The sequence below is a fragment of the Osmerus mordax genome, chromosome 16, assembly GCF_038355195.1.
Source record: "Osmerus mordax isolate fOsmMor3 chromosome 16, fOsmMor3.pri, whole genome shotgun sequence".
NCBI lineage: Eukaryota > Metazoa > Chordata > Actinopteri > Osmeriformes > Osmeridae > Osmerus > Osmerus mordax.
Genome location: NC_090065.1, coordinates 6,774,199 through 7,237,783, shown reverse-complemented (window position 1 = coordinate 7,237,783; position 463,585 = coordinate 6,774,199). Strand labels below are relative to the sequence as shown.

The following is a 463,585-nucleotide window of genomic DNA, read 5'->3' as shown; positions in this document are numbered from 1 at the left end:
GGGTGTGTGTCTAAGTCAAAGAGTGTGTGCGTGTGTTTGTATGTACATTGAAGGGAGTGTGTTTGTGTAAGTGAGTAATGTGTGTGTGAGTGTGTGTGTGTGTGTGTGTGAGTGAGTGAGGAATGTGTGTGTGTGTGAGCAGCAGGAGGTCAGGCTGGAGGTCAGGCTGGTGGAGGAGTCAGCATTTATGAGACCCCCTAGGCTGGCCCAACACCCCCCGCTGCCTGGCTCTGATACAGGTTATTTTAGCCTGAGGCACACACAGAGCGCCCGCTCACACACCTTCAGGTGTGGTGTTTGTGTGTTAGCGTGGGATGTGTGCGGTGTGTGGACCCAATCAGCAGGATAGAGAGGTGTCATGGAGAGCAGAGGCCAGACACAAACACACCCTCCAAAACAGTAACAAGTCCGCTAACAAGAGCAGGGTATAGGTGGGGTGGATAGCCTGCAGGAGCACACTAATGTCCACACACACACACACACACTGATTTCCACACACACACTGAGGTCCACACACACACAACTCCACTGTTCTCTTGTCCTGAGTGAATTCTCAAACATGCATTAGCATGAAGACATGGGAAAACAAGCGCACCTACCCCCCACACACAGCACACAGCGATAGCAGATAGGCATCAATTCTATTTGCAACACAGTAAATGGTTTTGCTGCTTTGTCAAGGTATTAGCCATTCCCTCCATTGTGGGAAGGGGACGATTACATCGCTAGAAATCAGGGAGCACGAGAGCGAGGAAATGAGAGAGCGAGAGAGAGAGAGAGAGAGAGAGAGAGAGAGGGGAGCGGAAGGTAGCAGAGAAATGAAAACAGGAGATTACTGATGAGAGAAGAGGAGGAAGAATAAGTCATTTTTCCTTTGTGTCTTTCCTTATCTGGGACTGTGTAATGTTTTTATATGGGCGAGGGGTGAGAGGCGCGCGGGGGGGGGGTTAAAGTAGAAAGGCAGGATTACAGTAGAATAGAAGAGAAAGAGGGAGACTCTAAATGACTATTGTGTGAGGTGTTTCTCTTCGAGGGTTTTTAGTCCATTGCTGTTGCTATTCACATCTTTAACACATTATTTTGTTGTGATTCCTACTCACTATGAGGTGCTCTCCACAGACATAGTGAGGTTACAATCTCACAGATTTAAACTGCCACTTTCAAGGTTCTTCCTCCCTGTTCTTCTTCCACTGGCTTGGGTTTTGACTGTGTCTGTGTGTGTGTGTGTGTGTGACTTTGTCCTTGTATATGGATCAACAGTATGCGGTGGTGCATGTCTCTCGCTTGATAACATTTTAAACATTGATGTGATTGTGAGAATAATGTATTAGGGATATATTGGGTCGGAGAGGTAGATACTGGCAGGTGTGTACGTCAACACACACACACACACACACACACACACACACACACACACAGCATGGTCCTTGTAATTGTCCCGCTCCTTCCCCCTAGGCAGAGTGAGCTGGCTTATAAACCATATTAGAAACCATATTATCCTGCTGGTAATGTATGTCTGCCTCCTTCAGACTGGTGACAGCTGAATTGAGCTCTGTGTGGGGGACACGCAGAGTTGTGTGTGTATGTGTAGGAGAGCTTGCGGGTGGTGTGTGTGTGTGTGTTTGTGTTTAAGCGTGCAGGGCTGTGTGTGTGTGTGTGTGTGTTTGTGTGCAGGCCCGTAAACTCCTGGAGGCAGCTGTGAGGTGTGCGTGTGTCAGAACGCTGACCTTCTGCCGACAGGTAGGATAATGAGTTTTGGGAGCAAAGGCCTTCCTGAATTAGCTTGGCTTCTTTCTCCTTTCAGCTAAACCATTTTATCTCCTCAAGCGGGGGTGTTGAAACATCTAAGGGACAGTAGGATTTGATCCCGCAGCGCTGCCGACTATCTGCAGGCCTCGCTCCTCTCCCACACACCTCCACTGCTCTCGCCACAGCTAGGCACTATTCGGAACTCAACAGCAACAAGTCAATACCTCTGTTTACTAACGCATGGGAGTGTGACAGGCAGAGAGAGAGAGAGAGAGAGAGAGAGAGAGAGAGAGAGAGAGAGAGAAGGGAGAGAGAGAGAGAGAGAGAGAGAGAGAGAGAAGGGGAGAGAGAGAGAGAAGAGAAGATGGAGAGGGAGGGAGTAAGAAATTGTTAGAGGGAAAGGGAAGAGAGAACATGACAGAAAGAGAGATGGAGTGAGTGAGACGAGGAGAGTGTATTTCTGCAGCCAGGGAGCCACAGAGTGTGACTGATGCAAATATTAATCACAGAACACCGCAGGCCATCTGCAAAATTAAAACACCCTCTCTGTTTCACGAAATGAGGCCTTAGTCTTCAGGAATCTCATTGGGGATGGGGACAAATTGGAAAGGGGGTGGAGACGAGAGGGAGTTACATCGATTCTATTTAAAAAGTTAATTTTATTCAAAGAATCACGGGCCGTTGCCAAGACCAATAAAACGTGTGGAGGTGTTAATGTGTGCATCTAAAGAACCAGAGCTCTCTGTGTGTGTGTGTGCTTGTAGTGATCAGAGCAGTATAATTGCGTCCAGTGTGGCTGAATCTCTCCGACAGGTTATTAGAGTGGGCCTGGAGGCCTCATTTACATCTTCTACAGTAATATGTAAAAATGAGCTTTCTGCTCCAAGTGATTAGAGTACATCTGCTCTCCTCTCTGGTGGACGTTGTGCTTTTCGATGACACTAATGCTTTAAACTAACTTGAAAAGAGACAGCTACAAGCAAGAGGTTACAATATGAGACAAGAAAGAGTGAATGGAGAATGTGGCTTAGAATGAGCTGTTAAATCTTGGTTGTGGGTGGGAGTTATGTCTGGGTTCTGTATGTGGAGCTGCAAGATTGTTTAGCAGATCTCTTCTGCCCATGTCATGCTGTCTCTCTCTGTGTGTGTGAAGTGCTCGTGTGGCAGGAACTTTTACAATCAGATACGCTATCACCATAGACAATGGAAAGCACTGTAGGTGCACAAACCCCTTGCCATTCAAACACCAATTACCTGTCTACACGCTCTCGCTCTCGCTCTCGCTCGCTCGCTCACTCTCTCTCTCTCTCTCTCTCTCTCTCTCTCTCTCTCTCTCTCTCTCTCTCTCTCTCTCTCTCTCTCTCTCTCAGACAGGCAGTAGGAGTTTGTAGGTAAATGAGAGAGGGAGCCATATAAAGCCACTAAGAAAAAAGGAGCCTTAGAAAAAGAGGGGGAGCGACAGAGAGGAGCATCTGTTGATCTTCACGGTTGTTGTTTGTGTTATTTCAGCCTCATTCCCCCCCACCACCCCCCTATCTGTCCCCTCTGACTGACTCCAGATCAGATGTCGGCTGAGTCTACGTGCTGCGGTCCCCATGGACAGGGGGGGTGGGGGGGGGGCCAGGCCTGACTCTGCATCAGCTTCTAACTGATTCTCCACGCTGTGTGTGTGTGCTGTCACAGCCTGTTACTACAGCTGTCAGTCAGCTCTCTACATTCATTGGGCCTCCCTGGTTGGCTGGCTGGCTGGCTGGCTGCCTGCCTGGCTGCCTGGCTGCCTGACTGGCTGCCTGGCTGCCTGACTGACTGGCTGCCTGCCTGGCTGCCTGGCTGCCTGACTGACTGGCTGCCTGACTGGCTGGCTGGCTGGCTGGCTGGCTGGCTGCCTGACTGCCTGGCTGCCTGACTGACTGGCTGCCTGACTGGCTGGCTGGCTGGCTCCCTGACTGGCTGGCTGGCTGGCTGGCTGCCTGGCTGCTGGCTGCCTGGCTGAGTCTCTGGAGGTCTGGAGCACAATGAGGGACACTTAGAAAATGTAATCCTATACTGTACTGTCGCTTCAAGTGTTGTTAGTGGAGACGAGACATGGGCAGGAAATCACAATGATGATTCTGCCTCCACAACCTCTGGTTGATCTCCAGAACATTCTCTTTGCCTCACCTCTCCTCTTCTTTACTCTCCTCTGCTCTCCTCTCCTCTGAGTGATGTACTGAGTTCTGACAGCAGACACTAAAGTGAGTCATATATCTTACAGTCTGCTGTGAAAATGCAACCAAAGTCCATGGCCAATCCTTTTAATGGATAGGGAAAATATGTGTGTGTTTGTATCGGGGGTTGACAGACTTAACTACACTCATAACTACAGTAAATAGCACTCGGTGTATTGTCTTCATTCAAAAGCTTAGATGGAGACAGATGGAGGTTTATGAGGAACACATTCAGAGAATAAACAGCCATAAAGCCTCCTGTATGTCAGCCAGCGAGAAGGACAAACACACAGAATATGGTGCGCTGTATGGTGGAATATGTGTTTTCTCACAGTAGGAGAGACAGGGAAGAAGAAAGACACTGGGGTGAGAGAGAGAGAGAGAGAGAGGAGAGGAGAGAGAGAGAGAGAGAGAAGAGAAAAGAGAGAGAGAGAGAGAGAGAGAGAGAGAGAGAGAGAGAGAGAGAGAAACAAAGAGTTACTTAAAAGTCAGTCGTGAGCGGATCAATAGATATGGATGTGAATAGGGAGCCTGTTAAACTGCCTTCTCTTTTGTCTCCACAGATCCTGTTTCACAGAGAAACTGAACTGTCCTGATCAATAACCTGGCTCTGGCAGTGCTCACAGTCCTCATCACTAAACTCTCTGGCTCCGGCCTTCCGACTCCTCACTCTGACTGGCTCCACTATCACTGGCCTGTCCCTCTGTCTGCCTGTCTGCCTGTCTGTCTGTCTGTCTGTCTGTCTGTCTGTCTGTCTGTCTGTCTGCCTGTCTGCCCGTCCCTCTGTCCCTTCTGTCTGTCCTGTCACTCTGTGTCTGCTTATCACTGTTCTGTCTGTCTGCCGATCTGTAAGTTGTTTTTCCTTCTTTGGTCTGTATCTGCTACCCATTGAGATGTGCACACACCACCACCACTCTCGTTATGTGATGTGTGTGAGTGTTGAGAGTGAATGAGGCCATGTCTCTGCTGGCTCCAGGCTGCATGGATCTCTTCCTGAAGGGCAGCCATACACTGGATGTGCAGATCAAACCTGGACTCTGCTTCACTACACACACCTGCCTCAGGGTGAGTGACTGTGTGTGTTTGTGTGGTGTGTGTGTGTGTGTGTGTGCGTATTTGTGAGAACTCAAGAGGGGAGTGTGTATATAACCCACTGATCTCACCGTCAATAACCAGGGTAAACCAAGGAGGACTATGCATCGTCTGATCTGCCCTGAAGAGGTGTGTGTGAGTGTGTGTGTATGTGTCTTTCTGTCTCCCCTCTCCTCATTAGTTGATGAGGTCCTTCGGTATGTCCTGTGACAGTGTTCAAATGTCAGAGTCCCGGTGTCACCCCGCCCCCTCCCACTCTGCTCATGGAGCCCCTAGGGAGCCCCCTTACCCTTTCCTTCACTGAGTCACACTTACTGTAAGCTCTCAGCAAAGACACACACACACATACACCCACAGGTTATTACAAACCACTTTGGGGCTTGTTCCTAACGTACATACACGTTGCTCATTACACTTCCAAAGGGATTTTTGATTGGTTTCTCGATTTTTTTGACCAGAGAACCTTCCCATAGCTGCCATGGTGGCCAGGCTGTAAAGCTGTTAGGACTGCAGGTATAAGGCTGTTAGACTATGACCATAAGCCGTGCCAGTAATGCCATTACCATGGCGAAGGACATTAAAGGCATGTTACCTGCTGTTTCGGCTTGAAAGGCTGGAGAATGTTTCCGCTGAGGTACTATTGAAGACCCGAAGTCCATTATCCTGAAAGAGAGAGAGAGAGAGAGAGAGAGAGAGAGAGAGAGTCATAGACAGAGACAAAGACAGAGACAGAAAGAAAGAAAGAAAGAAAGAAAGAAGGGGACAGAATTGCAGGTTCATAGGTGTTAATGGCATCTTACCGCACTGTTTAACTGATTCAACCTTTCACCTTCAGACAATTATGAAAATTCCCTGCGTTCAATGTTATTGACCGCTGTCGTTAGATTCTTCTTAATTGGACCTGTCAGCTGACACGACCACAGAGAAGCACCAGGCCTGTCAGAGCTTGTCTGAGGGAGTCTCCATGGCGATATAATGAGGGTGTGTGTGGGGGGCCATACACCCCCTGGCTTCTCAAACTGCTGCTACGAGGTAAGGGCTATGTATGGGTGTGTGCACATACCCCATTGAGGTGTCAAGGCATCATTTCTAACATGGGACTTACAATTTGTGTGCATTGTGTGAATGTCACCCACATGTCACATGTCATATTTACTGTATGTACATGTGAGTGTGTGTGTTTGTCTGTTATATGTGTGTGTGTGTTTGCGTTGTTATTCCACTGCTGTCCTGGGTTGACACGGTACTGCACAACCTTCCATCTGTTCAGCAGCTGGAGAGGCTCTCTCAGAAAGACCATCACAAACACTCCGAATAGGGTGTGTTGTATCATTAATACTCTAACACAGAAGGAAAGATAGGGTGCACAATTAGCTCCAGTAAAAGACAGACACACATGCACACGGCAACATGGATGCACTGATTTGACTTATTGTCATTACAGTAACATATTTGAGTTATATGAGCATTTTGACGTTTGAAGTTGACCCAAGGACATGATTCCTGAAATGGGTGCGTGCGTGCAGTTTTAAGACTCACAAAAAGGAAATATTCCAAAGGTCTGGTCTTTTTTATTGAATTATCTGAGAGCTCAGGTCCATTTTCATGGTCAAGCTTTAGGCCTGCAAAAAAATCTCTTTCTCTCTCTCTTTCTTGTTCTCTCTTTCTCTCTCTTTCTCTCACTCACACACACACAGACACACAAACACACACACACACAAAACAGCATGAACAGCAATAGGGTGAAATTCGATCAGGTGTCCTCAAACCTCAGGCTGTGACGCTTGGCCTAAAATCAGCTTTACCCATCCATCAGATGGTATACCGCTCAGATACCACTGAGAAAGAGGGGGAGGAGATGGAAACACAGACAGAGAGAAGAGAGAGAGAGAGAGAGAGAGAGAGAGAGAGAGAGGGAGAGAGAGAGAGAGAGAGAGGGAGGAGAAAGAGAGGGGAGGACCGTCACCTTTTATAATCAATATCCATTTCTCTGGCTTGTCATGTTGTTCCTCGTGGCGGCAGCAGCCACACCAAATGGAGAGGCTGATCCTAAATAAAATATCACTTCAATCCAAACACAGGCATTCATCTTCATTTACACACACTCAGGTTTTGGCAATGGCTTCATCCCCTCCTCCTCCTCCTCTCTTTCCTTCCTCTTGCCGGCCCTTCTCTCTCGATGAAGCCATGTGAGTCTGGGCAGAGCTCACTGACAGCCTCTGTCGTACAGTAGCTGAACCCGAGGCCTAACCTGTCCTAGTTGGACCCGAATCCTAAAACACGATTGTTTTGTTATGCTTAGGCTACACTAGATACATCTTTGTTGTAGGCAGCCATAAAGCATGTGTGCTTGTTGTCTGTAGTGTCTTGCGTGTGTGTAATTGAATTAGCCCAAGAATGAGTGCATATTAAAGGACTGCTCCTCACCCACACACAATGTCAGTTTCTAGACAGAGAGTGGGTGTTTCATAACTAGATTGCCCTTTCTCTGTGGCAATGTGCCATTAAGCTGAATATTTGAGATACAGCAACAATAATACACTCTAACACACATTAAGATGGGAACTGGCTAGGTTTATTAGCATACTGTTTGTCTGTACGGTCTTAAGTTTATACTAAGACTGACATATGCCATTATTAGCAAAAATGCAAGAGCTGACTTAAACGATGATAAGTTAGACAGTATACACAGACACATTACCACCAACACACACATGTTTACTCGGTCAGGAGTGAATGGGCAGACTGAGCAGAACCTCCTGACTGGGTCAGCTGCAGGAGGAGGAGAGAGCCTCGTTGATGTCATTACACAGCTCCCCTCCGGTTTCCCACGACTCGCTCTGCCACTGGCCTCTCTCTGCCACTGGCCTCTCTCTGCCACTGGCCTCTCTCTGCCACTGGCCTCTCTCTGTCACTGGCCTCTCTCTGTCAATGGCCTCTCTCTGTCACTGGCCTCTCTCTGCCACTGGCCTCTCTCTGCCACTGGCCTCTCTCTGTCACTGGCCTCTCTCTGTCACTGGCCTCTCTCTGTCACTGGCCTCTCTCTGCCACTGGCCTCTCTCTGCCACTGGCCTCTCTCTGTCACTGGCCTCTCTGTCACTGGCCTCTCTGCCACTGGCCTCTCTCTGTCACTGGCCTCTCTCTGTCACTGGCCTCTCTGCCACTGGCCTCTCTCTGTCACTGGCCTCTCTCTGTCACTGGCCTCTCTGTCACTGGCCTCTCTCTGTCACTGGCCTCTCTCTGTCACTGGCCTCTCTCTGTCACTGGCCTCTCTCTGTCACTGGCCTCTCTCTGTCACTGGCCTCTCTCTGTCACTGGCCTCTCTCTGTCACTGGCCTCTCTCTGTCACTGGCCTCTCTCTGTCACTGGCCTCTCTGTCACTGGCCTCTCTGTCACTGGCCTCTCTCTGTCACTGGCCTCTCTCTGTCACTGGCCTCTCTCTGTCACTGGCCTCTCTCTGCTCCCGCTGCGTGTGTGCACTCCACTTCATATCTTCATCTGTTATTTCCACACAGAGTAAGAGTTTTCCCGCTTGTGTTTGTTTCCCTAGTCCTTCGCCCTTCCAGCGGTTTCTGCCTCTACTCCTCCACCTTCTGCTCCCCACCTTCCTCCTTCTCCTCCTCCTCTCCCCCCTGCCCCACCCTCTCCTTCTCCTCCCTCCCCCTCCTCCGCCTTCCACTCGTTCTTCTCCTCTTCCCCCTTCCCCACCCTTCTCCTCTTCCCCCTTCCCCACCCTTCTCCTCTTCCCCCTTCCCCACCCTTCTCCTCTTCCCCCTTCCCCACCCTTCTCTCTTCCCCCTTCCCCACCCTTCTCCTCCCTCCCCTCTCCTCCCCCACCCTCCTCCTCTCTCTCCCCTGTCTGTCATTGTCCTGTGATCTCTGTCTGTGCCACTGATCCTCTGAACCCCATCTACACTTCAAACAGTCCAAATTACCCACAGCATCTGAGGCACACTTCCACACGCATACTTCCCCGGGCCGTGGGTGAGGTTTAGAGGAGAGGGCTGCTACTCCAGCAGCTGCCAACAGTGTTCCTTATCTGGCTCATTTCCTTGGGACGATACTACCCGCTAGGACCTTTAACACCGTTCTCATTGTGTGTGAGCGTGTATCACTGTGTGACTGCATGTCCGTGTGTGTGCGTTTGGTCATGTGTGTGCCTACACATGTCTATACCCTGCAGTAATTTATGACCATGTTTAGAGCCTATGAATCATTAAACTACCACAGACGAGTGTCATTGTAAAAAGCAATGATAAATATAATTGATAAACTAATGGCAGAGAGAGATTCTCAGTGGTCCAGGGGAATGCAGAGCAGCCTAAAAGCCGTCATAAATAACAGAGTTATTTGGGTCAAACCTCAGTTAGTAAGAACATGGATGATTTACAATCTTAGTAGCTATGCCTTTTGTCATTGTTACACTACACACACACACACGCCTGAGCCTGCACACCCACGCCTCGCTCACATGCGCATGCACACATGCTCGCACACACAAAGCCTGTGAGAGAGACAGAGAGAGGAAGCAGGAAAGAAAGAAAGGGAAATAAAGGAGAGAAGGACAGGATATGTAAAGGAAGAGGAGGAGAGGACCGTAGTGTGGTTGTGATGTTCCCTCTCCAGACAAAAGGCCCTAGTCTGAGTCAGCACACTGAGAAGAACATTACTGCTCCCACAGGAAACACTTCAGCCTGTGTGGTCACCATCACACACCATGAGTTGTGTGTGTTTTAGCCATTTCCACATTTTGGCATGCAAAATGCAACAAAAAACGACTTTGCTTAATTACCAATTAACTTGTTTGTCTATCACCCTGTGTCCTGCTGTTCTCTGTGACTAGATATTAAATATTCATTCCTCTCTTTTCATCCAAAAATCTATCCAATCATCCTCATCCAGCTAAAGACTCATGAAAATTCATCAGTCTTAAATGGCCCAATAGAAATCAATCAACCAGGACCTGGTTGTCTCTGATAGGCTTTGACCCCTGACCTACGTCAGCCTCTCCTCATCAGGTTCGCCTCATCAGCCCCCTCCTTTCCCCCCTCCTTCTCTCCTCCTCCATCTAATCTTCTCTTCCTCATTGAGAAGTCAATGCTAGGCTCCCTGTTACTCCCAGGATTCTCTCCCTTTTCAGTCCAATACCAATCTCAGGTCATTTTCAGTCCAGTTCACTCTCCACAAAGTTCTGATCCCTTTTCCATACTCAATTTCCCCTGATGTGCTTCTTCAGAACATTACGGCCTCCTCCAATCAATGTCCGGCAGACACACCCACCTGTCAATGACCACCAATAAGGCCGTGATGGAGAAGCAGCAGGCATGGGAAGAAGGGATGAGAAAGGAGAAAGAGCAAGAGAAGAGTGAGAAAGACGTGATGCTGTAGGGCAGAGTTTGAGGGTTGGCTGTTTCAGCTGTGGTTGGACAGTCAGAGTCTGTATGACGCTTTGTCACGTTGAGACGTCTCCTCTCAGTAATGGATGTTCCGGAAAAATCTGTGTGTACTTAGACCCCACATGGCCTCTACTCTGCAGCTTCAGTCAACAATTCCTGCTTCTCTCCTTGATTCTCACTGGACATACCCAAATGTGGAACAAAATCTTATTACACACAATGCAAAACACCCACACCCACACCCACACACATCCACCACATTCAATGGACTAGTGGGATTATATATCATACATAGTTACGGTGTTAAGCTGAGCTCCTTCCTGACTGGGCACATCACAGAGAGGGCATTGATTTGGTAACTCTGCGTGTATGCTTATGAATACAGCTTTTATGAACATTATTACCCAATCAATCACATGAGTCATTGCGTCCTGTCTGAAACATAGAAGTGGAGTTTGTGTGTGTGTGTGTGTGTGTGTGTGTGTGTGTGGTGTTGGTATGTGTGTGTGTGTGTGTGTTGTGAGTGTTAGCATGTGTGCATGCATGCATGTGTGATTTACAACATCACAGCTGTGGAATGATTATGTTTGCTTTTAGTTCAGATTTCCATCTTCTTTATTCCATCAATGGGAAACACTTCTCTCTCATATTACCACATATGACATCACTTTGTAGAGGAGCCCACAGATCAAACACACACATGCACTCACACACGCAAACGTACATACACACACTTTGTCTTTGGTTAATGCTCCTCTTTTTTTTGTCCAATAACAGTTTAACACGTCATGTCCGCCAGGCATGAAACAACAATTTGTACATCTGCAAGTGATCATGTGGGCAATAACACACCACTCTCTTTCTTGCTACCCCCCCCCCCCCCCCCTATTTTCATTTCACTGGCCCGTCTCATGGCATTGCCACGGGGGTGTTTTAGTCCTGCAGTTCATCTCTTTCCTTTCTTCTCCTTCGGCTCTTATTCCACCCCTCTTTTGTCTTGATCCGTTTCTCATTATCATCCTCCAGTCTTTGGGTTTCCTGGCTTTTTCTTTATTGTCTCTGATTCTGTCTGCAAATGTTCAGTCATGGTGGATAAAACAGACAGACAGACAGACACAGCAGACAGACACAGCAGACAGACAGACAGATGTATGGACAGACAGACAACAGACAGTGGGTCGTCTGCTGCTGATGAGAGCAGGCATGAGCAGGAGCGATGCATGTAATGTGATTTATATCGCTGGGCTCACTTTTCAAATTCAATCAGGAACTTTGATTACTGATGAAAATTTGAGACAGGAAATCGCTTTGATAGCAAACTAAACCCTCATGAGATTGTGTGTGTTTGTGTGTGAGTGTGTGTGCATGAGTTTGTGTGCGTACGTGTGTGTGTGTGTGTGGACGAGGAAACAGGAGAGTTGTTTGAGGCAGCCATAGATTTGATTAGAAGCAGACACACGCAACCCAAACACAGGGCTAAACAGGATCTGAGCCACTCCGACACACACACACACACACACACACATGGATAACGTCCCCAGATTCACTGCAGAAGGACAGACCCCATGTTATTAATTTCCCTTCCACAAATAATGGAACAGTACGCTTTGTGCGCGATAGAGCCAGTGAAATCATACGGTGTTACTACAGAGACCAGACCAGATCCATGCATTCGTAACTATCCTGAGATACGAATAATAATTACATAAAGTAATTCCGTGTTACATCATAATGCTTTTGGACTGAAACTAGAGGGTCCCAGCTCTGTGAGGATGGGATGTGGAGGCTTGGGTCTCCACAGAGAGGCTGTCATCTCCCATGTTGAGGCTGGTTAATAAGATGGTGGTTGGGGGCCAACTCTCTGCCAATTGATTCATCACACAATGTTTATTGGCATCATCTTAAAAGGTCGCACGGCTTTTGGATAACACTTAAAAGACCACCAGTGACTGATGAGGCTGTCATATTTACTGATCATGCACACACACACACACACACACACACACACAACCCCCCCCTCCCCTATCCTCTACACACAAACACACACAAGCACAATCTCAGACACACAGACTATCAGATACGCACACATTGGTTCCCCTGGGTGTGTGTGACTAAGTTAGTAATTGCCCCTCTCTGTCATGCTGTCAGGTGAGGGTTTGAGTGTCCCCTAATGTGGGGCAGAAGACATTAAAATAACACCAGAGCCCTACCAGCTATAGATCCTCTATGACCTCTGCAGGGTCAGACATCTGTGTGGCTGTGTGTGTGTGTGTGCTTTTTTCTGCGTGCTGCATTTCTATGTTTGTTAAAAGCAGAAAGAGAGGTCTGGGAACTGTAAGGTAAAGGAGGGATGGTAGATGGGGGGGATATTGAGGAATACTGATTATTATGTGGGGGAAGAGGTGGATTTTAGATCCAATGGGGGAGAGACACAGACAGATAAAGACAGAGAGAGAAAAAAGAGAGGGGGGGAGAGAGGGAGAGAAAAAGAGAGAAAATGGAAAGAGAAATAAAGAAAAGAAGAGAGAAACGGAGTATGGAACGTGATGGAGTAAATGAGGTGTAATGACAGTAACATAGACTGACAGCGTCGGGCCAGTGCATTAAAGGGTTAACAAAGGGCAGGAGTCAGTGACCCTCTACACTCCCCTGGGGACTCCATTATCTCTGAGGTAGCACACACACACACACACACACACACACACACACAGACGTATGTGTACATTATTTGAGAATAGGGACATTGCATTATCATGGGTGGGTTGTGTGGGAGACTAAAAAGAATAGACATGTCCTCAGGTTTACAGCACGACCTCACTTCCTCTCTGAACAGATACCCCTGATTCTACTTCCTCCAGGCTCTCTGACACAGACACAAAGAGAGAGCGGGATAATTAAGTCCAACTTTTACGCTGATCCCATGTGAGAGGGCTATGAATAAACCTTGGTAATATACCATAGCTCCGTGTGGAATCCCGAAGGCGTAGAAAGTGTATGGTATGAATAACGTGCAATTTGTATGTCATTTCACATGCAGAGCGTGTGAATCTGTGTGAAAGAAAAGTAAGACACCCACACCTTCAGGTGAGAAATTAAAAATATTAGCATATTTATTACAGCAACATGAAGGACATTAGAATGCGTACACCCTTTAGAACAAGCGCATGGGAACCTGCCACAAGGACACAGTACAGGGGAGGGAGGGATGGAGAGAAAGAGAGAGAGATGGAGTGAAGAAAAAGAAGAAAAAGAGGAGAAGAAAGAGAGCGAGAAGGGAGAGAGGAGAAAGAGAGAGAGAGAGAGAGAGAGAGAGAGAGAGAGAGAGAGAGAGAGAGAGAGAGAGAGAGAGAGAGGGAGAACATAGAGGATTAATGTACAGGGTTCTGCAGAGGCTCTGAGATCAGCTAGCCTGACTTGTCTTAACCTAATAGGGGCAAAACACAAATCTGACCCAAAATCTGTGTGTGTGTGTGTATATATGTTGGGAGGGGGGGGTGCCCCATTCTGGCCCAACTCACAACCTAGCTCAGGATACAAGGTGAAATAATACTTAACAGTAAATGGCTGCTGGCTGACCAATTCAAATTTCCATTTGACTTCATCCTCTCAGCTTTCGACTGCAGAATGGGTTGTCTGAATCCAAACAGAGTTGCTGAGATCCATAAAGTCTACCAGAAGCTACTGAACCATAGTGTTCCTGTGATGTCACAGATAAATATTATGTACACACTTACTTGTAACACCACCTTTATGGGTACATGGTGGGGGCGGGGGAGCTCAGTAAATAAGGCATCTAAGAGTCAAACAGTCCAGGGTAGCCTGCCGGAGTGAGACCAGAGAGCGAGAGAGAGCAGAACGACAGGAGGGGGTCACAGCTATGGTGGCGGTGTAGATGGACCACCGAGTCCTACGCCTTTCAGAGAATATTCCACCCCTTCTACCACTGCAGTATGAACCACAGGCCCTGTCACCTGTCAATCAAAGCTAAAGCATCGTACCCATGCTACATTCCATTAATCAGTTTAGCGAATCACACCAAAACCCGTCTCTTAAGACTCGCCCCCTGCAACAATACGCCAATGTTTTCTCCTCCTTCAGAATAAAAGCACATCATCATATTCATCATCATATTCATCATTACAAACATTCTAACATTTTTTAATCAACACTGTACATATGTTACACTATGGTACAACGGTTTATATGCTGCTGTTATCTGTTACCAGAGTAACACTGTTGTTGTAAACAGATTTAGTGGACTGTGTGCACTAAGGGGTATGGGGGAGGGGAGGGGCGAGGCGGGGGACTGGTAACAAATTTCTCTGCAGTGAAACATCATGTTAGAACTGATCTATAGCAACGTTTCCTAAGTGTGACAGGGGAAACATGTTTGTGTAGAATATGTGAACTTGAACATGCGTCTGACATTACAACAGTACTGTATGTGGGAGTCAGATGGCTGAGCGGTGAGGGAATCGGGCTAGTAATCCGAAGGTTGCCAGTTTGATTCCCGGTCATGCCAACTGACCTTGTGTCCTTGGGCAAGGCACTTCACCCTACTTGCCTCGGGGGAATGTCCCTGTACTTACTGTAAGTCGCTCTGGATAAGAGCGTCTGCTAAATGAGTAAATGTATGTGTTTGTCTTATTGTTGTAATTTGTTTGAATGGTGTAGGCTCTTGGGTTGAGCAGTTTCAAGTAATGGAAGCATATGGCATGGCTCAACAGTGGTAGATAATACACAGTAGGACCTAACAACTACCAACATGGGGGAGGGTGGGAGAGTGGTGTGTGTGTGGGGTGGTGATGTGTGTGTTTGTGGAGGGGGGGGGTGACTGGGAAAGACTACCCCACATTTTCACCATCAACCTTTTCTTATCCAAATTGTTCAAATTGTATCAGCGGTGATCTACAAAGATGTTAGGATCAAACTAACATGTTGGCACCAAGCCAATGAAACCAAACAGTTCCTTAATTTACTGTACATGGCACAACATTGGAGAAACAGATACAAACATTCTAAACAGTGTTGACTTTTAGCACATCACCTCTGCTCTACACAACACCACAATTCTCTGATACAGCGCAAACACAGGAAGCCAGCGAACTCTTGGAAGATAACGTGCTAACAATATTCACCCAGGGGGAACAGTTTCAGTGCGCTTTGGAAAGTCTTAACTCTGTTAGAAAAAAATGTACTGAGAAGGTCTGACTGACTGCGTCCTTAGCAGCTGCTGCTGCTGTATGCTGCACTACCAGGAAATGACATCACAAGTGCATCTAGCACACAAGCACTGGGACTTGAGGGTGTCTGGAAGTAATAGCTAACGCTCTCTTTTTTTCCACCACATCTCTTTACTCATAAAACCCCCTCAATCTATCTCCGGTACACATTCATGCCATGTTTGGGCTTGACTTGTCCAATGGCGTACTTTTTTACAATCAGGAGGGGTCGAGTCTTACATGCACCAGGAAGGAACCCTGAAGAGCAGTCCATCTATGTAGCTTGACAGCCAAGACAAACGTTTCATCCAGTTCTAGAGTGTGGCACACACACACAGCTCATATAAACACAAATCTATACATATCTCATGTCTCTTTAAAACCGGGTGAAAACTCCATAAAAGCTCATCTTAAAACAGAAAACAAAACAACGGTAAAACCAACTGTACACTCAACGTCACAGACAGTGATGATAATTGTATTCTAATAATTTTTTTTCTTGTCCTTTTTATGTTGTTTTTTTGTTGATTTTTTTTTTTTAAAGTTGTTGAGTTGATATGATCTGAGATGATTTGAGATGTTGCCAGGTTTGAGGTTTGTCTCTCTGTGGCCCTGGTGGTGGTTGTTGGGTTGCCAGACTCCGAGTGCTGAAGTGGATAGTGCCTACACTATTCTAGCTTCCAGAAGGAGTGGAATGGTGAAGCTGCAAGGAGGTAAAAGAGTCCAGTGTCCATCTTAGCACCGCTTCAATGGGGGAGCACAGGGTAACCATTACAGATCCATCTCAGTGTGTCTCGATGGGGGAATCTCATAGCAGAGCGTCCATTTTGGCTCAATCTCAGTGCGTGTCTATGGAAAAACTGTTATACTTGGACTTGGGTCCCCTGGGTCGACAGGCTCTGCACACTCGACAGGATCTTTTTCTGGTGACCCGCCAAAGTCACGCCCATCTTACCCAGTTCACTGCAGCAAGGAATGGAAAGAAATAAAGACAGAAAAATAAGAATTTAGCACATTGTAAAGACAAATCTAATAGATAATCTTTACTACTCATGACCCCAGCTCAGCCCCATCAAGTCCAACCCAGGCCAGCTTGGTGTCTGACCTAGCGCTGATGTAGAGGACAGAGTCCAGAGTGACGTAGCCCGCACTGGAAAAGCTCTCCTTGTACTGGCCCATCTTGATGGCTTCCAGCCACTCCTCCACCGTGGTCACACTGACCTCAGGAGTGGTCGGGTCTTGCCTGGACACACACACACACACACACACACAGATAACATTGTTAGATAAAGTCTAGGGCCGACCCGGTTTAGCAGCAAAGAAAGTCCTATCGTCCCATCTTTAGACCTCAGGGCCAGTCATAAAATACACCATCTTAGCATGGATATCTAATCAATCAATCAACTACACAGAGGCTGAAACCTGGTGGATCTAGATAGAAGCTTCGAACATGTTGGGTGTGTGTTTTTCTGCGGCTCTGACAGGACATGTGCAGTGTGGGAGGCAGGGCTCACCACACAGAGCTGTTGGCCAGCTCTCGCAGGCTGGCCGGGTTCCGGATCAGCTTGTCCAGGGTGGTGACGATGATGTCGAACTTGGGCCTGTCGCTGCGGCTCTTCTCCCAGCAGCTTAACATGAGCTGGTGCAGCACCACGGGGCAGTCCATGGGGGCGGGCAGACGGTAGCCCTCGTCTATCGCCTTGATCACCTGAAGGGAGGGACGGAGAGAAGGATCGAGAGGAAGGAAGAGAAAGGGGGAGAGGGAGAGGGAGGGAGAGAAAGAGAGAGAGAGAGAGAGAGAGAGAGAGAGAGAGAGAGAGAGAGAGAGAGAGAGAGAGAGAGAGAGAGAGAGAGAGAGAGAGAGAGAGAGAGAGAGAGAGAGAGAGAGAGAGAGAGAGAGAGAAAGAAAGAAAGAAAGAAAGAAAGAAAGGAAGAACAAAGAAAGAGAACGTGAAAAACTGATAAGAACTAAAGCTAGCTCGGTTCCAGGCGGTTGCACCAGAAACACACCGTAGAAACAACCACCATGATGTTGCAGTACAGTACGAGCATTCTGAACAGTCACGCTGAAGTGAACTCACATCCTGATTGGACATCTCCCAGTAGGGCCTCTCCCCATAGGACACCACCTCCCACATGACGATGCCGTAGCTCCACACGTCGCTGGCCGAGGTGAACTTCCTGTAGGCGATGGCCTCCGGAGACGTCCACCTGATGGGGATCTTCCCTCCCTGCCGGCCCGGACATACAGAACCAGAACACGTCAGCACCAGTACTGTTGACTCCCTCTGAACACCCCCTACATCTCTAAGCTCTCTAGAGCACACACACCCATCTGCATGTGTGTGTGTGTGTGAGACTCTCCATAGGAATCCCAACAGCTTCTTGTCATGCTGCTACCGTTGCTGCAGCAGTCCCCACACTCTGGTCAAAGTCAAGTCAAAGACAAAGAGTGGAAGAGTGGAGCTAGTCAACATTCTTTTATGTATTCCCACCCCCACCTATCCTTCTCTTTCTCTTGCTCCCCCCCCCCCTTCTCCCTCTTCCCGCTCTCTCTCTCCTCCCCTCCCTGCTGCGGTTCTCTTGTATCTCTCGATCTCCTGGCACTGCAGTGTGTGGAGGTTTGTCCTCGCCTGGCTGCCGTGCTGCACCTAGGGCTATGCTAATATCACATTAAAAAAACATTGCTGACACTTCCTACAAATCCGAATTCATTTGTAGCCGTAAAATGATTCCACTGCTCTACGCATTATGACCTGCAGTGAGATTTTTGCTGTTGTGGACAACATTTGTGTGTGTGTGTGTGTGTGTGTGTCGTACCCGTGTGGTATATGCAGCCTCCGGGTCGTCCTCCAGGACTCTGGACAGGCCGAAGTCAGACACCTTACACACCAGGTTGCTGTTGACCAGGATGTTGCGTGCTGCCAGGTCTCTGTGAACGTAGCCCATGTCTGACAGGTACTTCATGCCCGAGGCGATGCCACGCAGCATGCCCACCAGCTGGATCACCGTGAACTGGCCGTCATGTTTCTGGAGGGGGCAGACAGGAGACCATGATACATTATAATCACCAGCAGGTTGCTATCCTAAATACACGGAATCGATTCAGCTGGGTTCCTTCTTGATACCCACGCTTTAATAAATCTACTCCTTCAGTTTCTCTGTCTGTCTTTCTCTCTCCCGCTCTCTGTCATCCTACTTGCCACCCACGGCATCTTCCTCTGTTCCTCACCTTCTCTCCATCCATCCCTCTCCTCGTCCCTCGCTCCCAAAGTAATATCCATCTGCATGTCCTCTTAAGCCGTACAGCTGCACAGTAAGTTAATTAGCTGGTGTTTTGTGAGATCCTGATTGATTGGTCTGTCTAACAAACCTACAGACTTCCTCTATCAATCCAGCACTGCCAGGAAGGGACGGACGGAGGGAGGAAGGGAGAGATATGGAGGTAGAGATCAGATGTGGATGGAAAGAGTGAAAGTGCAAGAACAAGTGTTAAAAAGGGACATTTGAGAGAGAGATATTTAAGAAAGGCAGAGAGTTGGAAAGGTGGATAGTGAGAGTGAAAGAGATAAATGGAGAGAGCAAAGGCAATGTAGAGGCACTATAAGTGGGGAGGAAAATGAGGGAGCAAGAGAGAGAGATGGATGCTTTGTTGTTCTGACCGTAGCTTAATAGATCAGCAGTATAATTAAACACATGGAGCTGTGTGAGGAGCGGGGCATGAGCTACTACCCATAAAAGTGATCCCATAATTATATTGGCTTTTTACTACAGCTTCAGACCCTATCTACGGCTATCATTATACCCACAACCTAGATCTAATGGTGTGTGTGTGTCTGTGTGTGTGTGTGTCTGCACGAGTGTGTGTGTGAGTGAGTGAGAGAGAGAATGTTGTATCAGTGCTGTCAGTTTCTACAGTCATGTGGTGCCGTGTTGTGGGAAAGAACGGCTACCCCTTAGACAGCAGAGTGCATGAGTCTTGGGGTTATCACAAAGCTACCCTGGTCATCTGTATTGGCTGACAAACAGTAATTTATTAGCTGAATAGTAGACATAAGTAAGTGTCAGGGGTTCACTGTGTGTGTGAGATGGAGAGTGTTGGCGTAAATGTGTAAATAAAAGACATTTAGGCAGTATGACTCAGAGCAGCGAGTTTCGAGAGGTTTGACTGAAAACACCAATAGAAATAATATATAACTCTTTTATCTTTTCACAACAACTAATAAGTACCTCATGTCACACACACACACACACAGGCACAGTGACAAAAGCACACACACACACACACATAAACAAAGACACATACATTCGTTCTCTCTCTCTGGTATACCGTATGTTCCCGACAGAGGAGTAAGCTCTCATACAGTTCAATAGAACACGCTGTAGAATGAGTGTTGGTGAATGGTCGTAGCACATAGACTCATACCTTGAGGAAGGTGTCCAAGGATCCGTTCTCCATAAACTCAGTGATGATCATCACAGGTTTACCTGGGGACAGAAACACCGCCATGTTACAACACGGCTGTCACACACATCTGCAGATAGGGCTTTAAGAGAGACACAGGAGAACACAAAGGACCAGCCACTCCTTCTCTCTCTCTCTCTCTCTCTCTCTCTCTCTCTCTCTCTCTCTCTCTCTCTCTCTCTCTCTCTCTCTCTCTCTCTCTCTCTCTCTCTCTCTCTCTCTCTCTCTCTCTCTCTCTCTCTGTCTTCCTCCATATTGGGGGCCTCTCTTTCTCTCTATTCTTTCTTGTCGTCTTCCTCTTTCTTTCTCTGCCTCGCTACCTTTCCTCTCGTCTCCCCCTCCCCCAGAGATAGCCTGGCATGTCGTCATCACTCACAGTGACAGCTTCTAATCAGGCTTCTCCATAAACACCAGGAGATAATTAGAATGGGCCAATCCACCGTGGTGTGCGCGTGTGGCCATGTGTGCGTGTGAGTGTGTGTGTGTGTGAGTGAAAGGCCTCCTGAGATCTCATGAATACTGATCAGCCTCTTGGGGTAATGTGGGATGGAGCGGTATGCACCTGCCTGCCCGTGTGTGTGTGTATGTGTGTGTAAGGTGGGGTAGTTAGTCACATAGATTGACAGGAAGAGAGGGAGCCTGTTTTCTCGACCCATCGCATGCCACCTGGTGGACCTTACAAATGATGATACACAGAACACTACCAATCTCGGCCTCTCACACACACATGTATGCACACACACACCTCAGCATACACGCCCCCAAAGGCACAACCCCAACTGTAAACCGGGTAAAGAGGTTATGCCAATCAACGGGATACAAACACACACTCGAGAGATGTGAAGACTTGTGTGTGCAAATGTGTGTGTGTGCGCGTGCAAATGTGTGTGTGTACGTTGCTTGTAAACACAGCCTGTGTCAGTAGTGATGAATAGGTCACATTTCCCCAATAAGACCTGTGATGCTGGGAAGAACCTGGGAGATAAAAAATAAGTGGTGGGCCAGAGGACGGAAAGATGAGCGGAGATAGAACGCCAGATCTTTAAGGAGGAGGGAGGAACATAGGAGAGATGTGGAGTGTGGGGGACGGAGGTAGAGAGACATTGATGGAGAGAAGGGAAGTTGAGGAGAGAGGAGAGAAAAGGAGGGAAGGTAAAGAGAAAGCTGGGGTAAAGCATGGAAACAGATGGGGAGGGGAGGATGAAGGGGGAGGGATGGAGGGATGGAGGGAGAGATTGTCAGGGGAGGTCAGTGACAACATTGGGGAGGCCTGCAGTAAGATTGTGGGTAAGGACAGCGATACATCACCCTAAATGAAATCACTATCTCACTGTGGCACACACGCAGACACAAACACGCACACATACACACATACACACATACAGCCACACACACACACAGCATCCTGGTCTCGGGTGGTGGTGTTCTCTCTGACAGTAACATTAGTCTCAGGGATAAAAGTGAAAGGGAATTGGATTTTCCTCTGCTGGGGGTGAGGGCTGGGATTCACATTTATCACTGTGTTTGTATGCGTGTATGTGGGTGTGTGTGTTTGTCTGTGTGTTTGTGTGTATTTGTGTGTTTGTGTGTGTGTTTTTGTGAGTGTGTGTGTGTGTCCAGCTGCAGAGCAGGCATGGGGACAGTGCTGTGATAGCCACCTGATTTCAATCCTGTCCAGAGGGGGGGGGGGGATCTGGGTGTGCACGTGTGTGTTTCCTCTGACTGCTCTATCAAAGAGCCAGATGAAAGGGCTTGTGGGATAGATCCAGACCAAGGGGAGGTCTGACAGTTCCAGGACTCCATCCCCCCCCCCCCCTCCTCTGTTGCTACCCCCCACACCAGCCCGAGCCTGTGTGTTTTCTGGGAGGAATAAGGAGCAAGAGAAAGAGAGAAAAAGTAGGAGAGGAAGGGAGAGAAAGACGTGTGTGTTTGGAACCAGCCGTGGGAATCTATAGGTGTATAGAGAAACTACTGTTAGCCTCAGGATGGCACCAAAAAGGGCCTATAGTGTGTGTGTGTGTGTGTGTGAGAGAGAGAGAAAGAGAGAGAGTTTTGTGCAAATCTGTGAGATAAAGAGAGAGAAAAAACAAAGCTTCTGCATGCCAAAGTAATCCAGAGAGATAACTGGTAATAACATGGGATGAATGTGCCTAATTGTGGTTGAGATCTTGACCACGATCACACCCTTCAGGGATGGATGGGGGGGGGGGGGTGAAGGGGAATGATGGAGGAATGGTTGAGACGAGGCAATTTTCCCTCCACTAGTCTGCAGTGTCATTATGCTGTGGTCCTCTAATCTGGACTATCTCCAGTTCCCATCTGGCCAGCAGCCAGGCAGGATTAGTCTGACTAGATACCAGGGTTACCACACACACACTCCCTCTGTCAGTCTGCCCAGCTATTCATCACTCCCACAGAAACACACACAGACATCCTACAATGAGCCTCATTGATTGCTCTTTGAGACTTGCCACACACGTGCACACATGCATGAGCACGCGCGCACGCACGCACGCACACACACTCGCTCACATGGACACATAGAGTCAGGTGGCCAGATTGAGCCTCTTTTCCTGAAGTATCTTCCCTCGAGCCAAAACGTCACACATGCACACTCAAATTTACACACACACACACACACACACACACACACACACACACACACACACACACACACGCATTCACACGCATTCACACGCAGACACACACACACTCTCTGCTCCTTAAGAGACCTCCAGAGAGACAGAGAGCCCATTCAGAGGCCCCAGCAAACACACAAACACACACTCACACAAGCAAGAACTAACGACCAGTCAAATCACATGTCACAAAGTTTGAGACACCCTGTGTGTGTCTAAAGTTTGTAATATGTATCTACCAGGGGTTGCCTGTAGCACAGGAGCTATTTGTTATTCAGTGCGTTGTGTATATCTTGGTGTGTATGTAGATTGAGTATTGATGTTGTGCCAGGTGTGAGCACTGGGGTGTAAAATGAATCCGGGAGTCGTGTGTTTTAACAGCTCTTCATTAACACACTTTTAACCTGGCTCCTCACCAGGGCAGAGACCTCATCCATTCTACATGCCCATACTGTGTGTGTGTGTGTGTGTGTGTGTGTGTGTGTGTGTGTGTGTGTGTGTGTGTGTGTGTGTGTGTGTGTGTAAGAGAGAGAGAGAGACAGAGCAAAGTGTGTGTGAGCTGAATTTACAGCACTGAACAGTCAGCTCAGGGAACAAAAAGTGGGAAGTGAACTGAGCCGTGTGTTCATTGATTAATGTTTAGGGGTTTTAACTAAATTATACAATACTGTTAGATCCCCGGGCTTAGGAGCACACACACAGAGAGAGAGGGAGAGAGAGACAGAAACTCAATAAACCTATCTCTACTCATCTCCTCTCTCCTCTTCTCTCCATCTCGTATCTGTTCTCATCTCCCGTCTCTCTCTCTCCTGTTTTTCCAATGCAGGCTTTTCAAGTCAGCTGAAAACTCCACACCAGGGAAATGTTTCAACTGTCATTGTTCTTCACACAAAGGGAAACCTTCAAGACTAATAACTACCTTTCCCAAATGGGTGATAAGATGCAACAGGACAGAGAAAATAGGGCTGTTTTAACCAGTTTTTTTTAACACACAATGTGTGACGTGTGTGCGTATAGGGTGTGTGTGTGTGGTGTGTGATGCAGGGAAGATGAGTTGTAATTGAGGGGTTTCTAGATTAGCCGATTGTCGGAGCGACTGTGGGACAGAAAGGATGGAAGTGTGAATCAAATGAGGACGGGAGATCTGAGAGGGATAAGCGAGGGGGGGCGGGGGGTCTGCAGGTTCTTTAGTGTGATGTGTAGAGAGATAGAGGAAATAAAAAGGCCTATTTTTCTCTCTTTCAGTCGCCTGTCTAAGTCGTTAGCATGACAATAGCAGCAATCCCAGACAGGCAGGTTATTAGAATAGCACCAGGCTGGGAGAAAGGCTCTCTCACACACACACACTCACACACACACACACACACACACACACACACACACACACACACACACACACACACACACACACACACACACACACACACACACACACACACACACACACACACACACACACACACACATATATATAATATATTATATATATGTGCACTAGCCTTACACTTTGCATACCTTGAAACATTCAATCGACAGCTAAACACCACCTAGGTTCAGTGAACAAAGTCCACTCTAACAGCCCAATATTAACCTCCCACATGAACACCCACCTGAGCCCTGAGAAGGGTCAACCTGATTAGAGCGTGGAAGGTGTGAAGAGACCAGCTGGTAGGGCATCACAGCCGGAAGGAGCTATCGACTCGCCCCTTCACCTCGTTCTCTCTCTCTCTCTCTCTCTCTCTCTCTCTCTCTCTCTCTCTCTCTCTCTCTCTCTCTCTCGTACCATCTCCCTCCCCCTCTCTCTCTCACACACACACACACACACACACATCTACCCACACACTAAGACCCCTGACCCCTGAGTACTCAGATTTGTATTTGAATGTGTGCATGTGTTTTTACAGTGGGTTTCCAACAAGACCCTTTAACACCTACTGTAACTCCTTTCACAAATGTATTTTATTTTATTTATTCATATAACCTTCATGTAACCAAGAAGGGCTCATTGAGATTTAAAATCTCCTTTTCAAGAGGATCCTGGCCAGGATAGATAGCACCAAGTCATCACACCATGACAAAATTACAACATAAAAAACCTCAGGTACCGTAATCTAATAAGATGATCACATAACCACCGCAGGCAGGCCTTTCACTAGCCTAGCTTCTTGTAGTCCTATTTTAAAGTGTGTGTGGATCGGTCTGTGTGTTTGTGTGGTGTGTCTGTGGGAGGGAGCGCTGAGATTCTGAAAGGAGCGGCAGCATAAGAGCAGCAATGACAACACGTGCCTGTGGAAATGAAAAGCCTGTCTGATTTAGTCTGCTAATAGTTCTACAAACCACTTCCACCCAGCTAGCAAAGGTCACAATTAGCATCCCACCAGTGAGAGACAGCGAGAGACAGCGAGAGAGAGAGTGAGAGAAAGAGAAAAAGAGAGGAAGAAAAATATAAGAAGAGGAAATGAATAAGAAATACGGACGGATTTCAACGTTAATATGCAAACTGCTGAATATTCATGAGCCTAAAGAACACATCCAATTAACTCACTGAATTATTAATATTCATGATGGAAGTCATACATATGCATCTGCTCTTTTGTTGTGAGCCTAGGTGCCACTGAGCTGTGTGTTGTGTGCGTGTGTGTGTTTGTGCGCATGTGTGTGTGTGTAGAGGGGGGGGGTGGCAGAGAAGGGAGAGACAGAAAACGAGGTCTGTCTGTCACTAGTTCTCAGTCTTCCTGCCCCTCTATTTTTCGCTCTAAAAGACAGCGTGAATGGAGCTCACCACAAGCTGTTCCAGTGGCTGTATGAATCAGGTCCTCTCATGTAGTGAGCGTAATGAGCCACACGGCCGGTACAGCAGTTTGACTCTCGTCAGTGGCTGGATCTAACTATCGCGTCAGGAGGAGGAAGTGACTGCCTATGTTTTACTCATCTTTTAGACTGTCAAAATGTCACCATAAACTCTTACTTCCCTACAGAGCAGTCAAAGGGAAGAGAGGGAACCGAGAGAAAGAGAGAGAGATAGAGGAGGGAGGGACAGAGAAAGAGAAAGGGGTGGAGGTAGAGTGATAGTGATCTGTTAGGAGGCTTGTTGAAGCAGCTCTCCCTGTGTTCGTGCCTCACCTGTCGCATCCAGATCCCCTGTCTCGAACACAATCAGCAGAAACAAGTGTCTCTTTACAAACAGACAGGCTTACATACACACACACACATGCACACACACTGCTGCCATGGTTACAAGAGCCTTTATCTGATCCTAGGTCATGTCTGACTCTCATTAACAGGAGCTCTGCTCTCAATCACACCCAGACACACACTGACACAGGCACTGACACACACATGCATGGTCACGCACACACACACACGCACACAAACCGAGGGAGGAAGCCCCGTCAGACTCACATCGAGTGACCACGCCCTCCAGCCTGATGATGTTTGGGTGGTCAAACTGTCCCATGATGCTGGCCTCAGACAGGAAGTCCCGCCTCTGTTTGTCAGAGTAGCCCGCCTTCAGACTCTTGATGGCCACATAGATCTCCCTCTTCCCCTGGAGACGCAGACGACCACTGCACACCTCCCCGAACTCTCCTACACACACACACACACACAAACACACACAAACACAGTCACATTTAGAGATCCCAGTCAATCCCATGCCCTGGTTATGTGTGTATACATTTGTGACAGTGTGAGCGATGACTGGAGCACTCACCAGCTCCTATCACTCTCTCAATACGGATGCTGGAGGCGTCGATCTCCTTGGCAAAGTCCCTGATGGCTTGGTTGGGGTCCTCATAGGTGTGGGGGTGGATGTAGGTGCGGCTGCCAGGCAACTTCACTGTGTGTGTGTGTGGGGGGGGGGGGGGGGTGAGGGTTAAAGGAAGAACATCAGCTGTTACGTGGTGTGCTTTTTCTATAATTATATGATTCTTGTATTCTTATATTATGAAACGTGTATGTGTGTGTAGCATGTGTTTGTGCATGTTTAGTGTGTGTGTGTTACGTTGATGAGGTACATTATCATTCCTGCATCAGAAGAGGCAGCTGAGCTAGATCAAGGCAGAGCCAGATAAACAACATATAATAGACCGGCTCACTTTGTATGGCTGCTCCCTTTCTGCCACTCACAAAAGAGCTTTGAGTGTGTACGTGTGTGGGTGTTAGTGTGTGTGGGTGTTAGTGTGTGTAGTATGTGTGTGTGTACCTCTGCCATGTTGGAACTGCATCTTTTCTTCGTCAGGGTCCTGTTTCGCTTTGATGTAACCACAGTGCCTGCAAAACCAAACACAGCAACACGTTAATGACATGATCCACATCTCACCTCAACGGTGTGTGTGTGTGCGTGGGTGTAGATGATCCCATGATATACTCAAAGCAGACTGAGTGGCACAGACCGTGTTGTGGAGGGAGAGATACAGTATTTTCAACATGCTTTTTTCTCTCTTTCAACCTCTCCTCTATCTGGTTGGCCTTTACAGGAGCCTGAGGAACTCTGTCTTCCACTCTCATTAAGTAGGAGCCTGTGTGTGTGTGTGTGCTGTGTGTGTGTGCCTGTGTGTGTGTCTGTGTGTGTGTGTGTGTGTGTGTGTATTTGTGTGTGAGAGTGAGTGCACTGAGCCGACAGATCCTTTTTCTCCATGTCATTGGCTTAACGTTCTTCTATAGACCCATGCATTCATACAGTCTTATAGGCGTCACCTATACCAAACACACACACACACACACACACACACACGATCAATGCAGTAGTCAATAGCAAGTATTGATGGTGTGATCAGCAGAGGCAGCAGTCCTGCTGTGAGGATGTGTTGAGGTTACTGTGGTCTGACAGCATCACAGTGGTGGGCTGGGGCGAGGCGTTCAGGACACAATCTGTTTATCTCCGCTCTGTAAAACTTCCGTACCCAAACACAGGGCTTAACAACCCAACTTGATCATAACACTGTCACCATTTTAACACTCTCTTAAATTCAATCACTGAGTTTTAGCCCAAAACATAAAAAGCCATTTTCGAATTGTCAGGTACTAAAACACCACATAAATTGGTTATTTTTTGTCTCTCCTCCTTTCCTGTCCTTCACTCCTCCTCTCCTCTCTTCTCCTCTCCTCTCTGCTCTTCCCAAACAAAACGGGACAGTGATAATACTGATTAAAAATAAAATGTACATATAAATTTTCTATATATTCAAAGATGGGCCAGGTTGCTTTGCAGGTGTTGAGTAGTGTTTCGAAGTGAATTCTATACGTAACCGGGATGATGAAGCGAGGGAGCAGGAAGGGTCTGGGATGAAGAGATGAAGAAGAGAGACAAAAAATAAAGAACACAACACACTAACAAAGAGAGCAAGGGAGGGTGAAAAGACAGCAAGGATCACTCAAGGATCCCACAGAAAAAAAGAATATGTAGATGTTTTAGGTGGTAGGAGAAAGGGAGAAGGGGTAGAGAGAGGCAGGGAGGGGTGAGGAGGGGTGAAGAGGGGCAGGGAGGGGTGAGGTGAGGAGAGGTAAGAAGAGGTCTTGTTAGCTCCAGTACATATCACAGTCATTTGGTGTTTAATCCTAGTGTTAGTTTTTACACAGCTGAACGGATGGAATAACTCAGACTTCAATAGGCTGTCTGGGGAATACCGGCATAAACCTGGAGCGAGAGGGTTATGGGGTAGAAAACACACACACACACGCATAGAGCCATGTGGTAGTGCCGGGAGTCCCTTGGGTGGGTTAGAGGGTTGTTATTGATGGGGTCTATGGGGGCACGGTTAAAGGGCTTAGGAGGTGGGGGAGGAGGGATGGGGTCCCACATGTTTATCAGCTGGGTTCAAGCCAGAGCCACACACAGGGGACTGTGATCATTACCTTCAACACACACACACACACACACACACACACACACACACACACACACACACCACACACACACACACACACACACACACACACACACACACACACACACACACACACACACACACACACACACACACACTCCCACACACACACACACACACACACTCCCACACACACACACACCCACACACACACACCCACACACACACACACACACACACACACTCCCACACACTCCCAAGCCACCTGGGGGCATGTGTTTAGAGCATATGGTGAATGGGGAAACGGGGTCTCACCTCTGCCCCCAAAATGCAAAACCCCCCCACAGGGGAACGCACTCTCCCACTCCCACACCCCTGCACCTGCTCAAGGCACAGCCCAAGCCCACTGATGAAACACTTCCTCATCTCTGTGGGGGCGTATCTGGGCTCAGTGTGTTGGTGTGTACGTGGTTATGCGCGACTGAGTGAGAGAGAGAGAGAGAGAGAGAGAGAGAGAGAGAACACATTTCCATAGTAATTACAGAGAGCCTCATTTCTCCTCTCCAGTTAACAGTGTCATGAATCATTAGCGTAGCAGATTTAAACCCAGGGTAGAGAGGGAGAGGTGAACCTGTTTCCCCTCTCCTGACACCTCTGCTGCTGGACTCAAGGATCTGGGCTGACCATCTCCAAATCACCATCCTATATATTTCCTGGTAGTCGTCTTCGAAGGGTCCATGTGATTTCTAACCATCTGAATATCTTGCCAGATCATTCGTACTTCCTCAATGACATCAGGAAGCAACAAGAGAAATAGAGACATGATTCGCTTCAACAAAGGAGCCAATCCTTCCCTCCCTCCCTCTCTCCCCTTCCTTTCTTCCTCTTCATCCATTCTCTCTCCTCTCTCTCTTTCTTCCTTACTATTTCTTCCCTCTCTAGTCTCCTCTCCCTTTCCTCTCCTCTCGATATCCCCTCCCCTCCCCTTCTTTCCTTCATTACTCTATCATCCATTTCCTCTCCTCCATACCTCCCCTCTTTCTTCCCTCCCCTTCCTCCTTTTCTAACTCTTCCCTCTCTCTCCTCCCGTCTTTACCCCCCCTCCTTTCATCGCTCTCCCCTCTCTCTCATTCTCTCCCCTCCCCTCCTCTCTCCCTCCACCCTCTCACTCTTCTCTCTCTTCGGTAGATCGGGCCAACTCCCAGCGTCAGACAGAGGACCCGGTGAGGTGGATGCAGAACAGTTTTCAGCAGCTCCGTGGTCTTCTCTCTCGAAGGGCTCTGCTGCAGTCGAGCAGTGAGACCTCCAGCAGGCCCAAAGAAAGCTCTCCACGATCTCCTCTTTCTTCTTCTTCTTTCTTCTTCTCTTCCCCCTGGGAGATTTACACCAGCAATCCAGGGCTGCCGCTGTCTCTGTAATAGTCCTGCCATGCAAAATGGTTTCTACACGTCTTGTCTATTCCAGGGTAATTTTATACTCTCTTTTCTCTTGTCTGTCGGGCCTCTCTCTCCCACTTTGTCTCAGTTTCTCAGTTTCTCTGTCTTTCTCTCTCTCTCTCTCTCTCTCTCTCTCTCTCTCTCTCTCTCTCTCTCTCTCTCTCTGTCTCTCTCTCTCTCTCTCTCTCTCAGTCCAAACTCGTGTCCATCTGTCATCCCAGGTGCCGAGGCCACTGTTCCGGCACGCTCCTATCCTATTTAACAATCGCACACTCCACTATTTCTCATAAGCAACACACGCACACACATTGACAGAAAGACATACACACACACACAGAAACACATACAACCACATGCAAAATTATATGCGCCTAACACATATCTGTAGCACACACCGATGCTCCCCCCCCCCCCCCCCCCCCCTCTCTGTTCCACTCCGATGAGGACAACAGGCTATCCCTGTCCTCCAGGAGCTACACGTTCCACATTTGCATATCAATTTACTTTTTATTATAATACTCTGTCACCCGAGACCCATTTGTCATTCGGCTAGCCAGCTTCCACCTTCATAGAACCACATCCATATATTATCATCACATCCCTCCCTCTCTCTCTCTTTCTCTCACTTTCATTCTCGCGTTCTCTCCCTCCATCGTTACTCTGACAACCCCTCTTCCTCAAGCCCTATGTCCAGCTCTTTCTTGATTTCTCTCACCCCCCCCTTCTCTTTTCTTCTCTCCTTTATCTAACAGTAACACTGTAGAGACAATAATCTTTCTTATCTCTTCCTCTCCATCTTTTACACTTTCTCGGCACATCGACTTACCCTACATACAATGCACTGTCCTTTATTCTCTCTCTCTCTCTCTCTCTCTCTCCCTTTCCTCTCCTCTCGATATCCCCTCCCCTCCCCTTCTTTCCTTCATTACTCTATCATCCATTTCCTCTCCTCCATACCTCCCCTCCTCTTTCTTCCCTCCCCTTCCTCCTTTTCTAACTCTTCCCTCTCTCTCCTCCCGTCTTTACCCCCCCTCCTTTCATCGCTCTCCCCTCTCTCTCATTCTCTCCCCTCCCCTCCTCTCTCCCTCCACCCTCTCACTCTTCTCTCTCTTCGGTAGATCGGGCCAACTCCAGCGTCAGACAGAGGACCCGGTGAGGTGGATGCAGAACAGTTTCAGCAGCTCCGTGGTCTTCTCTCTCGAAGGGCTCTGCTGCAGTCGAGCAGTGAGACCTCCAGCAGGCCCAAAGAAAGCTCTCCACGATCTCCTCTTTCTTCTTCTTCTTTCTTCTTCTCTTCCCCCTGGGAGATTTACAACCAGCAATCCAGGGCTGCCGCTGTCTCTGTAATAGTCCTGCCATGCAAAATGGTTTCTACACGTCTTGTCTATTCAGGGTAATTTTATACTCTCTTTTCTCTTGTCTGTCGGGGGCCTCTCTCTCCCACTTTGTCTCAGTTTCTCAGTTTCTCTCTCTCTCTCTCTCTCTCTCTCTCTCTCTCTCTCTCTCTCTCTCTCTCTCTCTCTCTCTCTCTCTCTCTCTCTCTCTCTCTCTCTCTCTCTCCTCTCTCTCTCTCTCTCCTCTCTCTCTCTCTCTCTCTCTCTCTCTCTCTCTCTCTCTCTAGGCCCCAGCCTCAGACCTGACTCCCTCTGTTCTGTCGTTGTTTGAGAGCAGGAGTGGAAGCGTTGTGTCTTTCTGCTGACAGGGGGGATGTGGTGAGGAGCACACTGCAGGGGTCCGTCACTGCATACTAACTAACAAGCAATCACACAGAGAACGATGGAGGGAGGGAGGGAGGGAGGGAGGGAGGGAGGGAGGGTGTGTGTGTGGGTGGGTGGTGGGTGGGTGGGTGGGTGGGAGGGGTGGGTGGGTGTGTGGGTGGGAGGGAGGGAGGGAGGAGGGAGGGAGGGAGGGAGGGAGGGGAGGGAGGGAGGGAGGGAGGGGTGGGTGGGAGGGAGGGGTGGGTGGGTGGGAGGGTGGGTGGGTGGATGGGTGGGGGGGTGGGTGGGAGGGAGGGTAGGTGGGAGGGAGGGTAGGTGGCAGGCTATGGTGAAAGTAGATACTGAAGAGGAAATGGCGAGGGATACAGAAGAGGGCGTGAGTGAGGGAGCGAGATGGACAGATAAAGGAGAGGAGAGAAGGCCAGGGAGGCGCTGGAGCCGCGGGCCAGAGCTGTCTGCACCAGACGTATCCAGAGCTCCATCGCTGACTCAGGTGCCCTTGTCTCTCAGAGGGATCCACACAAAGACCCCCACTAAGCTACTGCTGAACACAGGCTCTCTCCACTGTGAAGGGTGGGGTGTGTGTGTGTATGTGTGTTAGAAAGAGAGAAAGAAAGAAAAAGAGAGAGGCAGACAGAAGGAGAGAGAGAGGGGGAGAGAGAGAGATCAAACAAAAGGAAACTTTCACTCAACTACGGCTAAACACAGAGTCGGATGTGACTCTGTGAAGAACTGGAAAGTTCTGAGGAGAGGGGAGAGCGAGGGAAAAATCGTGTGTAAATATGGATGTCAAAGTATCCTTGGAAGAGAGAGCGAAGCAAAACAATGTGATCCCCCTGTTCAAATATGCACAGAGACAGCTCAAATGCAAATAGTGCGTGTGTGTGTAAGTGTGTGTGCGTGTGTGTGTTTCAGAATAACCTTGGTGGAATCATAACTGCAGAAGCTGGGACAGCTATTAAAGTGTGTGTAAAAGCATGTGGAGCAGTATCATTCAGAGAGTTTTATATGACAAGCCTGCCTTAATGGATTAGTGTTAGACAACTGATGGAGTGAAGGAGAAACTGATATAGTCAGGGAGACAAGAGTCAGGGGACAATATCTTCTGTGTCCAGTGGTTGTTAGTATGAACAGACAGTCATTACTAAGTATACGTTCTCTTATGGAACATAATGAGATGACTAGAATGACACACATTCTTAGTTTCCATCCATCCCTGCTAATTCCTGACCCCCTCCATCCTCCCCTCTCTTGGGCTTGCAATCAGTGGGAGTGGATGCTTAGACGAAAGGTAACATTATGACACACACACACACACACATACACACAGATAGACCCAGACACAAAAGTCCTGCTGTGGTTTTCATCACCATCATTACTCATAATAATAGAAATTCCATCTAATATCAAGCTATTCAATCAAATGTAATTATGTGGAATTAGATAAATTGATCCAATTTCAATCTCACATTTTCATGCCAAATTTACTCCTTGTCTCGGGTCTGAAAAAGATCATGTTTGTCAGCTATCACCTAATTCTTTCATGGTGAGGATAATGCGTCGATGACGAAAAGAGAGAAAGAACAAGAATAAAGTCCGAACAAAAGAAACATTCAAGAGGGAGTTTGAGAGAAGGAGAGTTGCACCTTGGCCTTCCCGCCCACCATGCTGGCGTTCACCCAAAGCTCTCTGACCGCTCGGTAAAAAGATTTACTCAGCCAGACGTAATTATTAGGAAGGGGACATGATTAGCAATGGAGTTATGACTAATAAATCTGTCTGTGTTTCATTAAAATGTGTTTGGAAACATTTAATTTAGCACCGATTCATTAGAGTAAGTGCACGGCCGGACTGGAAAGAGGAGGAGGGGAGAAAAGAGAAGAGAGAAGAAAAAGAGTTGAGGGAGAAAGGAGAGGAGAGAGAAGGAGGAAGAGGAGAGAGGAGAAGGAGAGGAGAGAGGAGAAGGAGGAGAGGAGAGAGGAGAAGGAGGAGAGGAGAGAGGAGAAGGAAAGGAGAGAATGGAAAAGAAGAGAAATTAGATGAAAAGGAAAGGATGAGAAGAAAATACAGTTGGACCAAAACACCAGAGGAGAAGAACTGCAGCCCAGCTAATTGGCCTAATGTGGCAGGATTCATATCTGTGTGGTCAAAGGGCACATGGTGGATGGGGGGAGGAGAGGAAGCAGGGAGAGATGGGGGGGGGTACATGTCTTCATCACCATCATTAGCTGAAGTGTATCTTTATGTTAACAGGGCCTCAGTGTATCAGTGTGCCTAATTTCCTTAACGACACCACAGCCAACACTAGATGATGAGGCCACTGTCTCAGGCCACAACACTCGCAATGGAGTGCGCGTGCGTGAGCACATGCGTATGTGTGTAAGATCACGTGAATCATCTCAACTGCAACTGCCAGCAATTGTCCAAACATCTCTGCGTGCTCCTAATGCTGTTAGCCAGCTCCTGAGGTCCACGTAGAACATGTGTCCTGTGAGCTTAGTACGATACGAACAGCATGATCCACACCGAGAGCACGGGACCTCTGGCAAACCAGCCATCTCTCGGCTCCTGTTGATAAGCTCGTTTGGAACTTTCTGCAGACAAAGCTGGATTCTACAGCCCCAAGCTCTGCTTATCTGGTTCAAAGACTTGAGATGCCAGCCACTATCACACAAATATGCACATGCTGTACAGCACACACACACACTCACACACACACACACACAAACAAGCTCTCGCTGAACCATTTAGAGGTGGGCTTGTAAGTGCCTGATTCTTGGGGCATCATTAGGGCTATTATATAGAACATGGACAGACATCAATGTAAAGGATAAGAGCACACAAGGGCTGTACCATGCTGGGTCCACTGGTGATTAAATATGACTAAGGGTGATGTCCAGCATGTGTATGTAGCCTGAGCGTGAGCCACTCCACGCATTCATGCAGGATGTACAAAGAAAAACAGGAATAGTGTTTTTCATTCCTCCTCGTATCACGTATGTCATTATGCATGTAGGAGAACCTCAGGCTCCATAGCAGATGTAAAAGACCCCCTGACACCCACACACACACACCTCAGAGAGATGCTACCGTGTGAGATTCATCTCCACTATACTTCCTAACACTTTCTGCTAAACCCCATCCCCCATTCCAAAGACATCTCCATTTCTCTCTCCCACTCCATCCCTCCACTTTGCTATGACGCCACAGGTAAGGCATCCGCAACAGAGAAATGAATAAAAAAAAGGCACCACAGGAAGTATCTCTTTATTTGTCCTCTCCGTCAGGGATGTCGAGTATCTGTCCCTTCTTTCTAGTGTCCTCTTCAGATAGTTTAGACAGACACTCCTCACCGTCTGGCCTCGGTCTCAGCCTTTGACTTACACCCCGCCTGATCGTGCAGCCCTTCTGAACTGCCTGCTTCACTCAGAGCTTCAATGGAAGCAGACTTAAGTTGCCAGCACATCCCACCACACGCTCTGGTTAACCATGCTCCTGGCAGGAGAACCCACTAAACCAGGTCCAAGGAGATGATCTTTCAGAAGACTTTCAGCGGACGTGACTTCCTCAGAAACTTTCGGAACGCCGAGACAGAAGGCGGCAGGAAAACGTCGGGCTTCCTTTGTACTTGTTTAAAACGCTGGCACAACATAACAGCACATGTAAGTAACAAAAGATCTGGCGGTGAATCAAAGCATGCTGCATTGGTCATCTACAACCCCTCTGAGAGCTTTCTTACCACCTGATAATCATTAGTAGAGAGGACACACACAGGCATGGACACACACACAGACACACACATGCACACACACACACACACACACACACACACACACACTACATAGACTGGTGCACCCCTAACAACTTGTCTAACTACTTCTTAGGGAGAGAGGAAACCGAAGGGGGGAATGGTTTCATGAGCGCACACCATCTGCTTATTCCATCACTATGCCAGTCTCTCTCTCTCTCTCTCTCTCTCTCTCTCTCTCTCTCTCTCTCTCTCTCTCTCTCTCGCTTCCATTGTTCCCACCTGCCAGTCTGCCAATTCACTCGCCTGCGGACAAAAGCCCCCTCATAGTAAAACACACTCACTCACTCACACACACACAGACAGACAGGGCCATAATAACTGGTGTTATTTTGTCAGTGCAGTGCTGAGTCTGGGGGGTTTGGACGTGTTCTCATGTTTCCCTTCTGTAGCAACAATGGCAGAACACCACTTTATTAAACGAGAACAGAAAAGAACAGAGCAGGCCACAAATCAGGCTGTTTATGAGCCATTCCACGGCAATATTCTTCCCTCCCAGAGCCGCGCCATGACTGTGTGTGTGTTATCCTTTTTGACAGAAACATTTGTATATTTTACAGGGGGCCAAAGAGGTGTGTATGTGTGTGTTTGTGTGCGTGTGTGTGTGTCTGCCTGTGTTTCTAGAAAAATAATAGCAGGCCTCTGACTGAGTAAAACAGCTATGTAGCTGTAGCTCCAGGAGGGGCTCCACATGAGCCAGTATGAACCAGGGGGAAACAGAGCTGCTTAGCTCAAGTAGCCTCAGTCTGAGACAGGGACTCCACATGACCTTCCTGCTGCCTCAACTCTCTGCGCGCACACACGCAGGACACGCGCGCACACACGCAGGACACGCGCGCACACACGCAGGACACGCGCGCACACACGCAGGACACGCGCGCACACACGCAGGACACGCGCGCACACACGCAGGACACGCGTGCACACACGCAGGACACGCGCGCACACACACGCAGGACACGCGCGCACACACGGTGGCGTGACTGAAAGCTAGAGAGTGAAAGCTCAACAGAGAGAGGATGAAGGCTGATGAAAGACTGTGTGAGAGAATGAAACTGCTGGGTGAAGAGAGGACTGAAGGAAGACGAGAGAACGCGAGAGAGTGCGAGAGTGAGAGAGTGAGAGAGAGTGTGAGAGAGAGAGAGTGAGAGAGAAGGAGGAGAAAATAGAATGATGCGAGAGAGAGAGAGAGATACCAGTAATGTCTTTCACCATGCTGCTTTCCTCTCATCCTCACTCCGTCTTAATCTGCTCTCCATCCCCTGCTGCCTGTTTGCTTGTTCCTTTTCTCTGCATCCCCACCTCCCCCTTCTCACTCCTTTACTCCGTCTTTCAATCTATCACTTATATACACACAGAGCAAACTTCATCCCTCTCTCACCCTTACCCATCACTTCATCCCTCTCTCACCCACCCACCCACCGTGTCCCCAGTCCCTTCTGTCGTTCATTCCGGCTCTCTGCTTTCTGTAATCTCTCGTCATCTTTCTTCTTCTCCTTCTGTGTGCTCCCTCATTACTTCCCGCCCATCAGTTCACCTCGGTTTCTGTTCTGCCCATCAAAACCCCTACCGGTTCTTTACTTCCTTGTCTCTCAAGTATTGTCTTTGATCTTGCCATCCCCTATCCACTCACAAATAGTCTCCACACACACAGGCAAAACACACACCCTTTGATATACGTTTGGAGACTCTTCAGCAGAGAGCTAATCAACACCCCCCCCCCCCCCCCCCACCCCCACCTCCATTCCCACCACCCACCCCTTTACCGTCACATGCAAATAAGGACATGGAGGGAGGGCAGGACAGAGCGGAGAAGCTGTAATTGATGGAGAAGTATCGAGCTTCCTGTAAAACCTAGTTAACACCTTGCTGTCTGGGAAACCTGATTATCTGTGTGTGGGTGTGTTAATGTGTGTTTATGTGTGGTGCTCCTAGAACACTATGTTTGTCACCTTGCTATGTCTCCCTGTTCAGTTCCTGTACACAGATCTGTGTGTTGTCTGAAATGTTTAGATAGTTTGAGAGTAGTAATCAAAACACAAACTGTGGTGTTGTGCGTGTGCGTGTGTGTGTGTGTATGTGTGGATGTATGTGCATGTGTCGGTTAGTTTATGTGTACGTGTGTGTTAGTCTGTGTGTGTGTGTTAGTTTGCATGTGTGTGTTTGTGTGTGTTTGCCGGAGTCTCCACTGATTAGATCCCTCCTGGTCAATAGTGAATAGAGCACTCAGCCTGATAGGCAATCACCTCAATCAATACTAATGGTTTTACAGACCTGTGTCTATGTGTGTGTGTGTGTGTGTGTGTGTGTGTGTGTTTGTGGGGGTGGGGGTGGGTGGGTGGGTGTGTTTGTGTTTAATCTAATCAAAGCATGTTTGGGATAAACATTCATTTACAGGCTCTATAAATCACAACAGCCTGTCGTCCCTCTCTCCTCCTCTGTCCAGGGAGCTGGAGCCAGGGATCTCTAAGCAGCACACACACTTCATCTTTTCTCCACTCTCATCTCTATTTCATTCCTTCCTTCTTTGACAGGATATTAACGGCCACTAATTCATCAAAGATTAGAGTTAGTAGAAAACTGTGGATTTACACACACACACACACACACACACACACACACGCACACACCCACTCACACACACGCACACACACACACATGGAAACTTTCTGTAGGGCTTGTTCATTGTGTAAAAACCTGTGTGTGTTGTATGTGTGTATTATAATTGCCTTACCTTCCACTAACGACAAAGCAAGCGACCAGAAAGATGAGCAGGACGATGCCTCCGGCTATGGACACCACCAGGATGGTGACCTGGTTAGGGTCTCCTATGGCCAGGATATCTGCAGTGGACACAACATAGGCTCAGATGTGTGTGTGTGTGCATGTCTGAGAGAGTACAGTATAATTTCTCTCATTCATATCTTAAATGTATGTGCAGATGTGTGTGTGTGTGTGTAAAGTCAGTGTGTGTGTATTGGAAGACAGTGTGTGTGCATATGCGTGTGTCTGTCGGGTTGAAGAAAGTGTGTGTGTGTGTAGCTGATGAGCTCTAAGATGAAAAGTCTTTTCCATCTTTATATTCCCCGTATGAGAGCCGACGTTAAACACATTCCAATCTCCCTGCTCTGTCCAAATGGATATGTTAACATTCCACATAACAAGCCTGCTGTAAAAGTTTCTGCAAAGCACCATTGATTTTTTTCGCCGCACCAATCGAGCCATTACTCAAAACAAATACCCCATTTATCAGGCTTAGCTAAGAACCAGCATGTGTGTGTGTGTGTATGGTGTGTGTGTGTGTAGGGTGTGCGTGTGTGTGTGTGTATGGTGTGTGTGTAGGGCGTGTGGGTGGGTGTGTAGACAGCCCTCTCAGGCAAATGAATGGCCAATGCAGGCATAGATAGGCATTGATCTCCTATTTCATTAACTGAGCACATTCACCGAGACTCTCTCTCTTTCTCTCTCTCTGTCTCTCTTAAGTGATCAATGAGATCGATCAGATTAGATCAAATTGATAAGATTGATATTAGATCAACTCAATCTAATAGGCAACCATAGATTTGTGGAGACCTATCAGAGAGACAGGGGAATACAGAGAGAGAGAGAGACAGAGGGAAATAGAGGGAGAGACAGAGAGAGACCGGGAGACTAAGCTATAGAGAGAGAAAGTGAAATAGAGAGATTGAGAGAGAGTTACAGAGAGGCCATAGAAAGAGGTAAGGAGACAGAAAGAGAGTGAAAAGAGCAAACGAAAGTGAGCCAGAGAGAAATGGAGAGCCAGAGAGACGTTCACCTTCATGGCTGGTCTCCAGTTCGATCTCTCCCCCGTAGGTTCCGTAGCCTCCCTCGGTGCGGGCGCGGACACGGAACACGTAGGTGGTCCCTGGCTTCAGCCCGTCCACCGTCATCATGTGGGAGCGCGTCTTCAGAACCGTGTAGTTCTGTTCCCTCTGGTTCTGGACAGAGAAAGGAAGAGCGAGCAAGAGTGAGAGAGAGAGAACATTTACATTTAGTCATTTAGCAGACGCTCTTATCCAGAGCGACTTACAGTAAATACAGGGAGATTCCCCCGAGGCAAGTAGGGTGAAGTGCCTTGCCCAAGGACACAACGTCAGTTGGCATGACCGGGAATTGAACTGGCAACCTTCGGATTACTAGCCCGATTCCTTCACCGCTCAGCCACCTGACTCCCTAACATTAAACCAAGAGGAAGGCCCATGATGAAGGACCATGAATGAATAATGAGAAATCAAATTTCATTGAAGCTCATTCATAAACATGGCCATGTATGGTGTCCACGCGGAGGCCAGCTGGCAGGCAGAGGGAGAGCGTGTCTCCTCTGGGAGACGTGTACAGGCTTGGCCAGCAGGAGTGTGGAGGACAGGAGGGAGTCTACTGGACAGATGACTGAAATACTCTAATAAGAGTTCTACACAGATTAACACTGTATTACACCTAATGACTGTCTGACTGAGACACACACACACACACACACATCCGTGTTCTCGTCATTCTCTTAATTGTAACAGCGTGCCAGTGTTGCTTCACAGCTGTGGTGTTGGTGTGAGCAGCAGGGATCAGGGGAGCCAGGGTGCTGGGTCTGGACTGTGTTCTCATATGATAAACAACTCATTAAAGTTGGGCCTTAGGCCGAACCAATACCCCTCTGTCTACACACAGCCATGATGGAGGAAACACAGAGGAGGTGAGGTGAGGGGAGGGGAGGGGAGGGGAAGAGAAGAGAGGAGAGGAGGGGAGGGGAGGGGAGAGGAGAGGAGAGGAGAGGAGAGGAGAGGAGAGGAGAGGAGAGGAGAGGAGAGGAGAGGAGAGGAGAGGAGAGGAGAGGAGAGGAGAGAAGAGGAGGGGAGGGGGAGGGGAGGAGAGGAGGGGAGGTGTGTCTTACCTTCTCATAGTAAATCACTTCGTACTCTACTACCCCTCCACTGGGGCGGTCAGGTTCCTGCCAGGCCAGAGTCACACTGTCCTTACTCCTCCTCTCCTTCAGCACCACACTCACTGGAGAGGCAGAGAGACAGAAGGATTAGGATAACTTCTGGCCGTCATGTCGCACTCTCTGTCATGACTATTTGATTGTACAGTATGTGTATTTATCCATCTGTGTACGTATGCAAAGCACACATGCATGTGCATATGCGTGTATGTGTTTTATGTATGCATACATAGGCCCAAAAAGAAGACAGAGAGACAGGCAAGACAGATAGAGACAGAGATAGAGACAGAGATGGAGGAAGAGAGACAGAATGTAGCAGGTTCAGGAAAGCGAGAGAGAGAGAGAGAGAGAGAGAGAGAGAGAGAGAGAGAGAGAGAGAGAGAGAGAGAGAGAGAGAGAGAGAGAAAGGGAGAGAGAGAGAGAGAGAGAGAGAGAGAGAGAGAGAGAGAGAGAGAGAGAGAGAGAGAGAGAGAGAGAGAAAGGGAGGGAGAGAGAGAGAGATAAAGAGAAAGGGAGAGAGAGAGAAAGAGAAAGGGAGAGAGAGAGAGTGGTAGAGAAAGGGAGAGAGAGAGAGAGAAAAAGGGAGAGAGAGAGAGAGAGAGAGAGAGAGAAAGAGAAAGGGAGAGAGAGAAAGGGAGAGAGAGAGAGAGAGAGAGAGAGAGAGAGAGAGAGAAAGGGAGAGAGAGAAAGGGAGAGAGAGAGAGCTTTTAACGACTTTACTGTGGGACGTGGAGAGGTGCTAATGAGGGAGCACAGAGGGGGCTCATTCATGTCATATGTGTGGGAGTACATGTGTTTACACCACAGCAGTTACATAGCTACTGTTCAGTGTATGTGTGCGTGTGTGTGTGTGTGTGTGTGTGTGTGTGTGTGTGTGTGTGTGTGTGTGTGGAAAAGAGGGCCCTTCACAACCAAAATCATTTATTTCCTTCCTTCTCAGGAAGCTTCTGGATTAATTGTGATGTGTGTGTATGAGTGTGTGTGCGTGTGTGCGCCTGTGAGTGTGGACAGGAGAGGTGCGGCAGCAGGGGCAACATGTGGGCCTCTTAACAAGGTTAACAACCTCTCACTCTCCTCTTCATCATCACACACACACACCCTCACACGCACACACACACCCATGCCACATGTCTGGTGTGTCATCATCACCATCCATTCCTCTCAACCTGTCCCGGATACACACCTGCACACACACACAAAAACAGTTACACATACACACACACACACACACACTCAACACTCAAGCTTGTTTCTGTGCCTAGTTCTAATCAGCAGATGATAATGAAGCCTGAGTCCTCAGCAGAGCCAGAGAGGGATCATACATATGCATGAGCTCTGGGGTGAAGGGTATAGGGCAGGGTGGAGTGTGCGTGTGTGTGTGTGTGAAAATGTGCGTGTGTACGTGTGTGGAATACATCCGAGGCCCCCCTCTACAAAATGGCATCGCAATAGGCTGACGAGGGGCTCTCACGTTGCCCGGCAGCTAGACTGTGACGCCGCCGCGGTGCTCACCTGTCTGGGAGGTGGTGACGTTGACGGTGACCTCGCCCCTGGGGGAGGGGCTGAGGTCCGAGACGCCGTTCTGGCTCTCGACAGTGAAACTGTAGTTGGAGTGAGGCTGCAGGTCCGTCACCAGCACCGCGGCAACCGCCACGCCAAACTGCCGGGGCACAAAGTGGACGGCGCTGCCGCAGGGCACGCACTTCCTGCCGTCCCCGGAGCACTTCCTGCAGAACAGGTTGTAGGTGACGTCCCCGCGGCCCCCCGTGTCGGACGGGGGGGACCACTCGAGAGTGACGCAGGTCTCGTTGACGGAGGAGATGGGGTTCCGGGGGGCAGAGGGGGGGCCTGGGGGGAGGGAGGGAGGGAGGGAGGGAGGGAGGGAGGGAGGGAGGGAGGGAGGGAGGGAGGGAGGGAGGGAGGGAGGGAGGGAGGGAGGGAGGGAGGGAGGGAGGGAGGGAGGGAGGGAGGGAGGGAGGGAGGGAGAGGGGGGTTCAATACAGCCATACTTTACAAATAATAAGTATCCATCTAAATGTACATTAGGACAAGCCAGCAAACTCTCATTTGTCCTTCAACTGAAATAAGCTCTGTTTGTGTGTCCATGTGAAACAATTACAGCCAGTAGTATGTTGTCCTCATAAAGGTTTATTTGTCACTTATTTCTCCTCCAAGACTTCGATGGCCATCTAGACCCAAAGACTGATGGCATCATTGTGTGTGTGTGTTCATGTGTGTGTGGACTCTGTGCATGCGTGTGCATGCGTGTGTGTAGACTATGTGAAATGGGATCATTCTTGGATCGCGTTGATAGATGGCAGTTCAGGCATCAGTGTCTTGGCTGATGACATCTCATCAGGTTCAGGCTGAGTAGTGAGCCTCAGGGGGCCTGTAAAGCCTGGGCCTTTCCTGATCAGGCTTCCCAGCGCCAGCCCACTCTAAAGGGCAGAAGGCGGGGGGCTAGTGGCAGGGGATGGCCATGGGGGATAATTGAGGCTGTTGGCCGTAAATCTGATGACAGGGGGATGATGCCTGACGGTGAGCGAGATGTCTGCAGCATCCGTCATTCCACTCTTCTTTCAACCCTTCCCCCACCACCTCTTGTCTTTGCCTCACCCCTGCACTCTATTCTATGCTTCTCCCATCTCATCTCCTCTTGTCTCCTCTCATCTCATCTCATCTCCTTTCCTCTCCTCTCCATTCCTATCCTCTCCATTCCTATACTCTCCTCTCCATTCCTATCCTCTCATCTCCCTTCCTCTCCTCTCCTCTCCAATCCTCTGATCTCCTTTCCTCCTCCATTTGAAGGAGACTGCACGAGAGAGAAGATTGAGCGGGAGACAGATCGTATTTTAGGGAGGAGTGAGCAGCAGTGTGACACACACATCAGACACACCACACTGACGCACACCCACATACACACGCAGATACACGCGCACACAAACCCACAGACACACAAGTCATTGCTCATTTCCAGTTAATATCACCTGTCACATCTCACCTGCAGCAACGATTAATGAGCTTAATCTACCATAACCTGATAATGGGTTTGGCTCTCACACACACGTACGTGTGTGTGTGTGTGTGCAGCTGGCTTCTGAGTTTCAAACTTCTTTGTTTCTCGATTACAGTTATCCTGTCCTGCCCTCACATCCATATTCTCCATCTCTTCCCTCCATCCCTCTCTCTTTCTCTCAGTCTCTCCTAACCTCAGGATGTGGTTAGGCCAAACCGAGGCCTTATGTCCGGGTGACTCAGAGCCATAGACAGAAATAGAACACTCCACTGGAGTATCTCTCTCACACCACCACACACACAAACACACACACACACACACAACCTCAGGAGTGTATCATCCTAGACAGTGTAACAGAAGCCAGTCAGCATGGATAAACAGACAAGATATGATCTAGAGAATCAGACATCTGTAGGAACTCCAGTGTCAGAGCTAAGTCTCTGTGTGTGTGTGTGTTACTCACGGGTGCAGGCCATTGAGCGTGGGTCTGACTCCGCGAGGTAGAAGCCCGGTTCGCACACACACTCCGACGCTTTCTCCTGGTGGGAGGAGCTGTGGGGCGGACATTTTGAGCAGTAGGCATCGGTGGCGGAGGCCTTGTAGGAGCCGGGTCTGCATGCTGGGGGAGGAGGAGGGGCGCAGGGTTACACTTGTGATTCTAGTCCACGTCACACACTGCAGTACACAACAGCTGTTCCACACAGTAGGAAGCAGCCAGTTGGAGAGGTACAGTACCCAGCACAGCACCAGTGAACAAAATGAGAAGAGCATATTAGTGTGTCTAATCCCAGAGAGCTCTAATGGGGTTTCCGGTTAGTAATTTTGCATCCTTGGTATTTCCAGGGATCTCGACTGAGACTGCACTTGTATGTATTTATGACTTTCAGCATTCCTGTGTTCTCTCTGGAGGTGCTTAGTCCTCCATTATCAAACCTCTGAGTCAGGGAAATGGGGTGGTGTCGGAAACGCAATTCAATAAACTGTGTGTGTGTGTTTAGATGGATCAATGCTGTGATGGATTCCACCAGGTACTGATTGCATGTTGGTGTGAGGAGTGTTTGCGTGTGTGAGTGTATTAAGTATATACTGTGTGTGTGTGTGTCTACTGATTGCTTTTGGTGGTGCTGAAGGTCACGGATTTAATCAAGTAACACACAGTTTGCCTCCGCAGGGCCATAAATTACCACACACACACACACACACACACCAATAAGGGTAAAGAATAAGAAAGTGGAATGAAACTTAAAAACCCAAGGTTTCTCTAGCTTTGCCACCTGTACTGTGTTTCGATGGAATATTTTTAGCCAAATCATTAATCATAAGGGAGCAAAGTCCAGTAGCACAATCCCCAGTGGACTTCAGAGTAGTGTAGGTGCCTGTGTGTGTGTGTGTTTGTGTGTGAGTGAGAGCGCAAGAGAGATCATTCTCTAGAGGCTGCTGCTCTCTTTTCTCTTTCTACTCTGTCAGTTTTCTGCGTCCTTTTGTGAGAATGTGTGTGTGTGTGTGTGTACGGTGTGTGTGCGTGCATGCGTGCATGTGTGTGTCCTGTCAGCTGTTGGCCAGGTTATAGGAGCAGCAGGGTAAAGCAGCTTTACTCTGGGGAGGGTTTCATCCGGAGAGTTCTGGCTCTCAGAGACCACTTTCTGCAGGGACACAAAGGACCCCAGTGCCTCAGGACGGCCAGACAGGGGGGGGGGGGGGCTTGCGCCAAGCCTGGCGTCCACACAGCTGCCTGATCAAAACCTCACAGAAGAACAGTGGCCCGGACGAGGGGGTGGAAATTACATTGACACACACACACAAACACACAAATACACACTCTTTTTCTATATCTTTCTCAGTCTTGCAGTTCAGTGCCCATGGGGAACTGTGTCTCTTGACTGGCTCCCCTATGATTAATGATTTGCCTAAAATATGAGAAGGGTACAGGTGGGTAAGCCAGAAACACACACACACACACACACACACACACTGTATATAAGAGCAGAGGCAGCTCTTGGCTAAAAACTTGCACATTATAAAGAGTACAAGTTGTACAGGCTGTTTCCCTCCGGGGATGTGTAATATGAGTGTAAAAGGTGTTCTTGTCTTCTGTGGCTGTGGGTGATGAAGATGTTCCAGAAGGCCTTGTTTATAAGACCAAGTCACACTACAGCCTTGTATGGTGAGCATCCAGAATGTGTGTGTGTTTGTGTGTGTGTGTGTGTTTATGAGGGTGTGTTTGATGATAGAGTGTATGAAATGAATGGTCTCGGGTATAGTGTCTTATTAAATATTAATCCCGCTACTGGAGACTGTGCCTGTTCCAATCGATAGCTCTTAGATATGATATAGTAGAGCTGAGACCACCGCCCTCACACAGCACCCAGAGAGACAGGACCACACATACAGAGACATGGAGACAGACAGACATGACAGACAGACAAGACAGACTCTTCCCCTCTCTCTCCTCTCTCGTCCTCGCCAGTGTTCCTGTTTGTCCTGTACCTGGACCGATCTAGTTAGAACGTTAATTGCTCTGTTGTGTCGGGTTTCTGTCATACATGGTTCCAGTCATAACCCTGCCCAGCATTAATATACAGGGAGGAGAAATAAGAGAACAGTGTGTGTGTGTGTGTGTTTGAGAGAGTGTGTGTACAGCTGTGTGTGTGTGTGTGTGTGTGTGTGTGTATTTGGCGGAGGGAAGTTGTGTAAAGCTCTATCATGGCCCAGGGGAAATGAGCGCCATGGTGAAATGGTCACCATGGAAACACGCTTTCAAGATGGAACCCTCCACATCCCCGTTGAGTACCACAGTATCACAGAAGAGTGTGTGCATTATGTGCATGTGTGTATGTGAATGTGTGAGAGTGTGTGTGTTTGTATAAGTGTGTGTTGGCAATCAAGCCACTTGTTCAGGCCAACTATTTAAACATTTATACATCAAGCGTCAGTGGAGAAATCTGACGAGATTACCTTTGACGGGTCTAAAAGCCATTGGGGTCGTGTGTGTGTGTCTGTGTGTGTGTGTGTGTGTGTGTGTGTGAGAGAGAGAGAGTGTGTGCGTGAGTGAATGTGTATATGTATATCTTTGTGTGTGTGAGTGTGTGTATAGATCTGTGTGTGTGCGTGAGTGTGTGTGTACATCTGGAAATGCTTCCCAAAGGGTAAACACACATTCATGTAGTTGGGTAAACAATGATCTAAGGTTATTACAGCATACATAAGACATGCTCTGGTACTTCAGTCCAAGGACAGGTTGGAGAGTGGAGTGGGTGAACAGCGTGCTAGTGTTCTGCAGCTCTCCTGGCTTCTCACTTCACATGCACCCTAGCCAGGATAGAGACGTCAGCACCCTCTCCCTCTCTGATCTCTAATCCCTAATCTGAGGCTGTAATAATCCTAATAACCACACCAGTAGAACTAATCCCTCCAAATACACAGCAGCTACCCCCCCCCCCCCCCCCCCCATTGCTCTGTCCCAGGGCAAGACCTGTCTTGCTTCGCCTCTCTTCTCTCGCCTCGGCTCTCCTCACTCTCCCTCTCCTCTCCTCACTCTCCCTCTCCTCTCCTCACTGTCCCCTCCTCTTCCCCTCCCTTCCACTCCTCTGCACTTCTCTCTTCTCTCCCCTCACTTCTCTTTACCCTCCCTTTTCCTCCTCTCTTCGCCTCTCCTCCATGAAGCGAGAGATAAAGAGGGACAGAAATAAAGGTGCGTCTCCCCCCCCCCTTCTCTGCTCGAGTCAACTCTGCTTCTATAGACTGCTGGGGGACAACAAGCTTGACCCCTGACCCCTGTGACCTGACCCCTGACCCTCATCCATCTAGGAATCCCCTGTGAAATTTCATGTTCAGAAAATTGTTTCTAATTGTTAAGATCCCCCATATTAAATCATATCGACAGACTCAAGTCAAGACAGACATTCTAAGACATCTCAATATGGCTATTCTATCTGAACCTGGCTTGGACATCATCAAACACAAGCTTAGGAACCAAGAGGAGAACCTGGAAACAGTCAAGCCCTGTTGTTATAGAAACAGAATGTCAAACTATTTATTATTAATGTAAAACATTATTTATTAAGATTTATTATTCACATCTTATTCTTATCTTCTATTATTAATACATACTGTTAATACAAATCTTATTCACTCAGTGGTCCATAATGACCCATAGTAATAGTACAATATTCAACGGTGCACCGCTGGCAACGTACATGAAACACACAAACACACTTCGCTACTGTTCTGATGGAGTCAAAGTCCCTGGATACTGTCCAATTACTCAGACTGGTCAAGAGGAACTACAGTACGAGGCTCCCACACACACACACACACACACAGACATATGCACACACACCCATGTACAAAGACCTTGAATTCCTGACTCTAGCCACAGACATCAAGCCTTCGGGATAAAGGTTTGAATTGGGATTGTTATTTTTGTCTGACCTTTTGAGTGTGTGAGAGCGTGCGTGTGTGTGTGTATGTGTCTCATTTCCCATAGGGATGTCTGTCATAACTTGACCCTGACCTTCTCCAGAGCTGCTGCAAAAATATTTATTTTATTTCACAGACAGGACACACAAACACACACACGCACACATAAAGAAGCGAGCATGAGGGGATGGGTAAATGAATATGTATAGGGAGCGATAACCTGATTAGATCACAACAATTACGACGCACAAAAACAGCAACATATATAACTAATACACATGCACACACTCTAATACCTTCACAAACACACTCTTATAGGGCACTCGTTTGGTGCATTCCTAGAGAGGCTATTATCGACTACTCTAAAAACAGATTAAATGGATTCCAGGTGGTTGTGTGTGCTTTTGAGGTGACTGTGATATGAGAGGAAAGACAGACAGAGAAAGAGAGAGAGAGAGAGAGAGAGAACAAGAGAGAGGGAGGGAGAGGGACATACTTCTACGGGCACACAGAGAAAGAGAGAGTGGGAGAAAGAAAGAGAGAGGGAGGTTGCTATATCCATCTATGTTCGAATGTTTTCATATTTAAAGTCTTTCTCTTCCTCTCTTTGTCTCTCCCTCTCTCTCAAAAATACATCTCATATGGTCCAGTCAACGACAGACATTCTAGCAGACTGGTCAAGCTGTGGACCCACACCTAACTCTGGAGGCACAACTAATTCACTTACAAATAAAACACACAGATGGGCCCTCTAGGTAGCAGTCGTCTCTAGGGAGAATTCCCGAGTGCGGGTTGTTGTAACAACATCATTGGGAAAGGAGCCATGGAAATTCAAATAGCAACATTCTCCTCTCGTGCTGGAGCAGGCATTCAGGCTACATGTTACACAGGGACACCCAGCAGGACTGGTAGAGAGGGGGACCGAGAGAGAAAGACAGAGAGAGGGGAGGAGAGGGGGACAGAGGGGGACAGAGAGATGGGATAGAGATAGGGGACAGAGGGACAGAGTGGGAGACAGAGAGAGGGGGAGGAGAGGGGGACAGAGGGGGACAGAGAGATGGGATAGAGATAGGGGACAGAGGGACAGAGTGGGAGACAGAGAGAGGGGGAGGAGAGGGGGACAGAGGGGGACAGAGAGATGGGATAGAGATAGGGGACAGAGGGACAGAGTGGGAGACAGAGAGAGGGGGAGGAGAGGGGGACAGAGGGGGACAGAGAGATGGGATAGAGATAGGGGACAGAGGGACAGAGTGGGAGACAGAGAGAGGGGGAGGAGAGGGGGACAGAGAGATGGGATAGAGATAGGGGACAGAGGGGGAGAGAGGGAGACAGAGAGAGGGGGAGGAGAGGGGGACAGAGAGATGGGATAGAGATAGGGGACAGAGGGACAGAGTGGGAGACAGAGAGAGGGGGAGGAGAGGGGGACAGAGAGATGGGATAGAGATAGGGGACAGAGGGACAGAGTGGGAGACAGAGAGAGGGGGAGGAGAGGGGGACAGAGAGATGGGATAGAGATAGGGGACAGAGGGGGAGAGAGGGAGACAGAGAGAGGGGGAGGAGAGGGGGACAGAGAGATGGGATAGAGATAGGGGACAGAGGGGGAGAGAGGGAGACAGAGAGAGGGGGAGGAGAGGGGGACAGAGAGATGGAATAGAGATAGGGGACAGAGGGATAGAGAGGGAGAACAGAGAGAGGGGGAGGAGAGGGGGACAGAGAGATGGGATAGCGATAGGGGACAGAGGGACAGAGAGGGAGAACAGAGAGAGGGGGAGGGGGAGGAGAGGGGGACAGAGTTACCGTTACAGAAGGATTGGAGGAGAAAGAGGACAGAGTGTGAAAGTAGGAGACAGTAAAAGCAAAGCACGTCACAAACGCTCGTTCTTAACTGTCAAAACCGAGAGGGCCTTTAGTCCAAACGGCACACGCAGACACACACGCTGTTTATGGGAGCTTCTTGTGTCTGGTCCTTTGGCCCGAGGCGAGAGTGGGAGAGGAAGAGAGAAAGACAGAGATCCTTCTTTTCCTCTCCTCCCCACCCGTGTTATTTTCAGTTCATCACTCTCAATAATTCATTCTCTCAGGCGGGCCGAGAGAGGAGCGCCCGTGCCTTGCTGTCTCGCAGGCTCTCGTTCTCTCCATCTTTCTCTCCCCTTCTCTGAGAAAAACCGAGGAACGGATAGAGAGAAACCGACTGAGACAGAGTGAGACAGAATGAGAGGGAGAAAAAGCAATAGAGATTGAACGAGAACAAGAGCGAGGGAGAGGGAGAGGGAGAGAGGTGACTGGAGAGTCTAGAGGTAAACCTATAGTCGATAAATTCACTGTGCTTGAGGCTGTGGTGTATACTCCACATGCGTTTTGAGATGTAAAACGTGTGAAATGAAACTACACACAACGCACCACACGCACGCACACACTTAGGAACACTTGGCCCTCTTGACATTTGCTTGTCAGAGGTGATCACTATCAAAGAATCCCTTACCACAGCCATACCAAATGTGTGTACCAACATTTTTTGCACGTGTGTCTCTGTGTGTGTGTGCGTGTGTGTGTGTGGGTGTGTATAGAGCCTCCCTCTGCAGGGTTCCCACCAGAAACAGCAGCCCGTCTGACAGCATGGACCTATACATCTGGAAGCCATCCATTGGAAGGGGAAGTGAGGGAACAAGATGGTGGAGGGATAGAGTGAGAGAGGAAGGGATGGAGGGCTGGAGGGAGGGAGGGATGGATGAAGGAAGAGAGGGAAGGAGCGAGGAAAGGATGAAGAAATGGAGAGATGGAGGGATGGCAGTATGGAGTGAGGGAGGGGCTGAAAAGAGGGAAGGGTCAATCACTGCCTTCCTGCCTCTCTGTTTCCTGTCGACCAAATCCCCCGGCTGCCTTCATGCCCCCCTCTGTCTCCCGGACAAACCGATCACTCACACGGGCATGAACACACAGGCACGTACACACGCACACCTTGCTCCTTAACTCAGACTGCGTATGTGTGAAACTCAGTGTGGGACTCAATGGTACTCAAGAAATGTGACCAAATAATGGCAGCTACTCCCCTCTCCATCCCTCCATGCCTCTCTCTCTCTCCCCCTCCTCTCCTCCTTCTCTCTTTGTCTGTCTCTGCAGGGAGCGGCTCTATATAAAGATGTGTGGAGCTCCTACATGCCTTTACCACTAACTGAGTCCTTGGCCTGCTTTCCTCCGCGTAGCTCTTACTGCACTAAGTCTCATGGCACACACCAAAGGCAAGGAGAGGAGTGGAGAGGAGAGGAGAGGAGTGGAGAGGAATCAGGTAGACAGACAGGTACGTCACACACAAACACACACTACACACACCTGCAGACTACATTATTCAGCTTTCTCCCTAGCCGACCACCCCACAAAGTAACTCTCCAGGTCCTTGCACTTACAGCTAGTGAAAGACCATGAGACGATGAGCCCAAAGTGTGTGTGTGTGTGTGTCAGAGGTAGGGGAGCTCTTGACCTTCAAAGGTCTCGGTAATGAACATAAAAAGTGCTCAGGTGGGGTTTACCGGCTGCCTGGACTGGCCAAGACACACACACTGTTTCTCCGCTCGTATAGGTATGAGATGTAGCACTGTGTTCGCAAGGTAGTAAAGTCAGACATGATTTCCCTATGGGGTTGTAAAAAACTGTCACACACACACATCTACACACACACACACACACATGGAGGTCAGTCGAAATGAGCCCAATGTCTTTTACAGTTCTAGAGATTAACCTTCTTCCTACATCTGTTTTTTTTTGCTCCAACCTTTCATTATTGAATAAAAGCTCGAATCCTCTTATGATACATATTTTGTGTGTGTGTGTGTGTGACTGCATCTCTCTCTCATTATTTTAAGCAGAATTTGCCATGGAGAAATGAAATCAGACTTCCTTCCAGGCGACAGTGACATTAGTCATGTGGGTCTCTAAGATGGTTCGGATTGGATGACCATGTGAGTGTTAGGCTTTCATCTCATTCCAGTGGTCCCCATATGACACAGATACAGCTCTGTCTAACCTGCCGCCAGAACCCCTGGTTCTGCCCTGGAGATCCGGAGCTATACCGCAGCTTCTCCCTCACAAATGGATGACATCACCACCAGGCCCTGATCAGTCATGTGATGGCAATGAGGTAACCCAGGAACATGTCATGCTGTACCATGCCTGGGGTCTTGGGTAGTGTAGGTAGATCAGGAAGACATATAGACAGATCAATGGACAGACAGGCAAAAAGGCAAACAAGCACACCTGTAGACAGGCAGGCAGACATACAGGCAGATATACAGGCCGACAAGCAGATATGCAGATAGACAGACAGGCAGATAGACAGATAGACAGACAGGCACGTGGGCAGATGGACAGATAGCAGACAGTCTGAGTGACAGATAAACAGCCAGGACTCCACACATCACCCTGACCTATATTCCACTTCCCCACTGTCAATCACCACAGGCTACTGAGGGAACGGGGGAAAGAAGAACAAGAGAGAGAGAGGAAAAAGAGGGGTATGACAGGTGTCTGTCCCCCCCCCCTCTCTCTCTCTCTCTCTCTCTCTCTCTCCGTATTCTCACTGGTATCTGAGGCCGTAATTGCTGCTGTCAGACACAGAGAGGAGGACAAGGCCCTATAGGCACACACACACTTTTCACAATGGACCCCCAGGGGTTAAAAAAGGAGAGGAAAGTATATTCAGTCCACAAGTTCTGAGGGCAAAGGGGGGATGATGGAAGAGACAGTGGCAGAGAGAGAGAGAGAGAGAGAGAGAGAGAGAGAGAGAGAGAGAGAGAGAGAGAGAGAGAGAGAGAGGTGGAAGTGGGGGGTACCAATGGTAAGAGACAGGGAAAAAGGAAAGAGATCGAGTCAAAGAGACAAGGGAAGAAGACCTAGTGTGTTGTGTGAGTGTGTGTGTGTGTTGGCATGTGTGTGTGCATGTGTGCATGCGCTCTCCCTAAATAAGGAGGATTATGTAAGTACAGCAACAGGGCAGATGACGGTGATTTTATAGGAACGTACAGGGCTTCACAGCTAACAGGGCAGGGGTGCCTTCAGTGTACGCCACAGTACACACAGAGACAGAGGGAGAGAGAGGGAAAGAGACAGAGAGAGACAGAGAGAGAGACAGAGAGAAAGACAGAGAGACAGAGAGAGGGATGAAAAAGACGGAGAAAACAAGTCTGGAATTTCTTCTTCCAGCAAAGCCCCAGATAATGTCTAAGACAGAGAACGCACAAGATCATGTTTCAACAACAACTGGGTTTAGAAAGGGCTCTGTTTTGGTTTGCTCGAAGAATGAGATTATTACACAAAGAGAGTATGTGCTTTATAAATGTTTAATAAAGGAGGGTGGATGTGAGGAGAGGCAAAGAAAGAGAGAGAGGGAGAGAAAAAGTTCAAACTGAGAGAGAAGGTGAGAGGGGAAGAGGGAGAGAGGGAGTTTGGTACAATTACAGATAGAGAGACCAGAATCCGATTGGAGAACACAGGAGAGAGGCCAGAGAGGGAAAATAACATGATCATTGGAGGCGTCTGGTGTTTGTCTGTGTAAGAGAGAGGCCACTAATGATTCCATTAACACCTCACACAAAACGTAAGAGGAGCGGGAGAGAGGGAGGGCTGGAGAACGAGAGAGAGAGAGAGAGAGAGAGAGAGAGCCAGTGGAGGGGGGTGCAATGGGCAAAGCCAGGGAAAAGGAGAGAGGCGAAGGAGTGCAGAGAGAGGTGGAGGGAGAAAGAAAAGCGAGAACAGACGGATAGAGGACAGAATGACTTCATTGTGATGGTAGAGAGCCACAGCGATGGAAAGAAAAATCACTCCCATCACATGGCAGCCCACCTGCATGACTAATTCACCACCTCAGGGACAGGGACCAGGGTCAGGCTGAAAGACTAAAGACTACTGACGGTGATGCTTCATTCTCTGCAACTAGGCTAAAATAACGTGCAAATAAGAAGCACTGAGCGTTACAGCACAGTATCTAGAGCTTCAGGTACCAAGGTTTTACATGCTGAGGCGTACTGTATTCTTAAGGTAAATACTACTAACCTAATGAAACTGAACTGGCTATTTACTAGCTAGTGGCACTGCTACAACATTGGAATCTGCTGTAGACATGCAGTGCACATACTGATGTCTACATACAATCCAGCAGTGTCTATAACTCATGTTGTTAGACGAGGGACACAGACATATATGTCCTGGCCTCTGACCTTCACCCGTCAATAAGACTCCATCATTATCTCCTCTGTCTGACACACACACACATACATGTAGGCTCTGACTACACGCACACACACACACACAAAGAAATGTGCACATGTGCACGTTATTAGGTTAAAGGTAGCTTGTTAAAGGTACTTTTGAAAGGTTTTTGGCATTTTTTTCTGCTGAGACTGAAAGGAAGCCTGGAGCAGACTGATGAGGTCACCAGAACCACATGGTGTCTGTAGTTTAAATAAAGTTTGAACCGCAAGGGGGTGAATAAGCTAATCAGGGAGGATTAGTACAGGGGTGAGTCCCAGTCATCTACACTGGGTTTCTCTCCCGCGTTCATCTCAATTCAAAGCAAGAATGACTCACACATTACTAAGCCGGCTTATTGCCACAGGTGACAATGGAAAGTTAACAGTGTGCACACACACGCACATACACACAAACACACACACCATCTGCAGTTTTACAACTCTATGAAGCCCCACCTGAGGCGTCCCGTCTTCTCAACACATCAATATGCTGTGAAAGAGATATCCAGCCCTGAGACAAACACAAACACTGCTCTGAGCCAACTCCCTCTCTAACAAAACCATCTTGTTTTGGATGCTGCCTAAAACTTCCCACACACACACACACACACATAAACACACACCAACACACACTTGAAATACACAGAGACTCACGTTGGCAGACGCCCTTGTGCTCCTCGTAGCCGGGCTTGCACACGCACCTCCCGATGGGCACCAGCCAGCCCCCGTCCGCGCTGCAGTACATCCTGGGGGTCTCGTGCTCCTCCGAGGCGTTGACGCACGCGCCCTGCACCTCCACCAGGGCCGAGTCGCCCCCCGTGATGGTGTCGGGGAAGGTGGCCAGGTTGAGCACGGTGAGGGGGCACTTCTTGTAGAAGATGCGGACGGAGACCAGGGCGATGCAGGCACCCAGGTCCTGGAAGGCCAGGTAGAAGCCCGTCTTGGAGAGGTTGCTGATGTCACGCACCTCCGTGTTCAGCTTCATCACCCTGTCGCCGACGTCCACCTGGCAGAGGGGGTGGAGGGGAGGGGGGATGTATTGATATGTTCATAGATATAAGTCGCTCTGGATAACAGCTCTGGATAAGAGCGTCTGGATAAGAGCATCTGCTAAATGACTAAATGTAAACATAAATGTCTACGTCAGACATTCGTAATGAGATTCCGCTGGCTGGACACGGTCCTAGGGTGATTGTGGAGACTCCTGTGGGACGTCATGGTTCCAGGGGGGCGGGGGTACTGACCTGTGTGAAGCTTTCGTCAGCCGCGATGGTGTCTATCTTCACATACTGGCTCTCCTTGATGAACCACAGGTTGGCGTTGTTGGACTCGTGATAGAACATGTTGAACGTCTGAGGAACACCCCCCCCCCCCCCACAGTTAGCTCTCCTACATACCCTAATGAAGAAAAACGTCTGTGCGCGTGTGTGTGTGTTTGCAGACCTCTTTACAGGTCCCAGGGACCCCAGGCAGACTGTTGCAGTCTCGGAGGGTGAACTTGATCTCGATGTAGACGCGCTGCGCTCCCTCTCGTCTGATGTGGCGAGTCCTCAGCCAGTTGTTCTGGTTGGCCTCCATCACGTTGCACACCTGGTAGGTCCTCATCGGGGTGTTCCTCTCATCCATCACGCTGATCTCCTCCCACTGGGGACACGGGTAGGGTGTTAGTGCGTGCGCTGCCACGTGCGGGCAGGTCCTATCTCAACGGGAACTAAGAGTTTGTGTGTGCTGGAGTGAGTGGGGATCTGCATCAACTTGAGGAAGTCATGTTTGTTTTTCGGATAAACGGCACAGTATACCTGTTTTCAATAACATGTAATCTGCATGTATAGTAACTATGTGTGTGTGTGTTTAGGTGTGTGTGTGTGCCCAGCATGTGTGATAGACAGTGAGAGAGGTGGGACAGAGCTACTCTGTCATCTGGTACCATCTGTTTTCACTTGTGAATGGGCCAGTAATTGAGAACACTTCTCGCATGAGCAGAAAAACGTTTCTATTCAAACAGAAAAACACACACACACACACAGACACAAACACACAAACACACACTCACACACTTTCATGACAGAGAAAACATTTCTATTTCTCGAAGGAAAGTAAAATAAACCAGTGCGGTTTCAACGACTCAGATATCTGATCTACTGAAGAGGAAGCAGACTTCCAGGCTTAAACACACACACACACACACACTGCATGCACATACACACACACACTGCATGCACACACACACACACAATGAATGCACACACACACACACTGCATGCACACACACACATACTGCATGCACATTTGTCGTTGAATGGAAAATATTATTTGGGGTAAATAGATGAGACCTCCTACTCAGTTCTGAGCTCCAGTCTTCAGTGTTTACGTCTAAGCTGCAGAGTGATGAACACATCCCTTACTACCCTCCAACCTCAAACGCACACAGACAGATGTAAGACTGGGCAGTGAAGTTGGGCTCCACTTCGCCTGTCATCTCTCTTGGGTGGGATGCAAATGAAACTGGAGTGTTGGACAGAAAGAGAGGAGGGGGAAGAGACAGAGAGGGAAAATGAGGGAGAGAGAGAACTAAGGAGAGAGAAAGAGAGAGTGGGAGGGCATGATAGAAAAAGAGCTTCAGACGAGACGGGTCCGCCTAGGTCTCCGCTTCTGAAGATAATTCGTTATGACGGCCCAACAAGCCAGCAATAGCCTGACGCCTTGCAGCCTGGGCCCTGAACACTTCCACAGACCTCCAGAGTTTGTCCTGACACAGTCTGGGCCCTGAACACTTCCACAGACCTCCAGAGTTTGTCCTGACACAGCCTGGGCCCTGAACACTTCCACAGACCTCCAGAGTTTGTCCTGACACAGCCTGGGCCCTGAACACTTCCACAGACCTCCAGAGTTTGTCCTGACACAGCCTGGGCCCTGAACACTTCCACAGACCTCCAGAGTTTGTCCTGACACAGCCTGGGCCCTGAACACTTCCACAGACCTAAAGATCTGGCCTGGACTCTAATACCTTACAGAGGACTGGTCTAACAGACCAACATGTGTCTTACTCACCCCACACTCTAAACACACAATGACGTCACACACACGCATTTGCAAGGGCAACAGGGGAATGTAATTACTCCCAGTTAGAAAAACAAAACGTTTGAAGAGGAGAGACAGAGAGAGAGAGAGAGAGAGAGAGAGAGAGAGAGAGAGAGAGAGAGAGAGAGAGAGAGAGAGAGAGAGAGAGAATGAGGAATGAACAAGGCTAAATTACAGGCACGCCTGGCAGCTAAACGTACCCATCTGTGTAGAGCAGGGACCAGTCAGACATCACAGGGGAGGGACACAACCACCACACCCACACACACGTGCTCTCTCACACACACACACACACACACACACACACACACACACACACACACACACACACACACACACACACACACACACACACACACACACACACACACACACACACTGCTCTGTCCCTCGAGAGGAGTGTTTAAAGCTTTTATGGGGAAGGATAAAGAGGGCTTTATAATGCTTTGTTTATTTTTTTCAGGGCTGGAGTTGGAGTGTGAGGATTACAGACTTCCTGTCTTGTGTGCGGACCATGGACCTTGTTTCCTTCAGAAGGGCTCTGCTCACTGTCCGAGTGCTTGTTCTGGAGGACCGCTGGGTTCCTGCAGGCTGACGTGCTCCCGCTTAATACCAGCTGTTTGTTTAACAGCAAAACACTGTCAGCTAATTCAGCAGATGGCTAGGACAAACTGAACAGTCATATTGAAGAGTTTACTTTCTCACTGTCACAAAGACGCACAAACACACAGACACGACTACGTAATCACAAAAACACACAAGTATGCCCACGCACACTAGCACGTGCATGTACACACGAGCACACAACAGTCTTCTGTGTGTTCACACACACCCACCTCTCAGCCATTGAGCCAGTTGCGACAGTGATGTGTGTTGGACTGCTAGTTAGCATTCTGGATGGAACCTTTATCCCTGAACCTTCCGTCCACTCCGCCAATCACAGCCCAGCCTGCTTGATTGCTTTGAAGGCAGGCAGAAATGCCGGATCAGGGTCTAAGTTCCACCATCCACCAGCTTAACATAATATCCCTCTGCAATCATCTGGTAGTTACACCTACTTGGACATAATTGGCCTTCAAATTCTGACACTGCCTGTCTCAGACAGAGAGAGAAGGAGCTAAAAAGAAGAGAGAGATTGGGGGCCTCCTGGAGAAATGAATAAAGATGCTAAGGGGCCTCCGTTTTTAAACATCATTACTTTTGTGCGCCTGCTTTCTGTCCCTCGACAGAAACACCCCCGCTCTGTGACAGAAATGGGTCGCTCCACTCAGACACAGGCACATCTGGCACTGCGCGGGCTGGATTAAGTCTGACCTGCGGGGGTCAAGTGTGGTTTTAGACTGATTCAGAGAGACAAGACGTCTGTGAGTGGTGGGAATGCCTCTCTGTATGACCTGTCTCCCGGCTAGGAGTTCAAAGGTCAACTAGATAATCCCCCTTGTATGAAACACAAGACCATGGGAGACCCGTACACAGCATGTCACTTCTCTCTTTCTCTGCCATCTTTTCGTCCATCGGAAAACCATTTTTCATCCTCCCCTGCTACCTTTAAGTCTGCTGCCACCTGTTCTCAGTTCAGCCTCAAGCACAGCCCTAGCTCCAGCCTCTAACCCCAGCCTCCATCCCCAGCCTCCATCACCCAGCCTCCATTCCCAGCCTACAATCTTCTGTCACCAGACCACCCCTTGAGTCTTGTTATTGAAACTGAAAAGATACAACACTAGTCCAAATGCAGGAGTCAAATTGTCTGGTTAGCCCGGACAATAAAACCTAGTGGTTATTTCGCACCATTTAGCGTTGAGTGTCTGAATGTCACTGGGCACAGATTAATTCGGCTTCCAGAGCGAGGGATGTTCCTACCAAGTTGAGATCTGGAGCAGGATGTTGACGTCCCTACAATGTCTCTATTTAAGCTTAAACCAGAAATCACTTATACTACCATCAGTACACTTGGCCAGGTGGACTGTTAGTGATACACTTCTATACGAACTAACCAACAGAACTACCCTCCTACCAACATAACAAAAACATAATCTCCCTTCCCTTTAAGACATAAAGGATTCCAGGTTTCAGCTCCCCATCCCCCCCATCCGCGCCTCCCTGTTCCATTCCTCTGAACGACCTCCTAGACATGCAGCAGGCTCTATCATGCCTCGCAGCACACACCTACTGGCACCAAAACACCAAACATCCAGAATGTTCTTTTAGTCGTGTGTAACAACGTTTTCTTTCATTCTCCTCCTGGCCTTCTTCTACCTTTCCCTCTCTGTTGACTTGATCGTCAGATGCCTCTGACGTGTGTGTGTGTGTGTGTGTGTAAACAAGTAGAGGGGGGGGGGGGGGACTCCAGACCTGGTTCCCCTACCTGCATATATATATACGGTATATATATATGCCTGTTACGCAACACAAACCATCCCGTTATGTAAGGCCCCCTCACCACCCCCCCTCTCCCAAAACTCTCAACCCCAAAAAAAGGAAAGGAACTCAGGACTGTCACAGTACTCTGTATTCTCAGCGCAGCGAAAATCATTTGTAAAATTCCCCCTCTAGACTCCCGATTTAGCAGCCATCGCTCTGCCATACTGTACCCTCTCCACGCCTGCACCATCCCCAGCTTCTAATCTGCATGCACACACACACACGCACACACATAAAAACACACATAACCAGAACTTGGGAGCGGACTGTCATCTGAGGCCATAATATATGTGTGACTTTGTCTACTGTATGTATGTATCATCACTAACAGGAGCCATGATGGCCAAAACCACAACAGTGTGACAGGGAGGGATGTAATGTGCTGTACAGTACTCACCCCCTCCGCAGGGTAGGCCAGCCATTCCAGGTCCCCCGGAGCTGACATGGAGTCCAACAACGTAACTGCAGACGGAGAACACACTCATTAGAATACACACACACACACACCCTCTGCACACTGAATCATGCGACATGGACAGTCCCAGATTCAAAGTGGTGAAGCCAGATACATGAAACAAGACTTGGATATGAGCGGGTGGATGCACATGCGTGTTCACGACCACACGCCTCAACACAGACCTTCTACAACTGTGGAGAGAGGGATGGACAAGGAAGAGGGAGGGGTAGAATGGTAGAGGCGAGAGAAACGGAGAAAGAGACAGGTAGAAAAAGGGAGTGATGGAGAAAGGGTGGAGAGGCAGCCATGGCGAACTTACTCTTTAGATTTGGAAGCATTTTTCTTCCACACTGTGTGCACATGTGCACATGTGTGTCTGTGCGCGTGTGAACTTTCTCTCTGAAGCCCATTCAAGCTTTAATCAAGGCCTCGCAACCACTAACTATTAATATTTAATTACCATCCATCTGCAGAGCTACTGCTCTCTCTCTCTCTCTCTCTCTCTCTCTCTCACTCTCTCTCTCTCTCTCTCTCTCTCTCTGCTGCTGAGACCTGCCTCTAACCATGAGCACCCAGACCTGCCTACCTGCCTCTAACCATGACAGGGGTCAGGGTCATTAAGGCTGGAGAGGTTTAAAGCAGTATCTGTATAAAACCATGTGTACAGTGACCTTCCTCTTCTACACTCTCATTCTGCATTCTGTCTTTCTAATAGACTCAATAGACTCACTTCCTGCTCAGCTCTCTAAACCAGAATGGGTGGGGGGGGGGCGTCATAATGAATTAGCATGTGTCTTTGTGTGTATGGCCTGCTGTGCACGAAGGTGTGTGTGAATGTCTTGCGTGATGTGTGTGTGTAGGGTTGTGTGTATATGTGGGTGTGTGTGAGAAATGAGCAGTGAATCTGTCCTGTTGTGCAGCAAAAGGTCAGCTGTACCCCCCACTAGCTCTCTGTACTTGGAGAATAAAGGACTGTTAGACTAAACTGTTTCGGTCATGGACATCCATCAGCCGACCCTGAGCACTCAGCTAGCACAGCTAATGGGATGTACTAACGCAGATGCAGAAGAACATTTCACCTGGAACACTTTCACGTTGGGGATTCTCAGCGTATCAATCGTGCCACTCAAGCATATTTAGCACTTGTGTTGCTTGATGTACGACACTTTATTGTATTTCCCGGATGGAGTTTAGTACAGTTCCATTTTTAGTAGGCAAAAGAACAAATGCAAATGAATTTTGCAATTAAATTAACTTCATTCGATGATTTGTTGAAGCAGACAACCTATTTCCAATAGCTACAAAATCTTGGTTGTCTCCCTGTCTCAGAGGTGTGTATCTCTGTAGCGCTCGGCTTGCTGGAATAGCACCGCGCTGCAGACTGGGGGTGACCTCTGAGCCGACAGTGCTTACTCTAGTCTTTCCTATGATCAATTCAGGCCAAGCCGGGGACACACAAACACACAAACTTCCCCTCACACCTTCTGTCAATACCACTTATCACTTCTGATCAATGACTATACTCATCTATAATGAATATATGGCTTCCTGTCTGCTGACTCTACCAGTGTGTGTGTGTGTGTGTGTGTGTGTGTGTGTGCGTGTGTGTGTGTGTGTGTGTGTGTGCGCGTGTGTGTGTGTGTTTATTGGCATCTCTTTTTAAATGTTACTTTTATACCACTATACAGATAATACACCAAACCTGTTCTCTCCGAGTGGTGTGTGTTCTGTGTTTGTGAGACCTTACGCTGGCCAGACCTGCAAAACACCAGATCACCGTTTACTCACTCAGACCTGGCTCAGGATATCTAATGAACCAACACACACACTTGAAACACACACACACACATGCTCTCAGGGCTGTTGGGTTACACCAGAGCATGACGCCTTATTGATTATCGGCACCCGCCTGTGGTTTTTACATTTGTAGAGTTTAGGGGAAGACCAGAGAGACAGAAAGAGCTGGGGGAGGTGGAGAAAGTCTGTGTGTGTCTGTGTGTGTGAGAGAGAGAAAGGCAGAGAGAGAGAGAGAGAGAGAGAGAGAGAGACAGAGAGAGAGAGAGAGAGAGAGAGAGAGAAATCCCATTGTATCCTCCTTTCAGTGTCAAAACAGTAATCTGCATTGTTCCTTCATAACACCTTCTTTACCCATATAAGGACATCCCTCTCTTCCTCTCTCTCTCTCTCTCTCTCTCTCTTTCTCCCTCTCTCCCTTTCTCTATCTCTTTCACTCTGTTCTGTAATCCTTCGCTTCAGCTGGGCAGAGAGGAGCTGTGATCTACCTGCCAAGAAACACTGCCATTGATAGGCCGCACAAAAAGACCCGTACACACAGACACCTACACACAAACACACACGCAGACACACACACTCACACACATACCATGGAAGGCCTTGCCAATGCCACAAAAAGAGAGGCAGACTGCTCAATAAGAGCACCGGTATATAATGGAGACCACACAAATGACAGTGCCATGTAAATGCACCAATACAAATACATAAGACTGACATGAGGGGATGTTTGTGACTGCTGTCCTGGTTACCACTTCTTCTTTGCTGAACATCTCAACATAAACCATACACAAAATATTTCGCTTCTCAGTCAATCGTGCACACACCACACAGACGGGTAGCGGCGCACACATACACACACACTCAATCCCATGGTTGAGAGTGAGGGTGCTCACACACACTGTCCACTCCCATCACTCCACTGTGAGCATAGCTGAACGAGTGAGTGTTGTCAGGGCAACGGATTGGGAGGCTTTGAACATTAGGCTCTAACTGGAGTCATGCTGGGCCCTCTCCCCTATGGTTCTCTCCTCTCCTCTCTCTCCTCTTTCTTTCTCCCCTCTCTCTCTATGTCTCTCTCTCCTCTCTCTCCTCTTTCTTTCTCCCCTCTCTCTCTATGTCTCTCTCTCCTCTCTCTCCTCTTTCTCTCCCCCTCTCTCTCTCTCTCTCTCCCTCTTTCTCTCTCCTCCCCCTTCTCGCTCACAGACAGACCAACTGGAGCCCTGCTGACTAGCATCACTCCCCCTCCTCTCTTTTCGCTCCTCTCCTCCCATCTCTCCCCTGCTGCTCTCTGCTCCTCCCATGGCGTCTCCTCCCCCGCCCTCTCCTCCCATCTCTCCCCTCCGTTCTCAAAGCCGTGTTCGAGCGTCTCGTCCGCGTCCATCCGCCCATCCCTCTCATCAAGCCTCCGACTCTGGAGAGGTCATCCCAGCGCCCCCCTGGCCGCCAGCCCCCCTGCCGCCTGCGCTGCGGCAGCAGTGACATGAGGGGATGTGTGTGACTGCTGTCCTGGTTACCACTTCCTCTTTGCTGTTTTGCATACAGTAGCAGGAGGCTGAGAAACTCCCTGACAATCGGTGACAGGAGCACTGCCCCAGTTTGTCGCTTGAGGAGACTCTGGAGTGTGTGTGTGTGTGTCTGTTGTAACATTCCAAGGTTGGCTGCCTCTGTCAAGCTCTGACACCTAGTCAGATTCAGACACTTGTTTTTTAATAAGCCCCTTCCACAAGAGAGGTGAAACGAGGAACACAGTTGCGCGCACACACACACGCACACACTGCAAGAAGCCACGTAAACACTGCTGCTACAAGCGACACTAGAGCAACACGAGTGCTGTGGAACCAAGGGAGGCCCACAACAAACACACACAGTAGACACACACAGTAGACACACACACACTCACACTACCATTCATCTAACCCAGTGGAGGAGAATTCTGACAGGCTTTTCATAAAAGGTTTTCAGGGTCAAGCACTATTGGCTCCATGGGTCTGAGTGAGAACACCACAAGTTACATTTTCTCAAATGGTTCTATGAAATGACATGCCAAAAGACCTGGATCAACAGAGTAAACTACAGTAAACTACACCTCAAGAACAAGCACTTATTTATCTCTTCTATTGAGCTGTTGGCTCTTGGCTACTACCAGAGTAGCTTAAACTTAACATTTACAGTGTTAATTTGAGAACTTACATAAAGTCTAATGTCTCCTTCTCTCTCTCTCTCTCTCTCTCTCTCTCTCTCTCTCTCTCTCTCTCTCTCTCTCTCTCTCTCTCAGTTCAGTTCAGAATGCTTTATTGGCAATGACAGTTCAGGTTGAGTAGTATTGCCAAAGCAGTCCACATTGAAGGGACATTTTAACATAAACTCTCTCTCTCTTTCTCTCTCACAAACACACACACATCCCTTTGCTAGGCTACAGTGTTAGACAGGTCTAGGTGACAGGTGTGTAAATTGGACCTGCGGTTGTAAATAGCCCCATTCAGACACTGCAAAGATGACCAGGAGAAGTCTGTCTGAGAAAAACACTCCTGGTCCTCGAACCATGTCTGACAGAGAACACGCACACACACACACACACACCCACATGCACATGCACATGCACACACGCACACACACAGACTAACAATGCAAGTTGAACATTTCACACACACACCCCTCATCTAAGGACACTGTCTACACACGGTGTTACGTTCAGTATCTCTGGTGCTGAGGACCGTGAGAGAGAGAGAGAGAGAGAGAGAGAGAGAGAGAGAGAGAGAGAGAGAGAGAGAGAGAGAGTGGAAGATAAAATGTGTAACTGACTGTGAACATTTATTTAGTATTTAGAGATTAGACGATAATGAATATGTGGTGTAAGAAGAAAAAGGAGAGAGTGATGAAAGCGAGGGGGGGTGAGAGTAGAGGGAAGAGAGAAGGGGTGGATCAGTCATTCAAACTCGACGCTGTTTGTTTGGAAACCTACTAATTCAGCCGTTTAGACCCGGAGCACGGGCCCAGCCAGCAGAATGAACGACAGGAGGGAGGGGGGGGGAGATGGAGAGAGGCGGGGAGGAGAGCAAACAGACAAATTCAATTAAACCAAATGAAAGGTCAGGAAAGGAGGAGAGGAGTTAGAGGGAGGGGAGAGGAGATGAGGAGCAGAACGAAAGGATGCAGGATAAGGAGCAGAATGGGAGAGAGGGAGGAAAGAGGGAACACGGAGATAAAGAGGGGAATAGGTAGTATTTTAGTATTTTATGTGGAACTGCAGAAGGTGGGGGGGGAGAGAATCCATGGGAAGAAAGCAGGCGGGAGATGGACAGAAGAGGGTCACTAGATAAAGAGAGGAGGGTAGAGATGGGGGTCACTAGTTTGTTAGGGGTCAAGGTCTGGTGGTTTGACCAGCAGACAGGCAGGCAGGCAGGGGGTAGCGGGCCAGATCAGCTAATGACCTGTCCTGGGGAAGCTGTGAAAGAAGCCGACAGACAGAACCACAACAAAAAGTGACAATAGAAGCAACAGTAGAAACCTGTGCTGACCCCAGGGTGATGAAGGGGGGAGCTATACTGCATGTTATGGAGAATTAGGTCTTTTGTAGCCCTGCACACACACACATACACACTCTCTCTTTCTCTCTCTAAAGCCCTCCCCACAAGCTATAAGGCTGTGGAGCAATCATTGCCACAGACATCTTTCTCAATGAGCTGTATTCATATTCCCATTCCCAACCGCCCAGGCCAGGAGATACACGACACACTGCACTGTAGACTGTGACCAGCAAATCACAGCCCACTATCAGCCCAGGGCCATACATTAGGTAATGTGTGTGTGTACGTGTGTGTGTGTGTGTGTGTTAAGAGGATCTGGTGGTTCCACCCCATTACAGCAGCTCTATTGTAGCTCCAGGGTCACGCAGCTGGTGCACTGCAAGTGGAGGAACAGGTCCCAAACAGGGACGGTGTGGAGAGAGAGAGAGAGAGAGAGAGAGAGAGAGAGAGAGAGAGAGAGAGAGAGAGAGAGAGAGAGAGAGAGAGAGAGAGAGAGAGAGAGAGAGAGAGAGAGAGAGAGAGAGAGAGAGAGAGAGAGAGAGAGAGAGAGAGAGAGAGAGAGAGAGAGAGAGAGAAAGAAAAGAAAGAGAGATCAATTTTCTCATCTAAGAGAGGAAGGGAGATCAGGGTCATGGCCGTTACATGGTAGGGGTGCAATGTCTTTAACGTTCCTTCACACACACACACACACACACACACACACAGAACACACACAGAACACAAACCCACAGACAGGGTGTGCAGATAAGTACAACTATTATAGATTGAAGCAATTAAACCAGAAATGACTTTTGACCCTCTCATACTCCATGCTAACGATCTCATGATATTAACAAGCAGACATTTGCAATAGCTGCAACCACATGGCCGCAAAAGGGTGGGGACATTTTTGTGAACCAGCCAACTGACAGAGTGAGTTATAGAGACGCTGGCCGCTGCTCATAATGAAGAGGTGTGTGTGACGTGGCAAGAGTGGCAAGGGTGTGTGACGTTAAGTCAATCAGGAAGAATACATCTTCCATTTTCACAGAGGGCGCCTTAAAGGGAAGCCCTCTGTAGATTTGTAACATGAAAGTAGCAGGTATGCGCCGTGGTGAGTTGTACATCTAGTAACCTGGGAATGTCTCAGTCCATACACATGAATGATCTCTCCCTATTAAAGCATAAACACTCTTTATTTGAAAAACAACTTACGGCATGGGATAAGGAGCGAGAGGAGAGGAGGTCGCCCTCTGCTGGTTGAAATAAACATTTCAGAGAAAGGGGTCTCTCGTCTCAAGGTGGAGACGGTCTTGCTTAGAAGGCATACGCAGTTGCAAACTCACAAACACACACACGCGCGCGCAAACACACACTCGGACAGGCCGCCAAGACAGAGAGTAGCCTGGAGGATTCCCACAGCCACTGATCTCGGTCCTATTCAGATGGACTGTTGGCGCTTAAAATAACACACAAATAACACACACAAATACACGTACACACACAACACACACACACACTGACTCACAGAGCATCATAGTATGAATGCCAAAAGACAGACAGAGAAAGAGGACGAGCGGGGATGGAAGGAAGACAGATATGAGGAGAGCGGGAGAGAGAGGCTGCAAGGTAAAACAAAGCACAGCGTACTGTGACTCAGGCGACTGGCTTCATTGGATTATGCTGCCTACGGAATACACACACACGCATGCACACACACACACACACGGTATACTTGGATTTGCCAATTAGGGCAATAGTTGGAGACTGAGAGGGAAACAGCAGGATGCGGACATGATTGGGGGACGCAACGATGAACACACACGTACGCATACACACACGTATACACACACACACGCACAGTCAGTGCCTGTTAAGATGAGAGAAGCATTTCCCTAGTCTTGAGCAAGGCCCGTCGACCTGTCAACCCCCTCAAACTCTCTGAGGCAGTCGGCTATCACCGAGGAGACAAACACACACACACACAGAATCTGAAATATAATCCTACAGCTGTACAACACAATCACAGGCAAAAAATATCTAGGAGCAAGGCACTCTCAATTCCCACTGATAAGGACAACGTCACAACACGAACACTTTACTCATGAAATAACCTTTATCCACTTTCATGCACAAGTACACAACAACACCACACACACTGTCTTGCTCACTCACGCACACATATTTATCTAAATCAACACAAGTTTCCTTTGCTTCCAGTAGGTTTCATCATGCATGCTCATTAGATTAATATTTAAACAGCCTGTTGTTTCTCCCTCTATCTGTCACTGTTGTTTCCTATGTTGGTTCACCTCCTCTTGTTCACATACTCTCCTGTCTGCCTTCATCTCTCTTCCTCCCAGCCCCGTCCCCCTGAGCCTTTCATCCACTCCACAGGGCTGTGACACACATACATACAGTACGTTCACAGAGACAGCGGGAGAGAGAAAGAGAGAAAGACTTATCAATAGGGGCGAGAGTGTAGGAGGTACAGTATCTATTGTATCTATAGAATGCTTTATTCCGCAACATAGCTCGTAAAGTCGGGGACCGCGCAAGACTGTAGGTGCGCTCCATCCAGCCACACAAAGACAATAACTTTGCTGAAAGATTTAGTTGTACAAAAACGACGGAACCATTCACCGCTACTTAGACGTAGCCTAAAGCGGGACACACAATTATCACTGTGTTGGCACTGCGGGACACACAATTATCACTGTGTTGGCACTCACAAAGAATCTCCCAAACTGAGGGCAATGTCATTTCATCTCAAATTTTCCTCACAATTCGTTCTAAAATCCTCGGCCCTGCCTGACTTCTAGAGTTTATTAGGAAGTATAAACATACATAGAAGCTTCTACGCCTAGGCTTTCGTTTCAAGCTGAGCATCAATGGTAATACAATAAAGGACAAGAGGCTCAGAGGCAGCTGTGACAAATCAAATATAATTGCTGTTTCCAAAGTCCGGGGTTAGTCTATGAAGAAAATTATAGACGTACATCCGAATGATTTGATACAACAATTGCTTAACATGAATATACCTGCATATCATTGTGGGAGGTAGCCAATCTTGGTAATTATTGATATAAAGATCTTGGCATTATTCACCTTAGGTATATAGACCTTACACTGAATGTAGTGTTTCCTAAATGCTTGCTATAGCAACAAAACATAAGTATAAGTTATGCTGCCACTGTTATGATTCCATAAGCAACTGTGTAAGCTACTCTACTCACGATGCTGACTGCGTGATTGAAGCATACAAATTTAATGTCAATGTGCTTAAAACGAAAAAACGATGGACTGTTTTCTTTACTTATATCTCTCTCACTCTCTCTGGTCTCCCCTTATGTATGATTCATAGCGACCACACCGACAGTGCACTTAACGGCTGACTCTCCGTTCCATCTACGACGAGAGGAACGGGGGCTGCCGCCCACCACCTACCGCACACCGCAAAACCCCAGCGTTTCATCCCCGAACCTATAGGAGTAAAACCCCTTTTACGCTCACCTTCATTCTCCGGGTAATTCCGCAAGGCAGCACTTGGCACGAGCTCGTGAAAAATAAAAAGGGAAGAAAAGAAAAGAGATGGATAGATCCAAGGAAAGAATGGTGCCATTTTTCAGGCTGCGCCGCGCGCTCGCTGCATCCCTGTTTTCGGTATGGAGTTGGTAAACGAGCCCACGCGTTTGTGAAGAGAGGGAGAGGAGCAGACAGGAGACAGAGGATGAGAGCAGGAAAGTAGGAGGAGACGTGTGGGAAGGAGGGTCCGGCGCAAGCCAAGCGCTGTCAATCACATGCACGAAGTCTCCCTGGGATATGCTATGGAAGCGCGAGAACCCTTAGGCTACGCGCGCACAACTCTCCATCGCTGTAGCCTACTTTTGGAATACTTTCAAGAAATCCAAGATGTTGTTGATGATCAGTCTAAAATGAGCCTAAGGTCATGAGGCTAGAAAGGGAATGTTAGTTTTGTCGTTTAGTTCATTTTGAGGCAGTAGCTTATATAAACTTATTGGAATGCGACAATGCATTGTCAAGGTGGGCTTTTCCATACTTCCACACAGTGGTGGGTGTTGGGGTTTAGGAAGTCAATTAAATGAGTCATGCTTCCTCCCTTGTCACCAAATCAACTCCATAACAATCAGCCTCTCAGCATCTCTTTCACACATATACTCCAACCCCAGTGTCAGGTTGAAGACTCACAACATAAGCCTTGACATTCGCCTTGGTCTTTAGTTCCAGAGATGGTCATGCACCTCTTCATGTGAGAGCAGTTTCTGATCTACAAAACCACCACTAGATATAAAGATACAACCTTTTCTGAGTGTCAGGCTACAGCCTGGAAGGTTTCGTTGTCATCTTCGATCTCCTCAGATTCTAGATGTAGATGTATTCTCAGGTAGAGGTAAAGTGGGTGTTTAAAATGCAGTTAGCATGACGTGTGTGTCAGACTGTCGGTATGTGTGCAGGGGGCTCTGGATGAATAAATCATGTGTTCTGCCTGTCATATGAAAGCATGAGGAGGGGGGAGGGGGGAGAGTGCAGGAGGTCAACCTCTCAATCTTGATGCTTTTTAACCCAGCAGACTGTGACACCCCATGTGGAGAAAGACTCCGCTAACAGGGACGTGTGTTTCATCCAGCATGTTCACCCTCTCTCGCTTAACTGCTCATGTGTGCTTGTGTGTGTGGGTAGTTGTGGGTGTGTGTGTGTGCACGTGTGTTGTGTGTGTGTGTGTGTGTGTGCACATTTGTGAAGGATGTTAAGGATTCCACCACTTACAGTCTTGTTAGTGTCTCCCTCAACCAAAGTCTTCAGATCCATAAAATAATCACCCACTGGATGACACCCATCTGAAACTTCTCTCCATCATTCTGCCTACAATAGGATCTTTAGGATTGCATCGAATTGAGTTGACCATAAATGTATACGCTGCTGTATCAGTAGTGAGCTGTTGCCCCATGGGTCAGTTCCTGGACTAGAGCACCCCCCTCTCACCCCGCTCTCTCCGACCCCCTCCAGACAAGGCAAACCCAAGGATGATTTAACGTGGGTTCACGACCACAATTATATTTACCACCGCTAACATTTCTTTATCAGGCTTCTGTCTGAAATTAGCCTGTTGAAAAAGCTATAAAACCCTCAAACACACAGTGATTTATGTTTAGATTATCCTTCCCTTGCTCCAACCTTCATGTATGTGTGTCTGTGTGTGTGTGTGTGTCTGTCTTTCTGTGTGTGTGTGTGAACAGACACACTCTTACTTCCAGAGATTTGTTAAGGGTCCAATTATGATGACGATTTGTTCCGTGCGCCGGCTTTAGTCGGATGACCTAATTTCCTAGTTGAGTGTGAGGAGAAAAAACTACCAGTTCTTTTTTTTCTTGACTCTCTCTTTCCCTCTCTCACACTCTTTTTCTCTCTCTTCTTCTCTTCTCTCTTTCTTTTTCTTCTCTCACACTTTTTCTCTCTCTCTTCTTCTCTTCTCTCTTTCTTTCTCTTCTCTCCTTCTCACCATGAAGCTGCATTCATCCGTCTGGTGACAAAACACTGCTCTGTAATGCATTCCACCAGTGACGGCGTGATGTGCCCCTCAAATCCCTGTGACTACCCCCACCCCCCACACAAACACACTCACAACACACTCACAACACGCTCACAACACACTCACAACACGCTCACAACACGCTCACAACACGCTCACAACACGCTCACAACACGCTCACAACACGCTCACAACACGTTCACAACACGCTCACAACACGCTCACAACACGCTCACAACACGCTCACAACACGCTCACAACACGCTCACAACACGCTCACAACACACTCACAACACGCTCACAACACACTCACAACACGCTCACAACACGCTCACAACACACTCACAACACGCTCACAACACACTCACAACACGCTCACAACACGTTCACAACACGCTCACAACACACTCAAAACACACTCACAACACGCTCACATGCTGGAAGCCCAAAGGGATAACTGAGATCATCAGTCGACCAGTGTAAATTGCTGCTTTTGCTGACCTTTGATGGTCACACACACACACAGAATAGTTTTGAAGAACTCTATCATTTATTTACCTCTTTTAATTTCTACCTTTCTCTCCACTGTTTTGCTCTCTTTCTTTTTTTCTTCTCTGGAGGAAGTGATACAACTGTCTCTTTCACTATCTTCCTCTAGTCTTTCATTCTTATATAAACAGTTCAGACCCCAACCCTTCTTTCTCTAATTCTCTTGAGTTCAGTTTGAACTCTGTTGCTCTGTGTCTCACCCTTCACCCCTCTGGTCTCTCTCTTTTTCCCCCTTTCTCCCTTTCTTTCTCTCTTTTTTTCCATCTTTCTCTCAACATCAACACACTCCTTCACCCCCCCCCCCCCACACACACACACAACAAATACATCTACATTATATGTTCCTTTCCAAACACAGTTAAACAGTATCGTTAATGAGAGTATGAAGGGAGGGTAGCAGGGTAGAAGTGAGGGGCAGGGGTAGGGCAGAGGTGATGACAGGGTCGTCTGCCCTGCTAGGAACCCCATCACACACACAACACCACACAACACAACACACACATACAACCACACGCAACACACACACAGCCAGCACACACACATCCTTTGCTCCTTTCAGACTCACTCATGTGGTAATAGCTCTATTGTGGCTGGCTGAACGCTTTATGGCCAACAGCTTGGTGCTGGCATTTAGGGCCAGTGTGTGTGTGTCTGTATGGTGTGTGTGTGTGTGTGTGTGTGAGCGTGTGTGTGTGTGTTTTAGGCTTTCAGTGCATAGAGACCTCAACTCCTTTAGCTCTGGAGTCTGAAGAAAAGAGAGAGGCTGAGCATAGAAAACAGGTAGTGGTGATGGGTCCAAGCACAAAATGGACATCTAAACACACACACACACGCTCACGCACACACACACACACACACACTGTGATAGAGGCAGGCAGACAGACGGGGTGATTCGTCATGTCAGAGGATCCCGGTGCTGGCACAAAACAAAAGGTGAAAGGGAGTGTGGGAAAGGGCCAGCACACAAAGCCCTCCCTGCCCCCGTCTGACTCTCTAGGCTGGGCCAAACATCGGCCTCCAGAGCCCCCTAGTCATGAAGACCCCAAAACCCCCAGCTAACCCCAGCCTTAATCCGAGCCCAAATCTCCCCCTACCCCACTCTTATCAACACCATTCAAGACGTGTATCCAAAACCCCCGCTCTCTGACCATGTAGCAGGTCCAGGTCCAGGTCCCTCCTCTATCAGGGGCCCTAGGCCTCCTGGCCCCATCCTCCCTCCACCAGAGCCCTCCACTGTCGGCTGTTCAAACTGAGGAGAGACAAGAAGAGACAGGAACCTCTGCCAGTTTGGGCTGGTTACAGGAGAAAGGGAAGCTCTCCTTATTCACAGAGTTGACACCATTAAGAGAGAGAAAGAAAGAAAGAAAGAAAGAAAGAAAGAGAGAAAGAGAGAGAGCATTCTAAATGAATGCTCTTTTGTGTGCACCTGTCTCATTCAGCTGGCGTGGTCTACTAATGTGACACTCCAGTAATGATTTTACAACATCCCCTGTATCACAAAGACCACACACACACACACACCTATACTGCTCCAACTGCTGACTGAAATGGAGTGAGGGTTTTCTTGAGCTGGGTCCAGGAAGACTAAGGAGGATTCTGGGAAGCCCTGTGGCTCTGAAACAAGAAGCATGATTTAATGATCAATGAAAACTGACCTTGATTTGCTGTATCAGCTTCCTCCGGGAACTGAAGTGACCCCACTTCAGCACTGAGATAGAGAAACTGAAGTATGTCATAGGTACATGTGTGTGTGTGGGGGGGGGGGGGGGGGGGGGACTGATAGATATTCTCTATAAAGACAAAGGTTGAAAAGACAAATCTATCCTTGAATTATTTCATCCCTATTTCTGACCCCCCCCCCCTACACTCCTTATTCTTGATCTACAAAAGATTTGGAGAAAATAAAGGACCCAGCCCTACTTGGGCTGTCGTCTAGTCAGCATGTCATGTCATTAGGAGTAAGGAGGCAAGGATGGAAAGAAACAGGGATTTGATAGTAGTGGAGCTGGGCCAGAGGGTGACAGCTAGTTGGCCAAGGGGAGGAAGGACTCCTGCGTGGTCGGAGCCTTATCGATGGGGCTGTCAGGAATAAGATGATTAAGAATAAGACCACAGTCGTTCTGTTTGCGGTAGTCTGTCATCTGTGCATGGATGGCCCTGCCTGGTTTGGTGGTGATGTCATTATGGGCCAGGAAACTGAATGTGAAACTCTAATGATTTCATTCGGTTGATTTGGGGAGGAAATGTCACTCCATGAAATGTTGTTGATTTATATGTCCGTGAAGAGACCATGCTTTCTATACGGTCTACCTTGGGTGACATACAACTTCCATTCTAACCTACGACAAAACTTCGAGAGGAACCGAGGAGGATGTATGGGAACGCAGATGTGTATACTTGTAAAGACACACCCATGCATGCACACACACCCATGCATGCACACACACATGCACATGTGGGATTTGTCACCATCTCTCACAACACAGACAGGCCTGCACTAATGGACAGACACTCTCTGTGTTCTAAACAAATTAGCCCCATTACACAGAGAGAGAGAGAGAGAGAGAGAGAGAGAGAGAGAGAGAGAGAGAGAGAGAGAGAGAGAGAGAGAGAGAGAGACTGAAAGAGAAGGTAGAAAGAGTGAAGAGTGAGGGAGGAGAGAAAGAAAGTGAGGCACGGCGTGACAGAGAGAAGGGTACAAGATAAAGTGAAGGATGGTAGTGAAAGGTAATAGATAGAGCGAGAGGGGAGGAGAGATTTATGAAAGGCAATACGTGGAGAGGGGGAGAGGGAGAGAGGGGCAGAGTAATGTTGCTTATCAGGCAGTCCGCAGAGGATCTACGTGTGTGTGTGTGTGTGGGTGTGTGTCACTCCACTCCCAGAGGTGCGCTCTCAAACCATCACTGAGGCTAGACGTCTAAAATCTCTCAGGCTCTCATGAGAGAGTACATGGGCACTATCATCCATCCATTCGTCATTCAAATACACACAGCACACACACACTATAAACTAGCCGGAAAAAGGGGGCAAAATAAATGTATCTCCATGCATATGTCTAGATCAAGTGTATGTGTGTGTGTGTATGTGAGTGTATGTGTGTGTGTGTGTGTGTGTGTGTAATTGACTTAACCCTGCCGAGCTTGATGGGCCACATGTGATTGGTCTATAATCTGATTGGCACACACCTCCCCCATCATATCCTGTACACAATCCACACACCTCACACCAGTACAGGAAGTCTCTTTGCTGCTTCCTATCTCCCTCTACAATCTCCTCCCCACATTGGTCCTCAGCCCCTCCCCCTCTCCTGTCTCCTCTCTTTCACATTCATCACTTCATCTCTCTCCTCCTCTCTTCCCCTTCTCCCTCCTGGTGATATAAACACATCATCCTGTCCGCACCCTGATCACATTGCCTGTGGTAATGCTGCTAATAACCACAGCACCACGTGTGTTTTCGCTTGCTGTGTGTGTGTGTGTGTGTGTGTGTGTGTGTGTGCGTGTGTGTGCATGCCCCGAGACCACCAATCAGACTCACTTTGACCTAAAACTGAAACGAATTCATCCGCGTTGATCAAATGACGCATTCAGGAATCTATGTACATGACAAGGAGATCAACAGAGGCTCACTCAGGCCTCACAGCTGCCTGCGATCCATACTCCATCCATACTGCCATGTCGCCTTGATCAATATCTGTCCGCACACACACACACATGCCCTGGAGCTTTCTCTCATATCTTGAAACATCTGATCAAGCTGATACACTTGAATGGCAATAGGGGCCAGCACACTGGGTCAATGCTGAGGGAGTTGGAATCAATGTTTAGCCTAGAGGTCCAATACATCCCAGTTACCCATCCAACTTAACCACAGTTCCTGCACGTGGCGGTCAGCTGGCCAAGTTGTGTTTAGTTAGTCCCCAGGGCTGGAGAACACGCCAGACCAGGAGGCCTAGCTTTATCCAGGGGCTCGCCTGAGGACAGCCCCCCAGACAGAGATCCCCTGCTGGGCCAGTGAGGACAAAGCCACTGCCTGTGTTTCCAAACATGGGCCTCTCAGCACCTAGAGGTCGGGAACTCTGTATAATCTCGGCCAAACAGAGAGGCCACACTCTTAGACACACACACACACACACTTTCTCAGCTCTGAGCTTTGACTGTGACCCTATTTAACCCTTCAGCGACAAGAATGGGGAAGATCTAGAAGGAGGGGGCAGAAGGAAGGAGGGAGAGACAGATTGGGGGAAGGGTGTAGAAGAAAGGGGGAGAGTGAAAGTTAAGATTAGGATGTGGGTGTGTGTCCGTGTGTGTGTTCTAGACAGATAGAGAGAGCATTCAAATATGTGCGTTTGAGGGAGCGGGGAACACTAAGAAGGGGTGCATTCATTGTTGCTCAGATGGGGCGGTTAAAGTGCAGGATCAAAGCAGAACAGAGCAGGAGGGAGACGTGGATGCACCAAGGCATGAATGAGAAGAGTGGTCCAAAGGGACAGGGTCTTTGATCTCGGTAATACATGGTTCAAGCATGAACCCATTAAAGCTCATTTGAAGTCCCCCAAAAAGAAGGTTACAGGTAGGTTACACCACAGATTACATGTCTCCATCTGTACTCACAGCTAGGTTTCATCACCGTAATGCAGCAAAACCATAAGCCCCTGAGACAAGCCTACAGAGTGCAGTCTATAGTAGGGACATGTCATTAAATTGTTCTGCATTTTTAGGTAACAAACCAGTTGAACTCTCAAAGCTGCCTCTAATTAAGCGCTCGTTTTTTGTTTGTTTTTTTTTATAGCAAAGAGCGTCATCTAGTGGCATCTTACCAAAAATGCATGATTGTAAGTGCTTGTTTTTTTAGTCCTTCTGAAACGTCAGTGCCAACTAGAACGGTTCTGATATCCCAGAACTATAAAAACTTTAAGCTTGCGTCTTATCATCTTGCGGAGGGGGCAGTTGCCATCTTATTGAAAAGACCAGAGTCCAGTGAGACAGCCTATTATTGAGGCGGTAAAACTAATCTATCTGAAATGATCGTTTCTAGATCAGCTGCAGCATCGTCTCTCAACCGTGAACAGCCGCAAAGCCGAGTGCTCCAATAATTAAACAGTTTATTGATTAGCGCGCTTCAGCTTCGATGGACCGTGGATCCAGAGATGAGGCTGGTCGTGACCAACGGCTGCACCTATTCTCTTGTCTGATAGATATTCTAAGACTCTAGAATATTCGTCTCCTGGCAGAATGTATGCTAATATGTATGGTAATACAGTCGGCTGTGATGGTCGATATTGATGGTTTCTAAACGGACGGTTGATCCACAATCGCGGCATTGTGTGAAGGGTCAATGGAGAGGAGATTGATACCGGGGTGGAGGTCAGTTTCATATGAACTCCATCAATTTTTGAAATGAAATGAAAATGTATTCTTTGATTCAAATTAATTAGAAAATAGCCTGAATGGTGCTTGGACCTTTTCAAATATATATTTTAATCCCTTTGGATTTATATTAATTTACACCAATGTTGAAAGGCTGCCTGTCACAGACCTAAGGAGGCAGCCTGATCATTATTGGGACATCACTATCATTCCTCTGCATTGAACATGGTACCCTACAAATAGGACAAAATGCATTGAAACAGTTTGATTTCATTTCTTGGTGAAATTAGATTTATGTAGGTAGGAATATACAGACTTTAATTAAATCCACTGCAAGTGAAGTGCACTTAGATAAGTGTGTGTGTGTGTGTGTGTTTGTGTGGTATCTTGCATCTTTAAAACAACCAATAAAATAATGTAAGATTAATAGAATAAGGCAGTGGAAGAGAGAAGAGCCTTTTCGGCCTGTCTTCCAAAGGTCTGTGTATCGATCCAGGGGAGACACTGTTGGGAGGTTTGAAAGCATCACCCCACCTCAGAATAGTAGTTCAAAAAATGACCGGAGTCATCTGCTTTTTACAAAACACATCGCCTGACCAGCAGTCAGTCTGTCTCATCAAAGAACCTTTTCATGTTCAGAGACAGGGGATTCTCTGGAATTGGATCTAGCTGTGATTGAAAAAAGACAAACTAGTCATTGTTTTCCCACTTTTGAACTTCTGCCATACACATACACTGCTAAACCATGAAGCGTATCTACAGTAACAGACAAATTGTCAATTGTGAAGAAAGTTTCTTCATTCTCCTACTTCTAGACAGGCTTAACAGTGTGTACCCAAACTGACAGACCTGTGAACAATTGTTTTCTTGAACACAGCCTTCATGCCCTCATCAATAAAAAACCAGCGGCGCTCTGCATGGATGCTCCAGATTATTGTCATAATCTGGGTCTTGATTGCCCAAAGGCTACGTTTTGTCTCTGACATGCAAAGAATAGGTGTATCCTAACAGAAAGGGGTTCAGGTTACAAACAGCCATTGTTTCAGTTGGGTAAAATGATACTACATCTAACCACACAGCAGCTAAAATGTTTTAAAAAACTGTCCCATCACCTGTCCTTTATTAACCAGTTTCAACATTTTAGGAAAATCTTCTAAGGAATGAAGCCAGAGACCTAGTAGGCATATTGGCAATAAACGAGAACTGACTGGATTCATAGTAGCAGTTTAAAAGAGAACATTCTTCCCCTATCAAATATTATAAGCTTAATTATTTTTTAAATAGTCGCATGGTTAAACAAAATAAACAAGCAAAATATGGACAGCCTTCCTTCCAATACTTGCATATTTTGTGCTGTGCCAAACACATGAACTCCACCGCTCTCTAGATATAACTAGACAGCTATGTTTTTAAAACCATCATTTATCCATACAGCTTTACCTGTTTTATCCTAACCCCCACCTCTATTGCAGTTGTTTTTTCAAAGATATGTAGTTTAAGTAATTCCAAAATAACACTGTAAAACCTATGACACATTCCAGTCAGACTTTTGCATGCCCTATCTTTAGTGTGCTTACACTTAACACTTTTTCAGAGGATTTCCCATACCATTGTAAACGTAATACGTAAAGGACTCCTATCAGGACTTAGCAAATTTCAAAACAAAGTGTAAGATATGGTTCACGTCAGAATGTCTTTACTTGTAATCAGCTGAAGCATGTGTGAATTTAAATGTCTTTTAGTGTCTTCTTATATCAAAGTATCAATGGGTTTCAAAAAAAGACTGCTCTTGTAAAACTGGCACTCAGAAGTCTTTGAGTGAATAAGTTGTTGTGGATCGTGTTCCTGAACTGAAAGCCAGAGTTGCCAATAGAACAGTAGGAGTCATGAATGGTACTAGACCAAAACCCACACTAAAGTATGTGTTTATTGCCATTATGTTTGATCAGTAAGAACATTCACATTTTGTGTCTTCGTCTTCCCATTTTTCAAACTGGTTTCTTGCCTTGTCTTCCACCCTAGGTACATGTATGTCAAACAAACAAGAGACTGTCAGAATAGACAGATAAATACAGTAAATAACCACACACCAAGCTTACGTGTCTAGCACGTGTGCCTACCTGAAGAAGGATGTCTGAAAAAAGTCTCTGTAGTAACCAGTTCATTAGCTTTTTTTCAAGCTGTTTCTCAAATAATGCTAATCAACATAGTTCTGGCCTCACTAGACTAACATAGGGGTCTGTATAGGTGCATGTTCCATTGACTGTCACTTTAGAAAGTTTACAGTGTATTTTTTATTTTATTTATTCATGACACAAAGGCCTTATTTCGTTTTTATGCTGTTGGAGTGGCAGCTTTTGACTAATGTGTTTGCATTATCGAACATAAATAGGGAAAACTAGGTGTAGCATTAGCATTTTATAAAAAATAAAACACATCCATTTGGAAATGTTTTTGCTCAGTTCATTGCTATGGCTCAAGTAAAGCACTCTATTTAGGCTGTACAATCAGCACTAAATTTAGAGACCAATTATTATTATTTTTATTTATTTTTTATTTGTGGAAGAAACTATTCTCATGACCTGAACTCGTCACTAAGCAGTCTATTCCATTCACAAACCCAAAAGTCTAAACCAGGAGGCAATTCTGTATTCCATTCCTATATCTAACATAATTTCTCTGTATTGCATCCTATAATAAAGGTGTCACGGACAACTTTATGGTGTCAATGACTACTTCCTTTAGTTCATTTAGTGTGTGAAAAAAAACTGTTCGTTCCTGCTAGTGTCTTCTTTATACAATACAGACTTTGGCATTTTGAATGGATCAAACACTTCATCATATCCCCAACACTAGGTAAACTACCAACTATAAACTACAAATTTAAAGTACATCATTTTGATCATTGAAAACGGTTGGTTTGGCACAAAACCACCCACTCACCTCCGCCACTATGAGGGGCTAACTAATGCTTACAGTTTTTCTTAATTGCTAAAACACTAAAACCCATTGGCTGAACAAAGTTCTCAGTTGCCTGAACTCATGTAGATAATTGTGCAGTCTGTTGTCAATACCTTAAACCATTTCACATGGTAAAACACAATTTGCAGATCTCACATAGACTTTTCAGCATTCTCAAAACACATTCTGCACTCTAATGCACATGTCATCCATACTGGTAAACACAAATGGCAACAATCAAATACAAATAGAGAAAACATGTCATTGACTAAACACAACCACTCAAAATTGATTTGACTTGTTTCAAATGATGTGACACAACCAATATAAGCCAGTTCAGAGAGCAAACAGGTTGTTGAAGGTGGGAAAATATTGCTTGTGATGTCGACGAAGTGCTCTGGCCTGACCCAGCCAAAAGACAAGAAGAAGCACATTGATCACATGTTTACTCCTTTTATTTTTGTCCCTTTTACAGTTTTTTCCAATTGCTTACGTAAGCACAATTTTGAAAACAGGGCTCACTTTGTCAAAACACAACACACGAATCACACAACTAGACACACAAGTAGCAGAACACCTCCAATCTTTTGCAAAATGAAACATTTCGTTCAAAACTATACAATCATGTATAAAAACCCATTTCTGTCACCATATGCCACACACATGGTTCATAAAATTGGACTCTGTTTGAACCAGTTACACACTGTAGTGCAAAATTTGAAACACTTTTACACTAACTATTCTTTGCTAATGATATGACTTGCTTGATTTGGTCAGAGATATTGTTCCAGTAGAGTACGTACAAGTACATGAATATGTTGACCAAACACAACACACCAGTACTGCACACTGCTGAAAATATTTACTGTATTTTTACAAATTGTCTATGTAACGGTTGCATTTTGTGCAGAAAATCAAAACATATTTCAAATCAAATACTGTAGTAGGCTACATAGTAGTCTGTAAACACAGCAAATACATTTGTGGAGACAAAAGAAAGAATACAGCAAATGAAATACAGTACATTATTTCAATCATGGACTGCAGTAAATATGTAAAAAAAAAGTACTGATGTAATGCATATAGCTGTAGCGACATGTAGCTACATTTTACTGTACTGTACTGTAGACAGTAGAGAATAGTCGTTTTCACCTGTGCTCTTGTCGAAATGTCCAAATTACTGTTGCAACACTATATCTGCTGAGGTTGGGCTGAACTCTCTGTCCAGCGTCTCTCAATGTTGCCCCATGGTTCACAACATGTTCAACCAATGTTCAATGTTGTTTGAATTTCATTAGATATTGTAAATTTGGCCCTATTCTTCCACGGCCTCCAGGTCTACCTCTCCCTCTCCCTACCTTCCTCCACGGGCTCTCCCTCTCATCCTACCTCTCCCTCTTCCTCTTCCTCTACCTGCAACATTGCCTTCCATTTTTGATGAGGACAGGTACACTGATCTGTTGCCTTTTTATAGTGCTTACACCTGATTGGTATGTTTACAGTTTAGTGCTTGTACACCTGACGCCCGTGTTTGATCCATTCGTTCACGTGTGGCATTTTACAAGGCAGTGCCTAAAAAAGGCAATGAAGTGACATAATCTTACATTTCGGTGTCTAATGTAGAAAAGTGTGTTTAGTGATTTGCAAAACACTGTGTGTAGTATTTTGCAAATAGTGTGAGGATGAGAATGTGCTTATAGTTGTGCAGGTCTGGCCTTCTGTTGTGCTCCTTGAGTGTCAGATTTCACTAACTGTTTGTTATTTGACATTTTTGTGTCCAAGCAATTGGAAAAAACTGTACTGTATAGTATTGTACACTGTAGTACAGTGCATTGTAGGCTGTATACTGTATAATGAACAAATGGTATGGCCCTGAACATTGTGCTTTCCATTTGTTACAGTAACAGTACTGACTGCTCAACAGATTTTGACTGGTTGCAGGTTCATATCAACAAAGAACAAGAGTGAGTTGTGAGTCGTGAGATGCAGGGTACAGCACTGTATAGGGGTACAAGGAGGAGAAAGAACAAAAGAAATTGCAAAGAGCAAAGCAGAGTAATGATTTCTGATCAATTTTGAGCTACTATGATAGAACATGTTTTCATTCATCAAAAGACAATGACGGATAAATATGACATTTGTTTTGAGATTAAAAATGTACTTTCCCCTAAGAACTATATATTTTGAACAATGTGTTTTCTATTTTTTGGTGTATTGTTTACTGACTGCTTGATAAAGTATATAATTTTGATCACTTTGTTTATGATTTGAGAGCAGAGTTTGATTTTGAGCACAGGTAAAACAGTTTTGAGGTGAAAGTTTCATTTTGCAAGAGGATTCCGAGGTTTTGTAAATAGGGCTTGAAGATGAGGTTTTGTGTATACAGTTTTGAGAAAATGGATGACTGTTTCAAGAAATGTGTTTTAGCAATTGTGAAAAACTGTATTACATGACTTGCATGAAAAGTGTTACCCACATCTGTGTTACCCACATCTGTTTTTTACAATTATCTAACTTGCTGTCTGGCGCAAGATGCCTTATTCAGGGCATTGGCGACAAACTGGCACTGTGTTTTTGTATGTTTGTGTGTGTATGTGTGTGTGTTTTGCCATCAGCCAAGTCCCAGCTTTCGACTCACAGACAGATATTTAGAATATGAGAAAAGACAGTGATCTCAACATCCCAGCCCCAGAACACACAAATCACACAATACCCAGTACCTGATGACTGATGACATCCAGAGAAACAGACCCACAACAGACAGGTACACAGATACACAGAACAGACCAATGTAGACCCATGCAATGCGCTACACTTTTCAATTATTCAATCATAGAGCTACCAGAGTTCTGGTTTTGTCTGTCTGTGTGGTGTGTGTATGTGTGTGTGTATGTGTGTGTGTATTTGTGTGTGTGATGTCTGATATTTGTCTTGCTCTCACCCTTATTATCTCCCCGGGGTTCTATAAAACAATAAGCTTGTTTAATGCAACCCCTATGCGGATGTGTGTGTGTTCCCATTCAGCATGCATGTACAAGTCTGACAATGTGCCTCTGCTACCCACATTCAGATCAATATCGGATGAGGATATGAGAGTCAGTATTGATTGTAATTTCCTGCGAAGCTCCGTTCCAATCTCCCGCTTTATCAAGATCCTAATTCCCATCTGCCACGCCAACGCTGAACCTGCAGACACACCGAAGGGACAATGACTGGATACCACAACAAGTGAATAATCTAGCTAGGTTGTTTCTAGCCTGTGTCAATAAACTGGTTGCTTGTATGCATTGTTGATTGTGTGTGTGTTTGTGTGTGTGTGGGGGGGGGGGGTGCTAGGGTGGGGAGAGAGGAACAGAGTAAAAGAGATAGAGTATGTACATATCATATGCTGTGATATAGTATGTTGGAAATAATATATTGTTCCTTCACTGTGGACTGCTTTGGCAATATTGTTTAACCTGAACATGCATGCCAATAAAGCATTCTGAACTGAACTGAGTAAAAGAGGAACATGGAGAATGAACACTATGTGTTTACACAAGCCGTTGTGAGAAAAAGAGAGCAGAAAAAGCTGCAGTGCGTATTCATGTTGATGTTTTCCAAAGAGAAAGGGAACTTTCTCTATTAGGCATCTACTGGTCCAGCTGGGACAGCAAACAACTTTATTCGTCACATGAGACATCAGCTTTGTTCAGGAATACTGATGAGGTCATCCAAAACATGAAGAGAGCTAAGCTCATCTTATCATCATATTTCTCTGTCTCTCCCCCTCTCTCTCTTTTTGTCTCTCCCTCAGTGTCTGTCCTCAGACAGTCTATTGGGGGTTACATTAAACTGTGGCTAAGGCCTCCAGTAAAATAAAGCACTCACAAAATGCAGCTCTTCAAATGCAAATCTTCGCCCCAGTCAAATACAGTTTTTTTCCAATTGCTTCAGCACAATTTTGAAAACAGGGCTCACTTTGTCAAAACACAACACACGATTCATACAACTAGACACACAAGTAGGAGAACACCTCCAATCTTTTGCAAAATGAAACACTTCGTTCAAAATTATACAATCATGTAAAAAAAAACATTTCTGTCACCATATGCCACACACCTGGTTCATAAAATTGGATTCTGTTTGAATCAGTTACACACTGTTACACACTGTAGTGAAAAATGTAAAACACTTTTACACTAACTATTCTTTTCTAATGATAGAACCTGCTTGATTTTGTCAGAGATATTGTTCCAGTAGAGTACGTACAAGTACATGAATAGGTTGACCAAACACAACCAACAAGACCAGGGACCCGTTCGTCGTAAGGGTTGAAGCTAAGTTAATCAATTGTCCCTTTAGCCCGTTAACATTAGCGAGATGAGTGAGAACAGCAAATATCGGTTCGTCAACGGCTGGTCCGCAACGGCTGATCCGCATCCAAATCTGGACGTGCAATTATATTTCAATCATGCTAAACGTATCAGGAAAATTGCACGTGCAAGACATTACCACATGATTACAAGACATTTCCTAAAACATAGCGTTACATATTCACATACAGCAGCTTAAACTCATAATAAAGCATAAAGCTTGCTGCGGCGTGTGATATTTGCAATGTACGGCCAGAGAAGGTCTTGCAAATAAATTAGTCCTTGTCGGCTGAATCGATATCGCTCAAACAAGAACTCATCCGTGTGAAATAAAGGATCTTGGCGATCGCGAATAACTCTATTGGTATGTAAAGGTAATCGAACTAGAATATAGCTCCTTGGTCAACTGGGTATCTCAAAAAGGGAGCTGCCATGTTATTTTCCGGGGGTGTGGCAAGCTTATCCAGCTACACTTACGTTAGCCTGCTCTGGAGCAGGATAGTGCTAATTGATATGTTACTATGGTGATTTATCGAAAGTTGCTTCCACGAACCAAAAAGAGGGGCGTTTTTTTTTTAAATCTTAGCCTGAAAATTAGCTCGCTAAGCGGTTTAGCGAGCTAATTTTACGACGAATACCCCCCAGTACTGCACACTGCTGAAAATAGTAGTCTGTAAACACAGCAAATACATTTGTGGAGACAAAAGAAAGAATACATCAAATGAAATACAGTACATTATTTCAATCATGGACTGCAGTGAATATGTACAAAAAAAGTACTGATGTAGTGCATATAGCTGTAGCTACATGTAGCTACATTTTACTGTACTGTATTGTAGAGACAGTACAGAATAGTAGTTTTTACCTGTGCTTTTGTCAAAATGTCCAAATTACTGTTGCAACACTATATCTGCTGAGGTTGGGCTGAACTCTCTGTCCAGCCTCTCTCAATGTTGCCCCATGGTTCACAACATGGTCAACCAATGTTCAATGTTGTTTGAATTTCATTAGATACTGTAAATTTGGCCCTATTCTTCCACGGCCTCCAGGTCTACCTCTCCCTCTCCCTACCTTCCTCCACGGGCTCTCCCTCTCATCCTACCTCTCCCTCTTCCTCTACCTGCAACATTGCCTTCCATTTTTGATGAGGACAGGTACACTGATCTGTTGCCTTTTTATAGTGCTTACACCTGATTGGTATGTTTACAGTTTAGTGCTTGTACACCTGACGCCCGTGTTTGATCCATTCGTTCACGTGTGGCATTTTACAAGGCAGTGCCTAAAAAAGGCAATGAAGTGACATAATCTTACATTTCTGTGTCTAATGTAGAAAAGTGTGTTTAGTGATTTGCAAAACACTGTGTGTTGTATTTTGCAAATAGTGTGAGGATGAGAATGTGCTTATAGTTGTGCAGGTCTGGCCTTCTGTTGTGCTCCTTGAGTGTCAGATTTCACTAACTGTGTCTTATTTGACATTTTTGTGTCTAAGCAATCGGAAAAAACTGTAAATGTACTTACAGTTTTTTTTTTCAAATGCTTACACACAAATTCCTTACTTTTCACACAATTTTTGAAACCTGACACTCAAACACCAGAACCACACCTCAAATCTGCAAAACCATACGCACATTTTGGGCCTTTGACTCCGTTTTCAATTTCACAAAACACTTTTTGCAAAACACAACACACAATTCTCCATGTAACACACAAAATTCTAACGGGAAGCATCTTGATTTCCTTTTTAAAACACAATCAATCAAAATGCCACACTAATTCATCAGTGCCTTACACTAACTCCTCACATGTGCAAACACTCATTGCTTTACTCAACACCAACCAATCATGGCTTTAGAATAGGCCTATAAATAGCCTAATTTGAGTTGATTTACAGTGGTGGGTATAATTTGAACCTTTACTGTAGAAAATATAACAGGTATGTAACAATATACTGTAATATACACATGTTCTAATGTACACATAATAGCTGTTTCAGCACAACACACGGTATACTACACACAAACATATTTTAGCACCCATGCATCCATTGACTGCAGTGCACTGTATGATTGGTCACAGTCTGGTGGATTACTGTATCATACCGTGCAACAGTACAGTGACTGTAAGAAGACATTCTGACAATATTGTAGAAAATAGTATACATTACTGTATGCTACAGTTCATGGCACACACAGACACACCATTCCGTAATCACCTTTTTCAAAATTAGGTTTGGTTTCTGTCCTACTACACTCTTTCTTTCGTACTGTGTAATACTGTAAATGTAAGCATTTGAAAAAAACTGTAATTGTGAAAGACGACTCACCTATGCATACACATCCTACCAGATCCTGAAAGAGAAAGAGAGCTAAACATACATGGGTCGGCGGAAAGGAACATGTGGTGTGTAGGCATTTTGTGTCATGGTCATACACATGCATGTCCACGAGTTAGCATGTTGTGTGAAGTGGATAAAGAGTTGTGGTGGAGACTTTGTGCCATTCTGTGAACAGGGGCTGCTTCCTGTCCACAAACATTTATGAACACCTTGCAACCATGCCGTCACTTTCCACACCACAGATGTGTTCGTGTTCCAGAGAACGACCTGTGGCTTGTAGTGTGTATGTGTTTCTGTGTGTAAGTCTTTCTGAAAGTGTGTGTGTGTGTGTGTGCTGGTGTGCCATTGTATGCTTGTGTAAGCCACAATGAGGGGTCGTTTTCAAAGAAGGCTCTCATTGTTTCCTCTGGTGAGGGCAGGGTGAGTGTGCAGGCCTGTGTGTCTGGAGGTGGGGGGTGGAGGTGAGAACTCAAGGGGAGAGGGGAGGGACTCATCTCTATAAGATCCAGGGGCCAGAGGAGCACTGAACATCACAGAGGTCAGGGGATTGGAGAAGGTAGATTTAAACAGAAGATAGCTAAGTAGTCCTTTTGGTCGAAACATATGTACTGGTAATTGTAGCTGTACGAGTCCTAGGTCGGATCCAGGGAAGCAGCAGCAGGATATATCAGATCTTTACTCTGCTACTGACAGGTTTGAACCTGAAGCACCTGAAGATGAGGTCCAGCTTGGTCTCCTCCACGCTTCTCTCCATCATAGCATGGATGGCTGGGGCGTACGCAAGTGAGTTTTCCAATGATCTTGATTTTGAAAGCATTGTGTGTGTGTGTGTGTTTGTCGTGTTTGTAGTTGTGTTTGTTTGTGTGTCTGTGTGTGTACTGTATGTGTGCTTGTGTGTCTGACTGAACCAGTCCAGTGTCAGTGAATGTCTGCTCTCTCTCTGCTCACAGATAACGGCCCTTCCGCCCCGTGCTGTTTACTCCATTCCACAACAAAGGTCAAACTTGACCAGATACAGGACTACACGGTTCAGACTGATCAAATCTGTAATATCCCAGCCATAGTGTGAGTACTTCAGCGGGGTTATGTTCTCTGGAGAAGTACACTAAACACAGGACCATACAGGAGTCGAATACTGTCCTGTACGGGCTCCTTACAATCCTTGGTCCCTCTGATTTACTCGTATTAACTAGACTGTCAACAAAACTCAAATTTCCTTTTGGTTTACTAGATCTTTGGAATAAACTGTTACAATGCAGCATGTGATACATACTGTAGCTGCTTCAGCAGAGGTTGATGTGAATGACTTCTCCACTTCCAGGTTTTTCACCAAGAAAGGAATTAGGATCTGCTCGTCACCTAACAGTGACTGGAGCAAGAAGACCATGGGTAAGGTGGACAAGGAGAAGAGGGAAGTGGAGAGGAAGGAGGAGAAGAGGGGATTGGGGGAAGTGGCGAAGAAAGAGGAGAAGAGAGACACAACCAGCCATGGACCAGTCGTGTCTCACGAACCACACAAGGGGTCAAAGAGGGGTCAAAGAAAAAGACAGAATAAAAGGAGGAGGAACAGGAAACCTGGACCGAGAGGGCAGAGGAAGTCCGCAAAGAAAGGCAGAGAAGTTTAGATCTTGAGAGTCTTATTGTAATGCAGCACACAGATTGTCAAACTGAGCTTGTTGTCACGACACAGAGCACACATGCATTTGTATTGCTCTGTTTGATGTGATGAAAGTGTGTGTAGCAATACATATGAATATATGAGTATAAGTGTATACTTGTGTAAATATAATATATACAGTATTATATTGCATTTGATATATATATGTATGTAAGTATCGTTGCATATTAACATACACATACTTTTGTTTTGTTTTGTCTCCACAAATCAAATTGAATATTGTTGATGTCAGTGAATAAAAACATCCTGGTTCCAGACATATTTTTGAATTGTATTAATTAATTACACAAATCAGAAACTTTAAAATGAATATTTATTGCGACACATTACCACTTGTATAAAGGCTTGGTTTGAGTTTCCAGTGTTTGTTGCTACGACATAGCCACCAGTCACTGGGATGGCCAATTAAGCATGCACATTGCTTCCAGATCACCTAGTCTGGATCCATACCCTTAGTGTGTGTGTGTGTGTGTGTGTGTGTGTGTGTGTGTGTGTGTGTGTGTGCGTGCGTGTGTGTGTGTGTGTGTGTGTGTGTGTGTGTGCGTGTGTGCGCGTGTGTGTGTGTTTGTGTGTGTGTGTGTGTGTGTGTGTGTGTGCGCGTGTGTGTGTGTTTGTGTGCGTGTGTGTGCATGTCATGTGTTTGGTCTTCTGGGTGCTCTCTACACATGAGTCAGGGTGTACTTAGGTAAATGAGATTTATTTAATCCCACTAACTTGATTTGACAGTTATACATTCATTATAAGGAAGGTTTTACATGTGGGTTAGATATGATCTCATGTAGTGAGTCTGTGCTTACACCCCTGTCTATAACACACACTAAGTCTGCAAGACTTGGCAAATCAATCACATTGTGTTGATAGTTTCTGCATGTTAGGGTGCTAGGCCGGTGTAATTCTCTGGAACTGATGTGTAGCTTTGTCAGCCACAACAATCACCACTTCCTGCACCCAACCTAGCCCAACATTGTCTGTGTGCGTTTATAATGATAGTGATCATTCATTAGGCCTTTGTTCGTAGAAATACCCTGTTAGTATGTAGAACAGGAAATATCATGGCTTGTCATCTATCATCTCCTCTTCACCACAAGTAAACATTGCAGCAATACAAATAACAGACCACACTTGCAGGGTGGAGAAAGAATGAAAGCTTGACACCGATATGCAAACGCATCCTCAATGTTGAAGTCAACAGAGCAAGGTCTTTATTAAGTCTAACTGTATTTTCACAAAATGTGTGTAAATAGTGTGTGTGTCTCCATGAAGTCATCCATAGTAAGATGGAGAGGGTGTGTGTGGTCTGACAGAGAGAAAGGTTATGACTCCCACTGTTGTTCCCCTGACAACCACAACACATTAACTTTCTCTAAGCTAAGAAACAAATCACTCCCACAACCAAACAAACTCTAAACCGCGAGACAGTTAGCAGGTTTGCTCACTGTTAACAGCAATCCCTTCAGTCATTGTCTTCACAAGGAGCCAAGCGTCTTGACCCTGGCATTCTGAGCTAGACCTTGAGGGGAGAACAAAAGAGACAGGTCATTTTGAGTTCTGGGTCACTAGGAGAACCATCACAATGTAGGTCTACTCCACTGCATGGTGGTCAGAGACCCATTATCGTGTCTCCTGTCTCTGAAACCATCAGCCACAACAACAGACGTGAACCATCGCTCACAACCTTACCAATCTCACTTATTGTTGTCGAGGATGTCAGAGGGCTCATGCTGGAAATACAACACACAATACATTTTTTCAGAGCTTGTAGAATCTCAGGGACTTTACATACAACGACAGTAACGATTAGGTTACAGTTTGATGCTCATATCATCTGCAGAACAATGTGATCATCTCATCCCCTACATGTGACTAGCCCACAACCTCCAGTCATGTAGGTTGAAACAGAGATGGAGTTAGAGAGCAGCATACGAGGGGGAAAACCCACTGTGGTTGAAAGTCTTCTGTACGCCTCACCAATCCTCACTCCCACCACCTTTCAGCCGTTACAGTAGAACCCACGCGTCCTTCTCACACTGCCGTGGAAACATGCTAAATTAAGAACCCCATCGTCTTTAGGACCACCATTTGATACTCCGTACGCTAAATAATGACAGACACGTCATACTGGAATGGTGACGGTCTGGAACATGCAGAAGAGAGGCACAGAGAGGCCACTGCACACGTTTTCTGAAGGTTCCTTTCATATGGTAGATCCTGTAGCCACTGAATCTGAATCTGAGAATAAAACAAAGGTGAAAGGAATGGTGGCCTAACCAGATATATCCGTGTAGGTGCCGTGTTAACATCTTCTAAGGTTTTCTAAGGAGATGATCCAGAAGAAAGAGGGGAGAAGAAGCTTCTCTACTCTACATGCAGCATGAGCAGCCTAAAGCGACAGCACTACTGTGCTGCTGTTTACAGTGCTGTCACCAAAGCCCTTGTGTTGCTCTGTTCTACACCACTGCCCTCTACATAACCTCTGTGAATAAACCTGCTGGAAACACGCCACGTCAACTCATGTGAATTCAATTTTGTGATTGAAATATTCTGTGATCGTTTCTGAACACATTCTTTCTTATTGCACAAAGTTTTATTGAGAATGGCAATGGACAGGCTTCCCAGACAAACTGCCATTACTTTGTACATTTACAATTATATATAAATATACAGTATTTTAGCATCTATAAATCAAGGTGAGCCACAATAATTGTCCACATTCACAGTCGAGGACACATAGTTTCTTGATGGAAAAATGTACACATAATCTAATAATATTAATAAAGGTATCTCTTTAAAGGCATATTTGTCATACATTCAAATAATCAGTGTTCCTGCTCTGAGTCATGAGGATGTTGTGTGTTGCTTTACAAGGCCTCTTGTTGGCCTTTTGTGAAAGGGTTGTTGATGTTTTAGTTGTGGCGTGGTGTGAGAAGTTTGAGAGGTGTTCTTTTTGTCCAGGTAGTCCATAGCGGTCTGGGCCCAGGGATCGTTGGGGTCTGAGCACAGTCTTATATTTTTCACTGTAACAAAACTGGAGATAACAAACAATAAGAACAAAAACAATACACAATACTCGTATGTGCAATTTGTGATCCGTGATCATTCAGCCAACAAAAAGTAAGCATTTAGATTTACTGTATAATAATATTATCTGGACAGTTGAAGAAGAACATGTTAAACCAGTTTATAAACATCTAGTTATCAGAAGTTTAGATAACTTACATCACTGCTTTGATGGGGCACATGGCGATGTCCTGAACGTAGTAGGAATCCAGCATGGTTTGACGGATCAGATTCCTGACGGTTTTACGGCAACAGGTGGCCACCTTATTAACTATACGGGATGGAAAATGAATCTTCATCAACATCCCCGTCGTCATCACCACTGTAATTCCAGAAGGTGATAAACCCAGTCTGAAACCTACCTTGGGCTGAGGTTGTGTCCATCAGCAGACAACTGATGCAGAGCAGGAGAGCGCAGGCCAGCTTCATCGTGTCAGGCAAGTTCTGTCAGTTATGACATACTCTCTTCTGCAATCCTCTTTTAAGCCCACCGACATCAAACAAAGGCATTCACTTTTCCATATTGAGGCCAAGGCCATATTGAGGCCACGTTCACACACACACACACACACACACATAGAGGAAAGTTACCCGATTGGGTTTCCTCCCTCAGTACAGAGCTATTGTGGCCCTCTCCCCCCACTAAAACAGTCCTCTCCCCCCCACATAAGATGAGGTGTCACAGAAGCTTTCCATTGTACAAACCCCTAGCTAGGTCAAAGAACCCACTCGTGGCTGTGCAAGCCTTGTGCTGCATGGACAGAGATCAAGGGAGGTTTTCATGCTCAACCACCAACTCTTTAAAGAGCCGGAGTATGGCAACATGCATGTCTCTGCACCAATTTGAAAAGAGTAGCCATCATATATTTTATGGCCACGTTGTAACACTAACAATTAAAAATATATTTGAGATTCATTTAAAAACAAAATTGTACATCTCTGCTGCAGCATCTGAGGTCTGGTACAAGGTTGAAGATGTTTCTACAGCCAAATAATTATATATTAACATCCTGTTACAGTAAACGCTTACCACAATCCATTGTGAAGTTGTTGGTTAGGTTTTTAAAACTATCACTTACTTCCTAGAATTGACGTTCATAGAATAGACTGTTGATGCATTCAAACCTGCAGCAGCCTCATTGAGATGCGGGCTTTTCATACTTAGACATACACACACATGTACACTTTTGTTCCAGTTTCAGGGAAAAGATGCAAAGATGCAGGGGGGGGGGTTGTATTTAAAAAGACACACTAAACACATGTGTCTGGTGTGGCTTCAAATTGAAATAGAGATAGAAAGTAAGAAAGAGAGTGAAACCGACACCCAGACAGACATAAAGTCACAGCGAAAGAGAATCTCACAGAGAATACAGCCTTGGGGCTAGTCCTTAAGTAACACACCCTGAGGCTGGAGAAGTCTATTCAAACATAAGAAACGTTTAACATCTTAACTAACGATTACAGCCAATGTATTCATATTCAGATTAGCCAAACAGGCTGAATCTCAGAGCAGAAGGGGATTCAGCCAAGGACCTGAGGGACTGCACCCCTGTGTGTGACTCAAAGACTAAAACAACCCTGCACTAATAACACAGGAAGTTGCAGCAAGACAGTATCAGCCTTTTATTACTCCAACCAAGGTCCTGATACTTGGTTGTTAATTGAGTGCATTAGTTGAGTGGGTGGGGAGATGATGGCTCCCTGTTGTGACCCAGGTTACTAGCTGACTATGGACATATTGGATATATCCTTCTCCACAACAGACTTTACTACAGTAACATGGCTGGAACTCTGTGCTACAGGTTTACATAGATGGTGTTTGGATTGTTTGGCAGGTCAAAGGTTAAGCCTGAGGTCCAATAAAAAGCATTGGCCTGTGTGTGGGTTTACGTAAGATGTCAATGTTTTTAAATGTTGTAATTCTCAATTTACGTGGGGCTCAGTGCAGGACCTTACTTGACCCGACTCGCACATACTAACTTTAGCAACTTAGAGAATCCGTGTTTTCGGACACAGATAAGAGATGGAGGATGGAGGTGTGAAACCACAGTCTGGCAAGCTAATGACAAACCATGTCAAAACTTACAAAAGATACAGTTCACTGTTGCATTGATGCATTGGTCACGTTGGCATGGCAATCTGGCAAGCACATGACTTATGAATGAGAATGGAAAATGAACGACAATGGGGAAGTTCTTGGCACACTTTCATATTCATTCATTCATTCAGTCATTGCCATATTTCACAATCTTCTGTCTTCTTCCAAAGCCTAGCAGATCTCATTGACTGGAACAGTGCACATACACAGACAGAAATTGTTGCTTCTCCTTTTCAGTTACGGGGAATCCCAAGTTTCTGCAGAGCTCTACAGCATGTATAACCTACACCTCTAAGTACTGGTGGACAGGCACAAGTTGATCCCCTTCAGCATCAGCTGTATGTGGGCTGGCTGAGCAGCAACAGATTTGGCTCGGTGGCCAGTAAAAGGTTCATGGTTTAATCCATCCCCCTCCAATTCAACAGTGATGATGACTAGAGAGCTCAATCCACCACATCCTGACCATTTTTGGGGCGAGAATTGTCCCGCCAGAAGGCAGGATTTCGAAAAGTATTCCTATCCTCTTCCTTCCCCTTTTTCTCTTCTGCTCTCACCATGACCATGAGATCCGGAGTGGAGCCAGGAGGTACAGAAATAGAGAGGGGTGAAGAAATGATGCTGTCATCAGCAAGATATGATCTTGTGATGTCTCTGATGCCAGCCCTTCCTGCTGACATCACCAGATGACCTTGAATGTTCTTTATCATTTTGAGAAGAAAGCCTCTGGAAATAGCAACACATGAGCAGAAATGTAAGTTATCTAAAAAGGATCACAAATGGACGCAGGCATGTTTTATATCCCTGAGGCCTAACCCCCCCCCCCCCCCCCTCACCACAGCCCTGCAGAGAGCTCAACGCTACTTGGCAGAGCTGGAACAAAACTGACACAATGCAGTACGACATTATAATCCTAAACCTCTCCTAACCACCTCTTCACAAGGAGGTGTAGCCCTGACTAAGCTTTTCAGGGTTCCCTAAGACTCACCCAGCCTATGTGTCCTGTACATATACCCATAGAGTGTATTGCTCAAAGATTTACTGTTAGTCAGAAGCACCCATTGCTGCATTAAGCAATAATTCTGGGAAACTTCTGATGATGAAATACAGCATTCACTGAGCACCCCACCCTTCCGTCTCTATCCCCATCCTCTCCATCCCCCAGCCTCCACAGAAGGATCCACAGACATCAGGTTCCTCATTTTTGCAATATAAAGGGTGCTGTTCAAGAGCCAGCAGTCATCCTCCATCCATTCCAGCCTCCAGCACCAGCTAAGATCACCACACAACCTCCAGAGCAACCATGCAGCTGAGTTATGGATCCCTGGCCTGCATCGCTCTCTTCTCTGTGACTTTGGCACTCATGGCTACAGGGACTGGTGAGTACAGTTTCTTACTAGGAGTCCTGAACACAATGCATTTGGCTGGGTGAGACTCCTCTTGTACTAAGGCTGTAGTCTTCCAATCCCCAGGAGTGGAAAAACAAACATCTTCGCCTGGTATAAATGTGGTTTGATGCAATGCATACGATTAACATGCGAGTGTGTGTTTTCAGAGTCTAAAGTCTACGATTGCTGCACCAAGGTTTCCACACAGAACATCACGGTTCCCATCACAGGATACTCCATCCAGAGACGGAACCCTCCCTGTGTCCGGGCAGTCCTGTAAGAACAACCCTCATCCTTTCCTGTTCCCTACATACACAACCACAACCACTCTCTAAAGGCAGTGTCAGAACGTCATGTCCTTGCAACACTGTTAGAGAGCAGCACAAACAAGCATCCATGCCATGCTAGCTGGAGTGTGCTTGAAAAAGTAACCTTCTCAATGTCAAGGTTAAAGCTGTGTTCTTTTCTCTCTTTCAGTTTCCAAACAGAGGCGGGACAAATCTGCAGCCACTGGAAACAGGACTGGGTGTTCCAGAGGATCAAAGAGCTCGAGTGAGTATCCAAACACAACACTGTACACTGTACTGACGAACAGAGTGGTGTAACACTGAGTCATATTCTAATCTCCTGATATGGATTTTACTCAAAGGAAAGAAATATTGATGTGTAGGAGATATATCCTGAAGCAACCTACTAACTGTCTTGCTTGCTCTGTGTGTTGTGTATTCTAGGAATTCTAGGAAAGCCCGCAAGGTGCAGGCAGCCAAAACTACCAGTTCTCCATAGAGGAAGCCTTCATCTTTATCTATTGCCCAGCACTATCGTCTTTGCCTGAGGGACCAGCAATGTTCGATACTTCAACCATCTTAATTTATGTTATTTAAATGGTTGACAAAATGCATATCAGAAGAAAGCTATTTAATTTATTTATTATTAGCGGTTTCAATTTCCATCGCAATACAATGATGCATCAGTTAAATTATTAAGACTAGAAATATTTTCAAGTGGAATTGTGTAAAGTCAGTTATAAACCAATAAAAAATATCAATATGAAACTTGAAGTTTGTTATTGGAATGTCTTCATGTCTTGAAGGCAATGATTAATTTAAGTTTGCGTCATGAAGTTTGTTTGTGAAAATCGCTCAGTTTTCTCAGTCAGCTTTGTTCTGGGTGGTTGCTGCCACCTTTTGGGTGCAATGTATTATTGCAGGCTGCACAAAGAAAAGAACTACAGTTACTGCTCCATCCACTGTTTGGAGGGTGTTCAGGTGTACACACATACATAACACGGAACACATAACACGGAACACATAACACATAACACATACATAACACGGAACACATAACACATAACACATACATAACACGGAACACACCTCATATCATGCAGTTTTGTTGATCTGTGTGTCTCTGCAATGATATGTGTCAGCATTGTGCTTGTATAGTGATGGTCCACGTTTCAAATGTTACTGAAAACATGACACACAGTCAGCAAGGTATCATTTCAAATTGTTATTTATTAAAAGAGAACAGTTACTACAGTTACTGCTCCATCCACTGTTTGGAGGGTGTTCAGGTGTACACACATACATAACACGGAACACATAACACATACATAACACGGAACACATAACACATAACACATACATAACACGGAACACATAACACATAACACATACATAACACGGAACACACCTCATATCATGCAGTTTTGTTGATCTGTGTGTCTCTGCAATGATATGTGTCAGCATTGTGCTTGTATAGTGATGGTCCACGTTTCAAATGTTACTGAAAACATGACACACAGTCAGCAAGGTATCATTTCAAATTGTTATTTATTAAAAGAGAACAGTTCTAAAATAAAGCTTTTCTATTAAAGCAGTGGACGAATAGTTCAGCTTTTTAACAGAAAGACCCCTGACATTTTAAGCAATGCCTAACAATCCAAAACAACCACCTCACGCTGGTTGAGCAGTGCGGTTCATGGCGTGTCAGCTCTACAGGGTGGTGTTGCTGCTGCCGGGGAAGGACCTGGCCAGGCTCCTGCCTCTTCCCTGGGTAGGGGCGGTCTTACCAGACATTTCCTCCAGCTTGACACTGCATGGAACACACAACAGGGGGTCTAGAACTGGTGGTATGACCAGTGATGCTAACTTACTGAAGCGCTGGGACAAGCGGGTTGTCATGGTGAAGTGAGATGTCGTGAGATTAACCATTGAAATAAGTGAGACGTCAGACTGTACCTGAGCTGCTTCAGAACACTCCTCACCCAGCCAGCCTTCGGGTCGGCACACACCTTTGTATTGGATTTGAGGTAAAAACTGCAAGAGCAAACACACAGTTTATCTTCAACAGTACCTCCCAAAGAGAGCCTGTGCGTGCTGGCGGGATGTTGTTCTCAAGCTTACATGATAGCTTTGATACGGCAGACCTCCACTGATTTCTGTTCAATGTAGCCCTTAATCAGATCAATATCCTGGGGGGTCTTGGTGTACCTCACACAGCAGGCATAGGTACGGGGGGCATCTGAACTCACACACAACATTGTATAAAACCACTTAATTGAAATCTTACTATAAGATATAGTTTAGTCAGCAGCACAGATTGTTCGTTTTTACACAAGCGAAACTTGGTACAGTGTGGAAGATATTTATCCCCTTTTCAACATCTACTTAACCCTTACACTTCCCCCTTACACCTCCCCCACACCTCCCCCTACTGTGCCTTTTGTAACAACCAATGCTAACACTTAAAACCATTGAGTTGCCAGTTACAGTAGTCTTATCCAAACCAGTGTAATCTACCTCCACCTTACCTAATAGATAGACGTAGGGATAATCAGGTAAACTCACAGGCAGACGCAGGTGGACTGAGCATGCTCAGCGTGACGCACAGCAGGGAGATCACCCTGGTAACCAGGTATCTGGGAGCCATACTGAGGGTTGAAGTACCAGAGAAGAGAGACACAAACACACACACAGCCTGCTCCTTTATACCCTGTGTGTACCTGTGTGTCTGCGTGTATGTGTGTGTCTGTGTATATGTGTGTCTGTGTGCGTATGTGTGGGTGTGTGTATGCGTGTATGTGTGTGTCTGTGTATATGTGTGTGTGTGTGTGTGTGTGTGTGTGTGTGTGTGGGTGTGTGTTTGTGTGTATGTGTGTGTCTGTGTATATGTGTGTGTGTGTGTGTAATGCATGTTATTTAACGTGTTTTGTACGTTCTAGGCCTGTGTGTGGTAAGTGAATTGGGAACAGGATGCCCATCCTGATACCAAGTCACCTCAGCCAGAGATGCTAGTGGTGCAATTACATCACACATTAACATACACAACCCTTTGTATAATGCTGTTGATGCTGTGTAATGCTGAGATCTCAACATGTGCTCTGAGACCATCACTGGATGGACAGATGCTGCACGTGGATAGAAACAGTACTTAGCGTCAGCAATGTGGATGGACAAGTACTGATCTCCATAAAGTACACAAAAACACATGACTTCATCAAACTGCTGCCAGGTACTCTTCTAAATGCAGTTATTTTTCCCCAAAACCGTCTTATTTGTTTTATTGTAATGTATTAATATATTATACTTTTAAATAATATACAGAATAATGTTTTATTTGAGTGAAACAATCTCACATTAATTTCAGAATTCAAAGATGCAAATTGAACTGAGTCAGCAACAGAAGTGTGTGTGCGGTGAGCTTCAGGAACTCTACATGATCATCATAAAACCACTCGTCACTGTGACCTATTTAGTGGTCTTTGCAGAAGTTTTACACAAACTTCATGCTAGTCTGACCTAGATAAGAGATGATCCTTAAGTTGTCAACCTATATGCCTTCAAACAAACAAACAATAACACACTTATAAGTTACTAACTATCTGGTAAAGTATTGGTTAAACAGTAAGAACTCAAATTAACTCAGTAAGTTACAGAATGTAAATAGTAAAAACTAAAGCACTCTAACCTGACTTAAAAATAATGACAACATTTCACAAACTATTATAATCTAATAACTTGACTTAATATCCAAAGAGTTTCTTGTTTCTTGAAGAGTACAAGACTGAATGACAATCCTGAGAGGGGTGTTTTCATGGAGGGCAAAGACAAACTACTATCTTTGCTGTGAAACTTGTGTTTAGGGTCAAGATCCAGAGATGCAGCTCTCAAAACTATGACTCACTGTGGCCTGACTGGAGGTGCTTTTCACTGCTATAGTCTGCACTTGCACACTCATATGCCACACATTTACATTAGCCCCCGTATACACACACACACACACACAAGCATTTTCCAGACTTGGTTATGCAATTCCTAGCACAACCAGTAGTGGGTGGTATTCTGTTGTCTCATAAGCGCCTCTCTTCCTGTCTACTCCTGTCTGGGCTCCCGTTCATGTTCACTGCAAGCTTGAAAGGATTGCGTAAGTGTGTATGTGGGTATGTGGTGCCCTTCCCTCACTGTTGATAAACGAAAGGTGACAAGATAACCGAGCAATCTTCTGGTTTTACAGCCTAATCCCTGCTAATCCTCTTTATGTCCCACTCTTATCTCCCCATGCAGCACACACACACACACACAACATCCTGAAAAGGTGTGTACTTATCATACTGTATAGTTATTTCCTTATAACCATATCACTTGAGATCTCATCCATGGCAAAGAAAACATCCTCTGTATGTGTGAGGACACACACACACACACACACACACACACACACACAGCAAGAGGCATCTGGCCCTCTGGACATGTGGGAAGCACTTGAAAGGGATATCCCAGAAAAGCATTTGATATAAGATGACTTTGTGTGTGTGTGTGTGTGTGTGTGGGGGGGGGGGGGGGGGGGGGGTGTATGTAAAAGACAATGTGAAAGACATCATTAAGCCAGCATTTACACAGGGTTCACAAACCCTCCTAGTCACTGGACAGCATTTTCGTACTTGGTCAAAACTATCATTTACTTGTATCATTTAACAAATGCACTTCTAGGAACAGGACTCGAGTTTGAGTCGTTTGGTCACATCGGACTCCCACAGGGCCTCTCTCCCTCACTCTGCCACCACAATGGTGGATGGAAGGAGGCAGGGGGAGGGGGCGAGGCAGGGAGGGAGTCCCCATTGAGCTGTCCACCCACACCTAGACCCCTTAGGTCACCTGCGTGGGTTCGAGCCAACAGAAGGAAAGGTCCCTCACACAAACACACACATCTACCCAATTGTATTCTCCTGTGTGGGTTTGGCCCAACAGAAGTAAAGGGACCCCCCTCCCCCAGTCTTTGCCCCCCAAAGAAAAGACGCTAGTAACATACTAACCCTTAACGAAACGGCACAGGCGCCATGGACAGAGGCAGATGGTAATGAGAACACAGCCATGCGTTGATGGTGCCCGAACAAGACCATGTGTCTTGTTCGGGCATGTGTGGGGAGTCAGGTGGCTGAGCGGTGAGGGAATCGGGCTAGTAATCCGAAGGTTGCCAGTTCGATTCCCGGTCATGCCAACTGACGTTGTGTCCTTGGGCAAGGCACTTCACCTTACTTGCCTCGGGGGAATGTCCCTGTACTTACTGTAAGTCGCTCTGGATAAGAGCGTCTGCTAAATGACTAAATGTAAATGTGTCACAGTTCCATCCCAGGGCACGTACAGAACACACATAGTGAACGTCGCCATGGACGCAGCCAATGGCATGCCCAGGCTCCCCGTTTTAATGACATGTTGGATTCCTGTCTGAAGTAAAAGTGAAGGTATTAGAGAGGAACTGCGGTTAGTTGTTTGATAGAAGTAAGCCCACTGCAACCTAGATTCTCCTTCTCCACCCACATCCCATCTGCCAATGTGTCCAAGGAAGAGAGAGAGAGAGAGAGAGAGAGAGAGAGAGAGAGAGAGAGAGAGAGAGAGAGAGAGAGAGAGAGAGAGTGGGAGAACACTAAGGAGACAGTCCAGACGAGAGTGTAGGTTAGCCACAGAAGAGGGTAGGACGGAAAAAATGAATTAGTCATTTAGGTGACACTGAAAGTTAGAAAACCGAGTCTGGAAGAGGGAGGTTGAGAATGAAGGGAACAAGGGAAAAGAAAGAAAGAAAGTGCAGGACACACTGACATTTAGCAGTGCCTGGAGGTGTTTCAGTCTGGTCGCACTCTCTCCATATCAGCCATGGTGGTGGAGACCCCCAGGATGGGCCACGGAGAGATGGGGGGGACGTCTCAGAGGGGAGTATTTTTAGGGTGGACTCTTATCTCCCTCCGTAGAGACAAGGTCATGGTATCTCCCTGCCAGGTCGCCCTGCTGAAGGGGAAACAGGATGGGCTCCTCAGGGGAGGGAAGATAAGGGCACACACACGCACACACATCAACTTTCACATATTCATACACACAATCTCTCTTTCTCTCTGTCACGGACACACACTCAGAGGAAAGTGGGGATGGAGTCTTGGAGGTCAGAAGGTGACCCCTGGGTGTCATCATGACTTTGTTGACTGACAGATGGAATCAAGACCACATGGGAATCTCTCTTCCTCTCTCTCCCTCGTGCCCCCTCTCTCCCAGTATAGGTATCTCTCCCTCGTGCCCCCTCTCTCCCAGTATAGGTATCTCTCCCTCGTGCCCCCTCTCTCCCAGTATAGGTATATCTCCCTCACGCTCTCTCTTTCTGTCTCACTGTATTCCCTAGTGTAGCTCTGAGAAGGTTTACACACAAGAGGAACAGATGGGTTTTAAGAAAACTGCTTTGCCAATGCACAATGTTTACACTAACACACACACTCTCTCTTGCACACTGTGCTACAACACACACAACACAACCGGTATACAGTATACAAACAGAACATGAAAACACTTGATGTTTTCTTCTTCTTCTAAGACACCCAAAAAACCCGAGGAAGACAGGGAGAAGAGCGGGCCAGGCAGGGCTCCAAGCTTTATTCTTCCAGCATGAAAGTGAGCAAACGAATGGAACCACACACATATAGGCGCACACACACGTACACACTTTTTGCCTCCTCCTGTTTTTTATTGATGACACCTGCTGTTCTCTTGTTCTTTTGTGCGCTTAGTGAACCGTATCACACTCACTGCCACACATACACACACCCACACACACACACTTTCTTGGTTCCGTGGAGGGACAGCTGCAACAGCGAGCGCTGAGAGAAGATACGCCTCCAACATGCTAATGACGTTCTGATTCTATATAAGGCCCAGACACACACACACGCACAAAATAGCAGATACAGTACAGAGAACGGCACCAGAAGAGTGTGTAGCATGGTGCCACCTAAATCTCACAGACACTGCCTACAGGATGCTCCACGGAAAGTCTTGTTCTCTGAGGATCCACGCTTGGCTGAGAGGGTGGAGCTTTCAAAATATCTAAAAGTCTCTTCTCTCCCTTTGTTCATCTATCTCAGCACACCCACACACACCTACCATCCCCGAGGCCAAGTCTTAACACACACACTCCACTACACCTTATATTATACTCCATTATGAAACGAGACTAGCTGGCAGGTTTCCCCCCCCCCCTCCTCACCATGACCATTCTGCCCTCTCCCTCTCTTTCTATCTCCAGCTCGTACACACTCGGGTTCACTATTTTGAACACAATGCAGATGCGTGGGCAGGAGTCATCTGGGGCCCCGAACAGGAACAAAACCAGTGTGTGTGTACTTCAGTGTGTGTGTGTGAGCTTGCGTGTGATCTGGTGAGTGTTTGTGTGAGTAACTAGGTATATGTGGGTTTGTGGGCCAGGGTGCGGAGGGCAGGGGAGTGTGGGGGGGGGGGGGTTGTGTGTTGTCCCTGCAGACATGGGAACCTCAAGGGAGAAAGGGACAAGCATCCCGACGGTCATCAATCAAAACTCTCCTGACACAAATGACCAGAAACAACAGCCAACACTCCAACCATGTCACCCTGTCACCGCTGCCCCGCGACGAGACCCCTCCCACCTGCGCCGCCGCTCGATAGGTCCTCGTCCTCCAGCGGGCCATGCGATTGGTTCGTGCTCTCGGAGCGAAGTCGCCATCCCCCTTTGGCTAATTGGGTCTTTGTGATTGCGCAGTCTGTCGTGGGATTGGAGGAGAATGACAACGTGAAAACGGTATTATGGAGGCAAGGGCGTGAGTGGCAGGTCGATGCGAGGCGATGGTTTTACACTCTCAAAGCGCCAGATGCTCTTCCTGGGTCCATTATGGTGCATTATGGGGGACGAGATGGTTAGAACGTAGCAACTGAAGCGACACAAAGCGAGATGGAGACGGAAGCACAAACACACACACCCCGGACCCACACAAACACACACAAGCCACAGGGCCCCGCCCGACACAAGATCAGCCCTATACATTTAGACTACAGCGAAAACACTATTTACATTCTCTCGGTGTCGGCGAACACAAGCAGCAGCCATGTACATAACTCAAGAGCAGCAAACTATAAAAAAAGAATCATCTGTTTACAGCACTCACTCAGGAATGAGCTTTGTACCATGGCTCACCAGTGTCACGGGCGTGGGCAGACAAGTCACTAACCCTGCCTCTAAATACTCGTCTCTCCTCCATTTTGTTTCACCTCCCCATCTCCCTCCAATTCATCCTCATCCTTTTTGGGGGTCCTGATTCCTTTTCCTTGTTCCATCCCCTCAGTAGCTGTGTCTCTTAAGAGATTGCTGCCCTGAAGGGGTTTATTAGATGTGTCTCTTTACCAATAAAAGATCAGTTAGGATGATAGCTTGAGTTGCTCTGAATACTTTCCATCTGTAGACGTCTAGTTGTAGTTCCTCCTGGCTGGGGTGCCAACAGAGGCCGCTGTTGTGCTTTGGTGTCTGCCCCTTACTTTTTACCTCCAATACTTTATCATTCAAGTGGTGTCCTTCGTTGTAAATAGAAATGATTGACAACATTTGAATCATTACTAAGTCCGTTTTTGTAGGTTAATCTGGGCTGTACTATCGCGTATCTTATTATTCCAGCCACTTAAACGTTGACATTTTATACACTCGTGACCACAGGCTGTGATTTCACTCATAGTAACTGTGTTGCTATTGTTTTGCTTAAAATGATGTCCCCTAACACAAAATGAATCACTTATCACTGATGTCACAACTGGTGTCTGTTCGATAGCCTAATCATGATACTGTCATAAAGTCACTCCTGTTAATTTTGCCGGTTAATATTATGCCATATGATAATACTAGGCAACGTGAACGGGGAATAAAGAAATGAATTCATAGTACATGAATGAACTTTTTGAAAACGTATTTACATTATGGTACAAACCTCGGCTTTACAATGTTTTTACAAAAGGTTTTTATACCAACATGATTACCTGTTTGATAATTGTGGGTATGGCGAGGCATGCGTCAGAGTGGGAAAGACCGCCCCGTGCCAGCAGCATTCGCAGCGCTTTTTCACACTCAATTACTCACACACACACTTTTCCCTTCGGGATGAAGCTTCTACAGCCCGTGAGCGGAGCAAACGGATTACACACACACTTCAATAACGCACAGATGGCGTCAACGAATTTATTACGATTGTCGTATTTGTCATTCTGGATTTTAAGTGCTGTTTCTACCTCACGGATTTACCCTCCAAACGAAGGTAGGAGTCTGTAGATGTATTTGGGGGGGGGGGGCTCAGCGACTTCAGCTGCTTTTGAATTTGCTCCGTATCTGCATAGGGGAACACGTCATGAGAACAGTAGGCTATTTAGTCACATTTGAAACACACAAATGTTATTGTGACTCGCTTTTGCATTTGGAAAACGCAGAATTTTGGGATTTAGTGGAATGTCCTTCTCCTTCCCTTTCCAGCGCCGCTCAGAGCGTTGTCCCCTGGATGGTCTTGAGCATGTTGGTCACTGACGATCATTCTGTTGCGTGCTCTTTAATTTGTTCAAGCTAACCTATACACTTGAATAAGATAGTATGTAAAGATATGTTTGTTAAAGCAATCGTCTGTTATAAAAAAAAAAAAGTGGCGTGTGGCTAATTAGCCTACATAAAGCATTGACTGTAACATTCCAGGCATCCTTTAAATATTATGCGCATCGATATTTGGCTGCAACATTTACACCCTACAACTTTATCACACCAAAATAATCGTTCAACCTGGGCCACTGCCAATCATAACTTGAACGGAGAGACCTTGGAAATCGTGTCCTGCTGTTTCTCTCCTTATGTGACCCGTCTCACCTGTGTGAATACGTGTATTTCAGTGACGCTACTAGACACAAGGACCGTCCCTGGAGAGCTGAAGTGGGTAGCCAGCCCAACAGAGGGAGGGGTGAGTGTTGCCTTGCTCCCCCACTGATGATGGCCAGGCTAAGAGATGATTGGGTGATGGTGTCTAGCTCAGATATGTAGCTGGAAGGCTCTGGCTGAAATCCCTCCCTTCCTCTTTTCCCTCCCCCTCCTCAATCCCACCATCCCCCCACCATCCACCTCCCTAACTCTTTGTTGGTTTAACAGTTCCTGGTGAACTTGACTCTTCCTTCTGCAGTCACCATGCTCTCTTTCTCTCTCACACCACATGATTGACAAGGTCCTGGTCCTCACGCACTGAGCCTTTGATTAAACACACACACACACACATACTCACAGCCCATATTCACTATATTCATCCCTTTCCACACACAAACACACACACACACTCACACACACTCTCACACTTCATCTATGCGCAGTTGGGTTGAGTGTAATGCTTTATTTTTCCGACAGCTGTGATTTTTGTCTGGTTATAAAGACTCCAAACAAGAGAAGAAAAGAAGGCACCATGCCCCATAAGGGCTTTTAAAACCTCTGCCAAACACGTGCACACACACACACACACTCACACAAACACACCCACACACACTCTCACACAAACACACAGCTCTCATCAGTGGGGTGATGGAAGGCCGATTATAATTTGGCAGTAATAAAATGCCAATTAAGCTTGCTTGGGCCAATGCAGCTATTTGGAAGGTCACAGTCCAAGTCTCTTAGTCAATTGTGTCAAAGAACTAAGGGGGCTGTGTAATCACTGACATGATGTTGACATATTCATCTCTAACTGTGTTGTTGTGTGTGTGTGTGTGTGTGTGTGTGTGTGTGTGTGTGTGTGTGTGTGTGTGTGTGTGTGTGTGTGTGTGTGTGTGTGTGTGTGTGTGTGTGTGTGTGTGTGTGTGTGTGTGTGTGTGTGTGTGTGTGTGTGTGTGTGTGTGTGTGTGTGTGTGTGTGTGTGCGCATTGCCAGTGGGAGGAGGTCAGTATCATGGATGAGAAGAATGTTCCTATCAGAACCTACCAGGTGTGCAACGTGTTAGAACCCAGTCAGAACAACTGGTTGAGGACGGACTGGATCCCCAGGTCTGGAGCCCAGAGGGTCTATGTGGAGGTCAAGTTCACCCTCCGGGACTGCAACAGCCTGTACTGGCTATTCACTGTCACTGAATAGGCACACAACCATGAACCAGGTGTTTACATCACAATTGAACATTGTTTTGTATGTTTTCTTCTTGTCACCCAGGAAACATTTAACCTGTACTCCCATGAGTCCAATGATGCCAAGCAGGACTACATCAGAGAAAGCAGCTTCACCAAGATAGACACAGTGGCCGCTGACGAGAGTTTTACACAGGTCTCACCACAATCTGGCTATCTCTGTCAGCCTCTCTAGTTATCTCTGTCAGCCTCTCTAGTTATCTCTGTCAGTCTCTCTAGTTATCTCTGTCAGCCCCTCTAGTTATCTCTGTCAGCCTCTCTAGTTATCTCTGTCAGCCTCTCTAGTTATCTCTGTCAGCCTCTCTAGTTATCTCTGTCAGCATCTCTAGTTATCTCTGTAAATCTCTCTAGTTATCTCTGTCAGCCTCTCTAGTTATCTCTGTCAGCATCTCTAGTTATCTCTGTCAGCCTCTCTAGTTATCTCTGTCAGCATCTCTAGTTATCTCTGTCAGCCTCTCTAGTTATCTCTGTCAGCATCTCTAGTTATCTCTGTCAGCATCTCTGGCCTTTACCCTCAATCTCCCACTTACTGAGTTTTTCTTAAAAGGTTAAATACAATGTTTAGAGAGCCTGTGAGGCTGGCTATGCAGTGTAGAGAGCAAGTCCCATCCTCTCCTCTCTCAGTAGCTAACCTCACGGCTGTCCTTCTGTCACCAGGTGGACGTGGGCGACCGCGTCATGAAGCTGAACACGGAGGTGCGCGACGTCAAGGTCACCACCAGGAAGGGCTTTTACCTGGCCTTCCAGGATGTGGGCGCCTGCATCGCCCTGGTCTCCGTCCGGGTCTTCTATAAGACCTGTCCGCTCACCGTCCGGAACCTGGCAACCTTCCCGGATACCGTCACTGGGGCCGACACCTCCTCTCTGGTGGAGGTCAGGGGGTCGTGTGTGAACCAATCCGAGGAGAGGGAAGAGCCTAAGATGTATTGCGGCGCAGACGGAGAATGGCTGGTTCCTATTGGTGGATGTGCTTGTGACCCTGGATACGAAGAGAAAGGTGGAGCCTGTCAAGGTAGGCCGTGTTGGTTTCTACATTTTCATACTAACTGAGCGTAAAATGTTAAGTGAGACTACTAGCCAGTTTGGAGATCAGCATTTTGGGGAATTGCAAATGATGGAAGCTGCAAGCAGAATTAACATTCTTTATATGGCTTTATATAGCTTTTTATCCAACCCACAGGCTATGTTTGGTGGTGAGTAATTGTTCTCTATATAAGGTCTCGGTTAACCCGTGGCTCTAGGACTTAACATGAGTGTTGGTGGTTTGGATGTTGTGTGCAGGAGGGAAAAAGAGTCCTGGAGCAACAGGCTATCATGAAAGAAGTTTTACAAGGCCGTTACTCTCTCTACTCAATCACGCGCACACACACACACACTGTATTGATGGTCAGTGAAATACTGCATAGTGTCTCGTATTATTTACGATGCCTGTCCCAATTGCATAACAAACACAGTCGTACAGTATCAGTGTGTGTGTGTGTGTGTGTGTGTGTGTGTCTGGAAGGAAAACCGGGGGTTCGGAAAATGTTTTATGTGACAGACACCAAGTTGTCTTTCGTCTCCATCCCTCCCTCTCTCCCTTTTCTCTTTTGAATGTGGAGATGAAGAGGTGTTTGTGGGATGGGAGTCCCTGATGTCTCAAAGACGTTTCTCTTCAACAAGATTTAGGAGGGACCCTTGACTCTGCCTCCCCCAGCAGATGTCGAGTGCTATCTCTCTGGGCCCCTCTTCATAGCAGGGATGAATCAGACACAGAGACAAGGGTGTTCTAAACCCTCTCAAGAAGCTTCCGGAGTCCACAAGCTGCCAGAGTGTTTCACTGTGACTGGTGACTACTCTGTGAGGATTCATGTGCCGCAGGAAGACCAATGAGAGAGATAGAGGGAGAAAGGGTTAGACGGAGAGGGCGAGATGTTAGCAGATGAGGGGGAAAGCGAGAAAGTAATTCATAGTGAGGGAGTGGGGAGATTGCGGAAAAGGCGATGGAGAGAAAGAGGGAGGGAGGGAGAAGAGAGTTTGAACCCCCCCCTCTCCTCCTTTCTCATGAAGGAGGTCAAAAGGTGTCTCCTTCTCCCAGCCTCGCGTGCCCGGACTCTTGTCTACATACCACACACACACACACACAAAAACAGTTCTAAGAGATGGGTTGGAGGGGTGCAGTGGTTCATCTTCAATGTTAGACGGAGAGGAGGTGGAGAGGAGGGGAAGGGGAATGGAGGGGAGGAGGAAGGCAGGATTATTCTGTGAATGGGGGGAGGGGTCTGTGGAAAAGCCATTGACGGCAGAAGGCATCAATGAGAACCCCCCCCCCCACCACCACCACCACTATTGTTGCTATGTCACTGGGTGGAAAGGGAGCCTATCCACCCAACTTCACCCCCCCCCCCCCCCCATTATGGCCTGGGTCAAGACTGGGGTTGATAAAGCTGTCAAAAACTCTGACACACACACACACACACCCCACACAATCACAGAGTCACCCAGTTAAGCTGCAGAAAGCAGGGTCACGACCGAGGTTGATGAAGCCGTCCAAAACTTTGACAGGCACACATACTCCTGCGTTCATACACATACGCACACAATGACTCACACACACACACACACCTCCCGTTAAGCTGCGCAGAGCAGGGTCACGACCGAGGTTGATGAAGCCGTCAAAAGTTTGACAGCTGTGAGGCGACTGAGACGTAGGGAAACGAGAGAGGGACGGAGAGACAACAGAGGAGGAGAGGAGAGACAAGAGAGGAGGAGAGGAGAGACAAGAGAGGAGGAGAGGAGAGACAAGAGAGGAGGAGAGGAGAGACGAGAGAGAGAGAGAGCGTTTCAATGTGAAGGACACAGCCAGACTGAGAAGAGAAAGAGGATCTATTGGTTTTGTCTGTTTGGTTTCAGGGCCGGTGTAGGACTGTGTGCAGATCTAGCTGTTCATCTGCTGTGACTCTGGAGGCGCTAACTTGGCATTCTGGTGTGACTGTGGGTGTGTGTGAGCGAGGGAGGGAGAGAAGGAGAGAGTGATGGAGGGAGAGAGAGGGATTAGTTTAGTGTCTGAGCGTTTAGTAGAGAGATTTCAGGTTTGTGTTTACCATCTCTGCACCTGCAGACTAGTAGGCCATACGCAGAACAACATGGGAATGTGAAGGAAAAAAGATAGAGGGAGAGGAGAAGAGAGAGTGAGAGACAGAGAGACAGAGAGGACAGAGAGGAGAAAAAGTGGACAGAGAGGGGGAGGGAGTGGAGAGAGATAATGAAACGGCTCTGTTTGGAATATTATTGTCAGCCAGGGTAATTATCATCAGATATGAGACTGTGCTCATTATATTAGGACGTGTGTGTGAGTGTTCACATGGATATGTCTGTTCTGTTTCCCTCTGTCTCTAGAACAAGGGGATGCTCAGTTTGAATAATTATTGTGAGTGTGCTTGTGTGCCTGATTATAGACAGGGGATAGAGACGGTGAGTGAGGGAATGAATGAGAGAAAGAGTCCTAGCAGGCAGGCAGAGAGAAAGGGATGAAGGAATGGATGAAGTAGTGGAGGGGGGGAGGAGGGGAAGATAAAGAGAGAAGATAAGGGAACAGAGAGACTAAACACGCCAGAAAGGTGCCCTTTGATTGCTATCAGCTCCATCATTTACATATGTTGTTCATGCACCTTAGATGCAAATGAGGCACATTGCAAATCAAGCTAAGAGAATGGGTGCGCGCGTGTTTGTTTTTTCTCCTTGACCCTCTGTTATCGTCCGTCCTCTCTCTCTCTCCTGGGCGAAGAGAAGGAGAGGCACCGATGTGCCACCTGTCCTGGTGATTGATAGAGGGAGGAGAGGACGGACGGACGTCAAGTGAGGGTCTTGTCCTTTTAGCCTGAAGGAATGTGGTTGAAGAGGGATCGTATCTCAGTCTGTTCATTGTTCTCGATTTAACATGGAGACTTATCAAGAGGTTGTGCCGTCGGTGCAGAAAGTGTTTTGGGTTTTTCTTCTTTGATTGAGCAAGCTCTGTTGCCAGCGGAGGCTTACATTGGAGGACAGAACGCCTCAGTGGTAAGGAGAACGTGTGTAACTTACGTCGGCAACTTATATTTATCCCACTTAGTACTGCTAGTTTATGTACCCTTAGTATAGTTAGTCCACATATTTAAATTTTAGGTATATGTTTATTGTATGCACCTTCCTGCCAAAGCAAATTCCTTGTCTGTGCAAACTTTCATGGCGAATAAATCCCTTTCTGGTGTATTGGAGAGCTATTAAAGTAACAGGGAACCCATTAGCATGTCAAAAGCTTGCTGCAACAATAACCCCTCCACCCCTCCTTCCTGGATAGATATAAGGCAGGAGGAGAAAGAAAAGAAAGGAGGATGAAGCGAGAAAGGGAGAGGAAGGGGCGGGGGGTCGGAGATGGGAGAGGGTGAGAGTAGTTAAGCTCTATGCTTCAGTAAAAGTAGTTTGATGGGAGATGGAAGGAGGCTTGTTCCACTGCCAAATAGCTTCTAGCTAGTCTGGCTGCAAAGGCTGGCTGGCAACTGCTTACTGATGTTAGACCTGGGAGAGAAGGACACAATAGACCCCCCACCCCACCCCCGCTTCCACCACACACACACACAGACACGTGTGCACACACACACATATAGAATGCAGGAATGCGAGGCCTGCGTGGTTGGGGTTCCACAGACATCAGACTCAGCTTCATAACTGTTTCCCTTTCTCTGTCACCTGCCGCCCCCCACTACCTCTCCTCCTCCCTCCCCTCCTCCTCCTCCTAACCTCTCCTCCTCCCTCCCCTCCGCCTCCTCCTAACCTCTCCTCCTCTCCCTCCTCCGCCTCCTCCTAACCTCTCCTCCTCTCCCTCCTCCGCCTCCTCCTCCCTCCCCTCCGCCTCCTCCTAACCTCTCCTCCTCCCTCCCCTCCGCCTCCTCCTAACCTCTCCTCCTCCCTCCCCTCCGCCTCCTCCTAACCTCTCCTCCTCTCCCTCCTCAGCCTCCTCCTAACCTCTCCTCCTCTCCCTCCTCAGCCTCCTCCTAACCTCTCCTCCTCTCCCTCCTCCGCCTCCTCCTCCCTCCGCCTCCTCCTAACCTCTCCTCCTAACCTCTCCTCCTCCCTCCCCTCCGCCTCCTCCTAACCTCTCCTCCTAACCTCTCCTCCTCCCTCCCCTCCGCCTCCTCCTAACCTCTCCTCCTCCCTCCCCTCCGCCTCCTCCTAACCTCTCCTCCTCCCTCCCTCCCCTCCGCCTCCTCCTAACCTCTCCTCCTCCCTCCCTCCCCTCCGCCTCCTCCTAACCTCTCCTCCTCTCCCTCCTCCTCCTTTCCTCCCCCGCTTGCCATCCCAATGCCCCCCCCCCCTGCTTCTCCTGGCAGACACTGGACATTCCTGGGCTACCCTCCAAGTAGATGTATGTATGGGGGTGCTTACTGTCCTCTGTGTCCTCTCCCTCACTCTATTTCTCGCTCTCTGTCTCTCCCTCTCTCCCTCTCGCTCTCTCTCTCTGTCTCTCCCTCTCTCCCTCTCGCTCTCTCTCTCTGTCTCTCCCTCTCTCTGGCTCTCGCTCTCTCTCTCTGGCTCTTGCTCTCTCTCTCTCGCTCTCTCTCTGTCTCGCTCTCTCTCTGTCTCCCTCTCTCTCGCTCTCTCTCTGGCTCTCGCTCTCTCTCTCTCTCTCTCTCTCTCTCTATTCACACACAAACCAGGTTGTTATTGAGGGGCAGGGTCCCTGTCTTGCAGGGCCTGATGGATGACGGTAGAGCTGTCAATCAAATCGACACATGATACACCCAACCTGTTATTAACTTAAACACACACACACACACACGGTGATGTGTGCATGTGAGGTTTGATGGGGTATGGCAGCACTAATCTGGCCCTGTGCTGTGCAGGGTTCGTGTAGGGTTAATGACTCTTATGAACTATTATTTCAGCTCAACGCTCCCTTTTTTTCAAACCATTACAACACAGAAGAGAGGGAGATCACAAAATGATGAGAAAACCGAGAGAGAGATAGAGACAATGATGAGAGGCGCAGTAGAGAGTAAGCTAAAGACTGACTCTGGCTTCAAACGTTCTCTCCTGCCTTCAATTTACCCTCTGTACCGGGGAACAAGAGACGGCTGGGGACAAAAGCTGCTCAGGCCATTGTGTTTTTGTGTTTGTGTGTGTGTGTGTGTGTGTGCGCGTGCGCGCTTAGTTACCCCCTGGCTCTGTAATTAACCCTCTCCTGTCTGTTAAAGAAATCCTCAGTAGATCAGAGATGGAAAACTTCTCTCTCTTTCAGTCTGTGCCCCTCTCTCCCTCCCTCTAAGCCTGTACTGGTGCGGGGTGAGGATGGAGGAATGAACTGTCTGGCTCCTCCACCAACACAAGCAGTCACTGAGGAGGGCAAGGATGAGCAAAACATCAACTCAAACCCTCTCTAAACCTGAAGGCAAAAATCTATAAACAGCCATAACTTGCAACACAGTGGCCCTGTGTGTGTGTGTGTTCAGTGTGTCCTGTGTGTGTGTGTGTTCAGTGTGTGTTGCTCGTCTATCTTTGACCCAGTATCGATAAATAGAGCTATAAAAACGACTAGCAAGCTTCAAAGCGTTCCTTTGTCTTTCACACGCCGAAGCAGGGAGGACTAAAAAGATGAGGGAGAAGGAGAGATGGCATGTGATGAGGAGGAAGTGTTAGAGAAGAAAATAACAGAGAGGGCTGGAGAGGGTGATTGGGAGGGGGAGCCGGAGTGTGTGAGAGATCCTATCGCTGCTTGTACAGATGGGATGGAATGGTCTGTGTGTGTGTGTAAATTACAGAGAAGACTTCCTCTTCTGATGAGGGTGTCATAAACCACTCTGACAAACACGCACACACAAACACACACACATATACGGAGCTCTGTCATTCCTGCATTCCTCTTCCCCTCCCTGTGGGATGACTTCATCACCCTTGGAAACGGGAATGGAGGGAAGATGAAAACGAGGGATTATCAGAAATGGGAGGACTGTCAAACGCGGAGAGATGAGAACCTCATTAAAAAGAAAGGCATCCTTGAAAGAAATCAGTGATAAAAGAGTGTACCATAGAGAAATGTCTCTCAGTGCAATTTTAGCGTTGATTTTATGTCGGGGCATTCATCATTAGCAGCTATTTGTGTTGAATGTAAACGGAAGAACGTCTCTCTCTCTCTCTCTCTCTCTCTCTCTCTCTCTCTCTCTAGCATGTGAAGTGGGTTTCTACCGAGGGTTGTCCTCAGAGGGGGGGTGTTCTAAGTGCCCCCCCCACAGCCAGTCTCTCATGGAGGCTGCTACCATCTGTGACTGCCAGCCAGGTCACTACCGCTCAGACACAGACCCTGCATCCATGCCCTGCACACGTAAGTGCACACACATCCACACCTCAATGCTGCGTCTGTTTTTTGACCCAGTGACCTATGACTAAGATGCCAGTCATGTTCTCTCTGACTCTGACTGCCTAGCTATCTATGATATCGCTCTCTTGCTGTCCTCTGTGTGTCCTCTCCCTCCCTCTCTCCCTCTCTCTAGCTCTCCCACGCGCACACACACATAGATGACTGAAACCTTCTGTTTGTCATAAACTTAATTATGCCTATATACAGCTCATGGTTTTCGCAGCCTGAGAAAATGTGAATCACACAAACATTCTCTTTCTCCCATAACGACACATTGAAATACTGATAAAACATGCCACAGAGTAAAACATCCCAAAATCAACTTAGGAGTATGAGATGGAACATTAGTAATGTTCCATCACTAACAATGTATCGCTGTTTTCCAACTCTGAAAAGCTAACATTTTCAACCTCAGCTAAAATGTTCGATTGACACCCACTGTCTCCCAGAACCCCCTTCAGCCCCGCAGCAGCTGATCTCTGTGGTGAACGAGACCTCTGTGGTTCTGGAGTGGAGCTCCCCTCGCTGGCTGGGAGGGAGAACTGACATCAGATACAGCGTGGACTGCCTGATCTGCGGCAGCGAGAGTCCAACCGGGAGTCCGAGTGGCAATCACACCCTGACTGAGCCTTTGGGCTCGTGGACTGGACCCGGAAGTAAGTCCACTCTGGGATCTGTGGTCCAACCTGGGTCAGAAGAGGCTGGAGAACCCTCTGGTCCTGTGTCTCCAGGTGTTGGGGTCCAGTTCTGCCTGCCCTGTGGTCCGGACGTCGTCTTCTTGCCCCAGCAGATGGATCTGAGGACCAGTAGAGTGTGTGTGAGCGAGCTCAGGTCGCACACGCGCTACACCTTCACTATACACGCACGCAACGGGGTCTCCCAGCCCCACAGCACAGGGGCGGCCAAGAGCGTGTCTGTGACTGTCACCACAAACCAGGCTGGTAAGTGTAAGAGTGTGTTTGTGTGCATGTTCGTACTTCAACAGAATACCTGAGTAATGTGTTTACTCCAGCAATGGACAAACAATGCTTGTGGCCTCTAAGTGGGTCAGCGCCACATAGACGAGCGCACGCACACACACACACACACACACACACACAGTCTCATAGATCTTATGACCAGCTTCATAGGTGGGGCAGAAACATGAAAGGGATGGGAGGATCATCAGATTAGGAGTATGTGATGATGTGTGCAGTGCTGTGTGTGTATGTGTGTAGGTGTGTGTAGGTGTGTGTAGGTATCAGTTTCCTCAGCATGTATGAGAAAGTCTGCTGGAGGAGCTCTGCAAAAACTTTACAAGACATCTCATTTCAACTTTCTAAGAGTAGTTTGTGTGGCCCTGGTCACATGACTTATTAAACATTTCCTGGACACAACAACATGGTCTGCCAAGAAAGGTCTTCTCAGGCAGCGCTGAGAAGAACAACACAAAAGCAGCAGAGACAATGATGAAGAGAAAAGGAAAGGAAGTGATGAAGAGGTGTGATCTAGGTCAAGGCTTAGGGATGGTGGGGCGGTGTGTCAGTAACATCAAACGCGGACCCGAGGGAAACGATCTGATCTGGATTGGTATGTTGACAAATTCTGCTGTGATACCTAACCTCTTCTCTTTTCTCCTCTCTTCTCTTCCTCCCAGCTCCTTCACTTATCACATCCGTCCAAGCCAGCGATGTCACCAGGCACAGTTTGACATTGTTCTGGCAACAGCCAGACCGACCCAATGGGGTCATCCTGGACTATGAAGTCAAGTACTACGAGAAGGTGAAGTGGCTGCTGGGAAATATAGTTTGTGTTTTTGTGTACTTTTCTCATCAGGCACTGACTCAGGCCTCCCTCCCCCTCTCAGGATCAGAAAGAGAGGTCCTATCGCATCATGAGAACGCTGTCTCGCACTGCTGACATCACGGGCCTCAACACTCTCACCGTGTACGTGTTTCATGTGCGCGCTCGGACGGCAGCCGGATACGGAGAGTTCAGCGCTCCGTTTGAATTCTCAACTAACTCAGGTACCCTCTACTCTACTGTGCTGTACATTCTAGTAGGTGCATATTCTCTACCCTACTTGTCACACTTAAAACAATCTTTGGGTCCCTTATGATATTGTTGTTTCAGCTCTTTGGTTGTCCATCAAACTGGTTTGTGGTTCCAAAATACTTCCTTGTTCTTAGCCTGTGTTCTCCTCCCCTGTAAGATCCTTTCCCTCTGATTGGAGAGGGAGTTAACCCCGCCCTCCTGCTGCTGTCAATCAGCGGGGTTGGGCTTGTACTGCTGATCTCTTCCACAGTCTTCATCATTGGCCGCAGGTATGCACAAACACACCCACAAACACATACACTCACAAACACACCAACTAGTACACACACCACTTTGTAAAGTGATGTGTGTGTGTATGTCACCTGGAGCTTTCATGGGGGATTAGAGTGGAGACTGTGATAATCCCCTTGTGCCTGATTTAACAGTCGTGTCTACAACAACAGTGTAGCTCCTGTATCCCAATAACCCTGGCCTACACGCACACACACACAATATGTTGTGTTCCGACAGGTTTGGTAACATGACACACCTTTCATATCATCCTCAACATCCTGAGGCCCTCAGTCCTTGTCCTTCTCCCTCCCTCCCTCCATCCCTCCCCCCCCTCTCTCTCCCCCTCCCTCCCTCCCTCCCTCCCCCCCCTCTCTCTCCCCCTCCCTCCCTCCACCATTCCCCCCTCTCTCTCTCTCCCCCTCCCTCCACCCTCCCTCACCTCCAGTTACAGTGGAAGTATATATAACCCACACAAACAATTCCTAAATAATATAGAAAGGGACAAATGGGACAAATCCATCATTTAGATCTTAGTTGACTCCCTCCACTCTGCTGTTTTCTTAAAGGAGGAGCAAGTACAGCAAAGCCAAGCAGGACTCAGAGGAGGAGAAACACCTCAACCCAGGTGCACTACTGCACAAACACACACACGCATACAAACACATACACACACACACATATTCATCCTCCTCTTGTCTCCCTAGGAGTGAAGATCTACATAGACCCGTTCACCTATGAGGATCCTAACCTGGCTGTCCACGAGTTTGCCAAGGAGATTGACGCCTCTAACATCCACATAGAGAGAGTCATTGGCATGGGTAAGGAGACGACCACACACATAAACACACACACTCTCACACACACAAACTGCCATTTTATTGACTGTGTGTGTGTAGGAGAGTTCGGGGAGGTGTGCAGTGGTCGTCTGCGTCTCCAGGGGAAGAGGGAGATCTATGTGGCCATCAAGAGTCTGAAGGCGGGCTACTCTGACAAACAGAGGCGGGACTTCCTGTCTGAGGCCAGCATCATGGGACAGTTTGACCACCCAAACATCATCCGGCTGGAGGGCGTGGTCACACGATGTGAGTCTGACAAATTGTGAATTGTCTGACTTTTTTGTTGTTGACATAGGCCAATTTGCTGATGTTTACATGTTGTTTATAGTTTTCCTAAATAAAGCTTGTGTCTTCCTTCTCTAGGCAAACCAGTGATGATCATCACAGACTACATGGAGAATGGATCTCTTGATTGCTTCCTTAGGGTGAGTGTGTGTGTGTGTGTTCTGATAACAAGTTTGTGTGTTGAGATGAGGAGTGTTGTGTCTGTGAGTTTTTGCATTGTCACCAGACCTGCCTCCTGTCTGCCCCCTCCAGAAACATGACGGCCAGTTCACGGTGATCCAGCTGGTGGGCATGCTGCGTGGCATCGCCTCGGGCATGAAGTACCTGTCAGACATGGGCTACGTTCACAGAGACCTGGCAGCACGCAACATCCTGGTCAACAGCAACCTGGTGTGTAAGGTGTCTGACTTTGGCCTGTCCAGAGTCCTGGAGGACGACCCGGAGGCTGCATACACCACACGGGTACGACACACACACACACACACTAGTTATTACAATCTCCTACTAGAGCTCTAATAGCATTGATAACTTCCAAATACAGCGTTTGTAATCTAATCTGTTGTTCGGGCTGTTGCAGGAGCTGACTGGCACGTACAATTCTCCGGGGGGGAAGATCCCTATCAGATGGACCGCTCCAGAAGCCATCACCTACAGGAAGTTCAGCCCAGCCAGTGACATATGGAGCTATGGCATCGTCATGTGGGAGGTGGTGTCCTATGGGGAGAGGCCCTACTGGGACATGAACAACCAGGATGTAAGCACAACTAAGAGACCAGTGTTCCCGTGGAATGACCTGTTCTAAACATGAAGATGTTTCCTGAATACCACTCACCGTTTTTACCACTCTTTTAACCTATTTTCTCCTCTCTCTGTCTCTGTTCTCTCTCTCTCTCTCTCTCTCTCTCTCTCTATCTCTCTCTCTTTCTCTTTCTCTCTCTGTCTCTCTTTCTCTATCTGTCTCTCTTTCGCTCTCTGTCTCTGTCTCTCCTTGTCGTTCTCTCTCTTCAGGTGATCAAAGCGATCGAAGAGGGCTACCGTCTGCCGCCCCCTATGGACTGCCCAGTGTGTCTGCACCAGCTCATGTTAGACTGCTGGCAGAGGGAGAGATCAGAGAGGCCTAGCTTCAGCCAGATCCTCAACATGCTGGACAAACTCATACGCAACCCAGGAACCCTGAGACGGACAGGCTCTGAGAGGTACACACACATACACACACACTCACCCTCACACTCAGCTGTACACAGGTTCTAAGCAGTCGTTTTTTCTCTCCCCATCTCTCTGCAGACCCATTCCTACTCTGCTGGGGCCTGTGGGCTCTGAGGTGTGTGTGTCCGTGCTTCCGGAGGTGTGTGTGGCTGATTGGTCAGTGTTGGAGTGGCTGCAGGCTATTGGCATGGAGAGGTATTGGGAGAGTCTGGCAGCAGCAGGATACAGCAGGCCAGACAGCCTGCTGGGCCTCACACACCAGTGAGTACATCCTCTAAAGGTCACACCTTCACAACACCAGCGTCTCCAGCTAAGGGGATTTTCTTTCTACTTTCTGATCCCCAAATGTCTATATTTGTTTCCTGTTTCTCATCTCATCAGGGACATGGCCAGGGCAGGAATCCTGACAGCATCACACCAGGACTTGATTCTGGCTAGTTTGCAACAGGAAATGCTGTCCCAGATGCAACAAGTCCAGGATGGGATGGTTCCAGTGTGAGCTTGGGGCACACATATACACACACTTAAGACTTCTAGTGTGGAGGGAGTTCCATTGGAAGGAAGCAAAAGGAGCAAACAGAACAGACAGGAGAGAGACGGAGTAAGGGAAGATGGAAGAAGCGCACTTTTCTAAGCCGTCAGACATGAGGTGGTGGACACAGACAGCATACGCTGCTGGACACAACTAAAGAACTACATTCGTTTCTGTGGCGTTCGTGTGACTTTAATGTGACTTTTTTTTTCATTGCTGTATAGTCTGTTTCTTAATTGACTATTCTGAATGTCCAACGATCAATGCCATTTTAGTCATTATTCTTCCTGCTTGTAGAAATATTAAGCTCTTACAGAAATTCACTGTATTGTTCAGAGGTAGCCTATTTTGTGACATATGGCTACCAAAGTCCTTCAGACCTCCTCGTGTCCTGCTCATTATCCCATTCAGTCATTAGTACAAGAAGAACTACATCTCCCATGAGCACTCGGGTACTCCAGGATGTCCCAGTACATTAGATGCAGTTTTTGGTGGGCTCATGTCTTTTTTCTTAAAGGGCTGTTTTCACTTCTGTTGGAGCAGAAGGAGCGTAATACTCATGCATGACTGAAAGTGTGTGTGTGTGTGTGTGTGTGTGTGTGCGTGTGTGTGTGCGTGTGTGTGTGTGAGCGAGCGAGCGAGACAGTGTTTGATGACCTCTTGTGTCTGTCAGCCTTTGAATATTTTAAATATGCAAAGATACAATTCTGAGAGAGGGAGGAGTCCAGGTGAATGTATCATTCTCAGCTTGTACAGTGTGTCTGATCTGAAACTACATGAACATGCTAACATTGTATAAATGGTCTTGTTTTATTTAGCTCTGCCTAGGGATATAGATCAGCAGCAGCTTACCTGTAATGTTAGCATTTTCAAACACATTTCACTATATGAAGGAATTAATTAATTTATGCTCTTTTTTTACTGTATTTAGACTGTACATTGTAAAATAGAAACTTGAAAGATGTTGATGTTGAAAGATGCGTGGATTTGAATAAATGCCCTAAATTCACGCTGTGTGTCAGGAGCAGGCCTACAGACAGTTTTGGTCTGATGACCGAGAAGAGAGGGTGGTGCCAGGTAGCCTGAGCAGACGTGTGTGTGTGTGTGTGTGTGTGTGTGTGTGTGTGTGTGTGTGTGTGTGTGTGTGTGTGTGTGTGTGTGTGTGTGTGTGTGTGTGTGTGTGTGTGTGTGTGTGTGTGTGTGTGTGTGTGTGTGTGTGTGTGTGTGTGTGTGTGTGTGTGTGTGTGTGTGTGTGTGTGTGTGTGTGTGTGTGTGTGTGTGTGTGTGTGTGTGTGTGTGTGTGTGTGTGTGTGTGTGTGTGTGTGTGTGTGTGTGTGTGTGTGTGTGTGTGTGTGTGTGTGTGTGTGTGTGTGTGTGTGTGTGTGTGTGTGTGTGTGTGTGTGTGTGTGTGTGTGTGTGTGTGTGTGTGTGTGTGTGTGTGTGTGTGTGTGAGCAGAGGAAGTCTCCTGCACAGAACAGTAGGAATAAACAGCCTGAGGAAAACCCTGCTGGAGAGCTGCCTTCACAATCACACACCATTATGTTGCAGAGTGAGTGTGTTTGAAAGAAGGAGGAAGCTGTCCCCATGAGAGCCTGTGTTTCGTCAATTTTTTGTCTGAGGTGAATCAGGCAGCTGAGCTGGCAGTCAGAATTTGTCTAATCAGCAAACATCTGTCTCCAGAACACACACACCACACATTGACACACAAACATCTGTCTCAAAGAACACACACACCACACATAGACACACAAACATCTGTCTCCAGAACACACCACACAAACACACAGGCACAAACAAACACACTGGAGAACTGATTGGAGGAAGCCTTTGATACATAAACTAGAGGAAAACATGATCTGGGATCTTTGCAAAACGTCAATGTTTTCCCATACTAACGAGAAGCGCATATATTACCGGTGCACACACACATACACACACATCCACACTCACACAGCAGGCAGTATGCTGATGATGTTTAATGAGGCGGATCTGTCTGAAGGAGAGTGTGCAAGCAAGAAAGAGAGAGGGAGGGGAGAAAAAGAGGCTGCTTTACGCTGAAGTGAGATGAAACAGACAGCACAGTGATGCAGTTAGCCAGCCCCAGACTCAGGCTCAGCATCCTGCACAGTGCCTTAAGATGCTTTATGTCGATGCCTGCTCCAGTGGTCCTGGACAAAGTGCTCTCCCATTCAAATATTACAATTAGCATAGCATTAGAGCATAGGATCACCACTGTATATATACATATGAGTCCTGTACAGAGAGAGAAAATACTCTGTACTCACACTTACAACCTCACACACACACATAGCCTTTAGGGGGTATGGGTGCAGGGCTGAGATATGGTAGGACAGTCATTTTGCAGAGCTGATCCTGTTAACTGTGTAAGGCACAGATTTGGATAGCTCTCTGTGTGTCTGTGTGTATGTAAATATGTGTGTTTGGTTTGAGCATCAAGGAAGCAGCACAAATAGAGGGACTGTAATTCAGACCATTGCCAAAATATTTAAATTAATCTTTTTATGAATGTTGGTACCCTGGAGAAGCACATTTGTTTCGTACAGAAAAGTAGCTTTTACAGCGTGAACGCCTCTCTCTCTCTACCTGCATACAGCAGATCCTGTGGCACACTAATATACTGTGTGTTGGTTCATAGGGAACATACCAGTCCTACAGGCCAAAAAGCAGACATGCGCCACATGACCAGTCTCTCTCATTCTCTCATTCTCTCTTTCTGTCTGTATCTTTTTGCCCTCTCCATATATGAAACTTAGAGGGACAGCTTAAATTGAATCCTTCTCCTTGTGTCTCCGCCTCTCTCTTTCTCAGTGGGACATTATTGAGGGGTTTTGTCGCCAGATTAGTGTTCTTATAGAGCTGGCTAATCCTGTCTGCTCTTCCATGTGGGAGTGGCAGTGGGGTGTCTTTACTGCGCAGTCGGCCATGTCTTAATGTGTGTGAGATGAGGTTTAGACACACACACACACACAAACACACACTCACAGGGTCTACATTTGTTTCAGGATTAAAATCCTAACCTCAATGAATGATATAATGCCACAGGCATTCCCACGGTAACCCTGATGGAGTGGCTGTAAGTCTCTGTGTGTGTGTGCGCGCATGTGTGTGTGTGTGTGTGTGTGTGCGTGTGTGTGTGCATGCTATGGGCTCAGGATAGAGGAGACATAGAATGTCACCCAAAGTAATGTCTCTCTCCACTTTCTCTCTTTCTCAGCAGCTTCCAGAACCCCCCCCTTCTTCTTCCTGACCACCTGCCCAATCTGGCAACCCCATTCTCTCTCATTATCTGAGCCACTCACTCGTGTCCTGAACCCAGTTTGCCTGCTGCTAGCCGACAGGTAACATCTGACAGACATTATCAGACGATTCATGAGTCTAACAGACATTAAAAGGCGATTAGAGAAAGCTTAAATGAGCAGACATGAACTGAACCTGTAGCATTTTGTGTCCTGCAGTGACTGTTTATCACTCCTCATTTGTGTGCTGACACATCAATATGATTAGATCTTTGATAGAGGAGTCACATTAGAATTGCTGTTTGGTACTGTCAAACTATGTGGATTAGTGTTTGTTTTCACTGGAAAGGAAACCTTCTAGGAAAGGAAGCCTAATAAGTCACAAACTCACTAAAACTGACATGTGGAAATAACTCCCAGACTCATCTGGATGAGTGGGGGTGTTTTCAGTTGTAGGAGACAATACTGGAGCTGAACCACAACACAAGCTGACTTTCCCCAAACAGGTTTGTTGGTGGCAGATGATTAGATCTTATTGGTTCACACCAGGGGTCACTCATGGGTCGTTCCTGAGGTCGGGGTTGGAGGGTGTGGTCTGCAGACCTCCCACGTCCCTGTCATTGTTTACCCATAATCCCTTGGGGAATAGGATTGTGGATGAACATTAATCCCACACTGCTGTACACACACACTCATAACATACACATCAAATTCACACACACACCCTCTCCATCTGCCTGAGTTCACACACCCTAACTCTGATCTGTAGGCAACAGTAGTCAATCACATTTGACACTTTGCAGTCTTCTATCTTGGATACAAAAAACATACCGTCTTAAACAAAGATAAGATAAGATATAGCTTTGTTTGTCCCACAATGGGGAAACTCGGGCATCAACCAAAATAACCAAAAACAACCAAAATACCAGTGACAATCATTTATTTACATTTAAATAACGACTTCCTCCCAGTATTTCTATGTGGATCTGGGAAACAGCCCATAATATTAGTTTGAGGGTTGCCGTGGTGCTGCTGCAGGCACTGCCCTGCCTGTCTGGAGACTGGCCTGACAGGGACTAGACTAAGAGAGATTAGATGGAGATAGACTGGGCCGAGAGATAGACAAGATTCAGATGTACTGGGGCAAAAGAGATTAAACAGAGAGAAACTGGGCTGAGAGAGACTGTCGGAAAACTGGGAGAAAGTGAAGGAATCACAGATGAGGTCACACTAACCAGGAAGTGAGAGAGTGGGGTCAAAGCAACCTACTCTGGTGTCTGCAGCCACTGTAATGAACCCAGATAATGACACCCAGGACAAACCAAGATGTAGACCCACAGCTTGTACAATGTTTACATAAGATCAAGTGGATGAAAGCCCAGCTATAGCATTACACTCCAGCAGGGGGAATCCATTAGCATAGAATAGCAGGTACTCAGAGCCCAGAACATGGCCCTCTAAAGCCAAACACAGGCTGGACCATTACTGCTGTTTAGACTGAAACACTAGACCCTCGCTGACAGAGCAAGGGGCTGGCTGTGGGTGGAGTGTTTAGGATAGGATGGATGCGGGGGTGTTGAGAGTTTTGGGGATGGAGGGCGGATATCTTTACTGCCAAGATTCTAAACTGTGAGGAGGAAGGAGGAAGGTGATCAGTCAATCAAATCAAAGTACATCTAATCACATTTTCTTTGTATAGCCCTTTAACAAGCAGTGACCCAGAGGGCTTCCCAGACGCCCACAGATCAGCACCCACCCTCAACCCTGGAGGAAGACACCCGATCCTGGTCTGACTCTGGTGTCCTTATCGCCAGAGACACACCACCAACACACAGCACTTCTAGCACCTTGGGGCTCCTTGGTTCCACAGGGATCCAAAGACACCAGGGGAAGGGAAAGCACTCATATCAGGGAGGGAGAGTAGAGGAGACGAGGAGAGAAAAGGCTCCGAGCTGCAGAGACGGAGGGAGATTTGTCCTTCATCAGTCCTCTATTCCTCATCTCATTAAGGATGGAGGGATGATCAATAGGAGAGGCAGTAGAAAGGGGGATTAGGATTAGAAATCGATGGCTTTGTTTTCTCCCTCCTGGCGAAGGTAAAAACTGTAGAGAGATACTGCCTGGTAAGGAACACGTGAAAGACTACAAAAGGAAGAAAGGATTTTTCTTCTAAATGTTATGCACGTCACCTAAATTGTGTTTCAGACAATATCCTAGTGTTAAGAGCAACAGATATCTATGGCAGGTGAGGTAAATAGGACGGTATTGATTCCAAAGGTGCTCAACTCACTCCTACAGTGAGATGGTCTTCTACCACTGTGGGGGCTGTCAGGGAAGGGTAGGGTGTGCAGGTGTGTAAGGGTTCACCTCCCACGCAGGGATTCAAAATTCACCTCACAGCTTTGATCTCTTTCACACACACACACACACACACACACACACACACACACACACACACACACACACACACACACACACAGACTCTAAATCACACGCACACTCTCACTGTCTGTCCCTCCCTGTTTGTTGTTTCTCGGCTGCTTTCTTCTTCCTCTTCTTTGAAAGAACAAAGCCATTTGTTTGGATGTGCTGCAGATGAAAGCTGTGCTGTGTGATGGTTCATTCCAGCTCTGCTACACACACAGGTCAGGACTCTCTGACCCCATCCAGAGGTCCTACCCCCAGACACAGGATGTCTGCTCAAAGAGACTGCTTTATGTCGGTTACTATGTTGATAGTAGGTCATGTAATTTAAAATACATATTCCTAACATATATTTAGACAATTGTTGTCTTGTTGTCTTTTAAGTTGTGCTCCTCTTCCCCCAAACTGAGCATGCGAGAGCATGCGAGAGACAAAGTGTAAGCAAGAAACGGAGATGTTTGCTTTGTATGTGTTTGTGTGTTACCAGAGACTAACAATATCTCTTCATGCTGGTTGAGACTGAGTTATGTCGACCCAGGGCAGAAAGAACCGGATATTCACATCAAACTCTGTATGTGTCTGTTTTTAGAGATACCACAACCCCAAGATATAAGAAAAGGGAATGTATAAGCATTGGTGGGTTCTCAAGTGTGTGACGCACACACACAAACATACACACACACTTGGTAACTCCCAACCATTTTGAAGTGGAATCAATGATTGAGTGGTAGAGTAAGTTATAATATCGTTGTATTTTTGGGTGTTCTGTTGCCATCTAGTGGTTGGCTTAGGTAAACACAATGTATGGTTCCAGCTCCAGCACAACACGTGGTCAAATAATTGTACTTTGTGCATTCTTTTGAATATATTCTTCTGTGCAGAAAATGCCCTTGTTCACTTAAAAATCGAATTTAAAAAACATTATAGCTGGAAAGCTGTTTCAGGTGTTAATAAACACAAATTGACATCATGTGTAATTTCCTTTCTTACACAAGATATCCTTTAATCTTTTTACACAGTGATCATCTAACGTCTTTTACAAACACTGTACAAACAGACAGGCATATTGTTTTCAGCAGACACATGTGACCATCACAGTTACATATCACAGTATACTCTTATCAACATATACAGGAAGTCCCAAACACAATCCTCAGGTCGCCACAACAGCTTGGGCTAACCTGGTCCACATGACGTGCAGGTTCATCTCAGCTTGTGTAGCAAGCAGATACCTTCATGCCCAGGCTTTCTTATTAGACTTAGTAATGACTGTTGTTCCAATGTGAGCCTCTGAGGACCCTGGAGGTGCATATCCTTCAGCCATAGTCATGCTGATAGCTCATAGCTCATGGTTGATAGCTAACAGCTAATGGTTCATAGTTGAAAGCTGACAGCTAATAGCTCATAGCTGATGGGACAGTGTCCTGGGAAGAACTCTGTACCTCTGGTTAATGGTAGGCAGCGTGAGAGCAACAGGTCTTCTTTGATCATTACATCGTTCCATCCATTTGTTTCTCTCTTTTGTTCTGTCATTCTGACACGAGGCCTCACTCACACTCACACACATGCATGCACACACACACAAACAATGATGTAGACTTTCTACAATTCACCAACAAACAGGATTATGGATTATTTCCTTTCATTTTCTTTTCAAAAATAAATCCTTTGAGGATCCTGAAATGATTAGATCAGACTTAGGATACCTCCCTTAAAGCCAAGGACAAAACATTAAATGTTTGAAAATCAAATCATATTGTTGATCAATAATAATACAAAATACATTAGTGCCATCTCTAAAAGCATTCAAATATGTAGGGAAACTGAAAATAGAAGGTCTTCTCTATAAGGCAGTTATATCATCAATAAACACTGCAGTTGGCAGAATGGGCCTATGGATCACTTTGATAAGCCAACCACCAGATACTACAGATCATTTCAAAAAGTAAGTTCAATAAACAAATACATCAATAAACAAAGTACTATACATGTGTGAAAGTAAAGAGAATCAACGATTGAAACCAGAAACAGTTTTCAATACCACTGTTGGATACATGTCTTATAAAGTGCTAAAAATACATTGATTATGAATATTGCAACAAGTGTCCCACTGAGGAGCTCGGATGACCACAGGGACGTGTCGGAGCACAGGAGGGCTCTGGAGGGCTCACTTAAACACACACCGTGGTCTGTTTGCATAGCCAGAGTCTGGACAGACACGGTACGGGACCCAAACACAGGAAAACAAGACTTGTGGGTTCCCGTGTTAGGAGACAGTCCACTGCATGTCAGAACACCTGGAGACTGTAACGTCGTCCCACACGACAAAACAACAACTGGGAAACCAAAAGCCACACCTTCACCATGCAAAGGTACCAAAAACAAAGAAAGACAAAACACCAGTCCAATACTTCATTAGAACACATGATAGTCAACCTTGAACTAACATGAACACATCATGACTGAGAGACCAGCACAAGGAACAGAAATATCAAACACTGGAAGAGCATGTTCACCACATAACATTACCAGGTACCGAGCCAGGGTCACTTCTCTGGGTCAGACGCAGAGTTGTCTTCTGGATGGAGTTAAGTTTGTACATGGTGTATTTGAGGTGGTTACAGATATGCTATTCAATACGTTGCTTTACTTCCCAATAGTACAATAGTGTTGCATACTTTTTTTTTTAGGTTTGTATATGTGTGTGTGTGTGTGTGATTGTTTATATATTGGTGTGTGTGTGTATATATTTGTGTGTTTTTTTCCTCTATCTCAATCCCAGTCCGTATAACAAGTCTCCATGTGCAGCTTGTGACACCAGAGGTTATGTAGCATCATGGAAGCTTCTGGGAGCATTCGTACAGGCTTCATAAAGCATCAGTGACGGTGTGGACAGAGTGCAGCTCCTCTCCTCAGCATGGACAGCACTCAGCTTACTAGGGGGAGACGAATCAAGAACGGGGTGAATGCGAGAAGGGCATTTAAAGGAAACAGAGGGAGGGACCAAACATGAATGACAAGTGCACACTTGTCTGAAGGGTGCGAGTGAAGTGTGTACTCACTGTCTCGCTCTCTCCGTCGGAGGCAGGTCTGGACTCTGAGCCGTAGTGCAGAGGAGAGTATACCCAGCTCCTGTCCTCCTGAGTCTGTAGGCACACCAGCCAGCCAGCCAGGGGGGGGGGGGGGGGGGGGTAAAGTAGAACAGAGGAGAGGAGAGCAGAGTGCAGTAGAACAGATTAGAGTAGAGCACAGTAGAACAGAGTCGAGTAGAGCAGAATTGAGCAGAGAAGCAGAGAAGAAGAGAGCGGAGGGTTTGTCGTTAAAGGTGCAGTACAGTCCTGTTCCAGTGGCAGCATGCTCTACACCACCCATTCACCAGTGACTGAGGCAGAGGGGGGTTCAGGAGAGGGCGGGCAGCTACAGGTGTTCCCTAGGTTGCTACAGAGGCTGTGACTTACGTTGTAGCTCAAGCTAGAGTTTAGCTTACGACGGCCAAGAACGGGAGAGTACACCCAATATCTTCCATCCGCATACTGATCGACGCGCACACACACAAACACGCACGCACGCACACACACACACACACGAGGAGGAAAGAGGGTGTGTGGAGGACAGGAGACAAGTGACAGGTGGGAAATAATAGACAGGGGTGGGATGGAAGAGAGGAGAGAAAAAGAAAAAGAGAGTGAAAATGGAGAACATGTAGACATGGCTCAAATGGTTGAAGGACAGAGTACAGACCACATGAAGCATGATGCTCTGCTTTAGAATGTCACTGGTGATAATGGATGAGAAAAGACAAAGGACACAACACATACACACACACACACATACACATGCAGCATGCAAAGCCCAAGGCAATTACCTCTATATGACTAAATGTCATTAAGTGTTCAGTTGGTGTGTCCATACATTAAGACTCGGGCACATGCATAGGTAGCCATGTGTTCTCGTTCCCAAAAAATGTAATAGCTACAGTGAAATTCAACTCACTCTGGCACGCACGCACACACACACACACAGGCACACTGGCCCTCACCCTCATAGCTCAAACACGCTGTCCTGACTGTGCCACTGTCAGAAAAAAGACACAGCATCTGAACTCAACAAGGACCAAGAGTTCCAACACCGTCTGCTTAATGAGCTAACATGTGACCAGGAGCCAAGAGAGGTGGGAGGGACTTACAAAGTAGATGTCAGACACAGGCACCTCCCCCTCAAGTGAGTTGTGGCTGCTGGCCGCCGAGAGATGATTGGACGACGGGGGCCCCGCCCTCACCTGGGGGCTTGGTGGAAGCGAGGAGGGAGGAGTCGAGGGAAGGGTGGAGGAGGTGAGGGTGGAGGAGGGGTGAGGAACTGAGGGAGGGATAGAGGAAGGAGGGAGGGTGGAGGAGTGGGGGGCAGCCGAGGCAGAGGAGGATGGAACGGTGGATGAAGGCAGGGTGGAGGAGGAGGAGGGATGAGGAGCTGAGGAAGGAGGAAAGGAGGAAGGAGCAGCAGAAGATGGAGGGGTGGATGGAGGGGTTGAGGAAGGCAGGCTGGGGGGATGCGAGGAGGGGGGGAGAGTAGAGGGAGGAGTGGAAGGAGGGGTTGAGGAAGGCAGGCTGGGGGGATGGGAGGAGGGGGGGAGAGTAGAGGGAGGAGTGGAAGGAGGGGCATCAGAGGGTTGGTCGGTTGAAGTGGGAGGGAAGGAGGATGGGGGAAGGGTGGAGGATAGGGGAGCAGAGGAGGAAGGGATGGAGGGAGGTGAGGATGAAGCGGGGAGGGTGGAGGAGGGTTGGCTGGCGGAGGGCGGGGCAGGGGAGACCACTTCAGACCCCTGTGTCAGTTCAGGGGTCTTAGGAGCCTGACTGTGAGAAACACAACAATGTTTATTACACAGGGACCGGTCTGCACCTGAAAAACACAGCAGAGAAACTTGGTATGTTTATGTGTGTATGTGTCTGTGTGTATGTCTATGTGTGTGTGTGTGTGTGTGTGTGTATGTGCTGTAGGCTTACGTCAACTCCACCTCCACTGTGATGTTCTGCTGCTTCTCCTCATGAACCTCCACCACTTCCTGCTGTGACCTGGAAGTACATGGGCCAGCACAGGAAGTGACATTAGAAGCCAGAAGGAAACTTCAGACACAACCATTTCTCTACATCACGATTCAAAGCCTAGTTCCAGAGGATGTTTGTGTTAGGCTCACCTGACCACACTGGGCGAATGGGTTTGTCGCCTGCAGGGGAGAAAGCAGAGGTGAGAATATATATCTCTCTCTATCCATTTTGAGTGTGTGTATGTGTGTGTATGTGTGTGTGTGTGTGTACCTGTAGCGGGGATGCTCTGGTGTATCAAAGGGAGTGGTGGGGAGAGAGTTGTTAGAAGACAGGGTGGTAGCAATAGACACTGTGGTGGCATCCTCAAAGGAGGGAGGAGTACATGGATGACCTGAGAGAGCGAGAGAGAGATATGTAACTACATTGATGTTATGCATACCTTCACAGTGTAAGTCACTTTGGACCAATCCTGTCTTACCCTCCTCCTCCAGTAGGGGAAAGCAGCGAGCTCCCCTTAGGTTCTCTAGATTCTCCTGGTTTTCCTCACTCTCTGAGGGCTGCTGGCCGGCCGACCAGCCTGCCCCAGGAGCACTGTGTCTGGGCACAGGGAGAGCCCCTCGCCCTCTCTTAGACGGGGAGGACCGCAGAGCTGGGGATGAACAGAGGAGAGGTCATGTGTTTTTTTTCTAGGTTTCCCACCACTGGTAAACATTTTTAGTGTGTGCTTGTAGTTATGTGTGAGTTTTTGCGCGCGTGTGTGTGTGTGTGTGTGTGTGTGTGTGTGTGTGTAAGCATACTCACAACAGCTCTTCCTGAAAACGGTGGTGTTCATAAACTTGTAGAATCTCTCAGCATAGAAACTGGGCCTGACAACAGACACTGTTTCCTGAGGGAGATAACGAGAGGGTGTGTGTGGAAGTGTTAGTGGGAGTGCGTGTGTCCGTGTGTGTGTGTGTGCGCGCGTGTATATGGGCATGGTGTGTGTGGACGAGGAAACGTCTCACCCCATCATGGATGAGGGACTTCCAGGAGTGCTCCAGTTTCTTGATAAGCCTTGGAGACAAGAGACGGAGGAGAGATCAAAAGGAGAAGGAGAGAGCGGTAACAGATCCATTACTGAAACGACAGGGCATGACCAATGAATCGGTCAGGAACATACTGCAGGTGACAATGCAACTCTGTGACTCAGTGGACCATGAGTCGTCCCTTATGACTCATGTTAGAAGCCTGGGTGGGTCAGAGAGGTCTACCTGTAGGACTGGAGGATGTCGATGATCCCTATGAAGAGCAGCACTCGTTCTCCTTTGCCAATCACAGCTGGAATCCCCCCCATCCTGGAGACAGACGGGAAAGCCAAGTTCATGTGTGTGTTTCCTGTGTGTTAGTGTGTGTGTGCGTGTGTGTGTGTGACTCACGTGTCATCGTGGTCCAGTGTGTCCCTGCATGCTTTCCCTCCCTGAATAGACTCCATGGCAGTAGAGTAGAGGGCTCTCTGTGGTGCTGGCTTCTTGTCATCGCCCCCTGTGGGAGAGCCCTGGGACTGCTGCTCTCGCTCAGCCTGGTTCTTATTATGGACGCCCAGCAACAAGCTGTAGTCCATGATCTTAAAGCTCTCCAGCACCTGCACACACAACACACACACAATTTGGTTTTTTGAAGGGTGGTTTTCTATCCCCCTGGTATGTTTCCTTGTCTCATATCCCCCTCCGTCCCTCCCTCCCTCCTCACCAGACAGTCTCTCTGCAGGGTCTTGACCAGGGCGCTGTAGGTGTCCTGGTCGAGTGTCAGTCCATCAGGGACGTCCTGCAGGAAGTCCAGATCTTTGTACGTGGGGCAGGATTTCTCCCGCTCCTTCTTCGATGCGCGGCGTTTGCAGGTGGAGCCCTTCAGGTCGAACTTGAGGTGCATGCGCACGGAGCGGGGCAGGACGTTGTTCATGACCACGATGCGGATGTTCTTGCCTCCTGATTGGACACAGTAGAGGCCGAAGAACTTGGGCAGCAGGGTCCTTGGGTTTTGGTTTAAGTTCTGGAGGAGGAAGGAGAGGAGGAGGAAGGAAAGGAGAGAAATGTGGGAGAAAGAATAGAGTTCTGATCTGTTCATTATATTACATACACCTGTTAAACAGTTAACATTATACCATATGTATGGAACATAAATCTACAGCTGTTGATATGGCTGTAGTAAGGTAAAACTAGAATGGGGAGAAACAGACTTGGTCCACACTACAAGGCTCCTCCTTAGAGAGAGAGAGAGACAGGGAGAGAGGGTAAGAGAGAGAAAGAGAGAGTGAGGGTGGGAGAGAGAGAAAGAGAGGGTGAGAGACAGAGAGATCCCTGTGGATCCCTCCCCCGGCCTAGCCACCTGGCAGACAGTGTGAGTTGTCAGAGGCTAAGCCTGGCCATGCATGTGCTTAGTGTGTGTGGTCTCAAGACTTCTTGGCCTGGGTCAGCCCAGGTGCTCCATGTCTACTTGATAGCACACACACACACACACACACACAAAGCTCCAAACACGTCACAGCTGAGCCGGGTCAACTCCAGGATGTAAGGCTGAAGGTAAAGACAGCCATGTATCAAACCTTGCCAAGCCTCAACACTCACCATGTAGTATCCAGGAAGTAGTTTCTGCAAAAATTCCGCCTCCTTGTGATCCACAGTTTTGATGATAAACTCATCATCACGGGTCACGTAGAAAATGGAACCACTGGCGCCCGGATTGGAGAGCTCGATCAGCGGCTCGTTACACAAAGAGTACTGGAGACACACACACACACAGATTAGATTAGATCAGAAGGTCAATAGCTAGCAACGCTAAAATGGTTAAAGTGGCAAAGGACAGGAGCTATCTCCGTAACACTGAAGACCTTGTATGGTTGCAAGGTCCTTGCAAAGACCTTGCAGTCTTTGTTAGCTTGGACAGGACATTGGGCCAGGCACCTGATACTGGATCAGCCACTTTAACAAGCTTACAGAGATGGAGATCACTACTCTGCTGTGGTTCTGCTGGTACACACCCCACTACTCTGTAGTCTAGGTCAACATGGAGCCTGTGGGCTGTATTTATCAGAGAAACGGTAAAAACTGGATTATTTGTGTTGGATATGAACAATGATTATTAATCTAGTGCCATTGTCATTCAATTACTTGTAAACGCATAAGCATTTGTGCACAGGCCAACCCAAATGTGCACAAAATACACAGCTACACACAAGTGCAAACCAACGCACGCATACTCTCTCACTCACAAAAATCGGGTGTCTTCCATCGTGCTTTAAATTGAAGGTATTAGTCTGCTAATCTCCATCTGGCGCAGGTAAAATGTGAGATTATACGTGTGACTGAATGTGTCTGTGTTGGTGAGTGTCTGAGGCTGTTAGGTTCTGTTAACACGTGTAGGTTCCCAGGTATATGTGCGTGTGTTTGTGTATATGTGTGTGTGTGTGTGTGTGTGTGTTTGAATACACAGGACACACCTCTACAGCTTTATTTATCTTGCATAAAGACGCACTCCGAGATGAAAAATCCCTTTTCATAAAACATCTCTATGTCAAGTAAGCTCTATGTAAACAATGTGTGATACTCCTAGTAAGGTAATCAGCAGCGATAGCTGGGTTACAGGAACTGACTCACCAGATAGTCATCCGGTCGGATCCCAAACAGCTCTCTGAAGTAGCGGAATGCCACAGGGGCGTAGGTTTTAAACCTGAAGTCTGGGTAGTGGTGGGCAGGGGTCAGGTTACTGCCCTCACTGGGGAGTAAGGGAGGGAGGAGAGAGATCACAATTCTTTGCATTACATCCATTTTGGGAAGGGAGAGAAATTGGCCATGTGATGCTCTCCAAACAAAAAGGACAGACACACACACACACACCTGGGGAAGAAGATGCTCTCCACCACATAGAAGTCCTGCATCAGTACATCTCTCTCAGGCTTGGAGCTCAGGTTGCCCACGGTGTAGCCGATGCCCAGCTGGATGGCACCTTTCAGGGCAGACGAGGTGGTCTGGAGGAGGGGCACACACAGAAGGCCTCAGTAAACAAGGAGACAAAGCTTGGACATCACATTTCAAGAGTGTACTCATGCTGTAGATGGCTTGTGAGATCCTTCTAGCTCTAAATAAGGACGATTTACAGGCGAGTCTGGAAGAGCTCTATTTATGGTATATCTACTATTCTCAGTGGGATACATTATAGTTAGTAGAGGAAAATGAGGGGTTATGGGGCGAGAGAGAGGGGGAGGTAAGAGAGGGGGGAGGTGAGACAGAGAGAGAGAGAGAAAGAGAGAGAGAGAGAAGAGAGGGAGAGGACCTTCTTGTAGGTGGTTTCTCCAGAAGCGTCTACTCTCCGGTGGCCTATCTTCTTCTCCTGGCCTGGACCCAGCTGGATTGTAGGAGACGGCATCTGAACACAGGCATGATGGAGAAACATCAGAATGACCGATAATGGGAGAGGCTTGTGGAACATAATGTATGTGAATGTGTGTGTGTGAGAGAGAGAGAGAGAGAGAGAGAGAGAGAGAGAGAGAGAGAGAGGGAAAGGGAGAGAGAGAGAGAGAGAGAGAGAGAGAGAGAGAGAGAGAGAGAGAGAGAGAGAGAGAGAGAGAGAGAGAGAGAGAGAGAGAGAGAGAGGAGACATGGACAATGAACTTACCTCTGTTATGTGAGCTTTCTTGGCCTCTGTTAACGGAAAACAGAAAAAAGAGCAGAGCGAGAGAAGAGAGTAGAGGACATCATCAATACTTCATTTAGTAGTGGCTGAAAGTCATGCTTAGTTTCTCTCTCTGCTGTATGATTGTGTTGAGAGATGCCCTGACAGGTAAAGGACCTCTTGGGGATGTTCATGTATTTTGGGGGTCCCTCCATCCTATGTAGACTCATTTTCTAATGGTCTCCAAAAAGGAATTAATGGACCATCTCATAGTGATCGCCCTCCCTCTTACAATACTGAAACAAAACAAACAATGTAACAAGTCGTATAGGTTTAACTCCCTACGCAGTACGCCCACATTACATCGGAATTCCAGTTCTATTTATTAGGATTCTAAATATTTTAAATGGAAAGTCACTTCATTGTAATGCAGCACACATCGACTATGCAATAAGGTAGGCTTCACTATTAAGAGAGCAATTTAGAAGGCGGATTAACTCCTTGAGTGTTTACATTATAAATGAGAACCTTGCAAGAGCACAGAGTTTTCCGAACTGCAAACATCTCTCACCTGCAGGTTTTCTAACTCCACTCCAGTTGTAGGATATTACAGCAAAATAAAAATGACTAAATCCAGCCCTCTAGTCACTGTGCAGGCTGTGCCTGAGGTATCACAGAGGTCTGTGTCTGCTGCTACTCTGCTGTCTATTCCTGGTTCAGATCTGGCCTGGGAAGGTGACATTCTATTGGATTGACTTCCTGACTAATCTGATCTCCCTGTCATTGGCTGATACCTGTGGCATCTCCTGGGTCAACCCTATGTCTTCCTCCAGCAACCTATCAGAGTGAAGGGAGAGGACTGGGACTGGCCAATGGGAAATCTAGCACCAGGAAGTTGGCCCAGCAGAAAGAGAGGGAGGGAGGGAAAGATAGATCGAGAAAACGGAAACGAGAGAAACCCAGATCGAGAAAACGGAAACGAGAGAAACCCAGAGAGAAAGAGACACTGAGCCAGAACCCAAAGAGACACACAGTCCTCTATACACTAATATATATACACTAATCTATACACTCAAGTCAGACTATACTCAACATTACATGTGATTTTATACAGCACTTTTCCAACATTCATGACTTCGCAATGCTGCAATGCTGCACTCAACAGGGCCAAGTTAATCCTTTAAGAATCTTTTAAAGAGCAGTGCACTGAAAATCAATAATGTTTTTGTACTGGTTCTGATCTTCTTGTTTGTGACAATCTCTGTGTGTGAGAGTGTTTGTCTAAAGGCAAAAAGGATTAGACCTCTCACTAGTCAGCTCAGAAAATGGCCGCCTGTTGCAGAGTGCTGTTGGGAAGTACAGTTAGCATGAGTTGAAGAGGCACCCCTGCTGCCTGGAGAATCATTCAGCTCTCCCTCTCTCTTTCTCTCTCTCTATCTCTCTCTCGCTCTCAACAAGGTTATTACATTAAACCTCCAGGAACATCTGTTAGCATGCACACTGTACGCATAGGCAAACAAACACACCCACACAGGAACACAAACACACACTTATTTTCGCACGCACATAAACACACACACACCCCATCCATGGACCAGTTTGTACAGTAACCATGGGGAAAGGAGATGTCTAAATCTGATAGGTTGATCAGAGCTGGCAGGAGCAGAACAGGATGTACTCTGGGTACTGTAGATTTAGGTGATACAGGCAGGCTGGTGCTTCACTCATTCAGCCATGCACTCTGATAGCTATTGTAAGCTTCCCCACCATATACAGTCAACATTTTTACTTGGAAACTACTCATGGGGAATCGGACAGTATGTGCTAGATCAGTGTCTAGAACCTTTAGGTTTAAAAGTGAGGAGAGAAGAGTATGAGCGAGGGATGAGCTCAAGGGAGGAGTGGACCAGATGCCTGCCTTGCTGCTGACACATGAGCCTGTGTGCTGATAAGCTGATTACAGTGGTTAATGTGCTCCTCCTCTCAATGTGAGTGTGTATGTGTATGTGTATGTATATGAGAGTGAGAGTGAGAGAATCCCCTCAGTTATTGGTATAAGAGAAATGTGAACTGTTCTAAAAATGAAATAAAAAGTATTTACCCTGGGAGCCAGTACAATGTATTACAGACTATGAGCAACAGTCTGTGTGTGTTGAATACAAAAAAAAAAAAATTCTGACACTTAGCTGCGAGTTTCTATTCAGCAAAACTCTGTGACACCCGAGGAACCCGAAGTTGGAACGCTTACTGACTATTAAATATTCAGACCACTGTCTACTGTTTCTCTTCCCAGCCACAGTACTGTTGGGGCTATAGATTACTCAGATCAAGTATGATTAGTGACTGCTGTATTTAATGCTCCATAAAACTAATTCAAGTAGCCTACCTTGGCACAGGGACACTTGATATGTCGGTAAACGCCTTGAGGGACACGTCACACATCTCAGTCTTCTTTTCTCGGACCGGTATTGTGTTCTCATTTATTATAAAAGTACGTAGGCTATTTATAGTTTTTGACACATTTTGGAATTTGGCCCGTAGTTAGTCACTGCGGTAAACCCAATTTGGATTGGAAACTAGCGGCTGTTTTGAGCCAGCATAAACGCACGCAAGCATCAATAGAAGATTGGTTTGAAGAGATTTTAGTAATAATAATACATTATCCTGTCCTGTGTAGAGGAATGTATCGTAGAGCTATCTGCACAGTCACGCCGCCATTCGAACTTGCATCGAAACATTGTACAATCAAATGTATTAATGTCTCTACAGGGCCTACTCTAATCTAGATTGGAAATGCGTTACAATACAAACCCGTGTCCGCGAGGTCCAGCGGTAGAGTGAGGCCCACGGCCGACTCCTTGTCATCCCGTCTCCCGGCCTCCCCCGCTACAGCGGTAGTGTCATCCATCTACAGTCCCCAGTGAAGAGTAGCAGTGTCCTTCATCAACGAGAGGGCGAATGCAATGGTATGCGCACACTCAGTCAGCACGCTGGAAACATAACTGTCCTCGTCGTTTTTCGTTAGCATCCGTTACTAGTATTTTTGTTCAACTCGGTCAAATGTCATAACCTAACGGCTGTCGAATATGGCACGTTGTCTGCCTTCCACCCACTTTCCCTCGCATTCGATCCAGATGCAGCCCTGTAAAACCACCGCTGTAGTGCGTCACTCTGCCTTTTGAAATACCTTGTCACTAGAGCATCCTCGTGCGGTTGAAGACTGGAAGTACGGGATTAATTCTAATCTGCGTGGGTTTATGTTGGTGCCTTGGTCATCATGCTTCCTCCTATCCAATGGTGGATTGGCATACTGCAAATCTGTTCTAAAACATCTGTTTAAACTGACAACGTCAAATACATCACAATTCATGAATATGTTGGTCAGTGACCTCGTTAATTAATTTATTTTCCTTTAAGGAACAAAAAGAAAACGACAGAAGCTCGACACTAAAAAGACCATTAAAGTGCCATTAAAGATGAATAGGTACTGTGTTCAGCCTTGGTTATAAATTATCTGGGGTGGGGGGGAGAGATTTCATGTGGGATACAAGCTCAACCTGATCTGACTAAACAGCTGTGTTGATCCGACAGCCCTCTTCTCCTGTGGTCGTGTAGGGTGTAGTGTGGCTGGTTCTGGGGGGTTTGCACGCTGGGTTCATCAGGTCTGTCCTCCACGCTGGGCGGGTTTACAGACAGGCCGTCATCGGTCCAGACACACCCACCGACACCCACACTCCCACAGGAGAGGTCAGGGGGTCAGACGTATTACTGAGTAATACTACGGAGTCTTTGGCAGGTACTTCGGTAGATCTTTCTCAACCACCTGTTGAGACAGAGGCTAGAATGAGCCTTAGGGAGAGCATGTCGTTTTCAGCACCATGGACAGGGGTACGATAATAGGACTATTCTAAATGTAATAGTCTGACTCCTACATCCTGAACACTGTAGCACAATTTATACAACTTAGAATATCAAAACCATGCTGGGGATAAGATCACTGCAACACAATGTAGATAACTATATAGTATTAAAGATTTGGCGTAACTTTTATACAGCAGACCCCTTCACAACAGCCACACTGCTACCCCTACATTGGCCACTAGGTGTCAGTCTTTCAGAGCTAAATAGGCCATCCAGTGTACAACGTGATGCATGTTATGTGGAAGACTGACAGCAGGCAGCTTCCGCTAACAGACGCAATATGTAATACTTCCTGTACTTACACTGGGATCATCCGTTGGTCCGTACCTCTTCACAACCTGGCCCTCTGTGTCAATCAGAAACTATTGGAAAATAAACATTTTATTTTATTTAAAAGGAGGTACATTTCATGTGTCACCTTTCATCACAAATACCTGAAAAACGAATATGTCCCAGAAATCACCCCGCTTGCTTAGGCAAGAGACATGTTAAGATGTCTGTCAACAGAACCATGTCACATTTAAAGAAAACATCAAATTGTTACCTTTGTGAAATTCCATTTGATGTTACTGCAAAGAAAGCAAAAATCAAAATACTACAAACAAAATATCATGAGCCAAAAGTGTAATTGTAACTTGTTTAACTACATGCTCTTGTGGTTCTGGCCTTTGGCACTTATTTGGTTTTTCACAATGTATGGTTCATGTTTTGGCTACCCGCAATGTTTGGGGCTTCCTTGTTGTTATGATCAGTGACCTATGCACTTTTGTAAAGCTCTCTCTTGGAAGTCACTTTGGATAAAAGCATCTGCTAAATGAATAAATGTAAAAGTAAGCAGTATTCTTACTTTAGATTTAATTTCTTCATTTATTGTCAAAATGACAATTTCACCTCTTCTTACTGTCTGTGTGTATGCTAAATCAGGGACAGATATTGACCAGGGCATATTGTCCCATCAGAAAAACAAAAAACTCACTTTCCCAGAGTTCCCTTCCCCTTGGGCTGTTGCTTCATCCACATAAAGAGAGGGTGTGCCTTATCTCCATTTACATCAATCTTACTGAAGAGGTCAAACTCTGCGTTGAAGCCTTTAGCAAACTCTTTGATCTCAGCCTCTGTACCGGGTTCCTGGAGAACAGTGACAAAGCACACTAGAATGTTAGAAATAATCCATGTCCAAAAAAACTCAAACGAGAAAACGAAAAGACTGTTTTTACCTGTCCCCCAAACTGGTTGCAGGGGAAGCCAAGTATACGTAAACCTTTCTCAGCGTAGGAGGCGTGCATTCCCGCTAGCTGAGTGTAGTTCACCCTGGTCTTACCTCATTTAGAAGCTACGTTTGTGATGATACACACAAACCCTCTGAAGGGAGAGATTGAGAAAGATCATTTTCTTGATGAATAATTAACCAAGATTTATTTTAGTAGTATTATTTATTTATTTTTACACCAGTAGAACAGCAGTGTGTTGTGATAACAAAGATGCTGAGAAACCTGTATGATCTTGCTCTGCCTCCTCACCTGTATTTCTCCAGAGACACATCATTGCCATCTATATCCTTGGCAGAGAACTCGTAAATAGACTTGGCTGTCTTCCAATCATTTACCTGTGCACACTGCAGAAGAAGAAGAAGAAAATGGGAGCCAGTCAAGACTGAATCACAGAAAATGTGCCAAACAAGGAGTGAAAGAGGTAGGGAAGCTAGTCAGACAACTTCATAAGGACAGATAGTATGATGGCTTCCTCTCCTTTACTTATACTTATCAGGTTTCATTGTCATAAATATTTACTTGACACACCATTCCGTTCATATGTTTTTACATCAGAGACAATAGTGTCAATTGCCTGACTGAAATGTTTGGACCTTGGAACTTGGAGGTAAGAGAGGGAGTGGAGAGCAATCCAAGAACCAGATACACCAAGGAGAGTTACTGTTGCAGAACAGCAAACAATCCTACTCTATGATATAGGACTGCTCCAAACTGCAAACATTGATGCACATGGAGGGAGATAGATGTGCTATCCTCATCACAACCACATAAGCACATCAGGATGATCCTGGTAATGAACAGTTGGGTTGTGCTCTGAAGTGAATACCTGATCCAGTTAACTGTTAGTCAGCAAGGCGCTTCTATGGTTTAGGCTAGCGCACAAAGCCTGCAGGTGGTCTTATCCTCAAGGGGATTAGCAGCAGGTTCATAAAGAGACTGGTCTAGGTGAAGGGTGTTTGATATCTGAAACCTTTGCCAAACCATCTTGACTGATTGGAGTCAAACCCCCCTGACCAGTACAGTACCAGCAAAAAGGAATGCTGATGATTTAACGTTTCTTCAACAATTGAATGGCCTAATGCTTAGGTATTTGCTTGCATATTAAACCGTAGTTTGAGGTCCTTACTAAGAGCAGGGTGGTTTGGTTTCCAATCTCATTGTGTTGACCAGTTTGGAGAGTACTGATCCTAGATCTGTCAAATGGAATCTAACAGAGCAGGCGTGAATCGGACTCATTCAATCGTAAAGGATTGGCCTATATAGTGTATTCTTTACGACTGGTAGAGTCAGAGGGCATAAGAATTCCAAAATCATACGAATTACCACAACTATCCAGATGGTTCAATTCAACTCAATTTCTGAACTGCGATTAACAAGATAACTACAGGTCGTTTTTGAAGAAAGCTAGAATAGCTAGCTTGCTGCTACGTGTCCTTGAATACAAAACTCAAGACAGCATACAGTACAATGAGCAAGTAATGTTATCTATCATTTTCAAACGGTGAAATTAACTGTGTTGTCAACATACACTAGCATACACATAGGTAACATTAGCTTGCAAGACTAGCTAAGGAAGCCAAGTAGCCAGTAGCTACGTGTGAGCTGGAGTACTGTAGGGTGCATGTTTGCCATCGGACTAGTTTAACTGTGGTACCTGACAAAGTAAAAATAGAAGTGGCCATGACCTTTGTAACTTGAAAATTTAATAACAACACATGAAACAAAACTCAGAATATATTATGACTATCTAGTGTTTATGTAAATATGTAATACATACCATCGCTCTAGCTATTCCTCTGCACCCTAGCAGACCGACTACAAACACTGCTGGCTTTACGACCCACATCATAGGCAACAGCGTAACGATTTATAATCCCGCCCATGAAATCCACAAGGACCCCTTAAACCGCCCTTTTTGGTTGCCAAAACCTCGCCGGAAAAAAATCTAGTTCAGTTGACTATCCCTAGCCATCGCAGCGCTGGATTTATACAACGTATACAATCATTAATTATAAATTTAGGATGTCTTAATTATATGTGATGGTATATTTGTATAATGGTTGTTTTTGAGACGATATTTGAATAGGCGATATTTATGGAAACTCCTTGTAGTACGGAAGTTGTTCGACTGTGTCAAAATGACTTTTTTGTGAATTCACAACGTTGTGGCCAAACGGCTATAGCGAGGCATATTCTGTATATTTCTGGCATAATTGCTTAATCAACAAATGGATGACGAAGAAGAAACCTACAGATTATGGAAAATACGTAAAACTATCATGCAGGTTCGTTCCTCAACATCAATACGTCACATAACACGTGGAAAAAAAGATGCATTGGCAGGTAGCTATCCAACTTTAGCTGGTTAGACAGGCAGCCACATTTTACACATCATGCTTTCAGTTACTCTGATATAGCAGTGCTTTGCTGGTGAATTCTGATATCTTCCTTTAAATCCTATAGCTGTGCCACGACCGCGGGTACCTGGTGACTCAAGATGAGCTAGATCAGACTCTGGACGAATTTAAGAGCCAGTTTGGTGACAAGCCCAGTGAAGGACGCCCACGACGGACAGATCTTACAGTGCTTGTTGCCCACAACGATGATCCAACTGACCAAATGTTCGTTTTCTTTCCAGGTACTTACCGATCTTTTCAGACATCGAAATTCTAGTACGACACCCACTTGACGCTGGTTCACATTCGCTGAGTTCATCCCGTATCATATTAAGTTAACATTTATTATTCTACAGAGGAGCCCAAGGTGGGAATTAAGACCATCAAGATGTACTGCCAGCGTATGCAGGAGGAGAACATCACGCGAGCCATAATTGTGGTCCAGATGGGCATGACGCCTTCTGCCAAACAGGTCTTGTCAGCTTCCTGTTTCATATCAGTGAGAAGGAGATGATGGGACAAGTAGACCATACTAACTTTCCTTGTCCCTTCCGTTTCAGTCGTTAGTAGACATGGCACCTAAATACATCCTGGAGCAGTTTCTGCAGCAGGAGCTTCTTATCAACATCACAGAGCATGAGGTGGGTGTGTGGGTGTGTGTGTTTGTGTGTGTGTTTGTGTGTGTGTGCGCAACATACAACATTATTTGTTAATGTCTTCATAATTGACTGATTTAGTACATTAACCGATTAAATATGAACACTTCTCCTCCTCTGTTGTCTTACCTCAGCTGGTTCCAGAGCACATAGTGATGGCCAAGGAGGAGCTGACAGAACTATTGGCTCGATAGTATCCTTTCTAACACATGTAGTCTTATGGATAAAACTAGTTTCTGTGTGTGTCAATAAAGTAATGGCTTCTCATAATTATTTAGGAGTAAGCTGTAGTGGCTTGTCCTACATGGGTTGCTGTGGTCCGGTGTTGATATATATAGGACAATATGATGTCTACCATCAGGGTTTCCTTGACCAGTCAGTAAACTAAAGGAGAGCCAGCTGCCCAGGATCCAAGCAGGAGACCCTGTGGCCAGATACTTTGGGCTAAAAAGAGGACAGGTGTGAAACATGCACACACCATGCAGTTCCCTGGGAGGGTGGACCATCGTGGAGCTGCATGGCTGATGACTGTTCCTTCTTCCTCTGCTCTAACAGGTGGTGAAAATCATCAGGCCAAGTGAAACTGCGGGCCGCTACATTACCTACAGACTAGTGCAGTAGATGTACAAGCGTACCTACGTTCAACCGATATCAATTACTCCAAAAAGTTCTGCAAACTGTTAATTTTATGTTGGAAAAGATTTTTTTTTAATGCGTTTAAAGTGTGTGTGAATTTTGTAGCTCTGCTATTGTGTTATACATCCTTTATCATCATATCTGTTCTGAATTGCTATTTTCTAACCCCAAATTGACTTTGAATGCTCATTCTGCAGCCTTATTAGCGACTGATAAAAGGACACAAGCAGTTATAGCAGATGACCAACAGGGAGCGCTAGAAGCCTAGCATTGCCTTTTGTATCCAATATTGAACTTGGTGTACTATATTTACACCCATTACACATTAGCATGTAAACAACAAATAACAAAATTGTCCTTATTAAACATTTAGATATTTGGATGTCTTGGACTGTTTCAGAGAAAGTGACCATCTCCTATTCCTCCTTCTGGCTCGTGTGTCCTTTACAGGCGGGGCTGTGTGTGTACTGTGATGCTGTGAAGCCAAACTGTGAATATCTGACAGTTTGTGTTTGTATGACAGCAGGAGAGGCGCTTTCTAACACACAGGCTACAGAGCAGAAGCTCTCCCACCCATCCTATCCTTTTGCCCCCGCAGAAGACACCAACTTGATCGAGTCATAAAGTACAATGAAAGACACAGAACCTTTTTTTTTTTTCTTGGAAAAATGGAGCGGCAGGACTTGTCTCAGATCAGTTCAGGTGAGGAGATGGAAAAAAGGTGTCGAGCCGTGGAACGTAGTCCTCAGGTTCTGTTGCCTTGCCAACCGTTCCACCACATATTGCACAAGGGTAATGTCTACATGTAAATGTAAATATAGGTTGCCATCTGTTTTAAAGAATGTGCTTTGACATACACAGTGAAATATGTCAAGGGAGTAGATGTAGAAAGAAGGACATTTAGAAGTGTGATGATGACATATATCCCCCCATCATTTTATCAAGAAACAGAGAAGGAATGGATGCATAGCAGGAAGATTAAAACACCATTTATCTCAAATTAAGGTTTACGCCAGGATCAGAAAGACTCCCACAAGGCATCTTGTTGTGACTTTGCAACAGCCGCCCTATTGCTTCTTGGCTTGTCTGTGGCTTTGTGTACGTGCGTGCATATGGGCCTGTGTGTGTATGCGTGTGCATACGGGCCTGTGTGTGTATGTGTGTACATGTGGGCATGTGTGTGTGCATGTGGGCCTGTGTGTTTATGCGTGTATGTGCGTGTAAGTGTGTGCATGTGGGCCAGTGTGTGCATGTGGGCCTGTGTGTGTATGCGTGTGCATGTGTGTGTGCATGTGGGCCTGTGTGTGTATGCGTGTGCATGTGGGCCAGTGTGTGTATGCGTGGGCATGTGGGCCAGTGTGTGTATGCGTGGGCATGTGGGCCAGTGTGTGTATGCGTGTGCATGTGGGCCTGTGTGTGTATGCGTGGGCATGTGGGCCAGTGTGTGTATGCGTGTGCATGTGGGCCAGTGTGTGTATGCGTGTGCATGTGGGCCTGTGTGTTTGTTGACAGAAGGAGCAGCTGGAGTCGGGGTCTGAGCCTTCAAAAACCAGATGTTCCAAACTCAGCCTCCCTGAAAACCAGGTCCAAGTTTCTGAAAACCAGTTGGAAAGATGGCTCTGACTTACTCATTAAATCTGCCATCTGACATGGCCCCTCACGTTGGAGTCGATAAGGATACTCAAAGGACATGGTTGACGTGTTGCTTAGAAACAGTGAGGTTCACCCTAACTTTTCTTCAAATATTCTTTTGTCTCGTGGGGAGGGCAATAGTGGAGGCTCAGTTACAGTGAGGCTGTTTCCAAGCAACACGTTCACTGTAACTTTGATTGGTATCTTGTTGATGTATTAAATATGAAATATTAGAGAACACACACATGCACACACACACAGAGAATATTAGACATTCTGTACTCATAAGAAGAGTGGGGCTAAATATCAGAAGGCATTGATAGAGGTTTATTCCTTCCGTCTAACTATATTTCCCAACTGAGCATTTCTTTCCTTCTGAACTATGACATTCTGATTTCATTAACACCGTCTTTCGTGTGCACCCATTCAGGGCCGGTCCTTCCTATAGGCGACATAGCCTATAGGAAGGACCGGTCCTTCCTATAGGCGACATAGCCTATAGGAAGCCATTGCCAAGGGCGCCAAATGTGCTGGGACCAGTACTGTGCCCATCTACTCCTCCAATTTTCCCCCTCTATATAACAACACTAGCGGGATGTTATGGTTTTGGTTCCTGGTGTTGGGGATGGTTTCATAAATGAAACAGGAAGGTCATGGATCCTTGCCTCACCTGTTACTGCAGTGATGACCTGACCACTGGTCATTATGATCAGACACAAACTTTGATCTGGTGAAAACCCCTTTTCCCCCAAAACATGTTTGTGTGAGCGCTTGTCTGTGTGTGTCTGTTCCATATTTTGCTTAAAGCTTTTAGAAGAGCATTGAGCTGACATGCAGCATGATTGAGACCCCATGATGTTAAAATGTCATGCTCTGACCTTATGCTCATCACTTTAATTATCTTTTTGTTTTCTGCTTATGTGTGTATTATTTATTTCAGCTTAAGCATGTTAAAGTGTGTGTGTGTGTGTGTGTGTGTGTGTGTGTAGGAAAAGTAAGGACTAAAAGGCTAGAAAAAAGAAGATAAGAGAAACAACATGACAACCTTTTTTTTTTTTACAATATTTTTTCACAAATGTGCTCTGGAGGTCTGTATCCCACATATACAGGGAATCACCCCTGCGGTGATGCGCTTCTTTGAAGCAAAACCCTAATTAAACTCTTAATTGGTTATAAGGTGTTTCATTAGTGTTCGGAGGGGTTCCCTTTAAAACCCATGGCAGACACAACAGTTAATCAACACTTAATCAGAAGCTTCTCATCTTTTGAAGATGTGAACCCCATAGAATGATAGTGCGCGTGTGTGTGTCTGTGTGTGTTTGTGAGTGATTCATGTTAAGCCCCACTAATTAACTTCTTAGACTTGGGAGTTTCCCATGGCATGCTCATGTTAATCATCTCACAATCACAAACGCAGAGCTAGCCCCCCCACCACCACCACCAAAAGATTTAGCTTGTACTGTAGATATTAAAGGCATGCATATTCTGTTCAAGTGTCATTCTTGCAATCAATGCTCTTTAGCGATCTGAAAACACATCAATAGATCATGGTACTTGACCAGTTAAGTTTATTTGTCAAGAGGTTAAAATCAGACTGCAAAAAACGGCTTCAGAACATCAGAAATAACACACACACAAGGACATCAGAAGAGGACATGACTCACCAGCGAGCTAAATATTAAGAATAGAAAATGTGACAACAAAGTGTATTTCTGAGCCATTTAAGAGGATGAAGACAAGCTGTTGCCACTCACTGCTCCAGCGCTTGGCCCCTAGCTCTGGGGTTAGAGAATGTTGAGAATGTTAACAACACCACCGAGCTGAGAGAAGCAGCCACACACTCACCAAGCACCTGCCTGCTGCTTCCCAGCTGGCCTGACCTGCTACGAGGGAGTGTGTGTTCACCATGCTTCTTTCTTTTTCGCTCTTTCATTCATTGCTTCCTCATTAATTTACTTTGTTTTCTTTTTCTGTAATCCCCAGTTTTGCTATTTCTGTTGGGCTTTACTTTCAGTGCTTTACTTTTTCACCCTGTTGGGTATCAGTTTTGTTTATGAACTGCTTCTCTAACAGAAGCCACTGATTTGCTTTGACACACACTCACAGTTCCTTATTAGCCTGTGTGCTAGTGACTGCCACCAGAACTCCTGCTGTGGTCCATGCCCTGACTGCATTTCCCACTGATGTGAGTTATTCCTTTAATCTCCTTCTTTATTACTGTGTGTAATGTATGTTTGTGTGTGTGTGTGTGTGTGTGTGTGTGTGTGTGTGTGTGCAGTATACAATGTGTGTAAGTCTGAAATAAACTAGAGCTTGACAGATGGTGTCAAATTGAAATAATTGAAATCAAGCCATTCAGACCTGTTCAATGAACACCCACCACTGTACTGTTATGCATAACAAATGTACGTTCTACAACAGTCTGAACTTTGTGCTATATAGATTGTGAGCCCATTCAGTTCTGATAAAGACATTCACAAAAAGGAACTTGAATATATGCTCTTGTATTGTGGTTTATTGCGTTGATATGTGTGCTTGGTTCATGGCTGAGATTTGTCATTGACACCTTCCCTCAACATTCTAAGATCTTTTCCAGTCTCCCACTGGGGATAGGTTGTGACCTGGAACAGATTGGAACACAACCAAGACCCACACACTAGCATCCAGATGGTCACCTGTGTCCTGTACCAACTCTAGCCCTGCACGCGAGAGTAGCTGTCGCCCTTTGTGACTGGCTGAACCTTCATTTCTTCAGGCTCGTTCACACCAGTGGTGCTAGATGTGCTGCTTTGGATGGGAAGCAAGTCTTTCCACTGCCCACACATCTGACCCTAACCAACCAAGACACCACTGTTTATACAAGCTCTGAGTGCTATACTGCGGTTGTATTATTCCACCACTCACCTCATGACACCCACACTTCAGGCTAGATCGCACAGGGCTGCACTAGGAAGGACACCGGCCCTGTAGAGCTATGATATTCTGCTTATAGAAGGAGTAGAGGCAGAGCATGGTGTTCCAGTAGAGAACAGCCGACCTGTTCTGAGGTCAGTAGGTGTACTCCTCTCACACCTGCGGGAGAAGCCCAAGGGGATTACATCAACACATTCAGAACACAGAAGGGATGGTGGAACTGTGAGAAGGATGAAATAGTAAAAGATGAACATCTGAAGGGAATTGATGTGATTCCACTTGAGTTTTGAATTTCCATAAACTCTCCCCTGTTTGTGTCTGAGATGGCATCAAAGAGTTGGCACGATTTGAAAGCCTGTCGGCACAGACAGGAGAGATGGGATGGTTTGGGTGCCATAGATGTGTGTGTACACAATACATAGGGAAGCAAATATGTGATACATTGAGAATGTGTGTTTGATTATGTGTGTGCATGTGTGGATGTGTATTGGTTTGAGTGTCTGTGCGTGTGTTTGTGTGTGGCTGGATGTCACCAATGAAGTGTATCCAAGATATACTTTTAACCTGAGTAATTAGCAGAACAAATACATAAATCATAAAGAGCAAAAGTCGTTAGATGTGTTATTTGATTAATTCCATGTTCTTGTTTTGAAGTCAAATGTTTCAGTTTGGTTAAACATTTCGACTGATTTCGAACAGAGGCTGCCACCCCCAACATAACATGTAACACTCAGATCATTGTCTCATTGTCCACCTCTAACTGAGGGACAGTCTGCTCCACTTAGTGGGAGTGTAAACCATAGAAATAACCACAGATGATGTCGTGCTATCTCCCACTCTCCTAGCAGGCTTGTTGTTATCACACCACCTCCGGCCTCTTTCTCCCTCTCCCTCCCTCTCAATCTCTCTGTCTACTTTCCTCTCGCCCATCTCCTCTCTCCTCCTTCTCCTCCTCCTCCACTCTGAATGCTAACAGTATCGTAGATGTGTCCTAGGCCATTTATTCAAACTGTGGAGACATGTTCTAGGAGCCAGACAGCAGCAGAGAGAAGCAACACACTGTGACTCCAGGCCCTTCTATTGAAGCCTTCAAGGAGCCAGATGACATGTCTCTGTCAGTATATTGCTTGTCTTGTGAGTCCGACCCTCACACCATAGACCCGAGTTCGAGTCCCGGCTCTGACAGTCTCTGTCTGACTGTTGAGATGTTGTGATGCACTTGGTTTGACATGTCAAACAGGAGAGTGTATAGTGTTCAAAAGTTGACGTAATGGTCAGAAACAAAGACATTTGAGTATGTTATTTAGCAGACGATACTGTATGTACCATGCACTATTGTGGTTGATATGTTATTGTTGCTCTGTAGTTGGGAGATTATTTTTATTCATTGTGACTGGTAACTGAAATGTGGTTACAGAACTTAACGCTGTGTCTAGTGAATACAAACCATTCCTTGACTCTGACCACCAAAATTTGGGTTAGAAATCAAATTTCATGATTGGAATTATAGAACACAAACCTGGAATGGAAGTGTTTTTGAGAGGCCTCAGGGAGTTCCTGGTTACACTTCTTTGTCATGTCAGTGTCGGACTGACAGCCTCATCTCAGACCTCCGCAGGAGGCCAAGCCGGGCGAGAAAGGAGTAGAGGGTGACGGAATAGTGAGACAGGTGAGTAGTTGGAAAAAGTCGGGAGACGAAAGATTGATTAACTTAAAAAATCCTGAACAGCAAGAGGGGGGAACAAAAACCTGAAGGCATGAAAATACATTGAAAATCACCGTCGGTCAAACACGTACCAATTCTGACCATAAGAAAAGGGCTTGGCTAGTTAACATAGATTTGAATGTTATTTCATCCTGATATGAAGCAATCTCCTTGATGACCATTGTCATGATCCTCACTTTAAACAACAATCACGTGTGGATGTTTGTGTCAGCGAGAAGGTGTGGCATCCTGTCATTACCTGTACTGCTCTGTTTCTAAAGCCTCCATGCTGTGGGCATGGGCTACTATAAATACAACAAATCATCCACAAACACTTAGAGACTGAGGCATTGCTGTGACTCACTCGCTAGCTTCCCTATTAATATCCAGGCTAAGAGCCGCTCAGAAGAAACGGAATCAAGAGTTCGAGAGCGGCCATAGAAGTATGCCGAGAGGGTCCTCATTTCATTGCACTCGTCTGATTGCAGGGCTGCTTCACTTCCTCCATTTCCCCTCTCCCCCCCCCCCTCAGGCACACTGCTGATGTTGGGCATCTAAGACGGCAGGAGAGCACTTTACCACTGGGGCAGCGCTGAATAGAATCCATCAGCCTGGAACAATCTCTCTAAATATAACAATGAATGGGAAATAGAAACTAATGTGGAGCTATTCATTCTCCAAATGAAAGCTCAAAGAGAATTATACACTATTGTAGCTTGGAAAATGGACCCAACAGTTCCCAGAATTAAGATGTGTGTTTCTAATGTCAACGGGCCCAGACTGGTGTTAGTTGGTCAGATAGGCTTCTATCCCCATACTGAGTTCTCTTGGTGAACTTCTATGAAATCCCTTTCAATTCCTCTGTGACACCTTGTTGTTAATTGATTTTATTTCATCCAAAAAAACATATTTCAATTTGGCCTCTGTTATCTGGCTGATTAATAGGAATGCAACTGTTAGTTGGAGATTGAAGATGAAACTAAAGATTGACTGCTACGACAGACACGCTGTGACTTTTCTGTTTGACATGTCAAGGAAGCACAGATGCCTGGGAGATGCAGGGGGAGGAGAGATGCAAACACACATTTATACACACAAACACACACACACATACACAAGTACACGCAGACACACGCAGGCAGCAATGACTAGATGCGGGGGTAGAAGAGAAAGTAACGAGAAGACTTTATCATGTCTGTCAAATCAACACAGTAAGTAGCCAGGAGGATGAAAAAACAAAAAACAAATCAGAAGCACTCCTGACATTTAACAGACTCAGCATGAGAAAACGACATAAGGGAGAGCCAGGGAAGAAGGGCTAGAGGGAGGAATAAAGCAGAGACGAGTGACAATCAGAGACAATGAGGAAAGGGGAGCTGAAGATTGAGAGCTAGGATCGAATAACAAAAGGTGGGTCAGAAATGAAATGGTAGAACACAGACTGAAGCTTTTTCATTTGGAAATGATGTCAGTACTGGTAGGCAAGGAGCAAACTCCACCCAAAAAGCTGAATGGGCTCCGCCTGCATTAGCGTTGTGTCTGGAACATGTGGGGCGTTTTACTTATGGTTAGTGGAGGGCTGGAGTTACAAATAATGCCCCATTATTACACATAGCACCATGCTTAGAGTAAACCTAGTTTGACTGTAATCCTTAACTCTCACTCGGTAGCACCGAGGCAGGATGACTCACCTACTTCACAAATCTCCTCTCCCATCTAACCCGTCAACGTTATATCTGAACATAATCAATTACATGATGTGATTAATTTTGCTGTTTGACAAGTAAGAGCAAACAGAAATCTTACAGCCTTTTCGGCTGGATTCTTTATTATCACTAAAGTGGCGCTATACAGCAGAGAGGGATGAGAAGCAGAGGGGCTAAGGGATTGCTATGGCATATGTAGATATTGATGGATCAGGCAGGGTTTACAGGGGATAAAGCTCTCTCCCACCGCTCCAACACAATATTCATCTCATGTCATGTGACTGTGCTGGGGAGAATGTGTCCACCTGTTTGGGCCTGGAGCTGCTTCCCCCTCACTTCCCAGTCCTTTACCAGGAGAAACACCACTCCCATGCTGAGACACAATCCAGCGGATATGTTTTTGTCATTTTATGTTGATAGTATAAAGTTGTGTTTGAAAGTAACACAGGAGGACATGATGCCCGGCGCAGGTGTCAGAACAGTACACGTTTTAATTAATGATAATATGTTGCACATCCAGTAGAATAATATATTATGCAGAACTATTCAACGGGGCCTCATTGATGATGACAGCTGTATTCTGTTATCAACCTTGATGTACCATGAGACTATTGACAAGGACATGTATTTAGTAATGTAAATATAGGCAGGGCAGGCAGGTGTGTGCTGATTAACAGAATGGTGATGTCCAGTATGGATCTAACACTGTCTGTTTACCAAATCAATGAACAGAGACATTATGCTGAACTACATTGATCCAATATAATGATGAATGCTCCTATAACAGAGTTGATGTCTTCTTTTATGACCTGAAACAACAAACCCAGATGGCAAGGGACTGTGTATGTGGCTGTAACAGAGATATACACACATACACACACACACAAACACATGCTGACCAGTGCACACACACACACACACACACTCTGTGTGGATTCCAAGGGGCTTAGTGGTGGGTGCTTTGCTGCAGTGGTGATAAATGGGGACGTGGATTATCTGATATACTGGAAGACACAGACCAACAAATGAAAGCCCAGGGCAAATACTAAGACAAACAGAATAAGATAGAGGAGAGACCGAAGAGGAGAGGGACAGAAGGAAAGCCAAAAGACAAGACAGAAGGCAGCTTATACAATAAAGACAGGACCCATAAAACAGTTAGAAAGCTAGAAAGTGTTTGGGTAATGTCTTATGGAGTTGTGTTGACTCCCTCTTTATGTGTGTGTGTGTGTGTGCTTGTTGGTGTTGAAACTGGAGGGGTGCAACACATATAAACACACATACCCAGGAGATGAGACTAAATGTATCATTACCCAACCCTTTAAGCACTAATGACGAGAAAACCAATTCTGTCTAAAAGTCATTTGGCCAACTGTATTTCACCACAGTTGATTAGGGCCCCATTTCATCTCCCTTGGTTTAACTCTCTGTTTTTTCATGATATGGCCACCTCTCTCTGAAGCGACACAAGTAGATCCACATCGAAATAATGATCTCCAACATCAAAGTTACATTCAATCTACAATATATTATGATAAACCATAAAAAGTTTACAGATTTCTTTGCAGACTGCCAGATAAATAAAGCCAAACTTGTGTGTCGTTATGAGTGAAAGTGTGACAATGTGCATTCTTGTTTGTGTCGCTCATACTTGAAATGAAGGGCAATTGATATCCTCTTTCTTTTCCAAGACTGTGAGGTCCCCCTGGCTGTCAGATCTTTGATCAGGCCCATCAAAGCAAGCCATAACTTCATGAATACACACTTCCTCTCTTGTTTTGAAAGTCTTCGTCTCTCCCCAGTCTTGCTCATAGGCTCTCACTCCCCCTACAACCACTCATTCAAAAGCAGGCAGGAACAAAGCATAATTGGCCAGTCGTCCTGCACCAGTGAGAGCTCAGATGTCCCCTGCCCCAAGTGATGGTGGGTTGGAGACAGAGAGTTGTAGAGTTAACACAGGTTGCATGAGATGGAGATGGCAGAGGAGAGACAGAGAGAGAGAGAGATTGTCAATAATACTGTAGTTTCTTAAAAGGTTCATCAATTGGCATTTTAAAATGCAGTCAGCTTTTGTAATGTCTTGTTGAATATTGCCATCTTACATGGAAAGTAATGTCAATTAATGTACTGGAGAGCAACAGTACTATGAAAAATAAAAAGAGAACTGAGATAAAAGAGGGGGCACTGTGCTTGTGATTGTGCATCGGGTTGGAAGGATAGGAAGAGAGGAAAGAGGAAAGAAAGGAGAGGAGAGGAGGGAGGAAGATGGAGCTTTGGCATGGACCTCGTTAAAAAAAGAAGCAAACTTGTTCTATCAAAGCTTTACAACTGACTCCAATTAAAACCGACTGAGCTTACAGAACTGAACACTCTCACCGTAAACATTGCATAACCTTGTCTATGTATGTGTGCGTTTGTGCATGTGTGTGCGTTAATGTGTGGTGGGTGACGGATTGTAAGTATTTATACAGCAGCATGTATGTGTTTGTCTTTATCATGTGTAGGAAGTGTACGCTTTTGTTGAGCAGTCTACCGAGGCTTGAGCAATGTTTCAATCTGAAATAAGGAGCCACATAGAGTACAGCGTGTAGACAACGGGGTATGAGTCAAATGTTCTCTGTCAGTCTGAACAATAGAGACACAGCCCATATTCAGTTGAAGTAGGGCTTAGAAATATCTTAAATCAATAATCTGATACAGAATTCCTGGTGAGGAATGTGAGGTTGTTGATTGAGAGGAACGGCGATGGCTTCATTAGCATACCATCTAGCCTGGGTTCAGTTCATTAGATGGCGGTATTCCGCATTTACTAGACAGATGAGATGCATGCTCCTCCTTAAGGGTTAAGGTGAACCTTAATCACTTGTAACTCTCACTTAGTCTTAACTATCTCTCGCTCTCTTTCTCTTTTCTCTCTCTCTCTCTCTCTCTCTCTCTCTCTCTCTCTCTCTTCGTCTTCTACAATATGAAAAGTATCTCCCCTGCCCCTACCTCTCTATCTCTCTCAAATCCCCCTTTGCTCTCTTCCCAATTAGAGCTTTCCTGTAAGAGCACAGTCCAATTCTGATTTGCAGGTGTTCACTTCTGCCCGTCACCATGGATACTCGTTGTAACCCTTTCATGCATAGACACAAACAATATTCATATTACACACAGATGCACAAACACACATAAACACCCAATACCTGGCCTGACGTCTCGGGTGACTGGGAAGAAAATGGTATAATAGAAGGCAGATGTGCCTTACTGTGTTCTCTTGTACCATCCAATCTATTCCTGCACAACAACAACAGAAAATTGCACCATAATGTATATGAAGTCTTACATAATATTAATAATGGATTATATTTTACAGTTGACAAATAAAAAAACTAAAGTGAACTTTTCCCCTGAACCTGAGAGGGGGGAGTTAATGATCTTAGAGGCAGTGTTAAACCTGTTTTAAGACAGAAGCACTTAGGGATCTGCATGTGTTCTAGTGTCAGGATAACATGATCCCAGTTCTCCATGCCCTCACACAACTGGTCCTGACTGGGCTCTTCAACTGTTCAAACAATAAACCTGAAAGCCACTTCAACTGCTATTTCAGCCTATCTCTCTCTCTGTCTCTCTCTCTTTCTCTTTCTTTTTTCTTGTATTATCTCTATCTCTGTCTTTATCTCTCTCTCTCTCTCTCTCTATCTATCTATTTATCTATCTACCTATCTATCTCTTCAACCCTATCAACGCCTCACTGCTCTGTTGTGCCATGGTTACCATAGTGACTGCCAGGGCGGTTGAGCACACTCCTCCAGCATGTGGCTTTATCAAGAACCAGAGGGGTGCTGTTTACATTAACAGAGTTGCTATAACCAAGCATATTGCTACAGCTATTTATGGAACTCTGAGTGAAGAAAGTGTGGAGCTGTCCGTGGTCCTTACGTGGATGTAGTGCTGAAAGGACAGTTCCAGAAGGCTTGAAGGTCTTCAACAACATTTGGGTTTCTGAGGGGGTAGACTAAACTATAGTTCTGGCCAGGTTGGGATGGAACTGGGATGGAACTAGTAGTCAGAATTGATGACTATAGTCATGTATAGTATGTAGTATGTGTATATAGTCATATATAGTCATATAGTCTACTATAGTCCCAGAAAAGTAAAAACAAAAAATGTTAAGCAACATTACTAGAACATTACTACTGGCCGTTAATAGCACCCTGCAAACCACCGTTAAGATTGCTGCTTCGGTCAAACCTCACCCATCTTCTCAGCAGGACCATTCTGGCCGGCAGGCTGTTTATCACTGTCTTCTCATTGGTTTACTGAGGCCTGTGTGGGTGTGTTGTTGCTTCAGTAAGAGACACTCTAATGCATTTTTAGGTTACACTCTCCTATATAGGTCTCCCCTACCTTTTCCAGATGGCCTAGCAATATACTGTAACCCGATAGAGAAGCATTCATGACCAGTCCATCTACTCCATTGTGCACTAATGTCCTGAAATCTGACTGAAGAAGGACCCCCCAAATTACTTGGGAATGGCTCTGGGCAAAGTATAAAATTCAGTTTTATTCCAATAAGATTCAAAGACATTTATTGTTCTTTGATATTTGGTTTTGTTTCACTTCTAAATCCCAAGGGATGGTGAAATGATACATCCTTCTGTGAAATGATTTTTCCTGAGCATGTAAACACAAATAGCATTTGGCCAATTTTCTTGAATTCAATCAAATAGCGTATAGTGTATGAATTTAACGATAAACAATTAAGGTCAAACTGATGAAACTACAAAACTGTTTTGGCGCATTGAGACATTTGGGACCTTCCCATTGGTTTATATTCAACAGTACCTCATATAAAGCTCCCTTTATTAAATGGGAGTGATCAGTCAGACAATATTTGTTCTCAAGGCAAACCTAAACCGTGGGGCTTCTATGATGGGAAATACCCCCGTGGAGTGTTTTACGCACGGAGAGCTTGGAGACGGAGATGAGTGCATGTGAACGAGTGTTCTCGGTCTTATTTGGGGGCGTACAAGTCAACACTTCAGCTGAACGGTGAGTTCCGACAGTTCGCAGTTCAACAGGTGCTCCGTTGTGTGGTAAGTTACGTCGATTCCTTTCATGATTCTTGTTATGGAATCATGTTTTTAAGTTGTTTTTATTTTTTATTATAAACTATTTCTTTAATAATATGACAAAACTGCATTTAGCCTTAAGAGCGTAAAAGTCGATTTTTGTATACAACCTCCACAATTTGCAGTTAGGTTGCGGCAAATAGCTGCCATAATCGAAATTTGTTTGTTAAATTATACATATATCCAATGCAGTACTGTATATATTGGATTTCCAATTTTAATTTAGTTTGTTTGCCTAACAATGACACGGTTGCGCGCTATAGCCTTTACTATTTCAAGTGGAACTAGAGAGGGTACAATTTCTGGGGTAATTGCAGGGTGTGCTTGCTTGCGTCGGTTGCACAGGGGTCCGTTTTTGAATGACATTTTTACAACTGATATTTCTGTATATGTTATATAAAAATGCATACTTATTATTTATAAAGATTACATAGATTTAAAAGCATCTTTTTTTGCTGCTCATTTACAACTCAAAATATGAGTTAAGTGTAGAATGAAATATGACGTCTTCTCATTTCCCCTGCAAGAGGCAGCCTCATAGCTGAATCAATGAATACATTTGGCAGACCGGTGTAAAAATTGACCTAATCTCTATGACATAAACGTCCTTTTAAGTTTTCCCTTCTTGTGATATTTTCAGGCATTTAGCCTACTCATATTGCATTCATTCATTAATAAAGAACCCCCTTTGAAGATTATTCTACGACGTTACCGGCAGTAGAAGATGGAATCGCGATTCAAACATTACCATCTGCTAACTGAAAAATGCCCCCAAAAACGTAAATAAGCTTGACATTTATTTAGTGGAAAATCGCTCATTCATAAAAAGCTCACTGGTAGCGATCATTGTCAGTAACAACGCAAAATGCGATATAGCCCTGTGTGGAGAAGCTGCCCCGGTAAATTGTACTACTTCAGTACAGTACTAGACTACTGCTGTGTTCGTCTTGGTAGCGATTGCGTTGGTTGAATTGGATTTAACGTTCCGTTGTACGGTTTAGGCTGAAATTAATTATTTTCATGAACAGATTGACAAAGTTTAGGCTGTGGCAATGAAGTTAACGTTAGCAGTTAGATAGACTTTTGATTTAAGTAAGGGGAGTGCCAAACATGTTCTGTCGCCGTTTGACTTCCTACAGCTGTGTAGATGTTTTTGTAGTGTCTCGCGTAGGCTACAGCGTTGCAGTGAGCAACACTGGTTTGAAACCACAGGTAATGATAATTTCACCAACAAATCGTTTACTTGTAATGTAATGTCATAATAAATCCTACAACGAAAATGTATTTGTGAGGAATGTTTATTTTAACGATTGAAAACAGATGCATCTTAGACCACTGTAGTATGTGTTGCCCGGGCAACAGAGGCTAATGTCATGCTAATGCTTCAGTGAAATAGTAGACTACCGTTTCCAAAAGTAGATGTGGGCCTACTTCCTTAATAATATCAGCTAATATTGTACATTACATTTCATAATTGTGTTTCACATCACAAAGTAAAGTGCGTTTCTGCAGCTGCCTTGCAGTAAAGCTATAGTTAGCCTAGCTATCCCCCAAGTTAACAGACGTGAAACGAATGTTCTGCTACAGGTAGTCACGCGTGTTTTCGTGACGTTAGTGACGTAGTGACGTTCGTAACGTCAGTGACTGTGGCTAGCAAATTAGCCACCGTTAGCTTCACTTTTCACCACAAAAACGCAATTTCTACTTAAACCATGCAACGGAACGTAAATAAAAATATAACCAACGCAATCGCTACCAAGACGAACCTTTTGACACCGCCGTTGTGTATGTAGACCAAATATTGACTGATCCTTAGGGGGCGAAAATAAACAATAATATATAAATATATATGTGAGAGAACAAAGGTTGTGCCCTTGCCGAAGGCAAAGCACACCCAATGAGACAACTCTCAGTTGTGGTCTAGTTGTCTCATTAGTTTTTACAAGTGTTTGGCATGTTCATGAGCATTGATGTTTACCATAACAAGAAAGGAAATTCCAACTGCGGAATGCAGGCACTGAAGCAACAGGCTGCTGGCACTTTATGCTTATTTGAACCTTTGATGAGACGCTGTTTTTGTTGATGTACAATTTTGAGGAATCATTTGTATACTTCAATAAGGAGGCTCAGTCCTTAGAGAGGAAGGACGCCCGTGCCGTGACATTTAAGAAGAGAGGGCCGCTGTTGCGTCTGAAGTCAATGGGCCAACATATAGCTTCATATTCTATTATCGATCGAGCTAAACTAGTCCAAAACCCCTGACAGGTGAAAATAGATTTATATCCTACAATTAAATGTAATTAGATTTCAGTCGTACATCTTCCATGTTTTACATGGAACAAATCAATAACGTCTCCCTGCTGTAATCCCTTGTGCATGTGTGTATGTGTGCAGCTTTGTGAGTTTCCTGTGGAGGCATGTGGCTCCTAGAGAAGCTCCGCGGCTCGATAGATGGCAATGGATCTCGATCTTCCTCAAGCGGGAACAGCAGACAGAACCAGACAACCCCACTCTCGGTCTACAGCAACATCCTCACCCCAGACAAGATCCCTGACTTCTTCATTCCCCCCAAACTGATCTGCTGCCCCCCCGAGGCTGAGTCTCTCACTCCAGAGCCCCAGCCTCGCTCCTCCCTGCGCTCCTCTGCTTCGGACCACGCCATCTGCAGCCAGACGCCCGGCCGGAGCAGCAAGAACCCTTGCAGCCCCCGCCTGCTCTCTCGCCTGGCAGGGGACACGCGCAGCCTCCTAAAGTCTGCCAACCGCCACATCATCCAGATTGAGAGTGCCGACGACCCCGCGACGGGCCCGGGAGAAGGAGGTGACCCCAACACCAACGCGGACCCTCAGTCCCAGACAGCGATGTCTTTGCCCTACGTCCCCAAGGCCCAGACGTCCTACGGCTTCTCCACCCTGGTGGAGTCTCCCCACACCCGCCGCAAGGAATCCCTCTTCCACAGCGACCCCAACAGCCCCCTCACCTCCCCCAACGTCCAGAGAAGCACCCAGGGGGGGAACCACCTGGCCCCTGCAGACACCAACCCGTACCGTTACTTCAGCGGGGGGGAGAGTGACACCTGCTCCTCGGCTGAGTCCTCCCCCTTCACCTCCCCTCTCCTCTCCCGCTCTGCCTCACTACTACGCTCCATCACCCAGGAGACTCAGGCTAAGGTAGGGGCTCTTGAACACCTGTGTGCCAATCGCTCTCTCCCACTCTCTGCATGTCAAATCAAGAAAGTTTCTAAGCATATTTTCTCCCTGCCGTCCTTTTCTCTGCCAGGTGTCTCGTGCCAAGCGCACCCTGGCACGGCACAGCTCCCTCTCCACGGATGAGTGCAGCTCAGCGGACAACAGCCCCAACCTGCAACGCCGGCGCCTGCGCTGCCCGCCCTCCCCCGCCTTCCGCAAGGGCCGCAAGGGCGGCGCCGGGGGAGCGTCCTCCGACCTCCAGCAGCGGGAGCACACTGTCAACCTCCACAAGGGCGGAACCCTGCGTCTCAGCACGCATTACGACGCCGACGCGTCCCGGCTGAGGGTGCGCGTGCTGGCGGCCGAGGACCTGTACGACCGCCAGACGGATGTGAAGAGCATCAACTGCTGCGTGTCGCTGTACCTGAACCCTGGCAAGCTGCAGAAGCAGAGGAGCACCATCATCAAGAACAGCAGGAACCCGGTGTTCAACGAGGACTTCTTCTTCGACGCCGTGCCTCAGGCCCAGGTCAAGAGCCTGGCCATGAAGATGAAGGTGGTGAACAAGGGCACCAGCCTGAAGAGGAACGTGCTGCTGGGAGAGCGAGAGGTGATGCTCAGCGAGCTGCTCCCGGGCTGCTAGACCTCCGCCTCGCTTCCCATGCGTATACCTTCACACACCCATACACATGCACATGCACACTTGCATGCATGCACGCCAACACACACTGTTCGACTCCTCTTCTCATCACTAGATATTGACAGAGACAGGACAGGTGAATGACATGGGACTAAGCTATGGCTCACACTAACAGTACAGTATACACGCTGACCTCAGGTGAACGTTCACAGGATATCCTCACCCAAGTCATTATTCAAACAAAAACAAGCTGATGAGAAATGTTCAGTTGCACATATTACTGATTAATGTTATTTCTCTCGATAGTGGGCTTTATGGAATTTCATCCAAATCTGACTTCACAGCAGTACAATACTATGCGCTCTTTCTTTCTCTCTCTCTCTCTCTCTCTCTCTCTCTCTCTCTCTCTCTCTCTCTCTCTCTCTCTCTCTCTTTGGATAACCCTTGTGTTATCCGAAGATAACACAAGGGTTAAGGTTGTTTTTGCAAACTGTAAATATACCATGAAGTATTTTCCAACTAGTTTGAGTCTGGGCTGGTTGCCAAAGTAAAGCAAAAGGTGATTCTCTCTCTCCCTCTCTCTCTCTCTCTCTCTCTCTCTCTCTCTCTCTCTCTCTATCTCCCTCTCTCTCTCTCTCTCTCTCTCTCTCTGTCTCTCTCTCCCTCTCTGTCTCTCTCCCCCTCTCTCTCTCTCTCTGTCTCTCTCTCCCTCTCTCTGTCTCTCTGTATCTCTCTCTCACACACAGCCTTGTGTGGCCTGCAGATATAAGCCTATCCAGCTCTTGGTGAATATTGTGATGTAGCTGAGTTCCATATCAGTGATAATGAGCTGTGATACTCTGTTTACAGTCAGGTTTTGTAATGACTATGTGCTTTTACAAGATGTACTTTTGCATGCACAAGCAGTGTTTGTGGAGTGTGATTGATTCTTTGGGAGGTGCCAAAGTGATACCATATGTGTGGCTTTGTTTTCTATGAATCATATGTTACATCTAGATGATTGATGTTTGTGACTTGTTTACAACCTGCCAAATGGTCAATTAAAAATCTGGAACAAAACCGTTTCTTTCCAAGCTAATGGGTACAGTGAAGTTGTCAACATTCATATATTTTCTTTTTATCCTCCATAGCAATTTATCTGAGCTGTAAAGTTTGCTCACAGCTTTTAGTGATGTGCCTTTAAAACCTAAAGGTCTGCTAAAGTTTTGACAGAGTGAGACCATTCGCATATTCACACGTCTGGAAGTCATCGCCCATATAACAATTATTTTGAGGTAACTGCACAGGAAGTGTAATTCCCTGGTCTGTAGAGACTGTATTGTCTCTTTGTTTTCAAAGTACCATTAAAATTGTGGAGCCTCACTCTCTTTTCAAGCCTGTGTGCCTCCTCTGGGAATGAGACAAGTAGGGGGTATTAAAAGCTGAAAGCTGAATGAGCTGACTATCATTACACCTCTCTGAAAGAAAGATTACACAGGACAGACAAGGCTTGGCTTGAACTCACACAAATTACTATCTCAGTGTCACTCATTCTCTTGCTCTCTGTGGGAAAAAAGCCTTTGTTGGAGCAGAGAAAGCCTTCATTGAGATTGATATTGTTGGTTAGAGCTGCTAAATTTCTGATGTGCATTTCTGCTGACCAGTGAGGCTAGGATTTTGGAAAAACTACATTGTTGGGCATTTTCAATGGCCTTGATACACTGCACAAATACACGCACTGTCTCCCACTAAATGATCTCGCTACTCAAAGATGCTTACAAAAATAATTCGCAAGTACTTTGAAATTCTGCTTCCATCCATGAATGAAGGTATAGCTCAGTGGTTAGAGCTTTTGACTCCAGACCAGTAGGTTTCATGTCCCCCTGTGCTGTAAATCGCTTTAGATAAATGCGTCTTTTACTCACCGTAGCCTGTACTGCCCCCTATTGATAAAGGGTAAGAAAGACAGTATCGGTGTCAAATGCGAGATTTCCCAGTTACGTGTGGTCTCGTTCTCTTTCTGTCAGAAACTTAGACGCACACATGCACCCCAAATCTCCAATACATGCTTAATTGATTACATATTAATACATTAACGGTAGTTAGATAGATACATCCTTTCGTAAATTTAATTTAAGTCACCCCATACATTTTACCAGCTGATCCCCATTCGTGTTATGTATCTACAATGTTCCTGGGAATTGTAGTTTAATTAGGTTTACGTTGAAGGGAACACATTTTCTTAAAAACTACACATTCCACATCTTTGCGTCTGATAGTACGTCATCCCTCCGCAATGTCTGACGGGAAATACAGTGCTGATTGGAGGACATTGGTTTCGATTCATTGTACAAAATGGTCTCAGAAACTACACTACCCAAACTCCCAATAGTAAATTGTAAACATAGACCTGTCAAACAACACAAACCCCATCTTGACGGCAACCTCAAAATGGCAGGAAAATGCCAGGGAGAAAACGAGCCACGGACAAGCTGTCTTTGCGGGTTTTAAAGAGGCAGCTCCTTCCTCGCAGTTCTAAAAACATAGCTAGGGGGTAGATGGCAAGCGTCGAAAGACGGTAAAATGGATATAACGACTGCGGTTTTCAACGCGGCCAGAGATGGTAAGCTGAAACTTATCCAGAAGTTGCTGAGCAACAAAAGTCCCGAAGAGTTAGAGGCTCTTGCCGAGGAGAAAACACAGGGAGGCACCCCCCTCTTAATCGCTTCTCGTTATGGACATTTAGAGGTAGTTGATTACCTCCTTGAACATTGTAAAGCTAATGTGGAACTCGGAGGTTCAGTCAATTTTGACGGCGAGACGATTGAAGGGGCCCCGCCATTGTGGGCGGCTTCTGCGGCCGGTCACCTCCCTGTGGTCCGGACGCTACTCAAACACGGTGCTTCTGTGAACAACACTACGCTGACCAACTCAACTCCCCTTCGGGCTGCTTGCTTTGACGGCCACCTAGAGATTGTTCGTTACCTGGTGGAGAATCGAGCTGACATGGAGGTAGCTAACCGCCATGGTCACACCTGCCTAATGATCTCCTGCTACAAGGGCCACAAAGAAATTGCCAAGTTCCTCCTGGAGAGAGGCGCTGACGTTAACCGAAAAAGTGTGAAAGGCAATACTGCTCTCCACGACTGTGCAGAGTCTGGTAGCCTGGATATCATGAAAATGTTGCTGAAATGCAATGCCCGCATGGAGAGGGACGGCTATGGGATGACCCCCCTCCTGGCCGCCAGCGTGACAGGCCACACCAATATAGTGGAGTACCTCGCCCACCAGCCTCGCTCCTCCAGAGAAGAACGCATCGATGCACTCGAGCTCCTCGGGGCAACCTTTGTGGATAAGAAACGTGATCTCCTGGGGGCCATGAGATACTGGAGGAGGGCTATGGAGTTGCGACAGCCCGGGGACAAGGCTGGACTGCTGGCCAAGCCTCCTCCGGGCCCCCCGGTGCCGGCTTACGACTGTGCGCAGGAGGTGAGCACGGCAGAGGAGCTGGAGGCTCTGATCACAGACCCAGACGAGATGCGGATGCAGGCGCTGCTGGTCCGCGAGCGCATCCTGGGCCCCTCTCACCCGGACACCTCCTACTACATACGCTACAGAGGGGCCGTCTACGCCGACTCGGGCAACTTTGAGCGCTGCATCAGCTTGTGGAAGTACGCCCTGGACATGCAGCAAAGCAACTTGGACCCCCTCAGCCCCATGACTGCCTCCAGCTTCCTGTCCTTCGCCGAGCTCTTCTCCTTCGTCCTGCAGGACCGGGCCAAGGGCACCCTGGCCACGCGGGTCACCTTCCACGACCTGATGGGCGTCCTGGGGAAGAGCGTGAGGGAGGTGGAGCGCGCCGTGGCCCAGAGAGACAACCCCCCCGAGGCCCCCCAGTTCACCAAGGCCCTGTCCATCATCCTCCACCTGGTGTTCCTGCTGGAGAAGCTGGAGTGCTCGCCCGAGCAGGAGCACCAGAAGAAGCAGACCGTCTACCGCCTCCTCAAGCTCAACCCCCGCGGCCGCAGCGGCTTCACACCCCTCCACATGGCGGTGGACAAGGACACCACGTCCGTGGGCCGCTACCCCGTGGGCCGCTTCCCCTCGCTGGCCGTGGCCTCGCTGCTGCTGGAGTGCGGCGCCGACGTGGACTCGCGCGACTGCGAGAACAACACGCCGCTGCACACGGCCGCCGGCAACGGCTGCCCGGAGATCATGGCCCTCCTGGTGCGGGGGGGGGCCCACTTCGACGCCACCAATGCGCAGCGGAAGACGGCGTACGAGCTGCTGGACGAGCAGAGCAGCGGGCACACGGCCCTCTACCCGCTCAACTACGTCAGCCTGCAGTGCCTGGCGGCGCGGGCCATCGAGAGGCACAGACTGCCCTACAAGGGCCTCATCTCGGAGGAGATGGAAGCGTTCATCGAGCTTCACTGACCCCCCCACCCCCCTCCCACCCTTCCTTATGTCCCTTAACCAGACACCCTGGGACTGTCCCCCGGGCCTACCCCACATCTCTGTATTTACTCCCCCAGCCTCCCCTGCCCCCCCCCCCCCCCCCCCCCCCCCCGCTCCTTCCTTCCAAAAGCAGACTGTCTTTGACCAAAACACCGTAATAAACCAGCTGGCGACTGCACACACACTGACACAGGGCTGGGGGGGGGGCTGTCTGGTGGGGTCTGGAGGCCCAAATGTGGTCAGGTACCTTGAAACACATGGACACTATTGAAGTGCTTGATTTCTGTTTGCTGTTTTCTGGTGGGTAAAACATTGGACTTGCTTTGGGTTTTGTGTATCGTTTCCATTCTTCCTCTTTTCCCCTGGTAAGAAGAGAGACTGTCATCAGTGTGGCCGTGTCTGAGTGGTTGGGTGGGGCTAATTGTTTTTGTGGGAGTGAAAAGTGCTGTATTAGGCAGGCTTAAGACATGGTGATCTGGTCAACTGCATGAGGGATGAAGAGTGAGTAGGATAGCTTGTTAGTTACAAAGTCTTGCGTTGCAGGTTTATCAGTAAGCCTCCTTTGAACCAATGAAGCTATGCTTGGCTGCCTGGTATTCTGTAGGCTAGATATTTTTTTTTACCATCAACCTTGCATTATTTAACCTCCCTCCCCTACCTTACACATGTAAAGGAGAGGGTTAACACAGTGTGCCAAATATCAGCTTTTCCTTTTCTCCTTTTAGAAAGGGAGAAGGTGAAAACCTACTTAACTTGCGCATGGGACTGACTGTCATAATGGTACTACTTTAGTGTGGTCTATTTTAGCCTAGCCTTGCGTACATGGCTTAGGTCTTGTAGAATGAGTGTGTTTGCGTTACATCTTGGTCCACCCCTGGAGTAGTCCCAGGGGTGGGCAGCAATTAGCTCCAGAACTATGAGGAGTTTTTAGGCCATAAAGAGTAGGCTAATCCTACTCTAAAGTGACAGGTCAGGCTTAATCTGTATAGTCTCAGGCAATCCTCTCCTTGGTCCACACAGAAACATTGGAATCTATGCAGTGTGTTTGATATCAAATGCGATGATTATAATTTATTACTAATAATCTCAGATGCATGTGGTCTCCAACTGCACCTGCATCGTAGTCTTATTTTGTTTTTTATTGATCTCTCAGTTAAATTTAATCCTGTTTTATCATAAATTTGTTTACTTTTTTCTTGTTTGTCTGTTCCTCTGTAAAACCCCATCAGATTGAATGCACTTTGAAATGCTCTGAATCCTAAAACACGGCTTTACATCCAGGCTTATGGACTCTCACAGACGAGCCTATCTCTCTCAACTGGTTGATTAATTTAACTGATGATAACTTCAGAACAAAAAACTGTGTTGGAGATACTTGAATAAAATTCAGTATCACGGCAACTGTTCTCTCTGTGAGTTTGTGCCCAGCTTGTAGTAATTGGTGTCATTCTCTGTTCCCTGCTCCATATGCATCTGTTCTCCCCCCCTCTCTCCCTCCCTCTTTCTCTCTCTTTGCAGGTCTGTAATTGAGCTGATGTGAACGTGGCAAGGTTGAGCTTTGGGAACATAGGAACTATCTGGCCTCCCTGTCCTTTCCCTTCAGAGCATGTGCACATCTCTCCTGCCCTCCTGAGAAGGGCTGGTTAGTACCAATGACCCTTCACCCCTGGTCTAGGGTCAGATCTCTTTAAACTCCTCAGTTGTCATGGCCAAGTATGATGTGGGTGCACCTGATCCTAAGCCAGTGCTCGTGGAGAGGTGGGATGGTTATGGAAAGGAACTAGACAGCTGGGCCTGACTCATAGTCTTCACACTCGTATTACGGAGATCCTTATATTTAGATGGATTGAAATAGGTGTGATGGCAGAACACCCGATCCAATCACCTGCCTCTCAGGCCTGTTTTGCAAGGCTAAGGGCCTCACCTGGTTAATGCAGAGCCTCACCACCCTTTTCCGGTAAAAAATACAAATAAAATTCAACTTCAATGTTTTTAGGATTGTTGTTTATTTCCATAAGACCTCAAAGGGTAAATGCGTTTGTAGGACATCGTTATAATAGTTAGGAAATGACATACCTGCATTACAAGTAGCCACTCTGTAGCTCTCAAACTGGTAGCCTACGCCTCCATATTTGTCGAGTGTGGTCTCACTTTCTCTCTCTCAAACGTGAGGTGGAAAAAAAAGCATAACAGAAACTTGATCTTTCAGCATCCTGTGCTCTTAAAGTATAAATAGCGTGCAATTAACGTCACTGCTGGGCAGTGGTGGAGACAGGGCCACTTCCCCTGCTATTTTGAGGGGCTTTCGCCCTCGGTCCTGCCTGCCAGACACTGTAAGAATATATGGTCAGGCATATCACTGAGGGACAGGGCTAGTTAGTCACCGTTGATGCAAACAGGAATCACAGTGAAGAGCATTTGTAATCAAGCCGGATATCCTGGAAACCTTTTGGTTGGCATATTCTTGATGCCATCATCACACCACCAAAACTCTCACTTTCATGTTATATTTTTTTTTTTGTGTTTTGTTTTTTTTTGATCTACGGTACTTTGTCAGGAGTATGCTACTTCCTAAACAGTCCACTAGGTGGCAATAGTAACAAAGGAAATCCAGTCGCACGCTTTGAACTGGCTGTCTCATTATCCTTTGTTGAACTGTCAGGCTGCCTTTATGAGAGAAAGGGAAACAACCAGTTTGAAGACGACACTTACACCTCTTCCCTAACTGTAGTGTTGTCTGTACACCTAAGGACCTGATATGTGTTGTCTAGTAGCCTAATTCATCATCATCATTGTGTGGAGGGCCCGTCTAAAAGTGAGAGAGGGCATATATGTGTGTGTGTTTAAGTCGTCAGCGTTCAGGGCTGTGCTTGTGTTTGTGTGTGTGCTGTTTGAATATGCATATGAGCAGTGTATCTCGCACAGGGAACAGGAACCTCTGTTCTGCTGACAATGCCTGTGCTTTGCGTGTATGGGGTCGACAGAGGAGGTTGAGTAACGTTTCTTACTAAATGCTTTGTAATACACATTACAATTCCAGTTCAGTAATTTCTTACAATGTGAATCATTTCCAAGGACTTTTATTGTGTTTAGAAATGTTTGTTATTCAGAGGGTTGCAATACAATTACAGTGAGTTAAAGTAGGAAATATTCCTGTGTCTAACTTCGCAGTGACATTGTGAATCAAATCTGAGATCTAGAATGCCTACCTCAGCTTGACCTAGCTCCGTGTCAGCGGTCCAGCGCTATCTGATGATACAATTTTGGGTGATGAGGATACGGTTGCCATAGGAGATCTTGACTACATCACGTCATGGAGGGGAGGAGGGGAGAATATCGGTGTGTGTGAGGGAGGTAGAGAGAGGAAGCGAGATAGAGGGGGGAGGGAGAGAGGGCATTGAGGAGGAAGACAGGGAGTATCAATGACATCAACCAGCAGTATCTGAGGCCGTCTGACCGGCGATGGTCTCCCGACAAAAGGTCTGGGAGTAGCTGTCCTAACGCTGCAGAGAGGACAAGAGAACAGTCGAAGACGCCGGTGATGTGGGCATTCTCCACAATAAAGCCAAACCCCTGGTGTCAGAGAGGATTATAATCTGAGTCGTGTTTCTGACGAAGATGCCACATGCAGGTCCGTCCACACGAATTTACCCGACAATAAAAAGGACGGAGCACCCTCAAAGGTAGGCGTATAGTAAACATATTTCTGAGCAATTAAAAGTTGCTGGGTTTTGCAACCACGGTATTTAAATGTGAGAATAGAATAGGTATATTTGTTAGGCTATTCTTGTTTAAGTATGCTACCGCACCCTGGGCGTTATTTCACACCTCGACCGGTAGAAAAAGGTACCAACTGCGAAGAATACATTTCCTTGTAGTTTGTTTTATTTAGTTGTTGTCTACGTGTACAGTATATTTGCATATTTCCAAATGTCTGGCTGACCTGACTACGGATATGCACTCTGAGAAATAGATGTTGGCGACAGCAGCGCATCACTGAAACACCATCTCCCGCGTCCCCCAGCCAGCTAAACCCCGGGCCGACTGACTGAAGTGTCGCCTTTGTTTCCTATTTGCTTTGGTTTGGATGCCCCACGTTCTCTTCCCAGTCTATCATACATGCAACTCTCTTTTCTCTGTTTTCCCAGATGTCTCTCCTCATTAAAAAGCTTTAACGTGTTTCGTAACAGTTCTCTTACCATCATACATTTTGGCTGGCGATGACACCAGGTGGCCAGGCGGACGGCCTTGTTAAATTTCGGATCACTCATCAGGCAATTGAGTGACTGTCTAGCGCCTATTAAACACCTGGTCAATTGGTTTCCTTTGTTTACAATATGCAATATATCAATGCAATATGTTGATCTCCGAGTAGGACAGTTTAAGTACCACACAAGCACTAACGTGCATTTTTTTCTAGAATGCACATTAGGCCTAGTCTATAAATTGGGTACTGCATCAATAACCTGGTACAATGCCGTTGCTTGCTGGCACAGCCTAATCATGCACAATTTAACAGTGCCTGTTATTGGTCTGGACATGCAGACCGTTGCAGGCAGGCAGTTGTTACCTATTTTTGTCGTATCCAATAGGAGCATTTCTGTCGTTTTCATTCTCCACATAACACATTTCTTAAATCAGTTATTTATTCACTCCTTTATGCCCACACATTATTCAAATTGGAATTCAAATAATGGATCATGTATTTCTTCTTTTGTAGTCTAGCCTCCAAGTCTCGTGTGAATAAGGTTTTCTTTTTGTGATCGATGTTTCAATGATTCTTGGCCAGCAGTAAACTGTAATCTCCAATCTGTCTCCCTTGCTTCAGACTACCTACCTGCAACAGTCATTCAGCGTTTCTAGCAGGAAAAGTATTTCTTGCTTAAGGTTGTTTTTGCAAACTCTAAATATACCATGAGGTATTTTCCAACTAGTTTGAGTCTGGGCTGGTTGCCAAAGTAAAGCAAAAGGTGATTCTCTCTCTCTCTCTCTCTCTCTCTCTCTCTCTCTCTCTCTCTCTCTCTCTCTCTCTCTCTCTCTCTCTCTCTCTCTCTCTCTCTCTCTCTCTCTCTCTCTCTCTCTCTCTCTCTCTCTCTCTCTCTCTATACCTCTCTATACCTCTCTATACCTCTCTATACCTCTCTATCTCTATTCCTTTCTCTCTATACCTCTCTCCCTCTCTATACCTCTCTTTCTCTGCGTGTGTGCATTCCCTGATTATTAGTAACTGCAGATCTGCTGCAACGGCAGTATACTGTTTGTTCACTGTTGACATGAGTCAAAGGATTAATAAGAGGTTGTCATGCAGATTGATATATTCAGAGGACCTTCAGAATCTCTTTTTGCAGCTTTTACTTCTGTCCTGGTACTAGTCTAGTTGATATTATTGCCAAGTAGGTTGACCTTGCTCAAATCCAGCCAGAACTACAATCAACTATTGATGCTTCAGTGTGACCTGTCGTAATAGCAGCTTTAACCCTAAAGGGAGGCCAACTCCTGTTTGTGTGTATGTGTGTGCATGTGCATGAAAGCTGAACGATGGGCTGTGACTTGACTGATGCCCTTCTCCAGATGAATCAGAGATTGTGGTGTGTCAGCAGGGATGAATAATGCACACTCCTTCACTAACTCTCTTTTCTCACTCTCCTATCCTCCCTCTTCTTGTTCCTCCTCTCTCCTGCCTGCTCTTCCCAGAGAGGCAGAAATGCCACTTCTGACAACATCTTCACTCCTCTCCCCTCAGCCTTCCTGTCTCTTCCTCTCTGCTCTCAGCACACACTCAGAAACAGCCTTTTGCTGACTGCAGCTGCTCCTCTCCTCTGTCGCCATCCCTCCATCATCTCTCTTCCTCTTCTTTTCTCATCCTTCCTGGCTGAATGTGGTTTGTACAAGTAGACATGCCAGTGTGTCCTGTTGCAGGGGGAACAGCGAGAAAGGTTCTTATTGATTTTCTGGCGATGAGAGTAAAGAGTCTGTTTCCCATCATGTAGATTCCAAGGCGTTTATTGCCTTGAAAGGCTAAGCACTTTGAGCTGCAATTCTTGTATGAAGGGGTGCTATATAAATAAAGTCTTACTTACTTACTTACTTTCCCATGTCCAGTATATTCATGTGCTCTGTGGATAATGTGTTGTCTCACGGCTCATTGTTCGACTGAGAAGGAAGTCCAGTGGTTGAGTGAGTTTGACAGTTACATCCCTGACTGACACAAGCCATTAAGCATGGGTTAGGCTGAGTGACAAAATGGCTGACAAAAGAAAAGACTTAGGCTCATCACAACCAGACTGTGCAATCAACACAAGTTCCAGAACTGTCTTGAATATCCACTAGAACATTCTGTTCAAAAGCCCTTAATGCTCTATGTAGGAAAAGGGTTTTGAAACAAGGCAATTTTTATTATTACAAAGAAAATATTATTTTTAATCTCTATTTGCCTACAGTTGTGAAGCAAGCCTCCTGGATGGAGGTCAGCCAAATGAATCGCAGGAAATTCTGATCCTTTCTAATTTGGTTAGTAGGTAAGTCAGGCTACGGTATAGCTTGGGCATTGCTTTAGATTATTATTTTCCATTCAACAATTCCACCTATCTCTCTGTGGACCGGGTAAAGCTGGGTGGCTCTGGAAGCAGTGGCTATGGCTGCATCTTCATATCGTCATCCCTCACCACAGGGAGAGAGGGATCAGGAGGGATTGACGGTTGGGACTTTGCAGAAGAGGGAGTGTTCCAAGACGTGTGTGTCTCTCAAGTGTGTGTGTGTGTGTGTGTGTGTGCTCTGTGACAGACAGGTCAGAAGATAACTGTTGGGTTTCTGCATCATTACTCTGACTTTCAATTTCATTTACAACTTTATTGTCCCACATAGAAACACTAATTTGGCGTTACAAATCTAATCTCCATCCCAAAGCTTCAGTTTGTGATGGCTGGTTACCATCAGCACTGGTCACAATAGCTTCCTGAATTGACTAAAACAAATGCATCCATCACCATAGAATCCTGTCACTTTTCCTCAGTATCACATCATCCTGAAGTGGATTTTCACTTGATGAATTGACTATGAGTTTACTGTAATGTTAGGAAGAAATATGTGTATGTGTTTTGTGCTATGAATGCAGGGCACTATATTTAATTGTAATCCTACAATTATAAAGAGTATTAACAGCCTTATGTGTATTTTAGTCCTGAAGTCTATGTTGCTACAGTATCTGCAGGAAGCAAGGTGTTGCATGTGCCAGATATAATGAACTCCTGGGAGGGTGTGGGGGAGAGCACCATGTGGACCATCCATCCAGGTGATGCTGCCATGACAGTAGGTAGTTAGACCCTGGAGGGAGGCTTGGGTAAACAGAGACGTGCAACTCCAGATCAACTAATCAACACCATAGTAGTTTACATAGAAGGCGGATGGAAGGTAGAAAATTATGAAAATCTTAGCATGAACGATCATTAATCATAAACCAACCACTCTGCACTCTAAGAAAGGGAATAGATACTGTATGGTAACATGTTGTAGCAGATGTAATTCTAAACTTAAAAGTGCAAAAAATCTTCACTGTTAACAATTAATCCATCTTTCAATTCTTTCCACTTTGTGGAATCCTCCAATAGAAGAGCGCTGACATATTACAGAAATAGTGACAATACATTTAAGGACCACTTGTAGTTGTGAGTCCAATTATTGGCGGTTAGTAAGTACAGAATCAATGCTGATTACAGTGCACTCACTTTCTAGTGCTCCTCTAAGTCTCCTCTCCAAGCAGACATGACGGGGGCTAATGCAGCCGACCCCTGCCCCAGACACTCACAAGACTTGACTGGGCTATGAGCTTTTATTACTCTCTTCATAAAACCATTGCTGAAGGTATTCCTTCTTAAGTCACTTAAATTGAGATCCATGGAGGGTGATGATGAGGCCGATGAGGAGGAAGAGGAGGAGGAGGAAGATGATCCTCCGTTGTCAGGGAGCTTTCTGTCGGCTCCTGCAGAAGCGACCTAATTGGCTGTGGTGCGTGTCTCCTGGCAGCTTGTCTGGTCTCTGTTCCTCCAGCCTGATGGGCCTTTAATGCTTCATCTGCTTAGCAGCTGCAGAGCTCAGAGAGACACGTCAATATTAACAGGACTGTTACTCTAGTTATGGCCGGGTCGGTAACTAGCTAGCTCGATAAATAGATAAGTACTTGGTTAGATGCATTGAGGCAGGTCTAGAAGACACATTAGTTTAGCCATATGTGTACTACGTGTAGCTACACTTAACTCCAGTGTAATGAAATGGGTAACTTACACAGCCTTTGTAAGAATACCAAGACACAAACCTCCTATGTGAACCATTTACTGTATACCATAATACTGCAACTATTTTACTGTGCAAGTAGCTACTTTCTTCCCCATTCACATTTATATGATAAAACAGATTCCATCATATTGATTTTTAGATGGCTTTACCTATTTATTCACTGATTCATAGATGGAGGTCTCACATATGTATAGAAAAAATACCATACATCTTTACAGATCGTATAGCAAAATGCATGGTTAGAAGACTGGTGTGATGAAAGAACACCAGTTTCTAGAATGTTCTTGGCGGTCTTTTGGCCTATGGCCTGAATCTACATCTATCATTAAAATGATCAGAAATTCACGGTGGAGTCAGAGTTGCGGCGGGGCAGACATCTATGGACTGGTGTGCTATATGTGTTGTGGGTAGAGGTCTCTGACATGCACGCTGGGATATGCTAATTGGACAGTGAGCTGACAAGGACTCAGACATCATTCTGCGTAATGAGCCAGTGTACAGAAACATGGTGTGCTCCCAAGCAAGTGATAGCTACAATGAGAACGTTTGAAATGAGATTTTATTTTTTTTTTGGGGGGGGGGGGGGGGGGGGGGGGTTTAAAACTGTTAGTACTGGAAGATGTTTTCATCACATCAGTAGCTCAGTCTGTGGTGTGTAAACAAGCATGCGTGTGTGAGAGGACATACATGTTTTACAGACAGTACTGTATGCAAGCATGTAGCATAGTATTATTATAGTAGTTATGATAGTAGTTTGTTTTCATTGCAAGTAGGGTATTTAACACTTGCCTTTCTATTAATTCAGACAGTATCAGCTTTATCATAACAGCTTGAACAGAGTGATCAGAGCTTGGCCTAGCCCATTAACACCACACCGTAGCAAAGTCAAGTAACATCAGGCCACACATGCTGGATATATCATCTGTCATCCTAATGGCATTTTACATGTTGCCTACAATATACTCAACTAAACTACCATAGATTGACCTTAGCAGTGTAGAACACAGCTGGTCTTTAAGCACGTTCACTGTGTTTTATATCCTGTCAGATAATCCTTCTTTCTCTATGTAGAGTTATTTGTTTATATTACATTTACATTACATTTAGTCATTTAGCAGACGCTCTTATCCAGAGCGACTTACAGTAAGTACAGGGACATTCCCCAGAGGCAAGTAGGGTGAAGTGCCTTGCCCAAGGACACAACGTCATCTGGCACGGCCGGGAATCGAACTGGCAACCTTCTGATTACAAGCCCGCTTCCCTAACCGCTCTGCACCTGACTCCCGAACATATAAAACCAACCCTTACCATCTGTTAATTTGATTTGAGTCAGGATACAGTCCCACTCTTGGCTGACCTGGACACTTCTCCAGGACACATATGGATGTGAGCGTGGCCTAGCGTGACTAGTTTTCAGCTTCCACACCTTGTATTGATGAGGTCCCTGAGCTCCAGTCAGTGTGGTGGGCAGAGAAGGAGGTGTACTCCCGTCACAGTCACTGCCGGGACTTTTGGTTGCCGTGGTTCTGCGGAAAAGCAAGAGGTTGCCCAGGTGATGTGGGGATGGTCATCAAATGCATCAGATGCATAGCTGGCTGACCATGTTGGTGATTGTTGCTATGATGGTAAAAAGTGCTGGAAGGAAATGACATACTTTACACAAACACACCATACTGTTTTCCTGTTCAAGCCATTTTGTGCTTTTTGAAACCCCAGGGATGTGTGATCACTACCAGCTAGGCTTAAGCACCCGGGCTTCTGAGGTAACTTGTATTTCTGCCATGTCGGCCATATCCTCTCTGCGATTTGAGGAAGCCGTCCTGGGGAAGAGCTTAAAAACGAGTGAATGGGATAATCTCCAGATAGTTTTCCGGTTTAGAATGTTTGGACTTTTTTATATATATATATATATATATTTGAAGAATATCAGTCATGTTGTTAGATCTTTTCTCTGCTTCAGTCCTCTGAGCTGTGTGGCTGGTCAAGGAGTGTGTGTGTGTGTTAGAGAGAGAGAGAGAGAGAGAGAGAGAGAGAGAGAGAGAGAGAGAGAGAGAGAGAGAGAGGTGTAGCTGACAGCAACATGCAGACAGTTGTCCTGCTGCTAAAAATGTAAGGTGAGGTGGTGCAGCTCATGCCTCATCCTGTGGCTCTCTGCTCCCTGATTGTGTGTGTGAGTGTGTGTTTGGTAGGCAAAGAGAGAGTAATTGTCACTCCACGGTGCTTTGCCATCTGCTGTAAGTGTGTTCATGTGTGTGTGTGTCGGAGCGGGAATCTCTGCCAAAGGGTCCAGGGTCACAGAGACCGTGCTGCTGTCACAGGCACAATCTCTTCCTGTTCCTCTGCTCAGCGCCACAGGAAGTATCTGAAAATACACGCGTACCTTGTGTCAGACCTTACTTCAAATGTATTTTTTGAGAGATTGCAGGTGTATATGCTTATCGTCCGTGTGTCCATTTGCACGCACGTGCCAATCGAGTGTGTGAGGGTTTCTGTGCCAGCTTTGTGTATGAAGCACTGAGCTGCAGCTCTATCAGGTAAAATCATCAAAGAAACTACTTTTGGTTCCAGAAGCTGGAGCAAACACTATGCACAGCTACCTGGATCCAACACAGAGCACAGCTACCTGGATCCAACACAGAGCCTAATTGCCTTGTAAATGACACAACACTATATCCTAGCCACTCAGTCAGAATAAAACGCTTAATTAAGTGATACTATTGAAATGGGAGCCGTACAGGGTTGTGTATAACTTTCAGCTATTGAAGGGGGGTAAGAAACCGATCTTGTCTGTGTGCGAGCGCACTGGCTTGTTGTCATGGATGACAGGCCTTGTGAGACTACCTCAGCCCAGTTGTGGTGAGGGGCATGCTGGGTAAGAGGAGGAGGAGGTGAGGGTGAGAAAAACAAAACGTGTAATCCTCAAGGCCAGGCCAGAGTGGAACAGGGAGGAAAAGGGTTGCTTCTGTCGTTCATGGTGAACATGGAACCTCAAGCTGGTTTGTCATTTAACAAGTGGGTGTGAACGCTGGAAAAAAAGCAAATTCGACAATCTGTTACTGTACTGGGTGTGTGCATCTGTGTGTGGACCTTTATGTTTGCGTAAGCGGTGAGGTCTCACCATATCTTCCTTGTGTGTTGACAGGTACACTGGATGAGAAGCCGGAGGACCAGCGACAGCACATATGATGTCTAGAACAGGGCTGTAGACCTACACAGAGGTAATGATGTCCAGAACAGGGCTGTAGACCCTACACAGAGGTATGGATCCTCTCCTCCCTTTTCCTGCTGACCTCTTTGCTCGAGGCGAGCTGCTCTTGATGTCAGTGGCCCACCGACACAAAGGCTTACAGCCAGCACTCCACAGCTGTTGAACACACACACACGCACAGTACCATCAATCAGACTAACAGCTGGCCCAGTAGTTCAACAGTTGTAAAAGCCTGTAAAACCTCCTGGTGCCCTGACCCTCACCCTGCTGACTGACTGACTGACTGACTGACTGGATGACTGACTGGCTGACTGGTACGCCACATTAGATTAGCCCCTGTGCCCTGGCAGGAGTCCAACATGACCTCTGACCCCGCTCCTTGCGTGTGGGCTGGAGCTTCCAGTGGCAGAGGCCTCAGGCTGCAGGCGTGGTTCTCCCGCAGGAGGTTCCACCGTCCCACTGTTCCTGTCTATCAGGAGAGGCTAAGAGGAAGACTGCCGGAGAACGAGGTTCCAGCTCCAAGCGTCAGGCCCTGAGTGGAGGGGACAGACTGACCTGTGTTTGCCATGCCTTATCTCTCTATGCATCATCCTTATTTGATTCTCGGGTTGATAATTGAGTTCCTTTGAGAGGAGGATTTACTTTACTCCCTGTGATGGCACTTGAATGAGATCTGATCTGTTTTCTGTTATCGTGTTATTCAATTGAAAATCTCCATCAATTGAATTCTCCTAAAGCTTCTGTATCATGACAGCACTTAGAGCCACGCTAGATGAGGTAGAGGTGAAGCGATGCTTAATGTAACCTATATCAGATAGAAAGATAAGTTTTTAGAGGGTTTATTTTTAGATATAAAACTGAGGGTTAGGGTTAGAGAGCCAGACACTGATTTGTTTGAGCACATCATTAGTTTGATAAGAGGTTTGATAATACCACACATTATTACTCGGGAACTCGGAATGACATGTCTCTGTATTGGGTAACAATATTCAGCTCTAATCAACGTGATGAAGTGAGGATTGTGTGTGTGTGTGTGTGTGCGCGTCCATGTGTCTCTGTGTGTCTGTGTTGGAATTTGAAAGGATGAGAAATGTGTGTATGACATATTGAGCAGGTTAACAAAGGCCCCTGTCTTCCGTGGCCCCACACCTGCATGCTGGCACACAGGGGGGGAGCGGGAGGGGGGACGGGGGTGCGGCGCTGGTCGATAGGGCTGAAGAGTTATTGACTCCTGGACGGGGAGCTTCTGCTCAGCTCGCTGTGTTCTGCGGGGCCTGTCAGAGCTGAGTTATGCTTCGAGGATCAAGTGTGTGTGCCTGTGTATCGGTGAGTGCGTGTTTGCGTGTGTGTGTGTCTGTGCCCGTGTGTGTGTGATTCCCTAAATCTGGCTGGGGATTAACGCAAAGGGAGAAGTGGTTATAGAGGGGCTTCTGATACATTTGCTGATATTGAATTGGGGCTACAATTCCCCCTTCACTCATGAGCTTCAAACCTCTTTGTTTAAGTGTTTCACTTTACTGTTTCACGTTATGGATTGAACTCACACATCTCGGATGGTATGAACAGCAACACCAGCGGAAATATCGGGGAGCTGATCCGTGCAGAGCTGAAATGTCCCCATAGTTCACAGCAGCCAGCGTTAGATGCTAATCCCAAATCAAAAATGTGCCAGACAAATCAGAGCACCTAATCCTGTATTAACAGAAATGTGCGTGTTAATGTCCTCACAGGGATAGATATTTTCATCTGCTGACACATATTACATATATATATATATATCCTGGTGTGGGTATAGATCAGTGGTAGAGTATTTGTCTGCAGATTTAGCGGTTGCAGGTTCCCCTCCCACCCACACCCCCACACTGTACGCTACTTTGGTTAAAAGCGAATGAATACTACAGTATACACACACAACACAAAACGTGTTGTTCATGCTGACTAATTTCATAGAAATTAGTGTTCAAATGACGGAAAGAAGGTTGTGGGATGTGATATTAAAATAAATGTGTTTGTTTCGATGTCCTCAGAGTTTCAAGCCCTGTAAAGAAAAGCTCCACCCAACCGCCATCATCACCTTCAAAGACGACGGTAGCACCATGTCTCCACCCAGGCCCGTGGAGTCTTTGCCCAGTCCAAAAGGCTCTTCCCTGGGTACGGCCTCAGCTTCTCCCCCTCCTGTGGACTGCTGCTGGTGCTCCTGCTAACAAGCACCCTGAGCCAAGTCTGTGAGGCCTTAGGTAAGGAAATGACTTGACTCACCAGCTACAGCATGAGTGACTGACAACGTGTCAGGCAGTCTCTCTCTTTCTCGTTATTCTTTCTTTCCTTCTCTCTCTCTCTCTCTCTCTCTCTCTCTCTCTCTCTCTCTCCTCTCTCTCTCTCTCTCTCTCTCTCTCTCTCTCTCTCTCTCCTCTCCCTCTCTTTCTTTTTGGTCTATCTCTCTCTTTCTCTGTCTGTCAGCTGACTGACAGCTGTAACAAGTAGTGTCGGTCAGCGATGGTCGGTGGGTGCTGCCTCAGTCTTGGTGTGGGGGGTTTAAATGTGCCTTCATGTGTGTGTGTGTGTGTGTGTGTGTGTGTGTGTGTGTGTGTGCATGTGTGTGAGTGTGACTTTGTGCCTGTGTGTTAGTAATGGACGGTGATGAGCACTGAGAAGGCGTCAGCACGTACTCCATCACGAGCTTGATTAGGTCTCCAAATGTCTCCTGTCCTCCTGACAGTGGAGGAGCGGGCAGCTGCGGAGACAGGAGCAGAGCACGCCAAGCACATTTCAATTAGATGCTGCCGCCCTTCAAACACAACCAGGGGACTGACATTAACCAATGAAAGAAGATCTATTTAGAGCATCTCGTTTTGTGCACAGTCCGGTCTAAATGTGACCTGGGTTGCTTTTGATGTAGGGTGTTCATAGATCTGATGGGATGTAATAGGCCCAAGACATGGCTAGTTATCTCAGAGCCGGTGAGAAGGCGAGAAGCTCTGCGTGGTCATGCAGCTTCACAGAGGTTGTTTCCTTTGAGAAGAACAGGAGAAGGTGAGGATTATGGTATCATGAACACCCACCAGATCACCACTGATGTCTACATCAACACCTATTGAACACACACAAACACAGTATCTAAGCACTCCTGTGCTTCAGGGTTAATGGATGGTCATAGCCTGCCTGCGGGTGTTTCATTAGTGAAGCCCAGAGCTGATATTGCAGCCCGTCATTAAAGCTATATCTGGTAGCAGGAGAGAGACACCTGCTCTTAAAGGGACAGACCTATTATTACACTTATGGAATTCTATAAGTTTTTTTGTTTTTTTTACAAGGTAGGTCAGGGGTTTGGTTCTTTTATATTGTAAAGCAAGGTTACATAATTGGTGTTCAAATCTTTCATATTTGGTTTAGAACTGGATGACAGAGATAGCATTCAAGTAGAGCAGTCACTGCGCTCCATTCATGTTTGATCTGAAACCGATCTACTTCACACAGAACACCTAGCAGAAATGACAATTTCTCGCCTGCTGTTGGTATTATCTAAGGTTTGTGTTGAAGCACTTTGGCGCAGCTCATAGGTGGTCTGTGTGGGACTGTTAGCCAGTGAAGTGTGAAGTTTGTCGAGGAGAGAAAGGGCTTTCAGTTTGTCATTGAATTTTGGGTGCTACTGTGATTATAATTTTTTTTACGCCTGCCTGCCTGCTTGTCCAGAGTAGACGTGATTCAACTCAGCAGGACCTCACCCTGAGAGAGAGAGAGAGAGAGAGAGAGAGAGAGAGGAGAGAGAGAGAGAGAGAGAGAGAGAGAGAGAGAGAGATGAGAGAGAGAGAGAGAGAGAGAGAGAATGAGAGAGAGTGGGAGGAGAGAGGAAAGGGAGGCAGCCAGGTTGCTATGGTGAGGGTCAGGCTGACTTCACCCTGATGGATGGAAGCGATTCCGCCACTGAGGAGGAGTTAAGCCGGCTACCATGGCAACAGGCACAGACGCAGAGTGAGAGAACTTTGGCCAGGGAGAGGAAGATTCTAATGAAGAGGTGGGCGGGAGGGAGGGGGGGCAGGGAGGAAGGGAGGGCCGTGAAGGGAGGGAGGGGGAAGGTGGAGGGAGGGAGGGGTGGGGGGTGAAGGAAGGGAGGTGGAAGGTGGATGGAGGGAGGGTGGTGGTGGAGTGGAGTTTGAGGAATGGAGGGAGGGAGAGGGAGTGAACGAAGGAAGAGAACAATAGAGAGCAGGGGAGGGGAGACGGAGAGAATGAGAGAGATGAGTTGAGATGAGATATGAAATAGTTTGATAGATTAGATGCTGCCCCTTTGTGGAATGTACAGACCTGTGTCTGAAATTGATTTTCGCTGAACTATTAGTGGTAATAACTGACAGTGGGAAACAACAGACCTACAGTACCAGGAACAGAGATTACATATGTGGTACATTTGATCAGAGACACACACAAATAATATTCACCTTCTATAACAGGATTAGTTCTCCACACACTTCTTTTATAATGTATTGGCGCAGCAGCAGCAAATGGCAGAGATATTCATACATGTGTATTTACAGCAATGATCTCCTCTGAGTTTCCAGCCAATACCTCCTTTACTCTTGTAACACTCATGTGTCACGACAATCTGTGCTGCGTGCTATAGAAGTGCTCTCATCTGAAGATGCTCGCAAACATCTGTTATTAATAGCAGACAGGAAGACCTTCACATCGTCCTCTGGTTGGTAGCCAAGGCCAGCCACCGTGTGTCACCCACAGCTCTCCAACCATTCTGATGGGTTAGTTGTCTGGCAGGGTAGGATCCTTTTAGAAACCAAGGTTATGAGTTCCAGTACTTTCAGGTGGTATTCTCTTTATTTACTGACTGCTGACTGGCTGCCGTTCTCACTTATCTTTCTCTCATCTCTTTCTTTCTCTCTCTCTCTCTCTCTCTCTCTCTCTCTCTCTCTCTCTCTCTCTCTCTCTCTCTCTCTCTCTCTCTCTCTCTCTCTCTCTCTCTCTCTACCTCTCACTCACTCACTCTCACACACCACCACCACAGCCCCTCCTAAGTTTACCAAGATCCCCGGGGACCAGATTGGCGTGTCAGGGGGCGTGGCGTCATTCGTGTGCCAGGCGTCAGGTGACCCAAAGCCCATGGTCAACTGGAACAAGAAGGGCAAAAAGGTCAACTCCCAGCGCATAGAGGTGGGTGTACGTCAGACTGGTGTCACGTGTCACATAAACCTAGGAAACAGGTTTTAAATATTCATTTGCAATGAATAAAAGATACATAGTGTTACTGTTATTCTTGTGTATTACTATTAGTAATGATCAGTATTATAGAGGTCTTCGGTCTGTTTGATCCTGCTGTGAGCGTGTCCTGTGTTCCCCCTGCTGCCCCGGTGGATGACAGACTATTGAGTTTGACGAGGGTGCGGGCGCCGTGCTGAGGATCCAGCCCCTGCGCGCCCCCAGGGACGAGAACGTCTACGAGTGTGTGGCACGCAACAGTGAGGGAGAAGAGGCCGTGACGGCCAAGCTGGCCATCATTAGAGGTGAGAGAGGTTCTACTCTGTGTGTGTGTGTGTGACGTGTGTGCGCGTGCGGGCACGTGTGTGTGTGTACAATGTGTGTGTGTGTACAATGTGTGTGTTTTGTATGTGTTCCCCGACATCTCTCTCCTTTGGTCCCGATGATGTCAAGTGCAGACGTGACAAAACCACACAGCAGTCTTCCCCTGCAGTCTACAGTAACCTGTTCCAACAGTAACCTGTTCTTTTTCTGCCTGCTGCATTCAGGGCCAGTTAGCGTGCCAGCTAACAGCGTTTTAGCCTCCAGCTCCTCTTTCAGAATCTGTGCTCTTGCTGGCCAGACCGAGAGAGTGTTAATCTAATGTAGCCAGCCTCCTCAGTGCTAAACTAATCTAATGTAGCTGCCTTGGCCAATGCTTGCTGACTGTTAGCATTGCAGATTGTGGCTGGGAGCTTGGGAGCTGTGGGCCCCAGCCCTGTACAGGACAGAGGGATGGAGAGGGGTGGCTGGCCCGGTCATCTCTACATGGGGAGGCAACGGATTAAGCTGGAGCTTGGCAGGAGACTTATTTCTGCAAGGGATGGAGGGATGAAAAGGAAAATTGAACGAAAAGGAAAGAAGATGGCAAGAGGCAAGAGACAGGGGTTTGGAGGGTCGAACTGAGAGAGGGGGAATATAAGTCGGGGATGGAGAGAGAGATGAAACAAGCACAAGTGGTACAGAGGAGGAGGTGGAATAGACGGCAGGAGAAGTGGTAGATTTGGCGGATTTATATGTTGAGCAGAAGGCTGGTAGCCTGGGGAAGAGTCTCCTGTCCATCTGTTCATGGTCCCGTCACACACACACAAACACATGCACGCACAGCCCAATTTCCACTCTCCTGGTCTACAGGACATTACCACTTAGATTCTAGCCCTTTAGGGTGGAATCCTGCTATAACAGAGCATACGAGTCATCCTCTCCATAGATGTTGCACATGCACCGGATGTGAGCTTCTCAAGGCAGCAGGATGCAGAAACAGGGCTAGGTAAGTGGTTGGAGGTGGGTGTCATTATGGCTGCAAACAAAGCTGTCTTTAGTGGCCAGGTAACCCTCTCTATCTACATACTTACTAGGCTTACCTCGGTATTCAAACACATTTCCCTCACCTTCTACCTTTCAGTTTGTTGTTTTCAACTCTCTTCCTCCCCTTCCTTCCTCCCTATCTCCCCTCCTTCTTCCCTTCTTCTTCCCTCCTTCCCTGCGACTAGCCTGAAACTACAGTTTACCCTGCTCTCCATCCTTTCTACTGCCCCCCCGGTGGGCTCCTCTCTTCATCTCCTCCTCCCCCTCCAAACTCTCCATTCCTGTTCTTTTTCGAAACACTCCTTCTGTTTCTATCTTTTACAAACTCTTTGTTTCTCTTTGTCCCCCCATTCCCTTTCTCTCGCTCTCTCTCTTGTCTCTCTCTCTCTCTCTCTCTCTCTCTCTCTCTCTCTCTCTCTCTCTCTCTCTCTCACTCCCTCTCTCTGGAATCACTCTGCCTTAAGGGATGGTAATATCTGCAGCTCTCCGTGTTTCAAACCTCCAGTGGGCGAGAGATTTCATCACTGCAGTAACATGAGTGCATGTGTTATCTTGTGTGTGAGCGTGTGTGTTTGTGTGCGTGTTGTGTTGTGTATAGTAATCCTGATTATACCAACACCTCCTAGTGCCCTATTTTAGGAGATGGAGGTAGACAGACATATAGAGAGAGAGTGAGACAGACAGGAAGAGGGAGAGAGAGACAGAAAGAGAGAGACTGAACGATAAACAAAGACATTGACAAGGGAGGGAAGAATGTTTTCCCACCACAGCAGATATCAACTCTTTTCTGCACAGCAGGCCACATGCCTGATTCCCCTCGGTGTCTGCCTTGGCAGCGCTCAACCACTGGGAACCTCAGAGGCCATCCTGAGAGGATTAGAGTCCAGACCAGTATGGCAGGAAGGGGGGCAGAGCGTCGTGTTCCATGGTGGGATTAGTTATCGGGAGAACATTTAGCAGTGCTTCATATCTGGTCTGTGTGCTTGTGTGTCTGTGTGTGTGTTGAGCCTGCAGTCGTGGGGGTCTTGTCAAGGCCTGAGTTGAGCCTTTGGGGGGTGGGGGGCTAAATGGGGACCAGCCATATATGGGTCTAGAGGATGAAAGTGGGGGTGAGAATCAGGGGGTGGTCTGTGGCACTAAGTCTGTGAGAGCATCGGACTGTAATCCATCATTATACATTTCTATTAACATATAAAGTGTCTCCTTGAAACTATCTGGCGACCAAGGACATCTGTCACAATCAGTGGCTCACCTAGATTGTTTTTTATACTGGTCCCATAGACATATCTTCAATGAAAACTGACTCAAACCAATTTGAGATGACTGTAATGGAACTCATCTAGTCCAGGTGGTAGACCAGCCCCCATCAGGATAACAGTTGTAGGTGATAACACAGAATAGCAATCTCCCTCGGTGTCTGTGGCAAGGACAAGAACATAAGCTCCGGTTATTTCGGGTGAAAACGAGATGTAGGCGTGTGTTCTCATCCATGAGTGTGTGTCTGTGTGAGAAAGTGAACAAAAAACATTTTGTGTTTGTTTGTTTGTGTGTTTGCTGTCATGTATTTGTTTGTGCTTGTGTATGTGCGGTAATTGAATGTTTGCCTGGATGCGGTTGGCTAACCATGATGGTGTCGGCTCCAGGCCTGACTGTCCCTCTCCAAACACAAGCAGGCGAGGATTACAGGCTCTAGCCTCCAGACTCGCACAACCCCAGGGAAAAAACATTGTTGGTCCTCTCCAACTGTCCCTGAAAAACTGTTGGCCCTTTTTTAAATCTCAGACACACACAAATAGACAGTGTACACATGCAGTTGTCTATCTAAATTGATCTATTTATCGTCTGTCTATCCTATCTATCTATCTATCTATCTGTATTTCTCTCTCACTCTCTCTCTCACTCACTCACTCTCTATCTATCTGTCATTTATCTATCTATCTATCTATCCACATGTATGCCTGCCTGCCTGCTTGCCTATCCATCCATCCTTTCATCCATCCCTCCATTAATCCATCTTTTCAACCATTTGGTTTAAGGACCCTCATCTTGAATACATCATGTATGATGCCACTGCTTCATCACCCATCTAGATGGATGACCTGACAGGAATACATCCTCCCTGCCCCACACCCCCGCACACTGATACATCCTCCCTGCCCCACACCCCCGCACACTGATACATCCTCCCTGCCCCACACCCCCGCACACTGATACATCCTCCCTGCCCCACACCCCCGCACACTGATACATCCTCCCTGCCCCACACCCCCGCACACTGATACATCCTCCCTGCCCCACACCACCGCACACTGCTGCAGCCTAATTAAGATCCAGGCAGTCTATGTATCTGGGGCCGCAGGGTGATAAAAAGCCCATCTGAACCCTCTCTCGGGGGGGACGGGGAGCAGATGTATGCCTTGCATATTCTTCTCCTCAGGGGGCTAGTCTTCTGACCTGCCCATCGATCCCCCTCTCTCTCCCTCCCCATCCTTTCTTTCCCTCTCCTCCCCTGTCAATGGCTGGACCACCGCCGTCCATTCAGCCGGGTCATTAGCATTGATCCCGGGGAGTTGGGGGTGAGGAGGCCTGCTCCCCGTGCCCAGGAGATGAGTGTCCTCCGGACAGCTGGGAGGGATGTGGTCTGAGCTCCTGCTAGGCTGTTGTCACAGCCTCTGGCCCGGTGACTCTCCTTGACTTTGTTCTTCCCTTCGTTGTTTCTCTCCTTTTCTACTTTCTCTCCCCTTCTCCTCTCCTCTCCTCTCCTCACCACTCCTCGCCTCGCTCAACGAACCAATCTGTTAACCATTTTTTTTTTTTAAGCGAGAGAGAGAGAAAGAGTGAAAGAGACAGACAGAGAGATAGAGAAAGAGAGATCAAGTGTCCAAGTGCTGTGTGCTCACCCTGCTACAGGACTGACAGGGCATATGGCTCTGTCTATCACAGGGACAGAGTGCAGGAGGAAAGAGAGATAACAGCTCAGACAGCTGAGAGGCTTTTAAATCCCAGGTTATGGGTTCGCCTGGGTCTTTGATGAGTGTACAATATTAGGGATGTGTGCCTGTCTGGGTGAGTGTGTTTGTGTTTGGGGTTTGGAGACAGGTGGCTCTTGCGTTGTTGTGCATGACAGGACAGAGGCCATTAGGCAGAAAAATGGTTGTCATCGTGATTGCTTCTTCTCTGTAGGAAGGGAAATGAAAATTATACCATAGGTATCCAGGTAGGGGAGATGTGTGTGTGTGTGTGTGTGTGTGTCAGCCTGCCAAAAGGTGTCAGGTGGAAGGGAGGCAGGGGGGAGGGGGGTTGTGGAGGAAGGGGGGCTGATGAATGCATGATTAGATTTCTGGCCATCTGGACTGCATTCAGAAAGAGCTTGTAAAAGTGTCTGTGTGTTTGTGTGTGTCGCTGTGTGTGCGTTTGTGTCTTTACACACACACAATAACCTCAACTCCATCCGATACGTTCCCCCGCATACGTCGCACACGCATGTGCGAGCGCACGAGCGCACGCACACACACACGTGCACACACACAGACATGCCCACAGTACGCCCCTCTCCCAGATCGTCCGTCTAATCGTTGGTACACTTTAACAATTACTGTTAACAACTGCTTATTACCCCCTGTGCCCTGCCCCTCCCCTGCAAGGAACCCCTTAATTGGTGCTGCTGTTTCTGAGCAGCTCTCTGCATAGTTATTAGTGGAATAATGATTCTACACAGCAACACACAGCAATACACAGCAACGCCATGGGGGGTTGCAGGGCCTCACCTCCCCTTTACCTGCAGGTGTTCCACTGGGGGCCAGATAATGGCTGGTTCTCCTGCAGAGATTACTGACTTTACACACAAGCCCTCATTGATGTTCTCTCCATCACCATGCTAGTCTGCAGTGACTAGACTGTAATCCTCATCTAAATCAATGACGCAGCAAACGAGTGTCTGTTGACAGCATCAGTCATTCACGGGGACCTCTCAGGAATGAGCGTTGGGTTCAGATCCCCCAGTGTTCTGCATCTCGCTCATGTCAGCTGCCAGACAGACCCTGAGTGGCAGATCAGTGTGTTGGCCCACATGGCTAACTAATCTGATGGATCTGGTCCAGACTGATCAGATCCAACACACAGCTTTGATGAAGAGGGGATTGACGGGAGCTGGGTGATTGGCATTCAGTTCGCCGCCTGTGCTCTCCAGATGTTGTGGGTGCGCCGCCGAGGTTTGTCGTGAACACTAACTAGCTCTGTGATTTCCCCCCTAACCCCCTGTCACTGACACAGGGCACAGGATACATTTACACTAACCTAACACTTGGGCATCAAATAGCTCTCTTAATGACATCATCCCTCCCTCTCCCTCCCTCTCTATCCCCTTCTCCCCACAGAAGACCTGTTGCCGTTTGGTTTCCCCACCATAGACATGGGTCCTCAGCTGAAGGTGGTGGAGAGGACTCGTACAGCCACCATGCTGTGTGCGGCCGGCGGTCTCCCCGACCCAGAGATCTCCTGGTTCAAAGACTTCCTGCCTGTGGAGCCAGGCAGCAGCAAGGGACGCATCAAGCAGCTCCGCTCAGGTGAGACCAAGATGGAGGGAGAGCGGAGGAGGAAGAGGAAGATAGCTGTGGGAGGGAGAAGAGGGACAATAGAAAAAGAAGGGCTGGAGGAAGAGAGTGGGAGATGAGAGAGAAGGTTTATGTGTGTGTGTGTGTGTGTGTGGTTCAGTTCCACCTGGCTGCTATTGTCGCTTGGTCTCTGCACTGTGTTCACTTAGTGCGGGTGACCATTCTGTCTGATCACGTTCAGGGCCTTAACATTTAGCATATCTTCAAGATCCCAAAATGCACTGAGATTAAACATGTGGCACATCCCACAAGTCCACAACCCCCCCCCCCCCCCCCCCCTCCCCCCATCCCTGTCAGGAGCAAAATATCGGTAAGCAAAGCAGATCAGTGCTTCCAATTTTTTTTTTTTCAAGGAAATATTTTTCTTTTTTCCTCTATCATTGCAATCAGAATCTCCCTCTACCTCCGTCTAGCATTTCTAAACAAAACTCCTGTTTTGTTTCCCCCCATCTGTCTCTCTCTCTCTTCTGTCCAGCAGCTTTTGGTAAGTATGTCTTCACCAGCCTGGCCACGCACAGACCCACTATGACCCCATCAGCACCGTGCAGCGTTTCCCAAACGGTGGATCGCTGCCAGTTCCTCTTTTCCTGCCGTCAGAGTCTCTGTTTTGGCTCCATTCCTTGGATTTGGGTTATTTTGTTGGGCCGCGAGAGCGTTTTGGAAGCCTCATTTGAATTCTGGAGGCGAATCATTTTGAGAACCATTGCGTTCAAAAGTTATCCTTCGAAAAACCCTTGTCTGCAACCCTGCCCCCATTCCATCTCGTGGACCTTCTTCACTTGTCCAGTAGACACACACACACACACATATGCACGGAGCAATAGAAACACACACACATGCACAGAGACATAAACACTCCCATGTGCACACACACTTGCACATCTTCAGTTCCCTGTGGCTTGAGCATATGGTTCAGGGCCGTGTCAAAGGTTTCCAGACGTCTCCAGAGCTCAGAGGGGGACTCTATTATCCATACAGTACCATCTGCTGTGGGATCACAGATATGCCAACCCATTCATCTGGAAGGCACTCCAAATGTAGTGTCTGGAGTTGGGACCTACACAACATATAGCAATGGACTTTACAGGGATAAAAATGAGAAATTAGGAATATTGACTTGTGACTAGAATCCAGTCCATAATCCAGTCCCTACCTTCACTTACCCACAAAGCCCCTGTGGATGCATCCAAATAGTTCCTTCCCTTTCCTCCCATCATTATCCTACACCGATTTGTCTCCTTGTCTCATTTCCTTCTGTCACTCTGCCATGAAAGAGTAGGCCGAGTTGCTGAGACCTGTCTTGTTTTTGAAGATGGCTGCAGTTGAAGAAAAGGAGAGGTAGAAAGGGGGGGGGGGATCTGCTTGACCTAGATGTTGCCATTAGGTGTCAGGTTTCTATGGTTACGTGTCACATGATGAGCAGACACTGACACAGACACCGTCCCTATCAGCTTACTGAGGTCACTTCCCACGTGCGTCGTCCAATCAGATGCTGAGCTTGTCAGAAGCTCATTGATTCACTAATAACGTATTCTCTCTCTCTCTCCGTTTGTTCCTCTTTCGCTCTCTCTCTCTCTTCTCTCTCTCTTTCTCACTTTCTTTCAAATGTGTACCCTATATTTCCTTGTCAGAAGTAGCAGTTGTTTGTTTGTTTGCTAGTGTAAGACCTCATGTGTCCTTGCATTGCAAGCTTTCACCTGTTCAGCTTCCCCCCCACACCCCCCCCACACACTTTTGCTCACTCTTCTAAAGCCGTGGTTGTTGCACAGATAATTTATTCCTGTTGGGAGCCTATTCCTGCTCTGTACCATAGGGACGAGAGAGACAGAGAGAGAGGGGGGTGGGGTGGAGAGAGGGAGGAGAGGGAGGAGAGGGAAGGGGGGTGGGAGAGCTGTCTTGCTTGCCTTTCATGTATCTGTAGACGAGAGAAGCAAAGACATGTCAGCTGCAGCTAGCAGAGCGTAAAGAGTCAGCTCAATAGGCTTCACACACACACACACACACACTTCCGCTCCTTAATAAGACAAACTTTCTCTCCCCCGAGCTTGCAGTTTGTTTCCATAACTTTAACTTCTCTAGATCAGTGGTTGACTTGTCTTGAAAATGGCACTCAGACACACACCCACACACTCTCACACACATAAATACACGCACACACATACACACAGAAAAAACAAATGAGGTGAACCACTGGTCTCAGACAATTTCCTCTTCAGGTGTAGCTTTTCTGCCTGCTTGTCTGTCTGTCTATCCATCTGTCTGTCTGTCCATCTATCCATATGTCTGCCCGTCTGTCTGCCCGTCAGTCTGTGTGTCTGTACGTCCATATGTCTTTCTATCTGTATGCCGTCTTGTCTGTATGTATTGTTACATATCAATATGTGTTTCAAAGAGGTGGCTTCATGGTCTTCCCTTCAGTGTTTGTGTGAGTGTGTGTGTGTTGTGAATGTGTTTGTAATGTGTGTGCTGCTCTGCTTCAGTGACTCAGACCCCAGATCTGTGTTGTCACCCTCTCTCTTTATACAGATATTCAGCCTTATGGAGGGGAAATCTCAACCCTGTCTAACACGCACTCTTTTTTTGTCAGTCACAGTGCACCCCCCTAAGCCCATATGAGTTGCAGACCAGCTGTTTGTATGTGTGTGTGTGTGTGTGTGTACTGTATGTCTGTCACACTGCTCTAAGCCTTTATGTGTGAGCATGTTTGTGTATGTGTGTTGCTGTCTTGTGTTATTCTCCCTGCTGTGTGTTATCGCTTGTAATCCCAGCTTTTGTGCTCTAGTTCCACTTCAGGCTCTAAGTCAAACAGGCTGCCTGTACTACTATGGGCTGTGTGTCACACTGGATGCTCCAGGACAAGCACATCAGGGCACAGTCACTGATATGCAGCTGAGACTTGCTATAAGAGGCTTGCTTTACAAATAGAGCACAATAAAGGAGGGAGAAAGGAAGGGAGGAAGGGAGGGAGGAAGGGGGGAGGGAGGATGTGAGGTCAGGGTCTGACTCCAGGCAAGCTCCTACAGAGGTCCTGACTAGTGGCATTCTTTGTGAAGACTGTATGTGTTACTAACCCCATGCTGTTTCTCTGTCCCATTCTCTCTCTCTCTCTCTCTCTCTCTCTCTCTCTCTCTCTCTCTCTCTCTCTCTCTCTCTCTCTCTCTCTCTCTCTCTCTCTCTCTCTCTCTCTCTCTCTCTCTCTCCCTCTCCCTCTCCCTCTCTCTCTCTCTCTCTCGCTCTCTCTGTCTGTCTCTGTCTCTGCCTCTGTCTCTCTCTCTCCTTCCTCTCATAGGAGCATTGCAGATTGAGAACAGTGATAACTCGGACCAGGGGAAGTATGAGTGCGTGGCCACTAACTCTCAGGGTGTCCGCTACTCTTCCCCAGCCAACCTGTATGTGCGAGGTAGGAATGTACACACAGGCACACACAACCACACATACACACACACACACACACCCAAAGAAAAGTATACACTGTAAGTTGTGATGAAGCTACTTGTGGGACACCCACCACCACAAGCCATATCTACTGACTCAATGATGACAGACAATATCCCGGGCACATACACTGATTACCTGGAGACATCATAGCCTTAATGGCTGCCCCTTGGTGGAGAGAAGTGGGGTGGGATCTGAATTCTAGGTTTTATCTTTAAGGGGTCCTTAGAGCCAAGGTGTATGGAAGCGCGTGTGAATGTGTGTGTGTAGGTGTGTAAGTCTGTACACTGTGTGTGTGTGTGCGCGCGCATGCGTGCGTGCGTGTGTGCGTGTGTGTACACCGTGTGTGTGTTGTGTGTGTTTATGGTTTAGTGGTGTGAGGCTTTGCGCTGGCCTTTTTTATTCTCTCTGTGTTTCCCCCGTTCTCTTTCTTCCCCCTCACGTCATTGTGTTCCGCATCAACCCCCCTCCATCCCTCAGAGCTACGAGAAGGTTGGTGTGCCCTTTATTTGGTTTCCTCATGTTTTCAGAGACCCTCATTGACTGAAGTAAGCGGGAAAAACAATCAGCACTGAAAAAATATACCAACGCTGGAAAAGTTTGGAATAAACATGACCTGATATAATTAAGATGGGACATTAGGCCATGTGGTGAATAGCTAAGAGCCTGTTGTGAAGGCTAGCTGCCTTCGCTGCAGCACTGTGCATTAACTACTGCATTGTGAGGCCTTGTATGCGGACCCTTGGTATTGCATACCCCCCCCCCCTTCCCTCCCCCCTCCTCCCGTCTCCACCCGCTCCTCCAGACCAGCGTTCTCTGCATGGAACGTCCTTGTTGTCATGGAGACCCAGGAATTGGAAATTAAAAGGAGCCCATGTTTGCATGGAGGAAAAGAATGAGAGAGAGAATGAGAAAGAGAGAGAAACGCAGTGTTTGCATGCTTATACCGAATAATTTTGGATATGCACGGGGCTTTTATGCTCACATTCAATTGATTGATTTGATATCAGTGGTTGGCTTGTGCCTTGTCTTGTCTCTCCCTGTGATGTATGTGCTGCCTCGTGTCTGTGTCTGCTCGTCGGGTGTGTCTGCTCGCCATGTCCGTGTCTAGTCGTCATGTCTGTGTCTACTCGTCTGGCCCCTGCACATGTTGCACTGTGTGTTGGACGCCCTGTGGTTGTGTTTCAGAGGCCTTGCTCTGCTTCTCCATGTTCTGTGAAACCAGATGTGTCTGTGGTTCCCAACTCCCATCCACTCTGGAAATGCTATCATCATAACCACTAATTCATTTCACAAACCATAGCCATAGCAGTTAGACACTATAGTTAGACTTATCATCTTGTAAGAAATTATGTTCAGAGGAAAGAAGAGAAGCGAAAAAGGATAAATAATAACTTTCTTCCACAACACAGTAATTAGCCTCCTATGAATGCACAGCCTTTCAGAACAATCTTCTCAGGGGTAATATATTCAGTTTCTACCACTTTAATTACTCCACAGTTGCTAGTGTACAATATGTAATGGTTACCATTGAGTGGCAGTTATAATGAAAGTACAGTATATCCATCTGTAGAGTTGCAGATGGGGTGGCGTATGTGTGTGAGGCCGTTTAATGAAGGATGGGTCTTCTTGCGATGAAGAAGGATTATGTGTAAATGCCAGGCAGCCTGAGATCTACATGTGTTGCAGCTGTTATACAGTGCTCATTCTCTCTTCAAGGAGAGGAGGTGGGGGGGGGGGGGGGGGGGGGGCTTAGAATAGAGATGTTGAAGGGGTTTCAGCTAAAGACAAGGTTCAGAGAGAATTAAGTTTTCTCGGAAAGCAACGTCATTGTAGTATCTTGGATCTTGTAGTTTGGACATTTTTCCCCTCCATTTCCTCCAAAACCATGTGGAGGCTGATATTTTAGGATGCTGGTCTGTCTCGATTGCTCATGAGATCTAGAGTTCTGCATTATTTGCAGAAGCGATGTGTGCACTTCACCTGCTGCATGATACTGTAGCATGCTAGCACGTCGCACTGCATTTGTGGAGTCTGTTCTAACAACTGATTTTTGTCTCTTTTAACGTCTCTTTTCATCTTAAACTTTGGTGTCCAATTCTGGGTATCTTTTGGCAGCTTACAGTGACTGAATATGGATCACACTGTTTTGTTAAATGAGATCATGTCCACAAAAATAAAATGTTCACTTTTGCTGTGTCATTGATTTGAATTGTACTTGGTTTGGAATACAAAGAAGCAATCTCAACTATCCATCAAAAGAACACTTCAACATGGGCATGATATACAAAATAAATACAGGCAGTGTTTTTTCATTCTTTCTTTTTTCTTTATAGTTAAACTATACTTGGGTGAACTGATTGATATAACCCACTTTTTTCCCTAATAGTAAGCTCCTTATTTAAATCGTATTAAAATCAGTTCAAAAATTGACCTGAAATCTGGTTCTGTTCAGTTTAAATCCTGACAAACAGTGGAGTCTGGTCTCTCCATTTAATCTGTCCCCCGCATTTTGTTGAGTTTGGAGTCTGGTCAGTGTCTCTGCTGTCTGTCTGTCTGTCTCTCTTTTTCTTCGTCTGCCCTTCCTTGCATTCAGTCCTTCTCATACCGAGGTCTTGGTCAGTCAGTCTGTCTGTCTGTCTGTCTGTTTGTCTGTTTGTCTGTTTGTCTGTTTGTCTGTCTGTCTGGTTATACGTCTGTCTGTCTGTATTCTTCAATTGTTTTTGTCAGTCTTGGGTATTTATCTACTGTTGTCCTTCAGCATTTTAATAAAATAATGATTTTTGCACAAGAAGAGTGGGCCGAGTGTGGCAGTGTTGTTAAATAGCTTCATGTCTTTTCTTCTTCCTGGTACCTTCTTTTCTGCCCTCTTCCCTCTCCCCCTCCCCCCTCCCCCTCTTCTAACCTCCCCTCTCCTCCCCTCTGTCCCTATCCCTATCCTCTTGGTCCTCCTCTCTTAAACCTCTCTTTGCATTCTGACATTTCTCTCTGCTCCCTGGTGTGTAGGAGAAGACACAAGTGCATAAGTTTAATTAACTTAATTAATGACATGCACACACACACTTTCTCTCTGTTTCACTTCTCCCTTCTTGTCCTTCTTCCTCTTCTCCCTTTCTCATGATGTCTTGACGTTTAGCTTACCGTGTTCGATGCCTGTGTTGTACTTGCCACAACTCCAGTTCATACAGTGAATCACCATGATCCACATGTTTAGGTTTCCTATTTTCACTTTCCTACATGTTGTATCTGGGTGTGCAATGTGGCTGTTCTTCACCACATTGACTGTCATTGTCTGGAAGAGAACCGGAGCACCCTCTCTCTTTTTCTTTCTTTCTCTCTCTCTAAACCTCTACTTCTCTATCACTCCTCACTCCTTCTCTTTCTTAAGCTCTCTCTCTCTCTCTCTCTCTCTCTCTCTCTCTCTCTCTCTCCTCCAGTCCCTCTCTTCCTTCTGTCTCTCCACCCTTGTTCCTCTTGAGTCTCCCAGGCATGCAGGTGACCTATGAGTTCAGTCTCTCTGTGCATCAGTGCAGTGCTGTAGTACAGGCTGGCAGATGCAGCGTTCAGGACAACTACCACTCTCTAGCTACTGGAAGATAGATGTCACCATCTATTGATCAACTCAAATAAACCCATCTGAAAAAAGACTCCACCGTCCTCAGATAACACCACCCCAAGGCACCAAGGCACAGATCATTATCTTTTAAGTTCCCCACAGAAGTTTTTAGGTAGACATTTCTCCTCTTAAGCTGTAGCTCCAAGCAGTGCCATAGGGGACTTCAGCTGTAGATAAAATATGTATGTTTTTACTCATATCAACTTAGAAGAATTTCTTAAATTAACCATATATTACTATATTTTGCACGGTGCTGTCATAATAGACTAGTATTCGGATTAACGTTGAAATGAGAGAGAAGGAGAGCTTTTGAAAAACAAAGTGTAATATATGTCTCAGTAACAACAAAAACCCTAGGGGATTGTAGGAAGAAAAAATTGTGATTGGACTGCAGTCCTTGAAATATGAGAAACTGACTATAGGTTTCATGTGCTGGTTGAACTGTCACTCAAGAGATGATCACACACTATTATTATTTCTCTTGGCAGCTCAAATGGTTGAGCTCCCCACATGAGTAATGTGTCTTTCTGTTGTTTTCATCTGTGGTCTCCCAACTACCTCATAGTAGCTTTGACCTAACTTTGAAATATCCCTTTGTGACGATTTCTGTAAAAAAAAAAACAACAACCCTGAAGTTCATTCTCCCCTTCCTGTTACCTCTCCTTCTCTCTCTCTCTCTCTCTCTCTCTCTCTCTCTCTCTCTCTCTCTCTCTCTCTCTCTCTCTCTCTCTCTCTCTCTCTCTCTCTCTCTCTCTCTCTCTCACTCTGTTGTATCTCTATGACTCCTCTATCTTTCTCTTTTGCTCTGTCTTGTCTCTCTTCCTCTCTCCTCCCCCTCTCGCCTCTCTCTCTCTTCCCCACTTCCCCTCTATCTCTCCTCTCCCCTACCCTCTCACCTCTCCTTTCCCCCTCGCCACCCCTGCCCCGCCCTCTCTCTCCCTCTCCCCCTCTCTCCCCCTCCTCTTCCTCCTCCCAGTGCGCCGCGTGCCCCCTCGCTTCTCCATCGCCCCCGTCAGCCACGAGATCATGCCCGGCGGCAGCGTCAACATCACGTGCGTGGCGGTGGGTTCCCCCATGCCCTACGTCAAGTGGATGCTGGGAAGCGAGGACCTGACGCCCGAGGATGAGATGCCGGTAGGCCGCAACGTGCTGGAGCTGAACGGCGTGCGGGAGTCGGCTAACTACACGTGCATGGCCATGAGTAGCCTGGGCATCATCGAGGCCACCGCCCAGGTCTCCGTCAAGAGTAAGGGTTTAGGCACTGTAGTCTGGGCCCCCAACCATGACCTGGCTGTTTTTTGTCAGGGGCAAGACAGACCCGAGTCTAGGCTGAGGAACACTGTCTTCAAATCAAGTCAACTGTCATCTACAAGGAATGAATGGGTGATATTTACGCCGATCCACTCTACTCTCCCCCTCCCCCCTCCCTGTCACCCCAGCTCTGCCCAAGCCCCCCGGCACCCCCATCGTCACAGAGACCACCGCCACCAGTGTGACCATCACCTGGGACTCTGGGAACCCTGACCCCGTGTCCTATTACATCATCCAGTACCGTGCCAAGGCGCCTGACAGCAAGTACGAGACAGTGGATGGCATCACCACCACCCGCTACAGCATCGGCGGCCTGTACCCCAACACAGAGTACGAGGTGAGGGTCTCGGCCTCCAACAGCATCGGCCAAGGCCCCCCCTCCATGCTGGTGGAGGCTCGGACAGGGGAGCAAGCGCCGGCCAGCCCCCCCAGGAACGTCCAGGCTCGCATCATCTCCCAGAACAGCGTCATGGTCCGCTGGGAGGAGCCAGAGGAGCCCAATGGACAGGTGGGTCATTTACATTTACATTTAGTCATTTAGCAGACACTCTTATCCAGAGCGACTTATAGTAAGTACAGGGACATCCCCCTGAGGCAAGTAGGGTGAAGTGCCTTGCCCAAGGACACAACGTCAGTTTGCATGACCGGGAATCGAACTGGCAACCTTCGGATTACAAGCCCGATTCCCTCACCGCTCAGCCATCTGACTCATTTGCATTTGTGTTCTCATGCAGACATATTCAACACTATTCTATTTATTTAATGGAAGTGATACCAATCCTTTTATTTATGAAGCACATTTTCATACAGATATTGCAGGTCAAAGTACAGTACATGAAATCAAGATAAAAACCCAAACAAAAACAGATCAACAATACTGTAAAATGAAATTGGAAAAAAAACAGTAGTACATGCTGAAGTGATGTACTACTGTTGCATAACAATGGTGATGTATAATAAATACATGATCAGTAAAGGTGAGACAAACAAGTAGGAGGAGGTTATGATCGTACAAAATAAAGTAAATTAAGTTTACAGGCTGGTAAGTCAATAGGACTTCCCATTGCTCTTTCATGTTATAGGAGGTAATACTATAGTGGTGCATTATGATGAAGAAACCTGGCATAACAAGGATCTTTCACAAAAATGACCACAACCCTTCTATCTTTCTCCCTCCCATCCATCTTCCCCTCCCTCCCTCCGTCTCTGCCCCCAGGTGAAAGGCTACCGTGTGTACTACACCATGGACCCGTCCCAGTCCATGACGCTGTGGCACATCCACAACGTTCAGGACAGCGTGATCACCACCATCCAGAGCCTGGTGCCCTCTGAGACCTACACCATCCAGGTCCTAGCCTTCACCTCTGTGGGGGACGGGCCCTTCTCTGAGCCTGTCCATGTCAAAGTGCTTCCTGGAGGTCAGTCTGTGTGTGTGTGTGTGTGTGTGTGCGCGTGTGTTGGTCTATGTGTGTGTATGTGTATATAAATGAATGAATTGTTGCGTGCAGTGCCGGGCCAGCCAGGAAAGTTCAAGGTGGGCAAGGTGACAGACAGCAGCATCGAGCTGACATGGGAACCAGCCTACACCAAGGAGGGCATTGTCAACTATGAGCTGCTCTACAAGCCTGTCCGCCTGAGCAGCCTGGTGAGGACAGCTGCCTTCCTGTGCTCCCACCGCTGGTGGTACACCAGGGCCGGGCCAGTCCCTTCAAGAGTCATTTAGTCTCTACGTCACTTGCCTTCTCTCATGTCCGTCCTCCCTCTTTCTGCTCCCCATCTCTCTGCTGTCGCTCTCCCCTGCTGTCTCACAGGAGAAGCGGACGTTCGGGCCCAGGTCCTCGTACACCGTGGAGGGGCTGAAGGCCAACACAGAGTACTCCTTCTCACTGGCCGCCATTTCGAACAAAGGCATCGGAGCGTTCACCAACGAGCTGGTGCAGAAGACCTCTCAAGCCAGTACGTCTGTCTTTGTGTTTGACGCGCGCATGCTCACACACACACACACACACACATGCTGCAGTTTTGTTGTTCCGCAGCTCCGGATTCGCTGAGACCTGGGACGCATCGGTCGTATCTTTACCCTTCTTTCACTCCATCTTCCACACTCCCCTCCATCCCTCTTTCCACCTCTATGTTGGAGTGTGCCTTTCCTAATGCACAACAGATTTCGGTGTTTTCTGTTTCGTCTTCTTCCATTCCTCCTCTGACTGTTTTCTCCTTCACGGTTTTCTACTCTCTCGAAATGAGGGGTGGACTGAGATCGGTTACGGGTCATAATGCTCCTGATTGGTTGGCTTTGCCACTGAGCAGGTAAGTACGGTGCCCTTTCCATGTCTCCTTTCCTCGCCTCCTTCTCCTCGTCCCCATTGGCAGACGAGAGAAAGACTTTGGAAAGGATAGAAGGATGAAAGAATTCAAGGAAAGTACGCCGTGTCATGTACTGTGTTATCACAGCGGTCACAGTCAGAAATGGGTCCAAAGTACTTTACTGTACCAACCTTACAGGTGAGCCTTGTGAAAACGTTTTCATCACTGAGAAAACAACTGGAGTAGGTTCTTTTGGAACTGTAGCAACACATGCTATGTAGTGTAACACCACATAGACAGCCTCCACAGAAATTAGAACAGCACATGGAACAGATAGATTGTCAATTGCTGATTCTCTCACATTGAAGGGCCGACCGTCAAGTGTTGGCGCACAGTCAGAGCTAGCAGGTAGGGGAGGAGATAAGGAGCCCATTTCACGGAGGAGAATTCATTTCACAGTGAGTTTATGAGTGTCGGGTTATCGGCAAGCTTTGCTGCACATCTAGATTGTTCCCTGAGGCCAACAGAACACTGGTTACACAGCCCAGTGAGTACACACCAACCTATCAGCTGGGATTGATACTCTCTCACTCACTTTCTGCTTCTCTCTCCCTCTCACACACACACACTCTCACACACGTGTGGCCAGCTATAGTACTCAGGTTGTGTGTGTGCGGTGAAGTGGTGGAGGCAGTGGTTGTGGTGAGGTTTTCAGTGTGTCTATTTGTATGTTTGTCTGGCCCTCTGTAAAGTGCCTTCTTCTCAATCTCTCAATCTATTCATATTGCTCCAATTTTCTATGTTTTGTCCATCGATAAAAGCGTCTGTTTTTGTTGTTTGTGTACGTTAATGTGGTCTACAGTGATCCTGGTCCTGCTCTAATTTCGACTGTACATTCTACCCGTGCATTGTCATGGCTACCTGAAAATGCCACTGAGTATCAGTTACACTTCCTACTCACTGGACGTAATTAAGTTGTCCACTTTGAGTAAATCGATACCCCACTCTCTACATAACTTCATTATTCTCTGTACCTAACATTCTGCTACTGCATTATGGGTTCTTGGTCTTTGTTTGGTTGAGTCATGTTTGTCTTTGTCCCAGGAAGTTATTTCGTGTCAGTATTATTTCTTTTGTTCTTCGGTTCTCAGTCTTATTCTTCAGTTCTTCTTTGTTTATTGTAATTTATGTTTTTTTACCCTTCTGTCTCATCCTTGTGTTTGGTTTGGGGTTTTCTCATCCTCGATCGCTCCACACCCTATCACCGTCTCCCCGCCTCTTCCTCATCTTCTTACCAACTCCTTCCCCCTACACAACTGTTCCTTCCCTGTATCCAATCAGAGCCCTCGGCCGCACCACAGGGCGTGTCCTGTGACAGCCCCAGCTCCACCTCCCTGAGGGTAAGTTGGAAAGCGCCACCAGCGGACAACCAAAATGGCGCCGTGGCTGGGTATGACGTGCGCTACCAGAGAGTGTCAGGCTCCGGGGCTGCAGTCGGGACTGGAGGTCAGGGGGAGGAGGTGAAGGGGTTTCCCATCCCCATGGAGCAGGGGCAGGTGCTCCTGGAGGGCCTGTACAAGTGGACCTGGTACCGCATCACCATGTCCGCCTTCACCACACAAGGGACCGGACCAGACAGCCCTGCTCTACTCTGCCGCACTAGCGAGGATGGTGAGTGTGGGTGTGTGTGTGTGTTTTCATAAAAAACGATAGGCTTTGTCATGCATTTGTTCATGTGTGTGTGTGTGACGTTCCTCAGTCCCAGGTGCGGCCCCTCGGCAGGTTGAAGCTAGACCCCTCAACTCCTCTGCGCTAATGGTCACCTGGCGATCAGTGTTATCGGGGCAACGGCAAGGTCAGATCCGTGGTTACCAAGTGCACTACAGCCGCGTGGAAAGCGGCGAATCCCGGAGCCTGCCTCGAATTAAAGACCTCTTATTGGACGACTCCCAGGTGAGGTCATCCGACAGTCGTGGAGCTTCCGTTGTTAGACACACTTCTCCAAGATCCCTCACTTCCATCCCTGCCTTTAAGACATCTCCCCACGCTCAAATGTACATCATCCCCTTTGAGCCTCCCATCCGGCTGATCTTTTGACTCTTCTTTTCTCCGTCTCCCTCTCTCTCTTTCTCTCCTCTTCTCTCGGTGTGTGTCTGCCTGTGGGTCTCTCTTGTGGGTTCAGATGGAGGAGGATGACTCTGCTCAGTATGTGAGTACAGATATCTCTTCCACACATTCTTCCACTCTCACTATCGAACCCTTCCCAGGCGCCTCCAGCTGTACTGTACTTACAGGACGTTGCATAAAGACTGTTACGGAATCCTCATTAGCAAAACCGGTTTAAAAGTTCCGTATCCTCTCCCTCTGACATAACCTGCCTGACTTGCCCGGCTGAGCCTTGCTGTTCAACTGGAGCGAGAGAGAGGGAGGAAGGAAGGAAGTGATTCAGAGGGAAAGTTAGTTTATCTTCTGTCTCTGTTTTGTTTTGTGTTCTGTCTGTCTGTGTGTGTGTGTGTGTGTGTTTTACCCTGCAGGAGTTGATCGTGGGGGGGCTGAAGCCTGACACCTCCTACTTTGTGTCTGTGGCAGCATACACCACCAAGGGAGATGGAACTCACAGCAAAGCCAAGGTGGTTCAGACTCTGGGGCTGGGTAAGATGCTCTCCTTCTGTCTCAGCACTGACAACAGGCTCAATCCAAGGCCTTACTCGACTGCATCCACTGAAGATATGGGCTCAACTTGATTAGTGACGGGCTCCTCTTGTTCTCCAGTCCCAGGGCTTCCCTCTTTGTGGGTTCGTCCAGAGCCTGGTCCCTCGGTGGTGGTGCGTTGGGCTCCCCCTCCTGGCTGCTCTGGGCCCGGGGCCGGTCCTCAGGAGGCTGGAGTGGAGGTTCTGGGGTACCGGCTTGGTGTCAGGCCCCAGAACGCCACTCTGGACACCACGGTGGAGCTCAGTGCCCGGGAGAGGACGTACACGCTCACTGACATCAGGCCTGCTGTCACGTATATCTTCACCCTGGCCGCCAAGAGCCGCGCGGGCTACGGGGAGGAGGCCCGGCAGGAAGTCGAGGTGCCCGATCAACCGCCCAGTGGGTTCCCCCAGGTCTCTGATGAGGTCAATGCCACCTGCTGTTCCCTCCAGCTCTCGTGGAACCCCCCCGACCCTGCCCAAGAGAACAGTGTCATCACAGAGTACACGATCACTTACCGGGAGGTGGGGGGTACCAAGCCGCCCGCCGCCACCCCTGCTGCCGCCACCCCCGCCGCCCCCTGGCTGGTCACGGTCCCGGCTAGCGAGTCCAGCTACACTATCCTGGGCCTCAACCCCAGCACAGTCTACGAGGTACAGCTGAGAGCGCACACCAGCGCTGGCTCAGGCCCCTTCAGCCCCCCCCTGCTGAGCTCAACCCTGGCCTTCGATACAGGTAGGGCTGACCTGAGGCTTGTGGCTCTGGGGACCTAACCCCCCCCCCACACTCCCTCCCACCCCTTGTAAGCACCGGCCCGGAGGCAGATGTCAAGTCTTCAATTGAAAGAACCTCTGGCGTGTTCTAAAATGTGGACCTGACTCTAGGCCAGTTCTTAGGGGTAAGCCCTTTTGATCACAGTGCACCAGGGGTGAGAACTACAATGACCAGGGGAAAAAACCTCGCAATCCCCATTCACCTCCAAACACTTACCACTCACCACCTCCCTCATCCACCCCTCACCAACGAAGCGAAGCGACAGAATGTGCGTGGACAAAGATGTAGACAACACTGTCTACATCCCCAAAACACAGTTCTGATTCCAAACAGGACGTGTCCTGTCATGGCAGGTAAGTGTTGAGCATGGGTTCACTGACTGACTGACTGGAGACACGGTTGGTATCTAAAAGGTAGGTTTATCACATATATCTACCACCTCCTTTTGACCTGTCCAACTCTCTCTGTACCTTTGTGGATGTGTGATATGTCCTAACGACCTAACAACCCCACACTGAGCACCCTGAGGCCTAGAATGGGGCATGTCTCACTCTCTCACCGTCTGTCTGTCTGTCGCTGTCCCTGCCTCTCTCTCCACTCACCTCCGCACCTCCTCATCCTCCTAGCTAACCTTCATCTGTTCTTCTCTCCCTCCGACACTGACACGGTCTCCCTGCCTTCCTTCCTCCAGGGCTGCGAGCAGAGAGGAGGAGCCAAGGAGGAGCGTGGGATTGGCCGCTGACTCTGTTTTCTGTCTCGCTTTCAGACGTTCCCAGGAACTTCTCTGTCAATTTGGCAACCAAGACCAGCGTCCTGCTCACCTGGGAGTTCCCTGAGAGCACCTACCCCTACCGCTTCACTGTAAGTGTGTCTGTGTGGTGTGTCTGTGTGGTGTTTGTGTGTGGTGTGTATGTGTGGTGTGTCTGTGTGGTGTGTATGTGTGGTGTGTATGTGTGGTGTGTATGTGTGGTGTGTATGTGTGGTGTGTGTCTGTGTGGTGTGTCTGTGTGTGCGTCTGTGTGGTGTGTCTGTGTGGTGTGTGTCTGTGTGGTGTGTCTGTGTGGTGTGTCTGTGTGGTGTGTCTGTGTGGTGTGTGTCTGTGTGGTGTGTCTGTGTGGTGTGTCTGTGTGGTGTGTCTGTGTGGTGTGTGTCTGTGTGGTGTGTCTGTGTGGTGTGTGTCTGTGTGGTGTGTCTGTGTGGTGTGTCTGTGTGGTGTGTCTGTGTGGTGTGTCTGTGTGTGCGTCTGTGTGGTGTGTCTGTGTGGTGTGTGTCTGTGTGGTGTGTGTCTGTGTGGTGTGTGTCTGTGTGGTGTGTGTCTGTGTGGTGTGTCTGTGTGGTGTGTATCTGTGTGGTGTGTCTGTGTGGTGTGTCTGTGGTGTGTATGTGTGGTGTGTCTGTGGTGTGTCTGTGTGGTGTGTCTGTGGTGTGTCTGTGTGGTGTGTCTGTGGTGTGTCTGTGTGGTGTGTCTGTGTGGTGTGTCTGTGTGGTGTGTCTGTGTGTGCGTCTGTTCAGGATGTCATAATCCCTAACCCCACCCTGTTCCTGCCCATTGGCCAGGTGGAGTATAACGGTCAGAAGATGGAGGTCGATGCTCGTCTGAGGAAAGCGGTCATCCCCAACCTGAAGCCCGACACCAGCTACGACTTCAAGATCACCTCTCCCGAGGGCAACATGGGGGGCCTCCGTCACCGCATCCATGCCAAGACCTCTCCACCAATCACCATCCGCCGCCCAGAGGTGGACCACACCCGTGACACGGAGACCACCGTCACCATCATCTTACCCTCGCTGGAGACACGCAGCCCCGTCAAGTATGAGCTGTTAGATAGCTGCGTCTTCATGATATTCCATTTCGTCTTAAGCGCAGACACAATCGGTGATGTCATTTGGTCATCTAATAAAAGTCATTGTTTTGACTGTTGGTGCGTGCGTGTGTTTTAGGAACGTGTATGTGGTTGTGGTCCCTCTAAGAAGAGCCAGGGGTGTTATCAGACACCTGAAGAGCCCAGATGAAATGGACCTGGAGGAGGTATGAGCAGGACTGCCACGTTGCCTGCACGCACGCAGTACTCCCATCCAGCACGCGTCCCTCGAAACATCTCCGCTCTCCCTCCTCTTTTCCCCTCAGCTGCTGAAGGACATCAGCCAGCGTCAGAGGGACTCTCGGCAGCAGAAGCAGGTGGACCTGAGGAGGGCTTACATCACTGCCCGCTTCACCCCCGCCACCCTGCCCGCCTTCTTCACCCTGGGAGACCAGCTGGACTATGGAGGCTTTGAGAACCGTGCCCTCGAACCAGGACAGGAGTATGTCTTTTTCATCCTGGCAGAACTCAACGCCACCACTGGGGTACGGACAAACCAGAGCCGTGAACTGGTCATTTCTCTTCTTTTTCCTCTTAACTACTATCCTGGCTCCCTCTCTGTATCTCTCCCTCCCTCCCTCCCTCTCGTTCCCTTTATCTTATTAATCCCCTGTCTCCACCTCTCTCTAGCACTTTCTCCCTCTCTCTGTCTCTCTTCCTCTCTCTCTCTCTGTCTACACAATCTCTCACCTCATATTACAATCATTCGGGCAGAGCTGCTCAAACAATCACAGATGCGTCCGTCAAAGACAAGGGCATGAAAAAGGCAATAATATTCAATCATTTTCACTTCAGTTCCCCTCCAAGGTGTTCACTCTTTATCTCAATGACTTCTAATGCCTTATTTCTGTGTGTGTGTGTGCGTGCGTGTGTGTGTGCGTGTGGGCTTTTGTGTGTGTCGTAGAAGATGTATGTGGCCAGCCCATACACAGATCCAGTGATCGCCCCAGACTCGGACCCCCAGCCCCTGGATGCGGGGGACGGGCTCATCTGGGTGGTGGGACCCGTCCTGGCTGTGGTCTTCATCATCTGCATCGTCATCGCTATCCTCCTCTACAAGAAGTAAGTGATAAAGCAGAAGGGAGAAGGTATTTCTATTCTTTCCTATCGTCTGTTTTTTTCATTAAGTATTGCAGTGATAGGAGGATCTTAAAACACGGCCATGTCTAGCCACCTAGATGCTGAAACTTTATCTTAATGGTCAAGTCCCCGCGCTTCATTTTGCAAACTGATAAGTGTGAAAATGCAGCTGTCTCCCACCAGTTTAGCAGCAGAAGGACTGGTGTGCACCTGTGTAGCAAACAGCCCTGCCCTACCACGTTACCTCCAGCCTGTAGGTCATCAAGCTGTTGAATACAAATGCATCCTATTGATTTTTCTTTCTCTCCATCTGTCTGTTTCCTCCTTCTCCTCCTCCTCTCATTATTCCCTCCCTCGCCACTGTTTATCCGGAAGCAGCAAACCTGACAGGTGAGATTAACGAGTGAAGTTCAGTTCTAACAAAAAAAATAAAATAAGTTTTTTTTTTTACAAAGTGAAACTGTATAACTAACGGAAGCATGACACAGCATCTTCCCTCTTGATGAAAATGTATTGTGTTAAGAAGCTTTCTTTGCAGACACTTCCCCCTTCTTATTGTTTTTTCAACCTCTTCCCTGTCCTTCTTGGATGCCAAGCAGTAAGAGGAAGGACTCCGAGCCGGGCACCAAGAGTCTTCTGGGTAATGCTGAGATGATGGCACACCATCCCACGGACCCTGTCGAGATGAGACGCATCAACTTCCAAACCCCTGGTAGGTACTGTTGATAGATGCACACACACACAAACGCACACACAAATTGGGGGACAGAGTATAATGGTGAAGACCAAAGCTGCCTTACTTCCTCAATGTCAAACCCTGGATGTACGGATGAGGACGCCATGGTCTTCCTGACAGACTTACTTTCCACATCGAAATCTCCATCCCGATTAAAATGGCCGCCGTCCAGGTAGTACAGTCACTGCTGAGTCATCATGGCTTAGTCATCACAGAGCAACAGCTCTCTTCCCAAAACCTGTAGTTGTCTCTGTCCACCCACACTCCACAACGCCGCCAGGTTACCGTGCCAGACCAGACGGAAGCAGGTGGACATTCAGAAATGATCAAATCGGTTTGACCTATCGTTCTCCATTGAGTGACAAAACAAATTTAAGAGTGCATTTGGTTCTGTTAGAGAGCTGTGCTAAACAAGCACAGTACTTTCCTTTTTTCTCTGCTGAGCTTGGTACTTCCTGTTCCCCCTGAGATGGGCAGATAACGAGGAGCCACTCCGCCTCCCTACCGGCTGTGAGCCTTAGCACCACAGCTGCTCAGGCACTAACACCAGCTAGTGATCTGCTTCCTGTGTCCCACCGTGTTACACAGAAATGCTTCCTCAAGGCAAAAGAACTCTGTATAGAATGTGTGGGAAATTCTAGTTCTATTTCTGTGGTGCTTTGGCAAGGTAATTGGTTTGGTTCCCGTATGTAGAGCCATGCTATTAGGTACTGCAAGAGACAGCAGCTGCCCTGAAATCCTACCAATGTGTTCACCAGCCAGGTATTTGGCTGTTGGTTAAATTAACTGAATGTGGAACCATTAGAGCTACTGTAATGGATGTTCATTTGGCAATTTAATATCATCATCTTTTGTCAATACTGTTCTGAGGCAATAAAACCTTGAAGCTCTATCTTGTCCCACGCATCCTCCCACGAGGCTTTCTCTCTAGATGCCTGGAAACTAGCTGAATGGATACAATCTGTCTTAGACAGAAGACCGAACAGAACTCGAAACTGTCTCTATTTCTCAATTTTTCTTTCCCGTTTACTCTCCCTCCCTCCCTCCCTCCCTCCCTCCCTCCCTCCCTCCCTCCCTCCCTCCCTCCCTCTCTCTCTCTCTCTCTCTCTCTCTCTCTCTCTCTCTCTCTCTCTCCCTCCCTCCCTCCCTCCCTCCCTCCCTCTCTCTCTCTCTCTCTCCCTCCCTCCCTCCCTCCCTCCCTCTCTCTCTCTCTCTCTCTCTCTCACTCCCTCTCTCTCTCTCTCTCTCTCTCTCTCTCTCTGCCATAGAATGCGACAGGACGATTCTAAGAGTGTTGTAGATTCCACAGATAGACACCATGCTGGGATTGAATTAGCACCAACACAAGCCCATGCATGTCAGCATCTCTGACGTCTCACACAGAAGAATAGTGCCTTGAACATTCATGTCTTTTAATTCCAGAATAATAATGGTTTGAAAAGCTGTTCATGCCATTTTACACACTCCATGGAGAATAGGTTCTGGTTTTGGTAATAAATGGATTATGGTGATATGGGATTGCATGGATAATGCTGTTTTCTAGAGATTGCACGGTACACCTACATTGTACTGGGGATAACACTCCTTATCCACCTCCTGCTGTGTGGGAGGTGTGTGTGTGTGATGTAATTAGTGTTCTGTCTGTGGTTGTTTTCTCTGAGTCATCGCTCCCCTGATCGCTGAGAAAAGCTATTCCACATCAAAGGAAAAACGAATCGCCCCACTTTGTCCCTTACACGCATCAAAATTGATTTTCCACGGCTGCACTGCATACTGCAAACATCAAACAGTTTACTGCTGTAATTGCTTTTTTTTGTTCAACTGACCTTTAAGGTGTGTGCTTCATGTTATACACTCATACATTCCTATTCATACATTTATATGAGGTGTACAGGTTAGCAAGATAAATCGGTGTCACCTCACAGAATACAGGATGCTATGATTGTCATGTTACAGTAAACGGAGAGTCTTCCTGGGTAGTTCACACACACAGCACCTTCCTCTCCTCGTTGGTGCTGAGCAGATAAACAGTGCCATCTGCGTCCTAGTCCCCTGAGCTGTGTGCTTGAACCCTGTGCTGCCCTGCGTCCTCAGGGATGCTGAGCCACCCGCCCCTCCCCATCACGGAGCTGGCCGAACACACGGAGCTGCTCAAGGCCAACGACAACCTGCGTCTGTCTCAGGAGTACGAGGTGAGCCAGCTGGAGCACCAAGGACTTGGAATGGATTTACTCTCCAGGACCAAGGACTTGACCAATGTCTGCACCACAATACAGCAGCTAGGAGTCTTAACAGTGCATACTGTACAGCAGCTAGGAGTCTTAACAGTGCATACTGTACAGCAGCTAGGAGTCTTAACAGTGCATACTGTACAGCAGCTAGGAGTCTTAACAGTGCATACTATACAGCAGCTAGGAGTCTTAACAGTGCATACTGTACAGCAGCTAGGAGTCTTAACAGTGCATACTGTACAGCAGCTAGGAGTCTTAACAGTGCATACTGTACAGCAGCTAGGAGTCTTAACAGTGCATACTGTACAGCAGCTAGGAGTCTTAACAGTGCATACTGTATAACAGCTAGGACTCTTAACAGTGAAAACTGTACAGCGGCTAGTTTTATCAAGTATTGTAGATAATGAATGAATAGGCATCATTCTATACTGTAAAAAAGATACCATGGTTTTTGCGCACTGTTATTGGGTGATAGTATAAAGTACAGAATCCCTCATGGCCATGTCTTCCTTGTCTGCTCTGACTGTGTCCAACCACTGGGTCTCCTCCTTGTCTGGTCCCTGTCCTTTCTGTCCAGTCCATCGACCCGGGGCAGCAGTTCACCTGGGAACACTCCAACCTGGAGGTCAACAAGCCCAAGAACCGCTACGCCAACGTCATCGCCTACGACCACACCCGGGTCATCCTGGCGCCCATAGAAGGTACTCTCCCCCACACCCCTCTGCTGCTCACCCCCCCACACTGTACGTCATGTATAAAAAAAATGCTGCAAAAAAAAATGACTATGTAAATGTATGGATGTATGTCCTCTCACATTGAATCGAACAACAGTGTTTTCTTTCATCGAGTAAACTACCAAGAGGCAAACAAAGGCAGGTTTGTCAGGGGAGCGGCGATGTAAATATTGTGGTTGACCAGATGGTTGCTGTGTTCGCTAGGCATCCTGGGGAGCGACTACATCAACGCCAACTACATCGACGGCTACAGGAAGCAGAACGCCTACATCGCCACGCAGGGCCCCCTGGCCGAGACCTTCGGAGACTTCTGGAGGATGGTGTGGGAGCAGCGGGCCGCATCCGTGGTCATGATGACCCGCCTGGAGGAGAAGTCACGGGTGAGGGGATGCAAATGTTTATTTGTCCGTGACAATGGAACCAAAGGCCTGCATACACAAATGCAAACATCCCTACCTGAATTTTCAGGCAGACTCTGGCTAATGCAAAGTCATTTAGATTTAGCTTTGAATTGGGTTTCATCCACGCAGCCCTCTTCACTCATCTACTCCCAGCTCATCTCGTGGCACTGGGGCATCGCCATCCATCAGGGTAGTGTTTCCATGACAACAGGTCATCCACTGCTGTCGTCAGCTCATTGCAGTAGGGCATATCATCTAGGACACTGTCATTGATTAAGGGCTGTCCAGACTGGCGGGTCATTGGGTCATTTGCATCCACTTCAGGGCTCGTTGTTGGGCCCTGCCGTCCTCGTCAGGGTGCAGTGGAGAGGAGTGTCACCCACTGAATGTCACCAATCTGTCTCCTCACTGACCCTGTCCAGTCAATGACAAACACACAGCAGCTACAACGTTTCAGTGGTGGGCAGAGCGAATATGTCCAAAAGATTTAAACTCAATGAGCCTTCCTACTGATGACGATGATGATGACGATGATGATGATGATGATGACGATGATGTTAACGTCCCACCTGCAGATCAAGTGTGACCAGTACTGGCCGAGCCGCGGGACTGAGACATACGGCATGACTCAGGTCACTCTGCTGGACACCATGGAGCTGGCCACCTTCTGTGTTCGCACGTTTTCTCTACACAAGGTGTGCTCACACACACACTCAACTACAGTCGGAAGAGACGTTGTCTTCTGTTTGTTTGTTTTTCAAACCGTGTCTCTCTTCAGCTCTTCTCTCTTTGTCTTTGCCCCTTTTTCTTCTTTCTTTCATTCCCCAAATCCGTCTCCTCCTCGATTTAAATGTCCCCTGTCTGGCATCTGTCATGCCCCAACAGAACCGTACGCCTTTCAATCCACTTATAATGCAGAAATAATTAGAACAGACGTGAATTCAAATCTCAACTGTCACTCTCGAGTTGGAACAAGATTGAGGCTAAAAGACTGCAGTTAATCGAGTGTCGTAGAGCGAGGCTTCTGTGTGTTGTGCCAGGGTTGTATCTCATTTAGAATACACAGCAGGTCTCGCTGTCCCACATACTGAGAAAGTAGGGCAGGAGCATGCTTTTAACTGCCAGGAAGCTCTCGTAAATATCAACCTGCCGAAAAAAGAAAATGCTGTCAACAAAAACCGGTGACTATTCAAGGGCAAGCACAGAAGTACTGGTGTCTGAAAACAACCTCATGTCTGTCAACATGTTTGTCACTAGATCAGTTCTATCTAATTAGGTGACAAAGGAAACTGATTCACTGACTCATTTATAGATGATGTAAAAACAAGAAATCCTTAATACCTGTAATCCCCTCCTCTCTCAGCATTTTACCTGTGGAATAGACCTTATGTCCATCACGCTAAATGGTGGTTACCACTGTGTGTCCTTTAACAATGGGAATGATTAGGAGTGTAATTCTCTGCGTGTCCTATTGTTTCAGAGTGGCAGTAGTGAGCGGAGGGAGGTGAGACAGTTCCAGTTCACAGCCTGGCCCGACCACGGGGTGCCTGAGTACCCCACCCCCTTCCTGGCCTTCCTGCGCAGGGTCAAGGCCTGCAACCCCCCAGACGCTGGACCCATTATCGCCCACTGCAGGTTGGTAATCACACTTACACATACATACATACAGTCCTTATATTTACATTTAGTCATTTAGCAGACGCTCTTTTCCAGAGCGACTTACAGTAAGTACAGGGACATTCTCCCCAAGGCAAGTAGGTTGAAGTGCCTTGCCCAAGGACACAACATAATTTCGCACGGCCAGGAATCGAACCGGCAACCTTCTGATTAATAGCCCGATTCCCTAACCGCTTAGCCACCTGACATACATGCGTATACACACTTACATATGCCTACAATTTCCCCCCCTCCCTTTCCAATCCCCTCTCTCTCTCTCTTCCAGTGCGGGGGTGGGCCGCACCGGCTGTTTCATCGTCATCGACGCCATGCTGGAGCGAATCAGACACGAGCGCACCGCCGACATCTACGGTCACGTGACCCTGATGAGGTCGCAGCGCAACTACATGGTGCAGACGGAGGACCAGTACAGCTTCATCCACGAGGCCCTGCTGGAGGCCGTGGCCTGCGGGAACACGGAGGTGGCCGCCAGGAGCCTGTACTCGTACATGCAGAAGCTGGGCCAGGTGGAGACCGGGGAGCACGTCACCGGCATGGAGCTCGAGTTCAAGGTGGAGATGATTTCACCTCCATGTTTTCACCTGGGATCCACATGTCAATGACAGATTAGGCTGATGTAGAACCTGCAACATAGCCTCGATCCATCAGGATAGATAATGTATTCAGCGTGACTGTCTCTTTCTAGAACATTCAACGAAAACAATGGTTAACTCTTTCTTCCTGTTCTTAACAGCGTTTGGCCAACACCAAGGCCCACACGTCCCGCTTTGTAACGGCCAACCTGCCCAGCAACAAATTTAAAAACCGACTAGTCAACATCATGCCCTATGAGACCACTCGTGTCTGTCTCCAGCCAATCAGAGGCCTGGAGGGGTCCGATTATGTCAACGCCAGCTACATAGATGGATACAGGTACGGAGCGTTATCTTGAACGTCAGGAGATGGTGAATGGACCAGATAGGAGTTTCAATTCAGTGCTCTTACCTGTCAAATCTGGTCACATTCTGTCACACAGTGGTTATGAGAGCTTCACATGACACACATTGTCCTTGTGATGACATCTTGTCCTCTGGGCTCAAGTGATAGGGTCAAAAATACTCTACTACAGCCATCATCTCCCATCACAGTCATCAGATACACAGAGTCCAATTTAACTTGCTTCGATGTGTGTGTATGTGTGTGTGTTTGTGTGCATGTGTGTGTGTGTGTGTGCGTGTGTGTGTGTGTGCTTGTGTGTGTGTAGGCAGCAGAGGGGATACATTGCCACCCAGGGCCCCCTGGCTGAGACCACAGAGGACTTCTGGAGGATGCTGTGGGAACACAACTCTACTATTGTAGTCATGCTGACCAAACTGAGAGAGATGGGACGGGTAAGAGAACAGACACTGTCACACAACACACACACACAGACACACACATACATATTCCTAGTTGTAACCTCCTGTGTGTGTTCCTCCCTACAGGAGAAGTGTCACCAGTACTGGCCTGCTGAGCGCTCAGCCCGGGTACCAGTACTTTGTGGTGGACCCCATGGCTGAGTACAACATGCCCCAGTACATCCTACGAGAGTTCAAAGTCACAGACGCCAGGGTGAGTGTGTGTGGTGTGGTGTGTGTAGTGTGGTGTGTGTGCGTGCTTGTGTGTGTGTGTGTGTGTGTGTGCGTGTGTCCCCTTGGTGGTTTATTTCATATTGTATTCAGTAACTGTAACATCAGACTCTCTGACATTTCCTCTCTATTCCCTATCCATCAAGAGGTGTGAGGCGACTCGTAGAAATGAGCGTGTTCCATCGATCAGCTGTGTGTGTGTGTGTACCTGTGTGTGTGTGTGTGTGTGTGTGCGCTGTAGCAAGTTGGCCCTATCGACCTGCCATAGATTACTCCAGTCAAGCATGTTCTCGCTTGACGCCTGGCCTGTGTGCGTGTGTATGTGTGTTTGTAAATTTGTGTGTGTGCGCGCGTGTGTCCGTCGTAGATTACTCCTGTTAAGCCTGTCCTGTGCTGAAGGCCCATTGACAGATGCTGTATTGATCTCCATTAGAGAGGAGTCAAACAGGCTGGGAAGAGACATGATGGAACAGCAGACAGAGAAGAGCACAATGGTGGTCAGACAGACAGAGAGACAAGCAAGCGATCAGAAAAGCAGGAAGGCAGGCAGGCAGGCAGGCAGACGGATGGATAGACAGACCGACAGGCAGAGAAGCAGACAAACTGGCGACAGGCAGGAACCACAGACAGACCAAACATTGTTTTGCTTTTGTAACAAAGATTGAACAAAGATTCTCAATTTCGTTGTACTTGTGCAATGACAAATAAAGATATTCTATTCTATTGTTGATTCAGGTTACACATATTGATACATGGATTGACAATAGGACAGACATGACTGAGTGTTATACTGTATAAAGTGCTCCTTCATTCAGACTGGTCTTCTATTTGCTCCTTCTATAATGTTGCTCTCTGTCTCCTTCTCTCCTCAGGATGGCCAATCACGAACGGTGCGTCAATTCCAGTTCACCGATTGGCCAGAGCAGGGTGTGCCCAAGTCTGGGGAGGGCTTTATTGACTTTATAGGCCAAGTGCACAAAACTAAAGAACAGTTTGGCCAGGACGGACCTATCAGTGTTCACTGCAGGTAAGAGTTCGCTGCGGGTGTGCCTGCCTTACTATTACTTACTACCGCCGAGCATTTCAGTAAGGTCATAGCTGATGATTCCGTGTGGATGTGGGAACATGTGTTTTTGTATGTGTCTGTTTCTGTATGTGTGCGCTTGGACACCCGTGTGTGTTCAGTGCTGGTGTGGGGCGGAGCGGCGTGTTCATCACCCTGAGCATCGTGCTGGAGAGGATGCGCTACGAGGGAGCCGTAGACATCTTCCAGACGGTCAAGATGCTGCGGACACAGCGACCTGCTATGGTCCAGACTGAGGTGTGTGGTTGGGGCCTGGAAATTCACTCCAGCTTTGATGACATCATGTCTTGTCACGTGACAAAGTCCTCCTTAAACTGTTTCCCCACCCAAAGGACTCCATGTTTTAGTGTCGATAATTCAACTATTGCGTGAACCGGCCATGTTCTCGATGACTGTCGTGCCAGAGGATAATGGTTCCTCCTGTGTTCTCTGTGTTCTCCCTCCTCAGGACGAGTACCAGTTCTGCTATCAGGCTGCTCTGGAGTACCTGGGCAGCTTCGACCACTATGCAACATAAAGAGAGGGGGGGCCATCCCTCCATCTTTCTGCTCTGAGGTCCACAAACAAAGAGTCAATGAGAGAGAGAGGGACAGAGAAAGAGAGAGGAGGAGAGAGAGAGAGAGAGAGAGAGAGAGAGAGAGAGAGAGAGAGAGAGAGAGAGAGAGAGAGAGAGAGAGAGAGAGAGAGAGAGAGAGACACAAGCAGACTGCGGAAAACAACCTGATGGTGAACCCTTCTCAACAGGAGGGGGAAAGTTTCCAACAACAATGAATTATACAACGACTACAAGACAAGCAACAACAAAACCAGAACAGATCTATGTCATCAAACACCTAGCTGCTCTTTCAGAAGCTGTCCTGGAGAGACTCTCTGGGTGTGGGAGACTATTCATGTGTAACCCTGCATATTCTTACCTCAGTGTTCCAGTGTGAAGGAAGTATAATACCTGTGTGTGTCGTGGTGGTCAGCTATCTCCAGTACCAACCTGTGAACCATATAAACTGCTTCAGAACAGGAAATATTGATATATGTTGTAACAAAGGACACTAAAAAGCCTGGATATTTGCTGCACCCTACTCGGGATTTTTATTGTGATCTTTCTATCTGGTTTGGTGTACTAGGGGGTGAACGTAATGGTGACCGTGTCATGTGTCTGTGAGTGTGGCTCAGTGCTGTGCTCAGATGCCTGTCTGACACAGCTAGTCCAGAGCATGGTATGGACTGACCAGGTGGGACCAGAGCTAGGGACTGGGGACCGGTTGGAGCAGCTCCCGATTGGACGCTGGTTACCCGACCCACAGTGCCAAGACAAGCTGTCCCGGGGGCAGATGGGAGATAGAGTTCAAAACAGGAGAGATCGGGTGTAACATCCTGCATACATGGACTGCGAGCCCTGAGCAGAAGCTGCCTTTAGGCACTGATCTACAATCAGCCAGGCTCTTCAATCAAGCCTCTTACCATTTGAGGGAGAAAAGACCATGCTGATTTGGCGATCAGTGACTCTGGGCAGCTTCATTCTGTGATGAGGAATGGTGTCGAGAGTCAGTGATCAATCAGCCCAGCTTGTTTGTTACAGCTCTGTCCTCATTCCTCTATTTTATTTCAAACCATGTTTGTCAAGAAATGCATCAATATTCATTGTGTGTGTTGGAGCCATATGTAACATGGAGGACTTAAGAAAAATCTCGAAAGGTTCTCACAGTTGCCAGATTTTCAGTAAGATGACTGTAAACATGACTTGTTAATTCTACTCATTGTTCTCCATGTCAATGCCTTACATTGATTTGGATGTTCCTCTCTTTGCTGCTTTACTGCTAGCATTAGTATCATGTGTCCCTATGCTGATCTAGCACTGTGTCACATTGTAGCCCAGGGGATGTTGCCATCCTGGACAGATCTGGGATCAGCTTGGCCTTTTTTCCTCCTAAGGTGATGTATCAATTCTGATGTAAGGTCAAGCTGACTTGAGATCAGTGTTCGGGGGCAGCATGGCCTCACTCTCTTAGCTAATCTACTTGAATTCTGCGATTCACAGCAACATCCCCCCTCCTGTGGGGCGCAAGTATGCTCAGTGTCTGCAGACGCTCTGACAGGTGGACTTTGGAGGTCACAGTACTCCAGTCCTGCCCCAGGCTGAACTCCACCACCACCACCCTTCTCTCCCTGCTCTCTGCCAAGTTTCTGCCAGGTTCTACTCCCTGTCCATTGTCTCACTGTACAGAATATTTTAGATGACACCTCTTAATCTTCTCCCTACAGTCTTCTCCCGCGTGCCTCAAAAGTACCTCGACACCAACCCACCCCTCTCTCTCCTGATTCGATGTGTAATCATAGCCAGACTCTCCCCTTCAATGTGTTGTGATTTGAAGAGCACACTTTGGTTTCATTGTACCTGAACTCTTGACTTTCCACTCGTTTTGTACATAGAGCATCTTTCATGGAATTCTTCACAGTACATGCGCCTGAGCACAAGATATAATGTGAGGTTGGAAGTGGTGTAGTTCTTATTATATTAAAAAAAGAGCCTTATTGTTATTATTCACCTGTTAAGTTAAATTATTTATTTGAAATGCTTTTTTAATATTTATTATTATATTTTGTTACTGTTAATACTTTTAACTTTTTTTGTTTCATTTACTTACTGTTTTATTTGGGATTTTACCGAATATAACCAATGAGATGTTGTTTACTTGGCAAGCCAACATTACTGTATGATATCGTCAATGTTTTTTTAATGGTAATTTTTGGTGCTTTTTTATTTGCTTTAGTATACTGAATGCACTCTGCGTGGAGTGATATTTGATACTGATGTCCTACTAGTTAGAGACTTAGAGCCAGACATAGTTTCAGTTGAAAGTGTTCCCTTCTTACTCCCCCTCTGTTATAGCAAGAGTGGAATAATCCAACGTGCTAATATGAGTTTGGGGGCATTCAGAAGAAATTAGACATATAGAGCAGAATAGTTGGAAGTATGCTGAGCTGTATTCAGTACACAGTAACTTAGTAAAGTCTCAACAAACATAGTGGACAACAATAGTATGTGGTAGCATGTGTATTTGTACAGAAACTGCCACACTGCAACAAGGTTTGTCTTTAAATTTAATATTGACCTGATATGATCCTGATTAAATGTCTTGATGATGGATTATACTCCTTGACAAAACATTACGATCAATTTGTGATGAAAATGAAAAGACACAGTAAATCAAGTGAGGGCCAGTCCCAGGACCTCGTCATATACCCTGTTCTTCTGTACCTGTTATTTCTGTTGTTATCTCATGGCTGTAGATATTGTATGTTGACTTTGTATTAAAAGCTGATGGATGATTGAAAATACAGTTAAATGAACCATTTGAATCCTGTGTAAATTATTACATCTCTTCAGATCAGATGTCTCGGGTCAGGGGCAGAGGAAATCCAGAGAGAATAATGAAAACTAAGTCAATTAAACAGTCTGACTTGGATAGCGATAAGGTACCAGCTTGTTGGGAGGGCGAGAGGAGGGTGCCACTATCTAGAGATGGCCACCATGGAGAATGCATCACTGTGTGAAGGAAGTCTTTTATATCCACTAGGTGGAGCCATAGTTGCTAACCTGCTACACCATACATCATTCACAGAAACACTCACCTCACAAAAAAATTTTTTTTCTTAAAACGTTGGAAGGTGGCATGCCAATTAGCTTTCTTGAGAATATAGTTGTGGATGAAAAACACTTGTTCGTCATCATGATGTACACCGTACAAGTCCATAGACAAAGAATGTCACAACCTGTATGTCTGGCCTGATCACTATTACTGTAAAATAGATTTGAATCATGATGTACACCGTACAAGTCCATAGACAAAGAATGTCACAACCTGTCTGTCTGGCCTGATCACTATTACTGTAAAATAGATTTGAATCATATTAGAATAATAATTTATTATTAATTATATTTTCAATAGTGTGTTATAAGGTGGTCTGGTCTACTGTTATTGAAGTGGACCCCCCAGTAAATAATGTGTCTTCAATACAGCCTCAGTGCATGCACATGTGTCAACTGACAACAGACAAACTGTTTCATATCTGTCTTGTCTCTCATTCTACGAGAGTTTGATCCAACAAGCTGATAGACTGAGAATACCTGTACTTATGAGGGATGTGTGATTTACCTCAGTTTGCTGTGTGTGTCAGGATGTCTTTACACCTTTATCCTTTGACGGATTTAGAGCATAGGTATTTAAAATGATAAGCGCAGCTTTATGGGACAGAATAAATGTGGCAGAGATGGCTTACATGATACCATTCAAACTTAATGGGAATGGATTACTGATAACTCTTCCCATGATTTTTATGGTTTCAGAACTATATTCATACAGCATGTAATCTGAACTGAAACATGCCTGGTAAATATAACACTGTCACAAGTACCAAGGTGACACGCTCTGATCTCAGCTTTCATCTGTTCATCCTTGGAAAAAAATAATCTCTTTTGACTTCTAGTATTTCAGTAGTGGCTATTTTGTCATATCCCTATGGTAACCCTAAACCTCATCACACAATGAAGCCTGTGGCCCCACATTGAGAGTACTGACGTGGTCGTAACATGACCCTGACACACACACACAGTACACACACAGTACACACACACACACCAAGATATATAGGGAGTACTCCCTACGCATTCATTGTTTATCTAGTTACCGTTTTTACCATATTTATCCACTGAAAAAGGACCTGCTATTAATATAGATCGTGATTTGGTCATTAAAAAGAGCTACATAGTAATTATGTTTGATTGGTTTTGGTAGACGTCAACATGCTGAATAGATAGACCTTGTGGTTCTGTGGTTCCACTAATATTACTCTGCAGTGCACCCTGCAGTCTTCAGTCTGCTAACCACAATTGCTTCTGTGTTCACCTAAAACAAATCAACAAATCATTAGTGCTCCCTTCACTCTCAGGGAAATACATTTTCTATAGCTCGTGACCTGCAGAGCCCCGATGTTCCAGGTCTGGAGAAATGAGAATGCTGTAGTTCCAGTAGTCATAGTCATGCTGTCATTCACTTTGAACTGACTTCCCCTCTGGAGACACACAGCTTCTCTAACTCTAGAGGCTGTGTGACGTTTCTTGGAGGGGAAATATATTCTTCAAAGCCCGATACGTGTGTGGAGGTGGTGATAAGCGGAGGGCCCTTCCAGCTCCCCCATGGAGCTGTTCTGTCAAGAGGAGGAGGTTCTTATACACACGTACTGTATTTACAGCACACACACACACACACACATACACACACACTGAGAGAGATAGAGAAACAGTTTGCGAATGTGTGTGCGTGTTGGTGAAAGATTAAGACAGTCAGTGAGAGCATGAGGGAAAGTGAGAGAGGAAGAAAGAGAGAGAGAGAGAGAGAGAGAGAGAGAGAGAGAGAGAGAGAGAGAGAGAGAGAGAGAGAGAGAGAGAGAGAGAGAGAGAGAGAGAGAGGTACATGGAGAGTGAGAAGTGAATGATGGCTGAGGGCAGGCTGTCAGCAGAATGTGGCGCTCCAGGCACACAGTGTCATTCAATGAGCAGCCAGGGAGAACACAGTGTGTCTCTTACTGTTGTCCCGTCCTGGGAGGAGGACATGGCAATCTGTGTACATGATCTCCCAGCAGGGCTCTGCTACAGGCCTCCACAGACACGGCACACAGGAATCTCTCTCATCAACCCTATCCTATCACGCCCTTCTTCAATCACAGTACCTCCATTTTCAGACGTCACCTAATAAGAAAACGTTTTCAAATTGTTCCTAGACATGTAAAACTGTGGGTAGATAAAAGAGTTGACGTTCCTGAAGAATGTCAGCATCCGCAGAGATGGCCATCAGAAATGGGTGATAGCCATCAGAAATGGGTGATAGCCATCACCTTATGAGGTGCACACATGAGACTCGGTCTCGTGAGCTGTCATGACCCAGCCAAATCGTTAACTATATGCGGGCTTGTGTGTTTGTGTAAGCCTCTCATAAGAGGCTGGTATGTAGGTGGGCGGACTCAGTTATACACTGCCTGTGGCAACTGTTGCTATGAGCAGCAGAGGTGTGTGCAGCGACAGATCCTTGCAGTTGATAGGCTTGGAACATAAACAGGCTGTCTTTCACTTGGGTTGCTAGTAGCTGCCAGTGTTTGAAGGGTTTGTACCGGGAAGGAAAGTGAGAGAGACAGAGAAAGACAGAGGCACTGTATTGAGAAGATTTAAAATACACCTGTGTGTGTGTGTGAGTGCATGTGTGAGGTTTTGAGACAAAAGTCTGACTCTGGAGAAAACAGAACAGTGTGCCGTGTGTGCGTGTGTGTGGGGGTTGTAGTGTGTGTGGTGTGAGAACTGATTTCCATTCCCCAGCATGAGTTTTAAGAACAGGAGGTTCTCACTGGACAGCTTTGCGTGAGTATCCACTCATCTAACCTTTTCACTATGTCGCTTGGTTATGCTGTTGAGGAAATACACTCGCACTCGTACACACACAGAGAGAACACTTGCCTTTGACTTAACAGACTTGAATGGAGCTCTGATGGGTGAATCATTCTTATTCACCCTGTGTTTGTTTGGACCTGTATTTTGCATGCGAGATTAGTATTGCTAGGACGGAGCCATATGTTTTTTTTATTGAGCTCTGTATAAATGAGTAATGGCAGTTCAGCGAAACAGAAAGAGAAACTTGTTGGTTTTCATTCTCCAGAGAGCTCTTGTGTGGCCCACAGGAGCAGGGCCCGCACGGCTCCACAGGCACATCAGAGACAGCCTCCTCTATGATGACAGCGTAGTGTTGGTGTGTGAGGGAGAAGGCTTCTGTTTCCGTGAGGATTGGTTCTGTTGGTTGCATGAAGAGTTTCCAGGAAAGACTAGCGCTGGGTGTATATGATGCCCTGGGGCTGTAGGAGCAAAACAAAAAGGACAGATCAAGAACACTTAGTATGTGACACATGATACCCATTTCAAGTTTATTTCCTTGCAAAAAACAAGCATTATTATGGTAGGTAGGGTTTAGCTGTGTATTGCTGAGTCATCACTGACTTGAACCAGTCACAATCTTTTGGATTATGCAGGTCATATTTCCAACAAACTTGTGCTGTCTTGGTTCCCTGTTTCAATTCCGTCTCTGGTTACCAGTTACAAGGATCTTTTCACAGAAAATACCTCTTACGTCATATACATTCACCACTCTAATTACATTAAAATTCAAATCAAGGAATAGATGGATTCAAACATCAGTGAATCTAGAAACAAAGATTGATACTAAAGCAAATTCATTCCAGGCCACAACTTCTTAAGGTCCGAGGCTCCAACAGTGGCTGTTACACAGTGTGCTCTGTGCTCCTGTCCTGCCAGGTTCCCGGAGGGGGGTGGAGGCTTGCTGGGCGTCCGCAGGAGCAGCAAGGGCAGGAGGAGCTCTGAGAAGTTTCTGGAGGAGGCCAGGCCCTCTGAGGGCAGGACGAGTCTGGGGGAGGCCAGGCCCTCTGAGGGCAGGACGAGTCTGGGGGAGGCCAGGCCCTCTGAGGGCAGGACGAGTCTGAGGGAGGCCAGGCCCTCTGAGGGCAGGACGAGTCTGAGGGAGGCCAGGCCCTCTGAGGGCAGGACGAGTCTGAGGGAGGCCAGGCCCTCTGAGGGCAGGACGAGTCTGAGGGAGGCCAGGCCCTCTGAGGGCAGGACGAGTCTGAGGGAGGCCAGGCCAGACGTCCAGGAGCTGGGAAGGAGCCTCAGCAAGAGTAACTCCATACGGTAACACATACAAACACACACAAGCATACACACACACACTTGTATCCACACAAACACGCAAACATATATACACTCCTGGGACTGGACTGGGGCTAGGAGTGTCCAGAGGCTGCGCGGCACCTCAAACAGGAGCTATCCTTGTATGATTATGCGGGAGGCCCTGACTTTGTAAACTCTGAAGAAGAAAATCGAAGGACATCTCTTCCTCTCCCTCCAGGTCCCACACCATAGAAGAGGAGGGCTTGGATCGGGGGGGTCCAGACGGGGTGCAGACCTATGTGAAACACAACAAATCCTTCCACAAACTCTTCCAGGACATCCCTGAGGCCGAGAGTTTGACACATGGTAAATTGACACCAGGACATGACTGTTCTATCTTTCTGCCTCGCAGCGAATTATTTATATGTAGGGTGCATTTGTGAATGTGTCCTAGTTAGCATGTGTGTTTGTGTGCATGTGTTCCAGTGTTCACCTGTGCCCTGCAGAAGGAAGTGCTTTATCACGGGAAGCTCTTTGTGTCGGAGAACTTTGTGTGTTTCCACTCCTCAGTCCTCCTCAAGGAGACCAAGGTGAAAGAGAGGGGGGAGGGAGGGAGGGAGGGAGGGAGGGAGGGAGGGAGGGAGGGAGGGAGGGAGGGAGGGAGGGAGGGAGGGAGGGAGGGAGGGAGGGAGGGAGGGAGGGAGGGAGGGAGGGAGGGAGGGAGGGAGGGAGGGAGGGAGGGAGGGAGGGAGGGAGGGAGTTCAGTTCTCTAACAGGTTTTTCTACAGGTGGTGCTCCATGTGTCCAACATTAAGGAGGTGAAGCAGAAGTCCGCCTTGTCCATGCTGTCCATCAGGACTACAGAGGGAGAAAAGGTCTGAGTTAACGTCACCCTCATCACACACCGTCTGAATTCATTTGTCAAAGAACAAGAGTAGAACAGCTTTTGTTTCCTGCATAAATGACTTGTCTAATCTGTTCAATCTGACATGGGTTCAACACAAGACCAACCGGTACTGAACAATATCTCAGCAGTTGTAATCTTAAACCATCTGGTCTCTTTTTACTGTCTTTCAGCACTCCTTTGTTTCTTTAAGGAACCGGGAACTGTGTTACAAACTCCTGCAGTCTGTGTGTCCACACACACAGGTACATGTCTGGCCATATACTTCCTCCTCTCTCCTCCCTTCTGTCTCTGATTTCCTACAGTTTTACAAATCTCTGTAAATATTTGTAAGTATATAAAGGTATTAAGGCCTTAATGCCTTCTGCTTCGTTGTCTTGTGATTGTCAGGTTGAGAGTCGTAACAGTAGTCCTCACGTTTCATCTGCAGAGAACAGCCCGGAACCGGACATGGACACAGTAAGGAGCTCCCCCCTGTACCCTCTAATCTGACCCCTGCCTTGCTAGGGCTAGAAACGTATAGAATCCCCCTTCTAAATGTTACGTTGAGTATGATTGGTCAAGGTGGAACACAAACCAAACCGCCTGTAATGCGTCAGGTAGACCAAGACTCTGAAGCGTTCATTGTTGAGCCCTGTCTGTCCGTCCACAGGTCTCAAGCCACTCCAGTCTGGAGGGCAGTATCCATTCTCCTGGCCCAGACCACAGAGGTGAGAAGAACCGATCCCAGTAACACAGACAAAAGATGAGGGGGAGAGCGAGGGAAGAGAAAGACAATGAACTATCAGATTAAACGTTCTCATATTTTGCCATTGGTCACTATCATCCCACCTGAGAATATTTAACAGTATAAAAAAATGCTAGTACTGTGATTCACATTTGTAATATTTGTTGTCATTGTGTTGTCCATCCACAGTACGTGGGATGAATGGTTCTACTCCTAGAAGCAGCACCAGCAGAGAACTGGGAGAGCAGATCTCAGACCAAGAAGAAACAGGTGACACACACACAGACACACACAGGCACACACACACAACATACTCAAATAAACACGCTCTGGTTCATTTTGAATGATTTTTGTTTTTGTTTTTTTAGGTGACTTGTGGGTACAGAACATAAAATCATTCCTTCCTCCGAGAGAGATTAGCAACCTCAACACTCTTATCTACATTTTTCTGCTTCTGTAAGTGTTGGTCCTCCTCTTCAGCCCTCACTCCGTTTGTGGAAGAATGTGTTCACTCTCCACTGAAGTAGTGTGAATTTAACTTCTAGTTCTGGGTTTATGAGTTTTAGACAACCAGTTGATTGGAGAGAAAGTACTGTAAACCAGCATGTCAACAAGACTAAAAATGAACAGATAAAAAAAAAACTAGCAAAGTCTCCCAGAGGCATGAAGGTTAATGTACAGAATGTATTAGGAATGGTGAAAAATGAAGTTAATATACAGCCAACAGGTGTTTGTTATACAATCAAGTAGACACTTGATCATAGACACGACAGCCACAGTATTTAAGGACAGCCTACCATGTCAAGACTGCAAGGTTTCCTAGAACCCTATGGTCAGGGTTATGTGTTCCCTTGACCCCTGCGTCAGTCTCCAACCGGCCAATAGAAAGCTCTCTTTCAGCATACATAATGTATTTTAAGACTATTTCTGGTAACAACCGGTCTGTCCATGACTGTCATAAGCACAGAATTTCAGGCAAGACACGTATTGATTCACACATTAATTGCAATGGAAACAAGTTTGTCTTTGGTGGAGTGTTTCTATCTAATGGGAAGAATCCCTGCCTTGGAGTAACTAGTATAACACAAGTTCATTCAGTGACCAGCCAGGACCTTGTATATTATCCTCCAATACAATGCCAACTGTAAAAAGAAAATACATGACAGAAGAGACAAAAACAGAAAATAAATGTATTGATAACATGAGTATTTTACATTGAACATCTCTCTCAACTGGTATGTTGTCCATCTGGATTGGCAAGGGAAAAAGAGACAGTTCTTATCTGATTTGTTTCTGTTAGCTGGGTTGATTTCTAGGAAGACGTATAAGATAGGTACAGTATAGACCTGGGTGGTAGATGGGTTCCTAAAGATACTGTGTTTTCAGACTGGACCAATAGGGACTTCTCTGTTCTAAGTCGGTCCAATTTAAGACAAACACACACACGCACTTACACAGCCACACCCCAGAGTGAAAGGGAGATGCAGGATGTTTTTCTTAACCATGAATTTGCCTTTCAAATTGAACCCTCCATAGTGTGCAGGGTTCATGTGTGTGTGTGTGTGTGTGTGTGTGTGTGTGTGTGTGTGTGTGTGTGTGTGTGTGTGTGTGTGTGTGTGTGTGTGTGTGTGTGTGTGTGTGTGTGCGTGCGTGTGTGTGTGATTTTGTGTTTAGGGTGATTCTGCTCTTGCTGTCATCTGGGTACATCGGTCTTAGGATATCAGCGCTGGAGGAACAACTAAGCTCTCTGGGTGCACTGTCTGAACTTTCCCTGCACCACACAGAGTAAGTACAGAGTCAACACTGTCACACACACGTGATTTACGCTATCAAACTTTAAGAAAAGCTTCTTAACAAAACTAAACCCATGAGACATGTACAGAAAACAAAGCAAACATGGCGACTTAGGCAAGAAAAGCTTTGAGTGTGTTGACTTTTCTATAGGGAAAAGACAGACAGGCCGTTGCAAATGGATAGTAGAGGGGCTCACTGCCACCTAGAAAGAATGTCACCTGTTTCCCAAAAACCCCCGTCACTCCTTAAAGTGCCCTCTCTACATCCTCCTCTCACTGCTTTCTTTTCATTTGCAGGTACAAGAAAACGTAGCTGATGATGGCATGGGAAAAAGAGTTTTACAACAGGAAGTCTTGGTCTAAATTGCAGCTTTTTCCTCATACCTGCCAGAGGGTGCCCCGTCGAGCGTGTCATTTGACAATTTCAGAATGACCACTGAGTTAGCTGAAGCACAAGAGAAGAACACATCATGCTGCTCTCCATCTAGAAGGGCAGATAGGGTTGGCTGCTCTTATGTTTTCAGGCAGTGTTGCTACTAACTCTAAAACACTTTTGAGTCAACAGTAAGATGTTAAATGAGAAATATTGGCATTACTTTCTGCATATTCAAGTCCAAAGACATTCCCTGAAATATATTTGGATATTAAAATGTGAATGAATGTCTGGAAACATGGTTGTGTCTGTGGCATTGCCTAACCAGTAGAGGGCGTTATATACTGTCAATTCTTAACAAATCTGAGCTTTCCACCATCATATGGTCCTTTATATTCACGCAATATACAGTATCAGTGCATGTTTTAATACCACTATGTGCACCTGCTCTCTTCATAGACCACACACAGGATTACCAATATTGTTTTTAGTATGAGACCATCTAATCCATCAGATCATAAATCAAAAAATCCACATTTTATTGTTTTTTTGTTTCAATGATTGTATCTGGAGATTTAGTTGCATCATTTAAGTAAATGATTAATTGTAAATACAATGTGATTTTCTATTATGTTTTATGCGTTTATAAATTTGAGAGAAGTTCCCATTTTTGTACATAACTTGTTTATTATTGTCCATGGTCAATAAAAAGGTCAAGATTCAGTCCCATGAATTAATTTCATTACATCATATTTTCAGTTCAAAAAAGGAAACATAGATTGACAAATCATAATACAAACAAAGAATAGATAGTTAAGTACAGTAACCATAGAAACCACCCACCCATTTTCTATACCCCCATCCCAGCATTACCCCCACCCGGTCTAGCACAAAACTCAAAACAATACATTAGTTACTTCAGTAATAATTAAAAAAAGATTAATTGACACCCCTGGTTTAAAAAGCACTAAACTGTTCAATGTCTTGAGTTTATTGCCCTCTGACTTGATCATACACACTACATTACCTACCCCCCCCAAAACCTTGCCCACAAAACACAAACAATGGACATGCATACAGTTGTCAGTGTCCAAACCCTTACTTGTTCATAGTTATGGGACACAATTCTATATTCATACACTCATTATATCCTTTACCTAGCTCCATAGAGCTGCACTCCAGACAAAGCCTTCCTTCCACTACAAATCAACTGAAGATGCCATTTTCCCTACAGTTAAGAAGCTGCTGTTCTCAAAACCCTTCCACGTCACCAAGACCAGCTCTGAGCCTTAGTTCTTGCAGTGACCACAGAGTGGGGCTTGAGGGGGGGGGGGTTTCTAGTCTCTTGTACCAGCTGTTGGTCTTTAAGGAGCTTAGAACCTCAGAACCTTTGTTCAGAGAGCTTAGAACCCACGATTCTCTATAAAGAGAGCTTTGGACCAGAGCGTGCCAAGGTAAATGATTTCCATGATGTGGGAGACAGCATGTGATGAGAATGGAATAGCTCCCTGTTCAGAAGGATTGTGGAGAGCAGCCAGTTTGAGGGGATGTTCCCGGCTCTCCCTCTCACCCAGGGAAGACAGCTAAGTAGTGACCTTAACCTGCACCAGAACAGTCACGGCACGTCCGTCGCACAAAGAACAGGTCCAGTTACTGGCTCAGGCAGGGGGGAGACAGACAGGTGGATGCTCACGTACTAGGCCTTGCCCCTAACCTTAAGCTCTTTGGATGGATCTCAAAAGGACTGGATAGATATAAGTGATACTGTACCAACCTTACCTTCCAAGATCTACGCAAAGGGGATCTGGTTAGGGCCAGACACTAGTGTTCTTTTCGCTGACCTCTTGAAAAGGGGCAGGTCAGTCAGCCAGTAACATTAAAGTAGACGCACAAACTTACATAGTATACCCTAACTACACTTTGGATGCTTTGTACAATAGTGCTGAACTTAAGACCTGCTTATCATGCTTGATCTGTATATATACGTACGTGTACAATGTGAGAGCGTGTGTGCGTGTGTGTGTGTGTGTGCGTGTGTACGCGCGTGAACGCGAATGTGAACGTGTTATTCTGTGGTGGAACCTGCACCACATCAACAGTGAGAGGCTCACGTATGGCTTGGGTCAGACATGGAGCTCTCTGAACCACCCGAGAGAAGAGTTCCTGCACAGCGGGCCCGAGGTCAGACCCTACACTAGGCTGAGAAAGACCTCGCCATAATCTGTTAGAACCAACGATGCCACCACTGTATCCAAACACCTACGTGTTCCAAATGCCTCGTGAAAACAACAAGAGAAACTTATCTAAAGAAGAATGTGAGTTCAGTATATATCCCATAAAGTGTTTTTGTTGCGTTAGCTTGTGAAACGGAATTGTTTTTGTCAGCACACTCCATCTCTTCACCATTACGTGTGAAGCAGCAGACCATCTCAGGAACAGATGATCAACGTAACTCAAACCTCCAAATTAAACCAGCACACCAATAAGATGGAAGGTGGAATAGACAGTTTGAACGTGTGAATCTGACTGACAACAGTCACGTCCAGATGTCCAGGTAAGCGCTCGGTCCTCTAAAGCACTGATCACCCAGAGATACACAATATTCACCTAACAAGACCTCCTCCACCTTAGAAACATACATTGAGAAATCACAGGAAGTGTTCAAAGTTTCCTAACAAAAAGGGGAAAAGTCTCTAAGGCTTTGACCAAACGGCTTCACCGGCATAACACCCACTTAGGGATGTAACCTTGAATGGTTTTTTAATACCGAGCCTTAGAAAGAACCACAAACAGATCCAGTTCTATTTCAGGTCACAGGCATTTCGCCTATTAGGTATTCCCACATCCTGAAGGACTAGTTAGGGGTTATGACCATATCTCCATCCCACCTAGTCCTATCACATCTGGGACCCGTATAGGAGGTAACTGCACTGTAAGGAAAACAAAAAGGGAAGTCAGGCCATTCTGTGATCTTTTCCGTGAGGGGGGTGGACTGTGAGAAGGGACAGGGGGGGACACACAGAGTCTCGGTCTACAGACAGAGGTGGAGAGTCCATTCCCAGTCCTAATGAAGCCCATCTCCCTGGGGGGGTGAGGCCAGGAGAAGGACCACCACACCACGCGGAGACAGGAGTAGAGTGCTGGAGGGACTGTCAGTGAGGTCTGAAACATCCTGAAAGCCGACGGCCATACTGAGGGTGACTACATACACACTCGACCATACACAACCGGCGCAGAAACTCACACACACGCGAGCGTAAACATTCATTTCCCATTCCAATTAGTCTCCATGTGTACTCATCAACACATCACCTGGTGAGTGTATATATCAGGAGTTCTGTCATTTGAAAGATTCACACCAGACACACACAGACAAGCAGTAGTCCATTGGGGATACGGACAATACTCTCACACAAACACACACGCACACAAGCACACACACATTCTCCTTTTGCCTCAGGTGTGCTGTGCTGCCAGGTCTTGGTTGATGAAGCGTCGTAGCCTCTCCAGGTATTGGCTATAGAGCTCGATATCGTTGTGGCCAGCCCCCTCCACCCACAGGGGCTCCACAGCCTTGGGGCAGCGCTCGAACAGAGCCAGGCCGTGAGAGAAATCGATGACCTCGTCCTCCGTACCGTGGATGATGAGCACTGGGGAGGGGATCTTAGACACCTTCTCTATGCTGGAACACACAAGTTAAATAGGTATTACCAAATGTACATACAAGTTTGACATGTTTTCTGTGTTTCATACACAGAGGCAGATACGAATATGTTGTATGTTGTCTGTGTTGACGTGTAGGGGACTGACTTGGGAAAGGCATCAAAGCAGTAGGTCTTCTTGGTGTCAGGGAAGGCCACCCTCATGCCAGAGGTGAGAGGGGAGTGGAGGACCACGGCAGCACACTCAAACCTGGACGCTAGGTCCACCGTGGGCACCGTGCCAATACTCTGCCCATACAGGATTATGTTCTCAGGGCTGATGCCATACCTGTAACACACACGCACGCACGCTGAAGGGTCAGCTATATAAATGGGGAACTGCAGCACTTGTGAAAAATCTATAGTGTGTGTGTGTGTGTGTGTGTGTGTGTGTGTGTGTGTGTGTGTGTGTGTGCGGTAGGCTACCGTGAGCGCAGGGCATGCCAGGCAGCATCTATGTCAGCGTAGAGGTTCTTCTCTGAGGGCTTGCCGCTGCTGACGCCATAGCCAGAGTAGTCGTAGGAGAAGATGTTACAGTTGATCCTGGTCCCCAGGCCGATGTAGAAGCTGCTCATCTGGCCCAGGTCTACAGCATTACCATGGGAGAACAGCACTGTGAACCTGGCAGGTGGAGGAGGTCAACCAAAGGTATGAGGGAGGGGTTCGGTTTGGTGATGCATTGGTACTTGGTAGGCTATTTCTAACATTAAAAAAATCCCATGTAAGGGGAAAGGTGTGTGTGTGCGTGGGGGGGGGGGGGTCTATCTCACCTGGCGTTGGGGGCACAGCGAATGTACATGCAGCCCACCCTGTTCCCCCGGCTGGACCTGGTCAGGAACACGTCCGTCACATCCAGCTCTCTCTGGGAGTACTGGAACTCGGCCCTCTCCGTCAAGTGCAGCTTCCACCTGCCCTCTGAGGCTCCACTCCCACCGCTACCTGCTACTCCTCCTCCTCCGCCACCCTTGTCCCCTACACTGCCCCCACCCAACCGGGAACGTAGTCCTGGGGCTCCCAGGGATGGCTGAGCCCCCCCAGCGCCTGTCGCCCCGGTGCCGGTACCGGTGCCAGCCCCAGCTACGGCACTCGTGTCTGGGTCTGGGAGCAGGGCGTAGGTGGGCTCTGGAGGGAGGAAGGCCAGCTTGGCTGCGATGCGGCTAGGGCAGGGAGGGCAGCAGAACAGGCCACATAACTCTCGGATTGATAAACCGTTCATCTTCTAGTAATGGAGGGATGGAATGGGGAAAAAAGAGAAGGGAAAATGAGGGGATGTCTTTTGTTGATTGACAAATTATTGTTCTCATCTGTTGGTTAAAGCAAATAGAAAGGGATCAATTTACCTAGATTCTCGTAGCCCAGGGGCTGTGAATAGAGGATGGCACACAGAGGTGCCAACAACACCTGCTCTGTTCACTCAGCTGGCTGGAGAAGAAGGACAGAGAGACCATCACACATAACACAGCATGCAAGGCCCGCTTTACTAGCAAGTAACCGATCCAGATGTCATCATCAAGTAGCTGGCTACAAGACCTATACAAATGAAATATTATAGCTATACCACCCGCACACGATGTACCTCGCCATAACACCAGTGCACCATCATCATTAAAATAAAAACTAATCACGACCACATAGGAGTGATGTTAGAGATGATATAAAAATGTTAAAGGCTGCTCACTGTCTTCCTAGTTTGAGTAGCGTAAATTGACGGGTATTATTAAAGATGTAATCTGGCTAGCTATCTATTGTAGCTAGCCTAAGCATCTCAGCACCGCATTACGTTACGCGGTGAGTCAGATTCACTGATGATGCTCTAAATGCTAGCGCTAGGCTAGAGTCTAGCTAGAGTCTAGCTAACCATTATTTTCAAATCGACCGAGTAAATCCAAACATATTTCTAGACGGCTAGTAAGTTACACTAACAAAAATACATCTTAGAAGCATCTATAGCACATCTTGGGAAATACAATATTTGTCCATACTGAAACGCTAACGTTGGCCATTGCGGCTGTGTTGTTCGTGGTCATAGCAAGCTAGCTTACAGGTTAGCTAGCTAGATAGCTTTGTGGCTTCAGAGCTAGTCATATATCTGGATACGCTAAGTGTCAAAACATCAATGAGCCGACCACTCACCAATTTACAACGGAATTGCTGACCAGGGACTATATTCCTATCTATACAAAGAAGCAGCACTAAACTTCGAAAATCCTTCTTGAACCTTGACATCGGTATTCTAACTAGCTTATCTAAATTGACAATTGTCTGTCATCTGAGGTTAGCTAGTTAGCTCGCTAGATTTCATGACAGCCAATTTTTTTCCTCCGAACTCTCGTCTGTCCTAGTGGATCCGGAAGTGACGCAGTGAAAGGCGTTGCCCACTACAAAGTCTTTAATTTTAAGTAGGCCTATTTGTATTCCTATTATATGCTGAGTAGTCTGTTATACAATTACAATTCTACAAAATGCGCTTCCTGGGAACTGCGCTTTGAGCTATATTCACTCTTTTAATGTATAATATTAAATATATTTGGATACAATGCATTTTTTGACAAAAGTCAGATGGGAGTCAGATGGTTGAGCGGTTAGGGAATCGGGCTAGTAATCTGAAGGTTGCCGGTTGACGTTGTTGCTTGGGCAAGGCACTTCACCCTACTTGCCTCGGGGGAATGTCCCTGTACTTACTGTAAGTCGCTCTGGATAAGAGCGTCTGCTAAATGACTAAATGTAAATGTAAAAGGTCTTCTCTTTCTTTCATCTACCAGTCACAAAGAACAAGGAGTAAAGGAGGGGACACAGAAGGCATCTTCTTTGGAGAATTGAAAGTGTGTGTGTGTGTGTGTGTGTATGCGCGTGTGTGTGAGTATGTATGGGTGTGTGTGTGTTTGCGTGTGTGTGTGTGCGTGCGTGCGCTCGTGCCGATTGAGTGTTGTTTGGATTTGCGATGCAATTCATAGTAACAAACAAGCCTACAACGCATTTACGCTAAAACAACTGTGGTTTTATCCAACTTTTATTTTGCTTGTGTAGTTGTCTCTGTGTGACAGACAAAAAAAGATAGAGAAAGGGGGGGGGGGGGGGGGTGCGGAGGAGCCTGAGGACCAATACAGGCAACAGAGCTCAAACTGCGGGGTGCTCTGTCTCAGGTCTTGCAACCGGCCCCTGATCAGACCCTCCGTGCGCCAGCCCTTACCGACCATTACGAGATTCACTGCGTCAGTCAGAGACGTTTATTTGGAGCAGATGTAAATTGAGAATTATGATATTGTTCAAAGAAAAGCTTTGCGTATTGAAGACAATTGATCGAATGTATGCATTTATTATTGTAGGTTTCCATTTTAGGGGAATGTACGGCGGATGTTTGATGTCTGGGTCCATAGCTTAGCTCAGCCCTGGATCAGACTAAATGAACAGCATAATATAAAAAGAAGAGGAACAGTCTTTCATTCAACGAGTGTGTTTGATTGGGCGGTTCGCACGCGCTCACAAGGAAAGATAACGGTGATGTTGCGGCCACGCGCAGAAGTCGTACAGGGAAGAGGCAGGTGAGGTGCGGCCGAAAGGAACTAGCCACTAAAACTAAACCCTACCAAGGCATTGTGGTTACGGAGACCTGTGGATAAAGAGGACATCGGCACATACCCCTTGCTTTTGCTGTACCGCGAGAAGAACAAACGACTTGAAGCGAGGAGGGAATTTGGCACCTGGCAAAGAACCACTATACCTGTCCATCTGGCACGGTGAGCGCTAAATTGTGACATAGACGGACATTAGATAAGAGAGACCGTTGTGGTGGGGGTTGAACAGGTATAATGAAATATAAGATTCTCATATAAGATTTTCCCCGCGACCGCACCTTAAATGGCTTATACTCCTAAAGGTTACATGTACATGGAATGCATGTTCCTGTGTCTGAATAAATATGTGTATCTATCTGATATATGTTTATTGGTTCGACAGTAGTACGTTCTCAATTCTCTGGTTACCACTGTTTAACATCCCAAGACATTGTAAATAATTTGCCTTTGTGTCATTGAAATCTTTCGCTTAGGCAGAATGGATGATTTCATTAGCTGCATTGGTTCTTTATGTTGCAAAGCACATTTTGTGTTGCTTGGAGCATGCACTAAAAATTTCTAATGACAGTTCACTTTCAGAGCATTCATGCTACAATAAAGTATAGGTTATTTACTCAATCATTCCGAAATCATGAATATAAAAATAAGAATCATGCAATTTCTCTTTTCTTTAAAGAGTGGAATTGAAAAATTATGTTTTATCAATGATTGATTATGGGCTTGATTAAGGCTTTCAATTATCCAGACTAAAGGTCAGACATATGTTGATGTGCCTGCTTTCGATCCCATTGACTAGATCCTTACTTTCTCTGTGGCAGAATTACAGAAGCCGCAGGATGTGTTGTGTGTTTGAGCCCAATAGGGTGAACAGGCTGTGTTGAAACGTGGGTCATACAAAAAAAAAACCTTCCTATTTTGTTAGGTACGAGAACCCTCTTTTAAGATGATTTATCTTATTATTTAAGGTCTTTGTATATTTGAAGAGTTGTATATGTGGAGTTTTGTTCCACAAAATGCCATATATAGGTAGTCTCAGTAGTCTGTGTTGTCTTGGTGCTGGAGGTTGTTCCACTTCCATTGGCATCTTCATTGAGTTTTTGGTTCTAGTTTTGTATGGCTTAAATGTGTACCACAAATTAAATGAACAGCAAAACAAAATCCCAATCCTTTTATCCAGTCCTTCATCTCTTCCACAATTCTTGTGGGTTTCAGAAGCCCCAGGGTGAAATCCGTATCATCCAAACAGACTTCTGGATGGGTAAAATTTGTCAGGAAGCTGTGTTTCAGATAAAAGGAATCAACAAGCCAGCACCCACGGCACACTGACCAAACACAGAGGAAGCAGTCAAACTCCTCGTCTCTGTATTTCCAGCACAGTTGCAAGCTGTCCACTGAAGGCCCTCTAAGCTGCCTTCCACCATACTCAAGTAAACTGCTCACTTACCCACCGTCCGACTGGGGCCACTAGTGATTTACTGGTTATGTATTATTTATTGTTTACAAGTCCCCCCTTTACACTCAAGGCTAGAGAGTTTTACAGGCTATCATTGCAGTTGTTTATGTTTTGATGAGACAGAGAAAGGGGGTGGGGGAGAAAGGCAGAAAATCAGAGCAGAGAGAAGATTGCAGTGAAAGATTAAGGAACTAGCATGAGGCTCTGGGAGACAGTGATTAGCAGAGAGACAGCGAGAGCCAGAGAGACAGTGATTAGCAGAGAGACAGCGAGAGGCAGAGAGAGAGCGAGAGGCAGAGAGGCAGCGAGAGGCAGAGAGACAGCGAGAGGCAGAGAGGCAGCGAGAGGCAGAGAGACAGCGAGAGGCAGAGAGACAGCGAGAAGCAGAGAGACAGCGGGAGGCAGAGAGACAGCGAGAGGCAGAGAGGCAGAGAGACAGCGAGAGGCAGAGAGGCAGCGAGAGGCAGAGAGACAGCGGGAGGCAGAGAGACAGCAAGAGGCTGAGAGACAGCGAGAGGCAGAGAGACAGCGAGAGGCAGAGAGCGATAAAAAGAGCTGGACAGACAGAGAGAGGAGGAGTGAGAGAGGAGGGATGCAGACAGTCTGAGGGTGTGTGAATGGTCTCCCTGTTATCCCTGCTGGACACACAGACAGCCATACAGCAGCCCTGCTAGCAGGTGCTGACCCCAACACACAGCAACCACAGGGAACAACAGGTGCAGCCACTGTTTTCTTCTGAATCTTTTTTGACTGCACACCAACCCTTCAAAACTACCACCACAACACCAACAAACACATCAATGCAAAAGGGCTTCTAACAACAACATATTGACACAAACCAATTGAAATGCCAACTAACCTCAATTATCCAACCATAATAAAATAACAGCACCACCATGGAACCACAGAAATTCAATTTAAAAATCAAGTGAGAAACCAAGTTGAAAACCCAATGGAATGGATAAACTAGTCAAGGTTTCAGGTAAAAGCAATCTAATTGAGCCTGGAGGGAGTCTAGTTCCATAGGGAACTATAATGAGCAGTATTGATCTGACAGGACCCTACTCAATCACACATGCTAAGCTGATAACAGCACTTCCAGGCAAACATATGCAGGATTGTAGGAAAAAATACCAAAAAAGAGCCAATGAAATCGAGCCTGCTGTGGGCTTTTCTCAGGAGGATAGGGCGTTGTTTTTAACAGGTTACAGTTCCTGTGTCAAGTTCAGCACCTTTGCAATATGCGTTAAAACAGTGCTAATTGAAAGTTACAGAAAGAGATAACCAACTAAGAGGAAGTGTCAATAAAAAATTTGTTAACAGCCAGGTTTCCAATCCACTTACACCATAGCTGTTCCTTATTCTCTGAAGCAGTAAATGAATCTGCACTGTGGTCCTGACAAATTTACATTTACATTTAGTCATTTAGCAGACGCTCTTATCCAGAGTGACTTACAGTAAGTACAGGGACATTCCCCCCGAAGCAAGTAGGGTGAAGTGCCTTGCCCAAGGACACAACGTCATTTGGCACGGCTGGGAATCGAACTGGCAACCTTCATATTACTAGCCCGACTCCCTCACCACTCAGCCATCTGACAAATAAAGCCTCTTATTTAAAAACTCCCATTTCCCTCAGAGTGTGAAAATCCTTTGCCGTTCTAACTTCACAGTGGGCCAGTGTTTGTGAACCGACAGGATTCCCAATGCACTAGCTCATCAAAAAAGACTGAAAAGAGCCTGTATAGCTCAGATGGATTATAGGGCTCTGACTGCGCAGGCATCTGCTTTATGACCTATACTAGCATGGGTCCTAGGAGCAGGGACCTCAGGAAGCCATTCTTCTAGATTAAGAGGGCAGAGGTGCTGGACTCAGCCATGTGGCCCTACTGTCAGTATACAGCAAACAAAGACAGGTCTCTTGTAGAAAACCATTTGGTTAGCTCCATATCAGCCACTGAACCTTTTGGGCGAATGTATGTGACAGACCACCTTTCCCTCTCTGATATACATTAAAAACAGACATGTTTATTGGTGCTACAGGTATCTGGTTGGGACAGGTTTCCTTGTGGCCCACACATATTGAACTTGTGTGAGAGCTGTGTGTTGCGTCAGATGAAAAGCTCCACGGACTGCTATTTTCTAACGTGTTGATATTTATGGTCCGTTTTATGGCCTGCTTTCCTCCTGGAGGGGCCCTCCAAGAGCTAGATGCGATCCAGGGAACCCTGTGCTCAGCGTGTGGTCTCTTCAGTGTGCATAGTGACGCTCACACACATTTACTTTACAAGCACGTGGCTTCACTAGACCCTTGCAGCCCAGGACACACTAAGCTAAGTCTGCCACACACACTCCATGCACCCGTACACAGAGCGCAGGCTCCAGAACAAAACAATTATATAAATAGACAACTAGAATCCAGATGTCTGAGGTACATGCTGCAGTGCACAGGTTGTCTCATTTTCAGAAGCCTGCTGCTTTATCACAAGACATTAACTGGCTCATTTTATGTGACATTAGACCGTTCCCTCAGCACTGACCTTCAGGTTGGCTCAAAGTGCAGTATCTGTATTCTCTCTAGAACTGTAGTTATTCTCTCCTGTTTCCCACCTCCCGAGTCCTCATTTGCATGATAAAGTATCAGTCCACCTCACACAGACACACACAGAGACACTCATGCACACACACACATATATACATGCACAGGCAACCTTTTCAGAAATGCAAGTGGAGCTGGCACTTGACTTTTCTGTTCTATTGTAGCCATGCATGGTGTTTGGGAGTTTTCTTGGAAGTGTAGCCTTTTCATACTTTTCTGCTGCGTCCATCCAATGGTGTGTTCTCTGATTAGGTAGGCAACAGAGTGTTTATGCCTGGCATGTGGCGAGGCAGCGAAGCCAGACAGACAGGGCTGGAAGACGTTTTTATTGGGAGATAAAAGCACAGCCAACTTCTTTGTCTCTGCCACTCTAGATGGTTTTTAGTCTGATTATGTTTTGTTGTGGATAATCTGTCTCCTCCTCCTTATTCTCCTCCCAACCCTTCCATCCCTTCCTCCATCCCTCCCTCCATCCCTCCCTCCATCCCTCCCTCCCTCCCTCCCTCCCTCCATCCATCCCTCCATCCATCCATCCCTCCCTCCCTCCCTCCCTCCATCCATCCATCCATCCATCCCTCCCTCCCTCCATCCCTTCCTCCACCTCCACACAGACTCTGAGGCCTCTCTTTTAATTATGGCTTTTCATCAGAGGCCCAGTCGCCACAGAGGAGAGGGAAGGAGAACAGCAACACAATTATACCTGAGAGAGGAGAGAGCTCTCAGGGGAGAGCTATCATTGTGTGTGTGTGTGTGTGTTTGTGTGTGTGCGCGCATTTGATCAACGTCTATACACCGGTGCTTGTCGTAGGTGTGCACTTGAATGCGTGCGTTCTAAGGTGAGAGTAAATGTACGTGTGCATCTATTGTATATGTGCAGGCATGTGTGTGTGTGCCGTGTATGCCTCAGCCTCTACCATTGTAATGCGTCACCCATATACAAGCACACCTCATTCATTATCTAAGGAGACTGACTGTGGAGAGATGCGATCGCCTGAGTTGGCGGATGTCAGAGAAGCTATATTTACCTTCATTACAGGTGACTGCAGCACCGAAAACAACAGTGGCTCCGATTTCATCAACCTGTCTCACTGGTTCTCACTAACACAGGCCAAGACGGAACATTGTGCAGTTGTACGGTTGTCAGCTACAGCAGCTGTGATAGTGAACAAAGACACAAGTGTACCCCCATCTCCACAGCCGTTTAGCAGTCTATCTTTCAGACTCACGGACGTGTGCTGGAGTGTGCCCTACCACAGTAGCCTATGTGCTTATCGTGTGTGCGCGTGTGTGTGCTGCATACTCAAGTCCTTGTCTCGAGCTCAGGGCTGTGAACTGAATGTATATGTGCTTGCTGCAGTGGAGCTCTGTGTAGTAACGTTTGCCCTTGCTGCAGCTCGGCGCTGCGCAGGAGATGTGTGCGTGTGTGTGTATGTGTGTGTGTATGTGTGTTGTCTGTATTTTCCTGAGTTTAGTGCAGCACCATAAATACTCTGCTTCCTCTGCAGCCTTAGCTGTTGAAAGGCTGTTTCTTTATAACCCACGGGTCAAGAGACTTCAAGCTGTAACCATGCAAGTGTTCCTTTTTGAGTCTATTCCGTCAAATATTACTGTATATGTCTGGTAGAGCGAGGGAAAAACTGAGAGAAGAGGTGGAGAAAGGGAGAGAGAAAGAGAGAAGGGGTGATGCATATGCAAATTAGGCCATTAGGATCTGAGGTGTGATGTTAATGAGCATAGAGATCTCACCCTCTTGGCCTTTCTAACAGCTTCCCATCACCTCCAGCCAAACCAGGATCAGCTGTCTAACCTTTCCCTCCAATCTCCGCTTCCACTTAAAAGCAGACCCTGAAGCAGCGTTATATAAACCCTGGTGTTTTCTTTCGTCTTGATGTTTGCCTCGCATCTGATCTGGGCACTTTCCCATGTTACTTACTGCTGTCGTGGTATAGTAGTGGAGCCGTACAGCTCACAGTCGGGGGAGACACTATTTAGGTCCAACGGTGAGCTCCACACACATCAGCGGGCAGAGAGGCTGGTAGCAGGAGAGGAGATGGAGGACATGGGCTCTCTGTCTGGGCTCCTCTCCAGTCCTGGCCAGGCCTTTATAATTACCTATGGCCCAAACCCAGGGGGTTATGGGAATCTCTCTCTCACTCTTTAGTTCTCTCTCTTCCACTCACTCTCTCATACACACTTCACTGATAACACACAGATGCGTAGGGGCCTTGTACAGACATAACCTTCATATTAGCATATAAATGAGGCTGCAGAAGGAATAGTGCATAAGGACATTTAACTGAGAAAAACCAGATTTCTTCAACTCCTAGACACTTAGGGAAAGAGTGTATTAGCCATTAAGGCCTCCTAGCTGATAAGATAAAGACATGACCTGATTGATTCTACTGCAAATCTGTGTGTGTGTTGGGGGAGGAGGGGCATGGTCTGCCTTTGTCTGCTTTTGAGTGCTTGTTAGTCAGCGTGTAGCTGGTCATTTTCTTTAGTCTTCTCCGGGGTTTCTGTTTGCCAAGCAGACAGGCCCGAGCTTGTATCATTGTCTGTATCAGGCCATTAGAGTGGAGCAGTGTGAAAGTGAAGGTGACCCACTTATCCCAGTGTACCCCCCCCCCCCCCTACCCCCCGCCCCCCACAGACACAACTCACCCCCGGGTGCTGCTGCTGAATCCAAGTCTCTTAACCTGCACAGACTCTTAAATGTGGGGAGTGTGTGAGAGTTGTGCAGTATGCATGGGATGGGGACGGTGTACGGGGGGGGGGCACACAAAGTGTGGTTGTGTGTACAGCATGTGTAGGTGAGACAAGGAGCGAGAGACTGAGCGAGAAGGGGGCCGTTCAATGGTTTTAAAGCAGATTCTCATACCTCACATATGTCTCCTTCAGTCAGGTCTGTCTGTGGGCCTAACGTCATGTCTTAGTCTCTCTGCCAGTCTCTCAGCGACACGCACCTCTGCCAGCTTGGTACGACGACAGTAGAATGGAGAGAGGGAGAGGGTGGGCGAGCGAGCGAGTGAGCGGGAGAGAGCGAGAAGAAGAGAGAGGACATGTGTCGGCTAAAAGCCTTCCCACTGTAGAGTGTTATTCTCCGCTGTCATGGCACGGCACCCTTCGGTTAGAACACACAACAATGAAACTCCTCAATCACTCCCCACCGGCAGGCAGTGTGGTTATCTGTCAGCCATAACTGAGGCATGGCCCAATGTAAACAGCAGCTGACTGTAATGAGAGTCGTTTCATATCCTCCACATCCAACTCATTTATGATGTGGTCCTGGTTTGGGGTGTTTTGTAATGAAATCTTTTATCATGTTTGCTGTCATGTTGGGCTGTGTTGGAAAACCATCATCCACAGTTCTCGCAGGAAATGGTTTATAACAGTGTAAGACAGAAAGGGAAGTGTTTTACTGGGACAGAAATGAGTGTCATTTGAAATTGAAGTGCTGATAGAAGGGATTCTTATATTCTGTCAATATTTGAATGCGGTGTAAAGTCCACTTAATCTTCCATCACACATTTCCTCTCTGCCCCTCTCCCCCCCTCTCCTTCTCTCTCCCCATCCCCCTCTCTGAAAGACAGCCTTCCTGTGTATGTGTGTGTGTGTGTGTGTGTGTGTGTGTGTGTGTGTGTGTGTGTGTGTGTGTGTGTGTGTGTGTGTGTGTGTGTGTGTGTATGTGTGTAAAAGAGACAGAATCCACCCTGATTCCCTTTACATCTGCTGCAATAGAACGTTGTGGCCTGACATTGCTATTGGTTGCTACGGTAACAGGGGCACAGGGAAGAGTGGCTTTAGTAGCTAACTAGAGAGAGAGAAAGAGAGAGAGAAATATATTTTGCCCTCATACACCAAAACACACTTGCTCCAGACACCACAGTGAAATATGTGAGGAGTTGGAGTTGAATACAAATGCAACACACACAAACACTGCTGCATTTTCCTTCAGGAAAGACATCAGAAACATTGGTGTGTGTCGTGTTCCAGACCTTGTAGGTGTCCTTCCAGCTTATTACACAATAATAAGCTGGGCTGTTGTTGCTAAGGTGATAACCTCCCTGTTGCAGTGTGCCCCAGGCTCCCCTCCCTGCTGCAGTGTGCCCCAGGCTCACCTCCCTGCTGCAGTGTGCCCCAGGCTCACCTCCCTGCTGCAGTGTGCCCCAGGCTCACCTCCCTGCTGCAGTGTGCCCCAGGCTCACCTCCCTGCTGCAGTGTGCCCCAGGCTCACCTCCCTGCTGCAGTGTGCCCCAGGCTCACCTCCATGCTGCAGTGTGCCCCAGGCTCACCTCCCTGCTGCAGTGTGCCCCAGGCTCACCTCCATGCTGCAGTGTGCCCCAGGCTCACCTCCCTGCTGCAGTGTGCCCCAGGCTCACCTCCCTGCTGCAGTGTGCCCCAGGCTCACCTCCCTGCTGCAGTGTGCCCCAGGCTCACCTCCCTTCTGCAGTGTGCCCCAGGCTCACCTCCCTGCTGCAGTGTGCCCCAGGCTCACCTCCATGCTGCAGTGTGCCCCAGGCTCACCTCCCTGCTGCAGTGTGCCCCAGGCTCACCTCCATGCTGCAGTGTGCCCCAGGCTCACCTCCCTGCTGCAGTGTGCCCCAGGCTCACCTCCCTGCTGCAGTGTGCCCCAGGCTCACCTCCCTGCTGCAGTGTGCCCCAGGCTCACCTCCATGCTGCAGTGTGCCCCAGGCTCACCTCCCTGCTGCAGTGTGCCCCAGGCTCACCTCCCTGCTGCAGTGTGCCCCAGGCTCACCTCCCTGGAATGTCTACCTGCTCAGACCTCGCCCTCTCACTAACGCAGCACGGAGAGAGCAGATTCTGAAGAACACCTCAGCTTTGATAGAATGATAGAAGGACAGGTTTTGGGTAGGTGTTGTCCTGATTGTGTAATAACGGAGGAGGAATTAATTACTGATTGGCTGATATCATATGTAATAGCAGCTTATTGGCTAATGGTGTGGGTAAGAGACAATGATTTTTAATGGTGTGGGTAAAAGCATTTGATTGGCTAAATGTGTGGCTTATGTTATACTATGTAACTGTTTCCATCTATCCCCCACAGCTGGTGACCATGACAACCATGTCAGTATCACATCATTAAGCCACTCAAATTAAAAGTGATCTAACTGAGTGGAACAAATACCTGACCTCTCTCTTTCTCTCTCTTTGTCTCTCTCTCTCCCTCCCAATGCTCTTATTTCATATGGATAGCCAATAGCATTTGATAAAGAGCCCTAGAGCCTCTCTGAGTATTCAGTAGCATGCTGCAATATACAGCCCTTGACACCCCTATAGCCAATAGTGTTCTTCAATATGTTGCCCGTGGCCTAGATCTGATGTGATTTTGGAGATCAATAACCTAGATCAATACAAACTTTAATGAGGATGCATCCTCCCTCATTGGTTGAAAGCTATGTGTATGTGTGTGTGCATGTGTGTGTGTCTTTGTATATATTTTCTATATTCACTGGCTTCACGGTTGGGGTCAGTCATAGTAAGGGAATCGAAATATCCTTTCTAAAGCTTCAAAATGGAACGGAGGAAAAATGGTACTATATTATCTCCCGAATCGGCCATATTGGAATGGCATTGACAGCCAAGCCCCAGACTCAGTCTGGGTCCTCCTTCCTTGGTTAGAGCAGCCCTAGAGTCATCCCCACTGAGGAGAGAGAGAGGGGGGCTGTTCCTCCAGCCACCTCGCTCATCTGGACTGCAGTGGAGCTCTCTGGCTCTTCAGCTTCTCTAGGCTTCCCTGCCACCAGCTGTCATTCAAACGCCATGTGCCTGTAATGCAATACGACAGCTGCATACTGCAGTGTGTGTGTGTGGGGGGGGGGGGGGGGGGGGGGGTAAGTGTGGTACGTGCTCCTGCACATCTAATAAGAGCTGTCATCTTATCACCTTAGCAACAACAGCCCATCTACCTTTCAACTCTATTCTATCTCTGTGACAACAGTCATTTGTACTTTATCTTGTGGCAGGCCAGCAGAGATGGAGAGAGATAGAGAGCGAGGGAAAAGAACGACTGAGGGAGAGAGAAGAGGGAAGGATATGATGGAGGAGGGGAGAGGGAGGAAGGGTGGACATGAAAAGGGGATGGGGGGATGAGAGAGCTACGTCCATTTGATTGAAACAGCATAGATAGTACGCTGTTTTCCGTTTCCTTCAATCTCTCAATTCTTTCAGACCTTGTATCTCCCCCCTCCCAGGTCGTTTTCCTCTCCTCCTCTCCTCTTCTTTCTCTCTTTCCTCCATCTTATTCTCATGTTTGGGAACGTCGTTATGGGTTGTACAAGACTGACAGTTCCCCATCCCCTGCTGTCTCCTCTTCTGCTGTTCTCTCTCTCTCCCTCCCTCCTCCTCTCCTGCTTCTTCTGGTGTTACATGGTGGCAACAGCACCGAACAGCTGGCTGTTTGTATGTGTGTGCACATTTGTTTGGACAATGTGTGTGGGTGCTCATCTGAAAGGTTATTCTACACAGTTGGTTCAGTGTGAAATTGATGTGGAGATAAATGTGCCGATGAATGTTTATTCACACTTTGACTGTTTAACCCCTGTTAAATGTTGCAATTTGTGTGTGTGGGGCAGTTATTCTTTCCTTTTGACCCCCTGGTGGCTTTTGTTGAAAGAAATCCACCCTTACCCGTGACACCTAGCATGCTTGACCCCTGTAGAATGCTGAATGATTGTTCACCCCCCCACACCCATCCAGCTCCCTCTCTACATGACCTGCATCTCCCTCTCCTCTCCCTCCCTCCTCCCTCCCGTCACAGTGACTGACTCAAGCTGGTCTACAGAGTTTTCCTTGACCTTTGGATGGCCATATATAGGAAAACAATCAGTGTTAGGGACATTAGCTCCAACAGCAGCCTTCAAGGTCTGTGACCAGCCTATACTGCCCAAAAAGGGGAGTATATGGCTCTGGATTCAGTTAAAATTACTCAACAATTAGTCTCCTTCCCACATGAAAAGGCCATAGTGCCCAGAATGGACAATGGGGCCACATAGAGCGTCCATTCACACAATGACCAGTGGGCTAAAGCCAGATTGGTGGCAACATTCTGTCTCCTGACCTTCTGACACAGCCCACTCTCCTTTCACACTCCCCGCTGACCGCTTGTTCACTCTCTTTCTCTCTCTTACACACACACACACACACATGCCCACACACACACAGATATACACACACGCACAGCCACCCGACTGGTCACAAATTTTCTTTCCCCTTTCCTTTCACAGTGCCTGTGCTTTGCTGCCATGACGACCATGGCCCCTCCCCTCACGTTACTACTCCTGCTCCTGCGATTGGCTGAGGGTTCTTTCCCAGAGGAACCCAGTCCCCTCAGCTATGCTCCCTTAGAGGGTATGTATTTGTGTGTGGGCGTGCGTGTGTGTCAGTCTAGCATTGATGAATGACCTTCTGGTGACTGTCAGACAGACAGGTCAGGGGTCATAGTCTTGGTCTTAAGCTGTTTTCTTAGAAATCTTCCATGCCACAATGCCAAGGAGCTAGAAGGAACGACTATCCCTGTCAACCTGTTTTGTTTCTGAGAGATAGAGCGGGGCGGGAGAACGAGAGGTATGGAGAGGTACAGCTTCAAAGAGACGAGGGTGGAGTGGAGGAGGAGGAGGTCCCCATGGGAGGAGAGAGCAGAGATGGGGAGAATGAAAGAGGAGAGGAGGAGATGGATGGCTATGTGTTTTATCCACCCCTGTAGTCAAGGACAGTGGGATGGATCTCTATCTCCTGTCGCCCCTCCTAGCCCGGCTCCTGATGAAGGCTCCCAGTGGAGACATCACAATGTCCTCTACTCTTAACCTTCCCTGGGGTGCATCCACAATGTCTCTCTCTCTCTGTCTCTCACACACACTCACACTCGGTCTCTCACACACACACTCTCTCTGTCTTTCTGTCTCTCAGTGGTGCGGAGGTATCCAGTGTTTTTGGGTAGAGCTCACCGTTCGGCCCAGAGACAGGAGCTTCACATCCAGACCATCCTCCAGATCAACCGCACGCTCTACATCGGAGCTAGGTGACTATAGGCAACAACCCCTTCCCCCTCACCTCCTGCCCCTAGGCCTCCCACACATATATGGTAACCTGTGTGTGTGTGTGTTTTAGGGATGACCTGTACAGAGTAGAACTGGATAATAACATGTCTGGTGAGGAGATGTTCTATAGCAAGGTAAGATCATGACCCCATCACACACACGCGCGCGCACACACGCTCACACACACACACGCTCACACACATGCTCACACACACGCGCGCGCACACACACACGCGCTCCCACACACACGCGCTCACACACACACGCTCACACACGCTCACACACACACGCACATACACGCACACACACACACACACACACGCTCACACACACACGCACACACACGTTCACCCTTGTCATGTTTTGTTCTCATGGCAGAAGCGGACGTGGGAATCCAATAAGAACGATATCCGAGTCTGCAGGATGAAGGGCAAACATGAGGTTGGTTCATATTACACACACACCTGGACAGACTCATGCTCAGATTAGCTATGAGCCAGGCTCATCAGAACTTCACCCAGGCCCACCCACTGTTAGGACTGAGGACCAACACCTGCATCCACCTCTACACACACTCAAACATACACAGGGGTCCTAATGCGTTACATACACACAAAGCAACACAGCTGCAACCAGACACACCTGCATGTTTGCCCATACCCTCCAGGACACAGGAGTGTATGGGCATCATCGAGAGGGATGTTACATGTCAACCAATGGCTGGGAAGCTCTGCACTGAATCTGATCCTGGAAAACGGATCTAAGCTTCATATGAATGCATGCCAAGCACATAAAGAGACAGAATGAGGCCAGAATCAGAAAGGAAATGGGGGGGGTGGTAGGACACAAAAGAGGAAGAGTGACACAGTCTTAAGGGAGAGAGAAGAAATCAGGACTGATGGAGGCAAGGATGGAAAGATGAGAGAGGAAATGAGAGAGTTATGCTACATGGGGATTAAAAGAACTCTGGAAAGAGATAAAAGGAGATGAGGCAAAGAGAAAGCTGGAAAGGGAAGGTAGAGAGAGGGAACATGGGGGAGAGAGCGCACAGGGAGAGAGAGGGATGTGAAATCAAGGGACACAGATGAAAAGAGGAAGGAGAAAAAACTACCAGTATCAAAGGTGTGTGTTTGTGTGTATGTGTGTGTGTGTGATAGAGAGAGAGAGAGAGAGAGAGAGAGAGAGAGAGAGAGAGAGAGAGAGAGAGAGAGAGAGAGAGAGAGAGAGAAATATTGAGAAAGGGGAAAAGTGGTGAAAAAAGACAGGAAGAGACTGAAAGTGAGAGGTACGGAGAAAAGGACATTAGTAGAGAGAGAGAGAGAGAGAGAGAGAGAGAGAGAGAGAGAGAGAGAGAGAGAGAGAGAGAAAAGGAAAGAGAGGAAGGGGGAGAGGGAGGAAGTGAAGGAGCATGTCTAGTTAGCTCAGATGGGCCTCATAAGAGAGAACGTTTCCACGCTTACTAAAGCTCCAGCAGACACAGAAAGTTATTGCTCCCTTTGAAATGAGGGGATCAATCTCAACATGTTGTTGAGGTTCTAAACCAGATTTAAGACTCTGGCTGTTTCCCCACAGGCACAGAGATCCAGGTCTTATCTTAGTACTTCTTCTTACAGTGTCAGGTTTACTTCCAATGTTCCGAGTGCCTACATCACTGACTGGCCCCCTCTTTCCTCTCTTCCTATCTTCTCTCTACTCTCTCCTTTCCTCTCTTTCTCTCTACGCTCTCCTCTCTCCCTTGTTTCTCTGTCACCAGGGGGAGTGTCGTAATTTCATCAAGGTCCTACTGAGCCAGTATGGTGGACTGTTTGTGTGTGGAACAAATGCCTTCAACCCCCTGTGTGCCAACTACACCGTGAGTATCTGTTTCTTTCTGTCTGTTCATCAGTCTGAAAATGGATCTGTCCATCTGACAGGAAACGGTGTGTGTGCATGTGTGTGTGTTACAGAGAGACTCTCTGGAGATGGTGGGAGAGACAGTCAGCGGCATGGCTCGGTGCCCCTATGACCCACGCCATGCCAACGTGGCGCTGTTTGCAGGTAGATCGTGCTCTAGTGAAGGCTCTTCCAGACGGAACATCTGTTCCCAGCTGTACTGAACCAGTCAGACTACACATCTGATGAGGGCTCCATGACCCTGTACTCAGGAATTATTTATAAGATGTTCTGCAATGTTTACTTTAAACCCCCAAACCTCTCTCTTTTACTCACTCTGTCATCGCCCTCCCACTCCCTACTCTCTCTCTCTCTCTCTGTCTCTCTCTCTCTCTCTCTCTCTCTCTCTCTCTCTCTCTCTCTCTCTCTCTCTCTCTCTCTCTGTCTCTCTCTCTCTCTCTCAATCTCTCGGCCTCTCTGTCACTCTCTCTCTCTCTCTCTCTCTCTCTCTCTCTCTCTCTCTCTCTCTCTCTCTCTCTCTCTCTCTCTCTCTCTCTCTCTCTCTCTCTCTCTCTCTCTCTCTCTCTCTCTCTCTCTCTCTCTCTCTCTCTCTGTCTCTGTCTCTCTATCTCTCTCTCTGTCTCTCTCTCTTTCGGCCTCTCTGTCTCTCTCCCTTTCTCTCTTTCTTAGAGGGTAATCTCTTCACTGGAACCGTCACTGATTTCCTTGCGATCGACGCAGTGATCTACCGCAGCCTTGGAGACAGCCTCGCCCTCCGCACCGTCAAGCACGACTCTAAATGGTTCAGAGGTACCACCGTCCCTGATTGGCCCAGGCTCATAGCTCAACCCGCCATAGCCTTAGGGCAGTTAATGCAAATTGAAAATGTGCTCACAATTGTAAAATAACTGAATCACTAAGGCCAAATGAATCAATGAAGAAACAAGGTCTTGTTGATAACATTGCACAGCCCTATCTGCAACTCTTCAATCAGCATCTCACTCAGAAACAACACACACATACGCACACACATACACACAAACAAACAAACAAACAGCAGCCAACTAGCAGACCTACAGGTCAGGGCTAGAGCAGACAGGGATGAATTAATGATAAATAAGGTCCCGGTGTTTGTCCATGCTGATGAATTAAACAGGACATAAATGTTTCATGGCTGACCCAGGAGTCCAGCAACCATATTGCTGTATTTGTTGTTACAGCGTGGTGTTAGGAGATATGAGCTGGTACACGCTCTCCCCTCCAGCACTGAGCCCCTCTGTGCGTTGTTATTCTCAGAGCCGTACTTTGTGAATGCAGTTGAGTGGGGGCCTCATATCTACTTCTTCTTCAGAGAAATGGCCATGGAGTTTCACCACCTAGAGAAGGTAGTTATATATATTGTATATATACAGTATATATATATGTATACACTCTCTCTCTGTCTCTGTATTTCTCTCATAAATCACGTTTTTCTTACCTGTGTGCGCATGTGTGTGCGTGTGTGCGCGTGTGCGCGTGTGCGCGTGTGCGCGTGTGCGTGTGTGTGTGCGTGTGTGTGTGTGTGCGTGTGTGTGTGTGTGTGTGTGTGTAGGTGATGGTGTCCCGGGTGGCCCGTGTGTGTAAGGGGGACCTCGGGGGCTCCCAGCGTGTGCTGGAGAAGCAGTGGACTTCCTTCCTGAAGGCCCGGCTGAACTGCTCCATCCCCGGAGACTCTCACTTCTACTTCAACCTGCTCCACGCCACCAGCGACATCATACGCATGCAGGGCCGGGACGTCATCCTGGGACTGTTTTCCACGCCGCCTAACAGGTACGTCCACACACACACACAAAGCTCATTTTGTTAGGCCACATCCAACTCATCGGATGAGATCACAAGTATTTTATAGTGAAGTGGAGAATTTGGGCCATGTTTTTGCTAATTATTGCAATCTCCCTCTCTCTCTCTCTCTCTCTCCCGCTCTGGCAGTATCCCTGGCTCTGCAGTGTGTGTGTTTGACATGCAGCAGCTGGCTAGGGTTTTCGAGGGACGCTTTAAGGAGCAAAAATCCCCTGAATCCATCTGGACACCCGTACCTGATGAGCTGGTTCCCAAACCCAGGTATTCTGTATTCACGGTGTCTCTCTCTCTCTCTCTCTCTCTCTCTCTCTCTCTCTCTCTCTCTCTCTCTCTCTCTCTCTCTCTCTCTCTCTCTCTCTCACACACACACACAAACACACCAATCGCACACAAACACACACACAATCGCACACACACACACACAGCCTAATATCCCAGACAAAGCTCTAAAGCTGAAACAAATTGTTTTATTGAAAGATCCTTCAACTAAATACACTGCAATCTCTTCATCTCGTCTCTCCTGTCCTTCTCCCCTCCATCTCTTCATCTCTTCCTGTCTCTCCTCTCCTTCTCCCCTCCATCTCTTCATCTCTTCTCTTCTCTCCTTCTCCCCTCCATCTCTTCATCTCGTCTCTCCTCTCCTTCTCCCCTCCATCTCTTCATCTTGTCTCTCCTGTCCTTCTCCCCTCCATCTCTTCATCTCGTCTCTCCTCTCCTTCTCCCCTCCATCTCTTCATCTCTTCTCTTCTCTCCTTCTCCCCTCCATCTCTTCATCTCTTCTCATCTCTCATTCTCCCCTCCATCTCTTCATCTTGTCTCTCCTCTCCTTCTCCCCTCCATCTCTTCATCTTGTCTCTCCTCTCTTTCTCCCCTCCATCTCTTCATCTCGTCTCTCGTCTCCTTCTCCCCTCCATCTCTTCATCTTGTCTCTCCTCTCCTTCTCCCCTCCATCTCTTCATCTTGTCTCTCCTCTCTTTCTCCCCTCCATCTCTTCATCTCGTCTCTCCTCTCCTTCACCCCTCCATCTCTTCATCTTGTCTCTCCTCTCCTTCTCCCCTCCATCTCTTCATCTTGTCTCTCCTCTCCTTCTCCCCTCCATCTCTTCATCTCGTCTCTCCTCTCCTTCTCCCCTCCATCTCTTCATCTTGTCTCTCTTCTCCTTCTCCCCTCCATCTCTTCATCTCGTCTCTCCTCTCCTTCTCCCCTCCATCTCTTCATCTTGTCTCTCTTCTCCTTCTCCCCTCCATCTCTTCATCTCGTCTCTCCTCTCCTTCACCCCTCCATCTCTACATCTTGTCTCTCCTCTCCTTCTCCCCTCCATCTCTTCATCTTGTCTCTCCTCTCCTTCTCCCCTCCATCTCTTCATCTCTTCTCGTCTCTCCTTCTCCCCTCCATCTCTTCATCTCGTCTCTCCTCTCCTTCTCCCCTCCATCTCTTCATCTTGTCTCTCCTCTCCTTCTCCCCTCCATCTCTTCATCTTGTCTCTCCTCTCCTTCTCCCCTCCATCTCTTCATCTCTTCTCGTCTCTCCTTCTCCCCTCCATCTCTTCATCTCGTCTCTCCTCTCCTTCTCCCCTCCATCTCTTCATCTCGTCTCTCCTCTCCTTCTCCCCTCCATCTCTTCATCTCGTCTCTCCTCTCCTTCTCCCCTCCATCTCTTCATCTTGTCTCTCCTCTCCTTCTCCCCTCCATCTCTTTATCTCGTCTCTCCTCTCCTTCTCCCCTCCATCTCTTCATCTCATCTCTCATCTCCTTCTCCCCTCCATCTCTTCATCTCGTCTCTCTTCTCCTTCTCCCCTCCATCTCTTTATCTCGTCTCTCCTCTCCTTCTCCCCTCCATCTCTTCATCTTGTCTCTCCTCTCCTTCTCCCCTCCATCTCTTTATCTCGTCTCTCCTCTCCTTCTCCCCTCCATCTCTTTATCTCGTCTCTCCTCTCCTTCTCCCCTCCATCTCTTCATCTCGTCTCTCATCTCCTTCTCCCCTCCATCTCTTCATCTCTTCTCGTCTCTCCTTCTCCCCTCCATCTCTTCATCTCGTCTCTCTTCTCCTTCTCCCCTCCATCTCTTCATCTTGTCTCTCCTCTCCTTCTCCCCTCCATCTCTTCATCTCGTCTCTCTTCTCCTTCTCCCCTCCATCTCTTCATCTTGTCTCTCCTCTCCTTCTCCCCTCCATCTCTTCATCTCGTCTCTCTTCTCCTTCTCCCCTCCATCTCTTCATCTTGTCTCTCCTCTCCTTCTCCCCTCCATCTCTTCATCTCTTCCCCTCCCCAAGGCCAGGGGGCTGTGCAGTGCAGGGCTCTCGGTTCAGCTCGTCCAGCTCCTACCCTGATGAGGTGTTGAACTTCGTTAAGACTCACCCTCTGATGGATGAGACTGTTCCTCTGCTGGGGCACAGGCCCTGGGTGGTGAAGACCATGGGCAGGTGAGAGGCCTTGTGAAGCGACGCTTCTCCAACCTACACTGCACCACGCGGTGCTAAGCTGCACTGCGCTAGGTTACACTGCACCAGCATATGCTACGCTACACGACACAACACCACATTACATACGGACTTGACAGCTAATGTGGCTTTTTCTCGCAGTTTCTATCTGTCTCCTTCTCTTTGTCACTAACGTGGTTTCTTTTGGGGTCTCTCTCTCTTGGTCCAGGTACCAGTTGACATCCATGGTGGTGGACATGGAGGCCGGTCCTCACAAGAACCGGACTGTGCTGTTCCTGGGCTCCACCCGAGGGACCATCCTCAAATTCCTCATGGTGCCCAACGAGGAGAGCTCCCCCTCGCACAGCAGTGTGTTCCTGGAGGAGGTGGAGGGATTCAACCCAGAGAAGTGAGAATGCTGCTCATCACCCCACCGGTGCATGATAGCATTGCTAACCAACACTCCTGTCCACTGTACTGTCCTATCACTGTGGTTAGGGTCAGGGTCCTTAGGGCTTGAAACAAACAAAGGGTCAATTCGGTCTTTCTTCTCTTCCTACCGTCTCTCTTCCTCCTCCCCTCTCCCCCTCCTCTCCTCTCTCTCTCTCCTTCTCTGTGTAGATGTGGGGAGGATTCTGTGCTGGCGCGCCAGCTCTTGTCCCTGTCTCTGGATCGCACCAGTCACACTCTGCTGCTGGCCTTCCCCTCCTGCCTGGTCCGAGTCCCCACGGCACGCTGCCATCTGCACTCTCGCTGTATGAAGTAAGTGGGCACAGGCGCACGCACACACACCCACACAGCATCAGACACAATATTCTTCGAATAGAATTCATTCTGAATCATCAGCTTGACTGTGTGTGTGTGTGTGTGTGTGTGTGTGTGTGTGTGTGTGTGTGTGTGTGTGTGTGTGTGTGTGTGTGTGTAGGAGCTGCCTGGCCTCCAGAGACCCCTACTGTGGCTGGACCAGAGGCAGCACCTGCTCCTTCCTCAGGCCAGGGACACGGTAAGATGATCATGGTTACTAGGTTACTACCTCTTCCGATGAGGGGTTTCAGTTAGCTCTATTTTGATGCTATTGAATGTTATATTTCGATACGTTATTATGTTATGCTATTTTTGTTCAGGTTAGGTTTTTAAAATTATTTTCAGGAATATTATATTGAATCTGCTTTATTGTGGTGATTACAAATCACTTGGTGTCAATCATGTAATCCATTGTTCACGTTTGCTGCAGGCTGCCTTTTCAGCAAGACGTGGAGTATGGCAACAGCTCCTCCCACCTAGGAGATTGTGACGGTAGGTGACATAACTACACAAGCTGGCTGCATGGAGGTATTATATCAGCCTGCCTGCCTGCCTGCCTGCCTGCCTGCCTGCCTGCCTGCCTGCCTGCCTGCCTGCCTGCCTGCCTGCCTGCCTGCCTGCCTGCCTGCCTGCTGGGACAAACTGTTCTGGTGCCCAACAGCAGGCCCCACCTAGTGGTGGGATTCTGCCCTGCAGCAATGGATAAATTGGCTAGATTTCGATTTCATGCTTAACTAATGACAATGTGAGCGCATTCTGTTTAATTAATCAGCGTGCTATTGTCCATTTGTATTCACGGGGATTATCCTCTGTGGCATCAATTGTGTCAGACCCAAACATACTTTCATGTTGTGTGCAGATTGTGAGGATGTGCAAGCTTGTGCAGCAGCTTCATTAACTGAGGTTTTAGATATCTGGTCTCAATCTCCGCTGAATAGCTTCAGTCAAAATACTCCCAGCATGAGGAGTTTTAATTGGTTGACAGAGGAAGCAGTATGCCTCTTCTGTCAAAGGAGGACACATCTCAGTATGCAAATCTCTGTGCCCAAAGCTGCATGTCTGGCATTGTGGATAATAAAGCCAGCCAATAGACTCGCATAGTTAACAATGATGTCACCGAGTCACAGAGCTAACAGTTCACTGATTCCACAGACAGGTCAGGAAAACCTGTGTTTACATCCTGAAATGTCAATTCTGACTTGTCAGTTGTCAATGTTGTCAAATGAGTCCACTCGTGATAACTGTTCTGTCAGTTGTACAACAGCTCTACACTGGTACAAAGCCTGTTCTACATTCACACCACATTCTACACATCACATTCTAAGTCTAGATCTCCTGCTCACTCCTGGTTGGGTGCTGGGAGTTTGGGCTGGTGGTGACAGACCGCAGGCCAGTGCCAAGACCAGAGACGTGTGTGCTGCTGTGTGCTCAGATGGGAGCGATTAGCGCTTGCACATTGGAATTCCAGACCCAACCTATGACGTGTTGCAGAGAGAAACCTTTCCACACCAAGCAGAAAGCCCACAGTGGAAAACTGTGAGAGCAGAGTTGACTGGTGTGTGACTGATGAAAAGTGCAGACCTCTCACAGCCCAGAGCCTTGAGATCCACAGGGGCAAGCTGGAGAACATTGAGAGTCAGAGCTTCTGGGATGTATACAGCAGCCGTACGCTAAATGTAGTAGAACAGGAGAGGGTATGAGAGCAGAACTCTGCATCTGTGACTGTGTGTGTCCCCTGCCCAGGTCTTCTCCAGCAGAGCCTGCTGATTGAGCCCGAGAGCCTGGTCTCCCTCAACCTCCTGGTGGCATCTGCGGTCTCCGCCTTCACCATCGGGGCGGCCCTCTCCGGCCTCGCCGTCTGCTGGATCATGGCCCACAAGCCCGCTGGCCGTCGCCAGGGCGGCAACACCCCCCAGTCCTCCATCCAGCGGCGCGACAGGGGCATGCTGGGCACCGGAGGGGGCATGGGCGGCTCAGTCCTCAGCGTGACGCGCCAGGGAGGCGGGGACAGGCCCTGCTCCCAGGGCGGGGAGACGCTGTTCGTCATGCCCAACGGCTGGGTGAAGTCTGGGGACCTGGACCCTGGCTTCCTGCCCACTCCGGAGCACACGCCCCAGCAGAAGCGCCGCGGTCTGCGCCTCTCGGACTCCAACTCCGGGGGTTGGGACACCAGCCAGACCTACCTGGGAGGGGGTTCGGTGGGGCTGGGCTCCCCTTGCCCCCTGCCGCCCTCCCACCACCCCTCCACTGCCGTCTACCTGACCACCAGACTCTTCCAGCAAGGGGGAGGAGGAGGGGGGAGGCACGGGGTGGATGGGAGAGGAGGCAGCGAGACCCCGCGCCAGCACTACGTCTGTCTCAGCAAGCCCCGGGGAGCGGGGGAGAAAGGGGGCAGGGGGACACCAAATGCCCCCCTCAGGAAGTCGGCCGGAGAGTATGTGTATCCCATGACCCCCCAGGACTCGCCAGAGCGTCGGAGGGTGGTGTCAGCCCCCAGCGCCCCAATGGAGTTCGGTGAGCCCCTGCCTTTGCGCTGGCCTGCCCCGGAGGGCTACCTCCTCAGCAGCCATGGCATGGTGCCCATGCCCCTGCCTCCGACTTCCATGGTGGCGCCCAGCGGCCAGCCCTACGTGGCCCAGCAGCATACCCCCGGGCTGGGCAGGGCTCTGCTAAGAGGGGCCTTGGGGAGAGGCGAGCTGGGGGAGCTGGTGGATCTCAGCCAGTTGATGAGTAAGAAGGGCTGCAATGAGAGGACTCAAGCTGGCCAGTGAGAAATTGCGATGGAGGAAAAAGAGAGGAGGAAGAGAGGGAACGAGCGAGCGAGCCAGTGATTGATGCAAACTAGTGTGTCTGTCCAAACACTCTTCTCTATTTCTCTGCTTCTATTTTCACCCTATCTTCACCCTCTTTCCAGCTGATTTCCATCTCTCTCTCACTCATTCTCTATTCTTCTCTTTCTCTCTCATTGTGATTTAACTCTCCCGATCTCTTTTGCTGATCTCCCCCAGACCCCCTCTCCCCTCCCCCATGGCTCTACTTTCTCTGTAACTGGCTGCTTCTACTGCCACTCACATCCTGCCTCACGCTGATTGGCCAAGTTGTTGCTGTGTCTGCATTGCAGAGTTGCCTCACCCTCCTGCTGGAGAGAAAGAGGAAGAGCAATGAACAAATGAAAGAAAGAGGGAGGGAAATGAAAGAGGCAGAGAAGAGGAGAGGTGCGAGAGAGGATAACCTTGTGAATCACAAAATGACACTGCTCTCCCCGTGCAGGGATAAGGTGAACAAGAACAACATGGCTGCTCGGAGACTTCTCTGTCCCTCCAGACAACTGCCTAGGTCCAGTAAAGAGATTGAGTTGTATGATAACCAAGAAGACAACGGTGTGAACTATGTAAATGTTAAGACCGCTTGTTTCAGCATGATCACACTCTAGGCGACTTGAACAGACTCCCTTCAGCCTAACAAGGCTAAAACACTGAGGTCATTCTGACTGCCAACGTGAGCAGAACACCAATGACGGAGGGAGGGAGACTGAAAGAGGCAGGGCCTGTGTGTGTGTGTGTGTGTGTGCTGGTGTGTGTGTGTGTGTGTGTGTGTGTGTGTGTGTGTGTGTGTGTGTGTGTGTGTGTGTGTGTGTGTGTGTGTGTGTGTGTGTGTGTGTGTGTGTGTGTGTGCTGGTGTGTTTGGGGTGTTCAGGTGGAATCTCCGGCAACTCTGAGGGTTTGGATTTCTCAGACAATCTGCTGTAGGGGAACATGCCGGAGCCATGATACACACAATTGCACACACAAATGTACAGGACACACAGACCTATGAAATGACTACACACACACGCGCACACACACACACAGACTCTTCTGTGGAAGAGTGGAGATGGTGGGTATTGATTGGGAGTGTGTGTATGAGGCGAGCTGGGTTTTAAAGCCCCAACCCTTCGTCAGTGGGATGAGAAGATCATAACTCACCTTACTGAAGAGGAGAGTCGGACTGAAATGTCAGCACTATTTCTGCCAGCTACACGTTCTCCGTAATGTCATGGTACCATCTCATCCCTCCATCCCTCTATTTCTTCATCTCCATCACTTCATTCCTTCCACTTCATGTATTTTTTAATGACCAATAATTCCAGCCGGATAGGCATGTGCAGAAATAGGAGGACGTTTTAGCGGAGGGGTGTGTGTGGGTTGGTAGAATGTCACAATGGACCTGTTTACACCCCACAACATGAACTAACCATGAGGGGACTGCATGAATACACCGTCATGTAGATTGTAGGTATACTAGGTTGCACACACTATGTCAACTCCTTCACATTCTCGTCCCGTCCTTCATTTAGTCGTCAAATATTGCATCATTATACACATACAGACAGGTCTTTCATCATGTAGGTCTGCATTCCCCTGACAGTGGCTCATTATGTACTGTAGCTTGACCATGGATTGTAAGTAGTTCAAGGTCCTTCCGAGGTATGAGAGCTGAATGACAGTTACTGTCTCTGGGATTTAGGGTCACTGGCCCGACACCTGGAAGAGTTAATGGCGATTTCCCCCAGAGCTCAAATGAGATCATATATTCCCCTCATAAAAGTGTCTGCTTCCATGGGGAGGGTCACCGATAAGGCCCAAGTCACAGCTTTGAAGAGGGAGAAGGTAGGAGACAGAGAGGGTTGTGATGGAGAGAAGGGATAGAGAAATACCAGTAAATCCCAAAGATACGGCAGTAACAGAGACAGACGGGGAAACCGAGGGATCTGATCCGTCATCCAGGGGAAACAGTTCCAACGCGTCCCAATGGAGAAAACCATGTTCTCTTGTCTGACGAACTCCGGCTCAAACATGCGGTACATCTGTCGTTTCACACTAGTAGAGATATGGGTTTAGCCACGCCTCTGCTACACTTGACCTTGCTTATTACGGACTAATTCATTTTCTCGACCTGTGCTTAGTTGTAACATATACATCCATATTCATGACAATGCCTTTTTTCTCCATCTTCATGTGCCAGTCATTCACCTTCAGCTGTAGGTAACATATGGCCTGTTAGGCGAATCGAAAGTGAAAGTGCCATTACGACCATTTGCTCCATTTACGAGGCATACTCTGCTCATTTGACACTGTGATGTTGTTGAGTTAGTTCAGATTTGTACAGTATCACTTGTTGCTGTGTACTATGATAATGATGAGTAATTTCAAAATGTCGCCTTCAAAAACTGATAATTTTTTCCTCCATAACTCAGACTTTAGCCTTTGCTGTTTGAGCTTTCATCACGTAGAAATGCTGGGGTCATCCTGTCTGAGGTTTGTTTAGATACTACTAAGGGAGAAAACTACTACAACTACTACATACAGTATAATATAAAATCTTATGAAAAAATTTACGGCCTCTTTTTCATGAAAAGGTTTATTGTGCTTTACTAGTATGAATATGTGAGCAGGCCATATATGTGACATATTTTATGTTCCAACGATCATAATCGTGATTGTAGTTTATGAGCCAACCTTCAAATAAGGTGATCTTGAGACGCGCTGTCAAGCACTTTCATTGTTCTGCGTTGTGGAGGGGATTGTGTCTTGTTTGTTGACTGGTCTATCTTGATTTTCTGCCCTTTCTATCCTTGCCAGTAAACTGCCACACAATTGAACCTTGATAGTTTCCATCCTCAGTGAATGTATATACAGTATTCATTTGCTGATAATACTGTGCTGTAGTACACTAAGGAAAAGCACAATATTACCTTCTTTTTTTTTTTTTTTTAAGGGGTTGTTCTGTATGTACTGTATATTACTGTAAATAGTCTATTTGAAGGTAACCTAGCCTATCTACTTGGATTGGATTTTTTTCTTTTCTCCTTTGGAACTGTCTTGGCCGGGTGCAGGTTCCAATAGACAATGCTGTGAATAAGGTGTGTGTACAGTATTTACCTTTATATAACTGAATGCTGACATCGGCCAGCTATTTTTCTTCATTAGACTAGAGACAGTCTTGTCCCGGTGATCAGCGTGTAAACGGAAAGTGTTCAGTTGACTTGGCTGGATGCTGTTGATGTCTGCAGTTGCAGTAAATTTCATCACAAAACTGACTGAGCATAACTGTACTTTGGGTTTACTGCTATTAAATGGTTAAACAAATTAACTGTGTTTGAATGAAGATGACCTGATGGAGAAAGGAGGGAGAATTAAGAGATCACTGCAAAATTATCAATCAATTCATATTATGTGCTTGAGTAAAATAAAATGTTTTATTTATTATTATTATATTATTATTATTATATTATTATTAATAATAATAATAATATTATTCTATAAACTACTAACATTTCCACCAACATTTCTACCAAAATGACATTATTTGTATTTGGAATTTGGAATGTTTCTAGCAGTTTATAGAATAAACAAAACTTTACATTTAGCTCAAAACGATAATTTTCCAGTGGTCCCTTTGCTTTTGCCAGAGTTGTATATTGTGTACATGTATTTTAACTGTTGTCAGGTGTATTTAATGGCATTGCCTACTTTAAATGTAAGGTATGTTAGCATCAACTAAGCTAGTCCCTGGTCTACTCGTCTAAAACTTACTGACGGGGAATGATTTCTCTCTTACCACTAGAGGTCGCTGGAAGCCAGTGTTTGCTCTGAGGCTGAGGAACGTGCGCCACATGAGCCTGTGTAGGCCAGGCTGTCTCAGTTCACACTGGCTGAAGTCAATAGAGAAGAAAAGAGATTACTTAGTTTGAGTTGCAACTCGCAAACCTTTAGGCATGGACAAGAATACCACTGTTTGTAGAAATCAGATGGCTTTGATGGTCTAACATATGCAATCGACCCAACACACAGAAATAGCAGACTTCAGATATGGCTGGAGAACAGAGGGAAGCAATAAGGTCAACCAAAGGTTAAGTAGTAAACACATAATCTATTTATATCATGTTGTACAATATCAGACTACCAAACATACACCTTTTGTACAACTGCCAGCTGAAAGTACAGTGTCTTGAAAAGCTGTCTAAATTGACTGAGAACATTGAGTATGCTGGAGATAGTAGCTTAATACATTTACATTTAGTCATTTAGCAGACGCTCTTATCCAGAGCGACTTACAGTAAGTACAGGGACATTCCCCCCGAGGCAAGTAGGGTGAGGTGCCTTGCCCAAGGACACAACGTCAGTTTGCATGACCGGGAATCGAACTGGCAACCTTCGGATTACTAGCCCGATTCCCTCACCGCTCAGCCACCTGACTCCCTTAATAGCCTAGGCCAGCATATAAAAGCATATTTTCAGAGGCCATACTAGAGTCTATTTGTCAGAACTCCCTGGCTGGACCGGGGGAGATGAGCTCACAGGCAGGCTAGACTGTGAAAGGAGTCTACATAATGGAATTGAATCATTACGGTGAAGTGTGCTCGCTTGTGCATTTTGATCAGGAAGTAGCGTGCATCTTTCAATCTTTCTAATGAGCAGCCTGCCTTGTTCAAGTCACAGTCATTTGGAAGAAAAATCACTCAGTAGAAATGTAATAGCTATTGGAATCCAAGTAGCAGTTAGAGGTGCACCATCTATTCAGCAACCAGCTGGTATTTCTGCACCAAAGGTGTGTTGCCAGTTAGATGGCAGCTCCTGTAGCTGCTTTGTGACCAGGGCAACACGGACAGGCATGAAGCAGATTATGAAGACTCATGATTGCTGCCATTTTACCAGCTCCCTTCCTCGGTTAGCAACTATTATTAACTAAATGTAATTTGATTGGATTTAATTATGTTTAACCACTCTGTTTTTCCCTGCCATCATTCTTCCATCTATCTCTTTCCACCTTTCACAAAAGTATTTTGTGATAACCTCCTGCCAGGTAAGAAGTAGAAAACCAGGTCTCCACAGATGGAGGTGAAGGCACAAGGTTACCCACATGGGGGTGGAGAAAACAAGCAGTCAATTGTTGTTCTCAGAAAAAGGGAAATTATGCCCAGCGGTCCTTTCATTCAGTGTTTGTATTAGTGGGTCAGACTGTTGTCAACCAGCAGACTCAATAAAAGGTTGAATTGACCATAGAAATAATGTGTGTCTAACCGTCTGGAAGGAAAGGTAAAGCTTCTTGGGAAAGTGTGTCACTGTGCCATCACATGTGTGGTTGCAAAGATGGATGAGCCTTCCTTTTTCTGGGGCTTTCTCCGTAACAGTAACCTCAGCCTTAACCTGCCAACAGCAGTCCATTATCAAGTCCATTATGACTGACTAGCCCTCGTCAGTCAGGAGCCCAAATGGCTGATTTCTAAACAAACCATTCGTATGTTTATTTAACAATACTCCCTTACACTATATAAATGACTTGAATAACCAATGACTGATGATTCTGACCCATCAGTCATTCTGACCCACCGTCGTATTGCGACAACTTTACCGCATACAAAAACAAAGTGAAGCATTTTCTTTTAACCGTTGGGCTGTCTCAGACCCCCCACATTGCGAAGGTTAAAAAAAAAAAAATTGGATAAACACAACGATGGTTCGTTATGAACCTTAGGGTCATGTGACCCGAAGGCAGCACAAGGGTTAAGCAGCCAGAGTGGAGCTAGTCTTCTGTGATGAAGGACTTGTGTACCACACAATACAGTGCATGAAAAACAACAGTCAATAAGGGCAACATCAAATACCCGTGGCTGCAGTCTCTTGTCAGATAGTGTAAGCAGATTAGGACAAATTTGCTGGAATTATAGAAGTAAAAAACTGCCCATGGCTACTTTCAGTGTCCCTAGACCCTTAGGCCGAGCAAGAGAAGTTAGTCAAGGTGAGGCTACAAGAAGAGTGTCTTGAGATCACAGCAGAATGACCCTAGGAACTTGGATGCATTTACCTCGTTGATCATGTTAACAGTGGAGCCTCTTTTGCCTTTACCTTTGTGCGTATGCAGTTGAGCAGTTGTGTTGTAATAATGTAATAATGTAAACTCTGAGCTTTAGTTAACACTGTCAGGCTACATGTAGTGTGACTGACAGGATTACGCTCGTCTCTTTCTCTCTCTGCACACCTGGTGAATTACTTTGAAGGGCATGCAAGGTTGGTCCAGAACAGCCCAGGCCTAGAATTACTATGGACCAAGAATGATTTCAAGCAAGGGCTGTTGGCAACTGTAAAAAGTTACAAAACACAGGTTAAATTTATGATCTAAATAGAAATACATCCAGATTTGGAAAGTGTTAGTTGAACGTACTACCACACCTGTCATGGCCTGTAACAGCCCTGACATTCTAGAACATACTATACTCCACTGGTGGCTCTGGGGTGGAGCTACTTCACATACATACTTCAAAGGAAACAATAAATATGATATTGGATATAGAGAAGGAAGAGAAGGCTTGGACAAGACAGAAGAGATAAGAGATATAGAGGTCTGGGAGAAGGAAGGGGTTACTGTTGATAGGCAAGAGGGGATAGGATTTAGAGATCGGGAGAGAATAGAAGATTTTGGTAGAGAAGGGGAGCTGAGGATTTAGATTATGAGATTATTGCCTTCACTCCCACAGTACAGAGCAGATTAGGATTATGCCATGGGATTTAAATAGTTTATAATGACATAACAACGACTATATACATCATTGCATCAGATGTGCAAATTCCGGCAGATGGCTGTTTAACTGTTGCCTTACCTAGAAAAACACTTCCAAGCCTGTTCATTTACTTGACGCAAAAGCTTCAACAATAAATATTAAATATTACTCCCTCTATGCAATGTGCAAGACAATTTATGTTCCTCACTGCTTGCTGATGCCTGTCTGTCTGTCTGTCTGTCTGTGTCTCTGTCTGTCCGTCTGTCGGTGTCTCTGTCTGTCTGTTTGTATCAGCATGTAACAATATGTTCTGCCAGCCAGCCTGACTGCCTGTCCGCTGATCCCCTTCCTGTCACTATATATTCCTGTCTAGCTGACTTTTGGCTCTCTCGCTGTGTTTGAAAGTGCCCTTTGCACATCAGTAGTGAGGGTGGGGTGGAGGGGGGGAGGAGGATGGCTTTCCACTGCTGTATGTAGGTCAGTGGAGACACACCCCTTTATCCCCTTGCTGTGCCTCTCTCCCCCTTATCCCTCCCTCCCCTTCCTTTTTTTTCTCCCTTTACTCTCACCCCTTTTCTCTGTTCCCTGCTGTGACGCAATGCAGACTTCGCCCTGCACAATTCACTCATTCTCTCTCAGCACCTTTTAATCAGAAAATGTAATTCCTTACCACTCTGGACTCAATACTTGATTTACCTCAACAACATATGTGCAGTTATCAGCAACAGTTGTAGCCACATATCCGGTCAAAGTTTATATATGTTAAAGCCACGTTCTACATTAAGACTTTCAACTTATGCTCTACCCACCATGTTTGTGGAATAATCTATATTTCCCGTGTTTACCTCCTGGTTTTGGTTTTGCTGATAGATTACATAATGTATCATCATTGCATAACATGTGTGGGGGCTTGGTCATCTCCAGACAGATTGTGAAAGATTCAGAGAAACACAACACTAAAAGGTGTGTCCCTGCTCCTGCTGTGTGTTTGGTTCACATTGTCAGCAGACTCCTTTGTGAGCTGGCAACCTTCTCAGAACAGCACAGTCTAAAGGTCACCAAATTGTATTTGTTTGATGTCTATTTACAACATGTTTATACCAACTATAAAACTCTTTTTACTTAGGCATTGACCCAAGAATGTGTTTTTGCAGGATTCAATGTGTAAAATGATGAAACAGTATTGATGAAATAACAAAGTCCTTATTACATAAGCTCTGGATGCAATGACCATTTCTCAACACCAGGTGTCTTTGTTTTCAGACACCATGTTGACTGATTCACGCTGAAACAAGATGTGTTTGGCTCTCAGACGCAATTCATGTGAGCAAAAGTCTTTTGCCTCCATCTACACTGTGCATAAAAGATGAACAGAAGGCTGTGATGGAGGAAGAGGACATTCTTTAAACCTCTGTCGCTATAGGAACCAAGGTAGTGTGAAACGGAGGGACTGTCGTAGGTCCCCAAGCCAGAGAGAAGAGATGATGAGTGAGGAAAGAAGGAACTCAGGTGAAACAGAATTATCAGAGCCTCGTGGCTCATCACTGTGCAGAAGAGAACTCACTACCTTATGTTGAACATCTTCCATTGAAATTTACATTTAGTCATTTAGCAGACGCTCTTATCCAGAGCGACTTACAGTATGAAATGTTGTAGCGTGTGCTTTTGCAGTGTGTGTGTTTGTGTGTGTGTGTGTGTGTATGTGTGTGTGTGTGTGTACCATTCATTCTATGTGTCTAAATGGGTCATGGTAGAGTACGCTGACTCACAGGAGATACACACACACAAGCCTGTTGCTGTGGAAACACCAGTTCAACACAGCTACATTTGTATGTCAATTTCCATCCATCAATAGGGAAGCAAACAAGAATTACCAACAAACACCCAATCACAAGTGCCATAGCCCCACAGTTTATTACCATTCACCTTTCACCTGGGTTTCCTGACAACACTCCTATTTTCCTTGTTAAGCATCATTCAGTTGAAGTCAATCCCATAACTCTGAAGCTGTTCATCAATATGGGTGGGGTGTTTTTCCAAGTATGCATTATTTACCTGGTGCTTGCTTTTGAGTCACACCTGGAATTGTTCAATAAAACGTCAAAGGTGGTGCACTCGAGAGGGCGAGACAGTAACAGTGAACCACCTGTTTGTGAGTGAATGAATGTCAGGTTAATGTAGTCTTATTAAGCCAGGTCTGAACAGAGGGCTGTAAAAAAAGAGTTCATACATAGAATTGCATATATATAAAACTAGATCCATTTGATTCATCTGACAGTCTGACACTGCAGCAGAGTTCAACGATAAAGACTTTGTACATGAGCCACAATGTGTTTCCAGCACTACGCTGAACAGAGCTAAGCAGGGTGTTACTGTGTGCTTGGCCGGGATATAATGTTCTTTTGTGTGTGTGCCCAGGCCAAACTCAAACATCTCCATTGACATACTTTATCAAATTTGATTGGAACCCTGTGTAACTGTGGAGAGAGGTGAAGAGAAAGAAATAATAGAGAGACCAGAGCCACATGTTTAAAAGATGAAAGAAGCACATGGGTTAGAGGGGAGAGACAGATATCTGAGGGAGACCGAACATATCATGGGAAGATTGAGGGATGGGGAGAGGAGGTAAAAGAGAACTGTATGAGGATGTAGAGGGGAATGGAAAGGGGGTTGTTGTTGAGCTCTATCTGACACACTAACCCAGTGATGCAGCAAGCACTACCCACAACCAGATTACAGCCACACATAGGAGGAAGGTGGAGGGATTATTACAAGGAGAAAGGAGAGAGATTAACTGAATGGGGGAGGGGGGTGACTGGATTACAGACGATGGGATCCTGGCATAATCTCGATGAAATACACTCCCTCAGTCTCTCTGGAGGGAGGGAGGGAGGGAGGGAGGGAGGGAGGGAGGGAGGGAGGGAGGGAGGGAGGGAGGGAGGGAGGGAGGGAGGGAGGGAGGGAGGGAGGGAGGGAGGGAGGGAGGGAGGGAGGGAGGGAGGGAGGGAGGGAGGGAGGGAGGGAGGGAGGGAGGGAAAGTCATGGGCAATGTGAGTTGCCAAGATAATTTGTAGTTAATGTGTTATTTAAATGATCTTGCCTTTTTCTGTTTGTCTTCCTCCATCAATCATGAACTAATTAGGTTGAACCCTTTCTGATAAATCATCTCTGTAAGAGTTTGTAGATTGTAGAGAGCAGACTGTAAAACAGTGATCTCATGACTACCAGCAAGTGAAGCCATCTAGCAGCATGTGCCTTCCATCAGTTACAGTAAGAGTCTGCAGCCTGCAAAGCCCCATCAAATACATCATAAAGTATGCATGTGAACACAATTAGTCTGTCTGTCTGTTTCTCTGTCTGTCTGCCTGTTTCTCTGTCTGTCTGTCTGTTTCTCTGTCTGTCTGTCTGTTTCTCTGTCTGTCTGCCTGTTTCTCTCTCTGTTTCTCTGTCTGTCTGCCTGTTTCTCTGTCTGTCTGCCTGTTTCTATCTCTGTCTGTCTGTTTCTCTGTCTGTTTCTCTGTCTGTCTGCCTGTTTCTCTGTCTGTCTGCCTGTTTCTCTGTCTGTCTGCCTGGCTGTCTAGTCATGTTATTATCTAAACATTTATGTAATATTTGTTGTTTTTCTCAGTCTCTGCCAGAATCACCGTCTGATCTCTCATCCTGTTTTCTACAGCTGTTTTACAGCTCTCTCCTCCCTTGTCATGCCATTGCCATGTCACCCTCCTCCTCCCTCCATACTTTTCCTCCCTCCTCTGCCTCCAAGCTGAGCTGCTCTGTCGTTACGTAATGACAGTTCAAGTGTCAATGTGGTTGTTGATTTGCAACAATCTTGTACGCTTTGGCAAACCAACACACACAACATTGTTAAACTTAAACATACATGCCAATAAAGAACAAGCACAACTTGAATCAATTTGTTCAAAGGTGTGAGGAAATTTGTTATTTATCTTAGCTCAAAATAATCACCGTTCTGTGATTGGGTCTGACCGGAGGAAGATGCTGGATGACAAGAGAATTAAGTGAAAAGGCAAAGTCTATCCCAAAGGAAGCAATTTAAAACAAATGTGGAAGATGGAGAAAGAGAGAAAAGAATTTGTGTGCATTTGCCATGTGTGTAAGCGAGAGAGGTATATATATGTGCAGACCCTGTGTTGCTCCACTAACCTATTTTGAGTAATCTGCCTTCTCCCTGTTTCATAACTACTCTGCCAGAGAATTGCATCATAATACCAGCCCCCACCAGCCAACTCTCTCTCACCCAGCCCTCTCTGCACACTCACCAAAAATCTCACTCATGTGGACTGTTATTCTAATGATGCATGAAATGATAAGGACGACGAAAATATCACAACAAACTATAGATGTGTTAAAGACATTTAAGGACAAAGGCAACTAAATTCAATGCTCTTGGTAAGCCAATAGGTAAATTATGTTAGGCCAAGAATTCATGTTAAAACTGAACAATATTATATCAGACTTATTTGCAGGGAGTTCTGGAAATGTATAACCACTTTTTTCTCGTTTGAGGGAAGCTTGCGAGACAAACCCTTTCCGTCGCAGAGCCTCCTTAAAACTCGTACATGTGAGCGCGCACTCGGTCAAGCTCAGAGTGGAGCAATCGGGAGTGAGATCATGTGAGAGTCCACGCGTCGGAAAAGTAGGTTAGCAGGGTAGACTGAGAGGAAAGCACTGAGAGGCAGTCACAGCGAGAAGGGGGGTTAGAGATTGGGACTCCAGCAAGCCAAGGCAAACCACCGTGGGAGCATTCTGTCAAAAGTTACCAAAATAGTGCACCCAGGCGTTAACATGCAAGAGAAACTCCTCTCATATATTCTTTACGATTCCAGACTTTGTCCAGCGTTGAAGGAAGGAAGCACTTGAGGGAATTTGTACGTTATTTTCTGAACTACTAAGGAAGTTATATTTAGCACACTATTACGCTTTTAGATATTTTGAGAACATTTCTCATGTTTTTTTTTGTTATCAGAAAACCACATGTAGGCTCGTCGAGTTTTGTCTAGTCACAACAACAACAAAAAATCAAAATGAGAGGTAAGTTTCGTAATTCTACTTTCTTATTATTAGCATGTTAGTGTTTAATTTTTTTTGTTGACAACAGGCCTACTATGTATGCGATTTTAGGTGAAGGAATCGTCAATGGTGCATATTACTCCTTTCTCTCGAATATATTTACCAGAATCGTTTTTTCCTAGTGCGTATCGCGCTAATCCTTCATGACTGGACTAGCTGGTTGAGTTTGCTTGCAGCGCCAGGTTCAACGTGAAGCTGCAATGCTTTCGTCTTTACCGTTAGGGATGTTGTGGATGTCAATGCATGATGGTTAATTAAATCTTAGATGATAAATGTATGTTTGTAAATGTATTATTTCAGACAGAGAATAATACAAATGCTGCCTGAATTGACCACTGTGTTTGTGTAGTTAGAAAATATGTAACTAGATGCCCGTCTGCCTTGACATCCATATTGAGTTATGTAATCGTTCGTTTGGACATTGGTAGAGAATTTTAGTTTATTTTAGCAAGAGTAGTGAGAACAATTTAATTCTCAAATAACGATAAAGGCTACAATCAAATGTCATTGTTGTGGTTAATGCAATACGATCGTGACAACTTAAGATATTTTGTCTTACTTTATTTGTTGACACAGACAATGTATAAAATAAGATTTTCAAACTCGGTAATTTGTTAAATCAAATGCTTTCCACGTGTTGTTATGGTGGCGTTTGCCAGCATGGTGGAGTTATGCGTCCACAGAGGTAGAGAAACTTGGCTGTTCCACTGACCTAGTTATGTCACCACCAGCACCGGGAGTGGAGGGAGGCATGGTCCGCGAGAGGGGGAAGGGCTACCGTAGATCTATTTGGTTGAAGTGCTAGGTTGAATTTGCATTTGAACTTGGGCAAAACGTAGAGTTTTAACCATCTACCGTTACAAGGATGATGTTACTGTCAAATTGCAGTACTCTTCTGACAAGATTGTAAGAATGTTTCAAACATCTGTTTTTTGAAATGACAACTGTTGGGTTGCTTTTAAACTTACTATCAGAATGTAGCAACAGTCTATAAGGTGTAGCAGCTTGTTTCAATTCTGCAGGAGGAAAGAGAAATCAGATGCGTGGAGAGAGAGGTGATTTCTGACCTAATTGAAAGGATAGAAACGTTTCTCTGCTTGCTGGTAGAGTTGTAGATGGATTATAGTCCATGCAAACAAGACACTGCTAGGGGTGGTAGAGATGCCTGATGGAGGCTCCCTTCCTGCAGGATATCCAAAAGTAAACAAACTCGGGGCAAGGCCCACCAAAATGTTGTTGACATTGTGTGTCTGCATTTTCAACTAAACCATAACCAGTTACAAAGTAATTTCTATAACAAGCCATACAGCATTCACATGCTGTATGCTTCTAAACGTACTACTTGTTTGAATATTTCCCATCCTTGAAGATAAGGGAAATGAGATGAGTAGAGAAGCCACTTAGGTAGAATCAGAGCCTCTTTTAAGACTATTTAGATGTACCTCACGCCTCCCTGATTAAAGTCATTGTTCAATCAGATTAAACTCGTTAAGCTCAAGTGTTACACTTGCATGGCCTCACAGCTAAGATTGTAACAGTAAGTCACAGCAATGAAGTTCAGTCCTGTACTCTGCTGTGAGGAAATGGTGCCATTCTACATAAGCCACTCTTCTTGATAGTAAATGACTGTCACGGAAAGCTCACTTTTTCCTCACGTTTTTCTGCTGCTTGCATGCTTAGGCTTAATGTTTGTGTGAGGATGATGTGTGTGTACAAGTCCTTTTGGTTCCATGTCTGTGTGTGTGTTGACTGAACAAGTACTCAGTGTTCTTTGACCTTTGATCGGCAGCCTGCACAATATGTGTTGTATCGTAGAAGAATGTGTGCATGCGTGTGTATGTGCGTGGGTGTGTGAGAGAAGAATGGGTCTGAGCGTGTAAGAACATGGGTGCACTTGTATGTTTGTCTTTCTGCATGTTCTATATGTGGCAGGGTGAAGGCCACGCGTGTGCAGGGCTGACACACTGACTGTGACTTCAGAGTAGATATTGTTGGGGGAGTTTGGGTCGTAAAGCTGGTCATTTACCCGCTATTAAATTAGCCTGAGGTTGAGGTAACAAGGTTATGTAGTTGGCTTGCTGATAAACAACCTGATGCTGCTTTTCTCTTTCGTCTCAGTTCTTAGTCTAGTTTCGTAAGAACAATCTGGGTGGGACCCACTGTATGCCTCACCCCAGCACCAGTCTTACCAGTATCTTGGAGAGGGAAACAGGCTTTTGAACAGTTAATGGATGAACTTGCTCTATAACTCCTTCAGAACCATATCACTTTACCTTGCTGTGCATTTTGCACAAGAGACATATAGGCCTATTTGTAAACTAAGCATGTCAGAGGCTTGACTTGTGACTGGCTTGGAGTGTGCTGTCTAGGAACTATAGGTCAAATGTAAATGACCATTGACTCAAGGGCCAGCCACAGAGTTAGGGGGGGATCCCTGTAGTCACTAGTCCTTTACCTGTTTCCTCATTTCTTCTTCTCTAATTTCTTATTTTGTGCTTTGTCGCGGAGAAGCCTTTGGAGTCGGCTGTCGATTGGTTTGTAGGATGAGATGCTCCTCGTTCACTTCCTCTTCAGTGCTCTTTGGTTTTAGTTCTGAAAAACACTGATGGTGCAGATAAAGATAGTGTGCGTCTCTGTTTATAACTACGTGTCTGCGTAGAGAGAAGTTGAGGGAGCGCATGCGGCCGTACACAAGCTTTGCAGTGCATCTTGTTTGAATGTGGGGAGGAGTAGAGGCTGTATTTCAGGCTCTGGGCTGAGGACAAGAATAGAAATGGTCAAAGCTCAATGTCAGAGAGGGAGAGGCAGTCAGGCCAACAGAGAGATGGGCCAAACCAGACAGAGTACTATAAACCTCTAAAGTATATTTGGATCCAGCCCTAGAACATGCTTATCTGATCTGTCAAGCAGTTTGATGTATGTTTTTGCACTTTCCTCTTAAAAAGCACTTGTTAGCATTCCAGCGAGCCAGAATGGCTTTATTATGTAACATGTAAAGAAGAATCAGCTGAATGAATCAATGGGACAAGATGAAAACTTAAAGTCTTAACCAGTGCTACCTTAAAACAGGGCAGTGAATAGAGCTTAAATTCAAACACATCGGGCTCGCGCCTGCTTTCCTCCTCCCTCCCCGCAGTGAGAAAGTGTGTCAGTAGGACAGACAATCCACATGGGTTTACAGGCTACTGGGGTTTGAGGGACAGGTGATGCAGCCAGTCCTAGACAGACTCTTCATTCCCCATGGCCAATGGTAGCCTTTAAAGCTGGAAGAAGGCGGGGCATTGTTGTTGCTAGAGTGACCCTGCTGAATGAGAGTGTTTGTGGAATGCTCGCAGACGAGAGTTATATAATCAAGAGGTGCAAGAGGGGGAGAGGGGGAGAGAAAGAGGGGAGGAAAGGAAGGAAGGAGGGAGTGAGCGGGGATAGATTTTTCCATTGCATGCTTGCAGCTGCCTGAGTCTGTATTTCAATCAACACTTTTTTTTTGTGTGTGGAGGGGGGCAAAGTTGTGATTTTAATACCTCAACAAGGTATTAAATCACTGAGGCATAAAATGTTTTCCATATATCCTTCTTAGTGTACTAGTATGGTATCTCATAAATAAGAGAGATTCGTGACTGGCTGGCATGAGAAAGTTAAGCAACAGATAGCAGCAACAGCCCCCTCCCCCAAATGATCCATGGTTTCAGTCCCAAACCAGAGTTATCACTGGTAAATGATATAGCAGCCTTATTTTGTTTTTCTGGAGTGAAACTTTGCTGTTATTCAGGTGCTGGCCATTTGACAACAAATTTGTATTGTGTGTGTGTGTGCGCGCGCGTGAATGTTTTTCTATGATCTGGAAGACATCTGATTCCCATTCTATTTCTGTCACCTGAATTTCAGTGGGAGCAGGTTAATATGAATGTCTTTAAGCCCAAGTCCTGCATGAGCAGGATAACACAAGACACCAGTGTGGTCATCAGGCTGGCCAAATCAAATACAACATTTTAGAAAAAGAAATAAAACGTACGACAATAACAATTGTCAGATTCATCGTCTGTTTCTAAAAGTTTTTTTTCTAAATAGTTGTTCATGAAAAACGGCACGTTAAGTACAATTGAAGTAAATATTTGCCGATATGAGTTTTTGGTGTAAACTTGGCATTAATAATAAGGGTGAGACAACAGCAAATTTCAGGTTTGCACTTTCTAACTTCACACCGAGTGCTACTGCCCTCGTGTTGCCAGACTGATATTTCCTCCCTCCCCTCTGTCTAGGGCTCTTGTTCCCTCCAGTGTTTGTGTGTAAAGTGATGCAATCACATCTGGTTTTAATGTTGAAGTTCCCATTTCCTGGAGGTGCTCCAGATGATGTTTATCTCGATGGAGTGTTCCTCAATAGTCACGTGTGTGTGTGTTTTCATCATCACAAATGCCATAGCAGGACTAACACACTGAAATACCATCTAGGTGTGACCTGAATTTGGTGTGTACCCACTGTTGTTCTGCCAGCATAACGTGACCTGTCACCCGTCTTGTCATTTTAGCTCAAATTGAGGTGATCCCCTGTAAGATCTGTGGGGACAAGTCGTCAGGAATCCACTATGGAGTCATCACCTGCGAGGGCTGCAAGGTGAGGCCCACCGCCTTGTCATGTAGACACCTCTGCTTCTAACAGCGTGTGTGTGTTGTGCGACGTGTGGTGGAACACACACATGACTCTCCCTCTCTGTGGACAGGGATTCTTCCGGCGCAGCCAGCAGAACAACGCCGTGTACTCGTGTTCCCGCCAGAGGAACTGTCTGATCGACCGAACCAACCGCAACCGCTGCCAGCACTGCCGACTGCAGAAATGTCTGGCTTTAGGCATGAGCCGTGATGGTGAGTCACCCCCACACACACACACACACACACACACTTTAGGATGTCTGGACAAGGTTGCACTGAAAATGTTATTAGCGAGTGTGACTGACATTTAATAATGAAAAAGGAGGAACAAAAACGCGCTCTTTCCACTGTGAATTTGAAATGGCAGTGCAGATATGCAGACATTGGAATTCAATTCTCTCCGTCTCTCCATCCAGCGGTGAAGTTTGGCCGCATGTCTAAGAAGCAGCGTGACAGCCTGTACGCCGAGGTCCAGAAGCACCAGAAGTCCCAGGAGAGCGGGGGCTCTGTCGCTCTGTCCCTCCCCAGGGAGGAGGGCGTGTCCGCGGGGAGTGGAGACGACTGCGAGGGGGGCCTCAGCCGCTCCTACAGCAGCGGGGGCTCCAGCTCCACCCTCAGTGACCTGGACGACATTGCGGCCCTGCCCGACCTGTTTGACCTCCCGCTGACCCCTGAGGAGGCCAACCAGTACTGCAGCCTGGAGCTGCTCGGCGGGGGGGGGGGGGCCAGCGCGGGGAACACCTCCAACTCCTCCTCGTCTTCGTCGACGTCTTCGTTGTCGAATCAGAATTCGCCGCAGCAAGACCTGCTGGAAGTCGGTGACGGCAACGGGATCAAGCACGAGTACCAGCTCCTGCACACTCACACACACACGCTGCTGGCACACACACGCACGGCCCTGCTGGAAGCCCTGCCGGAGGACTGCTCCCTCATGGAGATAGGTGAGTGGGAGCTTCATAGCACTACTGCCAGGGTTGACCTGATCCAGTTAGGATCATGGATCTGGTTGGATAAGGAGTTTCAATGATTGCATGTCTGTTTTCCAGAGCGTATCACACAGAGCGTGGTTAAGTCACACCTGGAGACAAGTCAGTACAGCGCTGACGACCTAAAGAGACTTACCTGGGTGCAGTACACACCTGAGGAGACGCGCTCCTACCAGAGCAAGGTATACACACATGAGCATGCACGCACGCACACACACACACGCATACAAACTGTGCAGACGCCAGCCTGTCTTGCTGGCTAGTGCTTAACATGTTTCCTCTGTCTGTGTGCCAGCCTGCAGAGTGGATGTGGCAGCAATGTGCCCACCACATCACCAATGCCATCCAGTATGTGGTGGAGTTTGCCAAACGCATCACAGGCTTCATGGATCTCTGTCAGAACGACCAGATCATACTGCTCAAAGCAGGTTAGTACCTGTGTGTACCACACACACACACACACACACACACTGACTACCAGTGACATACTAATTACGCCTATAGAAATGTCCATGGATCAATAACACCTAATTAAATAAATGGTTTAACTTGCTAATGAGGCCTCCTTTTTGTCTTTTTCTCTCAATTTCTCTACCTTTTCTTCTCTCCATCTGGAATGGTTGTTTGATGACAAACCACACTCCTGGTTTGACAACAAAATTACAAATACATTTAAAAACTTTTTTATTTGTTATATTATGATCACTTGTCTCGAACAACACAACATTTAATTTACTAATTATTTATCATGAAATGTTTGAAAACTTATTTGACAAATTGCTGGTGATGTTGCCCTGCTCTTTTTCAAATGATCAAATGTCTCATATAATACTGTCCTCCAATCTGGAATGAAATGTATTTCCTTTTTGTTGTGTGTGTTTGTGCATGTTGGAGCATCTCTCGTCCTTTCTACCTTCCTCCTTCTTCCTCCCCTCCTCTTCATCCACCTCCTCCCACGGTCCCTCTCTCTCTCCACGGCTCTCACTGGTTACCCCTGCAGGCTGTCTGGAAGTCCTGTTGATACGCATGTGCCGGGCATTCAACGCCACCAACAGCACCATGTTCTTTGATGGCAAGTTTGCCACAGCCCAGCTCTTCAAAGCTCTCGGTTCGTAACTCCTTTACAACCATTTGGTCACTCCTTCTTTAGCAGCAAGTCTGACTCTGTAGGAGCTGTTACACCACACATGATGGAATAGTGTTGCGGTGTCCTAACCTCATATATGGTGTGTGTCTGCAGGGTGTGATGATCTGGTCAGTGCGGTGTTTGACCTGGCTAAAGGCCTTTGCCGCCTGCAGCTGACGGATGAGGAGATGGCATTGTTCAGCGCCGCTGTGCTGCTGTCTCCTGGTGAGTGTCTCTCTTTCTCTGGCTCACTCTCTCTCATAGAAACACATTCATCATTTGGTGGTGTCTTCATCTGGCTGTCACAAAGTGAAGATTCTTTAGCCCTAATCTTGTGTACGTGTGCGTCTTCCAGACCGACCGTGGTTGACAGATGGTCAGAAGGTCCAGAAGCTGCAGGAGAAAGCCTATCTCGCTCTGCAACACAGTCTCCACATGAGTGGAGCTGACGACAAGAAGCTAGACATGGTAAAGACTTGCCACTCTCCATAGCAACCCATGTAAACTCTTCTTACGCGGTGCACAGACGACACATGTTGTACCTCCTTAAAGGATAGAAACATTTCCTAAATGTTGCTGACTGGTCTCTACCTGTCTTCTCTTCATAGATGGTGTCCAAGTTACCTATGATGAAGTCCATTTGCAACCTCCACGTCGACAAACTGGAGTTCTTCCGCTTGGTACATCCAGAGATTGCGTACAACTTCCCCCCGTTGTACCGGGAAGTGTTTGGCAGCGAGATGTCTCTCCCTAACTCCAACAGCTAGACTATGAGAAGGAAAAGAGAGCGAGAGTGTGTTAGTGTATGCGGAGGTAGGCAAAGGATGAGACTGACATCCATATTAAACCTGAAACAACCAGCAGTTAGAAGACAATCCAGGATTGAGATACTCAGTCTCCCAATGATCTCATGCTAATCCTCTACAATCCCGGCAAGCACTTTTCACTGCAGACCACAACATGCTCATGGTCCTTTCTATATTGTAGCGAGCTGATGGGGTGAATTGATCAAACCACACAGCATTACAAAGTTCCAAGCACTTACAACAGCTTTGGATCTTCCCTCAAACCTAATCATGAATGTACCTCACTGACGCTCCAAAGCACCAGCCAAATCCCTACACAGAATGTACTGACTCGGGGACAGGAACATGATGGGGACCTTATGCTAACTGTAGGGGTTATATTCTTCATAGTTCTGTATACACTGTCTCACTTGTAGCCATTAGTAGATATACAGTAAAGACTTACTGTATTTTGACCAGCTGTAAGGGACCAAGTTCATCCAACAGTCACTGTTGTGTAACTTGTGTTAAAGGAGATGCATCAGTACTTTGTGCTGGCCTGTATTGAATATAATTTTCCACCTGTTCCTAGGAAAACACAAAATGGTATATATCCATATGTGTATGTACACATTTACACACATACACTCACACACAGTGTTTGGTGCTGCCCTTTGTAGGCTTTTATAATGCAATGAGAAACCTCAATCCCATACCCCTTCCCTTGTAAATGCCACTCACACAGAAAGAGATAAAAAATTATCTATAATTTATATACACATTTATACATAAATATTTTAGAATTAAGAATGTATATATGCAGAGTGTGTAAATGAGATTCAGAAAGAGACAGGGAGAAAGGCAGATAGATTTGGACCGAGAGGAATGGAAAAATGGACCCGGGGAATCCAGTCTTTTGGACTCTAGTTCTGGAACATTTCCCTTTTTCTTGACACTTGGGTTTCCACAGCAACATCCACCAAGTCATGGCAGGACACTCTACTGAGTTTGTATGACGGTGAGAGATGGCCCAGTTACATGGAGGCAGGAACTGTTTTTTCCAGATCAGCATTTCAATAAGTTCCATTCTGAATCTGTATTAAATTACCAGTTTGTAGAAGAGAGAAATGAAGGCCACAGGAGGACACAAAGGAGAAGCAACCTGATTAAAGAAGAGTCCATGAACTTTTAAGTAAAGCAGAGACGAGGGATGTGTTGCCCTTTGTATTTGATGACAAGCTTTAGCTAACCTACAGGTTTGAGCCACAGTGGATGTTCTGTAACACTTCTTACTGGTTAGAGCTACAGTTTCATTTTTGTACATTTTTCTGTTCCTCTTCCCATGACACATGTCCTTTCCCCTCTCAGTAGACACTACTATTACAGTAGTCTATGGCCAGCTGTCCCCCTGAAGCAGGCATCGATGCTAAATATAGGTGTATCTGATTTGACTATATGTATAAGAACTCAAACCTGTAAAGGTTCACAACTGACTCAGCCACTCTGGGGAGGGGCAGCTGGGCACTTTCTTAGGATCCCATTTGTTGCCAGTGACTTCTGCTAGCCTTGTACTTCACTCCCGACACCTTTGCACCTCAGCCAAGCCCATAACCATGATCACCGTGGACGTAAGCTCTATTTTTGTGAATGTTACTCACAAAGTGTCAAAAACTCTTCTCCCAATATTGTAACTGAATACGTTTTACAAGACATAGGATGCACAGAATATACATTTTACAAAACATGGGATGCTAAAGAAATCACTTTGATAGTATTAAAGATTAATTTGGTTTGGAGGGTTTAATGTATATATTTTGTGATTGTTATTCCTCTGTTGGTCCTTTATTGTTTTCTCATTTTATGTATCCACTGTTTTGTCGTGTAAAGTGATCTATTTTTTTAAAAAGACTAGTAAAATTCTGAATAAAAAATTATAGTTTGTTACCTCTCTCATCCCCCAAGACACAAGATTATTAGTCCAAGAGTCACACAGCTTGATATTGTTGTACAATGGGACACATTACATGTGCTTTTAAGAATGTAATAAAGGTATTGCTTTTTCTTTTGGATACTGTCTGTCTGTCAAATCTTCAATTGTTCACACATACAGGGAATGAAAAGGTAATGATGCAGCACACACTTAATACTTACTGTTGAGGCTCTGTTAACCTGTACTGTTGTACTGTAGCTCTCTGCGGGATTTTAAATAACTGAACAATTATGTCCGAATAAAATGATAATTCAACTATTTAGGATATATGATAAAATATATAACAACATGAAATGACCTAGTTTATCCGCTTGGGTCTATATGTGAAAGCAGGAAGTTGGCTACTACTGGTTGCAAGTTGTCCGGGCAGAGTTGAGGACGTGTAGTGTGTATAGTGAAAAGAAGGCTCGCAAAAACTTGGATAGGAAAGTCTGTGATCTAAACTTGCAGTCATAGCTTGCTTGCCACATCATTTGAAAGCAAAATTGTGCAGTAAGAAAACTTGCTGAGACCTGATGCAAAATGTCGGTTGCCGGATTCAAGAAGCAATTTTACAAAGCCAGTCAGGTCAGTAAACAATAACTTCGGTTGTAGTTGTACGCTAAAAAGCTAGTGCTAACGTCGTTAGCTAGACTAACTTCTTAAACTCAGCTAAGCCCCCAATGGACTAGCTTGCAAATTTGTGAAATCGAGCAATTGACGTAGCTAAAGTGTGCGATGCTTAACTAGGATTACCAGCTCTACTGATTTACACTGCTATGTACTGGTGACCTAAATTTCCAAAATCAGACAGCTAGATTACGAGCTATCGGACTAACATTTTAGATTGCTAGAGCTAGCTGTGCGTGTCCAGTGTGTTAGCTTGGTTAGCTAGCTGTCAGTGTCATCCGTTCAATAATAACGTTCATTGAGAAAAGTCTTAATGTTATTTGTAGAAAATACATTTATTTTACTTATGCACCCCAGGTCTATCTATTACTAAAAGTTCATTTATTTTCCTTGACACATTTTCCATACCAATAAGGTTCTGAAAAATGAACCTTGTTGACGTGGTTAGACAGTGTTAACTTGGAAAAAGGCTTCAGACTTTATCTGAGAAGCAAACTGTAAGTTTAAACTTACTTTGCTAAACCGCTATGAAAACATCGTTCTGTAATCTAAAATATGAATCTAGGTCAAAGCGGTTATCTGTAGCTATGAAAGTGAATGGATAAATAAAGTGTATTTTGAGTCTATTGTATTATAGAATAGGTAGCTGGCTAGATGTATGGTGGATTATATATGTTTTGCTTCAGCTACACTGTAAGGGTCTAGTCACACTGTTGTCAGAATGTCTCACTCACGCCACGAGTAGCACCTACTCGTTGGATACGACTGTCAACTCACTCATCATCATAGAGGAATGTGTTACGTGTATAGAAACGAATGGCTTATCCTAAAACCTAGGTTTGTTGTTGCAATGGATGGATGCACTTATCCTATTTGCCCACAGTGTTACTGGGCAGTGTTGCACTACAAAATCAGATCATGCTGATTGTGGATGTGAGGCTGTGTATCTTGATTGAACCTTTGGCAAATCCACTCTACCTCTCAAGAGATGTCTCAGAAAAGCACGTATCAGGCCAGTCCAGGTTTGACTTCACTGTAGAAGTCAAAGCCCTGTCATAAGCAATCACCTTTTGATGAGAATGTCCATCCTGAAGCCTTGCAGTTGAGTGAACCATCTGTCCAAAGTGACCAACAGTTAGTTATGGATTGTAGGATCGACATTTTTGTGGTCAACACTGAAACCAAACCTGCACAATGTGTGCTGTATGCACTAGACTGTATTCAGTCAAATGTACCTGAAAGGACGAAGCTCAGATTTCATATCTGTAGAGTTGGCCCATGTTGTGTATGCCAGCTGCCTTGCCATAGGGGCTTGCTTTGGCAGCATCCATGCAGGCTGGTGGTGTGTTAGAGACACAGCTGTGTGTGGTAAGACTGAGCTGCCTCCTGGCTCACTGGGTGTGGGATAGAGTGTGTACTTTGGAATCCTTGTTATGCTGTTGCAGTGGCCAAACTAGATTCCTTCATTTCATTACAGAGCTGCAGTAAGAAACCCGATCAACAACTGTACCATCTCGGTGTCATGTCTGTTTTCATGTTCATTTGAAACTCCTCGTCACAAGCTTCATCACATAAGCATAGATTACTACTAGACCAAAGGCTTTTAACTGTAATAACACAACATGTTCACACATGACCTACCACAGGGAGAATTCCGGATTGAAAAGCTGTAAATAGATTACTTTTGACACCTACACCTTCCCCCATAGCAACATATGTCTACTTAACAGTAGACACACCTCCATCTTTACCATATAGTCAACAGCCTTCACAGACCAGCAGGTCGAGGCCCTTTCTCCTGACAAGTTACGTCATGTCTCTGACGTCTACAGCTGTCAGTGTCAAGCGTGGGCACAATATTCCTGCTTACCAGGATCCTGGTCCAATAAGCTATTCTTCCTTTCTCCCTTCTTTGGGAAATCACAGATAACATGCTCACCTGTTCACTCATTTCTGGTCAGAGGTTTTTATTACGGAGGGAGGAGGTCATTATGCATTAAGTGTATCAGTAGGCACCAGATTATAAGATCACCAGCGTTTCCATTCTGAAATGGGAAGACTTTGCTGTGTGACAGTGTTGCCGGATTCGAAGTTGGATTTCAATGACCTATCTAATAATCCCAGCATGGATAGCTACATTCATAGCTACATAGGAGAACCTGGCTGCACACAATAACACTGTGTCTGTTTTAGCTTCCCAATCAACCACACACGCCTGTTTGTGAGAAAAAGGACATATAGTGTATGTGTGACAGAGAGGGGAAATATGTCTGTTTGTGTGTGTGGATGGGGGTGGGTTAGGAAGTGTGTAGGAAACTGGTAAAGGCTTTGGCTCGCCTGTGCTGCTGACAAAATGGAATATGTCCCATTACAGCACAGAGTATAGACCATTATATTCCTTTAAATCCATTGAGGCTAGAAAACTGCTTTGCTGGCTGGGCCAGGATAGGAAATAGGAAAAAGTTATGTCTAGGCACTAGACACCAGATGCTATGCAGTGGTAGCTTGTTACTAACTGGTGAAAAGTATTGATGTCCTAGATCATACAAAATCATGTTTTTTGAGTATTCACCCTGTGTTTGTGTGTGTGGGTGTGTAGTTGGTGAGTGAAAAGGTGGGAGGTGCAGAGGGAACCAAGCTCGATGAGGACTTCAAGGACCTGGAGAGGGTAAGTTCATAAGCCAGGCTCTTAGATGCTCCCCTTTCACTCTTTGTGAGGTACCCATTGTCCCCAAAAAGAAAGTGTGCTTGTAGTCGATGCTAGAACCCTCCACTCTCCTCCCCAGAGAGCGGACGTGACCAGCAAGGCGGTGGTGGATATCATCTCCAAGACGTCGGAGTATCTTCAGCCCAACCCGGCCTCCCGGGCCAAGCTCACCATGCTCAACACGGTGTCCAAGATCCGTGGTCAGGTGAAGAGCCCGGGCTACCCCCAGGCGGAGGGCCTGCTGGGAGAGTGCATGGCCAAGTATGGTCGCGACATGGGGGAGGACACCAACTTTGGTAAGACAGGAGAGGAGGGTGGCGCCCAGGAGGGGGGGATGGAAGAGCGATGGCGGAAGGAGAGGGGTGGAGGATGAGGAGATTCCACTGGGCAGCAGCAGGCGCTCATGTGTGCTCGTCCCGTCCTGCAGGTGGCGCTCTCGTCGACATGGGGGATTCGATGAAGAGGCTGGCGGAGGTCAAGGACTCCTTGGACATCGATGTCAAACAGAACTTTATCGACCCTCTGCAGGCCGTGGCAGAGAAGGACATCAGAGACATCCAGGTAGATACTGTCGAGTCAGATGGAACCTTCCAGGACAGTCTGCGTTCAACTCGGAAACACCGCCCCTGAGCACATGCTGTACCTGATGCCTCATGGCTGAACTTTGGAAAACAAGTGAAAGAATGTTCATATTGTGCATTTTGTTTCCCCATCTCCTCTCCTTTGTGTTTCCTCTCTCTCTCTCTCTCTCTGCCTCTCTGCCTCTCTCTCTCTGCCTCTCTCTCTCTGCCTCTCTCTCTCTGCCTCTCTCTCTGCCTCTCTCTCTCTCTCTCTCCCTTTCTCCTTCCAGCACCACCTGAAGAAGCTGGAGGGCCGCCGTCTGGACTACGACTATAAGAAGAAGCGTCAGGGGAAGATCCCAGACGAGGAGCTAAGGCAGGCCCTGGAGAAGTTCCACGAGTCCAAGGACCTAGCCGAGTGCTCCATGCACAACCTGCTGGAGACTGACGTGAGTAGCCCCATCTGGTCATCTGCTTTTTTGCTTCCCTCTGGAAAATGTGTGTCAAACATGTGTTTGTATCCCCCAAAACCTTTGTGCTGGTATGAAAAGCACTATATAAATTAAGTTTTATTTTTATTATTTGTAATGTTAACAGTAGCAGGTTCGACTATTTTAGGACAGGAATTCTGATAGCTTTTTAACGGTTATTTGTACTAGTGAAACAAACAGGAATGTTATGTCATGTAAAGGGCAGGGCTGCTGGTTTGCAGAAGTCTGTGTGTGCAGGTGACATTTTTCCACTGTGGGAACTTAGAACTCGCCAAACCTGTTTTCAAATCCACTTTCTTGTATTTCAATATTGAATTCTGCATTCCAGTGATTCAAAACATGTGAGTCATAAAACACAGCAAATACATCAGCATGAGATAATGACTGAAGGGAGATGAGTAAGGAGATGTTAATGTTTCATGGTTAATGGTAATAATGGGAGGCCTGATTTGTCTCTCCCCTCCAGGTGGAGCAAGTGAGTCAGTTGTCTTCTCTGGTGGAATCTCAGCTGCAGTACCACAAACAAGCCGTCCAGATACTGGAGGAGCTGTCTGACAAACTAAGGGAAAGGTAAGCACCTGCACGTGGCTCTCCGATTTGCAGGTACATTTAAGGGATTGTGACATGTAAACGTTAGGTGTTGAACTGTGTGTGTGTGTGTTTGTACAACAGGGTGACCGAAGCCCAGTCTCGTCCGAGGCGTGAGTACACTCCTAAACCCAAACCCTCCTTTGACTACGGGGAGCCGGAGCAGTCAAACGGGGGCTATGCCCCTGCAGCCAGCCCTCCAGCATATTCCCCAGGTACTGGAGGCCCTGAGGCCTGTCTGTGTGTCAGCTCACATCTCTGTTGCCCGCCTCTGATCTAGTTGTGTTCTCACCAGCCCCAGCCTTCAACAGATCCTCCGTGAGGAACCAACGGCATTGTGAGTGTGTGTGAGAAAGAGAGAGGGAAGGAGATCGCCCGGCAGAGATGCTCTCACTCGTTTTGCATCGTCACTATAACTCTGTGGGTCGCAGTTTGCTGAAGCAAAATTGGTCAAATAATTTACCAGACATATACTAGACCATAAATGAATTCATGACATTACCACGGGGCTTTGGAAGTACTGAATCATCCCTCAAACACAATGTCCCTGGCAAGGTGTGGAGAATGGTTCCTAAACAACAACCAACGGTTTGACCATCGGTTTGACCAGATTGGCTTCAGCAAATTGGACAGTGTGTGTGTTTGTGCGTGTGTGGCCTGACTATAACCATGGACTGGTGTGTACTAACCCCTGGACAGCCTGTTCAGCCCTAGGTCCACAGATGGTGGAGGGCGTGGGAGCTGGACCGAGCGAGAGGGCTCATTAATCAGTTTCCATTCACTAGTCAGGCGATGAACTGAAGTGAAACGGTTGTTTGCTGTTCTCTAACATGCTGGGGTCTCTCCTGTCCCTGTTCCCCCCTCTGGGTGTCATCTGGTGGGTAGGCAGGCTCTTCTGGAGGCCATGTTGGAGACAGAGAGACCGAGTCACTTAGCCCCGCTGAAGGAACACGACTACTAATCCTGTCAGGAAGCACAATGTCTTAATTGTCCCCATCTGCCTGCCGTATGTCTTCCTCTCAGCCTCTGTCTCCTGTTAAAAACAACAAGCTGCGTGCCGGAATGACTGTGTCGCGTGTGTCTCTGTGTGCAGCTGATCCCTGCTGTAAGGCCCTGTATGACTTCGAGCCGGAGAACGAGGGAGAGCTGGGCTTCCGTGAGGGCGACATCATCACCCTGACCAACCGCATCGATGAGAACTGGTTCGAGGGGACGCTCCGTGGCCAATCGGGATTCTTCCCCAACAACTATGTGGAGGTGGTGGTGGCGCTGCAGCACTGAGCGCAGAGAGGAGGATGGGGGAGGGGGGGGACACACGCGCATCATCAGTAGTCTAAAGAAGCTTCCTCCTGGCCTTTGTCAGTTACTGGCCTTATTCAAACAGTGGAGCGCAAGTGCATGCTTGCTATTCCACAGCACAGGCTTTCAGTTGGCCTGCTCTTATCGATCAGTAGATTTGAATGGGTTGAATTGAGGGGAGGAGGCCACTTAACACTGTTGAGGTGCACCCCTGCTAGGAAGGGAGCAAGGGAGAGGGGGGGGGGGGTATGGGCAATAAGGGAGTAAGTTGTCAAACAGTTGGGGTGTGTTTGTGATAACCTAAGGTCTTCATGTTCATTCTGGATGCACCTGTGCACTTTTAATACAGCACACCTCTCAGTGGGACCTGTGAAGCAAGGTTGCCTTTCTTGGTACCGTCATTGTAATGTGACGACGTATCCATGACGACGTATCCATGACGACGTATCCATGAACACTACCATGACAAGCATGCACGGGCAGCAACGTTCTGCTACGGTTGTTGCTTTTGATATCCACTACATTAAATTGCCTTTTCTTTGTGTCTTTTTACCAAACTGGTTTTAGGATGTTCGACTTTAACACAAACACGTGTATATGTGTTTTTGACACTATTTTTGCTGAAAGAAGTACGAGGCAACCAGCTATCGCCTTTTTACACTTAAACTGTTATTGTTAGGGGTGTTGAGGTGACACGGGGAACTTGGAACAATGTTATAGTGCCATCTAGTGGCACTTAAGAATATAGTGCCTTGATATCTTTGTATGGTTCTGTTTCTTTTCTGCTTGGTCTGATGCCCATCAGTGTCTCCTGTGTTTAAGGGTGTCCTGGCCAGGCTAGAAGAAGTGTTGCATACGGCAGAGAGAGCCTGGTGAGCAGGCTTAGTGGCATTAGAGAGTTTAGTTCATTTGGGTCCTCTGAATGTACACAGTAACTCTGCTGGTCAGGGACAGTAATGGTGAGGTTTCTAAACACCATCTATGTATGTCTGCATTTTACATCCTCTGCAATAACCTGCTGCAGTTCTTCTCCTCAATCTCCCCTCTCCATCTCACTACTCCTCTTCTCCTCCTTTCCACTCCCCTCTTCACCCTCCTTTCATCTCAGTTGGTTATTGCTCTTGCCATTTCAATGTAGTGCCTGTCTCTATTTCTGCCTTACACTGCCTGCCCTACAGCCAATTACCAAAGTACTAATCCTTCATTTCTGTGATATTTGGATGTTTGTTTGGCCTAAAAGGCCTGCTGGTCTGTGCCAGTGGCCTGTGTGCAGCCAGAACCTGCTCACTTGTGCATGTGTGTGTGTGTGAGATGATACTGCTGGCAGTTTATCTTAGTGCTTTCCCCAACTCTTGGAGAGGAGAACCGCTTATGTTGGTGTCAGCTCTCCCTGTGTTGGTAAATCGTGGTGGTGCCTAGGCTCCCTCCCATGAAACTAGAAGCGACAGATTTATTTCAAAATACAAAAGGCATAATACAGATTATCCCCCACCCCCACCGCTCCTCTCCCACCACCTGCCTTTGCCCATACCCCATCTCGGCTCTGTGCCCCTCTCTCTACCCCTTCCCACCCACAACCTCCCCACCCCCCTGTCGGTCCTCATAATTTGCATTCTTCCCTACCCCCCACCAGTAGGGAACACAGGCCAGGATGTTTCTCTTAACTGTCTGTCTTGTCCTGAACGTTTTCTGCACAGTCAGTTTGGCCAGGCCTTGTCTGTCTGTGTGTCTGTGAATGATGTGGTGGCTCAGGTGTGTGTGTTAACACAGCTCATTAGTGTGAGTGAAAGGAACAGGGTGCAGGAGGGGGGAGGGGAGGGGCTCGTTTTGGGCTCAGGTTGAGCTATTGAACGGCTCATGTAACATTAATGATGACTAAAATAAAAGAACGAAAGGGCTATGATCAATGTATTGTGCAGTCACCACAGATTTAGACGTTTAAAATCCTCTCACTGTGGTTTATGTTATGTTTTCTTTGTTTTCACACTACATTTTCCGATGGGTTTATTTCTAGTCTGAGATACTTTTGATATCATGAAAATAAGTATTATCATGCTTAATAATAGCTTTATTTTAATATACGGAATAATAAGGATTTTGTTTGTGTTAGGTTAAATGCTACTATCATGCATGTGTCTATAGACTGTGTCTGTCTTAAGCAATGCCTTATTTGAGAATCATTTTGTAACTGTGACACTCTTAGGAAAGTCAAACATTGGATTATCCTGGACTACCTATACAGATTATCTCAAATATTATCTCTATATTTTTATGTATAATCCTTGTATTGCTAATTTTGTTACGATGTGAAGGGTAGAAAGGATGCCCATTCACGGCTTCAAATAAATATGAAGTACAGTGGCTCTCATTGTATGGTGTTGGTTTTTTCCAAGTTTCTGTTTCCAAGTTTTGGTGAAATTAGCAGTTGCATTGCAGCATTTCATGTAATGCGTAGCTCATGCAGTACACTGATACTGGTTCTGACAAACTATGATACAATTGACTGCTCATATAGAAAAATATAAAATCATATAATGAAGTGTATATAGAATGTTTTTCATCAGCTCCAAGGCTGACACGCTCATTCTTAATGTAACATTCCTGAATTAACTAAACAAAGAAGCACATGAATCAGGAATGAACGGAGGGGTCTAACATAAAGCCGTGAGTGACAGGACACATCAGACAGCTGCTGGATTATTTCCATGGCAATATCTCATCCTGGGAAGGCGTGTCACACTCCCAATCCCAATTACTGAGCTATCCTTTGTCCTCGGTTCGCTTAGCCAGCCAGCGAGACTCATGGCGGCTGCACCCGTCAAGCAGCGCTCAGGGCCGGGGGGACCACGGGCGCAGCTCCCGCCCTGCTACTACGAAGGATACCTGGAGAAACGAGGACCAAAAGAAAAGGTATGTGACACCATTCTAGAACAACTGGCATGTTCCGTTCTAGTGAGGTTCACTGTGTTTGACTGTAGCATTTATCTAAGTAAAACGCGCACACCGGCTGATTCCAACCATTCCATAGGTCTGTCAACTTCCTTTCTATGCGTTTATGGGCGCGGCAAGAAAACTGGGGGAAACAGTGCCTTTCACGTTGCCTCTCGTCTCTTCTTATCGTTAAATAAAGCAGCGAGCACACTGCCTCTGCCTTATAGCACATGTAGACATTTTGTAATGAAATGAGGAACGTTTAATTCTGCAAGTGGCAAGGCAGATATAAACTATGCTCGCTTACATTTACAGGTTGATGTTTTCATGGTCATCTTCCTAAATTATTATTTTGGCGGACGTGAATTTTTCGTTGTCAGTGTTGTCACAGAAGTGAATGTCACATTCCTCATCTCTTCTGTCATCTCAATAATTGAACCAATCTCGCAGAATAAAACCTGTCAAATCAATTCTATGCCTCAACAGAAGTGTGCCTTAAGTATGGTTAATTCTGGCCTTTTAGAAGCCCACAGACAATTTTCAATGCCAGTTGGTTTAAAGATTGACACAATCTTTTGTGACTTGCATTTAATACACTCTTAGCTTCGTGGGTGTGATGTCTTTGTGGCACAGTGTGTTTGACAGATGAGCTGGCATGGATAGACCAGCCATACAGAATATGGTGATGCATGTTAATGACCCTCCATGGGCACAGCTGGGGAGGAGGTGATGGGGACACAGAGAAACATAATAATGGACATGCTCATACTCACTTCACTAACACATAACTACAGTGTCATTACACAAGCACACACACACAAACGCTCACAATGGAGGTTTGTGAGGGCTCCAGGTGTAGGTTATGGCAGGCGTGCTCCTCCGCCCATATTGACACCAGCTGTGATCCAGAGATGCCCCGAGGGGGTAATTTATTCTAGTAGGATGTAAGCCTGGGAGAAACTAAAGTATGTGCTTGTGTGTAATTAACAGATTGGCTGTGACAGTCTGCCTCCCCTCAGAGGTGGGCAGTGGGCTGAAAGTGGTCCATGTGATGATGTATGAAAGGTCTCTTTTGATTTTCCTCTGTGTGTTTCTCTCTCGGTGTTTCCTGCAGGTGTCTCGGAGGCTGTGGACATGTCTGTGTGGAAACACTCTGTTTTTCTTCAATAATGCCAAGGACACCCACGTGAGTAGCTTTGTGTGTCCCAGAGATATTTCTTTTTTTTTTGTGTGTGGTTATCCAAACGTGTGTGTGTGTCTGTGTGTGGGCTTCAGTATGTGGAGAAGCTGGACCTCGGTGGGTTTGTCTCGCTGAAGGACGACTGTAGCCGAGATAGAAACCTGGAGGCGGCACGACTCATTCTACGCATGAGAGATGGAGAAACTAAGCTCACAGTAAATACCAAACACACACACACATGCACTGTCTCTCTCTTAAGAGCTGTCTCTCCCTATATGTTCTGGAACGTTCCCTCCTTGATCTCCAGGCTCCCAACCTGGAGTCTCGGGAGCTGTGGAAGGGCTTCCTCTACTCAGTAGTAGATGTGAGTGACACACACACCTGCATCACATGTTCCAAGCCCCGGTTCCATCTCAAATCCGATGACGTGAATGCAGTGCACCCAAGTCTCCCCATCTTCGAACCAGCTCGGATTGGCTGCAGCTTTCTGACCTCTTAAGTAACAGCCTGTCTGGTTGCAGCTGAATGTTCCGGGTTGTCTGACGTTGCTGCCGGGTCAGGTGCAGATGCTGAGAGAGGTGGTGGACAAAGAGAGGAGCAGACGGAGAGCAACCCGCACCCCCACCCGCGCCCCACCTTCACCCCTCTCCCTGCCCCTGCTAGGGGAGATACCTCCGTGAGTGTGTGTGTGTGTGTGTCATGGACGTGATGTGTGACTTGACAAGAGTGTGATAATAATATGTGTGTGTGTGTGGGTAATGCAGGTGCTTCAGACCTGTGTCTCGTACAGAAGCTGAGGTCATGTTAGAGAGACATCCAGACTGTGGAAACATGTTGCTCCGGCCTGGAAGAGACGGATCCTCATTGGCTGTCACAACCCGCCAGGATCTCAACGGGTAACTTCCTTTTTACTTTGACATGCAGATGCGTCCGATATAGACAGATTGGTGTTCTGTGGGGCAAATCAATGTTTTTACTAGAAGTGTTCAGTTTTTCTTCTTTTTCTCTATCTCTCTGTCTCCCTTTCTCTTTCTCTCTCTAGGTCAGTATTCAGACACTATCGTGTAACTCAGAGGGAACAAGGAGGATATGTAATAGACGTGGAGAACCCAGTAAGTATCATATATATAATATATTTATTTATTTATTGATACATATTTATTCATTTATTTTTCATGTTGTTTGATGTAGAATTGAATATGTATTTCTGGAATTCAGGCTAACTCTCACGGTGTCTCCCACCCACACCGTCACCCTTTCTCCCTAGATCCCTTGTGCAACCCTTCATGATGTCATAGATGCTCTAGTGGAGAAGACTGCGGGGACACTTCAGCCTTTTCTACTGGAGGAACCCTATGAGGAGAATATCAGTAAGACACACAGTCCCATGCACACAGACATATAGCCCTGTAATGCAGTGATGGACCTCTTTAAGGTCCATCTCGGCATCTTATTTCGGCATTTGTCATCATCAGCGTACGTTTCCGCCAACGATGAGAATGGAGAGAGGATTCTCCACTGTGCCCCATCCAGCCCCTTGCCTAAAGCCCCTGCCCTGCCTCCTAAACAAGGTACCCCAAACCCTGCGCTTCACTCACATACACACATACACGCACACACACACCCTAACTGCTCCCTTTCTCCAGGCGTTCCAGAGCGGTGGCCCAGCAAACCTCTGCCCAGATCACCAGCTCCTGACCGCCGTATCCTGTCCGTGACGTCACCAGTGCCATCCTCGCCCACGAACCCCATGAGACGCCTCATCCTCTCCCCCTCTCCCCTCGCGCACAGTGAGTGAAGCCTGTTCTTTTGTCGACCGCATCCTCCTCGTAGCCCACGGCCACCGCGCTCACAGTGTCTGTCCTCTATCTGCAGCGCTCAACGAGGAGCTCAAACTGAAGCTGGAGAAGAGACGGACCAGTCAGGAGTGACCTCCTCAGGTGTGAATGACGATTCAACGAGAAAAACCCCCACCCACAAAACACCTAACCCCTCAGTGCCAAACCACCAGTGACAGCAGCTAGCTCTCTTGTGCCTTCTGATAGGTGGACTACAAAACCTGGTTCTAAAGACCTGCAGGAAGTTCAAGGCAGTGATTGGCGGAATGTTGTGTGTGTGTCAATGGTTGCAAGTCTGCACAACCTGTAGTCTTCTAGGACCTGGTTTGGTTGGTTAACACTGGACTACTGTCAACTTTAGAAGTGCCGCACACATTACTAGGGGAAATGAACCCCTGCCATCTGGGATGTGTTCATAAATGAACTGTCCTCCAAAAGGAATGCACAGTTAGGAAATGTATTTAAAGGAGACCCTTTTCAATTGTGTTTGCCTAATGTGGTGATGGATATTGACACCTGAAAGTACACTGGAATCACACAAAACATAGAGGACCAATTAATGAGCCTGTTGTTACTCTTGTTCTGATTCAGCCAATGTCTGTTTGCCTGCTGTTGATGTCAATGTATCATTACCACCTTGCAAAATGCATCAGTATTTTAGGTCCAGTCCAGAACTGATAGCATTGTTTCAGCTAAGTCTACATGACCCTCCTTAAATAAGAATGAGTGATAATGCCAAAATTGAAAAAAAGTCTGTTAACACTGTGGTGTGTGGACATTGTCAGTTTGTGTGCAGTTTCGAAGGAAAACAATATCCCTGTATCTTTTGATCTCTGAATCCAGAATGTATCATTTGTGTTGCGTTGGTTCTATGATGGTACGGTGCTATGACTCTGTCCTTGACTTGTTTCTGATGTTTGTATTGTTGGTGCTAAAATTCAAGTGATTCCTTATTCTCTACCTATCTATGTGCTACTACTGTGTGGTGCTCAACTGTCCCAGTGCTAGAATAACCTTGTTGTCTTAGGAGGGAGCTGTCAAATGGGCCCTGAAAGGTGACGTGTTGTTGTTACTGTTAGCGACAAAACAAATCTGGAAAATTGTGACAGATTTTACTAGTTGTCTCTGTGACATTCATACCCAGATGGAGTTTTGTATGAGGGTGCCCTCTTGTGGAAATGTTTTAATTAGACTGACTGACCACTAAAGCCTGGGCATAAAGTTATTTAGTCCCATTCAAGGTTGGCCTGTGGTCTACTACAGCTCATCGCTATTAATCCCTGGAGGCCTTTTATATTGATATGACATCAAAATGTGGTCAAATGTGAGGCCTATGATACAGACCTCAGTTTGTTAAATGTACACTGAGCGTGGGTGCAATGGAGTGATAACACTTGGGTTCTGACTGGGATTGAGCATGCAAGGGTTAATCTCACATTTAGTTATTTTAGCAGACGCTCTTATCCAGAGTGATAATCTCTATACATTATGTTCCTGTGCATTTCTATACCCAAGTCCAAGGTTACAATTATTGATAATCTCAGTGTTATTGACGTTTACCTTAGTGAATTAAACGGATTTTGCATGAATGATGCTCAAAACATGTGTAGCATATTCATTTCCTGACGTTTTACTTTAGAACTGCAATACGTTTGTCCCGCCATCTAAAACTCAAAAACTCGCAACCCCATAATAAAACCCCTTTATGTGTACAGCTCATACCAGTCCTGTAGTGACTCGAATGTATTGACTCGATGCAAAGCACCTGTTGGAACAAACCATTATTTCCTACTTCCTTGTAGGCACAGATCTAAATCCATAAATCCTTTTTTAAACACTAACCAAAACTGAAGGTAAAAGAAACTTAACTGACCTTTGATCATTTTCAGAACTTATACCGTCCTTTCGTTATTTCTTCGGTGTTCAAATGGAAGAATATTTTGCGCCAACAACAGGAGTCTCCAAAAGCAGCAGCGGTAGCCATTCAGATCTTTTTCACCGCGGGACGTGAGCGCTTAAACTCTCCTCAACAATACTGCCGACAACAGTTCCTTTCAGCGGGCCCGACAGAGACAGAGGGGGAGCGGGGACGGCAGTTTAGCCACTGACTCTTTCTGGGAAGCACTTGGCTGGGTTTTGTGCTTTTTCTACTGAAAGCGACATAGGACGTTTTCTCATGCAATCTAAAAATCTAAACTAACGTTGCACTTTCAAGGTAAGTTACGTCTTTTACTTTTCCCGTGCACAAATGCATGTGTAGCCTATGTAACGTTTGCTTTCGATACGTAGTTTTCCCAATACATTCGAGAAAATGTCAATTATGGACTGCAGGTGAAGCGCTTCAACTTTCCATATAAATCCTTGTCTACTGTAACTGCTGGTTTATGGGTGTGCCTTCACGGGTAAATGTCAGGCTGAGATTCCTTCTTGCTTCTTCCGTGTATGTGTAGCATAATGTTTTATTATCATTATCAATGACTAGTAGTAGGTAATGTACACAATAGCATTGCTAGGGGAACTATTAATGACATGCGTAATTTAAAATCAGTCCAACCCAACAGAATAAGAAAGGCACTTTGGGTAGTGGTGTATACTCCGTAGGTGGGTTGGAGGAATACCTGTCTCAGCCGGGGGGTGTTTTGCAGATGTATTGGCTGATTGAAGCTCTGGTCCCAGAGTATGTTGCCTAATCTGCATTCTCTGGCATGCTTCAGCACATCGCAACAGTAGGACCCCTGCCTGTAACAGCAAGTGACTCGCACTCAGTGTGTCATAAAAACTGTCTTCAGACCAGGGTTATTATATGTACTTGAGGGTGTCTGTTCTCTATTGTAAAACATAGACTTGAGGAAGCATGATCAATAATGATCGAGAAATTAAGTGGTGGATTGAATGATCAAAAACATGTGCTTTTCTGATTCAACTTTGTGTCTGACTATTAGTCCACACATATAGCTCCTTTGGTATTCTGTTTGGAACTCTGTGAGTGTGCTACTGTTTAAGGGTGCAGCAGAGCTGAAGTTGACATCCCTACACCCCGCTGAAGGGCTTTCATGCCCCACCATTACCATCACTATGGCAGTGACAGAATTACTGCTGCACACACTATAGCTCACACCACGCTCTTTATCCATCTCTCAGCACCCCCTCTCACTTACTTTTTAGCTTTCTCTTCTTTCTCTCGTCTTCTCTCTACACCCCCTCCCTCTTACCTCTTTTTCTTTCTCTATCACTTGGCTAACCCCACACAGTTCATACCTCTATCTCTGCTTCTCAGATATTTCTGTGTTTATGAGATGATCTGCTAATAAAACCCCTCTTTCTTTCTTTCTTTCTCTCACTATCTTTCAGATAGGCCTGTGCCATCCATCTAACCATGGACTTCCTTCTGAGAGAGGCCAGTGAAAGGAAAAGCAGCAGCCTTTATTGGAGATTGGCTGCATCATCCTGACATCAAAACCCTGTGAAGTTCTTTCTGTTGGGGTCAATGAGAGGTTCATTTAGCTGTAGCCCACTCTGTAACCTCCAGTGTACCATACACACAACCAAGACAACAAGTTGCCATATAGGAACACCATGAAAACAAAATCCACAGGCTTCTTTGTACTGACTCTTAGGGTTTCCCTGTAGCTACCTTCTTGTAGTGTTTGCCCCTGTTAGCTAACGTATTACTGTGTGAAGCTAGCTACCACAGGACTACACCGTTTTCAGTTTCAACACAGCAGCCATGCATCTTCAAAACTTCCTGGCATTTGTCTGGCTCCTCTCCCGGGTCCTGGCCTTGGACACTACACTGCCGGACTGCATTCCCAGGAAAACGGTACCTTATCACAGTGAGTGTGCTGCAATGGAATCAAATATTGTTTATTTGGTTGTTCCTTTAATTTCATTTATTTAACCTTGTCGGTAAAGTAGAACTGCATTGTCGTATGTTTTTCATTATGTCTAAAATAGTACTTTACTCATTGAAAAGGTTTTAAAGAAAAGTGACACTTCAAATGTGTGGTTGAACTTGACTGCGTAGGAGACCATTTCCGTGAGTTTCGGGAGGAGAAAGTGTTGAACTACTCCACCATGCTGCTGAGGGAGGACCTGGGGCTTCTGATGCTGGGAGCCCGAGACAACGTCTACGCACTGGACATCCATGACATCTCCAGGAAGATGGCCTCTGTAAGAACGCTCCTGTGTGCTCCTCTCTCCATGGCTCCTGGCTCTCCCATGGTTCCAAGGACATGCTATAAAGGAGAGATGAGTTTTTGGAAACTATTCTATAATCTGTGATCCTCTCTCCCAGGTGAGCTGGAATGTAACAGCAAGTCAACAGCAAGAATGCAGTAACAAAGGAAAGGACTCTGAGGTCTGTAAACTCCTCAACTTTCATATCCACATTCTGGGCTAGTTGACTCTCCACATTCAACTTTCATATCCACATTCTGAGCTTTTGTCTGGATACAGATTAAACCCGCTTCAGAGGCTATGGAACTGGTTCAGTTTGTATTTGTGTATGGTCTTTCCAGGACTAGACTCAATATCCTTCAAAACCACATCCCAGCACATCAATAACAATATTAGTCTATTAACAGATCCATTAACCGACCAGTGTATTGTTACAGATAGAGTGTCAGAACTTCATCAGGATACTACACACCATGGAGGATGGGAGGATGTATGTGTGTGGAACCAACGCCTTCAACCCAGAATGTGACTTCATGGTGAGCCCACAGAAAGTGCCTTTTTAATACAGTACAGACAGTATCCTAGTCAATCCCTCTGCACAAACAGAAGAGTAAAAGGACTGTGTGTTTGTGCAGTCGTATGTAGATGGAAAACTGATTCTCGAGAACAAAAAGGAAGACGGCAAAGGAAAGTGCCCTTTCGATCCCTTCCAGAGATTCTCCTCCATCATGGTTGGTGAGTATGGATTTCCAGGAAAAAAAAGATATGGGATGTATGTGGTCATGTGACCCTTTCTGCCTCCTGTCTTGCCAGGTAAGGACCTATACTCTGCCACCTCCATGAACTTTTTGGGCTCTGAGCCCATCGTCATGCGTAGCTCCCCTGTCTCCATACGCACTGAGTTTAAGAGCTCCTGGTTACACGGTACGAGCCTTCGTTTATCTGTGTGGCTATATGTCTGTGTGTATACATGTATGTCAATTTGTATATATGTTTTTTTTGTATGTCTGTGTTTTTGTTTGTGTCTCTTTATGTGTGCCTCTGCTATTTGTACATTAGTTTGTGCTTAGTTTTGAATACACAGTGAGCTTTTACAACTATGTTTGGTGTGTGGATTTTCTAATATGGATTTTCTGTCCTAGAGCCTAATTTCATCTCCATGGCCCAGATGCCAGATAGTGAAAGCGGTGTTGCCGGGGGTGACGATAAGGTGTACCTGTTCTTTAGTGAGACTGCAGTGGAGTATGACTTCTACAGCAAACTGGTGGTATCCCGTGTAGCCCACGTATGCAAGGTGCGGATGTGCGTGAGTGTGTGTCGTGTCAAAGCATTAGTGTCTCACTCGACCTCACACATGGATCCTTTCCTCTGTCAGGGGGACCTAGGGGGCCAGAGAACCCTGCAGAAGAAGTGGACGTCCTTCCTGAAGGCCAGGGTGGACTGTCCAGTCCTAGGGTCCCGGCTGCCCTACATCATCCAAGACACCTTCCTCTGGTGTGACCCAGAGCAGGGCCAGGAGAGCTGTCTCTTCTACGCAGTCTTCACACCACAGTCGTGAGTTTTACCGGGCTGCCCATGGCATCTGTGTGTGCAATGTTGTTTGCCTTCTCATCTCCTGTGTGCGATGTTTGTCTGGCTATCTATTTGAATTCCGCTTGATTCTGTGCGTGTGCCGGTTCCAGCGACACGACAGACCTGTCAGCTGTGTGTGCCTACCGTGTTGCGGACATTAGCAGGGTGTTCTCAGAAGGGAAGTACAAGACCCCGGTCACCGTGGAAACCTCCTTTGTGAAGTGGGTGATGTACAGCGGAGACGTCCCCTCCCCCCGCCCTGGAGCTGTGAGTCATCCTGCCTCTCCAGCCTTGAAGCTGTGTGTGTATGTGTGTGTTTGTATGTCTGTCTGTGTGTGAAATATTTTACAGAAGCATATACTTCAAGTGAACTGTTGCCCTGTTCATCTTCTCTCACTCCTTCTTCCTGGTTCTCTTCCCTCCACCAGTGTATAGATGATAAGGCTCGTAGTCAGGGCATCAATAGTTCTCTGGACCTGCCAGACCGGACCCTCCAGTTCATCAGGGACAGACCCCTCATGGACCAGGCTGTCCTGCCGCTGGGAGAGGAACCCCTGCTGGTCAGGAGGGGACCTGCCTTCACACGCATCATAGTCCACACAACACAGGCCTTGGACGGAGAGAAATACCATGTCATGTTCATAGGCACAGGTGTGTGTGTTTGTGTGTGTGTGTGTGTCTGTGTGTAACAAACGGATTGGCTGTGACTGTCTGCCTCCCCTCAGTGGCGGGCAGTGTGCTGAAAGCGATCAGCTTCAGTGGAGAGATGTTCATCATAGAGGACGTGCAGCTCTTCCAACCCCCAGAGCCAATCAAAGTCCTCAAATTCTCCAGCGCCATGGTAACACGTAGCTCTTCTTCTGATCTATAGAGAGTTGTACACCATTGTTTTTGCCTATTCTAGTGTGTGTGATTCAGAAAAAGACAGAAGGGGGAGAAATTCATTAAATGAATGATTTATTTCATATATATATGTATGTCCGTGTGTAGGGTCAGCTGTATGCAGGCTCTGAGCATGGAGCAGTGCAGATGCAGCTGGCCAGCTGTGGAAGATCTCTGTCCTGTGTGGACTGTGTGTTGTCCAGAGACCCGTACTGTGGCTGGGACAGAACCACGGCTCAGTGCACCGCCCTGTCTCCCACACACAGGTAGCATGCCCAGCTCCTTCCACATACGCTATACTCTCTCCATGCCTACACATCGGTGAGAAGTCCTCATCAGGCTGCTGCTTCCTATATGGAAGCTCAATTCGACGCTTGAATTAACGCTCTCCCTCAAACTATGTTTAATGTGTCCTCCAACCCGGTTCTTCAGTGACCTGATCCAGAGTGTGAAGAAGGGAGATGCCTCTCTCTGCCCAGATACCGGTGAGGTTGTGTGTGTGTGTCTGTGTATGTACATTCACACCTAGTGAAGGTATTATTTATACCTAGTCTGTCTTTTTTGTGTTATCTTATTCTGACTTATGTCCTGCTATAGACCCTGTGAAGCCAGTTAATATGAGTGTGTGGCTGGGGGGAAACCGGGAGCTCCAGTGCCCCCCCTCCTCCAACCTGGCGAATACCAGCTGGCTGCGAGACGGCCTCCCCCTGCCTTCGTCGCCCCGCCACAAGCTCCTCCCCAACAGCCTTCTCATCTTCAACGCCACGGCCTCCGACGCAGCCCGCTACCACTGCGTGTCCCGGGAGCAGTCCCACACAGGGGATTACAACACCACTGTGGCTGACTACCTGCTGAGGATAGCTGCAGGCTCTGGGAGAAGCCCCTGGGACCCGACCTCACCCCAGGCCCAGACAGAGGCTGCTAACCTGGCTGCTCTGCAGGCCTCTGTAGGCCTCCTGGCGATTCTCCTGGCCGCCTTGCTGGGCTGGAACTTCTACAAGGGGCATCTGCGCCTGCCCTGTATGGTCGTAAGAGGAGCGAGAAAAGGGCAGAGGCCGAGTGAACCAGAACAGGACACTAACGTGTCCAAGAGAGAGGAACCACTGCCTGGGGAGGCAGAGGTCAAGTCCCTAGTCTCTCATGTGAACTGTAGCGGGAACAACAACCATGCTGGTCTGGGAGGGGAGTCTCCAGAGGGGGGGGCATCCAGAGTCAGCCTCAACTCACTGCAGTACATTGATGAATCAGAGATGTGATCCTCCCCGATTTAGAGCTGGAAACTGGGTTATGACTGTACATGGTTGGGGTAAAAACACTGCTGAAAGACCCAGAACCCTAGCAAGACAACTGAAAGAAATGTAAAAAGTTACTGTGAAATACTCCAAACTTTGAAACATGATTTCACTGGCACAAGAGAACCTCTTAGCATTATTTTTTACTTCCAGCTGAGAAAAACTCATGCCATGTCCATACTGAAATTACATTGTTTTTCAACTGTTTATATCTGAATCTCTTTTCAAGGTCATAACAACAAATAGTGTAAATTCACATTACAAATTACATATCTATGTTTTTTTAAGGATAAGAAATTCTGTAATGATCAAATTTCCTCATTTCTAACTTGTGTAAACAAATGTTCTCAGGATAACTGTTAGCCATTGAATTTAAGTTGACTTCATTAAATATTTTGATCTGTGTTAGGATTTCAATGTTCTTGAATGTAGAATCAGCCAACAGCTGTAACTAGGGCAAGAATGAACTTGCTAAGAATGTTTGTACATCAAGGATAAGCCTAGACAGGAGCTGTTTCTGAAAGAAAGGGCTACAATTATTTTGACAAAAAAAACTTTAGTCCTTTTGTATGAAGGGCCCACTAGATCTGTAATCAATTCTAGCTTCTCACCTTTAAAGAAATAATTAACAACTGATTAGAAGAAGAAAAAAAATACATCTTTAATGTGTAATTTAAGAGACAGTACATTTAAGAGAAACTGCATTTACTAAACTAACATACCAACTAACTGTGACAACTCCATCGGTAGGATTAGAAGCCATAAACATCACGTCTAGTAAAAGCTCATTTTATACACTGAATGATTATGGATGGATCAGAAACCCAGAGGTTGGGTAGTAGGTCTGTCAGGGTCCCATCATGGCTGGTTCTGTGGGGTTCTATCTCCTGTAGCGGTACCTCTTGAAGTGGAACCATAGCTGAAAGATCCCATTAGCAAACTGACATCGGAACCCGTGACGGTGCGAGTATTCCCACTCGCGGTTTACAATCTTAAATGCAATATCCTCGTAAGGAGGACCTGCATGGAACCTTAGAACCCCAAAGTCCTTGTTGTCTGGACTAGGTTCCAGGAAGTACTGTGGGGTGGATCGCTTGTTGATCAGGTCTGGGTAGAAAATGTTGAACTTGTAGCCCTGGACAATCTTGGGTGGAGGGTTATCAAAGTCGTAATGGGTCTGGTTATATTTATTCCACTCAAAGCCAGTGTGGACCCTGTTGAAGAAGCGGGGTTTCCGGGGACGATATTTGTCGGCCCACAGGTACATCTTCCCCGTGAGGGGGAGCTCCACGCTGAACTGAGCCTCGTCACCGCCCATACCCTCTTTGGCTCGACGCACGAAAGCATCTTCTGGGCTCTCGCTTGCCTCCCCTGAGTGGACAGACAGAGAATGGGTCAGAGAAGAAGACAGAAACCACTGTGAATGTCCAGAACAACGTTTGTGCGCAATACAGTCAGAGAAGGAGAGAAGCAAACAAGGCTAGAAGTGGCTAGTTACGTCACCTATGTGAGGGTGTGTTCTGTGAGTGTGTAGCTCCCTACCTGTGATCCGTAGCTGTCTGCGTGCCTGCTCCAGGCTGTGCTCGTCCTCGTCAGGAGAGATGGTGTGCGTGTCCAGGGGAAGCTCGGACGGCTGGAGCAGGGTGGGGCTGTAGCGGCCCGAGTCGTACTCTGCCTGGCTCTGCTGAATCAGGTCCTCTTCTGTCAACACCGACTCCTCGCCCTTCTCCTCCCCATCCTTCTCTTCTTTGTCCTCCTCGTCATCCTTCTCGCCGTCTTTCTCTTTTCCCTCCCTCTCTCCCTCCGTGGTGGCCGATGGGCCTGCCTCTTCTTCCTGCTCGTCGTTCTTGTCTTTGCTCTGACTGGTGGAGGGGCCGGAGGAGGAGGGGCCAGGTTCTTCTGCGGTTGTGTCTTCCTTCTCTCTTCTGTGGAAGATTACAGATTGGACCAATGAGACATCCGTTGTGGATGTGGTTGTCAGTGCGTGTACACGTTTGGTAGAGGTGTGTGTGCCTGTGTGTGTGTGTGGCTGTCCCAACTCACTCAGACTGCTCTTCTTCTGGTTCTTCTTTAATGATGGGGAACAGAGGTTCACTCTCTACACCTTGTTCCTGCTTCAGCCTGAACAGCTTCTGGCGCAACACGTCCTGGTGTCTCTCTCTCAACCTGCCAAACACACACTGTTAACCCACCATTTTGATGCTTTGGTGGGTCATGGTTGATGTTTTGGTGTCAAACACACACACACACACACACACATAACTCCTCACTTTGCCCTGGACATGTAAACACGGACTTGCTGCATCAGGCTTTCCCAGTAACCTATGTCAAGATTGGATCCTCCAGCTCGAATCTTGGTCTCAATGTTCAGGTGTAATGCTTGCAGCTGACTGTAGGTCTTTCCCTTGAACACCGTCTGAACATCGATGGTCACTGACGTGTTAATGCCTTCACGACGGTCGCCTGGAGACGGACAGAGAGTAATGGAGCCGAGAACACACAGGAAATGAGAGGTCAGCGATGAACGACTAGGAGGACTTATTCTGTGCATTGTGCAAGCACGGGGTGAATCCCAGTCAGTGAGAGAGCCGTGCTTCCGTACCTGGCCCTTTCCCAGAAGCTTCTAGTTTCCTGAGCTTGCTTATTTCATCCTCTGTGATGGTGGTCATGTCCCTCCAAAAGTCTACGTTCTTCCCCTGCTCCAACTCCATGTACACCTACACACAGCACAGCTTCTTAGACACATGCAGACATACACACAGAGATGGATAGACACTGGAATACCTCCACACACACACACACACACAACACAAACACACCTTGATGTCTTCAAGCAGATCATCCATGTCCGTGACTGTGAGTCCGTTGAGGAAGGTGTACGGTTCATGCATCTCTACAGCCAGGTCATCATCCTCTGCACTGATGTACTTGGCCAACAGGTCTATAGGTTTGGCTCGGCCGTCACGAATACGGATCTTAGATCTACAAAGAAGGAGGGTGGGAATTAGGGAAGAGGGGGTGTAACAAAAAATGTGGAACTATGCGGGCAGGCAGGAGGGTGGGCTATGGCAACCAGGGGGACAGAATTGGAGGGTGCGCACTCACCGTAGTTTAGCCTGGTGCAGATGGAAATTGTCCTCTTGCTCAGCCCAAGTTTTGAAATGCTCTGCCTCCTTCTCTCTCTGCAGCATCTCCAGCTCGGTCTCTCTCATCGCCTTCTCTCTCTCCCGCTCCAGACGCAGCTGTTTGACCTGGAGCACACCGACATGGTCACACAGACTTCTTACCACGTCTCCTTTCAGGCCAAATTAGGCACATCCACACATGTCCACAAAACACTCACCTTCTGAAGCTCTCTGCGGTTGTCCTCCTGAATGCGCTTGTTTCTGTCTTTCAGTTCCTTTTCTCCCAAGTGGCCGATACCTTTTCTATCCAGAGCCTAACCACAAGAACAAGGACACACACAGATGTTTCACATCCTGACTACAACAGCAACAATGAACATCCAACTTACAGATCTCCAGATACCAGGTTTAGTACCTACTGGTTTACCAAGACGCTCTGCAGTTTTATTAACTAATAACATCTAACAAATTATCTATAAACTAAAGAGAAACCAGTTGTTTCCAAATGCCCACTTTTAAGGGGGGTCACTCACCTTCTGCCATTTAAATGTGCCAAGCAGGTTGTTGTCACCAAAGGGGTTGTCTGCATTTGTGTAGCCCATGTACTCCTCGCTCCAGCCCATCTTCTCCCTCTTCTTTCTCTCCTTGGCCTCTTTCTTGGCCAATCTTCTGGCTCTCTTTTCTTCTGGGGTCTCGAGAGCTTTAAGCATCTCTTTCTGCTTTCTTTTCTCCTCCTTGACAGATGTGCCTGCACCTCCAGGCCCTGGGGAGACCCCTCGGCCTCCACCGTCTGACCCAGAGCTCTCAGAGGAATTTGATGAGCCAGAGGGATGTCTCCTTCTCGCTCCGATATCCCTCCCTCCGCTCCTCTCTGGCACTCTGTCTTCACTTCTCCGTCCTTGCTCTCTATCTTGGCTTCTGTCTTTATCGTGACTCCTCACACTCTCCCTGCCCCTCTCCCTGTCTCTGACGGGGCTTCTGTTGCCTCTGTCAGCACTCCTCCTTCTCCTCCACTCTCTGTCACTGCTGCCTCCATCCCTCACTCTCCCCCTTTCGACGCTGGAACCTGAGTCTGAGTGGGACTGACCCCTGCCCTTTCTCTTCCCTCCTTTGTCCTCTCTGTGGCTGGCTTTTTGGGGTTTCATTGTCCTTCGTCTTGAATCATCAGATTCAGAACTGTGGAATAGAAAACAACGTTTCAGTAAGTTGCACATAAGACGTATTTATTGTGAATGAACAATAACATAGCACCTATAGCTAAGGATGATTACATTGCTTTGGGTATATTTATTATTTTGTTACTACGAAGCAGAGTAAAATGTTCACCTAACTGACTGTACCTGGATCGGTCTTTTGATTTGTTTTTAATACGTCCTTCTCGCCTCTTTTCACCATCCGTATCACTTCTGGAGCCAGATTGGTGCCGATGTCGGCCTACTGAACCACCACTGCTGACGGAATCTCCACTCCTAGATCGCCTACGCCTCCGGATAGTTTTGTTAATCTCCACGGACCTGCTTCGACCTCTCCTATCTTCGGGAGTCCGCGATCGACTTATTCTTGACTTTTTTGTCCCCCGATCCCGATTACGAGAACCAGAACGGGACCGACGATACCTTTTCGAATCCATGCCACACTTCCTTGATTGGGTCCGTTTTCAACTATGTCGCGTAAATAGGGGTTTGCAAATCAGATTACACGAACAAAACTATAAGACATAAAAAGTCGTTTGGCTGAAATATACCAAATCATACACCGATCCCTTCTAGCTTAAGAACACGAAAACCCGTGTTTTACTATTTATGGCATTTATATTTATCATGTTGTGATGTATTTCTTTATTACTCCGGCAGAGAGATTGTATGAGCTGTGGGGACTTTACTCTTCATCGACGCATGCTGTAAACGTCACACTACATAGTAGTTTATGGACAATGGGGGTATCATAGGGGGGATGGGTACAGAGTGTATCTTTTCACAGATACTGTGGATAAAGGATCAAGCGAGTTTGCTATATTAATTACTACCCAATGTTTATATGTTGTCATTTTCACATAATCTGCTACAAATAGAGCGATCTATGTTCGTGTTGTTGTGACGACATACAGGTGGCTCCTTTCCAAAATGTCGTGGATGTAGTTCCAGAAAAGAAATCACAAAATATTATTATGTAGAGTATTAACAGTAACACCGTAGTACATTTTATTATTTTTCATCGCCAGGGGTATGTTTAAAAGTAATATGGAAGGCCCCATTCAGTGATTGGATTTCTGACGCAAACAATAGAAGATTCCTATGCTTGCTAACAGAACATCAGTTCCCAGAAAGCCTTGCGACCTTATTGACTGTTTTGAGAAAGGGGGGGACTGATTTTCAACTCTTATCTTGTTCCTAGCTGGTTTACTGGGAGATTGAGGAAAATAACACTGACAACCTTAGCTGATTATGTCTTCTTCGCTGAACATCTGAATCAACGCTCTTTGCATGTCAAGTGGCAGGCCAAAAGAAATAATTTTGGATTTAAATAGCAACAGAAAGCAGATATCGTTTTCATTTGAGTGAATTCCCTTGTTAGCTTGCTAGCTAGCTGCTCAAAGATTATTCTGCTGTTAGCATTAGATTTGCGGCTTAACCAGTCTGCCAGGTCGGAGATCTTTATTGAGACCACATTTTTTTTTAATTGTTTAATCAATATACCAAGAATTGTAATTTATGTTGGCTACCTGAAGTAGATACTAAATAAGCCTTTGTTTAACTTGCGCATTAGAAGGGCTGGCTAGTCATTGTACTCATCGAGAACAAACAAAGAACCTTTTTTTGTTTTGCCATATCAGCTGGCTAGTAGTGATCAAGTAAACAACGTTTTTGGTTGAAAACCCTTGCCCATAACTATGGCGCAACACGGCCCAACTCACGTTGCCAGCTCACAAAAGGCACTTATGCTGGAGATGAAGAGCCTCCAAGAAGAACCAGTTGAGGGATTCAAAATAACATTGGTGGACGAAGCAGATCTCTACAACTGGGAAGTTGCCATTTTCGGACCCCCTAACACGCACTACGAAGGAGGATATTTTAAGGTAAGGAGAGGATTGACCCAGCAAAGTGATATTATTGAGATATGTGCGTACTTAGTTGCAGAAAAACGTAATAAGCGTCAAGAGCCGTGCCTGTCTTCAGCATCAACAACCTAAAGCAAGCAGCCAACACACGCACGCGTTTTGCCTGTATTTTCTTTGCTGCTCTGAATAGCGAGCTATATCGGTCGGTATGTCGCTTAGTTGTTGTGAAATAGTTTCATCACATCTCAGACACCATGGCATAATGCCAAACAAACAAACATGAAGCCAGGCACTGATCTTATTAACATGCACATATCTTTTATCTAGGCTCGGATCAAGTTCCCAATAGACTACCCTTATTCACCCCCTGCCTTCCGGTTCCTCACTAAGATGTGGCACCCTAATATATATGAGGTAAGTGCTACAAAACCAAAGTGATGGGTTGTTAAGTCTGACCAAACTACAGTGTCATGCTTAACGTATGGTGTGGTGCACATTGTGTTTGATGATGGTATGGTTTATCTGTTGTGTGTTAGAATGGGGACGTGTGTATATCCATCCTCCACCCTCCTGTGGATGACCCACAGAGTGGGGAGCTTCCATCAGAGAGATGGAACCCTACCCAGAACGTCAGGTACACATCTTGCTTCTGTCCCTCACAGCGTTTCTCTGTATCCACCTTTTACGTCATTTCCGAATGTTAAACTCAAAACGAGTTTACGTCAACACATTTGTCTCCGTGCCTCTGTTTTTCCTCCCGGGCCTTCCATCCTCCAGTGCTCAGATCACATGACACATGCCTGGATTCAGTGGAACCTCATCGGCGTTTCCTGGAAATTAATATGGGGTCCACTTGGCTTAACGGAAACACATGTACACCTGTCTCTGCTGAATTTAGCTTGTTTATCTGTTACTCTGCCACCATATTAGACCCTACCTACCTATATCTTTTTCTTTTGTACAATCCTTTTCTGTCTTTGCCAGTTTTGCTTTTGGACACATTGATTATCTAGTGTCATGGTTTTTATGGATTCATCCTGGTGTGTGTGTGTGTGTGTGTGTGGTCAGCTGATCTGATGTACGTGTGCATGTGGGTTTCTCTTAGGACCATCCTGCTGAGTGTAATCTCTCTGCTGAATGAACCCAACACCTTCTCTCCTGCCAACGTGGACGCCTCTGTCATGTACCGCAAGTGGAGGGACAGCAAGGGCAAGGACCGAGAATATGCCGAAATAATCAGGTACACACACTTAAAACACACACAATTGATCACTATAACATTTGAATTCTGCTAGACTGACTACTAATTGATCTCCTCTTACAGGAAGCAGGTGTTGGCCACCAAAGCGGAGGCGGAGCGCGATGGGGTAAAGGTCCCGACCACACTGGCCGAATACTGCGTCCGTACTCGTGCCCCGCCCCCCGACGAGGGCTCTGACCTTTTCTATGACGATTACTATGACGATGAAGAGTTGGAGGATGAGGATGCAGACGACTGCTGCTATGACGAGGACGACTCTGGGAACGAGGAGTCGTGACGTGTCAGAACTTTGCACACCGACCCTGCTGAAGCATGTGACTGACCCTCTCCCTATGAGAGCCTCGTCTGACTGGACTACAAAAAAAGTTTTTAAACCACTCACTTTTTTATCCACAGAAGGATCATGTGTGTGTTTTTCATCAGCCCACGGGTTCTTGTCAGAATCCAAGCACACTTTAGGTAGGGTATAATATGATAGACTTGCACCAGCATACAGTTGGCACCTGTTCCTTTTCCCCTTTCAGTAGTGGTAGCCCTGCTCTTTTTATCATTTGTTTTACCTTCTGTGTTCAACATTGTAGGTTTTAATCCCTAGTAAATAATGGTGCAACTTGCACTGGTGCACAGGCTTGGCAAATAAGCTCTTTTTAATTTCCTTCTTTCCTTCAAATGTGCTTGTTAACCGGGTTTTATTCACCCGGAGTAGGCACCAATGACTGAGGACTTTACTGGTTGTTGTGTGAGCTTCAAGCTATGCTTGCATTTCCCAGAAGGAGGTTCTCTCATGTCTTTCTGTTCTGACATTTTGGGCAAATGAGTAGACGCATGACAAGACGAAACATCTGTGCATGTCAGACTTCTTTTAAAGATCTTCCTTGTACAGACAGCGTCTTTCTCATGCTCATCCTGGCTCAAGTGAATGAAATGTGATTGTGATCATGGCAATACCAGTGACATGTGAGTCTGGAGGACACTTGGTTGAATTTGAACAGTGGGTCATGTCCTAGGCAACTGCAACATGTTGACAACTGTTTGTTGGGCTGCTCTGGCCATTACTGTTTGATGTGTTTGATTTCTGTCACTTAAGGAGAGAGCAGGTGTGTGTGCGTGATTCCAGAACATTCAACATAAGGTTACCCAAGACAGACGCTCATCAGAGATTGCTCTACAACATGATGGAAACCAAGATCTGAATCAGTCTTAATGGCATAGTTCATCCTATTTTTATAATTTGTTATAATGCCTCCTACCATTGAAGTATATATACACAGTAGACTACTTCCAACATGAGGAATTATCAAATGAAGTATAAATAGGATAAACTACACAACGGAAACAAGTCCACAACAATATCCAACAATGGTGAAACTGTTTGCTGTATTAGTTGTCTTCACACTTAGCTATCTTGCAAGCTTTGCTGTTTCGCTATCTTACTTTTTATTTCAAGCTTTGCCTGTAATCTTTGTTGGAGAATGATATCAATCTTCTCTGTGACGGGGTCGGTGGGTTTGGATTAGGTAGTGGGGTTTTGTAGTAAGCTTGTGTATCTGTGTTGTACCATGTTGTGGCAGTGTCACTCAGAAAGCCCCTGGATGCTAAAAAGAAAAATGCCACTTATTTTCATTGATTGTATTTATTTTTGTGTGTTGGTGGAGGGTGGTATCACCTATCTCCAGGTAGGCGGGCATCAATGTGTGTGAGTGTATGTGTGCGCGCATGTGTGTATTTTGTATCAGCAATATTGGATGTTTCATTTATTACGATTTGACTTAATATAACTGTAATTCTCAGGATACTTAAGCATAACAAATCATAGATAATTAAGCAAGTAACTACGTTTCTTTCCAGGTTGTATAGTAAGTTGTCAACTGTTTTAACATGCACCTTCACTGATATGCACATGTGGCCGGATGGACGATCACTGTATTCAATAATTTAGCTGTATGCATTTTATGTTGTTTTTTTGCCTATATACATTTTAAAATAAAGAACAGTATAGGACATTTTATCGAGCCTCTTCTATCTATGTGCACAACAGTTTGACAATCTGTGGTTTACATGATCAAATGCCAACATTTAAAAACCTAACCTGTCTTGAATGAATTCAGATGTGAAGTTTGTAGGGTTTCTGCAATGTCTAAACCGGGATGGGTTTCTGAGAGCAAACGTTGCCCTATAACAAAATGGGAGATCACCATACGGTCCTATTAGATAATGTTTTTTAATGAAGCGATAACAATAACGTAAGGAATAGCATCAAGTAAAAAAGGAGATTTCTGATCATCTCATCTTTGTCACACGGATACGCAATACTGTGTTGATGAGTGCATTTGTTATGAACCACACATTTGTAGTTCATTGTCGCTTGATGATGACGTCACCAACGTGGGTCAAGGAATAATCGGTGGCGGTAGAAGAAGATTTGCTCAATAGCACTCAACTTAATCTATGGTTAAAATTAAAATAGTAGTTTATGAAAGTACTTTATTGACTTCAAATTGTACGTTGAAGCAAGAGAGAGGGAGTCATGTCGGTAAATTACGCCGCTGGACTATCTCCCTATGCAGACAAAGGTGTATGCGGGCTCCCGGAGGTGAGCATCCAGGGTGCTAGCAACTAAATTGCTCTCATGCCTGATTATGCAGCTATTCAATGGATAGCTGTTTATATAGCTAGCTACCTTTCGTAATTGTTGGTGTTGTTCTCACCTCTTCTTATTTTATATACCCATTCTCAATAACTCCTTATGGCCTTTTCTTTCATCTCATGTTTGCTCGTTCCCCACTTAACTGTTCCAGGAGTTTGATAGTCCAGAGGAGTTGAGAGTGAAGGTGGAGACTCTGGCCCAGCTGATTAAAGAGTCTCAGTACATGGTTGTCCACTCAGGAGCGGGAATAAGCACCTCTGCAGGCATACCTGACTTCAGGTGACTCACAAACACGCACCCCACCACTACCAGACTCGCATGCCAAAGTTAAGATAGTAAGTCAATTACAGAAATACTTTACAGGAGGACCTTCTCTCCTTTAGCCCAATGCACTGCTACTTCAGACATATTGTAAACATTCATCTTAAAATAGTATTTGAAAAGGCAACGGACTGTATTGCCATAAGGGGGCAGTAGAGCTCTGAATGACTGATTCTGAAATTGACTCACGATCCTTCCACACAGATTTTAATGTGTATCTATTTGCCTCTCTCATTCTTAATCCATCCAATGCTTTTCTCTCCGTGTTGCTGTTCTTGTGTGTCTTGTCTTTTGTGTGCCTGGGTTAAAAGGTTGTAGCTTAGTTAACACTGGTAATACTTTACCTATAGGGGGCTTCACGTTCATGTTTCATTAGCCTGTCTGTTAGCATGCTACGTATGTCCACTACTTTTCTTTCAGAGACATTTCTTGACATTAATATTTCACAGTTCTCTCTCCCTTTCTCACACAATGGATGACGTATATCCCTTTGTTGGTGCTTGAAAGCAGTCTACTGTCCAGTAGTACATCACATTGTTAGCGATGAGTGCTCCACAGATGGCCGCAACGGTTCAAAGGGAATTATGGAGTAGAGTTCTTCACTCAGTATTCTCCCTCGGCTCATGCATGAAAATGTGTTTTGAACAGAGTAGTCTAACAGCAGAGCCCACTGTGGATGACTGATACTGACTGAATAGTCGGTTTACTTCCCCCCCCCCCCCCATGCTTTGCCTCACCATATCCTTCAATGTAGGTTACTGAAATACACACACCCTCTTATTTATCTGTTTGTTTTGTCTCTGGTTGTCAGGGGTCCTAAGGGTGTATGGACCATGGAGGAGAGAGGAGAGACTCCCCACTTTGAGACCACCTTTGAGGATGCCACGCCCAGCTTTACCCACCTCGCTCTCCTGGGACTGCAGAGGGCTGGCTACCTTAAATACCTGATCAGCCAGAATGTAGATGGCTTGCATGTCCGCTCAGGCTTCCCCAGGTAAAACGGCAATGTCTTAGCCTTCATGTCACGTAGCATAGATCCATCTATTCAACATTCTAGACTAGAGGTTCTCTCCTGCATCTTGGCATGATTTTTAATTTACTTACTGTGAATAATGAATTCATAGTAGCCTCTCCTGTCTTTCTGCGACCCCTATCCCCCTTTGAAATCTCAGATTCGGTTCCACGCTGGCTCAGAATACGATTAACATATTAACACAGCTGACAGGGTCATACTGTTACTCCAAATCCTACAGTAATCAGAGACAGGAAATGAAATGTTGAACTAAGTCGTGACCTGCTGCTAATGTCTGTTTTACATAGATGATTGGCAGAATATGAATGGATTTGGTATGAACTGATGTGGCACACAAGTTGCGTGAATTTTTTGTGGGGTAAAAATGGACTCTCATTATCTTATTCCTCACTATCTCTCCTGCCTCTCTCAACAGGGACTTGTTGTCTGAGCTGCACGGCAACATGTTTGTGGAGGAGTGTGGAAAGTGTGGCAGGTACGCTAAGATGAAGAGCAAGGAGATATTGTGGACATTGGTACTTGAGTGGAATAAATAGGAAAGAAGGGTGTAGCTGCTCTGCCATTTCACCGCGGCACAAAACAGACATCAGAATAGTTTGCCGTCTGACGCACAATTGAAAACACGGAGGTGCATACAAACTTACCTGAGACGAGGCAGCTGTTTCACATGAATACTAATGAGAATCCGCTGCTAGCTGCCCTCTGTGCTGTTCCTTTGGTGTGAGATTCGCACACCACAATATGAATGTGCTGGAAGGTTTTACATCAATGTGTGATGGTTCTTTTCATTATGAAGAATTATGTTGATGTTTGCCTTCAGAAAAGTCAGCGAAACATTAGAAATGCAATTTGTCAAGACATCAGAGGGAATGGAGCTGTGGGTTGTGTGGTTTTCCAGGCAGTATGTGAGGGAGAAGGTGATTGGTGTGATGGGGCTGAAGCCGACAGGACGCTACTGTGAGGAGGTCCGCTCCAGGGGTCTCAGAGCCTGCAGGTAACACACTCACTGATGAAGCCCTATTGTCATCTACATGGATCTATAATTCCATGTTGACCAACAGATCTCAAGGCAAAGTAACTGTGTGTGTGTGTGTGTGTGTGTGTGTGTGTGTGTGTGTGTGTGTGTGTGTGTGTGTGTGTGTGTGTGTGTGTGTGTGTGTGTGTGTGTGTGTGTGTGTGTGTGTGTGTGTGTGTGTGTGTGTGTGTGTGTGTGTGTGTGTCAGAGGGAAGCTGATCAGCACCATACTGGACTGGGAGGACGCTCTACCCGACAGAGATCTCAACAAGGCAGATGACGCCAGCAGGTGAGACAAACATCCGTCTGGCTTTTTACAAGGAAGGTCAAACCGCAGCCTTTGTTGTACTTTACAAGTAGAGCACAGACCCGTAGCTGTGACTCACTAACAATCAGTGCAGTAATAATACTGAGGAAAGTTCAGTCTGTAACATGGTGAGTATACAGCCGGAGTGGACACGGACCCTGTAAATAAACATGCAGATGTGCATGACTGGCCTAGACTGGACATAGACCGGACATACTGTTGAATGCTGTGTAGTGTAAATGTTGTCTGTGTGTTCCCAGGAGAGCAGACCTGGCTCTGACTCTGGGCACCTCCCTGCAGATCAAACCCAGTGGAGACCTCCCCCTCCTCACCAAACGCAAAGGGGGCAAGGTGGTCATCGTTAACCTGCAGGCTACCAAACACGTGAGCGATGCATGCATTTACAGACACGCACATATGCATAACCATGGAAGCTAACTATGTTAGCTTGTGCTCTTTTAGTTGCAGCATCAACAAGCCTCATTCACATCATTTTCACTGCTGGATGTTTGAATCAGTAGAGGACACAGTTCCAATCATCTCATTATCTCATGGCTGTCGCCTTCTCTTTACCAGGACAAGCATGCACATTTGCGTATCCATGGTTATGTGGACAATGTCATGAAACAGCTGATGGAACTGCTGGGATTGGACATTCCAAAGTGGGAGGGGCCAACCCTCTGTGAAAGCTCCACAGCCAACACAGCACCTGATGCTGATGTGAAACCACCGCCTGTTACAAAAAAAGAAGTGAAGAGGGAGGTGAGGAAAAGACTGGCTGAACCCAAAAATGAGGAAGTGGATGAGGGGAAAGAGCCAGGTCCAGTGAAGAAGGAGAGAACAGACTCACCCTCAGGACCAGAGGAAAACAAAGGGTGTGTGGTTCAGTCTGACTCTGGGCCTGTTGATGGCCAAGCCCCTGTGACCAGGACCCCTCCAAGCCCTTAGACAACCCAGATTCTCCCCCTACTCATGCAAACATGCACAGCGTCCACAAGCCCAACTCTACTAATACTCTCCCACTGGTGTCTTACACACACACACACACACACACACACACACACACACAGATCAAAGCTCACGCCCAGTAGTAGTGAAAGTCCTGCAGCCTAACTGAGGTAAAGATTACTGGTGGAACCCTCCAGAGAGACCTACATCACAGATATATATATGACCTGAATTATAACAGGTCTCACATTGAGATGCAGGCTAGAGGCAAGTGCCCCAAGTTCTTGCATCATTGGAATCCAGAGCAAAGGCACAAAGCTCAGTAGATTCCAGTGGACCACAGAATGAAATGATGATTGATGCTTAGAACTGAAGTTGAATCTTTGTCATCCAAGAACCAGGATGGTGTGCTTAGGAGGTTGTCATAGAGGGCACACATTATTGTAGGTCATCCATATGTCTCTTAAGTTGGCTGAGTGTGTAGTTATGGCCTTTGATGCTGTGATATCTATTTTTTACCCCCGAATCCCTTTCTTTCTTAACCTTGACTTGTTCATTGTTTTGTTTATTTAAATACATATTCTGTGTTCTGACATCAAGTACCTGTACATTGTCCAGATGTTTTGATAATAAACATTGCATATGAAATGGTGTGCATGTTCCTGTAGGATGTCCAGAGTTTTATCAGCCTTATTTGCTAATAATGATAGATGGAAGCCTAGTAGACCAAAGCTCTCCTCTCCCTTTCAATTCATCATGGTCACAGCAAACCTCTAACACACATTTCCCAAGAGGCTGCAGATTTGTGGTGCCATGATTGAAACTACACGCATCTCCATTGTTGAAAGCTCCAGAAGAGTCTGGGACCTGCTGTGAAGCAGTAGCTATGGTTACTGATGTTGTGGGGGTTCAGATGGCTGAGCGGTTAGCGAGTCGGGCTATTAATCAGAAGGTTGTTGGTTCGATTCCCGGCTGTGCAAAAATGACGTTGTGTCCTTGGGCAAGGCACTTCACCCTACTTGCCTCGGGGAGAATGTCCCTGTACTTACTGTAAGTCGCTCTGGATAAAAGCGTCTGCTAAATGACTAAATGTTGTGTTTCCGGGTTTCTGGCAACCAATCTTTGGGTAGAGACAAGATGCTGAGTGGACTTTAGTATCTCCCAGACCAGGGTGCAGGGCATTACCCAGGGTCATCTAGATAAGACGTGTCACCCAATATGCCCCTCACTTTGTGAGATTAAAGGAATAGTGTTCTATATACTTCCTTTGTCTGACCATGCCAAGAGGTTTTGTGAGATTCCAAAATTCTCAATAGGTTATCTTGGGTTGAGGTGTAGATGGAGGGAGTCAGGTGGCTGAGCAGTTAGGGACTTGGGCTAGTAATCCAAAGGTTGCTGGTTCGATTCCCGGCTGTGCAAATGACGTTGTGTCCTTGGGCAAGGAATTTCACCCTACTTGCCTCGGGGAGAATGTTCCTGTACTCTGGATAAGAGCGTCTGTTAAATGATTTAATGTAAATGTAGATGAAAGGTATAGACCAAATTGCAACCTTCTCACTGGTCGTTTAAATGTGGCCAAGATAAGACGTGCATATGCCACGTCTGCATAATGTTCTGTTGGCCTACCTTCTGCTCTTTATCTGTGTCTGGTGTACAAAAGAGGACTCCTGTCCTCTCTGTCTGCTTTGGAAAGAGGTCAGGTTGTATGACAGTGACAGTAGTGGCAGGTGTTGCGTAAGGAAGAGCTGGGACACAGATGTTGTGTTCGGGAGACGAATAGACTGTGTCCTCCTGCTCACCATTACTAGACGACCCATCTTGTCCTTTTTCATGGTCCATTTGCCATCCGCTCAATGCCCACTCACTCACTTTTTACCACTTGTGAAATCTCTCCTGTCATTCCGCCCATCACTCAGTTGTAAAAGAGACATTGAGGATCGCAGCGAAGCAGGCGAACGAGAGAGAGGCAGAACGGTTCTGTGTGCTTTCCAGATCAAATCCGGATAATGCTCAATCTATTACAATGCTTTCTATTTTCAGGGTGAAAAGTGCCATGGAGTTGAACTATAATGGCAAATGACGGATGGCAGGTGTTTCTGACATTCTTACAGGCTTACATGCCAATAAAATAGGAGAAGGTTTAAGATCTAAAGCAGGGGTGGGGAACATCCGGCCACCGGGCCGTAGCGGCCCCCAAGACAGCTTGATCTGGCCCACGAGGCAATTCATAAATACCCCAAAAGGATCTAGACAGCAATAACTGTTTTTTTTTTACTGATAACTATATCGTACTGATTCTGTTTTTTTTTTGAGGAAAGTTTGCTTCTTCGGGGATAGGAGGGAGAGAGGGGATGCATATAATTGTGTCATGTTGAAAAAATTTGTTAAACCTGAAACAGATTTTTTTTATGGATAGCTTTCTAAAACTGTTGATTATGGAGTCAAATCCAATCTTGCATATCAATTGTTTTATAAACGGCCCTGTGTTCCTGTGCTTAATTATGACATTAACATGCTTCCATGATGACACCCATACTCCTGGGACAGCAATGTTAATGTCTTTTATGAAGATGGTGTAGAACAGGTGGTTTGGAACCACACAGACTCTATTAAGTCTAACTGCCCCCCTCAAAATATGAATATGTCCTTCTGTTCTATATTTAGTCTCACACGTGACATATGAAAGAATGGAGTGTGATCCACAGCTGTGCCAATAGGACGAATTGTTTTTTGGGCAATCAAAAAGGTATAAGATTAATTATTATTCTGCCAATCGATCATAAATTGTTGATGCACGTTGCCTGAGTGCTGGTCTCGTCTGCAGAAGAAGCCATATGCAGCCTGTTAACACAGACTATAAAGGCCACTGTAGGCTGCCCACTCCACCAAAGCTTCCAATTCAGAAAACTGAAGCAAGTATTTTTCTACTCCAGTTGAGGTGATTGGTTGAACTCGTGATCCAGATCCTTATTACAATTCAGAGCAGCAGTCTACAGGAGTAGAGAATCTGTGCCGTCACGCTCTGTTCAGGGAAGGTTATATATTGGAGAGCTTTCCCATCCAGCATGGCTCTGTGTTCTCTGCCTGGAATCACAGAAGGAAGAACTGGTTTACAGTCAACTTCCTTACAATGGGGATGGCAGAGTCCTTGTTTGGAACAAAATAATCTGATTCACAGTAGTATATATATAAATATATTAAAAGTAGATTCACAGTCGTATATATGAGGAACCATCACCATAATTCCCTCCAACCAATGTATGGATGTTTACAACATGATGATGTGGATCGGCACAAAGACTTACCTGGTGGTGTCCTAGTTTAGAGGAAAGCCATTCAAATGCTTTTCTATTTTTTCCTAGATCCGAGTGTCTGGTGCTTGTTGTGAGAAATTGTGACTGACATTCTTGCTCGGTCTCTTTTAACGGTTATTAAACTTGATTCATGTCACCTACATTAGCCTTACATGGCAGTGGAGTGAAATGAACTCCAAGCTGATATGACATAGCCTTAATGGGAAAAACAAAAACGGACAGAAATGTTGCTGCACTGGGGGGGGTGTGAAGAGTGGTTCCCTGAGGCTCCTTTACAGTAGTGGTGCTCAGTCCAACACACATACACTGCTATTAGTCTGTTTACTATTTTTTCTGTTACTTTCCCTCTCAGAAGTGCCACTGGAATGACCTTCCATCCTTCTTGCAGGATAGTCTCTGCTTCAGTGTACAATCTCTACACACAGTATTACCATATAAAGTAGATCAATGTAATGAGGATGTATATGTAACATGTTTTGTGGCACCTTTTATAGCTTGTATTTTGATTGGATGTATCTGGATATCCTCAGATATATACTTGTCAGTGAAGTGGTTTCTTCAAAATCGTTTCTCTTCTCTAGAATCACCTTTTGATCTAAAGATAAGTGTGTTTTACGGATGCGATGGCAGGTGGAAGATAGCAAATGTCTCATAGGTGTTTTCAGTTAAACATTCCTGAGAACATTTATTGTAGCTAGTGTGTGACTACTAGACACAGGCATGTTAAATAAGCACTGCCTCCTCCACGTCCTGGTTCTGCCACCCACTCAGCGAAGACCCTTCTTTGCTTCTAAATGGGTTAGAATGTTCCAAGCTTGACTTGTCCACAATGCGGATGTGTCTTACCATGACCATCATAATGTACGTGATAACAAAATATCAAATTGTCAATCTTACTTTTGCCTCTGTTGTGTGTCATTTGGTTCCTAATTAGCTGGTAAGAGCAGTGTCCATGATTACCAACCTGAAGCAACTGAAGCCAGCAAAAATATATTAAGATATCAATTGGGATGGAAGAGAAAACTGTATCACAGTATAATTTTTTTCTCTCTAAATTAATTGGCAATCTGTAGACTGGAGAGTAGCCCACCAAAGCTGTGTTTAGAGACACCAACTTGAGGAACATATTCAAATTGAATCAATCATTGTTTGTTTCTGTCGTTTAATTTCTCCCTGAGGTGGGTCATGTGTCTGACCCATCTCCCTCAGGCTCCCAGTAGCTTTCATGTGGATGTAGACAGAGATTGTTGCTGGGACAACGGATCAAACGACATAATTTGAAACAGAGTAGTGAATCGTCTTCCACCATTAGAGGGGTTTTGAAGTGGGAGTGTGTTGTAGTTATGGTTGGGCTCTGTTCTTGGGAGCAGCCAGCAACTGTCATCCTAAAGTGGTAAGATTGTAGTAATATTATGGTTAGAGGTTGCTGCTACGTTTCTGGGGTTCAATTTCCTGGACTTTGTGATGTTCTCAGAAACATACACTGGTGGTCTCAGTCCACACATGTCCATTTTGTAAGATAGCTGTGGTTACTCACCAACACAGCACCCACAGAGTATAGATAGGGTACAGAAATAAGGCATCTTGTCTGAACATCACACAACTACATCGCATTTAATTAATATACATTTTTTGTCACAGAATTTCACATTTAGGCAACATTGATATAACACGTAAAGCACATTAGATCACTGATTAAAAATACTTATTCTGCCTGCTTTGCAATAAAAGAATACTGACAACTTCACATGAAACCATTCATTACAAACATGCCTTGACAACATTTTAGTAAGATATAACCTGACAACCATTAGTCTTGTCCCATTAGGAAAAAAGGACAGAGATGAGAATTACACAATTTCAGTTAAACAGATCTGATGAAGCACACTGGAACTGTAATTACACAAAAAAAATGCCATAATCTATTCAGGACTCTTCTTTTTCTCCACTTATAGTAGCACCGGATCAACCACTTGGACAGCTCAATTGAGGTAAACCATCATTTCTTAAGATGACCCTTTTACATGTCATATGAGGATAAATTATGTTTGAAGAGCTATGCAGTTTGAAAAATTGAAGTGTGTCCTTCAAGCTTTGCCTTTGAACGCAACATGAGTGTTCTCATTTATCTTCCTACATTGTTTGCAGGCTGCTCACATGGAATTAGTGTTCGTCCATAACGATTCATCTCTGTTCAAAATTAACAGATGACCAGAGATACAGTAAAACGCTACTAGTTCATCTTAAATACATTATTTATAAGTGAAACTGAATATAAATTCTCTGAGCTCTACAAGGTGTACTGATACATAAATATATATATATAAATATTTTCATCTTCATTGCAATCATATACTCTGTCAACCTGATGGTAATTTACATGTTGATATCCTCGTGGACAATGACCATACCCGGCATGCTTTCCTCCACTTTCCTCCCCCTCAGGGCCAGAGTCAGAAAGTTCCGGATGGACAGAGACACTCGGACAAGCAGCTCCTTCAGGCCAGCCCGGTACTCCTGCCTGATAAGACAGTACAGCACTGGGTTCAGGCAGCTGTTGGTATGAGCCAAACACACAGTCAGAGGGAAAGCGTAGGCCTGGGCATTGTAGAAGGCCTTATTGAAGGGAACCTGGTCAAACTTGATGAGCACGCTCCACAGGGTCAGTGCCTGGTTCGGAAGCCAGCAAAGGAAAAAGGACAGGACCACGATGGTGACAGAGCGGGTCAGTTTGGAGCGCCGCTGGTCACGGCACTTTTCCCCTTCGGTCTGGCGCTTCATGTCCCTGCCGAGTACGCCACCCACGGCGCGGCGGCTGAGGATGAACCTCAGGAGGAGGAGATAGCACACACTGATCACTACCAAGGGAACTACAAATCCCAGCAGCATTTTCTGAATCTGGTAGAGACCCAGGAGAATCTGAGGGTCCCAGCGGCCTGAATCTGAGTCTGAGAACCGGACAAGACACAGCTCATCATCTGCAGACACCTGGAAACATCACAGACATATGAAATATTCAGAAGATGGATATGTTAAAGCAATTTTTTATGAATTTGTTCAAAACCGAATCCACTGAAAATTTGCCAAACCTGGACTGTGGTTGAGTAGACTGCATGGGGAAGCGTGGCAACCACTGATACCACCCAGATAGCCAGGCTGGTCCACTTAGCACGAACGGCGGCCATTTTGGGGCTTCTCATCTTCAGAGAGGAGACGAGGGTGCAGTAGCGTGCTGCACTCATGGCGGTCAGGAAGAAGACGCTGGCATACATGTTCATGGTGGTCACAGAGCTAACAATCTTACACATCACCCTGCCGAAGGGCCAGCGGAAGTCCAGAGCCGTGTCCACCGCCCAGAAGGGCAGGGTGAGGACGAACTGAAGGTCGGTGAGCGCCAGGCTCATCACATAGCAATCAATGGATGAGTGGTTCTTCCGGTGGCGGGAATGCAGAAGGAACAGCGCCAGCAGGTTACCTACAAGACCGAGTGCACAGACCACCAAGTAGACCAGCGCAATGATTACACGCACCTGTGAATTTCAGAAACTGACGGTCAAGTCTTGTGCAAAAAGGTTATTACTAATAACACAGTAAAAACACTATGAGTAGGGTCATATACAATACTTTCCATGTTTGGTCCATTTAACATTGAGCCTCAAAAACTCAAAAACTATGCAGCTATTATGAACTGGTAGTCTAGACTAATATTAAATTGTTGATGGGATGTTACTACATACTACATAAATTATTAATACAAACAAAATACATACACATTCATACAAGGTTAATGCTGCAAGATTGTCAATTATCATATAAGCATGACTATACTCTTTGACAGGCTATGCAAACTGGTAAAAATACACCATCCTTTCTTCGTTTTTTTCACGCTCTGTTCATGTTCAATCCTAGCTTCAAAAATCAAAGGTTACTTGGGAGCGATATTTTTCAATAGCTGACATTTACACTGGGTTTGATGATCGAATGTGTGATTAGTCTTTTAATGAGTGACGTATTTACCGCCAAGTTAGCGCTGTCCCCGTACAGTTCAGGAGCTGACTCTTTGGAGAGGAGATCAAGCCAGCAGTTCAGGGAGAGGTTGTTTAGACTCCCCAGTCGCACTGACAGGTTTGTTGAACCAACAGTGTCATCATCGTCCCCTCCGCACATGTTCAACCCAAAGAAAACCAGATAACTGCTGTTGGTGTGCATTTTAACGGTCTTTCGTCCAGCCAGATATTCCACAGATGTTACTGAGCAAAACAGCTGAAGTCAGAATTGCATGTTGAGAACCCCAAATTGTCTTATCTGTTCTTTTTTCCCCTCAGAAGGTTATCATTTTTTCTGGCCAACAGGAACAACAGTGGATATGCATGTGTAATTGAAAGTATTTTTTCCAAAAAGCAAACTACTGTCCAACTGGAAAGAGAACTCTTGTGGATCCAACGTTCAGTTGTGTTTCAGTTATTTGACTTGTATACGCTGGATACGAAAGTCGGACCTGTCTGATGGCAGAGAGCGTCCGACTCGTTTTTATACTGTGTTGGCGAGCAAGCGCGCGCTCCTACCTCCCTTTCTTTTGCGGTTTGTCACACATTTTGACTTGATGGATTCCGGAGAAGTAGTCTAGACGTTATTGCTCGACAACCTTTGACAAAACATGGATTTGTTTCTGTGACGCTGAATTGGAGTTAAAATATCAATATCATTTAATATATATGTAGATAAATATCAAATAGCCCAGGTATCCCCGGATACCTATCTAGGATACAATAAACGAATGACAGGTAGTTCTGCATGTTAGAGAGACCAATATGATTCTTAGAATTTGGTTAGGGGTCACAAGAGCAGAATACTAATATAGGAACCTGTTATGCTCTAATGAATTATTTTTAATCATGTTTTAATGTATTAACGTCCCTCGGGAGTCAGGTGGCTGAGCGGTGAGGTAATCGGGCTAGTGATCCGAAGGTTGCCAGTTCGATTCCCGGTTATGCCACTGACGTTGTGTCCTTGGGCAAGGCACTTCACCCTACTTGCCTCGGAGGAATGTCCCTGTACTTACTGTAAGTCGCTCTGGATAAGAGCGTCTGGTAAATGTAATGTACAATTTTACGCACATAATTTTCTATTTTGTCACTGGCCTATGCATACAGATAGCTACCATATTTTGAGCTATCCGAAATAGCTTGTCCTTGAAGACGACAACAGGCATTTGAATTCAAACGGAAAGTGCATTACACATTTTTAATGTCACTCACGTTGTTCAGATAATTAGCAGATTGTAATCTTCATATGGCACATAATTAACTTAGTGCAGACTGACTTTGTTCACTGCTAGATTTGAAATACCCGTCTATATGGTATCATTAGAGCCTCGCATATCTCTATGCCCATACCTTTCCAAAGGATGACAACTTAAATGTCAAATTACATTACATTTTTAAAGCTGTGTCTTGGGTTCTCTTACCACACTTAAAAAAAACAATTATTGCACTTTTCTAAGCATGTGTTGTAGGCTATTTTGTTGATCAAACGCAAAACGGTGAAAGTGTTACGATCATATTCGGTCTGCCTTTTCTCACGCAAGACTTCGAGTTTTAAGACTGATCAATCACTTAGGTGATCATATAGCCAATGCTTTTAAAGCAGAAGGTAGCAAAATCTTGATCGATTATTGAATTTGGAGCCTCAAGGGTCATCCTTACTGAAGATGTGTTTTATTGATTTGTCTCCTCTTTATATATTTCCTTACATTCTTCCCCATTGTACAAAAACTGTCATGTGGGATAGTAATATCTCATAAACCAATGACCTATTTCACAATTAGTTTACTAAATTATTATTAATTTTGAATATAATTTCAAGAAGCAGATATGCTTTCTTCTCTATGCAGTCCTTACATTCCATCTATCCTCAATGGGCCCCTGCCTCACCAGTGTTAATGTAACATGAGAAATGAAAGAAAGGAAACAAATAATTTAAATCAGTTGGGGTTTATCATGAGATGGCGTCTCTCAGAAAGATGATGTCTGACAACATCATACATGGTTTAAAAGGTGGTTTATGTGGAGAAAATTACTCCATCTAAAAGTATTTCTCCTAGGGCAGTTTCAGGGATTTAATGTTTTCATACTTATGTTTGGCAAAGTGATTTAAATTTAGTGAATTAAATTATTCTAATTCTAATTATTCTAAAGAAATCTATGCAAGATTTTTGAGTTCTGTTAAAAGACAGGTTTGTCTGACACAATTTAAGTTGGGAGTGAAGGAATCTATGTAGCTCAAGTTAAAGACATCACCTTGTGTTTTTGTGATTCCAAAATATTAACCATAACCATAATACAACCTAACCGATGAATGACCGTATCTTGGGAACTGGAAGTAAGATATGAGAACATTTGAATGTACTGAATAGAGACAAATTGCCATGGTATCATGCTGCATCTCCATAATAAACCTTATCTTGTTCATGTATTTTCATAGATCTTAAAGGCGGGGTCGGTAATTTTGTTGGGAAGCACTTTTTGTCATATTTGCTCAAATAAATTTAATGTCATATTTGCTGAAAACAAATGGTAAATCTAAAGGTTTGATAGTAACATTAAATATAGTAACATTAAATAAATCCGGTATCTGTGGCCTGTAATAAACACAACCAATCATTTAGTCCAGACTGAACTTAATGATTGGATGGCATTCGGACCGAATACAATGATTGGGTCCACAACCTCAATGTTGAGGTCCAAATAATCATACAATGTTGACATGTAGATTTACAACAGAGACTTTCAAACCATCAATTTACAATTTCCACTGTGTTGTTCATAAATACACTTCAGTTCAGGGAAAGTCTTCCAAATCATACTTTATTAAAAGGTGAATGAAAGTTAAATAAGAAAGTGAAGTGAATAAAAACATATTTTGTCAGTATCCATAAGGTCATCAGCCGGCATGTGAATATAATACATTATCAGTATATTACATGACCCTTCAATAGGGTCCATAGTCTTGGTTTACAAACTAACTTCCAAAGCAACAATATAATGAAAACCATAAGCAGTATGGATCTCTAAAATGATGGTGATCAACTATGGTCTTAGCTGCAGTAAACAGGACTAACCCAGCAGTTGCCCATTCTGTTAATGTATTCCTTATATTCATTATATAGTTGAGTGGTCAGAGTGGTCAAAGTGGATGCTTAAGGTTGTGGTCAAGGCAGTTTGTGTCTGGATGCTCGGGTCCAAAGTGGAGCTTATCGAGAAGAGTAACCAGGAGCTCCACGCCCCGGGCCAGAGACATGGTTGGTTGGAAGGTGCTCTCTGTGTCCATTACTGACTGGAGCCAACGGGACGGCACTGGTTTGGTATGAGACACAAGAGTCATGGTCACGGTCAGACAAACATACAATAAGTAATAAGGGGTCAGATGGCTCAGCGGTGAGGGAATCGGGCTATTAATCAGAAGGTTGCCGGTTCAATTCCTGGCCGTGCAAAAAGACGTTGTGTCCTTGGGCAAGGCACTTCACCCTACTTGCCTCGGGGGGGATGTCCCTGTACTTACTGTAAGTCGCTCTGGATAAGAGTGTCTGCTAAATGACTAAAATGTCAATGTAAGTAATAGGTAAAAGCCAGGGCCATACCCTGGACCACTTATAACCCTTAGTCCTCTGCTGTACTCATTAGAGCCACTCTTTGGCACATTTATCACTTTGGATAAAACATCTGCTAAATGAATAAATGTGAAAGCCAATATGTGTGTGTAAAATGTAGAGCGAGTTGTGTGAGCTTGTGTAAGTGTGATTTGCGTTTGTATGTCTGAGTATGTGTTTTAGAACAATAAGACAACTAACCCCTGGTTTCAGTGAAGTCCTCCTGACTTGTAGAAGTATACGGGTCAGGTTGTAGACTTGGAGAGAGAAGGAGAGAGAAGGACAGAAGCAGCACCTGAGAGAGAGAGACAGAGAGAGAGAGAGACAGAGAGAGAGTACCAGTGAAGAAGCGATGGATGTTCACATTTTTAAAGGAATTGAGAACCACAAAATTGAAGTTTCCCTATAATCACAATGCGTACCCAAAGTCCATAGCAAAAACCTAGTCATAATCTAGCCATATCCCTGTGTATACATATGTAGGTCTTTTTCCCCTCTCACCAGGATGCAGGTTCCTGTCTGCACAGGCTTTCCAGACCCGTTGGTGAGGACACTCTGCAGTCGACCCAGCTGCTCCAACAGGGAACTGAAGAGAGAGAGACAGAGGGATGGAGGATTAGATGGAGATAACAGAGGAATAAAAGAATAGATGGAGTGAGAAAAAATGGAAGGAAGGAATCAACGATAGAGGAGGGAGAGGGAGGAAGGTATAGAGGACAATGTCCTCTATAAATAGACTATGTGTGTGTGTGTGTGTTTGTGTGTGTGTGTGTGTGTGTGTGTATGTGTGTGTGTGTGTGTGTGTGTGTGTGTGTGTGTGTGTGTGTGTGTGTGTGTGTGTGTGTGTGTGTGTGAGAGAGAGAGAGGTCTCACGTGTTGGTTTGCTCCAACTGATAGACCTTCCTCTGCAGCTCCAAGTTGTGTGTGCTACAGGCAGACATCCTGATAGGAGAAAGATCAAAATAAACACACACACACACACACACACAGAGAGAGAGAGAGAGATTTAGCGAAGAAAGAGAGACCATTGGAGACCCTCTAACAATGAAATCTGTTTAAATTTTTCCTTCTCTTTTCAAACCAAGAGGTGACTGCAGCTGTCTCTCTCACTTCCTTTATTAGCACCTCACTCTCTGTCTCACTCTGTCACTCTCCATCCCACCTCTCCCTTTTTCCACAGACACCATTTCCTCCCTCTCCCATTCATGATGACTCATCTCTCCTCTACCTCTTTGACTACCTATCACTTTAAGACTCTCTCTCTCTCTTCTGCGTCATGAAATGTGCCTTGTTCAAACTGGTTCGAATTCAGACTGACCAATATTCAAATGCTATTATTTTGATATTGTCTGTGTAATTCCCAGTTACATTCTAAACAGAATGTTGAGCTGACATCTGTGTTCCATGGAGCTCATTGGGTGTTCCTACCTCTCCTCCAGTCTGTCAACATACTCCCTCTTCTTCTTCCTGCTCTCCTGGGCTGACTGCTTGTTTCGAATCTTCCTGCGAATTTTCTTCAGGACTCTCTCCTCAAACTGATCCAGCAGAAACAGAGGAGAGTACGGCAAGGAGATGAGAAAGTCATTCTGGACTGACCCTGATTAAGCCACTCATTTCAGTCGATCAGTTCCAGTGTGGCTGCGGATGTGCAATACCTTGGACAGGGGCAGTTTGTTGGGGAGGTTTACGCCCTCTTTAGCCAGAAGCTTCTTCTCATCCTCATTTAGGACTAGCTCCTTTAAGGAATTCGGTGAGTTCCGTTGGGCCTGCCAATCACAGAGATTCTTTCACACTCTCACTCCTCTCTCTAGCTTCCTCTCTCTCTCTCTCTCTCTCTCTCTTTTTTCTCCGTTTGTCTTTCTCTTACCTTCTCTCCGAGTCCTGACAGTAGCAGGCCCTTCACAGTGAGTGGATAGCCTGGGGGAAGCCGGGGATTGTGGGTAGCCGAGAGACACTGTGCAAGCCCTGTGATCTCTGGAAAGAGACCAGACTCCCAGCCTACAGGGCAGACAGAGGTTCAGTCCAAGGGAGCCACAACTACTGATCTACATGTTTCCATGTCTACTATGTCACAGTCACACTGTAATGAATTAGTTACTTTTGAAGTTGACATTGAGAAAGGGAAAGGAGGAATGGGAGATGCCAGCTTATTATTGTCAAGGGCAACCCGGTAGGGGATCAAAAAATGAAGGCGCAGTATTGAGTGGATACCTACATATGCTTCTGCTAAGCTTTTCATTCGCTGAAAACAACCTATTACCCTCTTTTTCTCTGAAATCACACAACAACTACATCAGCTTTGTAATTAGTCAAATTCGTTTGAAAATGGAATAAAAGCCATGTCATTGTTGAGAGAACTGTTGCAAATAGAAAAGAATAATTCATTCTCAATGATGCATAATGAACACTATTTTGAAAAGGCAACTGCCTTTTGATTGTAGACTAGAAAAGGAAACAATATTTGGTCTTGATGGCTTACAGTTGGTGACCATCATGCTCATTATTGTGCTTCAGAAAGTGTGTTGAAAACAGCACACTGCATCCATTTTAAACATCAGTAAGGGTGTCCAGTTCTCACAGGTCAGTGCCCTACATCTGAAAGAGTGCTCACTTTATAGTATGCTCTCAGGTGCAGCCCAGTGCCTGACCAGAATCAGAAAACAGGAAAAGTAGTGCCTGGGTATAATCATTCTGAGCTACATCCCTGGAGGAAATGAATGAAAGACTTTGAACTCATTCATGGGAAAAGGGGAGGATACACTATAATTTCCTTCATTTCCTCGCAGTCTGGTCTCATCACAGCCAAGTGGTTATGCATGGTTCAGGCTGATGGATGTTGAGTGAAACAGCAATAAATGAAATAATGAAATAAATTAAAATAAAATAAATGTTTCAGAATGTCAGCAAAGCGTGTCCTATCATGACCATTTACTCTCCATTTGTTCAGACTGTGCATCGTGTCTTACTCAAGTCAATGGAGACATCAGGAGCCGGCTTGGACAGGAGAAAGCTGAGTGACTGAGATTGGGGTGGAAGCTGAAATGTGTGAATGGCAGGGCTGGCAGGGGGATGGGGGCTGTCCAGATGGTCTGAGGCTGGGTCTTCACTGATGCCACTGTCACTGGGGCAGGGGGACCACAGAGGCGACGTGGGAGGAGATGATGAGTCACTCCCACCCAGCAGAGTGTCCAAGAAATCCTCAGCATCACCGCCAGGGTTCACTGTCTGTAGGAGAGAGGGTGTGTGTGTGTGTGTGTATGTGTGTGTGTGTGTGTGTGTTGAGTGTGAGTATGTATGATATGAGAAATAATGAAGCACATTTTTGAATGCGATGATGTCCTTAAAGGCAGAAACCAAGGACAATACTCCTATTGAAGGACATCCGATAATTAGATAGAGGTAGAAGCTATGTTTAAAGCATGACTGGTGCAGGGGTTCAATGAGGGAAATAGTAAGAAACCAGAGTCCCTAACCCCTGACCTCAGAGCTGTCAATCAATCTCTGTGACGGCCACATGGAGTACAATAGACAGTCATCGACAGAACCGGAGGCTATTAATACCCCAATCACCACCAAAACAATACAGATATATAGCTATGCAATTATCATCCAGAGCTTCTGTAAGATTTGTGATGGCTGTTATGATGTCCACGGGTACAAAAAGGTGTTTTTCTTACCCCATGTAGGGTTACTGGCCAGGGTTGGATGTTGTCTGCCTGGTTCAGAAGGAGATCAAGGAGTTCCATTCCACCATGCATCTGATAAGAAGACACCAATTGGCAGAGATCAAGCAGGGCTGGGACACCGAATCAGAACAGTAAATCTCAAAACAACAAAACCAAATAATCTATTAACTTGATTCCAGCCATAAAGGCGAGTGTCTAGAAAGAGTGTTCTTTGCCCCATATCCTGAGAATCAAGACCTTTGTAGCAGTCCAGTTCTAACATACCAAACTCAACTGAACACATTCATTTAGTTGGTTAAATAGACAAGTTATCGCTCAGTGCTGAACTAAAGTCTGCTCAACCTGATAAAACCTGACAAAGCTTTCAGCACTCAACTCAAACAAGATTAGGTGATTACTGGAAACAGAATACATTTAATTCAAATTGAAAATTAATTGCCCATTTTATAATTAAAGACAAATACAGGATAAAATCAAGATGAATCAGATTTAGCTTACCTTGTTTGAGTTCTGAGTCATTATTCCAACATTAGATGTGAGCTAGCGACAGTTAATGTAATATTAGTACCAACAGCTCCCTTCAAGGTCCACAATGGCAGTGTGTTTATTGTAGATGTGAGTATGTGTACAGTGTGATCTAGGTACACCTACGCCTGTTCCATGGGACAAAGTTGAAATTCCATTAAAGCTTGCTGCTTCTAACCCCATTGATCCCCGTCCAATGAAATTCCATTAAAGCATGCTGCTTTCAACCCCATTGGTCTAATGTCTTTGACATACAAATGAGTTAACAAATGAGGGCATGAGGGACAGCTTTTGATTGGTCAACAAATTGTCCGAGGCCAAACCAGTCTTAAACGATGACTAAAAACACTGAAATGACCTTTCACACAATACATATGCTCTCATTCCCCTCACACTTTCACATTCTCTTTGTCTCACATTGTCTAATTTTATTTCTTGTTTATCTTGCAGATTGCCTTCACATTTCCATGTTCCATCTCTTTGTCCAGAGTTTGATTGTAAAAGGATTATGTGAAATATATAAACTATGTTACATTTCCAGTGGGTAATTTTTTCAACCTGGATATCATCTGTAATAACTTTCATATGGAACTTAATGAGCTCAATAGAATTCTATTCATTTAAACGTTTTGTGTGCTCTCTTACTGGATGCTTTGTTCCATTATAAAATGTTATCCAGACATTATTTGTGTAAAATAAAGTTTACATGCTGGATGCAATAAAAGATTTAATGAGGAGTTCTGCCTTAATACCTTTGTTGTGATCAAGTTTATCAGAACAGCTACTTGATTGCAGTTCTTATCATAGCTAGTATCTCAGTATTTAAGGGTTTCTGATAATGTGTGTCTAAGCACAATAACAGTCATAAAGTATTGTATATTTGATTATGTAATGGATTATGTAATATTTTCAAAAGGAAGTGGAAAACACACTAATATAAGAGTAATATTTTTGTTGAGAGAGTGTATTACCAGTGATGATTTTGGATGAGGGCATTCATATCTTTCAAGTATTCATGGTCAATTTCCCATTATCTTACTTGACATTTCTGTGATCCAAATTGACAATTTTCTGGGAGCAGACAAAGACATTCATTCTTGGTAAATTGCGGCTAAAGAATATCACATAAATCTACTATGGATGTGGTAGGGTGTGAAATCAAGCTGTGAATGGTAGACTATCACAATTATAGTAAATAAATACTGAATAGATTTTTGTTGTCCATTGTAGCCAAAATAAGATCTAAGAATAGGATTTGTTGAAAGAAAGACTTATCAAGTGGTCCCCCAAAAATGTATGCTTTTCGCTTTTTTCCTACACAGTCAATAACAAAGAACAAAAACCTTTGTCAAGTCAGGGAAGTTGGAGGATTTCCATATTGATTCACTGTGATTATCATCCTTGGAAGCCATCATGCTGGCAACTCAAAAAGAAAAAACAAGAAGAACGCATATAAAGTCACTAGGAGCAGCCTATCTCTGATATAAATTCTGTAAAGTCGAATCAGACATTTTAATTAGGACATTAATTGCTGCTTTGACTAAATGGGGAGCCCATAACCATGGGCAAAGTTCTCCATGACTGATTTCTTCAATCTGAATCCTTCTGACTAAATCAATCGCTTTTGAGATTAGAACTACAAAGGTCTGTCTAGCGTCACAGATAATCATAGCTAATTAAATCATTGTGAATTCCAGAAACAAACCATTGTTGTATCAAATGTTCTTAAAGCGATGATGTTTAATTGTCAGTTTGTGTGTGTAAGGACTGTAATTACAAGATGTACAAGATTCCACTCCTTAATTCATCAGCAGGCCTATTCATCCCCCCCCTTCTCTCTTGCCATTAAAATGCACGTATCTATGGTAGAGGACACAGGTTGATCTGTATTTGTACTACTTGTTGGCAAGTTTATCTGTTATCTTTATTGCTGTTCTATCTGTGGATTGGAGAGCTCCAAAGTGCACATAATGCAAATATGACCTAACCAGTAAACAGCACTTACTGAGAATCCTGCCCCACCTTGCATGCACGGGACATGAGTGTTTGCAATGTTTGCATGAGCCTTAAATGTTACAAAGTGCAAATACACTGAGACGAACCAGGATGACAGCACCAAGGAGGAGCTGCCACTTGAAACTATTGAGAAGCACTCAGATGCACCCTCTTACCCTTATGATCAATGTATACAAAGTATGATTCAAGGCACACAACTTTATTGAGCCATCATAAACCAACATGAGTGCTGGGCTTATCTGTGAGGTCTGTGTACTCACTAACATAGGTCAAACAAACTGATTTCACTTCAAGTTCGCTTTCATTTGTCATTTCACCATAAGCAGTACAATACAGACATATAGTGTGATGAAATGCCTCACAGGCCCACTGTGCTGCATTGTAAAACAAATAAGATAATAAAATGTAATAGACCACTGAATAATAAGATCCTGGGACACACACATCCACAATACTATAGATTGACGATGTTTGTGGGGGATCTCAGTTTGTTCACTGGGGGTTTAGAGTCCTCACAGTGGAGAGAAAGCAGAAGATAAGTTAAGAAGTCTGGCAGAGCGGGCCTGGATGCTTTGGAACCATGTGCATGACTTCAGAAGCTGGAAGAGACTTTGGGAAGGGTGGGAGGGGTCCTTCACGATGCTGGAGGTTTTGCCGTTGTCTTGTGAAAGGCAAGTGGGATGGAGGGGAGGGGAACACCAATAGTCTTTCCAGCTGTGTGGGTCCTATAGACTAATGATGTGGTGTTGGTGGTCCACGCGAGGTCATACACAAAGTGCACCCCCAGGAACTTAATGTAGCTGAATCTCTCCACGACTGCACTGTCTACAGTCAACTAGAAGTGATCAATGCAGGATTTTCTGAAGTTCAACATGTTTTCCTCATGTTCAAGGTCAGGTTGTTGGCAACACATCATTAAGTCAGTTGGGCCACCTCCTATTTATATGGTGTTTCGTCATTGTTGCTGATGAGGCTCACCATGGTTGTGCCTTCAGCAAACTTGACAATGTGGTTGGAGCTGGACTTAACAGTGCAGCGAAGGATCAACGTTGTAAACAGCAGTGGGCTGAGCATGCAGCCCTGAGGAGCACCTGGTGGTGCAGGAAATGTTGTTGCCAACCTGGACCTACTGTGGTCTCCCAGTTCAAAACTCCAGAACCCAGTTGCAGAGGGAGATGTTGAGGCCATGCCCATTCATCTGACTGATAAGCTGCTGACAAATAATTGAGTAGAATGCTGAGCTCCAGCTGATGACCAGGAGAGGACCTCCTGCAGTTTGCCTGCAGAGCTGACAGGTCTGCAGACGACACCGTTAACATGGCCCTCAACTTCACCCTCCAGCACCTGGACTCCCCGGAATCCAACGCCAGGATCCTGTATGTGGACTTCAGCTCTGCTGGGCAGGACAAGCTCTCCCAGCTGAACGTACCTGACTCCACCTGCAGGTGGATCACTGACTTCCTCTCCGACAGGAACAGTTGAACATCAGCTCCTTCACCAAGAAAGCACAACAGAGGATGTACTTCCTACAACAGATGAAGAAGTTCAATCTGCCAAAGACAATGATGGTGCACTTCTACACAGCCATCATTGAGTCTATCTTCACCTCCTCCATCACCATCTTGCGGCCACTGCCAAGAACAAGAGCAGACTGCAGCGTATCATCCGCACTGCTGAGAAGGCGATCGGCTTCAATCTGCAATCTCTTGAGGACCTGCACATCTATAGGTCCCTGAGGCGAGCAAGAAATATTGTGGCCGACTCCTCCCACCCTGGACACAGACTGTTCCAGCCACTCCCCTCCGGCAGGAGGCTGTGGTCCATCAGGACCTAAACCTCACCCCACAAGAACAGTTTCTTTCCGTCTGCAACTGGCCTCTTCAATAAGGCCAAGAACTCTGAACTGTCACCAGCACTCTCATAAAATCCAACTGTCATTTTACTGCACATTGCAACATTTTTGCACCAACCTCATTGAACTCTTATTTTATATTAATTTGTTTACATTGTCTGCTAGAATAGTTTAGATACTGTTGTTAATTTTCTACTTTTTATATTTTCTACGAAAAAAATGCACCTTCCTGCCTTAGTAATATCCTTATTGGTGCAAACTTAATTGGAGAATAAAGCTGTTTCAGATTTTGATTTTGATGAACAGCATTCTGACATGGGGTCCTTTTGAAGAAGAAGAAGAATAAAAAGAAACGTTATAATTATTATACACACACGCATGCAGGAAGTGGTGTGGTTTATTTGTGTGCTGGTCATTCACTGAATTGTGGAGATGTGTGTGCGTGTGTTGAGGGAACAACACTTTGAAGGCCAGTTTGTAAAATGTATGGTGTAACAGTGCCCTCTAGAGGACAATTGTCTGTGCCATGACAAAAGGGGCGTCGCTTTCTGCTGACGCCATGAGAACGTAAACCAAGTGAAATAGAATCGGATGTCACAACTCCTTCTTTCCTGCCTATCCGTTGTCGTGGAAGGCAGTGTGTATCCGTGTCGGAGTTCTTCGTCTAACGGATCTATAACCATCAGTCAGAATGGTAAGTCAGAAATAATACGTATTATTATGCTTAAATAGACTGGAGGCAGTTTTATCTGATGGTTAATTCAATTATTTAACGTTTCATATGTATCTGGTTGAGACTTATTGGTCTTAAATAGCGACCTGGCATTTCCAAAATGGATGCTTCTATACAAAACTGCATGACAATGCCTGGAAAACTGCGTAGCTCAGTTTCTGCCACCATCCTGGGCGTTCGAATTTTTAAAATGTTTTTGAAATTTTGTAAAAATGTTCAGTGTGTAGGTATGTTAGATATTTCTAAACGAAGTTTAAATATTAATAATCCCCTTCATGATAGGCTAATGTATTGTACGTAGCGCACCGCACCGGGACCCGCCTAGTGCTGAGCAAACAATCAGGTGTTAAATGTTCAGATGGTATGCTTGTTGTGGTTTTAGCGTTGCCATTGAGTGGTGACTCAAAAAGCGATATGGTTGATTGTCAAAACATTACGTATAATTTTATATAAATGGCGGAAATGGCACTTCACCGGCTACACAGATTTGTCCTAGACTGTCAACCGGCTTTACTGTCGTTCTGCAGTGGCTTGTCAGCATAGTTGGAAGAACGCGTTCTCAACTTGATGACGTGTTCCGGCATGTGATAAAAATTCTAGCTAGTTGCACTGGTCTGCTGCCAAGAAGTGACTAATCAGCTTTGAATCGCAATTGGTTCCCTTTAGTCTGCAATTCACGTTTCTCTGTATTTATAAAAATAAAGTATTAAAACAATTGTTTCAAACCAAAACGCAATGCCCCGTGTACATGCCTCAGCTTTCACCATTCGAGCTCTGCCTTTGTTACCAAGGTGATGTAGGCCATTATTAATAACTGATCAACTATGATGCCTTTTCCCCTCAGGTGAACTTCACAGTAGACCAAATCCGTGACATCATGGACAAAAAGTCCAACATCAGGAACATGTCCGTGATCGCTCACGTGGACCATGGGAAGTCCACATTGACTGACTCTCTGGTGTCAAAGGCTGGCATCATCGCCGGTGCTCGTGCCGGGGAGACCCGCTTCACCGACACTCGCAAAGACGAACAGGAGCGTTGCATCACCATCAAATCCACGTATGTAAAAGTTCATGGCTCTCTGGTCATGTATGTAAAAGGTCATGGCTCTGGTCATGTATGTAAAAAGTCATGGCTCTCTGGCAATGCAGATTTGCTTTAGTAGTGTACTTGATCAACAGGGACACAAGTCCAGTCTCACTGGTCAAGCAAGGATGTGTGACCTCAACTAAAAGCTTTTCCCTCCTTAATCTTGTCACCTGTACGTGTCGACCGCAGGGCTATCTCCATGTACTACGAGCTGAGCGAAGATGATTTGGCGTTCATCAAGCAAACCAAAGATGGCTCTGGATTCCTCATCAACCTGATTGACTCCCCTGGCCATGTGGATTTCTCCTCCGAAGTCACCGCCGCCCTCAGGGTTACCGACGGAGCCCTAGTGGTGGTCGACTGTGTCTCAGGTAGGCCCGCTCTCCCCTGCCTCGTCAGCCTGTTCTGACTGTCTTGGTCTGGGGTCTTATCCGGTCCTCTCTCCCTCTCTCTCTGCTCAGGGGTGTGTGTGCAGACCGAGACCGTGCTGCGCCAAGCCATCGCCGAGAGGATCAAGCCTGTCCTGATGATGAACAAGATGGACCGCGCCTTGCTGGAGCTGCAGCTGGAGCCCGAGGACCTCTACCAGACCTTCCAGCGCATCGTGGAGAACGTCAACGTCATCATCTGCACCTACGGCGAGGAAGAGGAGGGGCCCATGGGCTGCATCGTGGTGCGTAGGAAGCAGATGCCGACCCACCCCGCATGTTCACAGAGGGGCTTATCAACGCAACAAAGCCTTAATTGTACGCTTTGCTCATTATCTACAGGTTGACCCAAAGATTGGAACGGTTGGTTTTGGGTCTGGGCTCCATGGCTGGGCCTTCACACTCAAGCAGTTTGCTGAGATGTATGTGGCCAAGTACTCTGCCAAGGGTGGGGACACCAAGCCAACTGCAGAGGAGAAGAGTAAAAAGGTTGAGGACATGATGAAGAAACTTTGGGGAGACCGGTAAATCCACACTCATAAATCTTGCCTTCAGTTCAAGATTTTCTTTATTTTGAGTATCAATCCTTTGTTGTGCTGGTATTTAACTAGTGACGTGACCCCTTTTCAGGTTTTTCGACACTGATGCTAACAAGTTTAGCAAATCACCAACTGGCGCTGATGGCAAGAAGTTTCCTCGCACCTTCACCCAACTTGTCCTCGACCCAATCTTCAAAGTGAGTTCAACTAATAGTGAAATGATTTTATTAATGGAGATGAAAGCCAGTAGCACCTTTCAAAAGTCACCAAGGTGTATTCTCATGTACCCCGTTGGCCTGCGTTCTCTTGTTAATATCTCCTTTCCCTCAAGGTGTTTGATGCCATCATGAAATTCAACAAGGAGGAGACCGCCAAGTTGATTGACAAGCTGGATATCAAGCTTGACCCTGAAGACAAGGACAAGGAGGGCAAGCCCCTGCTGAAGGCCGTGATGAGGAAGTGGCTGCCGGCCGGGGAGGCCCTGCTTCAGATGATCACCATCCACCTGCCTTCCCCCGTCACTGCCCAGAAGTACCGCTGTGACATGCTCTATGAGGGACCTAAGGATGACGAGGTTGCCATGGGTCAGTTAGACTGCACATGTGCATTTCTCTATTTGTTTAATGTAACTGCTGTTTGAGTATAGTTGTGAGAAATGTCTCTCTTTCTTGATCTCAGGTATTAAGAACTGCGATCCCAAGGCTCCTCTGATGATGTACATTTCCAAGATGGTGCCCACCACTGACAAGGGCCGTTTCTACGCTTTCGGACGCGTTTTCTCTGGCGTTGTGTCCACGGGCTTGAAGGTGCGCATCATGGGTCCAAACTTCACTCCTGGCAAGAAGGAAGACCTCTACCTCAAACCCATTCAAAGGTGTTTATTAATAATCATACACATTTCAATGTCTTGTGTCGGAATGGGCAGTTCGTATTTGAATATTCAAACTGGGAGTGCTGCTCAAACGTAATACGTATGCTTTTTAATTGCCCCAGTTGCAGAGTAAACATGGACTACGGTGTATATACAAAATTGTCTTTTTGATTTGATTCAAGTACAATGTTTAAATCTGAATTAGTATCCCCTTTCATCAAGGGAAGATGAGCTTGATTATTGAACTGCAGTAACATTTCAATAGATGCTTAGTTATCAGTTGAGACGGTGCTGGATATACTAGGAATATTAGTTTTTACTAGGAATGTTAAAAAAAAAAAAAAAAAAAAAAAAAGACAATTTAAGCTGACAATGTAATGCCCATCTGTTGTCTTCGAGTAATTAAATCTGTTTGTAATTGTGTACCCTCACAGAACCATCCTGATGATGGGGCGTTACGTAGAGCCCATCGAGGATGTGCCATGCGGGAACATTGTTGGACTGGTCGGAGTGGACCAGTTCCTCGTCAAAACCGGGACCATTACTACGTTTGAACATGTAAAACATCACTTTTTAAATTAACATTGTCACAGTCTTTACTTCCTTGCAATATGTGAAACAAATCATTTCTGTCAAAATTGACCGTTGGTTCAACTCTGGTCTTCAGGCCCACAACATGAGGATGATGAAGTTCAGCGTGAGCCCTGTGGTGAGGGTGGCGGTGGAGGTCAAGAACCCTGCCGACCTGCCCAAGCTGGTGGAGGGCCTGAAGCGTCTGGCCAAGTCTGACCCCATGGTGCAGTGCATCACTGAGGAGTCTGGGGAGCACATCATTGCCGGGGCTGGAGAGCTCCACTTGGAGATCTGCCTCAAGGACCTGGAGGAGGACCACGCTGGCATCCCACTGAAGGTGAGGCTCCTGAACACTGGGATGGGAGGACGGTGGCCGTGGAAGGGTGCAGGAAGACATTTGGGTTTTCTTTTTTTACCTCTGACCTGTCTTTCTCCCGTTTCAGAAATCTGACCCAGTGGTGTCCTACAGAGAGACTGTTAGCGAAGAGTCTAACCAGGTTTGCCTGTCCAAGTCTCCCAACAAGCACAATCGTCTGTTCATGAAGGCCTGCCCCTTCCCTGATGGCCTTGCAGAGGACATTGAAAAGGGCGACGTCACTCCTCGCCAGGAGTTTAAGGCCCGTGCCCGTTTCCTCACTGACAAGTATCAGTGGGACGTGTCCGAGTCCAGGAAGATCTGGTGCTTCGGCCCAGATGGTACCGGGCCCAACCTGCTGATGGACGTGACCAAGGGAGTGCAGTACCTCAATGAGATCAAGGACAGTGTTGTGGCTGGATTCCAGTGGGCCAGCAAGGAGGTGGGTTTACAGGGTCATGTCATAATGCGTGTCATTCCACTAGCCTGAGACCTGATGGGTTCACACGCAGACACGACATCACGACAGGCTTCTGTCTAAAGTGTAATGTCCTTTCTCTGCCTGCAGGGTGCGCTGTGTGAGGAGAACATGCGCGCTGTCCGCTTTGACATCCATGATGTGACGCTGCACACAGATGCCATCCACCGCGGTGGTGGCCAGATCATTCCCACCGCCCGCAGAGTCCTGTTGGCCTGCCAGCTCACCGCCCAGCCCCGACTCATGGAGCCAGTCTACCTGGTGGAGATCCAGGTGTGTGTCCCATCTGTGCGTCAGGAAATTCCACGCTGTAGAGTTCCTGTTACTGAGCCGTTTGCTGTGTTCTGTCTGACCAGTGCCCAGAAAATGCTGTGGGAGGAATCTACGGCGTGCTGAACAGGAGAAGAGGTCATGTGTTTGAGGAGTCCAATATGATGGGCACACCCATCTTCACAGTCAAGGCCTACTTGCCAGTCAATGAGTCTTTCGGTGAGTGTCCTGCCTGTCTGATACCATGTTGTGTGAAGGCCTCCTTTCTCAGTGTGATGGGTTTGACGAGTGCGCCTCAATCTCCAACCCTCCCTCTCTTCTCCAGGTTTCACAGCCGATTTGCGCAGCAACACCGGTGGCAAGGCCTTCCCCCAGTGTGTGTTTGACCACTGGCAGATCCTGCAGGGAGACCCCAGCGAGCCCAGCTCAAAGCCCTTCCAGGTTGTCGTAGACACCAGAAAACGCAAAGGACTGAAGGAGGGCATCCCCGCTCTGGACAACTTCATCGACAAGTTGTAAACCAAAAGTCCCAGAGGCATAAAGCCACATCACACCCTAGGCACTGCTCTGAAATGATTGGATAGATTTTTGCAATGGAACTATGATATTGGACTATTACATAAACCTGGAATCATTTCAGATATATACCAAGTGCCTAGGGTTGACGCTAGGCTGTCAAGTTTGGAGTCACATGCTTGTATTTTTTCCTCTCCACTGAAGCTGTACAGTACACGGAGCACAGTAGTGCTTGCCTAACCGAAACACGGTGAAGGAGACCATGGGGGTATCACTCAATAAAGATTCCAAAATTAGAGCTTGTGGTGGACATTTTCTTTGACCTTTTTACATTAAATTTACATTTTCTATTGTAAATTTGAAGGGGGTACCGCTACACCAACTTCTGAACATACTGTTGGAGGCTTTTACATTAAAATGTGCATGGTTTCAATGAAATTTGGGGAATGTTGCATTTAGATACAATGCAAGACCCAGAGCTGCGTTGCTCACTGCATCACCAGAAGAAAAGCTGCATTTGTTGTATGTTGGCTCTCATGTGAAACACGTCTGGCAGTAAGGGCAGCTGTCATGTACAGTTAACAATGACAAGTTTGTCAAATGCATTTGTAATGCACACAAAGGGCAGGTCTCTGTTCTTCATTTTCAATGTTAATTAATGCTGTGCGTAACAAAATGACAAAAGATCATGTTAACATACCATTTTGCATTTATTAATTTAATTCAAACTACACATGGTAATAAATGTCAGTAATTTACCCATCCTAAGAATGTTGTATTGTGAGGGGAAAAGGCTTTTCCTAACACTACATTTGAAGTCAAGGCTGTAATGGTTCAAACTATGATAATTAGTGAATCCTAAATGTTAATCTGAACATAACTGGGTCAGTCAAGGGTGGTAGTGACCAGACAAAATGCAATCTAATAAAAATCGGCACTGGTTTACAGATCAAAGGACTGAAAGATCAAATGTACACTTAAGCAGCAGTCTCCAGGACTGCACACCTCTCATGCTGTTAAAAGCTGGAAAGCAGAATTATCAACTGGTGTCAAATACATGTCCACGTATCCTTTCACAAACAGTGATCAGCTTCCCCCTCAGTCTGAATCCTGACTTCAGTTCTCCCCCATTTCTTTTACACCTTGATCGGTCACATACATTCTCTTCATCAGATTTGTGTGAATCCCCTCCCTCTTACAGTTGGTGGGACACAGAAGCATGTTGAGAAAGTCTCCCAAATGACACCAGGACGTGCACAACTCCAAAGCTTGGTTTTCGAATGAGGTCCACACGAGACGAACACCAGTGTACTAAATAGAGAACAGCAGTGTGTGGTGTTTGAGAGCAGAACAGTCAGGCTGCAGCAGTCCTGTCGGCTGTCTCTGAGGTGCTTGGGTCAGGTGACTTATGAGTAGAAGATGACCTCTGGGATCTGTCCGTCCTCCACCGAGGTGCCGTTGTTGTTCCCCGCCGCGTAGCAGAACGTGAAGCAGGTCTTGGTGCCGGTGGCGGACGACTCGTGGGTCACCTTCCGCATGCCCTTCGTCCCGTAGTGAGAGTCTGGACCCTGAGATGGAGGGCGGTCGATGGAGAGAGAGAAGGAGGGAGGGAGGGAGTAAAAGGATTTTTATAGTTAACCAGTATTACACACATGGTATTTCTACCCTTAGTATGAATCTTGAAAAATATCTAATCATGAGACCAGCAACTTGTGTGTGAAGGCAAGGTGTCCTAGCGTCAGGGTGGTTCCATGTACCTTGAGCGTAGCGCAGGCAGTGTAGTTGACGTTAGGTAGGATTTCCACCGGTTCCTTGAACATGACTCTGAAGGTGTTGGCGGAGCCGTCACAGCTGAAGCCTGTGTCGTTCTGCCCCAGGACCGTGTTGCTGTCTGTGTGGATGATCTGCCAGAGAGAGGGGGGGGGGGGGGACATGTCTTCATCAACACAGACACATCTCATCCGTCTGTGGGTCCAGTGTATTCCACACGGGTAAGGACAGTGGTTCCCAACCCTGGTCCTCAAGGGCAGCCTGTCCTGCATGTTTTAGATGGTTCCCTGCTCCGACACACCTGATTCAAATGAAAGGGTCATTATCCAGCTCTGCAGAAGCCTGCTTATGAAGATTCATTTGAATCAGGTATGTCGGAGCAGGGGAACATCTAAAACATGGAGGACAGGGTGCCCTGAGGACCAGAGTTGGGAACCACACAGGTTAGGGGACCATACCTGGATGTTGACTTGGTAGTCTGTGGGTCCATGTATGGATCCATACAACCCAAACCCAACCACAAATATCCTTCTGTTCACTGAGAACCTGGGAAAGAGGAGGAGGTGGATAGGAGAAGAAGAGAGGGTAAGTGAAGATGACATGCTAAATGAAAACAGAGCACCTTACATGAGTGTGTGTGTGTGTGTGTAACGTGTGTGTGTTGTCACCTAATGCGGTCGCTGGTCCCGCTGTACCCCCAGCGGCTCTCCACCTGGCCAAAGCGAGTGATGCTGCACTCTTTCCCGCGGAGGCAGCAGCGCGGCCGGTCGATGAACTCCACGCGGGGCTTGGGGTTCACCGTGAAGTGGAGGAACAGACTCACCACCTCTCGGTCTGTCAAGATGCTCGACTGCGCTGGGCCTGAGGTAGGACGAAGAGCGATTAGTGTGTGTATGAGAGAGACAGCGTGTGGTTCTGTTTGCCTATGTTCTACTCTCTATCACTGTGTGTGTGTGTGTGAGTGTGTGTGTGTGTATACCTGCAGCAAACTCCTCAATAGTCATGAGAGGGAAGCGAATGAGAGCCAGGGCCTTGCCCAGGACTCGGCGCTTGTTCTCTGGAGTCGGCTGCAGCTGCTGCCTGTGGGCCTCTGCCTCTGCCCAGCGTACTGCGGCCCCAAACAGACGCACCTCCCTCACTCCCAGAGTGTCTCTCTCCAGCACTGCCACCAGCGTATCTGAAGGAGGGAGAGTAGGAAAGAGGGAGGTGGGTGGAGGGAACGGACAGAGGGAAGAGAGTTAGTGGTGGTGGGAGACAAGGCTGTGTGTGACATTGAACTACAGCACCCAGAGTGCCCCACGGTACCCAGGTCGATGTCAGTGAAGCCCTCGGCCGCAAGGGCATCTCCTGTGTTCTTGTCTATGTTCTCCAGGCACAAGCTAGCAAGCTGAGGTTCATCGAAAAGTCGAGCCTGAAACACACACAAACACGCCACATACAAATGCAGGCCTATCAGATCATTGGAGAAGCACATTCCCTAATTCGATAGGAATTTCATTTAGACTACAAACCCCAATGCTCCTTGTAAATGTGTGGCGATGACAACAGGGAGCTGTTGAAATAGGACGGTAATGTTAACTGACCTGTGTAAGCAGCATGAAAGCATTGTCTGCTCGCAGGTTCTTTTTAAGGAACTCCACACAGTGAGCCTCCAAGGCTGGCACTGCATACTTCTTAGCTGTGTACAGAGTGGTCATCACTGTCTCAGGCCCTATCTGGACTTCATCGGAATACAGGAACCTAGGGAGTACGGTGGTGCTTAGTGTACCGTGTTTAAGGCGTCGTCTCATGTTACAGTCATTTAGCAGAGGCTGTTGCCAGGCATAGTGCAGTACAATTGTTGACAATAACATTATACTACGTCTGTGATTTATCTTACTTAAGCAACGCCAGGAAAGCTGCAGGTTCGACGTCAGGAAGCTCTATTTCCGTTGAGGTGGTTGCCATACCTCCATTAAACATTGCATCGAAGACTGCACTGCCCACAGCGAGAACGAACCTACCAAAACAAAAGACACGTTGGTAACAGCTAGGTTGCATTATACAGATAAAGCATTATCTAGTGCTACATAAAAAACACTTACCTGTGTGCGGGTATTCGCTGCACCCCCATCCCTTTCCCCACCAGAAAATGAACGTCACTAAGCACCTCGTTATTGAAGAGGAAAGCAAATCTCTCCTTCACTGTGCTTTTTGTAGCTTGCCAATTGTAGACTGGCTCGCGATAGACTAAAACCGCCGCTGCTGCTGCTGGGGCTGCTGAAAGTGACGAGTGTGTAGTCGGTATGGCTGCGGGAGAAGCATTCGATGCAGCAGTAGCGATCATGTTCGACGCGGAGGTGGCTGTCCCTCCAGCGCCTATCCCGGGTGCCGCGACGCCATGAGCTAATGCTTGCTGAACAGAGTTCTGCGTATTAGGCTGATTTCCTGCTGCAACTCCGTTGCTTTCAGCCCCACCAGGCCCCGACTGCGGGTTGGAACGTCTTGCGGTGCCCTGAGCCCCTCCAACCGGACCGGCGGGACCACTATTGGAGGTAGGCATGGAAAAAGCGCTGTTGCTGGGCTGACTATTCCCCAAAGGTCCTAATCCGGAGAAATTTAGGCAAGGAGGCCTGCCACTGTTATCCCCAGCAGCCATCTTGATTTTGACAGCTTGGACGGAACCGTGACGTAGTCATAAACAAAACAGGGATTGGATAACTACATCCTCTTCATTTAACAATGTACTAGGCAGCCTGTCTGTATGGCCTTTCTAATGAAGAAATATTAACATTGTAACAATTTTTACATAATGTTGTATGGTATGTCATTCTGTTGTATTTGACTAGTTAAAACACATTTCTGACCAAAGCTAAAATAAATTGAGAATTTTCTGTGTAATTTTGCGTCTGCCCACAGCATGTGCACCATCAAACAAGGGGGAGGGGGGGGGGGTTCAATTAGATAACTATTTAGTTTTTCTATAAACCAGTTTTTTGGTAACACAATTCACATTCCATCAGGCTTCGTTACAGCACCAGTGAGAGGTGTGTGTACGACTTCGAAGTCCTTTTTACATGGCGCTGGACCACAGCTCACAGCGTCTTGGTCAGAAATGGGCAGCTCATAGCTACAGCATATGCAAACCAGGCTAGTCATACAGCTAATCCTTCAAATGACCCATATATGTTTAGTGCCCATCTGCCGTCAGTATGTAGGGAGGAAATCTTTTATTGAATGTCTTTATGTAATTATAACAAAGAGAAGAGAGATTAGTTTACATTGTATAATAAATGTAGGCCCCCATGAGTGTTGATCTTGTTGTCTCATGCCCTCGGTGTAGAATGAAAGTCTCCATAGCTGGTAGGCTATATCTGAATCCCATATCATCCTCAATTGGACTGAAAGTCTCTAAGAAAAACACTTCAGCGTGTTGTGACTTTTTCATTCACACCTGCAATAAAGCTCTCTAAGATGAACTAGGTTACATCATGGATATTTGAGATGGGTGTAGTATATTAGCAGAGCTGTAGCTTCATGTCTGAAATCACAGCGCCACACAAAAATTGTGTTTATTATTCAAAGTGAGTCCAGTATGGACGAAGTAGCTTACAGCCCCCTTCTTCCCCCGGAAGAAGTGGCCCCCGTCCCGTGATCATCATTCAGAGAGATCTCTCTTGGGGCCCCGCGCCTGCTTCTTACCAACCGTGACGTCACTTGGCGCGGAGCTGTCCTCGCGGCAGTCGTGCTGAAACAAGATGGCTGTGCGCGTGAGTGGAGTGGAGGGAGACTGAGGCGATGCAGAGAACGAAAGGGAGAGTTCGTGGAATCTTGTACAGATACATACCGATCTCAAGACAGAGGCCGGCTTATTTGTAGAATGGTGTCGAATCGCTTGCGTTAGCATTAGAGTGATCTCTATAATCTTCACGGGGAAGTAGCAAGGCTAGGCAACATAAGGAGCCAACAAAATCACGGAGGATCCAGGCTCCCGGTAGAGGACAGCCGGGGACGCTCACAACTGTCAGAGATGTCCCTGCTATGTGTTGGAGGTAAGAGAAAGAGGAATTAAATAGAAAGTATTGGATTAGTCCTCTTTTGTATGTGAATGGATTACTGAACTCGTCCTATTTGTCAAAATAGACTAGCCTAAGTCCAATCAAACATCGTTTTTGAAGGACCTGTTTGGAGTTTTTGTTTAATGAACATCAGCCAACCAAGACGACCGACAGAATAGATGATAGTCTTCTTGTGACTGGCAGTGCGTTTTGGTGACAAATCATCAGCATAATGACCACAAATTCAATCGAGAACAGGTTGTCGACAAGATCTTTCTTTAAAAACGGTAGCCTACCCTTAATTGTGTATGAAAGGAGCAGACTATTCTAAAAAGACTGGGATGTAATGTAAAGCGCCTTGAATTGCACCATCCATATTCACAATGGCTACATGTATATGTGAACCCGCAAAGCCTATCTAGTTGTGACATAAATGCGGGTCATTTAAATCAAATGAAAATGTAACTTTATTAGTATTCCCATTTTAAAAGCAATTTATTCAATTGTGATTACCAGCTGTAGACTATTACTCCATGTGGGTATCCCCGTTTCAGTTGTGCTCGTGCTGCTACTGAGTGTCATGCTAGTTCGTGCGTGGGTAGTCACTGTCGAGAAGAGAGGATGCCCCTGCTGCTGTTGCTGCTGCACAGCTACCGCTTACAATACACGATTCCCCAGCCGCGGTCGTGAGGGAATACTACGGGGGTGTGCACGATGCGCGTCGGTGTCTATGGACAGAAATGCCATTTTCCCTACGAGAATAGGCGTCACCTCATCACGCCCCGTTTCCGAGAAAGCCCCCGATGCTATGATTGTTTTTCAGAACCTGATGTATAGCACTCACTGTATTGGCTTGTAAACTAATTAACCAGAGAAGTCCACAAACTCCATCCCCGCTTTTGCATATCCGGCAGGATGTCATTGGGACGTGCGGGAGTTGGTCATTCATAAACAGGCGAGCTCACTGTAGATGTCAATGAATGCTGTCATAGGTTACTTAGAGTGTAGCTTGTCTTACATCATTTTGTCTACCTTGACTGTCACTGTCAGCCAGATCGCACAGAGATTCTCAGACTTCCATATTCTCTCTCTCTCTCTCTCTCTCTCTCTCTCTCTCTCTCTCTCTCTCTCTCTCTCTCCCCCTCTCCCCCCTCCCTTTATCACAGCCACACACGTTCATACATGAATACAGTCAGACAGAATCTTTGTACCATCACACCTTTATGTGTCCTTGGCTGCCTGGTTCTAATCCACAGGTTTCCCTTTCTGACAGGTCCATCTGACAGGTTCTAATGGCATGAGCAGTACTCTCATTCGTTGATTAATCTGTCTGTTGTTCTTTGAGTTAATGGCATAGAAGACCATTGACTGTGTGTGTGCACATGTGTGCACATGTGTGTGTGTGAGAATGAAAGACAAAAAGAGAATGACATTTTTTATTAATTTACCAGACACTTTTATCCAAAGGAAGGTTAAGGCTCTGTTTTTGTGGATGGAGGTGCTCACTGAATTACTCCATCTGAAAGATGTATGACTCACTGTTGTTATAAGGCATTAGCTTCCTGCCTTCTGGAATCCAATTCCCTTTTCATTGATCCTCCTCATGTACTGAAATATGACTGAGGTTGTTTTTAGTCCTGGTTGTAAAACACAATCAGCCTCATTCTGTTTTCATCCTCCTGAACAGTTGGTGAGGGATGAAAAAACCAACCTTCCACCATCCTGTAAATGATTACATTTTCAGCATGCACATGTGTACCACATAGCAGTGTTTAGAAAAGAGAACCAGATCTGTCGAAGAGGTTTAGACATTCGCTCTTGTAGGAAAATGTTGAGGTCAGCAGTAGTTTGTGAATTACTGAACATTTCAGTTGAACAAAATCCAGACAAGATAGAATACCTTATGTCCCTCTCTGGTATGATAACGACTCTGTTTCATACCAAACCTGCAGATGTGTGTGTCTCTCGCTGACTCAGGGTAATTTTGCGTTCACAGATTCTCTTTTTGCTGTCGCTATGGAGATTGGGGCCATGCAGGCAGGCCCATGGAGATTATTATGGGATGTGTGGGAGTGGGGGGGATGTTGAATAGGAAAGCTCACAGTGTGCAGTATTTTTTTATAAGCAATGTATGGAGCATGTTGTTTAACAGGAGTGTTAGGTGTATTCTTAGGCTAAAATATATGTTGTACTTGTGTGTGTAGATGGGAAGAGAGACAGATTGAGAGGATAGAGAGAGGAGCGAGAGAGAGAGGAGAGAGAGAGAAAGAAAGAAAGAGGAGAGCATTAAAAATGGATGTTTTACGTCAGAGCTGGTTAAAAGGGATGCAGAGAGAGAGAGAGAGAGAGAGAGAGAGAGAGAGAGAGAGTGCTCTAACACAGACACAGATACACACTGTTCCTTTTGACCAGAGGTACCGCAGAAACATGTCTCAAAAATTGATTTTTTTAAACCAGCATTTCAGTCTAGATTCTAGATTCTACTTCCTTTCATTCTACCTCAGCTGGACTGCAGATTCAACATTTGTGTTTCTATGTATGTATCTATAACACATGGCCTATGCATTGTAGCTCATCATCACACCAGTACCCTATCCTCCTAATGCAAGACGTGTGAATCACTGTAGGCCTCTGGCACTTGTGCCATAGGCCCTGCCAAGATGTCTGTACCTTATGGCACAGGAAGTGGAACTGCTGGGTTGCTGGTTTAATTTGTACATGCAGCGAGCCTGGGTTATAGTCTTCAGTGTAGATCTTCAAGGAGCAATAACGCGTGTCTCCGTCAATAGTGTACAAAAGAACTAGGGAGATACAGTAGCCTACTTCTGAAGCTTGTCATGGGCACACGCATGCACGTCCTCCTGCTCTCTCAGTGAGTGGGACTAGAGCACTGAAGAGAAGGCGGTGGGACATTGTGGAGAGAAAATACACCCAGCATGCAGTGTGTGTATGTGTGAGTGTGTGTGGTGTACTCCTGACAGATGGTGCCTCCCCTGTTTGACTCTATCCCTCTCTCTGTCTCAACAGTAAAGAAAGCCAAGCTGGATGGACCTCAAGGTAAGGGCCTGGATTCTAGAATGAGAAAAGAGCTATTTTCGGACAGGGACAAGGACAGAGTGTAGCGCAGAATCACCAATTATCAGTCACCCTTCATCCCTTTCCTTCTTTGTCACCTAGCCCATATAAGTTGGAGGATAAAACGTCTTAAAACTCTTGCGTAGACATAACTCCCTAAAAGCCAAGTTGTCCTTTCCTTGATCTTAATTGCGGTATCTTTTCCTTTCTGGCCCTGACAGAGAAGTTCAACACCTATGTATCTCTGAAGGTGCAGAATGTGAAGAGCACTACCATCGCTGTCAGGGGCAACCTGCCTAGCTGGGAGCAGGACTTCATGTTGTGAGTCATCTCTCCTCTACCTCTTTGACTTGACCTCTCACACTAAGCCCCTGTCTTCTCTGTCTTTGTCTCTCTCTCTCTCTCTCTCTCTCTCTCTCTCTCTCTCTCTCTCTCTCGCTCTCTCTCTCTTATATTGTTCCCTCTCAAGTACATGTTCACTTTACCCCTCCCTCACATATTCACCTCTCAACCGTATCTTCCTCTTTGTTTAATCTCTCGCTCACTTTATCGCAGCCTCCTCTGCCTGTAGGTACTCCCTCCGTCCCTCCTCCCTCCCTTCCTCTTTTCTCCCTCGGTACCGCTATCACTCTCCCTCTTCACTCTGCCTTCCCTTCCTTCCTCCCTCCACCCTCTCCCTGGTTCTTCCCCTGCCCTCGTGTCTGCCTCGCTTCCTCTAGTTCTCATCCTTCTCCCCTCTTACGCAGTCGATAGTTTCATGGTGTTTTACATCAGGTTCATGTCTCTGTCACGGGGGCCACGTGACCGGGAGTCAGAAGAGAGCTTGAGGCCTGGTGTATGGTGATCGGAGGGATGCTGTACAGCGCTCTAGCGTGTGTGAGGGTGTGTGTGTGTGTGTGAGCTCTTGTGTTCCCTGCTCACAGTGTCCTGTGGGCTGGTGGGATGTACAGAGGCGTCGAGTGTTGTAACAGTGTTGCACCAGAGAAGCTGTTATGTAATGGATGCTGCAGAGGTTCACAACCCCTCCTTCAAAACTGATTTTAAATGGCTCCAATCCCTCCGTCCCGGCAACCAATCAAAATAGCACTTTCCGTAAAAAGAGTCACCGCAAGAAGAATCAAGGAATCCGCCTTGCCTCTTTTTTTAATTAAAGTTCTGACTTACTCCCTCCAGGCATTTTATACAATCTCTCCCTCCCTCCCTCCTCTCCCTCTCTTCTCCTAATCACACTCCTCTCCCTCCCTCTCTTTATTTCTTGCTCTTGTACACACTGATGTACTCACAAATACTCTCTCCCTGATTACTTCAACAACTCTCTCTCTCTTTCTCACTCTAAGAATTCCCTGCTGTGTTGTAAATGCTGTGTGTTTGAGATTCTTACAGGCTCTTTCCCACGGAGACATGTTTCCTATTTGTAAGCATCAGTTATATGTAATTACTGAGCACACAGCACTGAATGTATGTGTGTGTGTGTGTGTCTGTGTGTGTCTGTGTGATATCAGCAGAATCTTACAGTTACATGTTACGCCCAGAGCTCGAGTCAGCCCCTTCCTTCTCCCTTCCCTTCCCTTCCCTTCCCTTCCCTTCCCTTCCCTTCCCTTCCCTTCCCTTCCCTTCCCTTCCCTTCCCTTCCCTTCCCTCCCTCCCTCCCTCCCTCCCTCCCTCCCTCCCTCCCTCCCTCTCCTCTGTCTGAGCCTGCCATTCAGACACACTCATCTGGAAACCTTTGTTCCCTCTTCCTTTCTCCTGCTATCTCCCCTTCTGTGTCCTCTCTCCCCTCCGCCACTCTCTCCCTCTCTTCCTATACCTCTCTCTTTCTCTATTCCTCTATCTCTCTCTCTTTCTCACCCTCCCCCCCCCATCTCTCTCTCTCTCTGTAGTGAGATTAACAGGCTGGACCTGGGTCTCACGGTTGAGGTGTGGAATAAAGGCTTGATATGGGACACTATGGTGGGCACGGTGTGGATCCCCCTGCACAGCATCCGCCAATCAAACGAGGTATGGTCCCTAGACTGTGATATCCTCTACAGGAGGGCCCAGGGGACTGGCTCATGTGTGTGTTTCTGTCTGCAGGAGGGCCCGGCTCATGTGTGTGTTTCTGTCTGCAGGAGGGCCCGGCTCATGTGTGTGTTTCTGTCTGCAGGAGGGCCCAGGGGACTGGCTCATGTGTGTGTTGTGTTTCTGTCTGCAGGAGGGCCCAGGGGAGTGGCTGACCCTGGACTCCCAGGTCATCATGGCAGATAATGAGATCTGTGGGACCAAAGAGCCCACTTTACACTTGGTGCTTCTGGACACCCGCTTTGAACTGCCACTTGGTAAGTGACTGACAGAACCAACAGTGAATACATAAATTGACAGAAAATGCTGTAGCATATTCATTTTAAAGAACAGATAGTGTACAATATGGTCACTGTACACCGTCATACAAAAACACACAAACCTGACCTACATTCCTCAGAAAGCCAGTCTGGTCTGTATGTGTGTGTCTGTGTGTGTGTATGGTGGATTCTGTCACCACAGCTCTGTCCCCCGATCATTGATTGGGTGTAAATGCATACTCTTCCCCCTCCCCCGGAGGGGGGGAAGAGTATGCATTTAGCCTACACCTAACTCTTCAATCAGGCCAAGCCTATTTATAGGTTTTGGAGCAGTAGGGGAAAAGGCTCACTTTCAATGTCATTTGTTAGTCAGTGGAGTCTAATACACTGTATAAGGACTTATTAAAGTCCTTCATGCAATCCATCTCTGTCTGTGCGGCTCCGCTGAGGACGCGCTGAGGTTGGCTTTAAGAGACGACACACCTGCACCGTCTTTGTGTGTGTGTGGGTTTGTGTTAATGTGTGTATGCTTGCGTGTTTGTCTGTGTGTGTGTGTGTGTGTGTTTGGTGCTTATCATCCGTTCAGACTTTGTCTGGGATTCTTGCTTGCAGATATCCCTGAGGATGAGGCGCGATACTGGGCCAAAAAGCTGGAGCAACTCAACGCCATGAGGGATCAGGATGTGAGTGATATATGGATCAACCCCTCATGTCATAGCATCAAAGTCATCTCCATATTGTGTCCCTTCACAGAACTTCAGAAACTGAAAATCTAATTAAGCTTCATCTAAGAGTGTGCACATGGTGTTATGGTGTAACTATTCTAGGATTGAACCTATCTAAGTATTTCAGATGGCCAGTTCGCCTAAGTGTGTTTGTGTTTGTTTGCTGTTGCAGTACTCTTACCAGGAAGAACAGGAAGGCCCACTTCCTGTCCCGGCAACTCAGTGCTGTGAGTATCCTACCAATCAGCTTCTGAGCTTCTAATGAAATGTAGATTATGATGCCTACGAGAGATATGTGCATTTGTTTAGTGTGTGTGCATATGTGAATATGTGTGTGTGCTCTACATACATCCTATGTGTAGCTGGTATTGGCCTTAACAGGAGATAACTGCATGCCTACTGATCAATAGGATGAGATGTCCAGGGCTGTGCTTGCTTCTGTGTCTCCTCTAATGGTGGTGTCTGCACGCATTGCTGAGACAGCTCTCTGGGGGGAAGACCAGACACTGGGAGCTGCACACAGAGAGACAGAGAGAGAGAGAGGGAGAGAGAGAGAGAGAGAGAGAGAGAGAGAGAGGGGGAGAGAGATAGAGAGAGGGGGGGAGGGGGGGAGACAGAGAGAGAGAGAGGGAGAGAGAGAGGGAAGGGGAGAGAGGGAAGGGGGGGGGAGAGAGATAGAGAGAGAGAGGGGAGAGACAGTGTTCTTAAACTGTAGCTGTCATTCTCTAGCATTTTGGTTGAAAACATAAACATAAATGGATGATTTGAGTTGATCACCTGCCAGACAAGGCTGTGTATGGAGGACTCTGTCTCTTGTGTCTCCAAAGACTTGTCTCTAAATACTTGTATCCTTCTTCTTCATAGGTAACTGGAGTCTCTGGGGAGACCAACAAAGTGAGTATGAAAAGCACATCAAGTACGTGCACACGTGCGAGTCTCAGTGTGCGAGTCTCAGTGTGCGAGTCTCCGTGTGCGAGTCTCCGTGTGCGAGTCTCAGTGTGCGAGTCTCAGTGTGCGAGTCTCCGTGTGCGAGTCTCAGTGTGCGAGTCTCCGTGTGCGAGTCTCAGTGTGCGAGTCTCAGTGTGCGAGTCTCTGTGTTCGAGTCTCAGTGTGCGAGTCTCAGTGTTCGAGTCTTCGTGTGCGAGTCTCCGTGTGCGAGTCTCAGTGTGTGGGCCTCTGTGAAGCTGGGATTGGCCTCCTCTCTCATCTTAACTCTTGATTAGCCCGTGGTCTTACATAAGCAGCCATTTGACTCGCCCACATTACTGCAGTGTTTTAATCCATTTGATTCCCTTTAACCAAGATGAGAGAGAGAGAAAGACAGACAGTCCAGACAGATGAGTGTATGCCTTGGCAGGTGAGGTGATCCGTTTAGAATGGTGGTCCCGTGGTGCGTCTAGGCTACAGCAGCCTGCACCAGACCACAGGATGAGGATGTGCAGTGATAGGTGGATAGCCAGATGACTGGGGGGGGGCTGTTCCAGCCCATTGAAACGCCCCTGGGGAGGTGTGCGCTCTGATCTCTGGCTGCTACTGCGAGAGACGGGAACCTCCATCTTAACCTAGACACGGACAACACGACACTAACGTGCCGAGAGCTCGCTTAGCTTTTTCATTTTCTATGTGTGGACCCTGAATGACCTAGCCATAGCAGTCACACAGGGCTTTTATTCTGGTGACAATGACAACCCATTAGTATTACCAGTGATTTTATTGAGCTACGTGTTGTAGTCTGTTGTAGATAAGTGCTGTGGATCATTCTGGAACAGATATGGCAATAGACAGAAAGAGATACTTATAGATACACAGAGAGCCTTATAGACAGAGAGACTTGCAGACAGAAAGAGAGACTTACAGACAGAAAGAGAGACTTGCAGACAGAGAGAGACTTGCAGACAGACAGAGACTTGCAGACAGACAGAGATACTTGCAGACAGAGAGAGACTTGCACACAGACAGAGAGAGACTTGCACACAGACAGAGAGAGACTTGCAGACAGAGAGAGACTTGCAGACAGAGAGAGACTTACAGACAGAAAGAGAGACTTGCAGACAGAGAGAGACTTGCAGACAGACAGAGAGAGACTTGCAGACAGACAGAGAGACTTGCAGACAGACAGAGAGACTTGCAGACAGACAGAGAGAGACTCGCGGTGAGATGGGCAGGTAAACGTGTCTTTCCTCCCTGTGCCCCTCCCCTCCTGTACGTGTGTGTAGATGAGGACCCAGACAGCGCTGTGGACGACCGAGACAGTGACTACCGCAGTGAGACCAGTAACAGCATGCCTCCGCCCTACTACACCACCTCCCAGCCCAACGCCTCCGTGCACCAGTATCCCATCAGCCAGCAGCGCCACGCCTCCCGAGGCTCCGCCCACCCCCACTCCACCACCAACAGTCAGGACCCCGACTACCAACAACAGAGAGCCATCAGGTGTGTGCCTGTGTGTGCGTGTGTGTGTGCGTGCGTGTGCGTGTGTGTGTTCTACCGCCATGCTCGACCCCTGTGTCTCTCTCCTTGACTTGGCCCCTCTGCTGTACCAGCAGCAGAGCTTGCCGCCGGCCTGTTCCTTTCAGACTGAGAAAAAGACACTGTATGCTGGCCGCTGTTCCTCTTTCTTGTTGCCACTTCATGCATTATTCAACCAGCCATCTCTTGGTCAATACTGAACAAATGATCCGACGTATTCTGTGTATGTAAGTGTGTGTTTGTCCACAAACTCCCCACTCCACCCTCTCCTGCCCTCCCTCCCTCCCTCCCTTCTCCTCTTCACCTCCCTCTCTCTCTATCCAATTTAATAGCCCCATTCATCATGGAGTATAAATACTGTACTTCTCCACTGTTTGTTGCCTTCACGGCCGCTTGTTCGGTTTCATTTGTCAGCCTGCTGGAGGCCTCGCTCACCTCTTGTGTTCTGCTCTATTTCTTCCTGGCTGTCTGATACTCACGCGTCACCATTAGCCCTCATTGATTAGCAGTCAGAATAGGACTTGGCCATCCTGTGCCTGAAGGAGACAATTTTAGTATGCCTAGTGGAAAGGGGAGCATCGGTACACTGTGTGCTTTTACACACCTGCAACCACATCATAATGAAACCGCATGTACAGTACACAGTGTGTCCATGAATGAATCCGTAAAGGGATGGATGGAGGACTTGAGAATGTCTGCCTCTCCGAGTCTGTTATGGGCCTCTTATCCTTTGCTTCTCTCTCAACCGGGCTTTCCTGCTGCCGCACGGACCACATCGTCCCAACACTCGCTCCTCCCTCTGCCTCTAACCTCGCTGCCTCTGACTCTAACACTCGCTGCCTCTCTCTTCACCTTCTCCACCTTCTCCCTCCCCCGCGTCCTCCGCCCTCCCGCAGTCCCACGGGGAGCTACGCCTCGTCGGCGGAGCTGAGCCGGTGCAGCAGCCAGCTGAGCGAGGAGGAGGAGTACGGGCCGGGGTACGGGGCGAGGGACCCCTACGACGAGAACGATTCCTACCACTCCTGCCACTCCTCGGTCAGCTACAGCAAGGAGGGCTCCCCGGACTGGGACCCGGACGAGACCCAGGGGGCGTACAGCGACGAGGGCGGCTACAGCAAGGACGGGGGGGAGGAGGGCGCCCTGTACGAGGAGGACGACGGGGGGCTGTACGAGGGCGAGGAGGACGGCCTCTACGAGGACGAAGAGATGGCGTACGAGGACGAGGACGGGTACCCCCTGGACGGGGCCCTCAGCGAGGAGCTGGAGCCTCCGTACACGCCCACCCCGACCTCCACGGCCCCGCCGGCCTCGGAGCCGTCCGGCGCTAGGCCTCCCCTGGAGAAGCAGGCCTCCCTGCACCAGCAGCAGCAGCCGCCCAGCCAGCCGCCGAGTCAATCCCAGAACCAGGCTCATCCCCCGGGCGTGGCTTCAGCAGCACAGCCGCCTGGTCAACCCGCCGGCAAGCCCCAGCCTCCCCCACCCTCTCAGCCCCAGCCCCAGCCTCAGCCCACCCCGGCCCCTACCTCGTCCTTCTTCTCCATGGCCAAACCGTTTTCGGCGGCGGTCACGGGCTTGGCCTCCACCTTCCTGTCCTCTGTCCCCTCAGCCCAGCCCTCCCAGCCTCAGCCTCCAGCCCCAGCTCCAGTGCCCCAGCCCCAGTCTGCGACCACGTCTGCCGCCCCTCCATCCCACCCATCCACCATGGCAGCTCCTTCCCAGGCCCTCTCCTCCACCACAAGCCCCCCCTCTCAGCCTACCCCGTCATCTGGCCCCCCCCAGGGCCCCGCCCAGGGTCTCCCTGCCGCCCAGTCAGTGGCCCCTGTTGCCCAGCCTCCCCAGCCAGACGACCAGCGCCTCCTGGGGGAGGAGGAGCTGGTAGACCGGGAAGCACGGACCCCCCCGGCCCAAACAAAGGAGGAGTCTCTTATGAAGGAGGAGCTGTTGGAGGAAGAGGAGGAGCGCTACGAGCCCAGCCCGCCCCTCACTCCTGCAGAGGAGACACAGCAGCCCCCTGAGAGGTAGGAACCAGGAAGATGCAGAGAAGGAAACACACACCACACACACACCCACCGCCTGTCTCTCACACACACCCACCGCCTGTTTCCCCCACACACCCACCGCCTGTTTCCCCCGCACAGCACCTCACAACAAAGCAGTGTAAACCGTTCATGGACTGAATGGTGTGCCCCATGTTTTACACGAACCCCTCTCCTCCAACGATACCATGAGCACTCTGACAAGCCTTGGAGTTGCTGCAGACAGTAACACGACAGATAAACAGTGTGGTGTTTCCCTCCAGTGCTCCTGTGGACGAGGAGCCCAAGGAGCCAGTAGACCCTTCAGTGAGAGCCAAGGAGAACTGGCTGAGGATCATCAACAAGGTCCGACAGCAGATACAAGAGGTGAGTTCTGTCCTCTGCTCTGCTCTACTCTACTCTACTCTTCTGTTATCTGCTCTGCTCTACTCTACTCTTCTGTTATCTACTCTACTCTGTTTTATTCTACCCTACTCTACTCTACCATAATCTACTCTACTCTACTCTGCTGTTATCTGCTCTGCTCTGCTCTACACTGTTCGTCTCTACTCTACTCCCCAAATCCTGGCGCTCCCCTCCCTGGGCCTGCCCACCTGGCCTCTGTTCCCCCTGTCCTGCAGCAGAGCCCAGGTCTAACCTCAGCATCACAGCCTGGAGAAGAGCAGTATCCTGGGTGTCCTACACATCATAAAAATGTCTGACGTACTTTCCAAAAGCTTTGAAAAATGCATGTGTTCTGCATTATTTAGTTTCAAGGACATGGGCTGTGGGTGCCCTGTGTCTATTTTGAAAGCACATTTCTAAATAGAAGACCAAATGTATTTTACATAGAACATTTAATATTTTAAACTATCTGGAAGTGCAGAATGGGTGTAGACCGAGTCCATTCGACTTCAATCTAAAATAGCTAACTCACCAGTCTGTCTGACAGACCCACTAAACAGACCCACTAAAATTATTGATTTCTTCCGCAAGATTTAATTTGGCTTGATCAATTGATTTATTCACTTGCATTTATTCACATATCATTTTATATTCATTACTTTTGAATTCCGTTGTGCCAATGATTAATCACCTGCTTCAATGTTTTTGTTTGTGGTTGTCGTTTAACTGGCGTTTATCTTTCTTCAGTTGATTTCCTTTTTGTTTGTTTGTTTGTTTGTGCACTACTATCACTTTGTTTTTTCTCCAGTTTCATGTCATTGCCATAGCGACACTCACATGCACACTGGTCGGCCATTATTGGAGCAGTCTGTCAGGTGGGTACATGCTGATTGGTCCTGCGAGAGAAAGAAGGGTGTCCGTGTTGGCCACTGGTATTTGTAATGTCCTGCCAAACCCCTCCCAGTCCAAACATGAGCTCGTGCACAGCAATCCTTCATCTTCACAGTCCCGCCCACTTCGGTTTGGCCTCAGGGTCATTGTCATTCTCATCCTATGCTGTGTGGGGTAAAGTAGGAGCTGGTAGAGTCGTGTCCAGGGTTCCTGCATCTGTAGCAGTCCCTCAGCCAGCTCCTCTGGGCCCACCAATGACGTCAGAGACCCAGGGCTTAGTGTGGGAGGCATCCCAAGGTTTCCTCAGTAATAACTCCCCCTATGGGGATGTTTCATTGAGCCTGGTGCCAGAGCAAGGAGACGGCCACACACTGCAGTAGGGTAGGAGTCACGGTGTGGGAGGGCCTGATGTCGGAGGTCACGGAAGGCCTGTATAGTGGTTTTCCTATAGTGGGTTTCCAGGTGTGATGGGAACAACGGGACAGTACAGAGCGTGTTGTCGCTCATGGTCGGCACGGTGTGAAGGTCTCTCTGTGGATAGAATACCTGGGCATATTTAGAGCTGTGCTCACACATAGATTCCTAATGTGCTGTATATATACTCAAACTCCCACACACACGCCTGCACACACATCACGCACACACACACACACACGCACACAAAAAGCCACACGAGTACACACAGAAGCCGTATCAGATACCTCATCTTTCTCTCTTCCTTTCATCCCTCTCTCAGGCCCGAGGAGAGACGTCCCAGTCGCTGTGGTTTGGTAAAGGAGGGTATGTTACTTTCTACATCGTTGTTGAGGCGTTTGAGGCTGAGGAAACACTTTGTATACATTAAGCTCCCTTACAAAATGTACTTTGACATAAAAGTTCTATATATAACTTAACACTTCACACAACTTCCATAAATAACTACCTACAATAAGCAACTTAGAAACAGTTGGCCCCATATCCCATTTGACGCAGTTAATTAAGTTTAACAGCACACAGAGCTAGTGAGTATGAAGTGCTGGAGCATTTGTACATAAGTATGGCCTGACTGTGAGTGCTGAGGTGCTGGCAGTGTAAGCCAACCGCACACCAGGCCTTTGGCTAGGATGTGGGCTCTCACACATACTGCCTGTTCATGAAGCATCAGCCTACAGAGCAGGTTTTGTCTTGAAATAAACTCGAAAAGTCTCAAATAGATTTCCAAGTTGAAACATTGTGCTAACCCACCTTCAGCTCCATTTTGACAGTTAGAAGCGGTTTAAAGATGTTCCTTTTCCTTCTCAGGATGGGTGGGGCCCTGTACAGTATCGACAGCATGCCTGACCTACGCAAGAGGAAAGCCATACCTATGGTCAGAGACCTGGTGAGAGACCGAGAGTCACACACACCCTCCACCCATTCACACACACACCCTCTGCCCCCCTCACACACACACACGTGCGCCCGCATACACACAAGCACATCCACATAGGTATTAAGATGTTATTGTTTTCTCCAACTAGTCTCTCTAGACCGCTACTGTTTTATGCTCTCTGAAATTGGGAAACCAAATAAGGGATGCCTGTTTGGCAGCACCTATGCTGACAGGAAGTATATATAACTGTGGGGCTCACCGTTGCACCCTCTGAGTCATGTAGGTGATGTGCTGACAGCCGCTAAATTACACGCCTGCACACCAGCCGAGGAGGAATAGATTAAACTGTTATGTGGAGGTCAAGGCAAGGGAAGCAGAAGCACACACACACACACATGCAGACTCCCACATGCAAATGCAAACATATATACAGAAGATAGTCCAGGAAATAAGTTCCTGTGCTCTGTTAGGCCTTATCAATGTGTATAAACATAGCAGTGTGTTACCCAAACAGACCAATGATAAACAGTAGAATACCTGATGATTGCTGTAGTATTCCTGACTCTCTTCCTTCTGTTCCTCCCCGTCCTGAGATGCTGCAAGCCATGGTGAGTACCTGTACACCCATCACTCTGACACCTAGTTACCCAGTACCTTCAGCCTGACTCAACTGTTTACGTCCCCTCCCTCCCCTCCCTCCCCAGTCCCTGGTGCAGAACTCCCGTAAGGCTGGCATCACGTCAGCCATGGCCTCCACCACCCTGAACAACGAGGAGCTGGTGGGTCTCTTTTCACTCCCGTTTCCACCACCACCGGCTCGGTGAAGTTTCCGTTTTCTAACATTTGAAAAGGGAGCTAACTGTACAGTAACAGGCCAAGAGCTCAGCTTGTCATACTTTGTCACTCCCCCCCCCCCCCTCCCCCCCACTGCAGAAGAGCCACGTGTACAAGAAGACCCTGCAGGCTCTCATCTACCCCATCTCCTGCACCACGCCCCACAACTTCGAGGTGTGGACCGCCACCACGCCCACCTACTGCTACGAGTGCGAGGGCCTGCTGTGGGGCATCGCCCGCCAGGGCATGCGCTGCTCTGAGTGTGGCGTCAAATGCCACGATAAGTGCCAGGACCTCCTCAATGCTGACTGCCTACAGAGTAAGGATATTGGGGGGAAAGAAGAAAAAATGTGCACACACACACACAATTATGTACGCACAGTCTGTTCTTCACCCTGCGCACACACACACACACACACACACACACACACATGCACACACTGACAAACAGACACACCCATCCAAACTCCCCCTCCCTCTCCTCACTGCTCGATTGACATCCCATTACTCTCGTCCTCTCTGCTCTCTCACTTTCCAGTCCCTCTTCCTTTCCAATTTCTCTCCTGAGTAATGTGCTGTCATTGCCCTGCCTCGCTCTCCTCTCTCACTTTCAAAGTTACTCTCGGCAACTGTATTACTTTCCCTAATTCACATTCACCCAGGAGCATTTTCAGCCAAATCCCTCAGTGATGTAGTGCTTCTCTAATGTCTCTCCTTCCCCTGTCTCCTGTTGCCTATAGAGACCTCCCCGTATGGTCACGGGGTTAACCTGAACCACCCTAATGATCGTTCTTTCTCTTTCTCTCTGCCTCTGATTTCATGTTTTCTACTCCCTCCCTTCCTTGTTGGTTTATCTCCGTTTTCTTGCACCTACCCTTCTCACCCCTGTTCCTCTCTCTCTCCTTGGTGCTTGTCTTCCCCCCATCTCTCTCCCTGATGCTTGTCTTCCCCCCATCTCTCTCCCTGATGCTTGTCTTCCCCCCATCTCTCTCCCTGATGCTTGTCTTCCCTCCATCTCTCTCCCTGCTGCTTGTCTTCCTTGCATCTCTCTCTCTGGTGCTGGTCTTCCCTGCATCTCTCTCTCTGGTGCTTGTCTTCCCTGCATCTCTCTCTCTGGTACTGGTCTTCCCTGCATCTCTCTCTCTGGTGCTTGTCTTCCCTGCATCTCTCTCTCTGGTGCTTGTCTTCCCTGCATCTCTCTCTCTGGTGCTTGTCTTCCCCCCATCTCTCTCCCTAATGCTTGTCTTCCCCCCATCTCTCTCCCTGATGCTTGTCTTCCCTCCATCTCTCTCCCTGCTGCTTGTCTTCCCTGCATCTCTCTCTCTGGTGCTGGTCTTCCCTGCATCTGTCTCTCTGGTGCTGGTCTTCCCTGCATCTCTCTCTCTGGTGCTTGTCTTCCCTGCATCTCTCTCCAGGAGCGGCAGAGAAGAGCTCCAAGCAGCACGGGGCGGAGGACCGCACCCTGAACATCATGGTGGTCCTGAAGGACAGGATGAAGATCCGGGAGAGGAACAAGCCCGAGATCTTCGAGCTCATCCAGGAAGTGTTCGCCATCGTCAAGGCAACCCACGCCACACACATGAAGCAGATCAAACAGAGCGTCCTCGACGGGACCTCCAAGTGGTCCGCCAAGATCAGCATCACTGGTGAGATCCCAGCTGGGATGGGAAGACCCACAGACCTAGTTTAGGCTGTTTGGATCTAACATTAGGAACACGCCTAGAAATATGTCAAAATAATGGACTGGAGTCTAGATGTGTGGCTGTTCATCCCCCTGACATCCCCCTCTTCTCCGTCCCGTAGTGGTGTGTGCCCAGGGTCTGCAGGCCAAAGACAAGACAGGCTCCAGTGACCCCTACGTCACCGTCCAGGTGGGCAAGACCAAGAAGAGGACCAAGACCATCTACGGGAACCTCAACCCCGTCTGGGAGGAGAACTTTCACTTGTGAGTCCATATAGGCCCTGGAGCACACTAAGTCTGGAGCACGCTGATCATTGGACTGTTCTCACGACCTCTGTACATCTGTCTGTCTAATATAAGAGTACACAACAGAGGGCCCCGGCTGGCCCGCCTCGCTCATCCTAGTCTGTGTTGTGTTTCTGTCGTCAGCGAGTGCCACAACTCCTCAGACCGCATCAAGGTGCGTGTCTGGGACGAGGACGACGACATCAAGTCCCGCGTGAAGCAGAAGTTCAAGAGGGAGAGCGATGACTTCCTGGGCCAGACCATCATCGAGGTCCGCACGCTCAGCGGAGAGATGGACGTCTGGTACAACCTGGGTGAGCCCTGGAGGGGGGAGGGAGAGAGCAGGGAAAGGGGGAGGAGCAGAGAGGAGGAGGAGGAGGAGATAGATAAGAGGAGCGAGCAGGAGGAAGAGAGGGAAAGGGTGGGGGAGGAGAGAGAGGAGGAGGGGAAAGAGAGGGAACGAAAAAGGAGAGAATGGTTTAGCTAGGTTCAGGTCGGTGGGAGGTTTAGACCGGACGTTGGTGTTGGTGTTAGTGTGTGAGCGTGTGTGTGTGTGTCTACCCTCCCAGACAAGCGAACAGACAAGTCAGCCGTGTCCGGAGCCATCCGCATGCACATCAGCGTGGAGATCAAGGGAGAGGAGACGGTGGCTCCTTACCACGTCCAGTACACCTGTCTGCACGAGGTCAGTCCACACACACACACACAGTCACCCCCCCCCCCCCCCCCCCCCTTGCACACAAACACACAGAGCTCTCCTCCAAACACACGTTGCTCTCGGCCCACAGCACCTGTTCCAGTACACGACAGAGGAGCAGAACGGCGGCGTGGTGAAGATCCCCGACGCCAAAGGAGACGATGCCTGGAAGGTGTACTTTGAGGAGACGGCCCAGGAGATCGTGGACGAGTTCGCCATGCGCTACGGCGTGGAGTCCATCTACCAAGCCATGACGTCAGTCCTCACCCCGTCATCCTTCCATCTGTAGAGGCTCGTAGTCCAGGAACTACGCAGTCACACGACTGTTGCTAGGCTTATTAGTTGACAACAAGAAAATACAAGTATACCGAAAATCTTACGTACCTGTAAGCACATTCCGACACGCTCAGAGTCGCTCCGGTGAAGAGACCCTTCTAGCGAGGCTGGGAGGACTCTGTACTGAATAGGTGCCGTCCTTTGTGTTCTCACAGCCACTTCGCCTGCCTATCGTCCAAGTACATGTGCCCGGGGGTGCCTGCTGTCATGAGCACTCTCCTGGCCAACATCAACGCATACTACGCCCACACCACCCAGTCCTCCAACAACGTCTCCGCCTCCGACCGCTTCGCCGCCTCCAACTTCGGGGTGAGTGTGCTCCGTTCCACCCACGCTGCCCACCCACGCTGCCCACCCACGCTGCCCACCCACGCGTTATATCTCTGGCTCACCGACACGGCCATTCACCGAAAGATATTCTGAGGGAATTATGATTTATGAATAGGCTCAGCTCCTTATGAGATTTTGGTCGTCAGAGTTGTTCCAAAATATTAGGTTTTGGTCAAGTTTCTGTGAATTTGCTCCAAATGTCCAACCAGAAGGGCCCATTCATATCTGGCTCTACGTTTCTTAGCTCATTTGAACTCATTGTGTGGAGAGTCGTTCCTGCGATGTTAAGGGTTGTTTGTCTGTGTGTTTTTCTCTGTCCTGTGCAGAAGGAGAGGTTTGTCAAACTGCTGGATCAGCTGCACAACTCCCTGAGGATTGACTTGTCCATGTACCGGGTACATAACTCAAACTGGTTTACTCTATCCTACCTGTTTCTATCAGTCACAGCAACACTTCACACTGCCATTTGTGAACACAGTATGTGCTAGGATTTGGTTATTCGTCTGTTGAACCCTTTGCTATTTGCTTGAGACAATGTGTCAAAGACTTTGTTTTGTTGTGGCGTTGTTCTAATTTGAATATTTCTTGTTTGTCATATTTTTCTTCATTTGGTTGTCGGTGTCAGTAAACAACCTGTTTGTCAAGCATCGCTCTTTTGAGTCCTGCTCTGGGTTTGACTCGGGTTGTTTGCATGTCTCATGTGCTTGTTTGCAGAACAACTTCCCTGCCAGCAGTCCAGAAAGACTTCAGGATCTCAAGTCCACTGTGGACCTTCTGACCAGCATCACCTTCTTCAGGATGAAGGTATACGGGCTCACGTTTTCCCTCAGTGTTAATGAGAACATTTCGAACCGGCTCCTTGAACGAGGTGGAATGTTGTGGAAATTGTTTCAGGCACAGATCACATCATCTTCCTCCCACTAAAAACCTGAACCGAGAGAAAATAGTTGTGTGTAACATGTGTGTGTGTGTGTGTGTGTGTGTGTGACCTCTCAGGTCCAGGAGCTCCAGAGTCCGCCCAGGGCCAGCCAGGTGGTGAAGGACTGCGTGAAGGCGTGTCTCACCTCCACCTACGAGTACATCTTCAACAACTGCCACGAGCTCTACGGACGAGAATACCAGACCGATCCAGTGAGTGCATGTGCGCGTGCCAGTTCGTGAAATATCGAGCGTTTCCATCAGTGTGTCTCTGACCAGACCCCCATCCCCTCTGCACCCAGGCCAAGGCTGTTGCCCCTGATGAACAGGGCCCCAGCGTCAAGAACCTGGACTTCTGGTCCAAGCTCATCACCCTCATCGTCTCCATCATAGAGGAGGACAAGAACTCCTACACACCCTGCCTCAACCAGTAAGCTCTGCCCAAGGCCTCCAGCACGGGCCGCTAACCACTGCTGGAGACACAGTGTAGTCCACAGAGACTTGAAACTAGATTTATAGGCTGTGTGCATTCACCCGGTGCCTTTCTAATCACACGGCTACTGTAAGGGCATACGCTTTGTTCATGAAATGGTGTCTGAGTCATCCGGGATGAGGCTGGCTTTGTGATAAGACGACGTCATTGATGCCTACATCCTTGACACTGTACTACTGCCCCCTGTAGGTTTCCGCAAGAACTGAACGTAGGCAAGATTAGTGCAGAGGTCATGTGGAACATGTTTGCTCAAGACATGAAATACGCCATGGAGGGTAAGTGTGTGTCTCTGTGTGTCTCTCTGTGTGTGTGTGTGTGTGTGTGTGTGTGTGTGTAACCCTAGTCCTAATATGATGTCATTGGTTTACAGAGCATGAGAAGAACCGCCTGTGTAAGAGTGCTGATTACATGAACCTGCACTTCAAAGTGAAGTGGCTTTATAACGAGTACTGCAAGGAGCTCACCACCTTCCAGAAACATGTGCCTGAGTACCCTGCGTGAGTCCCGCACACCCCAGCCACTAGCAAGGAGCTTTATGAGGGTTGTAACATGTCCACAAGTGGCTGGGTAGTCTGTGTTTAACACCCCCCCCTCCCTCTTCTATCCAACAGTTGGTTTGAGCCATTTGTCATCCTGTGGTTGGACGAGAATGAGGAAGTGTCCAGAGACTTTCTCCACGGTGCCCTGGAGAGGGACAAAAAGGATGGGGTATATTAATCTTCTGTACATTTGACTTTTTCTCTTTTTCAAATGGACTGTCTCATGGCTGACATCGGCAAGGGCCAACGAGGGAGCGGATGGTTCTCCCTCCTGTTCATATGTTTAGACTGGAGGCAGGGAGGCAGAGAGGCAGGTTAGAGGACTCAGCACAGTCGATACCGGGTCAATACCCAGACGGCGGCAGAGGTACCTGGCAGACTGCATTCCCGCAAGAGTTGGAATCGCACACATGTGAACACACACACACACACTATATCTCACAGTCCCTCTCTCTTTCTCTCTCTCTCTGTCTCTCACTCTCACCGTGCTCTCCACACAGCGTGCGGTCTATACAGTGGAGCTCAGGCTATTCATCTGTAGTCCTCCGGGTCCAATTACTGTCGCCCACAGCAGCTTCCTGTTTCCTGTGTCAGCAGGAAAGCAGTCCTCGGCCCCGTCTCCTCACAGCACGCTCAATAGGCCGCTAATAACAAGGCTGTTAATGAGGAGTCTGCCCCCCATCATCTCTGGTGTCACCCCCCCCCACCGCCTCCGGGTCACCTGGGCTGGTCCAGAGCCACAGCACAGCTCAGAAGAATAGCTATAGCCCCCCCCCCAGCTAGCGGTAGTCAGAGCAGCGCAACCGCTGCAGGCTTGCGCTCACTTCTGTGTGAAGTCATCATGTCAAATGTTTCTCTTTCTTCATCCCTCTCTCTCCCTCTCTCTCTGTTTCTCTCTCTCTCCCCTCGGGCCACAGTTCCAGGTGACGTCGGAGCACGCTCTGTTCTCCTGCTCCGTGGTGGACGTGTTCTCCCAGCTCAACCAGAGCTTCGAGATCATCCGCAAGCTGGAGTGCCCTGACCCTCAGATCGTGGGCGACTACATGAAGAGATTCGCCAAGGTGACCAGGGGGATTTAGAACTCTCCAACATGTCAGGTGCTTCAACTCACATATCTTTAAACCTCTCTCTCTCTCTCTCTCTCTCTCTCTCTCTGTCTCTCTCCATCGCTCGCAGACTATTGGCAACGTTCTTCTGTCTTATGCTGACATCATTGCCAAGGACTTTGCAAATCACTGCTCCAAGGAAAAAGTGGTGGGTCACAATGCAAGTGATGTATGGAAATCAGCTGAATGGGGCCTGCAGGGAGAGGTTGATCTTAATCACTCTGCCTTTCCCCTCAGCCCTGCATCCTCATCAATAACATCCAGCAGCTCCGAGTCCAGCTGGAGAAGATGTTTGAGGCCATGGGAGGCAAGAATGTGAGTGCTGCTGCCCCAGTACAGCCGCTTAACTGATCCCATTCAAACGCTGCTCAGTCAACTCAGGCCTTAAGACCAGTCACTAGTTAACAACATCATGTCCTGTCCCCAGCTGAACGTGGAGGCCAGTGACTTCCTGAAGGAGCTGCAGGTGAAGCTGAACAACGTCATGGATGACCTCAGCAGGATCTTTGCGGTCAGGTCAGCGGATGTCTAACAGCTGTCTGCTGAAACACAGTGGATCATGACAGACAGCCTGTCGTTCTGTATGCCCTGTAGAAGACAGCCTGTCGTTCTGTATGTCCTGTAGAAGACAGCCTGTCGTTCTGTATGCCCTGTAGAAGACAGCCTCTCGTTCTGTATGCCCTGTAGAAGACGGAAGAAACCTCAACACTAAATGTTGTTCCAGAATCTGGTTCGTTGTCCCATGTCATTCAGATGTGTGTGTGTGCGTGTGTGTCTCGTGTAGCTTCCAGCCCCACATCGAGGACTGTTTGAAGGAGATGGGAGACATCCTGGCCCAGGTGAAGGGTCAGACCGTGCCCGCCAACGGAAGCGTGGTCCAGGATGCTGACAACGTCCTGCAGCCCATCATGGACTTCCTGGACGTCAAGTACGGCACACGCACATGCACACACTGATTGACAGAAACACATCAGCATCACACCGACACACAATCGACGCCCAAACGGTATGCACGCGTCTCTTTACACATTGAGTGTGTGCGTGTGTGTGTGTCTGCGTGCGTGCGTGCGTGTGTGTCTGCGTGTGTCTGTGTTCCAGCCTGTCGCTGTTTGCCAAGATATGTGAGAAGACGGTTCTGAAGAGGGTGCTGAAGGAGCTGTGGAAGCTGGTGATGAACACCATGGAGAAGACCATCGTGCTCCCGCCCCTCACAGACCAGACGGTGAGCATCTGTCTGCCGCTGGCGCTGACGCGCACCAGTCACAACACACTGACGAGGAGAGTCGGAGAGAGGCTGCATATTGACAAGTGAACCTGTTTACTGATTAGAATATGGGGGGGAGGGGGGGGGGGGGTGTTTACTGGCGCAGGCCTCTCTACTGGTTGTTGATTAGTTGGTTCTCATCGTCACCCCATTTTTTCTCTCTGTTCCTCTTCTTCAGGTGATTGTAAGTACATTGTGTGTGTGTGTGTGGATGTGAGAGGGCGTGCACACGCACACTCATGCACGCCTGTGTGGAGTCTCTCTGGTCCGCTGTCCAGTTACAGCTGGGACGGTGTCACTTGTTCCCTCTCCTTCTTCTCCGTCCTGTGTCCCTCCAGCCCCCCCTCCTCCATCGCTCTCTCTTTCCCTCACACACCTGGTCCTGTAGCAGATGGGAGCATGGTGCACGAGAGGCCTGACCAGGAGTCCCCCCCCCCAAAACTGCCCCCCCCCTCTCTTTCCTGCGCGTCTAGCGCTCTGTATTTCAACTTTTGTCCGTTGACACCTTGCCAATGACAAGACCCGTGTTGTGCGTTGAATGTGTTGGATATGTGAGCTGTTCACATATGACCACATCTGTCACCTGCAGTATGGACTTGATCAGAAGAGTGGACCGGCCTGTACCCACCTCTTCTCCCTCCTCCCATCCCCACTCCTCTCCCCCCGTCACCCCTCATACTTAGATCACTGGACATTCCGGTGTGTTCCTCTGTATTTCTGCCCTCTTTGTGTCTTTGTTGCCTCCTCAACATTTCTCTCTCTCTCTGTGTCTTTCTCTTTCTCACTTTCTCTTTCCTTCCTGTCTCCTTTGTCCACAACAGGGAACTCAGATGATATTTAATGCTGCCAAAGAGTTGGGGCAGCTCTCCAAGCTCAAGGTAATGATGATCAACTCTGGTTTCTTTTTTTATTTATATTAAATATGTGTGTGTGTGTCTCAGACTGTCTTCTTTAACCCTCCTCGGTCCTGCAGGAGCACATGGTGCGAGAGGAGGCCAGGGCTCTGACTCCCAAGCAGTGTGCAGTCATAGAGCTGGCACTGGACACCATTAAGGTACACTGGACAGCACACACAGTCTTACAGCGACTTTCTCATGAGGACAAATCCATAGTAACGCAAATGCACAATTGCTAAGTTCAGCTAAACATGACTTGTAACAGATTTGCTATCTATCAGCATTCGTACAGCATCATATTGAGGTAAAAAATGATAAGCATAGCATATTCATCGTTTTGTTCACCACACCTGCTAGCAAAGATACTTTGCGATGCGGCGAGTAAATACAGACTGTTCCTTGACTACGAATTCCGTAAAACGATGCACTTCTTATTCTTGATCTTGTTGATTTACACATCGCTTTGGATGAAAGTCTACGCAAATTGTAAATAAGCAGAGTTCTGTCTGCCTCTCTGTCTGCCTGTAACTTGTCTTTGTCTCCATACAGCAATACTTCCATGCAGGTGGAGTTGGTCTGAAGAAGACCTTCCTGGAGAAGAGCCCTGACCTGCAGTCTTTACGCTACGCACTGTCCCTCTACACACAAGCCACAGACAAACTCATCAGGAAGTTTGTCCTCTCCCAGAACGCTCAAAGTACGACATGTCTGTCAGCTAGCTGTCTGTCTGCCGTCTGTCTGTCTGTCTGCCTTGCTTGTTGTACTCCTCTATCCTCTGGTCTTTCCCCTCACCTCTCCTGTGGTCTCTCCCCTCACCTCTCCTCTGGTCTCTCCTCTCTAGTACATGGAGGGAAGGGGGTCAGGTACACCCTTAATGAAGACACCTTACCAGAAAAGGGTAAGTGATCTGCGGGCCAGTCCTCACTATTCCTCCCCACCATCTTCCTCCAACCAACCCCCTCCCCACCCCTCCGGTGTAAACAGCAAATTTGAAAACAATTACCACAGGCTATTATACAGACTGCAGCAGGCTAGGCCCATTCAGTTTTTTCAAATGTTTACCTACCCTTCACATCATATATCACAGTCTTACTGCCGAGCCCTTGCATTAGTAGATTGCCCTAATACAAATCTAAATACAAACCTTTTTGAGTTCAGGCCTGTGATACAGCATGACATTTTCAAGGCGACCAGTTCTTTCTCCATTCTTTTCTATCCTCATTCTGGTTCTTTTTGATGTCTTCCCTAACTGACTGCATCCATCTCCCCCTCCCCCCTCCCTGTGTCTGAGCAGCGTCTGGGGTGGAGTCGGTTGGAGAGGTGGTCATGCACGTGGAGGTCTCACCCCAGCCCAATGGAGAGCACAAGGTCACAGTGAAAGGTGAGATGGGGGGAGGAGGGACACAGGGACGGGGAGACAAGATCAAGAAGAGGAAGACCTACTGTCGCCTCTACGTTCTTAATCCCCTGCTTACCTAACCCCTGTCTCCTCTCCCTGTCTCCTCTCCCTGTCTCCTCCTCCTTCTCCTCCTCCCTCTCCCCCTCCATCTCCCCCTCCCTCAGTGGTGTCTGCCAACGACCTCAAGTGGCAGACCCAGGGCTTCCGGCCCTTCGTCGAGGTCTTCCTCATTGGCCCCCACCTCAGTGACAAGAAGAGAAAGTTTGCCACAAAGTCCAAGAACAACACCTGGTCTCCCAAGTTCAGCGAGAGCTTCCAGTAGTGAGTATGAATATTGACCCAGTTGCAACTCTAGTGTGTCTTCAGAACTAGAGCTTGTCAGACAGGACAGCTGGACATTCGTGCGACACGCAGGAATAAGGTGTGGAGGGGGTATAGTTGGAGGTCTAAGGCCCATTTGACCGTACACACGTCACATACAGTATGAACAGAAAACGATGGAACACTCACGGCTAAAGTATAATGTCTCTCTCCCCTCTCCACCCCTCCCTCTCCGCTCCCCGCCTCCTCTCCCCCCTCTCTCCTCTCCCCCCTCTCTCCTCTCCCCCCTCTCTCCTCTCCCCCCCTCTCTCCTCTCCCCCTCTCTCCTCCACAGTGCCCTGGGCACCGAGGTGGGCCCGGAGAGCTACGAGCTGCAGGTGTGCGTGAAGGACTACTGCTTCGCCAGGGAGGACCGCACCGTGGGCATGGCCCTGATCCAGATGAAGGACATGGTCTCCCGAGGCAGCGCCACCTGCTGGATGCCCCTGGGGAAGCGGGTGCACATGGACGAGACGGGCCTGACCGTGCTGAGGATCCTGTCCCAGCGCAACAACGACGACGTGGCCAAGGAGTTCGTCAAGCTCAAGTCAGACCAGCGGTCTGCGGAGGAGGGCCGGCCCAGCTGAGGAGAGAGACCCCCCCCCACACACACACACACACACACACACAGGACAGATTTCTACACACAGATACAAATAGATACAGTCCAGTCCAGTATATATGATCATATGCAGATATAAGAGAGAATTATGTACTGGGTTTAGCCACATACACAATGAATATACATACACGATAAACACACACACACACACACACACAGTCGAGACACACGTACACAGCCATGTTTCGCAGCACTGATATCCTTCTACAACATTCTTCCTCCTGAACCCAGTCTAACAGCGGGCTCAGTGTAGGATTTACAATCATGCCAGACACATCAGCTCAAACTATTTATCTAATCATCTCTCTCTCTGTCCCATGCCCACCACCAATCAATCCTGTTCCATTCCCACCTCTCTCTGTGCACCCCACACTATCACAATTGTACATTTTAAATCTCGAGATGTAATATATATAGAAAAAAAACATATGCGGTCATGCGAGTTTGAGACAGATCACTTTGCACTTTGATTCTTTGCTTCTCCTGGAGCTTGGTGGTGAGCCACGCTCCTCCTCCTCCTCCCCTGCCTGCCTGCGTGTCCTTTCAGCCTGGCCTCCGTCTCGTCTCCATCGTACTCTGGTCGCCCGGTCTTCCTGCTGTGTGACGTGTTGTGTGGAGGCCTGCCTCCATTTCTGGGCCAAGATCAGGGCCCAAATAATCACTAGAGAGGAGAAACTACCGGATGATCCTAGCCCGGTAACTAGGCCGGCGTCCCCCTAGTCTTGGTCACGTGATGTGTTCCCCCGCATGTTGACCCCCGAACCCCCTCAAGAACACTGTGACTCACTCGCTGTTACCGAGGCAACAGATGTACAGACCTTCTACCCCCGCTCACTCATCCCCCCCGCGCAGACATGCACACTTGACAGCTGGTCGTCAACGTTTAACCTTGTACACATCACCTGGGGCATTTCTATTTTGAGACCGAGAATATATGGATGTGGAAGCGTCGGATAGGAGCTGAGGAGTATTTTGTGGGATTACAAGACGTGTGTGATGGAGGAGACTTGTTTGGGAACATCATGTTGGGTCATAGTGCATGTTGAAACACTGTGTGGGGTCACAGACACCAACACCTTTAGTTACATGATGCATTGTGGTCCCTGGCCTTCAGCCCCCAGGCACAACTCTCACTCACATGAAAATCACTACCAAGGAGCAATACCCAAAACATCCGATAGACTATCCGTTGTTGTTGTTCTAGTATGTTCAACTGTGTTGATCTCCCTTGCACAATTAAAGCAAAGGGCTACATGACCAACAGACAGGACAGATGTCACACAAACACGTTATTCTGTGGTGCAATACTGTGTGTTGTTCTCATGGCAAACCAGCCATGTCAGTTTTCCCTTGTCACTCATCCCCTGTTCCCCGGACGGCTGCAGGAGTCTGTTCGAAGGGACTTCTTTGACTTAGTCACACTCTGGAATCTCTGACTTCAGTGAATTAGTCTGTGAGACAATGTGATGGCAGAACAAGAGAACTGATCCCCTCCTCACATCTGGGCCCGCGGGCCATGGGTTCTCCATCCACGGTATCACGAAGACCTGTGGGTGAGTCGACCAAGGCAGTGGACAGGACTGCCCATGTCTGACTGCTGTATGAAGCTCTCGTCTTTCTCAATCCCTAACCCTTCGCCGGATCTGTGTCTCTGAGGCAATACCTATCTGGCTGTTTGTTTGGACACTTAGTTCCATTCTAAAAAATGAAAAGCCTATACTATACCTGTGAGCCCTGTATGTACACTTTATGTGTGATTGTGTGTGTGTGTGCGTGTGTGATCTGAAAATGGACATCAGACATATTATCTCAGTGTGGTTGCAAGCAATATCCTTAACCCAAATGTAAACTCTGCACATACACAGTACCTGCCCTGTAGTACACTTCGTAGGAGTACGAACTGCAATATCCAACTCAAAGGAACAGATCTGTCATGGACTTCTATCACAATACCCATCTCATAGAAGAGAGTGTTCGTATGCATGCTTTCCATGGAGTATTATGTCGGAATACCAAACTCTGAATTGATCTGAGAATTTTGACTGACATCTGACCTTATCCTACGTGCTCGATGACCAAGGACTTGTTTGTAGAAGAGTCTTGTGGAGCACGCGATGATCATGATGGTGACATGGACTCAACTCAAACGGACCAGCTTGTGTTTTTATAAGACAGTGAATGGCTTCCTGGTTGAACTCTTGTGAAAACGACTCCCACCACCACCATCACTCCTACCTCCCTAAACCACATGCTTCTCACATCTCAAGTGTATAGAAGAGACCCCATTTGAATGACATGTCGGTTTGAATGCTATTGAACGTTTACATTGCCAACGATAGGTGTGAGCACAATGTGTACTGCTGAGTAAAGAAAGGAATCGCTCGGTGAGCATGGGGACAAGCTAGTGCTGCTGTTTCCTATCCTGAGGAGCCTAATAGGAAACTGACTGTGATGATGAAGGGAAACGTTAAAAAAAAATGGCGGATCGGTTGTTTTAATCATTGCACCTCTGTTCAACCAAATACAAGGGATCTGAATGTCATTGCTAATCACAATGGCCTTTTGTCTTTTCTCTCACATCATGTTAAAGGGATAGTTCACCCAAAACAGGTGCCAACCTATGCCTTTTATTGAGGCCTGCAGAGTTCACCTAATGAATGACGCAGACTTAAAACCTTTTGTTGTTGACACAGATTTTTTTAAATAATGAACTACCCCTTTAATTCTCAATATATGATTTTTAGATACAGTACTTATGGCTAGTGGGTGAATCTTTGGCAAAGCATTTGTGCTGGTGCCACAATAAGTGAGAATGTATCAAGTAGACACTTTTAGTGTTAGCCAGTTTAGTCCATAACATGCAGCCTCTCAAAACGTAGCCCAAGACATTCCTACAACTCTTAATGCATGTACACACACACACAAACCTATGGTCAAGCACAAAAGGGCACATTTGAGATGACACACATGCATGTTAGCACGCTGACACATCTCTATGGTGATGCCCACTCTGTGAATACAAACTACAAGTGCATGATGGGAAAATGAACTTTATCGTGTCAGCACGTGTCTCTTTGATGTTACCTGCCAACATATATTTTATTTCAATTTCAACACCTATGTAACAATAAGGTAAACATTTTTATTTTTCAAACAGCTTGTGAATACATTAACTGTAACAAATATGAATGTAGCGTGTACACGGAAATCGCATGAGAGAATTATTTTCTACTGAGGATGTTTCCTAATTTGTTTCTAATCATTATTATTGATTGTTCTTTAATGAGGTTGAAGTGGAATTGGAATGCAGCCTGGTCATTATCTGCTTCCTATTAAAGGACACAATGTCATCCAGCAACTTGGTCTGTTTGATTCAATATTGCCTCTGATACATGGGAACACACTTTATCCTGGTCAAACAGTCCCTCTATTCTATAATGCCAGGTTAATTTAGCTTAACTTTGTTTAAGTCAACTTAGAGACTTGTACTAGAACACGGTTCCTGCAGGTTTCAGTAAGTCAAATTTGAAGGGGTAATTGACTGCAAAACCGAGTTTGCCTTGTCATAGTTATAAAAGATTCCCACCCCTAATAGATGGTAAGCTGTACATTTCTGTTTAATATTTATCCGTGTTGCAGAAATGAATAAGTCTATTCAAGAAAAGTCTACTTATCGTCACTGTATTTTGTGAACGAGTTCTTAGAAATCCTTCAGCAAACTTGTAAGTATGATTAGAAGGCAGAGTATTCTGTTTTATAACTTGTTATTAGCAGAAACAAAATGTACGTTGTCCTTCGGCATTTAGTAGTGTCATAAGGGTAATTACCGTCTTGTAGAAAGTAGCTTTGCAGGAACCCTCTATAGCTCAATGGTTAAGCATGTGTACCATTAAGTCTACTGCCTAACACGATACCCCTGGTTCAAATCTCTCTCAAAACAATTGATAATTCATTCAACTGATATCAGTTAAGTAACATGTTATTTCCAAGTATATAGAAGGGGGAATTCACACAAAGGCAAATTCTTTAATTTCTTCATTAATAACACCGACATTATAACACTAATAAAAGGCTTCTGATTAGTCAGCTAATGAGGATCCCCTTGTTTTTATAACCACTGCCATCTAGTGGTAGACAGTGAGATAACAATTGGCATATAATACTAGCCCATGTCTGCCATTGCTCCTCTCTGCTTTTCAATCAGGGCTTAGACAAAGGATCACTGCATAGAAATAGTCCTAAAACTGTTCTGTAAACTTACAAAGTGGAATAAAACACACACACAAAGGAGTTATTGTTTTACAGTAAAAAATGAAACCAAAAACAAGATTTTATTAAAGAAGCATAAAAAATAAAACTCTTGATACATTTCTCATAACCGTCAAGTCAGCTCAAATTATAAGAGTATACAATTGTTCTGGCTCACGGTTAAAAGGTCCATAAACTTTCAAATAAAATATATTTCAATTTTAAAATTTCTTCAATAATTTTTTCTCATTTTGTTATAAATTGCCTATATGTTGTACACAGGAAAAAAGGAAATTAAAAAATGGAAAATAAAAATAAATTTGAAGTCATAAAAAGGGTCACATTATTGTCTGGGATATTTAGGTAAGCAAATAAATTGTAAAAATAAAATGTGTAAAAAGTTTTTTTTTGTTTTTTTTTCATCTTAAAAATTATTAGCTAACGCCAGGTGGCTTGAAGACATGCAGATGGTTAACTTACAAATAATGATACATGTTCTTAAAAACTACACTTATCTTCATCAATTAAGTATTGTAACCTTTTGAAAACGAGATCCCACTGATTGTATTCAGGGTATATACATACAAGTCAGGCCTGAAACCTTGTTTGCTGACATTAACATTTTGGTTCTGCATACAAAAGAATTAAAGCAAAAATAGGAAGGCAGAGATTCCAGGGGGTCTGGTTCACCCCAGAGTGCTGAAACACTCCACATCCACCGTCATCACAAAAAGGTCACTGGCTAACCTTACATGAAAAACCCTGTTTTCAAACCTTGGAGAGGGAGGGGGGGGGGGGGCAAGGGCTTCCGCAAAATAAAAATCAGCAGTCAATAAGAGAATATCTGTACCTTTTAACAGTTAATGCTACTGTACAATTACCCTAACACACACTCCCATAGGCCAGGGGGTTATCCTGGAGTGAGAACACCAGAAGAATCTACATTAGATCCACCTGACAGATTCAACGCATTTCAGTTGAAGAACGACATCCTGGACACAGTTCTGGGCCTTCAGATTGGACTTAACACAACAACAAAAAAGATTCACACAACAGTCCAAGTTGAACGGCTCCTGTGGACACATTCACACCCCTGCTTTCATGTGGGCCTGCAGGAGGACAGAAGGAAGAAAAAAAACACTTGACATAAAAACCCAGCAGGGACGGGTTGCCAGTTTACACAGAACACCCCCCAGTGAAGAGTAGAGACAGGGATGCCAGGTTTACAGGTGAGCTCTAGCTAAAGGAACATCTACAGCTGCCCCAGAAAGTGCCCAGTGGGGTCTGTTCTCATGTCTCAGTAGGGAGCTGCACCCAAGCACCGTAGGCTGGCTAGTCTGGGAAACTGGACAGAACTGAGGATGCAACTACCCTTCATATCTGACAGAGTCGGTCGGATCAAAGAGACCTCTGTTTGGGATAAACAAGGGACAGTATTTATTAGATTAGGAAGGAAAGCTGCTGCACTCCACACCCGAGGCAAACGCAGTCCCTCCAGAGTAACACACACATTAGGTGAAATTAGGTAAACCATTGAGAACATCCACTCATTCCATCCCTCCCGTGATGCGGTTGGTGAGAGCTGTCCAACCGTGTTAGATTGTACATGACGTCAAAGAGAGCTGTGTTCAGAATGTACATGAACATGGCTTCAGTGTCTGTCTAGTAGGAATTCACTCCCAGAATGTAGAGTTGACAGTGAATGATGTTAGCCTAACGTGTTGGTCAAGGTTCCCTAGACCAAGCAGACAGAAGAAAAACCATGCAACATTCTGCAGCTGTTGGGATTTGAACACTAACAGTGTCTGGAAGCCCTGGATGAACTAGCTACTAGCTGCCGTATTGGAGGAGTTGATATTCTTGCTATTGTCACTGATGAGAACCTGAAAAATGCATGTGTTGTAGGAAGCCCTTTATCATAGTCGTTTGTTAGTCATGGCATGTCTCATTCTATGAGCAGACTTCCATGTAAGTCTGAAGGGCCACCACAGCACCTGTGGAAACTATCACACCAAAAAACCCAAATGTCCCACTTAAAACACACCATAGGCGAGGCAGTCGATGTGAAACACAAAAAACCACTAACACACAAATCTAACAAGATGCAGTTTCCACTTGAGAAAGGATACTGAGACAAGGGGACATATCTCCAATTCGAAACGCCCTCCATATAGTGCACTACATCTGGCTCATTTGAGACCGCGCCAGACAGCTTTGCTGTGGAAGAGAGGATGGAAGACCAAAAGTCTCTTAAACCAACTTCGGAAGGTTTAGAGGGGGTCTGAATACCACTGTAGTTCATTGCTCTGGGTTCACAGTGCACAGAAAAACAGGTCAAACTTCAGGTGCTTTCCTTAACCAAAACCCAGATTGAACAAGACATTCCCATGTGTGATACAATTAAAGCCCCATATTACTCTATGTAAAAGTAGTAATAATAATAATAGTAGTAGTAAGTCAGTTAACATGGGTCACACACCCCACACATCCAAACCAGTTGAGCTATATAAAGCTACCTGTAACAGACAGAATGTGAGTGGCCAGTGGAAGTTCACCTGGTGTGGATAGATGGATATTTACATTCCAAGGGGGCAAGCCACACTGGGTGAGATGAGAAAATGTTTCACTTAACACACCTGTTCCTATTGACAAATCTTGCACTTGGACCTAGCGCAAGTAGTCCCACCATTTAACATATAGCTAAGGGGTGCTTAAATCACTATCCTGACATCACACACACACAAACAAACACATGATCTGCAACATCACTATCTAGACAAGCCAGATTCAGGCAGACCAAAACAGCTGGGAAATGTATCTTCTGGCATATTCCTTCAATAACTTACTCTATGCTATAATACACATTTAACCAAGACACTGGATCAGTTTTCGAGCAGTATAAATAGGTTTCAGTCTTCATTATAGCCTAGCAAGAGTGGGGTCCTCTCAGGCTCATTTGGTCTGATAGGTGTCTAATTCTATGCCCTTCCTAAAATAAGTTCAAGGCCCCATTCTTCCATGACGGCCTTCTCCTTAGGTAATATGACTGCATGAGTAAGGGAACAGGAGAGCCCAGAGGACTGGTTTACTGTGTACATACTGTCAAACAACATGTAAAGAAAGAGTAGAAAAGTGCAGACCCAGGACAGCTTCATCGAAAAATATCTGTTAAGTACAAAAGTGTCAAAGGAAGAGAGAGAGAAAGCAGAGATATCTTAAGAAGCCAGAATAAAAACAACAGACCGACAGACCCTCAGACTGGGGACTGAACTAGGGCAGGATATGGACTGGCCCAGGTCAAACCAAGGCCTGAAGAAAGATAAGACACTAGTTTCCCATCTTGAGACCCTCTTTCTGGTCCCAGCCTCCACTGCTTACAAAGTCCAGAGTTTCAATCAACATCGAGTCAGGGAATAATATTGTCATCATTATTATTCTTATTATAGTTATTAGCAATAAATCAACATCCGTATAGTGTCATCATCGTATCTAATAATGTAATCATCCTATTGTCATAGTCCATCCTGTGTGTGTGATAACATGTATTGGTGTGAATCGGTCCATATGTCCTTCCTCTTCTCCACAGTTGATGACCCCTGCAGTCTTTTGGATAGTTATGAGTGTAAGTAAAGTCCTTTTTTTTCCTTTTTTGTTGTTTGTTTTGTTTTTCTCCTTCTAAATGACAACCTCTTCCTCTTCCCCTCCCCTCCGTATACTGTTTTTGGGGGGAGAGCATTAGGAGAAGATGCGGATGCACTGTGTGGCAGGGGTGTGGCAGACAGGGCACTCGGGCTCAGACGATTGACAGATCTGCCCGGCACAGTCCATGCAGAACAGGTTGTGGCCACAAGGCACCAGGGCTGCAGTCACCTCGCTCTCAAAGCAGACAAAGCAATCCCTGTTCACAACACCAGGACCCACGCCCGCCAGGGCCCCTGCTACAGCGGCTGCCTTCAGACGGCCCAGCATGCTGGATCCCAAGCCCGCGCTGCCCCCTCCCTCCGAGTCGGTGGGGGAGCCCCCAGGCAGAGAAGAGGCTGAGCAGGAGGAGTAGCCGGTGGATGAGCCCCCTGAACTGGAGCTGGAGGCCCCGGAAAAGGAACCTGCCCCCGTGCCGCCCGACTGCAGCCAGGAGAGGGTGCTGAGGGGGTCGCTCTGGGCCCGGCGGGCCAGCGGGTGATCCAGGGGTCCCACACCAGCATCTGGGGGCAGGGTGGGGGACACACGGGGGGTGACGGCACCTCCGCTTAAACCACTGCTGTTACGGCGAACTGGCTGCTGCTGCTGGGAGGAGCCAGACGTCTTCCCTCCGCTTCCCCCGTTGACAAACGGTGCCCAGATATTGGATGCGGTGAACTCAAACCCAAGTTCTTCAGAGGAGGGCAGACCAGGGGTTGAGTCCGCCCCGAAAGTGAAGCCCCCTCCTCCCCCGGCGCCGCTTGAGCCTGTGCTGAAAGGGCTAGTGGGGCTGCCTCCCTCAGTGGACCTACGGGTGGCGCTGTAGCTCTCGGAGGGCAGGCCACCATTGTGAGTGTGGTAGGAGGTGGAGGAGGACAGCTTCCTAGAGCTGGAGGAGTGGTGCATAGCCAGGGGCAGCGGGGGAGGCGGAGGGGGAGGTGGAGGAGGAGGGGCCTGGTGGTGGTTGGTAGCACGGGACCAGAGAGCAGCTCCGAGGCCTCCCGCTAGTGAACCCAGGCCCTCGAGACTTACGTCAGTGCCGTTGGTGTGGAAGTCGTTGTCTCCCTGAAGGTCCACGAAGGCGCCCGTTCGGAGTGTGATGTGGGTCTCGATCTCCTCGCGGGCGCGGTCCACGTTCTCAGGCATCCCAGTCACCTCAAACACAGGGTCCTTCTCTCGACTCGGCGTGACAATGTAGGTGTGTGTCTGTTGCTGGATGCGCTTGATGGTGGCGCCCTTGGGCCCCACAACCAAACCCACTACTCTGTAGGGCACTCGCACCTGGAGCAGGGAGGCAAGCAGAGACACTGTAAGCCCAAGTGACCTTCCTCAATGTTTTCCACACATTCACACATACATATAAATACGCCTTGTGCCCAATGTTGTCTGTACCTGGATGGTGGTCTGTCCGGGCAGGTGAGGAGGTCCAGGAAGGGAGCCTGCTGTGCCAGGCCCTGTTCCCCCCGCCTTGCAACGAGATGCCCGGATCATGGAGAAGTGCTCAGCTGCAGAGACTATCTCACGTTTGGCCATCTCTACGTCCTCCCTGCGACCTGTCACAATGAACACTGGCTCCTCGCCCCTCACAGGAGTCTTTATGTATGTGTTAGTCTTGGCACGTAGGGCCTTGATCTTACAACCTGAAACAGAAAATTGGTGAGCTAAGTTAATACATGATAAATTACAAACAAATAATTCCTAGTAAACATCTACACGTTGTATGCTGACACAAGCACCAAACTAAATAATACAATTATCACACAGCATGCGAGCCATTTAGTAGCGTTAACTCCACTGAATTGCTGCTCTGTTACTTTAAATATGGACGCTTCATTGCTAGTAACCAATGAGGTGCGCTGTGTGTGATGTCATCTGGGAAGCAGAAAGCATGGCATTTTCAAACAAAGAGAACAATGCCGTAATGCTACCCACAACTGCGCTTGGCGCGCCAAACCTAACCAATAGTTTTTTTTATTGTATGAAGAAGAAAATGTTGATGAAACGTGGTGAAACGCATAATATACAGGACCGCATACACGAGCGAAAGCTGCCGACAAAACAGGACGCAGGGCGTAACACCGCCCAGTCTCGTCCCGTGTTGTGTGCGTCGGCCCTTTCAGACACATAGACCTTCTGATATGACAAAATCACTAGAAACCTGCATTCAGTGCAAATTCACTGAGTATCGACATTGAAATATTGTATTTCACATTAATGGCCCGGGTTTGCATTGCGTAAAATCTAGTTCCCCCGGCGTGTTTCTTTGTTTGGTGCAGGGTGCTAGACATGTCCAGACTCCCGACAATCTGCCGCTTTGTCTGACCCTCTCCTACCCCTCCCCCTACCTCCTACACACGCACCACACATCACCACCCAACCGTTGTCTTAAGTGTTGCGAGGAAATGCTAATAAAACTTACAACTTGTTTTTAATATATCTATATAGAGCCAATACGAAATAATCAACCACTTTAGTCAACAGTGCCAACTGTCCACAACTGGTATAGCGCTACAGAACTAGACAGACTTGCTCCCTCACCACCCAAACAAAGGAAGGTGGTCTACCACCATATAGTTTATGCATTAATTATATGCTTTGAGTTGACCCCGTTACATTTTTCGTCTACAAAACACATTTCCAGATAGACTACAGTGAGATAGCCAAGAAGACTATAGTGAAAACAATACTTTTCTTACCTTGTCGACCCACTATTTCTGCAACATGCTCCGAGCTTGGGACAGGCACGCATTCAGTCATGTTGACACTCCTCTTACGGTTGCAAAGGACAGAGCTTTGTTCCCCATGAAGCATAGAGTGTGGACCAGCCATGTGGTAACCACCCGATCCGTAATACTCTGGAGATGGAGAGCAGGACGTCGGGGAGTCCCGGGAGCCACCGGGATGCTCCAACATTTGGAGATCAACATAACCTCCACCACTCACTCCGTTGCAATTCTCCGAGCCCGGTCCTTGAGTCCCGTCGAGCGGGTCAACTAGTCCGCCTCCACCGCCCCCACAGTCCACCTTGTCTAGGGCCATGAGTGACAGTTGGTCCAGGGCGAAGCGAAGCGCCTCTTGATGGTCTTCTTCCCGGGACTCTTGGTCTGTCTCCCGAGGCAAGATGACCCCGTTGTGCTGACTGCTGATTACCATGTCGTGGTCCATAATCTCGGGGTGGAATAAAGGACTAGGCATAGTCCCCGTGGTTTACCATCAGATCTTGGTTGACTGTGTGTGTAGTTACCGAACGCACCTTTTCACTGAAGAAAAACAATAAAAAAAACAAAAACAAAAGAAAGCCAATTAATTCAGTTGTATCTGGGGCAGAAGTATTGGATGTCCAACTAAAAATGTTTAACAGAAACAACAGATAGTTATAGATTAGAAATAGTGTTGAATGTCAAATGAATTTTAACTACCCATTTTACCCTAAATAAGTGCATGTTCCATTCACAGAGCGCCGTTCCCCTGCCTTCGTCTACCCCCTGTCCCCGCTTTGTCTGTGTTTTCACTTCTGTCTGGCATAGAAGCCATATGGCCGACTAGCTTTGCTTCTTGAATTGTGAAGAACGTTAGCAATTTAATGAGCCAATAATGAATTCAGTATGTCACATACCCAAGTTGGGAATATTTTGTGTATCGATTAAATCTGTCTGATTTCTTTAAAAAAATAACCAAATTTGAGAGAGCGGCAATCTGTTGTTAGCTATAGCCAACAGAAGCTAGCTAGCTTGCTCCACAGAGTTAGCTAGTCAAGTCAGTCACGTTGTCGACCCCTTTGTTTGGGAGTACCACAGCTAGCTTGCGATAGCCCAGTAAAATACTTGATAAGTTCCAGAATGAGTCTCATTGACATGCTTAGTATAACACATTTAAACAACATGATTTAAATTACTTTACCTTTTCGATGTGAAGTGTGTAGGTGCAATTCCTCTCTTTTTATTCTTGAGAGAAAGAAGGATACGAGTGCGCTATGCTATCTAGCCTGCTAAATTGGGGGCGTTGGAGAAAATGTTTCTATAAAAACGAGGAAACACGCTGTTGATAAGATTCGACACCCGCCGGATTCCGAGTTATTTTATCGACCTGTCATTCTTAGCATTGGTTTAGAGTCTATCATGACGTTTCCATGCAGATACCTTCTGAAAATTGTATCCGTGTCTAGCCTCTTTCTCCTGTTCCCTGGTCCACCGCCTTTGTCTCGCCAAGCGCACGCCGCTCTGCCTGTCTCGCACACATCACTGACGTCACCCGCGACACAACAATGGGTTCAAAGGCCACGCAACACATGAGCGCATCACTGCAAAGCGCGCTGGGCACACTGTTGTGGTCAATGTTTTTGTGCCTCTGCACTATTACTATTACTATTTACTTAATCCTGTAACTGCCCAAGTGAAATTTCATGAGAAAAAAGCGTATCAAAATTCAAAAAACGAATGTGAGTAGGGTAAAATATGAGACAAAATAGCAAAAACGCTGACCAATAACCCACTGAATTTACTATATAAGATTGTGCTTTTGTCTCTAATGACCCAACGTCTGTAAACTGCAGAGTGAAGATGGCTTCTGAAGAAAAGAAGATAACATACATGAAATACAAAATGGTTTGCATTTATTTACTACTCAAGATTTTTTTTTTTTTTATCAAATTACTTGATATTTGACTTTTTAACAAAGGTAAACATAACAAAATCCATATTTGGATCAACTTTAAACCTAAAAAAGAAGCAACATCCTCTTTCCAATTTTATCTTTTCAGTTTAGAAGCTATCTCTATTTGGTATGTAGGCTATCAAATATCAAATGCCTAAATGTAAATTGACATCAAAAGTTTGCCTCAAAACAATTTGTATTGTCAAAGAAATATAAAAAAATACAAAATCCCAAACAGGCAACTATTTCAGAGTAGTGGTCCATCTGTAACAGCCATCATATCTACTGGCAGGTCATTAATGGAATACAAAAACTTATTTCTACATACAACAAAAACAGACAAAATCAGCACCATATTGAATTGAGAGAAGATTACTGTTCAGACAAGTGAGAGCAGTACTACTCATCACCAACAGCCCAGATAAAGTTTAAAGAGCAAAAAAACAGACACTCAAACATCAAATCATACATGACACCTGAAAATATAGAAAAGGACTGGATGAGTAATACAATTTTTATGACCATTCTGACAGACTTGAGGGAAATGTGTCTACACCCCTATGGCTTAAATAGAATAAGAATCAGGGCTGATTGTTTATTAAATGGCAGTATCTAGGGACTAAGAATCAGGGCAAATGGGTTATTTGAAACTGGCAACCAGATGGAGGATCAAGACAATGTACTTAAAATGACATCCAGGACATACATCAACCATGTTCAATGATCACACAGGTAATCTCTTGAAAAGGTCAGTCCCAAGTCTCAGATAATTATTCATAAGCCTGTTGTCCTCTGACCCAGTCTGCACTATAGGGGTGGCACACACTGCACCTCAGGGTAAATAATACGCTATACAGTTCCAGAGTAGTACATAACAGTACAATGGAACCATTAAAATCAAAATAAAAACACATACACTACTACAGTGCATTGCCCTCCGATTCATCCATACATCTACACCGCGCAGACAGACACAATCAGAGTGAAACACAAACATTTTGATATTAATTCTGTGATTTCAACTTTGACTTGTGAAACATGTTCACAAAAAAGTTAACAAGGCTGCATTGTTCAGAGCACCATCTATATTTGAATTTAAAAATAAAAGCAAACTAATTAGAAAGGCTGAACTTCACAGTCTCTCCCCAGACATAAAACATATTTCTATAGCTCCAATTTAGACTGGTCTAAAATATATTTTGATTAAATTCACAAGGGCTGATCTGCAGATCCATGGTGAGACTGGGATGAGCACCATCATGTTGACAAATGCAATTAAAAAAATGAATAAAAGTCCTGTGTATTTGTGGTTTGAATACTGCATTCCAGTCAGTTCTCTAGCAGTTACTGATCCTGTGGGAGAGACAGATACAAATATATATATATATATCACTCATTAGTCAGTAAAAACAGTTTGACCACATTTTTGAGCAAATACATCATTTATATATTTGTTCATACTTAGAGTCTGAATGGGTTTTATTCGCCATGAAAGTTTGCACAGACAAGGAATTTGCGTTGGCAGGAAGGTGCAAACATTAAACATATAGGAATCAAAAATGTAAATCGCTTTATACGTTCTGTACTTCGATAAAAAGGAACAGTCTTACTTAAATAAAAAAGTTACAATCTATGATTCAGTCTCTTTTTTTGGGAACAAGCTGGCAAAACTCATGTTAGTTCCTTTCAGCTAGTCCAGCTTCATGCAAAACTCAGAAACCTCCTCTTCTGCTACACTCCCATTAAGTAATCTACATCATCGTAAATGAAACCTTTAGTTTTATAACAGTTCTATACCTTGGCTATGACTCCTCTTTGTCCACTGGCTCAGTCTCCTCTTCCTTCGGTGTGTCTGCTTCCACCTCTACAAGTGTGTTAGCGTCCTCTATGTGAGCCAGCATGTCTGCCATGAGGGCCTCTTCCAACCTCCTCCTCACATTGTGCACCAGGTCCTCCTGCTTCCTGGAGACAAACAAGTGGGAGAAGGAAGTTAGTGTGACAGTCTTAATCTTTACACACCAAGACTATCTTGTTTGCCGGGGGATTGTTTGTTGATGGAGTGGTGTGTGTTGAAGAACACCCACTTGTTGCTGTCTGGCTTTATGCTACTTGGCAACAGTAAGAAATAAGAACAAGAAAGAAAATAGAACAGGATAGAACAGAACAGAAGGAGAGGTCGGCGACAGGTACAACAAGAAGAGGGGACAAAAAAAGACATCCTTTTCTATAACAAGAAAACCAGGCATTCCCTCTTTCTGCACTGTCGAGCAATGTTTACCTACAGTAAATAAACCATAAATAAGTGTGCTGTTATCCAGCTACTGAAGCTACATCAGAGTAGGAACTTTCTACCCAACAATAAGGTCTTTTCCCCCCCCTGAACATAGGATTGCCAGTAATCTTTGCTCTACTTTCTTGATACATGAACTTTGTAGTGTGAGATCTGAGTGTATGTACATGTGAGAGAGAAACAGAGTATCACCTACCTAATATCCTCATCTGTCACCATAAAGGCCTTGCAGAGAGGTTGAGCTGTGTTGAGCCAGACTCCAGGGTTCTTCTCCACAGCTGCCGTCAGCTGCCCAGTGACAGGGGTTGGGCTGGTGTGTAAGGCGCTGGCAATGGCAGACAGCAGAGTCTTGTCTGAACACACAGGGCCTACACCTGGTGGATGAAGAGAGGAAATACACACAGGTTCAGTGATCTCACATACAAAATAAAAGACAATATCTTAGAGTGTTGTAAAACACAGACATTAAGCTTGACCTCAATCTGTGTTTAGTTTCTGGGTACTCACCTTGAAGACCCTTCGGCAGTTCCATGGTTTTTACCAGCTGCTCCGCGATGTCAAACGCACTTAGACCACTCAGTTTCCTTTCCCAAAACAGCTTTAAAAAACAACACAAAATATGTAAAACACAACCAGTCATTTCACACACCATTTGAAATCGATTTCTCTACCAATAAGCATCAAGCAATCTTGCAACAAGCAATCACCTGTCTTGGTTGGTCCACAGCCTTGTGAGGGTCTGTCTTCACCTTATTGTTCGGATGATTGGTCACCTTAGTGACAGGCTGTTTAAAGATAGATGCCGTCTGTCGGACTGGTAGTGTTGTGTTCAGATCAGGCTTTATCTTGAAAACAGAGAAAAGGAATCAGGAAAATAAAAATCATTATATTGTACTGAAGCAAACAAATACAATGGGTCTCATACGCTAGTGGCTGCTCAATGAAAAGAACGAGAATCTTCTGAAGTATATATCAATCAACACCCCTAACCTTCATCTGATGGTTGTTATTGTCATAACGATGCTTGTGTCTATTTCGGTGCACTTTGGTCATCAGCATCCTTCCAGCACGGGGGTCGATGGCATGCACGTCCATTGTGTTGCCCAGGCAACGAGAAATCTGGGGTTTGCTGAGAAACTTCTTGCCAGGGGGACTATGGAGACAAGGCATTAGCACATCTGAACCACACACACATTCTGACGTATTCACGTAGACAGGAACTACGTTATATAGCTAGCTAAGGGATAAGCAACCCACTTGTTAACTAAATACATAACGAACTCTAAGTATTTGTATAACATCAACGTGGTCATGCAGCGTCAGGTATTATAGAAGGTGGCTTACTGATCGCTGGCTAGCCGTAATAGTAGTACTGGGCCTGCAAACCTATCAGTAAACAATGAAAGCTGGCTAGGTACCTAGAGAGCTAGTTTGCTAATACGGCTAACGTCGTAACCACACAGCTTAAAATACAACACAAATAATTTTGATACGTAGATATGAGAGAATGACTAGTAGTGCATTAAAAAAAAACTATATTAACATGATGTAATATGACGAGCTAAATAGCATGCATTGGCTGGCTTTCATACCATCTACTCGTATCTTTCAAATGTTAGCTAGCAGCTGTATGCTACAGTAGCAGCATACACACTTCAGCAGCAGGTAGGCTAGCGAGCTAGCTAACGTTGGTTAGCGTTAGCGTGCAGAACATGTTTTTTTCTGCCGACACGTTAAAACTCTTGAGTTTCCTTTATCATTTAACAACTTTCAAACCAATGTAATACTCGCACCTTTTCCTCTCCATGCCTCTTGTATCCTTGAGCTGATTAATTCAGGAATCAGTTTAGCAGGCTAGAGTAATTATTATTGTTCTGAATGGATCTGCTTTCGACTCCCAAGTCAGCTGTCCCTCGCTTTCTCATGTCTAGACACTCATTAGATTACTCCGCGACACTATTACATAATGTCCACATCAATTCATCCGCTCTACCACAATGTGTAGTTCCAAAGCAATACTAGCCTGCCCTACCTTATATATCAATGCAATGTAAACTAATTAATGCACATGGTCCTACAATTTCAATAGTTTTCCCATATATATTTGATTAATTATCAATTTCTGCACACATCATGAATGTTCCGTCTTAATCGGTTTTAATTGTGATGTCATAGCGGAATTCTGGCCTACATGTTTACCCATAGACTGTATATATGTCTATGTTTTTACCCCCCAAAAAGTCAACCACCTTTTGATTCCGATTGTAGTTCCGTTCGAGTTTTTATTACAACAATATCATTAGTTGGACGCAGGAGCTCCAAGAAAAAAAAGCCCAGACAACTTTGTTGACATTTGTCATACAGGTTAACTGAAAAGCATAATAGGTGAAGGAATAACCCAAGACTATAATACTTTATGATTTCTGATTGTTGGAGGCCTCGGGACCCAAGTAATTTAAGAATTCTACCTTCTCTCTGATGGACCAAATTACATCAGTAAACAGTGACAAAGACTGTATAATTAAAGTTACCTAAGACAGAGGAGTTGTTAATGACAGAAAACGAATTCAAGATCAAAGAAATCAAAACAAAAGTAAATAAATAAAAAAACTGTACATAAATGTGAATTTATCATAATACATACACTTCTTTATCTATGTCACTACCTGGCCAAGTGCTTTCATCAGAGGAATGCACAATGCAGTTGATTTAAAATGTCAAAATCAGGTTGAATTGTCCATTGGTATTAATTGAAAAGGCTGAAGAATGTCTTTGCTCCTGGTGTGGAGTCATGTCAAGGTGTCAGATGTCACTCAGCTCTGGTTATGGTCCTCCCCATCTCCATCGGGTCATCTTCCAATCAGCACAAACCGACCTATACATTGAAAGAGTAATTTACACATTTCAGGGGATCATTTATTTGTAATTTTATACTGAGCATGCGCTTGACCATTACAAATCGTTTTCTGCTAAAAACGCACAAAGCTCATCTTGAATTTCAAGTGCAGTTTGTCAAACACGTTAGTCTTACCTTCAATGTATCTACTGCAGTTACTCGTCCTTCTTGAACTTGCCGCTGATGTATGGCACATAGTCTAATATCAACCTCCAATCTGTGAAATGAACCAATGCTACTCCTCCAACTGAACCCCACAAAGCCATGGTCGGCAACCTGCGTTAGTGGAAACATGCAGAAGTACAATCAGAAGTATGAGGTTACTGTATATAAAATACACACTCAATTGTTTTCGTTACAAGATTTGAGACAACGAGTCAGCCAGGCATGTTGAAATGCAGGCAGACAATAAAAACAAACACCCTCATTAACCGCTTCAGTACTAGCTAAACGACTAGGCTAACTGCGCTAGCTAGTCAGACTGTGGAGTCTGGAGATGACCTCGTCTTGCTACACCGCAGACTAGTAGCATGAGCAAGGGCATACCAGAATACTGCAGGGCATCAAAAAGTCCACTTCACTTCAACAAACAAAATGAATGACATTTAATCGATAATAAGCCATTTACCACGTTTTGACGATGGACACATACTTCTGGCCGACGAGTTTCCCAAGCATTTTGACCAACGCTTGTAGATAGATGTTAGCTCTTCAAAGATTCACCAATCTGTTTAGATATGCGCAAGCGCGAAGTAGTGCTTCCGGTTATTTCTAGGGTCAACCAACGGAGGTACCAGGGCCTATATTAGATTTATATTAGACATTCTCTGGAGGAACTATCTCTGGGACACAGAACCGAAAGGGAAGTGCGTTATTTTAAATCAGATAACATACTCATACTGTATACTGGTCCATGATTTCCCCTGCAAACTATATTTTCCCAAACACAGTTACAAATCACATCATGGATGTTTTTAACCCTTTATTACAATGCTTTTTTCATTTAGGTATACAAGCTCAAAAAGAAAGACATTGAAAAAAGGTATATTTCTGTTATTAAAAATGGCACATTTATTGCTACATTACTGTTATATACACGACAGTTCTCAATATCTACTTTATATATAAAAAATAGGAAACTGGAGGCACTTTGAGGACATGTAGTAGACTCTGTCCCCAATGTAAGTGAGACAGTGGGTTTTGTAGCAGTGTGTCTGTTGAGAAGGGGCAAAAAAGGCTGGCGTATAAGATCCCTTGGCAAAATACTAGTTGTGCGTTTTGAAAGGGTCAATTCTAATGATAATGTATACAACATTCCGACGATGGACACATAGAAACTGAACTGTTTCTAAGTCCATTTATCAGACACAAATCAAGTACAATTTGATCTGAAACAACACTACAATTTGGAGGAAAGAGACCAATATGAAAGGTAATTGTGACCAATCCAAAATAAGGAAATAAAATACTGATACATCAGCATCCGTCTGCAGTGTAAAATACTGTTCAGATGACGGCAAACTAATGAGCAACTCGTATTTTGTACCCACAATTTCTGCTCAAATGATTATCTATACAGGTTTATTCCAGTAGAAAACTGTTAGGACACTGTGCAGTGTTCTCAAATTTACATTACTAAACATCCTGCCTGGAAAAATCCTTATGTTTATGATGTGTGAATGGTTTGCTTTGAGGATAGCTGACAGTGAAAACTGGTACTGGGTCACTGAGCCACACGGAAACAGCTCACAGGGATCCTCATCTCCAACTGAGTGGCAGTAAAGAAAATATAAAAATAATTCTAATCAAATCATTGCTTTGGGCACCAACAAGAGCTCACTGAGATGCACAGAGACTTTGCCACACCTTTTCCTCCCACGAACCTTGTATAACAACAAAAGGATAAAGCCACAAAGCTGTGATCGCACAATGCAGAGTCCACAATTCAACAGTGTAGTAATCAGGCACTAGTGAGCAACCACTCTAACATGCTCCCTAAGTCAGGAGAACGACTAAGGCCACCCCATTTGATTCATTTTCATGCATTTCTTACTTTGCTTTCACAATGAAATGTTTTAACATATAGGTTTCAACAACTGTAGAGATGCTATATGGTTACTGAAGAAAATAAATGTATAAACTAGCTGAAGAAAAATCTTCATTGTGTCTCACCAAGATCTTTCATATAAATCTTATGAATTTATGTTTGGTGAGCTTTGCCAGTACTGGAATACACCAAATTGCATTTAATAGTGGATATTAAGCACTGGCTGGCAGAAGTTCCTGAAACAGACTTTCTCCAAGTGGCCCACAATTCATTAATAATAAATGGGAAATTACAACCAGAAAATTGTGGTGTTTCCTACAACGTTATCACCTGGCACTTCATTTCTCAACATTACTGACTGAATATGCTTGAGAAGAAAGAGACACACATTTGTTCCTGGCATCTAAACTGAAAGCTGTCTTACATTTAAACAATGTAAACAAAAAAAAGCAATCCAAAAGTAAAAACTCATGACTATCTTACAGAGTAAAAAACAATAAAAAAAACAAACAAATAATTCACTTCTACAAAAAGGAGGATTCTTACAAACAGGTTTCATAACAATATTTGTTCAGAAAAACAAAAATACACCCTGTGTCCCATAACACAGGGAAACCAAAACCAATGTCAGTCGATGGCAGTTGAATGCATTTAAGAGTGTCCACGACACTTCGGGGTTCCATTCCGCAAAATCTATCAAGTCTCGACAAGCATTTCTTCCATACTTTACCAACTAAACATTAGTCTACTAAAAATAGACTTTCAATCCCGTCTTACATTAAGTCTTCATTTATGTGTGACCTGGGACAAACGCTTGCACTGCTAACTGAACTTCCTCCACTGGGGAACAATGCTCATGTCATCAGCTGAGTTTGAAGCTCAAGGTAGAGGGTAGCATTGACAGGGAGGAGGAAGATGGAGGGTCGGAGGATGTAGAAGCCTTTTGTCCAATGCCCCACTGTAAAGATTCTAAGGAAGTTAGAGGTGACCACAGATATTCGATCCCTCAGGTCTAGTGGGTGGCCTTGCATGGTTCTTGGTCTGGATGTGTGTTGGTGGCATCTTCCTCCATGGCAGTCTTTTCTTTCCATACCCATGGCAGTGACATGAACGGATAGACATGACACCAGGACATATGGATCTAACCCCAAACACCCACACCACACACTATTCCCTCTGACGGATCTGTTTCTAGGGAGCCCTTACAGACAGGGATACAACAATATAGTCAAAGGAACACAAATGGAGTCTTATTCATCTATTACCATGATGTCCAGCCTCTTCGGTGTCGGCTTCTACCTCACACTTCAGTCCTGCAATTCATCTTTGAAAAAAAGTACTAGGGTGGTTAGGAGATCATCTCATCCAAGCGTCTGCGTTGTGTGGACTGTGGATATCAGGCACACATCTAAACGCAGACAGTCTGTCTTCTGATATCCCCTCATAATTAAAGTAAGACCTCCTCTTCAGATGGGAATGGCAAATGACTATTAAAGGACACAAAAATCCTAAGGTTTCGCTCACATGAGCTATTGATCCAAAAATACTATTTGATCCAAACAAATTTGCTCCCAACATGTAAAGCAACTTCTTAAAATGTCTTACAAAAACATGACCATTAGGCAGAAAATCATTGTTAACTTTCCTCTGTCTGTGACCGGTCTCTTAGCAGAGTTCAGGGTATCTTTACTGTAAGGATTCTTCAAAACTCTGTGTGTGTGTGTGTGTGTATGAGATGCTCTTGTATTCAAGGTCAGGAATGTGGACACTGGCTTTGTGTGTGTGTGTGTGTGTGTGTGTGTGTGTGTGTGTGTGTGTGTGTGTGTGTGTGTGTGTGTGTGTGTGTGTGTGTGTTTGCGTGTTAATGTGCTTCTCCAAGTGTGCTAGCATGGATAGCACAGTGGATTGACCCACACTGAGATGCATGATAAGAGATTAAGGCCACGTCTTCTAAGGGCTTTACAATCATCTGGATCTGGAAGAGAAAAAACAAAACATTAAAAAAAATAATAATATTACATACTCCTCTTCCACACAAAACGACCACATGACTCGCACAGCAAGTGTGTAGTATGAAACTATCCTATAACTGGAACAACTGACCCAGCAGACTTACCTGGCTTTACATATGGCTCACAGGGTTGTGTCCATCTCCTCCTAAGCCAGGATGCCCCCCTCCCAGCTGCATCTGGGGGTCCACACCCGACACCTTCTCCTCCTCCCGTCTCTTCAGACAAGCGGCCTTGGGGTTCAGGTTGCGCTCTTTGAGAGGAGAGCACACGGGAGGGTCAATATGTTTACATCCCCTTTGGGCCAAGAAGACGTATTCATTTCAATGACATTGAGTTGGGTAGGATTAAAACAGACATCTGACAGGGAGGTTAGACAGAGTTAGAAATAGTAGAAAGTGCAGACAGACGGGGAAGATGGGGCAGAGTGAGTGATGAGAAACTGTCAACAAAGAAGCTTGGCTGAAGAAGGCTGAGGAGAGAAGGCACAAAGAGTTGTATTCTAAATAATGACAGAAAAACTGAACACAAAAAGGGAATACAGACTAAATGGAAAGAGTTCTACAAGCAAACAGACAGCAGCAGGTGTTTGGCAGAGGTAGGTCCACCTTCTTCCTCCATCCTTTCTTTCATTTCCCCAGAGGAAAGACAGTGGCAAATGTATACTACTGCAAGTAAAAGGGAGAATGCAAGAGTGGCCAGGCGGACTCTTCTACTGGCTGATCGGTAGTATCGGGTGGTTTGAGTTGGGAGTGGAGCCCCCTAAGGCTGGCGATGGTGGTGAGGTTGTTGGCTGTCTCACACGGAGAATGAGGGCCTTCCTGCAGGGGGCGACCTACCTCGCACCTGCTTTTCCAGGCCCACGATGACCTGGACGGCCTGCTGCAGGATTATAAGCTTGGTCTGGGCCTTGTCGCTCCTCATGTGGACCTGAACCATCCGGCCCAGCTCTCGGAAAGCCTCGTTAATGTCGCGCACGCGCACCCTCTCCCTAGCGTTGTTGGCAACGCGACGCTCACGCTCCCTCTGCTCCTTCTCCTCCGCTGTCAGGTTCTCGTCCGTCACCGAGGCGACACTGCAACTGCTGCCGGGCAACAGGAGGGGGTGGGGTTAACACACCCGACCGGCAACCCTCTCTGACCCTAATTTTACTCCCCTAAAACTACTTAGAGAGAGTTCCTATTGTCTGATTCAAGGAGGATCATTCTGAGGGCCACGGATCATGGACTAGCATCTGAGGGAATTCTGGCTCGGTTTATGGCTACACCTACAGCACCCTGATTGGCTAATCCCTGATGTGTTTCCTGAGGTGGGCAGAGGTGGTGTAGCAGCAGGCTGCTGGGGGAGCCAGACAGGAGGAGGAGGAGAGCGGCAGGATGGTCCGGTGGAGAGGCGGCGAGGTGCAGGAGAGAACGGAGGAACGCAAACAAAAGGAATCCTCTTCTTTGTTGAATTTATAACGTGTACAATGATAGACACGAAAATCATCAAACAGTACATCAGAACTATTTACACTTGGGCCAAATTGGATTATATTGTGCAGGAAATGCTTTTAATATCAAGACTAAAAGCTACAAGTCCAGACCAGGACCACAGGAAGTCTACTCAGGACTCCCTGAAAGAATCATAAAGTGTCTAAACTCAAACTCATGGAGGTCCAAATTGGAGTGGAGGGGATTTGCGCCCTGAAGACTATGTGAGGAGAGAAGGACTAGGAGGAGAGAGAGATAGGGAAGGAGGAAGACAGCAACACCCTCTGCCAGGTATAGACCACACAACACAATGCCATTGAAGGGAAGCCTCATGTTAAATACATCAGAGATAAGAGATGTATTTATCTGAATGAGAGGAAACTGAGATCAATCCTGCCATCTGGAGAGGGGAAACAGAAAAAGTGGATGAAGCGTGAAGAACAAAGAGATGGAAAAGGACTTAAACACTTAAAGAAAACTGAAGAAAACAGGTTACCATTTGATATGCCAGGACATGCAATACAGACACGACAATACGGAAGAGGACAGGAAGTTAATAAACATGACAAATGAAAACCTGTGTTAGAAGTACATGGCCAATCAGGAGGTTAGTCTGGCAAATACATGTACTGGGAGCAGTCAAATAAACTCTGAAGTAAGGAGAGGAAAGATAAGTTAAACTGGTTGTCTTTCAAATTAATTCCCCCAATTTTAATTTGAACCAAATTATTTAAATAAATAAATGTTGAAGTTTTAACAAATATTGATAGGCTGTTAAAATGTCATAAGTCTACAATGTTCTGTCTGAGGCACGAGGGAAACACAAAACATGAAATGGGGCGTGACAGAAGCAAACTAATGACACCAAGATGGAATGTTAATACAGTACAGGGTAAAGGCAGAGGCATGGAAGCAACTTCAACAGTGGAGACAGACAGCCCATAGACCAGGCAGCACATACGGACACCAGATCAGACCGCAGTCTACCGGCCTGTATGTGTGACCACAGAAGCAGAGCCTTGAAGTGGCCACGTTCCAAACCAAATCTCACCCACAGCTTCCTTTTCTTCGCCCCCTTTCCTACCATCAATCACGCATTATTCACGTCTAAGACTGAATATATCCACAGCAACAAGGTGCAAACGTCTGCGCTCAAACCGCAGATAAGCTGACCTTGAGGACAGGAGACTATGGGGGAAAACGGAAAAGGAACCACGTGAGATTTGATTTGGACCTGAGCCCTCCCCCCTTCCTTCTCCTTTTCTCCTTGGACCCCCCCCCCCCCCACTGACCTCGGACTTGCTGTTCCAGGTTGAGTATAACGTTAACGGCCTGATGCAGTATGAGCAGTTTGGTCTGGGGTTTCTCATTGCTCAGGTGGAGCTGACACATGCGGCCCAGCTCTTTAAACGCCTCGTTGATGTCCCGCACGCGCAGGCGCTCGCGGGCGTTGTTTGCCACCCTCCGCTCTTTCTCCCGCTCTGCCTTCACCTCCACCGGTAGATCCTCATCATCCTCATCCTCGTCATCCCGACTTCACGCCCCCCAAAAATGGCCGATGAGGGGTGATGGGAGGGGGGTTGGTGCAAGGGGGATAGAAACAATATCATGGGTATGTGCTCAAAGTTACATTTAGGTGACTATTCTGATCTATAATTCTGGTTGATGTTGGGCACGGAAAACTGTCCCTATCAGCAATCTTTTAGACATTTAGGTGAATGGCCCGTCCTTGGCAGAGAGTTCAGCACAACAAACATCTGCTGTGTCCTGGTAAAACCCTTTTTTTTATATGTGTGATTATTAAAAGCAACCTTTAAAAGCCCTTCAAAAAGGTTTTGCCAGGACAGAGAATACTTTCTGTGTGCATTTTATTTACAGAAAATTACTACAAATCTCGAAATGCTGTTCCACATCTCACATCCTTTTTATGATACAAACCTTAAATTCCCAAGTACTCAGAATACAACTGAGCAAGAGAAACTTTTGCTGTGTTGAGAAGAGTGGGGCATTGCTAAGGCTCCACTTTGCTGATGGGAGGGGGGGCGTGTTTAGGGTTCACCTCTGTTGTATAGAGCTTCTACACATAACCTAGAGTTAGGATGGCTCCTGGTTCTGACCACACCTCCTGAGGCGTGAGGCTGGGGTGACTGGGTGCAGACTTACTCTGCTCCCGTGTCTGACAGAGTAGAGGAGAAGGTCTGGAAGGAGAACGTCTCTCTGAAAACAACATGGAGACGGAGGGCAGAGATGACAACAGCGCTACAGGCACACACACACACACACACACACACACACACACACACACACACACACACACACACACACACACACACACACACACACACACACACACACACACACACACACACACACACACACACACACACACACACACACACACACACACACACACACACACACACACACACACACACACACACACACACACACACACACACACACACACACACACACACACACACACACACACACACACACACACACACACACACACACACACACACACACACACACACACACTCCCTGGTCACGCTTGGAGGAGCTGCTGACCCCTTCTACACACGTTCTGGAGATCAATAACTCCAAGTGATCGGGGAGCTGGTCAAATGTGAAGTGTTTTGTTGTCAAAGTGACACCACATGGTCCTTATCATTACATAAACAATGCAGTGACATCAGTAAGAGATATTTAACTTTCCCCACACATCAGGGTCAAACCCCCTGTGACAGTCTAAGGTCAGATTTGGGTAAGGACTAAGTGTTAGTGTGTGTGTGTGTGTGTGTGTGTAGACACCTTGTTCGAGTGCGGGCCTTCGAGTCTTTCTTCTCGTCCTCTGACTTGTCTGCGACCGAGGAGTTATCATCGTCCTCCTTGTCCTCGCGCTTGATGTCGGAGCCAGCAGACGAGTGTGTCGAGCGTCCAGACAGACCTGGTGCAAGACACATGGGGCAGGATGAACCTCCAAACACAGCAAGACTCAACCATCCCGTTATACTAGCTAGAATTTGAAAGAACACGACCCGAGGGGTAAGAGGGACATGGGAAAAAGGTGCCGTTGCTCAACTGTGATGAGAGGAGGTGGAATACGAGGGGCTTCTCTATCTTAAACGGGTCCAGAGTGTAGGATCCAGAGAGAGGGTGGTGTGGTGCTATGGTGGGGAGACTCACTGGTGAAGCCCTCGGGCTGGGCACCTGGCTGGCCGGAGGAGGGGCCGTGGTGGCCGTGCTGCATCCCACCACTAGAGGGCAGACCAGGAGAGTCCTCGTGGTGACCGCCCACCTATTTGAAACAGGAGAGCATTGCAGATGCCATAAACTTCGTCTGAAACGAACAGTTATTACCTCTAAATGATAAGTACAAAATAAATCAAATAAAAGACAGTGCCAAAATTCATGCTAATAGCCTGAAACGTCCTCATGCATGCCCGGTCATGTCGCGCCCTCACCAGTCCGGGCAGACGGCTGGCCAGGCCCAGGCCAGCGTTGTTGAAGGCCTGGGCCAGTCCTCCCATGCTGGAGGTGAGCAGGCTGTGCATGTCAGCGAGGCCAGCGCCCCCCTGGCCCCCAGCGTGGCGCTGCAGCACGTGGATGGCCTCCTCCAGGCGGTCCTCCATCTTGTTCTGCTGTGGAGGAAGAAGGACGCGGGGAGGGGAGACACGGGGTGGTGAGGATGTGTGAACATGCAAGGATGGTTAGATCAGGGCATCTATTCGTCAATCGATCTTTCCATCCATAGGTTCTTCATTGGTCATATTCCGCCACAGATCTATGTAGACTGATTTAGAGGATGTTATCTGGAGACTTACTAGTGCCTGCAGTCCTCCCTCAAAGTTGGGTGAGGGTGTGGCCTGTCCAGAAGACCGGGGCCACTGAGAAGCAGAGCCTAAAGGAAGAGGGGTTGGTAGGAAAGAGAGATTACTGTTAAATTATACATTTGAGAATAAATGCAACATCTATATAAAAAGGTTTTGCTTATTCTAGCCATGCAAAATCATTCACTTATTTCACATCTTGCATTTATTCAGTCACATTTTGGCCCAATAGATGGAGCTACAGTGCCATTGTTAACCACTGTCAGTTATTTTAGGGCTGGGCTTGTGTGTTTCTCTTCTTAAGGCTAGGGTCGTGTAAAGAGTTGATGTGCTGGATTAGGTCTGGTTGTGGGTCTTGGTGTGGGGTGGGTTTGGTTGTGGGTCTGGGCCTGGGTCAGGGTGTGGGTCTGGGCCTGGGTCAGGGTCTGGGTCTGGGTGTTGGTCTGGGCCTGGGTCAGGGTGTTGGTCTGGGCCTGGGTCAGCTCCCTCACCTGCTATGGCCTGGGGAGAGCCTACTGGAGTAGACGGGGACGGAGGGAAAGTGTTGCTGTTGTGGTCAGACGGATAAATCTGTGTGAAAACAAGACAGCAAAATGTTTATTCAATTGTAATGAAACTCAATTAACATCTTACAACATGAATACATGTATTCGTTACAGTATTCTCACAATTAGACACTTAGACAATACGTGCATAGATGGTGGTTTAGCTGGTCTTCAACTCACCGATGCCAGAGCTTTGCCAATCTCATCTCCTGAACTTCCTGGAGCTGTTACCCGATTGGCTGAGTATTGACAGAAAATATCTATTCATTTATCTATTAAATATTTATTTATTTAGAAAAAAGGAAACATTTAATACAATGTGGCATTGCCAAAAAATTTTGACCCTGAAGAAAAGACTAAGTCGAAAGGAGATACAAAAAAACTAAGAGTGAGACAGAAAGTCAAAGATGGGGACATTACCCATGATGGTGTCAGAGCCATTGATGGGGGGTGTGTGGTTGGGGACTCCGTAACCAGCAGAGCCAGCATGGAAGACCGAGGGGAGACTCCCATTGACCTCACTGCCATGAAGGGGGTAGTTCTGGGGAGAGAGGGGCAGTGGCTGCCGTTTCTGGAAAACAACACACACACACACACACGGCCCACAGGGTGTCACACACACACACACACAAAAACAAATATTGATGTCAAAGTAAAAAAGACAACTGCCTGGGCCTGGACCTCCTAGTAAAGGCAGCAGCAGCCGCCCCAGGGAGGGACTCACCAGTCTGTCCTGGGGGTTGATGGCAGTGAAGGGGGCTGGCTGCCCCAGGTGGGGGGAGTTGCCAATCATAGCAGAGTAACCGGGCTGCACCATCGACCCCGCGGACCCCCACGGGTCAGGGGAGGGGTGTAGGCCTTCTGGTGGGGAGGATGGGGAAGAACCAGCCATGAGATGAAAGACAATAAAGGGCACATATGAAATATGTCACATCCATGTTGATGGCTTCATTTCACTGCACAGATGTTGCAGGGAAAACTGGGAGGCACATGAGCTAAAACCTAGTTGGATGCCCATTTCACAAATGTACATTCTAAAATAAATACAATACCATTAAGAACAAAATTCTCTATACATAGCTAAATAAGAAGGGAAAACTACAAGTTAACCTTAATACTTATATAGTAACGTTTATTCCCGGAGATGGGAAAAGGGGATGTTGAGGTGAATGAATTGGACTGGCTCTACCAACCTTGCATGTAAAAGGGCCCAGTGAAGACACTGCCAGGCTTGGAGGCTGGGTAACCAGCATTGTCTCTGTTGTAATCCTCTCCTGAAGCCGACGGGTACACCTATGGCACCAGAGCGTGCACACACACACACAAACACCAGAGCGTACACAAACACCATGGCGCACACACACAGGAAGGGAAGGAGAGAGGGAGTTATTGACCTCTAATCTGGAGAACCTCAGGGTGATGTGAGTAGTAGCATATGTGTGGTAAAGCCTCTCTGCTTCAGCGACCACTCACATCCACATGAACACTCCCAGAACACGGCTATCACACACAAGAATACCGTTTTATGCGCCGGTTTTACAACTTAATTTCATGAACAGCCTCCTCGGCATCTCGGCACAAGCGTTGTGCGTTTCTACTGGGTTTGCAGTGTAATGTTCTGTTAACTGTCAGCCTGTGGTTTTTACAAATCATCCAGTTAGACACACATGTCGAGGTTCATCCACACATGATTCAGACTCGACAGATTTGACCCTTGTTTCAGTTCGATTTGGCACGTCTCCGGTCGAGGTCCACGGATATGAACTAGCAAACCCTTTACAATCTAACTATTCTGGGAGGAATTCAACTATCAAAATACACGTCTGAGGACTCCAAATGGATTGGAGTTTCTTCTGTAATTTGATTAAACAGAGAGAGGAAGGAGAAGGAAAGAGGGGGAGAGAAGGAGGGGGAACGGAGAGATGCACTCCTAATTACTGAGCCATCTGCCCATTCCTGGACGGCAGCCAACTCCACTGGCAGCTGGGATAGAGGGATGGGGGAGGGAGAGAGAGAAGCAGGGGGGAGGGCTTTTGGGAGGAGAGCAGAGGAAAGGTGGTGGTGGGGAGGGGGGGGGGGGGGCAGAGAAGAGGGAGGAAGCATAGCACGCAAGAAGGGAGAATGGAGTGAGAAAGCTACCGCCAGGGAGAGAGAAAAAAGGTGGAGTAAGAAGAAAAGGAACAGTATACAGAATGTAAAGGGGTGGTGGTGGTGGGGTGTGGGTCACACTACCTCAGACAACATACAAAGCCGGATCATTCTTTAACCAATCTTAGGACAAAAGCACTTGGCTAGAGGGAACACAAATCTATAAACTAAATACCTTTTGACTGTAGCCCTAAACACAGGTTAGATAACTGACTGGCTGAATGAGTGGCTCATGAGTGAATGAGTGTGTTTATTTCTTCCACCTGAACGGCATCGGTACACAGCTGTAGTGCTGGATGTCCCGTCTGCCAGCTCTGTTAATGCGTTACGCGCCAAGGAGAGGCCCGCCATGTCGACTGGAGAGCAAGAGGTGTGTACACAGACGTTCATTTAGGCTAAGAACAGGAGACAGTTTCTGGATGGAGCAGGGTAAGAGGGGTTCACACTCACCGAGGAGGGCAGGCCAGGGGGCACCTTTCTGATCTTTTTTGGCTGGGTATCTGAGAAGGCGGCACACACACACACACGCACACACACGCAAACAAACAAACGACTCAAATTTTTACGGCAGAAAAGCTGAGAATACCAATGAAGGGCTTCATTCATTGCCTCTATGCAAGCATCGTTGAAGGTATACATTTCTTATCAGTCTTTATTGCTACTCATAAATGTCTAATCAGAGGTAAATGAATCCTGTGCTATCTTAACCTGGTGTCTTTACGTGATGGTGGGCTGACAGTACTAGTCTTCTGGTAGGTTAAGCAGAAGTGAGATTTCACAGGGTCTTTATTTAAACCTTAGGAGAAGTGAGGTTCCACAAATACCTAAACCAATAGAAACTGCTACTCTGTCTCCCACATAGATGTGGATCAAAGGGCTGTGCTAGGAATGGGCTCCATGTGCTCTGTAGAGTGAACACTCCAGCTCCTCTCACCGATGCTGTCCTGGGGCGGCCTCCTGCGGGGATTGCCCTGGTAGGAGGGGTAGAACTGGGAGTTGGACTTGATGCCGGACGGGGAGAGGGCATCAGGACTAGGCATGGGCATCTCACTGGGCATGAAGCCCGGCTATAGAGAAAGAGGTGCAGACAGAGGATAAAATGATCTTTGGGCCACGAGGGGGGTCAAATAAAACTGCAAAAGGAGCTTGAGGGGAGGAGGAATCAATGGTGCGGGTGAGGACTGAGGAGGATGCTGGTTTTACCTGCGTTCCAAAAGGAGGGTACGGTCCTCTCTCGGGCTTTCCTGTTACCAAGACAAAAACAATATTGAGGCCATCGCGAAAGTCACTTCAACCCAACATTAAAACACAACTGTCGTGTTTATTTTGCTCCAGTTCGGCAACTCCCATCTGCCATGTGTTGCGAACGTATACGTGTGCTCTGGACAGCAAAACAACAACAAATTGGCCCATTATAAACGGTCCAAGGGTAATCAGCTCCAACCCCCTCCACTGACAGTTCAGCTGAGGTAAGCTATAGGCCACAGTAATCCCTAGGGAGAGCCTTGTTTGTGCATGGGTGCTCCTAACAACCCCCCCCCCCCCCCACACCCCCACACACACACAGTCACCCCTCTGCCCATCCCTGATTACCCAACCCCCCCAACCAGACCCACCCCTGCGTAAACATGAAATGTCTTAAAAGAGGTCGCTCGTATACAGTGGCAATTACCTCGGTAAGGTCAAAGGCACACACACTGCCTCGGCATCCAATCGATCACATTTTTGTCCAGTCAATAAAATTTAGCGCTTTTCAGAATGTCTATCGGCTCCCCTGTTGACCCATTATAGTCATCAGTTATCATAGCCATTGATTGCCAATGTTAGGAGCTTATTGATGCAGCCAGCCAGAGGGATGCATTCGATTTCTTAAAGTGTGGCTGTCAGGTTAGATAGGACGACTATGGGAAAGGGTTGAGGGACAAATCTCTTTACAGACAAATCTGTTTCCGACATGTCCTCCTTTGCATTACCTGGGCCAATAAAAGGAGTGGAGGCGAGGCCCTCATGCTCGTTGTAATGGCCCGCTTCTCCATAACCCTGGAGGGGTGAGAGAGAACACAACAAGAACAATTAACAGAAATAAATAGAGTCAACAGAACAAGAGAAAGTCAAGAGAATTCACAACATGGTGTGTTCTGGGCTCTATGGCCATCTACAACCTCACTCTCTATACATGGCCTCCCGGTGCTATGACAGGTGCTGTAGAGGCATGGAACTGGTGTCTGTGCAGTCAGTAGTAAATGAAGTGAGTTCTTACCCTGGTTCCCTGGTTGAAAGAAGGGCTGTTTTGTTCTCCTGGCCCCCAGGGAGCGGAACCACTCCTCTCATCCATACCTACAACACAGCAAAATGGGTTGAGATGCTTTTCTTTGGAAAACAGTTGGAATTCTATACTGACTGATCACACTCAAGGTTTACATACTCAGTCCTTGTGATCAAAAGAAACGACAGTACCCAGATAAAAGCTACTATTACAGAGTAGTCGGGGTGTGAGAGTGACTTGATCAGACACCTGTCTCATGTCACTGACTGTTCTGAATAACCTCTAGCGAGAACCTTTCCTTCAGCTCAGTGACAGAACAGTGACAGCAGCACTGTCTCATAATGTTGCTACGAGCTGTAGGAAGTTTGAATAATTAACACCCAGTATGAGGCTTCCAGAATCATCCTCAACATTCTTCCTTCTCCCACTCCACTCCTTTACATTTTCCATGGCAACTGTCACTCGCATCCTTCCATCCATCCTCTCACTGCATCTCCCTCATACAAGAGACAGGGGGGATGAAACTGAGATGGTTCATGGGTGCAGACCCTGGTCAGGGTTAGCCGTGAGAGGTAAAAAGTGATTGAAAGAAGCAGGATTTTAAAGATTGGTGAAGCAGAAATTCCTGGCTGTCCTCCCTCCTCCCTCCGTCTCCACTTTCACCGCTATCCAGCATCTCTGGGGAAAGCTGAGGCTTAATTGCGTGCTGATTTGCATAATTGTGCATATTAATGAGGCTTTGCTCTATGAATATTCATATTTTTGTTTTGTTGTCTAATTAAAACGCGGAGAGGGGAGGGAATGAGGAGGGGGGAGGGGGCTGGAATCATGACAGGATCAGCCGTAGAACAGAGTGATGGGTCCAGGGTGGAGAGAGCTGCTATATTGCCGTGACAACAGTGATCTATGGAGGCGACACCAGTGGAATAGATGATGAAGGAAACAAAGTCTTGTTGCCTCTACGTGACTGCCTGTCATACTGCATGTCAGTCAGGAGAGTGGAGGAAGATACAGGGGGTCCTGTTTACTTTTGCCTACAGTATATACTCTCCTCAAAACCCCCCATTTGTAGACTGCCATGGATAGACAATCCTGGCTTACTACAACAAGGACTGTCAAAACCATATTATACCAGGTTAAGACCTTTGCAGACCCGAGTCCAAATAATTTGTGCGAAAACATCGGACGTCGATTAAATTCGAAGGCAGCAATCTGTAAGTTATTGCACACCAGGTCCGTCATTGTCGTGCTTCGACAATGAGCAATAAACTGTTTAAGTTGTTTCGATTTTTGCTAATTTCAGACACTGTATAAACCGACCAACCTATAAAATATCAAGTTTTGGTCACATGATCGAGGAGTCTTGTGTTTTCAAAATTCGTATCAGACTTGGTATGAAAGGTTTCAGTCTGAAAAAAGGTTTCCAATTTCTTTGCATTTTTGTTCGTCAGACTCGGTTTGCAAAGACCTTTAGGGTTCTCTTTTTTGGGCCATGAAACCTGATCAGACATTTTCATGAACCACTTCCTTGCTCAATTCTATGAATAGTATCCAAATTGGAGTCGTCTAGATAATGCTCAAGTCATTCCTCAAGCAGGAAATGGGGTATCCCTTTCTGCTTTTTAGGAAGACTGACAGATGTAAAGGAATGGAGAAGGAGATCTGACTTGACACTACTGAGCCCCTCTAACAGCAGGGCTTAATACAGAGCTCTGCAGGTAGCCAGCTCCCAGGACCCCCTCTCCATAGGCTGACAGGAGGTAGCCAGCTCCCAGGACCCCCTCTCCATAGGCTGACAGGAGGTATGGAGGTAGCCAGCTCCCAGGACCCCCTCTCCATAGGCTGACAGGAGGTATGGAGAAAATGGGAGAGGAACATCTCCTGGAATCCATATAGGAGCTCTCTGACTATTTTGAGGTTAAGCACCACAGTATACCTAAAGGCCCTTACTGCTTGAGTGCCAAGTTAAGAGCCATGTTGAAAGGTAGATTAACAAAACAGAAGGCATTAAACTGGTATGTTATGGTGCAACTATGAAGAATGCTAATATATAATTAAAAGTAGCATTTTTTAATATTGATATGTATAAATAATATCCATGCAAATAATGATGTGGTGTTTCAATAACATTTCCAAGAAAACTTAAAATGACTTCTATGAGTGTTGTTACCATGACAGCTGATAACTTCAGAGCGCAAAATAAAACCTGTGAACTGGTGTCCACAGAAAACCAGCTTCAGGCCAACATGGAAATTCTCTGGGTGAACCAAACTCCACCTTTCATAAATCCTTCCATTTGAATTCCTTTTACACTCCATATTTAAAGTATATTCTATGTACAACATTTTTGTAAAATAAATTTACCAAATGGTAGCTAATTCCAATAAAATAAAATAGCTTCTGTATAGCTACACCACCATTAGGTCTATGACAAATTCTTGTGGACAAGAACACCACCACTAACCTCAACCTATTGGCCCCTGGACATGACTCGGTGAGTGAGTGAGTTAGTGTGTGTGTGTGTCTGTGGCATATATTCCTGCCCTGCACAAGTGTGTGAAATAACACCACAGCCCATGTTAGCTTAGCAAAAGAAAGAGTGAAGCTAGACAAATTCTCTAGTTGGCCCCAATCACCCCTCCTTTAAACCCTAGCCAAGCGTTCCCTTTAAAACAAGGCTGGTCTATAATTACACAGGAAGAGATACTGGAAACAGCCAGTCAGCTTGAGTCACAGGCTACAGGTCTAAAACACGCACAATAAACTGGCAGACACTTCATACGTTTAATAGCATATAGCCTGAGGGCATCAATGAATGACTTATTGTCTATGTCTACAGTTTCCCTCTTGAAAAGCCTTCACATGCGAGTCACTCAGACACAAAGCAAGATATATCAGACTACAAAAACTATGAATGAAAGCTGCTAATGAGTCATAAACCTGGAGATTCTTCTAAGAACAATATATATTCTTAGTCTAGTCTGGTCCTGTCCTGCTGTGTGTGAACTCCAGTATGACCCTTAAAACACACATGCATTTCAATAAATAAATAAAATATTGTGCAAATCCAATCAATTTACTGACTTGCTAACCTTATTACCATTTACATGAATACAACTTCCAGAGGAATGGAACATTTATGAAAACTGTCTTATTCTGCATTTCAACCGAAAGCTAAATATCTAAAATACCATTCTTACATTTAGAATTTGCAGTTTCAGGTCACCAGTAACTGAAACCTGTCTGGAGGCAAGTTTTCACACCTGGGAATTCACGCATACCAACTTAACAGTCACAGACTTAGAGATGCAAGACAAAGCTGAAAGCTCTGAGCTGCATGTCCCTGGCTAACAGGGCCACCATCAGTCCTGTTCCCACCTCTTCTCTCCTTATTCCACCCCTAAACCAACCTCATCTGGAAAGATTCATACTAAATAGGAAAGCACAAGAACGTTCTGTAGTCAAATCAAAGGGATGACGCATAAACAATTACAAAACAGGAATGCCAGTAAAAGGACCATTGAAACGATCGGGTAAAAAGGAAGACCAAAGAGAGGGATGAGAACCTTGTATACCTTAGAATGTTAGCCATGCTGAGGTGGGGGCGCCTATTGTGAAATCAAACCCTAGACCACATGTGTTACCCGACCTACCCCTTTGTCTTGGCATATGATGTGCATTGTACAGACATGTACAATGTATGGTTGTGAGACAATACGCAAGCAGCCGTTGGATTGATAACAGTAACAGCCTCCTTTTGTAAGCGTGCACCCTTTTGTTGCCAGGAAAGAAAATCTAAGTGGCCCTCAATCCAGAGAAATGGCTCTACCGCCGCTCCCCACCTCTCCTGTCTTTCATCTAACCCCAGCTACTTCAATATCCTGTTTCATTTCAGTTGCAACCTGAAAAGACCTACACAATTGTTCAGAGGTTTGAGGAGGACGGGGGGGGGGGGGGGGGGGGGGGGGGGTAAATTAGGGGCAGAGGAGGGCAAAGGAAAGTAAAGGGAGGAACTATTGTAGGATGAGAGACAGAATAAACATGGATGACTGGATGGAAGACGAGAGGGCTGATGGAAGGAAGAGGAGTGTGATGAGGAGAACAAGCGTGGAGCCCGCTCCTGCAGGATGTGGGAGGGTGGTGCTGTGGGGACTGGGGAGGGTTGGGTGTGAAGACATGCACGTAACAGAGGGGAATATTTCTTTCTGGGTGAGAGGTGGAGATTGAATAGGGTCGTTTCCCGTTACCCCCCTTGTCCTAACACCCTCAGTGGATTGTGACTGAGGGGCGACAGCTGAAAAGGTGAGGGAGGGGACACCTGCGAGGAGTGGGGGAGGAGGGATGTGTTTGGTGCTGGTGGGTTATGATCTGAAAACACAGGCCTAGGTGTCGAATAAAAATGGTGGAAACCTAGCCGTCATTTCATATATCAAACATAGTGAAGGGGAAAATGTATCGTTGTATAACGGGGTAGGGGTGGTAGTGGTCAGAGCTGAGGGGGATACAAACAAGTAGGAGGTGTCCCGTCATGCTGTTTCTTTAAGAGATATATAGGGGATCGTTAGAAACCAATAAGGCCCTTCCTAGAGCGCCTTCATATAAAAAGCAAGCAGACAGAATAGGTGGTGTGTGTGTGTGTCTTGGTGATTGCGTCTGAGTGAGTTTGGATGTGTGTGTTTTATAACCATACCCGAGCCTCTAAACTGACTGCTGGCTAGAGTGGTCGGCCTGTTCTTCCCATTTGACACGGGTGGCGCGAACATCTGAAACAAAAGCAGAGCCAAGGTCAACAAACAATAGCCTAATCATGCCGGTTTGTATTTCTAAGTCTGTGTGCCATTAGATGCGTGTGATGCTGAGTTGTTTGTTAAGGTGATAACTCAAACTATCCAATAAGGATTTAGTGGTTCTCAACTTATAACTTGCTACAACAGCTGTCCATGGTGGGAATCCATCTACACATTCCAGCTAGAATGAGTCACTGATGCAAGTGAAATGATTCACAGTGTACAACTGTGCAACAAAAACATACTAATTTACACCATGCTATTCTTCTGATTAACCAAAGACCTGCAAATCGAATCTACTTCATCGATATTTTTTCTTTTAAAAATGCAGTTTCCCACACAGCAAAAGCATTTGGATCGTTCCAAGATCCCTTGAAATCAGCAGGACTTGTAAAAGATGTGTTAAGCACAAAGCTATTACAGTGTTCTGACGAGGCAGAAGACTTGGGACAGCTGACATGTCTTACCGCGCTGAAATCCAGCAAGTCGCTGAGCTCCTTGTCTGTTCCCACTGCGGCCATTCTCTGCTGCTGTTCACTTGGCCCTTCTCAGTCTCAGCAACCGACTACAGGCAAAGAGAACAGGAGAACCGTCTGTTACATTGTCAAATAAGTTGAGTAAACAAACAAACAAACAAAAAAGATAGGGTGTTTGTACTACCATCTAATAGTATCATGCCCAACACCCATGCTTGCTTTAGACCACTGTGTTGGTTCGAAAACCCATTGGTTATACCACCGACCTGGGGCTTTCCCTGTTCCAGCCTATCTGACACACTGTATCTAGATTATGAGCTAGGCTATAGTTAACCCACAGGCCAGTGTACCCCTTTCCTGCCTCTTCAGCTAGAGGAACCCACTGCCTTTGAGACCTCAGGAACCAAAACTGTTACAACATGTTCCTACAAATGCAAACCACAACATCTAACCTGACCTCTTAACATGTCTAATGACATTAAGTGACAACAAAACTTAGTTGGTGGGGATGAAAAACCCAGCCTATATGAAATTCCTCAACAGCATTACAATTGTAACCACACCAACCGAGTGGCTTAAACAAAATATTGGTCTTCATGACATACAAATCAATAAGTAGCAGCTTTCAACTAGCTCCACCGATAGCCAACAACAGTGCGTATCTCTCACTATAATAATTGTGTTGCCCAATGGTGGTAATAACAAGACAGTGCACTATCACAATAATGCTAATGGTTCAAACACCAAGTTTGCAATGATGACGACACTAACGCAGCATTTTGTGTGACCTCTAAAGACGTTCAACCGTGTCCACAACCCACCCTGAACGTATTTCCGTTCAGGGTTAAATGGGGGAGAACCTTCCTAACAAATCGAACTCCCAAACGCCCGTCGCACTCCCCCCCACCCCAAAAAAAACCTTCCGTCCTTCCCCGGCGGAGAATGTCAATAGTTTTTACGGAGTTGGAATCCCCTGAGTGCGACACTTTAACGAAAAGTGCAGTCTAATTGTTGTTCCGTTCGTGCGTCTTGTCATGACTTAAAACCTGTTGGGGGGCAGCGAATAGGCTATGCTACTTCCAAACAGTCTCTGGTCAATGACTAGCCTACTCATGAACACAAAGAGAGAGGCCCCAGTAAAGTTTGGGATGAAGACTCGAACAATGGAATAAACGTCACTGTCTTGACAATATAACCGAGCCCTTTAAAAAAGACACAATTGTTTTAGAACCATCGGGCTAAATTATAAACAAATTCGAAAATTATGTCCACGGTTGTCCCTGAATTTATGCGAAATGTGCAACAAAGTGGAAAACATTCTTTAAGAAAACGCTATGCGATCGCAGAATTTTTCTTTTACAGATGATAAATTATGATACACAACAATGAAAAAGAGACTATTTTGGATAACAGGTGGAGACGCGTGGCCCTCCGGGCGCAACTTAGTCAATAGTCAACTGTGTCCGCTAATGTTAAACAATTTTCCAAACAGTAGTCAAGGCAAATTATCTTGTTATTTCGACAACGTAGTGATAACGAATGACAATAATATTCCTGCAAGACTGAGTTGGTATAACATGCCTGCATTATCTACCCATAGCCAGCATTATATTGGTCAAAGTGAACAAAGAAGTAGTTTCCCACAAGGCTGCAAGTGCTCCCCAACTACAGCAAGCTCGCCTCCAAGGCCGGACAAAAATTCAAGACCCCGCTTTCTCCGGCCGTGACACTCACACAACTTCAATGCTTTACAAAAGTTGCCCAATGGCCCGACAAACATGAGTCTGACATAAACATATATATCACAGATAAAACATAGGAGAATGTATATTTACCTTTGAAATGCCTCTATTCAATTATTTTGCATCCAACGGGAAATCGAACGCTTGAAGTAGAGAAAAACATAAAGTTCGGGATAGAATCCCTCCCTGCGCTCCGGACTGTAGGCTAGATGCTGAGCCACGACGATATCAAGCCGTCTCCCACTGCCTTGGTTTCGTTGTACGGTCCGCGTCACAAAATAGAAAGAATGTATACCACAAGATTCATAACTCCTATGATATTTCCAGGGTTCTTTCAGTTGCTAAAATTCTAACATTTTCATTTTCCCAGTAGACATTTTAACAGCCTCCACATTGTCGGTTCCAACAGAGTATCCCTCCGCAGCCTACGAGGACGCTAAAACACCAGCGGTGTCTAATTTCAAACGCCCAATAAACAAACAGTGCAGCTATTGATAACCCCGGTGTTACACGCTGATATGCTGACAAAATATTATACAAATAAAATGTTATGGATTTTGCACACGAAATTAAACGTTTTATGAATCGCAAATCCTCGGGTACTATGTGAATTTGCGGAGGAGGACCACGGAACGTTCAAGAGTGACGGACCAGTGCGAGATGGAATGATAATACCGTAAACGTTTGACCAATAGGATTCGATGAATATTTGATTGACAGTTAAAGCGTCCAAATATATGTTGATGTCAACCATTAGGGCTGCCTTCACATTTTACCACATCATGGAGCAATAACTATAGAAGCGTTTAAAAATGGTAACATTATAACTTCGCGGTTATTGCTTGCTTGTGCACGTGTCTATGTGTCGTGTATTCTTTGTTCCTTCACGTGTGTGTGAGTTTGTGCGGGTGAGAGTGGGAGTGAGAGGGAATGTGTGTGTTTGCCTGTGTTTGTGTGTGTGTGTGTGTGTGTGTGTGTGTGTGTGTGCGTGTGTGTGTGTGTGTGTGTGTGTGTGTGTGTGAGTGAGAGAGAGAGAGACAGAAAGAGACCGATACATTTGACCAATTTCTTACCTGTTCTTAAATTGAGTATGATTGGTGCTATAAGTGGTTTCATACCTTTCCTGCTGTTGGTTCTGTATTATCCCCTGAAAACAGTTGATTTGAGATGATCCCAGATTACTTTAGATACTTTGTCAAATGTTGGCCTGCCAACACACAATTTCAGCATAACCCACAATTTCAGCATAACCCACATTAACAAATGTAAGAAATCCCTACCTATAGTTGACATTAAGACATTTTGAATAATGTAAAAAAAGGAGAGAATTTTTCATTTTGCTCACAGATACAAAAAATTCCTTTTGTTCTTGGAGAAACATACAGGAATGCAAATCATGCCTAATCACCGATGCAGTTGTCCTAACATACTAAGACCTCTAATGAGACATTCTTTATTGTATATTGTATATGTTCTCACAGTTGATTGTATTTTCACTTTTAATGTTTGTATTTCTGCTTTGGCAGTTTGGCAAATGCCTTTGCAATGCCAAGAAAGACAAATTAATTATATTGAATACAGTAATAGGGTCTAATTGACTTTGTGTGTTCTTGGCAAACACAAAATACACAATTCAAATTTCTGTCATCACTGTTAATTCATGCTGACTATTGCTAAGTGAGTTTTTCATGACATATTCTTTACTCTTGGACCAGTTTTAAACGTAGGTTTACTGAGATGTTCTCAGACCACAAGTCAACAAACAAGTTGGCCCATGCCACTGAAGTCTGGAGAATTCAGCTGGCACACAGCACAAAATATGAATGAACGAATGCCTCATCCGTTGAGTGGATCCAGGTTAGGGGTGGGGGAGGGGTGAATTTAACAGCTGGGTTTGACATGATGAGTGCAGCACAGAGATGTACATTTGGTGTGTCTGTGTGACTTGTTTTCCATACTGCGGAGTTCTGTTTGGTTGTGTTGTACTACGATACAAAAAGAAAATAAGTCACAGTCCTGTAATCGGTTTCCTTTTTCATTCCATATTTATATTTGCCACTACTAACAATAAATAGAATAAACATTTCTGAAAGGAAATCACAAGGAAATCACACCTCTTATACACTGATATTCTGAGAGTTTGTGAAATCTGAATGACATTTCAAATGTAAGACACATATGGGTGTCCTATGTTAGCACACAATGGCACGTTTGAGCATTTAACAAAATGTTTATGATTATTCAAGAAAAAATCTGTAAACCGAGTAATAAAAGAATAGAAATTACTTTCAAAAAATTTTTGGTTGCTTTTGTACACTATCATTCATTGGCTGCAATAGTACTAAGTAATAGGTGCTTTTGTTTTAGTGAGGCACACTCAACTGTACATCTGGGACTCAGTGGTGGTAAACACAACGTGTCAGTGGTTCATATACACATCATTTTGAGTTTATGCAAGTGTGTTTTTTGTGTGAAAATCCCCTTCAGATTCAAGGGAAACGACCTCACAGTACCATACATCTGTGCTGTCCTTTACAGGAACACACCCACACCCAGTGTGTGTGTTAACCACATGCATTTGGTAAACACACACTCTTGCACACACAAACGCACACATTCTCTTGTCCCACCACTACCATTTACCTAATCTTTGACTGAAATCACATTGACGTTGTGTTATATGGAGATTACAGGAAACACAACTACTACACAACTTTTGAATGTGTTCTTAGCCACCAAGTTTTGTCACACCTGTGGAGATACTAAACATGTAAATGAATGTATCACCGCCCTAAGTTACAGAATTTAGACGCAAAAGTGGGTCAAACCAGTGCATATGGCATTACTTTATGGTGTGGTTTCTCTGTAGAGCAGACATCAAATCTATATTTACAGTGAAACCCCATCCAAAGCTTCTTATCCACCCACGCTTTCCAGGGCTCCCCTTCTATCTACATTGCCCTATCTGCTCCTGTCTTGCAGTGGGTTACCCCGGTATGTCACCCACGCAGCAGGTACAGTAAGAGCAACCTGGGACTTCCTGTTTTGGTTTCCTGTTTCCTGTTACAAATGCTGCAAACCCCCATGGTTCAGTTCTGGGATCAAGTTGTACACTCCAGACATACACAAATTGGGGAAATCAACTGTATAAGTGCTTGCATTTTGATCAAAGTCTGTTGTTAATGTGATTAGTTTATATTTATTAATATATTTGTTCACATTTTATGTGCGTGAGCGATGTAGTAGTGTCAAGGGAACACTGAAACAGCAATAACAGCGGTGTGTGCCCAAGTGTGAAGTAACTGCTTGCCAGAAATATCAAAATAACATCATTCGTGCCACATGACATATGCTACCACTGCAACCCCCCCCCCCCTCCCCACCAAGATACCTGAGCCTCTCTCTCTTTTTCTCTTTCTCTCCTAGCATACTCAGATTTCCTCTACCTCTCTTTTTCTTCCTCTCTACAGGGGGCAACATCACGTCTAACAAGCATGCATCTTGTTTTTTCAGCGGTTGCGCTGCGCTTGCTTCCAAAATATACCTCCATGGTGAGGTGATTGTACTAGTAGTCATCATAACCATTGCTAATGCGGTATAAAAAACATCTTAATCTAATTTTGACACAACCATCTATGTTGATTGTTTTTATTGACCTTTTGTTCAAATCATTAAACACTCTACTAGATCTCTCAACAGCTAAACAATGTTGTCTCGAGAAGCCTAGAATATATTCAATGTCTAATAGTTTGGAAATATATTCACAAAACCACCATCATGTTTTCCCAGTTTTTCTGGGCAAGCAGAGGTGTAGAATACCTTCCTCTTTTTCTGTGTCTTTCCATTCATTTTACCCTCCCCCTTTCTTGCAGATTGGAATTCATTAGCAATCAAAGAGCCACTGACGAACGCCCAATCTTAATTACCCTCTCATTTGCATATTTGCATATTAATGACTGCAGACTTGGCTGTTTTTCTGCTGCAGTGGCTTTGAGCCCCCTCTTAGCCCCCGCCTAACTCACCACACACACATATAACACAACATTCTCAGGGCTCAGAGCGTTTACCTCTCAGCTTAACAGACATGCCATTGACTGTAAAATAAATAGTTTTCACTTAACAGGTGGAACTTCTTGTTCATTGCAGATAGATCACTGAAGGTTCGGCTTTGATAAAACATCAGTCTATTTAAATCTACAAATTAAGGAAGAAGTAGGATTAAGATGGATTTTAATGTGATTTATGCAGGGTTCTGAAATACTGTCTGATTTTAGGCTTGTTTTATGGAAAACTTGCGTCCAATGGCTTCCCTCTACTGGTGAAATGTGCGATACACACAGAAGACATGTAAAACCACATTGAAAGAGAATGAAGTTGTGACAATATACATAACATTTATTAACAATTACAACTTTTTAAAGACAAAGCTTTTGATGGTTTCATCATATGAACTGTTCCATCTTTAAACCGTTACTGAGAAAATTGAGAAGAACCCTAATAGAGCAAGAGGCTTCAGAGGTAAACTCCCATGGTAACTCTGGCCTGTGGTGAATGTACAGGGAGGGAGACTGGCTGTCTCACACACACTGACAGTGTGTATGTCACCACTTATAAAACACACCTGCACTGTCTACACATGGTTGCAGATGAATGGTATGGTTGAGGATAGGGAAGATAGTTTAGGGGTTTAAGGAACATTGTACGGGAGGTAAAATGATGCAGGGTGCATTTAAGGTTGGGACATCTAGTATTTGATGGTATTTAACTATAGCTTGATGTTCTGCTGTAGCCTGATGGGATTTCAGTCTGAATTATCCTACAAAAGTGAAACCAAACACAAGAGTAGGTCTTACCAACAAGGCTAGCTCTGCAGCACCAACATTTCTGATGTTTCAGATTAAGCAGCAGATGCAGATAAACCAACACAAAACAAATTGTTTGAGAACATTTCAACCCTGAGTGCCAGTCGTCAAAAATACACCATAATCAGTGTTGTTTCTCAGCATCCCAACAGGGTCCCTGATAAATGAACAATACCCAATCAATCTACCCAAACAAACTGATCTTTAAACTTCTGCATATATATATATATATATATAATACATATCTATATCGCAAAGGTGTGTAAACATTCCCATAAAGAACCCATGATAACTACAACTGATTGCATTAGTACCAACAGCCAAGGAAAATCAACCAATGTGACACAGCTGCTGCTGGTTAAGCACTGTTTTTTTATACAGATGTATTCAAATCATTGACATAGAAAAGAAACAGAAGAGAAAGATAATTGTATAAAGAGAGCATGAGTGGTTGCTGTTGTATACTGTGTGTACATATGTAGATGTGTCTGTTGCTGTTAGGAGCTGTGTGTTTTGGAACAGGAGACCATGTCTTTTGTATCATCCCTTCTGTGCTCCGTGGGATCTGACTGTCAACATATTCTGATGTTGGACTTGCACAAAAGCTACAGGGTAGTGTGGAAATTGTTTTACAGGTAAGCTCCAAGTAAGCACAGACCAAGTTTCAGGCTACAGCAACTAAACCTCAATCCTAACCATTCATGTGAATCTGTAGTAACTCTCACAGGAAACATACATTTTTCGAAGCAGGCAGATATAGTGCAGGCAAGACAAATAGCCTCAGTAGTCCTCTTGTTACAGCCACAGATATACACACTCAAAATGGTTCTCCATATTGGCACCAAGCATTACTGGGGGGAGTTATCAAATTAATGGTAATTGGGAGCAAAATGGCAATCCTGAAAACGCCATCTCCATACTGGTTGACAGATCTGTGTTTACTAATTGCTCTGTCCCTTACAACTGGTTAGGGATTATCTAGCAGAAAGGAGTGACCCCAGGCTACAAACAAACCTCGGAGGGGAGAACTACAGTTCTAGCGTGTTTGACTCATTGACAGAGAACTCTGCCCTCACTGACACAAAGCACATTGGTTCCAGTCCCAATTGTGGATTTTCAACACAGTTGAATTATGGGCTTTCTTCAGACATGGTAGAAAGTCACATTTACGTATAGCTTCGGAATTAGGAGGGATGGGGCGATGCCAAGTCATAGTCAAGCCTTCAGTAGTTCACCTGAGGGAGGTGGCCGACAAGGCAAGTGCGCATGTGTCTGTGTGTGTGTGTGTATGTGTAAGAGAAGGGGTGTTTAGTCTGCTGTGTGAGTAGGAGTGCTGGGTTGGTTGAATCCCATAGTTTTGCAAAGCCAGCCGGCAAAGTCCACCTCCTCCACTTCAGAGCGCTTGATAAACGTGTGGTTCTGAAACAAACAGAAGACAAACACCACTAAGGATATTATGACCTTGGTTGAGTTATTAACAAACCAGCGTAACATCCAGCAAACAGAAAATGAAAATAATAATAAAGAAAACAAAGTATATATATATATATATATATATATATATATTTGATTTATTTCATTCAATGGAACCTTGTATATTTTTCAAATAATTTGCGTAACACACTTCACAACATGACTCAGGAACTATTGTCCAAAAACGTACCATCAGCATCTTCAGGTCAGCTCTGTCTGCCGGGTTCTTAATGAGACTGGAAATGAAACACATAAGTGATATTAAACTACAGCAATACTTACAGATTTTCACAATGTAAAATCAGAGGTTCAGCAAAAAAAAAGGTTCAAGCATGCCTTGTATGATGTGTGGGTGTGTGTAGCTATGTGACAAAGATGCATGCAGACTTGATCTGACTCACCACTTAGTCACAAAATCATGGAAGTCGGAGGTGAAAACTCCATGAGGCAGCTTCGGAGGAGGCTGAAGCAGGAAGTGATCTCATTAACACCACTGTCATCAGAAGTCTCAATGCAACAATGCACATTTGGTTGGATTTGTAAATCAAATCAATTCTCACCTCATTGACAATATAGTCCAGCAGCTCAAAGATAGCCATTGCAGGGCCGTGACCTGGAAGATCAATATATGTTGAGTTTTGCCGACCACAGCCGAATAATGATGTCCTGCCTGTGTTCCTATTGGCTGTCCATGAGTTTGAGAAGCTGCGTGTATGTGCTCACCACTGACAGGTCTCCCAGGGGGTCTGGGCCGGGGGGAAGTACTGTGTGTTTCTCCCTCTGTCCCATCAAGGATGGGACGCCCAAATATGGCCTCTAGTTCCTTAGCATCAGGAGGAGGGATGGGGTAGCGACCAATTGACAGTTCCACTAGAGACAGTCCCATACTCCACACGTCCGACTGCACAGAGTAGTGGGTGCCCTGCAGTCTCTCAGGCTAAAACATTGATATATGTAAAAAATAATACAGATTAATATACAATTCAATGCTTTATGCGCCACGTGCCGACATGGAGATAAAGCAACCATTAGAGATGTCTTATGAGGGCTTTCCTGTCTGCCCCCACACCCACACAAGTTCCTAATACTCCAAGAGGGCCAACGCACCGACATGTAAGATCTTGTGCCAACAAAGGAATTGGCCATGGAGTCAATAAGCTGGCCGCTCACACCAAAGTCACACAGCTTGATCTCCCCACGAGAGTTCACCAAGATGTTAGATGGCTTCACGTCTAGGTAGCAGAACAGAGGTTAACAACACACACACACACACCGTAAAAGAGATAATATTTCTTAAATGACCAATGTACCTCTATGCATAATTTGGTGTTTTTCTCGCAGGTAGGCAAGACCCCGCAGAACCTTTTGAGATGAGATTTTGAGAAGAAAGTCAGGCTTTACCATTTATGTAAAATTACTTAAAACTCTTCATCGACGATAGTGGGGTTATCAAACATTTCAGAGTGGTCTCAAAAGGAACGCTAAATATGTCTGGACAGACTTACAGCAATGCTGACTTTACCCAAGATCTCCTCTGGGATCCTCCTGGCCTCTTTGAGCACCTGGTCCAGAGAGCCGCCGTCCTAGAGAGACAGAGAGAGAGTAGAGGGTGACAGACAAGGGGAGAGAGAGGACAGACATCAGAATCAGTGTACCTCAGACGACTCACACGCTCCTTCATTCCTCCGTCACCCTCATCTCTCCCCTTATCATTACCATGTGTTCCATGCAGATGCTGATCTCTCCGTCGCTGTAGAAGGCCCCGTAGAAGCCCACTATGTAGGGGGAGTTACACTCATGCAGCACCTGCAGCTCTCTGATGATCTGGTTTCTGATGGCAGGCTTTATTTCCAAGTGAATCAACTGAGGGACAGGTGAGGAAACAGGCAATGTACTGAGTGTGCTGAAAATACATTTTAGAGCCATGATCTCCTTTATTAAGCTGAATGAGATGCTTGTATTTGTTTTAACTTCAACTATTTTCCCTGTTAGTTCTTGAAAAAGATCAGATCCAAGTTGTCTGTTCATTGAATGTTGTGATTTGTTGAGCTCACCTTCCTGGCCATTACCAGGCCTGAGGGTTTGTGGCACACCTTGTTGACCACACCTCCATTGCCGGCTCCAAGCTCACAGATACGGTGGAAGTCATCATCTTTCATTTCGCCTACTTTGGCCTTCTGGGTGAGAAAAGCCTCCAGCCTCTTCTTCTGTTGTTCGTCCAGATCGAGCTCCTCCAACTTCTTTTGTAATGCCTCCAGATTTGCCCTGAGAGAAGAGGCGGGGGAGAGGAGCATGCACTCACAGCTCAGCTCAACATCGTCACACCCTTGATCATAGTATAATTAAGTATAGCAGACTAAAATTACAGGATCGTCTTGTGTATCAGAGTAAAAGACAGCCGGTAGACAAATGGAAAGCAACTTACTCTGAAGCTGCATTTATGTTGGTGGAAGTGGAAAGTCCCTCGCTGGTGGATGAGAAGATTAAGGGCACTGGTCTCTTTTTAGAGGCCATGTTCACTAATAAGAGTAACTAAATACTTGTTCAGTCGAGCTACAGTTTGTAGCGGTACAGTAACAAATTGACAAACACTCAATAAGGCACTTGCGATCAAAATTTGTTCTTCGATAATACTGAAAGTCTAATGTCAGGGGTGATAAGGTGTCTAGCTGGCTAGGTTGGCTGGCTAGCAACAAGCAGTGTATGGTCAGTAAACTGAATTAAGAACTCCGACACTTTCCAATATTAGCAAGCAAACTTTTTAGAAACAATTATATGACGACCACAGCCATCATATTTCTCACAGTACACTTAGCAAGCCAACATTGCTTGTAGCAAGCTGGAACTACTAGCAAGCGACTGTGTTTGGCTAGCTTATTTGGAAGCTAAGTTAGATAGTGGCGTGCTGTCCCACAAGTTCAACCCAGTTAAAGATGGCAGAACCTTTATCGACCGCAACCCTTCGAAGCTAGAATCGACTTGTATAGCCCTTGGATGCTCCCGTCGAGAGGTTAATGGGTGCTCTGGACACAGCGTGCCAGGATAAGGGTGGGGGTGCAGCTAAGTTTGGCCCCTTTCTTCGTTGCTAGCTATCTAGCTTCACTAGTAATTGCCCTGCTAGTCCAGAAAGAGGCTGTCATTCATCCTCTCGCGAGCATTGGGGTTGTTCTTAAACGTTATTTCACGTTTTGACAGCTACGATGGATGTCAAAGAATACAGTATTTCACCAAGTAATAAGTTAATTCACTTAGTTTTCTAGCGTGGATAGATGAAAATCTATCCACGCTAGAAAAATCTATTGAGAGCAGTGGATTGCACCAGGGTTCTGAAGTTGGACTCAGCAGTGGTGCTCTCTTGTGGCAACGCAAGGACGGACGAGTCATGTCTGCAATTTTCCCTCTTTCACTTCCTTGAACTGAACTAATATCCTAATTTGTATAACTGTAGCCCACACACGACAGTACGTCCTCAACAACACTTCTTCTGAAATACCCATTTTATTGTGTTATAATTTAATGTACAATTACAAAACAGTCACTGATGTCACCCCTTTATTTCTATAATTTACAAATTGCTTCTATATATGAATGTCATGAAACCACATTGATCACACTGATTTAAATAAACAAGGCTCACATTGTTACACGATCCTCACTTCAGAAAATAGGTTGATCCAAAACCAGATGGCGATAGCCCCTCGTCAAACATGGTCGCGTAGGAGTTTTTAAGGAAATCCACGTAGTTCTGAATGCTCCGTTTGTGACTTTCTGAGTGGTCCAGGCTGAGCTGCAAGTCCTTTAGACGAACATCAAACTTTTTCTCAGCCTAACGATGGCGACACAATTGGAAACATTTCACAACACAAACGTTATACAAATAGCCATTCAATCATTTACAATTCACAATCCCAGATAATTTATACTAGGTGAGCCATAACATAACCTGGTTGGTAGGATACAAAAATAAGTAACCATGAGAGGGCTTTGGGGGGGGGAGTTATGGTTTGCCAATGTCTGTGTCAGATGAGTTTGATACTTACAGACTGCATGTTTATCTTAAGCTGCTTCAACTCATTCTCTCTCCGTCTCTTTTCAGCCTCCAGTTCCAGGATCTTAGTCTGAAGTGCACCCTCCCTAGAGACCGCCTTCTCTTTTACTTTGATGACCTTGGAACACGAAACATGAAAAATTAAAGTCAACAATGCCCTCCTCACATCAACTCTAGTCCTCCTTGATCACCAAGTTGGAGAGCACATCTATGGTAGGTCTAAAAACCGGAATTATCTATATTTCAATAGAACAACTGCATAAAGCATTATGTACCTGTTGTCTGACATCTGCCAGCGTGGCCTCCAGCTGACGGTTGAGGGCCTGGCACTCAGCAGACCTCTGTTCCAGACTTCGGCTGCTGTACTGCAGGGCCTCCTCCTGGCCAATCAGTTTGTGGAGCAGCTCTTGGTTCTCCTGCTGCATATCATCCATCCTCCTACACAACAAATGGCAGGGTTACTTATGCTTATAGTAAGTGCTGACAGCCAGACAATGTATGTGCCCGTTTAGACTGATGTATTTGTTTCTTTTTCAAAATCCACACCATTGACCAAAATTAAATGAAATCATATATTATTTCTGGAGAGTCTTACTTTTGAAGATAATCTACTTTCTCCTGCAACTGTGAGTTTGCCTTATGAAGGGATTCTTTCATCTCCAAAGACAATGCCAGGTTGTCCCTTTGACATTCCATCTACACACAGAACATACATTCACTAGATGACTAGGCGACTGATACAAACTACACATGGTAGATGGGTGTCCCAGAAGTATATTTCTCATCTACCCTTCAAACACACTGCATTGTCACCCCAACAGCAAACAACACGACACGACAAGTGTTGACACTGATCTGTTAAAGACTCACACGCACTTTTTCTACAGCAATCACATCAAATCACAAACACAAAATCAGAGCATGACTAAAGGCAGGGGGGGGGGAATGTGCACTGACTATAGTGTAGAATAGGGCACACAGGGTGTATCACTGCCACCTAGTGGGCGGAGGTGGCAAGCTATAATCACGCCACAGCACGTGGTGACCTGTTGTTGCACACCTTGACCTTCAGTTGCCTAATGGACTCTGACTTGTCTGCATATCTCTCCTCAGAGCGCCGCAGGCTCTCCTGGCTCTCGGCAAGACTGTGTTTGGCTGATCTCAGTGACTCGGTGTAACCCTCGAGCTCCATCACTCGCCCCTCCAGCTGCTGCCTGACCTGGGGGTCCAGCAGTGGTGAGCAGGCCACATGGTGGGGTCGGGGAGGGCGCAGAGAATGTTAATAACTGCACACTTAGCTTAGCTTTCTTTAAACTCTACGTGACATGAAACAGAAGAAAGGTTCAAAGAACGCTGATGATGAGGTCAGGCCACCTTGATGTAGAACAGTGCAAGAGGGTGCAGGAGGGTGCACTGTTCAGTAAGGCAGTATAAAAGGTGTGAGGTGAAAGAATTTTGTCCATAGTGTGAGTGTAAACAAAGAGAGTGGAAGTGACCAAAAACAGACCAGATCAGTTAAGAACATTATGAGCCTAGTACATATAGATTTGTAGACTATCCTTAAAATTAAACATAAGTGATTACAACAACTCACTATCACATATTTTTTTGTAACATTATGTGAGTAACATTACGTATGAGAATTCAAAACCATGAATTTGATCACCAACTGTAGTTGGTAAAATAACTGACAGTACCTTCTTGATCTCTGCTTCTTTTCCCTCTCGGATGTTCTCTGTTTCTCTGAGGAGGCTATTACACTTCATCCTCAGGTCAGCCACCTCTTCCTGGAGTGCTGACACCTAAGAGGAACATATAACCACAGGAAAAAAGTTGATGTCTGGAAGTGACAGTATCTTTGCATGCATGTTCATAAGTTGGAGCAGTCAATGAGACATGACCTACAGAAGATTGGTATGACATGGACATCTCATTTACCTGACTTTGATATTGCTCCGCCTGCTCTTTCCTCTTCTGAAGGACGTCGTTCTGTTCTTCTACAGTTGCCTCAGAGCAGGCCAGCTGCTGCTCCAGAGCAGAAACAGAGGCCTGCAACCACATCATCCGTAAGTTTGGAGCCAATACTAATAATGCAGGTAAAAGGAAGTTATATGTGACACACAATGATGACAGGAATTAATAAAAGACATTGGAGTCTTTTGTATATATTTTTACCTGGGACAGCTGTAGCGTTAAACTAATATATAAAATGTGATTAACACAAACATTTGTGTCAACAAAAATATTCTATATGAATAGTTCCTTTTTTGAACCTTTAGAGTGGCATTATCAAGGCTGTGGTTTCCATTTTCAGTGTTGAGATTCTCCACTTTCTGCAGCAGGATCTCATTTCCAGCGGTGAATTCTTCTCTCTCTTTTTGCAACTTCTCAGTCATGTCTGCAATTTGGCTGCAGCAACACAAAAACAAATACATATTTTCCACGCAGGTTAACTGTCATCATAAATTCCCTAAAAAGGCAGGCTATGCATGCTCACAGGTCCAACAGCAGAATGTACTTTGTTATGTCTAGACTAGTGTTAAATGCAAGACTGACCATTTGAGCAGATCTATCTGTCCTTCCAGATGTTCTCTATCATCTGCACTCTGCTCCAGCTGTCTCCTCCATGTGTCCCTCTCTGCGCCAGCCTCCAAAAGCTGCACATCCTACTCGGATGAATACACAGGTTTAGATAGTAAATCCACAAGGTGAATGGGTTACATGCTAATGATTAAGACAGTAAGGAAGGAATGTTTTCTCTCCCAACGTTCACCTTCTCTCTCAGCTGACTGTAGCATTTGTCCACAGCAGCTTCAAATTTCTCCGCCCTGTGTTTCTGGGCACGGGTGGCCTTCTTCAGGGCTTCCTTCTCCTGCCCTGCCTTCCCGGACAAAGTGGTGATCTCTCTTCTTAGATCCTCAGCCTCAAGCTTCTGTGTCATAAGACTTCTCTCCAACCCCTGCAAGGCAACAAGGTAAAAATGTCAAGGCATTCATTTGAAAGAAATCTTATTATTGTCTATCTCATTTATGCCTAGACTCTACTCTGTAGAGACTAAGCACATTTTTGGAATTGAATAGGGGTTATTTGAGTTAGTGTTGATTTAGGATGGACTAAAACCATGTATTTTTCATTTTTTTAATTGCATATAGTTTTCAATGTACAAACATAGGCCAAGCTGGTCTTGTATATCTATACTGACTATAGAAAGGAGGTCTCCATACCCGAAGTTGCACTGTCAGGCGGTTGTTTTCAGCTTCCTTGCTGCGGAGCTGGCTCTGCAGGTGTGCCCGTGTAGTCTCTACAGACTTGGTCATATGAACTATGTTATGAAAGTAGTCCTGGGAGTGGGCAGAATGACATAAGATGGAGTGTCAGGATATGGGATAGATTGGTGGTTACTGTTGTAGGTGTCTGATGGATATTAATCAAGACCATAGTTTTGGTTATTCTGCTTGCCATTTCTTTATTTCGCATATCCATAAGCTCCTCAACTCTTCTTTCTTTGTCGTTCAGATCTCTTTTCAAATGCTTGCAGAAAAAGACAAATCACAAATAAATATATACACAAGCATGGCATAATTAATGGTCATTAACGCTTCAGCAAATGCTTCATCAAAGGTAGTTAGGCAAGATTCAATGTAAGCACTAATATGCTCCAACCAAGTATGTTATTTTAGTGTAACCAAATGACCCTATTTAGGGTTAATCTGGTGAGAGCGGATTACTTCTAATAGGTAGAATAATTTATCAGCCTTGATCCATTTATAAATCTATCAATTTGGAATAGTTTTCAATCAAGACATCTTTTTTTCTGTTTAATTGTATTGTAGTCCCACTTACCTGATTTTCACATTCAGCCTCTGTTAGTTTCTCCAACAAAATATCAGTGTGTCTGTCAGACTCAAGTCTATTAGCCTAAAACGGTAAACATAAAGGGTTTCCTTTAGTTTGGAATGAATGTAAGTATTTGTACTGTTACGTTAACAGATTCAGGAGGCATCTGACCCGACAATAATCTGATCTGTATGGCTCCATTTACCTCTGATTCCTGAAGTTCCTTTAACTGCTGTCGAACAGACTTATTTATCCGTTTGAAAACTTCCAACTTGTCCAGCAAAAGGTTTCTTTGCCTCGATGTCCTACGGCTGTCAGACAAAGAATGTCTAGAACCCTTGATTTTTCAAAAGAAACAGAAAACATCTGTATATATTTCATTCTTGCAAATCAAGTAATTAATGGGAAGTTTAAGAACATATATCAGATTTTAAAAGGGCACATACTTCACTTTCATTATCCAAAGTCTCCTTGAATGACATGAGTTGTATGGCTGCAGCATTGGCAGCTGCTTCAACATCAATCAACGCTTTGAGCAAGGGACTCTTTCCTGTAGAAGCAAAGTCTCCAAAACTGCAGTGAGACAAGAGGGGGGGGGGACATCAATTATCCTGGACTGTGATATGTAACATGCCTCCGGGTGTGTATTGCCCCAACGTTCATCAAAACTTGAATTGGCCTTAGTGAGTCACTAACCTGTTAGCCTCCATCTCTGGGCTATAGTGTCTGTTGCTGCTGATCCTGCTGCTACCTCTACATGGTTCTGGCGATCCTTCCATGTCTTCGCAAGTCTGTGAGAGATTCATCCCAAGAGGTGAAGCCTGAGAGAGTTTTTGAAAGAGGTCCTCCGGAGACATGGCTCTCCCTCCTCCTAGCAAAGAACCAGGCGCGTTTGGCGTGACTTATTTGCAAATAGAAACGTGCTTAAACCACGTTGTTCGTGAATGTGACAACAACTGGGGATGTTTTCATTCGTGTGTCCCTTCATGTGTCCCATCTAAATCGTTTAAAGTAGGTGAAACGTAGCTAACAGGCTGCAGCAAGTCTGCTAAAATGCGAGCTGATCTGACCTGGCGCGTACAGTAGTGTTAACACTAACTACCTTAGCTAAGCTTCAGTCTAGTTAACGTTAGCTAACCAACTAGCTATTTAAAACAAGAGCTAAAACTAGAGTTAGCTAGAGCTAACTAACAAAATATTCGATAGGATCAGTGTGAGAAGCTATGTACTGTTATATAGCGAATGTAAACAAGGACAGTCTAGAAATATTATTGCAATGCACGATAGTGCACGAGTAAGAATCTAGCAACGTGAGCTTCAGACTAGTAGTTCGGTTAGTAAGCTACTACTAAGTACTTTACCGTAGAGAGTTGTCTTCTCATGTTTGATTCAGCTCCTCGCCATCTGCATTCAAACCAAGTTTCTACGTCACCACTCATCAAATTTGATATAGTATGAGTGAGTTCCTCTCACTTTCTGATCATAAACGTCAGCGTCTTGTCATTAACAGCTCACGATGAACAGCAACCAAACCTTTCTGTGTTGACATGTCTCCTTGGTTGTTGGGCGTTGTTTGAGTAGCTGGCTGTGCCCTCTTCAACGTTGCAACTAGCAAGCGCTAGGTGGCAACAGATGGTGGAATTCTGAGTGAAGGGACAAGTCGATAACCACAGAAGAAAGAAGACAGTCGGCTCAAACGTTGAGTTGCTACGTTACAACTTTTGTTCAGCGAAAAATTATTTGACATGGAGGTTCTTGAGGATGAGCTTATTTGCGCTGTTTGTCGTGACATTTTTGTGGAGCCTTTGACTTTGCCGTGTGGCCATAATTATTGCGAGAGTTGTGTTAACCAGTTAAAGAGAGCCTCGGACAGAGAAGACGAATTTGCAAGCCTAATTCAACATTATACCTGCCCACTTTGCCTGGCACCATGCGACACAAAGATAAACTTAAAGAAAAACGTTGTACTTTACAACATAATTGAAAAGTATCATACAAGTCGTGCAAGCTGTATCGACTGCTCTGTTTGCAAAGGAGAGCAGAGGCTGGCCGCAGAAAAGAGTTGTGTCAATTGCAATGAGTCATATTGCACTATCCACATAATGCCACACTATGAGAACTCAACACTTCTCCAACATGTACTTGTGAATCCAATTGGCGACACATGTAGGCTCTGTATAGAGCACGGGAAAGAGCTGGAATTGTTCTGTGAGACTGACTCTACACCTTTATGTGTGTACTGCATGCTACCATCTGAAGCCAAGCACGGGGACGGACACAGCGTCGTGAAGTTGGCAGACTCATGGAACATTCTGAGGGTAACAATACGTCACATTTATTACTGTCCCAACATTTTAAATGCATAAAATATTCAGAGTTTGATACGATAGTGACTCCATTATCATCTTATGTATTGTGTGTTGATTGCTTATGGCAGAGGAAATGTCAGGTCCAACTTGAGGGTATTACGCAGAGCTTGTCAGAAGTCAAAGATGGTCTGACAAAGATGGACGAAGAAGCTTCACACTCTGAAGTAATATTATTGTTATAACATGCAGTGTCACACTGTTACAGTAAAAACATTTAGTGGATGTGAAAATCTAACAATGTCCCCCGTGCACCCACACATTCACACCCAGGACAGCCTGCTAAGCCAGCAGAGACAGTACACAGACTTCCTGAGTAGAGTGAAGCTTTTCCTGGACTTTGAGGAGAACGCCTGGCAGAAGAGGTTTTCTGTAGACTTGGTGCAGACCAGACGGAGTAGGAAGCACAGGTCAGAGAAGCTGAAGAGACTCGAGCAGAGACTGAGCCAGACACAGCGGACTCTTCTGGAAGCACAGAACATTCGTGACCCTCTAGTGCTGCTCCAGGTAGGCAGAACATATGGGCCTCAATTATACTCTGAATCTTGAATTCTTATTGGTATATTCTTATTTATGTAAAAGAATGGCAGTTACGGTTGCACATGTCTATATTATGGATTTTAAAAGTAATTGTATTGTCTTTTGAAACAGCTGTTGCAGAATGCAGATTGGTAAGTGAGGTGTTGCTTATTGATAACTACATGCATGGGTGATTGACAAGAAACCCCACAGCTTTTAAGTTACAATGAAAATGTATGATTATAGTAGCTTGTCTGTTCCTTAGGGCTGACCTGTTTGAAAGAAGCACATGTTCCAGTCAAATCCAGGAGTTAAGAACATGGAGTACCCTTCAACCTGTTCCCTCTGCCATCACCCCACTGTTCAAAACCCTGCACAATGTATTCCCAGGTACAAATGAAAACCAACTACAGTTTTTAACTCTCACTTCCTGCATTTGTATGTCTGTCTCTCAGGCATGTTAGCTCATGTGTGTTTTTCCATAACCTGATGTCCCTTTCCCTGTACTAGGAGATCATATCTTCTTCCACCAACCAAGTGCCCACCCCAGATTAAAGTTCAGCCCTGACAACACTGCTGTCTGGATGACTGAGGAGCAAGAAGAAGATCACGCCAGATTCCCAAACCGTCCTTTCTGTGTTCTGGGTCGCACAGTGTTGTCAAAGGGTGTGCACCACTGGGAGGTAGAGGTGAATGGCCTGTCCTCTTGGGCTGTAGGTATTGCCTACCTCGGCCCTCAGCAAAGCACCGTGCAGAAGCAGCTAGGCAGGGACAGCAACTCCTGGAGTCTGAGTTACAACCAGAGCAAGCAGCAGTTCTGCTCCCAACATGACTGGCTGACTTTCGCCTTCACAGCTGCAGAGAAGCCTAGTCAAATTGGCATCTTTCTGGATATTGACAGTGGCATACTGTGTTTCTATGATGCGGTGAGGTGGGTGACTTTATACACTTTCTACTGCAGGCTGGACCAGCCCAGTGAACAACTCCTCTACCCAGCCTTTTGTCCCAAGTTGATGGAGGACGAATCTCCAGTGTCCACTCATACCATGAGGGTTCTGCACTGACTGGCCTGTGCACCTTGATATCGTTATCCTGACACAAGCACCTTATATCCATTTGAGTTGTGCCATTCACCATAGTTATTCATTCACACATCTAATCTTAAAAATGCACAGCACTACACTTTGGTATTTGTTGTTGACATTTAAAACGGGATCAGACAGACCAACGGTTAACCCCAGCTGCATAGCTTGCATTCTAACCTGTCAGCACAGCAACCAGCTATGTTGATGTACAGGCTTTTAAGTTACACTCTCAACTCGTTTGTAAAACAATTAGTCCAGTGCAATATAACCACAATACATCTGAATTGTGCAATCAAGTATGCAACTTATAGTTTAATGTTACAAGAGATGACAATCTGATTGTCATATAGGTAGGAGATAACCCGTGTTGGGGTTAGGCCTGTAGATAGCAAGCAAGTGTCGAGCTCCTCTGGCTGTGGTATATTACTCCATTTTGAGATGCTTCTTGTTATGTTGTTTTTGTTTGGCCATTGTGTTTATAATTTATAGAGAACCGTGCATCATTCTACATTGAAAATGCTATGATGTAGCCAATCGTATGAGAAGTGATGCATTTGGCCAGAAGGGGGAGCTCTAGTCTTAGAATGTGAAGTTAGGGACCGTGACAGTGGTTATCCATTTTAACATGAAATGTAACTTGTATTGATAAAATAAAATTGACTTTCTGAATCAGGTTGTGATTTTTACTTGTGTGACTTTGTTGGAATGATGAGAATGTCCACTATGTTTCATTTGGGTGTTTCCATGTTTACTGCGTTTGACTGTTGTGAAATACCCTATCAACCTGAATCTGGATACTTTCTGGAAAATATCACTGAAAAATACTGGAAAATTTCAATTACATATATTCCTTGTAGTGTGTAACAAAAGTATGCATCAAAACAGTTTAAATGTTAAAATGTAGTGTAAAGTTCAGCTAAAACAAACACCTATTTTATAAATATACACATTCTACAGCATTTATCCATGATTTAAAACCCTGTTCTTTTTTGTATCACTGGTTGGCCTTGACGAGAGTGCTGGTGGTGGATGTCAGAAATTAGGTTAAAACCTCTTTATTCATCTGCCCCGGTTGGATAGCAGAAGCCTCTCAGAGATAAGCGTCTCTGATGGTCTTTTTCCCGTTCTCCGTTAACAGAATTCCTAGGTTTCCCTCCCTCTCTGTCCCAAAGATTATCTGCAAATGCACTGCCACAGGGCTACAATCCCCTTTACCCTGGGGGGGTGTTTTTACCCAGGATCCTGCTCAGGCTACTCTTATGTTTGATGACATTTAACTTTGATAGCTCACCCCCTGGAAAACGACTAGCTGCAGTTTTGGTCTCATAAGAGTTTCGATGACTGTTGTCACGCCCGAGGGCAATGTCTCAACTTAACCTAGAGAGGTTCTCAATGTATCTAAAGCATTCCTATTGATAATGTCTGTGATTACAGATAAGGGTCTGGTGTGGGAGTGTGTTCTCGTAGTAGTGCGGGAAGTGTGTTTGTGCATGTGTGTGTGTAGGGAGGTTATCTGGTTATTTACATTTACATTTACATTTAGTCATTTAGCAGACGCTCTTATCCAGAGCGACTTACAGTAAGTACAGGGACATTCCCCCCGAGGCAGGTAGGGTGAAGTGCCTTGCCCAAGGACACAACGTCATTTAGTTGGCATAGCCGGGAATCGAGCTAGCAACCTTCTGATTACTAGCCGATTCCCTCACCACTCAGCCATCTGACTCTGGTTATGTGTCTGTGTGGTGTTGGCAGCTGTTGGGGTTTTTCAAATGTCAGGTCTCATTAGTGGAGAATGCTAATGGTTCTTTTAAAAGAGGTTAAATGCACATATCCAACCAGCTCCGTTTGACACATTCTCTCTATTTGTGCCATGTTCTTCCTCCCCGCCTTTCTTTTTCCCCTCTATTTGCCTCTTTCCATTTCTTGTCCTCCCCCTCTGTTTCCTCTGCCTCTCTTTCTCTCAACCCATTTCCTCCCCCTTTCCACATTTCTCTCTGTTTCATGGCTCTCCCCGTCTTGGTCTCTATGGGGATAGAAGTGTGTCTGTGAGTGGAGAGTGGAGAATCCCATCAGTGTGAGCATATGTGATTGGATGAGGACAATCCTTTGAGTGTTGGGCTTTCTTTGATTTGTGGGGAAAATTATTTGATGTTACGCGGATACCAATGGAGACAGAATTTTTGTTCTAGTACTACTCCCTACTTCCCTTAACTCTCTGTTTGAATGTGTTACATGGCCTTTTTTTTGGTTTTATTTCCACACGGGCAATTGAAGAATTCTTGTCTTGGGCATCACAATAACCTAGGCCTCAGTGTGATTTATGTATCACTTATATACTTCTCATATTCTGGTTACAATATCATTCTGACAGAGCCGTTTAGCTAGGTGCTCAGAAGGAGACAGATAAGATGTTGGCAGCCTCTTAAAATCAATTCGGCCATGCCTTAGTCTCCCCTGTAAGCCCGTCGCAGTCTCATTCCCCTGCATGTGTGATTAGGCCAGTGCTTAAAGCGCAGTAGCCATCCAAATGGCTGAGGCAGACATGCCACATTTGATAAGCCCTGAGCTGGAGATATATGTATATGAATAACAGTCTCCTTCAGGGGAGACTCTGCTCAATGTTTCATAGGTTCATTTCCTCAGTGTCTCCTTGTCGTCTGAGATTTTGCTGCTCTTTCTGACATAGCACACAGGAGCAGGAGGTGTGCTATGTGATAATGGTCTGCTCACACACACACACACACACACACACACACACACACACACAGCGAGCTGGAAGTGTGAGTGTCATGGTGCACCCGTCCGTGTACTGTATTGACACAGATGGAACACCAACCTTCACCCATAATATAGGACGGGTTACCTTCTACTTACCTTCTAGCTTGTACTGAGAATATGTGCACACACACATGGATTACATGAGCTCTGTTGAGCTATCAGTGGCACACATTTCTGCCTAAGGTGTAGGATGGTCATAGCACACATGTAGCATGCATGTTCTCCTGAAGGCCTTTAACCTTTCCCCAGGGCAGATGTGGATTGAGTCACCTCTGAGTCTCATGGTCAGTGATTGGTGGGTCTTCAAACAGCCTCTGTGGCAGAAACTGATACAGAATTCCCTCTGCATCCTGCACTGTACAGAAGCAGTTTTGTCAGACCTGACTCACACACCAGACAGACATCATACTTCTACAAATATTCTTATTCTGAATTGTCCCTTAATGTAAAAACGTGTTGCCCTGAGCCCGCTCTGACGTGATGACTGAAGAGCTGTATACATGTTTGATGGTGAGGGAAAGTGCATGGCTACTGGAGTGGCACAACACTTCACTGAAGAGATTTGACCATGTTTGTTACTATGGTAACTGCCCCTGGGTTGTCCAGATGAGGATGATGATGATGGTGATGATGGTGATTTGGCCACAGGCCGTCGTTCTGTATCCCAGTCACTCCCAGCATCCTCACTCCCGCTCACCCCTGGCCTGGGTCACCTTCCCTGGGGAGACGGCAACCAGGTGAGAAAAGCATGCAACAGGAATGAGGAGCAGGACCTTGTCTGCCTGGCCCCTGGAGCAAGGTCGCATGATATTTAAGTCCTTTTTTTCATGAATATTATTTGTTTGCGGCATAGACCTCTGCATTATATGACCTTCACAGAGAAATACAGAAGTAGATAAAAAGTATATATTATTTTTATATACTTCATTTCCATCAAATATATGTTATTTAGCCTAACTAGACAAATGTATTTGTTTATATAAAATGCTAATTTACAGGTGACTTTGTCTTCTCTTTTAGTTCTTCCTAGATGCACTGGCAAGGCTGTCAAGAGCAATTCTTGCCAAACCTCGGTGGAAATGTTTATCCGTCTTCGATCTAACACAGACAATGGTTTAATTATGAGAATAAATCGGCAACCAGTTGAAAAATAACTTAACAGATAAAGCGCAGAACCAAGAATCATGTTCAGGAGCGTGCAACTAGGAGTCTAAAAATACCTGAATTGATATGTATCTGGAGTAAATCAAAGACTACTTCATGCCTTGGTGAGCCTCTCAGCCTCTTCTAATGAAGACTTTCCCTGTTGTGTTTTCTGGAACATTTAAAAGAATGTAGCTCGCATGAAGGCTGTGTCTGTGAGTGTTAACGTTGCTGAAGTGCTCAACTCATGCCTAATGTAATGGAGGGTGATGATTTAGTTGGAGGCCATAGCCATTTTAAAGGTGACAGAAAAAAAATGCAATGCCAGGGCCTCTTCTGGACCTGCAGGCTTTCTTGCTATGCCCAAGGGCATGAAAGATGGAATTAAGGTGGGTTGAAGGAACATCTATTTTTTGTCTCTGGATAGAAAAAGATGGCAGGAATACTAAATAACAGGAATAGCACTTTCTATAACATGCTTTCATGATTTCAAACATTGCACAAGTGATTCTTTCAAGGTATTTTAATGTGCTGCCCATTTTGGATAGGCACGTAGGAGAGACTTGACAATTTTGTTCTTCACTGGAAATTGTATTTCACTTCCTATCATCTCCTAATGACTATCATCTCCTGAAGCACAATGCGAAAAAGAGTCTGAGGACACTACTACAGTGACCGTATCTTCACTTTTGTCTTCATAAGGCATTATGAATGGCCGCTATTGTAAATTCAGACTGAAGACTAGGGTATTGTCACAAGATTAGGTTTGACATCCAGTCAGTTAAGGGGGATATTGCACTGCTCTTGGTTTCCGACACATCCTATGAGCAATTTAATTCCTCCAGAGTTACTGTAATGCAGTCATATACACTTGAGAGCCTTGACATCATTAATCCATTAAACTTTAAATTCCAGAGGATTTCTAGCCCTCCTGCTTCCAGATTAGCAGTTCAATGCGTTTCTGTGTCAGTTCACTGAGTTGAAATTAATTTATGGACTAATTTAGTAATTGCACTCAAAAGCTTTTTATCTGTTGGTTAAGCTGCATCAGCTAGTGACTACTTCAGGCAGGTTAGATATTTAAGTTTTTTAGTATTTTCAGCACAGGGTTTTGAAATGTTTGGCTCAAACAGTGGGCCACATGTTGCTTGCATGAGGAAAAACGAAAAATTACATCATTTTTAAATTATATGAAAGCCTTGTGAAATGCACATTATGGCGATTACGATATACTAAGGGTAGTGGGGCTGCAGGTAATATCAAGACAACACATAACAAGCAGAGCTTTCTCCATAATGACCTTAGTTGCACATTGTATTGTGGTCCACATGATGCTGAGTGCCTTTGCCAAAGCTGCCGCCTGCTCTGTCCATTACAGTTAAGCTGCAACCACACTGATGTAGAAGCTCCTCTCATAGAGTGTGGTAACGCACACACACTCTTTCTCTCTCTCTCTCTCTCTCTCTCTCTCTCTCTCTCTCTCTCTCTCTCTCTCTCTCTCTCTCTCTCTCTCGCTCTCTCCCTCTGTGTATGTTTCTAGTGCTTATTTTCACAGGGTGGCATTTGCTTGGGGGGGAGGGGTGATTTGACTAGTGACTCCCATAATCCTCGTCTTCGGTCTCTCTCTGTGCTGCAAAGCTAGAGTGTGACTCAGTGTGTCTCCCGTGGGGTCTCCTCCCCGGCCCTGACAGAACGCCTCGGTTAACAGACTCCCGCTGCGGTTCGTTCTGGCGTGGGACGCCTGGACACTGTCCCCGCAATCAAAGGCCCGCAGTGACATTGCTGCCTCTCGGCGCCACTGCGGCCCAGGGGGACAGGCCATCATTTGGGCATGTTACAAACACAGTCTGGTTTGCTCAATCCTCACCGCTCGCAGGCTTCAGCACTTTTTTTTTAAATGAACAGCACTGTGCTGCTTCTCTGACACTGACTGACACTGTGCACATTGATCAGTTTAGGGCTGTGTGTAATGTAATGTAGTCATATTGCTCATCTCCTTTAGCTGCCGTGGCATCTTGTGAGTGTCATCACGTTGAGGAGTATGCAGGACTACAAAATCATTCACACGGATGTGATAGTACAGCAATAATGTAATGCTCACACTTGTCCTGTAGTGTAGTACACGCACACACTGAGTTGATGCACTAGGTTGTGTACAGATCTGGCGAATAAACCGAATTCTGATTCTGATGTTAGGTCCATGTTCGTCTGACCCAGGTCTGAGGGAAGTTTTTGCAAAGAACCAAAAGGTGACCCAATGGTTGATAATGGCCATCTTAAATAATCATAAACATTTACATTTATTAATTTTTCTGGATAAGAGTATGTGCTAAATTACTAAAAATGTAAACATACTGTTATTCCTTTCCATAATTCATTATTATTGTGTTTTTGCTCAACAAAGTGGTCCCTAGAGGAAAAGGTTCATGTCTTATTTATCGCTGGGAAAGTTTGAAATACTTTTTTTTAGGGCACTTTACATGACAATACATGATACATTTACATGATACATGATAAATGTACTCGTAATTTACCCATTTACTGCTACACAGAATCCTCTGGACAATGTTCCTCCATAACTAGCTTTCATATCTCAGCAGAGTGTTCAGTCTAGTCTGTGCCGTGTCTGTAATCCTCAGGTAAGATCACAACTGAGTGGCAGCTTGCCAATGTGGCATTACCGTACCAGGACACCAGGTGTTGTGCTGTTGTGTAGAACAGCAGTGTTCCTGGGCTGGCATCCCTAGACATCCCTCTCTAATCCTCTGCAGTCCAACACAATGGATAATCCCATCAGGCTCCCATTGTGTGTGGAAATAAAGACACACATTTGTAAGAGTTATTCCTCAAAGGGCAGAGTTGGCTGTTTCGCTTCCTGTGGCATATTCAGGTGGAAGCTGATGTAGTCGCGAACACTAACCTGCTGATCGCTGGTGTCGAGGGAGACCGAACACTCTCCTACCTACCAGGCCCACCTCTCCCGCTCTGCATTTGAATAGAGTTTGTTTCTAAGATGACTTTACTTTTATATTAGGACCCCAGAGTTGTGAGTACTGTGTGTCTCAGAAATCCCTGTCATTTAATCAGCATATTTTAAATTTCCAAATTCCAAATTGCATACAGACTGTGCTGAATTATCACAGAATAATAATACCTTCTTATGGTGCTAGTTCATTTTACAAGTATTGATGATCAGTAATGTTTACATGTTTCGAAGAAGGATGTCCTGCTTTTCCCCTCAGGACAGAAAGAACAGCGCATGTCACCCACTTGCTTGTCCTCTTCACACAAAGTGTTTGAGTGAGAAGGCTACCATTTACAGCCTACTAGTAATGACCTTGGGCTGAGTCAGTGGAGTCCTTTGTCTAGGCACTAACCGTGTGTCTGCCTGAACCCTGTATCTGCCTCTGCCTGACTGGATGCTGTGCCGGCTCTGATAATGAATAGCTCTACCCAAGGGGGGCAATTAGCTCTTTAATGTATCTGATCTGATGGACACTTTTTTTCCCCTGGTGAAAGAGTGTTCTGTGGAGGATGGTTCTGCTGCTATGGTATCTCCCAGGCCTCTGAGGGCCGTCAGGAGCAGTCTCCAGCTTCCTGCCTCTGCCTGGCTGAACCGTGAACTCTCATCTAAGGTGGACCATGAGGAGCGGCAGCTTGCGGTGGCTGTGTGAACCCCTTTGCCAAACGCACAGCCATGTATCCCGGAATACAATTGGATGATTGCCTCTAGAGTTGGATCAAATACCTCAAACAGTGTTTATCTTCAAGCCCCTTGACTTTGCAATGAAAAGAAGACACAGGGAGACCAAGGAATTTCCAATTAAGAGAAAATATTGAATTTGTAGGATTTCAAAATGTGCCTCTCAAACAAAATGCTTAAAACATTCTTTGATATGTAAAACAAACTACTCCACCCACTTTCCCCACAACTGAAATTATTTCCTTTGACTTACAGTATACTTGCTCAGGGCACTATGACCCTAATTACATGCCAAATAAAAGAATCAGAGAAACGCTCTTTTTTTCATGTAGGCCAATAAAAAAAAATCTCAATTTCTGTATAACAGAGTTCTACAGTTAGAGGACAGTAACAGTGCTTTGCCTTGACAATTTATGAAGTGGGCCATGAGAAGACATATAGGCTAGGCCGATATGGATGATTAATCATTCATAATAATTAACTAGTAGCCTACATGGAGAATAATTTATGTCTTGTGTGTATGCCACTTATTATATAGTGATTCATTTCTCCCACTGAAAACAGATGCAGTAACTGATTTGTCAGCCTGCCCAATGTGGATCCTATAATAATATCGAGTAGTAAACAATATGAATAGTAATAATAATTTTGTGGCATGCCGTTAGAGATGTTTAACCAAGTTGTTTCGCGGTTTCACGGTCTCAGAGTGCTAATTTACTGAGGGAGTAATTGTAGTTCTTGCCTGGAAACTACATCTGATGGTCCAAGTTGTGACACTGGATTTTCTTTTGGCAACAGCATATGGCAGGTTATGAATCTGGTTTGCAGACTCTTTAATTAGTCCAGTGGTCCAAATGAGGTTACTGCACCGAAGGAGGAGGAGGGACCCGTTAGCAGGAGGGGTACATTCAGCGAGCGTAAATGTTACGCAATTCTGCGCTTCATTATGTAAGGAAATCAATAGAGCGACTGCGAGAGCCCCCAAGTTCCCCCTAAATCCCGCGTGAACAGATGCTAATCATTGTTCTATCCTCTGAAGTTCACGGGTAATTGTTTCTCTGGAGGACCATGGCATCCTTTTCTTATGTGGCAACGCTGTAGCATGCTGTCAGAGATGCGCAAGAGAGGATGCAGTCCGTTATCATGTTGTGGTTCCGCTGAACCTCTGAGTGTGCGTGTCAGAAGGCCTAGATCTTGCCATCACAAATGATACATGACATCTGTCACGACTGGGAGAGAAAGGTTCTCTGTTTCACCATTCCTTCTCGGCAGCAGCTGGCTTTGTTTCTCTCTTTGTAGAAGAGGCGGAATATCAGAGGCCTTCTCTTTCTTTCTGTCTCCTGTGTTCCTCTCAGCTCCACCATGTAGTGCTCCAGTCAGGAGGGACAGGCTGTCTCCACAGAGCACCAGTACTGAGAGGAGGGGAAAGCAATGTCACATAGCCTAACCAGTGAGATAAATGCGCTTTGACTAAACCATCCCCTTTAGCCACTTATTATTATTCAGAAAGTCCAAATCCTATGTTACCGTTGCTCAAATCTGAATACACTAGTTGAGATGTATGCTGTGTAAGGATCTACACATCTGTGGTTGTTTGAGGGAGAAAACTGAGCAGCCCAAGATCTCAAGCGACAATAGAAAAGTTTTGTATTTCAGAATAAAAACAAAGAACCTTTTTAATAAGGATTCAATCAAACTGAATTGAGAGCAGATCCTTTCCAGTGCAAGTTCCAGCTCTGAGCCAATGCAAACCCGTTCACATTCACCTATTATCAAGGAACAAGCAGCCGGTCGTCCCCCTCTGTATCTCTGCCCACCCAATGGGCTACAGCACGTGTGCAATTAACGCAGGACAGATGGTCCAAGTTCACATTCAATCAATGAGTGAGATAAAGTGATGGGAAGGGAAGCCCGCATTGCCCCAGGGCTCTCATGGCTTCACGGTCGCTGATGCGTGGCCCAATTTTACCATGTTTGATCAGGTGACTCCATGGAAATGTATTCACTTTGAAATTGAAATGGGTCTGGAGAGTAATTACTGTAGGTGTTTTGTAAGACAGGTGCCCACATTGGAGGAGCTATAATTTCTCATAAATAATTGATGACAAGATGCTGTCCATGTAGATGCCGAAACATTTGGTTTAATTCTCTAGACAGTGGTTGCGTGTGAGTTTGCCTTTGTGGGTGGTGACACTTTGTGATGTAGAATTGGTTCCGGTTGGTTCTGGCAATTGTATAACATGAACCCATACAGAATACTCACCGCCACACTGTACTGCCTTGTCCTCTCTGCAGTGAATCCATAACTGCAGTCTGGTTGACCAAAGTAAAGTTATGCTGACCTTGCTGGGAGTGCTGAACCAAATTCTAATATTAATTAGACATTTGTGAGCTTGAGTCCAACCAGTTATGCAGTTCAATTAGCTATATGTGCACTTGGACTAATTTATCAAAAATTCAAATTATCTCTCTCTATAAATGCCACAAATACAATATTGAAATTTACATCCAAGCTGGCAACCCAGCAATCACATCCAATAACTAAGTCAACCACATTGAAATAGCAGTTCATCCAGATTGACTCTCAGTATAGTCACTCAGCAGAGAGAGCAGGAACCTAGCATAGCGTAGCTACCTTCAGGAGCAGCAGTGCTAATTAAGTGCACAGCTTTAACCAGGATCTTATGAGGAGGGGAGAAAGAAGGAGGGGTTGTGGGTGGCTTCTCACCTCTCCCATGCAGTGTGAGCCTCTTGTAAGATGTCTTGACTGATTTGTATTCCGGCGGGTTCCTCTCCTCCCTGCGTGCTACTCTACAGAGCAGCTGCCCGTGGCCGAGCTCATATAATGATAGTCCTGATAACGCCACTGATAGGCTGGCCTGTTCTCTGACTGACAGCTATTCATTATGATGTGCAGCTATGTATGGTAGAGGCCCATCACCGTTTTATGTTTGCTGCAGTTCTGTCAAGAGATATGGATTTCAGTCTCTCTGCCTTCAGGTTGGTTCTACGGTGTATACAGTGCAGATGCATGTGTTTGTAAATATCCCTCTTTTTCTCAATTTCCCTCCCTCCTTCCCTTTCGCTCTCTCTCTCTCTCTCTCTCTCTCTCTCTCTCTCTCTCTCTCTCTCTCTCTCTCTCTCTCTCTCTCTCTCTCTCTCTCTCTCTCTCTCTCTCTCTCTCTCTCTCTCTCTCTCTCTCTACCTGTATGTGTGTGTGTGGGGGGTGAACTTACTTGAACTACTTCAGTCTGCTAAAGCTGGTTGTCTTATCTCTAAATATGTCAGTCACATCCACACAACTACAGAGGGGTAGCTAGCCACTCATATCCTGGCCCAGAAGTGCACTGTTCTGCACACAATGATATAGTCTACAGTCTGATCCTGGCATCCTGCACGGTACCGCAGCGATTATCTCCTGTAATCTTTAATAACGTCCCACAGAGCAAGACTGAGTGCAATAAGCTGCATCTGTTCTTCCTGGCTCTGAGCAGCAGGCTGGTGGACAGTGGTTTGCTGTGTTGGCCATAGTGTCCTGTGGCCTGCTGTGGTGACATAAGGGACCAAATCCTGGACCTCTAAGGATTACAGCTGCCTCCACCAAGGGAACACACCCTCTGTTTCTGCCCCTGACTGCACGCTGGCTCACAGAAACAAAAGTTTTGAGTGGCTGGTGTGTGTGTGTATGTGTGTGTGTTTGATCTGAGAGTGAATTGTTATTAGATTGTTCACGTAACAGGACCTGAATTTGGAATTTGTTATATTTAGTCATATCTGCACATGCATTCAAGTGTTTTATGTACATTGTCTACAATGTCGTTTGTTTCCATTCATCTGTGTTTCTTCTGTAATGGAATATGAATAGGTCTATTTACAGTGGGTAAATGGTATTGAGAGGATTTTTCATCATGGTCCGCCATTGTGCAACAAGCTATTCTTTTCACGGTGAGTAGGTCTACATGATGATGTGGAGGAACATGTAATCTAATTTCTACTTACATTTTCTGGACAGACCGCCAAAATCAGAATCAAAATCAGAATGGGATTTATTCGCCATGAAAGTTTGCACAGACAAGGAATTTGCTTTGGCAGGAAGGTGCATACAATAAACATATAGGAACCTAAAATTTAAATATGTGGACTATCTATACTAAGGGTACATAAACTAGCAGTACTAAGTGGAATTAGAATGAAATAAAATATACAATAAAATAACATATAAGTTGCTGGACTAAATGGAATGGTAACTCTCCTTTCTGTTCTATCCTATACTCTCTCTCTTCCCATTTCATCCTTTACAAATCTAAACTCTTCTAAGAATACATTTGAAACCATGCAAATGAGAACAAGTGAACAAATTAATGTTTAATGAATGCTTTTTATGATGAAAAAATGCAAATGAGGTCGAGTGAATGAATGAATGTTTAATGAACGCTTGTTTAATGAAAAGGACTTATTAAATAGACCGCTGACTTAGCGCTGTGCTACAGACTGCCCCCACCACGCATGAAAGCATCACATTATATTTTGGCAAGGAGGTGATACGATACATTTAGATGAACAAACGCCACTAATGACCAGGACATGATTGACAGCTCTGAAAAAAAGGAGATATTGAATTAGGTGTTTTCACTGTCCACACTATTTATTTAGGATACCGTTATATAAACACAGAATCCAATTATTTCTAATTGAATGGGCTTTTCCCTGTGCCCATCGGGTGCTCTTCTTGTGGGAAGCAGAGGAAGGGCCACACATGGGAGAGATATTTCACTGGCCTCATTAGGGCATGTTGTCATATTCCAATGATTGCACACACAGAGAAGCCAAGGAAATAATAGACATTTAATCTGGCCCCACATGTCCTCTGGAAACTCTCTCTATATTTTGTGTATGTGTGTGTGTACAGTATGTGTGGTGTGTGTTTAGTTTGGTTTGTGGTGTGTGTGTGTGTGTTTCATTATGTTTGTGGTGTGTGTATGTCATTTAGTTTGTGTGTGTGCAGTTTTCCATCTCCTGGAGGTGTCTTTAATCTCAATCTTAATTAAACCTTGAGTGGCTCCAGGTTCCGTCATAAGAATTCTCTTTGCATCAGAGTCATCTCTCTTGCCTGACCCAATCAGACGAGTCAGCTCTGAAGTCATGATTAGCCAGTGGGACCATTGATAACTGGCACATTGGAAAGGTTAAGTCACTGGCACATTAATCCAACCCTCATCCTCTGTTACAGTAATGACGAATGATCACTGGAACATCTGACATGTTTTCCTCTGCCAGCTGAGCTGTAGATCTACTCCTGGGGGTTCCATCGTTCCTCTGACTTGTTTTGCAAAGAATGCAGATACACAGCATGGCGTTTGTTCCTCTGCTCAGATACAGGCCACCTACTGGAGACTCCGATGGTAGTAGCGCCTTAAACGTTACTGAGGATCTTATCAACCTGGTTTTAGAAACCATATTCTTATATTAGCTCAGACAGCAGCTTGGCCAGAGCCAATATAGCCCCCCATCACACACACACACACACACACACGCACACGCACGCACACACACACACACACACACACACACACACACACACACACACACACACACACACACACACACACACACACACACACACACACACACACACACACAGCATGCTCCTCCCCCCTATCTCCCCATCTCTCCATTTTCAACACCACAGTTGTGTAAGGGGTAAATGGGGCTTAACAAAAATATTGTCAAACTGCCTGGAAAGCAGAGAGAAGGAAGCTGGGAAAGCATATCCAAATAGCCTCCATTTGAATTGCTAATTTGAGCTCGGAAATAAAAATGTGGCGGGAGAGGAGAAAGGGTCCTTAATAAAGCAGCGGAGTTAACCCTTGGGTGCACAGCCTCAAAGTGGGATCAAAGGCTTTTAAAACAGAGAAGCCTTTGGCTTCTGGGGACCATTCTTACCGTTCTCACCCCCCAAATTTGTGTCTCTCTCTCTCCCTCTCTCTCTCCCTCCTCTCGCTCTCTTTTTTCACTCTCTCACTCTTTCTTTTTCTGTCTCTTCCTCTTTCTGCCTTTCTCCGTCTTACCTTCTCTCCCACTTTCCGTCTCTCTGTCCCTCTCTCTATGTCTGTCCCCATCCTCTCAAATCTCCTTTACTCCCAGCAGCTGTTTTTAGAGGAAAAAAACAACACTACCGGCTCAAAGAGGATGCAAATGTGAGAATGTGTGTGTCAGGGAGACAGAGAGACGAAGAAAGAGAAGGAGAGCTTTGCTGGGAAAGTCTAAATTGGGCCGGATTTGTGCAAATCCACTGATCTTTTTCAAATGAATGGAGAAACATGTGCTTTTGTCCTGCTAATAGGCTGTTCAGAAAGCGTGAAAAGGTCTGCATTGTTGTTTCCTGTTTACATCCTCATTGTGTGCATGTGTACTGTACTGTATGGGCATGGAAGCATGCCCATGTATGAGCACACGTGTGTTTATGCACACAGGCATGCACATGTCAGAACTGTAGGTGAAAGTCCAGCACCAGTTTGTGCATGTGTGTATTTGTGTTCATCTATGTGTAGGACAACCCCCTTTTTTCTTGATGTGGGCAGACCTGATCCACTTACGCAACAAGAGACAAGCCCACTCAAGCCTAAGATAAATAGTCACAGGCACACACCTTTACACTCAAACACACATTTACACACGCATACATTCGCACACTAACCCAGAAACACACCCCATCTATCCCAGGGCTGCAATGCTGGGTGATGCAGACAAAGTCACGTATGATGGGAGAACTGTGGTCCAGGCCAGTGGTCTGGTGTTGTGTAACCAGCTCTGGAAACAAGGATTAACTCAGTTACACTGTCTGTCTCAGCCAAGACTGGCATGGCCTGGAGGCATGACTGACACCAGACTGATCCACAGAGTTAGGTGGAGAAACAGGTAAAAAACAAAGAGAGGAAGTTCCAGCATATAATAAGAACATTTTATACGGTGGGTATGATGTGCGCAGTCTGTGTCTACCTCCCTAACTTGTGTGGAGCTCCGTGTGTGTGTCTCAGGTACATTTTAAGGTAGACTCTTGAGGTGGCCACTATAGGATGTGCACTGGATGAATGGAAATAATCCAGCGTGGATATTGTGTGACATTTTGTCCTTGGTTTCATGCACCTGCTTTCATCACAAATACCACACAGATATACCTGTACACCAGCACATCGCCTGGGGTGTGAGCCAGAGCTAACCTTCACATAACTACTGAAATACGTCTCCAGCTCCATGTCTCGACAAAAAGGTCAAGCCGAAACAGACGTCAACAAGATAAACATGCAAAGGTGAACTCGTGTGAGAGTACTATTTTACCTCATCGTCTGCCGGTTTCTCCTCCTGTGAAAAATTGAATTAGCGCTTGCCACATTAAGTAGCTTACATTTAGCTCACGAGCATTGTACTTGTCCCCTCACTCCCCACCAAAGTCTGACAAGCACCTCATGTTCCCTGAGCTCAGCGCTGCTCCACCCTGCTCCTCTACCTGCCAGGCAGCCAGATATGTCTCTGTGTTTGTCGACTTAGCATGGAGTAAGGTTTCTAATCTGCCATTAAGACAGGGAGAAGAGAGGCTTACCGGTGTTTCTCTTACAAATCCACTCCCGGCATCCCCGCAAGAGATGCCCCACACCGCATCCCAAAGGATTAGTGTTTGAGACTAGTCTGGTCTAGCACCATCCGACAGACCTGGAGAAGAGGGGGAGGGAGATGGAGACACAGGAAAGGAGAGGAGAGAAGGAGAGAGTTTGGTAGAAAGCAGAAAAGGTGAGAAAGGGTGAATAGAGAAAGAGGCAGAGGATGAAGAGGAGGCAGGGATGTTGAGGGGGAGAGGTAACATTTAACATCTTGTATCCAGATAGTGTTTATTCGTTGTTCTGTGTAAATACCAGGTATTGACATTGTCACTTTGCCTCTTAGCCTTAGACAGACCCTGTTCAAACACAATTCTGTCAAACTGGGATTTCTAGCGAATACACCCACCCCTTCAGCCTTCCCCCAGCAGCAGTCTAGTGGGGTGATGATAGGCAACCCTCTGTCTTGGAGAAAACTCAGGGACACACCTGTGCTGTTCGGAGCTCTGAGGAAGGACTGTGTGGACTGATGATGAGTCATGGGCTGGAACACTTAGCTAAGTAGGAACCACCCACACAAGCACATCCAAGTCGTTACTCCTGAAGGTAAGTGAAAGAACCTTTTCTTCTCCACACAACACCACTCTCTCTCCGTTTTCAGCCAGCAGCAGTTGCCATGGCTACGTTAAGTAAGCTACCACCTGTGGACTCGCTTCTGATGTGGAAAAAAAATTCACAGAAGGACAGTGGATGGATTGACTGAAAGGAATCAGAGATATACTCACGTGTCTGGCGACAAACAAGCAGACAGTAATATCCTGATACAGCAATCTCCCTGACCTCCAGAGCCCAGGGTTTGGACTCTGGGACGGCCAGATAGGAGATGCCAGCTGAGGGCAGGGATTTGCTGTTAGGCCCGGGTCACAGGAGCCTGGAACTCAGAGCTCTCAGCCGAGGAAGTCCTTTACAGCTTGATGCCAATCTTCAGAGCTGCAGTCTCGGCAAGGGGCTGATTTGATTTTTTTCCACTGAACAGTACTCAACCCTTGACCTCCCTTTCCTCCCAGTCACAGCCCCAATGTGTTGCTATGGTTACCTTAGGACCATACATGCCCTGTTGGAGTAGGTGAAGTGTTGCTGTGAAGATTGTACCCAAAGATTTTGACTCACCTTAAACACCCCATCATATAAAATTAAACATAAAAAATTACAAATAACAAAAAAAAGCATTTGGTTGTTTTTGAAGACTTGAACAAGGTCTCTGTAAACCAGGCAAGTGTGGAAAGATCCAGAAATACACCTTTTAAAATAAACGACTCTGTCTGGCGCTGTCTCACGTTGGGTTATGATGTGTTTGGGCCGGGGGGGTGTTTTGACTTGCTGCCAGAGGGGTGTTTTAGTGCCACGCTGCAGCCTGCTGAACGAACGCAAGCCAGGGAGCAGGCCTGTCTGATGCGCAGCTGCGTGCGGGCAGCTCCCATTGGTGGAGGTTAACGAGGTGGGAAGCACATCTGCATCAGGAGAGACCACGGATGAGCGAAACGGAGGCTACCCAGATCTGTGAGGAAGAGGAAAAGTGTGTGTGTGTGTGTGTGTGTGGGAGTGCGCTTGAAGTCTGTGTGGGTGCGTGCGTGTGTGTGTGTTTGTGTCTGAATTAAGGAGGGATGTCGATATGTCAGACTGTTGAGGCTGAATCTAATTTCTTTATTTACTGCATTAGCAGCCTAAGTGTCTGCATGCATGTAATATGTCTAACTGTGTTACTTGCTATGTCCTGTAAGTGTGTGAGCTCACTCATCCGCGTAAGTCTGTCTTTGTGCTCAATGCTATTTAATCGCTCCTCAAATCACCAGATGTAGGCTATACAGTATTCATACAGTAATATGTAGGCTTGTTTACAGAGCTTATTTGGGTTAGAAACCCCCCAGGACAATAAGTAGTGTGGATCCTGCAACTGAAGGTTTCACTGTTATAGCCAACCATCCCCATTGTGGTCCTCATCCAGAGACTGAGGTATTAACAGATTACCCAACCAAGGCAGCTAAGGAGAAACCCAAAGTTTGATTTACCCAGGACGCGGGGAGTTTGACGAAATGTGTATGAATATATGTCTATTTGCGTCAGTAAACAGGGAACCATGTTTGGAGAGCGAAACAGAGCGAGGGAGAGAGTGAGCATAGGACAGAAACCAAGCTAGGACGAGAAAGGAGACTAGCACTGAGAGAGGAAGAGTGAAAGAGAGAGAGAGAGAAAAGAAAGAGGGGGGGGGGGCAAGGGTGCACATATTCCTCAGTACCTTGGATTCTCAGGCTGAGTCATTGCAGATGGAGGGCATTTTTCATGCTGCATTGCTGCACGGTTCTTCCACTGTGTTCTCTTTATGACACTTCTCCCTGAGGACATGTGGGCTTAAGGAGGCTCCTGACTGTGTGCTATGTAACAGGCTGCCATTAGCAAGTGACATTTGAGTTCTCCTACATCATTATATGCGTGGGTCATACGTGTCATGTGTATGATTGTGACTGTACTGTTTACTACAGTACAGTACTGGAAGCTGGGAAGTATCAACCTTTCTCTCCCACTTCTCGCTCTTATTTTTATCTCTTTCTTCGTCTTTCTGATCCTCACTTTCTATTCCCACCTCCCTTCCTCTTCAACTCCGTCTCTCTGTCTCTCTCCCTCTGTCTTTTGCTCTCGCTCTCTTGCTCTCTCAGTCCTTACCTGCAATTCATTTTCCATTGCAAGTTGCTCGTAAATCTACAGCTGCTTTGGCTGGCCAGTGCAAATGAAACGTAACTATCCATCACCAGCGCACAGTTGCTCGCTCTCACATTTTGTTTTGCGCTTGGGAAACACAGAGGGAAAATGTACTGAAGATTCATCTTTCATGAATTAGACTTTAGGCTTGTGTTTTCAAACAGATGTAGTATAGTAACGCTCCCTGTGGAACAAACCCAAACTGGGTCAACGCCTCAGAATATCAGAATCGCAGCTTCATTACCATGTCTCTGTATTGTGAGGCTCCATAGCGTTGGAGAGAAACCATCTCTCAACAACAATGGACCCACAGTGTTAACAAGCAAAGAGAGAAAGAGAGAGAGAGAGAATGGTGAGAAAACAGGACTGCCCAGGCAGTCAGAACAGTCTGCCTGTGGCGTGTGTGTTTGTCTTGTGTGTGTGTGAGGGGGGTGGGGGGAGGGGAGGGGTGGGGGGGGGGAACTGTGTGTCAGTAATAGCTGGATGTGTTTATGGTGTGCTCGTGTGTGTGTGTGTGTGTGGCTGTGGCTGTGGGGTGGTGGGCGTTTAAGTATACGTGTCAGTAAAACACTCAAAGAGGGCCGCAGCAGCTGAGCCCGTCTGTCTACCTGTGAGTGTGATCATGTGAATGTGTGCGTGTGTCTTTCCCATGTGAAGAGGAAAGAGTCCTGAGGTCCTGAATTGTATCGATAGACTGTGGACGGATAGATCTGTGTGTGATTGTTTGTGTAGTGTGTGTTTTGTGTGTATTCAATGCGTCCTAAAACAAAGTGCAGACACCCTCCTAAAAGATGACCTCCATTACGTTTTTCTAGCAGTGACAGACATCACACATAATATGGTGAGCGTATTTCCCAGAGCAGAGAGGCAGAGAGGATGGCACGTCTCTTGGTTCCCTATCTTCAATTTGTCTCTCTCTGCAACCTCATTCTGAGAACTGTCACACAGACAGGGCCTCTCTCTGTTCTCTTGTCACTAGTTCTGGTTAAAAAAAAAACTCTAAAGAAGGATATACTTGTCTGCGTGTGTGTATGTGTGTCTTTTAATGCACTCCACACGCACACATGCACGCTCACATACTTTTGAAATGCAGCAAATACACTGATTGCATTTTGGCCTCCATCTTTTCTGGGGTGGTGACAAGCCTTTTTGCTTCCCATGGTTGAAATGAAATCCAATTATATCTGTAATGGCTTCCCAACTCTTGCTCTTCTTTAGAAGAACCAGCTTGAATCATCACGGTTTGGCCTCAATGTGTCCACTAAATCAATAGAGTTTTGCGTGTGGAGTGAGAGAAGGAAGTGTGCTGTTTATTTTGACCCGACTTGTCCAATCACTTTTTCCTTGCAATTAATGTGTTGTGAGAGTGAACCCTTGTCTGAAGTTCATTTCCCCTGGCAAGTTTATTTTACGCTATGATGATGGCTGTCAATTTGCATATTTTAATTAAATGACTTGAATTGGAAATTAATCATCTCCCAAATTTATGGGGTAATTAAGTAGTTTGTCCTTGACTCGCCAACATAAACTGCAGCATGCATACATTTGTCATAGTTCTTTGACGTGTTGCAAAGTTGTGTTGACACATGGAAACTTTTTTCTCATGTGCTCATCCCTAAATCATTGGCTTTGTGACTCGTCTAACTGATGGGTTCTCTCTTGGGACTGTGTGTGTGTGTGTGCGCGCGCGCATGTGTGTTTTTGTATGTGTTTGCAGCAGGGGAAGGAATTGGTTCAGGAAATGGAATCAAAAACAGAACAGGATATTTAGAGGAACAAGTAAACATGTAAAAAAAATCAACTTTTAATATTCAGGAAGAGAACCAGAATGTGTACACACACTGATCACGACAGGTCCACATCCCTGTGTGTGCTAGGGTTTCTAAATACCCATTACACCCTCTAAAATAAAAGGTCCCTTTGACAAATTGGGCATGAATGAGGGGCAGCACGTTTCCATAGCAGCCAGTGAGCCTCTCTGTGCTTGGAGTTGCTGAGTGGACAACCAGAGCATCACACGTCCATTTCACACTGAAGCACTGGAGAGAGCATTCAGAAGTAACCCAGCCCATGTGGTCTGCTCCACAATAAAGCCTCAAGTATAAATGATGTCAATTTGAATGGAGGTGCGACGTATGCAACAGATTGTGTAACAGCAATTTTAGGCTCTGACATTGCCTGGGGTCAGAGGTCACTTGTCATTTATCAATGTCAGACACCCCACATTGACACCACTCTGCATGCTAATTGCATTCAATCTTTTCCATCAATGACCACCAGTACAATGTGAGTATTTTTTGACTAGATAAAAATAGTTCATTATCACAGAATGCAATGTGTAGACTTAATTTCCTCTCCCCAGGTCTCCTCCCATAGAGGCCGTTAGTCAGTTGGACGGCCTTTTGGTTTCATAAACAGATCTGAATAGCTAAACAATACTCAGGACCCCTAGTTAGATGCTCATTGTGTCTATGAAAAAGGCTCCCACCAATGCATCCCAATGCCTACAATGTATGCGTTATTCATGGCACATTATGACACATTCATTAAGTAAATTTGCTTTCAATAACAGACTGTATCATCTTAAACTAATGTTATGCGCTGTTCCAAAGATCCTGGCTAGCATATCATTACAACAAGGGAGTGTTTATTGATCTGTTTACCCTTCAGGGTTTTGGGGGGCAACAGTCACCAATTCTCATGAGGCAGATGACTAACCATTAGCCCTGGTTGCTGGTGGGGGTTTTGGCTGCACTAATCTTGGATTGAATAGAGATTACCAGCACCAGGCAATGACTCCCCTTTGTCTTTGTCTAGATGGAGATCTGGTATTGCTATCTTATCACTTCTCCCCATTTCTCCAGGGCGATTCCCCTGCCATCATTGGAGCTCCATCTACATGGAAATCAAAGCATTTACAGATGCGGGAGAAGATTAGAGGGGGAAAACTATAATCTGTCCCTTGTGATATTTGCCAATAATAAACACCCAATCCAGAGGGAAGACACAGCCGAAGCCAGGGAAGGGGCATGGTTGGAGTATTGAGTATGAGGTTGAACAATGTGGCCATGTGTGTACTAACTGTTGTGAATCTCTGCACTGTGAACATCATGCAGGGGCCTCCTTTGTCTGTCTGCGTTTGGAAATGAGGATTAGTCATCGCCTCACAGGACCCAGCTGCCTGATCTTGCTGATGACACTGACCTGTTTTGTTTTGAATGGCCGTAGAGATGTGTGGATGTGGGAGATGTACAGTGGGCTAGCCACTGGAGCTTATGGTCCAGGGAGGTGGGGTTAGAGGGGGATTAGAAGCCACATAGCAGCTCCCTCCCTGGTAAACAACAAAGTGCAGAGGGGTTGTGTGTATGAAACATGAAGATTGCTGCTGGCCCCACCAGACAAACAGGGAAAAGACTGAGTCCATCTGTGAAAGCATTGGCACTGAGATTACTGTGCTGTAAGCCAAGAGCCACACGTCAATCAGCTGATGTGTGTGTCTGACACGATACAGATATTCGCCATTTCAGGGTTTTTTTTCTCACACATACGCACACACTCGCACATAAATACACACAAACACGTAGTTGGGGAGAAGGGAGTAGGGAACGCTGTGAGTGTGGACCCCCAACACTGCCGTTGCCATTTGTAATCTGGTGAATGGAGTGCAGCCAGTAATATATCAATCACACTCACAGACTGCAATACAAAGCAACTAGAACATAAATAAATCCTAAACATAGGTCAGACATAGACTGTTCTGTGGAACAGAGATGGCTGAAGAGAGCTTAGAATAGATAGCTTGTTAAATGTACTGAAGGATGGAAAACATTTGATGCTGATGAAATTCCTTGCTTTATTTTGCTAGAATGTGCAGATTATTCCCTGTGATTGTTGTGCGTATCCAATCCCACAAAGCTACACCAGGACGTGTCCCTGTAGAAGCACTGTTGTCGCATCAGCAGTATCGTCAGGACCCCCTGTTGTTCATCTATAATGCACCAGCCCTGGGGTCCACAACCACCGTGTGAAGTCCGCCCAAAGTCAATGGAGGCTTGGGTGGCATTTGGTATGGGGTCGGGGTGGATGTCGGGGGGCTTGACCTGGATGGACAGTGTCCCTTGATCTCCCCCATATCATCAGAGCATGGAGGTGGGGGGTCATTATGCCCCATGCGTCGTGTAACAGTGATTGAAGCTGACTCGCTCCCCTACACCTTTCACCCAGAGCTGGAAGGGAAATTGAAATCAATATGGCCTATGATGAGGCGACGCGGTATGGCTGGAGAAGGAAAAGAAAGCAGTTGGGTCTTGACGGATGGCTGGTTAAAGGGGGCTGATCAATTATCCTGATAGATGGGTATTTTGGATTTAAGAAATGAGCCGAATCTTTGCTTTTTAAAGACTGTTCACCCTGCCTTCCCTTTGTGGACAGAAATGTGTTCTGTAAGAGACCACTGGCAGCTGGATATAACTGAAATAATATACTTTGATGATGCTACATGTGCAATGCTCTCTTGTGGGAAATGGGCAACTGGTACCCTGCCCCCTCCGACTGGTCCCAGCCCCCTCCAGCCCCCTCCATCCCTCTTCTTTATTTTTGTGAAATGTTTAATCCCTTGTCCCATCCCCCTCCACACATTCCCCCTCTAACGGATCCCTTCTACATTATTCTCTGTGCATTTTAATTTTTTCTTTCACCAGGGGCCTATTTTCCCCGCCCACTCTCCTCGTTTTCGCCTGAATCTGGAATAGTCGAGCCAAGAAATAGTTAATCTCTCCGGCTGCTTCTATGATTGGCCGCTGTATACAGCGCTTTAGCCACCTTGAATGAGAAAGAGGGGTAACTAGGCAACTTCGGTGGCGGTAGCAGATACGGCTCACGGGCCGCCGAAATTGTAAAATTGTCGAAAAGAATTGAGGTTACCCAATGTGATTTTAGTGTTTCCGGCAAAAGGAATTAACCAATGGATATTCCTCCTAAACGGAAAACAGAGCGCACAAATGAAAGGGGCATTGGTTTGGATTAAAACGCAGAAATGGGACACTTCCGAGTAGGATGTGCTTCATATTGGTAAGTCTCAGATATGTTGGAAACATTTGTAGTGTATACTACACTTCACGTTTTTTTGTTTCCGATCGAGTTAAGATGGTTTTAGAAGATGTTTTAGGATGCAAAAAAGAACCCTCTGGCTATAGCCAAGATTTATGGACTGAATGTAAACGCAATCTTCCAAGAAAGCAGGCAGAGGAAAGACAAGGTTTTATTTTTATTGATAGAAATATTAAGAATCCCATAAGAAAGGAATATTCATGGTTCTGTGGCTAAATTTGATTTGAATGGTCAAAATAGGTTTACAGGCTAGTCTTCAGACTGACTGCTAAACCAATGATTATAAATTAGGTCAAGGCGTTATGATCTTGTTAAGTTGTCCTTATAGTCGGACTCATTTTCGGATGCTGTAAGATTGTGCATCATTTCAAATCTAGGCTCGTGAAGGAGACTTCACAGTTTAGCCCACTATTCCTCAGCCGTGTCCAAGCACCCCCCCCCCCCCTCAGCCCCCTGCGTGTCGTCTACACACTATCCAAATGCTTAACGGCCAGGTCTTTGATTTTTCTATCCTGTGTATAGGCCTATATGAGTAGAAGACAAGTCAATCGCGTTATTCCGACTGACATAAACGTATATTAATAAACGTACATATTATGGGCAGCTTTTCTATTGAAGCAGAATGCACACCAGCAAACGGATGTGCCTACCTGTAGAAGCGCGCAGCTCAGCGGTGCCACTATGACATATCGACTCACTGCGGGATATCAGTGAATATAAATGGGTTTCCCCTAATCGTGGTTCAAGTTTATGGTTCATGGTTCATTGCGGTGAAAATATTGCCGGTGAAACTTCGGAGCGTATGGGGGTATCTGCTGCGTCACCGCGTCAAATTGCCCCCCTCTGTCACAGTTGGTTCATAATTTCTGGGACAGGAGAGAAAACGAATGGATACGGTCCTAGACCAGCATTAGATATTCTGATGAAACCCCTTATTTACCAGTCCACATTTGACTATCTTTTGACTGTTCTATTTGTGTATCTCTATCACTGTGTTTTAGACATAGCTCAAAGGACCTTGTGGGGAGCCATCTCTCTGGCTATGACCTGTCAGCCCAGAGATTTTGATTGACATAGGCCTAGCTGTAATTATTGTTCTTACAAGGATAAAACTAAACACGTTTCAACCATGTGTACAATAGTGTGCCTCTGCAGTGCCTGCATGAGTGGGTCTTAAACAAGTGCCTAATTCGGCGTTGATGACCTCATAAAATGGCCTGCTGTGGAGCTATGCCCTGTAAATGATGATCTGAGGAAGACAGAATATGTTGCATACTGTATGGTGTGGAATGACTGAAAAGTGGTGGAAATAATGCTGTGATTGGTTGGCTGGAATTAGTTCGGGACCTTGTTTGTGTCAGGGCTCAACTGTTTATCCTCAGAGCAGTATCAGTGGTGTGACAGTTCATGGAGGGTTTTCCCCATATCCGCCCAAAAGTAATCTCCTTATACAAGCCAGAGGTCTGGCTGTAACTGATCACTGCCAAATGTTCTCACACACTGTCCATATGTTTGACCACACATACAAGCGCACACACACAAACACATACACACACTTTCTGTTTTCAGTTCAGTGCAGTCGGTAGTCCCGTGACAGTTCCTTGCAATCCTCTGTGAGTTGTGAGGCTTAAGATGGTGCCGCACAAAATGCTGGAGAGCATTCACTTCTGTGGCAAGGAGCCCTTTGTTGGTCTCCCACTGGAATCAAGACACTTAATTCAACTCCTGACAGCAAAAACCACAGAGACAGTATTGGAGCCATATTATCGGATTAAAACCATTATGCCTCTCCCCATTCCGCAAGTCCTGTAAAATGAATAAAGCAAAAATGGGATGTTTTCTATTCATGCTGTTTTTTGTCTTCAATCTGATGACACAAGAACAACACATGCAGCTGGTTGTTATTCAGCACTCCCCAGCTCCTGCTGTCTCTCCCACTTGTCCATGTCCTCTGATTCCCCTTTTGTCCCGCTGAAAAGCCTATCACATCCGTTGTTTTTCCTTGTAATGCAGCAGCATTACCTCTGACTGAACTCCCTGAAGACTCACATACCCAGGCCGGAGGTAATGCTTCTTCAGAAGAGTGCAAACACAGACGGTTGTATGGTACATGGTTGCTGCAGTGGTCTAAATCTTTTATAAGAACTTAATTCAGTGAGCCAGCCAATTAAGATTGCTGAACTCTATTGTGCGGGGTATCTCTGCTCTGATTGTTATCAGTGAGGAAGACGTCAGTGCAGGCGGGTGGGCAGATGCAGGTTAGGGGTGAGGGGAGCTAGTTCCGAGGGACAATTGAGGTGGTTGTTCTGTTCAAGTGCATTGTGGCGCTGCGTTGCATGAGGCAGATGCATGGTTGGCATGAGCCCATGGTGACAGGTGCTTCCTCAGATGTAAGTTGGGTGGGAGTCTCTCGTTGAAACTACGGTTATGAGAAATTGGGCTGTGTCCTGTATTTCTGTTAGTTACCAATTTTAGAAATTCACAGGCTACTTCTTAGTCTGGCTAAAAAAGGAGATTAGTGTTCTGTTAGGAACAGAACCTGATTTAAATATTGTCTACCCACTTTTCCACACAAACAGTCATTTCATTTCTTTGCATCTACAGTGCAAATAACATCTTACTTAATAATTATATAGCAATAGTTAAAACTACCATCACCCCCACAAGCACACATTCTCGTACCATAACATCAGACACACAGTCACCAGATGTTTGAATCAAACAGTTGGAGGATCTGTCAGTTTTCCCATTATTGTAAAAAAAAAAACTGGAGTCATCACATGACCTGAGCGACACTGAACATCTGGTGAGCGGTGGTGAGGTGTTGGGCTTGTGTGTGGTGCCATGTCAAATGTGCCTGGCCAGAACAGCCATCACTGCCTGCTCCACTTCCATGGGACTGGACATCTTCAATGCATCACTGACACCAACCATCACAAGGGAGATGTAGCATGCCAAACCAATGAATCATTAAGACTCAATTGGCTGGGAGGTGTGGTGGTGCCTGCCATATGCCTGGGGGTTCCAAGGCAATCTGTACACCCAATCGTCTTCTTCTGTCTTTGTTTTAGCTGGACACTGAACTGCATCCTACACTGCACCATGTCTTGGGCTTGTCTGTGAATCTCAGGCATACAGAACATCTCTCCCTTTGCTGGGACTCCATGTTTCAACTCACCGCCTGTTTGTAGATTTGAAACAAGTCAATAAGACAGAATGAAGTGTTCTGTCTTCACCGGCCCAGCTACGTAACTGAAATGAGTCACCGCGACCTTCAGCTCAACTCATGTCGCGCCAGTTGGCAATGTATGAAATAGTCATCCATCTATTGAAGTACAAGGCTGTGGAGCTCCAGATAAATCTTAAAGAGGTAGACTGTGTGTCCGCTTCAGTAGCGACTTCTCTCTGTCAAGAGGCAGCCTGAGCTGCCTAGATCTACCCGTCACGAAATGTAGGGTGCCTTATGTCGAATAAAGCGAAAGACTCACTAACTGGAACGAATGGAGCAAAGTAGAGGTAGAGAAGGGTCCTTCGAGCTAAACGGGGCACACATGCACAGACTCTCAGACCTACACACACACCTTACGAGCCTTACAAAGAATACAGTCCATGTGTCGTGTTTGTGATAGTGTGACTGTGTGTGCTGTTCTCGTGTGCGTGCTCTTGTGTGTATGTGTGTGTGTATTTGCACGTGTACATGTGTATTAAATTAAGGTGTGTGAAATTAAGTTGCAACCAATGTAGCACATTGCTGTAGGTGAGGAGGGGGAGTAAGAGCAGCTCTGTCCCAGTTGTAGGCCCACGTGCTGCCCCCAACTGCCCTCCTCAGGCGTTTTCACCGCATTACCCAGAAACGCCATGTTCGTGTGACCCAATTTATCAGGCACTCCTCCCCATTCATCTGCTCTCACAGATGCACAACAGGAGGCTCCATAAGCAGCAGAGCATTCATCACCTCAGAGTAGTGCAGTTCTTCAGTTGCCTCCCCTGGCCCCCATGCTACAACCCTGCCACCTCAGGGTAGACAGCACTCCATATGGGGTTGTTGATGATTGTAATCTTATGGCAGTAGGTAATAGCTGAAATGCATTTGTGCATGCACTCTGTGTGTGTGTGTGTGTGTGTGTGTGAGCCCGTGTGTGTTTTATAATGCATGGAAAAGTAAGGCAATTATGTGAGCAGGCTAGCAGCTACACTTCCAATTACAACCTTTTTGAATCCACTGAAGGTCTGCTAGCAATACAAACAGTTTCTTCTTAATGATTAGTGTTGTAATGAAGAGGAATTTGAATAATTGTATCTATGCAGAATTGTAATAGCACTTTGACTTAGATTCTGTGTTTACATATCATAGTGTGTTTAATTTGGCCAGATATGCCTTTTGTTATCCATTTTGCAGAGGATAGCCCATTTTCCATACAGCTGTCAGATCATCTGGCAGACTGTAGTGAGTGTAGTGAGAGGTAGGCTCTGTGGCGGAGGTAGTCTCTGTGGTGGAGGTAGGCTCTGTGGTGGAGGTAGTCTCCGTGGTGCAGGTAGAGGTAGTCTCTGTGGTGGAGGTAGTCTCTATGGTGGAGGTAGTCTCTGTGGTGGAGGTAGAGGTAGTCTCTGTGGTGGAGGTAGTCTCTGTGGTGGAGGTAGTCTCTGTGGTGGAGGTAGAGGTAGTCTCTGTGGTGGAGGTAGTCTCTGTGGTGGAGGTAGAGGTAGTCTCTGTGGTGGAGGTAGTCTCTGTGGTGGAGGTAGAGGTAGTCGGTGTGGTGCAGGTTCAGATAGAAATAGTCTCTTGTGAGAGGAGTAACAGTCTCTTTGTCTTAGGTCTTAAAGTCTTTGTGCTGTTGGACCACAGTACATGATGACTGGAAGCCAGATTTCTCTGCTGTGTGAGTTCATGACCTTGCAGAGCCATTGTAACGTCGGAAAGAATATTTCACTTATCATTATCAGCATGATTAGCTGCCAATGGGCTGTGGTGTGCTTTAATCCCCTCAATCTCCAGAGTGTGATAACATATGAGATGACAACAGTTTCACACCCAGTTTCACACCTCCTGCAGTTCCATACGTCGCAGCGACCTAATTACTCATGTGAGATTAATGAGAGACGTGGAGGTGTGGTGGGAGCGCCTCTAATTACACCCACAGACAACAGAGTAGTCAGGGGGACAGATGTGTGTGTGTGAGAGTGTGTGTGTGAGAGAGAGAGAGTCTGTGTTTGAGAGAGAGACAGAGAGAGAGAGAGAGAGAGAGAGAGAGAGAGAGAGAGTGTGTGTGAGAGAGAGAGAGACAGAGAGTGTGTGTATGTGTGAGACAGAGTGTGTGTGTGTGTTCTAGAAGTTGTCCTGTAGTTAGAATAGTGCTGAAGAGATGGCCTATATAGAGCATATTACGATGCTTACCTGACCTTCCTCATCATCAGTATCACTGGCAAATCAGCTGAGCCTTTGGTTTCCTTAGGGACTGCACACAGTGACTTTCTGTTCTGGGTTGTGAGCTGCATTGTGAGCCTGAAATCCCAATAAGATCTTTTGTAAAAGTTTTTTAAGCCATGAACAAAGTCAGAAACTGTTTTGTTTTGTCACAGTTTTTTTAATATAGCGGTGACTCATATCTTAATTGTATCCGTGACCTGTGTTCAATTACAAAGGTCACCTTTTGGCTATTTATTCAGTTCAAAGTGTTCATGGAAAAATTGCTTAATTGTCTCATTAATTTCTCCCTGCATGAAGTAATGACCACGTGGATAAAGAGAGGGTTCTTATATAATTTTCAAAGGAAACCTTGCCTCAACCGTCTTTTCTCAAATAGGCATTGTGCAAACCAAAAGGAGGGAGAACAAGAAAATAGGACAGGGGGGTCTGGGGGGACTGGGTGGAGATAAAGAAACACTGTGAAAACCAAAAACAAGTGGAGAGATAGAGAGAAGAGAGAGGGACATGATAGGGAGAAAGGACACAGTGAGAGACACAACAAAGAGAAAAGGTGGAACGAGGCAGAGAGATAATTAGAGATAGAGAGACTGGGAGAGAGACAGAGAGAGATGGAGAGAGAGAAAGGAAGGAAGCAAGACAGAAATGGAGAAGAGAGAGGGAGATGGAAGAGATGTCTTGGCTGTGAGAGAGCTGTTTTCCTTTAGGTCTCCTATCTTGGAGCCAGCCCAATTCTCTCCCACTGAACGAGGTAAATAGCCTGTTTGAACACACTGTTTAGACTCTGAGACAGTGCACAACAACAGAGCGAGTCAACAGTGAATTAAAGACTCCTCAGGGAAGTTAAGAGACACATCGGAGGCGTTCAGAGGATCCTATTGCCCAATTAACCATTCCAACTGCGGTCCAGTCTCACGCTGGCTGGCTGCATTTCTCGGCACGGGTGTCTCATTAGGTATCGCAAACAGGGACGCTCTCACAGTCATAAGCCTTAGTCATTGTTTACTGTCGCAACAGTGCAGCATGACACATATCCGCTTTAAAATGTCGGCAATCTGGATCTCCTGACTAAGAAAAGTAACCCAGAAGAAACAAATTAAGACTAGGGAGCTCACTCTCTATGAACAGAGAATGTTAGCGCTCTTGTTCATTGATGTCACATCCTTTACTCCCCCCCCCCCCCCCCCCTCTAAATTGCGAGTAAAAGGGTAATGTAGGAGCACTGTGGAGGGTAACTCCTCCCTGCCCTCTGACTAGCCATGCCTGGCCACCACTACAGCCGTGGTTAAGTGAGTGCACTGCTCCAAGGTTTATTTTGACATAAATCTGCACTGCAAAGCAACTGCGGCGCTATACTAATTTAGTTTACCAGCTGTATGTGCTGAACCCAAAGAAATGAGGCCTTTGTTTCTATCAGGAAGCAAATGAATATGCTCCGATGCATAAACAGTCGTTTTTTATGTGCTTTCCTGTTTTCCAGTCAACTCCACTTCGCTCTGTCGTCAAAACTCATTCCTCCATCTTGTCAGGAATGAGGAGGAGTAATGAGCCAGAGCGCAGCAGTGTCATGTCACAGGCCATCAGTCCACTCTAGATGCAAGGTATACTGGAGGACAAGCTTTAGAGGAACCTTTTGGATTTTCCTTTTGGGTTTTTTGTGTTTGTGTGTGTTCTTATGACCTTAATATATTAGACACTTGTTCTATGATCACAGTAATTGGTGTGATTAACCCAATGAAACTTTTGCTTTTATTCAGTTAAGAAGGCCTATACGCCTCATAGAAACTATGAGCAATGAACAAGAAGCTAATTAGCGATACACTATGAAATTAGGCCCTATCTTATATTCAAGGGCTATCAGACTCTTGTAAGGCCACCGGAGACGAGGATGTCATTGATTATAAGAACTCGATAACAGCTAACAGCTGATGAATTCATGCATAAAATGTACTGTCAATGTACTCTCAATCCCTAAACCAATGAATCTGTTTACTGTCATTCTTTGTGTTATATACATTTTCAGTGTCTTATCCACAGTTGATATAGAGCCAAAGTTGGTGGCTGTGGTTGTCATAGGTGACACAAGGTAAACCAGCAGGGATATTCTTGGAGGCTTTGGCGTCCTGGGTTGTGACAGCCCTGTCCTGCTCCATAAGCTGGGGGGCATTTTGTAACAAAGATGACCAGCGCTAGGTGCCAAAGCCAGTCTGTCGAACAAACGGCTCTAGCAGCCCCTAGGCCATGGCAGCCTTGGCTGGGTAGGAGGCGTTAGGATCTAGGGACATGCCTGCCTTCCTGCCTGCCTGCCTGGCAGCCTGCCTTACTGCCTGCCTGCCGGCCTACTAGACAGTCACATGCAAGCTGGAGAGCACAGGCGGCAGCCTGTGCTCTAGAGACTGGTCTGAATAGAGGTGTAATTGGGCATATCGGGTGATGGATGGCTACTCAACCTCACTGACTCATCTGCTGAATTCAAGGACTTGTCTTACAGTGGGAGCTTGATTGTACACTCTGATTAACTGAGCAACTTGAAATGCTCCTAATAGGAGAAATGAATGTAGTGCAATCAGTCCTTTTTATTCAATTAGCCTTTATGTCTGTGTGGGAGACATTAAAGATGAGCTAAATAGCTTATCCTGATAAGGTGCGCGAACAGAAATGTCTGCTGCAATTCAAAGTATCATTTGTATCACAAATAGATAATTGGGCGCATGCAAAGACGCTTTCTTTTTCTATTGCTGTTGCTGAGATGTATTGCTAGGCACATGTACTGTGTGATGTTCTAATTTGTAAATTGTATGTTAATAAGTTTCTTAACCCCGAGGAAGGAGCGATGAATACTTTATTGAGTGACATCATTCCTTTTAGTCCGCAGGTGACCAATGGTGGAATGCTGCAGGCTCTGCCCATACGGCACTGAGATTTGTGTCATATCGAACACGATGAAAAAAAGAAAACAATTTTCCCGCTTTGGTAAAGATTCAGGGCACATCACATCGTATTCCATTTATGCTCATGACAGGATATATATACCTGGTACCCAAGGGGTATGCCTGGCAATGCGAAGGTGTGTGCTCTGACTCCCTCAAGAAAAATCAATGACTTGCTCTGTGATTGATGTGGTTGGTGTTAAGAAGAGAGAGTTGTCATATTTCATCATGCTTCCTCACTGCAAACTGTATTTGTTAGCTAATCCGGTTACAGCTACAGATACCGATGCCAGGTTGCAAACCCAAGAGATGAAGACTGAAAATATGTTTTATTTGTAATTTTTTCCATCTTAAATTAGCCATCTCGTTGTTGCAGATGGAAACTGAAGAATGAGTTAGATGTAGAAAGTAAATAGTGTTCCCTATAGTAAATCTCCCTTCATATTTACAAAGAAAATACTCAAATGAGCCAATTAATAAATAAAGAAAAGGCTTATGTTTGGTGGCTTTGACAGGCTGACTTCAACAGCATCGAAGCCGGAGAATGGAATGATGCTCGTTAACTCTGACCCAAATCATAAGAGACAGTGGGAACTGTTAAAACACTGAGCAGATTGGGAGGCTGAGTGACCTAGATACCATTGGTTTTGAAAAGCAGTCGTACATCACATTAAATCACTCTTACAGCCAATACAATGAGACATGTCTCCTTCCTCAATGAAAATTACATTACGATAAGGTTCTTTGTGACAGGAAAATTTCGTTCTCATTGCTGACACTCGAAAGGCTTTGTTTGAGACGTGCTTATATGGAGATTGCCCTCCTCTCGGACTGCCGTGACATTATCTGCCTCATAAGCGCACTTGAATCATTCCCTGGTGAAATGTGCGCAGGGCGAAGCTTGGGATAGGCATTTGCACCCACAGAGGGAAGCGATGAGGACCAGACGATTGCAATAACCTGTTGTTCAGGGAAATGTAATGCGTTTCAGCATCGCAGCTCATTTCTGAATAATAGAAGTGTTGAAGCCTGACCTGAAGAGACAGAGAGAGTAAAAGTGGTTCCTGTGACCTGGCTAAGCTATCTATCTCTCTGTCTCTCTCTCTTTCTCTCTCTCTTTCTCTCTCTCGATTTCTCTTACTCCCTTACACACACACACACATAGGGCCACACACCTACAATGTCACACAATGTCACACACAAGCACGCCACGTGAGCCCATTGCATGGGAGCTGCTCATTTTTTTAGGACAGGACAGAGTCAGGGTTGACTCCAACAATGGGTATCACCATGCCAACCGCAGTGCCGGCCCAGTGTGCCAGCTTGGCAGTGTCTTCATGTTAGCGGTGGATGATTCAAGGGCACCACACTCACTAGGGGGTTCCAATTCATAGCTTTCCCTGCCAGAATCATCTCAGTAGTTTGTTCTAAAAGAGTCATTCTGTCATTCACTGCTCTTCCCCGTCCTTTCATGTTGCTGAGCATGTGAGAGAAAGCACAATGCACACATGACTGGATGTGTTTGCCCTGTGATTAAGCTTTGGTGATCTGGAGCAGATAATAAGTACCTTGTTGGGGTTATGAATTAGTAGCTGTCATTTCATAACTTAAATGAATATTCGAGTGACTGATTTAAGGAAATGTTTTTGTCATGTTAATTAATAGTCAGCTGTGAACAGTAAACATATTCCCTGTCTGTTTGCTTCACAGTGCTTGAAGGAAATAACTTGGATGAACAGTTAATCGCGGTCTAAATCGCTTCATCCAATAGGAATATCTGCTCACTCCCTCGACAGCAAATATTAAAGGAGAAGTCCATGCCCTTCCCTTGGGGGAATCACTGACTAAGCAGAAGGGGTACAAGATGATGGCTGACCTTCACTGAGAGCCAAACACAATGTCAGCACGGGTGTGAAGCGGCTCAAGAGGACCACTCCACCTCTCACTCACAGGCCCTCCAACCCCAGGATGAAGCTGCACTGAACGGGAGGCTCAGTGGGCTCACGCCGGACTTTGCTCTGAAGAGGACCACCAGACTTCTCACCATGGACCTGGAGGAGAGCTCCCGCGTGGACTTCGGCCTCTGAGAGGGACTAGCGAGGACATTGGAGGCTGGTTGGAGAGGTGTGCTGCCAGCCCATGGTGGATCTGCTGTGAGGGGGACGAAAACCAAGGACTCAGCGGAGGAGGATGTCAGCAGAGGCCGAACTCCAGCCAGGTGTCAAAACCACCCTGAGGAGGGAGTCCAAGAGGACTAAAGGTAAGCACACACTCACGCCCACACACAGACAAACCTACACACATAAACAAGCAGACACACACATACACTCCTGCATGCATACATACAGTAAGAAATAAATAGTCAAATAGACACACAGACACACCACACTACACATATACATACCCCTTAGGTGTATTTTTCAGGCCTACCATACCTAGTCAACTATCCTCCTGGCTAAACGAAATGAAGGTGCGATGAGAAGAAGCAGTCCCGTGTGGTTTTCTGTATTCGTGAGTCATTCTTTAGGGGGCTAAATGTATTTTCCTTATCAGGAGAGGCCTCAGTCAGCCTGCAAAGTAGCCTTGCTCCATCCCACAGATCCAGATGTAGTAACAGCTATTCTGTGTAGCCTGGGGGTTGGTAGTGTCATGATTTAGGTGTCACGGACGGGGGAATTCACACCCTGTCGCTTTGATGAACAGCATAAGTGATGTAATAGGCCAAGGCAGCCTCAGAACGATCGCTGGGAGATTGAAATGGGATTGAATTGGCTGAGAGGTAGGGGGAGAGAGAGAGAGAGGCTGATCCCTCTCTCTCGCTCTTCATTTCCCCTCCTCCTCCTCATCCCTCCGCCCATGGATAAAGCTACTCCAGCTACAGCAGCAGCACCATCAGCAGTGGTCTAAACCTCTCCTCTCCTGCCTCGCCTCGCCTGCCTCGCCTCTAATCTCCTCTCCTGCCTCTCCTCTTCCTAGCTGCCAGCTAGCAGCAGCAGCAGCAGGGCAGAGGGGCCAGGTCCTCTGTGGCTGTTTTCCTGGCTCCCGCAGATCTCTCAGATAAATAGCCTGGCTGGAGGAGGGCCCATCGATTTGAGTTAAGTGGAGGGAGAGCAGAGCGGTGTGAAGGCCCAATTACACACGTGGCCATGCGACTCTTACTGGACGGGGGCTATCAGCCTGACTTTAGCATGTTAATCACATGTGCCGCAGCAACCATTGTTACAATCATGAAGATGCTATTTAGATTCATATAAATGGAAATCCGGGGGATTATGGAGATTGATGTGTGTTGTCACACTGCGCAGTGTTTCACTGCCATGGCTGGGCCAGTAAAGGACCCTCTCAAGGTGGAGGTTGATGACATACAATAACACATTTAGAGGTGTTTGTTTTTCTGAAGGTGGTAGCCTATGGAATATGTTAGTGTATCCATAGAGTGAATGTATTTTATACTCCCTGAATTGAGATTGTCTTTCAAGTTATGCAGATACATTTTTTATTGCTGGGCTGTTATACTGGAAAAAAGACATGTTACATACAGTACATACTGACACACATCGGAGTAAATATTTAATTCCTTGTTGGTATGATTTGAGCCAAGTGTGTCTCTAGCCAGTAGCTAGCATCCAGCCTGACTGCAGTGTCTGTCTGCCACGCTAAAGCCTCCCTTCTACCCATCGATGGAATTGCTTCACATGCGTGACTTCACTCCATCTCCATAGCAACTGTTGCACTCCAACTGTAATCTGTGCAAACAATAAAAAATTATTCACTTCAAGAAAAAGAAGAGAAAAAAAAAGGTGCAGTGTGAAATCTGCAGTCACCTCTCATGTGCCTAGTGCTGGCAGGTTGGAAAGATGCCCTAGAAATTAGGCAGCAGCGCTACTATAGTAATCTCTGCTAGATTTCATCTTGTCTTACTCCAGTCATTTTTGGATAATGAGACACCTCCCGTGTCTCTAGCCATTTTAACACAAGGCATCATATTCTATCACATATTCTGTCATATCGTTTCATTAGAGAAAGTATTTAGCATTAATCAAGAATCACTGTCACAGAGTACATCAATAATGTACATGTAACTCTGGTTCAATCGATGTATGATCCACTGTATTGATGATGAGCACAATACCCCTCATTAACTCACTAATTGGTTTCACGATTCATCATTTAACGGCAACTCTATCTGTGTTGTCTGCAGCACACTGTCTCCCCATTCCATGTACAGCTGGGGTTACAGTACGTGTGATAATGTTTGGAAATGTGGATCTGTGTGTTTGCTGAGGCTTGTGAACGTTGCTTCATCCACATGGAGCAGGCAGATGGCTGGGGCACATTTGCCCGGCTCATGGCCAGCACGTCCCATGTTTCCTCTCAGTCTTACTAGAAAGTAGGCTTGACCCGACAGGCACACATACATGACCAACTCATACACAGCAAAGGGATCACTCGGGAACATGATGCACAGACCGATGCAGCAACGAATGGATGGATGAATCGGATTCACTGGGGGGCGCAAACTCTCTTGATTCCCAGATCCCTTCGATCAAATCACACTCCAAAAGTTGACCCCTGATGGACAGACGTAGCTACTCTGTAGATACATCTTTTTCAAAGTTCAAAGGTTAAGCGGCTTGGATGCCGGGATCCCTAACAAAAAAGTCTTGTTGCCAAGTTTGTGTATCTGGAGGGGCACTTATGACTCTCCATCTGGTGCCATCTGGCCGTTCCGCCTTCCCTCGTCCTCGGCCCCCCGTCCCCATTTCAGGATGGGGGGGAGGGGGGGGGGAGAGGTCAATGTTGATGTTCTGTGTCTCAGATGGACATCCGCATCACTTCTTCTGAAAAGCCCCAGCAATGTTGTGTCTTCCACAGACCGTTGGTGACAGAGAGGTGCAGACCATAAGCATGCATCAAGAGGAGAGAATAGAAATGTGCAAATGGATGTTGAAACACATATCCAGAGTGAAACAATGTTTCAATGTAAACATTATATTTATTACAGGGGAACTAAATATGCCACAGGGGAGCAAGGGAACCATGAATGCTGACAAAGAAACAAAACTAGAAAAACTACACCTGCACAACCAAATAATGCCCCGCCAATAAGATTACATTGGGTGGCTCCTATTACTTGCCTTGTGTTCTTAACAGAAGTAATGCTATGTGCATACCCACGGGCTGCTTACCCAACCCCTTGCCTCTGTGCCAAGAACCAAAATCACAAACAAAAAACACTCTACCTAGTATAGGCACAAAGCTAAAATAATAATGTTAAATTCTGGACCACATATACTGTATACTTAGTACTATGACTAATATCACTGAATACAACTGAGTTGACTCACCACACAGCACCAACACATAATCAATCGACTGACGAACAAAAGACAAGGGTTTTTGAATAAGACGGACACAGAGACAATTGGTCGGAAGCAGCTACGGTAATGATGATGCATGACATTGACAAGCCAATCACAGACGGACACCCGAACGAATGAATTAACGTGAGGGGGGAAACAGGGAAGATGACACACAACTATACGGACACAGACAGAAATAGATACATAACTGTGTGGCAGTAACAGGGTCCCAGAAACACGGAGAGGACTAGCCCGTGGTCATCCTTCAAGAGCTCCAGAGTTAGTGTGTCATACTCCTCCCTCGCTCCTCTCCAGAACGTCATGCAACCCTGCAGCGTTTCCCTCCCAGATGCAGTGCACTCCCTGTGATCTGAACTCCAGGCACGTACAGTAGGGGTTACCGCGGTCTATCAACCTTCCCATTCAGTATGCAGGGAGAATTCCGTTAGAGGATCTGTGCATAAATCTTTTAATCTCTTCTGATGTGTGATTATAAGACAGGGCCACTGTGCATGGACACCACAAGTATTATAGGATGCAGTATATGATGCACATCACAACTTGTGTATGGTGATGGGGGAATGTATGTATGTACTAGAATTTAATATTAAGAGCAGACGTAATGCAATAAACAGCTAGCTAGACTTTACGATGGCTGAATGGTAACAATGTATTTTGTGTTTAAATGTATTCTCAAAATAGATGTACTCGTTCCTAAAAGTCTTGTTGCACCGAAGAGGAGTAAGAATACAATGCAAATTATCATCGGAATAAGACCCAGATTTGACGTTCACTTTAGTTTCATGACTTTAGCATCTTCACGCTATCGTCCCCTCTGAGAGTTGAGCCCTCATGAATTAGTGAGGGGGTGTGCATAACCAAGACGGCCTCTGCATTTGAGCCAAGCCGTTTTCCACTCACAGCCCTCTTAATTTGCAATTTTTTCTCTTACAATTTTTTTTTATCCCCAAGAACCCCTGACAAGACATTTTGCTGAAATATTTAGAGGAAAAAAAAGTAATTCTGACATTCCGTGAGAGATGTAGCATGGATGGAAAACAGTATGTTTCAGGGCGGAATAAGCTCATTTGGTGTAATATGGTCTTAGCGCACTGCTTGACAGTTTTTGTTTGGGATATTAAAGCTTGTCCTACTCTGGTGCTTAGCTTAGCCAGCCTCTTAAATGTGCGTCTAACTGATGTACAAGGCTTCTGCGCTGGAATAGAGTGGAGCGAGAAGGAGGCCTGAAATAGTGTTAAATTCTCCAAGGTGCCAGTGACCTTGATTTGAAATCCCCACCATCCCTTTGTGTCGGCTGTAGCCTGCTAACACTGACAGAACGCACATAGGTTATGCAGAGACAGGTTATTCACAGTGTAGACTGTAGCATGCTCAGGTGTAGGGTCAACATAATCAAAACGCTAAGCCAGAAGACGGGGCTAGAGACAAAATGAGAAAAATGTCACTGTCAAGACGGTGTTAGGCTGTCTAGTGTTGGATGACAGACAGGGAGGCCAGACCACATTAGGGAGAGCCTGTAGCGCTACTGGATTGCCACACATCCCCCCCCCACACACACACACATCCCCGCCCCATCCTCCCCACACTCCTCCTCCAAATCTCCGGCTCCTGCTACCTCCCGCCCGCCAGCTACTCCCCATCCATCACCCAGGGGGGCCCACTGGATTGTGGGTAAGCGCTGGACCGAGATGATGCTTCTCAAAAGCAGCCTTTCATGCTGTTTACGACCACCAATAGTGCCCATGGGAACCCTGGCTGGGTGTGGGTGGACGACCCCTAACCTCCCACCCTTGTTCCCTAGGAATGTCCCACATGCAGGCCAGGGGAAGGTGATGCTGGTCGGTTGTCGAGGACTCTAATTGTTATCTGTTTTGTTCATCAGTCCCCACAATGGACCCATAAGGTCCGAGCCAGTTGAGGTCTGCTCATGCATTTTATTGGGCTGCGACAGAAAGAAACATTTTCCATCCTGTTGATAATTTCATATTTCATCAATATTTTCCCATCTGCTGTACTGCTACTCAGCCACCTCCTGCACAATCACATGTAATCACCTCTTACACCTCAAGCAAGGCAGGGCGCATATCGTCTCTGAATGGACAGGGCCCTCCTTATCAGTCATTTCTGTAATGATCTCTTTCCTTCTTCTATGTCTTGCTTCTTCTCTCTTTCCTGCGTGCTCTCGCGCTCTCTCACCTTCCTCTTCCTGTCGCAGGTCAGGACCGCAGTGAGGCGGGGCTGATTAAGCGTTTCCGCGGCGATGGCGTGCGCTACAAGGCCAAGCTGATCGGAATTGATGAGGTGACAGCGGCACGCGGGGACAAGCTGTGCCAGGACTCCATGATGAAGCTCAAGGTGTGTGTATGTGTGTGTGTGTCTGTGTGTAAATGCTTGACTGTCACAAAAGCCGACAGAGCCTTAGGAGTGTGTTGTGGTACCTAATCCGATTCCATTTGTACAGGCCATTATTCCGCCCCCACAGTCCCTCCTGTCAGTGGATAGATAGACAGAGATACAGTATCTTGGCTTTTCTGAGAGAACAGTCTCAGCAGTTTCCTTATAGAGGGACAGAAGAATCCCATTCAGGAGGGTGTTCTCGAGAAACAGGTAGTAAAAGGATACTTATGTTCCATGTTTTGAATTACTTTTCTTAGTGAAGTAGCCAGAGCATGTTTCTGAACCTATACGACAGCGACCTAGCTCTCTTTTGAATGATAGTGGAGAGTGAGCTTATTTGAAAGATGATAGGAATTAGGCTATCTCATGTCCAATAGAGAGATTATGGGTAGGTTTAAGTCTCTTCACTGTGTTAGATAAACTACAAGGGCTTAAAACAGCAGAGTGCAACTACAGCATACTGTACAGCATAGCGAGCCTCTCATCTTCTCATCCTCTCATCTTCTCATCCTCTCATCTTCTCATCCTCTCTTAGTTAATGCAGCATGAGCACTGCATATCAAATACAACAGCAGCCAGGTTTACCAGTTATGCTGTGGCATTTGAACAGTGACCTGCATATGACTCCTCTAGCCACCAGTCACAGCCTGTTACAGTCAATGCTCCAGTCAATATGGGCATGCTATTATCTGGACAGGGGACAGAGGGGGATAGAGAAGGGGAGAAGGGGTCTCTATCGAGCTGCCGCTCAGAGCCTGGAAGACTTAATCCACCAAATGGAGAAGCCGATTGCCGATTGACGGGAGACCATAGACTCTCTATTCAGCACAATCCTACTTTGTTTTCCCGCTCCGCAGACTGAAGGCAGGGTTTGATGGTGCTCAAAGGGCTTTGTTGATGGCTGCTGCTCAGATGAAGTGCTGAGGTTGAGAGGAGGGAGAGTGTAAGGTGGACTGTATGGGGTCACTCTGTCAACATGACAGGGGTGGAAGGGTTGTCAGACGTGTTCAGAAGGAGCTTTTCTTCTGCTTGTGTTCTTCTCACGGCTCCGATGCATAACAGACACGTCAGGGAGGTGTACGGCCTCGATATAAGTCTGCAGAACATGCTGGAAATGTTAATTGTTTTTATAAAGGAAGGGGGGAGAAAAGGGCTGAGATTCATGGGAAAATATCTACTTCAAAGGCTCACTGCAGTTGTTCAGTCAGCAAGACGTGATGGAAGTTGCCTGAGCGAGGTGATCGGTCAGCACAATCAGAAAAACGCATCTGCATTGTTGTTAGACAGTTATGCCACGAGGAGCAGCCCTATTTAAGATTGTGTCTGACAAGGGAAAGTAAAAGACGACTCCCGTTACACAAGAAACACAACCAACTGAAGTATTGGCAGGGTGACGTTTGTGGAACAAAAAGCAGCATGATGAAAGAACATTCTGTCCTATTGCACCAATTACGTAACAGCTGTTGCCCCCTTCCCCCCACACCCGCCTCCATTACACTCACCTGAATCATAGAAGGTGGCACACTGTCTTTCCTGCTGAGCTCATTTCCTTTCATCTCCCCACGTCTCCTCTCCTGCAGGGAATGGCTTCCTCGGCTCGTTCCAAAGGGGAGCACAAGCAGCGAGTCTTTCTCACCGTGTCCTTCGGCGGGATCAAGATTTATGACGAGAGATCGGGGGTGAGTGAGTGAGTGATGACGGAGCGGGCTGTGGTCGGGCCGGGGCCACTGCGGAGCCGCACTGTCAGACCCAGCCCAGCTGCTACTGGGAACCAAGACGACAGTCAGAGGGGCAGAGCTCACACAGTTCACTTCACGTCACTCCCCGCTGCCTTGTTAAACGCCTGGTGTCACACTCTACTGTTGGCATTATGACAACGTGCAATCGCCTTTTTGGGGAAACAAAACAAATTATTTTAGATATCATTCAATACAGCTCAATTACAAGGGATTGGCTAATGAACTGGGAACCTTATACCTGATTTGCAAGTAATATCTCACAAGCTATAGGTAAAACACTACTAAATATGTAAAGTTCCTTTCTATTGAATAACTGGCATTTTAAAGCAGAGTGCTAACCATTATCTGGCAGGTCTTGAATATGACCCTGGGTGAACTACTTTGACCTCGCTGCAGGGATACTTATGACAACCTGTCATGACTGTTAATGCGTGTGAGGGATGTTTGATGGCGTTCTGAGATGGGCTGCCTCCCTCTCCATCCTGGCTCTCTGCCCCCCTGAGGAGACAGAGGCCTGCTGTTCTATCACAAGATGATAGAGGGGTTCTGCGCCCCATCTTGAGACGCATGCACTCCAGAAACACCCTCTGCGCTCATTAATGCTAACTGCTAATTAGCACTCAGTTCCACCCCTAATGATCATCATCGCTAACTGCTAATGAGCCCCTAGCTCCACCTCTACTGTCATTAACGCTAACAAATAATTATGCAATACCTACCGTAGTCCCTCCTACCAAAAAAAAGGCTCATCAATGATAACTTCCCCTTTCAAATTCGGAGAGAGCAGTGCGCAGACATCCCAAGTCTCCCGGAAGTTCCGGGAGTCTTCCACAGATGCTCTTATCCAGAGCAACTTAGAGTAAGTACAGGAACATTCCCCCGAGGCAAGTAGAGTGAAGTGCCTGGCCCAAGGACACAACGTCATTTGCACGGCCGTAAATTGAACCAGCAACCTTCTGATTACTAGCCCGATTCCCTTTGCATAGCGGCTCCCTGACGCCCGCAAATGCTAGACAATCTCCCGTAAATCGGGGATTTTGTATTTAGAGCAAACGAGAGACTGTCCAATGGTCATTTCTGGTAGAGAAAGGTGCATATCGCGCATCCTGATAGCGTATCGGGGGGGGGGGGGGGGGGGGGTGGTGGGTGTACGTGCTGGTTGAGGGGGTACAGCATGCGTCTGGATAGCG

General features: G+C 46.2%; 33 protein-coding genes across 48 annotated transcripts in view; 18 read left to right on the top strand and 15 right to left on the bottom strand.

Moving 5' to 3' along the window:
• Nucleotides 1–16,529: 16,529 nt before the first annotated feature.
• On the bottom strand, nt 16,530–69,072 carry epha4b (eph receptor A4b). 2 transcript variants are annotated; one of them, XM_067252360.1, is made up of 19 exons: nt 68,964–69,072; nt 60,091–60,155; nt 55,635–55,835; nt 55,436–55,543; nt 54,846–55,197; nt 43,994–44,149; nt 42,027–42,362; nt 40,467–40,579; nt 39,357–39,519; nt 38,295–38,403; nt 26,975–27,042; nt 26,483–26,608; nt 26,173–26,358; nt 20,093–20,154; nt 18,487–18,696; nt 17,748–17,897; nt 17,181–17,374; nt 16,772–16,912; nt 16,530–16,629 (listed from the first exon to the last, which is right to left on the bottom strand). In XM_067252360.1, exons 1-19 carry the CDS (start codon nt 69,070–69,072, stop codon nt 16,530–16,532), a joined length of 2,949 nt encoding a protein of 982 aa, XP_067108461.1. The 2 variants fall into 2 exon arrangements, with proteins under 2 accessions (XP_067108461.1, XP_067108462.1); XM_067252361.1 differs by having other exon boundaries at nt 16,772–16,909; nt 17,184–17,374.
• Nucleotides 69,073–87,118: 18,046 nt separating this feature from the next.
• Nucleotides 87,119–88,505, top strand: LOC136958456 (C-C motif chemokine 8-like). Its single transcript, XM_067252362.1, has 3 exons — nt 87,119–87,353; nt 87,521–87,635; nt 87,892–88,505. Exons 1-3 carry the CDS (start codon nt 87,287–87,289, stop codon nt 88,193–88,195), a joined length of 486 nt encoding a protein of 161 aa, XP_067108463.1. The 5' UTR covers nt 87,119–87,286; the 3' UTR covers nt 88,196–88,505.
• Nucleotides 88,506–96,606: 8,101 nt separating this feature from the next.
• On the bottom strand, nt 96,607–97,737 carry ccl20l (C-C motif chemokine 20-like). The gene is made up of 4 exons (XM_067253819.1): nt 97,641–97,737; nt 97,197–97,314; nt 97,032–97,109; nt 96,607–96,885 (listed from the first exon to the last, which is right to left on the bottom strand). Exons 1-4 carry the CDS (start codon nt 97,720–97,722, stop codon nt 96,786–96,788), a joined length of 378 nt encoding a protein of 125 aa, XP_067109920.1. The 5' UTR covers nt 97,723–97,737; the 3' UTR covers nt 96,607–96,785.
• A 6,492-nt stretch (nt 97,738–104,229) lies between these two features.
• Nucleotides 104,230–119,782, top strand: LOC136959277 (ephrin type-A receptor 4-like). Its single transcript, XM_067253568.1, is given in 18 exon segments — nt 104,230–104,383; nt 105,000–105,067; nt 106,018–106,401; nt 106,923–107,277; nt 113,446–113,601; nt 114,087–114,578; nt 115,274–115,398; nt 115,484–115,643; nt 115,829–115,940; nt 116,511–116,569; nt 116,649–116,762; nt 116,841–117,026; nt 117,144–117,205; nt 117,318–117,527; nt 117,643–117,819; nt 118,074–118,261; nt 118,350–118,532; nt 118,653–119,782. Coding segments are annotated over 18 exon segments (3,303 nt in total). The 3' UTR covers nt 118,771–119,782.
• A 6,708-nt stretch (nt 119,783–126,490) lies between these two features.
• pip5k1cb (phosphatidylinositol-4-phosphate 5-kinase, type I, gamma b) lies at nt 126,491–137,036 on the bottom strand. The gene is made up of 20 exons (XM_067252988.1): nt 136,986–137,036; nt 134,178–134,203; nt 133,836–133,928; nt 133,400–133,530; nt 133,160–133,277; nt 132,131–132,283; nt 131,256–131,555; nt 130,943–131,148; nt 130,778–130,861; nt 130,532–130,580; nt 130,329–130,413; nt 130,006–130,176; nt 129,798–129,918; nt 129,677–129,706; nt 129,486–129,554; nt 129,209–129,335; nt 128,672–128,995; nt 127,944–128,018; nt 127,548–127,631; nt 126,491–127,421 (listed from the first exon to the last, which is right to left on the bottom strand). Exons 3-20 carry the CDS (start codon nt 133,926–133,928, stop codon nt 127,419–127,421), a joined length of 2,223 nt encoding a protein of 740 aa, XP_067109089.1. The 5' UTR covers nt 134,178–134,203; nt 136,986–137,036; the 3' UTR covers nt 126,491–127,418.
• Nucleotides 137,037–137,547: 511 nt separating this feature from the next.
• gpx4b (glutathione peroxidase 4b) lies at nt 137,548–141,212 on the bottom strand. Its single transcript, XM_067252720.1, has 7 exons — nt 141,144–141,212; nt 139,616–139,710; nt 139,313–139,457; nt 139,072–139,223; nt 138,640–138,664; nt 138,398–138,457; nt 137,548–137,997 (listed from the first exon to the last, which is right to left on the bottom strand). Exons 1-7 carry the CDS (start codon nt 141,210–141,212, stop codon nt 137,953–137,955), a joined length of 591 nt encoding a protein of 196 aa, XP_067108821.1. The 3' UTR covers nt 137,548–137,952.
• Nucleotides 141,213–141,515: 303 nt separating this feature from the next.
• On the top strand, nt 141,516–143,433 carry LOC136959076 (DNA-directed RNA polymerases I, II, and III subunit RPABC1). Of its 2 annotated transcripts, none has more exons than XM_067253290.1 (7): nt 141,516–141,651; nt 141,830–142,004; nt 142,119–142,234; nt 142,323–142,403; nt 142,553–142,611; nt 142,799–142,877; nt 142,974–143,433. In XM_067253290.1, exons 1-7 carry the CDS (start codon nt 141,595–141,597, stop codon nt 143,037–143,039), a joined length of 633 nt encoding a protein of 210 aa, XP_067109391.1. In that variant the 5' UTR covers nt 141,516–141,594; the 3' UTR covers nt 143,040–143,433. The 2 variants fall into 2 exon arrangements, with proteins under 2 accessions (XP_067109391.1, XP_067109392.1); XM_067253291.1 differs by having other exon boundaries at nt 141,529–141,709.
• A 15,108-nt stretch (nt 143,434–158,541) lies between these two features.
• LOC136958868 (C2 calcium-dependent domain-containing protein 4C-like) lies at nt 158,542–159,955 on the top strand. The gene is made up of 2 exons (XM_067252987.1): nt 158,542–159,294; nt 159,404–159,955. The coding sequence occupies exons 1-2, from the start codon at nt 158,542–158,544 to the stop codon at nt 159,953–159,955; spliced, it is 1,305 nt and encodes a 434-aa protein (XP_067109088.1).
• A 2,419-nt stretch (nt 159,956–162,374) lies between these two features.
• On the top strand, nt 162,375–165,790 carry fem1a (fem-1 homolog a). The gene has a single exon (XM_067253885.1). The coding sequence runs from the start codon at nt 162,515–162,517 to the stop codon at nt 164,366–164,368; it is 1,854 nt and encodes a 617-aa protein (XP_067109986.1). The 5' UTR covers nt 162,375–162,514; the 3' UTR covers nt 164,369–165,790.
• Nucleotides 165,791–177,984: 12,194 nt separating this feature from the next.
• On the top strand, nt 177,985–215,921 carry LOC136958866 (receptor-type tyrosine-protein phosphatase S-like; the record flags this gene model as incomplete). Its single annotated transcript, XM_067252984.1, is given in 36 exon segments — nt 177,985–178,126; nt 180,907–181,052; nt 181,261–181,402; nt 186,821–187,009; nt 190,347–190,457; nt 190,973–190,984; nt 195,085–195,354; nt 195,548–195,927; nt 196,636–196,837; nt 196,928–197,064; nt 197,231–197,375; nt 199,068–199,397; nt 199,486–199,679; nt 199,909–199,935; nt 200,261–200,378; nt 200,499–201,152; nt 201,958–202,052; nt 202,749–203,002; nt 203,133–203,220; nt 203,320–203,538; nt 203,958–204,115; nt 204,509–204,523; nt 204,730–204,845; nt 206,964–207,061; nt 207,678–207,801; nt 208,039–208,214; nt 208,811–208,930; nt 209,716–209,870; nt 210,178–210,463; nt 210,646–210,824; nt 211,156–211,282; nt 211,376–211,417; nt 211,419–211,502; nt 212,392–212,546; nt 212,705–212,840; nt 213,052–215,921. Coding segments are annotated over 36 exon segments (5,895 nt in total), but the record flags the coding sequence as incomplete, so codon positions are not given.
• LOC136959289 (methyl-CpG-binding domain protein 3-like) lies at nt 215,301–380,923 on the bottom strand. Of its 2 annotated transcripts, XR_010878729.1 has the most exons (8): nt 380,818–380,923; nt 380,015–380,177; nt 379,732–379,869; nt 379,532–379,622; nt 379,221–379,398; nt 378,532–378,696; nt 377,815–378,087; nt 215,301–215,310 (listed from the first exon to the last, which is right to left on the bottom strand). XR_010878729.1 is itself a non-coding variant. In XM_067253580.1 (7 exons), exons 1-6 carry the CDS (start codon nt 380,829–380,831, stop codon nt 378,537–378,539), a joined length of 744 nt encoding a protein of 247 aa, XP_067109681.1. In that variant the 5' UTR covers nt 380,832–380,923; the 3' UTR covers nt 376,692–378,087; nt 378,532–378,536. The 2 variants fall into 2 exon arrangements, 1 of the variants encoding a protein (XP_067109681.1); XM_067253580.1 differs by lacking the exon at nt 215,301–215,310 and having other exon boundaries at nt 376,692–378,087.
• Nucleotides 220,172–224,856, top strand: LOC136958865 (GRAM domain-containing protein 2B-like; the record flags this gene model as incomplete). Its single annotated transcript, XM_067252983.1, has 11 exons — nt 220,172–220,347; nt 220,565–220,692; nt 220,813–220,916; nt 221,115–221,201; nt 221,404–221,475; nt 221,621–221,689; nt 221,883–221,940; nt 222,147–222,227; nt 222,326–222,413; nt 223,632–223,742; nt 224,048–224,856. Coding segments are annotated over 11 exons (990 nt in total), but the record flags the coding sequence as incomplete, so codon positions are not given.
• Nucleotides 225,000–230,134, bottom strand: abhd17aa (abhydrolase domain containing 17A, depalmitoylase a). Of its 2 annotated transcripts, none has more exons than XM_067253593.1 (6): nt 229,958–230,134; nt 229,165–229,246; nt 228,595–229,043; nt 228,251–228,445; nt 227,934–228,113; nt 225,000–227,805 (listed from the first exon to the last, which is right to left on the bottom strand). In XM_067253593.1, exons 3-6 carry the CDS (start codon nt 229,038–229,040, stop codon nt 227,580–227,582), a joined length of 1,047 nt encoding a protein of 348 aa, XP_067109694.1. In that variant the 5' UTR covers nt 229,041–229,043; nt 229,165–229,246; nt 229,958–230,134; the 3' UTR covers nt 225,000–227,579. The 2 variants fall into 2 exon arrangements, with proteins under 2 accessions (XP_067109694.1, XP_067109695.1); XM_067253594.1 differs by having other exon boundaries at nt 229,165–229,242.
• Nucleotides 242,711–253,323, top strand: sema6ba (sema domain, transmembrane domain (TM), and cytoplasmic domain, (semaphorin) 6Ba). Its single transcript, XM_067253207.1, has 16 exons — nt 242,711–242,816; nt 243,375–243,486; nt 243,576–243,639; nt 243,884–243,946; nt 245,259–245,357; nt 245,452–245,542; nt 246,068–246,187; nt 246,674–246,762; nt 246,969–247,186; nt 247,346–247,477; nt 249,488–249,637; nt 249,864–250,043; nt 250,256–250,396; nt 250,560–250,637; nt 250,869–250,930; nt 252,182–253,323. The coding sequence occupies exons 1-16, from the start codon at nt 242,711–242,713 to the stop codon at nt 253,207–253,209; spliced, it is 2,733 nt and encodes a 910-aa protein (XP_067109308.1). The 3' UTR covers nt 253,210–253,323.
• On the top strand, nt 264,595–274,678 carry LOC136958451 (nuclear receptor ROR-beta-like). Of its 2 annotated transcripts, XM_067252354.1 has the most exons (11): nt 264,595–264,868; nt 264,967–265,031; nt 269,599–269,684; nt 269,791–269,932; nt 270,136–270,660; nt 270,766–270,887; nt 271,001–271,133; nt 271,706–271,813; nt 271,946–272,056; nt 272,187–272,299; nt 272,440–274,678. In XM_067252354.1, the coding sequence occupies exons 2-11, from the start codon at nt 265,025–265,027 to the stop codon at nt 272,596–272,598; spliced, it is 1,506 nt and encodes a 501-aa protein (XP_067108455.1). In that variant the 5' UTR covers nt 264,595–264,868; nt 264,967–265,024; the 3' UTR covers nt 272,599–274,678. The 2 variants fall into 2 exon arrangements, with proteins under 2 accessions (XP_067108455.1, XP_067108454.1); XM_067252353.1 differs by having other exon boundaries at nt 264,595–265,031.
• On the top strand, nt 274,978–283,217 carry LOC136958452 (endophilin-A2-like). Of its 2 annotated transcripts, XM_067252355.1 has the most exons (9): nt 274,978–275,173; nt 277,815–277,883; nt 278,002–278,218; nt 278,350–278,483; nt 278,773–278,931; nt 279,440–279,543; nt 279,646–279,776; nt 279,857–279,898; nt 280,655–283,217. In XM_067252355.1, the coding sequence occupies exons 1-9, from the start codon at nt 275,129–275,131 to the stop codon at nt 280,840–280,842; spliced, it is 1,089 nt and encodes a 362-aa protein (XP_067108456.1). In that variant the 5' UTR covers nt 274,978–275,128; the 3' UTR covers nt 280,843–283,217. The 2 variants fall into 2 exon arrangements, with proteins under 2 accessions (XP_067108456.1, XP_067108457.1); XM_067252356.1 differs by lacking the exon at nt 279,857–279,898.
• stap2a (signal transducing adaptor family member 2a) lies at nt 283,663–286,917 on the top strand. Its single transcript, XM_067253792.1, has 11 exons — nt 283,663–283,770; nt 284,906–284,977; nt 285,067–285,186; nt 285,279–285,335; nt 285,493–285,647; nt 285,736–285,867; nt 286,014–286,083; nt 286,239–286,341; nt 286,447–286,542; nt 286,618–286,761; nt 286,847–286,917. The coding sequence occupies exons 1-11, from the start codon at nt 283,663–283,665 to the stop codon at nt 286,900–286,902; spliced, it is 1,113 nt and encodes a 370-aa protein (XP_067109893.1). The 3' UTR covers nt 286,903–286,917.
• sema4e (semaphorin 4e) lies at nt 288,571–295,131 on the top strand. 3 transcript variants are annotated; one of them, XM_067252968.1, is made up of 16 exons: nt 288,571–288,662; nt 288,765–289,024; nt 290,161–290,642; nt 290,834–290,979; nt 291,104–291,166; nt 291,423–291,521; nt 291,621–291,720; nt 291,799–291,909; nt 292,128–292,279; nt 292,361–292,539; nt 292,668–292,824; nt 292,986–293,208; nt 293,283–293,398; nt 293,548–293,705; nt 293,872–293,924; nt 294,037–295,131. In XM_067252968.1, exons 3-16 carry the CDS (start codon nt 290,537–290,539, stop codon nt 294,693–294,695), a joined length of 2,322 nt encoding a protein of 773 aa, XP_067109069.1. In that variant the 5' UTR covers nt 288,571–288,662; nt 288,765–289,024; nt 290,161–290,536; the 3' UTR covers nt 294,696–295,131. The 3 variants fall into 3 exon arrangements, with proteins under 3 accessions (XP_067109069.1, XP_067109070.1, XP_067109068.1); XM_067252969.1 differs by having other exon boundaries at nt 288,587–289,024; nt 290,165–290,642; XM_067252967.1 differs by having other exon boundaries at nt 288,587–289,024.
• cactin lies at nt 295,368–299,501 on the bottom strand. The gene is made up of 10 exons (XM_067253246.1): nt 299,197–299,501; nt 298,390–299,032; nt 298,075–298,170; nt 297,837–297,982; nt 297,551–297,713; nt 297,334–297,448; nt 297,002–297,194; nt 296,775–296,897; nt 296,274–296,656; nt 295,368–296,102 (listed from the first exon to the last, which is right to left on the bottom strand). The coding sequence occupies exons 1-10, from the start codon at nt 299,484–299,486 to the stop codon at nt 295,612–295,614; spliced, it is 2,643 nt and encodes an 880-aa protein (XP_067109347.1). The 5' UTR covers nt 299,487–299,501; the 3' UTR covers nt 295,368–295,611.
• On the top strand, nt 300,243–304,181 carry cdc34b (cell division cycle 34 homolog (S. cerevisiae) b). Its single transcript, XM_067253525.1, has 5 exons — nt 300,243–300,932; nt 301,242–301,328; nt 301,451–301,548; nt 302,020–302,154; nt 302,239–304,181. Exons 1-5 carry the CDS (start codon nt 300,747–300,749, stop codon nt 302,450–302,452), a joined length of 720 nt encoding a protein of 239 aa, XP_067109626.1. The 5' UTR covers nt 300,243–300,746; the 3' UTR covers nt 302,453–304,181.
• sirt6 (sirtuin 6) lies at nt 304,578–309,058 on the top strand. Of its 2 annotated transcripts, XM_067253381.1 has the most exons (8): nt 304,578–304,768; nt 304,974–305,101; nt 305,955–306,137; nt 306,592–306,651; nt 307,075–307,170; nt 307,400–307,480; nt 307,759–307,882; nt 308,075–309,058. In XM_067253381.1, exons 1-8 carry the CDS (start codon nt 304,703–304,705, stop codon nt 308,444–308,446), a joined length of 1,110 nt encoding a protein of 369 aa, XP_067109482.1. In that variant the 5' UTR covers nt 304,578–304,702; the 3' UTR covers nt 308,447–309,058. The 2 variants fall into 2 exon arrangements, with proteins under 2 accessions (XP_067109482.1, XP_067109484.1); XM_067253383.1 differs by lacking the exon at nt 304,578–304,768 and having other exon boundaries at nt 305,023–305,157.
• Nucleotides 314,137–315,927, bottom strand: LOC136958863 (relaxin-3 receptor 1-like). The gene is made up of 3 exons (XM_067252982.1): nt 315,778–315,927; nt 314,850–315,290; nt 314,137–314,748 (listed from the first exon to the last, which is right to left on the bottom strand). Exons 1-3 carry the CDS (start codon nt 315,925–315,927, stop codon nt 314,137–314,139), a joined length of 1,203 nt encoding a protein of 400 aa, XP_067109083.1.
• On the bottom strand, nt 318,607–323,685 carry LOC136959371 (cyclic AMP-responsive element-binding protein 3-like protein 3-B). Its single transcript, XM_067253687.1, has 10 exons — nt 323,593–323,685; nt 323,086–323,166; nt 322,375–322,633; nt 321,276–321,406; nt 321,064–321,174; nt 320,837–320,943; nt 320,282–320,350; nt 319,910–319,994; nt 319,610–319,703; nt 318,607–319,115 (listed from the first exon to the last, which is right to left on the bottom strand). The coding sequence occupies exons 1-10, from the start codon at nt 323,611–323,613 to the stop codon at nt 318,946–318,948; spliced, it is 1,128 nt and encodes a 375-aa protein (XP_067109788.1). The 5' UTR covers nt 323,614–323,685; the 3' UTR covers nt 318,607–318,945.
• On the top strand, nt 328,100–333,635 carry LOC136959609 (elongation factor 2b-like). Its single transcript, XM_067254006.1, has 14 exons — nt 328,100–328,181; nt 329,065–329,279; nt 329,499–329,680; nt 329,771–329,982; nt 330,080–330,261; nt 330,368–330,473; nt 330,608–330,860; nt 330,955–331,150; nt 331,582–331,705; nt 331,815–332,057; nt 332,164–332,517; nt 332,644–332,826; nt 332,910–333,042; nt 333,149–333,635. The coding sequence occupies exons 1-14, from the start codon at nt 328,179–328,181 to the stop codon at nt 333,340–333,342; spliced, it is 2,580 nt and encodes an 859-aa protein (XP_067110107.1). The 5' UTR covers nt 328,100–328,178; the 3' UTR covers nt 333,343–333,635.
• Nucleotides 334,042–337,758, bottom strand: LOC136959610 (BTB/POZ domain-containing protein 2). Its single transcript, XM_067254007.1, has 9 exons — nt 337,194–337,758; nt 336,989–337,108; nt 336,693–336,849; nt 336,415–336,520; nt 336,089–336,286; nt 335,778–335,970; nt 335,568–335,655; nt 335,097–335,243; nt 334,042–334,907 (listed from the first exon to the last, which is right to left on the bottom strand). The coding sequence occupies exons 1-9, from the start codon at nt 337,745–337,747 to the stop codon at nt 334,746–334,748; spliced, it is 1,725 nt and encodes a 574-aa protein (XP_067110108.1). The 5' UTR covers nt 337,748–337,758; the 3' UTR covers nt 334,042–334,745.
• Nucleotides 339,119–364,120, top strand: LOC136958861 (protein unc-13 homolog A-like). The gene is made up of 41 exons (XM_067252980.1): nt 339,119–339,140; nt 342,174–342,203; nt 342,443–342,542; nt 344,102–344,219; nt 344,413–344,536; nt 345,152–345,222; nt 345,437–345,491; nt 346,129–346,158; nt 347,481–347,697; nt 348,630–349,751; nt 350,033–350,135; nt 351,781–351,824; nt 352,326–352,404; nt 353,100–353,174; nt 353,329–353,548; nt 354,645–354,875; nt 355,033–355,174; nt 355,340–355,509; nt 355,765–355,880; nt 355,984–356,147; nt 356,384–356,537; nt 356,885–356,953; nt 357,273–357,362; nt 357,555–357,689; nt 357,779–357,906; nt 358,159–358,244; nt 358,340–358,466; nt 358,581–358,677; nt 359,426–359,569; nt 359,685–359,762; nt 359,852–359,929; nt 360,042–360,130; nt 360,399–360,542; nt 360,713–360,836; nt 361,700–361,756; nt 361,852–361,932; nt 362,324–362,471; nt 362,616–362,672; nt 363,069–363,155; nt 363,338–363,494; nt 363,829–364,120. The coding sequence occupies exons 1-41, from the start codon at nt 339,119–339,121 to the stop codon at nt 364,118–364,120; spliced, it is 5,655 nt and encodes a 1,884-aa protein (XP_067109081.1).
• LOC136959377 (RNA-binding protein MEX3B-like) lies at nt 369,240–376,260 on the bottom strand. The gene is made up of 4 exons (XM_067253695.1): nt 375,982–376,260; nt 374,778–375,341; nt 373,474–373,721; nt 369,240–373,362 (listed from the first exon to the last, which is right to left on the bottom strand). Exons 2-4 carry the CDS (start codon nt 375,274–375,276, stop codon nt 372,139–372,141), a joined length of 1,971 nt encoding a protein of 656 aa, XP_067109796.1. The 5' UTR covers nt 375,277–375,341; nt 375,982–376,260; the 3' UTR covers nt 369,240–372,138.
• Nucleotides 380,924–381,286: 363 nt separating the features above from the next.
• Nucleotides 381,287–382,646, bottom strand: uqcr11 (ubiquinol-cytochrome c reductase, complex III subunit XI). The gene is made up of 3 exons (XM_067253360.1): nt 382,549–382,646; nt 382,056–382,196; nt 381,287–381,899 (listed from the first exon to the last, which is right to left on the bottom strand). The coding sequence occupies exons 1-2, from the start codon at nt 382,596–382,598 to the stop codon at nt 382,076–382,078; spliced, it is 171 nt and encodes a 56-aa protein (XP_067109461.1). The 5' UTR covers nt 382,599–382,646; the 3' UTR covers nt 381,287–381,899; nt 382,056–382,075.
• A 3,148-nt stretch (nt 382,647–385,794) lies between these two features.
• On the bottom strand, nt 385,795–403,640 carry LOC136958487 (transcription factor E2-alpha-like). 4 transcript variants are annotated; one of them, XM_067252432.1, is made up of 21 exons: nt 403,339–403,640; nt 401,495–401,592; nt 400,931–401,003; nt 396,235–396,311; nt 395,948–396,014; nt 395,178–395,218; nt 394,909–395,041; nt 394,425–394,474; nt 393,020–393,119; nt 392,551–392,687; nt 392,247–392,397; nt 392,007–392,065; nt 391,773–391,851; nt 391,276–391,352; nt 390,916–391,092; nt 390,638–390,749; nt 390,263–390,398; nt 389,612–389,665; nt 388,741–388,982; nt 386,084–386,229; nt 385,795–385,936 (listed from the first exon to the last, which is right to left on the bottom strand). In XM_067252432.1, exons 2-20 carry the CDS (start codon nt 401,546–401,548, stop codon nt 386,090–386,092), a joined length of 1,959 nt encoding a protein of 652 aa, XP_067108533.1. In that variant the 5' UTR covers nt 401,549–401,592; nt 403,339–403,640; the 3' UTR covers nt 385,795–385,936; nt 386,084–386,089. The 4 variants fall into 4 exon arrangements, with proteins under 4 accessions (XP_067108533.1, XP_067108532.1, XP_067108531.1 ...); XM_067252431.1 differs by lacking the exon at nt 388,741–388,982 and adding an exon at nt 386,816–387,060 and having other exon boundaries at nt 385,795–385,942; XM_067252430.1 differs by lacking the exon at nt 388,741–388,982 and adding an exon at nt 386,816–387,060.
• Nucleotides 403,641–407,628: 3,988 nt separating this feature from the next.
• Nucleotides 407,629–412,906, bottom strand: map2k2b (mitogen-activated protein kinase kinase 2b). The gene is made up of 11 exons (XM_067252434.1): nt 412,006–412,906; nt 411,635–411,845; nt 411,297–411,443; nt 411,086–411,163; nt 410,891–410,942; nt 410,688–410,812; nt 410,304–410,517; nt 410,141–410,193; nt 409,982–410,043; nt 409,771–409,816; nt 407,629–409,526 (listed from the first exon to the last, which is right to left on the bottom strand). Exons 1-11 carry the CDS (start codon nt 412,092–412,094, stop codon nt 409,416–409,418), a joined length of 1,188 nt encoding a protein of 395 aa, XP_067108535.1. The 5' UTR covers nt 412,095–412,906; the 3' UTR covers nt 407,629–409,415.
• A 213-nt stretch (nt 412,907–413,119) lies between these two features.
• Nucleotides 413,120–419,033, bottom strand: LOC136959129 (outer dense fiber protein 2-like). Of its 3 annotated transcripts, none has more exons than XM_067253371.1 (17): nt 418,827–419,033; nt 418,162–418,336; nt 417,912–418,038; nt 417,671–417,802; nt 417,472–417,546; nt 417,088–417,159; nt 416,853–416,969; nt 416,402–416,587; nt 416,185–416,294; nt 415,902–416,037; nt 415,567–415,677; nt 415,326–415,430; nt 414,689–414,847; nt 414,224–414,324; nt 413,904–414,066; nt 413,621–413,746; nt 413,120–413,406 (listed from the first exon to the last, which is right to left on the bottom strand). In XM_067253371.1, exons 2-17 carry the CDS (start codon nt 418,320–418,322, stop codon nt 413,233–413,235), a joined length of 2,055 nt encoding a protein of 684 aa, XP_067109472.1. In that variant the 5' UTR covers nt 418,323–418,336; nt 418,827–419,033; the 3' UTR covers nt 413,120–413,232. The 3 variants fall into 3 exon arrangements, with proteins under 3 accessions (XP_067109472.1, XP_067109473.1, XP_067109475.1); XM_067253372.1 differs by having other exon boundaries at nt 418,162–418,333; nt 418,827–419,013; XM_067253374.1 differs by lacking the exon at nt 414,689–414,847.
• Nucleotides 419,034–419,114: 81 nt separating this feature from the next.
• LOC136959301 (E3 ubiquitin-protein ligase Midline-1-like) lies at nt 419,115–422,096 on the top strand. Of its 2 annotated transcripts, XM_067253601.1 has the most exons (6): nt 419,115–419,783; nt 419,903–419,998; nt 420,105–420,338; nt 420,483–420,502; nt 420,616–420,740; nt 420,861–422,096. In XM_067253601.1, exons 1-6 carry the CDS (start codon nt 419,211–419,213, stop codon nt 421,412–421,414), a joined length of 1,602 nt encoding a protein of 533 aa, XP_067109702.1. In that variant the 5' UTR covers nt 419,115–419,210; the 3' UTR covers nt 421,415–422,096. The 2 variants fall into 2 exon arrangements, with proteins under 2 accessions (XP_067109702.1, XP_067109703.1); XM_067253602.1 differs by lacking the exon at nt 419,115–419,783 and having other exon boundaries at nt 419,841–419,998.
• Nucleotides 422,097–455,065: 32,969 nt separating this feature from the next.
• LOC136958860 (complement component C8 beta chain-like) overlaps nt 455,066–463,585 on the top strand; it is a 23,328-nt gene continuing 14,808 nt past the window's right edge. Inside the window, exons 1-3 of the mRNA XM_067252979.1 lie at nt 455,066–455,135; nt 460,475–460,614; nt 462,237–462,335. Of these exons, the coding sequence (XP_067109080.1) occupies nt 455,066–455,135; nt 460,475–460,614; nt 462,237–462,335 (309 nt within the window). The remainder of the gene's footprint in view (nt 455,136–460,474; nt 460,615–462,236; nt 462,336–463,585) is intronic.

Excerpts from the sequence above, each read along its gene's own strand:
- LOC136958487 (XM_067252431.1), bottom strand. The coding sequence starts at position 401,548 with ATGGCCGCAGTGGGAACAGACAAGGAGCTCAGCGACTTGCTGGATTTC. Across the intron at positions 393,120-394,424 it reads CCCCTGGCCTGCCCTCCTCG|GTGTACCCGTCGGCTTCAGG; the intron begins GTGAGTGTGAAC and ends CTGGTGCCATAG. Across the intron at positions 392,066-392,246 it reads TGGCTCTGACACCATCATGG|CCAATCGGGTAACAGCTCCA; the intron begins GTAATGTCCCCA and ends GTCAATACTCAG.
- pip5k1cb (XM_067252988.1), bottom strand. The coding sequence starts at position 133,928 with ATGCCGTCTCCTACAATCCAGCTGGGTCCAGGCCAGGAGAAGAAGATA. Across the intron at positions 130,862-130,942 it reads ACACTGGACCACGATGACAC|GATGGGGGGGATTCCAGCTG; the intron begins GTGAGTCACACA and ends GTCTGTCTCCAG. Across the intron at positions 128,019-128,671 it reads CTGTGTCTGACATCTACTTT|TATGCGGATGGAAGATATTG; the intron begins GTAAGTCCCTCC and ends CGCGTCGATCAG.
- LOC136958451 (XM_067252354.1), top strand. Across the intron at positions 270,888-271,000 it reads CGCGCTCCTACCAGAGCAAG|CCTGCAGAGTGGATGTGGCA; the intron begins GTATACACACAT and ends TCTGTGTGCCAG. Across the intron at positions 271,134-271,705 it reads GATCATACTGCTCAAAGCAG|GCTGTCTGGAAGTCCTGTTG; the intron begins GTTAGTACCTGT and ends TTACCCCTGCAG.
- LOC136958863 (XM_067252982.1), bottom strand. The coding sequence starts at position 315,927 with ATGTGCGGAGGGGACGATGATGACACTGTTGGTTCAACAAACCTGTCA. Across the intron at positions 315,291-315,777 it reads GGGACAGCGCTAACTTGGCG|GTGCGTGTAATCATTGCGCT; the intron begins GTAAATACGTCA and ends TGAAATTCACAG. Across the intron at positions 314,749-314,849 it reads TCTACTCAACCACAGTCCAG|GTGTCTGCAGATGATGAGCT; the intron begins GTTTGGCAAATT and ends TGATGTTTCCAG.
- LOC136959609 (XM_067254006.1), top strand. Across the intron at positions 329,280-329,498 it reads TGCATCACCATCAAATCCAC|GGCTATCTCCATGTACTACG; the intron begins GTATGTAAAAGT and ends TGTCGACCGCAG. Across the intron at positions 330,474-330,607 it reads TCCTCGACCCAATCTTCAAA|GTGTTTGATGCCATCATGAA; the intron begins GTGAGTTCAACT and ends CTTTCCCTCAAG.
- LOC136959371 (XM_067253687.1), bottom strand. The coding sequence starts at position 323,613 with ATGACTCAGAACTCAAACAAG. Across the intron at positions 322,634-323,085 it reads GGCCAGTAACCCTACATGGG|ACAGTGAACCCTGGCGGTGA; the intron begins GTAAGAAAAACA and ends TCTCTCCTACAG. Across the intron at positions 321,407-322,374 it reads TGATGTCTCCATTGACTTGA|GCTGGGAGTCTGGTCTCTTT; the intron begins GTAAGACACGAT and ends TCTGCCCTGTAG.
- sema6ba (XM_067253207.1), top strand. The coding sequence starts at position 242,711 with ATGACGACCATGGCCCCTCCCCTCACGTTACTACTCCTGCTCCTGCGA. Across the intron at positions 243,487-243,575 it reads ACGCTCTACATCGGAGCTAG|GGATGACCTGTACAGAGTAG; the intron begins GTGACTATAGGC and ends TGTGTGTTTTAG. Across the intron at positions 246,188-246,673 it reads CGACTCTAAATGGTTCAGAG|AGCCGTACTTTGTGAATGCA; the intron begins GTACCACCGTCC and ends TGTTATTCTCAG.
- LOC136959129 (XM_067253371.1), bottom strand. The coding sequence starts at position 418,322 with ATGTCTCCGGAGGACCTCTTTCAAAAACTCTCTCAGGCTTCACCTCTT. Across the intron at positions 417,803-417,911 it reads CTTTGGATAATGAAAGTGAA|GGTTCTAGACATTCTTTGTC; the intron begins GTATGTGCCCTT and ends TGAAAAATCAAG. Across the intron at positions 417,160-417,471 it reads AGGCTGAATGTGAAAATCAG|CATTTGAAAAGAGATCTGAA; the intron begins GTAAGTGGGACT and ends TTTTTCTGCAAG.
- fem1a (XM_067253885.1), top strand. The coding sequence starts at position 162,515 with ATGGATATAACGACTGCGGTTTTCAACGCGGCCAGAGATGGTAAGCTG.
- epha4b (XM_067252360.1), bottom strand. The coding sequence starts at position 69,072 with ATGGCACCATTCTTTCCTTGGATCTATCCATCTCTTTTCTTTTCTTCC. Across the intron at positions 55,198-55,435 it reads CTGACGAAAGCTTCACACAG|GTGGACGTCGGCGACAGGGT; the intron begins GTCAGTACCCCC and ends CCCCTCTGCCAG. Across the intron at positions 38,404-39,356 it reads ACTGGAGACCAGCCATGAAG|ATATCCTGGCCATAGGAGAC; the intron begins GTGAACGTCTCT and ends TGTCCACTGCAG.
- ccl20l (XM_067253819.1), bottom strand. The coding sequence starts at position 97,722 with ATGGCTCCCAGATACCTGGTTACCAGGGTGATCTCCCTGCTGTGCGTC. Across the intron at positions 97,315-97,640 it reads CAGTCCACCTGCGTCTGCCT|ATGCCCCCCGTACCTATGCC; the intron begins GTGAGTTTACCT and ends GTGTGAGTTCAG. Across the intron at positions 96,886-97,031 it reads AGTGTTCTGAAGCAGCTCAG|TGTCAAGCTGGAGGAAATGT; the intron begins GTACAGTCTGAC and ends TGTTCCATGCAG.
- LOC136958868 (XM_067252987.1), top strand. The coding sequence starts at position 158,542 with ATGTGGCTCCTAGAGAAGCTCCGCGGCTCGATAGATGGCAATGGATCT. Across the intron at positions 159,295-159,403 it reads CCCAGGAGACTCAGGCTAAG|GTGTCTCGTGCCAAGCGCAC; the intron begins GTAGGGGCTCTT and ends TTTCTCTGCCAG.
- sema4e (XM_067252968.1), top strand. The coding sequence starts at position 290,537 with ATGCATCTTCAAAACTTCCTGGCATTTGTCTGGCTCCTCTCCCGGGTC. Across the intron at positions 291,910-292,127 it reads TAAGAGCTCCTGGTTACACG|AGCCTAATTTCATCTCCATG; the intron begins GTACGAGCCTTC and ends TTTCTGTCCTAG. Across the intron at positions 293,399-293,547 it reads TCAAATTCTCCAGCGCCATG|GGTCAGCTGTATGCAGGCTC; the intron begins GTAACACGTAGC and ends GTCCGTGTGTAG.
- LOC136958861 (XM_067252980.1), top strand. The coding sequence starts at position 339,119 with ATGTCCCTGCTATGTGTTGGAG. Across the intron at positions 357,363-357,554 it reads TCACCTTCTTCAGGATGAAG|GTCCAGGAGCTCCAGAGTCC; the intron begins GTATACGGGCTC and ends GTGACCTCTCAG. Across the intron at positions 361,933-362,323 it reads TGGCACTGGACACCATTAAG|CAATACTTCCATGCAGGTGG; the intron begins GTACACTGGACA and ends GTCTCCATACAG.
- cdc34b (XM_067253525.1), top strand. The coding sequence starts at position 300,747 with ATGGCGCAACACGGCCCAACTCACGTTGCCAGCTCACAAAAGGCACTT. Across the intron at positions 301,549-302,019 it reads AACCCTACCCAGAACGTCAG|GACCATCCTGCTGAGTGTAA; the intron begins GTACACATCTTG and ends GGTTTCTCTTAG. Across the intron at positions 302,155-302,238 it reads GAATATGCCGAAATAATCAG|GAAGCAGGTGTTGGCCACCA; the intron begins GTACACACACTT and ends CTCCTCTTACAG.
- LOC136959377 (XM_067253695.1), bottom strand. The coding sequence starts at position 375,276 with ATGCCTAGTCCTTTATTCCACCCCGAGATTATGGACCACGACATGGTA. Across the intron at positions 373,722-374,777 it reads AGAAATAGTGGGTCGACAAG|GTTGTAAGATCAAGGCCCTA; the intron begins GTAAGAAAAGTA and ends TTTCTGTTTCAG. Across the intron at positions 373,363-373,473 it reads CCGGACAGACCACCATCCAG|GTGCGAGTGCCCTACAGAGT; the intron begins GTACAGACAACA and ends TCCCTGCTCCAG.
- uqcr11 (XM_067253360.1), bottom strand. The coding sequence starts at position 382,598 with ATGCTTGGGAAACTCGTCGGCCAGAAGTATGTGTCCATCGTCAAAACG. Across the intron at positions 382,197-382,548 it reads GTGTCCATCGTCAAAACGTG|GTTGCCGACCATGGCTTTGT; the intron begins GTAAATGGCTTA and ends CCACTAACGCAG.
- LOC136959076 (XM_067253290.1), top strand. The coding sequence starts at position 141,595 with ATGGATGACGAAGAAGAAACCTACAGATTATGGAAAATACGTAAAACT. Across the intron at positions 141,652-141,829 it reads TACGTAAAACTATCATGCAG|CTGTGCCACGACCGCGGGTA; the intron begins GTTCGTTCCTCA and ends TAAATCCTATAG. Across the intron at positions 142,612-142,798 it reads ACAGAACTATTGGCTCGATA|TAAACTAAAGGAGAGCCAGC; the intron begins GTATCCTTTCTA and ends TTGACCAGTCAG.
- abhd17aa (XM_067253593.1), bottom strand. The coding sequence starts at position 229,040 with ATGAACGGTTTATCAATCCGAGAGTTATGTGGCCTGTTCTGCTGCCCT. Across the intron at positions 228,446-228,594 it reads CGCTGTGCCCCCAACGCCAG|GTTCACAGTGCTGTTCTCCC; the intron begins GTGAGATAGACC and ends TCCACCTGCCAG. Across the intron at positions 228,114-228,250 it reads TGGCATGCCCTGCGCTCACG|GTATGGCATCAGCCCTGAGA; the intron begins GTAGCCTACCGC and ends TGTGTGTTACAG.
- LOC136958456 (XM_067252362.1), top strand. The coding sequence starts at position 87,287 with ATGAGGTCCAGCTTGGTCTCCTCCACGCTTCTCTCCATCATAGCATGG. Across the intron at positions 87,354-87,520 it reads GATGGCTGGGGCGTACGCAA|ATAACGGCCCTTCCGCCCCG; the intron begins GTGAGTTTTCCA and ends CTCTGCTCACAG. Across the intron at positions 87,636-87,891 it reads TGTAATATCCCAGCCATAGT|GTTTTTCACCAAGAAAGGAA; the intron begins GTGAGTACTTCA and ends CTCCACTTCCAG.
- stap2a (XM_067253792.1), top strand. The coding sequence starts at position 283,663 with ATGGCGGCTGCACCCGTCAAGCAGCGCTCAGGGCCGGGGGGACCACGG. Across the intron at positions 283,771-284,905 it reads AACGAGGACCAAAAGAAAAG|GTGTCTCGGAGGCTGTGGAC; the intron begins GTATGTGACACC and ends TGTTTCCTGCAG. Across the intron at positions 285,187-285,278 it reads ATGGAGAAACTAAGCTCACA|GCTCCCAACCTGGAGTCTCG; the intron begins GTAAATACCAAA and ends CTTGATCTCCAG.
- sirt6 (XM_067253381.1), top strand. The coding sequence starts at position 304,703 with ATGTCGGTAAATTACGCCGCTGGACTATCTCCCTATGCAGACAAAGGT. Across the intron at positions 304,769-304,973 it reads GTGTATGCGGGCTCCCGGAG|GAGTTTGATAGTCCAGAGGA; the intron begins GTGAGCATCCAG and ends TAACTGTTCCAG. Across the intron at positions 306,138-306,591 it reads GTCCGCTCAGGCTTCCCCAG|GGACTTGTTGTCTGAGCTGC; the intron begins GTAAAACGGCAA and ends CTCTCTCAACAG.
- map2k2b (XM_067252434.1), bottom strand. The coding sequence starts at position 412,094 with ATGGCCTCTAAAAAGAGACCAGTGCCCTTAATCTTCTCATCCACCAGC. Across the intron at positions 411,846-412,005 it reads AACATAAATGCAGCTTCAGA|GGCAAATCTGGAGGCATTAC; the intron begins GTAAGTTGCTTT and ends CTCTTCTCTCAG. Across the intron at positions 411,164-411,296 it reads GCATCTGCATGGAACACATG|GACGGCGGCTCTCTGGACCA; the intron begins GTAATGATAAGG and ends CTGTCTCTCTAG.
- LOC136959289 (XM_067253580.1), bottom strand. Across the intron at positions 379,870-380,014 it reads ATAACAACCATCAGATGAAG|ATAAAGCCTGATCTGAACAC; the intron begins GTTAGGGGTGTT and ends TCTGTTTTCAAG. Across the intron at positions 378,697-379,220 it reads GTGACAGATGAGGATATTAG|GAAGCAGGAGGACCTGGTGC; the intron begins GTAGGTGATACT and ends GTTTGTCTCCAG.
- cactin (XM_067253246.1), bottom strand. The coding sequence starts at position 299,486 with ATGGATTCGAAAAGGTATCGTCGGTCCCGTTCTGGTTCTCGTAATCGG. Across the intron at positions 298,171-298,389 it reads GCACATTTAAATGGCAGAAG|GCTCTGGATAGAAAAGGTAT; the intron begins GTGAGTGACCCC and ends TCTTGTGGTTAG. Across the intron at positions 296,898-297,001 it reads GTTTACATGTCCAGGGCAAA|GTTGAGAGAGAGACACCAGG; the intron begins GTGAGGAGTTAT and ends TGTGTTTGGCAG.
- LOC136959301 (XM_067253601.1), top strand. The coding sequence starts at position 419,211 with ATGGAGGTTCTTGAGGATGAGCTTATTTGCGCTGTTTGTCGTGACATT. Across the intron at positions 419,784-419,902 it reads ACTCATGGAACATTCTGAGG|AGGAAATGTCAGGTCCAACT; the intron begins GTAACAATACGT and ends TGCTTATGGCAG. Across the intron at positions 420,339-420,482 it reads ACCCTCTAGTGCTGCTCCAG|CTGTTGCAGAATGCAGATTG; the intron begins GTAGGCAGAACA and ends CTTTTGAAACAG.
- LOC136959610 (XM_067254007.1), bottom strand. The coding sequence starts at position 337,747 with ATGGCTGCTGGGGATAACAGTGGCAGGCCTCCTTGCCTAAATTTCTCC. Across the intron at positions 336,287-336,414 it reads CTTCACTGACATCGACCTGG|ATACGCTGGTGGCAGTGCTG; the intron begins GTACCGTGGGGC and ends TCCCTCCTTCAG. Across the intron at positions 334,908-335,096 it reads CTGCCTGCGCTACGCTCAAG|GGTCCAGACTCTCACTACGG; the intron begins GTACATGGAACC and ends CCTCCATCTCAG.
- LOC136958452 (XM_067252355.1), top strand. The coding sequence starts at position 275,129 with ATGTCGGTTGCCGGATTCAAGAAGCAATTTTACAAAGCCAGTCAG. Across the intron at positions 275,174-277,814 it reads AATTTTACAAAGCCAGTCAG|TTGGTGAGTGAAAAGGTGGG; the intron begins GTCAGTAAACAA and ends GTGGGTGTGTAG. Across the intron at positions 278,219-278,349 it reads GGGGGAGGACACCAACTTTG|GTGGCGCTCTCGTCGACATG; the intron begins GTAAGACAGGAG and ends CCCGTCCTGCAG.